Source organism: Sphaerodactylus townsendi, linkage group LG01 (assembly GCF_021028975.2).
Source record: "Sphaerodactylus townsendi isolate TG3544 linkage group LG01, MPM_Stown_v2.3, whole genome shotgun sequence".
In the NCBI taxonomy this organism is placed as follows: domain Eukaryota; kingdom Metazoa; phylum Chordata; class Lepidosauria; order Squamata; family Sphaerodactylidae; genus Sphaerodactylus; species Sphaerodactylus townsendi.
This window is the reverse complement of record NC_059425.1, coordinates 82,168,799-82,745,514: the sequence shown is the minus strand read 5'-3', so window position 1 is coordinate 82,745,514 and position 576,716 is coordinate 82,168,799. Positions and strand designations below refer to the sequence as shown.

The 576,716-nt window shown below is 41.6% G+C and overlaps 4 protein-coding genes, 1 long non-coding RNA gene and 1 pseudogene across 9 annotated transcripts; 4 read left to right on the top strand and 2 right to left on the bottom strand.

The window, feature by feature from the left end:
• Positions 1–58,067: 58,067 nt before the first annotated feature.
• On the top strand, positions 58,068–61,399 carry LOC125426830. The gene is made up of 2 exons (XR_007243581.1): positions 58,068–58,913; positions 60,186–61,399. It is a non-coding gene; the product is annotated as an uncharacterized LOC125426830 (long non-coding RNA).
• A 22,171-nt stretch (positions 61,400–83,570) lies between these two features.
• On the bottom strand, positions 83,571–84,979 carry LOC125437514 (annotated as a pseudogene).
• Positions 84,980–143,235: 58,256 nt separating this feature from the next.
• On the top strand, positions 143,236–267,196 carry CHRM3 (cholinergic receptor muscarinic 3). 2 transcript variants are annotated; one of them, XM_048485594.1, is made up of 3 exons: positions 143,236–143,340; positions 258,305–258,352; positions 259,747–267,196. In XM_048485594.1, the coding sequence occupies exon 3, from the start codon at positions 259,766–259,768 to the stop codon at positions 261,554–261,556; it is 1,791 nt and encodes a 596-aa protein (XP_048341551.1). In that variant the 5' UTR covers positions 143,236–143,340; positions 258,305–258,352; positions 259,747–259,765; the 3' UTR covers positions 261,557–267,196. The 2 variants fall into 2 exon arrangements, with proteins under 2 accessions (XP_048341551.1, XP_048341559.1); XM_048485602.1 differs by lacking the exon at positions 258,305–258,352.
• A 46,965-nt stretch (positions 267,197–314,161) lies between these two features.
• On the top strand, positions 314,162–417,555 carry FMN2 (formin 2). 3 transcript variants are annotated; one of them, XM_048485567.1, is made up of 12 exons: positions 314,163–315,858; positions 339,602–339,768; positions 343,506–343,653; positions 350,146–350,157; positions 352,897–352,955; positions 365,562–367,168; positions 369,805–369,949; positions 381,289–381,376; positions 403,990–404,051; positions 413,944–414,035; positions 414,183–414,319; positions 417,439–417,555. In XM_048485567.1, the coding sequence occupies exons 1-12, from the start codon at positions 314,343–314,345 to the stop codon at positions 417,447–417,449; spliced, it is 4,044 nt and encodes a 1,347-aa protein (XP_048341524.1). In that variant the 5' UTR covers positions 314,163–314,342; the 3' UTR covers positions 417,450–417,555. The 3 variants fall into 3 exon arrangements, 2 of the variants coding, with proteins under 2 accessions (XP_048341524.1, XP_048341532.1); XM_048485575.1 differs by lacking the exon at positions 350,146–350,157; XR_007243578.1 differs by lacking the exons at positions 403,990–404,051; positions 413,944–414,035; positions 414,183–414,319; positions 417,439–417,555 and having other exon boundaries at positions 314,162–315,858; positions 369,891–369,949; positions 381,289–381,362.
• Positions 417,556–417,575: 20 nt separating this feature from the next.
• On the top strand, positions 417,576–503,053 carry LOC125437511 (formin-2-like). The gene is given in 8 exon segments (XM_048505106.1): positions 417,576–417,589; positions 419,638–419,701; positions 421,458–421,578; positions 452,784–452,876; positions 464,201–464,252; positions 474,453–474,602; positions 496,924–497,005; positions 500,333–503,053. Coding segments are annotated over 8 exon segments (603 nt in total). The 3' UTR covers positions 500,360–503,053.
• Positions 503,054–508,133: 5,080 nt separating this feature from the next.
• On the bottom strand, positions 508,134–558,515 carry GREM2 (gremlin 2, DAN family BMP antagonist). Of its 2 annotated transcripts, XM_048485553.1 has the most exons (3): positions 558,286–558,515; positions 514,698–514,816; positions 508,134–510,970 (listed from the first exon to the last, which is right to left on the bottom strand). In XM_048485553.1, the coding sequence occupies exon 3, from the start codon at positions 510,967–510,969 to the stop codon at positions 510,457–510,459; it is 513 nt and encodes a 170-aa protein (XP_048341510.1). In that variant the 5' UTR covers position 510,970; positions 514,698–514,816; positions 558,286–558,515; the 3' UTR covers positions 508,134–510,456. The 2 variants fall into 2 exon arrangements, with proteins under 2 accessions (XP_048341510.1, XP_048341499.1); XM_048485542.1 differs by lacking the exon at positions 514,698–514,816.
• Positions 558,516–576,716: the final 18,201 nt, after the last annotated feature.

Sequence of the window (576,716 nt, the reverse complement as noted above, 5' to 3'; positions counted from 1 at the left end):
ATAAAGATGCCGTGTTCGACTGTTCATAGTTTATATGGTCTGCTGAACATTTCTGTTTTGTACATTATGCAGAATATGTGGGAGCCTTTCTGATCATCTCAGACAGGCTGTTTCTCAAGATGGGTGCCACTACAGTGAATGTGTATGGATGGGGTTTGTTGATCTTACCCATTTTCAGGGTGTCATTTTCAAAGTTGTTGGAATGGAACATAGCAGGAGATCTGGTCCTTCGGGTATATTGGGTCCATTAAGAGCTTTGCAGGTGATAACCAGTACCTTAAGTTGAACCTAGTAACGGATAGCTAACTGGTGGAGTGACTGCATGCTGGGTAGTTTCTGGTTTAAACTTTCTATATTTCACCTTTTAGATAGCTGCTAGTGGAAGTGTGGAGTCAGTGGTCAGCGTGGTGTAGTGGTTAAGAGCAGTGGACTCTAATTTGGAGAACCAGGTTTGATTCCCCACTCCTCCACATGGGTAGCAGTATTTTATCTGATGAATTGGGTTTGTTTCCCCACTCCTACACATGTTGCCTGCTGGGTGACCTTGGGCTAGCCACAATTCTTTGTAATTCTTTCAGCCCCACCTACATCACAAGGTGTCTGTCTGTGGGGAGAGGAAGGCAAATGAGTTTGTAAACTACCTTGAGTCTCTTTCAGAAGAGAAAGGTGAGGTATAAATCCAAACTCTCATTCTTTTTCAGCATGCATTGGCAAGAGTAGGCCTTAGAAGTCAACCCTTTTCTACTAGGTAGAATGTTATATACATCGCAGCTGCTATTTACAATAACATTAACCCTCCAGTAAACAAAACAAAAAAAATTAAGTTCTATTCAAGAAAATCCCATTTGGAAAAGAATCCTATTTGGGGAAAAAAAGAAAATAAAATTTATGTCAATAAACTAGAACCTCCTGTAAATGTAAGATCAGTAATGAGGTAATAAAGCACTAACATGTTATCTGAAAATAACTGGAGAGTGCTTAATCTGAGGATTTTTTCCTAAATTTTCTAAACATTTCAAGGATTTGAAGGTATGGGATGGATCAAATTGATTTAAATCACAATTTATATCAATAGTAAATTTATATCACTAGATTTAAATCATGGTTTTCTACACAGACTCATTCTTGTTAGTATAATCTTAGCATTTACAATCAGATGAAGGTTTCAATTTATGAATAATAACTTTTTACATTAGATTTACAGATGTATCAAAAATTGGGGTGCTGTGTGGTTTCCGGGCTGTATGGCTGTATTCTAGCAGCATTCTCTCCTGACGTTTCGCCTGCATCTGTGGCTGGCATCTAGGCGAAACGATGCAGGCGAAACGATGCAGGCGAAACGTCAGGAGAGAATGCTGCTAGAACACAGCCATAAGCCTGGAAACCACACAGCACCCCAGTGATTCCAGCTGTGACAACCTTCAACAATGTATCAAAAATTACTGATTTGGTGATATTAGAAATACATAGGTGGTTCACCTCTCAACTATTTCATTATAATCTATCTCCAATTTCATTTGAGTCGCAAAACCTTGCATTTCTTTGTTGCAGTGTTTGCATTTGCACACATGAGTGCCTTACCAATAGGTGGAGGAACTTCATTACAATATTCTCACACTGGGTCTCTTTTATGGCCTGCTGACATTACAGATTTTTCTCCTCCAGAGAGAGAATAATATGATAAACTTCAGGCTATACACACGAAGATTCCAAGATTTGTGGATTATTTTGCTCAGGAGGGTTCATTTTCATTTTTACTGTTTGTCTCTCCCTCTTCACACTTAGCTCCTTTTGTAGACCTGCTCTGCACCAAACAATCTTCTATTCATTGAATTTCTTTAAACTTAGCACTTAAGAAGCAAGGGTTGATTCTGTGTATGTAGATTTGCAAAAGAATAATGGAATTAAGTAGGCTCGGCAGTACCAGTTTGCCCAATACCTGATACTTTAGGGGTGGAGCCTGAGAAAGGCAGGGGTTGGGAAGGAAAGGGACGTCGCCTTCCATCTTCACCTTCCGAGTGGTCATTTTCTCCAGGTGAACTGACCTTTATCACCTGGAGACCTCCAGCGATTACTTGGAGATTGACAACCGTAGTTTAAGGTCTTTTTTCAACTGTTTATTTTATAACTTTTTATAACTATGAATAAGAGGCTTGTTATCTCTGGAGAAACAAATTCACAGTACTTAGACCTGCAAAACCAAGCATGTGTGATATCTTCTAGATAAATAATCTTACCAAAACCACTAGGAAGAGTATGACATTGTGAATGGGTTAATGGAATTCATTTACCAAAATTTTTTAAACATTGCATTAATATACAGCCTCATGCTACATAATTGAAAACCAATCTTTATTTCATAATGAATAACCCTTGGCGTATAACATACCTTAAATGAAAAACTATCTTTAGATAGATTTTTCCTCAAAAAGCATTTTATTAAAAAAAACAAAAAGCATTAACTTAAGAAAAATCCAATTTAAATTAAAAATCCAAATTTTCTGAACTTTTCTTTAAAATAATTTATTTTTATCCACCCCAGTGAGACAGGTCTCTTCTTTAAGGTTGTTCAAGCATTTTCTCTTGAGTTGTTGTTGAATGTATACATTCTGATATGTGTGTTGTAGATTCTGTCACTGTTTAAAGCATAAAAAATTGGTATAGATTATAATCTGTCATCCTAGGCACCAGCTTTCTATACAAATGTCAGCAAGCAGAAGTTCAGAACAAGACTAAACATGTTGGTATATTGAAATAGAGTAACTGATTCTGCTTGAACATACTTTGTAATTCTTTCTCAGCTACAAAAGTGAAAGTGGTCAGAACAGTCATAGGAGCTAATCTTTTCAAACTGGAAATGGTAGCTTACTTTTTAAATAAAGACATATAATTCAAACTGAGAAGCAGTTTAAAATGAGAGAAATTACAATTGTTAAATGGTTTTGTGGTCTGAGAAATATTCTTTGCTTCATATGTCAGAATCTGGGGGAAAATAAAGACTTTAAAGTAGTAAAGCATTTCCACTAGGTGGAACTATCAATTAGGAAGAAATATTTTTACTGTCTTCCTATATTATCTGGAAATAAAATAAGTTTTGCCTAAATATTAAGATAATTTCTATAATGATAGGTTGGGTTTTGGTTTAAAGGGTTCAAGTTTTTATATTTGCTAAGTGGATAATTGCACCTTCCTGTGTATATGGAGACATCATTATTACTATTTTTTTTTGGGGGGGGGTAATCCCACATTAATTTTTTGAAATGAGAACTAGAGAACTAGAGCAACGGCTGGGTCCCATTTAACATATTTACATGTCTGCATGGAAGAGAGCCCCTAGATCTATACAGAGTGTAGGTTAGCCATCTTCTCATTTGACAGAGAATGAAACTGTCATGGTGAAGGAGGTTCATTTAAAATTTGTGAAATGTAATGTGTCATCTTTAAATAGAATAACTGCAATATAGGTTCAGACTTTTGTAACTTTCTGATGTGATAGGAGCTTATGTTGAAGGGGCCTTTTTTGTTTAAAGACTGCTACATTAAACAGTTACCATGCTAATAAACAGCAAAACATCTGCCTTTCAATAAACAGTTTAGGTCTATGTAATATGACTAACAGCATTTTTTCAAAATTTTAATTATATCACTAGCATTTGTTACACTAGTAAGGTAGAAGAACCAGTCCCAGATGAATGACTCTGAAAAGCAGCTTACATCTTGGTTAATGGAAATAAAATCTATACTAATAAAAAGGTTTTATTAAGCATTTTAAAGGAGAGGAATGGGATTTCTAATTTTGTCCCATAGTGGTAAGCATAGCTTCCATTATATTGCATATTAAATGGAAATGAGAGAATTTATTTAAAAAGTTGTAATTGGACTAGGAATTGCAAATTTTTAAAACAGAGTTGTCATTTGAACAAAAATAAGTATTAAATGTGACATGTTAGATAAGGCACAATATGGTATTACATAACAGAAATACAGGCCATTTTCCTGGGCTAACTTGTTACAATTCAGCCATGTTTGCTTTATAAAAGTATTGTCCTGAACCATTCTGTTTTACTTTGTTTGGCAAATGCGAGTCTTCCTGACATCCTCAGGAAGGCTATTCAACAGGAAGGGGGCCACTAAAAAGAAGGCACATGTAGGGCAGGTGTTGGTCTTGCCCATCTGCAGAATGGCACCTACAGAAGGTTCTGCTCAGATGAAGTTGTTGTGGTAAGAGATATGTTGAAAGGATGTCTCGCATTTATGAAGATCCAGCACTATGAAGAGTTTTTTTTAAAAAAGATAGTCAATTCCTTTATTGAAGTATGCTAACAAATTGGCAACCAATAGATGGACTGCAGAATGGGTATAATATTCATGCTGTGCCTAGTTCCTAATAATATGTGAGTTGTGACATTCTGCTTAAACTGACATCTCTTAGTTGATTTTGAGGGAAGACCAATATCAAGTGCATTACAGTAGTCTAGTCTGGATGCTACCATGGCATGGATCCAGGTGGTCATATTAGCTGCTAAGCTAAACTAAGTTGAAAAAAAAAGGCTTCCCCTTCCCTCCTTTTAGCTGCTTTCTAACCCCGTGGCAGTTAAATGAGTCAGCAAGGGCCACCTGAACCTCATCAAAAAAAGGGGACACATAGTATCCTTTAAGAACTCAGGCTTTTAAACCAGCATTACCTTCATTATGTCTGGATTCATTTAATCCTCTGAACACTTATCCTTTGGGTGATGATTCTACTAAATTACTGTTCTTGAGGAAACCTAGATGGGTCCTTCATATTCAACGAACACCTATTTATATTAAAAATGGCAGTTCAGATTACTGACTTGAAAATGAAGAGCTGGCCAGCTCTTGTTGTTGCTTTGCTAGCAGTGAAAGAATAGAGGTCTTCCTCTGTGTGTATGTGTGTTGCATGCAGATGTGTGGATGTTTGCTCGCAGATGTGTGGATGTTTGCTCACCATTGACCACTGAAACATTTCTTAGTTGGAACAGAAATTGGCCACAGTCCATTTATTAATAAGCAACATAGGAAGCTGGGCGAGCATAAGGGGCACATCCTGGCCTCCAGGCAACTATCATGCTGAACCTGGCCCTTCAGGCAGCAATCGTGCTGAACCTGGCTCTGTCCCCCATGGGGATTAGGACAGAAAGTTACTAGGTGTCACTTGGGCACGTACCTGTAAGGAATTCCATAGAAGCAGAAATAAAAGGCTTTTTGGGTGTAAAAGACCGTTTATTCAGACATCTTAGAAAGCTCACGTACACGCCGTGGCAGGAATAAGGTCTCCCGCCAGAGGCACAGGTTATAACTCTGTCCATCCCATCCCCCCTCCCGGATTCCCATGGGAACGGAGGTCTCATCTCCCTCGCAGAGATAAGGTCTCCGCGGCAGAAGCTGGCCCATCGCCCGGGTTGTGGAATGTAGTCAAGGCCAGGCGGCTGACCCGCTCATCAACACCATTGAATCCTTTACAGTACCCATTTAGTGACACCCCTTCCTGCTAAGGGTAGTGAGTTTCCCAGCATTTTAAACTTCCTCACACCACCACCCAGTTCCTTGAATGGGGCTGTTAGTCTTCTGGTAGAGACTTCATTCAACACATTGTTTGAACAGTGTGGATCAGAGAATCGTAAGATCTAGAAGATACCAAAAGGACCATTAAGTCCAACCCCCTCGCATGCAGGTTTCAGAACACAAACTAACCAGGTTTGAGGGACGACCTCCCTGGTCGAATCCCCACTACCATCTTAGCCAGGTTTCAGAACACAAACGACCTCAAACCTGGTTAATTTGTGTTCTGAAACCTGGCTAAGACGGTAGTGGGGATTCGACCCTTGTCAAAGGCCAGACTAAAATCAAGATGTGTTACATCTACAGCATTCCCTTCATCTTCCATATTTTTCGTTCTATCAAAAAAGAGATAAGATTAGTCTGGCGCATTTATTTTTTTTGAGAAACTCATATATTTGACTTTTAGTGAGACACAGCATTCCATTCCTAAGTGCTTAAAGACTGTTTTAATGATCTGTTTCTAGAGATCTTTCCTGTGAGTATTGATTACTTGAGACTGACTGAGATTTAACTAATTTTTTTTTGGAGTCCTTAGGATCAACTATTCATTTGGATGAAGGAAGATGAGGTAGGGAGCAAATAGGAAAACTTGGTTAGAATTCAGCTGTTCCCATACTAAAAAAGTTTAATAAGTTGAAATTTAACAGTAATATATCAAGACCAATAGTACAGTAAGAAGATAAGTGATATTATAGACATAATCTTTAAGGCGCTACGTGGCCTGGGACCCTCGTATCTTCGGGACCGTATTACCCCATATGTCCCTACCAGGTCTCTACTGCACGTTCATCAGAGAGACCCAATTTGTTGAGTGGTTCCTGGCCTCTCAGTGATCACGGCCAACTCCCACGCAGCCAATGGGACCATTTACATCTCTGGCCCCGGCCTGAGTGGAACACCCAACTTCCTTCAGCTATCCAGACCCCTTCCGGGATCTTGGTGGAATTCCCTCAGAGGGCCTGTAAGTTCTGTTATTCCACTGGAGCCTTTGGAGTGTCCCAGCCCCAGCTGATGTGGTGCCCCCCCTCTCTGCTCTATTTTACATCAGGAATGTAACCCTCATGTAGAGGGGCCAGCCCAGCTCCTCCTTTTTGGGGAAGGTTTTAAATGCTACAGAGTTTTCTGGGCCTCTTATTTGAAGTTAGTATTAACCCAGCTGTATTTTTTATAACCTGCCATGAGTTTTGAAGTAAGTTTTACTGATTATTAACTGGATGGAGAAAGCTTATATTTATTACGTTTATTATGTTTTTTGTATGAGATTTGCTCCTTTATTCCAGCATTGTATAGAATTTTATGGCTATACACCACCCAGACCCCTTGAGGGGGATGGGGCGGTATAGAAATGAAATCAAATAGATAAATAAATAAATAGATAGATAGATAGATAGATAGATAGATAGATAGATAGATAGATAGATAGATAGATAAAATAATCAAGTTAAAGTAAGATCATGTGTGGGTGATAGAGTAGAAAATAAAAATAATTTTATGCCAATAAAAGATGCATCCTTAAGTTAGCCAATATCATAAACCAAAACCAACCCACCACCCAACCAATGGTCATAATAAGCACTCATAAGGGAAAAATATCAATGGAATGGTACATATCTGGTTTGAGATTAATTGTCCATACTGCAAGGATTAAATGTTAAACAAAAAAAGTATCATCCCATCCTTCTTGTTTTTGCTGGAAGCAATGTATGTAGTGTATTTTCCTCAAGAGAGTATGGCCCCAAGGTTCCGATGGTGGTGGGATTCAAGAGCAGTTAGGCGCCCATGCACACACACTGCATACCCTCCAGTCCCTCATTGGGCAGGGGAGGTTGCTTTAATAACCCCTTCTAGGCACTCCAGAAAAAAAATTAAGTAACCACTTCTAGAGAAGTGGGTGAGGAACTAGTTGGATCCCACCTCTAAGATGGCCCTGAATTCCTAACTACTGCCATTCAAAAGGTGACTGGATTGCCAGTAAGAAACTGCACTAATGCTCCTAAGCTGATTTTTTAAAAAAGGGTAAACAAGAGAATTTATGAAGTAAGATGTATTTGAAAGTTCTTTCAGTTGAGTATATGAATGTGCTAAGACTGGAGTATGCAGAGAGAGATCAAACTGAAACCTGTTCAAATATCTTGTTTCCCTAAAACTTGACATGATTTTAAAATTAATGTTAAAAGAGACAGGGCTGACTTTTGAATGGTTAGAGTTTGTCCCATTTATTTGTATGCTCAAAGAGAAACATCAAGACGGTTTGACATTCAGGAATGGAAGTTCAGCTGAAAGCGAAAGCCGTCAAAAGTCTGTCTGAAAGAGTAGTCAGAATCTCCAGCTTAAGGTACAATGAAAATGCTTTCCCTAGCAGTCTTCCTTCAGAGTAAGCTTAACAATAGTTGAGAAGCTGCTGACTCCTCATTCCAAAAGCAGGGATTTTTTGTTGTTAAGCTGCTCCTCAATCCTTTGTGTGTATTTTAAGATCTTTTCATTTCAGATTTCAAATGGATCCTATTTTTTTGTAGGTGGAAGTTAATTTTTAAAATTGCCAACCAAGACTGCTTTGTTTTTTCTAAGAACAATATGTTTAGAAAAAACCCTTTGCATACCAATTGAGCAATAAAGGAACAATGGCTGAGATAACTAGACAAATTAAAAATTGGGAATCCTACCAAGAGATATCCTTTTACTGCTGTTTCCATATAACTTGAAATTAGTATATAGCTAGGTCACTGTGTACATGCCAATGATATACACGCTATTATCAATTAAAAGATATGCTCTAGGTATTAACTTTTCATTATTTCATTTTCATTATATGTTTTAGTGCATAAAACATTCTGTCCATGAAAGCAAGAATATAATGAAAGGTGAAAAGGAAGAAGTGACATTTCTGCAAAGGAATTAGAGGGAGATAGGGAATTAGATGCTCTGTGAGTTTTTTTCACACATCATGCCCATATGTTATTTTTAAAATGCCAACCTAATTGTGGAGGAATGTCACAGGAAAGAGTGTTATTTTCTAATTGTTTTATGCCAAAAAATATCTATTTTGATGTGGATTAAAAAACATGAGATTCAATCTTTTATCATTTTGGTTATACTAAAATAACAACTGAAGTTATACTGGAGAGTCATTGTTTTGTATAGGGAAATCCACCAAGGCAGGCATATGTAATTATCATTAGCATCCCAGACTAGAGACTATAAAATGGAATTAATTTGTCAAAGAAAATGAGTACATTAATTAACATTTATTTGATTAATATTCTTTAGAGCTCCCAGCACTTTCCTGAGCAGTGGAAGTGCCTGGGAGATAGCATGTTAGAGAGAAATTCTCTCAATTCTTTTTTTACCTGAAATTTGAACCTCCATTTGTATTCCTCTTTTCAGGGAAGGCAGGGAGTCTGTTTCTAATCAGGTAACTGATCAAAAAGCAATTTCAAAGAGATAGGCAGAGCAAGCAGGAGGTTCATGCTAGATTTCATTTTAGATGTTCCAAGAGAGCAGACTGAGTGTCTTCCCTCAAAGCTTCTTGTCCTTCCTGCTACCCCCATGGTATACTTAGCACAGAACTGCATACTTCTTGTGTATTAAAAGATGCAATGTTAATGAAGTTAAAGAGATACAATGGAATTGCATTTCACCTTTCTAGCACTGGGGAAAAAATCAGAGAAATCCTTTTAAAAAAGAATTAATAGTTCCATCTTAAGATGTGAATGTCAGAAAAAGGAATTCCTTTCCCAGCTAACAAATAGCTGACAAAGAGACAGCTACTTACTTTTTTGGGTGGCCTTTGCATGAGAGGATCATTGCTGGAGTTTATACAGGTGTCTTCATAATATTAGATTACATGTGTGTAGAGTGGGAGGCACAGGTAGAAGAAAGGCCAATAGGTCACTGCTTTGCCTCTCATCAGATTTCCTAAGGAGAGAAACTTGCACCACATAAAGATGCTCCCACCATGATCTGGATAACTCAAGGCTGGCCCAGGGGGGTAGAGAACCTCTGTGGCTCTCCAGATGTTCCAGGAACCTACAGATTCCCATCCAGCCTCTGTCAGCTGTGGCCAGTTAGCCATGCTGGTAGGGGCTGATGGGAATTGTAGTTCCTGAACATCTGGAGAGCCCCCTTAAAGGCTTGGAGGCGTACGCACCGTCACGAGTATACTCATCTTGCAGATTCAAAAGAGTCACAAACCAGTAAATGCAGCCCATCCAAACCCGGAACCGATGTCCCGTATTTTTTAAATTCAGACCGGTATAAATGCGTCCTTAAAGTCCTCCATGGTGGGCATCGAGTTAGCCAGGATGAAGTAAGGAAGTTTAGAAGCCGGTCCTTCAGAAGCGGAGCAGGTATTGGAGGTCTGTAATATCCTCTCTCCACGGCCCTTAAGCCGCTGAAGGCCTGATTAGCGCCAGGTTGATACAGCGAAGTATAGGGGCGGAGAATCGGTGGAAGGTGGAAGGTACCAGCAGGCGTCGCCCTCACAAAAGCGTTGGCTGTACCAGTGACAGCGTAGACTCCAACTTGGGGCATCCTGTTCCTGCTGTTTCTTTGAAGTTCCCGCTTTCCAAGCTGACTAGCTCTCCTTAGCCCAGTCAGTGACGTATCAAGAATGCGCGTACAAAGCTGTTTTCTCGTTCCAGTTTAGCCAGTTAAGTCTCGGGTTGAACAGCTGCAGTTAATTCACTTTGCGTCACATAAAGGCCTGAACGCAGCGTTGACACTGTAAGTCCAGTTTGGAAGTGTTCCAGGACTTTTATCGTAGACCCGGATAGGTTCATGCACATATTATTGCCGTTGCAGTAGCGTCTTTGGCGCGGTCCAATTCGAGGTTAGATTTCTTTCTTTTATGTTCCGGTCTCTTTGCAGGTTTTTTCCGGCTCCTGCTGCTGCTATCGTTCACTGCCCTTAGTTGAAGCGTTCACGGGCCCATGCTTCAGGCATCGCAGTGAAGCCGGCACTTCTCATCCCAGCTCTCTCTTTTGATGGGAGGGTATAGATCGAATTAGGAATGCAGGCTTTCTTCAGTTCCTCTTCACCAGAGCGTGCTGACATCGTGCCACCGGTGAAATCCACTGGGCACCTCAGGTACCAGCTGCTGATCCGAGGATCTGGGGGGCCGCGGTGGATTCTTTCCAGGAGCATCCGCAAAATCACGAGGTCAGGGGTGCGTTCCTTGGACTCCACTGTGTTACCGCATGGAAGGTGGTCAGACCCACGTCTCCTCCGTGACAGGCTGCATCTGGGGTTTGTAATCCCACCGCGGAAGCGGGCAGATATCCGATCCACAGGCGCTCGATCCATAGCGCCCCAAGCTGGCGATCATGTAAGTCCACATGATGCGTCTCCCTCGTCCCTCGTCCCAACGGGAGTAAAGGGAAGACTTCGTTAATACGTCACGAGGGCCGGAAAAGAGTTACCAATGCAGACCCGTTCACCCGTAGTTCCTCCTAAATCAGAAGGAAGCTTCGGAGCCCTCTTTAGGGGAGCTACCGCGCATCCACAAGGAATATTCCAACCTCTCCATGCCCGGGGTACAGGAGTCCACTGCACCTGGGAAGATAGATGAAGACTAGGATTCCCTGCCACAATGTAAGGAATTCCATAGAAGCAGAAATAAAAGGCTTTTGGGTGTAAAGACCGATTTACATTTCAGGACATCTTAGAAAGCTCATTACCGCAGCCCGTGGCAGGAATAAGGTCTCCCGCCAGAGGCACATGGTTATAACTTCTGTCCATCCCATCCCCCCCCTCGGATTCCCATGGGAGCAGGAGGTCTCATCTCCCCTCGCTTAGAGATAAAGGTCTCGCTTGACAGAAAGCTGGCCCATACGCCCGGGTTGTGGATATGTAGTCAAAGCTGAGCCAGGCGGCTGACCCGCTCATCAACACCATTGAATCCTTTACAGTACCCATTTAGTGACACCCCTTCCTGCTAAGGGTAGTGAGTTTCCCAGCATTTTAAACTTCCTCACACCACCACCCAGTTCCTTGAATGGGGCTGTTAGTCTTCTGGTAGAGACTTCATTCAACACATTGTTTGAACAGTGTGGATCAGAGAATCGTAAGATCTAGAAGATACCAAAAGGACCATTAAGTCCAACCCCCTCGCATGCAGGTTTCAGAACACAAACTAACCAGGTTTGAGGGACGACCTCCCTGGTCGAATCCCCACTACCATCTTAGCCAGGTTTCAGAACACAAACGACCTCAAACCTGGTTAATTTGTGTTCTGAAACCTGGCTAAGACGGTAGTGGGGATTCGACCCTTGTCAAAGGCCAGACTAAAATCAAGATGTGTTACATCTACAGCATTCCCTTCATCTTCCATATTTTTCGTTCTATCAAAAAAGAGATAAGATTAGTCTGGCATGACTGTTTTTGAGAAACTCATGTTGACTTTTAGTGAGCACAGCATTCCATTCTAAGTGCTTAAAGACTGTTTAATGATCTGTTCTAGAATCTTTCCTGGTATTGATGCCAGACTGACTGGTTGCTAATTTTTTGGGTCCTTAGGGATCCTTCATTTGGATGAAGGAAGATGAGGTAGGGAGCAAATAGGAAAACTTGGTTAGAATTCAGCTGTTCCCATACTAAAAAAGTTTAATAAGTTGAAATTTAACAGTAATATATCAAGACCAATAGTACAGTAAGAAGATAAGTGATATTATAGACATAATCTTTAAGGCGCTACGTGGCCTGGGACCCTCGTATCTTCGGGACCGTATTACCCCATATGTCCCTACTCGGTCTCTGCGTTCATCAGAGGCCAATTTGTTTCAGTAGTTCCGCGCCCCCTCAATGATCGCTGGCTACAGCCTCACTAGCCAGGACCTTTAGCATCTTCTTGGCCTTCGGACCTGGTGGAACACGCCCTTCCTTCCAGCTGCGTATCCCGGGCTGCCTTCGGGATCTTGGTGAATTCACTCAGGAGGGCCTGTAAGACTGTGTTGGTATTTCCCACTGGGCCTTTGGGTAATCCAGCAGCTGATGTAAAGGTGCACCCCCCCCTCTCTGCTCACCAGTTTTTACATCAAGGGTAACCCCTCATATTGAGGGGCCATGGCCTCCTCCTTTTGGGGAAGGTTTTAAATGTGGGTTTTCTGGACGCCTCTTATTTGATTGTATTAACCGCTGTTTTATATGGAGTTTTAGTAAGTTTTACTGATTATTAACTGGATGGAGCTTATGTTATTCGTTTATTATGTTTTTGTATGATTTGCTCCTTTATTCAGCATTGTATGAATTTTATGTTGTACACCACCCGGAGCCCTTCGGGGATGGGGCGGTATAGAAATGAAATCAAATAGATAAATAAATAAATAAATAGATAGATAGATAGATAGATAGATAGATAGATAGATAGATAGATAGATAGATAGATAGATAGATAGATAGATAGATAGATAGATAGATAAAATAATCAAGTTAAAGTAAGATCATGTGTGGGTGATAGAGTAGAAAATAAAAATAATTTTATGCCAATAAAAGATGCATCCTTAAGTTAGCCAATATCATAAACCAAAACCAACCCACCACCCAACCAATGGTCATAATAAGCACTCATAAGGGAAAAATATCAATGGAATGGTACATATCTGGTTTGAGATTAATTGTCCATACTGCAAGGATTAAATGTTAAACAAAAAAAGTATCTCATCCTTCTTGTTTTGCTGAGCTTAATGTATGTGATGTATTTTCTCAAGAGAGTATGGCCCCAGGTTCCGATGGTGGTGGGATTCAAACAGTGGCGCCGCCACACACACGCACCTCCAGTCCCTATTGGGCAGGGAGGTTGCTTTAATAACCCCTTCTCGGCACTCAGAAAAAATTAGTAACCACTTCTAGAGAAGTGGTGAGAACTGGTTGGATCCCACCTCTGAATGGCCCTGAATTCCTAACCTGCCATTAAAGTGACAGATTGCCAGTAAGAAGCACTAATGCTCTAGCTGATTTTTTTAAAAAGGTAAACAAGAAATTTATGAAGTAGATGTATTTGATTCTTTCAGTTGATATATGAATGTGCTAAGACTGGAGTATGCAGAAGATCAACTAAACCTGTTTAAATATCTTGTTCCCTAAACTTGACATGATTTTAAAATTAATGTTAAAAGACAGGGCTGACTTTTGAATGGTTGAAGTTTGTCCCATTGTTGTATGCTCAAGAAACATCAAAACGGTTGACATTCGGAATGAGTTCAGCTGGCTTAATCAAAAGTCTGTCTGAAGTAGTCAGAATCTCCAGCAGTACAATGAAAATCTTTCCCTAGCAGTCTTCCTTCAAGTAGCTTAACAATAGTTGAGAAGCTGCTGACTCCTCATTCCAAAAGCAGGATTTTGTTGGCTGCTCTCAATCCTTTGTGTATTTTGAATCTTTCATTTCAGATTTCAAATGGATCTATTTTTGTAGGTGAAGTATTTTAAAATTGCCAACAGACTGCTTTGTTTTTCTAAACAATATGTTTAGAAAAAACCCTTTGTACCAATTGACAAGAACAATATTTGAGATAACTGACAAATTAAAAAATGGAATCCTACCAAAATATCCTTTTACTGCTGTTCCATATAACAATGTATATAGAGGTCACTGTGTACATATGATATACCGCTATTATCAGTAAAATATCTCTGGTATTAACTTTTCATTATTTCATTTTCATGTGTTTTAGTGCATAAAAACATTCTGTCCAGAAAGCAAGAATATAATGAAAGGTGAAAAGGAAGAAGTGACATTTCTGCAAAATTAGAATAGGGTGAATGCTCTGTGAGTTTTCACACATCATGCCCATATTTATTTTTAAAATGCCAACCTAATTATTGAGGAATGTCACAGGAAAGAGTGTTATTTTCTAATTGTTTATGAAAAAATATCTATTTTGATGTGGATTAAAAAAACATGATTCAATCTTTTATCATTTGGTTATACTAAATAACAACTGATTATACTGAAGTCATTGTTTTGTATAGGGAAATCACCAAAACATGTAATTATCATTATCCAGACTAGAGCATAAAATGGAATTAATTTGTCAAAGAAAATGAGTACATTAATTAACATTGTTGATTAATATTCTTTGAGCTCCCCACTTTCCTGAGCAGTGGAAGTGCCTGGGAGATAGCATGTTAAGAGAAATTCTCTCAATTCTTTTTTACCTGAAATTGAACACTCCATTTGTATTCCTCTTTTCAGGAAGCAGAGTCTGTTTCTAATCAAATGATCAAAAAGCAATTCAAAGATAGGCAGAGCAAGCAGGGAGGTTCTGCAGAATTTCATTTTTTAGATGTTCAAAAGCAGGCAATGTCTTCCCTCAAAGCTTCTTGTCCTTCTGCTACCCCATGGTATGTAGCACAGAACTGCATACTTCTTGTGTATTAAAGATACAATATTAATAATTAAAGATACAATAAATTGCATTCACCTTTCTAGGGGGAAAAAATCAGAGAAATCCTTTTAAAAAAGAATTAATAGTTCCATCTTAAGATGTGAATGTCAGAAAAAGGAATTCCTTTCCCCGTAACAATGTGACAAAGACAGCACTTACTTTTTGGTGGCCTTTGCATGAGAGATCATTGTAGGTTTATGGTGTCTTCATAATATTAGATTACATGTGTAGAAGTAGAGCACAGGTAGAAAGAAAGCCAGCAGGTCTGCTGCCTCTCATCAGATTTCTAAGAGAGAAAACTTGCACCATAAAATACTCCACCATGATCTGGATAACTCAGGCTAGCCCAGGGGTAGGGAACCTGCGGCTCTCCAGATGTTCAGGAACTACAATTCCCATCAGCCTCTGTCAGCATGGCCAATTGATGGGAATTGTAGTTCCTGAACATCTGGAGAGCCGCAGGTTCCCTACCCCTGGGCTAGCCTGATCTCATTAGATCTTAAAAGCTAAGCAGGATTGACCCTGGTCAGTATTTGAAAGAGGAACTACCAAGGAATGCCAGGGTTGCCACACAGAGGCAGGCAATGGCAAACCATCTCTTTCCTTCAATTTATATCCCACCCTACCTCAGCTAACATATACAATCAATACATAATACAATAATCAATATAATCTAGTCAACATATATACATAATACAATAATCAATACAATCTATAAATAATACATAGTACAATAAGCAATGTAAATAATTTAAATCAGAACAGTAAATAGTCAACATTTCCAAATTTTCAGACTTAAGCACCATTCCATTTCAGTCGTCAACAGTGAATAAATTTTTTTCCAAACAAAATTATAAATAAATCAGAAATAATAAAACCAGAGTTTCCACTAAAACCTACTAGGGCCGCCCACTCACCTCCCTTCTCTAAATATACAAAGTCAGACCAAAAATGAAAAGGAGGTGGCCCATCCAGTTCCCAAATGGGCAGTGCCTTTATGCTGCTTCCCAAGGCCACTGCCTTAGGTTGCTGCTGCTCCTTAAATGGCTGCCCAGCTCTGCTCTGTCCAGGTGTTGCAAATGGGGTAGGGTGGAACTCACAAGCCCTCTGACTGCAGGCCACAGTTCCACAGGTCTTGTGAGCAGGTCTTCCATGCAGGCAGCGAGAAGGACCAATCTGGCAGGCAGGAACTATTGCAACAAGGATGGGAAGCTATCTGTCTTGGGTTGCTGCTACTCTTTAAGTGGCTGCCCAGCCCACCCTCTCCAGGTGTTGCAAATGGGGTGGGGTGGGACTCACAAGCGTCTTGGCTGTAGGCCACAGTTCCACAGGTCTGAGTGTCTCTTTCTTGAAACCCCTATGGGCTGTCATAAAACAGGTGCAACTTGATGGCACTTTACACACACGCATAATACTTCAGCTGCAAGCATACTCTGTGTCTGCCTCTCTCCTTGCTTCTGTTTCCTAACACAGTCTGTTGGATTTCTTTATCATGCAAGGATCCCTCCCTTGTCCCCTCAGCTAGGTGGGATAACCTTTTTCATTCTCTCCTAGCTCCTTGAACAAGGCTGTCAGGGGAGAGATAGGCATGGTGACAAATGGCACAGGAGAAATACAGGTGAAGTCAAGTTCACAAAAAACCTACAGTCACAGTTGATCGTAGTAACTATAGCTTCCTCTGCCAATATATGATGCCATCTCTGTAGAATTGCTTGCCTTTACAGGACTGGGCTATACTAGCAGGTATATCTCTATTCTTACTTTCTATACTCTTGTCCTTCAGAAGATATTCTTATTGGAGTAAGGTATAATGAAATACCATTTTTGTCTGTGTATAGCTAGCCTATGACACATTCAAGGCATGCTTTGAGAAAATAGTTGCACTAATTACTTGTAATTTTGCAATTTCAAGAATCTTGGAAGATTCATTAAAAGTAAAATAAAAACTGAAGAAAACAGCCACCTCCTTGTGTAATCTGTTCTTTTTAGGGATTTTTCATGCCATTTCAAAATAATTGCCTGGCAACAGCCAGCAGTCCTTTTATCAGTGACCCTTACTGCTGATAAAGATGAATAGAAAATTCAGTGATCGGTGACGAACAAGTAATCTGGTGTCTGATAGCTTCTACATGTGTCCCTGGTGAAATAATGTTCCTTGTTTCTCTTGAGTGTCTGCAAAACTAGCCTTTTGAACAAGTGTGTATTTGGAGAAATTTTCGAGGGTTAAAGAAATGAAATCCTCAAGAACTGATGGGAGGCACAACTTTGTTAAGGTAGTGCAAGATGTATAGGCCAATAAGAAAGGCAAAAAGAACTTCACTTCTATGTTGCATTTTTAACAGCTATGTACTTTCATTTAAAATCATTATCATGCCTCTTCACTTTATTAGCTTAACTACTAGAGTTCTTAATTGAAGAGGAATAGACTTGGAATAGGATTGTTATAACTGTGTGTGTCTGTTAGAGATTTGCAAATATTCCCAGTCGGCAGTCTCCAAACTGCTTAAAACTTGCCATGCATCTCGGACACTTGGACAGAAACCCTAAATTCAAATAGTATATTTCTGTGTATTGTTGAAGGCTTTCACAGCTGGAATCAACTAGCTGTTCTGGGTTTTCCGGGCTATGATCTGGTAGTTTTCGCTCCTAATGTTTCAACTGCATCTATGGCTGGCATCTTCAGATGCATTTAATGGTGTGATGTGTTTCACTCCATGGCACAGTGTGGAGTGATTGCTTGAGGGGGGGGTATGTTTTGTCCAGATCATGGAGGGGTCTGTGGGTGGGCAGGCATATCTGCATGTATCTGGGTGAACAGTATATTTCTACTTTTTGTCAAACTATTATGGGTATGTGACAGATTCAAGATGCTTTGATGTGGTTCAAATGTAAAAGAAGATATGATTTGAAACCAACAAGTCCATGAACTCTTGATTCTTTCTTTTAAAAATATTTCTACATATACATGTACAACAAGAGATCTGCGACTACACATACCATGAGAAAGGCAGAAATTTGTACAGAACTGCAAGAAATTTCGCCTGTTTCTCTTTAATATTTCACTTCCTTGCTAAAGATTGTTTAGAGCCTAGTTAGGCTTTATTAACAGGTTATCTGTGAAAAGTTAATTCCTCTGCTGACTGTTCATAATCTGATGACACAGTCACAGTTGTAGATCTTCTGGTAGCTAGTAAGCACTTTATAGATCTTCTGCATAATAATTTTTGACTATCGTGAAGTTGCCAATGACTCATGGCAACCCCAGGACCATGGGGTTTTCAAAGCAAGAGATGAGCAGAGATAGCTTGCCATTTCTTATTATCTTTTACAGAGTTTGATAAACTGCAGCATTTAATTCCAATTATAGTAAAGCTGTTGACTTCCTCCTCCCACTCTTGCTGATGGCCTGTGTACTGATAAAACAGATTTTTGTTACAGCAGGCTACTGAAAACTTGATTTAGATCATAATTGTACCAAACTCTTTGTGTTATATAGGATGAAGTAATTATATTCAGAAGTAGTAGTCATTTTCTTTAATTAATGCATAAAGCCCTCCTATTTCAATGAAAAGGGTTTGGTCTTTTTCAGTATTCAGAGAATTTTCAAAGAAAACTTTTTACCATCACTACCCTTCCCCACTTTGACTAGTTGATCACCTCTTCTCCCCTACCTTTCCAAAACTATATATTGCAGAGTGCAGGGCTGAAAAGAGAGAATGCATTTTATAGAGGCTTGTGAACTCGCTCATCATCCATTATCAAGGAAATCTCTAGGATTTTATTTTATTCCTTTTTATGAGAGAGTCAAAAAGAATGACAATAATAAAACTATTAAGACATCAGTGCATGTGCCGAACATGTTCAGAAGTCTTCAAGGCTTTGTGCCTGTTATAATTCTGGGAAATAAAACTTTGAAAAAAATCTCCCTAGTCAATGACTATTTAGAAAAATGTCCTTTCCAAATTTATGTTGGCAGCAACCATTCAGAAGCAACTATTGGCTTTAATCTAAGTTGCCATTTCCCCATTTCACCTGTCCAACTATGCAAGTTTGTGAAACTGTGAGAAAGAAGGGAGAAGGGAAGTGTCAAATGACAACGTAATGGTTTAGTTTAGGGAATGCCTTCCTACGAATTCTCAAAATTCTTCTTCAAAAATATTTCACTGCTTGAATTTTTCCTCACGTTTTGGGTTCTGAATATTTTGGTTCTAGAGCAGTATTAATGCAATAGCAATTCACTATTCTTTCATTGTGGGGAGGACTTTGCCTAGACTGTAGGTTATGTACACTTTCAATTTTTATTGTATACTTTCTTTTTTTACAAGTTTATACATGTATTGATTGAAATAAAGCACAAGAAGGAACCCTGAAGTGTTCATACCACTTTAATTGTAATAGATTTTATCTAGTGTGTCAGTTCAGATTAACAAGGTATTTCCAGAAATCCAACAGAAATTGAAAACAAATGGCACTCAGGTTGAAAAAAATGTTTTTCCAGTTAATACTGGAATCTATTAATGATGCTGCTCAGTATTTTTTACTGCGTGAATACATGTATGTGTTTTGTGTGTTAAAAGATCAACCTAACATTATGAAAAGATTCTCACTGATCCTATGTGAATGTTTTTTGAGGAAACTAAATTTAGTATCCTGTGTTCAGTGGTTCTTCAATAAATTTCATCCTCTTGCATTTTGTACCTATTCAGAGTTTATTCATCTGTGGGAGGTGGGAAATGGGAGGGAGCACAGAACATTTTAAGGACAGGATCTCCATAGGAGGTATCTTCAGATGACTAAAACTTCAGAGAGAGGAATGAAGTTATTTTTGGATTTATTTTATGACATTAATTTGGACATGACATAGTGCTTTCAAGTAATACTGCTCTTTATTATTTTTCACCTTTTAACAGTCTCCTTTCTTATCCCATTCACAGTTGGTTCATCAGTCTGCCCCATCTAGAGATGCACATTTGCTTTTTATTAATCCCTGGAACATAAAGGAAACTATCCGTTTTCTCTTGTAAGTAAAACACTTCAGATGTGAAGATTTTCTTCAATTACAATGGTGATACTGGGTTTACTAAAATAACTTGTTTTGGTTAAATTTTGAGGAATTTAGTTCATTTCTATATGAATTGCTTCTACAGTTATCAAGATTTTCTGAATAATTTTCCAATATTGACTTCAGAACAAAAATTCTCTATTGTGGTCAGTCAGTTTGATTCAGACATTATTCCGCTCATGAAATGTACTTCGACTCATGCAAGTTGATTTATACTCCTCCTCTTCCAGTCCCTACCCATGCCATATCACACACCATTCTGGAAGGTGCTCAGCTATCAGGAGTGACTTTTCAGGGGCACAAGAAAAAGCAGCAGGAAGAATTTGACAGAAGAGCTCCATCACACAAGTGGAAGTTTCCCTGTGTTTCTCTTAATGTTCATATATGTTCACATTCTTACATTGGTTTGGATCAGTGATGGCGAACCTTTTTGAGACCGAGTGCCCAAATTGCAATCCAGAACCCACTTATGTATCGCAAAGTGCCAACGCGGCAATTTAACCCAAATAACCCCCTTGAGCAGGGGGCAGCCTGCTGTAGCCTCCAGCAAGTCCCACATGTGCCGCTCTGCACCTCTCTAGGATCTCTGCCGCCTCTGCCCCCCATCCCTGGGCAGCAGCCACCTGGAGCACAGGCACCAGGCCCACCAGCCAAGTCCTCCCTGCTCGCTGAGGTGAACGCACATCAAGTCCATCAGCCCAGGCCAGCCTAGATGTGTGTGAAGGGGGGTGATTCCCCCCCCACATAATGAACTCTGTGCGCGCGTGCCCACAGAGAGGGCTCTGAGTGCCACCTATGGCACCCGTGCCATAGGTTTGCCACCACTGGTTTAGATTGTTCTGCTCCCCCATCAAGACATAACAGTACATAGGTTAAATTGGGTTTATTGATTGAATGGCTTTCACTTTGAAGAGAAGGCTAAGGTAGTTCGCTGGTTGTAAATATTTTGGGTACTTTCACCCTGGCCAGGGCTACTTCTGGGTATCTTTACTCTAGCCTTCACATTTAGTGTGCTAAACATCTTCCAGAATGCAGTTCAAGTAGCTAAGAATGTGGTTGATGCTGCTCAAAGGAGTGTCCTCTTCACAACTCACTCCCATTAGTTTAATGACTGAAGGGCTATTTTAGGAGAGGCTGTTTATCCTTAGATTCCTCACCATGTTTGCTAATTATCCTTAAATCTGTTCTTGAAATGTGCCCAATTCTTGCTATCTATAATTATGATATCGGATTGGTCCTAATCAAAGGTACTACATGGATGATGTTCTTGGCTTTTTGACTTTTACTTTTGGATCAACGTGGCTGTTAACAATTTATATCTGATTATGGCCTAACTAGTCACAAAACCTGGCCTGTTTATAATGCCAAACACTAGGATCAGCATGAGACTGACAAATGAGGATGCTGTTATTGAACCTATTCAATAGGTTCTATTGAATAGAATGCTCCTATTTGGCTCCTAATGGTGATTTGCTAATCCCAAAAAGATCACACAGGTGTGTCAACAGCATTTAGTAAATATCCATAGATTACATAGGTGTGTCAGCAGAGTTTGTTTATAAGCAAAGCATCTTCTTAGAGCCTTTCAACTGACTGCATTAAGCCCAGTTTACCAGTGATGCCTTATACTTCATTTGAATTGGACTGGTGAAACCGCACTCCTGGCTCCATTAGAACCATGAATGAACTTCTCCAAAGCGTCCTGCCAGCTCTTGCCTTCATGGACTTCTCTGTTCTACATCAATTAAAGTGACTGCCCTTCATGGACAAAAAATAATTGCCAGTCAGAAGCAACAGTAGCATTACAGATAAAATAGAGAATGAGTGTGCATGTTTAATCTGTATGGTAAAGTTATAGATATAGACAGAGAACGCCAGTGGGCAAATTTGTAGGGAAGCATCATGAAGTTAAAAGGGAACTGCTGTGTCAAAAAGCATGTAGACATCAGACAAATGACTCGACTTCTTGGCACTAATGAAAAAAATGAAGTGTCAGTTTTGTGCATTCGTTCATGAAAGGTCTAGCAGATATATCTAGGATTGCTGCAGTAATTTTATGTGTTAGATTTTAAAAATATGATATTGTAGCTCTTTTGGAACATGGTGTTATCCCCAACTCTCCTATCTCATTCAATCTGATTTCTGTCCTGGAAAAAAAAAGATTCTAACTGGAAGTTCAAATATACACAAACAAATTATGGAATCAAAATTGGGGATACACATCTGGCATTATTTCTGACATTATTTCTGAACATCCCATTGAAAATAAGAGACAAAATCAGAATTTAGGGTCTGTGCATCTGATTTATACCCACAGTTCCTAAAAAGTAAAGAAAGGCTGCACCAGCATTTTTGCAAGTAACCAAAATTGGTGTGTGTGTGTGTGTGTGTGTGTGAGAGAGAGAGAGAGAGAGAGAGAGAGAGAGACTATAGAAATAAAGTACATCAAGAATAACAATATCCAAACATTGTCTGACCGGCATATTTGATAATGCTTTGGTAGCCAGTATCATATAGCTGTTAGAGTATTGCATTAGGATCCTGTAGAAGTCCCCACTCTGCCATGGAAGTTCACTGAGTGATTTTGGGCCAGTTTCTCTTAGCCTAATTTACATCACAGAAGGTCATCCTGATCTTACATAAATCATGGAGACTTTTTAATTTATTTACAGATATCTGGTACCAAATGTTGTTCAACAGGTTTTCTCATCTTATTAATGATGTGTTGGTCTTTGTTTTAGCATTTTGTAATGTGAATTGAACACTGGGAAGAGTTTTTTATTTACATTATTGGAGGGTGCATATTTAGTTATAAAATAACTTTATGATTGGCAGCTAAAGATATAACTTGCACTATAACTTTAACTGCTGTGTGTAATGACCCTTTGTTTAAACTAAAGGATAGGTCTATCAGTGGCTAGTAGCCATGGCAACTAAAGGAAAACTCCATATTCAGAGGCAATACATCTCTTCCAGTGCTGGGAGGCAATATCAGGGGAAGGCCTTGGCCTCCGTTACCTCTTTATTTGCCCTTCCAGGGCAACTAGTTAGCTACTGGGTGGAATGGGATGCTGGATCAGATGATCTGATCCAAAAAGGCTTTTTTATATTGTTGAAATAATTTCCTTATGCAATACAAGGCTTCCATCTTCATCCCAAGGGAGATGTCGAATGTGCTGGTGGGGTGGGAGGTGTGTGGGTTCCTGTGGACTTTTGTGGTGACTGACATAGAAGGGCAGTTTCATTGGTATCCCATTGGATGCCAGTATAGGTGGGGGGAAGAGTGTGTGTTCCCGGAGGAGAAGCCGATGATAGTCAGCTTCCTTGCAAGCTTTCAAACCAGGGGTGCCATAGCTGGTACCCCAGATTTGCACCACCTGAAAGGGTGGCATAAGTCCATTCAATCTCATGGAGGACTTTCAGCCAGCCAGGGAGGTTTGTTGTTTTCCCATCTCCCTGTGTCAGCCAAAAGCCTCTGGATGCAGCGGGGCAGAGCGATAGCAGCACTGCATCCTGCCACCTCAGGCTTTGGATGCAGTTGCCTGCCACCAGCTGCTTAGCAAAGACTGTGCTGGGTATCCTCCAATAAGTAACAATTAGCAGCAACAGATGAGAAGGTCAGGCATCAGAGTTTTTTGGTGTAGATTTAGCAACAAACTGTGGATTGCTAAAACCCTAGAAATAATCAGTATATCGCACAAAAGTGGGGGAGACCAGGAGCAGAGTGTGCAAGGCTAAGACTCACCTGGACCTGTTCATATGGTAGTAAATTGTGACTAGCGATGGGAATTGCAATGGGGGCTAGGAGAATACATATCTTTTGGATGGGAGCAAAATTAGGGAAGGAGATGTGGGCCATCTGGATGCATTTTGGAAGCTCTCAAGCAGACCAGGAAGGTCATGCCTTCCCTCAGCTGTTCCCCACATCAAGTATGAAGAGAGAGACTGACTCTGACCATGAAAGCTTCATTTGCTGTTAGCAGTAATAGTAATCCTCCATGAATTCTTCTTTTAAAATCTTTTTTAAAAAATAAAAACAAACTAGACTAACAGCAATTACTCCTTCCTGCAGCAGTGAATTCTGAAGTTATGTTGTTTGCGGAGGTAATTGTGCAATACTGCTTTCTGACTGCCTGAATCTCCCACCCCTTCATCTGTATAATAAAGAGGAGCAGTTCCTCCCATGGCATACCAAGACCTCCATGGAGCACATGTTGGATCAGCTACAGCAACCTTGAAAGTGTAGGGTTAGATATTTGATTTAGATGCAACCTCTGCTGTGTGTTCAATTTGTGGTCTTGGGTAAATGAATTATTTTCCATTTAATCATTGTTCTATTCCAGATTCTTGTCAGTCAGTTGCCTCTTGGACCTAACAAATAGAGCAATAAGGTGACTACTCTCTGTCTCTCTGTCTCTGTCTCTCTTCCCCCCCCCCCCCCAGCATTTAGTATTCTGAGGGACATTATTTCTGAACGTGTGTCTTCTGTTTATCATGACTAATAGCTAAATCCATGCAAGCCTTTCCTGAGACAAGGCACAGAATAATGTGTAAAGAGTAATGAATGAAAGGGTGTTCATTGTTGAAAGTATCAGCTGCTTATGTAATCAGATGCAGAAAAATACCAGAATATCACACATTCATCAGGACACAAATATCTAATACTTATGTGCTGTTTCAGAATTGTTGAGTTTTTAGCAGGCAAGCTAAGAATAACTTTTATTGGAAAAGTCTTGTATTATTTCTTTTATTTTCTTTCCATTTTTGATGTTATGACCTATTGTACTAAAAATGAATTAATTTTGGAGTTGGGAGTGCAATATTTATTCAGTGAAGCCAAAGTACTTATGATTGACAAATTCTTCCTTTGTTTTCAATAGTAATGTATTTGTGTTAAGGAATATATTTTCAAATAGGATTTACAGATGACTAAATTATAGCTGACATTTTGTAAACAACCACACTTATTAGCCAAACCGTACATGGAGGCATGCCAAATGTGACAGCTGAAACATATCAACCTTAGCGAAATGATCATTTAGAGGAGCCAGCCGAGTTTCATGGCTTGCAAAATAATCCCCCTACCAAACAAATACTGTAGTCTGCTGGAGCTGCCAGAATGTTACAGTTATTAATTCTTCATTACATATCATGCTATACTATAAGAAATTCAGTATATGTGGCTATGTAAAATTCCCTGAGCATAATTTTCATATGTTAAATTGAACATTAAATTGAAATTAAATTGACTGACTTCTGCTAAAAGATAAGTTTTTAAGAACATAAGAACATAAGAAAAAGCCTGCTGGATCAGACCAGAGTCCATCTAGACCAGCACTCTGCTACTCGCAGTGGCCCGCCAAATGCCTTTGGGAACTTACATGCAGGATGTGAAAGCAATGGCCTGCTGCTGCTTCTCCCGAGCACCTGATCTGCTAAGGCATTTTCACCCTCAGATCAAGAAGAATCAAGATTGGTAGCCATAGATTGACTTCTTCTCCATAAAACTGTCCAAGCCCCTTTTAAAGCTATCCAGGTTAGTGGCCATCACCACCTCCTGTGGCAGCATATTCCAAATACCAGTCATGCGTTGCGTGAAGAAATGTTTCCTTTTATTAGTTCTAATTCTTCCCCCCACCATTTTCAATGTATGCCCCCTGGTTTTAGTATTGTGAGAAAGAGAGAAAAATTTCTCTCTGTCAACATTTTCTACCCCGTGCATAATTTTATATACTTCAATCACAGTACTCCAAGTGCGGTCACACCACTGCTTTATATAAAGGCATGACAATCTTTGCCTTACAACCAATCAGTGCGCGGCAGGCTGCCATGCATTGAGTTGACATTCCCATGGAACGATCAACTAAGACACCCAAATCCCTTTCCTGGTTTGTGACTGATAGCACTGACCCCTGTAGCATGTATGTGAAGTTTGGATTTTTTGCCCCTATGTGCATCACTTTACATTTTGCTACATTGAACTGCATGTGCCATTTCTTAGCCCACTCACCTAATTTATCAAGGTCCGCTTGGAGCTCTTTGGAATCCTTTGCGGTTCTCACCACCCTACATAATTTGGTATCATCTGCAAACTTGGCCACCACACTACCCACCCCTACTTCCAGGTCATTTATGAATAGGTTAAAGAGCACTGGTCCCAAAATGAACCTTGGGGAACACCACTCCCTACATCTCTCCATTGTGAGAACTTCTCAGTTATACCCACCCTTTGCGTTCTGTTTCTCAACCAGTTTTTAATCCATAGGAGAACTTCCCCTCTTATTCCTTGATTGCTGAGTTTTCTCAATAGTCTCTGGTGAGAAATAGATAGAGGTAGAGCCTAATAGAGACCTTAAGGGGTCCTTAAGGCCGGAAACTATGGCAGAATCATCGATGTAGCATCTTATAAATTAGATTTAAGATTGATGTATATGCCAACGCAATGTATGCAATGGACATAAGATATCAATGTTAGATATCTATGATATGTTGTTAATTCTATTTTTGTTTTGTTTTAATTCTATTTTTGTTTTGTTTTGTTTTTAACAAACTTAATAAAATTTCTATTAAAAAAATAGTCTCTGGTGAGGAACTTTATCAAAAGCCTTTTGGAAATCCAAGTAGACAATGTCCACTAGTTCCCCCTTATCCACATGCCTGTTTACACCCTCAAAGAACTCTAGTAAGTTTGTAAGGCAGGACTTGCCTCTGCAAAAGCCATGCTGATGCTTCCTCAGCAGGTCTTGCTTTTCTACATGTTTTACAATTTTATCTTTAATGATAGATTCTACTAGTTTACCATTCTACTAGTTTACCTGGATCCTCCCTAGATCTTTTCTTAAAGATTGGTGTGACATTGGCCATCTTCCAGTCTTCAGGGATGGAGGCAGATTTCAGGGATAAGTTGCATATTTGCAATCTGGGCCAGGGGATTGGGTAGCATTTAGTTATTATACTATGGCCTTTTGAAATGAAGGTCCCATTACACAGTAAAGAAATTCACAGTGGAAAAGCAGAGTGAACTTTAATACACTAGATCAGGGGTCTGCAACCTGCGGCTCTCCAGATTCATGGACTACAATTCCCATCAGTCTGACTGATGGGAATTGTAGTCCATGAACATCTGGAGAGCCGCAGGTTGCAGACCCCTGCACTAGATATTTAATCCATATATCTCCAGAGAATCCAGAAAGTTTCCTTAGATTGGAATGCCATGCCTTTTTTAATGTTAACTTTAGACAACATGGAAAGCGCTTGCTTTCTTTGTATAGAGCAGGGGTAGGGAACCTTTAACACTCAAAGAGCCATTTGGACCCGTTTTCCATGGGAAAAGAAAACACTTGGAGCCGCAAATAATTTTGACATTTAAAATAAAGATAACACTGTATATATTTTTTTTTAACCTTTTACTCCGCTCATTCTGAGAAGCGCATGGATGTGGCAAGGATGGGGCCAGCGGCTTTCTGGGAAAGCGCCTGCCCCGCTCCAACGGGGCAGGCGAGAGGGGAAGCCCGTGGCGCGGCCCAGCCGGCCACGGGCAGTTGGTGTGCCCGCCCTGCTGCCTGCAGGGTGGGCAAGGATGGGGCCAGCGGCTCTGCTCATGGAGCCGCAGTGCAAGGGCAGAAGAGCCGCATGCGGCTCTCGAGCCGCAGGTTCCCTACCCCTGGTATAGAGGTTCTGTGTGTTTTTGTCTCATCTTTAAAAATGCTTACTTCATCTTCCACATTGCTTATAACATTTAAATAATGTGTGTGTTAAGTGCTATCAAGTCACTTCTCACTCTTTCAATCAATGTCCTCCTAAATGTCCTATCATTAACGGCCTTACTCAGGTCTTGCAATCCTTTATAGAGTTAATCCATCTTATGCTGGGTTTCCTCTTTCCCTGCTACCCTTAACTTTTCCCAGCATCATTGACTTTTCTGGTGACTGTTGTCTTCTAATAATGTGACCAAAGTATGATAGCCTCAGTTTAGTCACATTAGCTTCTATGGACTGTTAAGGCTTGATTTCATCTAGGACTCAGTGATTTGTCTTTTTGCCAGCTCAGAGTATTTGTAACACTCTCCTCCAATACCACACTTCAAAAGAAACTACTGTCTTCCTGTCAGCTTTCTTCAATGTCCAACATTCACACCCATACATAGTAATATGGAATACTATGGCATGAGTTAACTTGATCTTGGTTCCAGTGACACATCCTTACACTTAAGAATCTTTTCTAGCTTGTTCATGGCTGCCCTTCCCAGTCTCAATCTTCTTCTGATTTCTTGGTTGAAGTTTCCCTTTTGGTTGATGACGTAGTCAAGGTCTTGAACAGTTTCATTTTCCTCATTGTTCCCCTTTGAGTAATTCTCCAGTAGTGATTACTTTTGTCTTCTTGATGTTCAGCTGTAGTTCTGCATTGGCACTTTCTCTTTTAACATTCAGGTATAGTAGTTTCAGATCTTCACTATGGCTCATTCCGCACATACAGAATAATGCACTTTCAAACTGCTTTCAGTGCTCTTTAAAGCTGTACAGAATAGCAAAATCCACTTGCAAACAGTTGTGAAAGTGGTTTGAAAACGCATTATTTTGCGTGTGCGGAAGGAGCCAATGTTCTGCCAGTAATGTGGTATCATTGACATTATTCTCAGCTCAGGCAAAATATTATCAGGTGACTGAGTTCTGATCATGGACCCAGTTCAGCATTTTCCTGATCCTCCAGAATAGGCTGAATATACACCCAGTCACACAGCGAAGATCACTGAGGAGCAATGGCATCTGTAGTGAACACAATGGTTTTTAAAATCTGCACAACCAATCAGATGTCCAGTGGTGAGCTAAAAGTCCTTCTGGGCAAAAACCCCATCTGGCCCTACCCATTTTCTAATATACTTGGGGATTGCCAGCAAAGGTGTTATCAGGCAACCTGGCACACATGATCATCACACTGGGAGGGAGGCTGTTTTATGTGTAAGGAATGTTCCTTGAAGCCTGGAATCTTCAGGGATTGTCTTCTATATGACTACCATGCAGGAAGAAAAATTGGTGGAATTGGTGGGCAGATCTTCTTTGCTATGGCCCAAACTTTGGAATTCATTCTGTCTGGAAGTCTGGCTGGTCCCTTCATTGGTAGCCTAGTGACCTGTAAAAGGTTTCTTTTTCCTCAAAGGAGCTGAGTCCTCAAAGTAAATTATTTTATCACAGTTTTTTGTGTGTATGGATTTACCAACAGTTTTAAGGGTTATTTTTACTTAATTTATGTGCTGTCTTTCTTCCCAGTGGGGACCCAAATCAGCTAACATCATTATCCTCTCCTACATTTTATCCTCACAACAACTCTAGGAATATGTTACTGCTTTTACTTTAAGCTGCAGCCAGGACCAGCATAGAATGAACGAAAACTTCTCTAAAACAAATAAAAGACTACAATGAAGAATCAAAACATATAGACTGAAACTGAATCGTTTGCAGGTACAGTTGTACTCACATAAATGGAAACTCTGAAGAAGCAAAGTTCCAGGTTTCCACATATTATGTTTAAAAATGAAAATATACATAAGGGAAGAAATGGGCTTGCCACTATGACTGTGTTCATTTACTGTACTTCTATCCATCATGTGAAAAGGTCTCTCATTTCAAAGGCTTTGTCCATGTTCAAGATTTTCCAAGTTGTCATAATCTTTGAGTACAAAAGCTTCCTACACCTTTGTTAAAGAATATGAAGTAGGGATATAGCAACCACTGCAACAGAATAGCAACACTATGGTTTGTTTCTATCATCTTGGCAGATCAAAGACCGTTTTTGGAATATTTTAATATGTCCCTAGATTAATAGGCTTCTTAAAGGAGAGTGAGTTTAAACAGTTTCCCTATTGTGTGCATTTCAGAGCCGATCAAAAGTTTTTTTCACTTGAAGGAATATGACCTTTAAAAGAAAAAAAAAGTCAGAAAAATTGAATGAGTGATGATTTTTTCAGATATATGACGCTATTTAAGGTTGAGAAGTACAGATCATTTTGCAGCCAACTTTTTTCATACAGTAGGGTAAAGTGAGATCATGATGCCATGATGATCTAGATATGTCACAACCCTAGGTGTTCACATTGGATGTGAGTGACAGTGTGACAGTTGGGAAGTTGGATCTGAGTGTTTTTTGGAGCAGTCCTACCCTGCAGGTTGCCTGCAGTGACAGACCCACCAGATAACACTGCTACCCGAGGGAAACTTGTTTACAGGTCATATTACACTTCTGCCTCTGACTGACTGAGAAGGATCAGGTCTCACTCAGAGTGCACTGCTGGAAAGATTCCCTGTAGCCTTCTTAGCCCAGTAAACACAGAAGCAGATTTACAGTTATAGCACAGTTTATTTAGCAATAGAACTATAGACAGAGCACCCAAGAGGCAAGTGACTAACTTCCCTTCCTAAAAGGTTAAGTCTTTCCCCTGAGGCAGGAAAGTTGCCACAGAGAAACACATACATACAAAGAAAGAAGGTAGGTATACCTGTTCTGTCAGTATGACATTATTCCTGGGTTTTTTAAGCTGGCTAGCAAAAGCTCTTCCTACACCAGGAACGGGGTTAACCCCTCCTTTTCTAAAGATTCTCCTTATATGGGTTGTCCAAACTAATTATTGCAAAAAATATTGTAGCTAATCAGGTGCATTTTTTAAAAGCAGCTTCTCTCATAATCTGATTGGTTGACCAACATTACATCACTTGCTTATGTTCAACATGTGTGTATCTGCATATTTTGTATATTCACTGCATGTTGCAGTTATTTGGGAAGAGCAGAACAGAACTGACCCTTCTGGAGTCTTATCTAGACTCTAGATTTTGTGTGTTCCTCTGTAGCAGGCCTCCAGAGGACCCTGCTCTTTTGTAAAAACAAGTGCCACGACAAGAGCTATCAGTTGGGCTCCTGGCTAACTCTCGCTGACCTGATAAGATACACTCCTTTCTGGAGAGACAAGCTGTCCCTGTCTTGCAAGAAAAAAATAGAAAGGCTTAGATGATTCTTAACATGGCTGAGCTCTGGACAACAGAACTGGCCTGGCTGGTGTCTAGAAAATGGCTCACAAACAATGAGAAAATGCCTCTGTGTTAGAAAAAATGTGGCCCTGCACTTCAGGGTTGGTTTCCTGATCTATCATGACCCAGTCTTATCTGTTCTGAAAGGATTTTTTAATATTATTCCAGCTAATCAGGTGCATTTTTAAAGCAGCTTCTCTCATCATCTGATTGGTTGACTGCAGTAAAAGCATTCAGAACAGATCTGTCTATGCTACATGTCCCTTGCCCATGCAACAATTGTTTAGGACTGCACTCTTATTCTATGTAAGATTATATCGGCAGTATATTATTGTCATATGGCTGTGTTACCTTAACTTATTCCACCTTCTTTTTGCAAACAGTGCAAAAGAAACACCTTCTGATAATTCTTTTGCCGATACAAATCTAAGGCTGAAGTAAGAAGAGTAGATTGTATTATTTAGGGAAGAGTGATTATCTAAGCCTTCTGAATTATTTTACTCACAATACACCCAACTAGCAAGGGCAATCAAGAATTTGTTAGATGGGGGGAGTCATTTCTTGTTCAGAATATTTTACCAAGATTTCATATAGGTCTTAGTTTGGTAATTCAGCCCCTTGTCCTGAGTACTATTAGTGCTGATAGTCTCATACAGCATAGCAATTTAAATTTTAAAAATTTGTTTAAAATGTCTTTGCTTTTGGAAATTTGTGTTGAAACCTTTACTGGAAGTTTTGTTGTGTTATATGGATTGTATTTTGTACAGCAGGACCACTTCCTTCATGTTTTTGATAATAGTGTCACACAATCAAATTCTTAAATGTACATGAATAATATTTGGCACAACTTGAGTTACAGATTTGACCATGATTGATTTTAACTGAACTTAAACTCCCTTATATCAGTCTACTCCAGGGTTGGTGGAGCCTGTGATCTGAAAAGATGGATTCTTCATTACCAGGTTCTCGGTTAGGGATCTGATGCTGGAGTATGGACACAGAGAAAGTTATTCAGCTATTGTATTAACTATTTTGCTGCCTGGGAGGCAGTTAATGCGAGGCAGATTCTGCATGGGCCAAAAGCTTGGTGAGTACAATCAGCGAGGGCCCAGTGGCGTCGTGTAGGGGGGAATGAAGCCTGGGGACGGGAATTGTGCCCCTGCACATCCCATGGTGCCCCCCTCACCCCACCCCCACTTACCTTAGTTCAGCTAGCTACTCTTTGCAGCCAGCTGAACTCCAGGCTGCTTCAGGCTGCCTCCCCCTGCAGGCCTCCGCCCCCTTCAGCTCCCACCCCCCACTTACTTTAGTTCAGCTGGCTGAACTCCAGGCTGCAAAGAGCAACTGGCTGAACTCCAGGCTGCTCTGGGCTGCCTCCCTTGTGGGGCCACTGCCCATGGCCTTCCACCTCCCACTTAGCTTCATTTAGCCAGCTTCTCTTTGCAGTCAGCTGAACTCCAGGCTGCTCCGGGCTTCTGCCAGGTCTGGCGGGGTGGGGAAAGGGGAGGGGCGTGGGGGTGATTTTCTGCCCCCCATCTGCCCCCAATGGTACATGCTTGGGGCACGGCACCCCATACCTCATGGCAGCTACGCCACTGGCCGGGCCGTCGGCCTTTGCACAGAGGCACAGTGGGGTTTTTTTTGTTGGGCATCCATTCCTGCGCAGCTGTGCAGGAATGCACACATGAACCCACACAGCTATGCTGAGATTCCAGGAGACCCTGATACGACCCTGTGTACCTGTGTGGCTACGTGGAAGTGAGCCAGAAATAAAAAATACACAAATGTGACCAAAGCAGAAGCACCTCCTGCCTGGCCATTTGACGCTGGTTGCAGAATGGCGTTTTTGAAAAGACTCGCTCTTTTAGCAAGTCACCTATAAGGCAGTTTGGGGAAAATAGGACATTGCAGCTTCGCTTCAGCAGTGGTAGCTGTGCAAAGTCCTCTCAAAAAACTGTTTTTATGTTCCTCTCCCTGCTGATTTTGGCCCGTGTGGAATCTGCCTGAGCTTATACAGGTAGTCTCATGTTGTCTAATGACCTTCCTACCTAAGTGCTTGGATTGTTCATGTGTTTCGATGGGGAAAAACACAAACATGTTCTAAATGAATAGATAATATTTAAGTAATCTGATCTTTTGATTAAGGGAGGATTTTACAGTTCTGAGAGTTCTTTTATCAAGTATGGGTCAGGATTTTCACAACGTCAGTTTCAGGCTCAACATACATGATTTATGCATGCGATGTAGTGTTCTCTACTATTGGGAAGGTGATCTTTGAAAAGGGAATATTATTTTAAGCCTCTTGTCATGAACAGATCAGGATTAGGAAAAAGTGAATGCCAATATGACTTCTGGCCCTTCCGTGGATGGTAATTCTGCCAGATTGCCCTTGAAGAATTTTGAGCAAATACTAGTTAAAAATCTGTTGAGTCCTTGTTTACTTCATTGTCATAATAGCTCCCTGATGGTTCCTTGCACAGAAGAAGCCATGCAGCAAAGCACTAGAAATAATATCTTGAGCCACAGTGACAGACAGCCCTAGGGTAAATTTTGAATGTTGGTTTTGAGGCAGTAAGTAGATCGTATAAAATAGTACTGGCCAATGAAAATGTTCTGATTGGATAGAGGCCTCTTACGTTAAGGCTAAATGCAAAATCAAAGTCAGCTCTTGGGCTGGCTGTTGGAACAGGCTTCCTCAGAACTTTTTGAATAAAATGGATTGTCACTGCTTGTGGATACTACTTCAGCTATAGTTGTAGGCCGGAGGTGTCCATGACCTTTATCTCACTTATATTTAATGGAGTATAGGGTTTTGTTGTTGTTATCTGAGGCCTATAATTGTACTTTTTCCATCCTAGTTGGTTTTGACTGTTTGTAATAGGCAAACCAAGATGGTCTTGAGAGCAGGGAACATGTCTCTTCAGGCAGGAACCTTCCTTAGATCTCTTGAATAGAACTTGAATTGTAGTTGAAATATAAGTGGCTTTTAATCAAATATACAAACCAGTTACCCAATTCCCATTCTTTTATAGAGCTTGGGAGACTAAATCATACCTCTCCATGCCATTTTAATACACAAGTAGACGGTGGCCGTCACAAGTGGTAGAAGTTCAGCTGCCTCCCATTGTAATTTGAGCCATAGCCCTTATCCTAAATAAATACATTGTAGCTTCAAGTGTACTATTCCTAGGCACTCTTTAGCTGTGACAATTTCAATATGTTGAACTGTACATGAAACATTTAAAAATTTCATTTGGGATCTTAAAGTTTATGATCTTTCAGTGTCCCTCAAGGGATGTGCAAAAGTACCAGTTTGACAAGTTTGAATAGGGACTAGGGTTTCTTCCAAAATTTAACTGAAGCATCCTACTTAGATGACCCAACTGAAAGAATTTGAAGGGAGTTTTTATAAGCTTGGGAGGAAACCCCATATTTTTTCCTGTCTCCAGAAACCCTGTTCTTATCCATGGTATGACTGATGAATTGGCATAATGATGATATCAGTCTTTTTCTGTTATATTTCTTATGATACAAAAGTTTATGGTAATTAACTTCTTGCCAATGCCCTTTTATTGTGGTTATATTCATAAGGGGAAATATTAACATCCCTGGATGTTAATAACAATAAAAATAATAAAGATTACCAGAATCAAAATATTTTATTTTCTGTATCTTGGCTCAATTACACTTGCTATGATGGGTTTTTATTGTCTCTGAAATACGTAAATGTTGGTCTGCCCTTCTTGTTGGAAACTTTTTAATGCATTTTAATCCTGTCTCTTTCTAATAGTCTAATTCTTGTTTCAGTTATAAGAACCTTCTCATACAAATAGTAGATTCTATGCAGCACATCATAATAAATTTCCATGGTATATGTGTATAATTTATAAGGTACAATTTAGGATAGAAGACAAATCCTCATGAATTAAATTATTTCTCTCACACACATGTTTATTCACACCCCTTCACCTTTTGCTTCTCTTCACTCCATCAGATTTGCAGTTGTGCCTATCAATATGCAATTAGTATAGTACAGTGTCATTTTTGGCTTGAAAGATTATGCTCTGTATACAAACCTCAAACCCACTGAACACTTTAGACTGTGTATTTTCATTTCCACAGGTTTCATGAGATCTGAGCTTCAACTGGGCAATTAAACATAAGGTTTTCCCAGTTGGAGTACTCTTGAATTTGAGAATTCTGGTATATTGGTAATTTACTTAAAAACTGAGGCATAGAGAGTCAGCTGCATGTATTTTTCTGGCTCAGTTCTCTCTTATTGATGAGAGTGTCACAACAGGCAAAAAAAGTGAGAAGCTGATACAACAAAGGGAGTTTTTAATTCCTTCAGTTAATGACTGGAATAAGGAAGACCTTTATGTGGTAAAGCTAAATATTCCTGTAAAATCTATTTAATTAGCCTGTTTACCAAAAAAACTAACCAATTGTGTTTCTGAGACATTTGTTTTACGTAAGAATTGAGTATTACAAAATTATAAGGAAGTTGAAATATTCATAATACATTCATACAGATGCACATAAGAAAGTAAACAGTGTTTCAAAAATTTTCAGTTTACAGTAGGATTCTCTTCAAAGATAAAAGTAGTAAGATAAAAGCTACATTCACCATTACAAATAAACCTCCATTTACTTTTATGAGAACAAGCCACATTTTTCCCCTACCGCATTCTCTGCTTCTCTTATGTGCATCACCAAGCTAATAAACCACAATTTGTTGTGGCATTGATTTGAACTTATTTGGGGTTTGTTTATTGTTTGGGCATGAAGATTCTAAGCCAGGATTAAAATGCTAGTTCATAATCTTGATCTTCCACATCTTAATGCAGTCATAATTTTACAAAACTGCTTGCACTATCAATATTAGCAGTATATTCTACATGGGAATTTTCTAAGCCTCTTTTCATCCTTTCAGTATTACAGTGTTGAAGCTAGAGTTCCTTCCCACATTGTAAATGTAACATCAGAACATCCAGATCACATGAGAAAAGTCCACACAGCAGGGCCACCTCACATCAGATTTTCCTGTCCAGGAGATATGAAAATAGGCCAATTTGTTTTTCTTTCATGTATTGATTCCTTTAGGAAATGTTGGCATGTACTCCACATTAGAGCCCCTTTTATGAGCTAATGTAAACCTAAAAGTAATTTGCCTTTGATTCATTTAAATGCTGATAATTCCTTTTCTGAAGTCTGAGTACTGATCTGATTGACCTAACTACAGTTATATTATCACTGTTAATATTCATAGCCGGAAGATTTTGTGGGTATATGCTGTCTGTTTGTGATTTATACTTGCATGGCATCCAACTTTTTGTAGAGAAATTTAATCAAACAAGTCCTCTCCTTATCAGTTATGCAGAGGTGTCACTAGGGCCCTTTTCGCATGGGCCAATAAAAGTGGGAGAAAGACAGGATACATGAACCTGCCCTTGCCTTGGCCCCTTCTGACGTCTGGCTGTTCTGTGGAAAGCCAGTGCATTGGTCAGCATGCGCACCTTTGCACTAAGGCGCATCACTTTTATTCTTCCCTGCTGGCTTTTTCCTCCTCCTCCGCCTGCCTGTGAAGTGATCCCCTGGGACATGATATGGCCCGTTTCCCCGTGTGGCTCTGCAGATGGGAGTTGGGGAAGGGTTTTCTGAGAATTGCATTATGTGTGATTCTCTTGTCCGAATGCGCCTTGCAGCTGTGGCCGTTTGCATAGCCGTGGTTGCGAGCTGCATTAAAACAAAAGAATCGCACATAACACGATTCTCGAAAATTCCGTGTGTGTGTGTGTGTGTGTGTGTGTGTGTGTGTGTGTGTGTGTGTGTGTGTGTGTGTGTGTGTGGTATTATTGGAATACAGAGTGGAACCATGTTAGGATCAGGATCCATGCAAAATCCCCCCAATCTAGGTAATCCCAGTTATCCCGGTTTAAGGGCCTAGGAAAAGGGCCTAGGAACTGATTCACTTGAGTAATTGTTCTTTCCATGGTCACTTTCAGGCCTAGGGTGGTCTGTTTGTGATATGAAAAGAGCAGCAGACGATCCATATTTCACTCAGTTTTGTCAATTCAGGTAGCTATCACTGCTTTTACCCTTTATTCATACCTACATAAATAGGGACACCTAGTTAACATAAAGAGAAGCCAGAATGACATTAATTGTATATTTATTACTTTTGTTATTTAACATTATCATCCCTACTTGGACAATATTTTCAACATGTATATATCCTGTTCAGGATAAAGATGACAGGAGATCTGTGAATTAATCTGCCATTTCCTGGACTGTCTGTGTTTTAGAATTCTCCGCTTGAATCCTAGTATAATGTTAAACCTATGCATGTGTCAGCACTATTCAGACCTTTCAATCATTAAAGCTCTTACTCTTGATTAAAGTTTGCTGTGAAATATATGACCAAACCATCTTTAGTTTTATGATCATGTTCTCCCTTTGAGTACATTATTTGGGTAGTTTCAAGCAAATGTTTTATGTGATTGTTCTCTATCCAGATCAAAACCCATGTTTTGTTCTCATTTTTTGTATGTGATTTCTAGAATTACATTTTAAAGCAGATTTCTACCATGAATGGGACTATGAGGTGGGTGCTGGGAAGTGGCACAGAGTTTTTTTTTTGGGGGGGGGAAGTATTTACTCAGATTCTAGACAGATGAGAAAATTTAGCTATGCAATAAGAACTCAGTAAGATGTTTAAAAACACAGTAATGAGGTTGGATTACAAAATTAGAAAACAATGCAATACGTCAGGACAAAAAAAAAGTAAAAATTGGATTATAGAAATTAGAAAACAGTGCAGTAAAAAAATAGGCATGAAATAAACAGTTTTATAAACCACAGTCCTTATCCCTTGTCCCTTTTGAATAACGGCAGCATTACAACACCTCTACTCCATTTATATGAATGTAATTCTAAGCATGCTCAGTTCAGATAATATTCTCTGGCTCTAGTGGGACTTATTCTAAGGCAATTATAAATGAAATTTAATCCCAAGTTTCTATTTCAGTTATGTATTATTTGCATAAACACAGTTCTCTCTTTCTCTGTTTTTTTGTTTGTGCAGCTCAGACAACAGATATGCCAATTAACAATGAAACAAAATTCTAGCTTTGTTTAATATAGTGTCAAAATTATCTTCATTATGAGAAGACTGGCTGCTGATGTGCACCTGTGTGGGATCAAAATTTGTTTTCCTTTTTATATTCTAGAATTGCCTCCCTCTGAGAGGTAAAAGTGACTTCAATGTTTTGTTGTTTTCTTTCCATTTTTCTTTGCATGGATTTATCAAAGCATAAAGTTGAAGGCATTATTATAACTAGGGAGTTGGAGAAGGCTTTCCCCAAAGAGATTCTCAAATAAATATGGATGTGTGGAAGTGCATCAATCAAAAGTAATCTCAGAAGTTGTATAGTGTTTTCTCAAAGCACACTTACATTTAGTAAATGCAATGTGGATTTTTAAAAATCAAAATGATTTAAATCATGTTTAAAATTACTAGTTGATAAGACTAGATTTGAATTATAGTTTTCTATATTAAGACTAACTTTTGCTAATATAATCTTAATATTTACAACCAGATGAAGGTGTTGTTTTAAGAATAATAACTTTTCAAATTAGATTTACAGTTATATAAAAATTATTTGGTTATACTATTAGAAATACATAGACCATCATGAAATTATGAGGTGAACTATTTCCAGTTTGTTACATTAAGCTATATCTATAAATGCGAAATACCACTGACTGACTCACTGAGTCATCAAAAGAACTCAAAAACCACCGGACCTACAAAGTTGAAATTTGGCACACCAGTTCATTATGTGGTTTAGGTACTCACTAAGAAAGGTTTTTTTTTCCAAAATATTCAGTTTTACTCGAGTTATTACACATTTACTGTTTTAACTGCTCATCTCTGGCCATCTGCACAAACATTCTAAGGGCAAACCAGCCCCTCAGTCCACAGACATGTTTTACAAACATTCTAAGGGTGACAGTTAAACACCATCAGCTTCAACAAACAGGCTGCAAAAAGGCATGCTGAATGTCACCTTGAAGTTAACAAACAGGCTGTGAAAAAGTACTCTTCTACCCTCCCTCACGTTAACAACACTGCTACAGCCAAATACAATCAAAACAGATTACAAACCACACTATCACCTTAGACTACTAAACATTTGTCGGGTTTTGCATATGGACATCAGATTGATTATTGTGCAGACTAGTTTACTGCTCTCGGCCTCCGATCACTCTGTGCTTGGTGTCGTGCTCTGAAGTGGCAGGATGAGTCCCCAGGAATGTCCTGCAGTGGTGGTACAGTCCAGCTCCCTGCCCTTCAACCCTACCCTGAACCTGTTCACAGCCTACTCACTCATCAGCATCCAGTGGCAGAACACTTCCTTTCTGCATCTCAAAAATACAACGGCTGCTTCCCCATGACGTCTTTTGGAGCCCACCAGGTGAAAGACAGCAATAGCTCATTGCATTAGAAAAATACAACTACAGGAAGCTGCTGCAAAATATGTGAAAACAAACCCATCAGTCCACAGACAGGCTATAAGGAAATATGCTGCATGTCACCCCAAAGTTCACAAACAGTCTGAAAAGAAGTATGTTGAATGTCACCCCAAAATTCATAGAGAGCCTGTGATGAAGTATGCGTAGGGAAGCACGGGTGCTCTGCTAGTTATTCATATTTGGAATACTTTTCTGCTGTACTTTATTGGAAGGTGAAAAAATAATCAGTACCTTAATAATAACAATTTAAATAGGTTTATTTAACTAAAACAATAACATTATAACATATATATTTTTGTATTTGCTGAAACATCCATGTTTGTTAACAGATCTATAACACTCCAAACAACTTTGTACTCATTTAGCTTTCTGAAATTTAGCACTTAAGAGGAAAGGGGTTGATTCTGTGTACATCGATTTTCAAAGGAGCAATGGGATTAATGTATTTTCTTGAATCTGTATGTTTATTTCATAATATTTTGCTGGGAAGAAGAGGCATGCTATCTCCAAGCACAAATTCACAGTTTTGAGAGCTTCAAAATTAAGCATCTATGGTAATATCTTCTGGGTTGGGATCTCCAATTTATAGCCCTCCAGATGTTCATGGACTACAATTCTCATCATCTCTGCCAATTGAGCATGCTGGCAGGGGCTGATGGGAATCATAGTCTATGAATATCTGGAGGACCATAGGTTAGAGACCCCTAATCTAGATAGAAACATTGTCCAAAATAATCTTACAGAAATTCTGAAAGAGTATGTCATTGTGAATGGATACATTGCATGAATAGAGCCTCATGCTACATAATTGAAAACATGAACAACTCCCTGAGGCTACCTTTCACCCATATTAATGATGATTTCCTCCTTTTAGATTCAGTTGAATTGTATAAAAGAATGAATTATTTTGGATTTTTGTGATTTAAATTAGATTTATGTGTGTGTCTCTGTGTGTGTTTTACTGTATTGATAAAATGTGTAAATTTATGCTGTTAGTTGTCCTGAGCCTGGTTTATGCCAGGAAAGGGCAAGGTAGAAATAAAATGAAATAAACATAAATAATAAATAATTAGTAAGTGTTGACATGCAGAATCTTCTACACATCTGTTTTAATGGTCATGCAAAATTCACATTTTACTCAGGTTATTTAAAGTTGAGATGTGTTAGAATTCTGTTAATCGCAAACTCATTTTAAAATACTTACCCTGCCTCTGCAGTTGTGGGGAAAGTCTTGAACACATGGTTGCCATAATTTCTTCATTATTTGTTCATGTGAAGTATTTAATATTTTTGAGAGCCAGAGTGGTGTCGTGGTTAAGAGCAGGTGCACTCTGGAGAACCTGGTTTGATTCCCTGCTCTGCCATGTGAGCTGCGGAGGCTCATCTGGTGAACCAGATTAGCTTGTGCACTCCAATACATGCCAGCTGGGTGGCCTTGGCCTAATCACAATTCTTCGGAGCTCTCTCAGCTCCACCCACCTCACAGGGGATTTGTTGTGGGGGGCAGGAGGGAAAAGATATTGTAAGCCCCTTTGAGTCTCCTTACAGGAGAGAAAGGGGAGGTATAAATCCAAACTCCTCCTCTTCTTTACAGGAACACAGAAGGCATTCTGGAGATTTTATATTCCTTTTCCCCAGTGACTACATTTGGAATAATATTTGGCAATCTGAGCAAATTTCCTCTCCTCAGTGTAAAATAGCTGGTCTTTGTCCCAGCCTGATTGTAAAATTCAGACTCCAATGTGTTCATAATGCTGGCATTGCAACATGATCCCAAGACAGCATCTCTCTCAGTCCCCCCTCAAGAGTCCCCAGTGTAGTTTTCCAGATAACTGACATTCGTATTAGAAACGATAGCGCACAAAGTGGATTATCTTGTCTCTGGCAGTCTGAATCTCTATCATTGTAGTCTTCTAGTTGCCATGTAGGAGGGGAAAGAATGAAACATATTGCGCAGCGGCATCTTTCTTCTAATCATTGTAGCCAAATAAGAAAGGAATACGGTGGCAGCAGTGTGGTAGCTCATTAGAGCTTTCCTGAGCTGTGTTTGAATTTGCTCCTGAACATTTTATAACACAGATTTTGTCCCTGTATTCAATTAGAGGATATGAACTAAATATTTTTCAAAGGCTTTGCCTCTGTAAACTATTAAGCAGCAGAGTTCTCCAGGATTTATCTATTAAACCATTAATTCTGGTTGTACATAAGAGTAAAGGGTGAGTTCAGTTCCGTCATGTCTAACCACCAAAGCAGATAGAAAACCTGTATACATTTTTTTAAAATTGAGCTTAACACATTATTATCTTTATTAAGCAAGACAGAAAAACATACAGGCATGGCAATGTTTACAATTACTATGAAGATGAATGCTAAAATTAACAAACTTCCTAGCAGTTCTTCATCTTATTATAGCAAGAGATAGTTTAAAAAGCAAATTAGGTTTCTGCTTTATCTCACTGCTTTTAAGAATTATCGAAAGCCCAAGTTACTCACTAAGTAATCTTGTGGGCAGCCTCATCCAGATGCAGCCTCATCCAAATGCACACAGGGAGTGGCACAGGGCTGTGCTGGCTCTCCCCCCTCCCCCCACATGAGGAATAGTCCCACCAGCACAGGGAGCAAATGCGCTGGCAGCTGGCCACCCCTCAACTCTGGTGTGTTCCTGAGGGTGGAGCCAATGTTAGTGCCGTCTTCCATTCCGGGTTTGTGGCCAGTTGTGCCATAGTCCTGGCTCTTTTGGGTGGCATAGGTCTGTTGGGCTCCATGGAGTGCTTTCCAGTTGCAGGGAGGGTTTTTTACTGTTTTCTCCCTCCCCATGCCTCTGGAAAACCCATTGGAGGCAGTGCGGTGCTGCTCCACTTGCACCTGCCATGGTGATCTCGATTGTGTGGTTAATCTTCTTTTGAAACTTCCATCCAGAGAAATGTGATTTGCTTGACACAGTAGAAAAATATCAATCGTGCAATTACTTTCTAGATAATTGATTGGTGCAAAACTAAATATGAGATAAACAACATGAGCACAAATAAGCAAATCACCATGTGCATATGAGTTTCATTTGATATAACAAGATAAAAAGGCCACTCTTAACTTGTGTTGAAAAGTAATTTAACTTTTCTATAACTTTTTCAATTAACTGGCCAAGGTGAAAATAACTGCAAGCAAAAGGTTCATTTACTGTTGAAAAATGTTTGCATTGCTTGCAAACTTACATGAAAATGTTACTTATATCCTAACTAACTCCTACAGTTTGGGAGGGACTTGTTAGCTTGCTATTATGAGCCCTCCTTGGTCTGAATGTTGATATTATCTCAAAGTACCATGGTTGAGATTCTGATTCCCACTTCCTGAATTAATAACAGAGGCAAAAAAATGTCTCTAGCACTTCCTCTAGCATATCTCATTGTTTCTCTGTGACATTTGAACCAGGTTTCAGGCCTAACCTACACATGTAGCAGAGTAAGAGGATAGTGAAGCGGCTGAGTGCTGAGGTTGTAGAATGGACTGTATTGCTTGAGGCTTTACAACTGTTTCAAAACTTGCAGTTTAAAGCTGGGCCCAGCCTTGAATTGTGGGCTCTGTCCTGGTTGGGTCCAGCTTTAAACTGCAGGCTTAGAGGTGGAGTCAACAGTTTAAAGGTAGACCAGGCCAAGCCCAGACTTGAACTGCATGCCCCCACCCGAACTCCACATGGAATATGGGGGGAGGGTGTGTGTTGAATGTTGGACCCAGGTCCAACCTTAAATTGTGTTCCCAAACTCCTTATGGAGTTTGAGGGGTGGAGGCACAATTTGATGATGGAGGGCAAGGCTTCTGGGGTTGGGGGCATTGGGTTGCCTGGCACCCCCACTCTACCTATGGCATGTGCCCTACCCTAAATACCCAGTGCTTATGATGCCAGTGATTCTTTTTAAATTTCCTCTGCCACCATTTAGTGTAGCATGAGGTAACAGGAGCTCAGGTCAGAGAATCTCCCAACCTGGCCCAGGGCATGGTAGGCCTAGTTCCAGTAGACTCATTTGCTTGAATGTGTAGTTACTGTCATGACTCAGAGATTTAAGGTGTTTTGAAGTGTACCAGGGAACCCCTGAGATCCTGACATCTATTTCTTTTCTCAGGGAAAAGAAAAATAGCCAGCAATTAGCAAATTGCCAGCAAATCAAAAAAGGATAAAAGACACCAGGTAACAGGTGAAAACCTACCTACTTTGATGTATGTAAGTTTCATTGGGAAGATGAGAGTTTCTTTGTGCTGACCCTTTCCACCCGTTTTTCTGATCCTTTGAATTTCAGTGGAGATAACCATTTGTTCTACCTTGCAGAAAGGCAAAAAGTGTAGCTTTTGTAAAACATGATCTAAGTACTGAGATGTGTGAGACATGTACCCTGGCCTGATTGGGAGATTAGTTCACCTTCTCATGTGAGTGAGAGTTCCCTCAATCTGGATTAAGTAAAAGGCTTCCTGCCACAAATGGCAGGAAGTGTTAAAAGACTGGTAATATCTGTTATTCTTTGTTCAAATACTGAAAGTCCTATTTCTCTGCATGGAACAGGTGAGAGTCTGGGTATGCTTTTGTTCCTTAGACTTCAGGGTGGTGGTGTGGTGGTGGCGATATTGGTACCAGAGGTACCTCTTCTGTGTCATTAAATTTAGCATTGCATTTTTTAACACTGTTCTTTTCTTTAGATCTGAAATTGATAGACTTGAGGGCATTTCCCCTATATTGTGCTCCGGGTTAACTTGTAGTAATAATGTTTTCCTATTTAAAAGAGCACGCTGTGATTCAGAGTCCTCTTTACGCACCTTAATCACTTGCTCATGCTTAGACACACACTCACAGGAGAAGAGCTGAAATAACTGGGGGACTCCGCCTTTTGCATATGCTCAGAGTCAGCCTTTAATAGTATCCCACAAGTCACTGGTAATGTGGGAAGGTAGCTTTTCAGATTGAATAGTGGCATGAAGAAGAACATACTTGTAAGCACATATAGACCCAGGGCGGATTTATGACACTAAGTAGAATTTCAAACAGTCACTCCATACTGTGCCATGGAGAGAAATACATCTTACCATGGCATCCCTCTGAAGATGCCAACCATAGATGTGGGCAAAAAAATACTAGACTATGATCATTTAGCCCGGAAAACCCATGCCAGTCAGAAGAAACTCACATTTTAGATCAGTCATTCTGAAACCAAAATGAGTGAAAATATTCAGTATCAGGAATGCAAACTGTTCACTGTAGAATGCAGCTTACTGTTGCATATTCTGTTGTAAGAGTCCATGAGGAGCCACATAGGACTATGCTAACTAAGAGTTTTATAAACTAAGATTTTTATAGCCCAAACAGATTCCTGGAATTGGATCCAGGTGGCAGCTGTGGGCACAAGTAGTTTTTATCATTTATGATTAGTTTATGAGTTGTAACTTCTTTGTAAACAGTGATGGTATGGCAGTCATCATTCATGCTGATATAGTGTCAAACATTGACAACTGTAGGGCACTTTAATGGTGCCTGTCATTTAAAAGATATACTTGTATAAACTTCTGACATGAACAGGAAAACAAAAATCGAAGTCCCATTCTGTAACAGCTGCACTATGTGGCTGGGCCTACTAACTTATTGTGCAGTTCAAAGTGCCGGTTATGACTATAAAGCCCTGAACAAACCTTGATCTGCCATATCTTTTGATAAGCATTCCTGTCACTAAGAGACCAGGCGGCCATGATCATGTAGCATCTCCCAGGCAAGTGAATTCAGCCAAGTTACAGAGCAGGGCTATCTCAGTAGGTATCTCTATACTGGGAAATCTTCCATAGGAAAACTTACCAAAGTCTGTCCAGTCATTAATAGATTACACAATTCCATTTTAACAGTATAAGATTATATTCAATGTTGGTTTGTGTAGCATTTGATTGTTGTGGATAAGATCTACTTGAATGAATAACAAAATGACAGAATGATGGCATGTATAATATAATCATTTATTACAGAGATAACATAAAGAATGTATAAGGAGTATCTGTCCTCTTCAATAGCATAAAATGCAAAGGTAAAAAAGGTTTAAGATTCCACCCACAAACTAGAAATATGTTTGTATTTCAAAATACAGGGTACCTAGATAAATAGATGATGCAAGCATGCTGGTGTCTCTAAGATTTTTTTTTAATGAGAGCTATTTCTGAGTAATTAAAAACACCCTCCCTTAGCACTTTTTACCAAGTGTTGCTCTGTCCTAGAAACAGAACCTGGGCTAGGAAGAGCCCCAGAAATGAAGCTATCAGCTATCAGCACAGTGAAAAATCCTATCAAATAAAAGCTTGCTTTCAAAGTCTTGCAAGGTATAACAGCTAGTCAGTTGGTAGCTGAGCCTGTTTGAATGCCGCTATAACATCCTGTCACCTATTCAGAGTCCACAGATGCGGAGATGTCCTATCGTTCTTGCAAAGTGGGATTTTGGCTCTTCACCAGGATACTGTTGATGCTTTGCTGCAAGCAGAACTTAATCTCCCATCAGTGAGGGCCCATGGGCATGTTGCCCTGATCAGTTACTTGAGGAATCTTCCAACCAGTTCTCAAAGCAATTTTATACTCCACTGCAGAGATATACTACCTGGGTTGCTTCTTATAAATCAAATTCTTCAGCATTATGCTCTGTCATTGAGCCTGCAGGGTATCCCTCCAGGTGAATCATATCCAACTCCAAATTCTTATCCTGATTTAAAGGGGCAACAACAGAGTTTCATACCCCTCTGGCATCACCTTCCATAAAGTTAGAATAGCCTTCACAGCTATCTACTTTCTGTTTGTGCCAACGAGAATGTTAATGGACCGTGAAACTCGAAATCCTGTTGCTTGGCACCTGAATCTCTGTTCAGCCTTAGAACTGGAGGATCTTCACCATTACAATATATCCTCTTTACTCACAACCCAGAACGTAATTCCTTGCAGCTATTTGAGTCAGTTTCAACTTGTGTCCACTGGTGGAGAAAATTGTCTTGCTTCTAGTTGACATAGATCAGTATGGCACTTATTTGGTATTGTATTCACTGGCCATTGTGAAAATTCAAACTGTAGCTACATTTGGGGGCTAAGTCTTTGTTGTATACTTTATGTCTTTGTGTCTTTAAGGTATAGATTTCTATTTATTTTATTCTTGTAATTTTTTTAAAAAAATAATCTGTTGATTTTTTTGTTTTTGTATTTTATGTTCCTTTTGATTGTAACAGCACCTTCAAGATAAGTTCTGCTGTTCATACATGACAGCAAGTTGACTAATGTGCCTGTGTCCCAACTTGTGTCACCTATAACATCTAGTTTGTTCACATTATTTGTAGTCCACCTTTTTCTACAGAGAATCAGCCCTAACCACCTGAGGTCCCAGTTGGTTGGGACAAAAATAGTTTTATGTTTATTTAAAACAAGTAGAAAGCGGGATTAATAAGAGAAGAGAAAAAGTGTTTGGGCAATGAAGAAAGGCAACAGAACATGCAGTTGAAATGGAACTGCAAGGATAGCTTATATAGTGCAATGTACTGTGCTTACAGTTTTGTTATTTTATATAGTTCTGTTATTAGCATTATATATAAGATTTACTTTTGGTCTTTAAATGGCAAAAGCATCCTAATGCAGTGCATATGTGAGATCTTCCACACTTTTTATAGTCCTAAATTGAAATATTCATTGGAGAATTGCCTTACCAGGAAGACTTTATAGAAAGTGGGCCTCATAAGGTTGCTCCAGGTGGATTCTGGAGTTTTCTCATATTTACAACTGATCTTCAGACTACAGACAGCAGTTCCCCTGGAAAAAAATGACTGCTTTGAAGAGTGGACTCTGTGGCCTGATACCCTGCTGAGGCTGTACCTCCAGATCTCCAGAAATTTCCAAACTGTAGTTGCCATCCAGTAAAGTTATAATGAAATGTTTTCAAATGGTTAGTGTTTGATTTTTTTGGTACATGCACTTGTATTTACAGCCAATCAAAGCTTGTCAATTAGCGGAATGAAATATTTTTGTTTATACGTGCTTTGAATCACATTTCTGAGACTCAAGAGCTACATTCATCCAGAGACTAAAATAATCAGCTCAAGAGTGCATTGCACTCTTAATTTATAATAAAATAAGGACAAAGCTGGGCTGGGTGCCAGATATCCTTTTTTCAAAACCAGTTTTTGTCTCTTACAATCAAGTAGCTCCAGCAGCCTTTTTATTGCATTACAATAGAGTTTGAGTCACTTAACTTAAGACACTCTTAAAAAAAAGTTTTAGCCCAATCCTGTGCAACCGTAGTCATGCCTAAACCAATAGAAATTAATGAGCTGAAGCTAAACATAACATTGCAACCCTTGTTTAATTGGTACAGTTACATTGAGAAGTTTCATCTGATAGACACATCACTCAGTTGCACATAAAATTATAGTAGCTGCTGTTTCTGAAGAAGGATATATGCTAATCTGAATAATGATTCTATTATTATGCTTTTTCTCAACTCTTACTTGTGTTGAACTTCTCCATTGGTCTTGGCTTCAGGGACCATTTAAACAGAGGAAGAACTTAAGCTTATTTTTTAAAAAGAAACTTTTATTTTAAAAAATGTCAATAGCCATATTGGTCCACAGAAATGTGTCAATCGAGTCAGTCCCAAACAAAATGTATTACATAGATTTTGAAACATATTGCCAATCAAGTATTATACTTTTAACGTTTACATGAAAAAATATCACAATTTTTTTCTCTGACCCAAATATTTTTATTACATTTTCTCTTTCAGAAAGATCAGAGTGTAACTATGTGATCCAGTCAGTCATTAGGATTATTGTGTAGTAAATGCTGGTTGTTCACATATTAATGGATTAGATTGAAGCTACTAGGGGTAGAGAGAATTCACAGAAGCTGTTTTTATCAGCTTTCCCTTCCATAAGTAGTTCTCTGACTTTCCTGAACAACATCATGTGCACTTTGAAGCATAGTTGGATGGGGAAGACTGCAAGCAAGTAGGGGAAATTGGTTAAATGACCTCTAGCACACTCTTTCACAAGGGGTTGGGGAGAGTGGCAAGGGGTGGATAGGGGTGGGGGAATGAGAAGAGGTGGCTAGGGTGGCTAGGGGTTGGAGAGGGTGACAAGGGGTGGGTAGGGGTTGGAAAGGGTGACTTTGGGGGAAAGGGGGCATGGGGGTTCTGCCAGACCTTCTGTGGCATGGCAAATTTGGAGATGAGGGGCAGGGACGGCTCTTGCCAGGCCCTCTATGGCCTAGCTCGAGTCGGGGGTGGGTGGGAGGTGTTGGGGGCACTCTTGCCATGCCCTACATAGCCTGGTGTACTTGGGGATTGGAGGGGGCGGCACAGCCTTTGCCTGGTCATGGAGCAGCAGCTCCGTGGGTGCCAATGACCAGTGGGATTACAGGATGCACAGGGCTTAGTTCCCTGTGTATCCTACACAATAATTGTCTAAAGGTTCGTTGTCAGACATTCAAACTCTTAGCCAATTATTTATAAAGATGAGTTTGATATCCTGCTCTGAAATGTTTAGCGTCATTGCTTCCATTGTTAAGACAAGGGATGGGAAATGAAAGTCTTTTTATCTACTGATAATATCCTCACAACAACCTTTTGAGGTAGGCTAGGCTGAGTGTGTGTGACTGGCTCCATTTCACTCAGAGTGCTTTCATGGCAGAGTAGGGATTCAAACCTAGATTTCCCAGATCCTAGTCTGAAACTCTGACTATTGTTCTAAATAGGGTTATACTATGGTTATTAAACAAGGCTCTAAGCATGATTTGAGTGACAGCAGCATTTTACAGTATGTTCTTTAAAACATGATTTCTGTGGAATGCTCCCCATACAATTCACTGCTCAGAGAAATCTATGGCAATCATAAATATTACAAATGGTTTTGCGATGTTCCCACATTCGAATGGTGGCTTTGCATGAATCTCACATGTCCAGTTTCAGCTTGCTGTTCATGTTTCTGATCCTATCCCAGATGGAAAAAGGAAACTGGGAGTTCAGCCAAAATTATGTTGAACCTTTATTGTCTCAGGAACAAACAATTAATTGTGATACTTTTGCCAAGTTTTTTTTTGTTGATAAATATCATTAATACACTCTGACCTGGATGCCTTGTAACACAGGTCAATCATGGTCCATGTATCGACTATGTTGACCCAGTTACCATGATGCATGTTGACAGGATCCTGAGATATGTGACTTGTATATCCATGCTGGTTGCTAAAGTCATTAAGGATCACATTGATGAGTCCTTGGTGTCTGTTATAAATAAATCACTAATTCTTGGCACCTTCCTTCAGCTACTGAACAAGGCAATTATTCCTCCACTACTTAAAAAGAAAAACCCCATTCCTACAGGAATATGATGCGGCCAGTTATCACCGAATCTGTCATGTGCCTTTTCTGGGCAAAGTGATAGAGACTGCAGTAGTGTATTTCTTTGGTTGCCGGGGGCCAGGGTCATGCATTATTTATATGATTTTTTGTTTGTTGGTTCCCCAGGCTCAGCGGCTTATGCCCTGAGCTTAGGTACATTTCAGACCTTGGCAAAGGAGATCGGTGACCCTTTCACCATTGATAAGATCCGAGGGTCCTTCAGTGCGCCTCATTTATCTAGGGGTACTATTGGACACAGAGGCAGGGACTTGGTCTCTTCCTCAGGAAAAGCTGTTGGTGTAACCTCAACTTGTGGGTTCTGTGGGGCAGAACCTGGAAAGAGTTTGCAATAACAATTTTTAAAAACAAAATGGTTTACTGTCTTAACACATAACATATAACATTAACATTTAACATCACATTTGAAGGTCCTGTTCAGGTTGCATTTTCAAGTCCTTATATTTACAGTCTACTGATACTGCCAAGTCCATTTCTTCTTTGCAAGTGGGTTGGCTCCTGAAGACTCCAAGGGCTTGATGAACAGGCTTCAACATGATGAAGGTTTCCAGGAAAACTCTCACCCATTACAACCACAAAAAGAAACCCTTAACAAGTTGTTAAGGGCTTATAGAAATCAAGGTCCGAGTCTGGTAGCCTTGTCTCCTCCAACTACATGAGGTCTGCTGCCTTGTGCTGCTCTGAGTCTCCACCCCTTACTGGGTCAACCCATTCTGAGCATGGGGGTTACATTGGCACTTCAAATACTGGTGGAAGCCACTATAAAAAAGAAAAAAATACGTGCTGCATGAAGTTCAGTCACTGCTTGGCTACCTTAATTTTGCTTGTAGGGTGGTGACCCTGGGGCAGGCTCAGCTACCATGTTCCATGTCTGCCTGCCGGGCTCCCCATCATCACATTAGGGTTACCTCTGGGTTGAAGCAGGATCTACAGGTGTGGCTTCAGTTTCTTGAAAACTATAACGAGGTTTCTTTATGGCAGACACCACTTCAACCCGAGGAGGGGTTGCAAGTTCAAACAAAAGAGACCGGAGCAAGCAGGCAATGCCTTAAATAGGCTTGTGACGCAGAGTCGGGTATGCACACGCGCATTGCTCGCAGCTCGCCAGCCCCGCTCATGGCTGCATTAGCAGCCTCGGTTTAATCTGAGGCTGAGTTTTCTGGGAGCAGCATGGGCCCAAAGCATATTTTGCCCATATTTGCCCTCTCTAAGGCACTAACCCTGGCAGAGGGGCAAAAACACCAGCAGATGGACATCATGGTGCTCTGGGATGCCCAAGACACAGCAAGCCTGTTGGCATATTGGGAGTGGGCCAGAGGTGTTTCAAAAAGTGGAATCGTCTATAGTCGGCTTCCACTTGGCCTTAAGAGCTGGAGACGCCATGACCAGGTCCTCGGAGTTGTAAAAAGGGTAGTGTAACTCCACTCCGCATATGGAGAGCTTTCAAGCAGCAGTGTTTTTCCTTTTTTGCTGCACAACCACATCCCTAAAGGCTGTCTGAGGGTGGTGTGGCAACACAGCACCAGAGCCATCCCCAGCCACAATGACCTGTGCATTGAGCGGCCCATTCTGACAAGACAGAAATCATGCTGATTGGGAATTTTGGAGCATATTGGTTCTGGTGGGTTTTCCGGCCTGTGTGGCTGTGGTCTGGTGGATTTTGTTCCTAACGTTTTGCCTGCATCTGTGGCTGGCATCTTCAGAGGTGTATCACAGAGGGAAGTCTGTTACACAATGTGTTGGAGCATATTGTTTTTCCTCCTTTTTATGGTGTTTAACTGACTCTGGGTTGAATAATACAATTTGGCAGCTTGGATGTACATTCTTAAGCCTTTCCTGGTCCATTGGATGTAAAGGAGACAAAAATTCTGGGCTTGATTTTTCTCCCCTCCCCCTGAGAAAAGCTGGGTTTGCTTGGTGTACCTGAACAAAAAGGGTATTGATTTGGTACTCTGCAACCAAGATCCACGTGTACATTTCCAGCAGCTCCGGAATCTTCCCCGCTGGAATATTCGGCCCAGTAATGCCGAACATCTCCTTTAGCATTGCATCTTCTTTTCCAGACTGGCCGGATGGTTCGAACTTCTCTCGACCTTGGACCCCTTTGGGTGACGTTTTTCTAAAGTGAGATCTGAGAATTTCACTTCAGCCTGCCTGGATGTGGGCTGTACGAGTATTTTGTACAAGTATTTATTCTTGAAACAGTCCGTTTGGATGTCTTGTTTGGATGGATTGTTTGATAGTCTCTTTGCAACGGGAGTCTGTGTCGGTTCTGTTTACATTTCCTTGGACGCCGAGAAGAGACAAGAACCAGTGCCTTTTTAACCAGACAGTTGGGAGTACTTGGAATCACCTCAGTGTCTCGTGAATTCTGGTTCCGAACCAGTTCCTGCAAGCAAATGGAGCAGCAATAAGATTTCCCTGAACCATTTTCACCTCATGTTCGGTCTGGCCCAAGTCTGGTGTCGGCATGCTAGGCCTTGGTTCTGTGAACTGAGAAAACAAAATGGCAGATTAAAGTTGCAGCCCTTCCTGGGTAAGGGAGCAACCTGGAAGGCAGCTGCAGCTAAAACAGGGCTTCGGGACATGTCTGCTTGGGTGAGGGGGTGGAGGGGAAGGGTGGAGGGGAAGGGTGGCCTATTTAAGGAACATCTGCTGCAACCCAGGGAGGATGAAGCATTCATGATCATGCAGCATGGAAGAGCAAAGGATACTGAAAGGTGGAGATACATGGTGGTGCGACTCCCTCCCCTTGTCAATCTGTGACCTTGCAGGTCCACTACTGTAGAGAAGGTCATGGGAGGGCAAGGACACGGGTGCCTTGACCCAAGAGAGTGTCATATAATTTTTGTACCATTTAACATGTCATGTTAGTGCTTATGTTTTGTTTTCATTTGTTATAGCTTTTTGCTTCTACATTTCAGATTTCTGCAGTCTGATGTCCCATCATGTTGATTGATTTGATTTAGAATGTAATCCACCTTGAGTCTCAGTGAGAAAAGTGACTATAAATAATGTAAATACAAATAATTAAAACCTTGGTTTGCATAACACCAGTCAGGTTAATAAAAAACATAAGAACCACTCTGCTCTGTCAAATCAACAGGCCATCCAGCCCTGCATCCTATTTTCCACATTTACAAAGATGCTTGTGTGGATGCCCTGAAAGGTACACAAAAGCCAGTCTTCCCCAGATAGCTTTCAACAATCGGTTTTGAGGTCTACCTTAACTACAAGAATGGAGGTTTTCTTTAATTACAGCTAGGACTATCTCTTCTACATACTGTTAAAATTATTTGCACCAAATAATTATATATTTCTGTAAATTATACATTCTGCTCTTGTTTGTCCTTAATCCATTATGCATCAACTTTACTGGGAAAGGGAGAAAAAAAATTCTTTCTCCACAACATACATAACCTTATAAATCTTTTATCATGTCAGTTCTTTAGCCTTTCTTCGCAGGGGAGATATTTTACCTTTTTAGTTACCTGGAAACTGAAGTAGCTGTAGTTTGAATGAAGACAACAGATGGGTAGATTGTCTTGACCTCAATATACAAATCTTGCACTTTATAGAATGTCAAAGTTTAGAAATATCTGTACATGCACAATTGGTGTATTGTACTATGCTATGATTACATGTATGGGCTCAGCTTTGATTATCTTCCAAGCTGTGGTTTGAAGTCTGAGAAATGAATTGCAGTTGTGCCCACTCTCCTCATTCTGTATTGTCCCCTTCACCTAAGTTTCCTGTATCATTTCCTGGTTTTCTGTATCAAGTTTCTTGAAATACCTCAATTGGCACACTGTTGTTACTGCTACTTCTGGTTGGGTTAGGGGTTTGCAAATGCTCCTTTTAATTCTGTACAAGTTGTAGAAGCCATTCTGCTGTGAAGGAGGAAGTACGAGCTTATTTTTATATGCTAGTGTGAAATTGATAGTAATATGATGTTTTTACAGCACAGAGTTTTGCATGCGGATGTGTGGAGACTCCTTCAATTGATGACCATGACACATGTTTGTTGGAAAAGAAATCGGCCGCAGCCCAAATTTATTAACATATAACAAAACTTTGAAGCTGGGCGAGCATAACAGAGCACATCCTGGCCCCCAGGCAGCAAACCGCTGAACCTGGTTATAGGGCAGCCCCAGCTGACCCCTTAGGCCCTTCAGACAGAACCCCTGTCCGGCACATCCCCCAAGGGAACTGGAACAGGAAGTTACTAGGTGCCACATGGACGCAAACCCAATATGTGACACCCCTCCCTGCCGGGCAGCGAGCTCTTGGCATGGCCCCAAGGCTTGTCTTCAAGAGCTCTATCGCCACCCACGGACCTGATATGGAGGCCCCCAAGGTGGAAGGTCCGGCATGCAAGCTACTGCCTTCCCAAAATAGGATGTGCTCTTATGCCCAAACTGCCCAATGAACTGCGACAAAACATACCAATCAACAAAACCTCCGAGCCATTCCAATTGGGAGGGAAGGGAGGGCCTTCTGAAGCTGCCGGCCTCGAAAGAGGTCGGGGTCCTGCCGACGCAGCCTTTTATAGGCTGCCCAGGCCCCTGTCACGTGCCGGTACCCGGCCACGTGACAGACTCTGGCCAGCTAGCAGGGGGAGGAGGCTTTCCCTTGTTCCTCCCCTGCTGCAACGGCGCCGCCAGGCTGAAGCCTGGGGCGCGATTTCTCAAATGAGTACTATTCTATGAACCATCATTCAGCCATGTGTCCTATTTTTATAATATTGTATTTCATTGCATCAAAAAGTACAATGTTTTAATTAATATTCATTATCAGTGTCCTGTTGAATGTGTTTAAAAGGCTCATAGGGAACTTGAAAGTAATGTCTGTCTATGGATTAAATTTGAATAGTTACAGTTTAACCAAGAGTTAGGCACACTGGACTTGCCAGTTATTTATAAAATATTGACATTCAGGTTTCTGTCATCCGTCATCAAGTCTCTATTAATATTTGTAATTGTTTACTAGAAGTGAAGACTTGAAGGGAAATTTGACAAGACATCAAATATTCTTCTCGGGAAAATTTGGTGATGAAAAGAAATTATAGCAGATCCTAGTTAAACAAATATCTGCTAAAAGATTTAAAAAGAGACAAGTTTTTGCATTTTGAATAATGTTTAATTATTTAAATTTCCTGCACAATATAAAGAATGAATCTTCTTTTAAATGTTGATCCACTTGTATGAATTCAGTATAAAAATCTGCACTAATTTTGATCTGCATGTTGTACTACATGGAACACATTTGTAATGCAAATAACAAAATAATTTTAAAATGCAGTCCTTATATTAGCAGAGGTGGAATTTTAACATATACCGTATATACTCGTGTATAAGTCGACCCGCATATAAGTCGAGGCACCTAATTTTACCACAAAAAGCTAGGAAAACTTATTGACTTGCATATAAGTCGAGGGTGGGAAATGCAGCAGCTGCTGGTAAATTTCAAAAATAAAAATAGATACCAATAAAATTACATCAATTGAGGCATCAGTAGGTTAAATGTTTTTGAATATTTATTTCAAAGAAAAACAGTAAACTGGCTCTGTAAGTGGAAAAGAGAGTCAACAAAAACAATATGGTCTCAACAATAACTTTAAAAGTACAAAAACCTTAGCTTAATCAGCAACCAAGCTAAAACAAGAGTTAAAATCCTTCAAAACTGGATTCCTCATCATCATCATCTGTATGTCAAATGTAACCCAACTTAGATTTTAAGAGGGATATTATCAGAAATGGAAAATCTACTATTAGCTTCAATTGTAAACAATGGGGGATGGGGCACCCCCTTTGGGGATCAATAACTTTGGATCCCCTGACCCAAACTTCACCAAACCTGACTGGTATTGTAAAGAGACTCTCCTGATGAGACCAGCCAGGTTTGGTGAAGTTTGGTTTGGAGGGTCCAAAGTTATGGACCCTCAAAATAGCAGCCCCATCTACTAATAGCTCCCATTGAAAACAATGGGGAATGGGGGCACCTCTTTGGGGGTCCATAACTTTGGACCCCCTGAACCAAACTTTACCAAACTTGGCTGGTATCATCAGGAGTGTCTTCTTAGGGTACCCTGAAATTTTGGTGCCGTTAGCATGACAACTGCACCCCTTCTGGCCAGCAAAGTAAAAACACACAAAATTTTAATGACCCGCATATAAGTCGAGGGGAACTTTTTCAGCATTAAAAATGTGCTGAAAAATTCGACTTATACATGAGTATATACGGTAATTGGAATTCAAGTAAAGCTGGAATTGTAACTTGTATAGTACCAGCAGAAAACAAACTGGACACAGTTAGTTGTAGGTCCTGATGGATCTTTCTCTAGCTATGCATAGAGATCACACACGCACACGCACACACGCGCACACACACACACACACACGCCAACCACTACACAGGAATAAAAGTATGATATGTCAGAAATTTTTTAAAAAATGATAGGGAAGGAATGGGAGAGGGGCAGAAGAATGACAACTGGAGCTGAATCAGTGAATCCCTTTCTGACCAAAACAACTCAGGCATTTTCACTATGGGTTTGTTTGTTTGTTTGTTTGTTTGTTTGTTTGTTTGTTTGTTTGTTTGTTTGTTTCTTTCTTTCTTTCTTTCTTTCTTTCTTTCTTTCTTTCTTTCTTTCTATTCCTGTTCTCCTTAAAATCCACAGTGATGTGTAAACCTTGGACAGAAAACTGGAGTGAGAGTTATATTCTTAGATGGCTGCATGTCATCTCTTTGGGGTGGAAAATTTGCCTCAGGTGGGTGGGTGGGTGACAAAAATGCAGATGTAAACAGAAAAAATAATTCCTAATTTCACTCAGCCTGGTTTTCATATGCCCATGTAAAGGAATTCTTGATCCTGAGCATGTACAGATTGACTTTTACTTGCCAATGAATAATGACTGTCAAGCTCCTTTTCTCACCCATCCCCCACCCTCAAGGGACTGCAAGACTGAAGAGGCATAATGCAGGGTATTATTTAAAGATCTTTTTGCTTGATTGAGAGGCATCAGAAATGTCAAGAACAGTGTACTTGATTTCTGCTGCTGTGTTCTTGCAACCATTTCTTCTTAGCAGTGGCACACCCTGAGAACTACCATGTATTCTTACTCACCAGGATGTTGTATCCTGTAAAAAATGCTTTCTCTAAAATAAATAGCCCACAAACTTGTTTTGCTTATTCTCTTGGCATCCTTTAATTGCAGTGTGCATGTGTATGTTTTGTTGTTGTTGTTGATTAATTTCTTCCTGGCCACTGTTTTTATACAATTTTAGGAATGTGAACAATTCATTTCAGAACTTTTTTGCTTTTTACAGATCTACCACATATGAAAAAATGATCCATTTTTTTCCTTGATATTTTCAACATGTTCTCTGTATTTTTGGTCAATTTTTCTAATATCTTCTGGAGTTAGATATGATCTAAAAATATTTTGTACCAAAATTTGCTGCTTTGATTCTGAAGAACAGTAACCTTTAGAACTTCAACAAGTTCTTTAGACCAGTCCTGTGTACACCCTCCATGGCAACAAATACATCGAAGGACAATCCAATCCAGAAGGGAGGGGCAAATGGACTGTGGGAGCGGCACAGAGTTGTGCTGACATGTTTGCCCTCTCCACCGGCATAAGGGGCACTCTCACCAGTGGACAGAGGAAAGACATCAGCATCCCAGCACTCCACAACTCTGCGACAGTAAAACCCAGAAGTTCGTTTGAGCAAATGCCTGCACAGGGAGTGGGGTGGGTCAGGGCATTCTCAGACACGGAGCCAACTATAGTTGTCTTCCAATGATGTTCCTTTCCATGCTGTCCAAAGCTCCAACCATGGTCACCTTTTCTCTCCCTCCATCTGATGCACTGTTAGTCTTGTAAATTGAGAGAGATTGGGAAAGAAAAATGCATTGACTAGAATTGGAAATGTATAGACTGTACTATTATTAGTACTAGTATACTAATATGATTTGAAGGCTAAATTATCAACCAGATGATAAAATGAATGGTATATATTTATATTATGTGCTTGAAAAATAATAAAGAACTGAATATTGAACTCAAAGAGACCTGAGTGCTAGGTAATGGAATTTCTGCCTGATGTTTGATCCACAAGTAAGTATTGTGGCCACATTTACAGATTCCCAGTGAACCAACCCATTATGTTTGGTGCTACTTTGAATTTGACTGAAACCAGGGCCAATCATAAATTAGTTAACAGAAGCAGTGTGTGATCCTTGGTTTTGAGTAAGAACTGAGTTTAGTTGGTTAGGCTGGGGGGAAATTCTAAAAATAAAAAGTTTAAAGGAAACCATTCTCTCTCTTCCCACTTCTCTCTGCCCCATTCCCAACCGTGTTCCCATTTTCCCTTATTCCTCCATCTCTGCTTTACTGGGTTTCTTTCTCCTGAAGGAAATGTGTCTTCTCATAGTTTAATACTAATTCCTCTGTGCAGTAAACACTAAATGCATGGGGAGCTTCTGTGTCCTCAACCCTTATAGCAAACTGCCTGACAAACTGCTTTTAAGTCTCAAGGAACTGGTATTTCAAATGTGATTTTGTTTTTGTACTATAGAATGAGATTTTTTTTGGAAAGAAAATTAAGTAAGACATTCAAATGCATGTGTGCAAATATAATCACTTTCTGAATTGTTGAAGGCTTTCACGGCCAGATTCTTTCAATAATCACTTTCTGTTTGGGTTCTGTGGGTATAATTTGGGAACAGAATTTCCATGACAAATTGTTGTTGTTATTTTTAAAAAACACCCCTTTAACTCAACCTTTTTGCTGTACAGAAAAATCCAACAAAACTGATGTAACTAGCAGTACAATCCAGAGTAGGGGAAGGGAGAGAGGCAAAAGGCTCTGGATGAGGTGTGACCCCTGAGCAGTGTGGATGCCACTTAACATGGTATATAACATGGTGGTATCTGCACCAGCCCAGGGGCATTTATACTGGTGCTGAGGAACTGCACAGCCATACAATGCCTAGGCATCAACGCTGCTGCAGTGCCAATGCTCCTCCAATGCAAGAGCCCACCCCACACCAATGGAGGCATTCCTTGGGTCAGAAGTGGCTCCCTGTGGGCTTTAGGCTGGAAATACTCGCTTTTGCTGGTGTAAATTTATGCCAGCTAAATGGGTGATGCAGCCCATTGGGTTGCATAGAGGTCTTTCAGTACTGTCCGGGGAATTTGCCTGATTTCTTTCTCCCTGCACCTCTGGCAATCCTCTTTGGAGGTGGTGAAGTTGTGCCATGCCCAGCCACTACTCATCTACCACCACTCCTTAAGGATTGCATTGCCCAACATAGAAATGATGTGGCAAGTTATGTCCTACTTCTCAAGTGAAGGTGATAGATTCTTCTTATTCACTTCTTGTTTGAAAAAATCAGTTTCAATAAACTGAACAATGCAGTCACCAGACTGCAGTTTGAAAACTAACTTTGCAATAACAATGTAATTGCTTCAAAAATTCCAATTAAATTACATCTAACCTTCCTGTTACCCAAAATGGTGGGTGTCTTTCCCTTTTAGAGTCAGGAATTACCAAGAGCAGACTCTTGGCTTAGCAAAAGATTGGGCAAGTTTGAGGTCTTTGTTTCCTTTGTATACAAATATTAGCTTTTACAAGAAATTCCACAAAATGAAGTTTACAGATAATTGGAGTACACAAGCACACAATAACCAAAACAGCAGAACTCACACACAGTCCTGGGATATAAGCAGTGTTGAGGGGATAGGTTGGGAATAGCAAATGAACTGGGGGAATTCTTAGGGATGATATTATACCAGATCTTGAAGAGGCTTAGGGTCCATGCAGCAGAGTCCAGGAAGCAGGGTAGAAAGCAGGTGGCACGCTGCAGCAACTGAACCCCCAGGCAGACTCAGAAGTACGGATGAAACAATCTGGCCAAACCAGCGGTCCAGACATATTGAACACTGAGTGTTGGGCAAGGACCTATTTTATAGGGAACATTGGGTCCTCTAGCCATGCTAAAATACCTTAATCTCCCAGGACAAAGAGGAGTCCTGCCTTTCCTGGGAAAGGCAAGAGGCAAGCATCAACCTTGATGTGTTGTGTCATTCATCTACTTGGTTGAGGCATTAACTTGATTGACCAAGCTTGGGAGTACCTGAAAGAGAGAAGGTAGCTAATTGAGTTCTATCTGTAGAACAGTGAAAGTGCAAATTAGGTGGTTGTTAGTGAGAGGTTAGTCAGAGGAAGAAGTTCTCAAATTAATAATAATGTAACAAGAAGATGAAAGGAGTCCAAGTGAAAAGAAAGGGCATGCACGTTTCAGTCTGGGAAATTTTTACCTGGATTAAACTGATTTATGTTAGCGATAACAGTACCCATGTATCCTATGTAAGCCGCCCTGAGTCTTTTAGGAGAGTGGGTGGTTATAAGTGTAAAACAAACAAACAAACAAAAATAAATAAATAAATAAATAAATAAATAAATAAATAAATAAAAAAAATTACAATGCTGGCAGGAACACTTGGGACAAAAACATTAACATTAACAACACCTACATATGGTTGATAGAATAAATAATCAAATACGCAATTTATCCTTTGAGACGTATAAGATGAATTGGAATTTACAGGTGGAATATGTTATGAGAGACAAAGGTGTACATGTTTTATCTATAGAATGTTGAAATAGTAGCTAATACAATATTGTGAAATAAAGAATTCTATAACAGAATAGATTAGATTTTGAGACAATTTTAAAGAGAAAGGATTGAGATAATAATAATGTTAGAGGAAATAACTGTTTTGAGTTATTGTTTAGTATCTGATTGTTTGTTATGATACTTTATTTAGACATGATATATTTGGGTGATGACTATGTATTTTTAAGATTTATGTAAATAATTTGAAAAAATCTCAATAAAATATTTATAGATTTTAAAAAATATATGTCCACAATTCATTAACAGTATTTACAAAATAGATAAAAGAATTTTAAATTGTTATCTAGTTTCCATTTCCAGTTATATAGTCAACATCAGACATATCTCATATTGTAACCCCCAAGCCATTACTGGACGCATGGCAACTTTAGGCCAGCTGCTTGTTAAAGTTTCTAATTTTTCCCTCCTTATTCTTCCAAAAGATTGATAAACTGCAACCTTTAAATTCATACTGGATGGAAGGCAAATTTCAAAGGTTTATGTACCCAACCCTGAATATTCTATCAACCAATCTCTTCAAAGAACCAGACGAAATAAAATACCTACTTTTAAGAAAGCAAATCCCTGTTCATTATCTTAATTAAGGAAAAGCAGAACACATTCTACCTCCTTTCTCTATTTGCTAGTAATCTTACAATGTTTTAATTGTCTATTAATTTTGCCTGGGTGAAGGTAAAAATGAGTTCCCAGTATTAGAAAGAAGTTTACCCCAAAAAACCCACAAGTGCATAACTAATCAGCATGAAACACAAACCAAGACTTTATTTTTGTAAATTCACTCTGCAAGAAAAGTCAGTTTGTGGCTTAAGGAATTATTATTCTCTTGATGCCAGCATTTAAAATAAGTTTGTTGGTATAGAGACAGGAGGCATAAAGAAAGACTGCAATCTTTATATGCTACGTTATTGAGTTAGGTTCTAATGCCAAATATGGTGAAAGCTAGTTGATAATTTACCCACTGCTGGTGAGGGTAAGGTCAGTGGTTCCCTTGATGTTGGGATGTAACTTGAGACTCCAACTTACGTTGGAGTCTATTCACCAAATTGATATAAAAAACAATTTTACGAGAAATTATATACGAAATTACTTTTCAAAACAGCTCCTAAAGCACATCAACAATTGCTCCAACAAAGTTTATCTTTATAGCACTGAAGCAGGTCTGTAAGAAATATAAGAAAAATACTTTTCTATCACCTTTTACCAAAATGAAACATGACAAGCATTCATTCTTGTATAGTAGATTCAAAGGAAGATAAATATACTCTTATGAATGTGTATATTGAGTCTAGAATAATCTCATTAAAATGGCTCTAATTAGCAGTTGTTACAGCACATAGTTGGGGGGGGGGGATCCCAGTAATATTCAGGAGTGATTTTAAAAAACATGGAAGAAATGAGAGAATGTTTAAAGGATGGAAATTATAATGAAAAAGAAACTGTAGATTTTCTCCAGAAAGCCGACTGGTCATATCATTGTCTGGAGATTTCATCCTTCGGCCTTACTATCACACGGATGTTTTATTAATCTGACAGGAATAATGCTTCACAAGCATGGTTCTATTGGATATTGATTCAGTTCCTTTCAACAAAAGGGAAACCCCTGAGTCCGGCAGTTAGCAGAATCATAAGGCTGTTTCAGAACAATCCACACTTAAATATACCTTAAGCAGAAAGCAGGAACTTAAACTTTATGCAAGCAGCTCTAGATGACAAGTACACTGAAGCCACTCAAATAATACAAGTTTTAACCACTTTGAGAAACTGTCCATGTGATACCTATTTAATGTTTGTTTGTTTTTTGTGTGTGGCAACTATAAGTATAAAGTAGTATAAAAGAAATGATGGAGCAGCTGCTTTAAAATTAGGATGTTGGAGAGAAGGGTTTTTGTGGGGGTAAGGGATTTTGAAAAATATGCCTTCCCCTAGTCCAGATGGAATTGTTAGTGGCTTGTGATAGTCAAGTGCCTTTTTGACCCTCTTTTGCTATCACCACCCTCAATGACTGTGGGTGATTTGGATGAATTAAGAGGGCTGATCTAGGGTAAACAGTTAGTAGATTCCATATAGCTTTTACTAAACTTTCCATTCAGTCCACCAACAAAATCTGAAGTTCCCACTAATTGACTAGTAAAGGGTAGAATGTAATAACTGGTTGGTTGCAAGTGGTCAGCAAGGGTAAATGTAATTATTGAGACAGCTGAGTAACTTGCTGAAGATACCAGATTGATATTCAGGTGGCAACACCAGTTTCTGAGGTGATTTGTACTTCCTCCTTCCCCCTTTGAACTCACGCAGACACTTTGTTCCAACAAAACTACAATAAATCTATTGTATCTTCCACAGAAGGATTAAAATGCTTATTTTGGTTGGCAACTAAGAAGGTGTAAATGTTTCAGGAGGGTATGTTGACCTGCTGTGGAAGAGGAGGATTGGAGCCCAGTAACACCTTAGAGGCCATCGAGATTTTTAGGCAATAAGCTTTTGATAGTCAAAACTCCCTTTGTCAGATGTTGTAAAAGTGTATCTCTTTTCACCTGTGAGCTGGATTACAGTTCCTTGAAAAATAATGGCAGTTTCACACCCACTGAAAGTGTTGTAGAACTGACAGTCTGTTTCTATAGGTGAGAGTGGTAGATTGATATTATTTGGGAAAGGCTCACTAAACCCTAAGGTTTCTGGTCTCTTTGTTACTTCTGCTACATTGACAGAAACACTGTTATTAGCATGGACACTACCTATTCAGTCCTTACACTTCCCCAGCCTGCTCTAGTTCTTCCAGTCACTCTTAGAGTAAAAATCCCAACTTCAGATATATGCTAATAGGATTAGAACTTGTTGAAACTGAGTAGTAAAAAGTCCGGAGGATCATCATGAATAGCTCAATGAAAGTGTTGTCACAGTGAACCACAGTAGTGAAAAAAGCAAATTCTGTGCTAGGGATTATTAGGAAATAGAAAGTAAAATAGTCAGTATTGTAATGCTCCTATAGAGATCTATGGTGTGTTCTCATTTGAAATACTATGTCTTAAAATACAGTATCTTAAAAAGAACATTGCAGAGTGGAAAAAAGCTCAGGAAAGGGCAACCAAGGGAGCTGGAATATCTTTTTTATGAGGAAAGGCTGGATAATCGGAGACTTAGAAAAGAGGCAACTAGGGGAAGACAGAGGGATTTGTAAAATTACGCATTGTTTTCAGTGTTGTAATAAGTTGTAACTCAGCAACCTCCCATTCTAGTCTATTTCAGAATATATTTTTTGCAATAAAACAGCTATCCTAGATCCTTCATTGAATGTCCCTGGAGAATGAAGTGTTCTACCAGTTTCTCAGTTTTGTGATTTTTGATATCAGACCTGTGACCATTTATCCTTTGGTGTAGAGTTTGATCTGTTTCCCTTGTTTAGAGAACTGAAGGACTCTGATCACATTCAATGGCATATAGTGTTATAAGATGGGCAAGTGAATGGGCCTGAGGTGGTATAGTTGATGTTGTTAGATCCAATGATTGTGCTGTCTGGTAGTATGTGGCAGAAAACTTGGCATCTGGGTTTATTGCAAGCTTTGGTACCAATGTCTTTGTTCAAATTAGATGCTGTATTATTGTGGGTGAGTAGTTGTTTAAGATAGAGAGGTTGTCTGTGGGCTAGAAAAGGTTTGACCCCCCCCCCCCAGTACTTGTGAAAGGGAACTGTTGTTATCCAATAGAGGTCATAAGTTGCTGATGATGCGGTGAACAGTTTTAAGTTGTGAACTATTTGTGACCACTAGTGGTGTTTTATTTTCATTTTCAAGTTTGTCTTGCAACAGGTTTTCTCAGGGTACCACTCTGGCTTTGTTAATCTGTTTCCTGAGTTTATCAAGTGAATATTTTAGTTCCAAAAAGAGCATCCAGTTAAGCTGATAGGCAATAGATCCTGAATTACAAGATGCATTACTTTACTCAAATAATAAAACTGTAGAATTCGCTTGCATATTATATAATTATGGCTTACAGATACAGGACGAATTTCCTCAGTCAAAATATCCCTGGACCTTAAAAATCCCGGTTTGGGCAAGGCCCCAACACAACAGCCAATCGGAACGATGAACTAAAGAGCCTCAGAGCAGATTGTGGGTTCATGGAAATAGTTTGATCCTGGGATTAACTTTGATCCCCTCAATGGACGCACGCTGCGGTGGGGAGGCAGAGACCAGGATGAAAAGGTGCTGTATCTTATGGAACCGGGGGGAACCTGATTCATTTTCCCAGTGGGGATTCACTCACAGACAACTTTAAAAAAGAATTAAACAGATTCACAAAGGATAGGTCTATCAGTGGCTACTGGAATTGGTGATTAAAAAGGAACATCCACATTCAAAGGCAGTAAACCTGCAAATATCAGTGCCAGGAAGCAACAATGGGGGGAGGAGCTTGGCCTTTATACTCTGTTGTTGACCCTCTAGAGTAACTGGTTGCCCACCATGTGACATAGGATGCTAGACTAGATGGATCATGTCAGTGAAGGGCATGCCAGAGGCCTTCTTATGTTTGTAGGTTATTATGACTCAGGAGGTAAGGTTAGCTGATCTCCAGATCCTGCCTTAATCCTGCCATGACTTCCCAGTTTACTATCCTCATAAAATAGACTAAGCAGCTTAGCCAGAATACCTGTTCCTGTCCCTGTTTGTGTCCCCAGCTATGCCATGCCTCTTTTCCCCCTTTAACTCATTTCCTTCCACCTCTCACAGATGATCCACAGCTTCTCATTGCCTGGAATCTCTAGGTATTTGCATACACACTATGTCTGGATGGTAGAACTGAAAGTTGTCTGTTGCGTGACTATACAGTATTGGACTCAGATTGAATGCCCAGCATGGAGTTGGATAGCTTGCTTCTCATAAAAGTGGCTGTGGTGGTTTAGTTAACATTAGTTTTTTAAGCTGATTTTAAACTTAATAACCAGTGACATTGTATCCTTCCCCCTTCACGATATAAGACTGCAAACCTTCAGTAACTACAGTTCAAATCTGTCCAAATACTTCCTGCCCCTATCTTTCTCATCCCACCTCAGAACTGCTTTGGGCATCACAGATCTCTTTCTCCAAGCACTGCTTCTTCCCTTTGTTTCTCTGAAACATCCAAGGTCACAGTGTGCTTCCCATGTGTCCAGTTTTAATGCCAGAGGCATACATTTAAAGCTGTTATCTGTTGATAACTCAGGAAAAAAGGAGAACTGGGTCAGTTTTGACAATTTTCCTTCTGAAGTTTCCATTGAAAAGCAATTTGTTATGCCAGTGGGAAATCTTCTTCACAGTCATACAGCAGATTTTAGATGGAGGCTTGACTCATAGTGTAGTTAAAATACAGTAATGAAAATAGTTGGCTGTGCTTTAGTTAGTTTTTATCTTTCACAAGAAACGTACCTAGATTTACAACAGGAAGGAGTAGCACTCACTCAAGTTTATCAGATGTTTTCTTCAGAGTTTCCACTAGACACAGAGAGCCATCCTATTTCTTGTTACCTGACAGGTTGTGATTAATATTGCTGTAAGGTTGTGGTTTCACAATATCCATAGATCTGACATATAATGTGGCAGGTGGTGGGGGGAACAGGATATAGCTATTCTATTACCATGAGTAAGATAGTAATTCTAATGGATTTGGAAGGGAAAACTAATTGAAAATATCAGAAAGCAGTGTAACACAAGTCTGAGGGTTTGCATCTGGTAACACATTTGCTGCTGAGAGGGAAATTGGGTGATATTTTTCTTCTTGGCAGCTAGTGGCATACTCCATGCAACAGCAAGAAATTTTAAATTTCTTTTATTTATTTTGGAGTCTTTGACTACCACGCCACATTATCAAAGTTTTCTTTTTCTTTTTTTAGCAAGAATTTTGAATTTTTTCTGATTGAAATCAATAGGATCATGTCCTATGAACTCGCAAGTAAGTGAAGCAGCTGCTTTTTGAATTTCTCATTATATTTCATAGAAATGCTCCAAGCAGGTAAAAAAAATGGGGGGGGGAAGCATTTTATTAGCAAAAGTAAGGGAATTCTGACTGCTTCTATATTTTCTATTATGCTTATAAGAATTATGCCACCCATTTTACCATTACATAACAGAAATATTTCCTGGTATGGGTAAAGGGCAGAAGTTGATGTGTTATTGTACAAGAGTTCAGGAGGAGGAGCACTTTCGCTTCCCCAAGAATATCCCCCTTCTGGATTCTACACAGTCTCACTGTCTTGAGTAATTTTCCATCCTCTGTTTTTTTCCTTTATCTTATTATCTATTAGCATAGTTCAGTCGTCGTCGTCGTCGTCGTCGTCGTCTTCTTCTTCTTCTTCTTCTTCTTCTTCTTCTTCTTCTTCTTCTTCTTCTTCTTCTTCTTCTTCTTCTTCTTCTTCTTCTTCTTCTTCTTCTTCTTCTTCTTCTTGTTATTAAATTTAATAAACCACCCTACCCCCAGGTTGGTGTACAGTAAAACCAACAAACAATAATAAAACATAATATAACAATATAAATCAAAAAGTGTGTTAAAAGCCATTAAAACAGTAAAACAGCATCATAGCTCGCATAAAACACATGTTTTAAACCCATGTTTTAAGTGGCGTCCAAACTCCTACTCTCACTCCAAAACCATTTTGGGAGGGGACTGGCAGATCGCAGCAGATGGTATGTCCAGATGGTACATGGGGCATCAAGAGGAGGTGTCATTTGTTCAAGAAATATTTTCAGTAAGCACAATAGTGGCATCAACATATTCTGACTGTTTAACTGTTTAATCAAGGGAACATTTTTTAAAAGATATATACCAATTCCTAACATGTTATATGCTGAAATAACTTCACTTTAGTGATTTCTGTGTTTCCTAAAAATGCTTCTTGTGATCAATGGGATCATTTTATGAGTTACAAAGAAAAGAGAGGTGCAGAGGGAGGGAGTCTTATAGAGTCACAATAGGTTGGAATGCTAGTGAATTTGGATTTTCAGCTAAACTTTATAACATTGAAAACAACGAACTCTTTAACCATATTTATAATTAAACACATTATAGCATATTCATTGTTGCTGTCCGGGCGCAGCGCCCGCGCCCGGACTGAAGCCGAAGGAGGAAGAGCCAAGGAGCTGTGGCCTGAAGCCGAAGGAGGAAGAGCTGAAGCCAAAGGAGAAAGAACCAAGGAGCTGTGGCTCCGGCTGCGCCCGGAGCACAGCTGAGCCCGCTCGGCTCAGAATCAACAGGCTGCAGCTGGGGAGGGGAAGGGTTTTGAAGCAGGCAAGGGGATTTAAGGAAGAGCCAAGGAGAGCTCAGGAGCTGCCGCTGCAGCGGGGTGACTTGGGAGGGGCACAGTCTGGTGAGCGTGGGAGTCAGGTCCTGGAAGGAGGGTGGGAAGAGGGTGTGGTGAGTCCATCTTCCGCAAAACAGCAGCCGCTCGTCCAGTGAGGCAACTGGGCGAGGCATTTCAGGGGCTAGGCAGCTTCGGCCATTAGTGAGGCAACTGCGGTGGGGCTGAGCCTGGCAGACAGTGTCTTAGGGAAAAGGCAACTGGGGAACCAGGGAAGAGCAGCCTCTACCATCAGGCGCCCTGTGGGCAAAATTGTTTCTTGGCCCCTCGGGCCAATTGGATAAGGACATCTCTGGGGAGGACAACCCCCAGGACAGGGAGGGAGGGAAGGTCCCCACGCCCGAGGGTCCTGCGCAGGGAGGGGAAGCGCCACAGTTGCCAAAATTAGTTACAGTTAAACCAAGAAATCTTGAAAATATTCCATGTTTACATTATTAGTTTTTTTCAGTGCTCCCAAACTTCCCATTTTTTCCTATTAGAAAACTGAAAAAAGTACGTAAACATTTTTCAACTATACATTTTACACGTGACAAACCTTGCCAAGAAGCACTTTGCTTATTCTAAATGAGAAAATATTTCATTGGAACAGCTTTTAAGTGCTACCTCATTAGGCCTCAGTGTTGATTTTAGGGTATTTATATATTACAATTACACGGGGAATTAAGGTTGAGAGTGTGTATAGAATTTGTTGATCCTCGACTGCAATTTGCTGTATAGAATTTGTCTGTCACTGACTGTAATTTGCTGGTCTTTGACTGTAATAAAGTGAAATTGAATTGAAAAAAGTGCTACCTCAAATTTTCCAGTTATTCCATCGGAAAAATTCAGGTGTGGGGAGCCCTGGGTAAAAAAATAGGATTTTTAAAAAAAGTTATGTCTTAATGCCTGGGCCCTTATATCTTGAAGAAAAAAATAGCACGTATTCGAAAGATTAGTGATATAATTAATTTTTCCCTTGTTCCATCTCTGCATTATTGTTAATGTTTTGGGATTTATGACAAAGACTTTTAGATCTTTTTGTCTTACCAGAAGAGGTGTTATAAAATACTTTTATTTGAAAAAGAAATATTCCCTTTGCTTCCCAAAGGCCTAAGACATTTCTGAGCCAATAATATCAGAAATGCTGTTTTGTACCTACATCTCTTCTCTTTTTTCCCACCACATAACATTTTTTTAGAAGATGAGTATTTAACACTCCTCAGACATTTCTGAGCAAGCCAACATTTTTATATTGGATATAAGAATGTTATTACAGTTGTGATGAAGATTGGTCTATATTAGTTTACCCATAAGAGACTGCTATTTGTTATCAAATATGATAGTTTCTTGCATCTATTTTATATTTCTTTAATCTAGTTTATATTGCTTTGACATGTAAAGCTTGATCTTTGAATAAAACATTACTACATTCTTATTTTGAATGTAGTAAGCAGTCTACTCTTAGAACAAAAATAAGATTAGAAAAATGTACAACTTCAAATAATGTAACAATACAATTTATTATGGACAAAGCTTCTTATAATATTTTTCTAACATTTGGTCAATAATGTTAAACACTGGATTTAAAGAAAAAAGTTATTGGAGCATCTTAATGCTGGATAATCTGTGTTGCCAGGTTGTATTAAGGAATTTACATTTACATCCTACTCATAATTAAACTTACTGCACCTCATATGGTAGATGTAATGACTATAAAATATCTATTGGGATGCTTCCACCTCTATGAAAGCCAGGATAAGTAACAGTTATTAATCAATGACAATGCTTCTGTTATCCCAGAATTATCAGAACAATACAATAATAGTAGCAAATCACAAAACACATCAATTATTTAAACCTTCACTCATTTAAACAATTCTATCTCAAAGTATATTAGTAAGTACACAGTAAGAACATAAGAACATAAGAACTAGCCTCCTGGATCAGACCAGAGTCCATCTAGTCCAGCATTCTGCTACTCGCAGTGGCCCACCAGGTGCCTTTGGGAGCTCATGTGCAGGATGTGAAAGCAATGGCCTTCTGCTGCTGCTGCTGCTCCTGAGCACCTGGTCTGCTAAGGCATTTGCAATCTGAGATCAAGGAGGATCAAGATTGGTAGCCATAGATTGACTTCTCCTCCATAAATCTGTCCAAGCCCTTTTTAAAGCTATCCAGGTTAGTGGCCATCACCACCTCCTGTGGCAGCATATTCCAAACACCAATCACACGTTGCGTGAAGAAGTGTTTCCTTTATTAGTCCCAATTCTTCCCCCAGCATTTTCAATGAATGCCCCTGGTTCTAGTATTGTGAGAAAGAGAGAAAAATTTCTCCTCTGTCAACATTTTCTACCCCATGCATAATTTTATAGGACTTCAATCATATCCCCTCAGACGTCTCCTCTCCAAACTAAAGAGTCCCAAACGCTCCCCAGCCTCCCTCCTCATAGGGAAGGTGCTCCAGTCCCTCAATCATCCTCAAGGTTTCGTTCTTCTCTGCACTTTTTTCTATCATCTTCACATATCCTTTTTGAGATGTGGCTACCCAGAACTGAACATACAGTATACTCCAAGTGCGGTCGCGATTCCACTGCTTTATATAAGGGCATGACAATCCTTTTGCAGTTTTATTATCAACTCCTCTTTCCTAATTATCCCCAGCATAGAGTTTGCCTTTTTTCACAGCTGTTATGCATTGAGTTGGACATTCCCATGGGAACTATCAACTAAGACGCCCAAATCCTCTCTTCCTGGTCTGTGACTGATAGCACTGACCTCCCCTGTAGCTGTATGTGAAGTTTGGATTTTTTGCCCCTATGTGCATCACTTTGCATTTTGCTACATTGAACTGCATTTGCCATTTCTTTAGCCCACCACTCCACCTAATTTATCAACGTCCTTGAGCTCATCTGAGCTCTTCCCTTTCTCGCAATCGCTTGTAGGTTCTGTACCACCCTACATAATTTGGTATCATCTGCAAACTTGGCCACCACACTACCCAAGCACCCCTACTTCCAGGTGTCATTTGTATGAATAAAGTTAAAGAGCACTGGTCCCAAAACGGATCCTTGGGGGACACCACTCCTCTAAGCATCTCCATTAATGTGAGAACTTCCCATTTATACCCACCCTTTGCTTCCCTGTTCCTCAACCAGTTTTTTAATCCATAGGAGGACTTCCCCTCTTATTCCTTCATTGCTGAGTTTTCTCAACAGTCTCTTGGTAGGAGGAAATTTGTCAAAAGCCTTTTGGAAAATCCAAGTAGACAATGTCCACTGGTTCCTCCTTATCCACATGTCTTGTTTACACCCCTCTAAAGAAACTCTAGTAAGTTTGTAAGACAGGACTTTGTTTCTCACAAAAAAGCCATGCTGACTCTTCCTCAGCAGGTCTTGCTTTTCTACATGTTTAATAATTTTATCTTTAATGATAGATTCTTACTTAATTTACCAGGAACAGATGTCAAACTGACTGGCCTTGTAATTCTCCTCGGGTCCCCCCCTAGACCCCTTTCTCTTAAAGATTGGTGTGACATTGGCCATCTCTCCAGTCTTCAGGATGGAGTCCTGATTCTCAGGGATAAGTTGCATATTAATGTGAGAACATCAGCAATTTCATGCTTTGGAGCTCTTTAAGAACTCTTGGATGAATGCACTAAATGGGCCAGGGGATTTGGTAGCATTTAGTTTTATCAATGGCTGCCAGAACTTCTTCCCTTTTTGTCTCCACCACTCAACTTCATGAAGTTCCTCAGATTCACTCCTCCTAAGAAGCCTCTGGGTTCAGGTGTGGCAGGAATTTTTTCTCACCTCCTCTTGGGTGGAAGACAGATGCAAAGAATTCATTCAGCTTCTCTTGCAATCTCCCTGTCATCTTTTAGCACACCTTTTGTTCCTTCATCATCTAACGGATCTTCACCGCTTCCCCTAGCTGGCTTCCCTGCTTTGATGTACTTTGAAGAACTGTTTGTTGCTAGTCTTGATGTTCGCAGCCATGCGCCGCTCATAATCCTTTTTTTTGCCTCCCCTTACAGCTAACTTTAAGCTTCTCTTTGCCACCATTTGTGTTCTCTCTGGTATTCTTTCATCAGTTGTTGGACTTCCATTTTCTAGCAAAGACATCTTTTTTTTTTCTAATAATTTCCCTCAACCCTCCCTTTGTTAAATCACCATGGTGGCTTTCTTTTTGACTGGGCGCCTGCTCTTTCCTAACTCATAAGGGAACACATTCCAGCTGAGCTTTTAAGATCTGTGTGTTTTAAATAACCTCCAAGCACCTTGGACATTTTTGACTCCTCTTGATTTTCCCTTTCAGCTTCCTGCGCACTATCCCCTCTTCATCTCTTGAGAAATTTCCCTTTCTTGGAAGGCAAATGTAACTACATTAGTAGTTGTCACTCTTTGTTCGCATGCAGAGATACTTGAATCTGACAGCATTGTGGTCGCTTGTTCCCTATCATCGGCTCACTAACAACACTGGACTTCCTCAAGCACCAGGCTGTCCTGGGTCCCACATAGAATTAGAGATCTTAGGATCACATCTCTCCCTGGTTGGTTCTACAACCATCTGCTCTAAGCCATGAAGTCATTTAGCATATCCAGGAATGTTCTCTCCTTACTATGACCTTGAACATGCATTTTTTCCAGTTTATGGGATAGTTAAAATCTACCATTACCAATGACATTTTTGCTTTTGTTGGCCTCTCTAATTTCTTTTTCCATCTCAGAACTCCTTCCTTGAAAGTGCTTTGGTCAGGGAGACGATAATATATTCCTAATGTTAAACTATAAGCTTCACCCCTGGTACCTCGATATCCACAGTGCTTCCTCTCTGTAGAGTGAATCAGGCTCCTGCATTGTCTATGTTATGTGACACTATGCCTTTGATGTAGAGAGGGCCACCCCACCCCCAATACGCTCTGTCCTATCCCTTTTCCTGTAGAGCCTGTAACCTGGGATAACAGCATCCCACTGGTTCTCCCTCATTCCAATTCACATGTCTCTGTGGATGCCCACTTATATCAATGTCCTCCTTCTTCAAAAACTCTTGTACTCCAGCGCCTCCCCCCATTTTAGGTCGAATGCTTCTACTTCATTAGCATAGAGACACTTGTAGTACTCTGGTCTCCTTGTCCCTAACCTGGGATTTATGTGTTTTGGCTCCCTCTAGCCTTTGTAGACACTATCGTCACTCTATCACATTGCTATGTTCCTCACTTGTATGTGGGAAGTTAGGATTTAAAAAAACCTCCTTCCTCTGTCTGCTTCCCCATGTTGACTCTGTATCTCTGAACCGAAGTCACCTCTAGCTCCCTGGGTCGGCTTTCCCCCAAGGATCAGTTTTAAAAGCTGTTCTGCCACCTTTTTTAATGTTGAGCGCCAGCAGCCTGGTTCCTCTCTCTTGGTTAAGATGAAGCTCCGTCCCTTTGTACAGGCCTCGCCTTATCCCAAAAGGTTCCCCAAGTTCCCTGACAAAGCTGAAACCCTCTGCCTTACACCTCACCTTCTCTCATCCACTCCATTGGAGACCCCTGTATCTCCTGGGCCAATTGCCTAGCTCAGCCTTCTGGCGCTATGGAACAGGTAGCATTCTTCAGGAGAATGCCACCTTGGGGGTCCTGGGATTTTAACCTTTTTCCTAGCAGCCTAAATTTCTGCCTCCTATGAACCCTCCTCCTTCGGCTACATTTCCCAATGTCATTGGTACCAATGTGGACCACAACTGCTGACTCCACCCCAGCACTGTCTAAGGATCAGTAGTGCTGATACAGACTAGGTTTCCCAGACCCCACCTGTCAATGGGGAATGCTTCACTTTGGGGGCCTTCCTACCCTCATCCCACACTGAGCTGCTCAGCTGACTTGTAGGGGGACTAGTCAGCAGCAAACTGAAGCCTAGACCTGTGTCTCTGCCAACTCAACCATATCATTTCTGGTGCAAGCTAGAAGAGACACTATCACAGTGGTGGCAAACCTATGGTACTCCAGATGTTCATGGACTACAATTCCCATCAGCCCCTGCCAGCATGGCTAATTGGTTCGCCACCGCAGCATTATCACATCACCAGGGATGTGCGAATGCTCTGATATTTGAGCAAATACTCTAGAGTAAACACAGATTCTACCATAGTGTTTTTGCATAAATGACAGAGCATCCCTGTTAGAACGTACATTTGCTGGAAGATTCCAGAAAACTTCAAAACAAGAATACACAAAAAAATGTCGATTAAAATGAGGACTGAAAGCTGGCAATGTAACAAAGCACTGCAACGGCCAATTTCTGGAGAAGATCAAAGCACAAGGTGGATAAACGAAAAGACTCTTGGCTGTGGTTAATAACTGGAAGTCTGAAAAGGGAAACTGAATCCCTGATTTTTGCTGCTGAAAAGCAAGCCATTAGAACAAATTCGATCAAGGCCAGAATTGAAAAATCCTTGGATGATGCAAAGTGCAGATTATCCAAGGAAGCTGATGAAACAGTAGATCATGTACTCTTCAGCTGCTACAAAAAAGATTACCCAATTTGTGACTTGAGTACTAAAAGCGAGAGGTAAAACAACTCCAGTGGCCAAGATGATCCACATTGGAATTTATGGCAAGAATTACAAACACATAAGAACAGCTAAAAACTGGTGGGAACATTTCATCCAGAGAAAGTAATGGAAAATGAGAAGGTCAAGATCCTGTGGGACATTTCGAATCCAAACGGACAAAGTGTTGGAAACACAGCATTACCAGACATCACTGCGTGATCAAGGACATGAAAGTGACCATTACACGTCGCAACATAGGCAAGTCCCCAGCTGACAGCAGGGTCATTGGAAAAAGAACATTGTGAAGGTCACCAGATACCACGCATTTGAAAAATTGAAGCTTCAGCTGCTCTATGGCACAAACCAGCTGAGGCTCGTCACAGTGCGGTAATCGGCACGCTGGGCACCAATATTCCGAAAACACTAGGGCCAGCTTCGCGCGATGGCGGCGGAAACAGCGACGGTCTCCTGAAGCAGCTGGCAGCCGGGCGCCAGCTGAGCCGCCTTGAGCCCAGCCGACCAAGTTTGTGCTCAGGCCCCGCCGCGCCGCCGAAGTTTCCAGATTTGGGATTCCCTGGCCCCGCGCCGCCTGCTGAAGCAGGCTGCCAAGCGAGGGCCAGGCGGCGTCCCCAGGCTCCTCGGGCGACGCCACTGGAGGCCCGGGAGAAGGTAGAGTGCCGGGTGGGGAGGCGATGAAGCTGCTGCCGCTCAGCCGGCAGCGTTGCCATCGCCGGGCGCTTCAAAAGAGCGCTGGGAAGCGCTCTGGGGAAACGCCGCCTTCAGTTTTTACCGTCTCCAGGCCGCCATGAATTGCCCGTGCAGAAACGGCCTAGGGCAGCATTTGAAACGTCTTCAAATTGACAAAATTAACATCTGTCAAATTCAGAAGGCAGCCCTGCTGGGATCCGCACAAATGCTATGCTGATACATTACAACTTCCTAGGCCTCTGGGTGAGGTTCAAATTGTGATGGCCAACAACCAGCTAAAGATCTGGCAGCTGTGAAATCTACCATAATAATAATAAACCCATAGCTCTTACAGAGTTGCATCCTTTAATGTCACCTTTCTCATCATTAAAATGAAGCTGTTCAGGTGTGCTGCTATTAAACAAAATATGGAAACAGTAACCCATACCTTTATTGTGACCTCTGACCTATTATCCTGTCCTTGGTGTCTTCTTTCTGTATTTGCAAATTCCTAAGGTTGACAACTCACAGCTCTGGGTTTTGTTTTATTTTTATTAAGCACTTTTTCTTGAGGCAACAAAGTAAATCCTGCAAATATGAAAAAGTTACTGGCAGCAAGATGTTTCTGATCCTCAAGGAGAAATTGCAAGAATTTATGCTATAAAGCATTTCCCCCCATCAGTTTTTTATCACATAGTTTTCACTATGTTTTTGTTTAAAGTGCTTCTCACCACTTGCTAATAATGTGCTACTAAGGTGAATGTATCTTTATTACAATCTCCAGAATTTTAAAGTACAGCGATATTTTACATTCACTAGCATGTACCATAGATTATTTGACTTCTTATACGTAATGTAAACTACTTGCAGCATTCTCATCTGAATTCATATTTCTATTTATTTCTGTTCTGGGAACACAGATGGCTGATTTTGTCCATTGTTAATTAAATAAGAAAAAATACATTTTGGAACCAGCAAAACAAGTCAGAAAATAATTTAATTTAAGCAGACAAAAAGGGTGATGTTTTAATTCATGATGAACTGGTAGGTGAATGAATACGTTTTAAGTATTTTTACAGAATCATTCTTGAATAATGCTTCTGTAAATTTACATACTATATGTAAATGTCTGTAAATTTCTGTAATGCTTCTGTAAATTTCTGTAAATTTACATAATTTACATGCTATAAATATTTCCATCTTGTCTAAACTAAATTGCTCATAAATTAGTGCCCATAATATCATACATGAACACAATTAGTAGCAGAAACACTAGTAGTCATTGTGCTATGATACTCTAACAGATTCATGCAGGAAGTGACCATATGCCACAAGTTGCCACAGGATTCTTTGCTTTTGCATTGATCGATTTAATGTGTCAGAAATGCTTGAAAAATAAAATCCAAACCATACCATGTGACTAGTTCTGCAAATCTAAGAAAGACACAAGCTTGTGGTTTGAACAGGAAGCCTCCTTGCAACATGCATGTGTGTTAAGTATATGTGTTAAGTTGCTCCTGACTCATGGTGACCCCTATGAAAGTGTCCTCCCAAATTTCTTTTCAATAGCCTTGCTCAGTTCTTACAAACTGAAGGTCATTGCTTCCTTTATAGAGTCAATTCATCTCATATTGGGTCTTTCACTTTTCCTGCTGCCTTCAAAATTTTCTAGCATTATTGTCTTTTCCAGTGATTCCTGTCTTCTCATAATGTGACCAAAGTATGATAGCCTCAGTTTAGTCATTTTTGCTTCTACGGACAGTTCAGGTTAGATTTGACCCCTTTTACTTGTTTTTTGGTGGTCCATGGTATCCATAGAACTCTCCAGCAAGACTGCATTTTGAAACTGAGATTTTCAAATGTAGTTTGTGATATCACATGAGGAAAATTCTGCTTCCTTAAAATAGGTAAAATTACATAGGACTTTCCCAAATTTGCAGGCCTGCCCAAAGTATATATATGAACTTCAATTTCCACTTCTCCAGTTTGCCTATAAAAAAATTGCTCAAGTGTAATTTCTGATGCTGTGGTCTTGAAATACTATTTCATCCTGATTATTATAATTAGGGAAGCTGCAATATGCAGATATTTGTGTCCTCATAGCCTTGCTGACATACTCCTTAAAACTGAAAAAAGGAAAAATAACATGTTCACGGATCACTAGGCAAAACAAATTTTATTCATTTTTTACATGGAAATCACTCATGGATTTGCTTCAAGCAGAGAAAACCTCTGTGGAAAATCTTCACCAAATGACAGACAGGAGAATCTCTGCAGCAGCACACAAAATGGTGGGCATAACTCTGAAATTGACCAGAGCTCCATTGGCCAGCAGATGGGAGAAAAGAGCCATTTTGGCTGGCAACACTTACTCTGTAATAACAAAAATGCCAAAACAGATCTTTTAAAAACATCTGCAGAATGTTTAATTTTTGCTGTTTGGAAAGGACCAAACAAAATTTATTTCAACCTATGCTTACATGAGTCAGAGCTCAGTGGCTCAGATTCATAAAACTTTGCATTCATTAGACTAGTTTAATATTCAGCAGGGAGAAATGGAGGAATGCTACAAGGAGAGGTGTCAAATATAATCCAGTCAAAAGAGAATAATCAGTTTTTCCAGTCTAGATACAAGAAATTTCCAACCAACTATGGCAGTCAGGTTGTTGTTCAGCATTCCCCCTCTTTTCTTGCATATATCCAATGTTCATATGTCTCCAACCTCCCCACCCACCCACACACACACTCTTTTTTACCTTTTGTTTTGTGGGCCGGGGCTTCCACTTGCCCCTTTTCATTCCAATTCCTCTTCAATTCCTCTTCAATTATGTCCTGAACTAGTTCTCCGTTTCTTAGGATGTGCCTGTCATAATTGATCATTTCTCCTTTACATTTTGCAGTCCCATCCTCCATCCCAACCTGCTCTCCAGTCCTATCAATATTCATGGCTTTCCCTTACTGTCTGATTCACTTTGAATGTTCTTCTGAAGTCCTACATTTCAAATGCCTATTTCCTTTCTTCCATTATTGTCCCTGCTTCACATGCAACTAGAGCTGCTTTCTCCGCTGTGTTGCTTCCAGGTACTCTTGCAATTGCTCTCTGTGTGTCCAGCTCCACACCCCAGGGAGTTAATTCTCTTTCATTTTTAGCCTGTAATTCTGAAAAACTGAAGTAATTATATTACTGTGTTCTGCAGCTTTCTTTCCATGCTTAGATTATATGGTATTAGTGCCATATGATCAACAAAGGATAAACCATTTATTTCCTTCCCATTTACTTTAATGAGTAGGCGATTATTTGTTTTATTTTACTTATTACATCATTTATGAATATATTAATCATGTACAGGGAAAAGTGGGAACTCTTGATAAATTCCTTTGCAAATCTTGGCTTTTTATCCAGTATTATATGCTATAATTATGATTTCTAGATTGTATGTACTTTATATCTTATTCTTGTGTCTTCTGTTAGAGAGGGGATAATCTGTTCCAGTGAAGGATGTCAAAAGGCTTTTTATGGATCAGAAAATATATCAGTGCTCATCCCAATTCCTAATCTTCCTACTGTCAATATTCAGATAGCAAATCATTAAAAAAAACTTCATATGGATTTCCACCTGGTTTCATAGCTCTGAATTTGTATTATTTTATTTCTGAAGTGAAGTTCTTCATCACTCCATTATAGTTGCCCAGTAGTGTGTGCCATTTGAAGCAGCTTTTTCAGTTCATTTGTGTAGCTTTCTCCCCTGCATTACTGATGTGCACATGATCATGGATAAAAAAATGCAATGTGCAATATTGATATCATATACAGTGGAGTCAAGATATTTCACTGCTCTAGGTCAGGCAGTGGTGGGGTAGGTGTGGAAGTCCACATTCATGCCTCGTCACCAGATGAAAGAAGATGAGCCCCATCAACATTACTAGTATGTCTGGATCTTGGGCAGCAGTGAGGCATCTCCCACATCTGCCCCACTGCCAGATTGCAGACTATAGGTCCTGGTGTCTGTCCCCGCTGCGGAGATCATCTTGCATCCAGCTAGCATCGTGGGAGCAGTTGGAGCTGTAGACTCCCTCCACACCTCTACCTTTATCAAAATGTAGCACTCAGGCCCCTTCCGCACATGCAGAATAATCACTTTCAATCCACTTTCACAGTTGTTTGCAAGTGGATTTTGCTATTCCAGACAGGAAAATCCAGCTGCAGTGTATTGAAAGGGGATTGAAAATGCATTATTCAGCATATGCAGAAGGGGCCTCAGAGAGGCTGTTTAAACTGGCTAGGTTTTGAACAGGTCCTGCAAAATGTAGTAGTTCTTAATTTAATGAACAGTCAGCTTGCTGAATTCACTGCCACAGGATGTAGTAATGGCCTCTAATTTAGGTAGTATTAGAAGGTGACTTGACAAACGGCAGAAGGACTGTTCCATTAATGGCCATTAGCAATGATGATAAAAGGGTCACTCCATATCTAGAGCACGTAAACATCTGAATCATACTATGACACAGCCTGGATTATGTGCTTTACTTGTAGGAATTCTGGAGGAATCAGGTTGGATATAAGATGTGGGACTAGATAGGGTTAATTCAGCACTTTCTGGCTTTGAGTTTTTATGTAAAACTAGTGGGGCCCGGCTACGCATTACTGTGGTTTATTGTGGTGAAATGGGAAAGGAACAGTAGCAGCAAATCAATTGCAGAGACCAGAAGTACGTGCTCATGGAAACACGCAGGCTGATACTGTGCGATGTCATTGATGTGTGTGACCACATCCTCCCCCACTTCTCTTCCCTTGCATGGCACCCCTCCCCCTACCTACCTCCCCTTTCCCTTTGCTAGAGTGGGTGGTTCATAGCCACATGCTATGCCCCCTCCCTCCCCCTTGCATGCAACCCCTCACTCTCTCCCCTCCCTAACTTCTGTTCCCTTGCATTGCCTCCCCCTCCGTCCCTTCCCTCTCCCACTCTCTCTTCCCTTGCATGCCACCCCTCCCCCTCCCTCTCTTCCATCTACCTCTGCTAGGGTGAGTGCGTCATATCCAGATGCTGGGCCCACTCCCTCCCCTCCCTTGCATGCCACCCCTCACTCTCTGTCGCCTCCCTCACTTCTCTTCCCTTGCATGCCTCCCCCTCCATCCCTTTCCTCTCCGCTGAATGTGTATGAGAGTAGGTGTGTTGTGTGGTAGTAGTGGGTGAGGCACAGAGAGTGAAAGGTACCTGCGTGTGAGGGGGGGAACCCCACCTGACATCTCACATGGCAACGTGTGTATGTATTTCAAGTCCACTCGAGTTATTGGCTATGTACTGTTTTCACTGCTCATATCTGGCCATCTGAGCGACCATTCTAAGGGCACGACCATTCTAAAGGTGACAGTTACACACAGGCAGCTTCATGGCCTGGTGCGCCAAGAAAAAGATGTTTTACCTGGCTCAGCTGTGTTGTCTGACAGCGGGAGGTACGTAAGAACACAGTCGGGGGAATGAGTAAGTGTCTGTGAAATTTTCAGAGCGTTTCGGCCAGCAGGTGCGGGGTTATTCTCAAAGCAACAAACGCATGATTCCATTTTTATATATATAGATAGATATGTTTCTTAATCAGTAAAGTATAATTATTTATTACTTATTTACTTCATTTATACCCCACTTTTCTCCTTATGAGAATCTAGAGTGGCTACATTGTTCTCATCTTATTTTATTCTCCCAGCAACTCCCATGGCAGAGTGGGGATTTGAACCTGGGACTCACAATTTGTAGTCTAACATTCCAACCTCTGTTCTACACTCTAATCTCTGAGGGGCTCAGAGATGAAACGTAAGACAGATTGACATTTTCTGTCATAAGATATGAGTCAGTTATTCTTTTTGTCAAAATCCATTACGTTTTTCTTGGATTCTAACTGTCCCATAAATTCTGAGATAACTTGCCGCCTGCCACCCACATTTAAACAACTCAAGCGGCAGTTTATTGCTTTGCCAGAGATGTAAGAATGAGGCAGTGAGCCAATGTGCAGGGTATATCTGCTTCCTTAAAATCATACTTCTGTGAAAAAATAAAGACTACTGAAAATCTATAACAGCAATAGTGTCCTAGTTATAAGGAAATTGTTACAGCTCTTGTCATTTTCTTTTTTTTCATTGGAAATGGAAGGTGGCAGCCATTTGGTATTCCTTCTGTTCCTTCTCCTTAGCTTAGTGCTTTGTTTGTTTGTCTTTTCATTTGCGTTCTATGGCTTTAGGTGACAAAAGGTTTTATTAGGCTATACTATTATGAGCAAAACTCAACAAAATGGGATTGCAATCTATTAACGTTTGCATCACTTTTCCTGCATAATATATATAATGATTCTCATTCAGTTTTTCTAATTATTTGTTCAATAACAATTATGTTAGATGAATCAGGTGACCTAAGAATCTCTGCGGGGTGGGGAGTATCTCATATGTAGTTGTTCAAACATTTTATTGACTCTAGACAGTAGCATTACAGATTAGCTTCCTGGGTTAACTAAACCTATTGAATGGTAATTCAAGTTTTCTGTATTCAACAAGCTTACTTGATGTTACATCTCATTGAAATCAAAAGGCCTTATTCATAATTAACTTTGGTCAGGCTCTCCTCTCTATCATTAAAATGGCAATGGTCATAAATCCAAGTGTTGTGAAGGTGTGATGAGCATAAATTTCACTAATGTTCTTATGATGCAATATCTCTTTCAGAATAATTCTGCAACTAATTCTTACTTCTTATACAACCATTTGTCCAATGTGGTTTATCAAACTCTGTGAGGGGTCTGATTGATCATGAGCTTACCTGTTTAGGTGTGAAACACAGGAGGAAATTTATTTCACAGTAGACAAGTCTGCATGCCAGGTCTTCAGCCAAACCCTGCCTTCCTTGCCTGCTTACAAACACATACCTTATCATGTTGATCTAAGAGATGGTGGTTGTGATATTGTTCTTTCCTGTTTGCTGCTCTGCAAAGCACAGTGTTAATGGATGATACAGCTCTCCTTCTAGAATGGATATTGCCCACTTTAAAAAAATCAAGTATAGATAACCTTGTATGGTAACCATTACCAAGAGGGACAGCTAGTTATTGTTAGGAATTTTTTAAAAAAACCTATAAATATTGGAGGCTGTATTGACTGAGAGCATCTTCTTAAAGGGGGCTGCTTCCTTATGACCTGCTTATCTTTGGATAAGATATTTGAAATAATATAATTGCTCTCCTTTAATTATCTGTGGTACCAATAACGGATTATATGATTTCATGTTGAATTAGTTATGTTAAGAATGCATATAATCATGTTAGAATAAACAACAAAATGGAAGCACACATTTTCTAATAGTATTACTTGTGTACTAAACAAACCAAAAACGTTGAGGTGTACCTCTCACCAGGAATTAAATGGCCTTATACAAGAAAGCTAACTAGATGCTTAGGGCGTCTTAAGTGCACTCTTGAATCTGAACCAAATCTGACAAGAATAAAATTGGGGTGTTTTTTTTTAATTTAGGCACATTTTTAATCTGTGAAACAAGACATCTGTTGAATCATCTATTCTGAGTTTTATGCAAGATATTTAAGAGCTTGGAATTATAGATACCATCTCTTTAATCAAAATATAAGTTTGGAAAGAAATAATTATAATAATATCTAAGACGATAAAGTGTGGAAAACATATACAATGTTCTTCCCTGGTGCCCTTCGTGACCTTTGTTCTGCCCTCGCCCTCACCCCCCCCAGTGCCTCTGTTGGAGGTGCCCTGTTCTCGGTTGGGACAGAAAGGTTGAGACACATGCCAGTCTTAACAGTTCTAATAAAAGCTTTATTAACAGAGGAAGACAAGCCTCTAACTCCACCCTGGCTCTGACTAAGGGGGTTACTTGCTTGACTTCTGATGGTGGGAGCTTCAAAACTGTGTCCTTTTCTGGCTTCTTTCAGTTGGAACACTGTCTCTTGCTTCCTCACGGCTCTGCTGGTCTTGGTCTTTCCTCTGGAAGTTTTACCTTTATCCATTAATTATACTTAACTATTCTTACTGTACTACTCTTAATTACTATCTATCACTATTACATAACATCAACTATGCTAACTATAAGCTTCTAACTAACAATCTTGATTGCCGAATTCAAACTGCTTGTGGTTCACCAAAGTTCAATGTTCAGGATCTCTGAAGAGTCTGTCTCTTCAGCCGTTGGGAAACCATGGGCTGGATGAGAAAAACTCATGTCTCTTTGGTAGGCAGACTTGTGCCAATGCAACAAGTACTGAGTTCCAGTATTCCCTCTGGAAAGTTCAAGAGGTGGCAGAGGTTGATCCCAGTCCTCTATGTCTTGGGTTAACTCTCTCTGCAAACACTTTTAATGGATAACAACTGGTGTAGTGACTAACCTCATTTGTTTGTTTCTGAGAGAGGATATTTTCCTTTTTAGTTCAGAACATTCTCTTTGCAATTTCTTCAGCTGAGATCCATTTCTAAGTGGCTCTTCTTTAACTTCTATCAAATGAAGCCTTTTTAGGTAGCTTTCCAGTCTTCTTTACACTTTTTAACTTTGTTTTTCTCAGTTCCTCAGCTTCAATGCTAGAATTGATGAGCAGGTCTCTAAAATCAATATAAAAGCTATCAATAGCTTTCCTGCATATTTTCATCTTTACTTCCTGTTTGTGTTGACCTGTTATTTGCTCAAACTCGTCCAGAACAATATTCAATTCTGTGACATGTCTGGAAAGCCTCCCAGGGTGCCAACTGTTTACTATGAGATCATCTTCTGGATCTGTGATGTTTTCTATCTCCTTTCCTGGTGCACATCTCTCCTCTTGCTGCACAGAGGATGTAACAATCAACTTAGGCATCAAATCATCTATCTCAGGTTCTGATTCAGTACCATCTCTTCTCACTCACCTAGATTTTACAGCGAGTTTTTGCTTTTCTGTACATGACTTCATTTTTCTGCCCTGCTGATGGTCACAGGAGCATCAGGTACACTGTTATCAGATGAATTACTGATGGATTCATCATGTTCTAAATACTGGGTTTTTTTCATCTTCATAAACTGACATAGCAGTACTATGTAAGGGTGCATCAAACCTCTCATCACACCTTTCTCCTAGTTCACTCCCCAAAACTTTCAGGTGCTGTAATGCCCATAACGTGGTTGTTTGGCAACTTGCTTCTTGGCTCTTGAAAGGGTAGGGATGCAGTCCAGTTACCTAGTTGGTCTTGGGTTCATTTCCTTTCCATAATGGACAAAAAGTGTTTGTCTTCTTTAGACAATGCTGGCTGGTTGTTGTGTGATGTTGTTTTAAACATTGGTGCTGCAGAGTTTTCTGTTTTCTGTTGCCCTATCCGGGTGTGATTTGGACAGTCTGGCATCTGAGAGGGATGTTCATTCTGCATGAAGCTCATACAGAAGGTATGTGTGTGTGAAGGAATTCTCTTTCAGTTCGGGCAGACTGGGCCTAGGATAGTCCAACCTAGTTCCAACTTCTGGGCAATCGGTGACCCTGAAGGACCTTTCACTTGCTCTTCAACTGCAAATAAATCTGGGCAATCTGAACCAATGAGTAGGAGAATCTTGGCATTCACTTCAAGTTCTGGTGTTTCATCTGCTATGGGCTTTAGATGCTCATGATGCATTGCAATGGTTCTAGTAGGAATCTGCTTGTCGTCTTTGGGGATGTGCTGGCATTCGAGAAGTGCAGGCAATTTAAACTGCTTTGTGCCATTAATGGCTTGCAGAACGAATCCTGAGGCTGTCCTGCCTGCCATGGCCTTGTCCCCACTGCACGTAGTCATGATATATTCTATTTCTTTGCACTGTATGTCAAACAGTTCAAAAAACTCTGGAGTTGCCAACGAAGTGTCACTTTGTGCATCTAACACCACGTACACATGTTTGGCTTGACTAGGTGAGTCTTCTGGAAACACATCTGAAAGGCAAATTGGATGGCAGGTGCGAACCTTCTTTGCTCCATCACACAGGGTGTGCACATTGCTGAAGCAGCTTTGGTGACTTTGTGTTGTGATGGTTCTGCAGAAGTTTTTTCTGCCTTTTTAGGCTCTTTATGGGGTGACTGTACAGGAAAAGGACGGTGTAGTGCTGAGCAATGTTTTTCACTGGAACATTCTTGACATTTTACCTTTACTCTGCAATCTTTATGCATATGATTTTTGAAGGAACAGCATTTGAAGCAAAAAATTCTGCTCTTTCACATAGGATAGATGTTCTTCATAAGGTTTTTCCCTGAACTCTTTGCAGTTGCTAAGGTCATGCTGCTTGTTGTGTACTGATCACATCAATTCTGTTGGTTTTCTGGTGCGTTGTTTATCTGAGTTTACTTTAGTCTCTGTCTTTTTGACCACAGCCAACGGTTTGCTTTTAGGTTCTTTGAGCATCTTCCTCTCTTCTTTGTCCTATCCCAAGGAATGAGGGCAGTGGGCCCAAAGTTTTCCTTGCTTCATCCCTAGTGTTAATTAATGCCAGGTCCATCAATAATAAGATCGCAATGCTATGAGACTATCTCGGAGCCCAACAGATGGACCTGGCCTGCATCACTGAAACCTGGGTTTGTGATGGTGAGAAAGTTACATTGGGTGAGGTCTCGCCACCAGGTTTTGTGTGTGTCCACCAGTCAAGAACACAGGGTTGGGGGGCGGGGGGGGGGGGGGGGATGCTAGTCCAGGATTCAATTAGGGTTATGAGTATTAAGTGTGTCAGCCTAGAGTGGGATACTGTGGAGAAGCTGGCTGTCTTCCTGTTGTACCGGTTGCCTAGCGTACCAGGAGATGGCCTGCCATGGCTGCTGGAGGCGGTGGCTAATTGGGCGTTGCGGTTCCCCAGACTTATTGTCCTGGGGGATTTTAATGTCCATGTGGACTCCGTCTCTTGTTCAGTGGCTATGAATCTAGTGTCATCCATGGCGACGCTAGTCCTCTTAACCAACTCAGGTCCCTCTCATGAGGCTGGTCACACTTTGGATTTAGTCTTTGGGTCAGCTGTTGATATGGACGTATCCTCTGTTGACAGAGTGCCATGGTCTGACCATTATGCCCTGGAAATCCAGATGGCTCTGCTGCTTCAACCCTGTCTAGAGTAGCAGTGGCGTAGTGGTTAAGAGCAGGTGCATTCTAATCTAAAGGAACCAGGTTTGACTTCCTGTTCTACCGCTTGAGCTGTAGAGGCTTATCTGGGGAATTTAGATTAGCCTGTGCACTCCCACACACACCAGCTGGGTGACCTTGGGCTAGTCACACTTCTTCAGAGCTCTCTCAGCCCCACCTACCTCACAGGGCGTTTTTTGTGAGGGGGAAAGGAAAAGGAGATTATAAGCCCCTTTGAGTCTCCTGCAGGAGAGAAAGGGGGGATATAAATCCAAACTCTTCTTCTTCTTCTAGGCGACGGGCTGATCTTGCCTACCCATGGAGACTTATGGATTCTGTTTGCTTCCTGAATGCTCTGTGGGATCCTGAGCCCGCTGGCACCCTTGATGACCAAGTATAAGACTGGAATTCCAGGCTTTCTGATGCTATCAAGGTGATTGCTTCCTGGCGTCCTCTGTGTCCCTGCTCTCGGCTGGCTCCTTGGTATACTGAGGAGCTACGCCGTATGAAGTGGGAGCTCAGACATCTACAATGAGTGTGGAGGAAGTTTCGTGATGAGGCCATGCGTACATCTTATAGGACGTTTATGAAGGCATATGAGGTGGCGACAAAGAGGGCGAAGAGGGAAAAAGTAGTGCCAGCATTTCCACAATATAAACCACCTCATTAAGGGGCAGTAGTTAAGAACAGGCAAATTTTGTCATCATCAGCTTGGTGTTCTGTGTATTAAACTTCAGCTGACTCACCCTCATCCTATCTATTACTAACATTAAGCAATCATTCACTCATTCCCATCTGCTGAAGAAGGGAATACAAAATGCTGGTTACCCTTGTTGATGATGCTATACTCTGGCCTCTTAAATCCAGCAGTTTCAAGTAAATATTAAGTACTGGAGAATAGATGGAGTCTTGCAGAATGATTTCCATTTGGAAGTTCAGAATATCAGCATCACATTCTGAAACTAGTCTACTGTGTATAGAACCAGAATCTCTGCCGAGGTTCTGATCTACCCACACACAGACAGGCCTCGCCCTGAAAAATAACCCAGGTTATCATGATCAATGATATCAAAAATGGCTGAGAGAGCCAGGGGAATCAACAAGACTTTGAAGCTGTCCTAAATGAAACAAATTGCGTTTTCTGAACAAAGTGCTATAAAATCATTTTCTTTTTGAATAGTATGTACACATATGCACCCCCCATGTGGTGAAACAAGAACTTTCTGACACTAAATCATCCAGAGCCTTAAATCAGTAATTTTACATATATTACCATGTGAAAAATGTCTGTCACTCCTAAGATCCTGAGGCTAAAAGCTGAGCTTCTACATTCGTTTCTGTCTTGTAAAGGCCTGCCCCAGAAAAAAAAGATGGGTGAAGAAGAGATAAAAAAGTTCTGAACATGGACACTCTTCAGTATTTCTTATTTGCAGTTATTTCTATCTTGACATTCCTTGCATAAACACATGATATGGATACATCAGTAACACAAATGTGACCAATAATCTAAATGCACCAAGCACCTTGGAGAAATGAACACTTTTTATTTTTAATGTGTCCTTAAATTGTCTCTACTAATTATGAGAACAACAGCAAACTCTTTGTTCAGTGTACTGTGAAATGAAGTTTGATACTCTGGTAACGTGAAATAGAATTAGTGAACTTGTTGGAGCAAAACCTCACATCGCACACATTTTGTGAGAACATGACCCACAGCTTGTGCTTTCAACACCAGTCTTATGCTGCTCAGATGAATCCTGGAATGAGGCTTTACCTCCTGTTTCTGCATGCCGGAATTAGGCCACAGAAGATTGCACTGAGGCGCACAGCTGGCATCCCTGAATTACATTTGTTTGGGGTTGCTATCTATGCTTGTACAATTGTCTGCTCACAAAACTGGGATTATTTTTCAGTTCAGGGTTTTCTAATAAAGCAGTTTTTAAGTGCTAAATTGCATATTCCAATGTTTATCATTCCCTTGTTAAGGAAGAGTGTGCACATATGTAGTTTTTCTTTCACAAACCCAATTGGTACGCATTTTCACACCACTGCTCTCCTTTTGAAGCAAACTATCTGTGAGGCAGCTGTATGTTCTCTCTGTCTGATGGGCATCTGCCAGGGCATCCCCAAACTTTGTCAGCTTTCCTTTTTTCTGGACCACTCTGCATCTACAGGCCCTTAAAATTATGTTGTGAATTAACCTACGCAAAATGATATCTCAAAGCTGTTTGAGCAGCGTTATTACAAGCAAATAAAGTTTGCTGTGAAGAATAGACATTTTCTCTTTGACACCAGCTTCTAAACTGAAGCCACTGAGGTGGAACCAAAATGTGACCCCCAGGTTCAATCTTGTCTCAGTGCCTCATCTACAGGGGTCCTAAAAAAATAAGATAGTTTCATCTACTGACACTTAGGTTGCCATGATTTATTCTTTTACCTGCTGTGTCTATTACAATCTATTTACATTTGGTCCATCATGGAACTGTATCCTATTTTCTAAAAACTTATGGTTTAACTGACAGCTGAAAAATTTAAGGTCAGGAGCCTATCACCATTTTAAGTTTTCCCACTCTAGCCTCTCTCTTGGCTTTTATATAAAAGCTAAAGCTCTCTATGGGGACTGACACAAATCCTGAAAACAGTCTTAGAGATTACCAACCAGGTCCATGCTACCTCAGCAAGCAGAGATAACATCATTTTGGCAGATAGTTTCCAATGGCTTTAAAAATTAACAAGCACCAAATTCTAAAACATCTCTTGTTGTTTCGGAGGCATCTTAACAACCTATTTAATGACTCCATAGCCAATATCGCCTAGATTTAAAACTTAAACATCTTTATTCAACCTTCAAGTTGTGGGTATTCTGTAACCACCAGGGTTATTTAACCAATCCAGCTATCTGGGGAGTACATCAAAGCTGTGTGTTGGCTCTGCTACTTTTAAATTTCTACTTCTATGACTTTCCCCAGAAACTTACTGCAAATTACATCCAGGCTCCTCAGTTGGCAGGTCATCCAGTCCCTATTCTTTTCTGTACTGTTTTGAGTCCCTTATACAGAGGGCATTCTGGGAAATGTAGCTCCCACACAGACAGGCCTGTTCTGCAGCCTGCTCGATTTCCTAAAGTAAGTGTGTGTGGGGGGGTGCTGGGGGGAATCACGCCTGCCTCCCATGGCACCCCCTCTTGTGGCGTCCCCCCCACTTACTTTATGAAACCAAGCAGGCTGCAGAACAGGCCTCCCTTTGTGGGAATTCCATTGCCCAGGATACCCTGGGAAATGTAGTTCCCACCAGAACAGGAAGGCCTGTTCTGCAGCCTACTTGGTTTCCTAAAGTAAGTGTGGGGGCACTGCGGGGGAGGTGCAGGGGGCACGGGGGAGGGGGAGGGGCCGGGGCCGGGAGAATTTTGCGCCCCCCATGTGACCAAAATTCGTTCACCCGGTGCGTGGCGCACCCCCGTCCCCTGGGAGCTTCGCCACTGTGTTCCAGTGACAAAACTGTCAGTCCCCAGCGCCCCCCCCCCACATTTCCATCCTCTGCCATGGTTCGGTCAGAACACTGAAGCACATTCCTAGGTGGTGTGTGAGAATTTATCCACAGTTTGGGCAGGTGGGTTGTTCTCTGCCTGCTTGCAAGGCATTCATTAATTTTTCTGCAAAAAAATGTTTCAAGCATCTAATTTCAATTATTCAGGGAGGGGAATAAACTGAAGAATACCATGAGGCAGAATGAATATGTACATGCACAAACTGTTCTAGATCTTGATCAGTTTAGTTTCCATTAACATTCAAGCCATCAGATGGATGGACACTAACATGTAAAAGAGATTGTAGTTGTTTTAATATGTTTGTACACTTCTTTGAAAGTGCATGCTGGAAAGCACAATCTAAATAACATGAATAAAATAATATAAAAAATAAAGATGATATCCTCTGTAAAATTCGTAAAACATTGTAATGTTGAATTTATCTTTCAGTCCCAGAAACTGTTCAAGAAGAATGGAAGTCACTATTATTATATTCATTCTGTTTTAATTTATGTTTATTGCCAGTCTTATTACTTTATCACGTTAATAATTTAACTGCAATCGACAGCTCATGTTTTAGCTTTGGTTTAATATTCAGCGTACAAAACATGTACATTATCAAGGCAAAATAATTCCATGTATCTGTTTAATTTTTTTAAAAGCATCACTTTAAAGACACTAAAATACTTTCAAATTTACTTACATTTTTAAAAGTAAATTCACTGCAATACTAAGCAAAGTTACAACCTTCTAAATATATTTTGATTTGTTTGTTTGTTAAAATACCTTACTTTTTCTCTACCATAAGGAGTCTCAGAGTGGCTTACAGCTGTCTTCCCTTTCCCCCTACAACCAGAACCTTGTGAGGTAGGTGAGGCTAAGAGAGTTCTGAGAGAACTGTGAGTGGCCCAAGGTCATCCAGTGGGCTTCATTGGAAGAGTGAGAAATCAAACCTGGTTCTCCAGATTAGTCTCCACCGCTCATGTGGAGAAGCAGGAAAACTACTCAATTCTCCAGAGTAGAGTCTGCCACTCTTAATCACTATACTATGCTGGCTCTCAATGGCTGCAGTGGATATAGAAGGGAGTCACTCTGTTTAAGATTACATTGCAAGACTATCGTGTTAATTTACAAGCTGTGTGAATGGTTCTGTGAAGTACAGTGTGTGCTCATTTACAATTTAGACTTCATACAAGAAAGGTGTCCCAGACACACCTGGACCCCCATTTGCGAGCTCACATGGTGGGGGCGGAGGAAGGGAGGAAATGAGACAACAGCTGAGGCACAGATTTTTGCCCATGCAATGGGTAACAGCCAAGGACCCCACTGTGTATGAGTGGGCTTCCCCTTCCCCCAACGGTTTGCCCTTCTTCCTCCAGCCAGGTGACCTCCTTCCTTACTGGCTGCCAATCAGACTTTGCCTGGGTCCAGTTAGGGAGGTGTCTCAGGCCTGGCAACTGTCAAGGCCTGCCCCGTAGTCTTGTCATGTCTCCTGGAAAATGTTTGCACCTTGTGACTCTTCCTTGGCATACTGTTCTAACTGTTTTTTTGCTTTTGCACCTGAGAATGTAGTTCTCTCATCCTCTGACCTTGGAGACTGTTGTGTCCAGCAGCAGTTTTGCTTTTGGATGGAGAAGTGAGGGTAGTGGGCTTTAGCTTGGCCTTATATTTACTGCAATGCTTCTTGAATATAAGTTCTGGCAATAGTCAGTAGTGTATCTATCACAAGTTCTCAATAAAATCAGATTTCACTAACTCTCAAGTCTGCCTTACTGAGAAAGAGCATAGGCACAACAGCACCTCATGGGTTAGGGTGTGTGGCAGGCTCACACCTCAGCCTTCGTTAAGCCGCCATCTGTATACTGAGGCCTTAGTTGGCCTTATGGCTTTCTCCCATCCAGCCCTCCCTTTAGTTAAGCATATTCATTGGTGTTTGGTGTTGGGAACTATCTTACTGTTGCATTTGTTATCCCCTTTGTCACAACTGTGTTGGTGGTATTAGCATGGAACCGGCTTCATTGCGGGGGGGGGGGGTGTGTGGATTGGCCAGCATGCCCATTTCCCTCATTTTTTGGGATCCCATTAAGGGATTTTGGGTGACTGCTTTGGGGACATGCTCAGCTTGGAAGTTGTCCTGATGTTTTCACTTCAAGTAGTAAGGGAGACCACGCAGAGACTGGTGCCCCAGGGTTTACTGGATTCACTGCTCCGAGTGGCAGGCTTTGTCAGCTGCTGTTACCAATAAAAGTTGTGACCAGTTTTACTCCACCAAAGGTTGTCTGTGTGTTTCTGTGTGGGGGTATGTTATCTGGTTGGTTGATGCTCTCAGTTTTTCCTCCCCCCACTTTAACACTGAGCTTGCAATTACTCTTTGTGCTTTCAGCCCATATTCTTTGTCTGCAGGCTGAGGGTTCAGTACTATATAAATGTTCTAGAAAAATTTGATAGCATGTCAGTGTTAAAGACATGGAATGCCTGTTTGGAGCAAGATATCCAAAAGCTGTTGACACTGGCCTCTCTCTCTCCTTTTTAGCAGCATCATGTGAGGCAGGAGATATTCTGAGTGCCTGGAAGAAGTACTGGACTAGATGAGAATCAGTGACTGGAAAATCCATCCTGATATGAGAAAAATATTATTGGTCAACATTGTCGCTAATCGGGGGTTAAGGATGGTGGTTTACTCCCTCCTAATAGAGTAAGTTCACACCTTGGGTGTGGCATTCAGAAGTGAACTGACCATTTGTAGGGAAAATTCCCAGTTGGTCATTGCCCTGGAAGGCCAGTGACCAGCCAAGTGACAGTGGCTCTGTCATTGTTTCAAGGCCACTCAGCTCCGTCCTGACCATTGGTGCTGACAGTGGGAAGTCATACACATGGTTGATGTTTGCTAGCCATGTCTGTGCCAAGTGACCTCCATGACATTGTCTTTTAGCACCACAGGAACCACTCTAACTGACCCCTCTCCTGGGCCATTTTAACTTAAGAGTCTACATGTGGCCCAGGCCTCTTATGTGAAGTACAGTAATTTTAATTAACGTCAGCTTCTTTACTCACAGTTCCCCCACCCACCCAAGAATCATGTTTTGACAACCATGGTACATGCTCTGATCCCATCTACCTTTGGTTCTTGCAGTATGTACTTCATGAGGGAACTTTTGAAAATTGTAGATTAGAGTGTGCAGAAAGATTGCTAAGACAGATAATCTAAAAGAATCTAAAAGAATGATACTGTAACCCATTTTTTCAAAGTGCTGGCTAAACCATAGTTGGCCTGGGGCCAGAAACATTGGCTCCCATAGGTCCTAATAAGATCATTGTCAGAAAACTTAGGTACCCAAACCTTTTGAAATACAGTGGGTAGCTGCTAGAGGCCAACACCTTCTGTGTTGGGGTTCCTTATCTGTAGAATCTCTTCCTGAAATTATTTGACAAATAGTAACATAAACTTTCAGTGTCAGAGTAAAGGGTTATTAAAAATGTATATGGACTTTTATGTTTTCATTTACATATGTACGTATGTACGTGTGTGTGTGTGTGTGTGTGTGTGTGTAGTCTACTGAGTCATTCCATATCTTACTTTTTATGTGTTGCTGTTTTTAAAAAGTATTTTCAGGGTCTCTGTGAATTGCCATTTATGTTATTTGACATTAAGGTTGTGGTTGTGCTGCTTTATGCTGTGACTGTTTCAGTAATTTAAGAAATACAGCATTTTATTGTTGTTATTTAATTTTTTAAACTATATTTTATAAATAGTAATTTGGAAGCTCTCTTGAAGGTCAGTTTGACTGAGAAAACATATAACTATTTAAATGTATTTCTTACTGATTCAGTGCAAGTACAATAATTTTGCATACCGCTTGGAATTAGATTAAATAAATAAATAATGGCTGGAATGTCTTTTAGACTTCATAGACTACATAGACCTTTGATCTGATTCTACAAGGCACTGTTTACATTCAGGTTCAGGCTGAGGCAGACCTTTGTTGATGGGAAATTCCATTACTTGGAGGGGTCAACTGAAACACTGCTTCATGACCCCAATAGCTGTGCTTGATAAGCAACTGCATTTTCAGCAGGCCTGTCAGTTAGAACTTGGAAATACCTTAGACAAAGAAATGTCCTCTTAAAGAGCTATTTAGGGCTGTTTTAGTCACTAAGCAAGGCCGACAAAGAACTAGTGTGAGATAGATCCAGCAGCCTCTAATGCTGTCTCTGAATTCTGATACTGGATACTGTCTCTGAATTCTGATACTGGATCCAGTTGGTGGAACGAATGCAGTGTTGCTTAATGCTTAGCACAGATTTCGGAGTCTCAGCTGAGGGCAGTAGAGAATTAGCATAGAGTATTATTCTCAGGTGTTCTTTCTTGTCACTTCCATTCACTTTTTTCCTTTTTCCTCCATGAGGGCTGCACAATCCTTCTACAATCCATCTTCATTCTAGCTTAGATAGCTAGAAGACTTTGCATTTCCTATGGAGTTCTCTTACAATAAAGAACTTCTGTTTCTTTTCTAAGAACAAGTCTCAGGCTGTTTCTGCAAGGGCCAAATAAGCCGGTAGAAGGACAGTAAAAGCAGCATTGTAGCCGGAGAGTTCACACAGGCATCGCTGCAGCACCAACGTTGCAGCGACATGGCAATGCTCAAGTGGCTCCAAACAGCATAATCAAAAGTCGCTCAAGAAGCAAGGTTTTCAAACAACAGTGCTCCAAGGCCACATTCATGTGAAGTGCCAGCCAAGAATCAGTGCAGCAAACCTGGCCTCTCAATGGCAGCCCACACTGGCGGCAGCCATGATGGGGAGGGAGAATCATCATGGCGGCCATGCCGGTGAGGTCAGCTGTGAGGGCCGCCACCAGTGCAGGAAGCTGAGGGGCAGGCAAGTGTCCCATGGCATCATGGGTGGGGGATGCCAGTGCCGCAAAGGCACACACACCTGAGCCAGCAGCCAAAAGCTTGTCTATGGTACTGAGGACAGAGCAAGATCCACGTGGGATGGGGATGCTGTGTAGCTATGGGAGTGGTACTGGTTCAGGGAGGCGGCTTCACTGCCAGTCCCAGGGGGCAGTAATCTGCCAACCCCATACCCACCCCATCTGGTGAGGAGTCCCGTGCAAGTAGGAGGACTGGCTGAGGGGGAGGAATGAAAAGAAGTGGTGGACCCACGCATAGTTCCATGGCACCAGGGAAGCAGGTGTGCAACGACAGTGTAAGATCAGTTTGAAGGGGTCCCTCTGGCCCTGAGCGGGGGTCCCTGCCCTGTCAATGTCCTCAAAAAGGCCAGTTGCAGGATGGCCCCCAGGGCAAGGGATAGGGAGATCTGGGACTTGATAGACATCTGGGAGGAGCCAGGGGTGCAGTGGGTGCTGGGCAGCAGCCGATGCAACATTGACACATTTGACAGGGTGGCCCAGCGGAAGACAGCTCAGGGCCACCAGCAAACAGCCATCGAATGCCGCACCATCAGGGTGGCATCCGTCTATGGCTCCAACAGTGGAATTCTGAGACTAGTGGAGCCAGCCATCACCTGCATGGGCAGGGAGGGTGGGGGAGGAAGAGAGAGAAATTGGTCAGGAGTCCATCTTGGCCAAAGGGGGTGCCCCCACCCCCTCCCGGTAGCCCTCTCAGGGTGTGAGCAGGGCCAGGTGGCCAGACATGTGGCACATACCCAAAAGTCCACCCACCTCCTCCATCTGTCTGCTGAATCAGACCAGCCTGCCAACAGGACAACTTCTACAGCCATGCAGAACTTCAGCATGCATTCTGCCACAGTGGCCACTCCAATTCCAAACTGCTGGGACACCTCCTGGTAACTTGCCAGATACCACAAGGCCACAGCAACCTGCTTCTTGACAGGGATGACAGGGCGCATGTTGGTGTCTTGTAGTTCTAGGTGCAGCCCCAGAGTGCATGTGCAGTACATGACCATGGCCTTTGTCATCCTGAAGTTGGCCATCCACTCCTCCTCAGTCCAGATTGTCATCATGAGGACCCCCCCCCACCAGGTCCTGCTCTGGGCAGCCATCCAGCAGCAGGATGTGCAGGGGGCGCATGCGAGGGCGAACCAGCGTAGTATCGTGTAGTATCTGTGTAGTATCTGCGGGGCCTCCGGACTGTGGATGCAGAGCACCTGGTGACTTGCAGCTCAGCAGGTGGCATCTGCAGGTGGCCCAACAACTGCTGCAACAGCTGCCCGCTGCGGGCCATAAAGCTGTTTCTTCCACCTGCGATTCATCCCACTGCCGCATATCGTCAACCAATGCCTCCTTGAGCACCTCTCCTGGGTCCATGGCTCACCTGTGCAGATTGAGCCTGAGCCCCATGGTCTCCGTTACTGCTGGCCGGACAGGCAGAGATGGGCCACAGCTGCACGGAGACATGGTTTCAGTGAGATGGGGGTGGGACCGCCAATTAATCAGGGCCAGGAGCACGACTAATCCTGGTGGTGGCCGCCTGTGATGTCTGACCAATGTGGCAACGGTGCTGCGCAGTTGCAAATGGGAAAATCAGAACACTGCTTCTGAAGCGCTCCTACGCAAAGTGCCACAGTTTAGTGGATACGCAGCCTGTCGGCAGAGCACCTGACCATGTGAACGCTCCATCCAGCAGCTCTGCAAATAACACCAATGGCACAATGGTGTTATTGGCTGTGTAGAATTTATTCCTGTGTGAATTTATTCCTCAAACATCCAGACTATAGAATTCTGCCATGCAGAGATGCAGCTCTGCTTTCACCAAATACCAGAGTTGAATTTTATACAACTTTTCAGTCTTGGGAAACTTCCTCTCAAAGTTGTAGCTGTAATTCTATTAATAATGTACACAATTAAATTCAACATGCAGGCACTGCAAGCCAAACCTCTCATGTATAAAATAATTTGTAATTGAAAATGCAATGCATTTTCCAAGAACATATTTTGCAGTGCTAATTATTTGTTTTCACTGAGTACATGGAAACCCAGATTTATAAATGCATTGTATTTTCATACCTTCAGAATATTTATCTTGACTTGTTTGCTCATGACACATGTCCAATGGCATATTTTGTTCCTTAATTTTTAAAAAATGTAAAACCTTTCAGTAATTTAAACCCCTTTATAATTTTATCATGGAAGTGAATATCAATGAAAGGCAAAAGAAAACTAAAGAAGGAAAACCATTATAGTTGGGAAAAGAACAGCCCATAAATGAGTTGTAGGCAAAAATTACTGGAAAGTAAAAACGATTATTCTGAATGGGAAATTAAACTAGCATATGTGGGAACAAAAAAAAATCCACGAGTAAAAGATGAGTTGCACTGGTAACAGAGAAGCTGTACACCCAAGAGTGCTGAACTAGAATCAGAGGACATGTACTGCCTTTCCAGCTGAGGAAGTCGTTGTCCTGAATTTTATCATACTTATTAAAGCAGGGAAGTCCCTGTTGCCTGACTTCATTGTGAAAGGTTTGAAAGATCTGTGTTTGCATGAATATGAATTTCATATCATTCTCTAGTGGGTAAGAGGAAGATATATCAAGAATGGCTGAGTAATCCTAAAATGCTTCTGAAGCACTTTGGAGCCAACCTAACTGTTCTATCAACTAGATGTTTTCCTTGTTTCAAAATGCTGGATTTCTAAAAATCACTTAGCTGTATTCCAGAATAAAGTTTTGTATCATGTTGATAAGTGATTGGAATGTACTTTTTAAGAAGTCTAGAATAGCATCTGTCCCAGGACCTGGGTAAAACCTCCTGCACTAGAAACATCTCCATTTCAGCTTGTTTTCACTCACCCATCCCAAAACTGCTTCCAGGTGTCTATTCATTGTTTCTACAGCCTTCCTGGGATCTGCTGCAAGCATGAGATAGAGCTGCCTGTAGGCTGCATATTGCTGGTCAATTTAGCCGTAAATTCTGGACAGGTTTACTTAGCGGCTTCACATAGATGTTAAAAAGCAGGGGGGGGGGGGTGACAAGATGGAACATTGTGGGAGCCTGTGTGCTAGACACTAAATGCTAGACATAAAAATTGATTCAATAAATGGATTTGTTAAGATTTAATTAGAAGAAACTTCAATGTAAAAGATATAAAGACAAGAAAGCCAGGGTTGCACCTACTTAAAATAGCACATGGGGATAAGCCAGGTGCTGCACGCCCCCCACAGCTGCACCCCATCTCTCGCTGGGTATGAGGGGCAGTTGAAGACTGGAAAACCCATCTCACCCCACCCGCAATCTCCCCGTGGTGATTGTGAATGGGGCCAGCCATGTGGAGGTTGGGTGTGGGGCTGTCCCCAGCCCATCTCCACATGGAGATAGGAGCAGTAAGGTCCGGTTTGAGCCTGGCTGAGGTAATGCTTGGATCCAACTCTGAGCTACAGCCTGCGACTTAGAACTAGCTCCAAGTCTGGCCTCAGCTGGGCTCAGACTGAAGCTGGCAGCTCTCTCATTCCTCTAGCTTTAGCCTGGCCTTAGCCAGGCACAAACGGATCCTTGCTGCTCCTATCTCCACATGGAGTTGGAGCAGGGCCAACTCCATACCCAGCCTCTATATGGAGATGGGGGCAGGATGAGCCTTACTGGCACCACTAGTAGTCTCAACATGGAGATTGCAGGTAGGGTGAACCTGGCTTACTGGCCTTCCTGCGTCTGTGTCCCAAACACCACAAGGAGTTCTAGGCCAAGGCCCAGTTGGCACAAATGCACCTCCAAGAAGTGGTGCCTGGGCTCAAGATCCCCTCTTCTCCCTAGATATGCTGGTGAGAAAAGTTGTGTAAGAAACAATACAACACTAACAACTGTTCTTGTGTACACCCTCTTTGCATATAATGACTTTTTATATTTCTGTTACATTTGTATCCACTGCATCAACTCTCATGGCTTCTCTCTTAGCCAAGCGTTTCCAGATCCTGTTTTCATAACAGCATTTATTTCACTGTCTGCTCTCGTTTTTTCAATCACTTCCCCTCCTTTTGTCAATTACCTCTGACTCTAGCTGGTTCTCACTGATTCCCCATCCTTAGAATTTTTAAATTTCCACCAGTCAAGCACACAACTGTTAGAAGTTAAAAAATAAAAAAGCAGCATAAATGGAAAAAAATTAAATAATACAAATGCAAAAACATCATATAATAAAAGAAAGGCACCCATAATGACTTGTAGGAGGAAGCTATCTCATTTCTTTCTCTCCTTCCCACACAACAGCTAGACTGCCTTTATCAACCTCCTGTCTTCAGTTTTCCCTCATTCCCTCCCCTTGGTAGTCTCTTCCCAAGAAATCTGCCTGAGATGCAAAGAGGGCATTGCCAATCTCGACTGGGCCCATTTACGTGGTGGAGAATCTGCAAGGACTTGAGAGAGGCACCTCACTTTGCCATGTATTCTCCTAACTATTCTCCCAACACAGTATGGCAGTTCAGTGTAGTGGTTAAGAGTTATGGTGGTCCCTGTTGGTGAGAACACCTTTTCAGCACTCCTGGCACAGGTGGCGCCAACTGCTCACTGGTCTTGTAGGCCTCAGAAGTGAGAAAGGAGAATTCACTGACTGCCTCTCCCTCGTGGCTTGGCAAGTTCCCCAGTTCTGCATGGACTGCCAGCCAATAGCTTCCTCCTCAATCATTTCCTTTCCTTTCTTTTATGCAGATGGTTTCACCCCTGTGGCCCCAACCTACCAACCAGGGTCTGGGTTTGGGCCTAGTCCACCTTTCCCTGGCCCTGTGGGCTACCTGTGCTGCTTCTCCTTTCCAGACTCTGCCCTCCCTAACTTCCCTTGGGCCCCACCCTACTTGTCTCCCCTGATGCTAAGGTTTGTGCCTGATTCGCGTCCATCTCCTCTGCAGTGAGTTTTTCCTGGGACCCTGGGAGTTTTTCCTGGGACCCTCTGCAGTGAGTTTTTCCTGGAACCCTGGGGTGGGGGGAGATGGCTCCTGGCAGCCTGTGGGCCTTTTGCCAGGCTTGGAGGGTGGAGGTAGTGCGGCTTTGGACAGCCCGGGAGCTTACCAGCTATCCTGGAGGCTGCAGGGACATGACAGAACTGCTTTGGGTGTGGTGGAGAGTTCCGAGTGGCAGGCCACTCAGCCACCTTGGGACAACAGTGGTGGATTCTAATCTGGAGAACCAGGTTTGATTCCCCACTCCTCCACATCAGCAGCACACTCTTATCTGGTAAACTGGATTTGTTTCCCAGATCCTGGGTGACCTTGGGCTAGTCACAGTTTTCTCTAAGTTCTCTCAGCTCCACGAACCTCACAAGACGTCTGTTGTGGAGAGAGGGAAGGATTTTGCAAGCTGCTTTCAGACTCCTTACAGGAGAGAAAAGAGGGGTATAAATCCAGATCTTCTTCCTCCTCTTTTCCTCTTCCTGGTAATCACTGTATCCTGATCTTTCCCCCATCTTCAGATATATTTATTATTTATGTCCAGTGGAACCAAATGAGCTTAAATCCTTCTTTTTAAAAGTGTTATCTGTACAACAATCCTGTGAGGTAGATTAGCCTTAGAGTGTGTGACTGACCCAAGGTCAGCTGGTGAACTTCTGCAGCAGAGTAGGTCTCACAGATACTGGTCTGAAGCTCTGACTAATACATCACATTTCTGTGGGGTGGCTGCTGTTGAACAGTAGTAAGCAGCCAAGTCTTGTAATTAATTCCAGTTGCATGGTAGCATCAGGACACTTACTGCCAGGTTTAACTCCTGCCACACACATTGGGGGGTTTTTAGATGTCAGATTTTTTCTGTGAACTTGTGGCTTTGATCAAGTTTGTAAAAAAACTGTCTTGTCTGTTCATGGCTCTAGTATCTGGATTTAAGTATCCATAGGAGAGGCCATGTTGAAAATTACATTTGTTGAAAAACATGAGATTGTAACAAATGGTATGACCTATCTGGTCAGAACAGATATTTAAATAAACTAAAGTTGTTAGCAGTATTCTATTATATGTTTGCCTTAACATTACTACGCAAGCATCATGATATCTGCATTGTTTTTTGCTGAAAGTGTTTGAAACTGTAAAGCAATTTTAGACTGTCAGGGCATTTTTGTTAAAAAACAGATGGGATTCTTCTAACTGAACAATTAAACTAGGAGCTCTTTGCAGTGGTGGGATCCAAACATTTTAGTAACAGGTTCCCATGGTGGTGGGATTCAAATAGTGGCGTAGCGTCAATGGGGCTGGGCAGGGCACGATGGGGCGCAGGCTTCCACGCACGCCGGTGCACCTCCTGCTAGACTGCTTCAAGTTCTCAACGCTACTGCTGAGGAGCGGAGGAGGGGCGTAACTAAGGCAAAAATCACGTGGCAAAATCACCAATTAGTAACCCCCTCTCGGCACACACAAATAATTAGTAACCTACTCTTGGAAACCTGTGAGAACCTGCTGGATCACACCTCTGGCTCTTTGTGCACTTCTTTAGTATTTTTTCAGAAAAAAACGGTTTCCCTCTTGTATGATATTGTGACATACCTAAGGAAAATAGTGTGTAAAAACTCAATTCCATGTAATGCTCTTCAAAGCTGTGATCATATAGAGGCAGGGAAAAACCTGATGTGAAGGGTTAATTCCTCTCAGAGCCTGTATGGGTGAGTGACATGCTGGGAGTGGGTAGAGTTTTAAACTGCTGACAGGTTTATTGGGGGGAATTTTTGGATCCAGAGTGTTCAGAGGTATTTAGTGTCTGCGTATAGACTTGTGGTGATGATAGAAAAAGTGTATTTGGGGGGAAAGGACCCAACTCTAGTCAAAAAGGGAAATAAATTTATAGGGAAAGAAAAGCTCTAAAAACAGATCTACCCTGTTTCTCCAAAAATAAGACATCCCCTGAGAATAAGATGTAGTAGAGGTTTTGCTGAGGTGCTAAATATAAAACATCCCCGAAAGTAAGACGTAGCAAAGTTTTTGTTTGGAAGCATGCCCGTCAAACAAAACACCAGAGCATGCAGCTGTGGAGTGGAAAAATAAGACATCCCCTGAAAATAAGACATAGCGCATCTTTGGGAGCAGAAATTAATATAATTCACTGTTTTATTTTCGGAGAACACGGTAGTTCATCTTCTGAACAGTGTGTATAGAACAAGGGGAGCTGGCTGAGTGAGAAAGATGGTGTCAGAGAAGGACCACTCTCTAGCCAGAAGGGGAATTTAAACTTCATGTGGGAGAAGAATACACATCCCTAGTTCTGACGTGGATTTACTTCAAAATCTCTGAAGTGATTCTATAGCTTGGGGAATTCTGAAGGTAAAAGGGAGCCAAATGAATACTTCATTTCTTCTAGAGTTTACACATGAATCTCTAGTGAACGTCTAAGTCACAGTTGTATAATAACCAGAAATTCTATCTTATTTCAAATAATTTAAAAATCTGTAACAAACTGAAATCTTATCAAACTCCCAGTGCCATCTGAGCTTTACTGTTTAGAACATCTTAATTTTTGTATATAAGAGTTCTACTTTCCTTCTCACCAAATTTCTCTCTGCCTTCTTCCATTTCCCCTGAGGAGCATAATGAAGTTCTAATGTTTTATGGTTGAATTTTGAAAAGCCTCTAGCATGAAAATCTCGGACATCAAACACAGGAGAGAAAAGGGTGGGGATTGCCTCCATTCCTTAAACTGATTCAGTTATACATTTAGTTTAGTGATGTATGTGGTTGGACAATTGAATACTCCCCAGAATGTTATATACAGTAAGTCTGACCAGAGTGAGATAACTAGAAGAAGTGAATTGCAAAAGAATTGGGGAGCATTCCTGCCTATGGGTATAGAAGAGGTGGGAGATACCCCAGTGTAACAGATGTAAACATTGATATAATTCTATTCAGACGAATATAATACATTCTTACCACTGATTTGTACACTTGGCTAAATATGATATAAAAATAGCCTAGATATACACTTAGGAAACCTATAATGAGATTTCCCTTTGAAGCCTATGATTAGAAAATAGGCACATCATTAAGCTTTTAAGAAAATCTTGATTTCTCCATTGTATATTTTTCTAAAAAATTCTTTCCATGATAAAATCTTAACTTTCTCCACCTTTAAAGCGTTCTTTAAAAACACAAACCGCTCACATGAACTCATTACAAAGTTATTAAGAGTTTGTAAATTTAAATATAGAAATAATGGAGTACAAAGTTCATATTTGTTCTAGTTTAGCAGTAACCTGTATTGCTTATCTTTCATTACTTATCATCATTAATTTAAATTAGGCAATGTATTTTTCTCCATCTCCGATGTATTCTAAATAGGAAATTTAATTTGCCATTTATGCATGGCCTGTTCAGTGGCATGTTCATTGCAAATACATTTAACCCATTCTGACATAGTTTTCTATGGGAAATCAATCCTGCAGTGCTCGTGCAGTGTAGTGGTTAGAGCATCAGACAAGGGTCTGGGACAGGGGTAGGGAACCTGCGGCTCAAGAGCCACATGCGGCTCTTCTGCCCTTGCACTGTGGCTCCACGAGCCGAGCCGCCGGCCCCATCCTTGCCCACCCTGCAGGCAGCAGGGTGGGCACACCAACTGCCCATGGTCAGCTGGGCCGTGCTGCGGGCTTCCCCTCTCGCCCGCCCCATTGGAGCGGGGCGGGTGCTTTCCCGGCAGCCGGCAAGGCCGAGCCGCCGGCTTCATCCTTGCCTGCCCTGCAAGCAGCAGGGTGGGCGCATCCATGCGCTTCTCAGAATGAGCAGAGTAAAAGGTAAAAAAAACCCCTATATATATAGTGCTATCTTTATTTTAAATGTCAAAAATTATTTGCGGCTCCAAGTGTTTTCTTTTCCCGTGGAAAACGGGTCCAAATGGCTCTTTGAGTGTTAAAGGTTCCCTACCCCTGGTCTGGGAGAACCAAGTTCAAATCCTCACTCTGCCTGGAAGCTTGTTGGGTGACTTTGGGTCAGCTACATACTGTCAGCCTAACCTACCTCACAGGGTTGTTGTGAGAATAAAATGGAGAGGAAAATAGCATAAGCTGCTTTGGCTTCCCATTGGTGAGAAAGGTAGGATATAAGTGAAGTAAAATAAATACATTAAATAAAATTCTAAGTATCCAACCCTATTTCCTGACAGAGAAGCACTGCTGTCATTACAGGGTTGCCTGCCGCAGTGATTATGCAAAAATGCCGATGAGAAACGAATTGTAAATATGCCAGTCTCATTTCTGATTGTATGACCTATTGTGTGGCACTATGGTCAGCCATTGGGGCAGGAGGTGACTGCTGATGTGGCATGCTTTCAGAGCAGAGACAAAGCATTGACATTCAGAAACCACATGCTAAACAACTAAACTAAACCCAGACAGATCATTTTAGAATTGCAGCCTTGGTCTTCTTGAGGGATCTTAAAATGGAAGGGCTGGATGAAGACTGAAATTTGTTTTCTAAAGTGGTTCTAAGCAACGGTCATTTGAGGGCCCATTTGCAGTTGTTTCCTTTTTGTTTCCAACATGTGGCAAAAAGCAGAATTTTGACTAGTCAGGAAGGATTATTGATGGAAACCAAGCCAACATACCCAGATGGAATGTTACCATTATGCGCATCTTGCTATCAGTGGTGGCCAATATATCCTGGGATAAGAAAGTGAACCATCCCGGTTCGGTCATGACTTGCCCATGGTTTCCAGGTCTAACTTGACATCACTCCACAAGATTTCCCTTTTCCCGTGCCTTTCAAAAAATGATAAAATTGGTGGCTCTTTTTGAAAAAACTGCTCCACTCCCACACCCATGCAAACACTGCAGGAAACAGGCTGGTTTATTTTTCCCGCCTCGCCGACTGCAGCCAATCAGAACGGCAGAAAAACGGGACTGTTCGCTCCTGCGCAGCAACACCGGTAAGGAAAATAAAAGTAAACTAGGGGGCATGTGTAATCAACTGGAGTTCTTCCTCCTGGCCTGAACGTGCTGACAGAGGAAGAAACCAAGATGGAAACATCCTGGTATGTATGATCCCAGCCCCCCCCCCCCCCGGCATGTTTTGGCAGTGGGGAAATTGTCAGTGTGATTTAATGTTTACAAATAAAAACTGAATGAACTGTATGCTCTACACCAGTTTTTATTACAGCAAAGTACCTCATTTGTTTTCATTGATAATTTGCTTACAATTTGAATTGAACAGCACTTGAAACAGTACAGTGTAGGCATTTAGAATGGTGACCAGCCCAGTCACTACTTATTCATTTCTCAGCCCATGCTGAGAACTTAATGGATTAAAATACGTTTGATTATTATCCAGACAACATGGGCAATGCTGAAATGTTAAAGAGACAAGCCACACATATTGCCCTTACTCATTGGTGGAGGTGGGAAGTAAAGTGAGAAAAACAAGTAAAGAACCTTTTTTAAAAAAATGTTTTTAAAAAATGTTCATTTGTTTTTGCTCTTTGGATGGCTTAAGTGGGTTGATGGAGAGAAACACTCATGGAAAAGCAATAGTGTGATATATGTACATGATATTCATGAGCGGGACCTAAACACTCCTATTTGCAAATGCTGAGCCATTTAAACAAATGTGTAGAGTGTGGAATGGTACAGTATAGCCTGATCTCATCAAAGGTCAGAAGCTAGGCTGGGTCAGTAATTGAAGGGGGACCTCCAAGGAAGACTCTGCAGAGGAAGGCAATGGCAAAGTGCTTCTGCTGAATCACGTGCTTTGAAAACCCCACCAGGAGTCTCTATAAATCGGCTGTGACTTGACGTCACTTTACACACCCAAGCCAATGCGTAAGGCTAGAATAGAGACAAAGTTATGTGATTTCCCTACCCCATCTCCAGTAACGTTATACTGATTTTTTAAACATATAACAAAGATGACAGAACAGGTGATGGGTAAAGCAGTCCATCTTCAAGGTATTTGCGGACTAATTCTGCATGTTCCACCAGCCTTCCTATGCCATTTTTCCAAGCTAAATGGTCACAGGAGGGTCTGTTTGCCCCTTTTTCAAATACCATGTTGACTCATGGAGTCCCACTGTGGGGCAAACAGGACTTCCCACAGCTATTCCAGCTTAGGAAAATGGAATGATAGGAGAAGGGAGTCTGAAGTCCCTGCTTGCCTACTGCCATGTTCATGATCCAAATTTGGCTGTGGAACACTTTGAAGCATTAGTCCCCCAATGTTCCATGCCACTGCAGATTGCTTCAGAAACCCCCAACTCAACTTGTGTCACATGTATTGTCTAGTTTGGTTCACTGGATGTTGCTTTTTCTGACATCCTCAAATACATCTCTAATAAGACTTGTGGGTTGCAAGTTGTTGTTCATTGCAATCCTGTTATTCATTACAATCCCACTATTCCCCTGTTATTTACTTTCTTGCAATAGACACGTTCTTGACATCCTCATACTTAAGGAAAGAGTTTGGTCAATCTTATTTCCATTTCTTGCAATCATAATTAGTTTCCCACTAGAGATTCTTAAAAGAGAACAAAACTGTTTTTCAAAGCTGTTCCCATTAATAATGAGAGAATTATTTTCATGGAACACACTCAGTGTTTCTGACCTGTATTTTGACCCTCATCAGTAGCCGCATTTTAATGCAGTCTGCAAAAGAATTTTGTAAAAAGAATTGACACCAAAGGAAGGAAAGAAATGATTCATGCCATGACATGTAAAATTCACAGTTTTCTGTGTTTGTTCATTTCACTCAACTCTGTCACATTAATAGCAAATCCATTCAGATATGCTTTGCAACTAGTTTGGGTGGGAACATTTTCTACTAAAAATGAAGGGAGAGAGCAAATAAAAGTCATAGGTTGGTATTGTTTAATTGGATGCATACGTGAGCCGGGATTATGAAGCTATAATTTAAGCACAGAAAAAACTATCCTGAATGCTTAGAAACTTAACGTTCAAATTACATGAAAATGCTTTAAATTACTAACATGAAGTTTGTAATTTTGCATATTCCCATGCACTAAATGTAGAGTTTGGGGTACTTTAGGTAACAGTTTAAACATTTATAATTTTGGTAAAACAAGAATCTGTGATAAGTTCTAAATAATTTAACTATTTTTGTGTCTATAGATGAGGGACACCATAGTGGTGGCTGTATCTTCTAATAAATGAGAGAAAAAACAATACATCTATTCAAGATGCAGATTACAGTTTTATTCTGTAAAGTAGCAATAAAATAGTAGTTGCTAAAATCTCTCCTGTACACAGGAATGACCCATAAACAATGTTGAATCTGTGTTCCTTCTAAACTGAGTTTAGAAAAAAGCCCTGTCATCACATTGACAACTCCTTAACCTGAAAAAACTATTTACCATCAGCATTATTAAATACACTGAAGTTAGCAGTGCGAAAGCTATATCAGTACAAAAGCACAAGAGGTACTCTACTTCCTGTTTAGACTTGCATAGTATGCAGCCATTGTTCCCTTGGTTTGGCCACGTTTGAATGGGTGTTGCTAGTGAAAATTTTAGGCTGTTTCTGCACAGCCAATTACAGCATTGTGCCCTCGGTGTTATTGGCAATGCTGCAGCAACGGAGAGTTTACATGGGCGGGTACTCCATAGGCTGGTAGTGCATCAGCTGAACCTTGGTGCTTCGCATGGCTGCACTTTGCAAACAGCGTTCTTTTTTCCCCAGAGTGGACATCATGGGTGTTCAGCGCCAGGATTGGCCAGTGTGGGTCGCCATCATGGAAGGCGGGCTTTGCGGCACCAATTCCTGGCAGGCGCTTTGTACGATGCCAACTGCAGAGCACCGTTGTTGAAATGACACTCTCAGTGAGCAACTTTCAAATAAACTGTTGTGGGCCCACTAGAGCATTGCCGCTTTGCTGCAGCGTCGTTTCTGCAGCAACAGCCATGCAACCTCCCTGCCTATAATGCTGTTTTTACTGTCCTTTTACCAGCTTTTTTGCCCTGTGCAGAAACAGCCTTAGTCTCCTTCTGCACATGCAGAATAATGTACTTTCAATCTACTTTCGCAATTGTTTGCAAGTGGATTTTGCTATTCCACAAAGTAAAATCCAGCTGCAAAGTGCATTGAAAGTGGATTGAAAGTGCATTATTCTGCATGTGCGAAAGGGGCCTGACAGCTGTGTTGGTGACTCAGAGACTGGAGCAAGCATTGCTATATTGTTGAAATATATGGTAAAAAATGAATCCTGTGGCCATTAATCTCACCAAGACGATTCTTAATGGGCCTCCAGTCTAGAGGGCTGGTGGCAAGGGTAAAGTGTCCATCAGTCATGTAACCAGGAAATGCATCTACAAATAATCAGAATGTAAGGATAGAAAAAAAGGCCAGCCAAACAGATGGGCAAGGGGTGGTGGGATCCAAAAATTTTAATAACAGGTTCCGATGGTGGTGGGATTCAAACAGTGGCGCCACTGCACACACGCACCTTCAGTCCCTATTGGGCAGGGAGGTTGCTTTAGTAACCCCTTCTCGGCATTCAGAAAAAATTAGTAACCACTTCTAGAGAAGTGGTGAGAACTGGTTGGATCCCACCTCTGGAGGTGGCCCTGCCCTGGAAGGAAAGGACTACCAAGGATGATCTTTCTCAGCAGATTCTCCTGCTATTTCTCTGACAGCTCCAGCCTAGCCCAAGTTTTGTTTTGTTTTGTTTTGGTAACCTCAAAGCAGCTACTTCTCTTATTACTCTGCTGTGTTTCAGATTTCAGGCGGCGGACGATACATAATTACCTGGAGGTAATTCCCACTGAAATAAGAGCATGTAAATAATCAGGAATAAGGATTGCTCTTTTTTCTTGGTGCTGAGTCTGGATTCGGAAGTGAAAGAAAGCTAATACCTTCCTCCCTTTTCTAACAACCCAGAAGAACCTACTTTTCAAAAATTTGAATGGACTGGTCTTAACCTGTTATATCATATCATAATCTTTTATTATCAGAACACTTATTCCTTAATGAGTTTGCTGTTTACCTTACTTTATTGCACTTTTGTTTATCTTCATGGCAGAATGACAGAGAGGCTTGAACCTCTGACCACTGTCATCATCTGTTTTGGGTGAACCATTCAAGTCTTTAGCATAGAGAACCATGCCTGATTCATGGTAACAAGTGTTTCTTACCTCAATCCATCCTTCCCCCCTGCCCTTCTATAATTACCTGCATAATAATCAGGAAAATTAATTCATTGCATCTTCCTTTCATTGCATCTGAGAATGTGAACTCTGACTAATGAATGATTATTCTGAAATAAATATTATTAGTCTGTAAGATGCTACTAGATTTTTTTTTGCAAAAGTCTACATAGTATAGGTTCAATAACTGAATGCCCCTACCTTCTACTTAAACAAAACTACATTCCCCAGCATCTCCAGCAACAGACCTGGAGATGTCTTTCTTACTAATTCCAAGCTGGTGATTTGGAGTCCATCAGATGCAGTGGCATATCAGCCCGGGGACAGGGGGTAACCTCTGTACCCAGGCACAACTAATCTAGTCATGTGGGAGGTGCAAAATCGGCCCCCCACATAACTAGATGCCTTTGTGAAGATGATGAGGCAGCAGGAACTCCTGCTGCCTCATTTTCTTCGGGCTCCCTTCGGGCTCCCTGCCCACATTGTGGGAGTGACAATGTTGCCGGGGCCTAGAGAGCCCAAAGGTGCAGCGCACTGGTGCCCTGCCCCCTCCCTGCTGGCATCTGCCTTTCCCAGACCCTGAAGAGGGCAGGAGCTGGCCTCCAGGGAGGGGAGGGGACTGCTCCCCCTCTCACCTCCTCCCTCTTTTCCTCCCCGCTTCCTGGCTTCTGCCCTCCCCAGAGCCTGGGGAGAGCAGAAGCGACTGCCAGCTTCCAGAGACATGCTTTTATAGACATGGAGGCTGGGGGTGAGGCTTGGGGTGTGACCCCACCCCAAGCACTGCCCCCTGACCTCTGTGCCCATAAACACACATCTCTGGAGGATGGCAGTTGCTACTGCTTTCCCCAGGCTCTGGGGAGGGCAGAAGTCAGGCTGTAAGACGGGGGAGGAGTATGGGATGGGGGTGGGCTCCACCCCAGGCATGGGGGGTCATCAGAAAAGGTTTGACTCTGTGCGCTGTTTCCCCCCCATACGCCTCTGATCAGATACTTGTGCAATAGTGGAGGGATATCATCTCTCTCATGTTAAATGACTTGTTTGAACCTGCTGAAAGTAGACAAGTCTTGAAAGGTTGGATGGATCCAAAGTCACATACAGACTCAGTTCTAGATGTGTTAATGTTTAGGGGTATGAATTCTAGAATTCCCAAGCCAAAAATATACATGGAAATTGTGGTTTTGGGTCTTTTCCATGATTTTCTGGAATAGTAACCCAAATCTGGGATCTTTGGGCATTACAAAAATATATACACACATTCAAGAAATCTGTAGTTTTTTATGCTTACCTTCACCAGCAGCAGATGTTTTCCCTTGATTGTTCAGATTTCCCTGGTAGTGACATTTCTTTCTTCCAGTCAGATCCAATTCACTGAGTTTTTCCAAACCCAAGGAAGGCAGCTCCCAGCCAGTGCAAACCAAGTGCAGAACCTGACAGAGTTGTGAGTGTTGCTGGTTCCTTCTCCCACTCTCCTTCCTTTGTGATGGCGGGGCCATTTTTTCATCTTAGTCCTCACCTCTGCAAATAGGGTAACATGGGACACCTTATTCAAGCCATTGGTCCAGTTCACTTGACCCTGGGGGTCATTGGTCCAATTCACTTGAACAGGTAGCACTAGCTCCTCCACAATTTTGGTGTCATTCAGTGGAAAAACACCCACTTCAGCTGCCTACCCACTCTACCACAGGGAATAATGGAACCTGAATAATTCATGAATCATGGAAAAATTTGAACTAAACCCAAAAATGGTAGCAGGGCACAAAAATACAATTTCACAATAGGACGTATGCCCTTTCCAAAATCTATAACGTAAGATTTTTTTCAGGTGCACATTACTACAGCAAACTCATTTTAAAAAAACCCTCACCATTGTACATTTCCCAATCTTTCTTAGTTTTATTATTATATAGTTATCACAAAATTGGTAGTGATTCCAGAGGAGTGGTTGGGTTACTCTGTTGCAGCAAAAATAAATAGAAGGCTTGTGGAATTTTAGAGATGACCAAGTTTTTATTCTGGCATAACTCTTATAAACAAGGTATAAACCATTGGATCCCCAAAACACCCATCCTCTAACAGAGCTTCTGATACCTGATTAAGGCATACTCAGAGGAATCTTCATTTGCAGTCATAATTCTGATTATTGTGCCATAGTCATTCCAAAGAATCACCAAGTAAACTGGGGGCTCATTTCTCTGTTGTGCAGCTACTTTGTAAAAATATCCCTCTTTTTTGGTATGCAATTAGAATCAGAATTTATTGATATGCATTAAAACATTTCCCTAGTAAAAATGCTCTTTCAACATCAAAACTTCACTGATGATCTCCCCATGGAAACACAGGACAGTGTTGGACAGTTTTTAGTTCTGTGACCTATGACCTACTGGGCTCTGCCCCTAAACTTGACCAGAATCTTGTAAAGGGGCCACTTTGAAGCTATTGTTCCAGCCATTTTTATTTGTCACCCACCACTGCTTATGTTGTGCTCCAAGTGGTAGTTGAACTAATGTAAGTAAACTAATGTAGTTGAACTAAAGCAGGTAAATATACTAGTCAGCTATTACATAATTCCCATGAGAGGATAGATTTGATTTTGATTTGATTTATTTGACTTTTAGGCAGCCCTTCCCCAATGGGATCAGGGTGGCTTACAATAAAACAGTATAAAAACAATAATACCAAACAATATTTTCCCTGGTTCCTTATATTCCCTCTGGGGGATAAAATAGTTATTAAACAGTATCCTTCTCACCCTGGATCTATTATGCATACCTCCAAACACCATCACAGAGCCACTGTGGGCTGCCGGTGCTGGCGGCCGTTCCCTCGCTCTCCTCCGGACCTGGATAGGTGTGCATCTGCCAGGCTGGGTGGAGGAAGAATCAGAGGGGAGCATCTGCCCTAATCTTGGACAGGACCCAGGGGAAAGGAGGAGGCAATTTTTCACCCTCACGTGAAAAAAGTTGGTCTCCCAGAATGTACCAGGTCCAAGTGCTGCATGAACTCTCCAGCATCGCCACTGACCCTGCCAGTGTTGCCAAGACATTCTGAAGTTGTGGCTGGGGAGGGCTGACCTTTTGGGTGACATAAGACCATTGAGCCCAATGAAGTGCTTTTTTTTGCATCAGGGAGGCTTTTTGTTTGTACCAAGAAATTAATCAACCCTTCCTTCATCAGGAAATTACAGAGGGATAACTGAGTTTGCTACTGTAGATTATCGTGTAACACCTTGAAGACTAACTTTGATTATGGCTTTGGCCACAATACTCATGCCAAAATTAAACATCATGAGCCTTTTTTTGGGGAGGGAAACCTGATAATAAAGGAAGATACTTAAGGCATTAGCTCCAATTTTCAAAGAGGTTTAAGGGAACTGGTGGTAAACCTTGGGTGCCAAATTCCTTTTAGCAATTTTCCTCATAGCAGTCCTGGAGTTTGCTACTGGCTCATTTCCTTTGTCCTGGGCCATTTCATTACGAAGTGGCGAAGTGGCGGAGTGGCACGTTCTGAGCAGCTGACCCGGCCCGGCGCTGGAAGGACCCGTCACCGCCGCCACCGGGCCGGTCCTGAAGCTAACAGCTTCGGAGCAGCCCGGCGCCCGCTAGGCCGGCGCCCGGCCAACCCGGGCATGTCCCCGGGCCTCTGAGTATGTCACGCGAGGCCTGCAGGGGACCGTAACCCCTGGCCCTGCGATGCCTGCCCCAGCGGCGGGGCAGGGGGGCGTGTCCCCAGGCCTTTCGGCGTGGCGCCGGAGAGCCCGGGGACAAACAAAGTACCAGGTGGGGGAGGCGTCGCGAAGCCGCTGCCGTTCACTTGGCAGCGGCTTCGAGGCGGCGTTTCCCCAAAAAGAGCGCTTCCAAGCGCTCTGGGGAAATGCCAGCAGCGGCGGGCGGGCGAAGCGTAAAGCGCGGCTGCGATACAGCTATTGCCGCCTGTCGCGAATGGGGCGCGAGCCTGGAGATGGCGTTTTTACCATCTCCAGGCCGCCATTAATTGCCCGTGCGGAAACGGCCCTGGTAACTCTCAAAAGATCTCAGGAGACATGAGCCTGTACTTTGGAGAAAATAGAACTCCTCTGTGTAATAATGGAGCCCTGAAATGAATTCTTACAAAACCCACCAATGAGATCTTTTAAGCGGTGAGAATACCAGGCATAGCCTCAGCTTTTAAATGTTCATTTGTGGTTTTATATGAGAACTTTCAATGCTAAGCTATTCATGACCTTAGTTTACCTCAGAATGATAAAAACATACATTGGTGTTCTTGGCTTAAACCCATGACTCCATGAAGTTTAGTAGCCCAGACCTGGTGATTACATTTTAAAGCTACCCTCTCTTACTTTTAAACCTCTCTGAGTTATTGCTTGAAAGAATTCCGCATCAACTATACTCTTACAAATGCATTTTCCACTGAAATGAGCTGAAGGAAACTTGTGAGCAAGCTACTTGCCAAAGAATGCAATCCATTCTTGACCTGTTAAAGTATTGCTCAGCCTTTTTAGGCTTAAGACACTTAAGGCAAAAATAATAGCATAGCATTCAGATATCAAATATATCAAACCTCTATGTACTTCTTTTAGTTTTTCCAGCAAATGATTCCACCGATGAAGGGATTTCAATACAGATAACATTTTCATATATTATTAAAGTATGTTAGCAATTAAAATATCTTAAATTCTCTGTTGGTTAATGAGCAATGAATGCATATAAAATAATGAGCATTCTTCAGCCAAAGGTCTGGATAATGAATTCTGCATTATCCATGAAATCTGGCTCCAGGCTACCATTTGGAATTCCCTGGATCTGGGTCTTGCAGCTTTCACAAATTTACCCTAGTCTAATGATACAAGTCACATATGTAATCCTTTCTCAGTCCCTCTTTCTTTCAGTCCCCATGCATTTAGGCTATGTTGGGTTTGGGCCCCTGAGTTGGTGGAATTAGCCTCGTGAAACAGTGAGAACAATTAATTGTCAATTCTGGGGAGGCTTCAAGTGTCCTCCTGGCAGAAATGAAATGAAGACAAAGTGGAAATGACTGATTTTGGTACACAGTTTTACACTATGAACTCTCACCTAATCTTTTTGCCTCCAATAATGATGGTAACAGCACATCTGTTTGAATAGGCAATTCAGGCAAAGGAATGGGTATATGTACATGACAAAGCAAGAAAAAGCATTGACTCTTTTGGACTGAACATGCTATCTGGAGAAGAAGAAGAAGAAGAAGAAGAAGAGTTTGGATTTATATCCCCCCTTTCTCTCCTGCAGGAGACTCAAAGGGGCTGACAAACACCTTGCCCTTCTCCCCTCACAACAAACACCCTGTGAGGTGGGTGGGGCTGAGAGAGCTCCGAGAAGCTGTGACTAGCCCAAGGTCACCCAGCTGGCGTGTGTGGGAGTGTACAGACTAATCTGAATTCCCCAGATAAGCCTGCACAACTCAAGCGGTAGAGCTGGGAATCAAACCTGGTTCCTCCAGATCAGAGTGCACCTGCTCTTAGCCACTGCTCTTAGCCACTGCGCCACTGCTGCTCCCAGACAAGAGGATGTCTGAGACTCAGGTAGCCAACAGCGTTCCTTTTCCTCATTGCGTTTCCTCATAATTCCAGAAAGACCAGCCATACTTTCTGTTGGAAAGCGTGCATGTCTCCTACCCCCCCACAGCCTTTATTCCTTCTTGCAAAAACAAGCAAGCAAAGGTTGCAGTCACCAGTTTCTACAATGATGAAACCACTGTACGTGTGCCAACCATGGAAAAAGGAGGGCTCGTTTTCTGCAGCCCAGTGGTGGGATTCAGCAGGTTTGCACCACTTCAGCAGAACTAGTTGTTAAAATGGTGCTTGAAAACAACCAGTTGTTAAATTATTTGAATCCCACCACGGGAACCGGTTGTTAAATTATTTTAATCCCACTACTTCTGCAGCCCACAGAGTCATGGGGCCTGGGCAATCCAGGTTGCAACCCCTTCTTGGTCAAGGCACCAAAATTCTGCAACTCTCTCTACGGATAGGTTCTTCTGTCCCCTTTTGTTGTTGTCTTATGGCAGTGGATGAAACCTTTCTTTTAGGGGCACTCCCTCAGTGATCTCTCCTTTTAAACTAACGTTTTATTTGGGGTGTTGTGGGGTTTCCAGGCTGTTTTAATTGTTGTTGTTTATATTTTGTAATGTTTTTATTGTTTATGTTTTGTAATGTTTCAATAGCTGTTGTTTATGTTTTGTAGGTATTTTAACTCTGGCCCCTTCCGCACACGCAAAATAATGCGTTTTCAAACCCCTTTCACAACTGTTTGCAAGTGGATTTTGCTATTCCGCACAGCTTTAAAGAGCACTGAAAGCAGTTTGAAAGTGCATTATTCTGCATGTGCGGAATGAGCGTCTGTTTTTGTGGTTTTACTGTGTATTTGGGGAGTTGATTGTAATGGTTTTAAAATGGGGTGTGTTTTAAATTGTTAGCCACCTTAGTGGTCCTTATAAAGGCAGAAAGGTAGAATACAGATTTTGTGAATAAATAAAATAGGATTCTGTTTTCTAAAAATTAACAAACAGCCTGGAAAAGCAAATGTTACTACGTGGCACTAAAAGCTCAAAAGTCTGTTCCAAGTTAATTAGTGAAGAGAATGTTTCACACTTGGAACGTGGTGGCAAAAAGGCCTTGCATCTTGTACCAACACATCTGCTGAGAGAAAGAGTGGAGGTAGAGCAGAGCCTTTGGCTACATGCTTGGTTTGTAAACTTCCTGAACACACCTGATTGATCAGGGTTTCTTATGTTCTTTATTACCTTGTTTTCTTCAGCCACTTTTCCTCTGGCTCCAAGCCCTTAGCTTCCTTACCATCTGAACCTTTTTCTCCATCTGGTAGTTGTTGCATAAATTTTGTTTTTTAGGGCTTCCCTTTCTGTCATAAAATCTCCTTTATTTCCTGAGTTTAACATCATTACAGTCTATGTCGTTACAGTAGCTCAGACATTTGGTATCAAGGATTCAGTTGCTACAAGCACAATATGATAAAGATATAGTAATAGTAATGCTGCGGCTAAATCTAATCATGCTTGGGTCTGATCAGTGCCTCAATGGATGTGCTTTTCTTTTTTTGCCTCCCTGCACTGCCCAAAAGTCCTCTAGAGGTGACAACGTAGCACAGCGGTAGCACCATCTCCACCTGCCTAGGGATTGGGCTATAAGTAAGATAACAACTTTACAGGCATGTTGTTGGGGAGACTTCAGCATATACATATTGGTTTTGCATTTAGAACATGTAAATGTACTATGGTTTTTCATTTTGTTATAATGACAACCTCTCTTTCCAGGGAGACTATTGTTGGGTGTTGTATGCTATCTTAAAATGTTGGTGTTTCATTCCCTAATTCTAGAGAGGCTCAGCCCAATTACTGTGTTTGCTTTTTGTTCACTATAACTCAATTTCACAGCAGATTTGTGGAGATTTAAGCTGAAATGGGGTCTGCCTCCTGCTAAATTCATGGCTGATCACATTCTGAATCTCTGAGATCAGATACTAAGCAGCCTTATTCGATCTGCCAGAGGCTTAAGGATGTTCCTTTTGGACAAAAGTTTAAAGCTGGAGCCAGGTGAAAAGAAAATCCATATGTTCAGCGAGTCCAAAATCTGTAGCTGGGGCTTAGTATCCAACATTATTTTCTCCTAGCCAACTGTGAAACTCAATTCCACCACACTATTACTTGTAACAATAATGGAAGCAGCATGCTGATCAGACCTGATCAGACCTTGTACTATCAAGGAAAATAGTTTTTATGGTTGATTTTTATTTTCTTCCTTATGAACAACAGGAGTTTGGACACATTTTTATTACAAACCTACAAGCATTATCTTTCAAACTAGCCTACCTAAAAGCGTTGTTTTTAGGGTAAATTGAAGAGGGATGATATATGCCTCCCTGAACTTCTTGGAGGAGAAAAGGGGTAATAACAGTGGTTGAACAGGAAAAGACATTGTGGATAATTGACATAGTAATGTTGGCTGACAGCAGGGTTGAAGAAAAAGAACTGAAAAACATGACATAATACTAAGATTTGAGAAGGGAAGTTGAGAGGTTATGGTCAAACCAGCAGTTGTGGTCCCAGTGATTATTGGCACACTGGGTACTGTACCAAAGACCCTTGGACAGCACCTGAACCATCTACATTGATAAAATGTTCATCTATCAATTATAAAAGGCCACATTGCTTGGATCAGCACATACACTACACCAATACATTACAACATCCTAGGTTCTTGGGGAAAACACTGGCTGAAGATCTAGCAACTGTGATTTCATTAATAACAACAACAATAATAAATTGCAGGAATTCAAATTAGAAAAACCCATTTCTTTCCTGGAACAAATATGAGAACTTCATAGAGAGAGAGGAAAAGAGGTACAGGATTTGGAAAAGCTTTTCATTTTAGTAGGAAATCAATAGCAATTATGATTTCAGTTTTCTAAAGAACTCCTCTGCTAGATAGCATAAAATCAGGGGTATAATGTGGTGCTTTTACAGTAATGTGGTACTCTTACAGCAAATAATTATAGTCATTAGGAAAATGTGTTGTTATGGCTGTTCAGCACAATATAACTCTGCTCACAATATAACTCTGCTCTGTAGCTAGTTGAGGGCATCCATTGGCTACACAGCATTATTATTATGTATGATAAATATGAACAAACAAAAGACACTTTCCCAAATGCAGTTTTTGCCCCAGTACTCAAATGAAGACATATGACCATGGGCTTAAATGATTTTGTTAAACAGTCAATCTACATCATCAATTAATTATGCTAATACTTAATTGAGGGTGGGTTGTGCTAGGCAGCCTGCCATGCCTGCCTTTTTCTTGTAAATATACCCTTGATCCGAACTTGGCCAGCAGAAGCTTACTTATTCTTGCCTATGCATAATGTGCTGAGAGATGCCCAGCACTAACCCCCTACCTGATGCACTGAAAAGCCACTATCATGTTTGGAAAGATATTGCTGAGCACCAAAGGCACTCTTTTGTGATCTCCATCCCTCCATAAAGCTAGTGACTATTCAGGACACATCCCCCATCACATCTTATGGTCCAGCAAACCATCTTATGGTTTGCTGATCATCCTTACCTAAGCAATCTTCCTTATCCCTGCCAAACAAGGGAGTTACCCCAGTGCAGTGATGATGGCGAACCTTTTCAAGACCAAGTGCCCAAACTGCAACCCAGAACCCACTTATTTATCATGAAGTGCCAACACGGCAATTTAACCTGAATACTGAGGTTTTGGTTTAGAAAAAATGGTTGGCTCTGAGGCACGCGTTACTCGGGAGTAAGCTTGGTGGTAGTCGGTGGCTTGGCTTTGAGGCAACTGTGAAACGTTTTGAATGGGTGAATCACGACCCTAGGAGGGTTAACTCAGAAGCAAGCCCCATTGCCAGCAACCAAGTAAAGGATCACACTTTAGTTCTTCCCATGAAAATTAGTGGGGTTTAACAGTGGTTAACGGGGTTACCTACACTACTTCCCCAAAACTAGGTCTTAGGTTTAATGCTAATAATCTCCCTGAAATAATTACACTATTATCATACTGGAGCCTAACGGGGGGAGGGGTGTAGGGGGAGAGGGAAGTAAAACTTTCACTTTCTGAAACCCAATAAACCCCCACCACAAAATAGAAGTAACAAGGCGGTCAAGGAAGGCAATCCTAAGCAAGAATGCTGTGCCAGGGGTGGGATAACTTCAGGGAAGCTAAATTGGTGGAGCAGCCATCTGATCTGCAGTTTTTCCTTCACATGTCATCATAGCACTTGACTTCTCACAAAAATGCAACAGGAACAGAAAAATAAAAGCAGTTCTAGCAAAGACCTTAGTGTGCTTTCTTAAAAATTCCTAAATTCATCTCGGTTCCTCCTCCCTAGGCAATCAGCAAAAAACTTGGGTCTGAGAGTTTCCCCAGTGTTTGGAAAGGCACATGTTTTGTTTGTTCAACCCCTTGCTGTGTGCCTCTCTAGCATCTCCACCTCCTGTGTCTCTGCCCGCCCTCAGGCAGCAGCCACCTGGAGCATAGGCACCAGGCCCGCCAGCCAAATCGTCCCTGCTTGCCATGGTGTGCGCACATCATGCCCAGTGACCCAGGCCAGCCTAGATATGTTTGTGGGGGGGCAATTTTCTGCCCCGCACATGACGAACTCTGTGCACGAGTGCCCACAGAGAGGACTCTGAGTGCCACCTCTGGCACCCGTGCCATAGGTTTGCCACCACTGCCCTAGTTTAATGCCCCTTGCCCCATCTACTGATTATATCATCACACAGACCTTGATGTTTCGGCATCTACTTTTATCATACCACATACTCCAATCAGGGGGTGAAGGTTCTTGGACTCTCTAGTGCAGGGGTCGGCAACCCGCGGCTCCGGAGCCGCATTCGTCCTCGTACTGCAGCTCCACAGCAGCAATGCAATGACAGCATAAGAATATAAGAACATAAGAACTAGCCTGCTGGATCAGACCAGAGTCCATCTAGTCCAGCATTCTGCTACTCGCAGTGGCCCACCAGGTGCCTTTGGGAGCTCACATGCAGGAGGTGAAAGCAATGGCCTGCTGCTGCTGCTGCTGCTGCTCCTGAGCACCTGGTCTGCTAAGGCATTTGCAATCTGAGATCAAGGAGGATCAAGATTGGTAGCTATAGATTGATGTCTCCTCCATAAATCTGTCCAAGCCCCTTTTAAAGCTATCCAGGTTAGTGGCCATCACCACCTCCTGTGGCAGCATATTCCAAACACCAATCACACGTTGTGTGAAGAAGTGTTTCCTTTTCTTAGTCCTAATTCTTCCCCCCAGCATTTTCAATGAATGCCCCCTGGTTCTAGTATTGTGAGAAAGAGAGAAAAATTTCTCTCTGTCAACATTCTCTACCCCATGCATAATTTTATAGACTTCAATCATATCCCCCCTCAGACGTCTCCTCTCCAAACTAAAGAGTCCCAAACGCTGCAGCCTCTCCTCATAAGGAAGGTGCTCCAATCCTCAAATCATCCTCGTTGCCCTTCTCTGCACTTTTTTCCTATCTCCTCGATATCCTTTTTTGAGATGTGGGCTGACCAGAACTGGACTGACAGTACTCCAAAGAGTGATGCGCACCACTTTCTACTTTATATAAAGGGGCAAGAACAATCCAGTATGCAGTTTTATTATCAACTCCCTTTTTCCTAATTATCCCCAGCACATAGAGTTTCGCCTTTTTCACAGCTGCCATGCATTGGAGTTGACATTCCCATGGAACTATCCCACTAAGGCAGCCCAAATCCCGCTTTCCTGGCCTGTGACTGATAGCACTGATCCCTGTAGCATGTTTGTGAAGTTTGGATTTTTTGCCCCTATGTGCATCACTTTACATTTTGCTACATTGAACTGCATTTTGGCATTTCTTAGCCCACTCACCCTAATTTATCAAGGTCGGCTTGGAGCTCTGCCATAATCCTTTGTGGTTCTTACCACCCTACATAATTTGGTATCATCTGCTGGAAACTTGGCCACCACACTACCCACCCCTACTTCCAGGTCATTTTATGAATAAGTTAAGAAACGCACTGGTCCCAAAGAAAAGCCTTGGAATCCTTGGGGGGGACACCACTCCCTACATCTCTCCATGGTGAGAACTTCCCATTTTACACCCACTCTTTGTTTCCTGTTCCTCAACCAGTTTTTAATCCATAGGAGGACTTCCCCTCTTATTCCTTCATTGCTGAGTTTTCTCAACAGTCGCTGGTGAGGAACTTTGTCAAAAGCCTTTTGGAAATCCAAGTAGACAATGTCCACTGGTTCCCCATTATCCACCTGTCTGTTTACACCCTCAAAAGAACTCCTAGTAAGTTTGTAAGACAGGACTTTTCTACAAAAGCCATGCTGACTCTTCCTCAGCAGGTCTTGCTTTTCTACATGTTTTATAATTTTATCTTGAATGATAGATTCTACTAATTTACCAGGAACAAATGTCAAACTGACTGGCCTGTAATTTCCTGGGTCCCCCCTAGACGCTTTCTTAAAGATTGGTGTGACATTGGTCATCTTCCAGTCTTCAGGGATGGAAACCTGATTTCAGGGGATAAGTTGCATATTAATGTGAGAGAACATCAGTAATTTCATGCTAGAGCTCTTTAAGAACTCTTGGATAACAGGTAATCTGGGCAAAGGGATTTGGTAGCATTTAGTTTATCAATGGCTGTAGAACTTCTTCCTTGTCTACCACTATCTTAGCTAGTTCCTGGGATTCACCTCCTAAGAAGCTTGGTTCAGGTGCAGGAATTTTCCTCACCTCCTCTTTGGGTGAAGACAGATGCAAAGAATTCATTCAGCTTCTCTACCAATCTCCCTGTCATCTTTTAGCACACCTTTTGTTCCTTCATCATCTAATGGGCCTACCGCTTCCCTAGTTGACTTCCTGCTTTTGATGTACTTGAAGAACTGTTTGTTGCTAGTCTTGATGTTCGCAGCCATGCGTTCCTCATAATCCTTTTTTGCCTCCTTTACAGCTAACTTGCTTTTCTTTTGCCACCATTTGTGTTCTCTCTGGTATTCTTCATCAGTTAAGTTGGACTTCCATTTTCTAAAAGACATCTTTTTTTTTCCTAATAATTTCCTCAACCTCCCTTGTTAACCATGGTGGCTTTCTTTTGGACTGGGCGCTGCCTTTCCTAACCTGCGGAACACATTCCAGCTGAGCTTTTAAGACGGTGTTTTTAAATAACCTCCAAGCACCTTGGACATTTTTGACTCTCTTGATTTTCCCTTTTCCAACAGCATTTTTGACTCTCTTGATTTTCCCTTTTCCAACAGCAAGTTGCACTTGGGATGTGGCGAGCGCGTTTCCTTCCCCGCCCCCTCCTTCCTTCCTCCCTCTGGCATCCTTTCCCCTCCTTCCCTCATCTGGCGCCTGGGAAGGAGAAGAAAGGATGTTGGAGGGAGGAAGGAACAAAGGTGGGGGCGAAAATGAAGTGCGCTTCCACTTACATCAAGATGCAACACTAGTATCGAATAGCGTTGCTGCCCTGCAGTGTATCCTGCCCGCTTGGCTGAAGGCAGGGCTTGGGGAGGTCAGGGGCAGAGGTGGGTTTGGGGAGGTGGGCCCAAATGGCTCTTTGGGCGCTAAAGGTTGCCGACCCCTGCTCTAGTCTAAGAAAAGCCCTACCAGTTGCTGCCATTTTACATACAAAATTCAAATACCCCAGAATGGTTTTAAGGTCCTTCCTCACAAAACATAAATAATGCAGTAACTACACACATTTCTCAATCTTTTCCACAGGCAACTTGCAAGCTTCCACCACTGTATCCATTTCAGTACCAAAGACAGATAGGCACTGAGACAGATCCACTGTTTCATTTATTTCGACAGCAGTGGCTTCCACAATACACAACACTCATGTAACAGATCAAAGACTGGGTTTATAAGATTGTGAGTTTCCAGTGGATAAAACCCAGCTTGTTTTTATGCTTTTCATTTCCTGGAAAGAAGTCACTAGGGAGGGAGGATTTTAGGATATATACCCTGAAAGTAGCATTAGAATACTGTAGTAGAGGAGTTTTCAGGATTTATTTTGGTGGCATGCAGTTAAGTGGCAGGATGACAGTCATCAGAAAATTTGGTTTGATACATCAAGGTAGTTTGGTTGCCTGAAATTGAATGTAGCTTAATTCTACAGTCTGACACCTGGGTATTTCACTAAGTTAGATATGTACTATTTGCCTCATTAAGAAAACATTTATGGAACACCAGGGATGCTGCTGGAATCCAAAACTAATTATTTCGGAACTGAGTCCTGTAATCAAGTTCCCATCAGAATTTTTTTCAAAGATCAGCTGTGTGATTGAATCCTTTTTATGATAAATGCAGACTGAAATGTATGTGTGTTAAGTGCCATCAAGTCATTTCAAACTCAAGGCAGCCCTACAAATCAATGTCCTCCAAAATGTCTCAGTCTCATTCTGATTTCTTGGTTGCAGTCTCCCTTTTGGTTGATGATGGAGCCAAGGAATAGAAAGTCTTCAACAATTTGAATTTTCTCATTGTCCACCCTAAAGCTGAGTAATTCTCCAGTAAAGTTTACTTTTGTTTCCTTGATGTTCAGATATAGTCCTGTATTGGCACTTTTTCCCTTTAACTCAGCAACAGTCTTCACTATTTTCTGCCAGTGATGTGGTATCATTGGTATATCTCAAATTGTTAATGTTCCTCCCTTGAATTTTCACTCCACCTTCATCTAACTCTAATCCATCTTTTCTTATGATATGTTTTGCATATAGATTGAAGAGGTTGTGAGATACATCTAACACCTTTACCAACTGGAAACCATTCTGTTTCTCCATATTTTGTCATAACAATAGCCTATTGTCCACAATCGGATGCTGTGGCTTACCCAGTTCTTTTAAAACCTGCCATAACTTTTTATGATCCACACAGTCAAAAGCTTTGTTGTAATCTGCGAAACACAAGCTGATTTTGCTGGTTCTGGAGGGTTTTCCGGGCCATGGTCTGGTGGATTTTGTTTCGCCTGCATCTGTGGCTGGCATCTTCAGAGGTGTAACACAGAGAAAAGTCTGTTTCTCACTGTGTCTAAGTGAGAAGGGAAAGTTTAGTGTGGTATATTGTCCATGTCCAAGCTGATTTTCTTTTGAAATTCCCCTATATGCTTCAGTAACCAACATAAATTGGCAATATGACCTCTAGCACCTCTTCCTCTTCTGAATCCAGCTTGAACATCAGTCATTTCTAGTTCCATATATGGTAACAGTCTTCGTTGTAACATTGTGGACATCACCTTACTTGGATGAGAGCTGGATGTGGTGCTGCACTGTCATTTCCAAGGGAGCTTTCTGGCTGCATTGGAAAGCAAAGAACACAAAAAACCCTTCCCATCACCAGAAAGCCCCCATTGTGATTAATAAACTTAAGCCCTCATTGCCCCAGCTGTTGACATAATGAGAGCAATGGTTAGGTGGAAGCTGACTAGCATCAGCCCCTCCCCTGGCCACACCCCAGGACTGTTCCTGCTATGGTGGCAGGGGCACAGTGATGCTGGCACTGCATTCAGATCCATGGTACACTCCTGTGGAGGACCATGGCAGCCGCCCACTGCCACCTCTCCATCAGGGCAAATGCTCCAGGGAGAGCAAATCCACTAGTGTGGCCCTGCACTGCTCCCAGCAGTGGATCCGTCCCCCCATATTGGCCTGTGAGTCTAATTTTCAATACTAACAGTTCATGTTGGCTCCTGGTCTTGTTTTAGAAGACAGAATAGAGCTTCTCCATCTTTTGCTTGTAATTATGTGATCTATTTGATTTTTATACTGGTTGTCCAAAGATATCAATGTATTCATGAACTATTTGGTTGCCTGAAACAAGTGTCTGCAATGAACAAAATGTTGTCTTCACAAAATTGACAAAAGTCCTACTCCTACACATTTAAGCATTTGAACCATACACTGAAGCTTTGTAATGCAATTTAAGCATTATAAAGTGCAAACATTGTGCAAAAAGTGCAAAGGTGATATATGCACATATAAGATTCCTATATCATAATGATAATAGAAGAACAGATAACACATATATAAATTCAACCAGTAAAATTAAATGGCAGCAGTGCATACAATGGAAAAGACTCAGCCACTGATTGAAAGTACACATATTCTGTTTATACCTTTTAAGTGGACTAATTTATATATGTGTAATCTAAAAAGTGACAGTGCTATCTGGAAATATTTCTCATTGCACTAGTGACCCCGTTATAATTTACTTCCTTTTGTTCTTCAAAACTTTTTTCATAAAACACCACATGAACATATCTAGGGATTATTTTGGATCTGTATTATTGTTTGAGAAGCAAGTTAAGGCAGTTCCCCCAAAAGCATTCTTCCAGCTCCATTTAATTCAGAAGATGGTCCCTTCCTCATCTGATGTGTGCTATGGCTACCTCAAGACTAGCTTATTGCAATTTGCTTTACATGGGCCTGCCCTTTAGACAAATTGGAAACTCCAGCTGGTACAGAATGTTGAAGCATGGTTACTATTGGGTGCAAGGCAGGTGCATGTCACACCCATTCTATTGCACTGGTTACTGATTAGCTACCAGGTTCAGTTCAAGATTCTGGTTATCAGCAATAAAGCCCTTAATGGCCTTGGACCTGCAAGAAGACCTGTCCTGCTATGCCCACCATGACAGTTTCACTCATCTTACCGAAGTCTTCTGAAGGTGCCACCCTGCAAATGGGTAAGACCAGGAGCTGTCATTCACATGCATTCTCTGGTGGCTCCCACCTTATAGAATGGTCTGCTTGAGAAGGTCTGATCCATTCCTCACTCTACTATCATTATGCAGAGTGTGCAAAACAGAATTGTTTATGAAGCATTTTTGTAAATTTTCCATTATATCTGTAGTATAATGGAACAGCTGAGAAGGTTGCTTTATAAAGGAGGCTATCGTAGTCTTTTGTAACGTTAATCAATATATCACTTGCATTTCAGTGCATTGTATTCTACCTTTGCGGAAGGGAAGACACTGTATTATAACTCAACCTTGTTGGATCTTGGAAGCTAAGTGTGGCTGGTACTTAGAAGGGAGACCACCAAGGACTATCCTGCAAAGTAAGCCAACGGCAAACCATCTCTGCTTAATTACTTGCCTTGAAAACTCCACCAGGGATTGATATAAGTCAACTACAATTTGACAACACTTCTCACACACACACTACCTTTGTGATCCACTTTCTGTGCTATGACATATTGTACCTAAAAATATCTGCCTTCTCAATGAGAAAAGTGGGTGATAAATTAAATAAAAACATAAAAGTAAAATGTGTGATCTTTACATCTGATGAAGAGAGCCCTGATTCAAGAAATATTTAACTGATATAAATTTTGTTAGTGTTTCAGGTGCTGCTGGTCTTCTGTTGTAATTTAATTTGATGCTATAATGCTGCTACTTGTCTGAAATCATGAGTTTGCACTGAGTTTATGACATACAATTAGTTCTGGCTATTTTACCAGTAATAAAATGTCCAGGTTCTAACAGTACAATCCCCAAACACTTTCCTGAGAATAACTTCCATTGAATATACCTGAGTAGGATTACAAGGATGGCCTAGTAAGACAGAACATATTCAGTGTGCAGCTCACTCTTAAAGATTGCTTTGGGGCACCTCTTTGAACTGAAAAGCATGCTGTCAAACAAAATAGCTTATTGAATTTTTATGGTCTTTTTATAACCCACTATTATGAAGAAAAGTTTTCTAAGCTTGGATTTGATAACTGCAACCCAATTCAACGTTATTAATGGATTTACAAGATTACCTATATTCCCAGGTGTTCAGGAAAAAAATATTTTCCATGGCTTTCTTTTTCAAGATATGATATTGCTTCTGCTTTTTTGATACTTCCCTTTTATAAATTATTTTCATTTCCCCCATGTTTTTAAACCTTTGCTGAAGAATGTAGTCATTTTTTTCTTTCATCTTTTTTAATTAACATTTTAGGAAATCTTCAGAATACATTAAAGGTGATATAAAAATGGAGTTGAAATGTGGGAGAGCAAAATCTGAAATCTAGCAAAATATCTCAATGCATTTAAACATTGAGCTATACATTTTCACATGCCAAATTTGATGAGAGAAATATATTGCTTTAAAAATACTTTTTCATTTCTAACGAGAGGCTGTGGTGCCCAGGGCCACGCTGCTGCCATGCCACCATCTTGCCTCCAGAGGGGATCAAGGTGGCACAAGGCAGCAAAAATAAGGAAAACCCCAGCTGCCAGAAAATCTGTCACTGATCAAGGTGAACTTTCTGGGTGCCTGTCAGTGGACAGCTCTGCCCCAGGAACAACCCAAACCTGGTACCAGCCAAACCAGTGTACACCTGTAGACCAGCATGGCTCTGAGGCAGGTAGCCTCTTCTGGGTAGGCGCCACACAATTCTGTAGTGTCCAGCTGCCACCCCATTTGCCCACCTTGTCGATGTAGGTGCCACTTACATTGAAGGGTTGAGCAAATGCGTCAGCCTAGGCCCGTGCGGCTTCCAGATTACTCTTCACCACCACCACTGGATTGAGATAACTGCAATATATTATATATACAATAAAATGGTATAACAAGCAATGAAACAAAACTGAATTATGAAATTGTAGAAACTGTACAACTGCACAGTGTATACAGTGAGAAAAGCAATACAAACTAACTGAAATTTCACAGGCATTAATAACAACCCTATTCCATTTATTTTTAAAAAGGCCCTCTTGAAAAATTCTGGTTCCTGCTGTTTTAACTTCATGACAATCTTGTACAGTAGATTAAGCTGAGAGTAACCAGCCCATGGTTATCCGATAAGCTTTCTGCATGAGCAGGCCTTGTACACAGATTGGTCTTGTTTACCCAACACTCTCTTCACAGCACCATACTGACATTTTAAAATGCTCATTTAAATATATAAGCACAAGAATTATGATATGTATTCTGAAGATATAAGTAAGCATACTGTAGGGTTCACTAGTGCCAAAACCTTGTGTCCTTTCAGAAGACTTCCAAGAATAAGATTAAGTTCAGTTGTTTCAGAACTTGAAAATACTGGTTGTCCTGCAAAATGTCCTACAGTTTTGTGTAAGTTTTATAAAGATGTATGAGTTAATTGGGTTTGTACTGAGAGCACCACTTCATTTCCTAAAGTGGTTTCTTCTAAGCCTTAATGATCCAAGGCAAAACATTAGTGCCAGCATTTGGCTTTTGGATTTCGACCCAAGCCACTTTTATGCTTTTTGGAATGTTTTTAATCCTCTGGTCTCTTGGGTTCACCCTACAAGTTTGATTTTCACATATGAAGTCTGTGGGAAAAGAATTATATTCATTTTTCATTCAATAAAGGCTCAAATGCCAAATCAACATTTCATTGGCACCTTTCTTTAAAAGGAAGATTAACATTTTAGAATGCCTGCATATATTCAGGAATACATTTCAGCGGGTTTCTTGGCAAGGCTCATTGGTGCGTTCTTCCCTCTTACTCCTTTCATTCTTCTCCCCGGGAAGGTAATAGGTCAGTTCTTTCACTTAAACCATAATCAAGGAGCAGTGAAATGTATTTCAGGTGGCACTTCTAGAAAAAGAAAGGAACAGAATGGGGGAATTCCTCTGTTCTAACTGTTAAATTGTCAATAAAAAATTAAGGTAGGCAATGAAGCCTAATTCTCAGGATGTTTCCATTAATGTTTTGTACCTAAATTGCAAATATTCTCTTTTGTATCAGATGTACAAATACGAAAAGGGTTTTTTAATAGTTATTTCTGTGTTTTATAAGACCACAAAATAGAAACATTAATAAAAACTAAATAATCATATGTTCCACCATCCCCAAACAAAGACACCACAAATAATAAATGGGCTAAGCTGGGATTTATTTAGTAAACTGATTTGAGTCTTAATACCCAACCCTCTGTGTGGTAACTTACCTAGTGGGCTGCCAGAGGTGTATCAGCATTAATGGGGAATAGCACCCAAGCTCCAAACATGAGGCAGCCTTTCAGTAACTTTTCTGGCTTGCATACCAAGTTATGGTGAGACAGGCTATTACTGCACCACCTTCTTTCTACCATGCTGTTGATGGTTCAACTGGTGAAGCCCCATTCTTGAGGGGATCCCAATTACCCCCCAAAGATCGGACGTGTTATGCTGTTTTGGGAAGCCTTCCCCCATCATAAGATGCCTCAAGGTGTTGAACTAACTTAAACAAAATTCTGCACTGTTCTAGTCAATCCCAGTGGTCCTAACCAGTTCTAACAAGGTCTAATTGGAACATTCCACTGTGGCAAAGTGGCAATACGAAACAGGTGAAGAAGAACTCTTTCTAGGGCAATTTGAAAGAGTCCAAAATTTGTGCTTGGTCCAAAAGCAACACGCTATTCTTACCTTGCCAACATACCAGGATGTGTGTGGACAGCTCTGAACAGCAAGTGTTTCTTTAGGGGAAGAGCAAGCTTAAAAGATTAGCTTGGTGGGGAGCCCAGACTCCCAGCATGCCCCTCTTAAAGAAGCTTGGCATCTTCTTTATTTGGCAAAGCAGGGGAGCAAAAACAGTTCCCAAACCACTAGAATTAGTACTGGAATTTTTTGCTCCCAGGAGAGCAAAAATGGACTCACTATAGAAGCATCTACACACACCCATTCCCACAGTGCTTGCTGCTTCTACTTACTTCTTTTAATTATTATAATAGCATTCATAACTTACTTCCTGAATGTAGACTGTTGCTCAGAGCAATTCTTTTTTAATTTGTTCTGTAATATATGTATTTTGAGTCTTGCAGAGCTATCTGCACACTTTTGCCAGATTAGACTTGAAATAAGCTGACTTTTATCAAGCCACTGGGTAATTCTGACCATTTCATCTGACAATTTCAGTATTGTACAGTGGCAGCTGACCTATGTAAGTAAAGGATTAGTGTAGCATCAGTCTACTTAAAAAAAAGTTGTTGTGAAAATTCTTTCAACATGTATTCATTAAAGGTTAGAGGGGGGGAAATCTATCACATTTGTGTTTTAAAGAAAAAAACTAGTCAAGTTAAACAGCAAGGGACTGGTGGGGAGATAATTTTATTTTGATAAATTGCACTGAAACCAAGAGGGCATTTTAAAAAGCACATAGTATGAAACAGTGTTGTATTTGCCTAGGGACGAGGATAACCATCTGCCCCCGGGCGCCACTAATCTGGTTACTTGGGGGTGTGTGCAAAATTGCCCCCCACATGACCAGGAAGATGGCAAGGCAGCAGGCAGTCCTGTTGCCTCATCATCTTTGGGTGCCCTCAACCCCGCCCATGTCGTCATCATCATGGGCAGGGTTAAGGGTGCCCGGCTGCCGTCCTCACTGCTGCCACGCCCCCTGCTTCTGGCTGGGCTTCCAGTCAGTAGCCAGCAGTCCCTTTTGCCTTACCCTCTGGGGAGGCCAGAAGCGACTGCCATCCCCTGGCCTCCAAGAGCTGCTTATATAAGCACTAACACTGGGGTCCCGCCCCCCTGAGCCATGCCCTCTGGGCTCAGTGCTTATAAAAGCACCTCTCAGAGGCCAAGGGATGGCAGTTCCTTTTGGCCTCCACGGAGGGGAGGGCAGAAGGGACTGCCGTCTGGAAGCCCTGCCGGGAGCAAGGGGGCGGAAGCATGGAGCAGAGCCCCGCCCCACCCCTAGACATGCATGGGGGTACCCAGAAACAATTTGTCTCTGGGCCCTTTTTCCCCTGATACACCTCTGCTATGAGGTGCAGTTTCTGATGCAGCAAAGTTGCTGCAGTTGTATTTTTCCAATCAATCATTAAAGTTAAGGAAGTTCTTCCTCAGGTTTCAGTGGTTAAACCAGGTGCATTGCTTTCCTGATATTAAACACATTATTGAATGTGTATGCTAAATGCTTTTGATTCTGGCTAAGGATGACAACATTCTTTTGTCTTTCAGTATCATTGCTGCAACAGGGCACTGTGTTTTTGTGAGAGAGATAGTGCTGGATTATGAGTGGATAATCTCTGTACAAGTCAATAAGCCTTAGAGGGATTTCAGCAGATTGTGGATAACAAGAAATCTTGTATTTATCAGTTTTCTTTATCTTCAGTTTCTCATTCACTTTCCTTAGTAGTCAGTAAATGACTTCATATTCTCACAACGATATACTCTGATTCATTTTGATATAGTGATTATGTTTGTCTGGCACGGTCGCATAAAGGATATATTACAGTAGCTTTGAAGCATCCTCTGGCAGCATTTTTCTGACCAAAAGAGGGTATGTCTGGGTGTACTTTAATATGTGTGTACATAAAGTATGTGTATGGGGAAATAGTTTATACTAAAATGGCTGTTGTTTTGTGAAAACAATGAAATTGTAAGAATTCTCTTGGTTACACTTTAATTTTTAAATAGCCCCGCTTTTCTAACTTTTTTTGACAATATTGTAAAAAGATGTAACCCCATAAGCTCCAGCTAGTTCCTGTTGTAACTTGAAGCAATTCATCAAGGTACACAGAAAATGAAACTACTGTTTGTATTTGGATTCCCATTTACCTGTCATGGAAGAAACATTTACATTATATTTTATGTTTTATGTATAAAAACTGCATGATTCTTCTTCAAAAGATGCCTCCACCCAACAAAAACTTTATGTCTAAGAGCATCTTTATGTAGTACTTACATTCCTGAAAATATGATAATGATATGAAATCTAGAAGTTAGTAATAAGAAGCCCAAATACTCTAGTCCCTCAGAATTCAAGCCTTCAACAATTCATGTTTTGTTTTGTTTTCAAATATAATAATTTCCCCATTGTTATTATGATTCCAGTTATCATAGTTGTAGGGCAGACTCACTGTTGGTGTGCGTTTGCCTTTGGGGGAGGGTAATGTACTGCGTGCACTATATTGACATGGAAATAGGTTTTTTATCTATTATGTTGTATACGCTGTGTCTGTTTTTATGTTGTATACATTGTCTGTAGCTTGTAATGTATTACGTACATTTGCAAAATGATTTCTGAGCTGTATGTGACTCATGGAAAATGAGAAATGCCAATTGTTTCCTGTTTGCAGATGTGTACCACAGTAATAATAAGACCGGAGATCTCTCCCTGTTTTTGTATTTGCTGAGGTCATGGTTCATAATTGAAACAAAAACATCCATTCAAATATGCAAATCATTATTTTATTTCTAAAATATTTTGGGGGGTACAGAAATCATGTTTCCAACATGTGAATAAATCATCTGCAGAGGCATACTTAGTAAGTTGCTCAAATTCAATTTTAGTCACACTGATGGGATCTCATAGAACTAATACAATTCAAAGCAAATGCAATTTAATTAAGACAACATGCATGTGGGATTGTATGTTATTAAAATATCACTTTCATTGTTTGAAATTATTGTCTTTTTTGGTACATCATAAACAACAGCAGACTGATTATTACTGATCAGAACAGATCATATGATTATTAGCTGCATAATTCAAAAAGCTGTTCCAGGGATTCCTTTCTAGTTACAGACTAAGGTTACAACCAGTCATGTAGCTACCATGGGGAGGGGGGCTCTGTGCCCCAGGCGCATGCCGCTGGAGTCACGTGGGGGCAGAAAATCACTCCCACACCCTCTCCCTTCCCCCCTGCCCTGGGCATCCCTGCTCAGCCAGGCCCCTTGGCCCAGAGCAGCCTGGTAGATCTGGTCTGCGGGGCTGGGTAGCCACTGCTCTTTGCAGCCAGCTAAACTAAGGTAAGTGGGGGTGGGATGCACAGGGTGGGGGCACATGGGGTGGAACCCCACCCCATGCCCTCCCCTGCCCCCACTTACTTTAGTTCAGTCAGTGGCCCAGCCAGACTGCTTTTTCAGCAGGTTGCTCTTTGCAGCTGGCTGAACTAAGGTAAGTTGGGTGGGAGGCAGGGCCCTGTGGAGGGGGCTGTGGGGGGTGGAGTCACTATAGAATATGGGTAACACTCATATTACTTTTAAACCTCATCTGAAAATAAATCATAAATATAACTAGGAAATGTGCAAAATTCTGCTGCATCCTTATCCTCATGCTCTTTTCTGTGTGAGTGTGTAAATACAGAAAGAGGTCCCTGCCCCTATTTTATATGTGATGGATTTATGTACAATCCCAGGAAAAATTTTTAATGAAGGAAAACTGTTACTTCACTTACTTTGCTCTGCAATGTATTATTCCCCCCACCCTCCTTGCTTTGAAGGGTGGAAGTGCAACTACCTCAGCTTTGCAAACAACACAGGTTGCCTGTTGAAAAGCTGCCGTGAAACTAGTTTCTGGCTTTTGGATGTTTTCAAGTAGCATGGTGCAGTGGCCTACTCTGAGTTGGGAAATTTCTGAAGATTTAGGGGCAGTGTCTTGGGTGGGCAGGGTTTGGGGAGGAGAGGGACCTCTCCAAGGAATAATGAAATAGAGACCACCCTCCAAAGCTGCCATTTTCTCCAGAGGAACTGATTTTTGTCACCTAAAGATCAGCTGTAATTCCTAGAGATGACTAGACCCCACCTGGAGGTTGACAAGGCTGCTCAGAAGCTTTTCTGAAAAGCCAGGAATACAACAGACTTTTTGGTAGGGGAAATTACAAATGTCTGTGTTTCCCTCCTTCCCTGGCTTATTTTCAGCTGCACTACATTGCTGCCATCAGCTTCAAGCAAGGCATTTGCTTCTATCATCAGATGAACGTTTTTCAAATTCCAGCAATGTGAAGTTATATGCCAGCACTATAGCACTAGCCAAAAAACAGGGCTCAGAAAACAAGACTCAGTTACTCAGTGAAGTCGGGTGCTCCCTTCTGAGTATAACATCATCTGGGTACTCTCCTTAAAGTTGCTTATGGTAGAGCTCCCCCTGTTCATAGTTTCAAAGAGTTATGGTAGCCTGTAAAAATATCCTTGTGGCAAAATGTTAATATACTTTTTCCTCCTATTTCTTTCATTTTCAAAGGTATGATAACCACACCCTCATGTGTGGTGGGGAAGACAGCAAGGATGTGTTTTTTTTTTTGGGGGGGGGGTATTTGTTGAGCAGAAGCAGCCTAACAGCAACTTCTGGATTGTCAGCATTATGCAGCACATTACATTATGTTATATATACTGATTGATTTAGTAAGTGAGTGGGAGTAATGGAAAAGTCAGCCAGGATTACTTTGTGGAAAGTCTGTTCAAAGGAACTATTCTTATTTAAATCAATCATTCTGTACACCCAAACTATTACATTATGGTCTCCCCTTCTTAAATTCTGTGATACGGAAATTGTTATTTGCACAATGTAAGACATTATTAATTATATGGTGCTGCTCACAGGACTGTCCTCTTTTAGAGATATTCTAGGTATTTGTACTGCTGCTAGTTTATTTATCAGGAAGGAAGGTGGCAAGATACAGCCTGATCGTTTCAGGTCTCACAAGCTAAGCAGGAAGGCAGACCTCCAAGGAAAAAGTCTGCAAGAGGGGCAGCCACGCTTTGTGTTGTTGGATTACAGTGGAATATTCCAGTTCATTCTAGAGATCTTTCTTGGTGTATAGATGCCCATTAGTCCACATAAATATTAAAACAAAGCGGATTTAGTTAGCTAAATCATTTACTTTTTGGTGAGACATAGATTTCTCTCATTGATTTATTGTCTCACAGTTCAAGTAGAAGGGTAGCTCGTCTGGAGCCAGAGGTATACCAGGGGAAAATGGCACCCAGGACAACATTTGCTCTGATCGCCCCACCAGCCCTGCATGCATGGCAGCTTGCCCTGGCCTGAGAGCCAGCCCAACACCAGCCAACAATCGCTGGAGCCCACCCCCATGGCCAGCAAACAAACTCGACAGGAGGCAGAGAACTGGGTCCATCAAGAAAAAAGCAAGGGAAAGGGAAATGCCTGTGGGGGAAGCCGGCGGCAAGCAGGGAAGCGGGGAGGACACCAGGCAGGTGGAGCCCATGAAAGGAGGTTGCCTCAGGTGAAAGGGAGGCAGGCAAGAAGGACACGGAGAGGACGCCAGAGAGAACACAAGGAGGGTGGGATGGGGAGCAGGCGGCAAGAGCAGCTCTGACAGGACTCCCAAGCAGCATCACTCACTGCCAGCGGCAGCCTGAGGCCCTCTGGAGTGTGGCAGGCAGGGGAGGGCAAAAGACCATTGCCCCCCCCCATTCACACATACATGCATGGGGGCATGTGCACAGGGAGCTCTTTAGCCTGCTGGACCCTGGAGGCAACAGAGGAGCACACGTGCACCAACCATTGAGAGACAATAGGGCAAAGGCACAGGAGCGCGGGGGGAAAAAAGCAGGGAGAAGCTTGTGAGAGTGTGGCCCACACAGCCAAGCCCAGGGGTGTTGGCTTTACTGGCTGATTCCAAATTGACTAAGCGGGCAGTATGGGGATGCTGGCCGAAGGAGGCGGGGAGAGACTCATGTGGAATTAGTTTTAATATAATTGGCCCAGCCGGGAGGCCGACAGAATGCCGTGGCCGTGGGGGCGATTTTGTGCCCCCCACATGATTAAATTGGTGGCGCCCGGGGACATGTGACCTCACATGTTCCTCTGGCAGGTATGCCACTGTCTGGAGCATTAGGAATAGTATGAACTTCGTGGCAAGCATGTTCTTCAGACTGTTAAACACAATAAGCTTTGAGCAAACCTCCAATCTTTTCACCTATTCATTATTCACCTCAAATGGCTGTGAAATAGTTAAAGAGACAGCATTTTCTTTCCTTTTCTTGGGGGTTATTGTAATGGTTAGAGCACTGGTTGCATGGTTAATCTTAGAGACAAATCTCCACTCTGTCATGGAAGCATGCTGAGTGGTTTGGGGCCAGTCACACCCTCCCTCTTAACCTAATCTTCTTCACAGGATGGTGGTTGTAAGGATAAAATGTTGGAGGGGAGAATGGTGATGTTGTGGTGCGGACAAATCGCGAAGGTCTCAGTCTACTCTGCAAGGATGGTGGGGAGGGCCAGCACTCACACATGTAAAATAGTGACAATAGTATAAGCTTGAATGTCAAATTGTAAGACTTTTTTATAAGCCATGTTATAATCACCAGTCGAGTAACTGATTTGCTCCATATTTATATTATTGGTTGCTGCTCAGCATGTCAATGGTACTGAATTCTGCAGTTTGACTATGTTACAAACGGGCTCAAACTTTCTACAAATAAGTGAACTCCTCAATGAAAAAATGGCTGCCTATTGAAGGACCAGTGAACAAACTCATCTGAACTGGCAAGGTTCCAAGCATCTCAGTGCACAGGGTCTCAATGCACAGTCGCATGAAAGGACTGCAGGTTTAAATTCTCATTAGGTTTGAGAGTACTGTAGGCAGTATCTTTCTCTGTTTATTCACACAGTGCTTTTGGCTCTGAATGAACTTTTAATACTTTAATCCGTAAGTGCATAAAAACTCTTGTTTTCTCTTTAAATTTGCTTAATTGAAACATGTATAACAGGATCCTAAAAAACTGAGCTATGAACTAGGGAGTATAAAATCGTACGTCCTCACTATCTTGAATTCACTGAATGACTTTAGCTAGCACATTATGTTTCTGAGTCCCACATCTACAATACACTGATGCTGATTGACTGTATATTTCTTAATTGCAGGATTTACATTCTGCTTTTCCATTTGTCATTTGTGACTACTTCAAGGTTATTGTAAGGATCACAGTAAAGGAGTTTAGGCAACATACCTTGTACACATTGCATATTAATTTTGATGATTGGTGGTGAAATGAAACATTGTCTAAGTTTTATATTAGGTGCTGTACTGTATATACTCGTGTATAAGTCGACCCGCATATAAGTTGAGGCACCTAATATTACCACAAAAAACTGGGAAAACTTATTGACTTGTGTATAAGTCTAGGGTGGGAAATGCAGCAACTACTGGTACATTTCAAAAATAAAAATAGATACCAATAAAAATATTTGTAAATATTTATTTCAAAGAAAAACAGTATGGTATCAACAATAACTTTAAAAGTTCTGAAGTTGAATATATAACTCTCACAGACAGTATCTCTTCAGAGTTTCATAGGAAAGATGCTCAACAAGGTCCCCCTTTTAAAAAGTCCCTACAGGTTCTCCTTCAACACGGATAGCTTATCATTACACAGTGAAGATGCTGTCGCTGCTCCAAAGCTAGTCTTTTTTGCAGGTCTGCAAGCTCAGCTGGACAGAAGTCCCACCTGCTTTCCAAAAACACTGGGTGGGGGCTGAGAAATGTGCTGGCAGTAGCTGCACCCCAGGACACCCTGTGTGTGTGTGGGGGGGGTCCCTGCCACCATGGGTCCAATGGTGCGGATTTCCCAATGAGAATGGCTCCTTAGCATTCAAGGAGCTTCCTGGCCTGAACAAAAATTATGTAACATATAAATCTAATATTTAATATTCATACCTGTTCACTGAATATTCACTGTGAATGAAGCTACTGGCCACCTGTAGTGCAGTGAAGCAACAGCCCAAGGCTTACCTGCCTTTGTGTCCACATAGCAGGGAGCAAGTGCAGAAAAACACCCTCAGCTCCCATCCTTTTTTCGCTCGCCACCCGTTCACTCGCTTATAAGTTGAAGGGGGCTTTTTTCAGCACATTTTTGTGCTGAAAAAGTAGACTTATACATGAGTATATATGGTATTTCCAGGTAAGCATACTGTTCTAGCTGGCCTTTGTGTTACAGGATCAACGTGTTTCACAATCGATTTTTTTAGCAAGGAGATATATGTGCTGATTGATGTGAACTTATTTAGAAATTTTTTCTGTCTCTTGTATAAATCTCATCCCTGCTTGACAGATATAAAAATAACATAAAACAGTTTCTATCATTGACCTTTGACAATATTGTGCTGCTTAGTGTACAGTGCTTAATTGGTTATGAGGCGATCTTATTTGACATAGTAAAAACTGTCATTTTCTTCTTAATGCAGAACAGGCTTTTTAAAATCAAAAAGTACAAGAGAAATGTACAAATACAAGAGAAATGAAGCAAGTGTTTTTAAGGTGTAATGGTATAATGCCACATAAGCTGAAACTGATTCATTTTAAATGAAAAATAAATTTATGTCTGTATGACCCAGAGCATGTTGGATGATCTAGTTCATTTTGTTTTAGTAGAAGCAACAAGGCAGTATATGGTATCTTTAATTTTAAAAAAAAATCCAGAAACTCAACTCAAACCAATTAAGGCATTTTAACTGTACAAGTGCTGACCTTTTTTGGTATCATGGAATGTTAAAAGTTTTCCATTAATTTTGAAGGGCTTTGTGCTTCTTTCCTTTCTACTTGTTACAGGCTTTGAACTAAGCATTGAAAGGTACATGCTTCTAATGAAACATAACTTGAAAGTCTTAAAAAGGCCATCACATTATTGAGGAACTTGACCATGAGGCATCTGTGCAAATACAACCAGTATGAAGATTATTCTAGTTAATCTAGCTATTCCTTTAATTTCCTGGTCCAAACTGTATAAATGTATAACTGAGCCAGCCAAGGCCCTGGTTATGCCCAGTTTTAAGTTGGATTGTGTTTGTTAACTTCGCTTATATTCCACTTCTCTTCCCAATGGGGATCTACCATTTTCATCTCATTTTATCTTCACAACATTCCTGTGCAATAGATAAGACTGAGTGTATGATTGAGCTAAGGTCATTCAGCAAGTTTCTGATGAATAGTAGTTATTTGAACCTGGGTCTCCTGGTCTGACTCTAACCACTATACATTTCAGGTGTCACTTCTGCATTCTCTTAGGGAGAGGAGACATGAGGTAGGGTCCTCTCTGTGCTACCCTTATTTATTATCCTCTTTATGCAGTACCATAGCTGACAGCAGGTTCTGAGCTGTACCTTGACCATGATAGTCCTTCTAGAGCCCATCTCATAACCAGATTCCCCTCTCCACCAGTATCAGTGTACCAAGGAATATTTCTTGGTTAGCTGGGATTCATAAATGTATAGGAATTTGAGAGCAGGTTTATTAAACCTTAAAATCTGTTCTGCTGACTAAATTTTCTTTCATTGTAGGTGTCTTAAGCTACAATCATTTACAAATTATAACCTATGTTATAAAGTTGTCCACAGCGCATGATGTGCTATTTTCACAAGTTTGTTGGGAGAAAAATGTGTATCTTTGAGTGACTGAATTATTTAACCAAAGATGACAATTCTAAAGATACTTTACTGACAGTATAGTAGTACTATTTTTCCTTTTTGTTTCTGAATAAGCATAATTCATTAAATCAAATTTCTGCTGTATGCAAACGCTCACATTCAATTGATAAAAATAACTGTATGAGTGATTTGTCTAACTGTCCACAAAGCTTTTGCTTAAATCAGTTATAAATTTGTATTTTGTTGTGAAATAACTCTTATCAAGTATAGAACATACTGGCATGTAGCCAGCTATCAGTGGCCTTTGCAGAGTGGTACTTTCTAATACCTCCCTCCCTGCTGCTTATTACTGAGCAGCCTGAAATTTTGTATCTAGGAGTGAGCAAACATTTAAGAGCAGCATGCCAGTAAAGTGGGGGATCTTCAGTGGGAAAGGAGAATGGGTAAAAAATTGTCACTGTCTCTTCTGCAAATAAAAATGCCATTCTGCTGGAGGAAGTGCATGTTTGGATACATGTATTTATTTACCGTAAACTATTTATAGTCTGCCTTTCTCACTGGGACTCAGTTTTGTGTTGTTTGCAGGAAGCTAGGAGTGTGGGAGCCTTCCTGACCTCCTCCCTTGGGCCATTCCACTAGGTGGGGCCACAACAGAGAAGGCATGTATGTGGGGCAGTTGTTGATTTTCCTGATTTTCCTTCTGCACTTGCAGAAGGCCTTGCTGACATGAGGAGAGTTGTTGTGGCACAGCATATGGGGAGAGACAGTCTGATCAATATGCGGGTCCAAGGCCATGAAGGGCTTTATATGTGATAGCTGATAATTTCAATTGAGCTTGGACTGTGATGGAGTGACTGTGACTGTGACATGTGACCATGGAGTGGGGTGACTGTGATTGCGGAGTGTGCATGCTCCATCTAGCACAGGGGTAGGGAACCTGCGGCTCTCCAGATGTTCAGGAACTACAATTCCCATCAGCCCCTACCAATTGGCCATGCTGACAGAGGCTGATGGGAATTGTAGTTCCTGAACATCTGGAGAGCCGCAGGTTCCCTACCCCTGATCTAGCAGCATTCTGCACCAACTGAAATTTCAAACTCATTTTGGGGGGAGACCAATATACAGTGCATTACAGTAGTTTAGTCTTGATGTCACCATGGCATGGATCCAGGTGTCCAGATCAGCTGTTTCAAAATATGGGACCATTTTTCGAGCTAGGTTGAGTTGAAAGAAAGTCTTTTTTGCAACCACATTAACCTGCTTCTCCAGCAATAATGTTGTGTCCCCTATGACTATGAGATCCTTGACTGAGCTGACAAGGATCTGAAATCAAAATCTCCTTAGTAAGTACCTAGCAACTTTTAAGTACTAGGATTTAGCATATGTGCATTTTTTTCAGCATGTTTCTGAAAATCATAATTATGTAATATCATTGATTTTTTTTAAAAAAACCCTCATCTTATTTATGACGGAATGTTACTATATATTGAAAAATTATCCAAGAAGAAGAAAAAGAAGCTGATACGAACAATTAGTTGCATGTGGAGAGGGTTAATTTGTAAGAGATTAACAGAAAAGGGTTTGAAACCCTCAGGAATATACAATTGGAACTCAAAAAGATGGCATAAGACATACTTATGACTGGCTGGTAAGGAACCTCCTTTATCCTAATGCCATGTATTGCTGAGCCCTATCCAAAGCTTAGATTTGATGAAAGTCTTGTCTGCAGAGATACTGAGCTATTAAATTAACATCCTGGCTGCCAAACAGGTCCTGCCAGTGGCCTGCCAGACAATCTGTACATTAACATCTCAGTAGCATAGCAACCAAGTAGTCATTGCTACTGAAAAGAAAAAGAGATATCTCTGATTGGGTCAAATGGGAAAAAACATTCTCAGGCCTGGTATTCCCATCATTAGAAAAAACAATATTAGCATGAATGCCTAACATGGATATTTTAGGAGTGACTGACATAGGCATTCAAAAGTCTTGTGTATATTAAAAAGTACTATAAATGTTGTGAAATTGTATTTCCATGTGTAACATAAGCAAAAACATTCTCGAAATCATATGAATAACTGCACGGAAGCCAGTTTTCATTGCTATGTATACAAGGAATTGTTGCCGATAAGATCAGATTTTTTGGCAAATGGAAGCTGTCTGATCTCCCAAGGTTTGATGTCACAGCTATCTAAAAACAAGAATTCCTAAAAGGGTATGGTTTGAAAGTATTTGTATACACATTTTCAAAATTACCTTTAGTCTGTGTTTTTGTGGAGAAAGAGAGATGATCTATGCTGGAAAATTGCTTGAGCATGTAATCCTTATCAATGAGCATGTGATCCTTGATAAGTAACCTTATCAATGTTATAGTTATAGCATCCTTATCAAAGGAACTGAGAATAAAACTGCAAAGATTGTCATGCCCTTATATAAAGCCGTGGTGCGACCGCACTTGGAGTTCTGTGTCCAGTTCTGGTGCCGCCGCATCTCAAAAAGGATATTGAGGAGATAGACAAAGTGCAGAGAAGGGCAACAAGGATGATTGAGGGACTGGAGCGCCTTCCCTATGAGGAGAGGCTGCAGGCGTTTGGGACTCTTTAGTTTGGAGAGGAGGCGGCTGAGGGGGGATATGATTGAAGTCTACAAAATTATGCATGGGGTAGAAAATGTTGACATACATTGAAAATGCTGGGGGGAAGAATTAGGACTAATAAAAGGAAACACTTCTTCACGCAACGTGTGATTGGTGTTTGGAATATGCTGCCACAGGAGGTGGTGATGGCCACTAACCTGGATAGCTTTAAAAGAGGCTTGGACAGATTTATGGAGGAGAAGTCGATTTATGGCTACCAATCTTGATCCTCTTTGATCTGAGATTGCAAATGCCTTAGCAGACCAGGTGATCGGGAGCAACAGCAGCAGAAGGCCATTGCGTTCACAGTCTGCATGTGAGCTCCCAAAGGCACCTGGTGGGCCACTGCGAGTAGCAGAGAGCTGGACTAGATGGACTCTGGTCTGATCCAGCTGGCTTGTTCTTTTGTTCTTATGTTCTTAATGTTACAGTTATAAGAGTGATAGATTTTAAAATATGAAAGGGAAGAGAGATTATGCATTTATTCATCTTTCTTCTTTAGTAGATGCCACTATCTTACAAATGAAATGAGCCCACAGAAATGAAAGCTTAATATTTCTGATAATTCAAAATATACTCTATAATTTTACCCTGGAAATGTGGATATATGTATACAAGTATGTATTTATGCACCTGAGTTTCCTTGCTTATTTTCTAAGATGATTTTCTGTTTATACTTAAACTCTTCTTCCAAAACTTCTAATACTGGTAATATACTCTGTTTTACAAAAGCAATACTAGAGCTTTATTGATATTTTTGTTCTCCCAAATCTGTTAAGGCGCAATGAAATTATGTTGGGGGAATGGTAAACATCTTTATATAACAATCTATTTTACCATTATTGAATTAGGTTCTTTAGTGTGTTTGGAAAGACTAGTCTGATACAATTTCTCTTTTAAAAAAAACAAACCTAGAGATACTAAAGTATAATAATTGAGTTTAGAACTGAGATTATTTTCAGTGATTGCCCTGACTGAGCCGGGTGTACATGGATGTTCAAAGGTACAAACATACCTTTTAGTGGATCTTATGAAATAAAAGTATACAGCAGTTGTTCTGCCTTGGAAAGAGTGAAGTTGTTTTTAGCTGTGCCATGAATCTTGATAACATAAGGTAGATATGCTATCATGGTTTAATCTAGAAGATACTCTATTTGTCTGAAATCATTACTTTGGGAAGTCAAAGGGGAGAGCATTAAATCAATTTTAATAAAGATGTTGATATGAAAAGATATGAAGCACTCAGAGCCATTACGTTCAAAAGCTGGCCAGGAAGTGGGGGATACTATGGGTCAATGCTGGAGCATGTGCTTAACATGCACAAGGTCCAAAATTAAAATTTTAACCACTTCAAGTAAGAATCTGGTTGCAGGACTGGGAACTAGCTGTGTCTGAAACTTTGATCCATTAATCAGTAAAGCTGAAGCAGAGGGAACATTGGGTCACAGATCTGATTCCATAGAAGGTAGCTTCATATGTCTGTGATTCTTTGTTTATTATGGCATATAAAGGTTATACTTTATCCTGAACTTGGAAAATGAGTAATATTAGCATAACTCAGAAAGTTATAATATGTAATCAATGTTTGACTTATGAGATCATGGGATTAAAATATTTTAGATGTAAGACCTTCCAAATGTGGAAGTGCTCCTGATACAAGTCTTTACCTGGAAACAACTATTTAAATGACTGAAATATTCAAGATATAGCACTTTAAAGAAGCTGTTTATTAAAAACTCCCTAAAATGACATAATATGTGTTTGACAAGGCTTAAAAATGGTTTTCAAAGATTAGCAAATTTGTGCATTATTGCAGTTCAGTGAACCAGTTCAGAAGGTATCTGAACCACACCGAGCTTTTGCTTCCCTGAATATCCAAGTAATTTTACAGTTAAAGCTGCTTTTAAAAAGACTCTTTAAATCTCTTTTTCTCTTCATCAGTTATACTCATCCCTTTGTTTTGCTTGCTTTCCCCTAGATCCTCCTCATGTTCCATGACTTGGAAGAAAATGCCTGGGATCAATGCCAGTGGCTCTGATCTCCTATTTTTCACACAATGTTGAACTCCTGCAAAGTTGTGCCATGTACTGTGGTATATCTTTATGGTATACAGTGTATCATGGAATGTCCATGACCTTGAGCATTTACTACACTTCTCTCTCTGACAAAGAGAAGTGGAGAGTACAACAGGCTTGATCAACTGAATCTGTCACCACGGACTTATCCTGAAAGGTAAGACCTTTGGTAACAACAGAAATTAGGGTGGTTGGGTTTTTTTTAAGCAACCATTTTATCTATAGGTTTTATCAGTATTAGTGAAAATATATATTTTTCCTTTCTCTTATTCCAACATATATATGTACAAAATTTTAGAATAGGGTCATGTAGAGATCAATTTCTTTGAGTAATTTCCAGTGCCTTACTTAGAAAATACTGATTCTTTTAAATTAGGACTTTAGTGGGTAGCAGAAGACTGTGTTTGTGCATTTTTTTTCAGAATTTTGAAATTGCCACAATAATTGCATTTATAATAACATTTCACCAAACAGCATTAGGGATTTATTTTCAGTGAACAAAACAAATTTTAATTTTTTGCCTTGGATTGATCTGCTTAGTTCTTTGACAGGATCAAGGATGTTTCTTTACTATTGTGTCAAGGGAAATGTGTTCTCATGCACTGAATATGAGTACAGAACTCATGCACTGTAAACTCAATTTGCAGTTACTGGGCTAAAATATAAAATTTAGAAATATATGAAATGTGCAGGCATAGTAAACACAATTCTTCAGGTAAACCAGGAGTTTCTTCTATTATGTTGCTCCTTCACAATAAGAAGTATGGTACAGGTGAAAGTATGTATTACATTGGATAATCTTTAACCAAAATAAATCGTGTCAACTTTTCAAGCATCACAATGTTGAGATCAATTGTAGGTGTTCAGAGGAAAATAAAATGCAGTTATGCCTATATGCATTCATTTTTGGCAGCTTGACACTGGATATATCTGAGAATAAAGGAGATAATGGGGCAGTTTGTGGTAACTGGAGTTCGATTATTTTGATCTGCCTGAGGATGGAATATTTTAGTACTTAAATGTGAAATCTGTTAGCAACAATTGTGGTAGTTTTAAGTTCATGTATGATAGGAATGATAGGTGAAAACCTCTTGACTTGACTGAAAATCATTTTAGTATCTATTTTGGTGAACGTTTAAGAAAAATTCATCCATTTTCTGAAGTTCTCTCTTGGCTTATAGTGCTAGTTCCTAGTGCCACACATTGGGCATTCAGAGACTCTTTGGATTTCATTTGAATGGAGACCAATCCTATTAAGACGTTTGCAATTTTCCCAAACAAATATCGTATGCAAAAAACCCAAAAAAACCCTGGTAAAGTAACTGACTGCCACCAAGGAGAGTTTCATAAAAAAGTAAGTGGTTAGCATTAAGGAACTATTATTTTTCACCTTCTTCAAACCATCTGGTTTGTGTTTGGCCTGCAAAGCATTGTACATGTTTGCCTGTAGAGTGCTGCTTTCACAAAAGGCTGTTTTTTCATCTTCTGTTGCTGTCTCTGCAGTCAGTTGGCTCAATCAGGGATTGTGTTGTTGCAGACAGGAAAGGAAGGTAGCTCAGTAGTAGAGCATCTGCTTTAAGTACAGAAGATCTCAGGTTCATTTCCAGATATGTCTAACTAAAAGGATGAAGGGTATTATGCCTGTGACTCAATAGACCAATACTCTGATTCAAGTTAAACCAACTTCATGTGTATAAATAATTTCTGGGGCAGAATTGTGGTGCCCTTCACTGTACCTCATTACTTCCATTTCTTCCTCTGGTGATGTCAAAAGTTCTACCCCACTTCTCCTACCAGCTTTCACCCCCACAATGAATTTGTCTACTGTTAACCATTTTAAAGCTACATTAAAATAATTTTTAGGCCCCTTGACAAGAGATTTTGCCTTTAATTCAAAGAAAATGCATGAGCATTGATCTCTGCCATATGAATGCTTCCAGTACAAGAATTAACTCTGAAGCTGTGATCTCACATCAACACTTGCCTCTTGATAGTGATGAAAGTGGATTAATTGTCTTGTTATGCCTCCACAGAGGCTTTTGATATTTTCCCATTAAGATTTAGTTTCCCCATAGTTAGCATGGTTTTAGTTCACTGTTAAGTCTTCTAAGGGAGAGTATTTTAGTTAGCCCATGTCCCTTTAAGACGTTTCCTTTCTTTACCCAGCAATCCTCTGTTTTAGTTCTAGCCAGTCAGTCTGAGAGAGGTGTTAAGGGTAGTTGGAAACCGGAATATTTGTGACATCCATATTATTATATGGTGGTCCAAAAAGCCCAAGTCAAGTTTAACAGCAGTTAGAACTAGACCAAGACTGAAATAACTGAAAGGAAGCAAGACACAGTGGACTTTCTTGAAAGCAATGGAAAGAAGACACAGTCTACAGCTTCAAACCTGCTCGAGACAAGCAAGTACTCTGACTTAGATAGACCCAAGGGAGGAGTTAGGGTCTTGTTTCTCTCAAGTAATAAACTCATTGTAAGAACTGTTGAACCTGGCTTGTGTCTCCCCCATTCTGGCCTAGCCAAGTACAGGGCAACTCAAACAGATACACTGGTGGGGCAGAACATGTATTGTTAGAGTTGCTGTTGTTTCTTCTAAAAACAGCAGAAGCTATTATTTGAAAAAAGTAAATCTTAGCAAAAGTTGTGTCATACACGATGTTGGTGCTTGTTAGTAGTAACTATATGCAGCATGTATTTTCCATAAAGACAATACTTAGACATCATCTTGTGTTCATATAATAACTGTGATGCATCTGTGCATTTATTTATCTTCTATTTTGAAATTTCCATTTCACCGTATGATGCAGCAATGCCCTCAAGACAGTTCTGTTCAATTCAGTATTCATAAACCTTAAAATTACTTGTTTAACTGTACAAATCATGAAAAAATCTGAATTTCAATTGTATACAACATAGTAGATCTGTGCAACTTAGCTTTTTTCCCAATGGGCATCAGAAATGGAAAATACAATTCAGCTCTTCCTTCCAACATAGAAAGGGAAGTGTAGGTGCGTGGCGAACTGGAAGCTGAAGTCAAGAGTGAGGCTGGAGTCAAGCCCCCCCCCCCCCACCTGCAGAATGGATTTAAGGCCTTCTTCTCCCATTCTTGTTTTCATCAGGGCAATTCTCTTGGATGATATTTTATCTTCTTGTTCATACTGTGCTCTCTGTTTTTGACTTTATGCCTGACAGGTAGACTAAAAAAGTATTCTGCCTTGTCCAATTATTTTTGTCCTCCTATCCCCACCTATGCTTTTCTCTCACGTATTCCCATTATGTGCAACTCTCCATCCATGTGATATAGCATGACATCTGGATCATGCTCATAGTTTTTTTTTTAAGGCTGAGAATGTCTGGAGCCCAAGGCAGCCTTTGCCACCATTATAACAACACAGTGGTCACAGTGATTTATCCCTTCAACCTTAGCTTTTCCTTTTAATGTAATCCTTCTGAGGAAGGATCTTATCTGTGTACTTAGGTCACCACTGTCACTAAGTAAAACCTTGGACAGCAGCTGTAATTTTTCACATTTGGGTCAGTTATGTAAATGTGCCATTCTTACTTCTCTGGGTTCCAAGCAAGAGCATTAAATGGTTGACAATCTGTCTCTTTCTGTATTTTGCCCTTTCTTACTGTTGAGAATTAGATAGTCAGTCTGGTTTTACTAAATAAAAGTAACTAATAAAGTATTGTTGAGAGTGCTCATGAGAAGATGAGACTTGCTGGAAAAAACAACAATGCTAGGAAAAGATGAAAGCAGCAGAAGAGAAAGACCCAACATTAGTTGGATTGACTCTACAAAGGAAGGTAGGACCTTGAGTTTTCAAGACCTGAGCAAGGCTGTTAATGATAGGACACTTTGTAGGACATTAATTCATACAGTCACTATAAATTGGGAGTGACTATTAGTAGGAATTAAAATATATGCCCAAAAACGTAATAAAAGATGGGATCTTACATACTAAACAGTAGATCATTCTAAAAGGAACAAAATCCCATCTAAAACCATATTTTAAGGATCAAGCACAAGAAGGTCGATTCTGAAGTTCCTTTAGGGTATTCAGTGGAGCTTAGTTCCAAGAAAATGTTTTTAGGACTGTAGCCTTTATTCCTTAATATGGTGAACAGCTGGCTTGAAGGCCTGATTCTATAAGGTATCCCTGGAAGACCCTGGTTGCTGCCTTGAATATCTCAGAGCAAGGCACATTAAGGAAAGCTTCCTCTGATAGTCTCTATGTATATGGGAGTATACATAGAGAAAGTCAACTTAAGATAATTCAATCTACACATCGCACAGTAGTCAGACCTGTGTTATGCATGTATTCAATAAACTAAAATAAAAACATAGGTAGAGACTAAGATTTTGCACAAACATTTTTAATGTTGAGAATAAATCCCCCGTTGCTTTAAAACTAACGTGCATAGGGAATTAGTATCAAAATCACAATGGCAGTCCTCCAAACCGGAGTATCCAGACTGTGTTCCATCCTTGCTTGGTCAACAGTAAAGCTGGCCTAGTGCTACCCACTCAAGCCACAGTACAGCCAAAGTAGATTCATAGGGAATGGGGCTGTAGGCAGGCTCCAGGGATACCTCCCGAGGGAAGAAACAAGCTAGCAGGGACCTGGAGGGGAAAGGGCTGTAAGCAGTGGGTGGGGCTGGCCTCTGTAGTATGAGAAAGCCCTGCAGACAGGTGCTGGCAAAGGCTTCTGGAATAACGCTGGATGGATGGGAATGGGTGGAACCTGCCTAAACTACTAATCCTCCAATCCCTACTACTTGGATTACTCTAATCCCTAGTACTTCCAGGTTACATGGATACGATGGACATGGCTAAGAGGGCATAGCATCCCACTGGTTGTTTAAAGATGGTCCAAACACAGGCCAAAAGTGTTATGACTCATCTTGCTCAGAGTGATGGGGAGTAGAAGTAGATGGAGAGGAGGAGGATCTTGCTGTTTCAACCCCCTCTCCTCTTTTCATTGTGGTCTAGAATGCCCTCTAGTGGTAAGAACAGTTGTGACAAAGAGGCAAGCATGGACCAAGAGCAAGAATAGTCTCAGAAAAGCACCCACATACAAATTTAAATAGATTATGAATTATTGTAGTTCAGTATCAGTGTAAGTTACTAGAGTAAACATGTAGCAGGCTCAGATTGACAGAAACCATAATTCTCTAAGATGTAATGTTTTCAATGAAGTAATGTCTGTGCAGTCACAAAAAACTATGATTTATTTTGGCATTGAGTACTTTGCTGATTTTGTTGTGTCCAGAAGAATAACATTCACTGTCATATTTTTCATATGTCTTCCATGACTGAATGACATAAACATTGTATGAAATTTTGTTTTTAAGTTATTCCTCAGGATTCATGCAATTCTCCAACATCTTGACCACAAATCACCACAATTTCCAAGCTCTCTTTTCTCTGTTGTACAATTGTAGCCTACTAAGTTAATAAAAGAAATTGTTGATCTACAGTGGGAATTGATTCTACTATTTTAAAAAATCAGAAGTAATGGATTTTCTAAATCAACTTCAGGCATTCCTGGATAAAGTGGACTGTTTGGGTCCTTTCCAGTCTAGTTATGGAACTGAAATATCCTTGATTGTCCTGGAGGATGGCCTGCACCAAGAGATGGTCAGAGGAAGTACACCTCTGCTGATTCTCCTACATTTTTCAATGGCTTCTGATACCATCAGGCATGGTGTCTTTCTGAACTTTTTTTCTGTGCTAGGATTGAGATAGTCCATTTTGCAGTGGTTCCCTGGTCCTATCTGGAAGGCAGGTATCAGAAGGTGGTGCCAGGAGGATGTCCTTTGGCATGTGGATTGCCACAAGGCTCCATCTTGTCTGCTTCACTTTTCAACACCTACATGAAACAGCTGGGTGAGGTCAACCAGAGATTTGGGCTGGATTAACACTCACCTCTCTGTCAAGCTTGTAGCTGATCTCAGGGAGACTGAAGAAACCCTAAAGTAATAGCTGGAGCCAGTTTCAGAGTGGATGCATTGCAAGCCTATAAACTGAAGCTTGGGGCTCACAAGTTCTCCTGGGAAGTATAGTTCCCATCAGGCTGTTTTTAAGCCTGAACTGTGAATAGGCCTTTTTTTCAGCCTGAAAAAATTCTAGGAAAAGGAAAGGAACTAAGGTAAGTGTGGGAAGGGGGGACGCTGAGGGGGGCGTTGCAGGGGGGCCACGCCTCTGAGCTGCAGCCTTTCCTGGGCAGAAAAGATCTGGTCACTGCTGCGCATGGCCTGGCTATGTCTAGATTAGATTACTGCAATGCAACCTATGTAGGCCTGCCTTTGAAAAGTGGAAACTTCAACAGGCACAGAATTCTGCAGCCAGGATTTTGACTCGAATTGTTCCCTCTAGTCTCGACCCAGCTGCACTGGCTTCCAATCTGTTTCTGGACACAATTCAAAGTGCTGGTAATCTCTTTAAAGTTCTGTATGGCATGGAACCAGGATATCTGAAGGATTGTCTACTTTCTTATCTTCAGAGATCCTTCTTCTGTTGTCCCTACTTTCTGAGATTAGGTGGATACAAGCTTGTGAGAGTAACATCTTGGTCACAGCACCAAAACAGTCAAACTCTCTCCAAGGAGATTCATCCGTCCCCTTGTACTACAATCATCAATGAGTGAAAACTTTTTTTTGTTTCATCTGGTGTCCTCTCCTTCCTATCCTATTGAAATATTCTTTTTATGTTTTTAACTTTAGTTTAAATAATTTTAATTGATTTTTGTTTAGTTTTAATTATTTTAAAGATATTTTTCTATTAAGTATGCTTTTAATGTCTTAGCGGCAAATAGCCACTTTGAATTAATAAAATCAAATATCTTTAAAGTTAATTCTCAAAATTTTGACTGCTTGTCTAAAAAATTAACCTGGCATATTGTTGGTTAACTTTAGTCCCCAATTTTACAATACCATATTTATAATACCATTTTACAATACTGTGTGCATGTGTGTGACAACAGACATTTTGCATGCTTTAATGCTTGCTTTCCTTCCTACATGGCACTTAGATGACACCTTAGGAAGCAGAATGCTAGGGTCCCATAACCCCAGGACGAGATTGGTGAATGATAGGGGTTTTCTCATTCAAGTAGGTGATTTTTTTCAGTTAATATCGAAACAAATCAAAGCATGTAGTGACAATACATGAAATATATATATACACACACACACCAGTCCATGCAGAAAAAGTTGTATACAGTTCTGTTAATGAAAGATAGTGATGGAAACTGTAGCCTGCCCAAACTTTCTGTATCCCTCCATTCTTGCATTCCCCTTTTTACTAATAAGTTTTGCAACTAGTTATTTTTTATTACAGATAGCCCATTTTAACATTATTTTTTCCTTTCTTTGGACAAGTGGGCTCATTATTTTGGAGGCAAGTTTGCTTATTTTAAGTTATTTTTTTGCCAGCATACATGTTTTAATTTAAAAGAAAATGAGAATATTTTGCAGTTAAAGGGAAAATAAAAGATGTGCCTGCTGCAAGAAACTGTACTTTGTATAGCTAACAACTGATCCCAAGTTGTTGCCATTTTAAAGAAAACACCACAAGATATAATTTATTTTTTCAGGGAAAAATGTATACAGCATGCACAGAAATTTTTTTTTCATTTATGAAAATGAGAGATTAATGTAACAGCAGCCAGGTTATCTCTGCAAAGTGATGTAAAGTTATGAAATGCTTTGTTTTCCTTTTCAATAAGCTACTTCCTAAATCTGACCAATTATTTTTCACCTTCACCTAAACTTTGATAAGGCACTTTTCCACAACCTGTGTCAGACAAATGGAAGAGGAAAAAGAAGAGGACTGAATGGATCCCCATGAGAACTTTGTAGAAACAAAGGTGTTGTGCTGCATTTTCAAATAAACTTTGGGCATATGTACAATACAGTATTTATATGGTAAAAACCTTTCTGAAATAAATAATAACCACATATAAACATGTCTCCCATGCAGTCATATAGCTGCAATGGGGCAGGGAGGGGTGCCACGCACCAGACATGCGCCATTGGGGTCATATGGGAGATGGAAAATTGCCCCCACACACCTTCCCCCATTTACCTTAGTTCAGCTGGTTGCAGCCTGAAAAAGCAGCCTGGTGGGAACTACACTTCCCAGGAGACCTTGTGAGCCCCCCCCCAGGGAGGCCTCTGCAGGAGTTTGGGCTTGCAAGGTCTCCTGGGAAGTGTAGTTCCCACCAAGCTGCTTTTTCAGCCACCTGCTCTTTGCAGCCAGCTGAACTAAGGTAAGGGAGGCACGAGGGCCAGGGTCGGGCGCCATTTTGCCCCTGGTGCCATTTCCCCACTTATGCCACTGCTGCCATGTGTTGTGTAGTGTTTAAGAGCCAGTGTGGTTGTTAAGAGTAGTGTGGGTGTAGCTGTTAAGTACAGCGTGGTGTAGTAGTTATGAGCAGGTGGACTTTAATCTGGGGAACTGGATTTGTTTCCCCACTCCTCCATATGTGTGGCAGAGTCTTATCTGGTGAACCAGATTTATTTCCCCAGTCCTACACATGAAGCCTGCTGGGTGACCTTGAATTAGCCACAGTTCTTCGGAACTCTCTCAGCCCCAACAGACACCTACCTCACAAAGTGTCTGATGTGGGAAGAGGAGGAGAAAGGTGTTTGTAAGCCCCTTTGAGTTTCCTTACAGTAGAGAAAGAAGGGAGTATAAATTCAAACTTGTCTTCTTTCTTGGTGGGAAACCACCAAGGAATACCAGGATCATGATGTGGACTCAGGCAATGACAAACCATTTCTGAACATTTCTTGCCGAGAAAATCCCAGGGGTCACCATAAGTCAAATGTGACTGGATGGCAAAAGGAACAAACAAACGAATGAAAGAAGGTGTGCTGTGAGCAATCAAGTGTGCTTTTACTGTCTTCTAAGTGTAACCAAGTACTGTCTACTACAGGTAAGGAAATCCAGAGAGCATTGAAAAATCTTTTGGTTTACTAAAACAGTGAGAATCAGCAGTATTTTGCCAGAAGATACTGAGCAGGGAAAATTATTTTATCTGTTCCACAGAAAAACAATGTGGTAAAACCTTGGCTTCTTCATTCTATGATCTTGAATTAATTTATTTTAGTACTTTATAGAAAGTCAGTTCAGTTGTGATTCAATTACTGCACAATTTAAAACAAACTAGCTATTAATTTATGACCACAACATGGCCTCTTACTAAGCATATGTTTATTATGCAATTTAAAACAACTGTTACCTTGGATGTCCAGAGCAACACTAGTAGTTGTGAACAGGGACTTCCTGAGCTTGGAAATGGCCAGGCTTCTCAGCTTTTGCTATTAATCACTGGGTCACTTTGTAATTAAAAATGCTAGAGTTGTGTAGAATGGTTAATAATATCTGAAAAATAAATTGTAGGTGGCGTGATCAATGCTCAATACTATTCTGATTACTATTCTGCAGTTTCTATCAAGATTTGGTTTCTGACCTTGAGGAAATCATTAATAATCCTTGATAACTTCCTTATTGTTTTTTTCTGAATGTGTGAACCTTTGTGTGAATGGTGCTTTGCAAATTTCATTGCAGTAGGCAGAATTTCACTGTAGTTCACACATCCTAGACTTCAAAATGGTAAAAGATTAGTCCAGAAGCAATTACCTTTTATTTGCCCAATGTGTATATTGAAGTACTGTTGAATTTACAGGTCAGATGCTTCTCCCATTGATTGAGTTGCCTAGAAACAATCATGTGCTTAACTCTTCCAGCAATCAATGGGGCTTCAAAGTGCTTGACTTTGAAGTATGCCTTTAGGTTTTCATTTTTTTTAATAGAGATTTGTGAATGCTGGTGAAATTTATGATTTAGCAAAGTAAACTATTCATCATACTATTTAGGGTTTTGTTTCTTTGTTTGTTTGCTGCACAGCAGCCAGGGTACTAATGGCTTGTATCCCTCAAGATCCCGTCACAAAATTCCACTTCCTCATCCTTCGCCAACAACAGCCCACTGAAACTTCTGAAACTGTGTTCCTGGGTATCAGCTGACCCTCACAGATGGTGTAGGGTGCAACTTGAGGGTCTGTAGTGGGAGGGGGAATTGGCAGAATTCACATCTTCTCTGAAGATGGAAATGTCCTAAGGTTTTTGAACCTGGGTGGCTAAATAAAAACCAGTATGACTTAATCCATTTATGAGCCTAAACATTAGTGATAAGGATGAAAGGATTACTGGAACTTTGACTCATTAGCCAAACATGGTGTAGAAACACAACTTGGTGTGATTATGATAGGCATTACTTTTTTCCCCTAATGCTGCTGTAATAATTAACTATTGTGGACCCGTAAGATACAATCCTGAATATTATATATAATAACAATGGGTTACCCTCCTATGTGGGCCAAAAAAAAATCTGCAAGGGGAGGCTAATGTGTATCTTTCCTTAAATTTGGGGTGAGCCCCAAGTTTGCCCAAAATATGAAAAGCTTTAAAAATAGAGGTTAACCCTCCTGCTCAGGTAGGCAGCAAAACCTGTGTGTAGGAAGATGTCATGGTAAGGAGCCTTGCCTGATAATTTGGTCTTCCTATAAACACATGTTACTGCACAAACAAGCAGAACAAGAGAGAAGAGCCCCATCCAAAGGGCAGGGTGAATCTGCTTCAGGGAGCGGCTCGCTGCCATGCCAGCGAATTTGCTCTCCCTGGGGCACTTACCCTGTCAAAGGCAGTGTGAGGCAGTGGCCACCCCCCACCCCCAAGTGTTGGACTGCAGTATTGAATGCCATGTCAGCACCACCACCGCCAGCATAGCAGGGACAGGGCCAAGGAAACAGCCAACATTAGTAGGCCCCCTCCCAGCCTTTGCCAGCATTATACCGGTGGACTGCAGCCTGCACTTAAGCCTGCCTTTTGGTTGGTGTAAGTCCAGTGTGGCCCACTGAGGCTTCTTGAAGGCAGGGAGACTTTCTGATTTTTCCACGCTGCCAGAAACGTTTTTGGGGGCACCTGGCTTGTGGATGGGACTGCCCAGGTGCAACTGGTGGTGGGTGATAGTGCTTTTCCCTGCTCCATGCATTCTCCTGTTCTGTACTTTGGTTGCCCCCTTTTTAGCTTATCTGCAATGACAGACAGCATGCAGCTTTAAAACTTACGAATATATAAAACTGATCAGCACAGAGCCCCTCGGGGATGGGGCGGTCTATAAATCTAAATAAATAAATAAATAAATAAATAAATAAATTTCCCTTTCTGTACAATGTGACCACACTAAGTGTTTTGCAGTGTTGCAATTAATCAGGATAATCAAGCAGATATTGTTGCTCTGAAGAAAACTAGTATGAGTGAGTTCTTTTCAAGGCAGCATTTATCCTTCTAAAAGTGTGTAGGATCAACAGTAAAACCTGCTGTGTTACTCTTGGTTCCAAATGGCAAAGATCCCAATGATCAACATATGCTTAACTGAAAATATAAATCTAAGTTCTCACCATTTCCTGCTATAAAATTGCATAAAGTATTCAAATATCTCAGATAATACTACCCAATTATTTTGTACCTTCTTTTAAGTCAGCATCTAAAGCATTTGCCCTGTGTTTACAGCTCATGGCTTTTTTGGCAAACCCTTTCAATGCTCTCAACCCATGAAATTTGCTCAGAATAAATCCCTTAGAAGGGAAGACAGAAGAATAGGAATTAAAGTCTCTGTTGCTATCTGGTCTGAGCACTACTGGATTTGCTTTGCCTAGAAGTGAATTTATTTTAATATGCCTAGTTTGGAGTTCGTTGGAACTGTAGTGGGACAGAGATGAAAAAAAAATTCAAAATGATTTTCCATTACTGTAATGGTGAAAATATTAAATTGTTTGATGTGTTGCAGAAAAGCTTTGGATTGAAGAATGTTGTGTGCTGAAAAGCTAGGGACTATATCTGTTCATTCCTGTCAGAGAATGTCATTAGGATCTTTGGTGAGGCAAACAGACTGGCAAACATGTCCTCAGTCACAGCAAGCTGGCAGCTCAGGAGAACAAGATTATGGAGGGCCACAGACAGATGTTATGCAGTGCGTGTTAGTTTTAACTGATTATACCCCATGATAAATATCTTATTTTGTAGCATTTGGCAGCCTTAAACTTCTCAAGATACCTATGAAACATGTTAATTGCAGTGTTAAGAGAACTCTTGCTGGTAGCATTTAGTAATTTTAGGCCACTTTGCTTTGTCAATGAAAGGATTAAGGAAGCATGAATGAGCACACTGAGAGATTTTGCAATTATTTTCAGAAAAAAACAAAACAAATTGGTCTATGCCCAAATGATGCATTTTTTTATATATAAGGCATTGCTTTGGTAAATAACCAATACAGACAGCAGGTCGGCCAAGGACTAGAACCATACAACAAAAAGCAAGCAATGGCCCCTTATGCATGCAACACTTACCTTGAGCCTGTTCTCCGCGCAGTTGGCTAGTAGTGGGCTCTCCTCGCATTTCTCTGTTTACATGCAAGGAGTAGCCCAGTGCCTTGCAGCTGCTTGCAAGTCGCAAACAGGCCTCTGGTTCTGTCTTGGTTCTCTTAACTCTACCCATCAACAGCCTTAAAGGCACAGAGCTGGTATTCTCTCCCCCTTCCCTCTCCTCCATTCACTTTCTTTCACTCTCGCTCTGCTGCTGCTGTCACAAGAGAAGAGAAGAGAAGAGAAGAGAAGAGAAGAGAAGAGAAGAGAAGAGAAGAGAAGAGAAGAGAAAGGCTTGTTTTAAACAATCTTAAACAGGCGTACCACTCTAGAGACATGGGGACACCCATGTCCCCGGGTGCAGGCTGTTTGGTTATGTGGGGGGGCGCCAGATGACAAAACGGTGTGTGCCTGAATCATGCACTGTGGTGTCCTGCCCACTCCCAGCCTCCCTGGGGAGAGCAGGAGCCGGCCTGCAGGGGGGACAGGAATCTGCAGCAGGCGGCGATAGCGCTCCACCCTCCTGGATTCATTGCAGCCCAGCTTCTGCAGGTAGCTCGACCTGCACAGAGGCTGGGGGGCAGGACTCAGCAGTGGGTGGCCCTGCCCTCCCCAGCACCACCTCTGGCCTCTGTTCAGGCTGGCAGGGCCTGGGGAAGGGCTCAGTGGTGGGGGGCCTAACCCCTGAGCCCCACCCCTAGCCTCTGTGCAGGCCTCCCCAGGCTTTCCTCAGGCCTGCATGGTGGGAGGGGGCGGAGCTTGGCCTTTTCCCTCAGAAAGGGTTTGCATTTCCTTCCTCCTTGAACTTGCGGCACCCAAACCCAGTTGCCCCCATACTTTGGAATAAAGATATTAACATATAAATAAACTAGTGTTTACTAAAAGCTGGTCCTCATAAACACTTAATGTCTCCTTCACTAATAGTGAAGGACAACAGCCATGGCAAAAAAAAGAAGTGGGAGGCGGTACTGACTTAAATAGCCACTTCCAGTCTCCCACTGATTGGCTGGGGCTACATAAGTCCCTTAAACTCTTTTCTTTATGTGAACAGAATCAAAGATTTTTGTCTGGAAACCAGTGGCATAGCGCCCATGGGGCAGAGGGGAGGGCACGATGCCCAGGGCAGAGCAGCAGCAGAGGCATGACCAGGCTTTTCAAGGAGGCATGGCAGTGCGTTGTGGGGCGGGTGACACTGCAGCAGAGGTGCAGGGTTACGCGCTCACCTCAGGGCCCGGTTCCCCTCGCTCTGCTTCTGCCGAAACCTCCAGTGTGTCAGGCTAGCATTCTACTTTATAGTACAGAATGCCATAGTCACGTCCCCCCCACACACAGAGGATTTTTGTCTACGATTGGAATATTACCAGCAGATTCACATTTGTGAAGCTGGGTGACCAATTATGGTTGCCAAGCTTTATGCACTGGAAAAAAACCTTTCTTTTCTTGAAAATATATCACAGTGCCAGTTTTTCATCTGAATTAAACCTGGTGGCAAGTACAAATATATATAATACTTTATAATAGTTAAACAGTAGACTCCATGCAAATGATCAAAGCAGCAAAACAGGAGCCAGGCACAATAGGTAAATTAACATAAATGCAGAATACCAAAAAAACCTGTATTCTACAGCACAGTGCCATGGAACAATGGCAGGACTGTACAGGCACACAAAACAGGCTGAGTAGCCATTAGACACTAACATTTGCAGTCTCAACATTCCCTCCAAGTCTGACCACACTACTCATGTAGTCAACTGTCATCTCCTTCATGTGGCTCATGCAAGACTCCTCTCTGTGGCTTGCTGCCTATATAAGACATACAGTTCCCACCCAATAAAGTCAATCCATCATGGCCTATATACAAATGCTGAGAGTGAATCAGCCTTGAAGATTAGAAGAGCTATGGTGGGCAGAAGGAAGGGCGTGTTCAGTGGAATTTGCTTCCTTAAATAGCTCTTCTAGCTGGTGGTGTGATGGGAAAAGACAGCTGGTGAGAGACAGCAGTTGCTCTAATCCTCTCAACCTCTACTGCAAACAATAAAGCTGCAGACAAAGCCATTCCTGATCACAGGATAAAAGGCACCCATTGCTGGCTACAACAAACACAGATGTGCTGCTGCACTGTAACACTAGAATGTCCTCTTTCCACCCATCTTTCCCTTTCCTTGTATGAAGATCAGAAAAGTTGCCATCTGAAATACATCTTGACCATTTGTACATTTACTCAGAAGTAAACAACTCCTAGGTAAATGAGTTTTTAGGCTGCACGGTCAGAGAAATTGTGGGGAATTCTTCCTATCTACATTTTTCAAATAAACAATCCCCTGAGCTGTGGACAGGTATTACTCAGCAGCTGCAAAGCCACTCAGTCATATTGCTTCTTTGTAACTGACAAAGGGAACTTTACCTCTTGAAAGTTTATACTCTCCCCAATCTGGTTTGTTTCTAAAGGGCTACTGAATTCAAATCTGGCTGTTCTACTGCAGATCAACATGGCTAACCCATTGAATCACCACTTCCTATATTTCCTTTGCTAAAAGCTCCTGGATAGGTCTATGCTTTCTAGGGAATGATGAAGTTTAGGAAATTTCTCCAAACCAGTCAGCTAAAATTATACCCAGTAAACACTGTGGGGCATTTCCAGGGGAGTCATTGTTCTATATGAAAACTTTCGCACAACATCTAAAGTTTCCAATATTCCACCAGACATTTTAAATGGAACTTAAACTCCTTTATCAATTGTCAAACAACAACAAAAATGTGTGTATGTGATCTCATGTCCCTGTTGTCTTCTATATGTAGGCATGTTTACCAGAATAATGACCAGAATTATTGATCAATTTTTTTTTAAAAATTAAAACATCAAGGCACCATTAGTCCAGTATTTTGTTGAGAGCAGTCATTCTGAGGAGGACATTAGGGTTTTTAAACCCCATACTTATAATAGAATGCAGAATATCAAAAGGTGCTTACTGCAGATGAAGGGGCATTGGATCGGTAGACTCAAGATATATTCCCTCCCCCTTAAGATTAAATATATATATACAGAATATATATATTCTGTAGCATCTGATATTCATGTTACTGCAGGTATCCTTTAAGACCATTTGAAGTCAGGCTTACTCTTATGAGTTGTAAGTGAAAAAAAAATAAAATAGAACATTATAAGTAGTATTTGAAGCCTTCAATACAAGTTAATTCCAGCTGTAGAGTATTAAGAACCCAACTGGAGTGCACACTAAGATGCACAGCTTTTGTTTCTAGCATTGCATTTTTGATGGGCACATTTAGAAGAGATCAAAGAATTGCTGTGTGTTGTGTACAACGTATTGTAAATATTTGGACTTACATACTTTAATAAATTTGTAAAGATATATATTTGATATTTTGATACTGTAAGTATATTTAATGGATTGCAATATTTTATGCATATGAATTAGAATATATTTATAATAATAAATTTGAATAGAATTTGCATGAAAGGTATACCATGTCCCCAGAATACTCTCTCTCTCCTCTCTCCTCTCTCCTCTCTCTCTCGTGTGTGACTATGGCATTCTGTATTGTAAAACCGAATGCTAGCCTTATGCACTGGGGGTTCCAGACAGCCGGGAAGGTCTTTGCTTCTGTCCACATGAAGAAAAGAGTTTAAGGGACTTACGTAGGCCCAACCAATCAGTGGGAGACTGCAAGTGGCTATTTAAGCCAGTGCTGCCTCCCACTTTTCTTTTGCCATGGCTGCTGTCCTGCCTTCACTAGTAGTGAAGGAAACATTACACATTCATGTGGGTCAGCCTTTAATAAACACTAGTTTAACTTATATGTGGATATCCTGTGCCTTTATTCCAAAGTATGAGGATAACTGGGTTTGGGTGCTGCAAGTTCAAGGAGGGAGGAAATACAAAACCTTAAGGAAAATAATAAGAGAGAAAAGAGCTCATCCTCAGAAAGAAAAGAAAATGCTTTGATGGGCAGTTTGAGGATAATTATGTTTTGTACTAAACACTTGGGGTGTAAGTCTTGTTTTGAGGTAAAGTAAATATGTTGAAGATTCAAGCACAAACTACAAGTCAGAATAGTTGTGAAGAGATAACAACTTTGTTAAAAAAACAAACCCTGTGAACCCTTTGGGATGAGAATTGAAGAGCTGAGATATATTACAGTTGTCTGCACAAAAGCAAGATTAATTATCTCATAAGACATAATTAATCCTCAATGAGCTTTAGTAAGTTGGCATAGAGCTGCTTATGTTTGTAATATGACTATTATGTGGATATCACATAGTGAATAAGCTGGGAGAGCATTAAAGAGGTTGGAGATAATTGTGCACTGCAAACGGTCATAAGCTGCTGCTCTGATTGCTGGAAAAAACATGCCAGGGGCACTGAATTACCTCATTTCTGAGATAATCAAATCAGGCAAGTTAATGTATTAAAATACTGAATAAGTTAAAGTATATAAAGCTTTTCTTAATTTTTTTCTCAGATTTTACACAACCCAGTTCTTCATATACTGGTGAGGAGCTAGAATATTAGCTATGGAGGGTAATATGGATCGCGGCCACTTGCACTCTTTCTACCCCTAAATCAGAAAATAGAAGTAACTACTTCACAAATTGAAAACATAAGTTCCAGGGACAGGAAAATGATGCAGAGGTGTTGTGGAAAGTACCTTCAAGTCACACATGGCAACTGATGAATTAATGACCATTCATCAGTTTAGAGTCTGCTGCTCACATGGAAGAGCGGGGAATCAAACCCAGTTCTCCAGATTAGAGTCCACCTACTGCTCTGCTCTCAGGGGAGGGAAATTAAATCCCTTTCTGTCATACTCCAGCACAGAATTAAATTGGGAGAATTTGACACTATTTATACTTAATCTCAGAGTTATCAATGGATTTCCCTCATGTCAAATCTAGTTTGTTCCTTGGAAAGGGATTCAGGGGAAGTAGATTTAAGAGGTCTCTTCAGCCGATACTTTTTGGTTGTCATGTAAGTGTCCTATGACTTTAGTGCCTTCGGGACCTTTAGTGCCTTCAGGACCTCCATCTAGTTGCTTTACCACGGACATCTTTCAACTCTGGCTCACCCATAGACAGCAGCAATGGGAAAACCTTGAAGTGGCCCATTACATGGTTCTTTGGAAGCGGGGTATCTATATTCTATTTACGTTTTTGCTGCAGGTTTATCTGTAGTCATGAGGACAAACTAATACCAAAAAGTGTAGGGATCAGATCAAATTAAAATGCATCAGTGACTACTCATTTGCTTGAATATTATAGACTGGCAAGTGAACAGTGCTGATATGTTTTGAGTGTGCATGAGGTAAAACATCATTCACAAGAAGCAGCATCAGCTCAGAAGTATGCTGGCTGTCTAATGGAAAGTCTAGGGATGTTGATTCCCCAGTCCATTCCTTTATTGTTTTGAAATTTCACTCTACACTCTACACTCACTCTATTTCTTTCCTCTATTCTGGTTTAAAAGGAAATAAACAGAAGAAATTAAAAAGTGCAGCTGGCCATGCATTGTGGAATTCAGACATTTGAAACAAAACAAAAATACTGAGATTCCTAATGAAGTCATTCTTCTCTAGAGACAAGATGGGTTAATTTGGAACTTTGGAGACATTTCAATAAGTAGAATTTCAGAAATCTGCCTTAAAACAAATTTGGATTCTGAGTAAAAAGAATACAGTGTTACTTACATTAATGACACCATTGAAATAATAGTTTTGAACAGATTAAGCAAATGGCAGGTCTTATGTAAAGTCTTACTAAGATTGATTATGGGATTTTGTTTAGCAAAGAAGTTTATCAAATATTTTAAGACGCACTTTTACAACATCTGCCTTTTTGGCCTGTTCAGTACATTCGTTTAACTGGATTGAGTGTGATCTCAGAAATGAGCTCTCAATGCCACATATATTGTCTGTAGCAGGCATAATGTGAAATTCTTCTGTTTATCTTTTTTCCCCATTTCACATTTGTTTCTGTCATCTCTGACCTACAGTGTCACAAAAGGTATAAAACTGTAAAGAAGTGTGTTATTGTTCATGAACGCTTATACTAGATTTTCTACTGTTCGTCTTTAAGGTGTCACAGAACTATATATTTTTATTCAACTGACTAGCATGGCTACCTCTTAGGAAATATTTGGTGTCCAAAATACCATAGATTGAATCCAACATATCCCTTCCACTATGTGGGAGCAGAAAGCAGGATGATTTATAGCAGGTGGAGGTTTGCTTCACTGAGGCAAAGCATCCTCTATAAGAACAAGGTTCCTCACTTAGTGGAAAGAAGTCCAATTTCATCAAAAGACCCAGCTTCATAATTTTTTTAAATGTATGATAAATATAAATTAAATCACTGGCTGCAAAGCAATTTATGGACTACTATGAAAAACTAGTGCAATCATTTTACAGTTAAGTAATTAGAGTTGAGTTTCTTTCTTCCGTTGTCTCCATTAATTATCTTCCTATTACACTGCTGTAACAAAGTTAAAGTATCTGTCAATATTTGAATTTATCTAATGGCTAGATAGATATTTAAAAGCCTAGAAAACCCAAGCATGAGGCTTGGTGTCTGAATGGTATATTTGTTCATTCCATAGAATGCCTGCAGTTAACTATTTTGCCGTTTGTTTGTTTGTTTTATTTCTTTGCAGAAATCTTCTGTAATTGTTAGTTTTATCTTTTAACACTCTGCTATTGCTGTAAATTGATCAAATTCCATTCAGTTGTTTCATAATAGTTTGTTTTATTAATAATTACCTTTTTTGTAACTGCAATGACCACTATTGAGAGATTTCAATTATAGAGAAGGACCTTCATTGTAATATTTAAACTGTCTGGTAGTAGGATGGAAATTAGTATCCCAACAGTTTCCTCTGTTTTGTTTCTGCTGTATATTTTCTTTCCATGTACTATAGTGTACATCAAAGGAAATAGGTGCTCTTGTTTAATAATGTTACTTCTATGGCTCCTGTAGCTTAATCAATCAATCCTATGACTTCTGTGCTTAATCAATCTTCATGAAATACAAACCGCTTCTAAATGCCAAAATGAAAGTCAAGATTATCATTTTGAAGGATTACTTATGCTCAGACATATAATTGTTACATTTTACTCTCATTTGTATCCATTTAGCTTTTGAACATAAGTGAAAACTGGATTGTGAGAAATGTCCAAACCTGAAAGTTATTCACTGCTTTCTTAAGTGAACAGTAACTCAATATCACAAAAAATTGGTGATACAGACTATTTACCAAAAGTGTTTTGTTTTGTTTCATTAGTTTCTGAAAATTTGCCTCTCGTGTTGTTCTGCTGTGTTAGGCTGGAATGGGATGGATGGAGAGAGAGAGAGAGAGAGAGAGAGAGAGAGAGAGAGAGAGAACAGTATTGCATGGCCTCTTCAAATTTCTAAAAGCTTTCCTGAAAATATTATGCTTTATAGTCCTTACGGATTCTCAAAAAAGAGATGTGTTTTCCTAATTTCCTCCATTTAGAAAAGATGGACTAGTTGGATAGCCTGTTTGATTGATTGGCAAAGGAGCAAATGCTGTGTATCAGATTAATGTTCTTTTCCCCACACTGCACTCACTTTCCACAAAAAGCCCTTTCCTCTTCCTTGTATTGTGCATTCCCTAAGCAATCATTTCCTGCATCTGATACATACAGAGAACAGGGCACAACCACATCACGTACAAAAAGAAACCTTTTGTTTGGGAGCAGTGAAAATGCTTTGCCTATTTTAAATGGTACCTGGAGTTCAAATGGTGAATACTATTCTATTAAATAGTATTAATTAGAGCAAGCTCTAGTAAGAGCAATAGCATGCCTGTGTTTTTCATGAATCCAATAGCTGGTATACTGGTAAAATGCATTTTGGTGTAGATAGAACAAGCCGTCCCCACCATTCCTGTGTGTGATTCTTATCTCTTCTTCTCTTTATCCGTTTAGTCGTGTCCTTTAAACCAGTCCTCTGTAAACCAGGACTTTAAATTTATTAAATGCAATAGCATTGTACTAACATTGTTATTGCAGATGTATTTTAATACCTTATATTTACACATTTTAATAATGTAATGTTTAGTTATTCATACTTATTGATTGGGATATTTTTAAAATTATTAATTTCATATTTATGAATTTGGATTTTTCTAAAATCATAAATATTATAATAAATATTAAAATTGGCATAGGACCATTCAAAATGATTATTTTTCTATGTGATAACCACAAATAGATATACTTTTGTACTTTTTAAACAAAATGATATAAATATCAAACTTCATGTATGATACATTAGAACCTAAAAATTTAACATAAGTTTCTTTTGGTAATCAAGATATTTATACCAGTTATAATAAAAAATATCATAGGAATGGGATACATGTCCAAACAGCATTCTATATATTCATTAATAGATCCCTGTAGTGACTTGCATTACATTATATGATGAAGATACCTTCACTGATGTAGTCCACTGAAAACGCATCGGAGCGCGTAGTGCATTTTGAAGGTATGCCATGACCACATTCCATTTATGTTACATGGAAATTGGAATGATGATGTTAGGCTCTTGGTAGCCACCTACAATCGGGATCGTACAATTATCTCTTCCCATTGGGCTTCATTGCCAGAAGTGTCTACATACTTAACAGAAGACTTTCCTTGAATCATCGGGGACATAAAAACTTCTACAGAGAAATTAAATGGCAGCTAATTACATCCAGCTGCAGTTTGTTTTACAATCGTCACAGAGAGACATTTATTGATTGTGCCATTGAGTTTATTTAACACAAATTATTGAGACATTGCATTGTTCATGTTTTTGAGCACTTTATGTTTGTTGTCTATGTCATTACATTGTATTATATACTAAGTTGTGACATATAGGTGGAGGTGATATCGAGTGTATAAGTGGTTTACTTCGTTCATAAAATTGGCAATAGCAGTATAAGTGTGCAGCGTTCTTTCTAGTTTATAGTTCTGATCAGCATTGTTGCCACCATATAGTTCCTCTGCATATTCTCACCATCTCTTCTTAATGTCCTGCTGGTCACAGATCTCCTTCCCATTATAACCCTCAGTGGTTGGCTGATGGGCAGAGAAAGGCTTCCTCACCTGTTTCACAGTCTTAAATAATTCTCTGGTGTAATTTTTTTCAAGGCTCTTGCATTGGGCATTTAGGAAGTTGTTCTTATCTTTCCTAACTTCTCTTTGGAAATCAGCATTGAGTTGTCTCACCTCATCTAACCTGCCCTTAACCTTAGCCTCTCTTCTCTTACCAGCAATATGGAGAGTGGTTGCAGTTAGCCAGTTTCCACCACGTATTGGCTCCTTGTTTGGGGGCAGTTTCAATTATGGTTCCTTTGATCTCTGCCCATAGTTCATCTGGCTCTCCTTCTTCCTATTTGAGTAAAGCAACCCCGTTTCTCACGTCAACTGCATATCATGCAGGGATCTTGCTGACATCGAACTTCTTCTGCATGGCAGGATGTTTGATCTTGCACAATCTGACCCTGACCTTAGCTATAAGAAGTTGGTGATCAGACCCACAGTCTGCACCTGGTAGTGTTTTCACAGCAGAAATTGATCCCCTCCATTTTTGCTGACAGAGGATGAAGTCTATCTAGTTGCGATGCTGCCCATTTGGAGATGTCCAGGAGTAAAGGCACCACTTAGGCTGGGTGAAGAATGTGTTGGTGATTCTAAGCTTGTTTTCCTGTCAAAACTGCACAACACAGTCCCCAGCATTATTCCTTTCCCCTAGACCATGTCTACCAACCACTCTTGTCTCTTCTCCTTCTCCAACTTTGGCATTGAAATCACCCATGATGTAGATCAGGGGTAGGGAACCTGCGGCTCTCCAGATGTTCAGGAACTACAATTCCCATCAGCCTCTGTCAGCATGGCCAATTGGCCATGCTGGTAGGGGCTGATGGGAATTGTAGTTCCTGAAGATCTGGAGAGCTGCAGGTTCCCTACCCCTGATGTAGATGATGTCTTTCTCAAAGTTTGGTTGATAGCATTCTGGACTTGGCTGTAGAAGTCCTCAGGGTCTTGTTCCGATGCATCGGCTGTTGGTGCATAGACTTGGATGATTGTCACATTCAAAGGTTTCCCTCTGATGTCGATTGACATGATTCTGTCGCTGATGTATTTAGGATTCTCTGTGCATCTTACAATCCTTTTGTTGGCCATGATGACAACTCCTTTTCTCCTTTCTGTTGTATTCCCTGAGTAATAAATGTCTCTAGATCCAGTCCAGTGCAGTCTACTTACTCCCACTAAGTCCACACTTGTCCTTTCCATTTCCCTCTTGATGGTCTCCAGCTTTCCAATGTACATTCCTCTCACATTCCATATTCCAATGATATAACGATCTTGTCAGCTCAGGTAACTCTTTTCGTCATGGACCACATCAGTAATTGGGGTCCCATAAGGGGTCCCCATAAGCAATTGGGGTCCCCATTCACATCATCCTTGTCCTGAATAGTTTGAGTCCTCCTTCGCTCTTCCCCAGTTGCATGGTTGATGCTTTTCAGACTGGGGGGGGGGGGGGGCTACTGTTGAGCACCATATTCGAAGCATGTTGATTCTGTTCAATAGAGTTTCATGATGAAGGTTTTATGGGGTAGGTCACCAGGTCTTTCCCCAACCCATAGTACTTAGCCACATGACCACCACAGTTGGTATGTAATGTGTTGCCACCCACCGGGCACTTTGAGTTGACTATGGGGAGGCTGGGGTGATTCTTATATGTCAGAAAATTGTACTTTAAAACAGTGTCACAGTGAATGATTCATGATGATCTGATGATTACAAAATACTCCTTGGTGTAATTCTGGAACCTGACTAGAGCACAGTACAGTCATTATAGGGGTTAGGGTTGCCAGGTCCCCCCAAGTCACTAATGGGGACGAGTACGGTTGCCAGATCCAGGTTGGGAAACTTTTGGAGATTTGGGGATGAAGCCTGGGGAGGACAGGGGCCTTGGTCAGTGGGGTACATTACAACAGAATCCACCCTTCAAAGCATCCACTTTCTCCAGGGGAACTGATCTCTGTAGTCTAGAGATGAGCTATAATTCTTGAGGGGGCCAAGGGGATCCCTAGGTCCAACCTGGGGGCAGGCATTCCTACTGCCTCCCCACTCCCTCTTTTTTCCCTGGAAACCAGCCATAGGACAAGAAAAGGGCAACAGGGAATTGCTCCTTCCAGAGCAATCCAGCAAAAAGTGGTCACCTTTACCTGCCTGGCAGAACCCATCTAGAAGCTCACCAGAGCACCAAGTAAGGTAGATTTTGGGGGGAGGGAATTAAAATTTAAAGGCCCACTCTCCAGCCTTGCAAATGGGCTTTAAATTTTGTTTTTAGAATTTTGAAAAAAAAATCCCAGAGTTCTTACATGGTCTGTGGAACAACCAAAAAGTTTTGGCTTAATCCAGATGGCTGAAGATCTTTTTCAGACAAAAACAACAGGGTTTTTTTTTTTGCTTATCTGAATGCACAGTCCTGGCAACACCATTCTATTTTTCTTCTGTCAGCAGAAATCCCTTCGCACAAAGCAGGAAGGGACAATCAGCCTCCCAACAAATGGCTTTTACTCCACCCAGGTCCTTTGTCCCCAGGAATAAATCCTTTTAGTGTATTGTCGAAGGCTTTCACAGCCAGAATCACTTGGGTGCTGTGTGGTTTCCGGGCTGTATGGCCGTGTTCTAGCAGCATTCTCTCCTGACGTTTCGCCCCTAAAGATGCCAGCCACAGATGCAGGTGAAACGTCAGGAGAGAATACTGCTAGAACACAGCCATACAGCCCGGAAACCACACAGCACCCAAATCCTTTTAGGTTGGAAATGGCTGCTAGAGGAAGGGGAAAGCCAGAACACCAGTACCCTCTGCTGGCAGAGCATAGGATTCAACCCACTGTCTGCTATTTGGAAAACTACATCACCATTCTTCCCAGATATTTTCTGTCTTTTTATATAGTGCCACTTTGTGACCCAGACCAGCCCGTGTTAAGTCTGTCATATGAGGACATACCCTTACACATTTCAATCCCCTAAATATGAATACTGATCAACATCAGGCCTTTAGGCCGATGTCTACACCATTCCTAGTTCAATACACTATATCTCCCAGGGACGGAAAAATGAAAAGGGGGCAAATACTTACTTGGAAACATAGTTTTATTGACCTAACAAGAGGTAAAGTAGAAAATGGATAACAACCAGTGTGATGTAGTGTTTAAGAGTATCAGAGTAGTACCTGGGAAACCTGGGTTTGAATCCCAACTCACGTCACGGAAACTACTGAAAACCTTGGACCAGTCACACTCTTTCAGTCTAACCTACCTCACAGGGTTGTTGTGAGGAGAAAACGGAGGAGAGGAGATTGATGCAAACTCCTTTGGGTCCTTATTAAGGACAAAGGTGGGATACAAATGCATTAAATAAATTAAAAACCCTGGGCATGGCAGGGAATCCTCCTTTGCCAAAACTTACTCCATTGTCAACCATCTCTCTGAGTGGTGGCAGGAGAATAAAAAACTGGCCTCAGCTTTAATATCATGTTACTTCTGGTAAAAAAAACCCCACGAAGTGACATGGGACAGCTCCAGAAATCAATGTGGCTTTAATTTAGGATTTCCAGAAATCCCTAGAGCTATCTGTCACTTCAATTGTTTTTTACCACATCTGCTCTCTCTCTCTCTCTCTCTCTCTCTCTCTCTCTCTCTCTCTCTCTCTCTCTCTCTCACACACACACACACACACACACACACACACACACACACACACATTCCAATCCATATTCCTCCTGCACTGCTTGACAACTATAATTTACAATCAGTATAAAACAAGCAAAAGAGCAAGCAATCATGTCTTGGAAACAAAGAACACTCAGTCACTTAGCACATGTCTTATTTGTAGCCATATTGTGTTAAAACAAATTCCCAATTAAAGTTACTTTTAGTCTAAATTATGTTTCTCCCAGTTGGCTAGTCTGACGTAAATCACACCTTGAGATAAAAGGTTTTGGAATGAAAGTCAGGTAGAGAGGATGCTAATTGAAAAGCCAACTGTCAGTGAGACAAGCTGAAGGGAGAAAGAGACTTAAAAAGCCAGAGTGAATAGGAAGACATATAGAGTGAACTGCAGGAAGGAAAACAGAAAAACATACTAAACATGTCTTGATTAGAAGGGTCCACTAATTTCATGTTAGTGATACTGGAAAATAGTTCTGGAGTAAAACCAATTACAGAGATAGAGGGCTGATTAATTCTCTGTTCTGCACTTGAATTTCTCTGAGTGTCAATGAGGGAAATCTGCTGTTGGTTCCAATTTGATGCAGAACTGAGATCTCCTTTATTGGACCAAAACTTTAGAGTCAAGTTGCCCATTGCTGAGCTTTGTGCTGTGTTATCATTGGTGTAAACATAGATCATGGACAGGAGCATATCTGAAGTTATACCCCTGTGGTGTGCCTGTTGACACCAGCCACAGCATGGCTACATATGAGAGAGATGAGGCTCAGAGAGCCAGGTGGGCATGGGGGTGGGGTGGGAGTGGGGATGGGGGCAGCTCTCCCCCTCCTTCCACCTGTGGAAAACACTGGGGCTGGTCATGGAGAGGGTGCCCAGAGCCAGTGTGTCCTCCGCCTTCCCCCACATGGGGACCTGTTGCTCTGTGCCAACCACCCCAGCCCCTTCTCCCCCCCATTGCTGGCTCACTCACATACCTGGCACCCAGGCCCCACCTGGCAGGGACAACAAGCAGCAGCAGGAGCAAGTGAACCCAGGACCAGTGGCTTCTGGCAAGTCCCGCCTGAAGATAGAGGCAGGACATAGCCTCACAGCACTCGAGAGGACTGGCGGCATGGTGGCAGTGGCCTGTGATGGACGTGCCTCACTGACTTTTGGTGAGAACCCAGTGCTGGCAGGGAGGGTGAGGCCTGATGAGGCCAAGGCAGGGGCAGGGCTCAAAGGCAAGCAAAGGTGGCAGTGGAGAGGCCAGGCTGCAATCCAACCCACATCATAGGTGGCTCCAGCCTGGGTAGACAGGGCGAGTGGTGCTCGGCAGTGGGGGTTGGGACAGGTGACTGTGGTGAGCCATGGGTTTGTGGAGAGGCCATCAGGGAGTCTGCTGGGGCTGCAACTGAGGTGCTGAGGCAGCAGGGGCTGGTGTGAGGTGGCACACTCCTGAAGGAAGTGGTGGGGTGGCAGCCAGTGCACCCCCATGTGATGCCTACAAGTGGCATCTGGTAAACATGATCCTCAGGCACCCCCTGGTTTTGTTACTGGTCATGGAGCTCATAGGTGCAAATTCAGAATGGAGAAATTCAGAATTCAGATTGGAGCTCATTGGTGCAAATTGAGAATCATCGCTGCGATGGGATCGTGCAGTCTCACTATAGGAGAATGGCCACTTGAATAAGCATGCCTCAAAATGTTTCTGATGAAGCGTGATTGATTTGACAAAGTGATGTTCCTGATAGATCGATGGATGAATGGTGCTGCATGGCTTTATAGTTATACCATCCAAGAATTGTGTTGCAGAAGGCAATTCAAAGGCTTAATTTATTAACTGGAGACCTGAATCATGATTTATGATCCAAAAGATAGGAGGGGATCTGGAGCTTCAAAGGGGGCTTTGATTAACGCATTTACAGTGTTTCCAGAAATATTTCTCCATGTTAGGCTATTCTCTGCTGGGCATGCCTCTTATCAGTTCTTCCTTTGATCAAAAAGCCTGTCTTTAATGTTACAAGAGATGCATTTCCCCCTTAAATGTGCTGTACTTGAGGCCAAACATTTTCATGGTGTTGCGGTTCCCACACAACTAGTTGGAGATTTCTGGGAGACGCTGCCCCAAAAAGGAATCCAAAAAGGCTTCCATGGCCAGAATCAAGTGGCTGTTGTGGGTTTTCCAGGCTGTGTGATCAAGGTCTGGCAGTTAGGTCCTAATGTTTCCCCACATCTGTGGCTGGCATCTTCAGAGGCATGTAAGAGAAACTCATCTTACTGTGTCTGAAGATGCCAGCCACAGATCCAGGTGAAATGTTAGGAGCTAAAACTATCAGACCACAGCGACATAGCTCAGAGAACCCACAACAGCCAGTCCTTTTTGGAGAACACATTCAATTGATGGGGACTAAGGTACTATGTACTTCTTTTAATCTTGTTTAATCTTGATTTTTATCACCACAATCTTTTATGCATCATTTTACTACAAAGTAGTTTGCTCCAGCTGAAAATTGTCTTCATCTTTCCTGCCTTCAGAATGGGTTTAGTGTTTTGTTTTGTTTTCAATGTGATGTAGTTCCTACAGCATATGGTGAAGACCGTGTGTTTTCTAAAGATGTGTGTATATGAATATGGTCCATATTTTGCAAATACGGTAGATTAATATTTGCAAAATGGCCTGTGAGAACCAATGTAATGAAACACCCTCCTCTTGGCACTGTTCCCTTAATAGTAGAGCTGCAATGCCAGATTTTAATACTTTAAAAGACATGACCATCACTTCCTGGGAAACAATAGATTTAACATCCTTGCTATGACTCACATGCCAGTGATAAGGTGTTTTGACTGGGTAATGAGGTGCTGTCATGGCATGAAACAGGTCAAATGGAATCTCAGAAATAAGGAACATGAATAGTCATGCTGGATCAGGCCAATCAGATGGCACAAGGAAACTCACACTGATACTCCATTTGCCAAGATCTCCATAAAGTAGTAATGATATAGGGTACTCAAAATACATTTGATTACAGAGAAGCTGAAATAAATAATAATAATGTGCTCCAAGACACTTAACAAACTTATGTGTCAAAAGACGGTATTATGGCTGTTCCTGGTATAGTAGTATAGTTTTCACTTACTTGTCACGTTGGGAGCCAAAATTTCATTTAGTGCAAAATATTGTAACCCTAAAACTTCAGTGTGATCAGTAGTGCTAAAAATGGCACTAATTTACAAAGTCTAAAAGCAGAATATGTCACACAACCAATTTTTATGGATGCTATGAGCTTTGGATAAGAGTTCAAAACCACATGAATGCAATGTGCTTTATGATTCCATCTTATGGTTCCATCTTTCAATCCACATTTAAAGGAGATGCCAATAGATATTAACTTCAGTCTTTTTGTCCAATTACTATTTCACTAACTAAGCTAAAACTATATAAGGCCTTAAACACTTTTCATCAGCAGCAACAAAATTAGAATATTTCTATTACCCTAAGCTTTATGTTGTACCTTTGGTTTTTTCTAGTCCAGGTAATGAATTTTACATAATTAAGTAAGATGACTGTCTGAATACATTTGCTAATATATGGTGGTGTAATTTGGCATTTCTGCAATATCATTTCAAAATAGACCTGGCTTGTTTGCCAGTAATTCTCATACAGATTTGTCAGTGCCACAAAAACTAGAAAACCTTTATGATTTTGTTGTTCTTGGCTATGTTTTGAGAACAAAGAAGAGCAAAGGAGGACATGATCTATTTTGATTGAAAATAAACACCCTTTCCCCCACTCCAAAAAAATCATAAAGCAAAAAAGTGATCTCTTTTATTACCCAAGAGATCCTGAACAGTTAAAACACAAATAAGTACTTGGGTCTAGATTTACAAGCTACACCAAACGTAAGTGAGCTTTTTAATGTGAGTTTAATGATTAAATAATAGAGTCTAATGTCACTTTGAAGATTTATTTTGTGCTAAGATCTTCATGCTATTTAACATATTTGCATATGATTTTTCTTCAACACACTTGAAGAAAAATGCAATTATAGATCTGAAGGAATTTCATGTTTACTTAAGAAACACCAAAACCTTCAGTAGGCAAAACATTGTATCTTCCAAATATATTTAAATCTGTATTACAGTGTTCTTATAATGTCATTCTTTTGTATATGATTTTTTCCCATTTGACAATTATTACATGGCTAGTAACTAACAGATATCACCCTTGGATAAAGCACTTTGGGGGTTAAAATTTAATTCATGTTCATTAATTTTTTTTTGTTTGGATTCTCTGATATTGTTGTAATGAAATGTGTTTGGACTAGGCAATCTATTTCATAGCCACTTGCTTTGTTTTCAGTTGGAAACATTTTTTTCAACTTGTAATTCTCCCCCTTGCCATTGGAATGAAATCATCAGATATTGTGCCTTTAACCCAAGGAATTTATTCTGCCAAATTTTAAGCAGCTTGGATAAAGACGAAGTCCTAGAGACAATGAAATGCATCACACATTAGATAATTTCTATGCCACTTCCTCAGAGCAGCTGCTCATGGTGCTTTACAAAGTAAAACATGATAAAAACAAAATAGAACATAAAAAGAGCATAAAACATCTATCAGCTTAAAACAAGTCTCATAAAATAGTTCTTAGACCAGAAGTAGATTATAAAAACATTTCAATACGTTGAAGCCTCAAATTAAGCCCCTGAGTTTTAAGAATTGTTTTGGTCTGGCACTGAAAAGAATGTAAGGTAGGTGCCAGGTTAGCCTCAAAGGAAGGGTTATTTTGCAGGCAAGGAGTCACCATTAAAATAATTCTGTCTCTGGCTGCCACTCACCACTCTTCAGGCAGGGGAACAGAAAACAAGGCTTGTGAGAAGGTTTTTAACTGTAAAGTTGGACAATATGGAAGGAGGCAGCTGGAAGAGTTCTCTGTCCTTTCCCACCACTGGTATTACTGATGGACTGAAATATTTTTAACAGAAACAGACAGTAAATCTGATACTTAAATGTTAGGCTTGTTCCTTTTTGCATATTTTTTCTAGCCTGTGCCTAACTTCCCATTTAAAACTGAAAAGCCAAAACCCTTGCTTGGAGAAGATTAAATGTTTCAGAGAAGCACAGTGAAATGCAGTCAAGGAGGATGAAGGCTGAAGACCACATCTGTGCTGAGCTCTGCGCTCCACAAATGCCACCTACTCCATTTCTATTTTTAAAAAACTTACTTGATGAATTACTTATTGTATAAGCCAAGGAGACTTTGTGGCTACAATACATGCCATCCTTATAGTTACCAACGTTAATATTCCATGTTATTATTGTAAGAGGTACATAGGGACCTGCCCTCCCTAGAATCTGAAAACTCTATAAGGCTATTCTTTTTCAGAGGGTGTTCTGTTTTGTTTGTTTGTATTAATTAAGGGTGTTTTGGAAGTAGGCTTCCATTTACCTACTTACCTACTTCCATTTACCAAACAAATTCCCGTTATTAGCCTGGACCTCCTTACCTGGGGAGATTGGGGAGCAAGAGAAAAATGCTTCTACAATCCTTCCCTTCTAGTCTTTATAGTAGACCATGGAGGGAAAAGGGCTCTTTATAGAACTGCCCTTAGCCTTAAAGCTAAGAGAGGAAAGCAGAAATAAGTTGCTCTTCTCACCCTCCAGGCAGCATCTTTCTTGACCTCAACATAATTCCTTTTCAATCATTCTTTGTGGTTGGCTGCAGTAAGTCAAAGAGACACAGTCCCACTATCCCAGATTGTCTAAGGAAGCTCTTTGCCTTGCTGCTATTGCCACGGCTTGTCCAGCCTGCCTCTTCTCTGGCTGTCCACTTCCTGTGTGACTGGTGCTCCTCCTCTGTGCTGCCTCATTCTCAGGGCTGCAAGAAACTCTTGGGGCAGATCCTCTCCTTTCTCTGCCAGGCTCTTGAGCCAAGTAAACAGCCCTTGCCTTGAACCCCTTCAGCAGTTGAATATGAACAGGCTCTCCTACTTCAGTAGCAGACTCCTATCCCAAGTATGGGGGAGGGGTTGCTCCTGGCTGCCAGCTCCTATGCCTCCTGCTTTTTTTCCTCCATTCTCTGCAGCGCACTCCAGTCCACTCCAACTTTTCTATTGCACCTCTCCCACACTGCATTCTAACTTTGCCTCTCGGTTTCTTCATTCCCCCGCTGCACCCATACCTTTCTCCATTCCATCCCCCTGAAACTATCTCTTGCCCATCTCAGGATCCCTCCTGTTCATCCCCTGCTTCTTTTCCATCACCCTCTACTACCTGCACCCTTCTCACCTCTCTGGATGAACTGAGGGACAGACAGGTGTGGTTACATTGCCTTCTGCAAGACAGCTGTCTGGCTAGATGGATGGATGGGCACAGGGACAGGATTGTGTGTGACTGTTTATAGCTCATCAATGAATGGGAAGGACACTGGACAGCTGTGTCCTGCCTTTCTTGTTTGGTAATTCAAATGAGAAAAAAAGACTTCACGTGACTTTCTCTAGATGTGATTACATTTTAATTTTGAAAAGAGAAGAATTTGGATTTATATTCCCCCTTTCTCTCCTGTAGGAGACTCAAAGGGGCTTACAGTCTCCTTGCCCTTCCCCCCCCCACAACAAACACACTGTGAGGTAGGTGGGGCTGAGAGAGCTCTGAGAAGCTGTGACTAGCCCAAGGTCACCCAGCTGGTGTGTGTGGGAGTGCACAGGCTAATCTGAATTCCCCAGATAAGCCTCCACAGCTCAAGTGGCAGAGCGGGGAATCAAACCCGGTTCCTCCAGATTAGAAGAAGAAGAAGAAGAGAAGAAGAAGAAGAGAGTTTGGATTTATATCCCCCCTTTCTCTCCTGCAGGAGACTCAAAGGGGCTTACAATCTCCTTGCCCTTCCCCCCCTCACAACAAACACCCTGTGAGGTGGGTGGGGCTGAGAGAGCACTGAAGAGCTGTGACTAGCCCAAGGTCACCCAGCTGGCGTGTGTGGGAGTGTACAGGCTAATCTGAATTCCCCAGATAAGCCTCCACAGCTCAGAGTAATGAAGCCGAGAATCAAACCCAGTTCCTCAAGATTAGAAGAAGAAGAGAGAAGAGAAGAGAAAGAAAGAAGAGGTTTGGTTATATCCCCCCTTTCTCTCCTGCAGGAGACTCAAAGGGGCTTACAATCTCCTTGCCCTTCCCCCCCTCACAACAAACACCCTGTGAGGTGGGTGGGGCTGAGAGAGCACTGAAGAGCTGTGACTAGCCCAAGGTCACCCAGCTGGCGTGTGTGGGAGTGTACAGGCTAATCTGAATTCCCCAGATAAGCCTCCACAGCTCAGGCGGCAGAGCTGGGAATCAAACCCGGTTCCTCCAGATTAGATACATGAGCTCTTAACCTTCGATGCCACTACTGCTCCAGAAAAGGGATGGGATTTGTGGAAGTGACCCAGAAGTAACCTCTCAGTGTGGCAGACCTTTGATATGGAAGTGACACCACATCTGTGCTGAGCTCTGCACTCTACAAATGCCACCTTCTCCACGCAACCGTCCCTCTCCAATGTCCAGGAATTTTCCAGGTTAGAACTGGCAACCCTGTTTGCCAGTGAGCTGGACATTCTGAAAATTCTGTTCAGGCTATTTGTCCTTTGAGTATGTTCGATTTTTAAAAAAATTGTAACCTTCTTTGGGTGATTTTTTAATTTGTAAGCCCCTTTGATTGTGATGGTAAAGAAGCACAGAAACCCTTTAAACAAATGAATACAGATTTTTAGAACTATGTTAACTGAAGCATTTATAGTTACATATCCTAAATTCTGTTCTTTCCTGCTCTGCCTTCTTTAAGAAAAAAATTATCCGTAGAAGGCAAATGGCTTGCATGCAGTAATCAAAAAAGTATTATAATTCAAAAATGTCTAACAGCTTATATAAGGTTATTTAATAAAGATTATCTCCATTAATTAAATTGAATCTGCTCAAGTAATTAAACAGCAGGAACCAGTTTCCCATATAATCAGAGTTCAGGCTATTCCACTTAAATGATATCCTATCCAACCCAGTTTTTTTGAAGTTGTTGTTAGTGGTGAAGCTTACAGAATGGGAATAGTAGGTATATGGATGAGTAAATGTTTCTTGTTTTCTTCCCTTTTATATTTGCTTATATTCATGTCACCTGTTGCCACTCTTCATTTTTCATTGACTTTTCAGATTTGTTTATATTGTGGATACTGTGGATACATACTGTATGTCAATCCTTAGGCATAATTTATATATCTATCATGAATATGTATAATGTCCTCATGATGCTAATTTATTGATATACATAGTTGAAAATACACTCTTTTGGAGAAAAAAAATGGGTGAGAAATAAGGCACACAAATTAAGAGTCACAGGTTTAATTAGTATGAGATAAAACCAAAATTTGAAATTGGGATTTTCAGGTCAGGAAAACTGTGATTATATGTTGAAGTAACATTAACTTAATTTTGAATCCCCCTAATATGCCAAATGGGTCACCTAGAATTAGTTTCTACTCCTCTCCCAAGATTGGATTCCAGCCTGACTAGAAACCTGGGTAGTGGGATGTGGGGAAGAAGTAACACTGATTAACCTATGAACCTGTCATACCTAGACAGACAGTTTCCCTTCATCATGTTCTGCACAAGAAAGAAAGGAGAGCAAAGTGCATGCACAAATGTATCAACAAGACAGTCTTATATCATTATGCTACAAGAATGCACCCTAAGAGTGAAATGGCACCTACAACTGTCCACATAATTTTCTACTGTTTCTGAGATATGAGAATCAGTAACAAGATGGAGAGTTCCAGGATTGACTACAGATGTGAAAAACAGGATGAATATAAGGCCAAAAGATCTTTGACTTCAGTCCGAATAGGTAAATTGTGCCCACACTGAAAATTAGCCACCTGATGTTCAGACTGATGGCGAAGAGTTGGATGTAGTAGTGCACTGCCGACCCAGCAGCACCGTAGTAGAACGTTGGGACGCCAACGGACCTGCGGCCTTGCCGGTCGCATCGCACCCCCACTCCTCATCCCCCCATGAGTCACGGGTCATGAACTGTCTGGCTCAGTCACCGGGCGCAGGGACAATGGTCTTGCCCCCAGGTGAGGATTAGGCTCAGACGCGTATGCTCCTCTCCGCACGTAGCCAGATGAGATCATACATCACATGATGATCTCCCGACCTCCCGCCTCCCGTTCTCCCGGAACTCCCCCCAGTCCTCCCTTCTACACGCCCCCGATAGAGTAACAATAAAAGGTGCCAGGAACCGGCAGACGGGAGACTCGCTAGGAACACGGACCTCCAGTCTCCCGCTGCTGGCGATCTCCACCAGATGTTATCTCCGCGTCTCGTCTCGTTCTTACGCTGACCGCGTGGGTCGACTACAGTTGAATGCTTCTATTTATTTGTTCTGCAGAGAAAAGGAGAATCAGCTGTGGGGCAAAAGTGAACAAGATTGATACTAAATACTTTGTACATTATATTTTGTATCAATGGAACTTCCAAGAATAGCATGTAGCCTCGCACGTTAATAGGTTAAAATACAAGAAATTAATTAGCCTTCATGTAAGAATGCTAAATTTAAAATTGGATTTTTAAAATCAACTTGATACTCTCCTGTGTGACAAAGGTTGTTTCCCCACTTTAAAAAATAACATTGAGCCAAACCGTGCTCCTTTGAATCGGTTCTTTTGAGTGCGAGGTCTGATTCCCCACTGCAGTTTGTCCCTGTAGTAAACCTCGCGGCAGCCGTGAGCTTCATAACATGCAGCATTCCCCACAACCGCACGTTCAGTGGTCATCGGCAGGGCACTTCTGTGTTCCGATTGGCTGGAGCGCCAGTTTGTGGGTGGAGCTTGGTTAAAAAAACCTGAAATCATCGACGAAACGTCGACACGCACAGTCGTCATCGCAAACTGAACCAATATCTTTTTTCCTTTTAAAAAATGGTTTCTGATTGGCTGTCGTGCTGCGGCACGAAAATTTGCAAAACATGGAAATGCCCGCTTTCCTTTCTCTTCCATTTCATGAGATGAATGTTCTGAATGAACAATGAATGTTCTGAATGAACAATGAAAATAAGCTGTGTCCATGTGCGCTCAAAGCAACGTGCAGACGAGTGATTTCCTGGTAAAAAAAATGGCAGAAGGAAATGCTGCATGTGTATCGCGCATGACCCGCAGTGACCCCCAGCTGCTTGACTGCCTTGCTGTCCCCCGCGGTCACCACAGGGTTTTCAGAAATGTTGCTCGACCATCCAGGGGGAGAAATGACACGCGCTGAGGAGGATGGAGAGTGGCAGAGTCTGGGTCACTGCTTTGCTGCCCTTATGTAGTGGGGAATGCAGCAGGCCCCCGGTTTATTTGCCGCAACTACCGCGCAACAAAAGGTGAGTGGGGAAACGACCATTGAGTCTTTGGCACTAGCGACATTGTTAAAATCATTCTATTGTTATTTATTGTTAAGCCCTGTATTAGCAATTGATTCTACTGTAACTATTGCTTATCTAAGATCTTGTGATTTACTACAACTAAAAACAGAATGTCTGCTAGTTTGAATTTTAAATTATGAAGTTGATTTCAAGATGTCAAGTGGAGAGAGTAAAGCTGGCAGATTGTCAAGAACAGCACATGTGCATGTTATTCTGGCTTGTGTAGGTCCTTGTTCCATATCATTCCACTGTATAGCTATCCCATACCAAGTGATCTGGCAGCATTAGCAGCTTACTGCAGGATAAATCCTGCAGGATCAATGCTGCATCTTCATTTTCATTGGGGAATAAAACTTGAACAGTTTATATAAAGAGCTGAAAACCAATTTCAGAAAAGTTAATGAAGGTGACGGTATAAATAGGATATGTGAAGCAATCTGAACTTCTTCAAACTAAGTCTGTCCAGGGATTTCAGTTCCAATAGGGGCAGAGGAAAACAGGTCCAGCTTTCAGTTAAATGTTTGGAATGTCAGGGTAGTTCCAAAAGCCTGCTCTTATCACTGAACACCCAATATGTAATAATGATGAGGGATCAGTTGATGGTGCCCTGACCAATGTGCTGACATAAAGAGGTTGGTAGATGCGTGTAATAGGAGTTTTTTAGTTGCGACCATCAGACTGTGGAATTTTCTTTTCTGGGTGGCTCATCCTCCCTGTTGGCTTTCTAGATCAAACTTATGTTGGATGATATTTAATACTTTACTTCTCTGCCTTCTTGTTTTAATCTGCAGTATGGACTATATATACCGACTGCTGGTTTTATTATTGCCTGTTGATTCTATGTTTTATTTTCATATATGGTGTTATACATTTGGATATATTTATAGCATTCATTGATAGGGTTGCCAAGTATGCTCTGGCAACCAGCAGAAGAGAGGTGTGGGGGGGGCGAACTTGCCAGCAGCAAACTGAGGCTTGGTCCCCACATCAATGTCACATCAAGTTACTTCCAGCATTCACAACTCACGCTGTGGTGGATGCTGTGGTATTTGGCCCAAAACTGCTTGGTAGAAATTTTTGCCCAAATACTAAAGTGTCCCCACACCATTGGCAACATGATAATGTCACTTCCAGTGAGAGGCAAAAGTGACCTAGTGCATTGCTGATGATCTGGGGGCTGACCCTCAGTTCTCTACTTGTAAGACCCCCACCACCACCGACCAGCTCAACAGCACCAGGCAGATGGGGCCCAAAACATGGCAACTCTATTTATAGATTGTGTCAGCAGAGAACCTACTCAAAGTGACTTACAAAGTAAACAATGATAAAATCTTAAAACAAAATAAAAAATAATTAAAAACAGAACTTTTAATAGCTCAGCATAAACAATCTAGCCAGGGAATTATACAATATAAAACATTTAGGAGCACAAAATGAATCTGACAAAACAGTGTTCAGGTTATAATGAGACTGTACAAGCCATTTTAAAAAATCAGACCTTAATTAGAAGCCTGTACAAAACATGTAGGCAGGCAGGCAGGCAGGCAGGCAGGCAGGCAGGCAGGCAGGCAGGCAGGCAGGCAGGCAGGCAGGCAGGCAGGCAGGCAGGCAGGCAGGCAGGCAGGCAGGCAGGCAGGCAGGCAGGCAGGCAGGCAGATAGATAGATAGATAGATAGATAGATAGATAGATAGATAGATAGATAGATAGATAGATAGATAGATAGATAGATAGATAGATAGATAGATAGATAGATAGATAGATAGATAGATAGATAGATAGATTGGTTGGTTGCTTGGTTGCTTGGTTGCTTGGTTGCTTGGTTGCTTGGTTGCAAGTATTTTATATTTATTTTAGGCAAGCTGGGACATGGGTTCAAGAGTCCATCCTTCCATGCAAAGGTATTATCAAGTGAACACTTGCTTACCCATCTTATTTTAATTTCAAATATAAGTATTAGTGTTCAATAGTATTGCCAACCTCAGAGTGGGGTAGGGTTGCCAAATACTCCCTGGCAACCAGAGAATGATATGGGTGGGAACTTACCAGCTGCAGAGGGAGAACAGCACTGCCGTGGCTGTTTTTGCAAAAGAATTTTGCCAAACACCAGAGTATCTCCTTCAGTGTTGCCAACATGATAACATCACTCCTGGAAGAGAGGGCTTTAAGCCTGGAAAGACACCCTCTCCCCCAAGCCCATGGGGAGGAGGTCCAAATAGAAGGATCCCTGCTCCTGACAGGAGTCTGGCAATCCTAGAGACTTCTCATTATTACAATTGATCTGCAAACTACAGAGATCAGTTCCCCTAGGCCTAGGGAAACTGACCAGAGATGGATCTACCAGGGGACGGGGGTGCAAGTTGCACTGGGCGTGGGACTTGGGGGGTAGAAAATCTTCCGCTGCCCTCCCAGTGGCTACCCCCTCACTTAAAAAGTGGCCTGTTCACTTGATAGTTAAGAATGGCCTGGTGGGAACTACATTTCCCAGAAGACCTTGCAAGCCCCAAGGTCTCCTGAAAAGTGTAGTTCCCACCAGGCCGTTTTCAGCCTCAAGTGACCAGGCCGCTTTTTCCAGCCTGCACTTTCAGGCTGAATTAAGATAAGTGTGTGTGTGGGAGGCGGGGCACCGAGGGCAGGGCACCGGGGAGGGCAGAAAACGTAGAGTGCGCACCGGGTGCAGTATGGCCCAGCTACGTCTCTGAAACTGACTCCTTTGGAGGGTAGACTGTATGACATTATATTCCTTCTGAGGTTCCTCCCCTGCCATTCCCAGGCTCCACTCCCAAAATATCCAGGTATTTCCCAACCCAGAACTGGCAACCGTAAATTGGCCTAAATCTTCCAACAACTTTGAATAAATAATTTATTTAATGTGGGAGATCTGATGTCATGAAAATTGGTTAAATCAGTCGTTCTGTTCTAACTCAAATAAGGCTCTTCAGTATGAGGACTTTCAAAATGTATTTTTGAACTGATGGGTAATGCTGTTATGCCAGGCATTTTTGCTATATTTAGCTGCAGTTTATTCTTGCACCTGTACATAGAATCATCTTGGGATGAAGAATATGAGTGCCTAAATTTGTTTTTTTAATCTGTCAAGGAGGTTGCTTGCCAACTGGAAAAAAGTCCTTGGTATTTGAGTCTGAATTAAGTTAGATGAGATTTTCTTCATGACCATCTTATTCCTTAACACTGTGGAATAGAACCGTGCTCATACTATTTAATGTAGGCAGAAGTATGAAAATTACATCACAGGGATTCTTTCAAGAAGCATTACATTAATCCTGTTCTGACTTTAAAGAAAGTGAGGAACTGGAAGGAGGATTTGCTTACCAAAGACTAGATCTGCCTCTTGCCAGGTACAAAAACGTTGCAATAGGAGCAACAACCTGACGCATGATTTGTGCCACTGCACCTTCTGAGAATTATTCAGAGTGCTGTGGAAAATATTTTTGTTGGATGATCCATGTGAATATCTCCATTTGGTCAAGGTTTTCAAATGTAGATTAGGATACCACTTCACATGGGTTTTGTAAAGGGACAAAAAAAATTGCACGTGTTTTTTTGTTCAGAAACTTATAGGGAAAGGAACTGTATAGCTATAGATTTTTTTCCTATTGTTTCTTGGGTGCTAGCAAGTAAAAGTAACATTTATGGGAGCTTTTTGAATATCTATATTCAATCCCTCTCATTCTTTCCTTCCTCCTCTAGTGAAGAAATTATTTACTTAATTTATTATCTCCCTTTTTCACTGAGACTCAAGACAGATTACAAGGTGTAAATCAATGTAATCCATAGGATGAAACTTCTAATAAGCAATATTATAGAACTAGGATCAAAGAAAACTGAAACACATAATTAAATATTAGACATTCTGTTTTAAAAATGGTATTACATGAGAAGAAAACAGTGCAGTGACATCAGAACAATACATACAGCAAACAAGTAACACATATTATATACAATGGTATAGTCTGCAATGAGTGAACCAGTGTGGTGGTTAAAGTGTCAAAGTGGTATCTGGGAAACCCAGGTTCAAATTTCTACCTGCCTGGAGACTTGCTGGGTGACCTGGGGCCAGTCACAAAAACTCAGCTTCGACCCTGGAAAATATTTGTATGGGAGACTCCCAGGGAATACCAGGCAGGAAACCACTTCTGTATGTCTCCTGTCCTGAAAACCCTGTGGCGTCACTATAAGTCAATTCTGACTTGCATAGTCAGAATTCTCACATGCATAGTTCACAGTTCTTTTCCCTTTAAAAAAGTACCTTCTGCAACCATTCTGTTATAATATATGCTTATATTATTCCCACATGAACAATTTGGTTTTTCATAGTTTGTGAAATGATAAATGTGTCCTCAGGTAGGCCATTCCACAAGGTAAGGACCACAGCATATGTACATGCATAGGTATAGTGTGAAGGAATTTTTGTCACCTTCACATCATAACATGGCTGGTTCGCTGTGGGACTGGTATGATGTCCACCTTATATGTGGAATTATCTTTTCAACAAGATCCACCAGACCATGGCCACACAGCCCGGAAAACCCACCACAGCCAAATCTGGAAATGTTTTTGCTAATGTTTCAATGAAATCCCTGCCTATTTGCTTATTTTAAAATTAGAAATGCTTTTCTAATCCATGTTCAAGGTAGCTTACAAAAACACAGGTAACATTAAAACTACAATAATAGAATAAAAATAATAAATTGAACTAAAACAGACAAAAAATAAATATAGCAACCAGACTAAAATAATTATTTAAATTGAAAAATCTCAAAATGCCAAGTGAAGATTTTCTAGCCTTTCCAGAGGTCAATGGAAAGGCAAGAAATACACATGAGTTTTCCAAAGAGAGGCCATTCCGTAATCTTTTAGTGGCAGATGCTTTCATTGCACAGACAGATGATGACTGAACTGGGGCCAGGTTTGCCAGAGGATTGTATGGATCTGTGTTCTTCTATTGTTGTTTTTAACATTTCAGGTATTTTAGAAATGCCATCCTATTTCTTTTGATCCTTTACCCATACATCACCTACTTGGTTCAACTTCTAATCCCATAATTAAGTTTCTATGTCTTTGATCATCTTTCCTCCAATCTCTGTAAGTTTACAAAGTTTATAATAGTGAAGAGGTTAATCCTTTATATCTACAAAGACCTATTTTAGAGGAAAGTGGAAGTCACATAGTTTTAAAGGTTTTTGATGTGTTTTCTTGCATAAAGGCTAAATTTGTTTTATAAATAATGTATGTGACATGCAAGTCAACTCATACTACTGACCTAGTTTTTAGTAGCCTAAATCTACAGATCCTAAAATCTGTTGCAATGTCCTCAGTATGGCCAAAGGTTATCAGAGCAGGATTGTTGCATTGCAAGGATACCCATGCTTGGCTGCAGTTATCTGTACGCTGCTTTTTACAGGATTCCTGACTCCAGCTAAAGCTTTTAATCTCCCATTTGTATTAGCAGCTGACTGTCACACAGTTGAAAAAAATCAGCATTATATACAAAGACTTTTGAAGTGAAAATTGTTCGAAATATTTTTATCCCAAATGAAGTGACTAACATGAAATGCCGCTCATCCAATGAGCACCATCCATTTAAAATGAAGGGAGATCACTGCTCAAATTACAATTTGACTGCAAATTATGAGCAGTTCTCTCATTTTTTTTAAAAAAATAAATTTTTATAGAGTATTTGAAATAATTCTGAAATATTTTGCAAATTTTTTGTACAAGTGCATTCTTGCTCTGCTATCATAGCTGCTCTCCTTCTTGTCTGTGGTCCTTCCAACTCATTAGACATTAACCTCCAAAAAGGGTGCTTTCTTGGGGTGTGCATAACAAATTAACTGGGCTGAAGATATACATGGGAATAGCTGTTTGGGATGATGTTCTGAAATGGTATTAGGAATTCAGGATTCTTAGTGAAACAGAAGTACCCTCCCCGAAGAAATCCATGTTGTTTTCAGCCTTGGAGGCTGCAGTGCTAGCAGGCCACATGTGCCTGTATCCTTCCTTGATTCCAGTGTTTTCTCAATCAATTACATTTCTCCCTTCCAGTTAGGTTGATTCTGCACAGCATAATTATACCAGGTTATATTCAGTATTTTAAAAACCATGAAGCAATCAAGAAGATCGGGAAGGAATGCTCCAATTTGTTTCACAAAAGCCCAGGTTTTTTTGTATTTACACCACAAGTGTACCTGTGCATGCACGAACATTCCCGGTGTCCTTCATTCTGATTTGCTGTTCACTTTTTCCCCCAGAGGGTCCCTGGCTTGGCAGGTGGGGGGTTGATGCTGCAGTGGGGGTGACAGGCCCCCTCCATGTTCTGCAAGCTACCTCCTGTGGAACCCAGGGCCGGGGGTGCCCCCCATGTGCCCCCATGTGCCCCCTGTCTGTATGGAGGCTTCCACCCTTTGGGGGGATGTTCTTCTGTTCACGACATTGGGTGGGAAGGCCAACTGCTCCGTTTGGCTTCCCCTGAAACAGTGGTCTGAAGAACCAGGCAATTATGGCTGCACCAGCATGAGTCAATGCAATGGGGCAGTCATGTGCACTGCTTTTATTTAAAGCAGGGAAGCCAGGCAGGACACCTACCACAATGCACCTGCCCAGCAAGAAACCTCTGTATTCTCTGCAGGTGCAGAGCTTTCTCACTGTGAAATGGGCCAGCAAATTGCCAGGTTCTGAAATTCCAGTCCTCAGATGCCTGCCTGAGTGAGGCTGCAGGGTCTACCTCCCACGCTGCTGACCTCAAGGTGCAGGTGAGCATGTGGGAGTGGCTGCAAATGGCATTTAGAGAGGAAAATGAAAGGCGAGGGGGAGAAAAGGAAAGCACGGAAACTGGATGTGCTACCTCCAGAAAAACACTCGCCCAAAACAGGGAAGTACAACAAACTGATTTATAGCATGAATGACAAGTCTAAACGCATTAATAGTATTATAAATACATTCTTATACATGAATAGAATAGCAGTGGAATCAAATTCATTCATAAATCCCACAGACAGGAGACCATTCATGAGTAGAGGCAATGTTTCAAAAGTCAGTTTGTGATGGTGTAGATAAATCACGTAGGCATGTGGGAGCCGGTTGCTTACTAACCTCCAGAAGAAGATTGTAAATTAGACATGCTGGAGAAGACAAGCCCTTTCCAAAACGCTGGAAGAACGTTGGATTCAATAGCAAAGAAGGCTGAATAAACCTTGCAATCACCTTTGCATCACCTTTGGAGAATGCTGGTGCACTGTAGAGCATTTTTGAAAGAATAATCTTCCTCAGTGTATATATTCTTTTGCGCTCATTCTGTTATGATGAGTCATCAAAGTGGCTATACTTGGCCTATAATACATATCAATGTGTGAATAATTATACTGTCTTATGCCATACATGAATGTTTAAGAAGAATTAATCAATTTTCATGTAACGTAATCATAAATAAGATGTATATTAACAATAAATATATTAAAAATTGCTTCATATCAACAGACAACCTCTCCCTCAAAGGGCGGGTGGTCATGCCAATGTAAGCCAATTGGCATGGGCATTCTAACATGTATACACATTGTTGGGTATTGCAGGATGAAAAATGATGAATTTCCCAACTTCGTAGTTTATTAGATGGATCTACTATTCTTTTAGTATTGTAAGTAAGACTACAAAACTACAGTGACCGCATTTAAAGTGTCCCTTCAATCAAAAATGTTCTGCAAAATCCATTTTTAGTCTTGTGAGCACCATTTCTATCCATGTGGATATCAACTTAAAATGACCGACTCCACAAAAATGATCATGAAACATGTAGTTTACTGAGATCAAATATGAGACATTTGGCAAAAAAACACTCATAGCTTTTTATCTGAAATAATAAACCAACAATATTGAAATAATAGCAGTCAAAGGCAAACTACTAACACAATTTAACTAGGTAGATGATGCCTCTGTCCAAGAAAACGGACAAATAATTCTTTCTGTGTACATGTCTGTACATTGAGAGTCATAACACATCAACTGTCACCAGCAATTATTGAGAGCAATTACTATGATAATGAGAACTACAGCTTTTCAAAAAATAATATCTTCCAAATATTTTGTGGGGATTTTATTATAGCTTTTATGGTGACCCACCCTGAGACTGTTGTAAAGGGTAAGGAATAAGTCTAAATAATAAACAAATAAAATATACTGAAGAATACATAATATACAAGAAGAGTTGACAGTACCACTACCATATTCTGTTAAATAGTACAGACAAAATTTACCATTGCCTTTCACAGTTACACACTGTGCTAAGCATTAAGTAGAATCTCTTGCCAGATATTACAAAAATTGTAAGTCCGGTAATGTAAGAGAAATGCTGTTTATTATTTCTGTGAATTGCCACATTTACCCATTACATTTGCCTGCAAACAAGTTATGTTTATGAACCAGACTCCAGCTAACCACATTTGAGGAAAGCAAACTGCAACAGTGCAAAATTCTTCTCCTTGTATCAAACTCAGGGACACTCTTCTTAGCCATCTGTGCAGAGTAACTTATTTTGTGCCGTTTATTAATTACAGTTGCCAACATCACGTTTTCTTCTGACAGTGGCTTTCTACAACAAAAGTGTTAGAACCTTAACAGTACAGTCCAATTGAGGGGGAGGTCAATTTCATGTCATCTGGGGAGGGCGTTGCTGTGGCACATAAATCTAGGCCAGCCAGAGAGGTGACCCCACACCAAAAGATCACAGGAAGATGACTACATTTGACTGTGCCTCAGAATGACCTCACCAAATCAGTAAAGGCTGCTGTGCTGGAGACATGCGGGGTAGCTTCCATGTTAGGGCATTGGGCACCATGGAGCCATGCAGCCCCCCATTGCCAGCTGTAGCACCCATCCTGCTGGCATATTTGCCCCTTGCACTGCCATGAGGAATATTCTTGTCAGAGCCAACTTGTGCTACCTTCACAACTATTTCAGCCTCTTCCCACCACCTGGTGGTAAACTGTTGACTTTAGTCAAGAACACTTTGGAATGCAGAGCTTGTTTTTCAGTAGGAATTCCAGTGAAGTTTTATCTTGTGGGCAGTTTTCCTGTAATCCTGATTCTTAAGAACATAAGAACATAAGAACAAGCCAGCTGGATCAGACCAGAGTCCATCTAGTCCAGCTCTCTGCTACTCGCAGTGGCCCACCAGGTGCCTTTGGGACAGAGGCGTAGCTACCATGGGGACATCCGGGGACAAGTGCCCCGGGCGCCACCTTGTGGTGGGCGCAAAAATTGCAGGTTCGTTTATGGCTTTTTCTATTTTTCAGGTTCTTTTCAATTTTTGGCCTGCAGGGGGCGCAGTTTCTAGGCTAGCGGCACCAAAATTTCAGGGTATTGTCAGGTGACTCTCCTGATGATACCAGCAGCCAAGGATTTGGTGAAGTTTGGTTCAGGGGTCCAAACGTTATGGACCCCCCCAAAATGGAGTGCACCCTATTAACACTCCATTGTTTCCAATGGAGAGCTAATGGTAGATGTGGCTACCCTTTTGAGGGTCCATAACTTTGGTCCCCCTGAATCAAACTTCACTAAACCTAGGTGGTATCATAAGGATAGTCTTCCTGTTTTAATCCACTCACTCCAGGTTTGAGTGAAGAGTTGGAGCTCTAGGGGGTCCAAAGTTATGGATCCCAAAAAGGGGTGCCTCCCCATCCCCATTGTTTCCAATGGGAGCTAATGGTAGATGTGGCTACCCTTTTGAGTGGTCCATAACTTTGCAGGCTTCCTGAACCAAACTTCACTAAACCTGGGTGGTTTCTAAATCAGGGAGAAGTCTCCTGAAGATAGCCTAAAAGTTTGGTACTGTTAGCTTAAACATTGCTCCCCTGACAGGCAAGCACCTCCAAATCTTTCTCCCTTAGGTTCTCTCTTTAAAATCCACCTCGCCTTTGGATTTGGGAAGGGAGAATCTGGAGCTCTCTAGATTTAAAAAACACATTGAAAGAGTATTGTTGAAGGCTTTTCAAAACTAGATTCAACTGGTAGTTGTGAGTTTTACAGGCTGTGTGGCCGTGGTTTGGTAGATTCCTTGTTCCTAACGCTTTTGCTCTGCATCTGTGGCTGGCATCTTGCCAGAGGTGTATCATACAGAGAGAAGTCTGTTATAAGAGCAAGGCTGGACATAGTGTATAATAGACTTCTCTCTCTGTGATACACCTCTGGAAAATACTCAGCCACAGATGCAGGTGAAACATTAGAACAAGATATACTACAGACTACTCTGCCACGCAGCCCAGAAAAACTTTCAATAACTTCAACATTGGAAAATGATGCTGTTTGGGATGGGGGGAATTCCACCCTGAAACAGCATCACTTTCAATGTTGTTTTAAACTAGGGAGCCCAGAGTATCCCTTTAAGGTGGATTTAAAGTGGATAATCTGGGCTCTAGTAGGTTTAAACAACACTAAAAAGTGATGCTGTTTTCAGGGGTGGATTCCCCTGGCACTCTAGTAAAAAAAAAATAGCATCACTTCTCTCAATGTTGTTTAAACTAGGGGAGCCTCCTGGGTGTGTCTGCTAGATTTGTGTGTTGGGGCATGTTCTATAATGCGATGGTGACTCTTTGAGATGACCTGGTGCAAAATGTTGTTTTGGTCATGGCGGTGGGGAGGATCACGCTGCCCACATATTGGGGTGGGCGCAAAACTCCAGATTTTTTGCCCCGGGCTCCATTTACCCTAGCTACACCCCTGCCTTTGGGAGCCTGGGTCACATGCAAGGGATGTGTGAAAGGAACAGCCTTCATCGCGGCTGTTGCTCTCGCATCACCTGGTCTGTTAAGGCATTTGCAATCTCTAAGGATCAAAAGTTCAAGATTGGTAGCCATAAATCGACTTCTCCTCCATGAAATCTGTCCAAGCCCCTTTTAAAGCTAATATCCAGGTTGAGGTGGCCATCCCACCACCTCCTGTGGCAGCATATTCCAAACACCAATCACACGTTTCGTGAAGAAGTGTTTCCTTTTATTAGTCCTAATTCTTCCCCCCCCAGCATTTTCAATGAATGCCCCTGGTTCTACTAGTATTGTGAGAAAGAGAGAAAAATTTCTCTCTGTCAACATTTTCTACCCCATGCATAAATTTTATAGACTTCCCAATCATATCCCCCCTCAGGGCACGCCTCTCTCTCCAAACTAAAGAGTCCCAAACGCATGCAGCCTTGCCTCTCCTCATAGGGAAGGAAGGTGCTCCAGTCCCTCAACATCCTCATCCTTTGTTTGCCCTTTCTCTGCACTTTTTCTATCTCTTCAATATCCTTTTTGAGATGCGGTGACCAGAACTGGACACAGTACTCCAAGGGCGGTCGCACCACTGCTTTATATAAGGGCATGACAATCTTTGCAGTTTTATTCTCAATTCCTTTCCTAATGATCCCCAGCATAGAGTTTGCCTTTTTCACAGCTGCCATGCATTGAGTTGACATTCCCATGGAACTATCAACTAAGACGACCAAATCCCTTTCCTGGTCTGTGACTGATAGCACTGACCCCTGTAGCGTGTATGTGAAGTTTGGATTTTTTGCCCCTATGTGCATCACTTTGCATTTTGCTACATTGAACTGCATTTGCCATTTCTTAGCCCACTCACCTAATTCATCAAGGTCCGCTTGGAGCTCTTCGCAATCCTTTGTGGTTCTCACCACCCTACATAATTTGGTATCATCTACAAACTTGGCCACCACACTACCCACCCCTACTTCCAGGTCATTTATGAATAGGTTAAAGAGCACTGGTCCCAAAACGGATCCTTGGGGAACACCACTACATCTCTCCATTGTGAGAATTTCCCATTTACACCTACTCTTTGCTTCCTGTTTCTCAACCAGTTTTTAATCCATAGGAGGACTTCCCCTCTTATTCCTTGATTGCTGAGTTTTCTCAACAGTCTCTGGTGAGGAACTTTGTCAAAAGCCTTTTGGAAGTCCAAGTAGACAATGTCCACTGGTTCCCCCTTATCCACATGCCTGTTTACACCTTCAAAGAACTCTAGTAAGTTTGTAAGACAGGATTTGCCTCTGCAAAAGCCATGCTGACTCTTTCTCAGCAGGTCTTGCTTTTCTACATGTTTAATAATTTTATCTTTAATAATAGATTCTACTAGTTTACCAGGAACAGATGTCAAACTGACTGGCCTGTAATTTCCCGGGTCCCCCCTAGATCCTTTCTTAAAGATTGGTGTGACATTGGCCATCTTCCAGTCTTCAGGGATGGAACCTGATTTCAGGGATAAGTTGCATATTAAAGTGAGAAGATCAGCAATTTCATGCTTGAGCTCTTTAAGAACTCTTGGGTGAATGCAATCTGGGCCAGGGGATTTGGTAGCATTTAGTTTATCAATGGCTGCCAGAACTTCTTCCTTGTCTACCACTATCTTCGCTAGTTCCTCGGATTCGCCTCCCAAGAAGCATGGTTCAGGTGCAGGAATTTTCCTCACCTCCTCTTGGGTGAAGACAGATGCAAAGAATTCATTCAGCTTCTCTGCAATCTCCCTGTCATCGTTTAGCATACCCTTTGCTCCTTTGTCATCTAATGGGCCTACCGCTTCCCTAGCTGGCTTCCTACTTTTGATATACTTGAAGAACTGTTTGTTGCTGGTCTTGATGTTCGCAGCCATGCGTTCCTCATAATCCTTTTTTGCCTCCCTTACAGCTAACTTGCTTCTCTTTTGCCACCATTTGTGTTCCTTCTCATATTCTTCATCAGTCAAACTGGACTTCCATTTTCTAAAAGACATTTTCTTTTTTCTGATAATTTCCTCAACCTCTCTGGTTAACCATGGTGGCTTTCTTTTGGACTGGGTGCTGCCTTTCCTAACCTGCGGAACACATTCCAGCTGAGCTTTTATTACTGTGTTTTTAAATAACCTCCAAGCATCTTGGACAGTTTTGACACTTTTGATTTTCCCTTTCAGTTTCCTGCGCACTATCCCCCTCATCTTTGAGAGATTTCCCTTTCTGAAGGCGAATGTAACTACATTAGTAGTTGCCACTTGTTCGCATGCAGAGATACTGAATCTGACAGCATTGTGGTCGCTATTCCCTATCGGCTCGACAACACTGACTTCCTGCACCAGGTCCTGGGTCCCACATAGAATTAGATCTAGGATCACCTCTCCCCTGGTTGGTTCCACAACCATCTGTTCTAAGCCACAGTCTTTTATCATATCCAGGAATGCTCTCTCCTTACTATGACCTGAACATGCATTTTTCCAGTTTATATGGGGATAGTTAAAATCACCCATTACCACTACATTTTTGTTTTTGTTGGCCTCTCTAATTTCTTTTTCCATCTCAGAATCCTCTTGTGCACTTTGGTCAGGGGGACGATAATATATTCCTAATATTAAACTGTCCTTCATCCCTGGTATTGATATCCACAGTGATTCTGTAGGGGAACCAGCTCTGCTTACATTGTCTATTTTATATGACACTATGCTCTCCTTTATGTAAAGGGCAACTCCAACCCCAATGCGCCCTGTCCTATCCTTCCTATAGAGCCTGTGGCCTGGTATAACAGCATCCCACTGGTTCTCCTCATTCCACCATGTCTCTGTAATGCCCACTATATCAAAGTCCTCCTTCAAAACTCTGTACTCCAGCTCCCCCATTTTAGGTCGAAGGCTTCTACTATTAGCATAGAGACACCTGTATACCCTGCCTCTGTCCTTAACCTGGGATGTATGTGCTTTACCCTCAAGTCTTTTGTAGACACTACCCCTTGTCACATGCACATTGCTATGTTCCTTGCTTGTATGTGGTTGATTTAGAAAAACCTCTCTCTCTGTCTGCATCCCCATAGATACTGTATTCCGAACCGAAGTCACCTCAGCTCCTGTCGGCTTTCCCCCAGGGATCAGTTTAAAAGCTGTTCTGCCACCTTTTTAATGTTGAGCGCCAGCAGCCTGGTTCCTCTTTGGTTAAGATGAAGCCCGTCCTTTTTATACAGGCCTGCCTTGTCCCAAAAGGTTCCCCAGTTCCTGACAAATCTGAAACCCTCTGCCTTACACCACCTTCTCATCCACGCATTGAGACCTTGTATCTCCGCTTGCCTAGCTCGCCCTGCGCGTGGAACGGGTAGCATTTCTGAGAATGCCACCTTGGGGGTCCTGGACTTCAACCTGTTACCTAGCAGCCTAAATTTAGCTTCCAGAACCTCCCGGCTACATTTCCCAATGTCGTTAGTGCCAATGTGGACCACAACTGCTGACTCCCCCCCCCCAGCACTGTCTAAAAGCCTATCTAGACGAAGCGTGACATCCGCAACCTTCGCACCAGGCAGGCAAGTCACCATGCGGTCATCACGCCTCTCACAAACCCAACTCTCTACATTTCTGATGATCGAATCACCCACTACGAGGAGCCCCCCACCTCCCCGAGGGGTATCCTCAGTGCGAGAGGATAGCTGATCACCAGCTAAGGAAGGGATCCCATCTAAGGGAGCATCTTCCCCCACCTCAGACTGGCACCCTCCATCCCCAAGACCTTCATTCTCCATGACATCTGAAGAGATGTCACCTTGGGAGTGGGACCCGGCTGTTAGGTCCCTGAAAGTCTCGTCTGTCACCCTGTCTGCCTCTTTCAGCTTCTCCAGGTCTGCCACCTTGGCTTCAAGGGAACGCACACGTTCCTTGAGTGCCAGGAGCTCATTGCAGCGAGGGCACACCCACAACTTCTGTCCAAGTGGCAGATAGTCATACATGTGACACTCAGTTCAAAACACTGGAAAGCCCCCATCCCCCTGTTGGCTTCCTCCCTTCACATCTGATTTTGTTTAGATATTTCAATATTAAACTTTTCGTCAGTGCCCCCCTGGAGCTATCTGTATGTACTACCTGTCACAAATGTCCTTATTAATTTAAAAAACAAAAATGTAATTAAAAAACAAAAAAAAATAAAATTGTGCGCACCATTAGGCGCGCGCCGCTGGTTCCAGAGACTGAACTAAAGCCCCACCTCTCTGGTTCCAGAGACTGAACTAAAGCCCCACCTCTCTGGTTCCAGAGACTGAACTAAAGCCCCACCTCTCAACAGCCCAGGACAAAGAGGAACAAGAGATGAACTCTGTTAACCCCTGTTAAGCCCCACTCCCCAGCAACTTCAGCTCTCAGGAGCCTTACAATGAGAAAAAGAGATAACCCCTGCTAGCCCCTGTTAAAATACACTGTTTTAAAAGCTGTGGCTTTGAGAAAGCCCTCCAAAATGAACACCAGAGCTGACTCTGCTCTTCCTGGCCAAGTCTTCTTCTCCACTGCAACTCCTCTCTGCTGGTTCCAGAGACTTGAGTGCTTTCTAAACTCACAAGTGGGTTCAAGCATTTTTCTGTAAAATACCATCCTTGGAAGAATTCAGAAAGGACTGTGTTTCAAGCCAAAGTAATGAATCTCGAATTGTGAAATGGTCTTAATTCATTACATGGCTTCTGACCATTCTGTAGCATTCTGCGAAACTTCAGAATGCCTTTTCTTGATTCAAATTAAATATCCTAGGAGAATGCTCTAAATTTAAACATAGGCATCATGTCATGATAGTCAAAAGGGAGGATTATTTAAGCTACACAATAAGAAGCAATGGTCCATTCTGCACAGCAGAAATAAGATGTCCTGAGGGTGCAAAAAAGAAGGCATCTTGGGGAAGAATTCTGCATACCCTTTTCCCCAAGCCCAAGGTGTCTTTTTTTGATTTCGCTAAAACGTGGACCTTTTTTCCTGAAATCATCTGCAAATCGTCTCCTGCTTGTGTGCAAAACTCAGGCGCTGAGGACACATCTTATTTTTCCTGCCCAACTGTTAAAGTTCTCTTGTCAGTTTCCTCTACTGTTTGCACCTGATATTTTATGTTTCAACAGTCATTCTCCTTACCTGTAGCCATTTACTGAAGGTTTCCCCTGACTTTTGCTCTGCAAGCTCTGCTACTGGGCACCTTTTCAACCCAGAAAGTACATGATTGTACTCAGCTCATCCTGTCAATTCTGGCATTATATAGCTTTACCCCTTTTTATTTTCGATGAGCTTTTTTCAAAGACACACAGACATGATTTCAGAATCCATGCCGATTTTCATATTGTGTCTGCATGTCTTCGAAGACAGCTCATTGAAAAATTTAAAAAGGGGAAACTATATTTTGCTGGAATCAGCAGGTCAAGCTGAGTACAACCATGTACTGTTCAAGCTGAAATGGTGCTCAGCAGCAGAGCCTGCAGAGCAGAAATCCCAGAGAAACCTTTAGCAAATGGCTGCAGGAATGGAGAATCATTGCAGCACCATAAAATGTTGGGTGCGAGAGCTTTAAACTCAGGCAGGAGGAAATGGTGAGGGGAGAAGCCTCTTTCTCCTCTGACACCTTTTTTGTCCATGCTGTTTGGACAAAAAAAATGAGGAGGCAGCTTTTTTAAGATGTCCCCAGAACATCATATTTTTGCTGTGAAGAAAGGACCACAGTGATGTCAAAATCAAATAGCAATAGACAGTAAATCTCCTGTTGGATTTAGCCTTTGTTGGATAGAAAACAGATGATCTTTTAATAGAAATAGCCAGCCTAAAATGAGGGTCCCTTTGTATATTCCTCCATGGATTGTCTTCAAATGAAGGTTAATGAAAAGGCCATATATCTTTGCCCATTATATTAAAATAGGGCTAAGGATCATTAGGGCTAAGTCTATCTCTAGTAAAGATAAACATGCTTATAAATGAGAGAGAGTATTGAGTACAGTACAATGAATTTTCTAGTGTTTTCCATTTCTATGTGACATCTTGTCTTAGCAGAGTAAGCCAGAGAGGCTTAACTATTCTTTATAACCAAAATGTAGAGCAAACTTTTCGAAGTGGACTGTGAACAAATCTCTTTGTCTTATGCAGCTCAGGTTGCCAACTGTAATCTGAGGACCAAAGAAGTGACACGTGTGGCCTTTTCACATTCACTTCCAAATCCTAAGGTCAGAGATCATAGTCCATGTATGTGCAGGGAAAGCCTGAGACAATATCTCAGGTGGAATTGTGCAAGAAATAGTGGGGGAGGGGGGTGGCATCTTGAATTAAAGAAAATGTTATCTTTATTGAATGCATAAAATACAGAAAGGAAACATGAAGACAAATCAGCAGATTCAGAGGTAAAGCAGTAAGAGTAACTAGTTCAATGCAAAGCCATAAATCATTTTGGGGGAAAGCAAATGAATAAACAAATCAAATTATTTCTACTCAGTGCCATTCAGTTTACACTAGATATGTCTTCTGTGGTTGGTCCTATTAGTGGAAACCCTCCTATGTTTATTATGCATGGATGGGTCTTTTTTTTTTCCCCTGGGGAGAGAGAGCAGATCAAAAAAGGAAGAATGCAGCCATAAGGAGATAGGTGTCAATCAGCATCTTCTCTGAGCAAGCGGGGGGGCGGGGGGAGGGAAGGCACCCAATATGAAACCTCTGGAGGTCAAAAGAGCAATTCTGAGAATAGGGAGCAGATTAAAAGAGCCATGTAAAAATCTGCATATGTTGCTTGGTCCTGCAGCATGAATATAGTCTCATCCTTCCAAGGTATTAAGGGAACAGTTTGGGAGTAATAACTGGACTTAACGTTTCAACTAAAGGGAGTCCTTTTAAGGCCTTTTATCTGGGCATTTGCTGGTATAGACTGGATAAGGTTTCCAGGCCTTTGTGGAAGCATGAACAAGATGTTACCCACTTGTGGGTGAACATATGAAAATGCCTTATATTGAATTGGTCCATCATAGTTAGTACTGGCAGTGCAGACTGGCCATGGCTTTCTAGGTTCTCATGTGGAGGTCTTTCACATCACCTACTACCAAGTTCTTTAACTAGAGGTGACATGGATTGAACCCTGGACCCGCTTTGAAACTGATGTTCTTCCACTGAGCCATATCCCCTCCCCTTATGTGTTCGTGTGTACTCTCCAAAAAAGGGAGAGAGGTTTCACCAGCAGTTCTTATGGCAAAACGTTAATCCTTCATCATCATTGGACCTCTATTTAGTAATCATATCCCTCCTCACATTAATATACTAGTGAAAACATTTCTGTCTTGTTTAGTTGTTTTTGTTTGCCCCTTACCTGATGTTTTCACATCCTCCTTGTAATTAGCTTCTGTGAAAAATAGAGGAACTTGGAAGATACAGATAAATTGAGACAGTTTTCTGACTCTTCCTGGAAACCAGTTTCAGCAAATCTTATTAGTTCTGACTAAGGGATATTAAAAAGAGTCCAAACGTCTCTTTGAGGCAAAGGGTGCTGAAATTCTTCATGGGAATGAAACCTGTGAGGAGAAAAGTGATGAGATGGTTGTATGCGTGGGAAATAAAGTTATTTTCTAAGGAACACTCCAAGGACAGAATAAATTTGTTAGGCTCGAATTAGAAAAGCTGCTGTCTTATGTAAGGTATCTCAATATTATCCACTACAAATCATATGCCGATATTACTTTCAGGGATGTGGAAAATTGCAAATATTGCTGACAGGATTTTTTATATATAATCATTCTCCAAAGTTTTTTTTTCCAAACTAAAAGCAGGATAGCATGGGAAACATTTTTGATTTTTTTGAAAAGTTCACATTTACCTTGATGAACATTGTTTTGTCTTGATGTAGAAGTGCTCAACCATGTGCGTGTGCTGTGATGCAAAACGTCTTATTACACTCCATGCATTACAGTGGAGAAATCTTTTCACATTTGCAATTGTCTATGGGCTGCTATGCATGGGGTGCTGCCCAGACCACTCCTCACCCCACAGGGCCTTCACAGTGAAATCTCCTCATGTTTCCTTGTTTGAGTGTGAGGAGGTGCCCCACCGTCTGCTGCGTGGCTTATGTAGTTTCCCTTCCCCCACTTCTAGGTTGCTCCCTTGTCCAAACCAAGGAAGAAAATTGCCATATTGGGTTTATCTAGCCATTTAAATGTAATATAGATATCCTTATATCAATATTGTACAGGCTGTTACCATTCTGTTCGCGTTTTTCAGGGGAAAATGTTGGTTGAAACATTTTTCAACTAAAATGTTGGTGCATGTAATGCAGATTTGCTTACAGATGTGGCAGGAGAAAGATTTTTTAAATGATTTTCATCAAGGCTTTTTCCCACTTCCCATGCAGGCTGGCCAGGGGAGGAGGGGAAAGATGCCTCTGTTTTTGCTCCAAGCAGCAAACAATATTGAGTTCTTCTGGAGGAGGATCTTGATTGGGAAGGTGGCACAGGGAAGGACTAAATATCACTATTTATCATTAATGGTTGGAACACCTTTTCTATAAGAAAAAGCTAAAGGCTCTTGGGGAGGGGTCAATTTAGGGGAAAAAAGATGACTGAGCCCCATCCAAAGGGGTGAATCCATTCATCAGAGGGGCATACTACTGCACCAGTGGACATGCCCTCCCCAGCACACTTATCCCAGTGGATAAGTGGAAGCTGCCACGCTCTTCCTGTTGCCCTACCCTTCATACCCTGCCTTATGGAATAATGGATTTAATATGATTTTCCTGCAACATGTACTGACAAATATCAGCAGCCATGTGTGTGTAGCAGAGTGTCCAAAACAGGCCAAATGAGTTACTCCAGTTGGCAGAGACTGGAAGCCTCATGGAAATGTATCTTGATTACCACACCCTACCAAGGGTACTGTAACACAAAAGAACTGGGGTACACCTTGCCACAAGATTTCTATCTAAACACCTTTAGCACAATCGTTCCTTCCCTGATCCACTCAAAGCCTCAGCCAAATTTTAAATAACATATCTGGACAGAAACTCCTAAAAGAAACTCTGCCTAAGCCATTCAAGGCTACCCCTGATTCAATCAGAAGACAATTTGCTCTACTATCCCAACATTTAGAAGACAATAGATGAGCTGCTAATTAGCTCAACCCAGCAATCCCAGCATTGAAAGCCAAGAACTCCAGGAAGAGAGCTCCTAGTTCCCACCCCAAATCACGCTAAAGGGTATAAAAGTACTGTGCACCCCATGCTCAGTGGTCCTTACTAGCCTGAACCTCTCTTGTGTCCAGTTGGTTTTGAGTCACGATATCATCCTTCGCTTGGATTCACATGCTGGCCATTTGAATCCTTGCCTTCTCCAAGAACTTCTCAGCTAAAACTAGGTAACGTATAAGTCCCCGCTACCCCCTTCCTAATCTTTCATCCAAACCTATCTTTCCACCCTTTTTATATCTCTTAGGAGCTGTGTGTAAGCTTCTCTACATCTCACTGTGTGAAAGTTTTTACCAAAAACTTATAAAAATATTTAAATTCAATTTGGTCTTTTTTGTATTCTCTGTGGAACGTTTCAAGCCATTTTCTGGTATAGTTGTTATAAAGATCCCACCGCTAGCCTATCTCTCGCTTCCAAGCCTAGTTATTTCCCCATCGCCATTTTAAAACGTTTCTAACTGATAAGCTAGCACAGGGGTAGGGAACCTGCGGCTCTCCAGATGTTCAGGAACTACAATTCCCATCAGCCCCTACCAGCATGGCCAATTGGCCATGCTGACAGAGGCTGATGGGAATTGTAGTTCCTGAACATCTGGAGAGCCGCAGGTTCCCTACCCCTGAGCTAGCATAACATCCCCTCCAGTACTGAAACATGGCACTGGATGCCGCACCATTGTTCCAGGGCCCCTGTCGCTGCTGACATAGCAGGAGCCGGCCAGGGCCATGGTCAGGGAAGGAGCTGATTTGCCCCCTCCCCAACCTTTGCCAGTGTTATGCCAGTAGCCCATATTTCAGATTTAAGCCACCTTTTTGGGCAGTGTAAGTCCATTGAGTCCCATAGAGGCTTTTTCATGGTGGGGAGGTTTTTTGACTTATTGAGCCTCCTCACGCCACTGGGAAGCCTTTTTGGTGGTGGCAACCAGCCACAGTGTCACAGCCAGGCACCTGGCTCTTGCACGGGGACATAATAGAGATTTATACAATTATGCATTGATCAAGGGTATTTTCCCGTTCTCTGTCCCATAATGTTAGAACTTAGGAGCATCCAGTGAAATTACTGGACAATATATTCAAAAAGGAGAACAGGAAATGTGACTTCAGCCAACAAGGAATTCAATTGTGGTATTCATTACCAGTGAGCACAGTGTGACTGTGAACATAGGTGACTTTAAAAGGAGATTAGACAGGTTCATGAAGAATAGGTCCATCATTGGCTACTAGCCATGGTAAATAAAGGGAGCCTTCATACCCAGAGGAAGTAAATCTCTAAATACCAATTCTAGGAAGCAGCATTAAGGGAGACCTGTTTGCCCTGTTTTTTTTTCATTTTCCAGGACAACTGGTAAGCTGCTGTGTGAAGCAGGTTGATAGACTAGATGGATCACTGGTCTGATCCAAAACTGTTCTTAGACTGCCACAACTGCCAGTAAATGCACAACCCCAACCCTATACATTTACAGTTCACTTAAAAATTGTAATGTTGTGACATCTAAAGATGCAAATGCATTATGTGCATTTTGGTCCAAGATTGATACTTTGAATTTCAAGAGCCCTGGAGTTAATTGAATTAAAATAATAAATACTGAAATGTATTATTTATGTGAAAGGAAGACAACTTTGAATATGTGGGAACAAACCACAAAGAAGAGTAGTCAGTAAATAAAACATATGAACTCAGATTTAAGATTCCCTTCACCCACAAAAAAAAAGAGGCCAGCTGGTCAATATGAGGTGCCCTCATCTGCCAGCCTCTATCTCCCCGCTGCAGCCCCCTCACTATCGTGGAGCTCCACCTGCTGCCTGCTTTCCTCTCACAGCACAGCTCCAAGAAAAGCAGCTCTTTTCAGCTATAGTAGTTTATCTTCTAGCTAGTGACCTGAGCTTCCTTAGCTCAGCACACAGCAAGGACCACCATTGTAGCCTAACCCTGGTATTCATTTTGGCTGCAGATGCTCCTAATGCTGCCCCAGGGTTGCTGTGGGTACTAAGTGAAGTTGTTTGTCTTTTCTCCTCTTATTCAGTGTCTGTAGTCCCTGCACACCCTTCCCTCATCTGTAGTTTGCACTAATCAGCTTTTTTCCCTCCTTACATTTCCTTTCTGACTTCTTTTTCATTCACCTAGTCCAGAGAATGCCTTTTTTTGTGCAGGGCAACTCTGTTGTGTGGGCTGCTTCCAGCCTCCTCCCCATCTGATGTAGAGGCTGGTCTTCCTCTGTACTTTTGAATGGCTCCTCCCCATCTGATGTAGAGGCTGGGGGGAGAGAGGGGGGAGGGGGAATGCACCTGACAGCACTTCAAGCACACCCATTCATTTGTCTCTGTCAGATTGGCAGTGTATCCGCAGCAAAGCCTCCCAGTAATGCAATGGGTGTAACGTACGAGTGAGTGAGTGAGTGAGTGAGTGAGTGAGTGAGTGAGTGAGTGAGTGAGTGACAGATGACTTATAGCAACCCCACCTAAGGGCTTTTCAAGGCAGAGGTGGTTCACCATTGCCTTTTGCAGAGTCTTCCTTGGAAGTCTCCCTTTTAAATACCAACCCTATTTAGCTTCCGAGATCTGGTGAGATTGGACTGTATGTTGCTACCTCCCCTCCCTGTGGCAACTTTCCATACCAATAAATTTGTATGAGTTGAAGATAACCCCCATTTTGTAAAGCAAAAAATGTTTTAAAAATTCTTCCTTTTGAATAAAAATGGCATATCAATTGATGTTGTACCCTCTAAAATTTCCCTGTGATATATTCCATATTTTGTGGTTGTGATACTGCTTGTTGTTTAGTTTCATACACCACTCCAATTATCATACATAACTATTTACAACACAAAAAGCTGTCATGTACAGTAGGTTCTGTTCTCAGTGTGCCTTTTCTTTGAGGCAGGAAGATATGGGGCCAGGAAACCCAAAAAGGAAACACTACTTCAGCGGGAATCCAATAGTATTAGGGAAATGCTGAAAAATTGAAAGCAGATCTACTGCCGTGCTACAACTCTGATTCCCCCCCCAAAAGCTAAACTGTACTCAGCATCTTAAAGATTTTTGGGTGACAGCTCAAAAATTGGGTGACAGTGCCTTTGCTTCAGTGTTGCTGTTATACATTGGTGCACTTAGATAAAGAAAAAGGGAAAAAAATACAAATAGGACACAGTTTGCACAAACTAGTAACATGTTCCTTGTGGGACAGTAAAGCCTTGAAAGCCTTTTTTTCAGTCTTACATGAACTAAATATTAAAATAACCTTACAGCTGAGAGATTTTTAATATCATGCTGGCAATGGGTCCCTTTTTTGCTTAGTAGAAGCTGACAGCACTTATTGTTTGATAATGTAGTATTTTCATTTTCTCACTATTATTTTCTTCACTATTGCATAATGAAAACCTCTGTAGTACATACACTGAGATACAGGAAGAACCAGGTTCAAATCTCATATCTGTTGTAAATTTTAAAAATACCTTTAGGCAAGTTTTTGTATATTAGTTGTAAAGTTGTTGTACAGCTTTCTGAGATGATATATGCGAAGCCCTTAAAATATGCCATGTAACAATATGAATTCTTAGTATGTGTCAGGCACTAATGAGTATGGTGAGTTTGTTGTGATAGCAAAGTCTGATGTCAGCTCAGAGGGTCAGTTGTCAATACCTGTTTCATAGGGTGTAACAGAAACAACATCAGGATCTGCAGATGGAAGTCCAAGGTTAGGCAGAAGCATGGTCAAAGTCAGAAAAGACATTACAATCCAGGATGCTGCCCTGGGCAGAGCAGAAGCATCAAAAGGGCAGAGATTGGATCATCAGCATTAGCATAGTCTTCTCATACTACAAAGAGCGAAGGGCCCAGCATAGAGGCAGAAGCATTATACCTACAGCCTAAATCTTACTGCACCCTGCCATCAGCTATTCCCTTCAGCTATCACTGGGAACCCTTCAGGCAGTGTGTGTTCTCAGCTGATCATCCTGAACAGGTGTTGTGGGGTGGAGAAGACTGGACCAATAGCTGTGTCTGAAAGTGGGTGGATTCACTTGCACACAAAGACTGTGAAGCTGCTGGTCCCAGATTCTGTGGTTTTGTAGTACAGGTCCACACAGCCTCTTTCGCTGTGTTTGTAACTTTGGGTGTAACTTTGGGTGTAACTTCCTTTACGTAGAAAGGATGGAAATGAGCCACACTGAGCATAGATGGGTGGGTAAGGGATTAGGAGATTGTGATAGAAAAAGGAGAGGGACAAATATTAATTGGCCCTTTCCTCCTACCTTCACAATACTTTGGGATTTCCCATTTGTAATGTTCATAGTATTGTTATGTTTTTCCCCCCACATAAATCTTGCAAAACTGGAGAGTATTGCTCACATTGTACATGTGTGAAAATGGGCAGTGTGTGAGAGATGCTTGGCCAGGGTTATGCTCACTTACATAAGTGACCTGGATGCCATGGCAGACTTAAACCAAGTTCTCCTCAAACCAGGCCCTGTTTTTTTCTCCCCTAAGCAACACCATTTCTTAATTAATTTTGAGTCTCTTACATGTGTAGTTGAAAAGGTCCACTTATGTTGAGACAATAACGTCCAGTGGCTTCAAATAAGAATGGCAAATGGATACTGTACTCAAAATAATGATAAGCATGAGATACTGTTCTTTGAATGTAAAGCTCCCTAGAAATGGGAGGTAGTTCAGATAATTATCAAACTGGTTAGTTTGCTGTGATGTTTTTTGGAATTTTCTGCCAGGCTACATTATTAATACAAAATTTATGCAGCATTTTTTTTCCTGCTACCAATTCACTCTTGGGGAAAAAAGGCTCTGTTTTTCTTTATCAGTCAGAACAATTACATTATATTTATCTGTATGGAGGAAAGATTGATGATGATAGAAAATAATTTGTATTTTCTGCCAGGAAATACAACCCCCAGCCCATTTCCTCAGAAGACTAAAACTGCAATTGAAGAATTATATTCTTCTTCCAGATTATCTGTTCAAATCCCACAAAAGCACTTTTGTAAAATCAATTCCGCCAAATGTCAAACTGGAGGATATTTTAATACCATTACTTCCCCCTCAAAAATCAATATATTGTTAGCATGTAAAAACTGTTCAATGTAGAATTACTTCCTTTCTTTCTCGATTCCTTATTCTCCTTTTCCATGTCACAATTTTGTTATTGACTTGGTTTTTACTAACACCCTTCCCACTAACCCTGACATCGCTTGTTAGTCAGAAAAAAACCTGTAAAAACCAGAGGCTGAGAGCAGGGACTACATAAATCTTTTTATATGTTTGAGTGTGCAGTATCACTGAATTGTACCTGACTTTTGGAAACCCCAGCAAGGGGCTTTTTAAGGCAAGTGAGAAGCAGAGGTTGTTTGCTGTATTTTCGAAGGCTTTCACAACCAGAACCAACTGGCTGTTGTGGATTTTTCCGAGTTATGCAGCCATGGTCTAGCAGTTTTTGCTCTTAACATTTCACCCATTTTCACATCTATGGCATGAAGAGAAACACATTTTGCTGTGACATAGCGTTAAGATGCCAGCCATAAATGGGGGTGAAATACTAGGAGCAAAAACTACCAGACCATGACCAACCAGCCTAGAAAACCACAACAGAGGTGGTTTGCCTTTGCCTCCCCTGCAGTCTTTTTGGGTGATTTCTTTTCCAAGCACCAACACTGCTTAGCTTCCAGGAACTGTTGAGATCAGGCTATACCATGCCTGCAAGGAAGATAAAGATAATCCCTTTATATGCCAGAGTTCAGAGGTGTAGCTAGGAAAAATGGAGCCCAGGGCAAAATCTGAGCTTTGCGGGGGGGGGCCACGTATAGGCAGCTGCCCTCCCCCATCTTGACCAAAGGCCACCCTCCCCCAGAGGTGTAGCTAGGGAAAATGAAGCCTGGGGCAAAATCTGAGTTTTGCTACACCCCCTCCCCCCCTGTATGGGCAGCTGCCCTCCCCCAAAGGCCACCCTCCCCCACTATAACTAAAAAAACATTTTTTGCACCAGGTCATCTCGAAGTCACCATCATATTATAGAACATGTCCCAACTCACAAATCTGCACACAGCAATGAACCATGCCATACAGCAGAAATATTTTTTTTTTACATTTTCAAAATGCTTTCAAAATGTTTAACAACCATTATAACACTTAGGTTGATTCCCCACTTGCAGAATCGTCCTAGGATTGACCTTGGTTCAACCTAGGAACTCCCCACATTCACTGAGTTCAACCCAGGGCCGTTCCAGCACGGCCCCTTCTTACCATTAAATTTCTGACTCCACCAGGGAGGCACCATTTTTTCTGCCAACCTAGGTCGAACTCAGGTTGAAGCTGGTAAAGTGGGGAATCTTCCTCTTCGTGGTTCTCCCGTTCAACCAATCACAGATAAGTGTTTTGGGCATGCTACCCACGTCTGCTACCCACATGGCACATAGTCAGTTGGCACTGAGTAGGGGAAACACTGTTATGTCTTCGAAAGACATGCAGAGACTATACAATAGAAATTTCCGAAAAGCCATTTATTTGTTCCATTAATATCATGCCTCGTCATGAAGTCCTGGAATGCCAGAAGGAAACACTAGTTTGTCTGAAATTTATCTCATAGATTGCAGAAGTTAGTTCAATACTCTGCATTTAAGATTGTACACTTATTCCATGTAAGTGACACGTGTATCTCTCTATTAGTAGGTTGAAGGACACAGATCCACTTTCCAAAGAAAACAACTTTTCAATTAACAAAAGGAAGTTGTATGTATAAAGACAAAAGTCCTGCGTAATCTCTTGAGGAACATATTCATTTTTTATTGGAGGCAGCCCAGAAAAACTGATTGCCTGGTGTGCTTAGCTTGTTTCTAATAATACTGTAGATTGTTTCAAGTCTCCTATGTATGTTTACTTAAAGTAAGCCCAATTAAGACAGTCTTACTGTTTAGAAAGTGTACCCATGATTGTATCCTAAGTCATGTGTACCTTATTACAAACATGATTTGTTGAAGGAAAAAAGTAATTTGCATTTACAGATCACAGTAGGAATCAGCAGATCAATAATGTTATTAATCCCTGTAGAGAAATAAGTATCTTTCCTTGCGATATCTGAAAAAAATAGAACAATATACATTTCATTGGGTGGGGGTGGGGGGGGAGAGAACACTGTATTCCTTTTAAAGTTTGTAAAAATATTACTCAGCATAAAAATGTTATTCTTTGGCCCTTTCAACACAAACATTTTAAAAGAACAGGCAGGAAATATGTTTCCTCCATGGAGTTCTGCAGTGTTTTTACCCCCTTTGGTTCCAAAAATGTTTTATTTGTAGCCTCAAAACATTTTAAATGAATGCCCTTTTAAAACAGTTCTTTAGTTGAAATGTTTTCAAAATGACTTCATTTGCCTGTGCAACCTCTTTAAGATGTTTCCATGCCTCTCTGCAGTCTCCAGACTTCCTCCTCAGCACCATTTTTATAGCTCACCTATTTTTGGAGCATTTCAGCAGAGTTTCTTCAGTTTTGAGGCACTAATCTTTGGAGGATGGTGTGTAGAATAGCAGCACCCAGCTGTGAAGTATTGAAGCCTCAATTTCACAATGAACTTAATTTAAATAAAAGGGTAACATCACAAAATGGCAGCCAGGAATCTTTTTGAGGGAGTGAGTGCAGACAAAAAGGGCCTGTCTTACAGTCATTGTCAATAAGGGCTCATAAACTGTTTCCTGCTTCCAACAACTTTACTAAACTTTATTTTTTATTAAAAACAATGGACTAATTACACTTGGCTGTTGTCAACCAGCAAGCTAAGCACACCAGGCAATCAGCCTTGGCAGGGTGCAGGTAAACTTGTGTATGGAGTCTTCACCTATCATATGGCAGCCCTCAGTTCAACTAAATGTGAACTTATCCCTGGAAAAACAAAAAGCAGCTTGAATGTCATCAGTTGGTGCTGTGGATGTATCCAGACTCCTGTCCCCCAACTAAACCCCCTTCCCACCATGCAAACCCAATTGTATAGGAAACTGGAGTGCAAACTAAGGCTCATTCCAGAGAGCCCAGATAAAACATCCTGGTGATGTCAAAAAAGGCATCTTGGGAAGGATGTCAGCACAGCTTTTTTTCCCAAGATGACCTCAGGATTTTATTTCAGTTCAAGACATCTCATTTTGAGAATGCTTAATAGTGCACTTTTGGCCCTTGAGCTGCCTGCAAGATATCTCCTGCTTGATTATGTGGATAGCAGACCTGAGGAGGTGTCTTATGTTTCCCACTGAACCATTTCATTCTCTGGTCAGTTTCACCTTCAGTTTGCACCTTCAATTTGCTGAAGGCTGCCCCAGGACGTTTGCTCTACAGACTCTGATCCTGGGTATCTTTTCAATCCAACCAATACACAGCTTGCACTCAGCTCATCCTGTCAATTCTGGAAATATATAGTTTTCCTATTTATTTTTGGTGAGCTGTCTGAAAACATCCACAGACACAAACCCAATAATCTTTGCTGCTCAAAAGACCAGCAAACCTTCATTGAGAAGTATTGGGTAGACCTGTCCTCTGCAGACCAACCTAATTTTTCTTTGCAGACAGCTCATTAAAAATTTTTTTTAAGAAAACCATACATTGCTGGAATCAGCAGGACAAGCTGAGTATGACTGTGTACTCTTCAGGCTGAAAAGGCACCCAACATTGGAGCCTGCAGAGCAAATGTCTTGGGGCAGCATTCAGCTAATGGTGGCAGGGAGAATCCCCTTATCAACAGACAAAATGCCAGGCACAAGCTGAGGGTGAAACTGACCAGATAGCAAAACTATAGGGCAGGAAGTAGCCTCTTTTCCCCTCTGATGCCTTTGCTGTCTGGACAGCACACCAGAAGCTGCCTCCTTTTCAGACATCCCCTGAATGTCTTCTTTTGGGTGTGCAGAGCGAAAAGAAGCAGTTGCCTCTTTTTATTTATTTTTTATTTTATTTATTTATTGCATTTGTATACCACCCTCCACAAATGTATTTTCTGTGCTGTGCGGAATGAACCTTATGATGCATAACGTTTATTTTTAGCATTGAATTTTTAATGGATACGTTTAGATCAGATTAAAGAATTGTTAAGCGTTTAAATATGTATAATGTATTAATTTGCATGAAAGGTGTACTACATCCCATAAGCGAGCAGACCGAAGAAGTGGATATTAACTCACTAAATGAGCAAGAAAACCTGGACTGATTTATACTATTTATATATATGCATCCACTCGCTTGTAAACTTTGAGCACTTGAGATTAAAGACTTGAATACACTGGCGTAATGCCCATTGGGCAAGGTGGGCAGCTGCCCAGGGCATCACCTTGTGGGGGGCATCAAAATGCTGGGTTCGTTTTTGGGTATTTTTAGTGGTTTTCCATTTTTGGCCTGCAGGAAGCGCAGTTTTTAGGCTAGCTGCACCAAATTTTCAGCGTATCATCAAGAGACTGTCCTTATGCGACCCCCCAAGTTTGGTGAGGTTTGGTTCAGGGAGTCCAAAGTTATGGACTCCCAAAGGGGGTGCCCTTATCCCCCATTGTTTCCAATGGGAGCTAATAGGAGATGGGGGCTACAGTTTTGAGGGTCCATAACTTTGGCCCCCCTGAACCAAACTGCATCAAACCTGTGGGGTATCATTAGGGCAGTCTCCTGATGAGACCCTGAAAGTTTTGAGACTGTTCCTTCAAAAATGTGCCCCCCCAGCCTGCAACCCCCATGGACTGCAATGCAGAAAACTCAATTCAGAACAAAGATTCTTGGGCAAATTTCAGGATGTTCTTGCAGGGAGGGCATTCTTGGACGTATCAGCACCAAAATTTCAGGGTATCATCTGGAGACTGTCATGGTGGCACCCCCAAGGTTTGGTGCAGTTTGGTTCAGGGGGTCCAAAGTTATGGACCCTCAAAAGGGTAGCCCCATCTCCTTAGCAAAGAATGTGGGATGGGGTACCCCCTTTGAGGGTCCATAACTTTGGACCCCCTAAACCAAACTGCACCAAACTTTGGGGGTACCATAAGGACAGTTTCCAGATGATACCCTGAAATTTTGGTGCCGAAACATCCAAAAATGTGCCTTCTGCAGGAACATTTCAGAAATTTGCCCAAGAATCTTTGTTCTGCATTGAGTTTTCTGCATTGCTTTCCATGGGGGTTGCAGGCTGTGGGGGGGACATTTCTGAAGGCACAGTCTCAAAGCTTTCAGGGTCTCATCAGGAGACTGCCCTGATGATACCCCACAGGTTTGGTGCAGTTTGGTTCAGGGGGGCCAAAGTTATGGACCCTCAAAACTGTAGCCCCCATCTCCTATTAGCTCCCATTGGAAACAATGGGGGATGGGTTACCACCTTTGGGAGTCCATAACTTTGGACTCCTTGAACCAAACCTCACCAAACTTGGGGAGTAGCATAAGGACAGTCTCCTGATGATATGCCGAAATTTTGGTGCTGATATGTCTAAAAATACACCCCTTGAAGGCACCAATGTCCTGGTGCAAAGAAAATTGGTCGTGGTGGAGTGGCCGCCCATGGGGGGGGCATCCAACTCAGGTTTTGCCCAGGGCTACAGTTTGCCCAGGGCTGCCTCGTTACACCCCTGCTTGAATATTTATGCACCCAGGAAAGAGGATGGCTGAGCCAGTGCAACAAAGGGCAAGATCACAGGATGGTCAAAAAAATCACTATAATGTAGTTGAGAAACATTTACCGCATATACTCGTGTATAAGTCGACCCGCATATAAGTCGAGGCACCTAATTTTACCACAAAAAGCTGGGAAAACTTATTCACTCGCGTATAAGTCGAGGGTGGGAAATGCAGCAGCTGCTGGTAAATTTCAAAAATAAAAATAGATACCAATAAAATTACATCAATTGAGGCATCAGTAGGTTAAATGTTTTTGAATATTTATTTCAAAGAAAAACAGTAAACTGGCTCTGTAAGTGGAAAAGAGTCAACAAGAACAATATGGTATCAACAATAACTTTAAAAGTACAAAAACCTTAGCTCAATCAGCAACCAAGGTAAAACACAAGAGTTAAAATCCTTCAAAACTGGATTCCTCATCATCATCTGTATGTCCAAATGTAACTCAATTTAGATTTTAAGAGGGATATTATCAGAAATGGAAAATCTACTATTAGCTTCCATTGTAAACAATGGGGGATGGGGCACCCATTGGGGATCAATAACTTTGGATCCCCTGATCCAAACTTCACCAAACCTGGCTGGTATCATAAAGAGACTCTCCTGATGAGACCAGCCAGGTTTGGTGAAGTTTGGTTCAGAGGGTCCAAAGTTATGGACCCTCAAAAGGGTAGCCCCATCTACTAATAACTCCCATTGAAAACAATGAGGAATGGGGGCACCTCCTTTGGAGGTCCATAACTTTGGACCCCCTGAACCAAACTTTACCAAACTTGGCTGGTGTCATCAGGGGTGTCTTCTGAGGGTACCCTGAAAATTTGGTGTCGCTAGCATAAAAACTGCGCCCCCTGCTGGCCGGCAAAGTAAAAACACACAAAAAATTTTAATGACCCGCATATAAGTCGAGGGGAGCTTTTTCAGCATTAAAAATGTGCTGAAAAATTCGACTTATACATGAGTATATACGGTATATGGATATCCCACTTTTCAGCCCCAAGCATCCTACAGAAATAAAAATCAAATATAAATATGAAATAAAACATGTTAAAAGTGCTCAAGGTGAGTGTTCTCAGCAAAATTTCAGTTTAGTTATAATGGAATAGTGCCTGACTGATACATCTTCTGTCCTTCAGCTTTCTGGATATCTGTGTAACATGTAGGAAGGTCACTCTGTCAGCTGGAGCTGATCCAGAAACTGTGGGTAGAGGTATTTTTAAAGCAATGTAGTTGAAAGTGCTTTTATTTCATGTGAAGTATACACTGATGAAATTCCTTTCAGTTTTCTTTCTCTACCATTTTTCATGTACAACCAGCCACCTTTTTTTGTTTGAAACATGGAAAACAAATCTGTTTATGCATCTCTATATTACCAGAGGTCTGTGCTTGTAAATGTGATAGTGTGACAGAGCAGTTCATTGCCAGTGGCAGAGGAGACTGGAGTCACAGGTGATGAAGGCAGGGATTTTCTCTCCTGTTTTTAACAGCTGCTAATACATACCAGTGAGACAGAAAGCTGGTCTCCCAGAGTACACCATTGCCAGAGGCATCGAGGCTGACATTAGTATTCTCAGTAAGATAGATGATTCTGTGTAGCTTTTATATTTACTGGAAGACCATTAAAAATATGTCTGGGCTGTCATATTCAATTTTGCACATAACCTTTATTTAAATGGGAAAAATCAATACTTTTGACTGAAATCGTGGAGGGAATGCATAAGTTAATGTGAGCAAGAAATATAATTTTGAAAAAAACTGTATTGCAAGAGGAATGAGACTTCCTCTTATTTTAACATCACCTGCCATGCATTCTCCCAGTTCAATTACAATGTGTTAGTCTTGTTCATTAGCTTCCCAAACCTGTGAAAAGCTGTCAAACCTTTTGAATTAGAAATGGGTATAGAAGGACATTTTGAGAAATAGTTGGCCTTTTCCCTTTTGTTTTGAGCTATTGATATTTCTTCCATCAAGTGGCTGGAAAACATACTCTCGGGGCAGTTCTATAAATTTGAATACAGTGATGGGAGATATTCTTGTAGATCATATTGAAAAAGTCAGTAGTCCAGGGAACTAGATTGACATCATCACAGTTATTTCAAGGTGTGCCATATAGAGCTTATGTTCCCTTCAGAATTTTGCATCTCTAAGGTCAATTCCCCACTGGCCAAAAAGTGCATGTTAAGGAAGCGAACAAACCTGGTTTGTGGAAGACTTACCCGTGGTTCTGCTTGAACCAGGTTTCGCCGCTGCTTCTCCCCCTTAGCACACGCTTTTTCAGGACCTGGTTTTATGTAGACCTTTTGAAAAGACAAGTGGCGAATGAGGAGCGGTGGGGAAGAAGGGGGGGTGAATCCGGGTTCAAACTATCCACCCTTGCAAGTGATGTGGAGCCTCCCATCCAATCAGGATGCAGTGGGCTGTTCGGGATGCGTGCGCAGCCCCCCCCCCTTTTAAAAATTTCTTGGAACAAAGATCCACGTCACTTTGAAGTGGCGTGGAGCCAGTTTCCTCAAGGCAGCAGTGTACTTAAGAGACTTAAGTGCCATTTTCTGCAGCCTTAAGTCAGTAGTGCCTGTATGGCATAGTTGGTTGAGTATTTGCCTGCTGCCCAAAAGGTTGCTGGTTCAACTCCAGCCGAGGATAAGTTGTTTTAACGAAATACACAGCAACACAGGGAGATTTAACTATCATTTCCCCCAGCCTTAAGTTAGCAGTGCCTGTATGGCACAGTTAATTGGGTATTTGCCTGCCGCCCAAAAGGTTGCTGGTTCAATTCCAGCCAGGGACAATTTGTCTTAATGAAATAGGGTAGTGTATGTTTGTGGCTACCTTGCATTCACTGTCTTAAACAATTACAGATGAAGGCACATGGAAACAGGGCTTTGTTCTAATCACCGGCCCCTATGCAGTTCTTCTGCGCATGCTCGTGGAGATGTGGATCTGTCCATTCAAAGATTAAAAAATCCCGCCCCAGCACAACAGGTTTTTTCAAACAGGTTTGAATCGACCTAAGATATTCAATGTATGTTTAAAACTTGATCTTAAATCTGATTGCTTAAAATGAAGGTAAGCATTAATAATAGAGATTGAAAGCAGATTCTTACATTTGTTGATGTAATAACAAAGCAATACAGGCAAGAGGGTTTTTTATATAGCATTAAGAATATTTGTGTGGAGGGGACTTTTTAGTTGCTAAAGCTGTAAATGGATGTTTAATACATATACATAAAACATTTTCAGGAGAAAAACCAGAACTTTTAGTAGCTTCATTATTGCAATGTATAAAGAGTGTATTTTTTTAATACAATCATAAGGTCAGTTACCTTAGTCTTACCTCATTTATTTCAATGGGCTTAGACGGGGAGAACTGTGCACAGAACTTCACTGTTCATTTTGCAAAGAGTGAAACTTACCGAAGTTAATATAAGTCTTTAATGAAAATTGTTCTGGTTCATCAAAAAAAACTACATAAATATTTGTCAAGTCAGTGTTACCTTCAGTATTCTTGCTCTTAAATGAAAACAGTTAACAAGATGGATGCAATTAGGTTTGGAAAGCATTTTGCATCTTGCAGAACTAAATATCAACAAGTAAATTTCTCAGTTAGATTTAGCTTAAGGGAAAACATTTTTAAGATATTACATCATTGACATTTCTCTCCAGCTAGGTTAGCTTGCATATATAATGCCAGCAGTGGACACTGCTGGTGCTATAATGGGTCTTACACTGATTTTGTTCATGCATGTGAGAGCTGAACCAGAGCAGATACATTTGGGGAGATTGTCACTATACTGCTGTCATGATGAATCAGCTGTGCTACTGAATGTACTTACTTTGGAACTAGTTCTGCATAATTTGGTACACATTAATAGCTACTAAATTAATTTTTGCTAAACTGTGAAAAAATATTCATAGGAGGGTTTTCTTGGGAAAGCAAAAGATGTTTATATCTCTGAGACTTATGGGTTGTTCAAAAATTAGGATGTCTGTAAATTGCATTTCATTGGCAAGAAATTTCACACCATCTTAAAAGTATACAGGCATTTACAACTTGTTATCCTCTTTTTTCTCTTGTTTTGCATAAAATAAAAAAGTAAATAGAATACTTGAAAAAATCTAATTTATTATATAAGATAAATTTTGCATTGATGCAGTATAAAGACCATCAATTACAGCCTTGAGATGTTTCCCAATAACAGACATTAATATACAAAAGGCCAAAATCCCTAGTTAAATTAATATACTGCATGAGCCAATGCCACTCACCTAAAGTTCCTTATCATGTGGGGAAAGGGCGGGATACAATCCAATTAAATAAAAATAAATAAATAAATAAATCTCTACCTCTAGAATAGACTATTTTAACTCACTGTATGCTGGCCTTCCTTTGGCTCTGATCCGGAAATTAAAACTCGTTCAGAACGTGGCAGCCAGGCTCTTTTCAGTGGTGTGTTATGGTGACTGGATTACTCCGGTCTTGTACAAGCTCCACTGGCTGCCGAACAAGTTCCAGATCAGGTTCAAGGTGCTTGTTTTGACATTTAAGGCCATGAGCAGTCTTGGATCTAATACCTATGGGACCGCCTCTCTCCATATTGCCCCTCTAGACCCCTCCACTCATCTGGGGGGAGCTTACTGGCGGTTTCTGGCCCGAGACAGGTTCGGCTGGCTGCTACTAGGGCCAGGGCTTTTTCGACCCTGCCCCCCACCTGGTGGAATGAGCTCCTAGCTGAGATCAGGGCCCTGCAGGACATCTGTGAGTTCCACAGGGCCTGCAAGACTGAGCTCTTTCACCAGGCTTTTACATCGTGCCAGCCAGCCTGACTGGAACATCACTGCCTCCCATGGCTGTCTGGTTAGGGTTTCATCACCATCTGTTTTTCTTTTATTTTTTATTGTGAAAGATTTTAAATGATACCGTTTGTGTCGGTATTGGTTTTATATTGTATGATGGCTGTGGTTTTATTGATGTTTGCTGCCCTGAGCCCAGTGGAAAGTGCGGGAAATAAGTAAGTAAGTAAGTAAGTAAGTAAGTAAGTAAGTAAGTAAGTAAGTAAGTAAGTAAGTAAGTAAGTAAGTAAGTAAGTAAATAAATAAATAAATAAAAATGCTCTTGCAATATTAACTGCCCAGTGATGCAAACCTTGCTTTGTGCTTCGTGGACTGCTCCACAGCTAAGAATATAAGAACATAAGAATAAGCCAGCTGGATCAGACCAGAGTCCATCTAGTCCAGCTCTCTGCTACTTGCAGTGGCCCACCAGGTGCCTTTGGGATCTCACATGTAGGATGTGATAGCAATGGCCTTCTGCAGCTGTTGCTCCCGAGCACCTGATCTGTTAAGGCATTTGCGATCTGAGATCAAGGAGGATCAAGATTGGTAGCCATAGATCGACTTCTCCTCCATAAATCTGTCCAAGCCCTTTTTAAAGCTGTCCAGGTTAGTGGCCATCACCACCACCTGTGGCAGCATATTCCAAACACCAATCACACGTTGCGTGAAGAAGTGTTTCCTTTTATTAGTCCTTATTCTTCCCCCCAGCATTTTCAATGTATGCCCCCTGGTTCTAGTATTGTGAGAAAGAGAGAAAAAATTACCTCTGTCAACATTTTCTACCCCATGCATAATTTTATAGATTTCAATCATATCCCCCCTCAGATGTCTCCTCTCCAAACTAAAGAGTCCTAAATGCTGCAGCCTCTCTTCATAAGAAGGTGCTCCAATCCCTCAATCATCCTCATTGCCCTTCTCTGCACTTTTGCTATTTCTTCAATATTCTTTTTGAGATGTGGTGACCAGAACTGAACACAGTACTCCAAGTGGGGTCGCACCACTGCTTTATACAAGGGCATGACAATCTTTGCAGTTTTGTTATCAATTCCTTTCCTAATTATCCCCAGTATAGAGTTTGCCTTTTTCACAGCTGCCATGCACTGAGTTGACATTCCCATGGAACTATCAACTAAGACGCCCAAATCCCTTTCCTGGTCTGTGACTGATAGCATTGACCCTGTAGCTGCTCCTTCTGAGAAAAGCTCTTGAAACCTGCAGTGGAGCTGATTTCCAGAGGAATCATATGTAGTGTGCATTACAGTAATCTAGGCTTGATGTTAGCATTCCATGGATCCAAGTAGCCAGATCAACCAAGTCAAGGTAGGGGACCATATTCCAGGCTATGCTAACTTGGGGAAAACCCCCCTTATTTATTTATTTATGCATGCATGCTGTTGCTACATTAACTTGCTTCTCAAGCAATCATGCTGGGTCCAGTATAACCTCAAGGCTCTTAAGCAAGTCACAAGGGTTAGCTGAAGCCCATCAAAAGTGGGAAGCATGGTATTATTTAAAACCTCAGGCTTCCCAACAAGCATCACCTCAGTCTTTTGTGGGTTCACTTCCTATTTGTTCACTTTTGACCATTTAACCACATCAGGCAGCAGATCAAAACCTATAGTGCATCTACAGATGATTTGGATAGAAATATATAGAGCTGAGTGTCATCAGCACAGTTACAAAACTACACATTATTTTTGAAGGCTTTTGTGTAGAGTTTGAGTAACATGGGGGATAAGATTGTAGTAGGAATTGGTCTGCTACTGCTTTATCAATCACTTTGCACAGAAAGGGCAGGATAGAGACTGGGTAATAATTGGCCGCATCATTTTATTCTGTAGAGATTTTTTTAAAAATATTGGACATGGGCATGTATGAAAGTGGAATAGAACGTGGGATGGAAATAAAACTTTGTAACCACTCTTTGCATTTCAGACTGATTTAAATCAAAGCCAATTTAAGCCTTACATCTGAAAACACCTTGAGTTGCATAAGCTAAACCTTTCATGAAATGATCTTGAAAGAAGAAACAAAAGCCTCTCCTCTATTGATGCTCTCACCAGGTGCTCAATATCTAATCTTTTTAGCATTAGAATATGTTGGCAAGTATCACAAATGGGGAGGATTTTAGTGGCCTACAGGCAGAACAAAAATAAGTACAGGTCACACTGCAGTTTGAAATAGTGTGATTGTAGAACATCATAGTACTCTTATAACTCTGACATTTCATTTATTTCCCCTTGGTCTTTTCCAGCTTTAAAGGGCAGATCAAAAAATGGGGAAAATTAACTGGAAATGAGTACATTCACTGCAGTGACATTGACTGCTGAGTTCAAGTATCAGTAACTGGGCACAAGCTCCTGAATCTCTGTGTGCTTATTATTTAGGAAATTAATATGAAACATTCCAAATTTCCAAGGGAAGAATTGAAAATATATTATAAAAGAAAAGATATATTTACAAATGTTTCGATTAATTTGGATAGCTCAATTTTGGGGAAATGTCAAGATTATCTAAATTGTCTTTTAAAGAACTGGTTTCTGTGTGAAATCTATCACTACTAAAAACTAGTAAAAATCCTGCAACTGTACAGTTTATGAAGTTTTAATATACCCATCTATCTGACTGCTCCAGGAAGATTCTCTCCTGTTTCTCCATACAGCAAGATTTCCCAGTCATCATTGGTTATATTATAAAGTGAACACAATCATGCAAAAGAATCACATGTTAGAAGATTTTTGGAATCCAGAACAGGGCCTCCTATTATTATCCTAATGGTTAAAAGGTAGGTATGGGCAGAGTTGTTGCTTAAGTCATCTTGGATCCAGGTCACTTTGGTCTTCAAAATTTAATAGTATGTGCTTGAATTTCACCTAGCAGTCTTTGTATTTTCCTTCAGGGTAGGAATTATATATCCCAAGTCTCTTGTTTTATTGTATACATGGACTGTTGCATTTTGCATCAGCTGTAGCTTCCAGATTCTGTTCAAGGGCAACCTCGTGTGAAACATATTTCAATAGTAAGGTCAGTCCAAGATTTTATGAAATCATGACAATGATTTTCCAAACTCCTGCTTTCAAAATATGGGTGTAAAGTCATAATTAAATGCAGGCTGTAAAATGCATGATCTAAACTGTTATACTAGCATATGGGAGACTTCTATAATAAGCTGGATATGTAATGTGTGGATTCCAACCATCTTCAATAGCATGGAGTCTGCAAATTAAAGGCTTGAAAAGCTCTCTGAAGTGTTGTTTCAGGGGAATAAAGGATTTTCAGGAATATCAGGAAAGGCAAACTGGCAATCCACAATGAGATAAGTAGGAGAAGTCTACCATGGGATCCAAGCCTGTGTTGTGTCTGGATTCCCCTTCAGCTTGTACTTCCTTCTCCATCTGCTGGCAAACTGCTAATGACATAAACACTAGTTTCCAGATGGAAAAGAAAAACAGAGTGATGCGTGATCAGCATGTTGATGACATTTCATTTCATCTTTAAGGTGATCTCTTTCAACACTTCAGTACAAATTTTAAAGATCAGCACCCTAAGGGACCTTGAAATACAGTTTTTGAGTGTTTTCCATTTATGACAAACAGGAAGGAGCATAACCTTATTTCTAGAGTTTGACCTTGAATATTATCTTTATGTGCATTAGCTGTGGGTAACTATTGTTACATTCTTGTTTTTATTTGTCTTTCCCCCCAGCCAATATGCAGCATTTCAGCAATGAATTGTCATGGCTTGTTTAAATTTATTTCATTTATTGGAGTGTGTACATTTTTTATATGTGATTAAACTAAGTGCTCATGCAGCGATCAATTTTTAGTGTATGCTGTTGTTACAACAGTGCTATGTGCAGACCCAGTTTGTAGTCAAATTTAGTTCATGTATTTTTGTGAGGACTGAACAATGAAGAAAATAGCTCAGTGCATCTAAAAAGAAATGATGCGAAGGTATGATTGCAAAGGCAAATTTGTAGTGTTCAGTCTCTTGGAAAGGTTTGGTTAAAGAAACAAGTCAGAACAAAAGCTGACGATGTTGGTTTAGACTTCCATAAGCTATTTAGGGCCAAGGATCTTCCTTTCTCCATGTGGATACATGTATACAGGAAGTGTCACTCCACCGGGAGGGAGGGGGGGACATTTCCAGAACTGTCTGTTTCCAGAATGCTAATTTACAGAAACACAATAGGGATTTTTACCTTAAGAACAACTGAGTTTCCTTTCCACCTCTTAATTTTAGCAGTGCAGTTTCAGAGATTACTACACTACTGGCAATTGCAGGTGGGTGAAGGATACGACTGTTTTGTTTCTCAAATTATCTTTTTTCATAAATTTAGAAACCTCTTTCTACTTTTGCCTGAAATTAGCATGGTTGAATTCTTCTAATTGATTCATTGACTTAGAAAGTGCTCGTGCTTGAATGTGGAGGAATCCTTTTGCGTTTTCTCCAATTTTAGTCAGTTTATAACGGTATGAACACCTTCTCACAACTTCTATTGTCTGTTTTATTAGCTTTCTTTAATTGCTTTTGCTCCTAACTTCATTTTTTAAAATACAAGCATGAAGTAATATTGATATGTGTTGCTGGGATAAACTCTAAGGATCAGGAAAGGAAGGAAGACTTGCACATGCAATTTTTCAAAAGGACAAAGTACACATATAAGAAAAAAAAGATGTACTATTTTTATTCCAGAGTTCAAGATACATTCACAACATAATTCTGAAATGTGTAATATATTTTCATTGACCTTCAGGCATCAGCGTGCAGAGCAAATCCCACACACATGCACACACTCTAGTTTTTGATATATGTAAAATTAGTCCTGGAAAACTGAGGCCTTTTTCCAAACTGCAAAGCAAATGCCAAACTCAATTGTAAAAATCAACTGATAAAACTGTTTGCCACAAACTTCATATTTGTAAAACTTAACACCTAAAAATTATAAGTGTTACTCATAATATTTCATGAAGCAAGAATGTGCTTTGCAGATTTCAGCTTCTCTAGACGAGAAATTTAACAAGCAGTGAAAAGCAGGAAAAAATGGGGGGGGGGGGTAACTACAGAAGACCTGCTCTGTTTTTCAGTTCAGAAGAGAATGCCCTGGATATCCCAGGTTAGCCTGATCTCATCAGATTGTAGAAGCTAAGCAGGGTTGATCATGGCAAGTATTCGGATTTGAGACCTCCAAGTTGTACTAGGCTTGTAATACAGAGGCAGGCAATGGTAAAACACACCTCTGAATTCTCTTGCCTTGACATCCCACCAGGGGTCACCATAAGTCTGATGTGACATGATGGGAACAAAACAAAATAGAGGAGTATGCAGTTGAAAGGGCTGCACAGAAAGGGTAGGGTGGCAAGGGAAAAATTGTGAAGGGTTTTGGTTGTAAATAAATATTTTGATTCAGATTTTAAAACTTAAGGAATTTGGTGATGCAGCTACATGAAAAGGAAGTGACAGTTTGACAATCTTTAATCAAGAGTGAAAGGAAGGTGGAGGCAGCAGCAGCGTGGGCTGCCCTAAGTTGCTGCCCGCCTTTCTTTGCATATTAATTGCAGTGAAACAATAATGAAGCATGCATAGTGAAGCTTTGTCAGCATTCTCACAACACATGGAAACTCAGGATAGCATCAGAAATTTTGCTTAGAAGTAGGACAGGAGGAAAAGGGTAGATGAGCAAACTGTGGTCTGTTATAGCTGGCCTCTGGGATGCTGAGAATGCTGCAAACATTGCAGTGGACATTCAGGCATTCATATCCCCTTCAAAATGCCTTTTTTGGTCAAGCTGAACCTACTATTTGCCATGTAGTAAATACTGTAAACATCTACATAGTATTAACATTTGACATGCAGCCAGGTAATCACTGATCATTCATTCTTGATTTCTGTACTCCATGCTGTCATGGGATGTGTGAAGACATGCCCTCCATCCAAGAATTCACCCCACTATTTCATTCGTTGTGACTCTATTCTGTATGTGCTCAGGAACACAACTGCAAACTTGTAGCTGGCAGAAAGGAGGGCATTGGTGGAAAGCCTTTACCTAGGGCATCATGTCCACAGGGTTAGGGACAATGGCAAGAAGACCTAACCACAAAAATGAAAGTAATGATAAATTTTGAAGTAACCCGAATATCTGATGGATAAATATAATAGACAAATTTCTAAGGTTGCACAAACAAATGTAACTGATTGAAACCTGAACCAACCATTTTTTACTGTCATAAAGGGTAATTAACTTCAGTGAAATTACATCAGACTTCCTGATCCACTTATAATATTTTTGGAACGGGCATTGTATGCATTGGCCATATTTATTATGGCTGATCAGTGATCGATCAATATACACTTTGCACCTTTTAAAGTAAGATCTATAGCAGGTTGCTGTGGTATTTCAGATCGTCATCTGATCTGAAATAGTCCTTTTTGGAACATGAGAGGAATATCACATAAGAGAGGGGATGGTAGAGATTTAAGAAGACAGCAATTTGGATTTATCCTCCACATTTCTTTCCTGTAAGGAGACTCTAGGCAGCTTACAAACTCCTTCCCTTCCTCTCCCAACGACAGACACCTTGTGAGGTAGGTGCAGCTGAGAGAGTTCAGAAGAATTGTGACTATCCCAAGGTCACCCACCAGAAATGTAGGAATGTGGAAGCAAATCTGATTCACCAGATGAGACTCCACCGTTCATGTGGAGGAGTGGGGAATCAAACCCATCTCTCCAGATTAGAGTCTACCTGCTCTTAATCACTACACCACACTGGCTCTCTTTGTTATAAATAACTGAAATAATTATGAACATTCTTACTGATTCCATAAATACAGATTAAAATAAGAATAAAGCACATGGTGTGACTTGTTTTGAGGAATAGTAAAAAAAAATCCTTTATGAAAATATTCAGTAAAAGTAGTTCAAATGAATCAGTTTTACCTTGAAGTTGATGTGGAGACAGGGCTAAAAATAGCTGCCGGAAGGGGGGGATTAGAAAGAACCAATTTTAGAAGTCAGGACAAAAGGTGGAAGGAGGTTTTTTACCTTGCAAATTGACATGTCTCTGAACAAGCATCCATAAAAACAATGTAATCTAAGAAACCATGGTTTGTTGGTTTTCATAATTATAAGTATTTTTATTATTTTCATGACTTGGGGATATTTTTAATCTTTATAGAATAGCTATATTAATGCATTGATTTTGTTTGTTAGGCTACATAACAGGCAATTATTGTACAACATTGTGATTCAGCATATTTCTTAAACTGTGGCCATCAGAGGCGTATCTAGGCAAACTGGAGCCCGGGGACAAAACCTGAGTTCCCCCCCCATATGGGTGGCCACCCTCCCCCACAACAACCAAACAATGATTTTTTTGCACCAGCTCACAAAAGACCTCCCACCCCCAGCAAAACATACATGGCTCTCTCCCCACCAACTCTCTTTCCTAATTTTGTCCTCACACCAACCCTATGAGGTAGGTTGTTAGCTTGAGAAACAGCTCCAAGCCAGTGCAAGTGGGTATTAAGCATGTAAATCTCTCACAAATCATCCCCAGCAAAACATTTTCCAAACAAATGTCAGCATCATCTTTCACAAAGCACCTCCAGTGGAATTCACTCCCAAACAGCATCACTTTCAATGGTATTTAAACTAGGGAGCCCAGATTCTTCTTTCAATTCCACCTTAAAGGGAGAATCTGGGATCCCCAGTTAAAACAACTTTGAAAGTGATGCTGTTTTGGGGTGGATTCTCCCCCACCCTGAAACAACATCACTTTCAATATTTAAACTGGAGACCTCGGATTCTCTCCCAAAAGGGGTGACTTTAGAAGGAGAATCTGGGGAAATTTGGTGGTGCCTGCTGTCAGGAGTGCAAGTGTTAATCTAGCAGCACCAAACTGTCAAGATATCTATAGGAGACTCTCCTGATGATACCACCCAAGTTTGGTGAAGTTTGGTTCAGGGGGTTCAAAGTTGTGAACTCTCAAAAGTGTAGCCCCTATCTCCTATTAGCTCCCATTGGAAACAATGTGGGATGTGGCACCCCCTTTGGGAGTCCATAACTTTGGACAACCTGAACCAAACCTCACCAAACCTGGGTGGTATTATCAGGAGAGTCTGTCACAAAAACTCTGAAATGTTGGTGCTGCTAGCTTAAAAACAGCGCCCCCTCCAGGCCAAGAACTGAAAAAACACTAAAAATACAAAAAACCACAAACAAGCCTGATTTTTTTGCGCCGTGTTGACCAAATGGGGGGCACCTGGGAACATTTGACTCCCTTGTCCCCATAGCAGATATGCCCCTGGTGGCCATTGGTTTTCTCACTTGTAGAATTGGCTGTAGTCATAGTACCTTTCTCTGATTCAGGAGGAAGCTCTGGCATCAAGCGAAGGTATATTGCTCCAGATGATGGCAGTGTTAGAGGAACAGATGTTAAGGATCCAAGCCAATATCTATATCTTTATATCAATATATTCAGATTTTGTATATCCATAATTGTTGTAATATCATGTACCAAGTCACACCAGTTCTGAAATACATTGACACATATTTTAATGTTTAGAGTACCATTGATGTACTATTGTACTATCAATAGTTTATACATAGGAATTTTTTTTGTTCAGACATAGTGTTGCCAACCTCCTGGTAGGGGATGGGTTCTTTCAGAATTAAAACTGATTTCCCTGTGATAGAGATTAGTTCCCCTGGAGAAAATGGCTGATTTGGAAGGTGGACTCTATGATGTTTAAGCCCACTGAGATACCTCCCCAGGCTGCCCCCCACAAACTATAACTTATTGACATGAATCTATATAGGCAATGGCAGGAATGACTGGAAAATTGGTTGATACAAAGTGAAAGTTTTAAGCAAATGGATACAAAACCACTAAAAGTGTTATTCTTTGCAAATGAAAATTATGTCATTGGGTCTAAGCATAGGTCATAGAATCATAAATTTGGAAGAGAACCCAAGGGCCATCAAGTCCAACCCCCTGCAATGCAGGAACACACAATCAAAGCACTCCTGACAGATGGCCACCCAGCCTCTCTTTAAAAATCTCCAAAGAAGAAGACTCCACCACACTCCGAGGCATTCCACTGTCAAACAGCCCTCACTGTCTGGAAGTTTTCCTGATGGTTAGATGGAATCCCTTTTCCTTCAACTTGAACCCATTACTCCTGGTCCTTCTCCCTGGAGCAGCAGAAAACAAGCTTGCTTCCTTGCCAACCCTGACATTCCTTCAAATATTTAAACATAGCTATCTTGCCACCTGTTGATGGACAACCAGTCAGGATCAGCAGCAACAGACCTGACTAGTTGTCTGGAGGCTATGGTGAAGCAGTTATGCTTTGGTAAATCAGTAAATGTTCAATTTTGAAAGCTGAAATGTTCTTATCTTGCAGCCCAGATTCCATTGATCTCTTGGTCACATTACATTTTTAGAGATCTTGCATGCCTGAAAAGTTGTTTTCTGGAAGAAGTATATCATCAACCAATGCAGCTAATGGAGAATAGGTTGAACAGAAGCTCTCCAGAGGTCCTTGTTAGGACTCTCATAGCTGCATTTTGTACTACTTGAAGCTTCTGGAGGAGTCTCAGAGGCAGTCCATGTCGAACAAATTACAGTAATCAGCCTGGAGGTGACTTTTGCATGGATCACTATGGCCAAGTTGGAGTGAGACTGGTAGGGGCTAATAGCAGAACATGTGAAGATGATAAAAAGCCATCCTGGTAATGGTCGAGATCTACTGTTCCACGGTCAGTGATTCATCCAGGAAAACACCCTGGGCAGATAGTATGGCACTAATAATTGCACTGCATCAAGAACTGTAGCTTCATCCTAGTCCAGTCCAGTTCAACCACAGGACCTCCATCTTAGATGGATTAAGTTTCAGCTGGCTCATTTTCAACTGCTTTACCATAGGTAAAGTCAGGCAACTAGTCAGGTCCGTTGTTGCTGATCCTGACTGGTTGTCCATCAACTGGTAGAGCTGGGTGTCACCCACATATTGATGAAAGCCCATCCCAAAACTCTTGACTAACAGGGCAAGAGACACTGAAAAGCACTGGGAAGCGAACCAACTCTTGTAGCACCCCACACAGAAGGAGTGACAGGACGATAATTTTCCTCACATTTGAAGAGAACACAACCCAGGTAACTAGAAAAGGAGAGTTTTAATGGTAAGCTGAAGGCTGGCTTTTGGAAGGAAGCACTGCTGCTTGTGACTGCTGAGGAATTCTTCCCCTTCCCCCAAACCACCAATGATGTTCTGATACGATTTTCTAGAGGCGAAACAGAATCTCATATGGGACTAAGAATGTGGGCCTCGTCAGCAGTCTGAGTTGCCTGGATGCTGATATCAGCCTTGTTCCATTTATAGAAAGGTGTAAAAGAGATTTTCCTTACTAATATTTTTCCAAGGTGAATCTGAAAGGTGAAATTGTCTTCACTGAGAGTAATGCCTTTTGTTATTTGCAGTGAAAGAGGGTTTCCACTTGACTGACTATGAGCCTTTGCAGATCACACACTGAGAATGCAACATAAATTGCTGCAGCATTTGTAATGATTATCTAATAGGAAATTAAGTGGAATAGATTTTTTAGCAGATTTGAGTAGAGCAATATCACATTAGCTATTTTACTGTCATTCTATATAGACAATAGAAGCAATGGGAATGATGCCTATGAATCAATTGATGTTTTTCAGATTTCTTCAAATACTTCTGTGAGAAATGTATAGGTTCATGAATATTCTTTAGTAGAAACTTGTTAGAAGCCAAATCAAACCCAACTGCTGGCATCCAAGTGGAACCCTTAGAAGACTGTTCCGGTATAGGCACTACACTTGATCTTAGCCAACAGGACAGAGGAACAAAACCTGAATTAAAGCTTCAATTAAGATAAGGGTGCCAGGTGGCCCACCACCTCCCACTCCTTCACTCTCAATTCCTGCTACCACTTGATGTAGCAGCAGCAACAAAAATTGAGTGGGGATTGCATACTTGGGACTGACATCACAGTATCATGTGACACTGGTTTCCAGAGTGCTTTTCCCTTTGCTCTTGTTAGTCAAGAGTTGGCATTCCTACCCTGTTTCCCCGAATATAAGACATCCCCAAAAAATAAGATGTAGTAGAGGTTTTGCTGAAGTGCGAAATATAAGGCATCCCCCGAAAGTAAGATGTAGCAAAGTTTTTGTTTGGAAGCATGCCCAAGGAACAGAACACAGAAAAATAAGACATCCCCTGAAAATAAGACATAGCGCATCTTTGGGAGCAAAAATTAATATAAGACACTGTCTTATTTTCGGGGAAACACAGTAAATTAAGAAAATAAGAAGAGTCCTGCGGGATCAGACCGGTGGTCCATCTAGTCCAGCATAGGGTTAATTAAACTGTGGAATTCACTGCTAGTGGATGTAGTGATCACTGCCAGTGCAGATCACCTTAAAATGGGGTTAGACATATCATTGGTTGATAGGTCCACCAATATTTCCTATCAGTTAAGGGCAGCAAACATCTAAATGGCACTGCTGGGAGTTAGGAGAAGGAGATGGCTTTGACCTCTACATCCTGTTTGTTGCCCCTCCAAAGCTACTGGTTGACTGCTGTGTGAATTTAAGTAAAACAGTATTTCTGTGCTATCCTAAACATTTTAGCCATCAACTTCATTGGGTATGCCCAAGTTCTTGAACTAGGAAAAATCTCTCTCTGTTCACTTTCTCCACCCCTGAATAATTTTGTATACTTTTGTGTAACCTTAGTCATCTCTTTCTAGACTGGATGTTCTTCAGTCATTCTTCATACGAAAGGTGTGCCAAACCTTTTATCACTATGGTTAAAGATAATATTTTTAATACACTCACCATAACTCAGCCTCATAAAATGGTAAGGCATAAAGTTTGCTTAATTTTCACCATCCATACAGCATAACATATCTATGGGCCAGTTACTTATCTGTCTTTACAGGGCTGGAATGAGGAACTATGAGGACACTTATAAGTTACCCAGATTCCCTGGACAGCCTACCAATATGATAGATAAATATCCTGAATTCAGATAAAATTGTTCTTTTCTTTTCAAGCAATAAATGCCTATGAGACTTTCAGTTAATATTGTAAGGACTTTGTGGAATTATAATTGTAAAGAATTTAAAAGTCAGTTGGAGCTAAAAATGAAAAAAAAACCGAATCCGAGAATAATTATAGTGATGTACATTAGGGAAGTACAGCATGCTTATCACCTTTTTATTGCTCCCTATTATTTGTTCCTGACACATTTATTTTATGCAGAATTAAATATAATTAATAGCATGTCAGAATATGTACCAAGGAGAGCAGTCATCATCAGCAAATATCTCTAGAAAAGGGGCATAAGTTTGCCTGAATCCACCTTAAGTTTTAATAAAATAGTAGTCAGCACAATACAAAATAATAGTCCTGCCCATGCTCGTGTCCCCTAGGCTTGAAAGATAAACTCTAATGCTCATCTTTCATACACAACAGAAAATGTAGACGTTACTGACCATTTTTCTGACCTTCCATTCTAGTCATCCAATTAAGATTCCTGCATATCCCAAAGATGCCAGCACCTGCTGCCAATCCTTCAGCCACAAGTGGAGGACTTTTCAGTATGAGTTTATCATACAGTTGCATATCAATATATCTAATTGTTGATGTGGCCTAATATGTAGATGCTTAAATCTGTAGGTTTAAAATTTGCAGAAAAATCTGAAATCTTTAAAAAAAATGTGTGTGTGTGTGTGGGGGGGTATTATATGTATGTGTCATCAGGTCGCAATCAACTTATATCAAACCCAGCAAGAGTCTTTTAAGGCAATTAAGAAGCAAAGGTGGGTTGCTATTGCCTTACTCTGCAGTGTCTTCTTTGGTGATCTCCCATGAAAGTACCACACTGCTTAGCTTCTGAGATCAAGCTATACCAGGGGTTGGCAACTTTTACCACCCAAAGAGCCACTGGGACCAATTTTCCATGGCCCCAAAGATCTACCGAGCCAGCGAGGTGGTTGGTTTTGCCCCTCCACTCACCTTTCCTTCCAGCGCTGGGAGGCAGAGGTGCTGGGCAGGGAAACCCCCTCTGCCCGACGGAGCAGGCAGCCACCTGCTCCGTGGGGCAGAGTGGGGATGGTGGCTGCGGGGATGGCAGAGGAGGGATGGTGGCTGCTCTGGAGGGACACACCCACGCTACCCTCTGACCTCCAGGCCACGCGGAGCCACAGTATAAGGCTGAAAGAGCCGCATGCGGCTCCAGAGCCGGGGGTTGCAGACCCCTGAGCTATACAATACCATCCAACATCCTATGGGAGTGTTAATCTATCCCAAAACAATAGAAGCAAGGCTTGTAGCTTTAAGAATGAAAGCCTTTAGTGGCCATTACTAATCAATCACAGCAGTATTGCCTCCTTCAAGCCTTGATTTGTATTGATTAAAGGCAGAAGAAAGGGTAGGATCCTTTCCTGGGCAGTTGAGCCTTTGGGACCAGGCTGATCAGTAGCCACTAGGTGTCTTGCAATCACCCAGCTTGTGTGTCTCACCCAGGTTCAACTGCTTACTCCTCAATCAATCAGTCAAATCTCTATTAAGGGTGTAGAGCAGCATAAGATAAACGGAATAAAGGATAGTACACAAAGGATAAACATATTAAAATTGTAAGCATAAGTACGAAAAGGAGTAAACACTTAAAGGAGGATAGATGTAAGAAGACAATACAAATGTTAAATTAATGGTTATTGCTATCAGGTCACTAAAACTACTGCAACACAGACCATCCTGCAATATGATTTGAAGGCTGTTATACAGAACTTGGCCACACAGTAAAATAAAACTGGATTGGTGTCTGTAAGCAACATGGAGATATAAAATTGTTCTGTATGACCTGGAAATCTATACAACAGTGAAGAAATATAACTATTATGTGTATTTTTGTAAATCTGACAGTGGAGAGGGACATGTTCTACTTTTTCTATGTGTCCAGATCCATAGGGGCATTTTTTTCTCCTGATAAGGAGTCTTTGTTATCAGCCTTCCAGGACAGCAGAGGGGAGAACTTGACACAATGCTAGTACTCTCCATTGTTTAGGCACTAGGTTAGTTAAGTATGCCATTGGAGTGACCTGGCTAAATCCAGTTGGTGCTCTGTACCTGCCACACCCTATTTAATTGCTTCTTTGACCTGTTCATAGTCCATGCTGAAGAAAACTTGTGGAGAAACCCAAATTTAAGATTTTGGTTACCACTGCCTGCTTCCATTTAAATTGAAAATAATCATGAATAATCAATGGGGCAAGGTCAAGTGGGCAAAAAAATAGTCTAAGCCAGTAAAGTACAGCCACTCATGTGTAGCCTCCACTCTCATGAAGCCTGTTTCTAGGCACAAGGTGGCACTTGAAGGGCTGATCTTAAGAATTTAGATTGTTCCAGGAGGTTTGCATGGATAACTGTAGCTGGGCTAGATTGGGACAGGAATGGAGCCAGCTGCTTCACCTGACGCAGGTGACAGAAAGCCACTTTGGCTGTGGTTGTGGGCCTCCATTGTTAAGGAGGTGTCCAAAGTCACACCCAGACTCCAGAAAGCCAGTGAAGATGTCAGTGTCACCCCCTCTAATTTTGGCAGCTGACAGCCCCTTTCCCTCCCTCCCTGATCCAGTCACAGCACCTCCATCTTCAGTGGATTTAGTTTAATCTACTCTGACACAACCATGTCACCACCATCAAACATTTGGGCAGATTTTCTGGGGCAGTTTCTGGCCAGCTGCTCATTAATAGGTAAAGCTGCATGTCATCAACATATTCATGACAACCTAACCCAAAACTCAAAACCAGTTGGACAAGGAGTTGCATACAGATGTTAAATAACACTGGGGGGGATTTGCCCCTGATGCACCCCACAATCTACAGAACACCAGGGAGACAACTGTAGTTTCTGGAGCAGTCTTCTGCAGGTATGTTTTCTAGTCAGACCTGCAGTTTCCATTGTAAATTCCTTGCATACAGTTTACTGATTGACTTAATTGTGTTAAGAAGGCTAACAGAGCCCTTCTGGGATGGGGTGGTATAAAAGCCTAATAAAATAATAATAATAAATAACTGGCTTGTAATTAGCAGGATCATCCTTCTTTCCTTTTTTGTATATTGGAACAATGATTGCAAGCTCCCAATTGTTGGGAATGTGCCCATGGGTATCAATACAGGTAAAGAGAGAGGCAAGGATGGGGACCCAGAAATCCAAGTTATTTTTAATGGCTTCTCTTGGAATTAAGTCTTCCCCTGGTGCCTTCCCCAGTTTTAGTTGGGCTATAAGGTTCTTAATCTCTGTCCCTAACCCAGGTATCTACATTGGTAAGTTTTCTATATTTTGGTTAGGGTATCCATTTTCATCAGAGGTGTCCATATAAAGTTTCTGGAAGTATGTGTCCCAAATCCCTGAAGGGATGTGGAAGTTTACTATTGGTGGCCCATTACTTTGGGAACATGAAATAATATACCAGAATGAGACTGAATCACTGGAATTGGCTGCCTGAATAAGTTGTGACCATTTTTATGGCTTTTCTTTCTTACATGCTAGCAGATGTTTATAAAGTCTCTTCTGCTATTAGAAACCCAGTTCGGCAGTTGGAATATTGTCAAATATGTAAGCATGATATGTGAAGGCAAGAGCTTCCTTAGCATTGATACAGTCATCAAATCATGGCTTAGAGTGGTGCTATTGTTGTTGTCTCATAGTTGTGCTGCCACTATGGGCTAGATTCAGTGTAGTTCTTGGGTCAAGGTGTTGTAGTTCTTCACCAGTTCATCAGGGGATTTGGCTGTTATTAGGGTAGATCGGAGGAACTGTAGATGATCCAAATCCAGTATCTCAGTTATTTTTTTGTTTAGATAAAGGATCCATTTGGCTGAGGAACAAGTTCTTCCAGTTGGCATTAATGAAGTTTGCTAGCGATCCACAATCTGGCTCTTTTTATTTCTAAAGAGGATAATTGAAGGATTTATTTATTTATTTATTTATTGTTTCGATTTATAAACCGCCCCATCCCCTGGAGCACCTTCCTTAGGAGAGGCTGCAGCGTTTGGGGGTCTTTAGTTTGGAGAGGAGACGTCTGAGGGGGGATATGATTGAAGTCTATAAATTTATGCATGGCGTAGAAAATGTTGACAGAGAGAAATTTTTCTCTCTTTCTCACAATACTAGAACCAGGGGGCATTCATTGAAAATGCTGTGGGGAAGAATTAGGACTAATAAAAGGAAACACTTCTTCACACAACGTGTGATTGGTGTTTGGAATATTCTGCCACAGGAGGTGGTGATGGCCACTAACCTGGATAGCTTTAAAAAGAGCTTGGACAGATTTATGGAGGAGAAGTCGATCTATGGCTACCAATCTTGATCCTCCTTGATCTGAGATTGCAAATGCCTTAGCAGACCAGGTGCTCAGGAGCAGCAGCAGCAGAAGGCCATTGCTTTCACATCCTACATGTGAGATCCCAAAGGCAGCTGGTGGGCCACTGCGAGTAGCAAAGTGCTGGGCTAGATGGACTCTGGTCTGATCCAGCAGGCTAGTTCTTATGTTCTTATATTCTAATGGACCAGCCAGATTTGATGAAAGTATCCTAATGATCATATCTTGGCATGTATTATGTATTACAAAAGGCTTCCATGGCCAGAATTAGCTGGCTATTGTAGATTTTCTGGTCTCTTCGGGCCTCCTCATTTTCATCAGGTAATAGTCTTCAAACACCTAAATTTAGTCTGTAATGGTCTAAAGAAGCCTTAAAAACCCTGAAAACAGTGGAGGGAAGGGGAGGGGAGGGAGGGGTGCCATGCAAGGGAAGGGGAGTGATTGAGGGGAGGGGAGAGTGAGGGGTGGCATGCAAGGGAGGGAGGGGAGGGGCCCTAGCATCTAGACATGGCCCACCCACCCCAGCGGAGGAAGAGGGAAGGAAGGGAGGGGAGGGTGCCATGCAAGGGAAGGGGAGTGATTGAGGGGAGGGGAGAGAGTGAGGGGTGGCATGAAAGGGAGGGAGGGAGGGAGGGAGGGGAGGGGCCCCAGCATCTAGACATGGCCCACCCACCCTAGCGGAGGGAGGGAGAAGGGAGGGGAGGGTGCCATGCAAGGGAAGGGGAGTGACTGAGGGGAGAAGAGGGAGTGAGGGGTGGCATGCAGGGGAGGAGGGGGAGAGGACCTGGCATCTGGACATGGTCCACTCACCCTAGTGGAGGGAGGGAGGGGTGCCATGCAAGGGAAGGGGAGTGACTGAAGGGAGGAGAGGGAGGGGGGGAGTGGGATCTGGTGGTTTTAGCTCCTAGCATTTTGCCTGCATCTATACCTGGCATCTTCAGAGGCATGTCACAGTAAGATGTGTTTCTCTCCAAGGCACAGAGTGGAGTGTTTTGTATAGTTAGGTATTTTGTTTTGTCCATCTGTGAGATGGGAAGGGGGATGAGATGCATTTGCATGCGTCCAGGTGGAGTTCATTTGCAGTTGCATTTATAATTGTGCATCCTGGTGGTTTGAATGTGTGTGACTCATCTCAGAAAACTAGAGTGAGGTAACGCAGTGGTGGGTGAAGGAGTTTGTAGCTTCTGGTGGGCAAATAGAAATATAAATGTTAAAAGAGCTCCAAGTTAAAAGAAAATGACCGGTTGTACTCATGCACATTGATTTTAAGGTGGGGGGTTGATGTCAGCATATATCAGATCACATAAAATGCTCTATGATCAGAATAGGAAACATGTCCTGGAAAATGGATTGATGCCAACCAAGAACCTGATACATTATGAATGTAAAAGACCAGTGGTTTTGCATACCTTCCTCACTGAGATAGTAAAAAGGGCTTTGATTCAGATACATGTGCTAGAACTGAATACAGCAATCATCATTTCCTGTTAACAAAGATCAAACAGCACACCCTTTTATAAAAGCAAACTCCTGCTCTTGACCATAACTGGAAGGGATTTTGGAGGCAAGGCATTTTCAGTTAATTTTGACCACCCAGCTTTGCACCACCCAGCTTTGCACAATTTCTCCATTTCTTGTTGGCTGAATAGCAGCTCTTGATCTTTGCACTGCTATTCCAGTGAAAAGAGAGAAAAGGTCACTGTCTGCCATTGATTTTTTTTCTGACAGGTGCAAAACTGTGGTGCTTGAGAAGCTGTTTTTACACATGGGAATCTGCAGTGGACTCTGCTGTGGAGAGTTCAGATCATATAAAATGCTGGAGCTGGGCAGTAAACATCATTATGATTTTTATTTTTGTTGTCAAGTCACAACTGACTTACGGTAATCTGTAGCATTTTCAAGGCAAGCAACATTTGGAGGTAGTTTGCCATTGCCTGCCTCCATGACATGACCTTGGTATTCCTTGGAGGCCTCTTACTGAATTACTAGATAGGGTCAAGTTTGAGTGTGTGTGATTGGTCCAAGGTGAACAGCAAGCATCCATGGTGTAGGGATTCAAACCTGTGTTTCCCAGGTCTGTGCAGCTTAGCACCTTAACCACTACACCATGCTGGCTCTCTATAGCCACCATAGAGTGAGACTTAATTAATCTGGGGGAAGAGAGGGAGAGGGGATGAGGTAGTATTTAAATCAACAGACAAAATCCTGTGTTTCTTGCAAGACATTTTGAATAAGTGACACACTGTGGGAAATTTACATCATTTCGTCATCTGTCTTCATAGTAACCTTTTTAAAAAAACAACCAGTATCCATCTATAGCGAGGGAGCTGGTTGATGAAGTTATTTCTATCAAGCCAATTCATAGGAACATTCTAAAAGTTCCCAACTGGTCCAAAAGAAATTGGATATTCCCAAAGTTAGGAGCTGGCCAGAGGAGAAAGCAGGATGCTGAACTAGATTGGCATCTTGGTCTGGTAAAGAGTGAGATAGAAAAGAATTGTTCTGCTGTAGTGGACAGAGTCTAGCAGCCCCATCCACAAGGCATTGCGATGCCACAGCCACAACACCCCACCACTCCCAAAGGGGATTCCTGGTAGCACAGGGAGGCTACCATAGACGTGCACTACCCAATTTGGACTCACCAGCATAGTGTGTCGAATGGTCAGGAGGGAGCCAATGAATATCAGCTCCTTCCCCAGCCCTCACCCGCTATGCCGGTGGTGGGGGCAGGGGTGCTGGAACTTTGGTGCTGCATTTTAGCACTGGGGAGTGGTGAGGACCGTGGCTGCATGTCACCAGATTCTCCCCTCCTCTAGGGCAAGTGCCCCAGGGAGGGCAAATACGCTGGTGTGGCCAGCATGCTGTTCCCATTAGCAGATCTGCCCCCTCTTTGGATGGGACTCTAGAACTCCAAATGGGAAGCCTAGAAGAAGAGTTCAGATTTATATCCCACATTTTTCTCCTGTAAAGAGGCTCAAGGTGGCTTGTAAACACCTTTCCCTTTCTCTCCCCACAATAGACACCTTGTGAGGTAGGTGTGGCTGAGAGAGTTCTAAAGAATAGTGACTAGCCCAAGATCACCTTCAAACTTCAGTTCACCAAATAAGAGTTTGCCACTCAGGTGAAGGAATGGGGAATCAAACCCGGTTCTCCAGGTTTGAATCCACTGCTATCAAACACTACACCACATTGGCTTTCCATATTTCAGACTATGTCCCTTATCATTTGCATCATATATCAACAAAACAGATTGCTTCATTTTTTTTCATTTTTCATTTTTTTTTTCATTTTATATGGTCCAAGACCAAAGAATAAAAGTATCATAATACATACTACAGGAATAATACAAAAGTTTACAAGAGCAAAACAGATTGCTTTTGAACAGCATGCCAGTAGTTATTTGGTGTATACTACTAGTTGCCCAGTCAATCATCTTTCTATACTAAAGGACAGCAGACAGCATAAATAAATAGACTACTTTTAATCATTAGTAGATGGGTACGTATTGCTTTTGTAAATATTCACACAGCTATAGGAACAGGAAAAAAATGGTTCAGTAGCAAAACTGAAATAATGGTTCAATTTACCTATCTTTTAAAACACAACACAGAAAAGGTAATTTTGTCTGGGTGTCTACCTGGCATTTCAGTAGCAGCCAGCAGACAATCATATTTTGGTCACGGTATGAAAAGACAAAGAAGCACTGGAAAAGACAATAATGCTCAGACAGTTAGAAACAGAAGGAAAAAAGAAGATCCAGCATGAGACAGATTGACTTTGTCAAGGAAGCCACAGCCTTCAGTTGTAAGACTTGAGCAAGGATATTAATAATAGAACATTTTGGAGGTCATTAATTCATAGGGTGGCATAGGGTCTGCATAAGTCGAAATCAACTTAGTGGCACTATACACACACATTTTTTAAACTAAAAGGAACCTGCATTTTTAGAGCAAGTAAATCTCTGAATACCAGTGCTTTGGAAGGCTTTGGGAAAGGCTTTAGCCTCTATATCCTGTTGTTGGATTTCCACTGTGTGAGACAAGGTGCTGGATTAGATGGACCAATGGTCTGACCCAGCAACACTCTTCTTATGTTCTTAAGTGTACTATTTGGATTCTTCTTCAGCCATGGCAATTTGGAACTTGATTTAGAAGAGAATTATTCTTGCACATTATAACAGAGGAGCTAATGTGTTCTGTCTGTTGAATGACTGAATGGCCTCTTTGCAGCCATCATTAAAATCCATGGAAGTGGCACATGATCAGAAACGCAGTTTATGTTGTTGAGGCTTTCATTAGAGACAGCTTTGCAGTTCAAAAGTGTCCCACAGTGCAATCCACAGGGTGGGACTGAACGGGCTAAGGAAGCAGCATGACCCTGGTATGGTGTAAATGCAGCTTACACTGGCAGAAAGGGCATTTTCACCACACTGGGGCACATATGCCTGAACCAGGGAGTGCCACATGATGCCGTGCAGGGACCCCGGTGCAGCTTTCTGGAAGGGCACAACTTCAGTTCAGGAGCTCACGCTGGTGTTAAAGGGGCAGTCTTGGGGCAGAGCCAGCATTAATCGGCAGCCTGGCATGAAACCAGCAAAAATGGTGGTACATCCATGAAGGTAGTGGAAGCATCACAATCAGGTTGGTGGCTGTTGTGCAGCAAGCCTCTTAGGAGGGGGGGTGTGTGGCTGTGCCATGGCTATGCGATCTCTCCCTCCCCCCATATTGCACTACCAGTCTCCTACAGCTCCCTCTTGAGCACATACACAGCTATGCCCTTTCTCTCTTTCTAACAATACTACAACCAGGGGGCATACATTGAAAATGCTGGGGGGAAGAATTAGGACTAATAAAAGGAAACACTTCTTCACACAACGTGTGATTGGTGTTTGGAATATGCTGCCACAGGAGGTGGTGATGGCCACTAACCTGGATAGCTTTAAAAGGGGCTTGGACAGATTTATGGAGAAGTCGATTTATGGCTACCAATCTTGATCCTCTTTGATCTGAGATTGCAAATGCCTTAACAGACCAGGTGCTCAGGAGCAGCAGCAGCAGAAGGCCATTACTTTCACATCCTGCATGTGAGCTCCCAATGGCACCTGGTGGGCCACTGCGAGTAGCAGAGAGCTGGACTAGATGGACTCTGGTCTGATCCAGCAGGCTTGTTCTTATGTTCTTATGTTCTTAGATGTGGCAGGAGAGTCTCACAGAATTTTGGCTAATCTGTTGTGAAGTCCACACCCCTCAGACATGCATTTGCAAATGGCTCCTTCGGGAACTTTTTCAAAAATACATATTATTTAATTTTCTACTGACATCAGTGTGAACACAGCAAGATGTTAAGCAATTTTAGAAATCTTATCGGTCATGTGTGTGTGTGTGTGTGTGTGTGTGTGTGTGTGTGTGTGTGTGTGTGTGTGTGTGTGTGTATAACATATATGCATATGTGTGTGTGTGTAACACATACACACAGTGTTACATGAGAGAGTGATTCTAATCTCTTATCACCCTGAAATGAAAGGAGGACTGTTAATAAAGACTGAATTTTCAAGGAGAAATGTACTCATCCATTTCTCACAATGCAATGCTGATTCTCAGTAAAAGGTAGCTATAACTTTTAATATTCCCTTTCTTCCTGCTTTATTCTTATAAGGTCACTGAAGTCTGAAACTGAGTCTCATGCTTTCTGCTGACACTTAGCATTGGCAGAGTTGTTTCTTGGGTTTCATTAATGAAGCTGTTCTTGTTCCTTGCGTCTCATGCAATTTACCTCCACCTTGGCAGTGAAAGAGGCTGCTACCTCCTGTGTGTAAATGCATGATAAAGGGCAGATGAAAGGACGGGAATGTGTGTGAGTCATCAAAAGGGCTCCTCCTTGAGCTGTTTGAGCTTTGATACTTCACAGCAGTAGCTGTAGAATGTTTCTTTTAGGGAGACAGTTGATGTTTATATAAATATTTCATAGTTGTATTTTAATATTTGTTGGCATTAATGTAAGCGGAAGATTCTGAGGATATTAATTCCCCACGTCCCCTTGTTTGTGCTTCTATTTTCTGCTCATATCTACAAGCATAGCCATTATGGAGTAGTGTTGAAACTAGCAGATCATTCAAAATGTTTGGATGGAGACTAGTAATACAGATGCCTGATTGTTTCCCTGCATGATGCAAATGACACCTGGAGGATTTAAATTGGGGAAATGGCCAAGGAGAAAGCATTCACCTCCCTCCCTTATTATTGTGCCCCAGTCTGATTTGCCTCATCTAGATCTGCCCTTATTTCCAAGGAAACAGGCAGAGGACTTGACAGTTGGTCTCCTGAGGTTTCTCCCTTTGACATAGAGAGGCCCTGTGCCTTTAATACCTGCATGTCAGGGATAACCTCAGCATTTGAACTTGGGAAAAAATCAGAACAAATTCAGAAGGTCTTGACCTTCTATCCTCTCATCATTTATATTCAGATTTCCTTCAGATCCCCAACCTACATCAGGAAAGAGTTGACATCAAACATTACCTAGAGTGAAATATAAAGATGAGTCTACTGAATCCTACTTGGGAGAAGCATTCGGGGAGTGTTAAAGGAAACAAATCCTGTCAGAACAAAACAAAACTATTTTCACAGATTTTGCTGAGATTTCTTGATAACAGGAGTTGTGTTATGCTTATTCATTTGTGTTACCCTCACCCCACCCATGGGCTTTCACTCAAAACCAAATCTATCTCATTTTGGAGAAAAAAACAGCTGAGGAATTCTAGGGCAGCTAATAAGATTTCCTAAAGCATGTATGTGTTATGTCTTTCTCAAGTTTAATTACCTCAAACAGAAAGTTCCTCTTTTTGCCATCAGGTCACAGCTTATGGCAGCCCCTGGTGGAGTTTTCAAGGCATAGGACATTCAGAGGTGGTTTGAAATTGCTTGCCTCCATATCATCATCCTGATGTTCCTTGGAGGTCTTCCATCCAAAAACTCGCCAGAGCCAACCCTGCTTAGCTTTTGAGATATGAAAAAATCAGGCTAACCTGGGACTAATCAGGTAAAGGCAGTTCTTCTTTAAAAAAATAAAATAAAATCCTTTGAAGATAAAACTTCCATATTAGGGAAAACATCACATTAATTTCTTTCTGAATGACATCTGTGGGGCATTTTTTGATTGTGTGACACAGGTTTACCACTTTATCAATAAGGAGAAAGATAATATAACAATCTCTGAATTTCATCTAAGATGAAACGTTGATTTAGTTCTGCAAAACCCTGCTCAGGAGAAATGACTGGAATATTTGGCAGAAGTAAAGACATTCTAGGTAGTGGCTGGAGGTGGGATCTTACATAACAGGTCCGGAGATTTCTGACTTGTTCCCATGGGGGGCAGATACCTGCGAAGCATCTGAAAAGGACTAGTCTGTAGGGGAAATGCCAGTAGTGCATATTTAAGGTTTGAATAATGTAATCATTGCTCATCTGCTCATCTAGCCATGAGTGACCCATACCAATGTTGTTGTTTTTAGCAACTTAAAACACCTTGCAATAGCACAGTATGTGGAGAAGTGTAAAGAAGAGGTTTCCAAGCAACCAGGATTTGTTTTTCAATTAATGACACTCTGGACACAAGTATGCTTTGGTTTTCTAACGCTTTGTTAACTATACCACTCTTAACATTTTTATTTTTAAAATGTAAACAGGAATGTTTTATCAGTTAATGTCTTCCTGTAGATGCAAAGGATAAATATTTGTTAGATTATTATTCATTTTTGGCTCTATCAAGTTCAGGCACTCATCTTTAAAAACAAATCTACAGAAACTCTTCCATGTCCTTATCCTATCACTTCTAGCTCCATTAAAATTGTCAAATAGCTAGCAGTGTCCTTGTTCTACAGTGGCTGTGGGCCAAGAGGAAAGAAACTAGAGTTATTACTACTTTAAGCTAATGGAAGTTCTCCGTTAGCCTGAGTAGTATTGCTTCTGCTTTTGCATCCAAGAGACCTTGTACAGTATAGGAAGATTCCTGACATATTCTTTCCTTTCAGTGCTGAATGTTCAGGTATTTGTAAAAAGCTATCAAATTGCCTCCTTGTTTCTTTCACTGTGTTCATCTTTTTAAACCAAGCTATATCCTTTTTTTAAAACTTTCCATAGGCCATTCTTTTTAGCGAATTCATCCTCATCTCACTTTTTGTCTGCATTCTTTCCACCCTTCTGATTTGTATATAGTAGGGATGAGCATTGTTTTTGAAATTAATTTTTTAAAAATGAAAATAACCTTGTTGCAGTTATTTTTTTTCCTAAAACCAAAATAAATGAAATTAATCTAAAGTATCTTGGTCCTGTTTGTTTGCAGGGCCACTTTATTCCATGGGAAAAGGGCAGTTGCTTAGATTCCACCAGTGATAGGCGTCCACTGGATTGGAGAGGGGGAAGAGATGGGACCTCCAGGAACAGCATTCTAGGGGAATTTTTGTACAGAGAGTAGGAGGAAGCAAGAAAGTTGATATCCTTCTATCAGCAGAAACCTTCCATAGGATCTAGGCAGATGAGCGTGCATGCTTTTGGGAAAGAAGCTGTGTAGACACAATATCACAATTTGTAGGAGAAACAATGAGAGGTAATGGGACTCACTGGCCTTGCCTCTTCCTTGATGGACCTACTACATATACCTGCCGAAGCATGAACACAGCACCTACACATGCACCTGCATCCATATGCAAGTGTCAGTCCTTTGATTAGGAACACTGGTAGAAGAATAGCATTCTTGTTCAAAGGGGTTCTATATCTGTGTATACATTTTACCTTCCAGGTAAACATGCAGGGCCAGCACACTCAGTCTTACTCCCCTTCTCTGTGCATTGATACATTCATTCACATAGGGACCCAGTAGCACGTAGGAGGTCATTTTCCCTGCACTCCAAACCCACAGCCATATCTGGTTGTTTGGCTTAAGAGGAACTCAAACAGACATCAGACTCAAAAGAGGAGTAATAAAAGATGAAACTGACATCTGAACCTTATAAAACAAGCAACTCTTGGAAAAGAGAATTCTTCTGGGCACTCCCAAGCTCCCTGGGCACATGCTGTTTGGGCATGTGGGGGGGGGATGCTGGACGCCCCCCACATGATGAAACAGCATGCTACTGAGATGCCCACCGTGGCACCCTGCCCCCTCCAAGCCTCCCTGGGGAGAGCAGAAACCAGACTGCAGGGAAATGGAGGGCAGGGATCTGCAGCAGGCTGTGGCACTCTGCCCTCCCAGGCACTCTGCAGCCCAGCTTCTGCAGGGAGCTCAGCCTGTACAGAGACTGGGGGAGCAGGGCTTTGTATTGGATGGTCCTGCCCCCCTGAGCCCCACACCCACCCTCTATACAGGCCTCCCCAGGCCCTCCCCAGGCCCTGCCAGCCTGCACGGAAATCGGGGGTGGGAACAGGGCTTGGCCTGCACAGAGGCCCAGGGGCGGGGCTCAGTAGCGGGTGGCCCTGTCCCCAAGTTCCACCCCCAGTCATCAGCCATTTCCCCCCAATACGCCTCTGCTCCCCCTTCCCAGTCATCAGTCATTAGTGGCTTCCCTAAGGCTTTCTTCCTTCTGTAGAAGCAGCATTCCACTAGCAACTCCTTGCTTCTTGTCCCATGAGTCTGACCATTTTATGTTTTTTTTTTCTGGTGCTTATTGACTGATGTATTGTGTTGATTTTTCCTGCATTCCCTTATTTCTAGTGGTGCATTAATTTGTCTGAGTCTATATGAGTAACCAAATTCTGTGAGTTTTGTGCAACTGAGTGGAATGGGCACACTCAGTGGAATGGGTTTATCTGAAATGACAGGGAATCAATTAAAGGAAATATTGAGGGTTTAGCATGTTCTGTGGAGAACAGCAGTTTGCCCACTACCCAGAGGGATGGTCAGCCCTTCTCCCTGGTGAAAGATCAAAGGTACAATTCAGATGCCTTATTTCTGTTAACCTTGCCTTGTCTTGGTATAAATGCAGATGAGCACATCACTCAGCAAAAAGTTGGTGCTGTATCTGTAGTTGGAACGTAGAGATAAAGAGAAGGTTCAACTGGCCGAGACGGTATGGCCTACTGTATAGCGAGTTAGCAACATCTGAAAAGCCAGAATGCACAGCATGCCTACCTATCGCTAACTGCTCACTGTTAGCAGCAAAATGTGGGAGAAGTTAGAAGTGCCTTTCTCCATGCCTAGGTTCTCAACAAGGTCCTTCCTGCCCCTAGACCATCACTCATGGTGGATGAGTGCCTATGCAGCGGCAATTTTCTTGTATTGTCACTTTCAACAGGGGTTTCAGAGTGGCAGATGGCTGTAAGTATGAGTAAAGGAAGTTGTGGGCATGTTGCATTGCACACATACAGTCATGGGTCTGAATGAATACATACTTTACCTGACAATGACAAATGGCCTACTCATAAGGGCAGGAAGCATGATGTTGGTTCCCTTCATAATCTTGTTAGAGGAATCCCTTGGGTTGGGGTGGAGGGAACTTCATCCAAAGATGTTTCAGAAATATGTTTTATATTTAAACTAGCAGAAAATTAATGATTGAAAAAAATAGATGAAAAGAAAATATTTTCAAAACAAAGTTTAAACAAAAAAGAAATAACATATGTATATCTGCAATTTGTTTTCCAAATTGTCCTTTCGTTTCCAAGCACTTTGGAAACAAAATAGTTTCTTGACATAATTGCTATTTATTTCTGGGGCAAAGGAACAAAGGAATCATACCTTTGATTTTTGGTTGCCATAATAGTACTGCTAATAATATTTATACCAACTGATAGCTAGACTAAAACCTGGTTCTCCTATGCCAGGGAATGAGGTGGGAGAGGTCTTGGGTGGAATAGATGACACCACTTTAAACCATGAAGCCATGGAAAATGTAGGCCTTACTTTGGTAGAGAGGGGCAATGGGAGAAGGAACAAAGCCCTTACAAATGCATGGACAGACAAAATGGCCATGGAGTTCCTCTATTGTGAAACCCAACAGCAGAAGTAGGCCCTAATTTCTTTACCCATCACAATTTTTCAGAAACCAGGTGTGCTCAGGTCTGCAAGCACAGAAAGACATAGTGGAACACAGCAAGCTCCTCTCCAGCTGGCAGGTGATAAAAAAAACCCTTATAGCATCAGTGTTTTTACCCCCACAAGTAGCAGATCCAGAGAGGAAAACAGAAGGGAAAGCTTGACACACATCCTGCCTCAGTCCGAATCCATGTTTCCTCCTTCCCAGAGTCAGTAATATTTTAAAAAAGTAGAAATCTATTCAGATGCCCCATCTCACCTCTTTTGGCCCACAGCATTTATTTAAAGAAATTCTTCCTATGATGTATCTGACAGTTACCATTATTGTATAGTTTGTTGTACATCAAAAAGATTGTGTTTAATTCAGTGGTAAAACTGCAGTAAATTCTCCCATCCCAATATACTAAGGAATGTGTGTTGCTTGATTGCACCATAGAATAATCAGCTACAAAACCTAGATTAGCAGTCAGCTGCTCAGGTTTGCAAAAGTGGGACAAATTTCAGAATTCCCCTCAAGCTTTAGAATAATCATAGATGACAAACAAAAGTGTAATAACAAAAATCTCCTGTGTATATGGTGTTTTCCCCATGGCCAATGTATCCTGGGATAAGGAGGTGAATCATCCCGGTTCAGCCATGATTTCCACATGGCTTCCATGTCTAACTTGGGCCCACCCAGTGAGATTTCCCTTATCCCGCGCCTTTCAAAAAACAATGAAATTGGGTTGTTTTTTTAAAAAAGTGCCAATCCCACTCCCATGCAAACACTGTGAGAGACAGACCAGTTTATTTTTCTGCCTCACCGGGTGCACCCAATCAAAACATCGGAAAAATGGGACAGTTCACACATGTGCAGCAACGTTGGCGAGGAAAATGAAAGTAAACCGGGGGCTGTTCATAATCACCTGGAGTTCTTCCTCCCGGCCTGAACGCGCTGCAGGGCTGCCGTGCAGAGGGAGAAACCGAGATAAGAAACATCCCAGTATGTATGATCCTGGTTTCCCCTGGGATGTTTTGGCCATGGGGAAAACACCTGTGTCTTGTCTAAAGTGATGCTGTTGATTTTGGATTATTATCATGTCTTTGGTTATCCTTGATTGTGAAATAAACCTTAATGAGTTAGGGATGTAAAATCAGCTCTTTTTATATACATTTCATCACAAACTATAACTCAAAAATGGGCAGAAAAAGATAACCTGCAATAAGGTCACTCTGGTCAATTCCCCATGGGGAAAATCATCCTGGGATTGGACCGGGACCACAAAATGCTAGTACCTTTGATCCCAGTCTGTCACTCCCCACCACAGCTGAGGTCTGGAGTTGAAACTGTGATCAGAACCTGGGATTACCTCGGCACCTCTTCTGCTCCTCATTCCCGGTTGGCTGTTGCTTTAGGGCGGGAACGTGAACAGGCATTTCTTTTCTTTTTTTTACGTGACAGCCACGTAGCTATGTCATCACATAGAGCATTGTGGCCAAGAACAGCACACAAACGTGCACCTATTAGTTGCGTGGTCATGGCGTATGCAAGAAGAAAAAATTAAAAGGCACATTCCTGACCACCCTGAGTTTTCCATTCTGTGCACGCTCAGGAGACTTAGCTGTGATTGGCTGCCAGAATGGACGGAGACTCAGGGTGGGAAAACAATTCCCCATGATACCGGGCTCATCCTGTGTTTGCCAGAAAATGCCAGAAAAGATGTACCTTCCTGGCGGTTTCTGAAAAACTCTGGATGAGCTGGGTATTGCAGGGGTGACATGGGACTGAGCTGAATTCGACCCAGGAGTCGTGGGGAGTTCCCCCGTTGTCCCAGGACACCTACCAGGGCTATCACATGTTATTTCCACCATGGGAAATCTACCTCTGATCAGTCTATAATGTGGAACTTGGTTTTATACAGTTTTGCAATAAATAGCAAGAGCTTTTTTTCAGCTCAACAAGTCCAGAGATTGTAAATCTGAAGTAGTAAATGTCAAATTGATGCACTTATCTTTTTACAAAAGCAAAAAATTGTTCAGAACTACTTCACTTAATTTATTTTGTAAATTGTTGATCCAATAATCAAGTCACCTTTTAATTTATCAGTACTCCACAGCCAGAATCTCACAGCAGGTTAATATTTTGAATTGGCTCATTATTCTGGATGAATCTCAAGTGGCCCTGTCCTTACACTGAATTGAGAACTTGGGTATAATCTTTTATGATTGCATCATATTTAATACACTACTAAGAGTTAACAGAAATCAATTAGGAGGAGAAATGGAAACATATAAATCCCATGCTTATTTCCAACTGCCAAACCCACTAGCTTCCAGTGTCTTGCAGGGATTGCTTATTTGACTTTATGTACTGATGATCAGTGCTCAGGATTTCAGCATATTTGTTTGATACTGAATTGGTTAAACTAATTTTTTATGTTTTCTCCCAGATTTTGTGCATATTTCCATGCCCATTATTTTGCATTGGATTCTTTCATGAACACATATCACAGCACAGTCCTTTGCATGCTTATTTGAATGTAAGTCCCATGGAGTTCATTGGGCCTTGCCTATATGTATGTTTGCACAGGATTGCAGCTGTAATTATCTGTCTTTTCTTCATGTACGACATTAGACATTAAGCATCTCCCGCATAAGTATGTAGAGAATGCTAATGTGTCTGGAGGAGGGATTGAATTGCATGTTTACTGCACCATCTAGAGGATGTTATGTGATATTATTGCAATTTTTAAAAAAATCACATTTTGAACAAGCAAACTGTAAATGTAGGGACTACTGATTACATCAAATACATAATTAGAGTTTATATTCCTTTTCCTGGAAAAGAATGCGTGTTTCATGGTTCTAAGTATTACAGAACAATTTGTTAGATATAACCACAGTGTACAACTGAGCTGTGGCCCTTCTGCTCATGATAAATTATTGTACGAGGCTCATTCCTGCTCATGATTCTTATGATTTTGTAAAAATGAATAACATTGTAAGGGTTTTAAAAATATTTTTATTATTTTTCTACACTTATTAAACATACAAAAGAAAGAAATAAGAAGAAAAGTAAAGGAAATAATAGAAAACAGACATAATTACATCAAAAAAGAAAGATTTACCCCTCATGATATTAAGTACATATTACATAATGGATTCCAATATAACATTTTCTAATAGTTAGAGAGACTTTATAAAGTTTTAAAATCTTTATCTTTTCTATACTTCTAAACATTTTTACTAATCCATTAATTATATCTTAAACATTGTTAAATTCCAGACTTTGAGATATTTTGTTTTTACATGGCCAGGTCAGGTTGATATGAAAAATAAAGACTCAATTTCTTCTCAAATTCATCTTTTGGACATCGATTCACAAGATTACTTAGTTTGGCCATGATAGCATATTCTCTGATTTTATCCTCCCAGCATTCTATTGTGAGGCCTTTATCAGATTTCCAATTTGTAACTCTTGCAGCAGTTACTAATTGCCAGCACAGTTCATTCAGTTTCTTAGAAAGCTTTTCTGGTAATATACCCAACAGCATTTTTTTTACAGTAAGAGGAAATTTAAATTTGATTATCTGTCTATCCAAAACGTCTTGATTTTTTTTACAAGTCCACCACGACATTGTAAGGTTTTGATTTATAGTTCCATGATGATTCTAATATTTTTAAAGATTAAATATGTGAGATCCATCTTTACAAGTAGAACAGAAAATTGTGCGCTTACACAAATGCTATCTTCACATGGCTTTATTGGTGATTGTTACAGAGGCATTATCCATCACTTCTTAGGTAGAATGGAATCAGAGAAGTGTTGGATTTAAGGCTGAAAACCAGCATTTATAAATTTCTGATACAGAAATAGGAGGGTTACATCCAGTAGCACAGAGGTCTGCAACCTGCGGCTCTCCAGATGTTCATGGACTACAATTTCCATCAGCCCCTGCCAGCATGGCCAATTGGCAGGGTAAATTGGCCAATTGGCCATGCTGGCAGGGGCTGATGGGATTTGTAGTCCATTAACATCTGGTGAGCCACAGGTCGCAGACCTCTGCAGTAGCATAACTCCATGTGGAAAGCAGTTTTTAAGATGTAGATTGCTGTTGTCAAATCAGTCAGAATGAGGAGTCACTCAGCCATGAAACTCACTGAATGACTGTGATCTGTCACTACCCCTCAGCCTAATCTGTCTTGCCAAACCTACAGAGTTGTTGTAAGGATGAAATGTAAAAGAGTCGCTATGTCACACGGTAACAATCAACGTGATTTTTCCTGCAATGAAAATATTATGATTTCTCACATTTCAATGGTAATATTTATCCTTCAGAATATTCTGAATATTCTGTAATTTTGGAAAAAACTCTGGGTCTTTCAAAGCATCTGTTCTCGTTCTTTAACTGATGTTCCTTGTCTACTTCAAACTGTATTCTCTGGTTGCAAGCCTTCCTGCTCCCGGTTGGTGTTTCCTGCCACTGCTCAGAGCAGTGGCAGCTGAAAAATAAGATTCAAAAAGTGACTGCTGTATTTTCCGAGATATCATTCCTCATTAGAAATTGCTGAAAATTGTATTGTTCATTGTCGTGTCTTCTGTGCAGTCCCACTTGCATAGATGCAGGCTAGCTGCAGAAAACTCTTAAACCTCTAGAAGCTTCAGCCTCTTTGGAGTAGTCCCCTTTCCCTCCAGACTTCTTTGTCGCCCAAACATGGAGAAACTGCTCATACTTCAGTTCTTTATTTGCTGCAATGGAGAGAGGACACTTTTCTTTGAGAGTTTCTTCAGAGAGTCTGAAATTTCCTTAAAACAATCTTCAGGAATCTTCTAAAACTTAGCATAGTGTATTTTTAAAAAGCCAACAGTATGGAATTAAGTTGGCACAACATGACAAACTCTGCTCGGCATGCATCACTGAATCCTCTTTCTGACACTGACCTTCACCATCTTTTCACCACAAAATCCCAACATCTCTACAACACCAAAGTCTAACAGATGCCGGTGCTGCAACCCACCTCAGACTTGGCATTGGGGACCAGTTTCACCTCAGTGTTGTAGCCTGCCATTGCCTCAGTGGTGGCTGTTGGACACACCTAGTCATCAGAGCCCAGACCAACAGTCAGGTAGAGGTCTCTCGAATGCCATCCCTGCTGGTGCAGAGGCTTGCTTTTCCATAGCCTTCAGAGGGTGACATCTGTGAGGTCCACCTTCTATCGATAGGACCACATATGCACAATAGTGGAGATGTACCAGGCACATCCTCCCCAAGAGTTTACCCAGGGCAACATACAGTGGCAACCTCATCAGGTTCCATGGTGGGTTTTACCGTTTACCAGTGAATAAGCAAGGCTGCAAATTGGACATGTTGGGGAGATGAGTATATTCATCAGGGACTCTGGGCCTTAGGATATCTAACTGCCTCTGTTTCTGGCTCAGCTTGTGTATAAACTATTCAGATCCTTAGCTATGTGTAGTTGGTCTTTCTTGTTCTACACATGGTATTTCTTGTAGCCATGACATCAGCTAAATGGGTGGGGGAACTGTCCTGCACTTTGCTACTCCCTTTACCAAGTTCCATCCTGACAGGGTAGTTCTTTGCCCAAGTATGAAATTTTGACCAGCAGTGGTTTCCCATTTCCATATGACTCAGGCTTTTATACTACTGACTTTCTTCCCAGATCCTCAAACAACAGTAGAATGGGCTACTACAGTATACATTAGACTCCTAAGGCTCCAGATACTTCAGCATCTTTTGAGCACTCCCCCTCCATCTTGAGCCATGAACTGGGCTCCTTTCCTGCCCAAATGCTCATGTAATGGAGATGTGGTGCTCTTGCCAAGTTTTCCATTCATTGCTGGGGAGTGTTATATGGTACAGCCTATAAGCCCACAGCAGGGCGTGGGGGGAGGAGTGGGAATGCGTGCCCACATTGAAGACACTCGATGATTGATTTGATTTGATTTGATTTATTGTATTTATAAACCGCCCTCCCCCGAAGGGCTCAGGGTGGCGAACAGAACAAACAAATAGAGCACAAATAAAATCAAAGTTAAATATAGCTCTATATGCTAAAATTAACCCCATTAAAATGCAGCATCCTAATATCAAAATTAACGATGGTGACCTACTAGCAATCCCCTAAAAAGAAAAAGGGGAGGAGGGGGAGGGGGGAACGGCAGGGTCCACAGATGTTATAAGAGAGGAGAGGGGAGGGGGGGCATCAGCGGCCGGACCCCCCGAAGGCCCGGTGGAACAGCTCCGTCTTGCAGGCCCTGTGAAATTCTTTTAAGATCCCGCAGGGCCCGCGTAGCTGGAGGTAGAGTGTTCCACCAGGCAGGGGCCAGAGCTGTAAAAGCTCTGGCCCGAGTGGAGGTCAGCCGCATCATTGAGGGGCTAGGGATCACCAGCAAATTTGCCTCTGCTGAGCGCAGAGGCCGATTCGGGACATATGGGGCAAGACGGTCCCGTAGGTAAGGAGGTCCCAGGCCACGCAAGGCCTTAAAGGTCAAAACCAACACCTTGAAAACGATTCGGAATTCAATCGGTAACCAGTGCAGGCGGCACAGCACAGGTGAGATATGGTCTCTGGCGGCACCTCCTGTGAGCAAACGTGCCGCCGCATTCTGGACCAATTTTAATTTCCGAATCAGACGCAAGGGGAGGCCTGCGTAGAGCGAGTTGCAATAATCTAGCCTGGAGGTGACCGTTGCATGGATCACAGTGGCCAGGTCCGTTTGAGAGAGGAAAGGGGCCAGCCGCTTGACCTGGCGAAGATGGAAGCATACCCGGGTTACATGGGCCACCTGGGTCTCCATTGAAAGAGACGAATCCAGGTGGACCCCCAGGCTACGAACGGAGGAGGCCGGTGCCAATGTAGCCCCCTCTCACACTGGCGGCTGGAAATCCCCAACCCCTCCCTCCCGCCCCAGCCAGAGGATCTCCGTCTTAGACGGGTTCAGTTTTAGCCTGCTCTGCTTCAACCAACCAGCAACCGCCTCCAAACAATGCTGGAGAGCCACAGGGGCAATGACCGTTCCCCTCTCCATCAACAGAATGAGCTGAGTGTCATCAGTGTACTGATGACAGGTCAGCCCAAAGCTCTGTACCAACTGAGCAAGGGGCCGCATATAGATGTTAAATAATAGCGGGGACAGCAGCGCTCCCTGGGGCACACCACACTGAAGTGGGCACCTTTGGGAGGCTTGGTCCCCACACCACACTTGCTGGGTCCGGTCCCGGAGGAACGAGGCAATCCACTGAAGGACAGTGCCCTGCACCCCAGAAGCGGCCAGGCGGTGGGTCAAAAGATCGTGGTCGACCACATCAAACGCTGCGGTAAGATCTAACAACACCAGCAGCGCCGATCCGCCCCGGTCAAGTTGCATACGGAGCATATCCGTGATGGTGACAAGAACAGTCTCCGTCCCATGCCCAGCACGGAAGCCGGACTGGAAGGGATCGAAGGCCGATGTGTCCTCCAGAAAGCCCTGAAGCTGCTCCAACACCACTCTCTCAATTACCTTCCCCAGAAACGAAAGATTCGAAACGGGGCAGTAATTGGCCAGATCTCCAGGATCTAATGATGGTCTTTTTAAGAGTGGGCGGACCACTGCCTCCTTCAACCCACCCGGAAAAACTCCTTGCTCAAGGGAGCTGTTAATGATATTCAACAGGTGGGGTCGTAGCTCCGCCCGGCAAGCTTTAATAAGCCAGGAGGGGCACGGATCCAGAGGACAGGTAGTAGGTCTAACAGCAGCCAGGACCCTGTCGACAGCAGCTTCAGAGAGCAGGGAAAACTGGGTCAAACAAACGTCAGAAGACGGCAAGGGAGCCTCCAGTTCATTTATTGTCTCTAAGGTGGAGGGAAGGTCCTGGCGGAGCGACGCGACTTTATCCGCAAAAAAGCTCATAAATGCCTCACAGCTAATAGCCAATTGATGATTTGTAGAGCCCTCAGACAATGAGGTGAGCGACCGAATAATGCGAAATAATTGTGCTGGGCGGGAGCTAGCAAATGCAAGAGAGGAGGAGAAGAACGTCCTCTTCGCCTCCTTCGTCGCCATCTCATAGGCCTTCATAAACGTCCTATAAGATGTTCGTGTGGCCTCGTCACGAGATTTCCTCCACACTCGCTCTAGCCGTCTGAGCTCCCGTTTCATATGGCGTAGCTCCTCAGTGTACCAAGGAGCCAGCCGCGACCGGGGGCGCAGAGGGCGCCAGGGAGCAATAGCCTCGATGGCATTGGAAAGGCGGGAGTTCCAGTCTTCCACTTGGCCATCGAGGGTGCCGGTAGGTTCAGGGTCCCGCAGAGCATTCAGGAATCCAATCGGATCCATAAGTCTCCGCGGGCGGGCATAAATCCGCCCGTCGCCTAGACAGGGTTGTCGTGGCACATCCATCCGGACCTTCAGAGCATAATGGTCAGACCATGGCACTCTATCAATAGAGGATATGACCATATCAACTCCCGACCCAAAGACTAGGTCTAGTGTATGCCCGGCCTCATGAGTGGGACCAGATGAGTGGGGCCAGTCCGGGCCCTGCAGGATCTTGGCGAGTTCCGCAGGGCCTGTAAGACAGAATTATTCCACCGGGCCTTTGGAGAGGCTGGCCGCGGTTCTACTGCCCCCCATTGAAATGCTGCCGAATTTTCATCTTTGTCATCTTGGTTGGGCCTGCTATGACTCCATCTGGGCCCACCTGTTCCCTCCCTTCCTTCTTTCATCTTTTCCCTCGCTTTTAGCCTTAGGAACGGGCGCCTGTCTGAACTGTTTTATACTGTTGAATGGCTTGGATCGTTTAAATTATATGTAACTGCTGCCGGAGTTTTAATGTTTAAGTTATGTTGTTGAGTTGCTGTTAATAACAGCCATGTTGTTGAGCCGCCTCGAGCCCTCCGGGGAAGAGGCGGCCTATAAATCTAAAATATAAATAAATAAATAAATTACCAAGGAGAGGCCCAGCGTCTCCATGGATGACACTAGGTCCGCAACTACTGTACACGAGGCGGTGTCGACATGGACGTTGAAGTCACCCAGGACAATAAGTCTGGGGAACCGCAACGCCCAGTCAGCCACCACCTCCAGCAACCGCAGCAGGCCGTCCCCCGGTGCGCTAGGCGACCGGTACACCAGGAGGACAGCCAACCTCTCCGAGGCCAACCACTCCAGGCCAACACATTCCAGACCCACAATCTCTGGGACAGGGACAGCCCTGAAGGGGATAGTATCCTGGATGAACATTGCCACTCCACCCCCCCGGCCCTGTGTTCGTGACCAGTGGAGGCACGCGAAACCCAGTGGGGAGACCTCACCCAAGGCAACGGTCTCCCCTTCTCGCACCCAGGTTTCGGTAATGCAAGCCAGGTCCATCTGTAGATCTCCGAGATATTCTCGGAGAACAGCGGTCTTATTATTTATGGACCTGGCATTTATCAACACCAGTGACGAAGCAGAGTAGCCCTGATCCCTACCACCCACGTTCCTTGGGATAGATCGGAGGTCAGAAGGTGGGCGAGCATGTCTGCATCTCAACCACCTTCTCTCATATGGCCACCATCTACCATCATATTTGCCCCGTCCCACCAACACTGGGATCCCTAGACCCATAGGTAGCACCCCCCATCCCTGCCATCCCTTGTCCCACCTAACATCCCGGCGAGGGCTCCCCACTGTAGTGGGCTCGGGCTCGCCATTAATAAACCTATCTAGCTAACAGCCTACAATAATCTTAATTAAATATTTAACAAAATACAATCAGCATCTATCAATATCTAACAACCAACTCCCCAAATCTGAGCTAACTATCACTTATAATTACATTGGCTACATAATAAAGTCAAAGCCGGAGATGTCAATGTACCAGCATTTAGGATTCTATAACTGAGTATCACTAGCACAACTTCCTGGTGCTCACACCAACAGGAGTCATAGATGTTGCCAAAAGTGATAGCAATGTCCAGGCATCACAGGGAGACAAACTTCACCAAATGCTGTCACCTTGGCACAATATATGATTGAACACGGGACCACTTCTATGTCCTTGCACCCTCTGGTGGTCACTGGTGGTCATAAGATTATAGTCACTACAGGAAAATCCAAACCTAGGGCTCCCACCACCTAGGAAAGGTTCCTGTGTTGGTCTTTGAGTCCAGAAAGTGCATAGAATCAAGGAACAGAAGAAAAAGACAATAATGATAATGGGCAAATAGCACAGTGGTTGGAGGACCACTGCCACTGGCCACTCCTCCCAGATCACACAGCCAATTCCTGCCCAGAAATCACCGTCCCTAATTAGTTGACTTTTCAGAAGGCCAAAAAAGCATCAATAGTGCTGGATTGTAAAAATTCCACTGGCTGTATGTTCCACGGCCGACCTCCGATGTTTGGAAGATCGTCTATATGGCTCACAGTGCTCTGCCTTCATCCGGATCACTGAGGCGTCTTGCGGGGCCTCGCCCTCACAATCGGGCCTGGTCGGCCTAACCAGCAAGATCGTTGCCTCTGTAGCACCGGGATCAATTTCTTCAGATCCCGCTCCGGAATCCCTCGTCACCGGCTCAGGTCGTCCCGCCGGCGCAGCCGTCCCCAGCACCGCCCGCACGCGGGGCTCCCAGTTCAAATAGACCCGATTCGGCCGTACTCCTCCCAAGGGGAACACTGGGGGCTGGGTTTGATGCAGGGGTGTCTCTGCCACCGACACCCCCGTTGTAATTCCAACCGTCTCCTGCCCCTCCCGGCCCCCTCGGCTATGAGGCTCTCATTCCCGTTCCTGCTGCGCCCTCTCCAGAGACTCTGGGGGCCGAAAATAGAATTGGGGGGTTTCTGCCACCAACACCCCCGTTATTATTGCAGTTATTATCGCAGGCTCCCGGGACTGTACCTCAAAAGTGGATGCCCAGCTGTCACAGGCAGGCGCTGAAATCAGAAGGTGTAAGGCAGAAGGCACGGCAAGAAACAGCTGCCTCATGTTGTAGACCTGTAGTCCCGTAATGGTTATAGCGTTCTTTGGCGTCCTTTGATGTTATTTAATGTTCTGAAGCCACGTCCTCACTCAAAATTTCCTTTTGGAGTGGTACCAGATAGGTGGATAAACAGAAACTCCCCGGGTTTAGTTCAAAGGGGATTTTAAAAACCCATTAATAACGGAGCTCTGCTGCCGAGCTCCGACACGGTCGCCATCTTGTCTCTTTACATGATAAAGATCAACAGTTAATAGATAAGTACAACTCTGTTTTCATTGTCAGGTCTTCTGTGCAGTCCCATGTGGGAGTGTAACAAGAGAGTGTCAAACTTCTCTCCCTATTAGCAGCTTCACTCCCCAGAGTCCATGTTGATGGAGTAATGTCTCAGGAATGTTAAAGGAGTTGACCATGTCATTGACTTACAGATGTCCTGCCAGTCGTTCTGGGGAGGAATGCAGCTGACGAGACTTGTGCTCTGATGGAATGAGCTCTGATCAGAAGTGGACACTCCTTTTTAGTGATATTAGAAGCTACTCTTACATTGCAGACCATCCACCTAGAAATGATCTGTGATGTCATTGCTTTGCCTTTTGGGGGGGCCTTTGAAACAGACATAGAGGTTATTGTTTCATCTGAAGTACCTTGTGCACTGTAAACCAAACAGTAATGCCCCTCTGACATCAAGTGTGGGTAATGTTTGTTCCAGTAGGACTTGTATGCACGCAGTTAGAGCTGTGAAGCTACCCTGCTCAGGGTTAGCTTCTTGATCAAAGGATAGCAAAAATAGATAGCAGAATGTCCCTGTATGTGGAAGAGGGAGGTATCAGGAGGGTATCAATCTTGAAAGAATTTTCTTGCCTGAACTAGTTTCTGCCTCTTGCTGGTGCACAGTCCACTATCCATATCAGTCCCTCTCAAGGACATTGTCATGATCAGCGCATTTCTGGTTTGATCCTGACATATCTCCTGGCTGAGACATGGGATTCTCTTTCTCTCCTTTCCCCCCTCCATCTTAATTGCTGTAGTTGTACTTTGTACTTTTACTTCTCAGGCAGTGCCTTATCAGCTCATTAGATTATTGAATGTAGGTTGTTATGACCCCAGGGAAGGCTGCATTGTCCCTGGATCCTGGAACTGGTAGGGTACCAAACATCCTTGGGAACTGGTAGTCAGGGGTCGTATTGTCTGACATGGGGTAATGGCGTAGGATATAATGGAGGGTGTTTTGTTGCTTATGCTTTAGTTCTGACAATAGAAGTCTAAATGCTTTTTCCTGATTCTGTTTCATAATAAATAAATAATCTGAAACAGAATCTCATTTTCGAACAGTGCAGGAGCACAAGACACATGTTCTCAGGCAGACTTAATTGAAATATGCTCTTTAGCTGAGAATTTCATTTGAGAGGAGGGCAATTTGCTCATTGCCTGTTATCTTTTTTGAAGACAGCCCTGTGATTGGTCAAGAGGAGTCAGTAGATTATGGCCAGCTTTCACTATAAGTGTAGTTTCTTTTCCCCTCCCACCCCTCCTTCCTGCCGGAAAGACACTTGTATTAAGCTCTGAAAAGTGTATGCTTCAAAAACCTACTACGCTATGTTAGGACTTCAGTAAGTAATCAGCGAGTTTGCTTTGTTATTTTTCTGTGCACTCTGTCATCACCAAAACTGCATGCCTGGTCTTAATATCTTTCCCCCTTCTTTTTCTTTAATAAAGTTCTTTTTAGCTTTTTATAGTGTGTTTACTGATGCCAAACCCAGATGAGCTTGGTTACATTACTATACAACTGGCTGCTACAGATGAAAAGGAGGCAAAGAATGAAGTGACTCTATTTATATTATATTTCTGGATTTGCAAAAAGCAACAAGATTTGGAAATAAAAACTGCCATATTCTATATAATGCCATGCAAGAGATCACACATCCTTTAACACCCCAGTTCATTTAAGGGTGAGTTGATAAACTCAAAATCAAAGTGATACAACTAAATTCATTTCTGGATGGCCTCACTGAAATATATTACATTCATTTAGGAACGACTACAAAGCTGCTCAAAAAATTATGAGGTATATGGGTCACAGAGCTTCCGGAATATGAAATGTGATGTACTCCTGCCTTTGAAAGCGCCAATATCTTTTTAATCCATGTGTTTAATTTGATGGTAGTTCATAGTTTAGATTCATTTGTTAGTCAAGCATATCTTTTAGTTGCATGAGTCAGTTTCATGCTCTTCATATATTCTGGTTCAAACCGAAATCATATTGTCAAAACTGATGAGAAAATAGGCATTTTTGGCTACCTAATTTATTAGTAGTAATCTTTGAGGCTGCAGTTCGTATAGCTTTGCTTAATGCAGATTTACTTTCTTAAAATCAGTTTACCATAAGATTATAGAGATTGCATTCATTTAATTATGCACTAATTTGCCAGATAATTCACACAGATGTATTACTAAATTAAAACAAAAAATGACATCTCACACTTAGCTAATGTTTGGAGCATTAATGCCAGAGCAACACAACTCTAAAAGACTAACAGATTTTAATAAATGAGTCTCCCTTGAAGAACATGACTGGGGTTTTTTGTAACCAAACAATCTGTGCAGGTAGATTAAGCCTCACTTGAATCTTTCGCTAGGTGACAGCATTGTCTATTACAATGTTAATGTACCTGTGAAAGAGTCGAGAGCCAGCATGGTGTAGTGGTCTGATCTGGAGAACTGGATTTGATTCCCCATTTCTCCGCATGAGCGGTGGATTCTTATCTGGTAAAGTGGGTTTGTTTCCTCACTCCTATACATGAAGCCTACTGGGTGACCTTGGACTAGTCACAGTTCTCTCAGAACTCTCTCAGCCCCACCCACCTCACAAAGTATCTGTTGTGGGGAGAGGAAGGGAAAGGAGTTTGTAAGCCCTTCTGAGTCTCCTTACAGGAGAGAAAGGGGAGGGGGGGTATAAATCCAAACTTTTTCTTCTTCTTAATAGAAGGCAAATATCTACAGTTGTTTTGAAAATCTTCTTTCAGCAAGGATTCCCATTCCTTTTAGATTGACAATGTATGTGCCATTTCTTGAAAGACAAAATGATGGTACCTGGGTTATGGTCACAGAATAAAAACCCAAAGGCCAGGGGATTTTGTCTAGCTATTCTTGGAGCAGGAACAGGATGCAAGGGTCAAATGAGTAAAGTGGCCATAGAGTTGAAGAAATCCCCCCGGAGAATATTATTACGTCTGTTAGCATAATATGCCGTTTATATTTATTAAACTTTCCCCAGCTTGCAGATTAAATCCAGCAAAGTTTATACTACTTCAGCACAACTGAAATCAAAAGCTTACCCATTACCCTGGTTGTACAGGCAAATCAGAATTTGAATATTAAAATGCGTAGTTACAATTTTGTGTCCTGAGTTTGGGCTCCCACCCAAACCTGACGGCACAGTAGATTCTAGTTAAAAGGCAACAGTATCCCAGAGCCTTTTGAGGACAACAGAAAAACAGGGTGTGCAGATTTATAAGTGCAAGGAAGTACTGTGACTTTACAGTGTGAAAGCAGTCAAATATTCCAAAAATATTTCAAATGGATTCCACAGCAACACTGACTTTAAATGTTGCCAAAGGCAGGTGGCAGTGAATCTGTTATGGCTTTGTTAAGTACTACTGTAGATTTCATTCCTTTTTGTTTCAAGGCGCTTTTACAGCTCCACATTTAAATTTCTTTCAGTGTGTCTTTCCCTTTGAAAACATTTTCCATTTGTTTTCATTTGTTTCTGCTCTATGAATGTTTTACTGTTTATGTGAGCACATGATTTAAACAAAGTCAGACTATGGATCTTTTTAGTTTGATATTGTCTCCTCGGAGTAGCAACAGCTCCTTAAACTCTCACATATGGATATTTCTAAGGGCTGTTACCTTAGAAGGTTTTGAAACTGAAGACATCAGAGATTGAAATTTAGACCTTTGGCATATGTGTTCTAACTCCAAGGTACAATTTTTTTTCTTAAGCAATTTATGAGCCATATCGCAAAGATGTATGCAAAGCCGCAGTAGTTGTTGCCCCCATTTTGTGGAAAACATTTTTTGGGGAAATTAAATAGGCAAACTGCACAAAATATAGCATTTCTCTTTTGTATTGTTTTCCTATTTCTATACTGTAATACACTGCATGGTTCTCAAAAGCATAATATCAGTATTTTTTGTAAACTGTGGGATCAAGTAGAACTTCTTTGGTGCATGAGAAGTTCTAAACCAGGCCTGACTTTTACATTTATCCATAATCTATTGAAATAAAGTATGTACTTATCACATATTCATTTCAAACACTTGCAAGAATTAAGATGACCTGTTCAGATTACCTATCAAAAGCTAAATAAATGCATTTACTCATCATTGTCACTTCCCACGTTGAGTTTTAAAGTCAGCCGTATAAGCATGATTGCCTTCAGACTAGAGCTACAAAATGTATCATGCAAAGTATAACTGATAGTTGGCTCCCCAGTTGTTCAGATGCCCATTTGTAAAGTCCAGTCTACATTTATCCTGGCTTGGAAATGTATTCGAATTAGGATTGGTGTTGTATTTTTTATTATATGTGCAGATTTCTTCTATTTAAAGTAACTTGAAAGGCACCTCTCCCCATTTGCTGTATGTACTTAGAATTGTATGTCTGTTGGTTTATATAAAAGCAGAAATATTTGTCAATGCAATTACATGATCTCATTATTGTACTTACAAGTCATTCTGTTTACAAAGCATGCCAGCTGGGAATCTTGTTGGTTGAGTATAGAGGAAAAGAAGTTGTGTTTTACCCTGCATGGGCACAGTGAGGTGATGATTATGAGTGTTGGAAAAGTTCCTGGGAAACCTGAGTTCAAATCTCCACTCTTTCCATGGAAGCTCATCCGATGATTTTGGGGCAGTAACATGCTCAGTTTTAACCAACCTCATATAGCTGTTGTTAGAATAAAATGAGAGAGAGAATAATAATATAACATACTTTGGGTCCCCATTGGAGAAAAGGACAGGGTACACATAAATTAACGAACTGCAAAAATAAATGAAGAAGATATTTTAAAAAGGGATACTGGTTCGGCGTTACTCTTTACTGTACAATGAATATGTAGAACGTTAGAAAAATACCAGGTATTTTCATGTACTGTCTAAAATTTATTGCTACCCCAAACAATGGAATGATCCAGGAGTTAAGGTACAGAATCTCATACAACAGTGCAACTGGAATGTACCTCTCCATTTATGTTCCCCAAAATGTTGCTATCTTAAGTAGTTAGTTAGGTTGTTGAGGAGTTGCTGAAGACCCAAATATTTGTTATTAGTTCTGCAAAGTGAACCAATCTAGTCCCTATGCATATCCTACAAATAAATAAATATCCTTTAAATAAGTACTATTCTACTTTATCCTTTAGTTGCTACTAATTTTAATAATCTGCTGGAAAAGTTCTTGTTCGTTTTGCTCTCCAGTCTTCTTGCTCTCCCACCATCAAATTATCACCTGTCAGGATTCTAAAATTCATTGAGTTCATATCAGTTTAAAGGATTTACCCTGCCTGATACAGATATATTCACTTAGTGTACACTCCAGTGAACATACCACTAGCCCACATCTCTCCCAGCTGCATTCATTGTATATGCTAGAAATATATAAAGAGAACTATGTATTTGTGAGGCTAATGCGATTCTCTTTTATTTTTGTTGTAGGGTATGGCAGTATCCATTTTTTTCAAGACCTTCCTTCTCTACCCATAGGTAAACATATCTTGAGCTAACTGCTTTGCCAGTGTGTCCCACCTCCATTTTTATTTCCATCACAATAATCTGCACAGGAAAGCACTAAATCTGAGGTGATTTCAGGGAAAATGAAATCCCTGGCTGTAGTATTTGATCTGTGAAAGTTGTTTCACCCAAGTGATCTTGGAATGTTTCAGGATTCACAATGAATATTTACTTTATTTACAGTCAGTGACCAAAACTTAATAATCTCAGATATAACAGAATATCAAAAGAACAAAATTACAATAACTTAAAGTACAGTTATACGTCTCTCTCAGAGACAAATAATTTACTGCCCCATTACTCTGCTGTCCTGAGAGTTTCCACACAGATAATATATTTATGTAGAGATTTCCAAATCAACACAATAATAAATTAATCAAATTATTTGCATCCTTTTCTTACAAACAGGCAAAACTTAGCTGCCTGTCTGGTAATAATTTCTTTCTCATTTTGTAATAATTTATCACAGCAGGATTTGTCAGATCGATGTATCCTATAAACATAGACATGAGTCAAACATTTCTTTCTCACCTCCTCCTAACAGGGGCAATAAAACAATATATGGTCCATGGTCTGTATGGAATTCAAGGAGCAAGTGCATAATCTCTCCTCATAGGGAGGATTCACAATGAATATGCATCCATGAACTTCCCTTGTGTTTCCCTTTTCAATATTTGCTCTTCATATTTTAATGCTAAATAAATGTAGCCACTTCTTTTTATCTTTATACTGTTTCCCTAGTTTTCTCCATGAATATGCACATTCCTTACCTTTCTTTGATTGCTGCAGTCAAAGTTTTCCTTTCCTTCTAGAGTTCCTTTTATTTCTGGATTATGATTTGCTTCTCCTGGTATCCAGCAATTGTTTCCATTCAGTGGCACTTGCAATCAGATAGATTAACTTAAACTAGTTTAAACTGGTTTGTTTCTGGTTAGTTTTGTAGAGCTGCTTATTAAGAACTACTCTTTTATTGTTTATAAAATATTTAAAATAGATTCTGAAAAATAATATGCAGACGTATTATTTTGTTGAATCTTTTGGTCATATTTTTAGAAGACTGGATTAACAAGACATCTTGATGCTTGCTTCAGTAACCATATATAGATTAACATTCATTCTCAATAATTTCTATGTAAATTATCCATATACATCAATACATTTCCTGGAGTTAATTAAATAAGGATCCATCATTTTATGAAGTTTAGACAGCAAGGTTTTTATTATCAATTACTGTATCAAATTTTGTTGACTCCTTAAGCTGAACCTGATGTGGATAACATAAATATCTGTAGATAATGAATAGTTATAAATCTGATGGAGGGAGCAGAAAGGTTAATTTTTTCTTCTTTGTCTCCATCCCTTTCCAGAATATGTCAGAACGTCACGATGGTCCTGCCAAACAACACAACAGTTTCTTCCTGGGTTTCAAATGTGAGTTCCTTCTGGAATCAAGACTTGCAAAGAGCAGAGCTTCTTGATGGCGCTCCATCATACACTAGCAACTATGGCCGCTCTAATGAGAGCTTCTTATTCACCACCATGGAAGCCACCAACCAAACTGTTCCTGATCCCCTGGGGGGATATGCTGTCTGGCAAGTTGTCTTAATTGGCTTCTTCACCGGCATTGCATCTCTTGTGACCATCATAGGAAACATTTTGGTGATTGTGGCATTTAAAGTCAACAAGCAGCTAAAAACTGTTAACAACTACTTCCTTCTCAGTCTTGCTTGTGCAGATTTGATTATTGGTATTATTTCCATGAATCTTTTCACCACGTATATCATCATGGGTTACTGGACTTTGGGAAATCTGGCCTGTGACCTGTGGCTCTGTATCGACTATGTTGCCAGCAATGCCTCTGTCATGAATCTCTTGGTCATAAGTTTTGACCGATATTTTTCCATCACTAGACCGCTTACCTACAGAGCTAAACGAACAACCAGAAGGGCTGGAGTGATGATCGGATTAGCTTGGGTCATCTCATTCATCCTTTGGGCTCCTGCCATTCTCTTCTGGCAGTATTTTGTTGGGGAGCGAACTGTTCAGAAGGACAAATGTTACATCCAGTTCCTAAGTGAACCAATCATCACTTTCGGCACTGCCATAGCTGCCTTTTATCTGCCTGTCACCATTATGAGTATTTTGTACTGGAGGATATACAAGGAGACAGAAAAGCGTACCAAAGAGCTAGCAGGACTCCAGGCCTCTGGCAGCGAAGCTGAGGCGGTGCGCTTTGTCAACCAAACAGGCAGCTCTAGAAGCTGCAGCAGCTATGAGTTGCAGCAGCAGAACACAAAACGCTCCAACAGAAGAAAATATGGTGGTTGCCATTTCTGGATGACATCAAAAAGCTGGAAACCAAGCCCAGATCAGGTTGAGCAGGAGCACAGCAGCAGCGACAGTTGGAACAACAATGATGGTAATGCTTCTCTTGAGAACTCTGCCTCTTCCGATGAAGAAGATATTGCCTCAGAGACCAGAGCCATCTATTCCATTGTACTGAAGCTTCCAGGACATAGCACTATCCTCAACTCCACAAAACTACCTTCATCAGAAGACATGCATGAGTCTGAGGATGAATTAGAGAAGCGGGACACAGAGTCAAAAGAGAGGAAATCTAAAAAGCTTCATCCACAAAAGAGTATGGAGGATGGTGGAAGCTTACAGAAGAGTTTCCCTAAGCTTCCAGGTCAATCAGGATCAGCAGAACAGATGGGAAAGGCTTCTGACGGCATTTCAACAGGAACTAAGCCGCCAACTGCTCTGCCTTTGTCCTTCAAAGAAGCTACCTTGGCCAAGAAGTTTGCCTTGAAGACAAGAAGTCAGATCACCAAGCGAAAACGAATGTCACTCATCAAAGAAAAGAAAGCTGCACAGACACTCAGTGCCATTTTGTTTGCCTTCATTATAACCTGGACCCCATACAATATTATGGTCCTAGTAAATACCTTTTGTGATCACTGTATTCCTACAGTTTTTTGGAACTTGGGGTACTGGCTTTGCTACATCAACAGCACAGTGAACCCTATGTGCTATGCACTGTGTAATAAAACATTCAGAACCACTTTCAAGATGTTGCTGCTGTGTCAGTGTGACAAACGGAAAAGGCGCAAACAACAGTACCAGCAAAGACAGTCAGTCATTTTCCATAAGCGGATTCCCCGAGAAGCTTCATAGAATAGTATTTTTTTAACAATGGAAACAAATATTAAAAGGATTTGAAGCATAGGAGGGAGGGAGGTTACTGCAGCTGATGACAAATACTTCATCTTCAAGGTGTGAAAAGAGCAGTCTGGTGTATGTATCCAACCTTTTAATACTTTGTGTTTAATGTAACTGTTGAAGCCACATTAAGCAAAAACAAGCTGCAAAGGTTTTACTATGGGACTATTAGACATCAGAAGGTTGACATACAAAAGTCCAAGAAGCTGCATAGAAATTATGAAAGCTGCTAGGGATCCAAACAATCCTCTAAGTGCAAATCCACTCTGAGATCTCAGGTGAGCACATGTAGTCCCAAGAAATCCAGTAGATTCCAACTGAAATTCTGTATTGGGATACGCTTACAAAACTAGTTGGGATGCACTTAGCAAAACTAGTTGGGATATGTGTTCTACACACTGTATAGGTTGCCCAAAACATCTTGTCCCAACAAAGTTTCCTATATTTTTTTCTGTATGGGATATGCTAGCAATTTTTCTTGGTGCCCAGGTAATTAACCATTTAATCAACGTGAAGCTTGTGGTTTATTTACCAGGAAAGACAACACCTGTCTTTCTTGACATGGATTGATTGTGGAATGTGGGAAGCATAAAGGGCCTTGCACATTATTTCCCAGGTCTTTATGTATTCTGAACTTATGGTTTTGCCTTAAAGAGGTGAAACCCACACTATAAATATGTTCCACAGTGAAGATCAGAGAAAAAGGCAAATACTATTCCTATGTTTTTGCAGTGGAACTTAACAACATCCCCATTTTTGATACATGCACGTATCCTAAAGACAGGCTTGGTTCTTTCTCAACCAGAGATGTCAGGCCACTGTGGCACATAAGTGCCGTAAGATATTAGAATCTGATTAGAGTTTTAATTCAGTTGAGAGCACAGAATGCTGGGAATTGCAATAAACATGAAATGTGATTGTCAGAGATGGTCTCATCCTGGTTCTCAGATTTGGATTGTATAGGACAATGTCATGGAATGATGGTCAGTGTTGCCTTGGAACTCTCCATGCCCTCTGGAAATTGAGCAATCTCTGTGCTGATCATGAGGTCTTAGCACTTTGAAAGGGTTTAAAAAGGGGAGTGGGAGGACACACTAACAGGGAGTCATCTTTTGGTTTTGATCCAATGCACTTATTCAAGGGGCAGGAGAGAAGAGAGCTTCTTGAATGAGCCGGTTTTCTGCAGCTGGTGGTGTAAGGCAGCCTCCTAGGCAGACTGCGCCAGCAGATTCTCAGGACCAGATTAACTGTCTGCATTTCTGTGCATTTTGAAAGCAGTGTCAGAGATTAGGGGAAGGGCAGTGATTAGGTATTTTTAACCAAACAATCTGGGCACTTTTCCAAATGCTTGTAAAAATTAAAAAAACAACCTTTTTTTACTGTCATTAGTGGACACCTTTGTGCAGAACAATATCAGTAGCTAATGTTAGGCAGTCTGCTATTTCCAGCAGCTAAGCATTTCCTCAGAAAGATATCAAAAGGGCTTTAATATTTATAGTTGAGACAAGAGCACTGATTCCTGGTATTTATAATACAGTCAGTCCCTGTGATCCTGGGCACAACCCACCCCCTCGCTCGTCTTATGCAATCCCCATTCATTGCAGTGATGTTTGCACAGGAGACACTCCAAGTGGATTGTGCCTGTATACGATATTTTATAAAAGTCAGGACTTCCCTCAGGAAAGGACTGTACTTTAAAGCATTGTTTCAGATCAGATTTATTTACAGTTTGAAAAGTTTATATGCATATTATGCTTTCAACAGACTAAGCTTTTTCATAGGCTCCTCGACCCCCCCCCCCTTTTGACCTGACACTCAGATTTAATGAAATAAAATTGCAGTTTCCTTTCTGAAGTGGATGTGGAGGGGGGAATCAGTGTTGTGAACACAAAGATGGTATAAAAGCTGCTTTTGTATTCAGTGTGAGATGGTGTTTACAGATGATTTTGACAACAGTGGAAATATATTAAATGGTGTCTGTGTATCTGAGCTATTTAATTTTGTGTTATGTTTATATGAAGAAATATTTATACATAAATGCCACCACAATGTTTAATTTAAATGTTGATAAATATTGCTCTTTGGTCTTCAACTGTAATGTCCTTTAAAAACTAATCATAAAGGTGTTCTTGAGAAATGAACTCAGGATGCAGGTTGTATTAGAGTATATTGAAAAGAGAGATTGTAGGCAAGCCACCCGTTGTTCATGCACTCTGCTAACTCAGCCTGGCCACATTACTAAGATGGCCTGGAGAAGAGGCCACATCGGAACTCAGCAAGTCACATAGTCAGGATCAGCTGGGTAGGGAGGCTGAAAGGAAGACAGCTGTCAAGCACAACTGGGAAATAAGCTAGGATTGCCACAGCTTTCTACAGAATCTCAGAGCCTTTAAAAGCTGAATGGCATGCATATGTTCCATAGGCAAACTTTTTTGTCTTGAAAGAGAACCTGTTTAAAAGGAGGTTTTACCTACTGAATTTCTGCCTGTGCCACCATAATCAAAGGCACAAGACTCCTTCTAGCAAAAAGATGGGTATTCTGAAGGCAGGTGCAGAAGTTCAGAATTTTATTTCAAAAGGCCAAATGCTTAAATCGCTGGAATGACTTGGTTAGAGTGCTAGGAATAAGGGAGCTAATCACTCTTTGTGGCCAATTACACACCACACAGAACATTTTGAAGCTAATATATAAAATGTTTCCAGGTGGAATTCCACACAGCTTTTTCCTCCAGATGTTTGGAAGCCTCTTTTTTTACATTTCCCTCAAAATGTTTTATTCCGAAAACTCTAAATAGCATTTCTCTTCCCTCCAACATTTTCAAAATGCACCCTCCAACATTTTTCCCACCCAATTTACTACATTCCACAGGTCTTTTTCATGTTGTGCGAAATGGACATCTCTCTCTCTCTCTCTCTCTCTCTCTCTCTCTCTCTCACTCACTCACTCACTCACTCTGTGCGTGTGTGTGTGTGTGTGTGTGTGTGTAGCTTATCTACCATTATAGGGTTGTTGTAAGGATGAAACAGAAAAAGGAAGGATGACTGTCAAATTGCATTGCAAAGAACATCTACACCCCAAACAAATGGTAGATATGGTTGTGCTTTATTTCCTTTGTACCATTTTACCTTGCCAAAGACATTTAGGAAGTCACTATATCAAAGGTTCTCAAATTGTGATCCTCACAGTGGTTAGCTACATGTTGAATGCAAACATGTGGAATAAAGCCACAATGCCTTTTTTAAAAAGGACAGTCAATGCAGCTTCAAAAAAGACTAATTTGGAGCAAAGAAGCAGCAGCAGGGGTGGGGCAACACTAATCCTTTCCTCATCCATCATGTCCATGATCAAAATAGCCTTCCAAGCTTATGCAGTTCCGACTATGTATGACCAAAGAAAGAGACATGGATTTTGATGTACATGGATCCATGGCATTGATATAGGGTCCCCACAAGACACATCATAATTTAGCAGTTGGCCACTGGAATTATCAGTTTTTAACAAGTTGATGGGTGCAATGCTGTTGGTTGACAGGAGAAGCTGAAGTCCTTAGGCTCCTGGTCTTTATATGGGAGAGGATGCTGTTGCCAAGCAAGTTTGTGCTTCTCCTTGCAAGCTCCTTAGGGAGGTCTGACTTGCACATTGTGAGGCACAACTCCAAAGTGTTTTCGAAGAACTGAACGACACCTCATTGCTTACATTTACCTTAACTACCATCTGTATACACAGATATATATATATTTATAGCATATATTATATTTTGCTACTTAGTATAATGCAGTTTCTTTTCTCAAATGTGAGGCAGAGAGATTAGCAGAAAACAAACTGCCTCGCATGCTATTGATTTCATTATGAGAGAGTGTTTTTTTAAAAAAAAATGTCTGGCATCCTTGTTGAAAACAACTGTCACCACTATAGCTACAAGATCAAGCATGCAGGAATTGGCCATTTGATGTGATGTGTGAAGATGCTTGCAAATGTCATTTATAATTTTAGTGGGACTCTAATATTCAAAGGTTACTTGATGGCACAGTTCAATTCTGTAGGAATTTGTTCTTTTATGGGTATGTGTGCATATTTGAAGCAGTGACCCCAGGCCCAAGTAGGTACTGACAGGTTCAGTTAAAACATCACAGTCTCAGCAGAAGGAACCTCCTGTGCAGAATGGCCTCATACGGCTCCAGGATAGCCTTACCAACAGAATTTGGCTCAGAACATAGGAGCTTCTCTAACAAACTTATGAGTGTGCTAAAACATCTTGGGAAATTGTTGTGAGCAAAGGATGAATGAATGGACAAACTTTTGTCGTTCCTTATAGTTCCTTTCCCTTGCACTCTATTAACTATTAGTAGCCGTGACTGTGCTGGTAAAATTGTAACAGTTACCAAAAGGTGTTCATTCAAAATCTAATTGAATTTTGAATGACAGCCCTTCTGACCAGGCAAGAGCCCAAAGAAATGTCATGTGCTGTCTGGTGGTGTCACCGTGAATCAGGACGTGAAAAGACACATGTATACAATCACGCAAATTAATGTCTACTTTGGGGAGCTGGGAGGAACTTTGTATATGTGTTCATGTAGCAACTGCTGTATAACAGAAGGCAATGAAGAAGTAGCAGTGCTATACTAACTGAAGGCTCATTCTGTAAACTGAAGTGACACTGGCAAGATCTTTTATCGATCATCCTTTAAACATTTTTTGTCAAAGATTCTTTTAAAGGTATTCTGAGGCAGAAGCTATCTGAGAATGGTACTGCCTTCTGTTCCCAAAGCAGCATGGGCATTTGTAATGAATGAAACAGGATCACAGAACCATAGGGGGAGGTCAGCTCACATCTCTTATCAAGGTGTTCCTTACAAATTTGCCCAAGATCAATGGTGTACCACTAATGGGAACACTGGGTATCCCATTCTCCAGGTGCACGCCACCGAGCCCCACCCTCCCTTCTGGCCTCCCAGCAGGCTGGCTCCTGCAGAAGCCAGGGGTGGGGTTCAGGGCAGGGGACAGGGCTTGGGCCACCTGCTGTGGCGCCCCGCCCTCCTGGCAAGCCAGCCTGGAGAGGGCAAAAGCCAACCTGGCAAGGGCAGAGGCCAAGCTGCAGAAAAGCGGGGGTCAGGGCTTGGGGCAGGCAGTCGTGGCGCCTGGCTGGACTGCTCACTGCAGGACCCCACCCTTGCAGCCTCCCAGCAGACTGGCTCCTGCCCTCCAGAAGACAGAAGCCACCCTGCAGGGAGGTTGGGGTGCCGCAGCAGGTGCCCCCCTAAGCCCCACCCTCCCTGGGCCTCCTGCTGGCTCCTGTAAGTGCGACACCGGGGGGCGTGGGGAGCCAGGTGAGGTGGCTCGGGGAGGCAGTCATGCCCCTGTGCACCATTTAGGCCCAGTATGCTACTGCTCAAGATTAATGTGAGGGTGGGGCTAACAGACCTTACTTTCCAGTAATGAGGGGCTGGAGCACCTTCCCTATGAGGCTGCAGCATTTGGGACTCTCTAGTTTGGAGAGGAGACGTCTGAGGGGGGATATGATTGAAGTCTATAAATTTATGCATGGCGTAGAAAAGGTCAACAGAGAGAAAATTTTCTCTCTCACAATACTACAACCAGGGGGGATACACTGAAAATGCTGAGGGGAAGAATTAGGACTAATAAAAGGAAACATTTCTTCATGCAACATGTGATTGGTGTTTGGAATATGCTGCCACAGGAGGTAGTGATGGCCACTAATTTGGATAGCTTTAAAAAGGGCTTGGAAAGATTTATGGAGGAGAAGTCGATCTATGGCTACCAATCTTGATCCTCCTTGATCCGAGATTGCGAATGCCTTACCATACCAGGTGCTCAGGAGCAGCAGCAGCAGAAGGCCATTGCTTTCACATCCTGCAAATGAGCTCCCAAAGGCATCTGGTGGGCCACTGCAAGTATGGGCCACTGCAAGTAGCAGAGTGCTGGACTAGATGGACTCTGGTCTGATCCAGCAGGCTCTTTCTTATGTTCTTAATGTAGTGTTTTAATTACAGCAATCACCAAGAACTCTAAGTTCCACCAATCTAAAACAAAGCTTCAAAACCATGTGCTAATGTTCAACCCAGTAACAAAATTAAAGATGTTTAGTTTTTTCATCTAAATATTTTATTAGCCACCCTTCTTCCTTACAGAATTGAAGTTAGCTTAGAAAGAACATTAAATAAAATGCATAGAAAGCATAAAAACCCAAAATTTAAAATCAGAATGCAGCACTATTAGTAAACTTAATCAATTGGCATCTAAATAAAATCATCCTTAACTGCCTTCGAAAGGTGAAATGTGAGGGAGCCAAGCATATCTTCCTGTGTGGTGGTTTTATGATCATGGGGCTGCCACTGAAAAGGCCCTCCTTCATGTACCCACCAAACTAGCTTCTTTGATGGATGGGATAGTCAGGAGGGCCTCTCCCTGTGATTTTAATACTCCAGAAGGAACACACAGGAAAAGACAGTTCTTCGGATATCCCAGTTCCAACCCATGAAGGCTTTAAAGATCAAAACAAACTCCTTGAATTGGGCTCAGGAGTGGATCAGTAGCCAGTGTAATTGCTGTAATATCGGGGTCATTTGGCATTGAACTTTCTTCATCTAGTCTAAAAAACCAAAGGGAAACTATCTGGAATGAGCACCTTAATAACAGACCTGTTCAGTTTGCTCCAGAAACTGCAATGGGATACTGTTGCCTGCCAGGTCTTAACAGCCATCCCTCCACATTTGAGTTTTCAGTTCCTAAATAAAAAGACTTGGAATATTGTCAGGTTGCTGATGGGCCACCATACATGGATTAAAGCTCTGTTGAGTTATTTTTAAGACCCTTTGTCCCATAGATTTTCATGATCTGAGTTCCACTGTGTTTTTGGCTGAGTAGAGGAAATATGCAGAAACTATTACAATATTTTTTTGTTTTTCCCTCAACATGAAAAATATATTTCTCATCCCTGAACTAAACTGGTGCCCTGAGTGACTGTAATGTAAAGTTTTAAAAAATAGAGGGGATTTATTCATGGATGTCTTATATCTGTTTTGATTCTGAAACCATCAGCTTTGGCAATGCCAGCATCACTATTTGGGGACTATAGGAGGACCAATTAGAAGGACTTCCTTTACTCTCCATTTAATAGACTTTTAACATTATTAAAGATGCCAGTAGTTCAGCAGGGAGAATTCAGTTCAGCCCTACCCTTAAACACAGAGGCAACTGCTAGAGCAGCCATCGCTTAAATGAATTTGCAGGATCAGGGATACAATCCACAATTCAGAGAAGCCCCTTCCGCACACGCAGAATAATGCGTTTTCAAACCACTTTCACAACTGTTTGTAAGTGGATTTTGCTATTCTGCACAGCTTCAAAGACTATTGAAAACAGTTTGAAAGTGCATTATTCTGCATGCGTGGAAGGAGCCAAAGTTAAACCCAACTGAATCCCATAGAAACAAACAGGAACTTCAACTTTTGACAGAGTTTCAGAACTACAATTTGACTTTTTCCATTTAAAATCCAGCTTTAACAGGGTCTTTATAAAAAATACATAAGAACATAATGAGAAAAATACTAGATCAAAACTGAGTACCCATATGTTTCTCCTGAGGCTCAAAAGCAGTTTCAGGGAATCAATTTAAGTAGGGAAAATAATGTAAGAGAAAAGTTTTTATAAATTCCTTCCTCAGCACTGTGGTCGCAATCCATATTTGAACCCCAGCTTGTATAACTTTTTAACATTTAAACAATTGGGAGATAATTTGATCCTCACTACAGCAGCATTAGAAATACAACCTACTTTCAGGCTTAGCGTGCTCTATAATTTAAATTCATAACTCTAAAGATGCAAATGAGAACTGAATGTAAACCAATGATTTGTTTTAAAATTGAACTATTTTAAAAAAAACAAATTCAAGGGTGCCATTGTTGAAAATACAATATTGATTTCTTTTTTATGAATACAAAACCATCTTTAGGTGTAATTAGTTATAAATAACATGCTTTTTTATTTTTCTGGAATGCCTTCATTTTTTCCTAGAAATAAACAGCATGAAAAGTTGTGGTTTATGGCGTTTTCCTTAATAACTGCTCTTTCTATCAAGTGCACAATTTACCACCATAGAGAGATAGAATTTCCCCCTCATTTGTCTCTTGCATATCAGCTCTCCTTGAAGCTTCTGAATTCTGAACTTCGAGATGTAGATAAAGTGACCTGAGGAAATGATTAATGTCAAATCTGTACAAAGTATTCAATCCAGTCTGAATGTTAGTGATTCTTCTCCTTGCTTAATGTTACTGCAATTATTATTCAGTCCAGTAGATCTTCCTCTGACAGTGCTTTGTTGCCAAAGAAAGCAACAAGCCACACATCAGTTTTTGACACAGTGAAATCAACACAAGGAATTTTTTATCTTTTTCAATGTACATATAGTGAACAGTCTTGAAAACAAGCCACTGTGCAGCTTAACTACAGGAGTTTATAAACTTTTTTCTTAACATGAATTTCAAAACTGAAAGGATATTATGTAAATTTGTCCATAATTTTTTTTGTAAATGTGGCACTCTGGGACAGAAGATGAATGAAGAGAACTTAAGTCCTAAATGCTGAATGTGAACATGACTATATACTAATCTTCATGGTTTTCATGATAATTGCCACTTTACTTGGCTCTAAACAGGGTTTCTCTTGCCATATTGCTTTTCTGCTTATCATGTATCCCACCCTAAAATCTGATTAGGTGGCACCTTTCCTTGTTAGATTTTACCAGCACAAGTTCTATTGTAATCTATAGGTTGCTTCTACCCTGTATACCTTTGATAACAGTTGCATTAATAGAAGTTGAATTTTTTCTTCATTTGTCTCTCATAGCCTTGCCAGCTTGACAAGATAAAAAATACTGATTTAACATAAAATCGTATTTGATTGTACTAGTCAGTGTGTACCAGTCAGTCAATGATGTAAGGTTTACATAATGGCAATGTGTTGGTTCAGTGTTTCGAGTGCATTTCCCAACTCCTCGCTTTGTTCCTGGAAGTGTGAGTGCAATGAAAGAACACTAGCTCTGTAATTATGAAGGAAAAGGGTCCACCATAGTTCAGAGCACAAGATTTGGTCATTTAAAATGCTAATGCACCAATCTCCAGTAGCAACCCTGGCAACCCAAGAAAGCCAAATGCTATTGTGTAACAATAGCAGAGAATCCATGTGGATGTAGTGCCAGCCCCTTGTATCACTCTCGCTTCCCATGCCCCTGGCATGATGGGAACAGAATTCCACAAGAAGACACTGTGCCTGTGATACTGGCCTTAAAAGAGCTTAAAAAGAGTTTGGCTAGCTAGAGGGTGCTCTGTGATTGATTCGACTCTAATATTGTAAACTATCCATGGAGGCTTTCAAGAAAGTTGCAGGCCCTGCAAAGAAGATAAAGACAGAGATACTCTGATCAAGGGCCTAGAATGTCATTTGCCAAGCTTTTCAAATAACTATATTTTTTCACTTTAAAGAGTCAGAATAAAAAGCACATGGAATTGACTGTAGAGTAAAAGGAAGGACAGTGGTGTTGTTTCAGGCTGAATGTCTCCACAATTGCTTCTGCTTCAAATTATGTTCTGCAAGCTTGCATCCTATGTGCCCAGAGGAGAAGAGGGAGCAGCTCCTAGAGAATAGTGCTTTCATATCACTCTCACTCCCACCTTAACCTGCTGTTTATTGGATGCACCTGACATATTCAGGCACCTCGTCTTAATCACAGGATATCCTGGATGACCTAAACAGCATTTATATCTCCGGGCTTTCATGTGCAGCTCTGCTCCTGCTTGGCCTGGATGTAGGGGACTGGGGGAAAAGAAACTGGCAGTACAGAACTGAGATACTTTGTGAAATGAAATTCCCTGATACAGCATCTTGTTGACAGAGAAAGGGAGGGTTGGAAGACACCCCATTTGAAAGCTGCTCCTCACTCTTTTATTTCCCTCCCTCCCCTTTCCCGGCTGACACACACATACGCACAAGGTTCAGGTGTCCAACCAAAATATGCATGCTGCAAAATCTGAATGTATTGAAGCCAGTCCTTCATTGGTAATTTTTTTCCAGCAGTATTATTCACAGACACCTTAAGTATATTTGGGGTTATCTAAATCTATTTCTTTCTCACAACTGAATTCGCGGGGCACTAGTTAGTCCCTTTAGTAGTTTCTAATTTTCATGACAATCCAAGTGGCACAACCAACCTGAGAGCATTAGAGCTGATTGGCAGAGGTATCAGCTCCATTTGGCATTGGTGTCCATCTCTACAGCCACTCAGGTTCCTCCACTCTGGTACTGCTGCCCTCACAGGGCCAGTTTACCACAGTGGGTCATCTATACAAGGAGCTACAGCCAATCCTGGCTCCCTGGTGAGAGAAGCATCAGTTTTCACATTCATGCTTGACATTTTTAAGCATAAACAGAATGTCTGAAAAGACTTCCAAACAAGGGATAGTCAGGCAACAATTAGAAGAGACCATAGACTTGAGGCTGGGAGGGCAAATGCCAGATACTGGGGGGGGGAGAGAGAATCAACCTCATTTACACTGGAGTGTGTCTTACTTAGTTAATATATATAACTGACCCACAGACATTTTAGTTGCTCACAGTCTTTCCAAACAACAGGAGCACAACTGCAGTTAAATTATGGCGGTTAATAGTAGATATTTTGAAGTGGGGTATTGTCTTTTTGCAAACAAACATGGCAAAATAATATATTTTATTATATAATGAATGGCTGAGAGGTTAACTGATGCAGAGTCTTGCTGTGTTCCTGTTCAAACTGCCAACTAACATTTTTACAGAAATACTGTTAAGATCAGTAAAACTGGGCAGAGTATATGTAATGGGAATAAAAGTCACTTTAAAGACAAATTGTCAGCAAGTTTCACAAAATGTTAACCCTTCCATCCTGTTCTGTGGCCTCAGGGATCTCCATTTGCAGTATAGTGGACTACGGGCAGACTAGACTTCATTCATACAATTTAAAGTATCTGGATGTATCAGATTTAACAATGACACAATATTGTAAATGATGTGATTGAGTGCAATTGTATGTATTTTTTCAAGTCTTCTGAATAGTTGGAGTTTTAACTTATTTGAGATTTTAAGTTGCAATCTATTCATATTTGGAAATTTTGTACAACCTTGTAAAGTTAAATATTGTGTCACTTGTAACTTATTTTTGTTGCCATAGACTGACACATGCTCATTTCTATATAAAGTGTATTGTTTATTAATTGCTTCTAAGGCAGCAATAAAAATATGATATTGTTCTCATGAACTTGTTCGTTTCATTTTTTTAAAAAAGTTTTAATGTGTAAGTGCTTTTTTAGAAGTTTCAGAATTATTTCCCAAATGCTCATAATCATTTAGGAGGAATCTGAACTAATCGTCATTCAAGTTAATTACAGATTTGATGTTCACACTGTTAATCTCTTATGTAATACTTATGAAGTTTTGCTCATAACTCTCGGATTCCTTGCTTGTGCTGAAAGAAAATAATTTTGGGGTATTTTTCTTCCTTTAGTTTTACTCTGTTACAAACCAGATTAGTGGCCTATTTTATAACTTTAGCTTAAACAAAAGAAAAACTTGAGTCAGCAAAAACTTGTCTTGCAATACATGTCTTTAAGCCAGCATGGTTTATTGGTTCAGAGCAGGCAGAGACTAATTTGGAGAACCAAGTTTGATTCCCCGCTTCTGCACATAAAGCCTGCTGGGTGACTTATCCCACCAGAACCCATTAGTTTAAGCACAGTTTGTTTATATTCAGCTGAATCAAATAGTGGGATTTTTTATTACACATAACTGTTACCTGAACTGGACCCAGAGAGGGGAGAGAATTAGCTATTACTGGGTTTCCAGACAGATGGACAAGGATGTATATATAGGGGTTATATTCCAGAATGATGTTCCCATGGAAAAAATGTTAATCTGATCCAACTGATGCAACTAAATCAGTGATAGCGAACCTTTTCGAGACTGAGTGCCCAAACTGCAATGCAAAACCCACTTATTTATTGCAAAGTGCCAACACAGCAATTTAACCTGAATACTGAGGTTTTAGTTTAGAAAAAACTGTTGGCTCTGAGGCGTGCGTTACTCAGGAGTAAGCTTGGTGGTAGTCAGTGGCTTTGCTTTGAGGCAACTCTTCCAATGGGTGAATCATGACCCTAGGAGGGTTTACTCAGAAGTAAGCCCCATTGCCAGCAACCGAGCTTGCTCCCAGGTAAAGGATCACGCTTTAGTTCTTCGCATGAAAATCAGTGGGGTTTAACAGCGCTTCCCCAAAACTAGGTCTTAGGTTTAATGCTAATAATCGAACCCAGCGGTCCAGGCCAGCCTAGATGGGGTGGGACTCTGTTTCATGTGCCCTCTGAGTCCACCTCTGGCACCCGTGCCATAGGTTCGCCACCACTGAACTAAATCAAATTTTTGTTCACTATTAGTCAGTCACACTGCTATGACCACATCCCATAGACCATAACCAACCACCTTCTCCTTCCCAAATATACACACGCACGCACACACACACACACACACACACAATGTTGGGATAAATATGAAGGATGAGAAAAAGAGAGAGAAGGAATGACATTTAGAGGGACAATACTATATGATCCAAGGTATATGGTAGGACTAAAAATCATGAGGAATCACAGCAGAAGTCCAAGACAGCAGGATATCAAGAGAGAGGACCAGCCTGGTCCAGTGAAGTGTGTGCCAGGTTCTACCACTACCTGAAGGTATATCCAGGTATATACCACTACTTGCAGGTATATCCAGGTAGTGGTAGAACCTGGCATACACTTCACTGGACCAGGCTGGTCCTTATATGGAGAAAAACCCCTAGCTCATCACGGCACTCCATGTTCCCAGGCCTGGGAGTGGTCCAAGGCATGTAGTTTGAATCTAACTGGTAGTTTGAGTGTAACTGCTACCCAGATCTGGTGTGCAGATAAAGAGGTGGCATCTGGTATTGGATGTTTGGACTGAATGTTTTGGCTGCTTTGATCAATGGTTGGTAATGCTGAAGGGTTGACCATTAACATGAAATAATTTGATGAAGCATTAATTAAAGCAAAGGATATGCTTGTGTTATGCATACCTTGAAGCTGGAGCAGGAGAGGTAAATGCTTTAAGCATGGCAGCATCTGCCTCTATGATGGAATGTGCCTTGGTCATGGCAAACAAAGATGTGCTTTTGGAGACTCATCCAAGGATCCACACAGTGTTTACATTTTTAAGAGGGTACTCTTCAAAACAACTTAGAGGAGATTGGGGATCTGATTGAGGGGTCTCGGTGGGAGGGGAGGACAGGGCTCTCACAGAACAGTCAATGTGTACAATGCTTTAGAAGGATCGTGACAAAGAGAGGGGAGAGCAGATGAAGGTGAGGAAAAAATGTGTGTTCAATGGCATGTAACTTCTTGTAGGGGAAGGAAGCTGCAGGGTTATGCAAAAATTTTCAAGTTTTCCCTAAGCTGTGCCTCATCAGGAAAACATCTTAAAATGCACAAAACATTTTGCACCTTATCTGGAAGAACGTAGGTATGTGTTTGAAGAGATACTTAATTAGCAGAGATATGAAAGGAGCATCCAGTATGAAGAAGAGAGCCAGAGATACTTTGAGTTACTTTATATAAAAGTTTTCTAACTCAAAGGGTAGGGTTACATGTAATAAAAACAAATAAATGCTGTACTGCTCTGTTACATATTTATAGTACTGACTATACACTTAAGACTACATCTTGCTCTGCTCTGCTGTCTCACATGCTGTCTGCTGATTTCTGCTAGAACAAGGAAAACAAGTTAACTTTATAACTTCTGATGGGCAATGGCTGTCTGACTGACCAATAGCTAATCAACAAATCAGATCATAAACAGTGACTTCAGCAACTTGTTTACATATAAACAGCTAAACCTTTCATGACTGGTTGTGACAGACACTTGCAAATATCAAGAAGAAGCAACTCTGCCCTTTATTCGGGAAGAAGCAACTCTACCCTTTATTCAGGAAGGCATGAAAGAGCCTTGGGCAAACTGCAGTTAAGGTTCTGCACTGTACAACAAACTACTGAATAGATTTGCCAGTTGATGTGGAGAAAAACGTTCTGTTCCTTAGTTTAACAGAAGCTTAATGTGTGGACATGGACCACTGAAGCTTTTTGTGATGTACAGGTCAATAACATCACCCAATAAATAGCATCCCATTGATCTTCCATAAAAGGGACATGATTTTTCTCCAGGCCTGTTGGCAACCTGCTTACTATTGTATTCCAGTACTGGGCTTCAGTGTTCTCACATGCATGTTGCATGTTTCTCTGCATGTAAAACTATGTTTTCTCTTTTTGCCACCACCTCAAAATATACAACCTCGCCTCTCAGTAGCTAGTGCTACCCTCAGTAGCTAGTGCTACTGTGAGGGCATGCTAATAAGGCTGCCTGTCAGCAAGTATAAATGGCAGAACTTCCAATGACCTTAACTCCCCCAACGGGTGCATGTCCTTAGCATGTAAGAGCAGTCATAGCAGGTGGGTGGGATTTGAAGCACAATCTCCTGTCTTAAACAGGAAATAAATTTTATTACTAAAGATTAAAGAGCATAAATATGGAAAAGCCAACACAGTAAGAGAATACAGATCTTAAGAAATAAAAGAAAAACATATTCTTATTTAATTATAACATGCTAGTTACCTTCAGATGGAGTGCATTCCCCCTCCTTCCAATCACAGCATTGGGCCAAAGTCTGAACCTAGAAAAAGGAAGGTTTCACCTTTTAACACTTCTGCCTGCTTAGATGAATATCTCCCAGTACCCAATTCAGGTGATTTCCTCACTGGCAGTGGCGATTAATCCTGGGATAGTCACCCAAAATATCTAGGTTTCCTTGAGATCTCCTCACAGCCAAACAGTGGAACACAGATCAGTCCCATTTCTGGTGCTCCTCCCCTCTCCCCCTTATCACGGGATTTTCCTGGACCTGCTTGGATATGCACCTTTTTGAAAAAACACTCCAATGGGAGCTAATAAGAGATGGGGGCTACGCATTTGAGGGTCCATAACATTGGCCCCCATGAACCAAACTTCACCAAACCTGGGTGGTATCATCAGGAGGGTCTCCAAAAGATACTCTGGAGCTGCTAGTTTAACAATTGCACCCCTGATAGCAGGCACCCCCCACCCCCCAAAGAGGCAGGCCTAGATGTCTTCACTAGAAACATGCTGCAGTTGAGGATGTTGGAACCTGGATAAAAAGGTGCCGGTTCTTTTGAAACTTGGTTGTATCTAGATTAAATTTGCAGTGGGAATTCAGCCTCAGTTAGAAACCCTGCCCCCTGTGAGCACTGCTCTGCTCTCTGTCAATGGGCCCTCTTGGCAGGTAGCTCTAAATTTAATGATGCCCATCCATCAGATCCCTTTGGCAGGTAAGCCAAATGGCTGGGTTTCCCTTTGACCCAAAGTTTCGGTTTTCTTGAATTTCCTCCCATGTGAAAATAAATAGTTTGCCATGGGTTCAGAAACCCCAATCACAACATTTATTACTGAGAGACAATGTTAAATTTGTTGAATAGAACAGAAAAATTTAATTTGAAATGTATGAGCCTGGGCTCCTTCATTTTAGGCTGGTGTCTGCATCCAAAGAAAATTGGTCAAGTCCTGCAGTAAGCAATAACACCACTTTCTAATTGTAAGGTACTTGCAGAGGGAAAACTCTCAAGTGCAAAACAACATTATGTTACCTATGGCAGTGTTCAAAACATAATAAAATAAGGTGTCAATATATACATGGGAACCTTTTGATTAGACTCTCTCATTTAGCACCTTACAGAATAACAGTGTAAACTTTTGTTTAGAAAAGCTCACTTTATAAAATGTCTACTCAGGCTGCAGAACTATATAAACAATGGACATGAGGGTGTGTACTTCAATATCTTTGTTTGTTTCAGTTTCAAACATGCCACTTACAACATCCAAAAGCCAAAGAGGAACGCTTTGCTTTCCTTGGACATAAAATTACTAAGCTAAATGTCAGTGTTCTTAAAAATGAAAATGTAAAAAAAATGGGAATAAGCAACATGAAAACTCTTAATTAAATCTATTAAGAAGTTAAACACTACATCTCATTTTAGCTTAAACAGAGACCTGGATTTTCTTACTCACTACAGTATCTATATTATCTAATTGCTCCATTGACCCCACTTTTTAGAAAATTTAATTGGCTGTTGTTAACAGGTTGTTGAAGAAGAAGAAGAAGAAGAAGAAGAAGAAGAAGAAGAAGAAGAAGAAGAAGAAGAAGAAGAAGAAGAAGAAGAAGAAGAAGAAGAAGAAGAAGAAGAAGAAGAAGAAGAAGAAGAAGAAGAAGAAGAAGGAGCAGGAGCAGGAGCAGGAGCAGGAGCAGGAGCAGGAGCAGGAGCAGGAGTTTGGATTTATACCCCACCTTTCTCTCCTGTAAGGAGACTCAAGGTTGCTTACAAGGTCCTTTCACTTCCTCTTCCCATAACAGACACCTTGTGAGGTAGGTGGAGCTGAGAGAGTTCCAAAGAACCGTGACTAGCCCAAGGTCACTCAGCAGAAATTAGACTCTCACCTTGTACCAATATCAGTTTAATTTTCACTTCAGAATATTTATCCTCAAGCAGTTATTTACCCTATTTATCCTACTTCCATTCAAACATCAGACTTTTCTCATCATCCATTATTTGTAACTGCTAATTCTGACATGGGGCACATAGCCCAGTCCAAAAGGGAGGGCTCCATAGCAGCTGAGAACGGCACAGCAAAGGTGGTGTTGCGCTGCCTCCAAGGGCATTTCAGGCAGCACAAAAACAGGCAAAACTGAAAAACATCCTGCCACACTAATAGCCCCATTGGAAAAAAAGAACTTATGCTCCCTGCAACTGGGGATGGGGACATTCCTGTGCTGAAAGCCTGGTGGAAGTTGGCTCCACTACACTCTAGCCTGGCCCCAGTGGCACTGGTGTCTTCCATTATGCCAGTGTGGCTCTGGGAGAGGCAGCCTCTTCAGAGTCAAGAGCTTCTGAGCTGTGTGCACTGCCCACCCACCACCTTGTTTGTCCTCCCTGCCAGTGTAGGTGCCACTTACACCAGGGAGGGTAGCAAACATGTCAACATGTGCCCATGCCACTTCCAGGATGCACTCCCCCACCCCCAATTGGACTGTTAACTGTTCAGCCTCAAGTCTTTCCTTACAGAGACAATTTAAGCTTGAAAGAGCCACAGTGGAATTCACACCAAACCTCTTTGCATGGGCCCTTATAATCTTCCTTATAAGAAAAATTCCAGAATGATTTCCCCTTCCTATATTTAAAAAATGAGTTATAATTCACCAAAGTTCACACTGAGATCCATTGTTAGTCTTTAATGGTGCAATCTGGGGAGGCAGGGGGCAAATAACCATTGGGAGGCATTGCGGACCTATACTGGCAAAAATGCCCCCCCTGGGTCACTTAACCAGTGGAGAGCACAATCTGCCAGAGGGCAGCCTCTGCAGCCCACTAAGATGCCTAGACACAGTGCAGAGTGTCGTGTCAGCACCCCTGCACTGCTTTTGGCAGTACTAGCATAGCAGAGGTATTCTGAAGGCATGGCCAGAGGTGGAGCCAGTCGACTTCCAACCCAACTTTGCCTTTAGATACATGGAGGACTGTGGCATGGGCTACCCTTTGGTAGCATAATCCAACTGAGTCCAATTGAGGGCTTTTTGGTAGTGGGAAGGGTTTTTTTTGTATTTTGCCTCCCCATGTCACCGAAAAAGCCCTCTGGAGGTGGTGGGGCAATGCTGCAGCAATGGCAGCCTGGGCCACTGAGGCCCCTTCCACACACGCAAAATAATGTGTTTTCAAACCACTTTCACAACTGTTTGCAAGTGGATTTTGCTATTCCGCACAGCTTCAAAGAGCACTGAAAGCAGTTTGAAAGTGCATTATTCTGCATGTGCGGAATGAGCCTGAGGGATCTGGATTGGGCTGCTTACCACCACTGGAGTTTTATTTTAGTTACGTTGCTCCATTGAAGTTGACTAACTTGGAAGTGACTGTGTAGTTTCCCCAGTAAAGTCCTTGCTAATTTGCCTAGGATCCATAATAACAACTTGTAAAATAATGAACATTACACAGAACAATGGTCCATATCTACTATCAAAGAGCTATGTCTAATGTAGGATTGGGGGTGGGGAGGTGGGAGGCTACAGAAATAAGGAGAATGGAGTCTAGTACCCCAGCCATCTGAGATTAGGGTCGTTTTTTCACTGTAGAAATGCCCCGTAGCATGTCCAGGGAGCATACCTGCTGCAGGGCTCCTCACCCCGCTAGTAGCACCCCACGGTTACCTGGTTCTTTTCCTGACTTGAGTTAGGGCTGGGGCAGAAAGCCCCAGCAGTTTTTCACCAGCCCGGGGCTTTGCCATGAGTACCTCAAACTCTTCCGGGATCTCTTCCAGGCAGGCAGCCTCCATTGCCTGCATTCTGATTGGCCGAACATTTTCCCATTCCCCCCACTCACTGTCAGTATTTTATTTTATTTAAAAAACTTTTTATTTTTATTTGGAAAAGCCGGTGATTCTCTCACATGGGCGAGGAATTTGCTGGCAGGGAAGAGTGTGATTCTCTCCCACACAAACTCCTCGTATGTGCAAGAGACTCACTGGCCTCCCTCCCGGCAAACTTCTTGCACGTGCAAGAGAATCACTGGCTCCCCTCCCGCACAAACTTCTCATGTGTGCGAGAGAATCACTGGCCTCCCTCCTGGCAAACTCCTCACGCATGGGGGAGAGGGAAGGTAGGGATTCACTTGTTTGGTGGGGCGGGCCAGAGCAGCAAGGTGGGAAAAATGGCCTCAATGCTGTTGCCATGGAGTTTTGCACAGCAGGGAGCAACAGGGGGCATTAAAAAAGAATTTCCATTTTTTGTGATTCTGGAAAGCCGTGCAGCAAAGCCAATGCTCCGGGGTGGTGACATGGCAACAGCGTGGCAAACACGCTGCAGCAATGGGGGCAGTGCAGAACTCTCCATTGCATTGGGGCATTTCCCGTGCCAACAGAGGAGCAATTTCGCTGTGCAAAACCATTCAACTAGAATGAGGGCATTTTCAGAGGGGAGGGAGGTAAATTGTAAAACTCCTACCTGATAGAAATAAATCAGGTCCAAAGGGATCATTGGTCCTTGCAGAAGAGCTTTTAAATATGTTTACATTGTCAAGGCCTCATGCCTGAAACTGTTGGGACAATATATTATCTTCTGATAACATATTCTTGATGTACTTTTACTGGTTTTACAGTTTTAATGGGTATTTAATTTAGTCATTAAGTGAAGACTTATTTGTAATTAATTATATATGTTATGAAATGCTTTGAGATTTTGCTAAAGGCAGTGTATATTTTGAAAACTGTCCTTTTTTCTAGTTTCCATCATCCTGAAATCCACAGTAAAAGATTTCATATGTTCCCTTTACAATTTTATTACAAATTGTGTTTTCTAGTCATCTCTTTTTTTAAAAAAAAAATCTTGTTTCAAGCTTCTTTTTTACCCAGCGTGAAAGTTAAGTGCAACAACATGAAGTGCTGCAGGAGGTGAAGATGAAACCGAGATTTGCAGCAAAGACTTCAGCAAAGCACTTCAGAATGTGTCTCAGCTCTCCTGGCATCTGTTTATCTATTTTAATATACTCTTCCCTGCACTGTAAGTATTTCAAGTGAGTGAGTGAGTGAGTGAGTGAGTGAGTGAGTGAGTGAGTGAGTGAGTGAGTGAGTGAGTGAGTGAGTGAGTGAGTGAGTGAGTGAGTGAGTGAGTGAGTGAGTGAGTGAGTGAGTGAGTGTGAGAGAGACAGACAGACAGACAGACAGAGACACAGAGACACACAGAGAGAGAGACTCTTATAATCTGAAGAGAAGCCCACATATCTACACACTAGAAAATAAGAAAAGGGAAAGGAGCATCACAGGAGTAAACACAGCACTTATCCTCTTCCTCTGGGGTTACACAGCAGGTATATGGGAGGGCTGGATGATGACATGAAGGAATACATTGGCAACTACAGTTGTCTATAGTCTTCTTTAGAGAATACAGTAGTTGGTGCTCAATTATGAGTCTTGTGGCACGTGAAAGTCTAACAGATTCATTAAGACAAGCTTTCATGGACTAAAGCCTATTGATGAAGTAGATTCTTGCATAACTACAGGTATTTTTTTAAAAAAAGTTTAGAGGAGGGCAATGAAGACTTTTAGGGAAAAGAATTCCTAGGAGGTTAAGTTGAGCAACCTGGGTATGTTTAGCTTGGAGAAGAGAAAACTAGGTTGGAAGGACTCTTCCTGAGGGCAAATGCTTGTTCACAGATCAAGATTAAATCCAATGGGCTTAAATTACACCAAGCCTCAATTTTAACTGAATATTAAGAGAATATTCTGGATTTCCAAGAGTAGTTCTATAATGGAACCAATTTCCTAAGGATTCTTCAAACACAGGCTACAAAATCAGACCCCAAATCATGGTCTGAATATATGCCCTCTGTCCTTCTACATATCTTGCCTGATGAAGAGTATACAGATTTCATTCTCATTGTTGGAATTTGTGTGGATCAGAATGGATGTACAACTTTTTCTATTGCAAAGAGAGCCAAATGTCAGAGATTCCATATCTATGAATTTCCTGCCTTGTACACAGGGTTGGACCAAATGACCCACAAGACCGCTATGATTTCTAACTCTATAATTCAAATGTTTTGCTATAGTTGGCTAAAGACACTAGATGGCAGCATGAGAACATCAGAGATTTTCCAATGACCCTCTTGGAATAAAAAAACATAATTACTCATAAAATGGAAATCAGAAAAATATACCATGTTTATGCTTTAGTTCATACACCAGATGGAGTTAACTGAATGCAGTGAGTGCAGTTATAATTTATAACCTTTCATATCCCTCTGTTTTTCCATTTATCAAATTACTTTGAATTTTAAATGACCAATTTCTCATAAAAATGGACTTTGTACATTTGTGCATCTTTGGATGTTGTGAATGTATGTTACAAAGTGTTATCTAAAAACTACATACACACATAGTGCAATGTCTTTGACTGTAGCAGGGAGGACAACATTCAGATGTCTTCATACAACCAACAGCTCAGTTTATTATCATCAGAGAGAGACTGGACACATGAAGTTTACCAACACAGAGAAAGATGATAGGCGAGCAACTACAGGCCCATAATAAAACACTAGACTATGCAAATACATTTCAAGTGTGATGGGAGAATGATTTTATTTAAAGGAACATACATCACACTTAATGTAGGTCTGGCCCTCAAACTCTGACTATTTCAAATTGCTCTGCATATTTCTGCCTTTAGATTTGTAGGCTATTTCATATTTTCAGGCCTCCAGGCTGTCTTAATATTAATTTTTAAATAATTATTATTAAAAACAAGTACCTAAAGGTGCAGCTCAATAGCCAAACCTTTAATATTCTACAATCAATACAAATTGACAAACAAAATATTGCAAGCTACCAAAGTTTTGAATAAATTAAAAACAACAACAAAGCAATTGCCAAAATGCTGATAAAACAGAGAGACCTGGGGTGGGCATTCCACATCTGCAGTGCCACAATCAAGAAAGCCAATCTTTACCATCCACTCAAGGCCTTGGGCAATGATTAAAAAACCCCAGCAGTCTCATGTGTGGACAAGTGGGCTAAGATTAAAGGATGCCTAGGACTGAATAAGGACACAATTAGCAGTTTGAATCCCTCTTGGAAACCTGGTAAATAAAAAAAAAATTCTCACAACATGAGAAAGATGTGATCCAGTTACCAATCAGGCTGCCATATTTTGAATTTGTTGAAGTTTCTAGATGCTGTTTCCACACTGGAGCAGTTTCATCTGGAAGTTACCAAAGCATGTAAATGGAGTAAGATCATTTTTCTTTTCAGATAGTTTCAGAGGGTAGCAGTGGCGTATCTATGGGGAGAACAGGGGAGTCAATTGACCCATGGGTCACTTTGGTCCCCGCCCTCTCTCCCTGCTGCCCCCCATCACCATGCCACTTTGTGGCGGTATGCCACTGGGGGGTAGCCATGTTTGTCTGCAGTACAACAGTTAGTTCAAGCCCACTTACACCTTAGAGATCAGCAAGAGTTTCACATGGTACTATTTTTTATTTACTAGTCTTGATATCCCACCCCTCCCTTTTTGAACTCAGGCTGTCATCAAGCTTTCAAGAGTATATGTTCCCTTCCTCAGACTCAAGTAGGAATGGAGATCTGAAGCCCTTTCTGCACAGCAAATGGAAAGCGGATTGCAGGAGAGATAAATGAACCCGCCATAGCTCCAGGCCCTTCATATGGATGGGTGTCCCGTGGCCAGAGAGCGCATTGGCTGGGGTGTGCACCTTCACATGGAGGCGCTTTCCCCCCCATTCACTTTCCTCCACTATGTAGCTATGAAGACAGGCAGGCATGGACCTCTACAGCCCTGCTGCCGTTCCTGTGACTCTCCATAGCTACACAGCAGAGAGATAGGGACTGAGGGAAAAAGGAAAACGTGTCCAAGTAATATGCTTCCCGGGGCAGCTGTTCACTGGGCTGTGGCTGCAATCTACATTAAAACAAAAGAATCACAGATAGTGCGATTGCTGTCCGAGGGTGAACCTACTTTGCACAAAACCCTTTACCAATAATACACACCACTGCATTGCTGGGGTAATAAAATTGGCCATTGCCATTTTATTGAGCAGAAGCGTGAGGCTAAGCATGGGGTCAGAGTGCTTATCTAGCTTCCTGACCAGCCAGCTACTCTCTGAAGTCAAGAAGGGGAGCCAAACACTGACAGAAGTTTCATCCCATCAACCAACATGAAAAAGCGCACCCGGTTTGGACCGGGGCGCCCGTTGTGGCAGGGGAGGATGGAGCGTCTGCCCACTTCCCCGTTCGGCCAAGAACGGTGGTCATGTGACTGTTCCACCGTCACATGACAGGGGAGCCGGGAGGCTATAAAAGCCTGTGCCTGGCTCAGCTCGGCCTCTTCGCAAGGCCAGGGGCGAACAGAGAGCGTACTTGCTCTCTGTAGGAAGAGGCCTTGCGACGAGCCGGGAGCCGCCCTGCCCCCTCCCTCTCCTCAACAGCGCCAGCAGGCTGCCGGGCGAGTTGGGCGGGCGGCGTGACAAGCGGCAACTGAGCCCCGCGGCAGCGACGGCACAAGCCGGCTGGCTCCAGGCAAGGAGTGCATTGGCGGCGGCGGTGGCGGCGTCCTAAGAAAGGATGCACCTCGAAGGCCCCCCCCTTTTTTAATCAGTGGGAGGGCACCCGATTCAGCGGCGCCCCCCCCCTTTTTGGTTGGGTATTGGGGGAACTTAGGCAGCCCCCCCCTTTCCACCAGTTAATTGTGTAGGCATTTTTGGGCAGGTGGAACTTAGGCTAGGGCAGCCTTACAAGAAGTGAGTTCAGGCGCCTGTTGCTGGGTAGATTAGCGGCCATGTTAAGAAGGGCCTGGCAATAGGCAGTACTTTCAGCACTGTAGCGGCCATCTTGGGAGGGCCATCAATAGGCAGTTGCCGGGCAGATTTGGTGGTCATCTTGAGAAGGGCTTACGATACCCTGTTACTAGGCAGTTTGAGCGGCCATCTTGAGTGGTCATAGGGCACAGTTACCAGACAGGCGCCGCCACCTTAAGCCCTTGGCTGCCTCGCCTGTTTAACAAAGAACTAGAGATTAATCGGAGGTAGCAGCAGGGGCTAGGATGGGGTCAAAATGCAGGCCGTCAAAGGGAGCATCAGGAGCTCCTCCGGCACAGCTTCACACTGCCACTGGCCACGTCACTCGAACTCAGACCCGCCTTCAAAACATTAGGGCAACGACGGGGAGGGATGGCCAGGCAGAAACCAGTTCGGGCATGGGGCCAGTGGCTGCTCAGGCAGCCTCTGTGCCTCCCCGACCAGGAAGTCAGGCAGCTCCAGACACGCAGGGTCTGGCGGTTGCTTCTTCAGGGCAAACTATGCCATTTTTTCATGCCCAGGCTGGGAATCAGCCCCAACCTAGTGGCATGCTCCCTCAAGGAGCTTTTCAGACTATGCCCTATGGTAGTCCACTGGTTTGGCATGGGCAAGGGCACCCCGGCCCCTTTTTGGCTTAATGGCCTGTGAGTTATGTAGCAACGCAGTCGCCTTATGCTTCAGGGGGAGGGTTCGCCTTGCCATGTCTCCCTCAGGCACCCACCCCGGTTGCACCGCTGGGGGTTGCCTTTGGCGGGCAGCAGGTATACCACCCAGGTGGCTTAAACCTGGCAAGTGAAATATTCCCACAGGGGCCGTTTGGTGTGGGCCAGCAGCCTCTTCCAGGTGCCAGCAGCGCCAGCAGTACAGCTGGCAGTAACCAGCAGCCCCCGCTTGTTGGAGCCGGGGCAAGCAATGCTGCTATGGCTTCACAAGGAACTACAGGACAGGAGGAAGGGGTTAGAGCTGGGGAAAACAATACAGCTAGGGTTTCACAAGGAGCGGCAGGACAGGAGCAAGGGGTCGAACAGGCCACGGCAACGAGTCAGGAGCCAGCCACTTCAGCTGGGCAGGATGCCTCATCACCCACAAGGGCCAGAAAGAAGGGTCGAAAGTCGGCCTGGCGGTCCCGGTCCTCCAGGCGCTCGCCAAGCACCTCCTCATCTGGTGAGTCCACAGACGAGGACTCGGCTCAGGCAGCAGGGGACTACTGGGTTAGGGGACAACATGTACCTTCCCTGCCCACGTGGCTGGCCAGGAGGCAGCCAAAAACCACTAGCACTAACGTCTCACAGTCAGGGGCCATGGATTTGAACCTGGGATCAGCTTGGGATGCAGGCGATCCACCAGGGTCTCACCTGCCAAGGAAAATTAGGGAGCGGGCCTTAGATGGCTACTTCGTAGACCTGTTTACTGTCTTGAGGTCCGAAGGGGACCCAGGTTTATTGGGTTCAAGGTCGGGAAAAGGGAAAGTCCAGGTTAGGAGGGCTGACAGGAATTTCGATAACTGGCTGAAAGGGTATGCTGAATACCTTGCCCTAATAGGGGCCGCTTATCCTTTAAGGGCCTGGCACTTAGCCATGCATTGGGCCAACGTTCTTAGAGCTCGCTCCTTGGCAGGGGACACAGGAGCTCTAGATTACGATGAGGCCTTCCGGCGGAGTGCCTCACATCGTCCAGGTTTGAGGTGGGACTTAATACACGATCAAAACTGGATGACGACAATTCACCAGGTTTCTAAGTCTCCCAGCGAAGGGCTGAAGAAGAGAGGAGCAGGTCAAAAAGAAGCTTATAGGGAAACTTGTTGGGCATTCAATCAAGGAACCTGTGTCAGGCCAAAATGCAGGTTTGAGCACGTGTGTTCTATATGCTATGGGGCGCATGCTCGCACCAAGTGCCCTCAAGGCTCCTTTCGGCAGCCCTTTCGGACGGGCCGGAACCCTGGCTCCGGCGGTCCAAGAAGAGATAATGGTAGCCAGGGAGGGCTCTCCGTTGCTCAAAAAGCCTGAGATCCCTACATCTCTCCGGACTCCTGCCCCTTCCCCGGTGCTTCTGGAGCCTCTGCGGAAGCTGCTAACCAGGTACCCTAAAAGGGAAGTGGCAAAATACATCCAAGACGGTTTTGAGTGCGGGTTTAGGATTCCTTTTCAGGGTGATAGGGTAGCTACTTTTGCTCCTAACTTGAAATCAGCTACTGACCTGCCCGAAATCGTGGCAGCCAAAATTGCCAAGGAGTGCTTAGCGGGCTGCATTGCGGGCCCATTTGCTGGGCCCCCATTACCCAGGCTGCAGGTCTCCCCCATAGGTGTGGTGCCTAAGAAGGCTCCAGGGGAATATAGAATGATACAGCACTTTTCTCATCCGCGGGGAGAGTCAGTAAATGACTTTATCAACCCGCAGCTTTGCTCGGTGAGCTATGCCACCTTAGATGAGGTGGTGGGGCTGATCAGGAATGCAGGCAATTGCTCTTTGCTGGCAAAATGTGACATTCAGTCGGCATTCCGGCTTCTGCCTATTCACCCTGACAATTTTGAGCTTTTAGGAATTCATTTTAGGGGCTCCTGGTACGTTGACAAGGCCATGCCCATGGGTTGTTCCATCACATGTGCTGCCTTTGAAGCTTTCAGCACATTTTTGGAATGGGCTTTGAAAGACAGGGTCCCCAGGGCTTTGGTCACGCATTATTTAGACGACTTCCTGTTTATAGGAGAGCAGGGCTCTGAGGACTGTTCCACCAGTCTAATTGCCTTCCAGGACCTAGCGGCTGAGCTTGGCGTCCCATTAGCTGAGGAAAAGACAGAAGGCCCCACCGTGCGGCTGACCTATTTAGGGGTGCAGCTAGACACAGTGGCCGGCACATCTTCTTTGCCGATGGATAAGTTGGCAGCTCTCTGTGCTGCATTGGCAAGCACTATACGGAGGCCGAAGTGCAAGCTGAAGGAAATTCAGTCGTTGTTAGGGCACTTGAATTTCGCTTGACGGGTGATAAGACCAGGTCGGGCCTTTTGTGCCCGCCTTGCAAGGTCCACAGCAGGATGTCGGGAACCTCACCATCATATCCGTATCACAGCAGGACTGCGGCAGGACCTGATGGTTTGGCTCTAGTTCCTAGACCATTATAATGGGGTTTCCTTGTGGCAATCACCATTGCGTTTAGGGGATGAATTTCAGGTGCACACCGATGCTGCAGGGGGGATTGGTTTTGGGATATATTTTGAAGGGAATTGGTGCTGGGGCACTTGGCCAGTCGATTGGGGGGAGCTTGGCATCCTTAGGGATATGACATTCCTGGAGTTGTTCCCTCTGGTGGTGGCCGTACATATTTGGAAGGACCGCTTCCAAAACCGCTTGGTGCGGTTTTGGTGCGATAATCAGGCAGTGGTGAGAGTCGTTAACAGACAGTCCAGCCGTTCTGAGAGGGTCATGAGGCTTGTGCGGGAGTTGGTTTTATTATGCCTTGCAAATAACATATCCTTCCAGGGTGTGTTTCTCCCAGGTGCCACCAATAACATCGCTGATGCTTTATCTCGTCGCCAGGTGGACCGCTTTCACACACTGGCTCCCAAGGCCAACAGCCAACCGGACCGGTTCCCAGAGGAGCTGTGGCTTCTTGGCAGCACACAATAGCAGATGGTTTGCTGCAGTCTCTGGCTCCTGCCACGCGTCGATCTTACGAAGGAGCAGTGGCCTCCTTCCTGAATTTTGCAGCGCCTTCAGGACTGGATGCACAGCTTGGGATCCCTGAAGGTCTCCTCCTGCAGTATTTAGCCGAGCTGAAGGACAGGGGGTTGGCCCCAAGAACCATAAAAGTCCACCTAGCAGCCATTTCCCTTTTTTCCACAGTGATGGGGCTACCTGACCCGACAACTTCTTCTTTAGCGCGAAGGGCAGTTGCAGGTTGGCACCGGGCTTCCCCTTATCCCCAGGATAGCCGCCGTCCTATAACAAAAGAACTCTTGGCAGCTATAAATTCAGTTATAGTCTCAATCTGCTCCTCCCCTTACGAAGGAGCACTTTTCAGGGCGGGGTTTGCCTTAGCCTTTTTTGGGGCACTTCGTTGTGGCGAACTGGTGGCACCCTCTACCACATCACCTGGGGATCGGGCGCTAGGTTGGAAGGATGCCACGTTTGGTGATGGGGGCCTTTATGTCTGGCTGTCTAAGTCAAAGATGGACCAAGTTGGTAAAGGGGCATATGTTTACTTAGAGGCTTCCCCACCAGAGTTTCCGTACCCAGTTACTTTACTTTGGGAGTATTTGTCCCTACGGCCAGCCATCCCGGGTCCTCTCTTGCTACACAAGGATGGGTCAGCGCTGTCTAGATATCCGTTTGTATCAGTACTGCGGCAATGCCTAGAGGCCTTGGGACTGCCGGCAAAAGAATATGGTCCACACTCCTTTCGGATCGGTGCAGCCACAACGGCAGCACAGGAAGGGCTGTCGCCGGACAGGATTCAAGCCATTGGCAGGTGGAAGTCACTGGCATATCGAGCCTATATCCGGCCTCAACTCACACTGTGATTTGTTTTCCAGTTTTTCCAGGGAAATGGACTGGCGTGTGGCTGATCGGCCACAGTATTGTACATTGGGCTGGACATTACGCCTTTGACTCTGGCTGGGGCTCGAACTTGGGTCTGGATGAGGCCATGGAGATACACTGGATAGGCCGTCAGGGCATGACCTGGGACTCCTTGCTGCCCACAGTACGAGACCGGGTACTTCGCTTTGGCCCTCCTCAAGGTCTAGTAATACATCTCGGGGAGAATGACATTCCGACCTTAAAAGGAGTGGTCTTGGCACACAAAATGGTAGAGGATCTGTGGGTGCTGCAGTGGCGCTTACCGAAAACTAAGATCTTTTGGTCTTGCTTGTTGCAACGGAGGTGTTGGAGGAATGCAGTGGACCTCCGCAAGGTGGACCGGTCAAGGAAGAAGGCTTGTCAGGCTGCAGCCCGGGTGGTTCAGAAGATGGGTGGTGCGGTAATTCCACACCATGAAATATCCCATAGGCAAGAAGCCCATTTTTGTCCTGACGGGGTCCACCTATCTGAGTGGGGGACAGATCTATGGCTTTATGCCATTCGTTTCACCCTATTGCAGTGGCTAAATGGCATGCAATAGCCCCTTGTGGACTCCGGGCTCGGAAGCTGGGGCGGGAGCTGCCTTTGTCAGCTCAGTGGCGGTTTTTGGGGCATAGGGGCACATCCTTTATTGGGGAGGCAGGCTTGCAGGCCAGACCTCCCTGCGGCGGGGGCCTCAATAAGAGGTCTGGGGGTAGTGGAGGGCTTGATGGCACAGGCCTGGAGGTCATGTTTCGGGCTCGCTACCCCCGGCAGGAGGGGGTGTCACAAATGGATATGCATCCAAGTGGCACCCAGTAACCTCCTGTCTTGATCCCCATGGGGGACGGTGCCGGGCCAGCGGTTTGCTGCCCGAAGGGCCAGGAGGTGTCAGCTTTGGGGCGGGCCGTGGCCAGGTTCAGCAGTTTGCTGCCTGGTGGCCAGGATGTGTCCCATATGCTTGCCCAGCTTCCAACTGTTATTATTGTTGCTGTTATTGTTAAATAAACCGGGCTGCGGCCATTTCATTTCCAAAGAAATAAATATTTCTCTGTGGTTATTGGGTAAAGTGTAATCCGCACATCTGCACGCAAAAAGCGCACCCGGTTTGGACCGGGGCGCCCATTGCGGCAGGCGAGGATGGAGCGTCTGCCCACTTCCCCGTTCGGCGAACGGTGGTCATGTGACTGTTCCACCGTCACATGACAGGGGAGCCGGGAGGCTATAAAAGCCTGTGCCTGGCTCAGCTTGGCCTCTTTGCAAGGCCAGGGGCGAACAGACCCACGCACCCTCCCTAGGGTTATTAGGGGTTGTTGCATGTTTTGTTTTACTTATTTGTCGCAGTCTGGGTGGTTTTTGGGGCATAGGGGCACATCCTTTATTGGGGAGGCAGACTTGCAGGCCAGACCTTCCTGCGGCGGGGTCCTCAATAAGAGGTCTGGGGGTAGTGGAGGGCTTGATGGCACAGGCCTGGAGGTCATGTTTTGGGCTCGCTACCCCCGGCAGGAGGGGGTGTCACAAATGGATATGCATCCAAGTGGCACCCAGTAACCTCCTGTCCCGGTCCCCATGGGGGACGGTGCCGGGCCAGCAGTTTGCTGCCCGAAGGGCCAGGAGGTGTCAGTTTTGGGGCTGGCCGTGGCCAGGTTCAGCGGTTCGCTGCCTGGTGGCCAGGATGTGTCCCATATGCTTGCCCAGCTTCCAACTGTTATTATTGTTGCTGTTATTGTTAATGTTAATAAACCGGGCTGCGGCCATTTCATTTCCAAAGAAATAAATATTTCTCTGTGGTTATTGGGTAAAGTGTAATCCGCACATCTGCACGCAAAACCATATTACATTACAATGTAGACTTTATTTTTCTTAATTATTTAAAATTATAATTCTGAAAGGCATTGTGATATTCAGATATTTTTTATTAAAACATTTATACCCCACTTTTCCTTGTGATTGAAGGCAGTTTAAAGTAACAACTCGAAACATTTTCAATTAAAAAACAAAAATAAAGTAAAAAAATCCCAAATCTCTCCCTCCCTGCTTTAAAAGATGCCTACCATCCATACCCTCTCAAAAGCCCTGATAAATAAATGGGCCTTCCAGTCCCTCTTGAAGATATCCAAGGACCCCCCCCCCCTCACTTCTTAATGGAACCCAGTCCACAGAGCTGGAGCCACAAGGGAAAAAGTCTGGCCTCCAGTTGATGCCAGATAAGCCAGTCTAAGTGGTGAGAGAGCCAATAGTCTGATGACCCTAAGGACATATGAAAGGAGATGATCCCTCATATTTGTGAGTTCCAGTCTGAGAAGATTTTTGAAGTCAATAACTAGCACCTTGAATTGAACTCAGAAGCAGATAGGCAGCCAATGCACTTGTTTCAAAACAGTTAAGTTGATTCAAAACAGTCCCAACAGCTAACTGCTGACAATAACTGAGCTGCCACATTCTGGAACAGTTGTAGTTTTTGGACTGTCTTCAAAAGCAGTTCCCTCTAGAGCTCAGTGCAGTAACCTGACCATGATGTTACAGAAGCATGAATCAGAATGGCCACATCAATTGAATCTAGGTAATAAGAGCATTCGTGAATTGGATAAAGAGACAGTCCTGGCCACCATGCCTACCACCAGCTTTTAAAAGAGTAAGGCAGGATCCATGAGCACTCCAATCTATTAACATGCTCAGAAAAAGTCAACACCAATTCATATAGGACATGTGGATTCAGTCCCTCTAGAATATCAGCCTTATCTACCATCATGACCTCTGTCTTGTCTGGATTCAGATTCAGCTTGATCTGCCTCAGCCACCTGACCACAGCCTCAAAGGACCAGTTCAGAACCAAGACATGAGCATCTGGAGGCTTAGATAATGACATATAGAGCTAGGTGTCACCTGTATATTGATAGCACCCAACCCTAAAGCTCTGGACAACAAATGTGTATTAGCATCCTACACCATTCCTTGTAGCATCTGGTGCTACAAGTCCATTCAGATCTGTTGGCTATTGCATCCTGACAAGCAGCTCCAGTCGGAAAAAATAATTTGTATTGTTTTTTAAACACACAGCCAGTCATGATTCACTAGATATTTTTTCTCTTTGAAAAGAAGTTTGTATGACATGCAGTGTCTTTTTCTACATTGAAACTAATATAAATCCCCCTGTAAATGATGACAACAGTTTATTCACTCCCAATGAATTACATATTGTGGAAAATATGCTGTTTATGGGGAGGTTATTTTGGATTTACAGGACTGGTTGTTTCAAGCTCAAAGACTTCAGCACTGTTGTTCACTTTGGCAAGCATAAAACCCAGCAACCCAGCTGGATCACCCTTGAGATCCATCTAGTCCAGCATATTGTTTCACGTTGTAGCCAACCATTGTCCTGAAGGGCCAACAAAAGGTATATAGAGGCCAAAGTGTTCCTCTGCTGCAGCTTTCTGCCATTTCTGGCATTCATAGGTTTACTGCCATTGTAAACGGAGATCCTCTTTATTCACAATGGTAGCAGCCACTGATGCACCTATCCTCTCTGAATCTATAACACTCCTTTTGGAAGCCACATATGTTTGTGGCCATCATTATACCCACTGGCAGTGAATGCAACAATTTAATCACTTGTTGACTAAAAAGTATTTTCTTTTGTATGACTTGAACCACTGACTTTTGGGGGGGCCCTGAGTTGTAGTATTATGGGAGAAGGAGAAAAAGACCGCTATATACTTTCTCTACTTTATACATGTCCACCCTAAACCAGGACTGGATCTACATCTTTAAGCGGGGGAGGGGGACGACAAAATGATACTATCCCATATATTATGTACATATTTTTCTTTATGTGTATATAATAAATGTATATAATATACATATATAATCAACACTGGCATAATAAACTGTTGACTTCTATGAACTGTTAAAGAATAATTACATTTTTACATTCTCTTATCCATCTATTACAGTGTTTCCCAACCTTTTCAATGTCACGGTACCCTTGACCTCACTCTTCATATCTCATGGTACCCCTGCCATCCCTCCTTTCCCCCCAGTGCCCCTGCTTGCCACCCGCTCACCTTCCCCTCCCAGGGTGAAGGGAAGCACTGTGGAAAGGGGCGGGAAGTGACCATGCAGCAGGCCCTGCCCTCTGGGCCAGCTCCATGTTCTTGCTGGTGCCAGTGGGAGACATTACAAAAGTGAGGGGGGCCATTAGCATTGCTGTGGTACCCCTGGGGCATGCTCAAGGCACCCCAGGGGACCCTGGAACCCTGGTTGGGAATCGCTGATCTATTACCTATTAATTTCTCCTAGAATTCCTTCTTTTGTTGAGAGCCAAGCGAGTTCATAGCCAGACATGCATGTTAGGAAGACAGACTTTTTATAATGGACTCTGAGCCATGATGACAGACATTCTATAGAAAGAATGCTGGAAGGGAATGGAGCAAGCGAAGGGTAGGTTCGGGGGAAAAAAGAGTTCTTGCAAGCTCACGCCATCAGTATTCCAGTACAATGGATATGTGGTAAAGAATTCACTGCAATGGGGGAAATTTAAATCCCAACTACAGGAGCCCACTACTCAAATAAAGAAAGTAGATTCTAAGTATTTATTGTCAGCCTGTATGCCCTGTTCTTGATCCTCTAGAGTAATTGTTTGGCCATTGTGTGAGACAAAATGCTGGACTAGATGGTCTGATCCATTAGGATTCTTCTTATGTTCTTATTTCTTATGTCATTAAAAATGACATGGTGACTCATCTTTTTTCCACATCCTACCTGTCCTCCAGAATAGTGTAGTGACTGAATATCGAACCTGGATCCAGAAGGCCCACCCAGGTTCAGACCCCTACTTTGCCATGGAAGCGTGCTAGGTGAGCCAGTCATATATTCTCAGCCTAACCTACCTCACAGGCTAAATGGTGAAGGGAAGAATGATTGAGGCCACCCTCAGCTTCTTGGAGGAGGGGCAGTACTTTAAAGGTATTATATCAATAAAGAATTACAAGGTGTTTCAGCTCTAGGCTGTTGGTTAAAACAAATAACTCAAGTTTTAGCATATGATCACAATGAGGCTCCCATCCCCTATTGTTTCCAATGGGAGCTAATAGGAGATGGGGCTACACCTTTGAGGGTCCATAACTTTGGACCCCCTGAACCAAACTTCATCAAACCTATGTGGAATCATTAGGAGAGTCTCCTAAAGATACCCTGAAAGTTTGGTGCTGCTAGCTCAACAATTGCTTCCCTGTGAGAGATGATGCTGACATTTGTTTGGTAAATGTTTTGCTGGGGATGATTTGTGAGAGATTTACATGCTTAATACCCACTTGCACTGGCTTGGAGCTGTTTCCCAGGCTAACAACCTACCTCATAGGGTTGGTGTGAGGACAAAATTAGGAAAGGGAGTTGGTGGGGAGAGAGCCGTGTATGTTTTGGTGGGGTGGGAGGTGTTTTGTGAGCTGGTGCAAAATATCATTGTTTGGTCGTGGTGGAGGAGGGTGGCCGCCCATACTGGGTGGGGGGGGGCGCCAAACTCAGGTTCTGTCCCCGGGCTCCAGTTTGCCTAGATATGCCTCTGAACCAAGGTCACAGTAGAACCTTCCTGCCTAATCTCAGAGTAACATGTTCATCATCTACAGCTTGACACAATTGGTTAAAGACATCCACAGCAGTTTCTGGAGAATTAGATAGAAATATATAGTTCTTGCTTTAATCCATAGTCCTCAACAACAAGCCCTCTCTTGATTACAAGAAAGCTGGAGCATCCCTGAATATAGCAGTCATTGTTTCTGGCTGGATAGAGGTTCAACTAGGAAACTTTCATGACATTAATGTTTAATGGTTCTATATGTGGGACTTCTGATTCATTGCTGAAGTGGTATATTCTTGTATGTGCAAGGCAATGTACAACCTTTTACAGATGCAGGAGATAGCATGTGTAAAATGCTGTAATTTATTGCAGATAAACACAATGAATCCTTTCCTTCAGATCTGACAGTATGGTGGCCACTGACGGAGCCTTCCTCCTGCCACTGTCAAGCATACACACACAAAACCAATCATGTAAAGGCCAGTCCACAGCAATATAACTTTAAATGAGCACTGCAATTGCCAGTGCATGGTATAAATTACATTTTATTATATAAATAAAGATCAAGAATTAAAACTAATATGTACTTATCATTGTGATAATACCTTTGTTAGTACAAAAAGTACAGACAGAATGACCTGAGGTACTCTATGAACTATTCTCTAGAATACATGCTGACCGGTTAACAGTACATCCATTGCCTATTTGTCAGAATCACAGTAAATCTACATGATAAACTGGAGATGCATAGTAGATAGATAATATATTTGCTAGTAACTCATACGTTCCCATTATACACATAGCTGCCGACCCCCATTTTCTGTGACAAAGTTTTATATAGCAAAACCATCAATCAGCAAGAGAAAATGTGATTTTCTTCTCTTGAGGGTGCATTAAACAGCCTACTATAGCAACTGGAAAAAAGATTAATGATGGCAATGCAAAAAGACAATCTTCTTGTAGTTTAGAAAAGCAATACCAATCTCATCTGCAATTTCTCTGTCAAGACTCCTGGATTAATTTCATATTGATTTTCTTGAGCACGTAGGCATGCACAACCCACTAAACCTGGATCAAACAGAAGCTGTAACTGTGGGATTCATTTCTATATAAGAACAGAGAGCAGGTTCATGAGTCTGCCAGAAGCAGAAGGAGATTAGGAGTTTGTTTAGCCACAGTAATAATACTCACTCTGAGTTGCTCCCTAGATTAGCAACTAACGATTTGATTAAACTTCAAATGAAAATTTATGCACGAGTGGAAGGGAATCAGTAGGTCCGATGTAAACACAACACACAGACATGTGCAGGGAAAAACATTCAAGATAAAGAATATAGAACAATTCAAGTCTGATATCCAGTACAAAGACCTTTGTGATGGATGGTTTCAAATTCAGCCCTCTAGGAAAAGGAAATTGTTAATGAACTGACACAGTTGAGGGTTGTTGGATTTTGATAGAAGAAGAGTTAGGATGTCTGTTGGTTAGGCAGGGAGTCTATTGGGGACTTTGGGTATTTTATTTATATGATGTTTTAGACACTACTCACCCAGAGGATCTCAGGGCTACTTACAACACTTGAAATCCTATTATGATACAAATAAAATTTTACTTTGAATAATCAGATAATTAACAACTTTTAAAAAATCTTCCATGTAAAAGGTAGGAGCTCTGACTAGCAGTGTATTTTAAAGGCATCACCAGGCAAGGGGTGGAGCTGGGCAGGTGGAAACGGTCAGACTAAATGACAATGTCTGCCCAGGCATACTTCAGTTCTGATGTATGTGATCTTATACAATGGAGTAAATCACATTCAGAGAGAGCTCACTATTATGCTTATTTACTCTCTTCAACATCACATGATGGCATTTGATGGGTGGGATGTGCTGCCAATGGTGTAAATACTACAGTCACTCAGGTCAATAAACCATAAGTATTATTGTGAGCAGTGAATCCCAGTTAATAAAACCTTATTAATTGCTTCATGGTATTCAGTTAGGTGTATTATTGTTAGATAGACTTCCTTTATCCTTTTTTTGGGGGGGGGGGTATACCGGTAAGTTTCGTTTCTGGAGGTTCTCATGCACTTGCAAATTGACTGCTTCCCTCCTTGGATGTTCCCTGGAAGCAATTTCATCATGCCCACAATAACTCTGGATTTCCAAATGCAAGAACACTAAGGACTCAAAAAAGAAAAAAAAAAGCGGGTATGAGGTTCTTCATTGTGATGTTACAAGAATCACCTCGGAAGAGAGGACAACTAGCCCTACCCTCTTTTGTTTTCAAGGACTTCAGTTTGCCACACTTTGTGGCGGGACCCCCGGACTGTGGGTGCAGCCCTGCACCAGCCCTTCCTGAACTTATTATCTCTCGCACCTCAGATAAGGACTTTCTGCCTCCTTCCCACAGTTGCGAACTCCCAAAGGTAGCATACAATCGCGAGAGTTCGCCAGCTTTCATTCATTGTTCTCTGAGTACCTTGTATTGTGTTTCTAATTGTTTCGCTTTATTCTTGAATGTACTGTATTGTGTTGCCTGATTGCCCTTTTGATAGAGTCTCTAACCTATAAGACACTGGCATGTTCCCCTATCCTGCACGGTTTTGCCTAGAAAGTGTTTTGTATTAGGGATTCTTTGATGCTACAGTAAAACTTCATTTTTTTAAAAAGAATCTCACCTCCGCGCTGGTTTTTGCAGTTTAAGCTGAAATGACTGAATCTCTATTAAAGTTACCTCTGGCAGCAGGTAACATTATTATTAAGGGACTTTGCCCCCACCCACCACCGTCGCCATTAATTTCTCTATACATCCTCTGGAGAAGACAGGACACCCTCTGGATGAGACAGGAATACTCAAAAATATAATTAATTGGGCACCATGTTGGTATTTGCCTACTGAACTGTTTTTCACAGTTTCCCAACCTAACTAAATCTCATCATTATATCTACACCAAGGAACACCAGCAATGGCAACATTCAAAGTGGATATATAGCCATGGTTAAAAGCGGGTTAGCAAATTCTGGCTCGAATTAACCATGGCAGGCATTAACACAAGTGTAGGCATAACACTATCTTATGGTTAGTTCTTGAAGGAGAGTGGGTGGAGAATTTATATATGAGTGGAGACGAGAAAGGTTTTTTAAAAAGCCAGTTTGGAAACCCTACTCTCCCAGTCATAGTAGCACTATTCTGCAATATTTTGCTCATAATCTAGGCCACACAGTATTACTAATCAGTGAGCCAAGCAAAGCAAAGTAGAAACTGTAGATGGCAGATAATGTACACAGAAAATAGTCACTTGTCAAGTGACTGTATGCTACATTTGTTAATTTTATTAGGGCAAATTCTGCATATAATTTCATATCACAGCAAGGTTTTCTACACTAATTCCTAAAAAAGTTTTAAACTTGATTCAACAGTCTTTCTAATGGTGTTTGGTAAAATTTTGTTCTGCTGAACCTGGCTACAGCAGTGACAGATAGTGAAAATGCGCTGCCTGCCAACTGTTGCATAATCTATAATACTGTAACACAATCTATAATACTGTGCTGAAGCAGCAGTGTTCTCCAACTAATTTCCTAATGGGCTTTATACTGTGGTATTTTGAAAACCAAATTGCAAGCTAAATGATAGTTGCAACCTGCAACATGGTGACGTAAACCCTATGTTAATTATGCACAAAGCTTGTTAGGGCTATCCTTCCCTCTGGATGTAGAAGATAATTGTCATACAGTGCAATCCTAAAAATTATCATACAGTGCAATCCTACTCCCATCTAAAACCATTGATTTCAGTAACTCTGATAATTCAGCCTTTCCTTTCACTACTCCTGTCTATAAGAGTAGGTAATAATCTTTATTGTTTGAGCCAATAAATAGTCTAAAAGGAAAATTTTACATACAATTAAAACATTAAAATTGAAATAATAAGTTTAGGTTAAAATATAAATGGATTACATTCTCAATAAATACATTAAAATACCACATCAAATACTATCCACATCAAATACTGCTATGGCTTCTTTCATACTGATCTGAATTGTCAATGGACTGAATAAGTCATCAGTTTAAGCAAAGCCTTCCCTTCTTATGTACTCTGCTTCGTTTTCCTAGCCACCAGGGCAAAAAGTGCCATCTTATAGGTAACATAGGAATCAATGTCAGATAATTAAAAAATCAATTTCTCATCTTCAGACAAAAAGGCTGTCCTAGGTATTATTGTATCTAGAATTTTTTCCCTAATGTCTGAATATAAGGGACAGGTCAGTTCATAATGAGAAAGATCCTCAGGCACAAAATTTCCACATATATAAAAGTTCTGAGAAAAAGGTGTTTGTGTATATCTACTACTAAGTATATCTACCACAGATATACTGTGTATATCTACTACTAAGCACCACAGAAGGCATTGATTGAAATCTGAGAGAAGTATAAGCTATTCTTAAATTTCTAGTTAATGAAGATGTAAGATATATGGCTCTGATCTCTTTTTAAAAAATTGTATCATGGACCAGTTTTTGACTGGGCTATGTAACCCTACCCTTCACACCCTGCCTTATTGAAATATGGATTTTATATGATTTTACACAATATGTATTGGCAAATATCAGCAACCCTGTGTGTGTAGCAGTGTCCCAAAGCAAAAACAGGCCAAGTAAAACCTGTTTGCCAAATTAAATCACTGAATGAGTTATTCCAGTCAGCTGAGACTGGAAGCCTCAAGGATATGTTTCTTGATTATTGCACCTAGCAAAGGTTGTTGCAATACAAAGAGATTATGGCACACCTTGCCACAAGCTTTCCTATCTGATCGCCTTTTAGCAACCATTAATGTTTACTAAGTGCTTCCTCCTTGTCAAACTCATGCCTCAGCCAAATTTACATGACACACCTAAGACAGGGACTCCTAAAAGGAGTTCTGTGTAAGGCCACTCAAGGCTATCTCTGATCCAATCACAAAACCATTGGCTCTACTGTCCCGACACTTAGAAATCAATAGATGAGCTATTAATCAGCTCAACCCAGCAATCCCAGCATGGAACTCCAGGAACTCCAGGAAGATAATTCCTTGTGCCCGCCTCTCACTATACTATGGGGTATAAAAATACAGTGCACCCCAAGCTCAGTACTCAATACTAGCCTAAATCTCTCTTGTGTCTGGTTGGTTTTGAGTCATGATATTGTCCTTTGCTTGGATTTATATGCTGGTCACATGAATCCTCACCTTCTTCAAGAACTTCTCAGCTGAACCTAGGTAACGTATAAACCCCCGCTGCTCCCCTTCCTATTCTCTCATCCAAACCTATTTTTCCACCCTTTTTATATCTTAGGAACTGTGTGTAAGATTCTCTATGTCTCCTTGTATGAATGTTTTTGCCAAAAACTTATAAAATTATTTAAAATTACAATCTGGTCTCATTGCCTTCTCTGTGCAACGTTTCAAGCCATTCTTCCAGTATAGCTGTTGAAAAGATCCCACCTAGCCTGCCTCTCGCACTGCCAAGCTGAGTTATTCCCCATTGCTACTTTAAAAATATTATAACTGTTAAGCTAGGTAACAGATTCTAACTGTATCTATTCTGATGATTTCATTGTAAATTCAGTCTTGGGGGTTCAGCGTTAGATGCTGAAGCTCTTAAAAGATCATCTGGAATGGTGTAATGTGAACAAATTGTACCTAAAAGGCCAGAACGGTTTTAAGTTTTCATCATTTGAAGAATAAAGGACTGATGGCTGAAGGAGTTTGTACTGGCTGAGCTGTTTTTTTTCTCCAGGATTTCAAAATTGCAAGGTAGACATGTGATTCAATTGAAGGCAGGCCTATCTCTGTCCTCATTAGTGCTGCTGTTGTTCTCTTTGAAAGCAGGACGTGTCTTAAAAAAAGGTTCTGGATGAATTCCAAGGTTTTAAGTATTTGATCATTCCAACCCCAGATTTCAATTCCATATGACATATGGGAGATGACTTTGTATTCATATAGTTTTACAACTGGGTTTACAAGACAACCACCTTTAGAGTAATAAAATCTCATAATTGCCCCTGTTATTTTTAGGGCTGAGATTCTTACAATTTCTAAATGGACTTTTCAGTTTAAGGTCTCATTAAAAGTTATTCCCAAGTATTTAAATGAGCTACATTGCTCTATACAGTTCCCATGTATGATCCAAGAGTGGTTTTTTTTTTTGGGGGGGGGGTGTCTGAATACCATGACCTTTGTTTTGGTATAGTTAATGGAAAGTACTTCCTCCTTGCAGTAATCTCCCAAACTGTGAAGCATTTTTTTAAGAGGTTATTGTGGGTTTTCTGGGCTGTGTGGCCATGGTCTAGTAGATCTTGTTCCTAATGTTTCACCTGCATCTATGGCTGGAATCTTCAGAGATGTATCACAGAGAGAAGTCTATTACACACTGTGTCCAGTGAGAAGGGAATGTTTTTAGTGGAATATATATTGTCCATCTCCCAGGGTGGGGAACCGATCAGTAAGTGTTTGGGTGGAACTTGCTATGCAAAGATGTGATTGATTCTCTGTGGAGATTCCCCGTGGTGCTTTCTTTTCCACTGCTTGCATCTCACACATTTGTTATTTCACTGTAAAAAGTAATGAGTAAAGTTTGTTTTGCGTAGCAATCCTATGCACATGCCAGTTTTCCTCTGGAAGGGTGGGTTGAGTGAGATCTCTGCGACGCTATGGCGACACGATTAGAGAAACTGTAATTTGCACATATTTGTGTTGCTGTAGCTTTGCAGACATTCCCCTCAAAACAAACAGCAACAAAAAAAGAGAAAACGGCATGTGCTTGGGTTTGCTAGGCAAAACAAACTTTATTTTTACTGTGAAATAGTGAACAGATGAGCTGCAAGCAGGGGAAACCTCCATGGGGAATCTTCACGGACAATCTGCTGCAGCACACAAAATGGTGAGCGTAAGTTGTGGAAATGAAAGTAAGCGATTTGGACAGGAGAAACAAAGTGTTTCCTGCCTGCTTGAGTTCACTCAGCAAGCAGGATTCATCTCCAAACCAGGTTGGGAGGAAAAGATTGCTAGTTTAGCAATTTTTGAAAAACCCTGATTGAGAGGAAAATAACAGGCTGAACTCATTTTGGGGATGAGAGTTGTGCAAAGTTCTTCCCCAAAATGCTTTTTAAAACATCCCAAAGACCTAAATCTACCTGTGTTAGGACTGGGCTGTTAATGCTGCAATGGCTTTATGAATTTGGATGAATGTGTACTGTCCAAAAATCACCCTTAAGAATTATGACCATGACAAGGATATTGTTTTGATTTTAACCAAAATGTAACATGTAAGTTCGTATTCCATGCTGACACAGGGACCCAATCTGAGCACGAAGAAGAGACCCAAAAGCTCACTTCAGGCACATTGTGGGCCAAAAGAGATGTGATATAGAGCACAGACTTCTATCAATCTGTCAAAAGTAAATTGTTCAGAGATACAGCAGCAATTTGGACCAAAATCAGATAAAAAAGAGGAGATTTAATCCTTCAAGGTCCATGTTGTTTTATTATTCAAAACTGAGTATCTGGCAACATTATTAGCATTTTACAGAGGAAAAAGTCAGATTTTTTAAAAGTCAGATTTTAATATGTTCATAGAAAAAATAAATTTGGGAAATTAGCAGGTTTGAAGGCTAACAAATTAGCAACAAAAATTATACTTAAAATTTAACAAAAAAGTGAAGAATTAGAATTACAGCAAAAATCAGGATTCAATTCAACTAAAACAGTAAAATAGCTAGAAATTATAATGGAAAAAAGAAATAGCACTCTTTCAAAATAGTTATGAGAAAACATGGATAGCAATCAGATAAGATATGGAAAAGTGTCAAAAAACAATTTATCTGATCTGCATAATTGCCATCATAAAATATCGTGCCTAAAATACAGTTTCTATTTCAAAATATTCCCATAATTCTTACAGAGAAACCATTTCAACAGGATCTGGTAAAAATTATTAGTGTGGATAGATGATAGATTAATAGATGATAAAGAGAGAGGTGGAATGGCAGTCTTAGATTTACAGACTTATTTTGATGTGTGCTATAGTACGGCTAAAAGAATAGATCAGGCTCAGAAATGATAAACTACTGAAAATAGAAGTGTATAGTAATAATAAAGGCTGGCATGATTATATATAGCCTAAAAAGAACAAAAGTTTTTAAAACTTTAGAAACCATTTCATGAGGAATGCCTTGTTAAAAGTTTGGATGAAATATAAAGCTAGATTTCATAATACTACTCCAATGTGGTTTTCAAGATTGAAAGCTTTACTAATAAAGAAAAATAGAGAAGAAGTTGGTTAAGATACAGAAATATTCTAGAGAGGATGGAAAGGGAAGTGAGATTGAAACCCAGAGACCACATCAAAATAGAAGAGAATATCATTTTTGTTTGTTTGTTTGTTATACCGCCCCATCCCCAAGGGACTCTGGGCGGTGTATAACATAAAATCTCAATACAATCAAACAAAGGAGCACAGATTTACAAATTGCACTGGCTCCATCAATGCACTCAGGTCTTGGCCAACCTGTTTTGGGAACTAAATTATGGAAAAAATATTTGTAAATTCACAGTGAGCATGAAACTTAAAGAAAACTTTTATAAGATGCTTCATAGGTGGCATCTTTCTCCAGTAGCATTGTCTAAGATGTACAACAACTGTTATCTGATGTGCTGGAAATGTGAAGTAAAAGAAGGTATTTTCTTTCACCAGCGGTAGGAAGATATGAGAATATTGGAAATCAATTCATGAAATAATGCAGGAAATTATGAAGGTTAAATTTGAAATAACTCCTAAATCATATTTGTTGGGAATAAGTAATAATGAAAAGGCAAAATAAAATAATGTTCTGGTTGTTGTGGGTTTTCCGAGCTGTGTGGCCGTGGTCTGGTAGATCTTGTCCCCAGGAACAAGATCTACCAGACCACAGCCACACAGCCTGGAAAACCCACAACAACTAGTTGAATCCAGCCGTGAAAGCCTTTGACAATACAAAATAATGTTCTGTTTCTCTGCTGAATTACTACAGCAAGGATTGTCTTAGCAAAAAGCTGGAAACTACAAACAACTCCCACCGTAGAAGAGTGGACAGAAAAAGTCAGGAATATAGTTGAATTAGATAAGTTTACCTGCTAGTTGACAGAAGACTCTTCAGAAAAGTTTACTGCAACTTGATCCCTCTTTGTAAACATTATGTCAAAATAGCTTAAAATAAATCTACCAGTACTGGGTTAGAAGATTAAGAATGAATGAATTTATTAAGATACAAACACCAGGACAACTTCAATAAGAAAGAAGAAATGTTAAAAATAAGCAAATTGTGACTCCCAGTACTTAAAAAATAGACTGATAACCCCACCCGGAATTCAGTGCACTCAACCACACCTTTGCATAGCAAGTTCCACCCAAACACTTAATGATTGGTTCCCCACCATGGGACATGGACAATATACCCCACTAAACTTTCCCTTCTCACTTAGACACAGTGTGAAACAGACTTTTCTCTGTGATACACCTCTGAAGATGCCAGCCACAAATGCAGGTGAAACGTTAGGAGCAAAATCCACCAGACCACAGCCACACAGCCTGGAAAACCCACCAGAACCAGTTTCTTAAGAATTTATTAAGGATAAAACAATATGAGGAATAATTTTAAAATGTTGATAATGAACTTACATGTTGAAGATTTGATTTTAGTAGTTAAAATGGAGAGTGGGGAATATACTATGTTCAGACTTATAAACTCAAGTTTAGAGATGGAGGTCAACAAAAATGTTTTGTTGTGTTTGCACATATTTTTAATCTGTTCTATACTGTTTTATACTGTTTTACTGTGTTGGAACCTAAGTCAGGGTTTTAACCCTGACTTGCAGATCAGAGTTGATACTGTATTTTATCATTTTATATGTTTAACAGAAGTTTGTAATACAGAAGTTTGTAACAGAAGTTTGTAACAGAAGTTTGTAATACAGTTTTTCTTTGTATAATAATTTTTTTAAAAATACAATAACATAATAAATGTATACATGGTCAATTGGTAAAATCACAAGCACACAGAGGGAACAGTGAAGGAACAGGCTTGGAATAGAGCAGGTCATTGTGGGAAGGGTAATATTTACATATCTTGAAGAGATAGGTCCGGGAAATGCTGAGCAAAGACTGCAAGGATAGCAATACAGTTATAGCAAAATTTAGCCCTCTAGCAATAAGAGAGTTTAATCTTACCCCCCAAAAGTTCTTGTTCTGTGGAAGAGAACAATTAGGCGGACTTCAGCTAATGACTCAAGCCAGGGAGCATCTAGCGGTTGATTAGATTTAGGGTGAAATTGAGAAATTCACAATTTGGGGTTATTTCAATTCAAAGTGAGATAGTAGTTCCCAAGAATGAGGCAGGAAAGAAGTGATAGGATTAGCAAGACAAAGAATAGATGTCAGAGAACTTTTATTGCATCAGGCTGGCTGGCACCTTAGTATAGCTTTTGTAAACAATAGAACAGGTGTGCTGAGTCCAAAGAGCAGCAGCCATTTCTCAGGGACTAGTATGCATACTTAATGAGGGATGGGAGAACTTGTCCATGCAGATTACTTTTCCTATAGGTATTCCAGTAATAGCCCAGGACATGGCATCCATGTTAGGTTACATTGCCAAGGCAGCTCTAGGAGAAATGATTAGGGCACCACTGAGAAATATGCCCCCCATGTGACCTGATAACACCAGCAATCTTGAGGCTACCAGATGTGATAAGGTCTGCCTGATAACACCAGCAATCTTGAGGCTACCAGATGTGATGAGATGTTTGCCTTCAACAGAGATCTGTGCCTATTCAGTATACCAGCTAATGTTAATTTATTCTATAAGTTCATAAATGCAGATCCATTCTGTTATTACCCTTCCTGTAATTACTGTTAACTTTCTTTTTCTATAATCTTTTTTGATAAAATAAAAATTAGTTGAAAAAAGAGATCTGCGTCTTTAGGAGTGAGTTGATGGGCAGAGGTAAAAGAGTCAGGAAAAGCAGAGACCTGGGAGAGTTCACAGGGAAGCTGTACAGCAGCATTGGAGTGCCACCTCGAGTGTGAACAGAGAAATACAAGAAGACAGGGACATAGGTAAGGGGGGGTTCTCGGGTTCAACCCCCCCATTGCATGTCTGAAGCTCGGCCCCCCGCCCCCGTTTGTGGATTTTTGCATTTTAAAGTGTTTTTTGTTTTTGGCCTGCAGAGGGCGCAGTTTTTAGGCCAACAGCACCAAAATTTCAGGCTATTGTCAGGTGACACGCCTTATGATACAAGCCAAGTTTGGTGAAATTTCGCTCAGGGGGTCCAAAGTTATGGACCCCCAAAAGGGGTGCCCTATCCCCCATTGTTTCCAATAGGAGATAAAAGTAGATGGGGCTACCCTTTTGATGGTTCATATCTTTGGACCTCCTAAATAAAACTTCACTAAACCTAGGTGGTATCATCAGGATAGTCTGCTTCTGATACCACCCAGGTTTTGAAGTGAAAGGATTGATTCAGGGGGTCCAAAGGTTACGGAACTCCCAAAGGGGTGTGCCTCCATCCCCCATTGTTTCCAATGGGAGCTAATAGGAGATGGGGCTACACCTTTGAGAGTCCATAACTTTGGACCCCCTGAAACAAACTTCATCAAACCTGCGTGGTATCATCAGGAGAGTCTCCTAAAGATACCCTGAAAGTTTGGTGCTGCTAGCTTAACAATTGTACCCCTGACAGCAGGCACCCCCAAATTTCCCCAGATTCTCTTTTTAAATCCACCCCCTTCGGCATGGATTTAAAGTGAGAATCTGAGGTCCCCAGTTCAAATGTTGAAAGTGATGCTTTCAGGGTGGGAGAGAATCCACCCCAAAACACCATCACCTTCAATGTTGTTATTACTGGGGACCCCAGATTCTCCCTTTAAAATGGATTTAAAAGGAGAATCTGGGCTCCCTAATTTAAACACCATTGAAAGTGATGCTGTTTAGGGGTGGATTCCAGCATCACAGCAGCTGCCCATAGTGGGGGAGGGGTGCGCAAACCTCAGATTTTGCACTGGGCTCCATTTTCCTTAGCTACCCCTCTGCCTGGAAGGGAGAGAGAAGGGACTGCCGGCTGCCAGCTGGGGAGCCCAGCCGGTGGGGGGGGGGAGGTCACAGGAGTCTGCCATCCCATGCCTTGGAGAGCTGCTTTTTATAAGCACTGTGGCCATGGGCGTGGCTTGGGGAGGCGTGGCCACACACCCAGGAATGGGTGGGGGTGTGGCCTCGCCCCCAAACCCCCCATAAAAATCTATACCTACGTCACTGCAAGAAGACCCCACCACAATCCCGCTGTGCAGCGAAAAGACCTGAGGGAAGCATTCCATGCATAACAGGCCATGCACTGTTGTCAAGGCAGGAGTCATCTATAATTTCATTTTTTTCTGCCTAAGTGTAGTCTTACATTTACCTCTGTTGAAATTCATTTTGTTAGTTTTGACTCAGCTCTCCAGTCTGTTCAGATCATTTTGAATTCTGACTCTGTTCTCTGGGGTATTGGCTGACCCTCCTAATTTGGTGTCATTTACAAATTTCATTAGCATGCCCTCTATTCCATCATCTAAGTCATTTACAAAAATACTGAATAGCACTGGGCCCAGGAATGAACCCTGCAGCACTGCATTCATCACTTCTCTCCAGGATGAAGATCAGCCATTGCTATTGCTATGACAAGAAAAGGCACACAAGTTGTAATTCTCATTTTTAAGCAGCTCTTATAAGTACAAGGGCCATTGTTGATATGGATCTGGAACAAAGGGAGGAACACAAAAGACCATGGTTGAATTATCACCCAAATCATGAGATCAAACTGCTGGGCTATGCCTAAGGCTTCATGTTCACCATCACTCCCCCCCCCCCCCGGGAGTCTACTCTGACTTGAGAGATACCACTGTAGCAACAGCTGAGGCAGGCTGGAGGAAAGGTGTAAAGAGGCCCATGTAAAGTCTGAAATAGGATGTGGGAGGGGAGCAAGGGGGGAGATTTATCATCTTTTCCTTGGAACTCAGCCCTGATCTGAATCATGAAAAGCCACAGCTACTCTGTAATCTTAAAAAGTGTGCAGAAGAGCCATCACTCACATCACATCTAGTAAGCAATTCTAAGCAGGTATACTCAAAAGTAAGCCCCAAAGGGTTCAGTGGAGCAGGAACATGGCTTTAGCACTGTAACTACTTTTTTGGAAAGTACTCTTTTTGGAAAGATGCTACAAAATTAACAGGTTACCCTGAAGAAGCCTCTTGAAGAAACATGCAGGGAATTGGGGGGATTTTAACTGAGTAATAAAATATATTTTAACCTTATTTTGCACAATCTGGCCTTTTTTAACCAGCTGTAGACATTTAAGCATGATAGCAGGAACTAATGACTTTTTACTAAGGGCCTTGAGCTGCGGGAATGGGGAGATTGCAACTTGGCTGCTGCTGACTCACATCTCCTTGGTAACACCTAATAAAAGAAACAAGGGAGCCAACATCACTGCATTCAGCATTTTCCATTTCATTGACTGCAGCTTGCAAATGTCAGGGAAACACAGAAAGTGATGACGTCACATCACATTTTCCTTTGAGAAATGAAGTCCTCACAGTCAAAGGCTGCCAGACTACCTGCCCTTGTAAGAAGACCCTGAAGAGACCAGCTATTTAGGCTAAAGCCTGGTCAAGCTTCATTCAAAGCAATTTATTGCAGAGTAAGAGAATGAATAGCTGTGCATTTTTGTACCAGTTTTATTCTATTTTGAAATACTCCACTAGCAGAAACCAAGTTCTAGATTTTTTAATTTCATTCAATGGGCTTAGAATGATATAACTCAGCTTAGGTTTCCACTGTTGGTCTGTGTCAAAACTTACTGAATCCTAAGGCTCCAGGGCAGAATGCAAATTATTTACTAATGTGAACAGCATGATTGATTACTCAGCCTCATAAAAATATCTTATAGCAGATAATTTTATGTAGAGTTCTGGAAACAACCTATTCAAATATGCAAGCATTGTAAAAAAATAGCTAACAATACTTCTACATGTAAACTTTGTTTCCCACATACTATTGTGTTACCCTTCTGCAGGATCCAACTACCATATTATGCAAATGATGAATTCTATCTAGCATGCTGGGATGTGGACTGACATAGCATAGCTTGATCTTGTCAGATTTTGGTAGCTAAGCAGGGTCAGTACTTGGATGGGAAACCACCAAGGAAGTCTTTGCAGAGGAAGCATCTCTGCTTAATCACTTGCCTTGAAAACCACTTGGGATCACCATTAAGTTGACTGTGACTTGATGGAACTTTACATGCACACACACAACTAGCATGCTACTATTCACAGTTTCAGGGTGCCTGTCAGGTCTTTAATGTGACTGATAGGCATATGTGCAGATCATTAATAATTCTAACACATTCCACAGAGGTTACTGGGAAGATGCAAATGAGTAGCAGCTATAGTTAAGTTATTGCCCAGGAAAAGTTCCTGAATATAAGACTGCCAATTGTAAATTCTGTTCCAACTGAAGTGACAGCGCCTTTGTACTCTCCCCTTTTAAAGAACGGTTTCACTAGTTATGCCCAAAGTGATGGAAGCAAATGCCTGTATGAACTCACTCTTCTGTTTTCCCTTATTAATATTGTTATGCCAGAAACGAAAAATTGTTACTAGGGATGTGCATTCAGATATATTTCACCCCCCCCCCAAAAAAAAATACATGAAAAACGCTTAGTAAGTAGTAAGTTTGAAAGATACCTCATTTAAGTTTTATAGAATTTGCTTATTGTGAGCAAATTAGTCACTGTTAGTAGAGACAATGTGATAGACTAAGTGGAATAAAAATTTAATATATACCAAGTGGAATTAATATTTAGTATATAGTAAGTTGAGAGAATAAAAGGACACAACCACTGACTCATGCTTTGAGATTACAAATCCAGCCATTTGAGCTTTATGAAACCAGGTAAAAAAAGTTAATAGCGTTATTTTGTTAAGCTTTTACTGTTCTCTATTTTCTGGTTAGAGTTTTCAGACTACCTTTACATCAAAAAAGATAGTTTAGTACTTGCTTAGCTATGTAATCCTGCCAAAGTTACTGCTGCATAATTCAATTGTGAATGCACTTGGCTTTTATGATTTTGCAGAACAGAACTCATAAATGTAAAACCTGTGGAACTACAGCCTGAAGCTTAATTTGGCCTCAATTCTGCAAATTCTTAGTTGTACTCTGGATCAGGCAGGGGTATAAAAGTTGTAATGTAAATGCTCCAAAGCAAGAGAAGGTGCAGTTCTGATTTGGCTGACTAACTGGGTCCTGCATATGCCACTGAAAAAGACACTGAACCTCTTCAGTAAGATTTTCACAGGGTACAAGTAATTAGAAGTCATTACAGGTTCATTACAGGTTCCAGTTACCTACCTTTCAAAACACTGCTGTCTCTTTGAAGGCAGAGCCTTATAGATACCAAGTGAACAGAAGGATAGACACTTAAACAAAACTATTTTTCCAAGTCCTTTCAGATCTTTAAAATCTTACGATTGAGTTCCTATTAGATCCCCTTTTTAATATTCCCCAATTAATTATTTCAGCTTAAGCAGTTTTTTTTAAAAAAGAAGTTTTTAAAAGAGCTCTCATTCTCTTCAACTTTTCTTCTCTTTACAAGCTCCTTTTAAAACTCTCCATGTGTTCTTCCTAGATTAGGTCATCTAAGGAAACAAATTGCCACATTCCTCAGTCTAGGACAAATATACAATATGCCTCAAAGGAGATTGCGGCAGCATTTGAGTTCCTCTTCCTGGTGATTTTTCACATCCTGGAGTTACTATGCTCATCCTTGACTTTCTTCCAGGAAGTGCTAGATCATCTGTTACAGGTGATGGCAACAGATTCCCAGGCTAGTCCTGAATGCATTGAGAAAACATTGGTGCCATTTAACATAATTATGTTGATAAGGAAGATGAGAAGTTTGACTTGTTTCCACCTGTGTGTCTCATAGTAAGTATTTTTGTAAAAGTCCAAGAAAAACACAAGTTTGTCTCAGTGTTGTTTTTCAGTTCTGTCTTTATAGCTTTCACAAATTTGTTAGGAAGGGGGAGATTAAAGGGACAGTTGCTGCTTTTTGTACCATATATATTCAACTTTTGGGCTCTTCTTTTTTGACTTGTTGAAAGGAATGTTCCCATATCCTGACCATGCTGACTTGTAAGTCTTGTTGATTCACTTGGACGTATGCCCAATAAATGTGTTGAAAGATGGTAGCCTTAATGAACAGGGTTTACTAGAAAACTACATTTAGTATAATTTTTAAATGGTAGTCTTGTCGAATCCTCTTGTAGTTTCCAAAATATGTGATCTTAATCTTTTGCAACATTAACCACATCCCTAGTTCTGTTTCCATTTGATATCTTATTTCTTTCCCTTAAAAAGAGCTTTCAGTACTGTGTCAGATTTTAGCTGACAAGTTCTGCCCTTGTCCTGGAATCTTAATAGCAGCACTTGTTAAATGAAATCTCTTCTGGGGGATTTGAGAAAATTTTAATTGTACTGTATTTGAGTTCAGAGTGTAGTTGCTGAAAATATACACAAGTGCCTCAGTTGTAACCTTACCTGAAATGTTGCCCAACTTAACACCAGCTGTAACAGTAAGTAGTGTTGATATGATGTCTTACTCCATTTAGAAACTGAGTAGAGCATGTAAATACTCCAAAGCAAAAGAAGGTGCAGTTCTGATTTGGCTGAACACACTACTCTGGGATTTAGAAACCTTTCCATTAATTCCAGATGTGTGTGAACTTGTATCTTCTTAGTGATGAGAGAAATGAGTCTTCTATATGATCAGGGACACTTCCATGTCTGAGGCATGGCAATGAAAATAAATGGTAGGGATGTCCTGTGGATTTGATCATTATTTCTAGTGCTAGTGGATCAAGTCATAGGACCATATACTGTGTGGAGTGCAGTGTGATCCAGCGTTGAGCAATGACTTGAGTGTCACAATAGAAGTGGGGTGAACTAAATTCAAATCTCCACTGGGCAATGAAGCTGAGTGTCTTTTGGCCTAAAATATGCCACTGGTTGTCATGATGGTAAAATGTAAGAAAAATGTTAGCCATCCTGAAGTCCCTGAAAAAGGGGAGAGTATAAAAGTGTGATAGATAAAAGCTGAACATTAAGGGCATGAATTAAGGGAGCTGAATATAAGGTTAAACACAAAGCGTTTCTGAGGCTCCGTCTGTACATGATAGATTACTCTGCTCCATTTTAAATAAGGTTCTTATCTTACCAAAATTGAGAAGATTCTGGATACATGCAAGTAAACACGCAAGTAACATCCCCTTCCTCGCTCCTTCGCCCATCCTATTGACTCAGCTGATTTTTAGATTGTGAACCTAAGTGTGTGTGTGGAGGGGTCCTCCTTACAAAACAGGTAACAACTTTAACCACTTTAATAGAGCAATGAATGGCAAACTGAATGACTTCAAATCCCTGCTCAACTCAAACTCATTAACTGGCCTTGAGCCAGTTAACCTGTTTACCAAAGCTACCCCACCAGTCTGTTCTAAAGAGAAAAGGAACAAGCATATGAGGACATATAACATTTTTTAAAAAAAAATGCGAGAATTTGGGTTTACATTACATATATTGTATCTATGCTGTATATAATTTTGATGCATGTTTACTCTGAACTGAGTGCAATGGAAATTACTTCCAAGTAAAATCACATAGGAGTGTAGCCTTAGGCTGAAACCCTTTGTGCTTCTGTGTGCTCACTAAATTTAGTAGAACTTTCTCTTCAGTATATTAGCATACAATAGAGCTGTTCTTTCTTTAAAACTCTGTGTCCTGTAGGTCTGAGGGCTGCCAAATGTTTAAGTATCCAGCGAGGGCTACTGATGGAACATTTGATTTGTGATGTTAGGACCTATACCTTTCTTTTGCTTTATGAGAATTAATCTAAAACACAATAATCCTACATTCATAAAGCAATTAATTTCTGCTAAGGATTATTTTGAAGATACCTCTGCTATAAAGTACAAACAGTTATACTTAATCAGATGTACAGCATATGAAACTGGCACATATATTGTCTGTATACATTTAGAAATGCAGTTTACTTTAGATTTGCATTTTCCTGGTTTACCCCCTCCCCCTTCTTGTTTTTGGTGCCAAATGTTCTTTATTTAAAGACAAAACAATGAGTGTGTGCTGAATATTGATGAACTTAATCCTTTTGAGGATTACCATTTTTTGTACCCCCTCAGAATACAAATGCCTTGTTTAATGTAGACCAGTGTGCTGAATCATCTGTAACATAATTAACCCTTTCTGCAAAGAATTTATCTGTGTATTTTTATATTATTTTATACTATAGCATCACTTCCCTGTGCTGTAGAATTCCATACATGATCTTAAGTGTGTACAGTGGTTCAAGTTATTTGCACAACTGCAACAATAACACACTTTAGCAAAAAGTGAATTATCAAAGCTGCCTAATCATTGTGATCCACAGTTTAACACCTTGTTCTGTTCTTCTGTAAATAATCAGGATGTAATTACTGGAACTTCAAGTTTAACATTCTTTTTCTTCTCTCTATCCCCCTCTGCTCCAGAACTTGAACTTTTGAAATCCTGAAATGCAAGACGTGTGGTGACAGACTGATCTTCCCAGACAGTACTATGCAGGAGTTTCAGCCTGTGCAGAAAGAAGTCTCCGTTGTCAAGGGATTATTATTCACATCTATCACAGATAACCGGGAGTGTAGCAGGCTGAGTCTGAAAAGGCAACGGTGCCATGAGCTACCATTGGAAGGAGCTGTCTGCAGCTCTTGGTGCTCTACTGAGCATGTCCCAGAGGAGTCCTATGTTAGCAGCACATTATGCAAAAAGGCAGCTCGAGCAGCTGGGAGAGAGGCAGAGCAAGCCTTTGCTCCACTTGCATCACGGCCGCTTGAAAACAAGCCTGGATTACTCGATGGGCTCTCGCTGCCAGGCCAGCTGAATGAAGCCGAGCGGCATGGCTTGATTTCTGACGTAGCAGGATTGCTAAACAACATGGGGAATCAGGATGGAAAGCTGAAGAGAAATGCAGGTGATGTGCATGAAGGAGGCGAGGATGCTTCTGGGCCTAGGGATGCAGAAGGCACAAAGAAGGGATCAGGAAGCAAAAAGGGACTGGGGAGGTACGGCAAAGGGGGTGAATCCGGCAAAAAGAAGGGAAAGTCAGAGTCCAGGGCATCTGTGTTTTCCAATCTAAGGATCAGAAAAAATCTGTCCAAGGCTAAAGATGGAAACAGCAGCTCGAGAGAGGATGTTTTAGAAAGCCAGGCCTCACAAACGGGAGAGCTGGACAGCGCTCATTCAATTCTTACCAAAACTCCTGATATAAGCATTTCTGCTGATGAAGCGGGGCTCTCGGACACAGATGTGGAACATTTTGAGATTACAAATGAAACTCGTCCAGCTGCTGCTGAACCGCAGGATGGACAAAGGACCAGCTCCGGCTCGGATACGGATATATACAGTTTCCATTCAGCTACTGAACAAGAGGATTTGCTTTCTGATATCCAGCAGGCTATTAGACTGCAACTGCAGCAGCAGCAGGGGGCAATTAACATTGGAACGGAGCAGCATGGCACCAAAACAATGGATCTACACATGGCTAATTCTCAAGCTACCCCCTTAGATTTTGAAAGGTTTCTTTCAGTAAGCAGCGACAAAGACAGCAGTCCAGATACTGAGCAGGCTGTCTCGGCAAAATCGGAAATTGCAGGATATATCCTCGCTTGTGATGCTGAAGTGAAGGAAGAGGCAAATAACATGGGATTTCCCTACAGTAGTGTGTTTGATACAGAGGACCACAGGCGATTGCCAGAGGAGCAAGAGCAACCTGCTGGTGAAGTAAAAGATCTCATCCTTTCAAATGCTACAGTGACTGAAAATGGGACTCTGCTAGGCAGTTCTGTGTTTAATTTTCCATCCCCAGTGGGAGAGTCAGAGACTGAAGTAATAGATATTGAATCTGCAGGTTCAGGAATAGGGGGTAATATAGCAGATGCAGACCACATTCAGGTTGATGGAGCCAAAGAAAGAAAATCTAGTGTGTCCAAGAAGAATGGATTTTTCATTAAAAATGGTACTTTCCCCTCCGAGGACAGCCCAAGCAGTCCTGCGCTTAGTTCCAAATGTTTCAAGTCTTATCCTCCCATAAACCCATGTTACATCAAAACTACCACAAGGCAGCTGAGTTCTCCAAACCATTCACCTTCTCTCTCCCCATCCCAGAGTCCACTTTTTAAAAGGAGGCGTGAGTCCTCTCACCGAAAAGAGAGCAACTCAACCAAGAAGCAGAGGTCAGCTAGTTTGGCCAGTTCATTCAGCCGCTCAGCAGACTGGACAGATGAAATTTCGGATCATCGAGGTGAAATAGCTCACAAGTCAGGGTCTGCAGACTTCTTGGAGTACAGGAGGATAAGAGATGGCTTTTTAGGAGAGAGAATGTCTTTGAATAATTCAAGAAAGTCCTCAGGGATGACGCTTTCAAGTGACACCTTCCCCAATGTGTTCAGAGGTGAGTGATATAAATAAACAGTTGCTGGGCATTCAGGTGTGGAAAGTAGGCGTGAAGAGTAGTGGTAGTAATAGGTCTTTTCTCAGTTAATTTCCACTTACATTCAAATTGATACCCCAACCTCTTGAAATATCTGAGTACTTATGCATGTGGGTTGTTCTGTGACTTCAGTGGAAATGAATGCATGGATAAGGTTGCAATATTTATTTAGAATTGCCTTGCCTGGGGTATTTTCAAAGTATTTAGCATGCAACTTATACAGAAGGTATTTTTCAGTCAGTGGTGTGAAATATATATGGAGGTTTGTGTGCACAATGATGACTAGAATGCCATTTAATGTTTAGAGCAATTTATAGTATTGCTGCAGTTGTTTTAAATATGCAGTAAGCAAAGTGGGCCATATTACAAACTAACTCTAGTGGAGGTAAAGTGGCTGTAAACAGAAAAACTGAAGTCTAACATTTTGTCTGGGTGGACAAGCTGTCACTTGATCATTTTCAATTCCAGTGATATCCAATACGCTAAAAGTCGTCTGTGTTAGGTCCATAAAATGCATCTGGCCCACTAGAATATTTCTGCTATCTTGTGCTGCCCAGTGCTGTGACTGTGAAACAACTTGCTTGTGGACTGGTCATTTGATGGGGGAGGCAGCTTTTCCATCAGACCAGATGTGGCCCTTATGTTCTCTTCTTCAGTAGACTACAGTCCATTGGTTGGGATAGTCAGGATTATTGCGCACCCTAATTTTCACTTTTCCTTCACTAGTATTGTTAGTTTGCAGAGTTTTGCTGCCATAAAAACAAGTTGATTGACTAATGTTTGCTCTTCTGAGTGGTCATGAATATGAATGGAAGTTGTAATAGTTATGGGAAAAAACTTCATTAAAAACTTGATTTATTTCCCTTAATTCTTTTGTTAAGCTGAACTGTTAACTTCAAAAATATTATTAATAGCAAAAAAAAAAAAGGAAAGTGAGAAAACAGTTTGGTTAGCTTAAGTTCACCCTGACATGGATGGCCAATCCTCACCTTGTAAAATCTTGGAAGTTAAGAAGTTTGTTAGTACTTGGATGAGAGACCATGGAGGAAGACCAAGATTGCTACTCAGAGTCAGGCAATGACAAACAAGCTCTGTTTGTTTCTTGCCTTGAAAATCCGACAGGGTCACCAAAAAGAAGCTGCAACTTGATGGCACTTTTTTTTGTTTTTTTGTTGGTTTGTTGTTTTTACTTAAGTTCATTATGACAAAATTGTTAATGTATGCTGCGATTTAGATTTCACTGAAGTCAAGCGGTAGAACTCTCTAACTTTAAAGTGTTGCACTAGGAAGACTTGTGTTCAAATCCCCATTTAGTTACGTAGCTCTCGGAATGTCCTTGGACTGGTCACAACCTCTGAATCTAACTTTCCTTATCTGTCTTTGTTTTAAGTGAATTTTTATCTCACCCTTCCTTTAAAGAACTCAGAGTGGCATACATGGGTTTCTTTTTCTTCATTTAATCCTCAAAAGAACCCTGTTGGATAGGTCACTCTGAAAAAGAGTGATTGGCCCCAGGTTACTCAGTCTCATGTCAACCAGGATTTTGATGATAAACTGAGATCATCCCATATATGCTGCCCTGTACTTCTTGAATAAAGATTGGAGTGGGACATAGTCTGGCTTTAATTCTCAAAAGTAACATATGTAGCTAAATGGGTACAGAAGTCTGGTGTATGCCCCCTTAAAATCATTATCAAATATCTACATATGGCAAATACCAACACAATCACTCGTTCAGAATCAGTGAGGCCTCTTGAAAATTAATTTGTGGTGTCCTAACTTCTGAAAGTTGCAAAATAGAATCCCTAGATCTGGGAATATAAAATTTAGGAAAATAGTTCTCAACAATCATGAGAACATAAGAAAGACCCTGCTGGATCAGACCAGAGTCCATTTAGTCCAGCACTCTGCTACTCGCAGTGGCCTACCAGATGCCCTTGGGAGCTCACATGCAGGATGTGAAAGCAATGGCCTTCTGCTACTCCCGAGCACCTGGTCTGCTAAGGTATTTGCAATCTCTGATCAAGGAGGATCAAGATTGGAGCCATAGATCGACTTCTCCATAAATCTGTCCAAGTCCCTTTTAAAGCTATCCAGGTTAGTGGCCATCACCACCTCCTGTGGCAGCATATTCCAAACATCATGAAGAAATGTTGCATGAAGAAATGTTTCCTTTTATTAGTCCTAATTCTTCCCCTCAGCATTTTCAATGTATGCCCCCGGTTTTAGTTTGTGAGAAAGAGAGAAAAATTTATCTCTGTCGACATTTTTTACCCCATGCATAATTTTATAGACTTCAATCATATCCCCCCACAGACATCTCCTCTCCAAACTGAGGAGTCCCAAACACTGCAGCCTCTCCTCATCCTGCTATAGTAGCATTCAGTTACGACTAGAATTCATATTGATAATTTAAACTTTGGTGTTTGTGTTTATAAACTACATCTTAATGTTGATTATGATGCCTTTAAACTTCACTGATATATTGTAGTGTAAGTCTATGTGGACTGGAGTCCTCTTCATCAGGTGCATTTAGTGAATTCTCAGTCTACAGAGAAAGATATGTACAAATGCAGAGGGGAGGGGGGAATTGTGGACATTGGATTAAAAGGCTCATGCAATGCACACAAACTTAGTGATTTTCCAACTTATATACAGAACCTAGGCCACGTTGTCCTTGGCAACTAGGCAACGATAAGCTCCCCTTTTAAGGAAATATCAACACATGATGCTGCAGAACTCTCTTATGCAGCATCTTTCAAAGGGAGAAGGCTGCTAACTCCCTGGCCTTAAAACTAGTCCATTGAATAAGGAAGGAGCAGCAACAAGAATTGCCTGGGTAGGGGGGAAAGGACTGAATCATCTCATTCCTGTGCTACCCCTGCCCACAGGGGTAATTTGCTTTTCTATTTTAATTGTGAATTGCTTGGTTATTGCAAACCAGCTTAGGAACCATTACGACAGAAAGGGAGTGTATAAGGAGAGCAGCAATTATAATAAGTCACAGATGATTTCTGTTGCATTTCATGCTCTTATAACCCTGTCATTCACATTTTAATTTTTTTTCTGTGTCTATAAATCTATAGACTGAGATTTCACTTCATGCTTCTGTGGGTGCTAGCTCACAACAGCTTTTGCAGCTATCACACTGTTAATTTTTAAGATGCCACAAGACTCCATTTTGCGTTTGCTGAAACTAACATTAGTTCCCACCCCTCAATCAGAATCTGCAACTTATACCAGTTGCCAAGATGTGCATAGTGAAAGATGTGCTGGTGTGCTTCAAGGCATAAATTAAATTAAGTCTCATGTCAGAGCATAGTCTCCCTGCCTCTCACAAGCACAAAGGAGATCTTCTGGCCTGGCTCTTTTCCAGTCAGCTAATGCAACAGGTTAGGTGTTTTCCAATGCTTTCTCCTCTTGCTATGGAAGTAAAGCACCTCAGTTGCTTCTGTGATGAGAGCACTTGGGGAAAACACACTTGTATTCTCTCTCTTGCTATACAATGTGAATAGAATGGAAATGACTAGGAGTCTTGCTCTAGAGTTAATCTTGCATATGCCTGAGACAATGAATTTAAGGGGAAGAAACTATAGGCAACTGTCCAAGCATGCCTCCGGTTGGTGGATACATAATTCACGGATTAGCCACACATTTACCTAGAACAGGTTTTTCTAACCATTTGGGGGACATCTGGGGCTGTAGAAAAATCTAAAATGTTAGAATAATGCATTGGGGGTTAGATTTTCTCCTCCCTTCATTAAATAATTACCTGTGAGGATCCCTGTGGTGGCTGCTTCTGCTGTGGTGACACTCAGAACCTGGCATCTGCTTTGGCAGTGTGGGGAAAACCTCAGCAGGCCTGAAAAAGAGAGAGAGAGAGAGAGAGAGAGAGAGAGGTGGGAGCAAACTGGCTATTGAATTTTTAGAATCCCACCACTGCTTGGGAGATCTACTGTGAAACCAGGCGATAAAGGCCCTAGTTGGAGGTTGGCAACACTAAAAGGAGAGAAGGAAACAGAATAAGGGGATGGCTATGGTGACTTTCAGGAAAAAGAAAAAGGAAATAGTGGGGGAGGGGAAAGAAATGAGATCCTCCTAAAAGTTTTTTTGAGTTCTCACTTGTAATCTACAATTATATAAGATTTAAAAACCCTTTTCTTACATAAAATCCTTTGATCTGCCCAACTATATTTTAACAATTATGCACAGCATTTTAAAAAGCTCTTTCTAGTGCCTCGCTGGCTGATGTTATGATAAAACCGAAGCACAACTCTCTCTCTCCAGAAGGATGGCTAGGACTTCTGTTCCATGAATGCATTTCTTTCAGCATCTTGAACATTGTTTTCTTTCCTAAGACTTTGTTTTCCTATTTTTCTCCAATCACTGACTTACTGTAATTGTGAAATCAGCATATTGCTTTTGTACCAATAGCTCTGACCCTACAATAAATATTATTGCATACCTGTATCAGTCGAGGGTGAAACTTGAGGCTTTATCTTTTGGTTTACTCAGTACTCTTCTCATGAAAGATCTGCAATTGCTGAAGACAAGCAACTGTTTTCCTGAGTGATTTCAGAAAAGTAAACTGTATCATGTAAAAGGAGATAACTCCCCTTTCAGTCACTATGGAAGTGGGGTGGGTGGGAATTAACTGTACTCATGAAACAGAAAAGTGTTCTTGGTGTTTTTACAATGCAGAGCTACAAACATTCTGTAATGCATCCTTTTAGCCCAAATCTGCAGGCCTAAATAAAGTTTTTAAAAATGGCTACCAGAAAGTTGATTCTAATAGGATAAAGTCACCTAGTCACTAAGGGCTGCAAAGAGGCATAGACCCAGGGCCAGTGGGGAGAAGCTCCTGTGCTCCATGATGCAACTGGCTAGTTATTGAGTACTGGACTAGGATCAAGGAGACCAGATTCAAATCTCCTGGGAAGTTTGTTATGTGATGTCAGGCTTCTCTGTCTTTCTCTCTGCCCTCCCCCCCTCAGGGTAGCCTACTTTTAAGAGGTAATGGTTGTGAGGATAAAACAGGTGGGGAGAATAATGTTGTATGCTCCTTTGGGGAGTGTGCAGCATTGGGGAGAAATAATTAATCCAAATAATTAGAAGGCTCCAGACCCACCCATGTTATAGCCCCTGGAAGCAGACTGCTAGTGTAACCTCAGCTTGTGGGTTCTGTGGGGCAGTACTTGGAAGGAGTTGCAAAGAACCAAATTTAAACAAAACAGTTTACTTTACTTAACAAATAACACTTTTAAAACATTTAACATTTACACTTTGCAGTCCTGTTAAGTTTGCATTTTCAAGTCCTTATTTACAGTCTACTGATATTGCCAAGTCCAATTCTTCTTTGCTGGTGGTTGGTTTTGAAGAGACTTCACTGAAGGCTTATTGGTGAATGGGCTTCCAAGATGATGAAGAGTTCCCAGAAAACTCTCCCACCATTTACATACACAAAACCCTGAAACAATAAATTCCTAACATTTACAATATAGCAAAAAAAATAAAACTCCCTTCCACTAGTTCCCCACAACATTTGCAGTTACCTTAAACAAGGTGTTAAGGGCTTAATACAAATCAATCAAAGGTCCCAGCCTGGTAGTCTCGCTTCCTCCAACCTCATGAGTTCTGCAGCATTCTACTTCATTTCAGACTCCACCCCTTTCTGGGTCATCCCATTCTGACACAGGGGTTACACTAGCATATTCCTCTCCCCCCTCTCCCTCTTATTTTGGGCAGATACTGCCCAAGAATCCTATGTGCCTCAAAGAGTACACTGCATACACTGGCTGAGTGCCCTTCCTCTCAAGGGAAAGTACTCCTTTATTGCTTGAAACTTCCATTCTATCTGGGGCAACTTCAGCATCTAAAAGAACCCTGGCTGACCTCAAAGGCATTCATGCTTAACCTTTAGCAGAGGTAGGGAAGGTGATCAAGAACCACAGAGGAAGACTGGATTCTGTCTATTTGTGACCATTTTGCGGAGGGAGTTTAAACCTTAGCAAAGAAGTTGTGCCTATGCCAAGCCCTAGCTGGTCACTGAACTTTGTGAAAATTCACAATGGGGAATGAAAGCAATAAACAAATTCTTGACATTTTCTTTCTGGAATTAATGTGTAACAGAATTATAGACACAAGTACAAAATAAAGGAAGATCTTTGTTTCCCAGTGTACAGATTTCACTAGCTGAGAGGAAATATAATTAATGAAAGGAACTATCGACTGTTCATTACTGCCATTCTATGCCATCCAGCCCGCATCTGAGTTGATAACCTTTCCCCAGGGAGTATATGTGCTCAAATACATGAGATGGTGGGAACTATAAAAGGGGTTTTTAGCACACTTTTCCTTTAAAAATCAGCTATGCAGGGGCCCAAGTCTGAAGAGAAAGAGGTCTGCATGAATGGAACTTCTCATCTCTCACATAGTTGAGCCCAAATTGGTTGAGTGGGCCAACAATTGGAGAGTATTTATCCACCTCCCATAAGTATGCTGAAAACAAAGAGAAAGAAGATTACTGCTGCAGGTTTTTGTCTTCTTACTGTTTCTGTCATGCCCCCACTGAAGCCTTTATTATTTTCATTATTTTGTATCAGTTTCCCATAGCATAGGTTTAGTCCTCTGAATAGTCTCCAAAGGGAGGGAATTTTAGTTAGCCACTGTCCCTTTAAGAAGTTTCCCAAGAGGCAGTATTTTTTTAATTGCCCAGTAATCCCCCTGTTCAGTCAGTTCAGTTCAGTACAGGTGCCTGAGGAGTCAGAGGAGGGGCAGCCGAGGGAAGTATTTTCAATTTAAGTCAAAGGTATTACAAGAGAGCACAAAGTTGAGGTTTACAGAGAATAGTAGCCAGATAAAGAGACTCAAGGGAACTTAAAGAAGTGGACTTTCCTGGAAGCTGTCAGAAAGAACAAAAGTCTACAGCTTCTACTGTCCAGTCAAGCAAGTACTTTATTTTGGGCAGACCCTGGGAGGACTTAGGGTCTCCATTCTTCTAAATATTAAACCTTTTGTTTGAACTGCTGAACCTTGCTTGTGACTCTCCCACTCTGTTCTGGCTGGGCACAGGGCACCAGAAACAGTTTGCCTGGGGAACAGAACAGTTTCCATAATAACATTATTTTGTATAAATAATTTGTATTCCATCCCTGTAGGAACAGAGATGGAGGCAGCTAAATGTGGATTGAGAGTGGGGCTGGTGGATTTCCTACCCTTTTCACCTTAATTCAGCCACAGTTGAAAATTGAGGGCTTGTTCTCAAACTGGTTTAGGCCTAAATTAGTTCAGAAAATTAATTTTATCTGGTTTCTGGCAGTCTTACCAATTTGACTTGTGTTTTTCTCTTTTTGTTTCAATTATGAAGGAAAAAATAAAACCTACCCGGATCCACCAAACTCCTGGTGGCCAAATCCAGCTCCTGTTGCCCATTGCCACTCAGAGAAACTTGGTGTATTCACCAAAAGTTGATACAGGTAAACCCAAAAAGTTTCTGGTGATTCCTCAGCTTCCAGTGAATATACCACCAGTTTCCAGGCACTTCCTAGCAACCCTAACTCTATTTCCAAATGAATATATATAGGCCTCAAGTTCTCTGTTAAGCCTATTGAAACAGATACCATAAATCTAAGCATATATTCTGTGAAAACAGGTTATATTAACAAAAGGAGGCAATTTTGCTATTACCACTACCAGAATCCCATTAGAAAGCATCATTACTAATGTTGAATCAGTGATTTGTCATCTCATCTGAGGTAGCACGGAGGAAGTAAGAGGCACCTGCCATATGTTGTCCTCTTTGGCAATGCCTTATACTGGCTCCATCTTCTGGCTTACTGCCCAGCCCCTCTGGCAATAGCAGGACTGAAACCACTCATAGGGAATTTAAGTTGACTCTATTTTTAAGATTCTGTACGCTGCTATTGATTTTAAGGCTTGTAATTGTGTTTTAAATTATTGTTGGATATTATGTGTTGTGTTGTAAACCACCTAGAGCCCTCCAGGGATGAGGCGGTCTATGAAATCCAAATTAATAATAATAATAATAATGAGGAGGAGGAGGAGAAGCGGGGGGGGGGGGAGGGACCAGCAAAGATTCTGTGAATGGAAAACTTCTCTCCAGTAACATAACAAGGAAAGAAAGAAAAGCCATTAAGGATCTCAATTCTGATTCAGAAATCATCATTCTCCCAGCAGACAAAGGCAATGCCACGGTAATTCTGAAAACAGAGCAATACAAAGAAAAAAAATCAAACAACCTCTGGATTCTACAACATACAAAAAACTGAAACTGGACCCTAATAACAAAATCACCAGGAAAACCAACACCAAACCATCCAAACCATCAAGAACTCCTCGATTCATCCTAACACATGCCAACATTTATGCAAATCAGAAGTTCTCCCTCCTAGACTTTATGGACTGCCAAAAATCCACAAGGACTCCACTCCGCTCAGACACATTGTGAGTGCCATCGGATCCCCTCATATGATTTGGCAAAGTTTCTGGCTGCGCAGTTACAAATCCATATTGGATTTACCACACACTACATTAAGGACTCAGCCTATTTCATAGAAAAAATCAGCAGCCTCAAACTCAATCCCGATGACAAACTGATCAGTTTTGATGTGGTCTCCCTATTCACCAAGGTCCCCATAGCAGACACCAGCACATACATCAACCGGATTTTCCCTAAGGACACCACAGCTCTGTTTCAACATTGCCTTACTACAAGCTACTTCCAATGGGATGAGTTCTACAAACAGAGAGATGGGGTAGCCATGGGTAGCCCTGTAATAGCAAATTTTTACATGGAACACTTTTATTTTATTTATTTGTTTTATTTATTCAATTTATATACTGCCCTCTTTCTAGGGGCTCAGGGCGGTTTACATCAATAAATACATTAAAAACATTAACCAACTACCAACATACTAAAACAGTGGTGGCAAACCTTTGGCACTCCAGATGTTATGGACTACCATTCCCATCAGCCCCTGCCATGCTGGCAGGGGCTGATGGGAATGGTAGTCCATAACATCTGGAGTGCCAAAGGTTTGCCACCACGGTACTAAAACATTTCACCCTCACAAACTTAAAACCTATTTTGTTGATGGCGTCAGAATTTTTCGTTTTCCCCTTCTCTCTCTTCCCCGCGCCCACGGGAGGCCAGATATTATTTGTAGCAAATTACTGTTGTTATCCCAGCTGGCCAAATGCCTGGCAGAACAGGTCCGTTTTGCAGGCCCAGCGGAAACTCTGTATGTCCCGCAGGGCCCTGATCTCACCTGAAAGCCTGTTCCACCAAGTAGGGGCCAGGGCTGTAAAAGCCCTGGCCCTTGTTGAGGCCAGCCGGATTGCTTTGAAAAACAAGCCCTGGAAACAACACCAAAAAAAGCCCACTATATGGTTCGATTATGTGGATGACACATTCACAATTTGGAGCCCCGGAGAAGAAGAACTAAACAAGTTTCTGGACCATATTAACAATATTCATGCGAACATCCAATTTACTATGGAAAAAGAAAATGAGGGAAATCTACCATTTCTAGATGTCTTCATCATCCGCAAACCCAACCAACAATTGGGACACACAGTCTACCGGAAACCTACACACACTGATAGATATCTACATAAAAACTCCAATCATCACCCAGGACAAAAAAGGAGCACAATAAAAACTCTGGTAGATAGCGAAAAAAGAATCTGCGAACCCCACCTTCTTCAAGATGAACTGATTCACCTAAACTGGGTTCTACAGGCCAATAATTACTCTACTACATACATCAGAAGAGCTTCAAGACCAAGAACAAATGACAGGAATGAAAATAAACATCCACCCAAAGGTTTATGTTTTTATGTTTTTACCATACATGTTTTTACCATCCACCCAAAGGTTTATGTTTTATGTTTTTACCATACATCGAGGGAATCTCTGACCGAATAGGGAAATATAACCTCCAAACCTCCAAACAATCTTCAGAATCACCAAGAAAGTTCAACAAATGCTATGTTCAGAAAAGGATAAGAGGGAACTTCTGCAGAAATTTACTGCATACCTTGCAGCTGTGGACAAGTCTACCCAGGGACCATGGAATGCAGCGTCCAGACATGAATTAAAGAACATGAAAGGCATTGCAGACTAATTCAGCCAGAAAAATCAGCAGTAGCAGAACACGTTCTTTTATGAAGATTTTCTTCATAAAGTTTCTCCTACATGTGAGTAAACCCACATGAGTAAACCCACTCATGAGTAAACCCTTGATTATATAAAGCAATGATTCAACAGACAGGAAGGCATCAAATCAATGGATCGGCAAAAAAAATTGAACCGTTTGGAGGAGATAGGTGTGGACAAACATTGTAGTAAAGTGCAGGATCAAAAACATTCTGGAGACATTCTAAATGATTTGTGTGGAAATGCTACTGTCTGAGAGGGGACTACTGAAGGAATTCACACTGCATGACATACATTTGTTAAGGGCTCATGCAAAATCTTTCTTCAGAACACCCCTTGACTTTTGAACCCCATCCTCTACTTGTCTTACCAAAATCTAGCCATGGTGATCCATGCAACGATCACCTCCAAGTTAAACTACTGTAATTTGCTCTACATTGGGCTACCCCTAAGGCTGCTCTGGAAACATCAGCTGGTCCAGAATGCAACAGTGAGGGTCCTTACAAAGACCATGTGTAGACCACATATAGAATCAGCTTCGTCAGCTGCACTGGCTCCACACTGAGAGCTGAATCAGATTCAAAGTTTGTATTAACCTTCCAAGTCCTAAATGCTCTGGGACATTTGTACCTGTGAGATTGTCAGTATTACACTCTGCTAGAAATAATATGTTGGTGGTTCCTGGCCCCAAAAGCATCCAGCTGTCCGTAACCAGAGTCAGAACGTTTTCAGCTCTGGCCTTGGCCAGAGGGAGTTCTCTGTAGAGTGAGACCTGGGCCCTGTGGGTCTTGGCTCAGTTTCACAGAGCTTATAAGACTGAGATTTGACACCAGGCCTGTGGTTGAGGGAGTGATGCTGACTTTGTTTGCATTTTTAGTTGTCTGGTATTTTCTTGGCTTGCCTTCCTTTTTGTTTTTCCTCACTCCCTCCTTCTAGTTGTCCTCCGTGTATTAAATTTTTACTAGGAGTGCCATTTGGATTTAAAGCTGAAATTTAATAATTACTGTATTGATCTTTTAAATCTGTTGTTTAAATTATGATATAAGCTGCTTTGGGCATGTCTACAGTTAGGAAAGAGTGGGCTACAAACAGTGGTGGGATCCAAAAATTTTAATAACAGGTTCCGATGGTGGTGGGATTCAAACAGTGGCGCTGCCACACACACGCACCTCCAATCCCTGTTGGGCAGGGAGGTTGCTTTAGTAACTCCTTCTCAGCACTCAGAAAAAATTAGTAACCACTTCTAGAGAAGTGGTGAGAACTGGTTGGATCCCACCTCTGGCTACAAATCTAATAAAATAAGTTCCTCAGGAGCTGCATTCAGCATCCTTGTTGCAGCCCTTTTGCTATCAGTTGTAAAGACTTTTAAAAATATTCCTGCGGGTTTTTTAATAGAAATTTTGATCTTAGTTTTAAAAATAGAAATAGTGCTGGAAGTTGTATGGAACAGCAGCATAACAGTTATTTATTTCATTTTTGCTGTGAAGTCACATTTGATTTACGATGGCCTCGTGAGGTTTTTCAAGTAAGAGACGCTCTGAGGTGGTAGTCCTTGTATTGTTGGAGGCTTTCACATCCGGACTCAACTGGTTGTTGTGGGCTTGTTGAGCCAGGACTCCTTCCTGGCCCAGATCAGTCACGTTTAAAAGACAAAAAGAAAATTTCCAAAGACTTAGGTTTTAAATAGAGTATTTTTACTGTTCAGATTTTGTTTCTGTACAGGGTGCTCTATGCTAGTCACAATGTACCAGACTCAGATCTCGGTTCTTATACTTTCAAAATGCATACGTCATGATTTTCTTACATACATACCCTCCACCATAAAATCAAATTTTGCTAGTCTAACAGTTTAACACAAACACGAATTTTGCTATGGTAGTTTGTTTGCCCCTTCCATAGGTCAGGCAATAAAACTATTTTCAACCTTTCAATTAAGTTAACCAGTTTCCAACATTCCTGAAGAGGGCTATGGTCCAAAGTAACCTCTTCCAGGATTAAATGATTTCAGATCTTATTCACTAAAAACAGTTAAAATGATTATAGCCATTCTTATAATCTGTGATTTAAATAGAATACATGTTATATACTTTTCATATATTTCACTATCATTTCAGAGTTCATTAAAATATAGAAAAACACATTTTAATTATCTCATTAGATTTTACCTGTCTTCTAACCTTTGAACATTTGTATTTATTAATTAAGTTGCTCTATCTAGCTGAAAATGTATTTTGGACTCTGAGAGATGCTGTTTTTAGTTCTTAATCCTGTTCCAGGATATTATAAATTTGGGTGCTGTGTGGTTTCCGGGCTGTATTATAAATTCCTTAGTGATATTATAAGATCTTACTACTTGTACCTTTGCTGACTTAGTTAATTTTTACTACTGAGAGAGAGACTCCTTGATTTTCAGTTTATATAGATCCCTTATTCTTTTATATCAAATATAATATTCAGGCTATTTTCTGTTCCCATAGGCTTTCCGAGCTGTGTGGTCCAGAAAAGATCTACCAGACCAAGGCCACACAGCCCAGAAAGGCCACAACAACCAGTGGTATCCCTTGGTTCTCTCCCATTCAAATATGTGCCAGGCCTGACCCTGCTTAGCTTCAGAGATTTGATGAGAAGAGGCTAGTGGGGGCATAATACCAGCATAGTAATATCTGAAATAAATAAATACAAATTTAAAAGTGCTGTGGCAGAAAATGCAGATTTCACCAAATTGGAAGCTTCAAAGGATCAATATACCACAATTTACAACCACTATGAAGTTGAATCTGAAGGACTTATTTGGCTGTATAAGCCAGGTTTTATTTCCATATGAGGTCTGCATGGGTAAGGGCACTTTTCTGTTGTCACCTTTAAAGATAACCCCTGATACACACATCCTTTTCTAACAAAATTACTAACTGGGCACCTTTGATACTGAGAAAATGACAGGTCACATGTTAAGGATTCTGTTATAATAAGCTTTACGTGAAATATTCCAGGTTTCATGAGTACAGTTTGTGACCCAATGTACACGGCTTTTCCTACTTATTGCACATGTATTGTGGTTTCTCATCAAATCAGCTATACTTGCATGAACATCTTCACTGCTTCTTGCATCATCGTGATGCAGTTTCTATAAGTGATATTTAATGTGAGCATTTCTGTTGAATTCAGATATTCCCCAGGGCTTTAAGCCGTCATCTTGGTGGCAGTAGGCAGGCAGCAAATAGCTGCCCTAGTTTACAGTCCTCTGTCATTGGGCTTTTTGCCATATCTTTTTTTTTAACAGTCCACGTGCTCTTTTCTGTTTGAGGATTTTCTAACTCGTGACATAAATGGTAATGAGTAGTTGCAATTGCAGAATTTCATAAATAATCCATTGCTGTAAACTTTGAAATAGCATGTAAATGAGATATAAGGATTTTGGCCTTTGTCAAGCGTAAAGAAATTCCTCTTGGCTATTTTAGTGGGGCTGTGCTAACAAAATCTGTTCTACTTTTGCCTACGATGCTTCTGGACCAAAGCTTTGTAAATCCCCTTTCTTGCATAAAATTACTTCCTTGATTGAAATTAATGGAGTTTGGTCTGAGTTTATATGTGAGATTTTATGTGATTGAGTTTCCTCTTCAAAATGCTTGCTGCATCTGTGTAGCCAAACCTCAGTGCTTTGTGTGAACAAGAACATCCGCTGCATTCGTAACCCTTCAGTAATTTTCCTTGCACTCTGTATCAGAATAATACTTTCTTAAGCTAACTTGACACTGATTTTATTTTATCGGGACTTCATTGAAGAGCACCCCATTTTGTGAACCCCATCTTCCAAATCCCATCTTCCTGTAGTCATGAGGCAGGGGGTTGGGTGGAGCCTCATAAGTAGAATAGCCTAGCCCTAGGGCCTCTCTTCATCTGAATTTAGAACTGCCTGGGGTTTAATCCTGCTTGCATCGATTTGGCCCTGCCATGAGAGCATAGCCCTGGCAAATGGAAAATAACAGTTTTAAGCATAGAATGGCCTGTTCCCCTAAGGGGCTGTGCAACAAAATGGCAGTGATTATGGCTAAAGTAATGGTAGAAGAAAATGTATGCTCAGTCTAATCAAGCTGAAGGTTGGAGCTCATTTTAGAGTCTGTACAGGTCATCATGACAACAGAGAGGTCATATTTGCAAACCCACTGAGTCTACTCAGCAACATCCAGTAATGTGCTCCACGATTAAAGACATATCTGACCCCTCAAAAAATGCTGGTAGAACCCTGAGCAACTCGTTATACCCAGTTTTTAGAGCGCTATCAAGATAAAATTGATTGTATGTGATCAAATTTGGAATCCACTTTAAACTACAGAAGCCACAAATACTAATGAAATTTCACCTTGCCATTCCCATTCTTGAAGTTCATGCAACCTGAGAATGTGGACAGAACTCTTGGCTATGTGAGATCCCCCCCCCCCCCGCATATTGGCTGGTTGCCTTCAAAGTTTTCATCTGCTGGAAAAGAAGTGGGGTGGTTTTACATCTGCCTGGTAAACCAGTGATCAAAGTAGGGTGGAATAAGAAACTGGGGTTGTGGATTGCTCTATCAGTTTATGATTACATATATTTTAAAGTGGATTTTGAACAAAAACAAGTCAACCTAATTAGAACAATTTTTCTTGTTCTGCATGGATTCTTTCTTCACTACTTTTGTATTTGAGAGAGCTAAGGATCAGTGTTTGCATTCAGTTTGGCTCCTGTGATAAATGTTCTAGGACAAAGCACTGTCATCAGCCACAATACATAAAAAGACTAAGTTGGCAAGTCAATTGCGGCTATTTTTAGCCCTTTGTAATCAGACTGTATAGTCTGATGTTAAGCTCTGTCTTCCCAAGCCTTTCTTTGCCAACTCCTTCGGTTTTATCCCCTTGCCCCTAGCAATGTCTTGCTATTCAATTTAAGATGAAGCTTTGACTGTCATAAGACACTTCAGTTTTAGGAGCATTATATAAAGGTTGCCTGAAGCTGAACAATGTAAACTAAATTAAAGGATAATTCTGAAGTAGAGAGGGACACTATTGCAGGGAAATTCTGTACTAGGTTTGTGCTGAACTTAGACAGGGTAATGATTGTTCGTTACTCCCCTCCTCCCAAAAAAGCCACACTATATATGAGGCTGTCATTTGCAACACAGTTTATAGTTATATATAGATGTAAGATACGGGTGTTGGTACATTGGTTGAGAACCAGCGAAGCAGAGAGATTTGCCACAGGCTAGGAGGCCCACCTTCAAAGTCCCACTCTGCTGTAGTTCCCTGTATGAACCTGGGCTAGTTTCATATTCTCAGCCTCAGCTTCCCCACATGATTCTGGTAAAGGTACAAACTAGAGGTGGAAGCATATGTTCCTTCCTGGGCGCCTTGGAGGATAGATAGGATAAAAATGGACTATGTAGCTATAAAAGAATATTCAAATAAATGGCAGCTTTCCCTTTACAATTTGTATTTATATTATATTCCCAAATTTATATTTGGGATATCTCAAATACAAAGAAGCTTTAGAATTTTTTCTTTGAGGCAAATGCATGAAAATGCAGAAAAATGTACAGCACAGGACAAGCAACTTATACCTTCAGCTACTTCACTAAATTATCAGTCCATCCATTAAACAGATGGTGCATTTGTCCAGTGCTGTGTTTCTAAACTAAGTTGTTAGCAACAAGCTTCAGAGTGTTACTATTGTGGGCACTACTTGAGGGGGATAGTAACCACACTGACAGAGCAATCGTAAACAGAATTACACCTTTCTGAATTCAGTGAAGACAATGAGTTTGGCAGGACATAACTTTGTTTGGGATGGTACTTATTGGTCACCTATGGGGAAACTGTTAGACAACATTTGTCCCTCGGGTGTAAGGAGAAGAAAATGCAAACCAGACCTCTGGCCCCAGGGAGTTACATTCAGAGGTTTCACCAGTTAACAGTTAAATAAGGAATGAATAAAGGCATTAATTGGCTTGAGTGGTATTAAGCTGACATTCTTTGGAAATTTGTGCATAAATGCTGCCATTCTTATGGAGTTGGCACAAGTTCAAAAATTCTCCATTTCAGCCAAGTCACCAACATTGCTATTAATACTATGAACAGTGTAGTTCAATGTATTGTCGAAGGCTTTCACAGCCAGACTCAACTGGTTGATGTGGGCTTTCTGGCCACAGTCAAAAACATGGCTCTAACAAAGTCATAACGATCATATTTTTTTAAGGCTAATGGTGTTTTAGCAGGTAGATAAAAGATTTATGATAAAAATATAATGGTTTGTTAATCTTCCATTAACATGACACATGTTAGTATTCTCCATTGTAGAACTTTGGCAATATATAGGTTGTTGTCAGATCTGTTCTGAATTTAGACTATCAACATAATCCAACATAGAGAGGCCAAATTGCCCTCTTGATGTGGCACAGGCCCATGCTGGCAGATTTGCCCTTCCCAGGGCACTTACCCCTGCAGAGGGGCAGAACCGCTGGAGGGGGGTGCCAAAGTCGTCCAGAATGATTAGTCCCATCGGCACAGCAAGGATGTTCCAGAGGTGTTCCTGGGGGTGGAGCGGATTATAGGCAACTTCTACCCAGGCTTTCATGCCATGAGTCCCTTGACCAATGCCCTGGACTTATGCCACCTGGAAAAGGTGGCATAAGTCAATCTAGTGTCATGGAGGGCTTTCAGGCATACCTGCTAAAGAAACATTTGGAAGGAGGCCATTATTAAAAGTTTAAAATATCCTAGTCTCTGTTTTCACTCTGGCCCTTTCCATACCTATTCCAGAAACACGGGTGCAAACCAGGATATGTGATCATGGTGCAGCCCTAGAGCTGTTTGCATGGCTCTGGGTGGGTGACCCCAGAACCAATGCGGCTGGCCAACATGCCTTTGCACAGGGGCGCATCAGCTGTCACCCTATCTGCAGCCGGCCATGGACAACCCCCTGCAGCTACACAGATGTCTCTAGACGTCTATGCTCTCCTGCATGGCCACACAGGAGAGAGGCGGGGAGGGCACCACAAATAAGGTGGGGCTGGTTAATACATCTCCCACGCAGGGCCCTTCACTCACCACTGGCTCCAACCTGGCCTTTTACAAAATGGGGGGGGAGATGAAGAAGAACAGGAATTTTAGATTGTACTTAACATCCTTCATGCCGAGACAAAACATAGGGGTGTAGGACTGGGTAAGTGAAGCCCTATCAAGGATGATATGGGGGAAGGATATTTTGGGTATAAGGGAAAATACATAAAGATTTTCTAATCTCTCTGCTAGAAGAAGGAGTATTCTTTGGATTTTATTGAAATATTAATCGCTAGTGTGACTCCACTATGGTTGTCTCCAATTGAAGCTTTTAGTAGAAAAGTGGTAAATATGCAAGAAAAATGGCTGAACCTCCAAGATGACAAATGTGAACTTAGACCTATGAAGGATTTAAAAGATACAGTTTTGCAAAGAGCTCCAAGCGGACCTTTATACATTAGGTGAGTGGGCTAAAAAATGGCAAATGCAGTTCAATGTAGCAAAATGTAAAGGGATGTAAATAAGGGCGGGGGGATCCAAACTTCAAATACACGCTACATGGGTCAGTGCTATCAGTCACAGACCAGGAAAGGGATTTGGGTGTCTTGGTTGATAGTTCCATGGGTCTCGGAAGCTGTTGAGTGTATAGAGCCTTGCTGTATAGCATTGTTGCACTTGCTTTGAGTTGTATATATGCACTTTATTGTTTATGCACCTTTTAAGCACATAAAAAGCAGTGGATGCAACGCGTTTTGGGATTGTGTATTAGCATTAGTTTTAACGTTGCATCAGTTGACTTTCTTATATATATATATTTTTTTTATTGAGGGCTTTTTATGTTCACTTCACTCCCATCCCCGCCAAGGGCTCCTGGGGCGTTGTACAGCAGGTAAAAAGCAAATAAACACAGAATTCAGTAAAAAAAACGTTAAAAAAAGCAGCAGCCGAACAATATTTTAACAATAAAAGAAATAGGGAATTGCCACAAGTGGCGTCCAGCAGCATTTAATTTTAAAATTCCCTCCCCACTCCCCACCCCACCCCCCCCAGAGGGAGGCATAGTGGTCTTCATTGGTTGTGGCAAATCCACTCCAGATGTCAGGGCTCGGACGAGGGCCAGAGGAGGGCCAGGATGGGGGGGGCACCTACATCCCAGCGGCCAGTGCCTCCAGAAGGCCTCGGGCTGGAACAGCTCCGTCTTACAGGCTCCTCTTGCCATGGAACTCACTGAGGTCCCAAGCGAGGGCCCTGGACCGCTTGGAGGGAGAGCGTTCCCCCAGGCAGGGGCCAGAGTCATTGGAAGGCCCTGGCAGTCTCGTGCGAAGAGCCAGCTGCACTCTCATTGAGGGGCCAGGGACCACTCAGGTAAATTGGCCTCCAACCGAACGGGAGAGGCCGTGCAGGGACTTATCACGGGGTGATGCGGTCTCGAAGATACCGACATGGTCCCAGGCCGCGTAAGGGCCTTAAAGGTTACTACCAACACCTTGAAAAATGATCCGGAACTCTACTGGAAGCCAGTGCAGCCATGGCGTAATAGGCAGAAGCTGGATATGGTCCCAGAGTGGCTTACCTGTCAGCAAACCTTGGCGCCGCCGCATGTTGGGACCAGTTTTAATCTCCGGATCAAAGCGCCAAGGGAAGGCCCGCGTAGAAGCCCGAGAAGTTGGCTACAAATAGTCCAATCTGGGAGATGACTGTTGCGTTGGATCACGGGTGGCTAAGGGTCCGCTTTGGGAGAGGAAGGGAGCCAGCCGTCCGGGCCTGTCAATGGAGGTGGAAAAAAAAGCAGCCCGGAGTTGTGGCTGGGCCACCTGGGTCTCCATTGAGAGAGAGACAAATCCAGGTGGACCCCCCAGGCTGCGGACGGAGGGGTCGGCGCCAATGGCGGCCCCTCCCCACACCGGGCGGCTGGAAAAGCCCTCTCTCGGCCAAAGAGTCAGGAGGATCCTCCGTCTTCGATGGGTTCTAGTTGTAACCTGCTCTGTCGCCAGAAATCCTTAAACCAGCAACCGCTTCCAAACAGTGCTGTAGAGCCGCAGGAGCGCTTCTCCCCCCTCCATCAACAGAGATCGAGCTGAGTGTCATCTGCATACTCTGATGACAAATCAGCCCAAAATCTCCGCACCAGCTGAGCAAGGGGTCGCATACTTAGATGTGTTAAACAACAGCGGGGATAGCCATAGCGCCCCCTGGGGTACACCGCACTGAAGCGGGCACTTCCGGGAGGCCTGATCCCCGCACCTCACTTGCTGACTCCGACCCTGGAGCAACGAGGCTATCCATTGAAGGACAGTGCCCCGCACTCCAGAGGCTGCCAGGCGGTGGGTCAAAAGGTCATGGTCGACCATATCAAACGCTGCGGTAAGATCTAACAACACCAGCAGCGCCGATCCGCCTCGGTCAAGCTGGATACGGAGTGTATCTGTGACGGCGACGAGAACAGTCTCCGTCCCATGCCCAGCACGGAAGCCGGACTGGAAGGGGTCGAAGGAGTTGAGTTGACATTCCCATATCTAGTTCCATGGGAATGTCAACTCAATGCATGACAGCTGTGAAAAAGGCAAACTCTATGCTGGGGATAATTAGGAAAGGAGTTGATAATAAAACTGCAAAGATTGTCATGTCCTTATGTAAAGCAGTGGTGCGACCGAACTTGGAGTACTGTGTTCAGTTCTGGTTGCCACATCTCAAAAAGAATATCGAAGAGATAGAAAAAGTGCAGAGAAGGGCAACGAGGATGATTGAGAGATTGGAGCACCTTCCTTATGAGGAGAGGCTGCAGCATTTGGGACCCTTTACAGTGGTGGGATTCAAATATTTTAACAACCGGTTCTGGTGGAGGGATTCAAATAATTTTGAACAAACTGGATTTGTTTACATAGCTCCCCATTTTAACAAACCAGTTCTGGCCGAAGATGCGGGTGAACCCTGCTGAAATCCTCTGCAACACCCACTGATGATGGAATGCAGTTGGTGCTAGATCAAAGTATCAAATCAGAGTACCAAATCAGGCTTAATGATTTAGTACCTACCTTCAAAGCCCTAAATATTCTGACGCCATCATGTTATGGAGCATTCATATTCACGTTTATTCATGTTCACGTCTGCAGAGGAGGAGGGAACCGCACCGAGGTGTGGCTCCCTGAAGTCTGCATCGCAGTGCAGCTCAATTTAAAGCCTCCCTCTCTGTCTCTTGGATCAATTCCGAGATGCCACATGCCCCCCGGGGCTGACCCAAGGCTCACAATCTACCTATCACAATGCAGTACAACGATCTCATTAAACCCACCCCCAAAATCCCCTATACTAGTTTTTCTGTTAGTTTCAGCGGTTTGAAGCAACAGGTAATTAAGCAATGGTTATTTCCAGCGGGAACAACAGTTATTTCCAGCTAACAGTATTTTTATACTAGTGTACCCATAAGTGATTCTCACATGTTAAGGCTACTTCCTCTCTTCTTGCACGTAGGTTCACCACTTCTTCTTTCCTTGCAAGCGCTCAGCATCCGTTTCAGTAAACAACTTCTAAAATAGCTAGGGCAAAGTTAGCTAGGGCAAAGTTTGACCTCATATCTGAAGCACATATATCTATGAACACCTCACAACTTATCAATATTTTCCATAACAATCATATCTGTGGAACCACTTCTCCCAGTATGCCCCCCCCAAAAAAATTCTACAATCAGCTGACAAAAACCTGCAGGTGATCCCTGGCCCAAAATCTATCCAGCTGACCTCAACCAGAGAGGGATTTCTTGGCCTTGGCCGCAGCCTGGTGGAACACCCTGTCAAAGGAGTCCCCAGCCCTGCAGGGCCTGTAAGACAGAGCTGTTCTAGCAGGCCTATGGTTGAGGCAGCAACAGTTCCATCTAGAGGCCTCCCTCCTTCCATCCTCTTCTTCCCATAATTTTTCTATGCAAACTGTGGGAATTTTAATATGTAATCTATTGAGATTTGCCAGCTTTGGGATATGTTTTATTGACATGTCAAGTTGCTGGATCTATTATTTCAGAGTATTGAAATGGTACTGTTTTATGTTGGAAGCTGCCTTCAGACCATGAGGGGATGTGTGACTTATAAATAAAATAAATAAATATGTATTCATAGTGTAGTACTTTTTGAAGCTAGATCAAGAAACGGATGGATTTTTTTAGCCTTAGAGTGCATTTGCTAGTGACATTTTTATTGTAATCTCAAACATCTCTGTCCAACTGTCTGAAAAGATTGCAGTTGATCAGCATGTAATGAGTCACTACAAATTATTACTGCTTACTATTGCTTAGACAAATACCACTAGTGACAATGAAGCTGTGAGACAATAGAAGAAACAGGATAGCATGAGATGATTGGTTTGCATAAGCATATCGAGGGGAAATAGTCCCCGAAGGCAACACCTCATCCAGGTGCCCCCTCCACCCCTGTGCTCAGGGATGGGACTTGGGGGCAGGGCTTGGTCTGAGCCCTGCCCGCCATCTCTCTGCGGGCTGACTCCTGCCATCCCCAGGGCCTGAGGAGGGCAAAAGTCAGTCTGCACAGAGATCAGGTTGTGGGGGCAGGGCGTGCCTCTCTGCATGCCAGCTTCTGCCATCCCCAGGCTCTGGGGAGGGCAAAAGCTGACTGGCATGGAGGCCAGCCCCTGCCTCTCTGCAGACCAGCTCCTGTTGTCCCCAGGGCCTGGTGAGGGCAAAAACCAGTCTGCATAAAAGCTGGGGGTGGGGGCGGGGCTCGCCTCTCTGCAGGCTGGCTCCTGCCATCCCCAGGACCTGGGGAGGGCAAAAACCAGCCTGCATGGAGGCAAGAGGTGGGGCTTGGTGGTGTGCAGCTGGTGCACATGCCACTTTGTCATGTGGGGGGCACCGGGCTCCCAGTGTCCCCCCATTTGATTGAAAGGTGTGCGCCCAGGGACATTGGTAACCCCATATCCCTATAATTTAGTAGGGTGGGCTAAACCCATGGCACTCTAGATGTTCTAGGACTATAATCTACCATCTATTGTTCTGGCCAGCATGGCCAATTGGTGGGAATTGGCCATGCTGGCAGGGGCTGATGGGAATTGTAGTACATGAATGCCATAGGTTCGCCACCACGGCTATAGCCTGTACATCTCTGGCAGTTTGCCTATGTATTTGCAATAAATCATTATCACTCTTGACATTTTTGGAACTGTGGGAAATGGTCTCATGTTGTCACTGAGGAATAAAAGGAACTGCTTTCCACAGCAGTGTTTTCTGCACCAGGGGCTTTTGGGCAGGTACCTTAAGTGACATACATAAACTCTCTTTCTTGATTATTTCCATTTGCCTGAAGATTCTTCTCTTGTTCCTTGTATGTAAATTCACAGTTGTTTTAACATATAAAAACTTTTTATTGTTGCAAGTTGGGTATATGAAGGCTTCTCCATTATTTCAGATTTGCAAACTAGTTATTGCTATCTTTTTATGGACCATGTGGACTAAAATTTGCTTATGACTTATCTAATATAAGTACTTTCAATGAAGTTTTTACTCATTGGGATAGTCTTGTTTATTTTTTATGTTTATTTATTTATAATTTGATCTTTAACAAATATGTTTCACAAATATTGACCAAATTAGTATTAAATATTTACTAGCAGTCAAACCTTTCTCCTCATTTACTAGTTTAACAAATGTATACAACATTTTGAAACCTTATGCCTCTTCTTGACCTTTATACTTGGTAGCTGATCTGTGTTTGTGTCTTCTTTAGTTCTTTTTACCATTTGTTCACAGCTGTACCATCTTAATCTGTTTCTTCATTTGTATTAAACTTGATCACTTTCATTCCATCAAATGTGTTTATAAAATGCACTGGATTGTACTGGATTGCACTGGAATATCATCATATCTTTTTGCCTCATTATCTGCTCAGTAAGTCTAAAAGACATGTTACATCCTATCACTGTCCAAATTAATTTCTGAATGTTTGCAATCCTTCTTAAATACGCCAAGCAGTTATATAATGTTTTAGAATAAACTATTTTAAATCATTTTATGACAATTTGTCTTATTTCCATCTTTCCCCAAATTATTGGTCAATTTAAAAATGGCAGTCTCTAGTATTCACTGTCCATTTGTTGCAGCTAAGGGTGTGTCCCCTCATTTCCTTTTCATCAGAGTGCTATAATTTTCTAGAATGTTTGGAAATTTTGGAGGGACACTTAGACAAGATCTTTAAGAAAAATCCAAGCATGTTATACTGATCTGTTTGTTTTAATAAAATATTTTACCCCACCTTTCTATCAAGTAATGTTTCTGCAAAAAGTATTGCAATAAATCTTAACCCCAATATATAATGATAGTCTAGGTATTAAGTATGTCACATGGAAAAAAAATAATCCTTTGCCTCTTATTTTAGCTTCTCAAGTCACATGAATGGCTGTTCTGTTCAAAAAATTTTAGTTAAATGTTCGCTTAGGTACTTTGTATGGTTCACAGGCAGTTGCTGTTAATCACTAATGTATTAATTAATTATTATAGGCCGAACTCTACTGGAAAAGCTGTCTAGCCAGCAGGAAAATGCACCACAAGAGGAAGCTGAGAAGCTTTGTTCTTGGATCATTGCAATGGGTCTACTTCTCCCCTTCAGTGATTGTTTCAGAGAACCATGTAGTCAAAGTGCACAACAAAGTGCACCAACCTTTGATGTAAGTCACTGTATAAGTCTTGGTATTATTTATAAGACATGTTTGAATTAATTCATATATTCATATGTATGATGGACAGCTGCCAAGTGATGGAGCCTTGAGTGACAGGAGAATTGAAAAGAAAAAAAACAGTTAGCAGTTGAGAGAATCTATTAGAAACTTACAGTTGAAAATTGCCTGTTGAAGCTGATAGTTGGGGCTAGTATCTGAAGAAAGGATGAAGAAGGATGATGTGTGAGGGAAGTGATTTGAGTTCCATTCCTTTTGGGAATAGCTCCAAAGGAAAGGGAGCAATCCCTAACCAGTTTTAGGGAGGAAAATGTTGTGTTTTATTCCTGACTCCAGAAATAATATAATATGATTTATTGCAAAATTCTCAGAAAATATACTTTTTCAGTATTTTCAATTTAATTTTTTATATGCCATAGTAACTAGTGCATGTGTGTGTGTGCAAACTTAGGCCAAAGATGTGAAATACACATGCCAAAGTTAAATAACCCTCCTCCTGTGCTGTGTTTAAACAGAAAAAAAAAAAAAAAAAAAAAAAAAAAAAAAAAAAAAAAAAAAAAAAAAGAAGCTTGTTCCTCTTTCATGTTTCTTTTTTTAGAAAAATTATTAGCAGAAAGATTAGAAATATACAATATATAAACAATAAACACAAAAAATCTATAAATGTGACTGATGTCCTTAATACATTCAAACATTGCTATTACATATGTAAAAGGAAGATATATATATATGAACAAAATTCATGGCACTTCCTACTAGCAGAATACATATTAACATACAGTTTTATCTTCAAAGAATATATCAAATTTTTAGAATCAAACTTTAACATTGCAGGTACATAGATAAGTTCCTATAGTCCTTATCAATGTGTAAAAAGTTCACAAGTAATTCCCAAATCTGTAAGAATTTTTCAATCGTATTAGCTCTTATCAAATTAGACAGTTTATCATAAGATGCATACTCTAGAAGTTGTATCAGCCAGTCTTCCATTTCTTCGCAAATTGTATTCTCGCTGCCACTACCATATATTTTTAAAAAGTGTTTCAACACTTCTTTCAATTTTTTTTCTATTATATTCAGCAGAAACACTTCAGGCTTAGACAGGACTTCTATATTAATTTTTTTAATATTACAATAAATCTTTATGCCAGTATTTTTGGCTTACCTCACAATTCCACCATAGGTGCATAAATGAACCTTTTTGAGCATGGCATTTCCAGCATAAATCAGAACAATTTTGATACATCTTCGCTAATTTAGTCGGATAGAGATACCAGCTATGGAGGATTTTAAAATAATTTTCATTCAGTCTAATTGCCTTGGTGAATTTAGGTCTCTTCAACCAAAATTCTTCCCATATTTCTAAACTGATTTCCCTATGTATAGCATCTCAAACATGTGATATGTGATAAAAAACAGATTAACCAAGTAAATATGCTGACACTATCAAATAACACAGTGAAGCATAGAATCATGGAGATGGCAGATAATATCGAAGAAACTGTTGTCGATCACTTAAAAGAGTGCAGGGTTTTTTCTTTGCAAGTTGATGAAAGTACAGACATATCAGACAATGCCAATCTAATTTGTCTTGTGAGATACAATTTTGACAATACAACTCACGAAGAATTTCTCTTTTGTAAACCTCTGACAACATAAACAACAACTGAAGAAATTTTTAATTTGATTGTAAATTATATCAAGCAAAAGGGCATTGAATGGAAGAAATGTGTAGGGTTGAGTAGCGATGGAGCTTGCGCAATGGCAGGTGCGTGTACTGGACTTTTTCTGAAGATCAAAGCCGTAGCACCAGACTGTGTATGCATTCACAGAGAAGCACTGGCCTTTAAAAAATGCCATTGCTTTTAACTGCAACTATGCAAGAGTGTGTAAAATTTAGGAACTTTATAAAATCTTGTCCATTGAATTCAAGAATATTCTCTAACTTGTGCAAAGAAATGGGGAGTGAACATGAACATCTTCTTTTACACTGTGAAGTGTGATGGTTATCAAGAGGGAATGTTTTAAGAAGACTTCTTCAAATAAAAGAATAAGTTTTAATGTTCTTAGACCATCTCCCAGTGCCTAGGGATGTAATATTTGAACCCAAAGACGGATTTCATGATGTCAATTGGCTAATCAAGGTATCCTACCTTTGTGATGTTTTTGATTTTTTTTTTTGAATAATTTAAACCTGACATTACAAGGTAGCAATATGATTGCATTTAAAGTGCAAGAGAAGGTGGAAGTTGCAATTAAAAAACCCTAACCCTAAAAAACTCAATCTGTGGTCCATCATGTTAAAGCAGGGAATTACAAAGCTTTTACAAAGCTAACAGAATTACAGAAAGAGTATAATTTGAGTTCCATGCTAGATGGCATTCTCAACTGTTATCAAGGAACTGCTAGGACTGCAGACAAGGCTGAAGGAATATTTCCCCCCAATCAGCAGCAACAAAACATGGATAAGGAACCCTTTCAAGAATATAAGAACATAAGAACTTACATTCTTATGTTTTACATAGACTCTGTCTCATTCCGCACATGCAGAATAATGCACTTTCAAACTGCTTTCAGTGCTCTTTGAAGCTGTGCGGAATGGCAAAATCCACTTGCAAACAGTTGTGAAAGTGGTTTGAAAATGCATTATTTTGCGTGTGCGGAAGGGGCCTCTGAGACAGCATTGCCAGATTCAGATAATGAATCTATAATTGAACTGTCGTGTGATATGGCACTCAAAGACATCTTCAGCAGAATACCGCTAATGGATTTTTGGCTGTCTTGTTGCCAGGAGCATCCAGTTTTAGCAGAAAAAGGGGGGAAAATTCTAATGCCTTTTGTCACGACCTATAAGTATGAATAAGGCTTTTCAACAGTGGTTTTTCTAAAAAATAAATATAGAAATTGCTTGGAAGTCGAACCAGATTGAAGAATAAAGTCACCTTTTTCTCCAAACCTGAAGTTTCTAGTTAATAACAGCATCACACTTCTCATTTATAAATTATTTGGTTTTGTAATGAATTATTTAGTTTGATTTTTTTACATTTTTGTAAGAATAAATGCTTTTTTATAATAATAATCAATAAAAAACTCTATGGACATTCAAATTTGTTTTATTTTACTAATAAATATACCATAAAAATTTTAGTGGTTCATGGAGGAGACGTATTAAAATAACCGGGCCATGGAAAAAGAGTTTGGGAAACGCTGCTATAGGGAAAGGTGAGGCTGTTATTTGCAAGTAAATGCTGGTGCTTACCTGTGCCAGTGCAGGAGTGGCATTCATCTTGGCACTGCATTGCTGGGCCACCTTTAAGGTTGGTAGGACAGGTAGAAACACTGCTGTCCTAAGAAAACAGATCTGCTCCAGCCACCATGGGTTTGTCTGGTAAAACATGCGTTTCACTTAAAATGCCTTTTCTTCTTTTGAGGACTCCCTTTTTTAAATTCAAATGTAATTTAAGATTTCCCTGAGCAAACTAATCCTTACATTGTGATTGGTAGCCAAAATATTTATGCCAGCACTCTTTGAAGTCTATGTTATTTTATGGGTAGAAATAAAGATGGATTTTGCAAGTCACTAATTCAGCAAATATGAAATCTGTAAAAAAAATTTTTAAATCCAATATTTAAAAGAAGCATTGTAAAATATGCTTTGGAAGCAATATCTTTGGAACTTTAAAAGATCTTATGTTAGCATTTTATTTTTGTTTTGTAAATAACTACAGCAAGATCAGCTTTATACTTGGGCTGCAGTCAACCAACCCACACATTCATCAGATTACATCGAAGGGCGATTTCCAAGGAGAATTCCATCAGTGTGGCCACCGCCAAAGCCTCCAGATGAAGAGCAGACAGTGAAACAAACAGAAAAAGGTAAACCTTCAGATATAGACAGAATATATTGTTTATATTGGAATTAGTGCATTATCAATTGTTTTTATCTTGTGATTAGAAGGCCCAGAGTACCTCAACGAAAATATGGAAACAGGTTTATTTATATTCACAAACTTAACGTTGTACAGTATCTTATTGCTATTTCATGTGACTCTATAGTTCTTTTTTCTCACTTTTCTCATTACTTTTCTGTTTCAATTGATTTCTCAGAAATCCAAATCTACATTCTACAGAAGATAGAAATTTGAGTATCTTTAGGACACTATTTTGATACCAATTTGATATTTGTTCATTAGACATGATTACTTAAAATATTTCCAAGTGCTCATAATAAAAGCCCCCCCCCCCAAAACCCCAATACTATGCTGATACCATTAAAATGCAACCCCAACTTTCATAGTCACAGTGTGTCAAAAATTCAGTGTTTCAATTTCCCCAAACTTTCCCAATAGGTGGGATTTTTACCACTAGGCCAGAATGGAAGTGCTTAATTGGAACTTTTGAGGCAGATAATTTCAGAATCTAGGAGAAAACATTAAAGAAACTTGCCATTTTTACTGGTGAGAAGTATTGTTGATAAAAATTAACAGTAAATTAATTTATTAGTGTGAGAAGTTTCTTACATTGTTCATTTGTATACTGAATTCTGAATGTGAAACTGTTTAATTATTTGTTTCAAGGAAAAATTTGGTTTTTAAAAATATAATAAAAAAGCCGCTTCTAAGGCACCTCTTCCTCACATTGCATCTCATTAACGGCGGTTTGGGAATTTGGCAAAAACACCGCCCCCAGGCCCTGCCCATTCGGCACAGTGGGCTTGAGCTGGCGTTAAGCAGCCAAGCTGCTGCCCTCGGCGCTTTGGCCAGCCCATCCTATCACGCCCGGCGTTTTCCCAGTGCGCTCGGAAGCGCACTTGTTGGGAAATGCTGGCTGGAAGCCTTACTGCCGCGGCTAACGGCAGCAGCTTGCTACCAAGGCTTCCCTCGGCTCCCTGTACTTCTAGCCTTTATGTCCCCGGGCCTCCGATTAGCGTCAGCCAAGGCCTGGGGACACTTCCTGGCAAGCAGCGGGGCCAGAAGCGTTGTGGGCGGTCCCCAGACCCCGCTGAGTATTGGCGCCCGAGGCTTGGCGAGGGGACACGCCGGTTTGGTCACCGAGCGCTTCCGGCTCAAGGGCGCCGGCTGCCCGGCTCAAGTTTTCTAGAACCATCCGGGTCTGGATCGGTCCTAAGCGTACATCGAGTGGCATCGAATGCGCCGACCCGGCGGCATTCGTCATTCATGCGGAAGCGCAGCCGCAATAGGAGAGAATATGAAATGATCAGGACACTAGCTTGGGATTAAAGCTAAAGGTAAAGGGACTATGGATACCCGCCAGGCAAGTGCAGAGGGATTGGTACTAAAGTAACCTTTATCTTTGCAAAATCCAGGGAGGAAAGTATGGCCATCTGCAATGACCACTTTCTTATTTATTTGAAAATAAATATATGTGCAAAATACTGTTGGATGTTGTGGGTTTTCTGAGTTGTATGGCCATGTTTCAGTAGAATTTTCTCCTGACATTTCGCCTGCATCTGTAGCTGGCATCTTCCTCTGAAGATGCCAGCCACAGATTCAGGTGAAAAATCAGGAGAAAATACTACTGGAACATGGCCATACAACCCGGAAAACCCACAACACCCTAGTGATTCTGGCCATGAAAGTTTTCAACAATACATAAAATACTCTTTCTTTCTTTCTTTCTTTCTTTCTTTCTTTCTTTCTTTCTTTCTTTCTTTCTTTCTTTCTTTCTTTCTTTCTTTCTTTCTTTCTTTCTTTCTTTCTTTCTTTTTTCTTTCTTTCTTTCTTTCTTTCTTTCTTTTTAAAATATATATTGCTGCCCTCTGCAATTTAATTCCAAACTTCTTTTAAATTTTTTTCCACAAAATTATATAGTCAAAAGTTCCCAAAAAAAAAGCAGCTCTTTGAAGGGCTATAATGGTCCCTGAGGAAGAAATCCTCATAAGTATTCAGAATGTAGGATCTCCAGCTTAATCTGTCTGTCTTGTGAACAACTTCTAAAATTTAATTTGAAAACTCCTAAAGAATTTGGAAACAACTGCTAAAACTCCCTCTCTTACTCCTTGCTTTCTTAATTCCTTTCCTTTTTCCTCTCTTAGATATCTATACTGCATCTAATTTCTAAGGTACTGGTCACTTCCACTCATTTTACTCTTCTCTCTGTGACCATTTTAGGATTTGATTCTGTTTCTTTTGCTGGGAATGGAAAAGTCAGGTTGGCAAGGAGGTTTTAAAAATAAACCTAGCTAGTAACAAGATAACTGAAATGAGAAAATTTAGGATGTTGAGGAAACAAGTTAGGATATCTTTGTAAAGAGTAGGAAGTATCTGATGTAATTAGAAGACAGGTATTGATTCTTTGGATAAGTACTGAGATAGAATTCACTTAGCAGTCACTGCTTAGCTGAATAAACATAAGCTTCTTGAAGTACTATTTCTTAAGTTGAAGGAGTTAGGAACAAACACACAATTTCTCCCAGGTTTCTTCTTTAGAGCAAGTTAGGGATTACCCCTTCTCTTAGGAACTGTTTCCAGTAGAAATGGTTAGACCGGGATTGCCCCCTTTGCATGGGAGCTATTATCTTAAGGGAAAGACTCTCAAATTACTCCCCTCACACACAAGATTTTTCTTGATCCTAAACAAATATGTTCCTCTCACTCCAGCTGGCAGCCTCAACTGTGAGTTTTCAAATGTCAGTTTATTTGAAGGTCTCTCATAACTACCACTTTAAGGTGAATTCCTTTTTTTGAACCTCTTGTACCAAATGTTCCATGACTGGGACAACTCATCATTATACAACTGTCTGTCACAGTTACCCCATCAATTAATGACCCCCAAAGCATCCTTTCATTAACAGACTTGCCCAGATCTTGTGAACGGAAGGCCATTGCATAATTCATCTCATGTTGGGTCTTCCTCAGTCATTTTAGGTTCTAGATAGGGTTCAGACTTGATTTGTTCTAGAACCCACTTATTTGGGTTTTTTTGGCAGTCCACAGTATCCATAAAATTCTCCTGTAACATCACATTTCAAATGAGTTAACTTCCTTTCTGTCAGCTTTCGTCATTGTCCAACTATCATACCCATACATAGTAATAGGGAATACTGTGGTATAGATAATCTTGATCTTGGTTGTCAGCATCCTAGGTGAGGCTAAGAAGCATAAAGCTGAATCCTGTAAGAAACAATCACTACAATCTCCCTTCTACCTTAGGGTTTTACTTCATACTCTAACTGCCTCTTGCTGACAGACCAATGTAGAAAGGAATGGAATTGGGGTATGGAGAGGTACAAGTTTTATTCCTATACTGGAATGAAGTTTTGTGAGATTTTGGGTGCTGTTGATCCTCTGCACCCCCATCCTCACATATTTAGCCATGAAAGGTGGTATGTAAGGGTGGGTAAGTTGTCTATTTTCAGCCCATAAAGACGTAATTTGGTTCTGATAGATGTATTTGCACATCTCAACGGCTGCCATTTTAAATTAGAAATAATATAACTTATTCTATGTATTGAAATTGGCCTCTTTGTGTCACCTCTGAAACAAGTCCTTTTTTATTTTGATTATCTCTTCAAGCTCAATGTTCTTTTGGGAATTGTTTGTTAGTTGTTATGGGTAGCTGTGGCACTGTACCCTGGAGGCTGCTAGTTCCAGAACTATTCTTCTTTAGAATTGGTTATCAAGGCTTGTTAGAAGGTCTCTGAGGATTGTCGAATGGTCTATGTTAACCTTGTTTTTTAACTAAACATGCACAGTTCTTTTTCTCACAGATGTTGCACAGTAGACCTTTAATCATTTTGGATCTTTTACATTTGATATTAATTCCTTATGTTATAACAGTTTTGTCCCAGAATTGTACATTGTTATGAGTAGAAATCTATAACACCCAAAATGTAGTCTTTGTAATTACCAAAACAATTACCACAGTTTGAGATTCTAATGTGGTAATATATTTCTCATTTGATCAGCTAATAGATCCTTAATTTTCACCTTAATGTTCCCACCTATGATCCCCCCCCCCCCCCCCCATTTTGTGAGCCAATTGAAAATGATTCAAATCTGTTAAACCTTATTTTCTGAAGTTAGGCTCTATATCTTATCAAACCTCCTAAACAAACACTTAGGTAGGACCTTTAGAGCAGTGGCCTGGGGTAGCATTTATATGTTGTTGGATGATATTACCAAAGGCAGCAAGACTGAAGTACAGTGGAACCTCAATTTTCATTGCCTTTGGTTTTCATTGGTTTCTGTTTTCATCTATTTTTTCAGTGTTAAATTTTTCTCAGTTTTCATCGATTTGCCTTGGTTTTCATCGATTTGCAGTAAGGTGCAAGTATGGTTTCCTGGAGAAAAAATCACTCCAGACAAAGCTGTTGCAGGTTGTGTCTGTAACACTTGTTTAATAGATTGCCAATGTCTTGCCCCATTTCAGACAAAGCTTAAAGAGGCGTCAGAAACAGATCTCTTTAGACAGCCACTGGCATAATGCCCATTGGGAAAGGTGGGCAGCTGCCCAGGGCATCACCTTGGGGGGGCATGAAATGCTGGGTTCGTTTTGGGTATTTTTTAGTGGTTTCTTCATTTTGGCCTGCAGGGGGCGCATTTTTTAGGCTAGTGGCACCCAAATTTCAGCGTACCATCAGGAGACTGTCCTTATGATACCCCCCAAGTTTGGTGGGGTTTGGTTCAGGGAGTCCAAAGTTATGGACTCCCAAAGGGGGTGCCCCTACCCCCATTGTTTTCTTCCAATGGGAGCTTGAATAGAGGAGATGGGGGGCTACAGTAGCCTTGAGGGGTCCATAACCCTTTGGCCCCTTCAGAACCAAACTGCACCAAACCTGGGGGTTATCATTAGGGAAGTCTCCTTATGAGACCCTGAAAGTTTAGAGACTGTGCCTTCAGAAATGTTGCCTCCCCAGCCTGCCACAGCCCCCCATTGAGCAGGAAATGCAGAAAACCCAATGCAGAACAAAAGATTCTTGGAGCAGAATTCTCGGGGATGTTCTTGGGGAGGGTATTCTTGGACGTATCAGCACACACTGTGGGCAATTTCAGGGTATCATCCTGGAGACTGTCGAAAACTTGATGGCACCCCAAGTTGTTTGGTGTGCAGTTTGGTTCTGGGGGTCCAAAGTTATGGACCCTCAAAAGGGTAGCCCCCATCTCCTTAGGGAAAAAATGGGGGGATGGGGCACTAACTTTGAGGGTTGAGCATAATCCTTTCGACCCCTAAACCAAACTGCATTGCACTGAAACTCTTGAGGGGTACCCATAAGGACAGTTTCCCAGATGACCCTGAAGCCCCTGGTCTGTGCCGATACATATATCCTAAAAAAACGCAGCCCCTGCAGGCACCAAATGTCCTGGTGCAAAAAATTTTGGTCATGATTGGAGTGGCACACCGAGGGGGGGGGGGCATCCAACTCGTGGCCTTTTGCCTCCATAGGGGCTACAGGTGCCTTGCTCAGGGCTGCCTCTGTTACATGCCCTTGTATGTGGACGAGCTTCTCTGAGGTGCGACATTGGTCCACTGGCTCTGAAGTTGATCCTAGTGTTATTTTTTTGTTACTGTTTTCAGTGCATTAAACACTATAGTTTTATTCCACCAAAATGTGCTTCTTTGGTATGTTTTTTTGGAGTGCCTTCCTGAACAGATTAATTGGATTTCCTACACTTGATTCCTAGGGAAAAGTTTGCCTCAGTTTTCATCGGTTTCGGTTTTCATCGATTCTTTTTGGACGGATTACCAACGAAAACTGAGGTTCCACTGTATTCAGTTGGCAGCAATTTACTTGTGCCCTATATTATTATTTTCCTCACACAAGGCTAGTCCACAGAAAGCAGAAAAGGGGGTACTGATAGGGCTGTGAATCCAGATAAAGCCAAACTGAAAACAAATTCAAAAAAGCCATTTTGACTTTTTAAAGTTTATTTTTGACTGGAAAATTGCAGTGGTATAAGGAAGCAGAAAAGCAGATTTCAAAAAATGTTGATTGGGAGGGGGAATGATTTTTGGCCACCTAAGCCCGACAGCCATTTAAAAAATTGGATGAAATTACTCTTCCTCTCCCTTTCTCCCTCATTTACTTGCTGGACACTGTCGCCAAAGTTCACTTGGGCTCAGAAGCAGCAGGTGGTAGAGAGCTGATTTGGAATTTTTTGGGATCATAAAAAAAAAAGCTGGGGGAAATGGTACATGCTTCTACGTAGCTTTTTGGGGATTTTTTTCCATATTTAATGGCAGATGGGCTAAATATTTTGAGCCTCAATTGTACTGTTCATGTGAACACACTTGTTGATAAGGATTTAATAATTCATCATTAGCTTTTATGGTACATGTAAATATAAATAAATAAATTACTGTTCAGTGTGAGTAACTGTGATCATATTTTTACATGCATGCTAAAAGAAAATGCACAAGGTAAGTAATGAAGTACATGGTACAGTTTTTAATGCCTTTTCTTAAATTGTATGCACACAAAAACTGTGTATTAGTGCCAGTCAGTAGCATGTATTCAGTGATCCATGGACCTCATGAAGTGGAACTTTCTTCAGCTCTCTGAAAACCCTAACTTTCTCTCTAGGGGGTTGCATAGAGGGTAAAGTAGGAGTCTGCAATGGGAGGGTGGAATTTGCAACAATTGCTTCCCTAACTAGATTGGTTGAATGCATACTAATGTTTTATTCCAGACAATAGTATAGACCCTAGAAAACTACTTGCTGGCCCTCACCCCCTCATTGATGACATGAGACAATAGAAAAGGGGTTCAGCTAATTTCATTGGTGGATAAAGAGGTGGCTTCAGGGCAGTTGCATTGAGCAACTTGGATTGTTTCCAAATTTGTTCTCGTTAAGGTGTCACAAGACTGTATGATTAGAGACTGGCCACCTCTGAGTAGGAAACTAATCTCTGGCTGTTGAAAGTGGAGATAAAATGCTGCCTAGATTTCCATGTGCTTCCATTTGCCCCACTGAAAACGCCCACTAAGAACATTACTCTAAGCATAAAAGACAAAAGCAATTATAGCAGAGTGTTTGAAAAAATAATTACTGAGAGGGATGAAAATACCCATTCATTACAGGCTATACCCAAATCAAGTATATGTAACTTGATGCACGGTAAGTTCTGGTTAGATTTTGTAATAAAATTAAAAAGACCAATCACTTGAATAGTGTGTCTGCAGATGAACTATAAAACTGTTAAAAATTTGAAAAAGTTAAAAAAAATCATTTCATGGAAGGAATAGACTGCATTGGTAAATTTTGCAGCCTTTATTGCTGGTGGTACATAGGGCTTGGGTGTACTACGTCCAGTTCCTGTTTCTAATCCTGGCTTACCTGCAGGGAATGGGATGCAGGTAGTTTGCAGTGGGCGGTTGCTGAGGCCTAGTGCCCTTTTCCGCTTGTGAATTACAATAAGTCATAGGATGAGGTTGGGTTCAGCTCACACCTGACCAGCGTGTTCTGGCTTTAACAATGGCTCCCCTCACTTTTTGTTACACGTAAACCAGAGGGCTTGCTTGTCATCATGGAACTACTGGGACAAATAGCAGGTGGGCAAAATATTTTATCATGGGGTATACTGAATTTCAAATAAATGTTCCCGAGTTAGCAGAGCTATGATATGATCCTTCCTCATCCCTGATCTCTTGCAGCTCCTAGTGGATGCATTGGCAGAGTGGATGAACCCTTGCCCCTCCCCCCAATTTGTCTTGGTTTGAGTCTATACACTTATTCATTATGCTTACATGGTTGCCTTTGTCAACTGATAAACTCAAGGCAACTATAAAGTGGGTACTGGAAAGGGTTCTTTTTGTCCCTCTTCTGTAGAATAACTGCCTTAAAGAGATTTCTAACTGTTTTTGAAATGGCTGTGCTTCTTTCATGGTGAATATTTTTTGAATATTCTCCCCCTTGTGGTAAAAGAGAGGTACTACCACAAAACCCATGTGGCCCCTTTTCATTTTAGTACACACAACTGGAGTGCAGCACAAATCTTAGGTTGTGATCTAATAAAGCCACATGTGTGCAAATGGGTAGGGTGCAATAGCATGCAGGGCTGGCAGCTTTTGGAGCTTTCACTGCAGCCGCATTTCCATCATACAAGTATCTTTCCTCTGCAGCAGTATAAGCAATTGCAGGAGAAACTACGACTAATCTCTCGCAGCACCTGCATTTGCTAACCATAGATTGAAAGTGCACATAAATGAGAAGGTAAAGCTGCTGACATATATGCAAGAGCAGAAAAAAGGTTGTTCAATTGTTCAGGTTTACAGATCCTTACAACTCTTATTAAAATGATAAGATGTGCTGTTCTGTGTGGGGCTGGCTATTTCTGTTCATGTTTCTTCTGTAGCAGTCTATCCAATATCCTCAGAGGAAGAGGTACTGATCATCCCCTGATTTGATGACTGGATAAACACTTAAATGCTAAGTCAATTTAAAGAAGTGTGTTGAGTATTATGGAGAGACAGACAGTGGGTGGATGAAACTACTTAATATTGAATCAGACCTTGGGTTTGCCTGGCTCTTTGTATGTACTGTTCCTAGAAACTTTCCAAGATAACTTGCAGGAAGTCTTTCCCAGCCCTGGTTTCTGATACACTTCTAAAAGGTGGGGGGGGGGGGAGGTTTGAACTGATAAGACTATCTTTTGTCCATGAGACATGTGCTCTTCCACTGTAACATGGTCCCTACTCAATGGGGCTATTTTAAAGGTTCTTTTTACATAACATCTCTAACCAAACAGAGTCATTTTCGCTGTTAGCCTTGGGTTTAGAGCTCTGTACCACAACACATCTACTGTCCCAACAGGACTAAAAAACAGTATGATAGAGCTTGGTTGTCTGAATAAAGGTGCAAACTACAGCTGTCAAACTGTCCTTAGAGCATCATCATGCTGGAGATATTAAACATGGCAGTCTGTGCTAAAGATGTTACATATTTCTGCGAGAGGCTGCCAGGTTCAGACTCCTTTCATACCCATTTAAAAATAACTCTAAAAATGTGGCAGATGCAAATATGCAGTTTTTATTCAGAAGCAGGCTTGGATAAAGTCTGTGATTTGGCATAGTAGTCAAGTTTTTTATTTCAAGAAGCCTTGTTGTTTCAATTTTTTTTAAAAAAACCCACTCTATTATGTATTTATTTTGCAATCCAGCATTGGAAGATGCTACAGTGGAAACAGAGACAGAATATACAGAGGATGTTCAGGTGCAGGTAAGGTCTATGAATACTTACTATTTTAAACTAGTGATTTCAACCCATTTACAGTTTCTTCAATATCTATAGACTGATTTTTAAAAATGCTGCATTAATTATACAAGGCACTTTCGTGCTTCTTACACCCTTCTGGAGAGGCTGGCTGATTGGGAGTGGGAGGCACTATGCTCTGGTGGTTCTATTCTTACTTGGCTGACTGATTCCAGAAGATGGAGGAGGGGCTGCTACTTGTTCCCATTGCATTTATACTATCAGGGATCCCATACTATTTACTATTTGCATGAAAGTATTAAGAGAGATTGGCCACGGACCTGAAGTGTAGGGCCCCCATATGCAGATGATACCCAGCACTATTTCTTCTTATCAGTAGAATAGGGTAGGTCTGTGGAAAACCTTGAGCAGGTGTCTGGAGAAGGTAATGGGATGAATAAACTGAAGATCAGACAAGACTGAAGTACAGTTGGTCAATGACAAAGCTGCCTGTTGTGGAAGAGACTACACTCCCCCTGAGGGAGCAGGTTCATAGCTTAGGAGTGCTGTTGGATCCTGGTCTATGGTGTTACCCAAACTAGTATACTTGTCAGATCTATAACATTTGAAACATCCTCTACACATGTAGGGTCAGATTGTGTCACTGGAGCAGTTTTTTTCGGACCAAACAGTCTAGGGCAGGGGTAGGGAACCTGCGGCTCTCCAGATGTTCAGGAACTACAATTCCCATCAGCCCCTACCAGCATGGCCAATTGGCCATGCTGGTAGGGGCTGATGGGAATTGTAGTTCCTGAACATCTGGAGAGCCGCAGGTTCCCTACCCCTGGTCTAGGGGGTTACTTGGGTCCCAGTACAATGTAGCACTCCAGTCAAAAAGGAGAAATGAAATGAGAGGAAGAGAGAGGAAGTCATAAATGAAGCCAACTATACAGTTTGAAGTCTACACAATAGATGAAGATCCGTGAACCAATTGAAGGTGTTTAGAGATATAGCAGTAATACTGGGTAAAACTGGGTAATAAACCAACTGTAAAGTTAGGGAAGGAGCCTCGGGTATTGAACCAACTATAAAGTATCCTTACTACAGCTAAAAGACTTGTGTTATGACACTGGAAAAAACCCACCTCTGGTAAATCAATAGATTGAGAATGTTGGAACTCCTATCAGTATTTCCTGACACTCTCTCAGCTCTTCCCTACTGCTCTCACCATGGGCCTAACTTTGGTTTTAGGAGATATTTCCATTTTGGCCTATTTAGGCTATAAGAGACAGACAATTCACTCTGTTTTCCCAAGTAATTGTAGGTTCTGTCTTGGTATCCCAGTTTTTTTTATAAATTAAAACTTTCAAGCACAGACTTAGTCATAGGGAAAGTCATAAAAATCATAGGCTGATTCCGCATGGGCCAAAAACAGCAGTGTGAAAACGATGTGAAAACAGTATAAACCCTTTTACACCGTTTTCAACCCTTTTGCACCATTTTCACACCATTTTCACACTGCTGTTTTTGGCCCATGCGGAATCTGCCATAGATATTTAAAAACAGCATTGGAAAACATTTTTTTGCATAGTATATTACAACTAAAGTAGACGAGCCAACTGATCAATCACCTAAACACACATTGTGCCTCAGAAGATGGCAGTGGTCAGAATGCATTAAAATGGAATCATCTGTAGAATCACCACTAGATGGCAGTTACAGTCTCCTGAATGAGTTTTTAAAACCAAACGGTTTAGGGCTTTTCCCCCTGTAAAACTTGACAGTATTTCTCAATGACCATAAAATATTTTATCTGAGTCATATACTGGTGCCTGGCAGAATTAGTGTTGCTCAGTCACAGCTATATCTGCATGATTAGTGACTTCTCCTGAAGTCTTTCTAAGCTTGGAAAATACCCATCATGTGTGTAGTCTTGGACTATTAAGAGTAAGGTGTCTAACTGACTTCTGGAGTATTTATCCGGCGTGAATATTTTGTGATAAGGCTGTACAGCCACACAAAAGGAAACAGTTAACTGATTTGTGAGGGTACACATAGCATGGGTCAGAGCTACCATATGTTATGCTAAAGTAGAACCCATTATATCCTGCAATAATTGCACAGTCAAGGCTAGAAAGACATAGTGCATGCATGCTGAGCATTCATGTGCTAGTACATGTTTTGCAATCAAACTGAAAAGGAAAAAGTGGCCGGTTTGAGGAAACAACCTTTCATTTTGACTGTTCTGAATGATCTTGCTTCTGCTATTGTCGACAACAGGCTGTGAACTACCTTATAGATCTTTCTGTATTTTTACAAGTTATACAGTTTTTAGATATAATAAATAATAATTTAAATGAAAGAGGAAAACATGCTGCAATTTGTAACAGTATCAAATTTTAAATTTTATTTCATTTCCAAAATTTCATTTCATCCTTTCAACAGTAGGTTGGTAGGGTTATAAATAAAACAAAAACAAAGGAATACAATAAAGCAATATATACTAAGATAGTTTAAAAAATGCGAGAAATCTGGCTATAGCTGTTAGCCAGCCCACATTGTTTGAAAATAACAGTTTTGAAATAATATAATTACTGGAGCATGAAAAAGAGATCCCAAGATATCACACCTTGCTTCTGCAAGTAGAGGAGAGTGTAACAACACATGTGAGATGGTCTTAATAGCTCCTGGTGCAGAACAGCTTTTTTTTTCAGCCCAGGGAATATGTTTAAGCTTTCTGAGTATTTCGCTATTGGAAGTGAGTTACATCTTGCCAGAAAAATTATGCATATGTGTTTGGAATTTTTTGTAGTAACCAAATAATTAGCAAATGTAAAGGGAGTTGTAGGGATTTAACCATAATACAAAGGAGAACACATCCTATATGAATCAGTTAGTAACTCAGACCAATCATGTGACAGAATGACTTCTCACATAGTTTCCAACAAGTGCCCTGTATAATAATTTCAGTTTGTGTTCCAAATGCATGGCATGCAATTTGCCCAGCACAGAGAGCAAGCAAATGAGGTTTGTGGGATCCAAGCAAATAACATTATTAAGTAAAATAAAGCCAGTTTTTGCACAGTCAAATGCACATTATGTGTTAGGATTGTGTCTTTCTTAATATGATTATTTTATGTTTAGTGCAGATTCATATTTCACATTTTGAGCTGTGAAAATCACTTTTTCAGTTCATTCAAACTGTAGAGTATGCTCCCCTTCCTCACGCTTCTGCTAGAAGCAATCAGCTTTGTTAAAGTTAAATAAGATTTGAATTATACTACTATATTTGATAGAAGCTGTGGGTTGGATTTATTTTCCTTGTACTGAGCCAGGAAAGCATAACAAACTGCCACAAGGATTCCTGTCATAAATACGTAGGCTCTGGAACTGCAGGTTTTGAAGCACTTGATAAGCCATCTATCCTATCAGCCTCATAAAATAAAATCTGAATTGCTACCTGAGGGAGGGATATTGTTGCATATGACAACACACCTGGTAGTTTGAAGAAAACACACAGACACTTTCTTGAGGTAATTAAAATTGGCCATAGCCATCCGTTTTATTGGCATGAAAGAATAAAGAGCGTAAGGCGCAGCATGGGGGTCTGATCTGAATACTGGGCAGCCATGAAGGCTGTCCCCCAGCACCCCGCTTTCCTCAAACCCACCTGTTTGAGGAAACAATAGACCACAACTAAACTAAGGGCAGCAATGAGGGGAAATTGCAGACAAGCGGTGGGCCGCATTCTGAAGATTCCCCCTCTTGCTGTGGGGTTCAAGCTGGCTCCGCCCATTCCTGGGCATCCTGACTCCTGGCTTGCTCCATCCCAAATGGGTTAGCAAGCAGCTTACTCCAGCCAAGGATCAGTCCCCCATGCGTAAACTGCCAGACGGCTATGACAGGCAAACAGACAAATAAAGAGCAGAACGCATAACCAAAAACCGTGAAAACAGGGAGTAGTGGGTGAGAATGTTCTCCAGGTGGCAAGGCAAAGAGGGCCTATTTGTGCCTGGCCCTGTCTTTTAAGGAAAAACAGGGGGTGCGTGGCTGACATCAGGATGATGCATCCTGCGTCAGCCTGTGACCAATGGGCTGTGCAGACCCGCACAGGCCCAGATCCCCCCTGAATCCGCTCTGCCCATGTGTCAGAGGAAGGGAAGGATTGGAGCTCCACCTTTCCCCTGGCGACAATGGCAGCCGCGGTAAGTTGGCTTGACAGCCACCTTCTCTCCTGGAGGTGGATTTGACATCTCGCTTTGGGTTTGTTCCCTCTTCCTATATCTCTAGGGAGGCAGGAGAACTCAAAAAAACTTCTGTCATTTCCCCTTGTGGCACCAACTTTCCCTCTCTTGCCAGTATTGTTCCTGCCTCTTTCAAGGGAGTGAAGGGCAACCAGTATATTTAGAATATATAATCCTGTCAAGCAGAGTAATGAGCAGAAATGTGGATTGTGCGGCACATCAAATTAGCATAGTTATCTCTCAAAAGACCAGCTGTTTTTACTTCAGAAGTTCATAAACATGAAGAGAACTTTAACTGAGAGAGAAAAATATACAGTATATACACATCAACAAAGTATCACATATATACAGTTACATTCACAGCTCATTGTTTGTTACAGTTTTGGTTGTGCTTAAACATCAGCTTTTTAGTCAGAGCACTTTTACATAGCATTTGTTAAGCAATATACAGAGCAACCTCTCTTCACTCAGTCAGTCAGGGAATAACAGAATACTACTAATAGTTTTCAACTGTCACCTTTAGAATGTTCATGCAGCTTCCCAGAATTCCATGCTGCTTGTGCTCTGCTGTATGCAAACAAGGTTGAAAATTCCAACAGAGAGTATGGCTTATCTCCTCGCTTTGTTGTTTGTTAGGTGTGAGTGAGGTAATTTTTTTTTTGTCGGTTTCCCTCTCCCCTCTCCTCCGTTGTTTTCACTCGTCTCATGTGTATTTCTAGCGCCTACTTCCATCCCTTGTTGTAGTGGGTGTGCGGTTGTGAGACGCTCCGGCGCATTTGTGTTTCAGCACCATTTTCAGTGAGCCCCTTTTTTGGCGAGAAAAGCCTCAGCAGCTTCAAAATGGCTGATGGCTCTTTTGCCAGTCAGGGAGACTTTTGCCAGGTCCTCTGCGGAGGCAACAAGGACTTTTGCAACAAGGGCTTCCTCCACACCCAGGGACAGGCCAGGAAGACCCTCTGGAGGAGACAAGCTGTTGCCTGACCCATCCAAGGTCAGTGAGCACTGCCAGAACCTTGAAGAACTTCAGAAAGAGCTCAAAGAGCAGTGCTAAATGCACACAGTCCCCCCAGTCAGTACAATCAAGCCAACACAGTTTTAAATGTAATTGCTAAAACCTTTAAAATCAGTGATAAGAATAGTAAATGGTGTCTGACAAAACCCCATATTTAAATCCTCCCCAAGAGGAAGGGACAGTGAGTCCCATTAGATAAAGAGGGGCCCAGATGTAAAGAGCCAAAAGAGGGGGGGCACCTTCAGCAGCTGGTCTCTCCAAAGGCCTGGTGGAACAACTCCGTCTTACAGGCCCTGCAGAACTCACCAAGATCCCGCAGGGCCCGGATAGCTGGAGGAAGAGTGTTCCACCAGGCTGGGGCCAGAGCCGTAAAGGCCCTGCCCCGCGTGGAGGCCAGCCGCATCATTGAGGGGCCAGGGACCACCAGTAAGTTTGCCTCAACCGAACGGACAGGCCATACAGGGACATATGGGGTGATGCAGTCCCGAAGATACGAGGGTCCCAGGCCATGTAAGGCCTTAAAGGTCAGCACCAACACCTTGAAGATGATTCGGAACTCCACCGGGAGCCAATGCAGCTGGCGCAACACAGGCTGAATGTGATCTCGAACGGCGCTGCCTATGAGCAGATGCGCCGCCGCATGTTGGACCAGTTTTAGTCTCCAGATCAAATGCAATGGAAGGCCCGCGTAGAGCGAGTTACAATAGTCTAACCTGGAGGTGACTGTTGCATGGATCACAGTGGCTAGGTCTGCTTGGGAGAGGAAGGGAACCAGCCACTGAGCCTGACGAAGATGGAAAAACGCAACCCAGGTTATATGGGCCACCTGAATCTCCATTGAAAGACAAATCCAGGTGCACCCCCAGGCTGTGAATGGAGGGGATCAGCGCCAATGTGACCCCCTCCCACACCGGTGGCCAGAAAGTCCCGCCCCCCCCTCACGACCAAGCCAGAGGATCTCCATCTTCGATGGATTCAGTTTTAACCTGCTCTGCCGCAACCAACCAGCAACCGCCTCCAAACAATATAAACACAATATTCCCTACTCAACAATTAATACAAACATTCTCATACCTGAAATACAGGCCTCTTAACAATTGTGAGGAAATGGAGCCTTTCCTTCCTTATATGGAAAATCTGAGCTCTTTAGCTCCCCCTAATGGACCCAGGGCTACACAAACAGAGCTTAGCTATATACAGTTACCGTATATGCTTGAGTATAAGACCCAAATATAAGTCAAGGGGAGCTTTTTCAGCATTAAAATGTGCTGAAAAAGTCAACTTATACACAAGTATATACGGTATATAAGGTCAACTTTTTATACACACCCCTTTATTTTATTTTATTTATTTTAGAAATTTACTTCATCAATATGTTTTTAGGGAACTTATTCTAAAATTTCACTCTTTTGAAAAAAACATAGTTATGTTCAAGATATTTCCTTCAGCATTAACTGTATTCACCTTCACTAGTTTGGTAAGTACAAATTGAACATTATTACTGTTAAACTTTACAGTTCTTGAAGGATCCTAGAGTCTTTGATATTTGCGAAGGTGACCTGAGAGATCAACGTCTAATGTGGACCAGACAAAAGAGACTATCTCCAATTAGAAATGCCATCTCTTATGTGCCTTATTATTTAATAATAATTTCTTTTGTGTTCGGGTTAGTTCGTATGGATATTAAAGGATGTGGTTAATCTAATGTTTTCTTCTTTGGCTGAACTCAGAGGGAAAAAATCCATCTTTCTGCAAACAAGATTTTTAGATAGTGTAAACTTAATTAATCTTTTTAGGGACATTCTAGAAGTTATCTCAAAAACAGGCCAATTTTTCCATAGAAGGTAATTGTCTTGTTTTTCCTGAAGCAATCCTTTCATCTCCTCTATGGGTGGATAGATGAAGAAAAATTACAAGAGGCAAAATGTTCTCTAGGAAAATAAAGACTTGGAAAAGATTTGGGGGTAAAAGTAAACTTTTCCAATCTATAACCAAAGCAAATAAATAGTTTTCTCCAAACAAATCCTACTAAAGCTCCTTTTGGCATGATTTAAGACATTCAGCTCAAGGTTACATTCAATCAGATTGCACTGGTGTTTTTCAACCCCTGCCTTTTTTATTATCCAAATGTGTCAAAATTAATATTTCCCTTATAGTTGTGTAAAATGATTCACTTCAGTTGGAATTTATTATTCACAGATGAGTGTTATCCCCCCTCTATCAGTTTTATAAGAGCTAGACTTCTATTGCATGTCTAACCATAAAGCGATGGATAATAGCATCCTTTAGCCACAATTTGAATCTAGATTTCGAGTTCAGGCCTGCATGGAAACTTACTTGGTTTCTATTTTGGCACTTCATTACTGAACTAAAAGAAGGGCAGAAATCTATTGGAAAAAGGTGCTTTTGGGAAGGAACTTTCATCTCTCACTGTGCCTTTGGACTGTGTGGGCAATAGGATTCTATTGGCCTTCTTTATCCAACCTGGCCTTTTATGTAGGCAATCAAGGGGCAATGTAAAATGTGAAAATCCTTTCATTAAAGTTAATTGTTTCCCACTTTTACATTAATTTAAAGTGTCAACTTTAAAGTGTCTAAGTCTTTTAAAACAGCCTTGTTTGCAAAACAAAATCCTACGAGTTTGTGGTTTTGTAATCATTTTCTGGTTGTGATTCCAGGAGAGCGATCATGTTGTTCCACAGTAACAAGATGCACTGCAGTATCAGACTCAAGTTTCTGCCAAGCTAGGAAGTAAGGTAGAAAAAGGTGGACATGGAAGAAGGGAAAAGGCAGTCATAGACATCACAAGGGACATCAAAAGCAGAAGCCTTGTTACTCAACACTACTTATTTGAAATCCCTTCTAGTGATCAGGATAACTGGAAATGGGGCTATGTGACATAGACTAAATCCTTGCCTGTGTTCCCTGATGAAAACTTGAATTCTAATATGGTGTATCTCAAAATGGCCATAGCCAAAGAACTTTATTAACAGAAAGCATAGGAAATATAGATGGGGCAGCATGGGGGGTGATCCAAGCCTTAGGGCAGCACAAGTGCTGACCCCAGTGCAAACTGATTCCTCAGCCCGGTGCTGGAGGAATAAAACAGGCGAAAGATTGGAGTGAGACAATGTCCAGTCCGGCGAAATGCCCATGACTGGAGGCCCCATCCAACTTACACTAGGGGCGCAAGCTTCTCAGCCCCCCCGCGGGGCATCCCTTCCTTGAGCTTGCTCCACCCCCACCTCTTAAGGAGGTGTGCCAAAACAGGGGAGCTCCCCCAGCTTCCCTTTCCATCAGATCATCCCCCCCATGTGCACAACCAGGCCAAATGGCTATGACAAAAGAACAAGTGCAAACTAAGTAACTCCAACAACAAAAGCAGGGGACCGTGTGGGAGGGAAAACTGTCTTCTTGCCAGGCTCCGAATGGGGCCTGGCCACGAGGCAGGGCCTTTTAAAGGCCCTGCCCCACCCCCTCGACTGACACGCTCTCGCACGACGCGAGAGCCGCCAGTCACAGCGACGTCCGCTCGGCTGGCCCTCCCAATGGGCCAGCCGACATCGCTGCCGCCGTCCGCGCATGTGCCTGATCCGGCGTGCATGCACGGAAACCTTCCTAACACCGGCCGCATAGGCGGCCAGGCTGCAGCCTCCCTTCCCGGGCCCCACCCCCGCAACGGCGGCCGCGGTAAGGCGCGGCCGCACTTTAAAATATGGACAGAGTTCTAAGATCCTCAATCCATTGACTTACCAGAGATAGGCTTTTTTGTTTACAGCGTATGAGTCTTTTAGCTGTAGTAAGGGCAATCAGCATTCATTTTCATCAGGGGTCCCCAAACTACGGCCCGGGGGCCAAATGTGGCCCCCTGAAGGCATTTATCCGGCCCGCCAGGCATGGCGGCGATGGCTCCATTTATGTGCCGTGGGGGCTCGAGGGAGAGGAGGAACCGGCCCCAACGGCTGTTGATTGCAATTACATGATGGCACCTCCAAATCTCCATGAATTTTCTGACCCAGAGTTGGAAACCTTACATGTGCCAGCAGCGCCTAGCTCCGCCTCTTCCCTCCTAGCCAGCTACCTTCCATGTGTTTGCTCTCAGGCTTTCTGTTCCGCCTCACTCCCATTGGCATCTAGCCAGGCTGGCGAGGCCACTGCACAAAGCTGGCATTGCCTAGGAAGGAAAGAACCCAGGAAGATACCTGATCCTGGGTTAGATGGAATGCTTCATTGGGAAAGTTCTGCTTTTTTTTTTTTACAGGGGAAGGTATTCCACAGCCTCCCCAACAATATTTGGAGCCCACCCTGTACTTGACATACTTTGGTCACTGTTCTAAAAATAGACCATGACAGAAAGGCTGAAAGGTGAAATCAAACATTTTACAATCATTTGTGCATAGGAATTTGTTCATAGTTTTTTTTAGTCCGGCCCTCCAACAGTCTGAGGGACAGTGAACTGGCCCCCTGTTTAAAAAGTTTGGGGACCCCTGATTTTCATTGACCATTGGTTAGCCTTCAAGAGATGGGCAAATAGACCTCAAAAGTGAATATTCTAATACAAAATTGATATGAGTAATAACTTCTTCCCAGAAAAATGTGACTGGACCACATTTGCATTCTTTACTCAATCCTTTGCTAAAAATCGTTATGGTGTCCTGTCTATCTTGAACATTTTTTTTTTTTGCTGAATAAGTATGAACTTAAGATTCGTGAAGAGAGGAAGTATAAACTGTAAGGCCACATCACATTGCTTTAGCAAAACAGGGCTATCTATCTCCTTATTCCATTCATTCCTGAGACTCTGAATGCCATATTTATTAACTGAAACCAAATATTTATAAACAAGTATTGTAAGTTTTGTTTTCTGTCTTGACTCAATTAGAGCATCCAAGAGCAAAGGGGACTCTAAAACTCTTAACGCTGCAGGGCCATATTTAGATAACCACAGATGTTGCAACTGTAATTTTTGCCATTCTACATAAGGTGGCAAATCATATTTAGACCTCAGCTCGGAGAATGTCAGAAACTCATCATCGTAACATATCAGTTGGTCAAGTGGAAAAATCCCCGGATTGGCCCAAGCCTTCAATAAAAAAGATTTCTTCCCAATGTTATAATCTGGTTTGGCCCATAATATTAATTTAGCATGTGAAAATTGATCAAGCTGATATTGTTGTGCCATTATGCATCATTCTTTTCTAACTGCAGAAATTACAAGAGGAGTGTGATCCATTCTAGCATAAGTAAACTCTAATGCATTCCATTTTGAGAGGGGCTCAAGCAACATATTGATCAAGCATAATTGGTTATTTTCACAGGAACCTTGGTGGGAAATGTCCTGCTTTCTAAATAAAACTGGTTGTATTCTGCAGAAATTTATAATGAAACACCTGGTTTCCGGTGTCTTTCTGGCTGTAGATATGCAGGAATACATGTGCCTTGAGTGTCCAGTTTTTGAAGTCTTGATGATTTATTGCACATCCATCAACATTAGTGTTAGCTGCCATTATGTCCTGTTTTTTTCTTTGGTGCCTTGAATAAAATGAACCACAAATGCAGAAAAAAAGAACTGATTTTAATTAGAAACTTAATGAGTGAGAAACTGGCACAAAAAGTATAATTGGAGAAATAAACTACGTTGTACTTTAGTCTTGTTCCATTGTACGGTCTGGAGCCCTGGATAGTTGTTCTTTGGCTAGTTTTGAGCATTACAAGCCAAAGTGTCTCCAGTGGTAAATGCAGACGTCATTTGGCTTGCTTATAGCCTGTGATTTGCTCCAGGAAACTCAGTCTCAAACAACTAATACATATATGTCAGTAAATCAACATTCGTTCTGGGGTGCTGTGTGGTTTCCAGGCTGTATGGCCGTGTTCTAGCAGCATTCTCTCCTGACATTTCGCCTGCATCTGTGGCTGGCATCTTGAGAGTATCTTCAGATCCTCTCAAGATGCCAAGCCTTTGACAATACATTGAACATTAGTTCTGCTTTTACAGTAGAACCACACATGAGTCTTCTCCCCAAATGTGTTTGGACAGAGACAACTATGTATAAAAAGCTACTAACTTGGAAATGTGGTGAACTCTAGACAAAAAATTGATTGCAATTACCTGTAAGTTATGATTGCATTATGAGTCACTGGATTTGACTTCCAGCAAGGAATGTAATGAATCCACAGACATTTGATTAGGGATATCTTTTTTAAATCCAGTGTTTAGCTCTTATTATTGCCTAGTGAAGTAAAAAGAAGTAAATGTGTTTGCATCGAGGTTGTAAAAAAAATCCAAGAACTGCCAATAGGTGCAAAAAAGTGGGGAGAGGAGAAATAAATACATTTCAGGAAGGCAAAGAGAAGGTTTGCTACAGCTTTCTGATATATGTTTTTGTGGCATACCCAAGGGCACGTAGCAGGGGAGTTTATGATAATTTATGGGATTATGTTTGCATACAGCAAGAGCCCCTGTTGCCCATTCATTTTTGAAATATTTAATGGAACCTATACAATAAAATTGTGGTCTTCTACTTGGATATTGATTGTGTTGGCTTGCCTGTCTCTCCCTCTTTGTAACTGGATCTCCTTTGCAGGTTCAAGTGAATAACATTTTAAAGCAAATGTATGAAGTACCTCGTATTGGGTATGGGTCAAGAGAGTGTCCATCTTGGAGGAATTTTCCAGTTTTAGCTAGTCTATAGCCTTTGCAGGTGAAGAATGCCTTTCATTCTCTCCCCCCCCCCCCCACCTCTCTGAAGTACAAGTTTTCAGTCTTGCTTGATTAGAACATCCATTGCAGCCGAGAGTTCATAATTGTGAGGGGGTAACCTGCTCATTCCTTTGGAGAGGGGGCAATTTAGTCCCTAGAAGATTTCATGAAAACAGCCCTATGATTGGTTATGAAGGGTCAGGAGATTGTAGCCAATGTTTACCATAAGAGTAGTTACAGCAGCAGTTAAAGGATTTTTCCTTTTTCCCCTTCCTCCACATTGCTGCCAGAAAGAAACTATCTTTAAGTTCTGAAATCTTAAGACTCCAAGAAACAACTATGCTGTGTAGGACTTTAGTAAGTGATTAGTAAATTAGCTTTGTCATTTTCTGTGTATCTTGTCATTGCCAAACTGTATTTGGCAATTTTAAACACCTTTATTTTCTAATTTTCGTTAATAAAGCTCTATTTTGCTTTTTAAATGGTGTGAGTCTACTGACCAAAACCAGAAGCCTATCTCTGCAGTAAATCATAGTGCTTTAACTTTCACAATTAAATGACATATTCAGAAAGTTGGCTAGGCAATATTTTTTGAATTCTGTGTCAGCATTCACTTGCTCTACTAGCAAATGCCATATTCTTTTTCTCCATATTACCTTATCATATCCTTTTTCTAGGAAGATGTCATAATGAAATCAAAAGAGCGTGCAAATGAAATTCAGCGGCTTGAGCAGACTATACAAGATCTGAAATCAAAAATTGCAGAGTTAGAGAAACAGTTTCCAACAGCAGAGTTGCCAATTTCTTCTAGAACTCAGTGGGATGAGATGAATCAACCAACTTCTGAAGGGCTCTCTGACGCAAGGCTTCATGAGAAGGAACCATGTACCCCATCTAAAACAATAACTGCAAAGTCAGTGCAGACTTCACCAACAGAAGATTGTTTGATGCACACAATGCCTTCAGCCAATACACTGCCACAACTTCTCAAAGGGGATGCAAGTCAAGGGACAACTCAACTATTGCCAACGCTTGAGCCGCAAACAACATTTTGCTCAGAAATATCTTTAGTTCTCTCACCAAAACAGATTTCAGTACAGTTGGATATTGCCCAAGATAAACAACCTATGTTACAGCCTTCAGGACAAGATGCTAATTTATTACCATCTGAGGAATTTGTATCATCCTATCCACCTTTAAATACTGAGACAATTACCTGCAGTGAACATTCCCCATTCTTATCTTCTCATCCCAGTTCCAGCTACCCCATTGGACTGTCTGGCACAGAAGGACTGTCTAGTTCCCTGCCTGGAGCAGGTGGCCTGATTTTAACCTCATCTGACTCAGGTGTAATACCTCCACCACCACCCCTACCTGCTTCAGGATATCCCCTGTCTTCATCTTGCACAGTGCCACCTCCTGCACCACCATTGCCTGGGGAAGGTATTCCTCCACCACCTCTGCCGGGAATGGGCATGCCTCCTCCTGCCTCTGTTGTGTGTTTTGCAACCATCCCACCTGCACCTCCTTTACCCATGGATATCCCACCTCCACCATCTTTTTCTGGAATGAGAGTGCCACCCCCTCCACCTTTGCCAGGGGCAGCTATTCCGCCTGCACCACCACTGCCTGGCATAGGTGGTCCACTCTTTTCTATACCTCCCACTGGATTGCAGATACCTCCAACATCCCTACCTTTGGCAACGATGGCAGTGCCACCACCTCCACCTCTACCAGGAATGGGAGTGCCTCCACCTCCTCCACCTTTACCAGACATGGGGGCACAACCTCCTCCCCCCCCTTTCCTGGGAATGCCACCCATTCCCCCACCTCCACCTTTGCCAGGCATGGGTTTGCCACCTCCTCCCCCACCTTTACCTGGTGCAGGAGCTCCCCCTCCTCCTCCACCTATACCTGGTGCAGGTGTTCCTCCTCCTCCTCCACCTTTGCCAGGCATGAATATGCCACCCTTTCCCCCACCTTTGCTTGGTGCTGGAGCTCCTCCCCCTCCTCCCCCTTTGCCTGGTGCTGGAGCTCCTCCCCCTCCTCCCCCTTTGCCTGGTGCGGGAGACCCTCCTCCTCCCCCACCTTTTCCTGGTATGGGTGTGCCACCTTCGCCAACTGCTAACTTTCCTCACGTTTCTGGGTTTCCTCAACCTCCCTTGCCAACTGGTTTATTTGTAATGGGGATGCACCAGGAAAAAGGGAGCAGGAAACATGCAATAGAACCTTCTCGACCAATGAAGCCTCTTTATTGGACAAGAATTCAGCTGCATAATAAAAGGTAACATGGACAATGGAAATATTGGATTGGTTTCTTTACAGTTTTTCTAACAAAATTGTGTTACATTAACTGCATTAAAACTGAAAAAGTTCATAACTTGTACCACTGTAGTTTGTTCTGTCTCTGGCACTAGGAATAACCAAATTTAATATTATTGCTAGGAAGGTGTATTTTCCCTCATATGTTATGTTTAAGTACAACAATGCTTATTGTGTTCTCTCTGCATCACGTATAAGCCTATCATGTATATTTTCTGAATTGTTTTGTGAAAACTGTTGAGGAACTAAAATGTTTTTTTTTTCAGCAGCTAGTTCACATATGTGGCAGCAGTACTAAACCCTTCCACTGCAATTTTCAAGTGGCTGGTCTGTTTCCATAACTCAGTCAGTGAGAAAATCAGGTGAACGTGGCTATGCAGAATTGTTCCAATTCTGTTGGCTGTGGGGGGAAATTGTCAGAAAAATGATGGAAATAATCCAGTACTATATTACGTGACTAGTTCGGTACACTGGGTTTGGGACATACCAAATTCATTGGTGCAGCTGCTGCATGTCTGAACCAACCCTAGTGACATTAAGAAAGGCTTTGTCTCTCACAGTATTTTTCAGTTCAAATGTCTTGCTCTTGTCAATAGGGAAGGAGACTGGCAGAAGGGCAGACCTGGGGAGAAGAATTATGCGCACAGCGGAGGAGTCTAAGGCCTAGCCTACAGCACATAATAGGATTGTCAGTCAGCATGTACTTTGGCTTTAGGCAGACCTGGAATCTAGATTTGCTTAAATGAATAGAAAGCAGCTTTGTCGCTTAGCCATTACCTTACCTAATGGGAGAATCTGTGTGCATGTATCAGCTCTTACAGAAGAGCCTTACTGTAATTTGTACATGTTGGAAGATTGCTTTGTATAGATGGAAAGCTCAGTTTGAGAGTGTGACTTGCTTAGGACCACTCAGGGAAATTTCAACCATGTTCAGAAGCCCATATATTCTTATACTCCCCTGTTGTTTTATCATCTCCTGAGATTCACTTAAAGTACACACAAGTGGTATAGGCACGCGTGGTGTTGAAAGTTTCTGATGTTGTGATTTCATGCCTTCAAATCCTAAGTGCAACAAAGGTTGGATTTAAGCACAGCCAGTGTTCACATGTTCGTCCTCAGCCTTCTATTTCAAAATTAGTCATTAGAGGGCTGAGGATGAAAAAATGAACACTGGCTGTGCTTAAACCCTTTGGGAGTTTGCAAACATAGCCATGCACCCATTATAAAAGTGGAATTTGAATTCTGCTTTTTATGGTCTGACTCTGTTACTCACCCTCAGTGACTCAAGACCTGCTAAATTCAAAGTTTTAGCATTTAAATTCATTAATATCCTTCCTGCAGCCTATTTTGGAGGTGTGGGTTCATGCTTTGTATGAGAAATGCAAATGATTTGTAGTAACTCTACCCAACGCTCCTTGCAAGCCAGATCAGGAGATAATGTTTCATTTTTAAAAGAGTGGGTTTGGAACACAAATGCCTAGTCATGCCCTCAGATGTAGATCCTTTCCCTCTGTTGTGTGCTCTGTTAAGGTTGAGGACAATACATGTGATCAGTGGCATGCTCTTTTATTATCACTTACACAGGTCCCCTCCATGTTGAAAACAGGTTCCAGGAATGAGTGCTGTCAGTGAGGGGAAAAGGCACAAAGAGAACTGTTTAGAAGTAGAGCGTGCAAGGGACGAGCCTTTCTTTTCTTCCCATGACACAATGTGTTGTTATGGCCTACGTGTGGCTGTGCTTTCTGTGGTGTGTGTGATTTTATGTGTGGGAGTGGTTTGCAGAAAGTTCAGTGGAGTTTCTTTGAACATTAAAAAATGAAGTTCTATGTTTAAATTTTGCTGTGTCCTATACTGTGCGCATGATTCCCTTCCTCCATTTCTCTTGCCTTCTGACAGACTCCCCCATACCTGATCCCTCTTTTTCAAGTGGGGAAGATAAGAGCTGGTAAGCGCACAATAAGTCTCTGCTACTAACAGCTACTTTTCAAGAGAGAAAGATGAAAATTCCAAGAAATTGCAAGAGACAGTAATTTTTTTTATGCAACTCCATTTCAGACATTGGCAAAGACAGTGTGAGATGTGCACCAATTGTTAATGTCTGGGACAGTATTTAGAGCTCTTTTCAATAGTTCTGGTTAAAAACACACACTATCTTTTCTGGAAATATTTTGTTTTTATTCTTTCTGTACACTTCCTCAGCTTAAATTTCGGGTTAATTTTATCTGACAAATAATTGTTTTCCAGACCACAATCACTTTCTTGGCTACTCTCATGATATCTGGCAGTCAGATGTGGTTGTCGTTTAGTTAACTGGATAGATGTGGATACTTTAATTTATTGAGATACACATGTAATCCAAGTAAACAATAATATTTGATACTGTAGAGAGAATAATGACAATATACATTCTTACATATGTTCAAAATAGAGATGTTCAATATTTCAGCTTTTTTTCTTTTGAGAAGACCATTTCAACTAGAAAAGAATGAATGCTGTTTTTCAGTGCACAAGTTAAATATTCATTATCTATCTTCATCTCACCATTTTGTAAACATTTAGTTTGATGTTGCCCTACATAGGTCTTTTGCTTAACTTTAGAGATTCTAGTGCTTCACTTGTGTGGGAAAAAATTGAAGAGCCTTCCATAGATTATCATGAATTTGAAGAACTGTTTTCTAAAACAGCTGTTAAAGAGAGGAAGAAACCCATTTCGGACACCATTACAAAGACAAAGAACAAGCAAGTGAGTACTCACTATGTTGTTTGGCTTATTTGTTTGTTTGTTGCAGACAGGCCTTTGTGGAACTTGTTAAACCTCCAGAAAGAAATGAAGTAGCAGGAGACAGGTGTAGATCTGTCCTTAATAGTACGTGGCTGGTGCATATAGAGGTGTGTATTGTGAACAGATGGTATACATGAGGATGAAAGAAGAGGCAAAGGATCATGGTGACAAAAAAAAGAGAAAATTGAAACGAGTAGACAGTTGCATAATTAGGACACAGGCTTTGGGGCAGAGGTACATTCAACTTCAGACTTCAGTAAGCATGGGCATTTATTGTAGGTTCATTTTATGAGATGACATATAAAAATATGTAATGACACCAACATAATAAACTATGTAATTTGAGGAAACTAGGTCAGTTTTTCCCATTATTAGCATTGGTTGAAGGATTGTGCTTTTTAAAAAAGAAATGAAATCATATAATTTTTTTTCTATATGGATCTAAACTTTTGATATTGACTTGATTTGAGAACCAGTAGCCATCACCCCATATTAAACCATCCTCCTCAGCTGGTTTTCTCCAGCTGCAAATGTAACCTCAGCTTGTGGGTTCTGTGGGGCAGGACTTGGAAGGAGTTTGCAACAACTAACATTTTAAACAAATTGGTCACAATTATAAGTGTTGACATTCACTGCCAATAGATATAATGATGGCCACAATTATAGATAGTTTTAAAAGGGGGTATGCTTTATCATTGGCTACAAACCATGATAAATCAAAGCAATCTCCATATTCAGAAGCAGCAGACTTCAGAATACCAGTGCTAACATCATGGGAAGACCAAGGCCTATATGCCCTGTTCACTGGCCCTCCAGAGTAAATAGTTGGCCACTGTACAGAACACTTTGCTTGACTGAAGGGACAATTGGATGTTTGGGGTTCCTCAGCTCTAAAGAATCCTATTTTCATTACGCTCAATTGAATAAATAAATACCTTTTCAGTTGCTGAAAAACTAACTGCTGAGATCAACATGGACTATTTTAATTTTTTTCACTTTTACCTAATTCCATTTTTATAAGCATATCTGTTTCAAGCAGATAAATATTGTTTTGAACTTTTACAATGCTTGCAAGGTATAATTTTATACTGAAAGCTATGTTACTTTCCATATTTTCTTCAGTACACCACAGTAAATAGCTTCATGGTTTTGTGGAAGAAATACCCAAATTGCTGTTGTCTTCCACTGAGTATTCTTCCAGATGACTTACAATAGAGTAGTTCTATGTTAACATAAATGGGTGTGTCTGCTCTGTAGAATTTGTTTTCATTATCACAAGATTTAGCAGTGCAAGGCTATGCAAACCATGAAATAATGGCTATTAAATTGGGTTTGGCAGATGGTGGTTAAATGAGACGACAGTAGTTATGGTTGAAACATTAGTCGTTATGGTTTGTAATGACTGGCAATGTTTGCTTGGTTTGCAATGAGTGCATTAGTTCAAAGTTGTTGTTTTTTAAAGTAGAGCTGAATAGCTGTAAAGGTCTTCAGGAGGAGTTGTCTTCTGCAAAACAAATTTTCATCTCAGTATATGAATAGTAACAGATCATTGGCTTGTAGCCAGTACTATCTACTGTGACAACAGTTATCTGCAGATAAAATTGTTGTCAGAAAAATAAGTATTCTGATGCCAACATTGCCACTGAAAAGGCATAATAATGTGTTTTGAATTATTTTTGCTCAGGTTCATCTCAAAATGAGTAGATTGTGAAATTAATAGATAAAGAGTATCTTCCCTTTAACAACCTCATAAACTGAAATGTAGAACTGGAAAATGTATTATTTTTAGTGGATGCTAGGAGACAAGTATTTGAAGCTGGCTACATTTCAAGGGAGGGGAGAACAGGGGAAACGTACATAATCAAACCGAATGAGATAACTGTCATATTGATGTGGTTTACGGATATAACAATTATATATAAAAACATGTTTTAGTAAGCTAGAAAAAACCCAAATACCAATCATAAAAGTTGGATTTAATATCTGTTTAAGAATCCATGTTGACCACAAGAATCTCAATTTATTTACCAAAATCAACATTGCACAGGCAGTATATTGAATAACTCTAATTTAGTAAGTTTAAAAAGTTTGACCATTTGTCTTGTAACGGCGCCTGTAATATGTAAATCAAGCTGACTTCTATTTCAATAATAAAGTAATAAAGTTCACACAAGTATTATCTTTTGTATCTTTGGCTAGTTAATAATTCCAGGCTTTATGGACAAGAAATTATGCATTGAGAGACATAACAGAAATATATACTGAGTGAAAGGACTCTGGTTAATTCTCATAACTTAATAATGTGTAATATTTGTAAGGCTGTTCCATAAACAGAGCTGTTGTTGAAACTATAGTCAACCACTGTGTCATAACTATTTGTTTAGGAACTGTTTTCAAGTCAAACAAGCATGATTTATGGAAATAGTGATGGGAAAAATATTAAGGGCACAATGGATATAAAGTCAAATTACTTGATCTATTGTTTAATTAGAATGTTTATCATCCAGTAGTTGTAATTTTCCCCCTAACAACAGATCTTAAAAACCATGTTGGTATAATCTGGGGAGCTGGTGCCTATTATTATTAATTATTCATACAGTTATTTCTTCAACATTACTGGGGTTAGGGAGCAGCACCTAGAGCAGTGATGGCGAACCTTTTTGAGACCGAGTGCCCAAATTGCAATCCAAACCCCACTTATTTATCGCAAAGTGCCAACTCGGCAATTTAACCTGAATGCTGAGGTTTTAGTTTAGAAAAAACTGGTTGGCTCCCTCTTCCTCTGCCCCACCCGCTCGAGCAGGGGCCAGCCTGCTCTAGCCACCAGCAAGTCCCGCATGCACCGCTCTGTGTCTTTCTAGCATCTCTGCCTCCTCTGCGCCCCCCCCCTCGGGCAGCAGCCACCTGGAGCACAGGCACCCAGCCCGCCAGTCAAGTCCTCCCTTCTCAGCTTGGTGCGCACACGTCGTGCTCAGTGGCCCAGGCCAGCCTAGATGTGTGTGTGGGTGTGGAGGTGATTTTCCATCCCCCACATGACGAACTCTGTGTTCGCGTGCCCACAGAGAGGGCTCCAAGTGCCACCTCTGGCACCCGTGCCATAGGTTTGCCATCACTGACCTAGAGCAATCTGGAAATCTGTGTAAAAATATTGGTCCTCCTTTCATACCAGAGAAGAAGTCTGAATTTTTAAATTTTTCTTATATTTTAACATTTAAATCGAAATTGTGTATTTATGCTATTAAAATATAAGTATGTTATATTATACAATACTATACATATATTTTATGCATTTCTGAGTTTCTAAACTTTTTTTGTGTTGCCTACCGGCCTTCACATGTTGTCTGCGGCTTCCACAAAATAACCTAAAAATTCCCATTTAAATTCTTATGCTGACCCACAATATATCAAAACCACGATGGGGAAAGTTGTGATAACTGTATGTTATGTTGGGACAAAAAGAGCTAAAGTGCTTTTTCATATGGCTAGGGCTAGAGTAGGGGTCTTTACCACTGTAGTTCTTTGCACAGAATTGAATACAGCTCAATAGCTGATTGTTGTGGGTTTTCCCGGCTGTGTGGCCATGGTCTGGTAGATCTTGTTCCTAACATTTCGCCGCATCTGTGGCTGGCACCTTCAGAGGTGTATCACAGAGGGAAGTCTGTTACACACTGTGTCCAGTGAGATGGAAATATTTTTAGTGGGGTATATATTGTCCATGTCCCAGGGTGGGGGACCAATCAGTAAGTGTTTGGGTGGAACTTGCTATGCAAAGGTGTGGTTGATAGCGTTGTATTGCGGGTGGGGTTTTCCAGTCCAGAGAATGATTCACATTTGCATTCCTGGCAGCAGCAACAGTCTTAGTGAATGCAAACCCTGTGTCTGGGTGGAGTCCATTGTCCATGAACCTAGCATGCTCTTGGCCTTTGATTCTGGTGTTTTTAATTATTGGTAGCCAAGTTTTGCTAATTCTCAGAGTATAGGCCTGTATATATAGTTCACCAAGAGTAAAAAAAAGATGACCCTATAGCTTTTCCTTAAAATTTCTCTATATTTCAATTCTATCAGTGTGAGAAGCCAACTCTCTGTAGGCTCTGATTGGTGAACAAAGCCTAAGATCACATTTTCCCCATGCTCGTGGGACTGTTTAATGCCCAGTTCTTCACACAGGCAGTACATAGAAATGACTGACGACCCACTTCATTAGAACCATTAACTTAAGGTGTTTAAGCAGTGGCTATTTAAGCTGCTTGCCATTAGTTTTCATTTGAAGAATCTTCTAATACAGGCAATGGCATCCCATGTAAATGGCGAGCTTACTCCTGTGATGCTCCCAGGAAATTGAAATGCCACCAGACCCATTTACTGCTGTAATTAAGAAATGCAATTTTACGTCACCAGAGGCTTTATACTGGGGCAGAGTGAGGGGAAACGGCGCCCAGAGCACGCACGCTCCCTGCGCCCCTGCCGCAGCGTGACCCACGCACACCTTGGCCATGCCCCCACTGCAGTGCACGCCTGAAGCATTGCCTCCCCTTCCTCATTGGCACTACTCTTTATAGGCCCTGCTTCCAAGACACCTAAGGTTCTCCCGGCTCCCATTTTATCCTCATAATGAAACTTGTGAAGTAGCTTGGGATATGAGTGTGTGGACTGATCATCTAGTGAACTTCTAACATTTCAGTTGCTATGGTACACTGGATAATACAAATGTTCAAGCTGCTCCTTTGTATCACCCATATGCACAGTAATGGGACTCTTTCAGATGTGTGGAACCTTCTTGAAGACTCAGTAGACAATCAGACATTTCTTTAGCATGCATAACTGTATTACTATGTTCCCCCTAGTGTAAGCAGTGATTAAAAGTTTCTTTTCCTGCTGAGGTGCTGCATATATAATATTTAGACATGCCTTAATCAATGTAACGGTTGCAAGTAGATCTCAGCAGTGGTGTGTATAGGCTCCATGTAATCATGGGATATGTGGTGTAAAGGCAATTGCACTTAATGCTTATTCACTGAATCATTATCAGAGTAAAGAACTTTTCAGTATTATTCCAGTGGTGGTGCTAGAATCTAAAGGGGTCTGTTTATGTATCAGAGCCCCCAGTGTCATTGTATCACAGCAATACAAACTATGGAACATATATTGCTTGACTGCCCCAAATACGAGGGATCTAGGACCAGACTTTTTGCTCTTTGTCCTGTAATCTTTAATGAATACTCTGCTGTGGGGAAGATTACGTTTCTACTAAACAATTCTGCCTCTGAGATTTTAACTTTTGTAGCTAGGTTCCTTATAGAAACTTTGAAATGATTGCCTGCGATGGTTCTCATGTATGGGATACTTGTTTGGACAATGTTGGCTGTTATATGGATTCTATGCCTAATAAAGGTTTATCTATCTATCTATCTATCTATCTATCTATCTATCTATCTATCTATCTATCTATCTATCTATCTATCTATCTATCTATCTATCTATCTATCTATCTATCATCTATCTAAAGGGATCTGTTTTGGATCTATGCTGTCTCTGTTGCTTTGATGGATTTAAATATTTGTATCCTGAATTTTAACTATTTATTCCCAAAATGGCCTATAGGGAATACATGTAACAAGGTTAGCAATTAACTCCATCCTCATGTGGTTCCAGCTTAATGGACGAACCCTGGTTTGTGTTTTCTCTCTGTTGGCATGGTGAGGTCTTTAAAAGTTAACTGGAAAGACTCCTTCTCCTTTCTAAATCTATGGCCTTGTTCTGTCAAGAAATAAGAGGCTGTTTGTTCCAAGAAATAATAAGCTAACTGGAGTCAAAAAGAGGTGCCTTGGAAAGGGGAGGGGGGACACTGCGCAATGCTGCAGTTTAAAAGCAGACATTTTAAATATTCCTTTATTTGCTCTTGGCACTTTTAAAAATGGAGGATTCTATTATTGTTTCTAATTAATGAAATGTTTACATCTATTGTTCTGTCCCCTGATAAAGAAGAGGCTTATTTTTACTTGTTAGTACATATATGACTCTAAACAATCTGAGAAATTTTTCATCCATTGTTGTACAAAAGAGAATTACCCAGAAATGCTGTATATTAACAGGGGATTAGTTCTGTTTTAAAAAATGACATTTGTTTCATCCAGTCATAGAACTTGGGTATTTTAATGTTGAAAAGAAAATGAAAAATTGCAGTCAGTTCAAAGACTGTGGCTTACAAAATGGAATCTCAGGCTAGAATTGGATGTGTTTTTAATGTATGTGAAGAGAGTAATGTTACGAATATTTTATATTTAGTTTTTTTTTTCTTTAACAATGGCCTGGATTGAATGCTTGAATTAGCATAGAAGGGATGTGTTTGTAGTTAGTACACTTGCATTTGATTGAAAATAAATGATTTCTGATTCCAAGCTCAAACAAAATTTCAATTTGGGTGCTGTGTGGTTTCCGGGCTGTATGGCCATGTTCTAGCAGCATTCTCTCCTGACGTTTCGCCTGCATCTGTGGCTGGCATCTTCAGAGGATCTGATGTTGGGAAAGCAAGTGGAGTATATATACCTGTTGGAGTGTCCAGGGTGGGTGAAGAAACATTGTCTGTGAATAGCAAAGAAGACAACCAGGTCAATAGTTGAGGGCATCTGAATAGAAGTATGAGTAACAATGAAGTCTATAGCATGGGAGTAACAATGGAGATAGCAAGGTCACTGGTGGGAGCATCTGAATAGAAGTATCCTGGCCTTTGTTTCCTTTGTCTATAGTCATCCTATGTTTGTGTGGAGCTGGTTAGACACTGTCTTGACTCTAGTATTTTTCAACACTGGCAGCCAAGTTCTGTTCATTTTCATAGTTTCTTCCTTTCTGTTAAAATTGTCCATGTGCTTATGGATTTCAATGGCTTCTCTGTGTAGTCTGACGTAGTGGCTTTTGGAGTGGTCCAGAATTTCTGTGTTTTCAAATAATATTCTATGTCCAGGTTGGTTTATCATGTGTTCTGCTATTGCTGATTTTTCTGGCTGAAATAGTCTGCAGTGCCTTTCGTGTTCTTTGGATACGATGTCATGGGTTCGCGCTGGGCTGCTGGTGGTTCCTATGTAGACTTGTCCACAGCTGCATGGTATGCAGTAGACTCCTGCCGTAGCTAGAGGATCCCTCTTATCCTTTGCTGAACGTAGCATCTGTTGAATTTTCTTAGTGGGTCTGTAGATTGTTTGTAGGTTATGCTTCTTCATCAGTTTTCCTATTTGGTCAGTGGTTCAATTGATGTATGGTAAGAACACTTTCCCTCTAGATGGCTCTTTATCTTTGTTCTTGGTCTTGCAGCCCTTCTGATGTCTGTATTAGAGTAACCATTAGCCTGTAGAGCCCTGTTTAGGTGATTCAATTCATCTTGAAGGAGGTGGGGTTCACAGATTCTGTTTGCGCGATCTACCAAAGTTTTTACGGTGCTCCTTTTTTGCCCTGGATGATGATTGGAGTTTTTGTGTAGATATCTATCCGTGTGCGTAGGTTTTCTGTATACTGTGTGGCCCAATTGCTGGTTTGGTTTGCGGATGACTAAAACATCTATACAATACAAAATTTCAATTAACTTTCACTAAATTTTGGAGCATCATGATTCATCATCAGTACCCACATTTTGTGAAATGTTGTGTGAAATCAGATTTCCACTTTATTCCACAACAAAAACAAGAAGGGACCAGCTTTCCATTATCATTTCTTACATTAAATGGGTTTGTCAAAGTGTGGGAAAGTGCTCATCCCCTAAAGTTAAGGAACAAAGATCTCTAGCTACGATGATCCTGTTATTTCTAAGAAATACACAGAAAATAAAAATAGAATTCCAAAACTTTGCCTAACAAGGTATCTATTGAATTTAAAATCATGACATTTTAAGGCTCCACCGAATTCAAGACCCCATAGGGACTCCATAGCCAAGAATGTGTAGGGAATGCTGCTGTAGATTAATAGAAAGATTATGTATTTTGATTTAATTTAGATTCCTTTTAGGTATATTAGACATATGGATACATTTGGTTGAGCAGATTTGGATAATAGATCTAAATTAGTTTTAGATAACAGATTTTGTACACTCTGTGCTTATACAAGAGTGTTTATTTTATTTTGTCTTCTACTACAGCAGATATTTTCAGCAGTAAGAAATTGGTAGGGAAAGCAGGTGTATGGGAAAGCCTTCAGAAACATCACCTGTTCCCCCAAAGATCCAAGGCAGATTGACCTTGATTTACTGGGATAAATAAGATTGGGTCTGGGAGGTCTGGTCCATCTGGTGGTAGGAGTGGTATCCAGCCTACTGTTCAAGGAGTAGATGTTCTCTCAAACAGATGGCATTGCCAATTCACACCACTCATGCCTGGAATGCGGGTCAGTTGAAAAAACTGGGTTTCCTTAAAGCCAGCCTCGTACTGGTGGGTCTTGTATTGAATGCTTAAGTATAGGCATTTACATTCCTTGTCTAATAAGATAGTATTGTGTTGTTGCAAACTTCTTATTCCGTTTATGAGAAGTGTAACAACCAGTAATTTGGCTAGTTATAATGAGTAACAACTTTCAGATGTTGTCTCTGAATATCAGCATTTAAATTTGTTCCAGAAAGTAGAACTTATTGCAAAACAAATTCTGCATGAGCAAGATATTATTTGGGGGGAAAGAGATACTCTTTTTTTTTTTTTGCTTGTTAACATCTGCCATGCATTACCTTTCATTAACTATCAGACTCTTTTTACTTGTGTTATCTCTTCAGGAATAAATTTGGCATATCATTTGTTTGCTGATCAACAGCAAGAGCCACTCAACAGTTAGAAACTTCCTTATAACTATTAGCATGCTGATAATATCTTTAGCTTCCTTTATGTTTTTTAAAAGTTGTTTTTAAAGCACAGGTCCAGATTCTAAATTAAAACAGGAGATTTCTATTGTGTCTGAGATGGTTTGATCTTGTAGAGATTTGGTTAGCAAACTTTTGTAGTTTCTCTGTTTTAATGGTGTCATTAGTCTGTAGCCTGTAGGCTTATATTCTGCAGTTAATGGGTTCATTTTATTTCTAATTTGAGGACTATTTTAGGCCTTTATGATGATATTCATATTTTGTAAATTAGCTGTGTATTGTTGCAGCCACTGTGCTGTAGGAATGTGAAACCAGAATACCCATTCAGCATGTTTTTGATTGTGGGGAGCATTTAACTTTGTATATGCCTGTGAGCAAATAGAGGCAATTACTGTGAGTTCCCTGTTAATCTGTTCTATGGATCTATGTAGGCACCAGAAATATTAACATAATTTGATGTTTATGGCTTCATAATTGTTCCACTTATGGTCCAGCAAAGTTTCCATATGTGTTCCCTAATATGAACATACAAACAAATTTATTGTAACAAATTCTGAATTAGTTTTTTATAAGTCAAATTCTGAATTAGTTTTTTATAAGTCAACTTAGAACAAACTATGTTATCTCCAGATTAGCAAGCGGTCCTAATATGCTACAACTCTGTTTCCTATTATAGTAGATAAATGGAGAACCCATGAGAATTGTGGGGGAATCCCATCTTTTTTTGTTCCACCATTCCTTTGCTGTGTTGCCCACTCACTGAATAGCTTGCCCACCTGCACAGCTGCTACTGCCAATGGTGGTTAGGTCAAGCACAGGTGACAGTTCTTCTCTACTTCCACCCAACGACCTGCCTGCCTGCACATTTAGTCAAAGAATGGGGGTCAATGAAGTGAGTCAACCATAAGATTTGGGAAGTAGGCTTGGGCACAAAAACCTAGTACAAAGGTTGGAGATCTGAAGGGTGATTTTTATTCACCTTTAATGTTTTCAATAGAGATTCAGTGACTTTGCTTGGACAGGATTGCACTTAGAGTTTAAACTTGAAATCTATTGGACAGTTTGAAAATAACTGCTAAAGTTATCCCACAAGGAAACTGGATGATGAAATTAGGGATTGAGTTAGGAAAAGAAGCTGAGATGTAACTGAGATGTCAGACTGACAATGGCTGGGACAGGGCTGGAAACCCTTGGAGCATGTTTGTATTAAGTGGAAGAGTGGAGAGGTTTTGGCAAAGTCAAGAGCCTCAGTTGTTGTACACCATGCATGGCGCAATTATTCATGGCCTGAGGATGAGAAGGCCTTGAAAACTTGAGATAAAAGGTTTTTTATTAGTGTCTGCCATAGAGCATTCCAGCAGGTGGGCTACTTCCTGGCTAAAGTGTCCAGGGGAATTCCTTCCAGTTTTAGTCCCCCCCCCCCCATTTGATATCAATCTGAATATTTTATCCAGGCTTCTGGCAGTCTAGCAGGAGAATCTTTAGGTGTTAACAATTATGGTGGTCCCTACTGGGGTGCTCAGTTGGGCTTGTTTCGGGTCATGGAACCCGGCTAGATACATTGGTTAAATTCCTGGGAGAGGAATAACAGAAGACAGTCAGCAGATACGGGAAGGGTTAATTTAACCTCTCTAACCCTTCAAACACTTTTCCTGAACTAACATTACAAGACAAACTTGAGATTGGAACCCTGTGTTGCCTCATAATTAGTGGCCCTGCCTTAATTCCAATGTAAGCAGTATGTCTTGAACAACTGTTAAATATTAAATTTCAATAGGATTAAGGCATGCCTACCCTTAATCACTGTTGATCTTTTGAGGCTTTAAAAAAAAATTATTGGCCAAGATGTTGTTCTGAGTTATATATTTTAAGCACAGCTAAGTTTCATAGAATAGCTATATTTAGGACTACCTCTTTTTACCTCATGGTCAAAATTCAGCTTGACGTATGCACTGCTAAGTCCCATTCAGTCATGTACTTAGCTCTTTTCCAGTAACATCAATTTGACCAAAATTATTAATATTGGTGATTGAAATGTGCCCATTGTGTATATTTTGACAGTGCTAACAATAAGGTTTTATCATTAGAGTTAGATATAAACATTTTAATACTCATGATTTAAATAGCTATTTTGATTTTTTTCTGAATTATGTATGGCCTTGTTTATTGAAAAACTGGGCATTTGATCCTACTATACAAGTTGCTAGTTGTAATGTATATAAGGATAGCATGGTTTTTTCTCTTCGTTTTTCATTAAATTGATGATCCCATAATGTACATGGTTATTCTTGTGCATGTGTGTACGTGTGTGTAAGTATATAATGACCATCCTTAATGACCAATAGGGGCAGGGCTTTCACCACAAGATCTATAGGTTATTTTAATGATATCATGTGTGTTCTGGATTTCTGATTTGTAGCTTAGGGGAATGTACTGGAAAACAATAAAATGCTCTTCTTTTTGATAGGTTGTCAAGCTGTTGAGCAACAAAAGGTCACAAGCAGTTGGGATATTAATGTCCAGTCTTCATTTGGATATGAAAGATATACAACATGGTGAGTAACATTTTTTAAAAAAAAATTGTTCGCAAAGATAATTGTTCACTAAGATAATTATATCTTTTTTTGTAGTGACAACTGCCGGTCTTTTTTTTTAAAAAAATCACAGTGTGGTGAACCAGTTGCTTGTTATTTTGAAATCTTTCCTCTTGAAATTTGAGGGTTTTGGGAGTAGCATGCTGGGAGTGTTTCTGTGTGAATCCAGATTAAATGAATAGGGATTGAGCAACAATTTCATTGTCATGTGTTGAATCATTCTTGTTGCTTGTCTATTTAGAATGAAGTATTGTTGATTGCAGTATCCAATAATCATTAATGGAATTTAAATACTTGGTTGGTTTTAGAAGAAATGGGTTGGTTTGAAAGGAAATGCGTGTGCCACAGTATCTGATTGTTTTGATGTGCAAGCTGTACACTGGACAAGAGACTACTGTAAGGACAGAATATGGAGAAACTAAATATTCTCCAGTTGGCAAAGGTATCAAGACACTTTATCTCCCTGTCTCTTTATATGCAGAACATATCATAAGGAAATCTGGATTAGATTTAGATGAAAGTAGAATGAAAATTGGTGAAAGGAACATTAATAATTTGAGATATGCAGAAGACATTGACTTTTTCTTCACAGCACAAATAAAACGTTTTCGGAATAGGGAAAAAAGCAGTTTGGGAAGGAACTCTGCATAGTTTCTCCTCCAAGACGTTCTGAAAATGTTTTATTTGTGCTCCAAACAGTTTTTTTGAGAATGCTACACTGGCAATGCTTTTGGAAAATGTTTCCTACTTGCTGTGCAGAAAGCAGGAGACATTTTATTTTTCCTGCCCAACTTTTCAGTTTCTACATTTGTTTTCCCCATAGCTCATGCCTGCCCTTTTCTGTCTGTTCAGGGATCCTCCGTGCCGGCTGCCATTTACTGAATTTCCCCCCTGGAAGTTTTCTCAGCTGGCATGTTGGCCGCCTGCCTTTTTATAGTTTGAAGTACATGGATAACATTAGTTTTGCCTGCTGATTACATGCAAGTGTTGTCTCCCCTCCCCCCCCCCCCGCTTTTTTTGTTTTCAGTGAGGTGTCTTTGAAGCTATGGAGACTCGACATGAGAGCTGGCAGCCAATTGAAAACCAACCAAAAAAAGGGGGGGGGGACAACACAAGCATGTAATTGCCAGGCAAAACTAACATTTTCATATACTTTAAATACTGAAATGGTGTGTTGCTGCAATCAGAGGAAATGTCTTTGGGAAACACATTAAGCAAATAGTAGGTAGCAATGAGTGGCGGGAAAAAAACTGTTTTCAGTTGAAACTTTTTAATGTTCTGTGCTATGCAGACAAGAAAAGCCAAAATGGTTCTTTTTATAACATCTGCAAGACATTTTATTTGTGCCATGCAAAAAAAGCCATTATTAGCAGAAAACACTGAAGACTTGAAACAATTACTGATGAAAGTTAATGCAGAAAGTACCAAAGCAGGACCACAGCAGAACATCAACAAGTCTAAAGTAAAGACTTCTGATGAGTGACACAACTGTAAGGCTGATGATGAAGACATGGAAATTGTTCAAGATTTTCTGTTCTTTGACTCTGTCATCAACCAAAAGGGAGACTGCAACCAAGACATAGAAGGAGTTTGAGACTGGGAAGAGCAACTACGAAGGAACTAGAAAAGATTCTGAAGTGTAAGGATGTGCCTTCATTTTGCAAGACTAGCAAGGCTGTGGATGAAAGGATATTTTGGAGGACAATAATTAATAGGATTGCTGTAGAAGCAACTTGACACCACTTGGTACAATTGATGCCTTTTACAGTGGTGCCTTTCACAATTATTCCATCTTTCTTTTGCATCAGCACCCCAAATAAAGAAACAAGACCACCATCTGGGTTTAAGAAGATTCCATAAAGTTAGAGGAAGTGATGGATAAAAAATCCCAACTTTTCTTCTAAAATGCCTCTTTTTACAAAGGCTATTTTTGCCTTAAATACATTGTATTTAGCAATAAATATATTCTAAAGACTGATAGGATAACCTTGAAAAATTCATATTAGAAGACATCTTTGAAGGTGTCAGTAATTTCTTCCTCCCCACTGACATTAAATAATGGCTTTGCATAAAAGGTGAAAAGTGGAGTTATATTTATATGGAGTGTTCTTCAGGCCTCCTATGGTCTTACGGTAGATTTAAAGCAGATGGAATGAAGCTGTGTAGTGCCAGCTTACCTATTAAATAAATATGGTTTCAAGTACATTGCAGACTTAATAAATCATGAAAACATCTTCTGACTTTCCTAGTCTACCTGTTTTAATTGTGGATTCTGTTTGATATTTTGTTGAATGAATTATACACAGGATAAATGTTGGTGTGCTCTGTCAATTTATGAGTAACTTTTAATCACAATTTAAGTTTTTATTAAGTTGTTTTTATGGTTACTAAACTTCCTCAAGCTCAAGCATTTAGGCTGGTAGTCACAGATTGAGGCGCCAGTACTGGCGCCAAGAAGTACTTGGTATTTCTAAAGCTGGCAGATGTAGTTCAGTTAAGTCATAGAATGAAATCTGAAAACAATGATATGGTCCTTTCCTTCAGTCAAATATTCAGCTTGGTTTGAGTTAATAATGAGAACCTTATGAACAAAGGAGTCCGCCTAACATCTGTGTCTGTGGTAAAGCCAACACAAGTTGATTGAAAATTTGCTTGCTTAACATGCAAAGCTAACAATAATATGGCATGCATGTCAGTCGTTGAAGAGATCAACCAATGCTATGTTTAACCTTTATACTATTAGGATTAAATGTATGTAATTATTCTATCCTGTAAATTCTCTTATAGAAGTCTTATAGAAGTCATATATATATGGTTACTAAACTTCCTCAAGCTCAAGGAGTTGGACAAGCCTAGTTATAATTAGCAATGTTTGTGATAAAATAGAAAGGTGTGGAAACAATAGACTAGAAAGTCAACCTCCAGCAAACAAGCCCTTGTGTGGCTTAAATATAGTGAGCTACACTCTCACAGATGTGGCTGCATGCAAATAACACTGCCTTATGTATTGTCAAAGGCTTTCTTAGCCAGAATCACTGGGGTATTGTGTGGTTTCCAGGCTGTATGGCCATGTTCTAGTAGCATTTTCTCCTGACGTTTCTCCTGAATCTCTGGCTGGCATCTTCAGATCCAGGTTTGCAGCTTCCAGTAACATAGGTATAGATTTTTTATGGGGGCGTTCGGGGGCAGGACCATGCTGCCACCCACCCCAGGGGCGTGGCCACACCTCCTTAAGCCCCGGCCTCTGTGCTTATAAAATAGCTCTCCGAGGCCAGGGATGACAGACTCCCCTGCCCCCATCCCCGCCAGCACACCGGCTGGGCTCCCAGCCAGTAGCCGGCAGTCCCTTCTGCCCTTCCCTTTGGGCAGAGGCATGGCTAGGGAAAATGGAGCCCGGTGCAAAATCTGAGTTTAGCGCCACCCCTCCCCCCATGGGCAGCCACTGTGATGCTGGAAGGGAGCCCAGATTATCCTTTTAAATCCATCTTAAAGGAAGAATCTGGGGTCCCCAGTTAAAACAACATTGAAAGTGGTGCTGTTTTGGGATGGATTATCCCCCCACCCTGAAACAGCATCACTTAAAAAGTTTAAACTGGGGACCTCACATTCTCCCTTTAAATCCATGCCGAAGGGGGTGGATTTAAAAGGAGAATCTGAGGAAATCTGAGTGCCTGCTGTCAAGGGTGCATTTGTTAAGCTAGCAGCACCAAACTTTCAGAGTATCTTTAGGAGACTCTCCTGATGATACCACCCAGGTTTGGTGAAGTTTGGTTCATGGGGTCTAAAGTTATGGACCCTCAAAGGTGTAGCCCTCATCTTCTATTAGCTCCCATTGGAAACAGTGAGGGATGGGGCACCCCCTTTGGGAGTCCATAACTTTGGACCCCCTGAACCAAACTTTACCAACAAATCCCTGAAATTTTGGTGCTGCTAGCCTAAAAACTGCGCCTCCTGCAGGCCACAAACCTAAAAACACAAAAAATACAAAATACCCACAAACGGGGGACGGAGCTTCAGACATGTAATGGGGGGGTTGAACCCGAGAACCCCCCTTACCTATGTCCTTGGTGGCAGATATAAAGAATATGAATCTTTAATTTTTAAAACCTCATTTTTTTAATATCAGTGTTAGATCTGAATTGCTGCTCACGGTTACTTTTTCTACTACAGCAGACATTTCTTGTGTCTGTTTTTACTGCAATATAAACTTTGTTTTTCACCCAACTATATCTCTGATTTTCCACATTAAGAGGTTCACAGTTCAAGCTCTGGGTCTTTTCCATTATACCTTGCAAACAATCCCCCCCTTTTTTTAAAATATTGGATGTGCACCCTAAGGAAGAGTTCTATTCAACTAAAAAGGTTGTTCATTACTGTGTAATGTTTTAGTTAGTTCAAATAATGCCATAGGGATTAATGCTGCTTTTTAATATTACCTTGAATATATTTATTTATTTATTTAAAAAAATATATTCACATTTATATTCTACTTTCCCCAACATAGCTTAGGGCAGTGAACAACATAATATAATCAAAACAATCATCAATCAATGTAATAAACAATAAACATTAAAATAAAAACAGAGATGGTGAAAACCCACCCCCCTACTGCACCCAGGGGAGACCAATGATGATAGCAGGTCAGGCCAGCTGGCTAGATGGAAATGCCTGGCGGAAAACCTCCATCTGCAGAAACCATTCAAGTCCTGCAGGGCCTTGATCTCCTGAGGGAGCTTATTCCACCAGCTTATTCCACCTGGCTTCAACTTCAGTCGTCTGGCTCTCAACCAACCAGCCACGACCTCCAAACAATGTTGGAGAGCCCCTTGGGCATAGGCCAGGCAGCCTGCCATCGTGAACACTAGGTGGGGGTCCTTCGCATATTTAGCACTTTCTTTAACTCCCAAAATGCCTATTCAAAATTGTAACAATATTTTATTAGCAATACTGTATTGAAACTTTAAATGTTATACACTTCTGTAAATAAGATGAAGTACAAATGTAAATGCCAAGTTATTAAAAATAAGGATGGGAGGACAGAGAATAGAAGAGGCAGTTATAATTTTTCCTTGTTTTGTAATGCTTGTGACAAGCCTGTTTTGGTTTTGGTTTTTAATTCTGGCCGAAAATCATTTGCCAGGGCTTATTTCCTTGAGCAAAATCTCTGTGTTTTATGAAATTCAATTGCTTTGCTATTTGTTCTGTATCAAATTGCTTCTTAATTGTTTGTATTTTCGGTGCGTCTTAACATTTGATGGGTTTCTGATCAGTTCTTCCTCTGATTTTTAAGTTCTTTTTCTAAATGTAAATAGTTCTCTTTCTTCTTTTTATTAATTCTTATTTCTTGCCCATGATCGCACCTCTGATCACTGCTTTTGTTGTGTCCCAAATTATTTCTTTTTTTTGAATTATTATTATTTAATTCCCAGTAACCTTTCAAGGATTTCTCTAAAGCCTCTCTACATTCTTTGTCATTTATTATCCAATCTTTAAAGCTCCAAAGTTTGTTCTTTGGATCTGTTTGTATTCCTCATACTATCGGGTTATGGCCGTGGTGGCGAACCTTTGGCACTCCAGATGTTCTGGACTACAATTCCCATCAGCCCCTGTCAGCATGGCCAATTGGCCATGCTGAGACAGAAAACTGTCTTCAAGAGCTATCTGGAAGATATAAGAGTTCCTCCTGGGTTATGGTCTGATAGGATTCTAGGTTTAATTTGGATTCTTTTCATTTTTATTTATAGGTTTTCTAAAGCCAATATCATATTCATACACGAGTGGGACAAGTGTCTTGCTGAAAAGAAAGTATATTCTTTACAGTTCCCTTCTTTGATTCTACATACATCTTTAAGCTTTAGTAAATTAGTCATATTATTAAATGTATGTGGCAATATACCTTTGCATTTGTCTTCTCTTTTTTTTGTTTGGTTGAGAACTTTCTATTTAATTCTGGGTTTGAAACTCCATTGAAGTCTCCCAAAATAACAAGTGATTGATAGTTTAAGTCTAATATTTCATCTACCATTTTTTGAAAAAAAAATTTTTGGCTTCAATTGGCATTAGGTGCATACATGCCAAAGATTAGTATTTTTACCGCATTTCCCTACCTTTCAAGCTTTAGCATCTTTAAATACTAATTTTGGTTTCAATGAATCTTTAATGTACATGACTATACCTCTTTTTTCTTTTTGTGGGCTGTTGTAAATAATTGCCACAAGGGATTGCATGACAGCAAATGTTCCTCCCCATATTTAACATGGGTTTCTTGTAATCATATAATGTCTGTCGTTTCTTTTTTCAAGTTGTTAAATACCTTTTTTCTTTTACAAGAATTATTCAAACCATTAATATTACATGAAAATATTTTCTGAAAAGATGAATCAGTCATTGCTCTTAGTTAAGTGGATTTCAGAATAGAGATTGTGTCAGATAAATAAGGTGTGATAAAATAGGAGGAAGAGGGAGGAGTGAAAGTGTGTGTGGGAAAAGAGTGTCTGTAGAAAGTGTATAAGTAGGAGGAGAAGAAAAGGATCAGGGAAGAGACTCTTCTTCACTTGCTTGATAAGTTAGTTGTCTTGAACTTGTTGTTGTCTCTTGTTCTTTTTTTCAAAGTCTTGTGCCTTTGTACTTGATGAGAAGTTTAGTCTCTTGGGTGGATTTCGTATGGGCCAAAAATAGCAGTGTGAAACTGGTGTAAACCCTTTTACACCAGTTTCACACCACTGTTTTTGGCCCATGCAGAATCTGCCTTGGAATTCTGGATGAAGGAAATTCCTACTGGGGACAGCCATCTAAAGTTTATTTTATTTTGTTTCAAGACATCTGTGATGAAAGCGAAGTCTTTCCTTTTCTTCAGTAGGTGGATTGGGATTTCCTTCAGTGTTATCAGCTCTGAACCTTCCAGGGTTAGTTTTTGAGAAGAGAAACTTCTGAGGATTGCATCTTGCATACATTTTCTTGTGTAACTAATTATTATATCTCTGGGGACTTTGTGTTGTTGAGCGTACCTTGAGTTGATCCTCTAGATCTTGTCCACCTCTTTGATCAGTTTTAATCATAATATTAAAATAAAACATATGCAGATGACATCATAGTTTTCCTAGAGAATCCAATGGATAGTATCACTTATCTCCTAAACTCTATTTAAAAATATGGGGACCTTGCAGGATTTTTAATTAACAAAGAGAAAATGAAAATATTCACAAGAAAATATTCACAAGAAATCTGCCCATAAAAAAACAGAACAACCCTAGAAAAAAATCTCAAAAGATAAAGTTGAAAAAACTATAAAATAACTGGGAATAATTTTAAGAAATAATAGCAACAATTTATTTAATGACTACTACAGCAGTTTATGGAAAAAATACAAAAAGATTTAGAAACTTGGAAGAAGATAAGCCTATCACTTTTGTGAAGAATAGCTCTTATAAAAATGACCATACTTGCAAAAATTTTATATCTATTTAATAATATCCCTATATATATAAGTAAGAAAACATGGAAAGGCTGGGAAAAAGAGATTACAAAATTTATATGGAATGCTAAAAAACCAAGGATAAAAATATATTGCATTAATAGATGACAAACATAGGGGAGGACTTGGATAACCCGACTTAGGATCATATCATGAAACTTACTACATATAGAAGGCTACAATCTACAATATGGATGACACTGATTTTTTTATGGCCAAATAGAAAAATAAATTTAAAAAGCTTTCTAAACCACCCACTAAGAAAAGGGCCATTTAAAGTCTGGAGGAAATACAGAGACATAATATACCCCAAAATTCCCAAGTAGATTTCTAGAATGGAAACTCTAAAGATCAATGAAAAAAACAAAACCAATGAATAGTTAATGTATAAAGATACCTTTGTAAAAACACACAACAAATTTGAATTCAAAACAAGAAACAATATATCAATAAACAATGAAGCCTGACACTGGTACACATAGCCTGACACTGGTACACATTACATAAGAATTACTTAGAAGATAAAAAAATGTTGAGGCTTTTTAGAAAAACATACTGAACCTGGATCAAATCCTCATCTCATCCAACAAAACGGCTCTCAGTAAACTTTGTAGAGTAATTCTGGAATTCAAAACTGAATCTGAATTAGTTAAGGACAATATGATTCTATGGGCCCAAAATTTGAAAAAAAAAAAAGCCACCCATTTAAAAACATGAAAAACCTTTATGAAAAATAATATGGAATTAACACTATCCACATAGATCAAAGAGAATAACATTAAAATGTTTTACAGATGGTATCTACACCTTTAAAACTTTCTAAAATATATAATACATGTTCAGATAATACTGTCCTGGAAATATAAAGAGAGAGGGTTCCTTTTTCCACATTTGGTGGACCTATAAAAACTTACAAAAAAGTGGAAAAATATAACCATAGAAAACATAATAAATTATAAATTTGAAAAAACACCAGAAACTTATCTGTTAGAGGTTTGAGATTGCAAAGATGACAAATTGCAAAAACATTAACAAATATTATACTATTTATTAATGGCAGCGAGAATTGTAGTTGCCAGACACTGGAACAGTCAAGGCCTTCTATATACTGAAGAATGGCTTCAGAAAATTCAAGAATACAGATCTGTAGACAAACAACTCTTCTTAATAACAGTCTGGACACTTATACAATGGTATGGGACCCACTGATACAATATCTGTATAAAACTGATCCAACTAATAAGATATTAATATGAAAACAACATGAAAACAACATGTATACACTGTAGAAATATAGGCTGATTCTGCATGGGCCAAAAACAGCAGTGTGAAAACGGTGTGAAAATGGTGTAAAAGGGTTTAAAACGGTGTAAAAGGATTTATACTGTTTTCACACCATTTTCACACCGCTGTTTTTTGCCCATGTGGAATCAGCCATAATTAGGCTATTTCTCTTTTCTTTTTTTTCTTCTAATCTATCGATTCAATACTCAACTACGCTGTCTTTTTTCTGTTATGGATAAAGAATCATACTTGCTCTATCAAAAATTGTATTATTAGAAATTCTTGTAACAAAAGAGAAATCTCCTTTATCACTGTTTCACTTCCATATTTAATACCATACTATATGTTTTTGTATTTTCTTTTTTAACATCTCAATAAAAATACTTTAAAAAATAATGTCAGACTAGTATCTGGAGGACTCTGGTCCCCATGTGTGCCATGAAAACTTGCACGAGGAAGTATACAGATAGTTCCCAGCCTTTGGGCATTCCCTAAATAGCCATTTGGATTATGGCCTGCAGGATTACAAAAGCCTCAATACTTTATTTGCTATGAGCCTAATCATAAAGCAAAAAAATATTTTCTACAGTTGAGAGTCAAGCTAGCCATAATTGAGTCAGTTTGTCTATTTAAATTCAAGCCAGCTCTATTTCTGAGGGTGGGGACCTTTTTCAGTATTTTTGGGGTTCAGGTTTAATAAACCCAATTTTTTTTAAACCGCCTCCCCAAAAATCCAGTATTGCATATCAACTTTTTTCCCAAAAAATTTTTTATACCCAAACCAGAGAAATATGCCTGCCTCCACTCCATGTATGTCTTGAAGGTAGATGCAGAGTTGAGTACTGGACCGTCATGCTGAGCTCAACATTGAACTGCAGACTAGGCCTGGCTTGTCCCAGCTTTAAACTGTGAGATTAGAAGGTGGAGCCCATCAGACTGCAGACTTGGCCTGACTAGGTCCAGCATTGAACTGTACACATCACCTCCAAAGTCCACAATAACTTCAGAGGTGGAGCCCACAGTTGAATGCGGAGCTCAACCAGGCAGCAGGTAAGGGAGGGAGAAGGGAGAGGAGATTTATTTGTGGGGTACTGAACACGTTTCAAAATCCCCTCAAACTAGGATTTTTTGGGGATGCAATTTTTGGCTCCCTTTTACTGCTGACTTTTTCCAGGTGAAACCCTCTCCAAGAGATACCATCAAGGTATTTTTCAGGTTTTTCTTTCTGGTACTGATTTACTGAATGCTCACCCCTATCTATTTCTACCTAAACTACACAAAGGATTGCTTTCAGTTACCTGAGATTTCAAACCATGCCAACCGTGCTACATAATGGGCAGTTTTCTGGTGTCCCCACTTCTCAGTGTCTTTGTATTTGTTGTAAGGAGGCAATAGAAGATCTTACCCACTACATTTTGGAATGTCCATTTTATGTGGAACTGAGAAATTAGGATACTACATTTCGCTGGCAAATCCACTGACTGGAAAAACTGTATCTGATGTCATACAAGGACTGTGTCTAACAGAGTTGTGCTCTTTGCACTTATCACTAGAAACATTAGGTCCAAACTTGCCTAGTAAATCTGTTTAGCAGTTCACAAATGTAATAGAAATGAATTGGATTTTTTTAACTGTAAGTTTTATTCCAGTGGCTTAGCTATAAAGGGATGGGTGTGTGTGTTGTGCACCAGGCGCATGCTGGTGGAGGAGAAATCTCCCCCTCCCCCACCCCCTCCACTCTCCCCAACTTACCTTAGTTTAAAAGCAGCCTGGTGGGAACTACACTATCCAGGAGACCTTGCGAGCCCCACTCCCTGCAGGAGTAAACAAGCCCCTATGGCATGTTCCTAGGGTCACCCTAATTTTACTTCTCTGGGAGCCCTTTTAGGTTTTTGGGCTCAGACCCCTTTCTCGGAGTCTCCCTCCCTGGGACTCTCCCCAGAAAACTTCTCCCAGGACTCTAGCTGCTCCTTTTTCTACCCCCAGGCAATTCCTCCCAGCCAATCAGGACTGGGCAGGAATTTATCATTTCCGTGTTGTCTATCACTTGGAACCACCTCCCCTCTGGGCATTTGTCACATGGGCTTAAACCAGCAAATCTGTTTCTCCACCACACTGAATATATGTGATGCTCATTGTAATTGCAATTAGTTGTTTCTAAGACCACCCTTTCCTTAAACAAATCTCTCAGTAAATTAGATGCGCAAGTTGTGAGGACAGCTATCATAGGCTCATTCCGCACATGCAGAATAATGCACTTTCAAACTGCTTTCAGTGCTCTTTGAAGCTGTGCGGAATGGCAAAAGCCACTTGCAAACAGTTGTGAAAGTGGTTTGAAAACGCATTATTTTGCGTGTGCGGAAGGAGCCTTAGCAATCTTGTCCATCCGTCCGTCTGTCCATCCAATCTCACTATCTCCTGGGGCCTTCTAGGGTGCTGTGGAAGTTGCCCAACTTTCACAGGACATGGCAGAATAATAATAGGATCCTGATCCTAATATTTGATTTGATTAAAAGAAGCCAATGAAATGACTGATCTCCCAAAATCTTTTCAAATAAGAGGTGACTGATGTTCAATGGTCAGACTTGTAACCTTATGTTAATTAACTTTGTAATCTTTTCTGTGACTACTCAGTGTTAAATCAGCATGTGGCATTAAGAAAGGTTGGCTCAACCATGATACCTTGTGGTAGCCAATTTCTGCTGAATCAAATTGTTGAGGTAAATTCTTTTCCCCAGAAAAATGTTCAAGGGGTAGTAGTTGGTTTTTCTACAAACATCTTACCTACATACTTAAATGACTAAGAAGCCCATTAGTAGAACATCAGAACAATTTGAGGTAGATATGACGGGGGGTTGTTTTGTTTTTTTGTTAAAACCCTCCTATTTTCCTCACCCATATTTTTTATCGCTTGCCAAACTGGGGAAAAATAATCTAAATAATTCAGATAAGAATCGAAGGGCTATGTATGGTCATATCAACAGACCTCTCTAAAATAGAACTGCAATATAATCTCTCTAGATTAAACAGTCTACAATGGTAATCATGCTTGCATTTAAACATTTTATTCTGAAAGGATTACAGTACTGGTCTCATTTTTTCCCCCTCTTCTCCCCAGACAAGGAGGCGACACACTGACTCAAACAAAATGTATTTGTTCTCTAAGAATTTAACTTGCACAATTTTTATAAACAAAAAGTATAGGTGTATGAAGCTTTGCTGATTTAATCAGTAACTTATGTCTTTGAATTTATATAAGCTTGTTTACTCAAGATGCCTGCGCTGGAAATGTTTATACTAAAAATACTTCTTATTTTATGGCATTTGATTTAAAACTTATATCAATGTAACGTTATTGCTATGAACTAGAACACTGTGGGCACAACACAATGCTTCATGGAATCCCTATCTTCCCGTCCTGCACACACTGCAACCACATGTGGCATTCCGTCTCATTTTCCCACATACGAAAGATGTGTATTCAGGGGAAGGACTGGCTTTTGTCCCATATCATCCTTCCCAAAAATATAATTTTCCTTTAAACAAAAGCCTAGAGTCTAGTTTTAATAGTGTCATTTACTACAGTGGCTAATCTTTTGATAAGCTGTTGATTTTCATTGCACTGATTTTTCTGGGGGGTTTTCAGGCTATTATTACTACTTTATAGCCCCTGATGATTGAAAAAGCATTAAAATACAATAAATACCAGTAGTAATGCCGCAGAGGTTTATGTGTACCATCATTACCAAAAATTGTTTTCAAGCAACTCAGATTAAATTTAGATTTATGCATGCATCTTTGTAAACATCCACTTTTTGTTTTATACCCGCATACATCACCCTGTTCTTTTATACTGCCTTTAGACTATAAAGTTAATGTGTGACACTGTTTACCTGGATTTCAGTAAATATTTTGACAGGGTTTCCCATGATGTTCTTACAGGTAAACTGAAGGATTTTGGATTGGACTCTAAAATAGTTAGGTGGATAGGGAATTGGTTGGAGAACAGCATGCAGTGAGTGGCTATAAATGGCATTTCAGCTGATCGGAGGGAGGTGTCCGGTGGGCTGCAGCAGAACTTGGTTCTGTTCCTGATACTTTTCAGTATTTTTATAAAGAAGAAGAAGAAGAGAAGAGTTTGGATTTATATCCCCCCTTTCTCTCCTGTAGAAGACTCAAAGGGGCTGAAATCTCCTTGCTCTTCACCCCTGACAACAAACTCCCTGTGAGGTAGGTGGGTCTGAGAGAGCTCCAAAAAGCTGTGACTAGCCCAAGGTCACCCAGCTGGCATGTGTGGGAGTGAACAAGCTAATCTGAATTCCCCAGATAAGCCTCCACAGCTCAGGCAGCAGAACGGGGAATCAAACCCGGTTCCTCCAGATTAGAATGCACCTGCTCTTAACCTACTATGCCACTGCTGCTCCCTAAAGGATCCATAAAATATATAGATAAGGATATGGATATGGATATCCATAAAGGATATGGATAAGGGGGTGGATGGACAACTCATTAAATCTGTAGATGACACTAAAGCTGTTTCTGCACACACACGGAAACGCCCCTCTACCGGCATGAATTGTGCTGGTGGAGGCTCAAGGACTGCTCGCACAGCAGTGTGCGAGCAGCCCCGACTTTCTCCCCAGACGGAGACGGGGCTCCACATGGAGCCGCCTCTTCGTCGGCCCCCTCTACTCACCATCCCATCCAGCGCTGCTCTGGAGGGCTGGAGGGACACGGCCACGCTGCCTCCGACCCCTGGAGGTCGAAGGGCAGTGTGGGCGTGTTTCCCAGCCCTCCAGAGCTATGCTGGACAGGATGGTGAGTGGAGGGAAGGGGGAAAGTGTTCACACCATGCTGGCCGGAAGACAGAGCTTTTAAAAAACCTCACTTGATGAGCAAGGTTTAAAGCGCCGGTTCCATGCTGCTCCGAGGCGGCCTGTGCGAACACTTCCCCAGGGATGGCGTTTTTGCCGTCCCTGGGGCTCTCTATTCCGCCCGTGCAGAAAGGGCCTACAAGATTAAATACACCAGAAGATGCAGATAGAAATAAACAAAATCTGGAAAAATTCAACACACTGGTAAAGTAGGCAGATGTGAATAAGATGTAATTCAACAGAGATCATTCTACATTTGGGTAACAAAATGAGAGACATGCATACTAGTTGGGGGATACAGTTCTGGTTAGCAGTGTATGTGATCTTGGGGTGCAGATGATCTTGGGGTGCAGATGGAATGTAAACTCAATATGAGCAGCCAGTGCAATGCAGCAGCACAAAAGGCTGGTGTGATCTTGGGGTGTTTCAGAATAGGCATAACTGAAACACCAGACGTCATAGCCCTGCTGTGCACTGCATTTTTCAGGTCATGCCTGGAGAGTACTCTGTGCAGTTCAGGAAGCTTCACTTCAAAAAAGATGTGGACAGACTGAAATGAAGCAGAGGAGAGTGATGATGATCATCAGGGACTTGGAAACCAAGCCATATGAGGAAATGCTGAGGGACTTGGGAATGTTCAATCTGGAGAAGGTTGAGCGGGGACATAATTATTCTAAGCATTTGAAAGGATATTGCATAGAGTAGGGCAGAGAGCTGTTCCCGGTGGCAGCAGAGGGTAGAACTTGTAATAATTATGGTCAGAAGGAACTGGCTAGATATTAGGGTACTTTTTTTACAATAACAGAAGTTCAGCAGTGGAATCAGCCTAGGGAGGTGGGGAACATTTCACTGATAATCTTCAAACAGCATTTGAACACACACTTGTCAGGGATGTGTTAGGCTGTTCCTGCATTGAGTGGAGGCTTGAACTAGATGGCCAGTATAGCCCTTTCAACTCTGTGATTCTGTGATCTATGGTAAAACCCAATTTAAAACATTAATTTTAAGAGAAATGGGTATACCTGTTAATTTTAATTTATTTATTTTTTACTTTGTCCATGTGGGTTGTTTGCCTGTTCAGGCCTGGGGCTTACATGCATTATGCTCAGCATACATGGGCTTCCAAACAAATGTGATAGCCAAAATATGACCATAAGGCAACCCTAGAAAGTTGTCATGACTCAGTGATATGGCTTCATGCAAGAAGGCCTCAATTTTAGTCCCTGCCATCTCCAGTTAAAAAGGTATTAGGTAATGTAAAAGACTGTACCTAAGACCTGGAGAACCATTGCCAGTAAAAGTAAATCAAACTGACCTTGATAAGCCAATAGTCTGACTCAGTAAAGCTGCTTTGTGTGCCTAGAGATACATGGGAGGGGAGAGGAGGGAAGCAAGATGACAAAGTTCTGAGCCCCCTACTACGTATCAAGTATGTGTGTGGAGCTTGTATTTGTGAGCAGATATTTCTCAAAGCGAAAAGCTTATCCTTACAAAAACTGTGAGCCGTTTTCTAAGGATTTGTCCTTTTCATAAAACACATAAGCCAATCTCTGAAATATATATACTTGCCTGCATACCTGCGTTGTTGAAAATACACAGGCCTGGCACCATTGTGTTTACCAGACATTTTCTTATCTCATGCAAGCATTCAAACAGAGTGTTCTCTTGCTTGCCAACTAATTCTTAGGTAATCTTAACAAACTTGAAAATTTAGAACAGAAGCTATGCCATATTTCTTGCTTAACTTCTTTTGAGAAGCAAGAAAACAGACAAGACAGAGACTTAACATTCAAGAATATTGTGTAATATCTATGTTGCATAAAATAAAACCGGATTATTCAGGCATGTTTTGTGCTTGTATTGGGGAGTATTTAGGAAAGCCTATTTTTGTCCAATAATTCCCAATCCCTGCTTCTTGAACACCCTTTTTTAAGGTTACAGTTTGCCCAGTGTGGTAGAGTGAAGTGCTGGCCTTTAGCCAGGGATTTTTATGTGTGCACCCTTGAAGCTCACTTGATGACCTTGGACCTTGTGAGGATGTTGTTCCCCTCATACTGCATATAGTTTTACTTGTATTCTTTTATGCCTTGTTTAGGTTCAATACCTAAGAACAACTAATGTATATATTTTAAAGAACATTATTTTAATTTTGCTTGGAAGAGAAATTCCTGAGCAAATTACCAGTTAAACATTGTTTAGAAATAACCATCTTCCTAGGATGGTTTTGAATATCTTTATAAATATTATAATTCATGAGTGTTTGATCTTTTGCCTTCTGTTTTGCTTATATCTTTGACTTACTCCGTTCACTGCCTTTGGAATAATCTGTCCTTTGTTGTGACTGGATATTCAGGCTAAAGCCTGCAAGGCTAAATTACAGTGATGTCCTATATGTGGGGCTATTCTTGATGATGGTCTCGAAGCTGTAGCTACTGTAATGCACAGGAAAACAGTTTTGGGAGATTGCTGAGTATGTTAGATTATATCATTGCTTATTTATACCCCATCTTTCCCATGGAGGCTCAACATGGATTGCATAATACAGAAAGAAAAAAATTAATTAGTAAAGATGATCCAATGAACAATGCAATAGGACCGTGTGTATTATGTGCCACCTAGTAATTTCTGACATGGTAAGCCTATGATTTAGTGACCTTCAGAATAACCAATCATTAATAGCCTTGTCGGATCCTGCAAACTGCAGGGTGTGGCTTCCTTTTGTTGAATCAATCCATCTCTTTCTGTTAGTTCTTCCCTCTTTTCCTACTGCCTTTAACATTTCCTAGCATTATTCTTTTCCAATAAGTCTTGTCTTCTTATGATGTGGCCAAAGAGTGATAACCTCAGTTCAGTCATTTTTGCTTCTTGGGCAAATTCAGTCTTGATGTGATCTAGAACCCATTTATTTTATTTTATTTTGGCTGTGCACGATACCTGTAAAACTCTCCTCCAGCACCACATTTTAAATAAGTCATTTTTTTCCTGTCAGCTTTCTTTATTGTCTGACTTCCACATCCATAAATAGTAATCAGGAAAACTATGGTATGAATTATATTGATCTTGGTTTCCAGTGACACTTCCTTACACTTAAGCATCATTTCTGGTTCCTGCATAGCAGCCCTTCCAGGTCTCAATCTCCTCCCGATTTCTTGGCTGCTGCCTCTGTTTTAGAAATACAAAATTAAATGACTATGTCAACAGCAAACAGCCCAGGCAAGCACAGCACAAGCCATGCAAAGAATACCAAGGTACAAGGCAATGCAATATCTCATTGCAGTTCTAATTCCATTAAAGCAATGCCATTCTAAATACTTCTGTTTTGCACAGTCTGCAGAATGATCTTGATCTCCTTGGACATGAAGTTCTGCAAGGCAGGATCCTCCACAGAGAATGTGTGTGAACTGGCAGCTGCCAATTTTATCAATTTACAGTGAGGAATCTTCAAAAAAGGTTTTGCTCAGACACCCAAAACTGTGTGGCAGAGATTAATCAGAAAGGAAGTCCCACAGGAATGTGGGTTCTAGATCCTGAAAGGATTCATAGGTGCTAACCAGTACCTAGAAATGAATCTGGTAACTGATCAGCAACCAATGGAGTCACTGTAGGAGTTTCCATTGGGCCCATGGAGAGTATTCCCAGAATTTCCATTTGTTCCCTATGATTTCTTCAAAATTTGAGGTGCTGACTGGCATCATTGGTGGAACTCTAAATAGACTAGTGCTTGTATATCTGAGAAACTGTTAGTACTCTACACCAGTGTGATTGAAATGTAAAAGTAACCAGGGCTGTTTCTGCACGAGCGAAATATGACGTCGTGGAAACGGGAAAAGAAACGTCAGAGCGAGAGCGTTCGCATGCATAGTGGCGGAGGTGCGCAGCCGGATTCGCTCCGTCGTAAAAAGCGGCTTTAATCGGCGCTGAAAGGCGCCCATTATTCAAAAGCGCTTTGAAGGCCGGCTTCTTTTTTTCCACATGTGGCGCACCAACGCCGCCCATGATGCGATCGCGAACCGCCGCCACGGAGCCAGTCTCAACAATGGCGACTGCCAAAAGGCCACCGTCCCCCCCACACACACACACCGTCCCCCCCACACACACACACGTTTGTCCCTGGTGATTTCCCTGCATGGTCAAGCACCTTTCCCAGATCCATGTCGCCTGTGCAGATGGTGGCTGCCCATACACACTCTGGTCTCACAGGTAACATACGAGAACTGGGACTGACAGTAACTGGGAGGGGAGGCAACCCAATGACAGATGGGGGACAGGCAGGACATCAGGAGCAGTCACTATCAGCCAATGGCAGCTGCTTCGCTGAAAGTCTTGCGCAGCGCGCTAGCGGAGCGTGGCGTAGGCGCCCCGCTTCCATGGCGGCTTCCGTGCAAAACCGTCACATTTCTCGCGGGGCTCCTGGCGTACGCAGCTCCCGCCTGTCTGTGCGTAACAGCTTTTTTTTGAGGGCATTAAGCAATTCTGGCACGACGTCATCGCGCGGTAAACTCCTTTTGTCACGTCAGGCGTCGGAAGCGGGCTTCTTCCAAGTTACTAAGGAAGAAGTGGTCAATTTTTAAAATTCTATTCTAGAATAAAAATTTATTTTTTTAATTCTAGCATTTGGTGAGACTGAGAGATTTAGATTTAAAAATTATGTGATTTAAAAGGGTTTTTAAAAATGTGTTCGGTTTTTGGAAATGGTTTTAATCCACCTTTCTCTTTAGGTAGGAAAGGAGTAGAAACATGTTGCAAGGCAACCATTTAAACATTCCATGCAGTTTGGTAGATTAAAGAGAAAAAGAGATTAAAAGCAAACAAACGCTTTTAAGGAAAACTGCTAGAAAGGACTTTGATTGTCTTAGGAAACTAGTACATTTCTAAAATGAATGAATGCTCTTTTCATTTACTATTTTCCCCTCCAGACTTTGCATATGCACTGGACCCTGCTCAGTGCAATCAAGATCAACATCTCCTTATTTATATATTCTTTTATTATACTGTAACTAAAATTATGTTTCAGACCTGTAGGGGGGAAATGTGATGAGTCCCAGACACAGTGTTTTATCACTGAATGCTTTACAGCAATGAGAAACAAATGAGCATGAATTATATTGTCTCTAATCTTGAGGTGTACACACAGAATCATTTAGCAGCAGTGAAGGGTACTGATTTATAGAGAATCAAGTCATCTGATGTCAGGATTTCATCAGGGACTGCCAGTGGAAATGCTCCGAAAGGTTGTTCCCAGCTCACATTCTGGCTAGTAAGTAGACGATGCAGTGAACAATGAAGCAAGCAAATGTAGATAAGGCAGAAAGGAGAGCAATGCAAAAAAAAAAGGCTTTTCCATGTCAAGAGAACCATAGAGATTCACCGAAAACAGGCTAAAGTAATTTAAAACACCCAATAGAAAATTAGTTCTATGTTATGTCCAAAAACAAAGCAATATTCAGAGTAAAGACACTTACAGGAATTTTCAAATGCTTATCTCTGTTTTGAAACTTCACATGGTCATGCTCCAGTAAACCTCCCTAGGGAGTGAATGCCACAGTTAAATGGCACAACTGAAAAAGGCTCTACCCTGTGGTCCTCAGCCATTCAGTCCTCAGGTGTCACTAGAACTTGAAGCACCCATAGATCTTGCTAGATGATGGGACCTTGTTGGATAACGTGTAACCTAAGATATGTGTGCCACTTACAACTTTACAGACAGCCACCAGCATTTTGTGAGACCAAATCAAGTCAAGGAAGGGTGGTATAGAAGTTTAATAAAATAAAAAAAATAAAGTGTCCTATGAAACCGGAAAAAAACTAATTGTATATATTGCCTGTGTGACCACCCCCTGCCTAAAGGCAGGCAGCCATATTTGGCATACAATGTTATAGGGGTGCTGTGTGGTTTCCGGGCTTTATGACTGTGTTCTAGCAGCATTCTCTCCTGACACTAGAACACGGCCATACAGCCCGGAAACCACACAGCACCCCAGTGATTCCGGCCGTGAAAGCCTTTGACAATACAATGTTATAGCTGATATGTGAGATTACCTGGACATGGTTGACTCTGATAAGGTTCTAGTCCTTCATAAGAATATTGCCAGCATTTGAGAATGAATTTATAGAGGAACAGCTCTCACTTTAATGGTGTTCAAGTTGGTGCAGGTATTTTTAAAAAAGAGGTGATTTATCAATTTTAATCTATTTTGTAAATGTCAGTTTTTAAGTAGACTTGATGGTGGGAAAGGTGGGACATTAATATTTTAATTATAAATGTATAATATTTAAATAAGTAAATAGTGCTTATTTGTCTAATGAGATCAGATTCTCATCATTTCTGACTTAAAAATTAAGTTTGTCTGTCAGGGCATTTTGAAACATGGCATGAACTCATCTGAAATGAAAATAGAATATTTACCTCAGAAAGCATAGGACTAAGGTATAATTAAATTAAAAATAATACATCCCCGAATCTTCCCACTCAAGTGAAAACTACTTCATACACATTGACCTCCACAGACAAATAAGTAACAGTTTAAAAATGGTTTAATAATATTGACAGCTTAATAATATTGATAGTAAACACTAACAACATAAGAAAGAGCCTGGTGGATCAGACCAGAGTCCATCTAGTCCAGCGCTCGGCTACTCACAGTGGCCCACCAGATGCCTTTGGGAGCTCATATGCAGGATGTGAAAGCAATGGTCTTCTTCTGCTGCTGCTGCTCCCAAGCACCTGGTCTGCTAAGGCTTTTGCAATCTCAGATCAAGGAGGATCAAGATTGGTAGCCATAGATCGACTTCTCCTCCATAAATCTATCCAAGCCCTTTTTAAGCCTTCCAGGTTAGTGGCCATCACCACCACCTGTGGCAGCATATTCCAAACACCAATCACACGTTACGTGAAGAAATGTTTCCTTTTATTAGTCCTAATCCCCCCCTCCCCCAGCATTTTCAATGTATGCCCCCTGGTTCTAGTATTGTGAGAAAGAAAAATTTATCTCTGTCGACATTTTCTACCCCATTCATAATTGTATAGACTTCAATCATATCCCCCCTCAGACGTCTCCTCTCCAAACTAAAGAGTCCCAAATGCTGCCGCCTCTCCTTATAAAGAAGGTACTCCAATCCCTCAATCATCCTCGTTGCCCTTCCCTGCACTTTTTCTATCTCTTTGATATCCTTTTTGAGATGTGGCGACCAGAACTGAACACAGTACTCCAAGTGCAGTTGCACCACTGCTTGATATAAGGGCATGACAATCTTTGCAGTTTTATTATAAATTCCTTTCCTAATTATCCCCAGCATAGAGTTTGGCTTTTTCACAGCTGCCATGCATTGAGTTGACATTCCCCTGTAACTATCAACTAAGATGCCCAAATCCCTGTCCTGGTCTGTGACTGATAGAACTGACCCCTGTAGCATGCATGTGAAGTTTGGATTTTTTGTCCCTATGTGCATCACTTTACATTTTGCTACATTGGACTGCATTTGCCATTTCTTAGCCCACTCACCTAACTTATAAAGGTCCGCTTGGAGCTTTCAGCAATCCTTTGTGGTTCTCACCACTCTTCATAATTTGGTGTCATCCATAAACTTGGCCACCACGCTACCTATCCCCACTTCCAGGACATTAATGAATAGGTTGGCCTGGTCCCAAAACGGATCCTTGGGGGACACCACTCCCTACATCTCTCCATTGTGAGAGCTTCCCATTTACACCCACCCTTTGCTTCCTGTTTCTCAACCAGTTGTGAATCCATAGGAGGACTTCCCTTCTTATTTCTTGATTGCTGAGTTTTTTCAATAGTCTCTGCTGAGGAACTTTGTCACACCACTCACAAACCCAACTCTCTTACATTCCTAATGATCGAAACGATCTTCTGAAAATATCTTATCTTCTAGAAGACATAGTAATTTGAAGTGGATTCCACTTTTCATTTATAATCTTGGGATATTAAAAATCAGCATCTGCTAAGTTGGAATGCAGCCCAGGCTCCTGGAATGGCTGCATGTAAGCTGGGCAGGCAGAGTGAAACCTCAGATTAACCTACTTGTACCCACTAGTCTGGGAAGCCACCAGATTGGCTCGCTGGGATAGAGCACTTTAGGGAGCACTAGCAAAGATGGTGCCAGGCCACAGGATCTGTCCACCACAGTAAGGTGCAAATAGCCCCCCCCCCTCCATAGTCAGGGATCCATTCATCTTTTCAGTATTGAAAACTATTTAATGGGGCTATTCTTTTCAGTTTTAAATTCAACTTGCATGCATAAATATGAAATTGTAGTATCTTTTGAACTATTAAATCCTAAAAATCCTTCTGTATATTTTTATTAATTATAAAGACAGTTTGATTTGAAGTTTTATATATAATGGCTAACTAAATTGTTTTCACACTGCAGCAATGGTAAGGCATATCTTTTGGCACAGCATAGATATTTCTTCTGGAACAGAAAAGCAAATGTGTGTGCTAAATCTCTGGCTTTATTTAGTGCGTAGGAGATTTGACCTTTGTCAGGTGTCCTGAAGGTCACTGGTCGATTTATGGATTAATCAGTTTAAGAGTGAAACCCAACCAGTCACTGATCTCTGTGTGTCTCTATGTTTGTGTGTGTGGCTGTAAAAGACTTACTATTTGTCATAATGCTTTTAGTCAGAACATGAGCTCTGATGTAAAGCTTATCTCTAATCTTTGACTTTTGCTGTACTCATGGGATCCTATGTATGGCTTGTAGGGGAAAGGGACCATGAATTTCTTAATATTTGACACCTGGCTCCACTCGGTCCCTTGTCCGCAATCTTAGATGCAGCACTTTTCAAAGCATTAATAAACGTTAAGCTGTTAAGCTGTATGACCAGTGGGTCATAAAAAACTATTGTACTTAGTCTTTCCTTCACAGATGGATTATCATCTTGACATGTAATCCTTTTTCACTTTTGTCTTTTTTCACAGCTGTTGTGAACTTGGACAACTCTGTAGTTGACTTAGAGACCCTTCAAGCCCTTTATGAAAATGTGAGTAACAAGGCAAAAATACACTAATTTGTATGTGTCTTTGAACATTTTTTTTCTTTGCTCAGCAGAGGAGCGAACAATTGTTTTTGTGGCTACAGATATTCTGTTGTTGATAAAACAGTTTCACAGTAAAAATGAAATGGTGAACATTATGCAGATATTGGAAAGTCTGTACAACCCTTCAGAGACATTGCATTACAAAAGTAGACCTACAGTGCAGTCCTAAGAAGAGCTGGACCTTTACAAAGGTGTATTCTGCTTTGGATGGGATTACAAGGCGTGTTTCTTAGCATAATGGGAAAATGTTACAGAAAAATAATGTTCCTTTGGGGCACAACAATTACTTATGATGTGATGTGTTCGCTGTGGATATTTTAAGTAGTCAGTCATTTATTTGATTGTGAAATAGCTATTTCATGTTTCTATTTTGGGGATACCATTTACCAGCTTGGGGGGGAGGGGAATTACCTCACCAGGTCATGTTACCTGATGCTGTTCCAGTAGTCAGTGGAAATAAAAATAAATAAATTTACCCTAAAGCTCTTAGTGATTCCTAGGATACAGTTATGTCACTTCCAAGTTTCCCTGAAAGTTCCCCTGGAAATGACCAAAAGAGCAAGAATTCTATTTTGTAGTATTTTTGTAGTTAGCTTTGATGGAAACTGAATATAGTAGAATTATTTTTAAATCTGTTTTGTTCTTCTGTTTGTATGTGCATACATTATTTGATAGCAATTTTCTGCACCTTTCACTTTTATATTTACACTCTACTGACCTACTTTCACATTAAAAGAAGGTCAAGTCACAAATGTTACTAGGCAAACTTTTTAAAGTCTAAGTTATGCTGGAAATATAAGAGGCATTATGAAAAATAGGCTTTTTTCTGGGTGCAAGATACTGAAGGTTAATAGGATGGCATATTTTGCTGCTCTTGTGGATTTTCAGCTGAAGATAAGTTACCATATATGGTAGGTTTAACTCAGTATCCAACTATAATGAGTTTGAGATGGCTGCTTTCTTTATGTGAATCAGTTAGAATATTCTGGGAGACCCCAGCCATAGGGAGGAATTGGAAATCAACATCTAAGTTACTACAGCCATGAATATTGCTAAAATCATCTGTCAGCAATATGCATGGGTGCCATAATATATTTTTCAGCTGTTAACAGTATATGCCCTGGATTATATTTTTAGGGATGGTAGTGAAATGTATAAGTAGTTTAATGTATTGTCGAAGGCTTTCACGGCCGGAATCACTTGGGTGCTATGTGGTTTCCGGGCTGTATGGCCGTGTTCTAGCAGCATTCCCTCCTGATGCAGGCGAAACGTCAGGAGAGAATGCTGCTAGAACACGGCCATGCAGCCCGGAAACCACACAGCAACCATATAAGTAGTTTAGTTGATGCATAAATGTGTTCAACTTGTAATTCGTCCATATATTATGAACTGAGTACCAGCTCCTTCAGCAATTTTTCTAGGAATCAGAATGTTGAATGAGATTCTGTCCATCCATAGTATTTAACAAGCAATGCACTCAGGTGCATTCACAATGAACCCATTTCTTCTATGAAAAGCCAGATATACACTTTTTCTTCCTTTGTTCCTCATTTTCAACACGAGGCTTTGGCAGAGCTTTTTCTTTTATTTACCTCAGTTATTCCTTCATCTTCTTCAATGTGGAAAGAACCTTTATTAGCCTTTCTTCCCTCAGTTGCCTAGGGAACTGCCAATACAAGTCAATAGGAATGAGTAGCTGAGGAAAATATGTGTGTGTTTTACTAGGGTTTTTACTGGGTATATGGTTCTATCATGGATTTTTTTTAATTGATGCTGAGTTTCATTAATGATGCTTTAAACATTGGTTTTAGCCATTCTGAATGTACCAGCTGTTGGTTAACATTCAACACATTCCTTTTTACACACATTTGTCAAATGTATTTAACAGTAGCTATTGTTGAGCATTGATGAACAACTGATTTTTTGTGAAGAATTCACTCTTAAAAGAAGCAAAGGTTGGGAGGTGAGTGACATTGGTCCCTTCTGATGATTCTCATATAACGAGAAGCAAATACAAATCACATTTATAATGCACCTTCAGGGTGAATTCCAACAAATGTACAAGCAACAGTAATAAAATTATCAGTTATACACAGTGGAAAGGCCTGTGTAAAGAAGGTACCTTACCATGATTTTAAACCATTAGTGGGTTTGGATTTTGCTAATTAACTGTGTATACTCTTCTGTGCCACTTAAACTCAGTCAGTCTCTTCCTTAAGTTGTCCTTTCTTATGACTGTCTGGGTCAGGAAAATATCTTTTCTTGCTCTATTTATGAGGTATGCACAGACATATTCATAGGAAATGGCACCCAGGGCAAGCACTGAAATTGCACCCCCTGCTCCATAGAGCATGAAATTGTGCCTCTTCCCAGCCACCTGCCCCTACTACCCAAGCATCTCAATGGCACTTTGCAATGCAAAGGAAAATTATATTTAGATTTAAATGTAGGCATCAAGACTATCCTTTTCCCTAACTGGTATCCTTCAGAGAGCCCCACACTTTGTTTCCAGCTTTAAAACTCATCATATCATACGTGGGTAACTGTGTGAAATATTTGAACAATATATATTTTTTTAAAAAATTAGCATACACAAGGGATAATGTGAAATGCGGTGGGGTGGTGTCTGTGAGTATATGAATTTCCTAATCTGAGTCATGGGGATAGTGAGTAAAATGATGTCGACAGATCCCACATGGCAAGTGAGGATACTGAGGTTACAGTGCCAGATTAAGATGTGAGGGACCCAAATTCAAATCCCTGCTCTGCTGAAGTTGCTAGAGTTGGCAACCCATCGGTGGCCTTCTGTGATCAATTTGTTTAGCATTTTGCAGATAAAATCTCTTGCATCTTTACCAATTTGGAATCCTTCTGCTGGTTGCTTGAATTGGGGGTGGGGGAGGGTACAGCGATATAAAAGTTAGGTGTCAGATTTTGGGGAGGTGCAATTTTAGAGCTTGCCCTGGTCTACATTTTCTGTAGATATACCGCTGCAAAATATTCCTGCTCCCCTGTTGTCTCTGATTTCCTGTAACATATTTAAAAATTATTGATTAACTTACATAAACTCTTCTGTTATGTTTCACACACTGCATTAATTGTCAGTTTTGAGAATTTCTATCACACTAACACTCTGTCTCTCTCTCTCTCACACACACACATGCACACAATGTACTTAAAACATGGTGCTAGTGCTCAGGCATTCTATTTGATCTCAAAAACATATGGGAGCATTTGTTTTACCGTCTCTCTTCAAAATGTAATCACTGTTTTTTCTGATTACATATGTTTGGTGTAGCACTTTCCTTTTGAGATGTGAAAGAAGTTTGAGCAGTCTCCAAGTCTAAATACACCCTAATTTCAAAAGCTACAATCCTGAGGGCTCAATTCCTATTTACTGAGGAATTATTGTTAAACTGTGCAGTTTCTAAATACATGTTAGTTGTTTTGTCCTTCAATGATATGGATGGATGGATGGATGGATGGATGGATGGATGGATGGATGGATGGATGGATGGATGGATGGATGGATGGATGGATGGATGGATGGATGGATGGATGGATGGATGGATGGATGGATGGATGGATGGATGGAGAGAGAGAGAGAGAGAGAGATTGCTCTATATTAAGTTTGGCTAAAGAAAATGATATTGGACTGATCATATACCTTATATACTCGCATATAAGTCTACTTTTTCAGCACATTTTTTATGGTGATAAAAAAAACCCTCGACTTATACGCAAGTGAACGGGTGGCGAGCAGGTGGGGGAACGGGTGGCGAGCAAAAAAAGGCTGGGAGCTGAGGGTGTTTTCCTCACCTGCTCCCTGCTATGTGGACACAAAGGCAGCTCGCTGCACTACAGGTGGCCAGTAGCTTCATTCACAGTGAATATTCAGTGAATAGGTGTGAATATTAAATATTAAATTTATATGTTACAGAATTCTTGTTCAGGCCAAGAAGCTCCATAAATACTAGGGAGCCATACTCATTGGGAAATCTGCACCATTGGAGCCCATGGTGGCAGGAATCCCACACACACACCAGGGTGCCCTGGGGTGCAGCCACTGCCAGCACCTTTCTCGGCCCCCACCCAGTGTTTTTGGAAAGCAGGTGGGATTTCTGTCCAGCTGAGCTTGCAGACCTGCAAAAAAGACTTGCTTTGGGGCAGCGGCTGCCATCACCATGCAAGCATCTTCATAAGCTATCCGTGTTGAAGGAGAACCTGTAGGGACTTTTTGAAAGGGGGATCTTGTTGAGCATCTTCCCTCTGAAGAGATACTGTCTGTGAGAGTTATATATTCCACTTCAGAACTTTTAAAGTTATTGTTGATACCATACTGTTTTTCTTTGAAATAAATATTTTAAAACATGTTTATTGGTATCTATTTTTATTTTTGAAATTTACCAGTAGTTGCTGCATTTCCCACCCTAGATTTATACACGAGTCAAAAAGTTTTCCCAGTTTTTTGTGGTAAAATTAGGTGCCTTGACTTATATGCGGGTCAACTTATACACGAGTATATATGGTATGTATTTTTTCAGTCCTCAGCTTGTATGTAGCTTCTCCATAATGTCATTATAGGAAAGACACATCAAACAAGCTTTCATTATCATTGTTTTTCTTATAGGCTTTGAAATGTGTACACCTTTCTTTTGTCTTCTTGAAATCATTTCTTTTTTTAACACAGATTTTTACACAAAAATTATATGCATAAATGAAGCCTTATTCAGAAGCATAAAACGCTAGGTGAGAATGTTAATGGAATGATTTGGAAGAGGTAATTTGAACTTGTGCCATTGTGACATTCAGGAAAGGGGATAAATATTAGAAATTATTAGAGTGCAGTCCTAGCAATCCCTGCTAACAGGCAAATTTCATTGAAGTTAGTGCTTATTTTCCAATAAATACAGTTCCAAAGCAATACAGCATGGTTTGATAAACTGTAGCTCCCTAAATCAACTTCCTTTTTTCAGAAGGTAGCCATGTTGGTCTGTAGTAGAATGGCTAGATTCTAGTCCAGGAGCATTTTAGAGACCAATAAGATTTTTTTTGGGGGGGGGGTGAACTTTTGAGTCAAAGATTTCTTCGCCACATGCATCTGACAAAGGGAGTTTTAATTTTCAAAAGCTCCTACTCTGAAAATCTTGTTGGGCTTTCAGATGCTATTGAACTAGAATATAATTCTCATTTTTTATTCTGTAAGAAAAAATCTGAAACTGAATCTAAAAATATTTCTTGTCTACCTTTGTCTGCACTCTGACCAGCCTCCATTTTTTTTTACCCTGTTATTCAGGTCATAGAGCATCATGGGTATTTTTTTTTAAAGAGAAGCATAAAGGTGGCTATTAAGTCACATACTGAAACTGGATCTAAATGTGATGCTGTCTGAGGTAAAATTATTTTCCTATTGGACTTGATCAGATTGGTTTGGGAATGCAACATTGTCCAGGAAAAGGACATTGCACCCATTTGCCACCCCCGCCCCGCAGTATAGAAAGACCTGGCTGGTGATGCAGATTATCAATCTCTCATGGGACAGTCCTGGGCAAGGTTAAGAGGGTCTCACCTTGTCCAGAGCCACCACCAGCAAGGAGGCCTCATCAAATGAGAGGCAGCTTCCCAGGTCAATCTTCCCCTGTTTATTATCTTTAAACTGAGCTGCTAACCTTTGTAAAGTTTCATATGGGTAGTAGCTGTGTTTCAGCAAGATGTTGTGCAAGTACAGTGTCATACAGGAAAGTCTTTTACTTCGTCAAGTATTGCAGCAAGTCTTATCCTGCAGGCAAAAGGAAAGATAATTTCCTGAAGTTTATAAGGTTTTACAAAACCAAGGAACAAAAGCTTGTTTAAAATCGTTGTGTTTTCTAAGGAAGGTCCTGTGGTACATTTCTTTTTAACAAATGTAAGGTTATTGCCTCTTAGGCCAGAGGCAATAAATCTCTGAGCTCCAAATGTTAAGGATGAATGTCTTCCTTATGGGCTTCCTGGAGGCATCTGGCTATCAGTGCTGGAAACAGAATGCTGGACCACATGAGCCTCCAGTCCAGCAAGGCAGTTCTTATATTCTTGGTAATATTCTTAAGTTGTCTGTATTTTCTTGCTCATTTACTTCAAGGGACAGGCAAGAAAGTGCCAGAAACTTGTTGGATGGAAGGACGAAGAGCTGAATGAAAGGCTGCAAGTCATTACTGATTAAAAATAGCAGCTTAATGTGACTATTGCACTCCAGTTTTTAAAAAATGATATACGGTTAATCACCGAACAAGAAATTATTTGAGACCTGGTGCTAGATTTTGTAAATATTTTGTATTTTTCACAAGTTGATGAAAAGTGAATGGTGAAAATAAGGGAGAATCCGAAATAGTAGATAGCATGCACAAACTCATGGAGGTAGACTTCGGCCTCATGTGGAGTTGAAACAAGTGTGCAGGTTTCTGGTTATGATTCCAATCCTGATGTAATCATATATAGTTAATTTCCACTTCTTTAAACAGCTGCCATGAATCAAGAAGAGAGGCATGGAATAAATATTTAAATAAATAAATAGTACTTATGAACAAATGACTAGATGCAAAACTGCCAAGTCTTGTATAAAATTTATCAGCAACTTTTCATTTTTCTTCTCCAAAGCTTTGTAAGTGAGCCATTTCCTTCATTTAAATGTAATGCAAAAAGAAAAGCATAGCAACAAAAATAAACACAAGAAAATGTCTTTATTTAATGAATGGAGAATTGTGGTGGTCAGTCTGCGCCCATGTCAAATTAGGCACAAATAAGGTACAAAGGAAAGAGGATTCTTGCTTGGATTTCAATTTCTACAGTGGGCTTCCCCTGCATTTCTGTCAGCAACAAGTGACCAGGGAAGAGCTGGTTTCTTCATGGGTGGAAAAGTCTTTAAACAAACAAAAAGAAAATGTTTAGTTTCCAGAGGTGGTAAACTAGAATTATTCCTCAAGTGATGTGGTAGTAATAAAAGGAATTTTAGATCTATTGGTGGTAAGGTGTAAGACTGGAATGGTGAACTGTTCATCATGTACCAGGCCCAACTGCTTAAATTCCACATGCTTAAATATGTGGGGAAAAATTCATATAGAACAATGGTTCTCAACCTGGAGGTTGGGACCCCTTTGGGGGTCGAACGACCCTTTCACAGGGGTCGCCTAAGACTCTCTGCATCAGTGTTCTCCATCTGTAAAATGGATAAATGTTAGGATTGGGGGTCACCACAACATGAGGAACTGTATTAAAGGGTCGCGGCATTAGGAAGGTTGAGAACCACTGATATAGAACATAATGAAGGAAATAAAATTTATGTAGAAAACATTTGTTTTCTTCTATTTCAGTTGTTAAAATTAGTGATGCAGTGAAACAAAATTCCTGGGTCACTGTATTAGCCATAAATAGGAATGTGCTCTGATTAGAAATGCATTGCTCTGTATAGGTGAAGGCCAGAAGAGTAAGATAGTTATGAATATCCAAGGGTTTATGGAAACAAGACTATTTGAATACTGCGGAAGACCCGAGATGTTTCTCACTTCAAGTATATTTGATGGAAAACTTTAACATTGCAAAACTGTGGGATCTATATGATGTGCTATATTACAATTATCTTGTGCCTAGAGGCTTTCTGTGTAATTTATTCCAATGTATTATTTCAAAGAAGTGTAAAGTGCAATCAGGAGCCAATGAAATTTTATATAAACCATGTGTTGAATTTCCCCTTTGACAAAATTCCTTTGAGAGGTTGAAAAAAAAGCTGAAAAAAAAGTTGAAAAAAATTCCTTTGAGGAAACTAGGAAAGCCCCCTTTTATATTCTGCTGTGCGATTGTTTATGTTTGGCTTCATTTTTTTCAGGCTAATTTTTTATTGCTAAAATTAGCTTTGGGGCTTCATAATTCATAGCCCAATAGTTTACCTTAAAATTCTTCTTATATTTCAAGAACAGGTGACAGAAATTAATTATTACAGCTGTAATCATACAGATATGAGGCAGTATCTAAAGAGCAATGTAGTAGGACTAGGATTACCAAAAAAACTGAATGTACATAGCCTATTATATATAATACCAAATGTGGATATAAAATGGTATTGCGTCTGTAGAAAATAATGCAATGACAACTGGTATTGCGTGTGATTGCTTCACCCAGTGCCTTTGCATCTTGGGCATGACATCTAAGAAGGGTCTACGTCAGGGGTAGGGAACCTGCGGCTCTCCAGATGTTCAGGAACTACAATTCCCATCAGCCCCTACCAGCATGGCCAATTGGCCATGCTGACAGAGGCTGATGGGAATTGTAGTTCCTGAACATCTGGAGAGCCGCAGGTTCCCTACCCCTGGTCTACGTGCATCTGATAATACCATATAATCCTTGGCTTCCTTATCCTTCCGCCCTGTGAACAGAGACATTCCTCTGCAAGTGAATAGTGTTCCCAAGGAATATAATCAGTGTTGTCCTAAGAATGTTTTCCTGGTGTAAATGCTACTGGATCGACCTGAGTAGGCCTGTGTAGAATTGTGTAGAATTGCCCTCTAATTTTACCATTAAAAGTTTTGAAGTCAATGTGTTGAGAAGCACTGATAGCACTGGCCAGTTGAATGTAAAACATGTTTCATTCTTTTCCCAAACAACAGTTTGTTAAAGTTACATCCAAGGTAGCAAAAGCTGAATCCTAACAGGCTGGGAAGTTAAATTTTCACTTAGGGTACACAACAGTTTTGCTATTTGCTATTATTGTGGGTTTTGAGGGCTGTATGGCAATGGGGTGCAGTTGTTTTGTTGCTCAGTGTTTCTGGTCATTATATGGATAGCTTCCATATCAGAGGGCATGTCATTGAGTGAGATTGTGTGGGAAGACTGTGACATGTTCCTCTGAAGATACCTCAGCCATACATGCTACTTGAAAAAAAAACTTAGGAGCAAAAACTACCAGACCATGGCCATATAGCCCAGAAAACCCACAGCAGCCAGTTGATTCTAGCTGTGAAAAACTTGGATAGTTTTTTAAATTATTTTTATTTAAATGTATTCATTCTTTTTTTTTTTTAGTGTTCCCACCTTTTCATGGGATACATCTAGTTCGGGATAATAATCAGGACTTGTTTTCCATGCAGTGCCATGGTTTATAAGCATATTACTAGCACCCCTTGAGATGTTTCCAGGGGCAGAGCCCTGGCAAACAGCATTGCCAACATCATGAAATCATTTTTGGGTGAAAACCTGGAAGATTGGACATAGTATTTGTGTCAGCCACAGCCCACTTTATTACACTGACAGGTTAACAATGTTATACACTTTCCCTTACCTCAGAATATAACCATTCTTCCCATTTTGTGATGAGATAAATTACTTGAATCAGAGAGAAACTCAAAAGATTCCCATGAAAGGACCATCCATGAGAGCTGTACTGGGAAACTTCCACATAATTCTAAGCTGTAGGGTACATAACTTTGTAGTTTGTCTAACTTACAATCTAGAAAAAAACACAGCCAAGGGAAGACATGATTGGGGCTTATAGGTAGAGGAAATGCGGATTAAAGGTAATACTTATTTTCTCAATGAGTAATTACTGTAGCTCCTAGCTATGAAGAGAGCCTCTATCTACAGAGACAGCAAACCTCTCAACACCAGTTCTGGGATGCAACATTGGGGGAAAGCCTTGGCCTCTGAGCCCTGTTCATCAGTCCTCCAGGTTTCTCCATCTAGTTGATCCTGAACCCCAGATGAACCATTTAGTGTGAACCAGCAGGCTCCTTCTCCCTCATATTTCTCATGCGAATTTTAGTTGATTAAGTCTTATTTTTGTTTCTTTATGTCTGTTTCCCTCGTAAAGAGAGCACAATCTGATGAACTGGAAAAAATAGAAAAACATGGCAAGTCAAGTAAGGAAAAAGAGAATGCCAAATCATTGGACAAGCCTGAACAGTAAGGATTCCATGTAGCATAAATCTGGGCGGGTAACGTATTGGGATGTGTTACTGGGGTTTGCTACAGGGAACAATACTTCCTAATTACAGAATCCCTGAAATGAGAGACTCTACATAACAGCATTTTCCAATAACTTTTTTTTAGATTTCTTTATGGAGCTGTCTCTAATTCCCAACTTCCTCAAAACGAGTTTTTTTTGTATCCTGTTCCAAATCAAACATTTTCAGAAATGGTATTTCCTCCATCCATTGCACAGACTTGGGTGGCTTTAGAAACATGTGAGACAGGTTCTGGATATCTAGTGTAGGGATTTATGGGATTACAGCTGTCAATTAATCTTTTCATTTTCAGGTGAATACTCTCATTTAGAACAGTTTGCTGTTACTTTAAGCACTCCATTCGTCCATGTGAAGGATAACAGTCCTACTGAATGGAATTCTTCTGATTAACTTCAGCCAAGATCAACCATCCCATCTTAGAATTTGGCACTGGTTCTGAAGTATAACATCTGAAGTCTCACCCAGCCAATCAACATCAACCTCAGAATAAATATAGTATATTCCTGTGCCATATTCTAAAATTATGTCTTATGCTATTGTCACTGCTTTCCCTCAAGCAGTTTACAGATTCATCTGTTAATAGCCTTGAATTTTGTGTATATATGTGTGTATGTGTGTGTGTGTGTGTGTGTGTGTGTGGCTGGCTGGCTGGCTGGTCACAAGCTGTGCTTTTCAGCTAGCTGTGCCATTGGCTAGCTGACTTCCTTTGTGTGGAGGAATGTTTTTCTGACAGAATGTCCATGGTGATCTTGTCAGGAATATTGGTGTCAACCCATGTTGGCGAAACATAGGGGGGTTTCATAGTGAGACACCATACCAGTAACGGTGTGGCACATTGTGAATGCACCCGTTTCCCTGTTTGCCTTCGCACTAGAGATTTCACCCCTCCAGGAAGTGATTTCAAACAGTCCAGGACTGAGGCTCCTTTGGTTTCTCCAAAAAGATCACTAAAGTGTGATTTTTTGCTTAAAAAAACCACAGAGTTAAAAAAAAGAAATTATAAACTTGGATTCAACCAATTTTGGGGAAGAGCCCTGTGCAAAGTTCATTCCCAAAATGGGAAAGTTTTCTCAGCCCATTATATGTGGACAGTGCAGAAAGCAGCAATGGGAAAACATCCTCAAACGTAAGCATGATAATGATTTTCTTTCTTGTGCATTCTTCAAATGCAACTAGCATTAGTTCTGTTTGGAAAAGGTTCTTGAAAAACTGTAGGATCTACATCGTCAACCACCTCTATGCAGTGATGTAAAATGGCTCTTCACCTTAAGGTTGAATTTCTTTGTTGGAAAAAAAAACTATAGTTGTAGCTCGCAGTGTTGTCCCTCACTACTATTTTGGGACCTCTTTCTTGGGGGTGGGGTGGGGTGTTATGCCTACAGAGAGTCCCATTTGCTGCAGCTCAGGCACCATTTCGTCCTTTCATTAGGGATTCTTTTGTTTGTCAGTTAATGGCAGCAGTAATAATTAATGTGATAATGTAATCAGGTTTAGCCATTTAGTGATGTCATTGTGAACAATTAAAGCCCCCTTGTTCAAAGTGAGGGTCCAGAAGAGTACTTTTAGTAGAGCTTTATCCATGCCAGGTGGGACCTGACTAAAGTGGGCTTGCTATCAGATTATTACAGAAAGGAGGTGTCAATATCTGGCAATTGAGTGACAGTGGGTGACAGAGGTAAGAGGAAATGTGCCTCTTGCTGAGGCAACTGGGCCACTGCTCCCTATCTTGTTGCACTCTACTGGCAGTTTTTCTCCCAGCAGTAGGACAATGTACAGAACAGCAAGCTGGTAGTTCTGGAAAAGAAGACATGTTCTGTCTTCCACAATACCCAGTGCCCAATAAGATATAACTGAAAAGAGGATACTTCTGCAAGGACTGCAGGGATTTTGAGAAGCTGCAACTTGTTTTGGCTAAGTTCTTTTCTCCTAATGTCTGGTTCAATACATAACCAAAGATTCTCTTCCCCTTGCCTGCTGAATAGGGGAAAGTGAATTTTTGTTTCCTTCATCTTCTGTTCTTTAGTAGAGGTGCAAGCAATCTTCAACCACTGCTTATGAAGAAGCTTGTGGCCCCAGTATGCCTTTATCAGGAAGCTGTATCTTACTTTCCTTTACCATTAAGAATCCTGTACCTGAAAATGTTGGGTGAGCTCTGTGCCTCACTATGGAGTATGTGCTGTACATTTGGTTGAAAAATAATATTTTATGGCATTAAAAGCTTCCTTCCATTAGGAAAGAGTAACAGTGATGCCCACCCAATTTTTCAGATCTTCCTATCTAAGCAAATTTTTGGGCTTCAAAATCACAATCTCAATTGTACAGTTCAGAAGAAAAAGTTGATTTTTATACTCTGCTTTTTCCCCTACCTTTAAGGAGGCTCAAAGAAACGGTTTTGGTCATTACATTTCCTAACGGTAGGAACGGACTGAGAGTTGCAGTGGAACTGGCTTAGTTAACTTGAACGTGGGTGAGGAATGACCGGTTCTCCAGATTAGAATTTACCAATTGACCATGCTGGCAGGGGCTGATGGGAATTGTAGTCCATGAACATCTGGAGTGCCACAGGTTCGCCACCATGGCCCTATATTGTTTGCTGGAACAAAAAAAGTTTCCTAGATATCTTTCAGGCAGATTCTGCATGGGCCAAAAACAGCGGTGTGAAAATGGTGTAAAATGGTTTAAAATGGTGTAAAAGGGTTTTTGACCCATGCAAAATCCGCCTAAGTTTCAGGTCAGGAAAAAAAATACAGATTTGTCTCCTTTTTGTATTGCATTTGTATTTATTTATTTATTTTTAATTCTGTAAGGCCTCAAAGCAACCCAGTGGGGAGTATTTTTAATCAAGGAAATGGTCTCTGTGTATGGTGTGTGTGTGTGTGTGTGTGTGTGTGTGTGTGTGTGTTACTCTCCTTTGTCCATCATCCTGGCACAGTGCTTAGCTCCTTTCCCTCTACAGCTGCTTTTTGTAGCTTAGTAGGCACACCACTGGAATTTCAGTCACAGCTCACCAGTGTCATGTATCCCTAAGAGACAGAACTATGAATCAGGACATCTCTGGTTCAACACTTACATTTGCCATGAACTCACAAGAGATCCTTATGGCAAGCCATGTTATTAGCCTATGATCATAGCAGCAACCTACACTCAAGGCTGACAATAAGACACTTTGAACACTTAAAGCAGTGATGTCATTATAGCCTCATCCAATATTCCTGACATAAATACATATTTTTAGAAAATAATAGTGCATCATACATGCTTCTAATGGAAAAAAATTAAAAATGTTTTATTGATCAGTATCAATTAAATGTGTTGAAAGTATTGAACTTGCTTTGTCTTTTTCAGACACTGAAAAGTGGCTCAGGAGTGATGCGAGTTTTAGGCTTGGTCCTTGCCTTTGGAAATTACATGAATGGAGGAAACAGGACACGAGGTCAGGCAGATGGCTTTGGATTAGATATACTTCCCAAACTGAAAGATGTCAAGAGTAGCGTAAGTTTATGATTTTCCCCAAATTGCTTTAAATTTTTTCCTAAATTTTATTTTTAGACTCTGTATTTAGAGTTTGGAATAAACTATATATGCATGTACAGACAGATAATTTGAGGACAGCTTAGCTTGGATTGCTTTAAACATTTATCCACCTTGTGGATAAGTGATCTCATTTCTACTTAGTTTTGTCCATCTCAAAGTTCTAGATTGCGTGTGTTTTAAGTTGTTAAAGCATGCAGCCCATTGTAGTTAAGAATGGCAGTGAATTCTGTTAATTTGAGTCATAGAGCTGCTTTTGTAAAAACTTTCCCATGGCCAAAAATACCCCCATTAATTATCTTTCTCGGGATACTGCAAAAGGAGGTTCTATTTCCCTTGGTTCCATTTCAGAGCATACAGAACATTCTCTTGGGTCCTGCCAATTGTGAGATTAATTAGGCCATGGAGATGAGATAAATCAGTGCACACCAGGCTTTTGGAACTAATATGTCTTCTGTGACTTGGAGGGTGAAAGCGGAGCATTCCTCAGCCCTCCTTTCCTTTCCATTGTTTTTGGCTAGTGTGCCTAGCTAGGAACCTGTGAGAGGCAACTCCTCTCTTCCAATTTGATGTTCAGCATATAAATGTTGAGAGAACAAGAACCAGCCTGATCACCCAGAGAGACAGGCTGTGCATTTATGAATAAGGTTGCATGCAAGGCACATGGGACTAGCATTAATTTGTGTTGCAATTGTAGTTATTAAGTATAAGTAATTAGAGAAGATAATCTGAGAATGCCAAGTAAATAAATTGCATACATTTGTTAATAATATAGAAAAGTCCAAACCACATGCCTTGAAGCCGGAGGTGTAGCTGGGCCAAACTGTGCCGGTCTTGCTAGTATTTTCCTCCTCAGCCTACCCCATGGCTCCCATTCAGAGCATCCCATGGCACCCCCCTTCCCACACTTACCTTAGTTCCTTTTCTTTTTCTAGTAATTTTTCAGGCTGAAAAAAGCGGCCTCGCCACTGCTTGAAGCTTCAGAATATGCTTTTCGGTCACTTATAAAAACTGTAGTCTGTCTTTTTGAAATCTTCCTAGAAAATAGTTTGCTTTATAATGCCTATATTTGAATATTTTCCCAAATGTGTGTTACATGTGTATTACATATTGAATTATGTGTTTTTTCTTTGTTAGTGTGCTATGAAACTTCAAATCAATTATAACATTTTTCCCTTTAAAGAACATAAGAATTTTAAAAACACAATACTCATATTCAGTCCTTAGAGTGTATCAGTGGGATGTACTACCTGTGATGATAGAGGTTTCATTTGTAGCCAACAGACCTCTTCTTCATGATTGTGACCATGCCTTTGAGTAGCCATGTATGCTACTTCCTATTATTATGGCTTCTTGTTATAACTTCCTATTATAATGAATTCTATACATTTTGAAGACATTGTGTCTTCCCTGTGCCCACTACCAATCAGTTCATTGAATTACCCCAAGTTCTCTATTAATAAAGTCTACCATTATAAATAGTAGCCACTAACTTAATTATTAGTGATTCAGGCAGCTCTCATTTACTCAATAAATTTATGCATTTCATCTCTAGTCATTTCCTGCAGTTACTCTTCACTATATGAAAATACCAATAGACAATACATAAAATAATTGTAGGGAGATGGAAGGAGAAATGAGAGGACAGAAAAAAATCTTCTATTATGTATAAGACACAAAAAGGGAAACCAGATAGCTCAGAATCTGCACTCTTGTACTGCTCATTGCATATTCTTCCTAGGTAATTAATGCATGTTATGTCCCATTTTTCTGTTTAGTCTGTCTTCATATGTATAGAGCATCAAATCACTGTATTAGGTGATTTGACCTAATACTAGTTTGACCTCCTTTAATGTCTTTTGAACCCTTGTTTAACATACTATATTATAATGACCTTCTTTTTGTGGAATAGAAACTGTACTCCAGTTAAAACGATAAAGATACAGATATAGTGTGTGTGATATTGTATATGTAACATCTCCATCATGATGTATTTTTATTCTGCACAGGACAATAGCAGAAGCCTTCTGTCATATATTGTCTCATATTATCTGCGTAATTTTGACGAGGTGAGTATTTAATGTTTGTATATTTTCTTTAATATTTTTTCCCTCACAGGATCTCATGGTAGCCAACATCTCATCTCTTTTCCACCCCTATTTTATCTTTACAACCACTTTGTTGGGTCATTTAGTCTGAAGGGACATTGCTTAAGTTCATGGCTACATGGCTGAGTGGAGATTTGAAACTGTCCTCTCTTGTTTTAAGCTGGAAGGACATCTATGTAATTTGCAGATCGTTTTTTCACCAAATGTACTGTTTTTCTTAAGGGGGTGATGGCATGGGTGGAAGGCCACCCTCAGCTGTGTAGCCACATTTTTGTCTGCTCATGCAGACTTAAGTCCATTCTAAAGTGTCCAGACTTTGTCTTAAGTCCATTCTAATGTGTCATTTTAAAAGGATGGCAGTGTGATTTAGGTAATAGTTTTGTTTGATTACCATTTGTTGATGGCTTAGATATGCTTTTGTGGTGAAGATAAAAACAGTTGGCAAAACTCATACCAGAAGGGTAGACACCAGCTTAGCCAACTATCAGGATATTCCAAAACAAGCCTTTCCCAATATACTGAATTATAATTTAGTTGCCCATGCTGTTTAAAAGTAGTACTGCATGGCAAAAACTCCTGCCTCATTTCTCCAAACACTTGATGCAGTTCTGCAGGGCATGTAAGATAGAGCTGTTCCACTAGTCAGATGGTCAAGGCAGCTGTGATAATACCATCTAAGTGGTCTCCTTCTTCCCTGTCCCCAAAATGAGTTTTTTATCAGGCCTTATTCCCTACAATATTGTTGTATGAAACTCTTCTGCTTCACTGTTGGAGAAGCAGTCCTTTGTGGTCATACATTCATACATTTAATATGTTTTTTATCCTTGATGTACTGTCCTTTATTTCATTTCTCTTATTCTGGTCTATGACCGTAATAAAGATTTGATTGATACATTCAGCCATATAACACAAATTTATTGAATTTTAAATTCAGTTCAAAGCTTGGTTCTTTTTTTTTCATTCCCCAACAAAGAAGTGGTGAGAGTGCCTGACCCATTTGCTTAACAAGATGTCACTTATCCCATTCTTCTTCTCATGTACTTGGGGTGTAACATGACTCTCTGTTTTATTCTCATAAACCTCTGAAGAGAAGGTTAGGCTGATAGAGATTGGCCCAAGGTAATCCAGTGAGGATTCCTAGCTCAGTGAAGATGTGAAACCAGCTCTTCTTAGTCCAGTATTTTGACTAAGACATAATGGGACTGACAAAACTTAGCTGTGATAGTGGGATTTCCTGGCTCTTTAGGAGCTGCCACAGATCCAGACAGGGCTTCAACAAAATTATACAATGATTTCTTCTATCATCTTATCACCTAGTCCAGGGGTAGGGAACCTGCGGCTCTCCAGATGTTCAATAGAACTACTAATTTCCCTTATCAGTTTCCCTCTGTCAGCATGGCCACCTCGGCCATGCTGGTAGGGGCCCATGATGGTAGAAACTCATGGGAATCCTGAACATCTGGAGAGCCCTCAGGTTATTCCTACTGGACCTAGATCCATCTTATGTGTTGTTTAGCAGTTATACATTCTTAATATTAAGCTAAATCAATTTTAAGTTTTACCTGCTTATAATGAACAGCTTTGTGAGCAGTATCCTTAACCCTGTCCCTACCCAAGCTACAATCCTGCTTTGATACAATATTTGCTTTCTTGTAAAGAAGATAAGGAAGGACAGTTCTTATCTTTAATGTTTGAAAATGTTTGTTTTATATTTCTGTCAGGATGCTGGAAAAGAGCAATGTATCTTCCCTCTTCCAGAGCCACAAGACTTATTTCAGGCTTCTCAGTTAAAATTTGAAGAATTTCAAAAGGATCTCCGCAAACTTAAAAAAGACTTGAGAGGTATGTAATTTGTACAATCATTTGGCATTTGAGAAACTCACCCCAAACAGTCTTTGAAATGTATTTCACCTCTGCCCAGTTAACCTTAAGATGAGCTTTACCAACGATATGATGGCAAGAAGCCAAAAGCATTGCCACCCGAGGGCAGGACTGGTACTGCTCAAAGTCCCTAAACCACAATAATAATAATAATAAGAGTTTGGATTTATATCCCCCCTTTCTCCATTGAGCAGGATGACATCTGGGTTATTGTCAGCTACCATTCAGGAAGGCAGGGGTTAAATAAAAACTTCCCAGGCTCCTCTCTGTGCTGTGGCTCCACCCCGTCTCCTGTGCTCCAGTTTGTTCCCTGCCTTAGGAAGAGCAGGCATGGTGGCTTTTAGAGCCACCATTTTTTCCTTTTTTTTGGACGTTATAGCAACTGTTTGATTCTAAATTTCACCGGGAGTTTATTAAGCCTTCCTCTCAAGCGGCTGAGCACTCCCATCGCCACCGTACTGACCGGCAGATTGCCTAACAGCTTGAAGCGGTGAGCAATTGATACTTCGATCCCTCCTCCTCTCCTCTTCATGCCTCGGGGAGAAAAGCTTCTGTCCTCTGCGGAGGACAGTGAAGGCAGCCAAAAGTCCCAGGAGAATCTGGGCAGAGCAGCCAGTCACCAGAGGAGTGAGCCTTCGCGCCGAAATGAAAAGGCGCGCAAAATGGTGGACGGCGGTTCTGCCGCTCCCTCCAACAGTCCAATGCACTCTGGTGTACCGAGTCAGGACTGCTTAATGGCTCAAACAGAACAGGAGGAGGCTTCAAATCCTGAAGAGAGTGGTAAGATTTCCTTAGGGGATTTAAAGACTGAAATTTTTGCCTTCATTAAGGGCGCCTTTCAGCAGGAAACGGCAGTAATGAGAGAGGAGATGTTAACCCTCTATAGATCACAGATGGATTTCTGTCCCCCCAGTCCCTCTCTCAGTTCCATCTCAACCTCTAAGGACTCCATTAGAGAAAATAAAAGGGCTGGCTCTGCCTGGCAAATCAAGGCTGCTCCCAAAAAGCCAAAACTAATCCCTGTACCCACTGTGGACTCCTCAGATTCTGAGACCCAGGGTAAGGAAGAGGGGGAGTTACTCTCTGATCAGGAGGATTTAGAGGAGATGCAGGTCACTGAGCAATCCTCCCGCCTATTTAAGATTGAAGACTACCATTATTTGCTCTCCAAATCTGTTGCTGCCTTGCACCTTGGAGAAGCCAAAAGCAGTGAAGGGTCTTCTAAACGTAAATCCACTTCTCTGCACAAGGGTGACGGCAAATTCTTCCCACCTCACCCTGATTCCAAAAGGGTTTTCCCATTCCCAGAATACTTTGAAACTCAGGTCACTAATCAATGGGACAAGCCCGCAGCCAACAAAAGATGCCCCAATTATTTGCGTAAACTGTACGATTTACCTGCTTATGCTAACAACATCTTACAAGTTCCCATTATAGATGGTCCAGTGGCAGCCTTACAGTCCTCAGGCCTGGTGTCCAAGGATGGCAGAGGCCAGATCAAGGACATGCAGGATAGAAGATCTGATCAATTCTGCAAAAGAACACACGAAGCGACGGCCATGGCCATTAGAGCATCGGCTACAGCCTCCATTGTCTCCAGAGCCTCCATAGTATGGGCAAGAAAGGTTCTGGAATTGATACCCCCTACTGAGACCAAAGCCATAGAAGGGGTGAACAGAATGCTCAAAGCAGCCAGCTTTGCGGCCGACGCCACCTTAGATGCAGTCACCTTCTCGGCCCGTTCTTTGGCCTCTTCAGTGGCCACGCGTTGGCTACTCTGGTTACGAGCATGGCAGACCGACTGGCGTTCTTAAACCATGGTTTCCGAATGTGCCTTCCACGGACACAAGCTTTTTGGAGAAGAACTCAATGAGTTCCTGGTTGATCCTAAGGAGAAACCTAAACATCTCCCAAAACAGGCTCGTGGCCTTGACAAGAAGCCATCTTCTCAGTCCTTTTTTCGACCCCAGCAGAGCACCAGTCAATTTAAAAGAGACAATTTTAAAATTACGCCCATACTGGAACCAGGGAAGACAACAATTCAAAAAAGGTTTTACTTCCAAGAAGGGGTCGTTCCCTGACCGATACCAGCAGGACAATCGACAACCCAAGGCATGACGCCAACAACAATGCAGTGGGGGGCAGGCTCCAAAAGTTTCACCAAACTTGGCAAGCCTCTCATGCAGACGCCTGGTCCCTGGAAATAGTCTCTTCAGGGTACGTAATAGAATTCATGTCTCTACCCCCAAGCCGATTTATCATGTCTCCGCTGTCCAGAATTCCGGAAAAAAGAGCCAGAAAACTAGAAGCCATTGCACATCTACTAAATATAGAGGTGGTGGAGCCGGTGCCACAAGAACAGAGGGGACGAGGAGTATACTCCATACTGTTCACGGTTCCCAAGAAAACTGGGGAGTGGCGACCAATCCTAGACCTGAAGTATGTCAACAGCTTCGTAAGGTTGAAACATTTCAGAATGGAAACTCTGAGGTCCATCGCATGAACTTTCGCTTCAACCAGGCGAATTCCTCACCTCCATAGATTTTGTCAGAGGCATATCTCCACATTTCCCATCTTAGCCGAGAGCCATCGCAGATTTCACGAGGAGTTTGGAGAGGGAAAGAACGCTTCTCAATTCAAGAGCACTTCCATTTGGACTATGCACTGCCCCTGAGTTTTTTTCAAAAGCTCCTCATCAACCTGATCGCATTACTTCTCAGGAAAAGAGGCATCAGGATTTCTACTCCTTACCTACGAAACAATATCCCCTGGATTAGATCTCCGGACTCCCTCGACTCCAAAGCAGAGACAACACACTCAGTAGAAACCATCTGGACTTTTAGAAATCCATGGTTTTCTCGTCCAATCGAAAGCCAAGAGTTCCTTAAAATCCCTCACGGAGACTGGAACACCTGGGTTTCATCTATAGAGCACCTCCACCTGCAAGATTCTGGTCCCTCCCAAAGAAACAACTTATTATGAAAGCCAAGAAATCAACCAAGTTCTGCACAAACACAAATGCTTCAAGCTGCTTTCTCTAGCAAGCTTGATGGGCCTCCCATGGTGGCATTATCAGGAGGCAATTCAGTGGGGAAGGTTCAGATCCAGACCACTACAGAGGTTCCTTCACCCCTTCCAGGATCTCATAAGCTCCACAAAAAAGCCACAGAGAAGTAGTGATCCCAAGACCAGTCAAAGGTCCAGTCTACTATGGTGGATGAAACCATCGAAACCTGAAATCTGGGGCGATGTGTTTTGGATTGCAACCACCAAACAGGTATTCTCAGGCCTTAAGCCTTCTAGGCTGGGGAGCTACTCTAGAGGGAATTCCCATTCAAGGGACTTGGTCAGCCCAGGAATCAGCACTTCACATCAATGTGCTGGAACTAAGAGCAATCCGGTTGGCTTTGAGCCACTTTCAACACCTCCTGAGGGGGTCACACGTGCTGATCAGGACAGACAACACAACGGCGAAGTCTTACCTGAACAGACAGGGGGGGTCCAGATCTGCAGAGCTGCAGAAGGAAGCCCTCCTGATCTTTCAGTGGGCAGAGACTCATGTGCTTTCCATCAAATCCGAACATATTCAGGGGAATCTAAATGTTCAAGCAGATTGGCTGAGCAGACAGAGCATTCATCCAGGGGAGTGGAGACTAAAGAAGGAAATTTTCCTGATGATAGCTCATGCCCTGGGAGCTCCAATCTTGGACCTCTTCGCCTCCAATCTGAACAAACAGCTCCCCAGATTCATGTCTCGATTCCATCACCCGGAAGCGGAGAATACGGATACCTTATCCTCCAGTTGGCCTCAAGGAATCCTGTACGCCTTCCCTCCCTTCCCCATGATCCCCAGACTCCTCCGAAAGATCAGGGAAGAGAGGGCAGATGTGATATTGGTAGCACCGTGGTGGCCCAGATGACCTTGGTTCACCAATATATTACAGATGTCGGCACGCAAACCCTTGAGACTCCCTCTGCACAGGGACCTCCTGCAACAGGGACCCATTTTCCACCCGGAACCAGAACGTCTCAACTTGACTGCCTGGAGATTGAAAGGCGACAGCTAGAGGCTCAGGGATACTCCAAAGCCGTCCTCGACACCATAATGGCCTCCAGGAAATCTTCCACCAAAAGAATTTACAACACTATCTGGAAGGCTTTTGTTAGGTGGTGCTGGAGGAAGAGAGTGACCCCTACAGAACCTAGGATCAGGGACATTTTAAGTTTTCTACAGGACGGCATGGAATCAGGCCTTAGAGCTAATACTTTACGTAGGCAAATGGCAGCCCTCATGTCTGTATTACCCAGACTGGAGGGGCATACTCCCACTTCACACCCACACATAGTTAGATTCCTTAGGGGTGCTACACTGAAAGATAAACCGGTCAACCATCATTTTCCCACATGGAGACTGCATATAGTATTGCAAGCCCTGACCAAGAAACCATTTGAGCCCATCATGGAGATTTCCCTTAAGCACCTTCGCATGAAGGCTGTTTTCTTGGTAGCCATCACTTCAGCTAGAAGGGTTTCAGAGCTAGCTGCCCTTTCCATGAAACCCCCATTGTGTGTCTTTCATAAGGACAAGGTGGTGCTACGTTTTAACCCTACCTTCATTCCAAAGGTCAACTCCACCTTTCATAGGAAACAGGAAATTTTCCTACCCACCTTTTGTCCCAACCCAAAACACCCTAAGGAGGTGTATTGGCACACATTAGATGTGAGGCGAACCTTAAAAGCCTTCTTAATCAGAACTCAGGAATTCAGGAGATCAGATTCCATGTTCATATCCACTTCCAATCACAACAGAGATCAGAAATTATCAGCCCCTTCCATCAGAAAGTGCTTGAGGGAATGCATCAGCGAGGCTTACAAGGAACAAAAGCTGTCGGTTCCAGTAGGAATCACGGCACACTCCGTCCGCAATGCTTCCACCAATGCGGCCTTTAACAATAACGTACCAGTGGAGGAAATATGCAGAGCAGCAACCTGGTCCTCCTTATCCACCTTCGTTAGGCACTATAGGCTGAACGTTTTCAGCGCTGCCGATGCTGATTATGGACGTAGAGTCCTGCAGCATGTCATTGGAGAGGATTTTGACCCCACCCTGTAAATCTATCTGATACTGCTAGGGGAGTTCACCCAGATGTCATCCTGCTCAATGGAGAAATAACATTGGTCTTACCTGTGAAGGAGACTTCTCCATTGAGCAATGGATGACATCTGCCCTCCCATTGGTCGTCATCCTGCTCCAAGATTAGTTAGTTGTTATACAGTTAATAATTGGTTTCTGTTTTGATTAATGACCCAGGAGGTTTCCTCCCATCTTAGGCTTATTAGTTCAGAGCCCCTTGTTATTTAGACTCCATAAGGCCTTTGTTAATGACTTCCATGGTTTTTTCTTATTTGCACATTGGAAGCGAGTTGGAACATTATAAGGTCAAGTTTTTTGCAGAGAATCTTTTGAGAGGCGGAATACTACTTTGTGGAGAAGCCAGAACTGGAGCACAGGAGACGGGGTGGAGCCGCAGCACAGAGAGGAGCCTGGGAAGTTTTTATTTAACCCCTGCCTTCCTGAATGGTAGCTGACAATAACCCAGATGTCATCCATTGCTCAATGGAGAAGTCTCCTTCACAGGTAAGACCAATGTTATTTCTCTCCTGCAGGAGACTCAAAGGGGCTTACAATCTCCTTGCCCTTTCCCCCTCACAACAAACACCCTGTGAGGTAGGTGGAGCTGAGAGAGATCCAAGAAGCTGTGACTAGCCCAGGGTCACCCTGCTGGCATGTGTGGGAGTGTACAGGCTAATCTGAATTCCCCAGATAAGCCTACACAGCTCAGGCGGCAGAGCTGGGAATCAAACCCGGTTTCTCCAGATTAGATACACGAGCTCTTAACCTCCTATACCACTGCTGCTCCTAACAACACAACACTCTTGTATGTGGGGTAAATTTTTGGCCATAGCCAAAACCGTTTATTGTCCAAGGGTGAAATAAGCATGAGGCGCAGCATGGGACCTGATCTGTACACTGGACAGCCCTGGTGCTGTCCCCCCAAATCTTGTTAGAGGAGGCCATTAACCTTGCGCAGCAAATGTGGAAATCAGCTGGGGGGAAAGCCCCATGCTGAAGAACCATTATACCACCAAGCCTCAGTAGCCCCCATGTGGGTATTCCGACTCGTGGCTTGCTCCACCCCAAACTTCTCACGGAGGTACTCTCCCCATGCTGGAGGTCCGTTTTGTGCAGTGCAGCAATAGTGGAACTCAACTGGGGGGAAGGCCCCATGCTGAAGAACCATTATACCACCAAAGGGTGCAAACCTCAGTAGCCCCCATGTGGGTATTCTGACTCGTGGCTTGCTCTACCCCAAACCTCTGATGGAGGTACCACCAAAGAGAGTAGCTCCCCAGCTCCCCTCACTATCAGATCAGTTCCCAGGCGCAACCTGCCAAAACAGCAGGGGGGACGCCCCAGCTCCCACCAAACGCTTCTCACCTTCTAGGCCAGTTACACCACTCTGGCCTCCGGCTGTCCTGCCCCAGGTCCACCCCAGTCCGACAAGTGACTCGGATCAATGTGTGGGTCCTGAAGGCAATGCCATGTGCTAAAGCATCCACCACCCTGGCCTTAAAGAACTGCCCTGCAGATATCACCCTGGCAGAGGTCACCCGCTTGGGTCATGAGGCTCCCAGCCAAGTACTCCTTGCAAGCAATAGTACTCCTTACTGTACTACCAAAGGATTACAGTACGCAGTCTGAGCTGGCCTCCAGCGTCCCCAGTTGCCAGCGTGGCTCTTCTGCCTGACCAAGTCTAATTGCTCCGGTGCAAGGGCTCCCTGCTGAGCACACCTCCCAAGCGGCTGTGACCAAAGGAGTACAGCACTTGGTATGAGCTGGCCTCCAGTGTCCAGGGGTGCCAGCATGGCTGTGTTGCTTGACAAAGCTCACACGCTCCATTGGCGACCGGCAGATTGCACTCACTCAGGTGCAAAAAGCGTCCTGCCAGTCATTCCCTTCGAGCAGGTGAGACCCAAGGATTAACCTATGTAGCCTGAGCTGGCCCATAGCATCCAACATTGCCAGCCTGGGGTGAGGCGATTTGATGCGTTAGCCTGTCAGCAAGTCCCCCAGTGTATGGCAACAGTGAGTCTACCACCTGCCTCTGAGGCCCGTCCAGAAAGCACGCACATGCAACGGCCAGCCCAGGTTCCTTCACCTGCTGAAAGCTCCCACTATCCACACAGGACTTGAAGGAGCTAAGAGACAAATGAGTTAAGTCTCAGTACATGGTTCAAAGTAGTGCTCTTTGCCGCAGGGCCCCAATGTTCCAGCTCCTTAACCCCAGTCATGGGGAACCCCAGCGAAACTGCGTAAGCAGCAGCTTTAATGCAAATTAGCGCAAACCTTATTTGCACTGTGGCAGGCCCAGGTAGTCTGGGGTCAGTGGAACCATATTCTTTTTTGTGAGCTGCCACTAAACATGATGTGTTCCCCTTAAACCTCAAGGGGAGACATGGCTGCAGGGTGGGCAGCAAGGTGGGCCATATGGAAATGGTCTGAAGCAACCCTAATTTGGCTGCAGAACACCAGCTGCCCAGGTCCAGAATCTCTTCAATGGGATACTCCTGTGCCGCTGCGTTAGGGCAGTGCTGATGCAAAAGGAGTACCACCGGCCCAAAGACCACGGCAAACCCCAGTAAATCGAGGCCATGCAGAGCTGACCCCACCCCCACCCCTCCAGTTGCTGCTGGGACAAGCATGATGCACCTTCATGAATTAAGGGGGGTTACCCCAATCGCTGGGCCTCGCCCATCAACAGCCTGTGCACATAAATGCTGAATTATCTTCGTATCATGTCTGTGAAATAAATATCATTATGCTGGCATTGCAGCACTTGGCCAGCATTGGTGGTGCATATGCAGAGGAGATGCACAAGTGATAGTTTGTGCAATCATTTATGACAAGACTTCCATGAGATGGTGCAATGTTTCATCAATTATCAAGCCATTTTATTAACATAAACCTTCCTTTCCCCTGTGCATTCTTTCAGAATGTAAACCAATATGGATCAACTTCAGTTTCTGATGCTTTCTGCTATTTCACAGTACCTTTTTTAAACTATCATAACAGCTGTTATGTACTCTATGAAGGACATAAAATATCATTCTAATGATTCAACTTCAGCTATCCAGACTCTGGAGACTCAAAACTCAGACTACTGTAATACACTTTGTCTTGACCTGGATGGCGCAGGCTAATTTGACTTCATCAGATCTCAAAAGATAAGCACGGTTGGTCCTGGTTAGTACTTAGATGGGAGACTACCAAGGAATATCAAGATTTGTTACACAGGGGAAGACAGTGGCAAACCGCCTCTGTTAGTCTGTTGCTTTGAAAATCTACGGGGTCGCCATAAGTTGGCTGTAACAATGGCACTTCACACACACACACACAACACATTCTATCAGGGGGACGTTTTTAAGACTTCTCAAATTGCAGCTGTTCTAAAATGCTAAACCTTTGATAATACAGGACACATTCCACAGTGAGCATATTACACCTGTATTTAATTATCTTCATGGGCTTCCAGTATGTTTCTTTCCCAGACTCCACTATCAAATCCTCAAGTATTTCTGAGTCCAGAGTTGGCAGCCCTTCATACAGATCTCACTCTGCAGAGTGTAATGAAGGAGCATCAGTTCCACTTCTTTGCTTGTTTTGGGGGTTAGTGGTGGCTTTCCCCATAGTTTAGGAAGGACCCTCCTCCCTCACAGCAACAATGAGTGCTGTACAGCAGATTCTGATATGCCAAACCCCAGAATGTATTTTCAGAAATCCTGTCCATGGCTATAAAGCTAATGCAGTTTATTGAGCTTAAAGATGTATTAGAAGTTATTACCAGAAACTAAATGGAAGGGGGGAGGAATTTTCATGATGTTACTCTGCATAGCAAGCAAGTTGCTCTTAGAGAAAAATTAAGGAGTCTAGATTTTCGAATTGATGTGCAGCTTGTCATTTGCTAGCAAAGTACAGACATTATAGACAGATAATCCATGGAACTACTCCAGCTACCTAATTGTTCGACTCTAATTTCTATGAGCTAAAGTTCCACTTGTAAATCTAATTTTAAATATAATTTCCACTGGTAAATCCTAATTTTGACATATATGATAGCCATGTTTAGATATTTGAAGGCATGCCATGTTGGTGAGGGAGCAAGCTTGTTTTCTGCTGCTACAAAGACCAGGACCAGAAGTAATGGGTTCAAGGTGAAGGAAAAGAGATTCCACCTAAAACTTCCTGGCAGTAAGGGCTGTTCGACAGCGGAATGCACTACCTTGGAGTGTGGTGGAGTCTCCATCTTTGGAGGTTTTTAAAGAGAGACTGGATGGCCATCTGTCAGGAGTGCTTTGATTGTGTGTTCCTGCATTGCACAGGATTGGACATGATGACCCTTGAGGTCTCTTCCAATTCTATGGCCCCTTCCACACACGCAAAATAATGCATTTTCAAACCACTTTCACAACTGTTTGCAATGGATTTTGCCATTCCGCACAGCTTCAAAGAGCACTGAAAGCAGTTTGAAAGTGCATTATTCTGCATGTGCGGAATGAGCCTATGATTCCCTGTTTCGTTTAATAATAGTCAACGCCTAACCCAAAATTTTAAGTATTTTTCACTTTCCCTTCTCCCACAAAAGAAACCCCTCATTGTATCAGCCACTGGATATGAACCTGTAGCCATTGTGATATTGAAGGCTAGAAATGGATGAAGTTTCAAATAGTTAAAAGGTTTTCTTTGCAAAAACTGAATCACCATGTTGTATAGATAGGCAGTTTCATCTTTATTAGATGTTTCCATCTGTAGGTCTACATTTCTTCCCTGACTGGCCATTATCAAAGGTTGTCTTCCAATTTGTTGAGAAATGAGTGGCTGACTGTTTCTCACAATAAACACCCAGCACTTTTCATGGCTGCCTTAGAAACAAAGTTTCTTGGCCAGCCTGCTCCGCCCTAACCCCCTAAAGTGCATTTACTTACGTCTTTCATCCATCTGTCTGTCTATTAGGATTGCCATTCCCACACCGGGGGGGGGGGGTGTTCCTGCTCCAAACCTTTCCAAGCATTGTTCATCTGGTTAACATTGGCTGTATATGGGGACTTATTGTACCCTTTCTCACGGAAAAATCTAAATATGGTCAGTAGTTCTTCAGTAGAAGAGAGTACTGTGCTTCCACAGTAGAAAATAATCCCTTGATGGTTGGGGTGAAGGGAGGGTTGGAGGGGGCTTGGGAGGGCTGGTGCCAGGCCTGGCTTGGTGTTTGGGGTAAGAGGAAGGTGGGAGGGGGAGGAAGTGGCAGCAGATGAATTTACAATTCTACTTATATCTTTTGGTCGGACAGAGTATAGCTGCAAACAGAGGCTGGAGATAGGCTGGTGTCGATGCAATGATGTCACTTCCAGAATTAGCATCAACACACTGCTGACAACTGTGGGGAGCTCTGGTATTTGGGCAAACTCTATGGTAAAAATTGGCTTCGACCATAGAGTTTTTGCCCAAATACCAGAGTGCCACTGTGATTGTCAGTAATGTGATAACATCACTTCCAGAAGTAATGTCATTGTGTCAAAGTCAGCCTCCTTCTGGAGTCCATTTGCTGCTAGTGAGTCTCCATCCCCCCATCCCCTGCCAGAGGCGTCCTGCCAATCTTACTATCTATATTCTTGCTGAAATAGTCCCAAATTTACTATGGTGTTTCTACCTAAATCAGAACTGCAACGTCTTCTTTCTTTCTACCTACAATTCAGAAAGCTGATTATTGTAAACAAAGAGACTTATCCTCAAGATTCCAGCAATTACCTCCATTGATAAGCAGCCTGTGGGGAGATATGCAATCTTTTAATAATCACGTGAAATGTTTAATGTATGGTGCATAATGAGGATGATAAACTATTAAACACGCATGCTTAAAAGGAATCAATACAGTGCTTATCCTTACAGCAAAAAAGTATGTTATATTTTATTTAATTAGAATTCTGTGAGTTCCTTTTGTATTTTGTATTTTTTTGTTTTGTTAGGGCTTGTTTTATTGGTAGTAGGTCTGTAGTTTGCTAATGATAGGAAGGGAAGAAGCCATCTTTTGAGGCTGTTAAATAAAACAGGTAAAATTAAGAAAAAATTTACAACTTAATAGAGTCTTACTAGAGTCTCTACTTGCAGAGCCAAAATTTCATGTAACATCTATTTATAAGACATTTCATTGGTCATCTTGCTTTGCTGCTGTCTTTGTTCTGAAGCATTATGTGGTTGGACTTAATCTGTTATATACCAGACACTCTTATAAACAAAGAGCCCGAGACAAACAGGAATTTTATTAATATATCTACAGGTTTGGCTCCATCAGTTGCCCTTAGATTTCATAGCTCTCCAGGATTCTCAGCTCAGACCTTTTCAGTTCAGTGACATCTAGTTTGTTAAGCAACTTGATCTGCTTTTGATCTCTCCTGACTGTCAGCAGACTTGCTTGAGTAACTCTTGTCAAGCAATAACTTTCTGTGTGACTCTTGTCATTCCATACTCAAAATGTTAGCACTTGTTGGAGGACTTAAATCAATGTGCAGAGTTTTAAAAAAGAAGCGGGTAGGCAGAACTATGGAAGTAATAATGGAAAGTTTTAAAAGTATGTTGCAGAAACTTCTGCAATTTTGGTCACCTTTTAGTATTTCTAGAAAGTATTGCTGTAATAAGTACATTCTCAAAGCTTTAGGAACTTTCCCTGGTGTGTTCAAAGACCCCTGAAGTTTAGCTTTTGTCTCTGAAAAAACTACCTTATAGATCCTTTGTAGTATTTCTCCTGGTATGTTATTGCCAGCCTCAACTGCCCTCTCTTGTTTAAGGGTGCTCATGCAGCATACTGGGGGTTGGTTCCAACAAGCTTTTCCTCCAGTATAAAAAGAAGGGGGAAGTCCTCTTTAAGTACCATAAAGGCAATTCTAGGAACTATAGGACCCATAAAGGCTATTCTAAGAATTGTGGGACCTGAAATAAGCAAGGGAATTGGGTAAGATTGATCTTAAAACGCAGGATGGATCGAGTTTTGAACCTAGACAACTGTTGTGTTGACAAGAGATAATAACAATTGTTATTTTACAAATCAGTAGGAAAAAACAACAAAAATGAAGGCTGGTGGAGAAGGAGGGGCTTTCAAAGAAAAAAAATGGGCAGCAATGGTTGTTGTAAAAGAAAGGCATGTTTTGGTGAGGGAAAATTAGAAGATCAAGACAAAAAGAGATTACGATGATTGGCAGCTTTCAGGGTAATGCTGTGGCCATGCTAAACAGAGACTTTTTCTACACAACGCAAATAAAACGTCTTGCAGATGTTTTAAAAAGAACTGTTCTGACTTTTCTTTTTGTCTGTATAGCATGGAAAAATTAAGCATTTCAGCTGAAAATGGTTCTTTTATGCACTATTTTGTTCCCCTCCATGCTGCCTGGCTTTTGGTGAAGGCTTCCCAAGGATGTTTTCTCAGTTGGCCTCACAGCCGACTGCCATTTCAGTATTTAAAGTAGATGAATAAACTTAGTTTTGCCTTGTGATTCCATGCTACGATTTTCATATCATGTCTTCATTGCTTTGAAGACACCTCATTGAAAACAAAACAAAAAAAAAAGGGAAACTGACATATGCCTGAAATTGCCGGGAAAAAGTTTATTCGTGTACTGTAAACGCTGAAATGGTGGGCAGCTGTGATGTCAACTGAAGAAACATCCATGGGAATCTTCAGCAAATGGTGGGAGGTGGAGAACCCCTAGAGAAGCACAAAATGGCAGGTGCGAACTGCAGAGAAAATGAAAGTGGAAGCTTTAAAGTTTGAGGGGGGGAAATAAAACATTTCCTCCTTTCTGCACAGCAAACAGGAAATGTTTTCAAAACAGTTTCAGGAAAAAAAGATGCTAGTTTAGCGTTTTCAGAAAAACCTGTTTTGAGCATAAATAAAATGTTTTCAAAAAGTTTTTTGGGGAAAAACTGCAGAATTCCCCCCCAAAGTGCTTTTATTTCCATCCTGAAAACATTTTATTTGTGCTGTGCAGAAGAAGCCAGAGAAGGGAAGCAATTAATGGAAATGAAAATGAATGGAATGGAAAGGGTGCCATAGTGCTGCAACAAGCATCAAAAGGCAGAGGGGAAAAGGAAGGACTGCAGCTTCATGAGGTACAGATACCACAACTGTCAAAACCAGGACCCAAATATGTGACTCTCCTCATCAGCTACCTTACCTGTATGCTTCTGGCACTGAGCTGGCTTTTCACCTCATGCTCACTGATGCTAAGAAGGTAATTAGTAGTGCCTTCTTAAGCAATATTGTATCTTTATTGAAGGATTAGAAAGCTGTAGCTTTGCTTAGAATTGGACTTTAAATGCTGGATGGAAATCTGACATCAAGAAAGATAAAAGTATCTACTTGAGAGTGGGGAGAATAGCAGAATGTAGAACATGCAACTCAATGAAGATCTGGCAGGCACACATACTTGAAAGACCTCTGGAGTTCCTTAGTAAGAGTCCAATGTTGAGCTGAACACATTTTGTTGCTTATATAAAATTTTCTGGATTGGGTCCAATGAAGCATGGCTTTAATGGCATCTTTCCTACTCTTCCACTTATGGATTGGGATCTTTTATCCTGGTTCTCCAAACAACCAATGCAGAGGCTGAAGGATAAAAAGAAACATGGTTAAAAAGCTGAGGGGAGTGGGGAGACTAGGTGAAATTGCTCCTTGTTCCTGTTCTAATAGCAGTGCTTCCATTGAAGCAAGAGGTATCGCTGGAAAAAAAGGACTGATGACACACACAATAGTATATTACTCTGGGGAAACAAAATTAATTTGTGAGGTGGAAAAATCAGAGGCGTAGCTGGGTCAAACTGCGCCCGGCGCGCAGTGTGTTTTTTCTGCTCCCCCATGGCCCCCCGTGGCACCCCTCCGCCCTGCTTCCCACACTTACCTATGTTCCTTTTCTATTTCTAGTACTTTTTGAGGCTGAAAAAAAGACCTCTTTACAGTTCAGGGAAAAAACTGCCTGATGAACTATACTTCCCAGGAGACCTTGTGAGACCCAAGGTCTCCTGGGAACTGTAGTTCCTCAGGCAGTTTTTAGCCTGAACTGTAAATAGGCTGCTTTTTTCAGCCTCAGAAAGTACTAAAAAAATAAAAGGAACATAGGTAAGTATGGGAAGGGGGTGGGGTGTGTGCTGCGGGGGGTGCTGTGGGGGGTTGCAGAGGGGCGCTGGGAAAGGGGGAGGAGCCAGGGGCAATTTTCTGTCCCCCAGGTGTGCGCCCGGTGCATGACGCACCCCCTGTCCTCTTGGCGCTCTGCCACTGGGAAAAATTATATGCAACTGAATTACAAGGCATGTATTGTAAAACACAAAGTAACCTGCTGTTAATTGAACACTCATTCTACAGTTTATTTAGTTACTTGATTTCTTGAAGAAAGTGGTTCCTCCTTACCAATCATCTACAAAATTGAGCCTCCAAGGCCAGTATTAAACTGTGTTCCTAGCAAGAAGGTACAAGACAGTACCCAAAATCAGCTGCTACATTGCTGCACTTGATTGCTAAAAAGAAATGGGTTCTTTCAAAAGAGAGAGAGCAAGAGAATGAGAATGACATAAAACAAAAACATTCTGGGTGGGGATAGAAAGAGGCTGTTTGCCTGGCAAACAATTTCTACTGGCAGCTGGAATTTAGTTTCCAAAGGCAAGGTTAACATTCCTTTAGCTAGTTTGCCATAGAGAGCGAAATTTAAACCTCAATAGTCCATTCATAATAAACCATTCATTCAACTATTCCTGTGGGGAAGGGGAACAACATCATATAACAGAATGCATTTCAACTGATTTAACAAACCAAAGAGACAACAAAGTAGATGCCTTTTAAAAAAATATTTAAAAAGAAACAGCATGAATCAGATGTTATTCTGCCATGTGAAGCCAAATTTTGTTGCAGAAGGAACAGAGAAAAGATAGCAGCAAAGCAGAAAACCCTAAAGGAGCCATCCTTTTTCAAGTTTTTCTATCCATAGAGACCAACTTCCTTTGCTCCTGCTTTTCTCCCCACTGTCACCAAAAGGGCTCCATAAATCCTGTTCATGGGACCTCAGGAGCATCATGCTCAGTATGATATAATATTTGTATGCTAATTTAGTCAGCCTTATTTCTTTACCTTTACCTTTGAAAGAGATTCACATGATCTCAGCGTGGTAGGTTTTAGAGAACGTGATATCCTTTTCACCTCTGGAAAGTAGAAAATGTGCTGGAAAAATCCCAGAGCCCCTGGTGGGATGTCAGTTTCTTTTAGGCTAATGGATCAGAGAGGTCATAAACTCAAGGAAACTATGAAGTTGTTGTAGTTTTAAAATGTTCATAATGCAGGCGATCTTACTTAAAAATAACTTGAGGTGATCCATGTGAACTGGGCCAATGTACAGATGATGAACAATACGTTGAAGTGATGCAGACAAATATTCTTCTAAAAAAAGGATGTTTGTTTCATCTATGTTATCTTCCTGCCTTCATAGTCCTTTGATGCTTCTGAATGTACTGTTCTCTATTTTCCTGATTATAAATCACATGCATGTAAGTTTGTTTTGCTGCCAGTGGCCACAGTAATCAGTGATTTGCTTCCTTGTTTTAAAGAAATAAAGATAAGGTACTGAACGGTGTAACTACAGACCAAAGGATTACAGAACAATCCTTCTGGATCTAACTAGTTGCATTTTGGCTGACCCAGAACGAGATTGGGTCAGCAGTCCCTATAGAAGTTGGTGCAAAATTGTTGTCAGGAGCCCTCCTGCTGCTTTTCACATCATGCTGAGTCCATGTCACTTTGACAGAAGCTGCAAAGATGATGCGTAAAAGTACTCTAAGTTTATTATCTGAAAAGCAGTTGAAGCCCACCTCTCATATTTCAGAGTCATTCAGCTTAAGGCAATGAGACTACACAAGTCGTCTTCATCAGTTTCTACAATTATAGCTTAACCACCTCTTAGGACTGCCCTCTGAGATGTCCTTGTGGCCAGCAAATCAGCAGTGCTGCCCACACATACTTCAGTAGCCTGTGCAAATATTGCTCAAAGGGTTAATTGACTGAAACATTGCTGCATGCAGATTCCTAAACCTAAACCATATGTAAAATAAAGCCAGGATTTCAGTCAATCTGTGAGTCATGTTTTACTATCCTCAAAACTCCAAACAAAAAGCTGTCTGTAGAAGCTTTTGAAGCCTCAACAGTCCTTAGTGTAAGTTCTAACAATGCCAAAAAAATAAACATAAGAAAATTAAGAAGTCTTTCTCTTTGTATGGAAAAGTGTGCCATTCAGATAATCCTGGTTTCATTTCCTTCATTAAATTATTGACTGTCTTTAAAGTTACCACTCTATATGACTCTGTGTTAGTAAAATGAGATAGAATCTTACTTTCAGGGAACATTTCTTCCTTCATGTTTCTCAACATTTCCAAACAATCTTGGGCATTCACAAACTGAATTTCTCAAATTTGACCCAGATTTGCCAGTTGGAAGTTTCCTTTCTCATCAGTAGTCTCTTACACTCTTCAGCAGGTGCATGCACTGTAGATACCCATTTATTTTTATTAGCGATGTAAACATATCTACCCTTCTTCGCAAGATCACTGTGTCAAAGCATAATGGACAATGAGTTATACAATCATATTGGCATGTGTAGCCACAGTTGTGGAAGCTGGTGAAATTCTGTTGCTATTTCAGTCCTGTACATGAAGGACCTGTCATCCATATATTTTAACAGAATTCTATTTGATAAAAATATAGAATATGGAAAACCATAACGATATACAGTTAGAAATGTAGTCGTGACCGCGAGGTCAGCGCAAGAACGAGACGAGACGCTGTGATAACATCTGGTGGAGAGCGCCAGCAGCGGGAGCGCGGGTGTCCGTGTTCCTAGCGACTCTCCCGCGTGCTGGTTCCTGGCACCTTTTATTATGATTCTAGCGGGGGCGTGTAGAAGGGTGGAACGGGGGGAAATCCGGGAGAGCGGGAGAGCGGGAGACTGAGAGATCATCATGTGATGCATGATCTCACCTGGCTGCTACGTGCGGAGAGGAGCATCAGCGTCTGGGCCTAATCCTCACCTGGGGGCAAGACCATTGTCCCTTTGTCTGGGACGCCCGGTGGTTGTGAGCCAGGTGGTTCATGACCGGCGTGACTCGCGAGGGGGGTGAGGTGGGGAAGCGGTCACGACCAGAAGACACGATAGGAGCGCCCGGTGTGCCAGCTCTACTGGCGCTGCTGGGTCAGCAGCTCATCCTCCTCCTTTTTTTATTTAGAAGGAGGCGGAGAATCGTTAGTGATTTAAGGGGGCCTTCGCCTCCTCCGCCCGTTTAGCCAAGCTGGCGAGCTGCTTGTGCAACATTAGAACGGATTTGCGATGTAAAGAAGAGTCGAGGGTTTCTTACACATGTTACAGGCAATATTAGATATACATTGAATGAAACAAGATCCGTGATGAGGCACAATCAAAGCCAATGCAGAGCTGTACAATAGCATAACCATCCCCGGTAGCCAGCTCCAGGGCTGACCACCAGTGGGGCAAAGCGTCATACTTCAGATTAAGATACAACATCTTGCAGTTCCGCGCACTTTCCTTATGAATCAAATGGGAATTATCAGAAAGATTAAAACAACACATATCATGTACATTCTCACAACCTTGGTGATGCAATAACAACAAATAATCAATAGCAACCACGATTATCTAGGGTTGCCAATGAAGTTCCTGCTGCTTTCGAGGAGGCCAGAGCATCCAGAGCAATGGAGGTGGAGTTGATGGACTTAGCAAGTGCTGGAGCCAGCGGCCAATGTAGTCTTAAGCGTTATAGAAGCGAGTCGGGGACTCCCACTAGAAGTCAGCGAGGAGCGAACTCCCGCCGGAGAGACAGCAGCGTCGCTCCAGCAAGAGGGGTCGAGGGCAGAGTGGAGGCGGCGGCAGCGTCGGGCTCCCGAGGAGGTGGAGCCTGAGGCAGGGCGATGAGTGAGGCAGCTAAAGGCAACAGAGTCCCGGCAGAAAGCCCGAGCAGGGATGTAGTTGAAAGTTCTCTCCCGCAAGTCAGAACCAACCCTTGGGGAACAAGACATTTCATTACCGCGGGGAATGTCCTCCCGTCTTGTGATGCAGTTCCAGTTAGCGAGGCAGTGAATGGGCGGGTCAGGTCTCTCGTCTTTACCCAGCGCCCGGCAATGCAGTATAAAGTATTGGACTTGTGATTGGCGACAGTCTTGGTGACAAGGGAGAAGCGCCCGGCAGGAAGGTTTGAATGTGAGTCCCCAGTCAGCGCTCATAGAGTACTTGATGGATGAAGCATTCATAAAGGGGCTTAAACCAGACTCCGCTAAGGAAGTCTCCAGGAGCTTTAAGCGGGGGGGGAGCAGGCAGGGCTTGCTTGGGCTCCCGACTCTAGGTACTGGCCCAGGCAGAAGGGCCGAAAGCGTTGGCAGCGGCAGCAAACTGCTTCAGATGTTGGTTTGGTCAAAGCTCGTCAGGGGTGGCCGACTGCCACTGGCAGGAGGCAGCAGAGCAGACAAGGATGGTGGCCCGCCCGAGTTAGCAGTGATTGCAAGAAGGCTGGCACAGAGGTTCACCGAGGCGTCTCGGGGGTGGCCTTGCTGGTGCAGCAGCTCTTGAGCTGGGCTGGCCGGTTTGCTGACATTCCCCAGGTCATCGGGTCCTTGGACCCGTCTGGGCATCGGTGGCGTTTCCGTTAGAGAGCCGCTGGGCGGATCCTCAGAGAGATGCGTTCCATCTCCGGGGATGGGGTTGTTTCCTCCTGGCGCCATTCCACTTGGGCTGGCCTGTCATGTGGTCGGGATCTAGGAGATCTGTAGGAAGAAGGACTGAAAACACACCCCTTCCCCAGGTTATAGGAAGGGGCGGGTCCTGCCAAGGCAGAGAGCCCGATGGCGGGGAAGGTCAAAATCAGGATTTTGTTGGATTTAGTGTTTTGATATAAAGAGCGACTATATCACGAAGGCTTATCTTGCAGCCCTCTTGTAGGGTTGCTTTTAATGCAGTCTGGGGCCGCCCACTCCTCTTTCTTTAGATTGTTTGACAGGAAGGGAAGAGAGGTAGAAGCGATCCTGATGGAAGTTGGCTTCAGAGCATCATCCGGAGTGCGTCAAAGCGAGGTCGAACCTCGAGGAAGGAAGGGCAAAGCGGACCCTGGGGAAATTGTGGGTATGCATTCCTAATTTTACCTTACAAAAGGGACTTTGGGAGGCAGGGGAATTGTAGTACATCAAGGAGGTAAAGCCGATTAAGCGATAGGGGTGGATTTCTACACACAGGGGAGGGTTTTTCTTCGCGTGGGGATTGCACTTACGTGACTTTGGTGGTTAGCATGGGAAGGCTGGAGTGGTGCAAAATTTGTAATCAAATTATCTTGGGGAGATGCCCTTGCGCCCGGTAGCTCATGAGGCGGTTCGGCTCGCGCCCTGGCCTTGAGCGTGGTATTGGTAAAGTTGCAGAGCTAGGCATATAACTTAAACAGGTTTGGTGTTATTAGGGGCATAATGGCAGCCTTTTTAACCTGGGGCCTGTCCTGGCAGTGCTGCGGTACAGGGCCGGGCCCAGATTTTAACCCAGGGAGGGCCAGTCAGCCAGTGGCCTCCCGCTTAGCAGTAGAAGATAGAGGGAAGAGAAAGGGAAAAAAAGGGGAAATAGTTTCCTTGCGGAAGTTGAAAATGAGTTCCAGAAGAGCACAATTAGGATCAATAATCTGTGTGATGGGTTTATCCATCCCAGACTAGAAGATGCGTTTTGACTTGGCTCATGAGGTCCCTTCCCCAGAGATTGACATGGATGTCAGAATGATGAGGCGGACTGTGAGCTGCGCTTCGAGCCCTAGGCTATGGACCGTGGCGGATGCTCCGTCTGGCGGTTTGTTTCCCACCCCAGATGCGGACAGGCTCCGGTTGGCCACTGGTCGAGCCACTGGCTGCTCTGATAGCGGTCACATTAGGCGCCCGGTGTCCACCCAGGTCCTTGAACAGATACCCCTCCATGGTGAGCTCCAGATGCAGGCGGGAGGCTTCCGATGGAGTGTTTCCACCGCTGCGATGGTGGTACTGGCTGCGCCCTGACTGCGGGGCTCGTGGCCTTCATTGCGTCGATGGCGGAGCAGCGCGTAGAGGCAGGAGGATCAGCTGTGCGCCGCTGGTTCCGCTGGGCAACTCCTGCGGGATGTTACAGTGAACTTGTAGAGATGGATGGGTCCCTAGTGCGTGGAGTCGATTACTCCGGGGGCGATGAACAATCCTGTTCAGCGGATCCAGAGCCTTTAGCAGCACCAGCCCAATGGTCCCGGTAGGGATGGGGTTTACCATACTGGGTTGGGAAGCCGAGGACCTCGTGGGGAATTTGAAGGAGATGGGCTGGGTGCAGTGAAGCGAGAGATGCCGAGAGGGTGGTTTGGGTGTGGGTCTTGGTGTTTGGGCCTGTTCTGGTACTCTCCTCCTTGGTCCTGGGCTGAGGGAGATGCCGGGCGCGAAGTTTCCGGCAGACGAGTGCAGCTTCTCCAGTGGAAGCCTTTCTGGCACCCGGGGCATGTCCCGGGTTTTGGCGGCCTCAGGGGGGCCTTAGGTCTCTTGGGGAGGACCCTCCCTCCATGGGGATTGTAGGCCCCGCCCGGGGTGCCTGCCACCCTCCCGGAAGTGTCCTGACCTGCGCAATTAAAGCAATCATCCTGGGGCTGTCCCCTGGCAGTGGAGAGTGCTGCGTGAGGCTAACAGTGGGCGGCGGATCCGATGTCCTGGCAAGCCTTAAGCATGTCGGCCAGTCAGGATCTTTGCCCCTAGAGCCTGTGATTGCTCTCACGGCGCACTCAGTGGGCGTTCTCCTTGGCGGCATGAGGGAGCTTGTTTGGAGCCTCCTAAGCTATCTACCTGCCTCTTGAGAGCCTCTGGAGCATGTTCACAAATTCAGTAGGGCTCTTGGGGTTTGCCCGGATAAGCGGAGAAACTTTAGGTTGGTTGGCGGCATTGGGAAACCTTGATGCGCCTTGTAAAGAAGCATTCAGAAGGCGACCGTAGGGTGGCCTCTGGCAGAACAATCTGATGGTTAGGGTTGGCGAAGGCATCGAAGCGTAAAGTGCTGGTGTAGAGAGCATACAAGTGACTCCTAGCCCGAAACATTGCTGTGAACTTCGCTTTCCCAGATCACATATTGTGCAGGGCTCAAAAGCATCGCGAAAGGTGGTCTTCCAGTCATCGGAACCATTAGGTGATTCCTTGTGACTGCTTCCAGCATGCCTCTCACATAGGGGCTGGTGACTCCTACGTTCCGCGCCGCTGCGGAGCTTCGATTGAGAGATGTTATAGCCTAAAGAGGCGGTGCACCGACAACCAGCTGAACAATGCCATCCTCCCCTCGGTATCCGTGAAGTGAACAGGGCATAGGCGAGGATATCGGCGCCGTCTTCCGTCAGAGTTTCCTTTTGCAGGTGCGTGGCTAATGCGTTCTGGGGTTTTCGAAGACCAGCCGATGCCATTATGGCGTAATGAGATGCTATGGCTTCAGAAAATGAGAAGCGGAGCAAGGGGCGGCGAGCTGCGGAAGGAGAATTTCAGAAGGAAGGCAGGGGAGCAAGGGGGCAGAAGGAGGACAGGCGTCAATTTTAGAGGATAGAAATTCGAGGAGATTGAAACTGAAGCGGAAGAACCGAAAGGAGGCGATCTACAGCAAAGGGGAGCCATGAACCTGCAGGCTGATGGCGACGCAACACTGTCTCCGTCAGTAGCAGTGACGCCGACCCGAGGCTCTGTAGAAGAGTCGCCGATGTTTTTTCCCCAATCCTTAGATTCAATGTCCCCTCCGGGTACCATGGACATTGAGCTTCAATCTCCTCAACCAATTTGTAGCTCCCTCTCTCTTATGGAGACCCTGCGTTTATTCGCAGCTTTTAGTTAGATTAACGTGCTTGTCATAAGCCCTGCTTTTGCAAGCTCCCATACTACGGTGTTCGTCGGGCGAGGTAATCCTGGGACTTCCGGGTCCCTGGATCGCCGATCCAGCCCGGTTGAGCGATACGAAGAAGGTGTGTCCCTGAATCGCCCGATCCAGCGTCGGTACCATGACCTTTCCCGAAGCTGACGATAAGCTTAGAGTGGAGGTTCGAGGATTCCGGGTTTTGGCACCAGCTTGTAGTCGTGACCGTGAGAGTCGAAAGCGCCAGAAGCAGGCGAGGCAGCGGTGATAACATCTGGTGTGGAGAGCGCCAGCAGCGGAGGCCTTGGTGTCCCGTGTTCCTAAGCGACTCTCCAGCGTGCTGGTTCCTGGCACCTTTTATTATGATGATTCTAAGCGAGGCGTGTAGAAGAGAGCGAGGAAATCCGGGGCGGAAGCGGGAGACTGAGAGATCATCATGTGATGCATGATCTCACCCTGGCGGCTGCTCACGATGTGAGGAGGAGCATCAGCGTCTGGGCCTAATCCTCACCTGGGGAGCAAGACCATTGTCCTTGTCACCAGGGCAGCCGGTGGTTGTGAGCCAGGTGGTTCATGACCAGTGACTCATCGGGGGGGTGAGGAGTGGGGAAGCGGTCGCGACCAGAAGACCGTAAGGGCCCGGTGTGCCAGCGCTCTACTTACGGCGCTGCTGGGTCAGCAGCTCATCCCTACATAGAAAAACAGCTGGTTTTTTCCCTCAGCGCAAATTAATATAAAATATATTAGAGATTTTAAGTGTCAGAGAAAGCACACTCTCTTTTTGAACTGTTACCATCTGGCAGATGATACAGGTCTATCAAAACTAGGACAAAGAGGCTTAGAGACAGCTTCTACTCTAGAGCTGTGGCTATGCTAAACTCCGCAGCTTCGTGTTGATGTGTTTGGGGCTGTGTAGGGATGGGTGGAGGAAGGGGAAAGTGAGGATGATGTATGAGTCTGAAATTGTGTGCATCGAGGAATGCTGCTATAAATTTTGTTGTGCGTGCACAATGACAATAAAAATGCTTATGCTTATGCTTAAATAATATATCGTTAATTATCTGTGTGTGTTTATTATTATTTTAAAGAGTTATTTTTTAAACTTCTTAGAGCTTTTTGCTGAAGTGGGAGATATCGTTTTAGAACAATTCAGTAAGTTCGCTGAATGTAATGAAGTAGCAGGAGAACATCCTGAGGTGTAAGTAATCCAATCTTAGAGTTCAAGGCTCAGATTCAGGTAGACTTTTGTACCTGTGTAAAACATTGTCTCTCTGTGTAGGGTGGGGTTGACTCCCCCCCCCCCCTTCTGGTTGTTGCTTCTCATGTGTTATGTGATATTACCTTGTTTCTTGTCTGGTGGGAGGATGTTAGGGTGGCCAGGTAATGATTGGGGAAATAACTGGAGATTTTAGGGGTGAAACATGAGGAGGTGGGGTTTGGGGAGCGGAAAGACGTTAATGGAATATAGTACCACGAAGTCTACCTTCCAAAGCACCCATTTTTTTAAAATAGGGAAATTGATTTCTGTCACCAGGAGATCACCTGTAATAGCAGGAGATCTCCCACCACTACCTGGAGATTGCCAGGCCTAGAGGATGTGTATGCCTCTTTTCATGGGAAAGAGCTAGAGAAACTCCATGTATAAGGACTATACCACATGTGAGACTTTAGATCCTATCCCAAATAATTTGATTGTTCTAGAGGGAAGGTAACAGCCCTAACAAATGTGGAAACTTCTTGAAGTGTAGGGGTTCTGACTTGTTATACTTGTGTACTCCTGAGTATAAAAGCTTTGTGAAATTGCCAGACCTTGAGCATTTGAAAGAGAATTAAAAAGTGACCTTCACTAGTTCTCTCACAGATTTTAAATCTGAAACCAGCAATCGTGTTCCCTGTGCTTCCAGTTGAAAATATCCTGCTTTGTTTGGTGCATGCTCTTTATTTTTTTCATTGTTGTGGTAAGGATAAAAAATAGGCATATAAAACATTTCTTTTTCTTTTGCCTGACAAGACAACTAAAGTCTGAGGCTATCAAAAGAAATTGCTGCACCACAGTTCTTGCACTTGCTGTGAAATTGGCCAAACACTGGTTTATTTAGGCTTTGAGCCTGTTAAAACTAAATGTATTTTTAACTTTGTGACCATGAATGGTTTCATTGAAGTCAATAGAATTCATGTAGTAATGTTGTTAAGCAAGTTTACAAGCCAAGGTCATATAAGAACTGAGCCTCAGAAGATTAATGTAGCCAAGTAGATTCCATGAAGTTTAGAAACACAGTTTGTGTGATTTGATTTGCATATGTGTGTATGTTTTTAAAGGCTGCCCACACAAGCCAGATATGGCATTTATTTGTTTTTTGTTTTAAGTTTAAGAGGCAGTAAATCTTGGTTAACTTTTAAAAAATAAATTGTTGAGTAATCAACATTGGGTATGGGCCAGCTCACATTCTCTAAATGTGTGTTCCACTGATACCAATGAACTGCAACTATTCATTCCAACTAAAAATTCTACATAGATTTGATTTCACTTTAATGGCCCTGATCTCACTCTTCTCTTAAGCATATCTCTGAAATGTTTTCAGAAGTCTTTGTTTAAAAATTGTTCTTTGATTGTTCTTATGTGACCAGCTTCACTAGTTAAAGTGTTTTACCAGGATTGCATGGATGCTTAAGATGAATGAGGCATAGGAACTGCAGCAAGGTGGAAGAATTGGTAGAATTCACCATTCTTTTTGGCATGGTTTGGAAAAGCTCTGTGACCTGTAGAGAAGAGGAAATTGCTCCAGCAACACAGGACCAATGAGAGTAGTGCTCAGTACCAGCCAGAAGGAGTGAGGCCTTGGAAGCAGGAGTCAGTTGAGATTTTAACAATTGAAAGCTGGAACCTGAGAGTGAAAGAGAAGAGCTAAAGGGTTAAAGATTCAGTTGGGCTCAGGTCCTTTAATGTCTTTCAGGCACTGAGTGTAAAGAAGTTATAATATTCCATCGGGTTTTCTGGGTCTAGTATGTAACTAAGTTGCCACATGGTACTGTATTTATTCTTGTATGTAATAAAATTGTTTGGGGGATATATTTCCCCTCTCAGCAGCAGCAGCAACAAAAACAACGACTCACTGGAACTTGTGCCACAACCATAATCTGTTTGAGACAAAGAACTGGTGGAATCACAAACCTGAAAAGGTCACTGAAAATGAACACGTAAAACTACTCTGGGATTTCCGAATTCAGACTGACAAAGTTTTGGATCACAATACTCCTGACCTCACAATTGTGGAAAAAAAGGAAGTGTGGATATCTGATGTTGCAATACTAGGTGACAGTAGAATTGATGAGAAGCAACTGGAAAAAGTTACACGATACGAGGATTTAAAGATTCAACTATAAAAACTCTGGCACAAGCCAGTAAAGATGGTCCCAGTGGTGATCAGCACACTGGGTGCAGTGCCTAAAGACATTGGACAGCACTTAAAAACAATTGGTGCTGACAAAATCACCATATGTCAGCTGCAAAAGGCCACCCTACTCAGCTCTGCACCCATTATTCATCGATACATCACACAGTCCTAGATGCTTGGGAAGTGTCCAATGTGTGATTTAATACAAAATCCAGCATATTGATCTTGTTTGCTGTATATTACTGTTTTTGTAAAAGCTCAGCTGGAATGTATTCCACAGGTTAGAAAAGGCAGCACCCAGTCCAAAAGAAAGCCACCATGGTTAACAAGAGAGGTTGAGGAAATTATCAGAAAAAAGAAAATGTCTTTTAGAAAATGGAAGTCCAGTTTGACTGATGAAGAATATGAGAGGGAACACAAATGGTGGCAAAAGAGAAGCAAGTTAGCTGTAAGGGAGGCAAAAAAGGATTATGAGGCATGGCTGCGAACATCAAGACCAGCAACAAACAGTTTTTCAAGTACATCAAAAGCAGGAAGCCAGCAAGGGAAGCGGTAGGCCCGTTAGATGACAAAGGAGCAAAGGGTGTGCTAAAAGATGGCAGGGAGATTGCAGAGAAGCTGAATGAATTCTTTGCATCTGTCTTCATAAGAACATAAGAACAAGTCAGCTGGATTAGACCAAAGTCCATCTAGTCCAGCTCTCTGCTACTCGCAGTGGCCCACCAGGTGCCTTTGGGAGCTCACATGTAGGATGTGAACGCAATGGCCTTCTGCGGCTGTTGCTCCCGATCACCTGGTCTGTTAAGGCATTTGCAATCTCAGATCAAGGAGGATCAAGATTGGTAGCCATGAATCAACTTCTCCTCCATAAATCTGTCCAAGCCCCTTTTAAAGCTATCCAGGTTAGTGGCCATCACCACCTCCTGTGGCAGCGTATTCCAAACACCAATCACACGTTGCGTGAAGAAGTGTTTCCTTTTATTAGTCCTAATTCTTCCCCCCAGCATTTTCAGTGAATGCCCCCTGGTTCTAGTATTGTGAGAAAGAGAGAAATTTCTCTCTGTCAACATTTTCTACCCCATGCATAATTTTGTAGACTTCAATCATATCCCCTCAGCGCTTCCTCTCCAAACTAAAGGAGTCCCCAGCTGCAGCTCTCCTCCTTAGGAAGGTGCTCCAGTCCCTCAATCATCCTGACTGCCCTTCTCTGCACTTTTTCTATCTCCTCAATATCCTTTTTTTTTGAGATGCAGCGACAGAACTAGATACAGTACTCCAAGTCGCGGTCGCTTCCTGCTTTATATAAGGGCAGAAACCAATCTTTGCAGTTTTATTATCAATTCCTTTTTCTAATGATCCCCAGCATAGAGTTTGCCTTTTTTACAGCTGCCATGCATTGAGTTGACATTCCCATGGGACTATCAACTAAGTCGCGTAAATCGCTTGCCTGGTCGGTGGCTGATGGCACTGACCCTGTAGCGATAATGTGAAGTTTGGATTTTGCCCCTATGTGCATCACTTTACATTTTGCAACATTGAACTGCATTGCCATTTCTGAGCCCACCCACCTAATTTATCAAAGGTCGCTTGGAGCTCTCCATAATCCCTTTGTGGTTCTTACCACTCCTACATAATTTGGTATCATCTGCAAACTTGGCCACCACGCTACCCACCCCTACTTCCAGGTCATTTATGAATAGGTTAAAGAGCACTGGTCCCAAAACGGATCCTTGGAGGACACCACTCCCGACATCTCTCCATTGTGAGAACTTCCCATTTACACCCTCTTTGTTTCCTGTTTCTCAACCAGTTTTTAATCCATAGGAGGACTTCCCCTCTTATTCCTTCATTGCTGAGTTTTCTCAACAGTCTCTGGTGAGGAACTTTGTCAAAAGCCTTTTGGAAATCCAAGTAGACAATGTCCACCAGTTCACCCCTGTCCACATGCCTGTTTACACCCTCAAATAACTCTAGTAAGTTTGTAAGACAGGATTTGCCTCTGCAAAAGCCATGCTGACTCTTTCTCAGCAGGTCTTGCTTTTCTACATGTTTTATAATTTTATCTTTAATGATAGATTCTACTAATTTACCAGGAACAGATGTCAAACTGACTGGCCTGTAATTTCCCGGGTCCCCCCTAGATCCTTTCTTAAAGATTGGTGTGACATTGGCCATCTTCCAGTAAGTTCCTCACCAGAGACTGTTGAGAAAACTCAGCAATGAAAGAATAAGAGGGGAAGTCCTCCTATGGATTAAAAACTGGTTGAGGAACAGGAAACAAAGGGTGGGTGTAAATGGGAAGTTCTCACAATTGAGAGAATAGAAGTGGTGTCCCAAGGATCGTTTGGACCGAATTAACTGCTATTCATAAATGACACAAAGTAGAGAGGCTCAAAGACTGAATGTTCAAATTATAGGTGTGAGAACCCTGAAGATGGCGGCGAACATTAGTGAAACTCAAATGGCAAATGCAGTTCAATAATAACAAAATGAAGTGATACGCAAACAAACACATACCTTGTGAAAGGGGTCAGTGTATCGATCTGAGACCAGAAAAGTTTGGGCGTGTGATTGACTCAGTCCCCATGAAGATCGCTCAATGCATGACAGCTGTATGAGCAGGCTTTCTATGCTGAGGATCATTAGAAAAGGGAATCGATAACTCGCTGCAGGCTCATGCTATAAAGCAGTGGTGCGTGCCAGAAAGTACTGTCCAGTTCTGATGACGCATCAAAAGATATTGAGGAGATGCTGAAAGAGCAACTGGAACCGGTTTCAGAACACCTTCCTGAAGAACTTCTGGCGTTGTTGGAGCCCCGGAGGCGTGAAAAGAGATATGGTGAGAAGTCTACAATAATGGGGTAATGTTGACAGAGAGAAATTTTTGCTCACAATACTAGAGGGCATCCGATAATGCTGGAATTAGAACAATAAAGGAAACATTTCTTCGCGCAGCGTGTGTTTGGAACGCTTTCCACGATGATTATAACTGGATAGCTTTAAACTGGTCGGAGGAGAATCATTCATGGCTACCAATCTTGATCCTCACTGATGAGATTGCAAATGCCTCCAGTGATGTTTCTTTAACGCGAAGGCCTGGATCTATGTGAAACTCAAAAACTGGTGAAACCACTCTGCGGCACGGCTGAACAGATGAACTTTGGTCTGGTCAACAACTGATAACATGTTCTTATGTATCAATAAAATAATAATAATAATAATAATAATAATAATAATAATAATAATAATAATAATAATAATAATAATAATAATAATAATAATAATAGCAGCGCTGACCGATTATGTGAACGAAAGTTAAGAACAGGCATTGATTGAAGTAAAGAACAGACATTTGCTGAAGACCAAGAAAACCAAACAAGAATACAGAAAAAAATGTGATTAAAATGAGGACTGAAAGCTGGCACAACAAAACTCTACATGGCCAATTCCTGGAGAAGATCAAGGACAAGGTGGACAACAAAAGTACCTGGCTGTGGCTAACAACTGGGAGTCTGAAAAAGGAAATTGAATCCCTGATTTTAGCCACTCAAGAGCAAGCCATTAGAACAAATTCAATCAAGGCCAGAATTGAAAAATCCTCCGATGATGCAACATGCTGATTGTGCAAAGAAGCTGATGAAATTGTAGATCATGTCCTCAGCTGCTGCAAAAAGATTGCCCAGACTGAGTACAAACAGAGGCACAACTCAGTGGCCAAGATGATCCACTGGAATTTATGCAAGAATTACAACATAAGAACAGCTAAGAACTGGTGGGAGCATTGTCCAGAGAAAGTAATGGAAAATGAGAAGGTCAAGATCCTGTGGGACTTTTGAATCCAAATGGACAAAGTGTTGAAATACAATACACCAGACATCACCGTGATCGAGGACAAGAAAGTGACCATCATCAGCAGGGTCATTGAAAAAGGACATGAGAAGCTCACTAGATGCCACTATTTGAAAATCGAGCTTCAGCATCTATGGCACAAACCAGCTGAGGTTGTCCCAGTGGTAATCGGCATGCTGGGCACCATTCCGAAAACACTAGGGCAGCACTTGAAACATCTTTGAATGGACAAAATTAACATCTGTCAAATTCAGAAGGCTGCCCTGCTGGGATCTGCACGAATACTACGTCGATACATTACAACCTCCTAGGCCTCTGGGTGAGGCTCGAATTGTAATGAAAGGCCATCAATCAGCTAAAGATCTGGCAGCTTTGAAATCTACAACAACAACAACAACAATAAATAATGTTCTGTAGTTCTTTTCTTTGTGAGTACTTTGCTTGCATTCATATTCAAATAAATTAAGTCAAAATTAATAATTATTGAACTATGTAATCTTGGTAAATGTACTAAATCGATGGATTCTGCTCTGTTTCTGAGGAGTAATAGTTTTGACAAAACGTGTTTAATTATAGTGGTTAGCACTGTCAATGCTTCATCATCCTCCTCCTAACTTTCTAGGCCCATATCTCACTTCTGCTGGTCTTTGTTAGTGACTTTTCCAGCATACAAAGAATTAGGATAAGAACTGCCATGTGAAAAGATTTGTTAACTGGCACAGTCAGCACTGTTAGCAGAAGTTGTTTTGACTTCCTGTAGACAGTTTACCTACTTTAGGTTTACATATATAGGAGAACAAAGTAGTATGTTAAGGTTGTAGAAACAAATAGAAAACTAGCAAAACATGGAGAAACCTTCTTTACTTTCTCTTTGCTTGCTATGGTTTTCTTCTTGTTGTTATTGTTTCTTGTTTTAATTTGCAGGGAATTTTATTCTGTTGGCTTTACCCCAAGCTCAAGGTGGACTGGGGGGGGGGGCAACAGTGTAAAATTGGAGCTGATCAGCCCAGCTGCTCAGTTCCATGCAGGGCTCAGCATGGCTTGGGTTGAACTTTAACTTGCAGGGTCAAAGCCTGCAGTTTAAAGCTGGAGCTGGGCAAGCTGAGCTCAGCATCAAATAGGCTCGCCCTGCTCCGAATTCCACATGTAGTCCGTCTGAGGCAAGTCTACACTGCCCAGCTCCATGGTCAACTGTGTCCTTGCTCCCAAACTCCCCATGGAGGGCACAGGTCACCAGTGCAACCCCCCATATGACCCAGCAAGCAGTACCCAGAGCTCCAGCCCTTCCATGTCCCCCATGATTATGCCACTGGCAGTATGTGCACCATTTTAAAACAGTAGCATCTCTAGATAATTGTTTCTAGTAGTATTTCTAGATAATTGCTGGGAGTTTGGTTGTAAAAAATCACGCATAACATGTATTTTATCAAAAAAGAAAGAAAAAAGGCCTTTATTGACACAGATACAATGATATTCTGTTTGATACAAGGAGGTAAAATAATGAAATTTTACTGTGTGTTAGTTTCAATCATTGTTTTGCATTGTTGCAGCAACATGAAGGAATTCAGAGTCAGATGCAAAATTTTACAGTGCCATATTTGAGAGTCAACCAGGGCCTATCTTGTGATAATTTCTGAACCTTATAAGAGCTTTTTTTAAAGAAAAGGGAAAAAAGCATGCATATGCCACAATAGCACAACTGTAGTTCTTGGCTATCAATGATAAAGTGACCCTAACTGGATCATACCAGACATCAGTGTTCTTCAGTTTTGATTGCATCTATACCTGAAAACCTGTGGAACCAATAATTCATAGGATTCATCTATAAATGTAAGGAGATGGAGGAAAAACTTTCTTGCAATGAATGTATCATTCTAATTTGATGTGTTGCTTCAATTTCAGCCTGTGAGACAGAAGCGGGCAAAGTTTGCCAGTTATCATTAGAAGAGCACATCCAACCTTTTAAAGACAACATGGAGAAATTCATTACTCAAGGTAACTAATCATTTGACTCTTTTAGGCATCATCAGAAGACTCCAAGAGCAATGTTTAAACATTGTGAATAAAGTCCCTTTTTATTTGGAGTCAAGGGCCGTATCTGCACGGCCCTTTCACGACGGCCTGGGGGCACCAAAGCCCAGGCGCCGTTCCACGAAGCGCCGCTGCTGCAGCATGGCAGCGTGACTAACGCCCTCTTCCCTCCCCAGAGCGTCAAGCCGCCCTAAACAACAACCCTTTAAAGGGTTGTTGTTGGGGAAGATCGTCTTCCTGCGGGCGGTGCAAACCGGCGCCCGGAAGCTCTCCCTCCCACTTATGGCGTCCTCCTGCATTAAGCCTACGAGTCGCGGCCACACTGTCCTCCAGGGACCTCCGGGGGTCGGAGGGCAGCGATGGGCGGAGACTGGCGACGCCCCGCAGGCGGCTGAAGACGCCGTAAGTGGGGCGGGAAAGGATGCAGAGGCGGCTCTGTGCGGAGCCGCCCTGCCTTCTGCTGGCCTCCCCGTTGCCTGCTCGCACGCTTGCGTGCGAGCAGGCTCCCGCCCCCACGCCGACAGAACTCCTGCCGGCGTGGGGGCGCGAGGGGGCCGTGCAGAAATGGCCAAGGTGTAGTTTAACTGAACCATTCTTTCATTTAGGATAAGCTTTACCTGTTTTCTGTATTTTGTTTTGAGTGATAGTAAATGCAGTTGTTACTGGTTTTTAAGCATCAAGTGATGAATTTTCGTTCTGTGTAGGAAGCTAAGTTATTTTTCTTGAAAATTTCATAGAACTGGAAGCTGGGGTTGTACTTTGACTTGTCTCCAAAGACATGGTAATTCTTTTCAAAGTACTCAAAAATATGCCATGTAGAGAACATCTGGTTTATTTCATTTTCACATTGCTTTTTTGAAAAGTCATGATTCAGAAACAAAATCTACTGAATCTCATAGAAACAAAAGTGGATTGCAGCTCATTTCTACTGGGTACTTCAGGCTTTATGTCCAGTGGTGGAATAAGTTCCGGTCCTCTGCAATCATGACTATGAATTTTACAGTGTTTTTCTTCATACTCTTTTTATGTGATTATTTTCTGATTCAGGTACTATACTTTGAGATAAAAGAAATATTTGAAATAAATGAATAAGTACTGTTTGACCTTTAAAACAGAAGAGAAACATCAAATAAGAAAGAAGTAAAAACACACTGGATATTTTGTAGGGAAATAAATCCTATGAGGGATATATTCATTCTCATATTCCTTCCCTCTCCAATAAATAATACAGAGACTGTTGTTAAAATCGGAACTTTTCAGCCTTCTGTACAACATTACATTGACGGTGGGACTGTATACTATCTCAGCATATGTATGTTCCAACCCCATGTTTTCTGTGATAACATGAATTTTGGAAAGCACTTGTAATCAAAAGAAAAATCAAATTAAATTGTACCCTTACATTCTACCTTGCTAGCAAAGATTTACTCAGTAGCAAAGATTTACTCAGAGACATGGCTTCTGCAAAACAATAACTGAGAGGTGCGCACAAAATTCTCTACTGTTGAATTTCTCTGCTGAGTTTGAGCTGCCCCCCCCCCCCCACTGGCACAATGCATCCAAACAGACCTGATCACATTTTAAATCTGTTCATCTCTTGAAAATGATTATTTAGTTAATATTTACATAACAATCTTTTCCCTCTCACTGGTTACAGTACCAAAATGCAAACTGGTGTGGGACTTGTGCAGCCAGAGCAACAGAAGCAGATTTCTGCATGCAAAATTGTATTTTAGATATGTTTACTTAAATGGAGATTTGTACATGCCTACATATAACCTCAGGGAATGATGTATGACATGCATTCATGCAAGAATTTTAAATGTCACACTGAATAGTGGCATAAAATACATAACCATCCTGATCTAAGGAAACAAAGCAGGATATAAATATTTTAAATGAATTAATTTATTTTTAGACAAAACAGCAAAAGGAGAATTCTAAATGGTACATCATTACAAAGAGTACAGAAATTCTAAACTATATATTAAAAGGATTATGTATGGACCAGTAATCAGACAAAAATATCAAAATAAAACCAGGGGAATTCATTCCCCACTACAAGGTATTTAAAGGGTGGGGGAGAGTTAAGCTCTTCTTTTCTCTTTACTGCGTGTCCCTTGTAAGTGTCTTTCTTATCCCAATATTATGAGGAAAATACTTAATAAGTGGAGGGTGGAGATCTCCCAGAACTACAGCTTATTTCCAGTCTACAAAGATTAGTTCATTTGGGGAAAATGGCTGTTTTAGAAGGCACAGCCAATTATTCACAATGTTTCCGTTGCGTGATGGGGTGAATGTTCATCACAGCAAGATTTCTTATACAAACGTATTTTCTAGAGCCCCGCTTTCACTTTCCATTCTTTGTGTGGCAAGCAAGACCACTTCTAGCACTAGCATGACTTTAATTTGCTCCACTGCCAGAGCGGGACAGATTTGCCAGTGAGCACAGCTTTGCAGTGGACTTCTTCCCTCCACCCGCAGATAGCCTACCTAGCTTCACCCTGCCATCCTTTCTTTTCCCCCTGTCCCCCCTTTCATGTTGTCAGCTCCTTAATGCCTTTCTAAATGCTTATCTCAACATAATAATAACAGAGAGAACTTTTCCAATAAATTGTGCAAGCGGGGTCTCTTTCACTCTACCTCACCTCCCCTGCTCTTCTTCCACCCTTGTTGATGATCAAGAGCACTTTTAAAAACTTTATTTCCAACCACACTTTCTTTTAAAACAAGCCTCTCTTTTGCCTGTCATGGCAGCAGCAGCAGGAAGAGAGAGAGTCAAGAGGGGTGGGGAAAAGATTTGTGCCTTAAAGGCTGATTTGTTGGGCAGAGTTAAGAGAACTGAGAGCCTGCGGACTTCAGCAGACAAACTGCACTGCAGACAGTGGGCTGCCTCCTCATGTTGAAACAGAGAAACACGAGGAGACCTCACTACAAGCCCACTGCAGAATGAAGAGTCCCAAGGTAAGCCTTCCATGTATAGTAGACCTCTAACTTCCTTACTAATCCTCCATCCCCTCCTCAAACTCCACCCTTGCCAGGAACCATCCTCAGGTCTTCAGGAATTCCCTAAGCAGTAGCTGGCAATCCCTGATGATTGGGAACCTTGTATTTCACTTGTTTACTTAGGTCAAAACTCAGCAAGCAGGACGTAGAGGGGAAAACCCATTTGGTCAAGTTCCAAACTAATGTTGAAATATTTGTGTTTATTTGCCTGGTCTGAGCTCAGACTTGGAAGAGTTCCTACAGGATTTCTCTTTCCAGCTTACTATTTGACAGGCTTTTGATCTCAGTATTTTTTCTAAAGGCTTTTGGTTGTTTACGTAGACATAATCGATGAGTAATTCCAACTTGACTGTGCGCACAAAGATCGTTTAGAAAAACTGAAGGGCACCTTTTGGCACTTTTTGAGGATTTGTCTGTTTATATAGCGTATCTTCTGGGGAAAGAAAAATGGAATTTTAAAACATTTTCTGAAGTTTAATTTCTTGAAATTAAAGTTGTCTAAGTAATTCTTTTAGTATACATTCCACAGATTTACATGTTCCAGTCAAGCTAATTATCTGATGAGTTGTTTGCTTTTCTGAACTTTTTAAATAAGATTCACCATTTCCGTCTAGAACTGATTATAAAAAAATCTTAAAATGAAAGAGCTTCCAGCATGTTAGATCCACAGAACTTCTAATGCCCCACAGATTTGGTGAATGGCATCTGATCCAGCCATCAGTCTGTAGCCTCCATGTACCAAGTGTCTAGCACAGGCACTGACTCACACGACACAGCATATAGATCAAATAGACCTCAGGCCCTTCTTTGTTCATTGTTTCTTAAATGGGATTGGTGTTTCTAAGATGGGGTTGGTATTTGCCCCATGTTAATGCTCAGTCAATATCCAGCCACTGCTGCAAGAGAAATCCATTTCTGGCATGCAGATGCAACATGTGATTGGTTGACAGTGCAGGAAGTATAAAAATCCTTTTGCATGCATCACCATTTTGGAGGAAACAGTTTTTAGTATCCTCCTCAATGACTCCATGTATGAAATTGCTTGCATTTTTTTTCTGCTGATCAACACTTCTGGTAGCACAGGGAGAAGGGAAACTGTGGATGGAACTACACATTATCTGTACTGCCTTGACTATTTCTCCAAGTTTCTTAACTGACTGAAGCCATAGGTAGCACACTTTCAGCCTGGGAATGCCCTCTCCCAGCAGCACAGACTTACACATGCAAAAAGCATGGCACAAGTTGTTTGGGAGAATGGGCTACCTGGGGAGAGGTAAGTGTTTTCTCCCTGCCCTCTAGTGCCCATGCCACCAATTCCCCTTTTGGAGGCAGCGCCACACCACTGTCCCTGGCAACTGCTCTCCCCCTCCCCGCTTTGGATTAGGCTGCCTATAACTTCTTTTTCCTAATGCCAGTGTTTCTTTGTTGAACACATCCTCTACAGTTTCTCTCTTTAAAAAAAATTGTCAGGGGAAAAACTTACAAAGTTTTCTGTACCATTATACAACATGCCTGACTTCCTGGCATCTCTTGCAGTGGTTCCTGGTGCATATTCTGTGAAGGATGATCAAAAAGATTAGGGTTGTCCTGATGTACAGGATTATCTCTGCCAAAAAGCCAACCTGCAGGGAGCCCCAGGGGAGCAGCTCGGAAGCACGGCGTTTCGCCACATAGGGGGACACTTGGCACCCTCACGTGATGAAACACCATGTGCCCGGGGACATGGGATAACCCATGTTCCCATAAGTGGTACACCACTGCCAAGAAGTGACCAAGAGACCACCCTTTGTTATTTCTATGGTACATCAAGGAGTTACCAGAAATTCTGTGGAGACCATGGCGTTTCCAATGATTTCTGGAGTTACTATTCTGGTGAGTACACAAGGTTACATTATTAAAACACTTTCTCACACCACTGCTCCAAAAAGTGGCAGACAATAAGTTGAGGGGGTTGTTCTCTCTCATACTGCTGGTCCCAGCACAACTGGCAATCCCAGGATAAAGATCTGGCCATGGGTGCCAAGCAAAATAGTCTAATATGTCACTTTCAGCACAATCTAATTTGTCTACTCAATTCTAGAAAGTGACCTGAAATAGTAATAAAAGCCATTAACGGTCAGGCCATGATCACAGCAAAGGACATAACCCCAACAATTTGCTCTGGGAAAATTTTTGAGACCTGTCATAACTGTAACAGCATATTTTTTCCCTAGAGTTTTCACCAAATCAATTTTTAAAAAGCTAAAACAGGAGCTCTAGGGTGGTGCTGTGGCTATAGCCACCATTTTACTTTAGAATTATTTCATTTTCCTGTATTTTAATTAAGGCAATAAATAATGTACTGCAAGGTTCAGGACAATTTACAAGTTGTCAGTATGTTTAAATGTATCTTCAGTAGTGCTGCTAACTACAAGAGATATTAATAAAAAAGTATTTGGTCTCATCATCCTCAGCAAAACTAGAATTCTTCATTCTGCTGGTGGGGTTGCCTTTGTCATCATCTTCCACATGTTTTAAAATACCAATCTGCAAAGAAGTTGTGGTGTTTGTTGTCAATTTAGTGTCAGATTTTCCATTTATATGCACACTTCCCACCATTTCTAACAGTCTGCTGAGGAGACTTTTAAAAACAATTTTCTATAGTATAAAAAATCTCTAATTTGTGTTTCAACACTTCAGATTAAATTCATGTGAATTTATAAAATATAGAAATAAAATATATATCAGTGAAATCCTATGCAAAGTTATACCCTTCTAATTTCAGTAATGTTGGTAGGTGTAGAAAGCTGTAATAGTATGGCACAGCCTATAGCATGGAAATTCAAAGTTTTTTTCCCTGACAATTTTTTGAAGGGAGAAACTGTAAAGGATGTGTTTAACAAACACTGGCATGAGGGGAAAGAAACAATTGTTTAAAGTGCAAATTGAATTAACATTGAAAAAACAGAGTATTATTACATGGAACTTTGAATTATGAGTTTAAAAATTCTCCCCCTTTGCCTTTAAAATCAGTTCTACCCTCTAGTTTGAAATTGCCTTTATATGATATTCAATGTGTGTATGTGTGAACATTTCAGAACCTAAACTAACATAGAAATGGATTAATCAAAACCAGTTATATATAATATATATATAATAAATATTAGCATACCTGAGTGGCTTATACAAGATACAGAATTCAGATAACATTAACATTTACTAGCTCAAATTTGGCTATGTTAGAAAGACACATTTTGTACTGAAGCATAGTTTACAAACTATACTATTGCTTCTCCAAATGTTATTTCAAATATGTTGTCCTGCGGAGCTACAAGGGAACAGGGGGGTGCACCATGCATCGGGTGCATGCCTGGGGGGGCATGGAAAATCGCCCCCAGGCACCTCCCCCTTTCCCACACACCCTGCGGCGCCTTACCGTGGCACCCCCCACCCCACTTCCCACACTTACCTTAATTTCTTTCCTTTTTCATAACTTTTTCAGGCTGCAAAAGGCCTGTTTGCAGTAAAAACGTCCTGAGGCCTTGGGGCTCACAAGGTCTCATGGGAAGTATAGTTCCCATCAGACCGTTTTTTATTGAGAATAGGCCTTTTGCAGCCTGAAAAAGTTCTGAAAAAGGAAAGAAACTAAGGTAAGTATGGGAAGCGGGGAAGGGGGGGCGCCGCAGTTGGGGGGAATTAGAATGTGCACCGAGCACAATTTGGCCCAGCTACACCTCTGGTCCTGAGTACAACCAGATGCATTAGTTTCCCTGCTTTTATGAGCTATTCAGTTTATGAGCTATTCAGCAACCAGTTTGTCATTATTGCTTTTATCAGTGAATATAATATTACTCATATTATTTATTAATTAATGGTGATTCTAAACAGTGTTACACCATTCAAAGTTCATTGACTTCAGTGGGTTTAGGAGTATGTAACTGTACTTGTTCTTGCACTGTAAGTAACCTGTCTGTCTTTAGTGTCGTGAGGAAATATACATTGGTTGAAAGTCTGTATTATTTGCTGCCTGTTGCCTCATGATTACTGGCATATGTAAATGGCTGTCATAGATTAATTACCATTGATAGCATTTTCCTGTCTGTCCCATTTTAATCTTCCCCTTCTTCCAAGGAGTTCAGAACAGCATATGTGATTCTTATGACTGACTGACTTTTATAATGCAGACAAATTTTATAATCCTCTGATCTAGTTTAGATTTTTTAGCCACAGATTTAAAGTACTCAGAGAGAGAATTATGACAAATGCTTAAACCTTATGATGGGTGGAATCATGCAGTCCATCAAAGAAATAAGCCGATGGTTGTATAACTTTGACACGTTTCCCTTCCCTCGGTAGTTCTTTTCATGCTCCCAGAGATGAGAGACCTATGTGGTCTAATAGCCACATAGGTCTGAAATGGGCATCCACAACTATGGAATGGATGAAGTTAATTTCCTCTTCTCGCCACTTTTTCACTGCATTTTCCCAGTTTACATGGCTATTGTCATTAACAAGAGTTAATGTTCCCAGTATCAGAAAGGATGACTCTTGGGACAGTAATGCCAAATAGATCTGTGACGATCAGTCTGTTTTGCTGATGGATCATAGTGTCCAACCAATTATTTGCAGGCCTGGGGGCGGGGGGGGGGGAGTTTCGTAGAATCCTAGAGTTGGAAGGGGCCAGGCCATCTAGTACAACACCCTGTTCAATGCAGAATGAGCCTAGAGCATCTCAGACAAGTGTTTGACCAGCTGCTGCTTAAAGACTTCCAGTGAAGATGTATTGTCGAAGGCTGGACACAGTATATAACAGACTTCTCTCTGTGATACACCTCTGAAGAAGCAGGTGAAATGTTAGGAACAAGGTCTACCAGAACACGGCCACACAGCCTGGAAAACCCACAACATTACAGTGAAGAGTTTACCACCTCCCTTGGTAGCAAATTCCATTCTTGCACAACTCTTACTTTAAATTTGTTTTCCTAATATTTACTCGGAACCTTTCTGCCAGTAATTTAAACCTATTCTTGTAAGTCCTCTCCTCTCCTTCCAACAGGAACAACTCCTTGCCCTCATCTAATTGACAGTTCTTCAGATATTTAAAGAGAGCAATCATGTCTCTCCTCAATCTCCTCTTCCCCAGACTAAACATTCCCAAGTCCCTCAGAGGTTCCTCATAGGGCTTGCTCTCCAGGCTGCTGATCATCCTCATCACTCTCCTCTGCACTCATTCCATTTACCATCATTTTTTTTCAGAATTCTGTAACACAGAATTAACATTTATAACTTTGCTTCATACAGAGTTAAACTATGATGTCTCTAATAGGAATTTAGTGGGCTCACATCTGCTAACCTAAAATAAATTTAAATGTTTTAAAAGCTCATATTACATTTTACCTGTTGTCACCATTCTTGTAAAGAGCTATTAAAAAAGCATTCTATAATAGCATCTCATCTCTGGGCAGGCCTTGGATCTTGGTATCATCTAGTTTGGCTCTCAGAAACAGCATTTCAGAAGGTTCAAATGGCAGTAGAGGGAAGACAGAGGCCCCTTCCACAAAGCAAATGTATAGTGGGTTGCAGTCGGGATAAAGTAACCCATTTTCCTGTTTTTGCATTCACATGCAAGCATGCAGGCTGCAATTGGAGCCCACGGAAACAATGCGGATTGCGTTAGCACCTTCACATGGAAACGTGTCTTTAAAAAAATTTACTGCCCACCAATGTGTAACTACGCAGGCATGTACAAATGAACCCCACAGCCATGCTGACGTCTCATGATACAAACATCTGCATCTTTATGATTACGCAGATGTAAGCTTTGAAATTTAAACAAAAAAGGACAATGGAGGTGAATAAAGCACCTCCTGCCTGGCCATTCACTCACAAGGGGCTGCAACCGGGAATTTTTTAAAAAGACTCGCTAATAGCACAATTCTAAAAAAACCAATTTGGGGAAAATAACACGGGGCACACTCGTTTTAGGGGCAGGATCTGTATGAAGTCCCCCCCCCCAAAAAATGTGTTTTTTAACCATTCTAAACACGTGTTTATTGGCCTATGCAGAGTTGGCCTGAGATTTGCTCAGTGAACTCACTCCATTTATGGTTCATTGGATCCAACCAGGATCCAGAACTAAAGCTCAACCAAAATCTTCATTCTCCTGCTTCCCCTTTTAAGAAGGGGGGCGCCTTTCCCCACATTGCCCAATTAGGTCCCTCTGCTCCACGCAGGAGAACCTACAGGTGATCCTTGGCCCAAAAACTATCCGGCTGGCCTCGACTAGGGCCAGGGCTGGCTCTGTCCTGGCCCCTACCTGGTGGTAGGAGGGAGGAGAGGGAAAGGACATGCAAGGGAAGGGACGGAGGGGTGGCATGCAAGGGAGGGGGAGGGGCCCTGGCATCTGGACATGGCCCACCCACCCTATGGAGGGAGGGGAGGGGTGACATGCAAGGGAAGAGGAGAGAGGGAGGGAAGGGGTGGCATGCAAGGGGATGGAGGGAGGGGAGGGAGTAATAGGTGGCATGCAAGAGAGCGGGAGGGGCATCAAAAGAATTTGATGCCATCATGTGTTTGCATAGATAAAATGGTTCTAGTTGTTAAGGTGGGGCCAATGCCATAAGTAAATACAAGATTTGGATATGAGTAAAAGAAAGGTTGATCTATCCTGGGGTTTTTGTTTTTTGGTGGCATGTTCAAACATAGCAACAAACAAAGGTTGAATCTGGAATATGTTCCAGACTCGCTTGGAGAATTCCTGCTCCCTTTTCCTTTTCTCCATGCACGCTATGAGGTAATTATTTACAACTGCTTTTATACTTGGTCTCCAAATGGATGGGTCTTCTAGGAATCCTGGATTGCAACAAGAGTGCAAATTATATTTTCTGACTTGATTGAACTAAAAAAACTATGGTTTGTGGCCAGTGTGGAAGTAACTAATTAGTTTGCAGCGCATACTTGAGGAGAAAATTACGCAAGCAATGCTAATGTTCCTTCAGGACTCTTTCATGGAGTGGTAAACTAAAGCATCACAAAATACATGGATGGAACATCAGTTCTAAATCCCAGAACTTGCAAATGCTTAGAGTACATCATTACATTTAATATGCTTGGACATTAAGCTATCAAGAGAAAATTTGAAATCATGTACTAAATACAAGAATTCGACGATGATTTTGAGCACTTTCTGATGTTTATGTGACAATTACAAGTCTCCATAGAAGATTAATATAATTTTTTAAAAAAATACTGATACTTGTATACATATCACTATATATCATATCTCAGATTGGTAATTGCTGTTTTCTTGGTAATAGTTAATATTTGTTTGCTAATAACTTTTCTTACGTTAAGTGATATAGGATTTTGGTTAGATCCCACTGAACAGATCCAGAAGAAAATTTTCCCTCTCTTTCTCTTTTAGGGGTGGGCTTCCCATTCCCCAGGAGCAGCAGTTTAGGGTATTTGAGGCTGCAGCAGAAAAGGGAAATGAAAGACAGGTGCAGAAATTCTGTGAACAGAAATCCTACCATGCACAGTGAATCTCAGTGGGATCCAACCCATAATTTGGACATTATGCCTGGAAAAGATGGTTATGCAATGTAATGTCAAACTGTATTAATCACAGTGGTCCATTTTCAGGCTGGTTGTAGTCAAACTTTGGTTGGTATTATCTCTGAATCTAATCTGTGTACAGTTCAAACCACTTCATCTCTGTTCTAGTCTTCTTCTTCAGCACTTAGTACAAAAGGTATCAGGGATAATTTCCACTGCACCCTTTTAAAGGTTGCTTTGAACAACTTGAGCTACTAATTCTCTGTAAGATTATCCATACTTTTTTCTACCTGGGAAATTGAGATTAAAACATCATTTAGAAAAAAAATGAGATGGCAAATAAACCAAACTGCTGTTGAATGAAATTTTGAAAGAAAACCATTAACAAAATCTGAGTGAAATGTTAATGAGAACATTAAACGTGTTAAGAAACTGTTAGAACAGTGGATTAGAAAGCTTTTTAATGAGAGTATTCTTTACCTCTACTGGGCTGATTTGTGCAACCAGGCATTTGATCTAACTGGTTGCATCCTGGTTTTTGGCATAGAGACTTTTCTTCTTAAACTTCTTAATGTAACTTCTGTATAGTTCAGCATTTTCAAGTCAAGGCCAAGTGCCCAATTTGAGTACACATTTAGAACTCAGCGCGGGCTTGTTTTCCCAGAGGTATGCATGGGAAGAATATTGCTACTAAAGAAAACAATACAGCATTGCATTTTGTGTCTTAACTTTCTCCTTATTTATTACAGCTAAAATTGACCATGAAATAGAAGAGAAATCCTTGGCAGAAACACATAAAAGGTGAGATGAAAATGTGTTTGATTCAATGTTCTACTCCATTTATATTTTTTTCCCTTGGATACTGCAAAAAACAAACTGTTAAAACACAAAGTGTGATCCCAGTTATTTTGGCTCAATTCAGTCATAATTCAAAGTGGGCTCATAGGATCCATCCTAGTCACAGTGTTTTCATTCTTCTCCACACTTTCTCTATAAAGATCCATCTGCTGTGCCAGCCTCCTTTGCAACACCTGCCAAAAGGCAAAACTTCATAGCATTGCTGTGTCAATTGGCTGGTGGTTCTGCAGAAATGAAAAAGCAGAACTCTCTCTCCGTAGAATGCAGCTACTGGTTTCACACCCTCTTATCTGCCTAACTTTTCAGATTTCCCACTGACTCAAACTGAATTGTAGTAGTACAATAATCCATGTATGCAAAATTGCTTTACACCCAAGCCCTCCCCCCACCCAGCCTGAGGAGGAGTTTGGATTTATACTCCATCTTTCTCTCCTGAAAGGAGTCTGAAAGAAACTTACAAACTCCTTCCATTCCACAACAGACACGTTGTGAGGCAAGTGGGGCAGAGAGAGTTCTGAAGAACAGTGACTAGATCAGGGGTAGGGAACCTGCGGCTCTCCAGATGTTCAGGAACTACAATTCCCATCAGCCCCTACCAGCATGGCCAATTGGCCATGCTGACAGAGGCTGATGGGAATTGTAGTTCCTGAACATCTGGAGAGCCGCAGGTTCCCTACCCCTGGACTAGATTAAGTTGAACCCAGCAGGCTTCATGTAGAGGAGTGGGGAAACAAATCCAGTTCCCCAAATAAGAGACCAACACTCAAGTGGAGGACTGGGGAATCAAATTCAGTTCCCCAGATCAGAGTCCACCACTCTTAACCACTACACCATGCTGTGATGTGCTTCCCAAATTCTGTCAATGCTGGCCTGGATGATACTACTTAATCTGTGGCCATGCCAACCATACCCAAGCAGGGCTGATTTACCACACAAGCCATTCTCTGCTCTCATGTGAAATTGGAAGATCTGGGAGACCTTTGAAAGTCTTGCTAACATTATGTGAGTTGCCAAGAAGGTTATATTAAACCAGCCATGGCTTTGTGGGACTTCCTCTGACTAATAACAGATGCGCATCATTCTGTTCTGTGTTTTTGAACACCCCACTTACATACAAAGGAAAGAAGAAAAAAAGTCAGTACTTAATAAAGTGGTTAATTAGATATTGCTTTAATGTGTTAAATTAACTTTACAGTGGAGCCAGTGCCCTATGTGTAATTCAGTATGGCTTTAAACACCACTGAATTTTGAGTTTTTACAGTCTTCCTTGTTCAACTTTTTATTTATTTTTTCCTCCATCTATTTTGTAACTTTCTTACAATCATGGCTTATTTTAAGAATTAATTTTACTAGGCAATGGAAAATATTTCCCCCCAGTAAAAGTCACATTTTCCAAATATATTAGAAATAATGCATGCATCTTTTTGTAAAATGTTCAGAGGCAGAACTGGAAATGTTCTAAAAATTATTAGCAAAGTTAGTGTTTAATTAAACATTGGCATGTTGTATAGGCTTAGGAATGACTATTGAGCTCAAGAGCTTGTTGTGACTCTGGTTAAAGGCTGTATATCGTCCTTACGCTGGGTGGGGAGAGAGATATTATAATGTCCATGAAGAAGGCAAGGCACTGTTTTCCAGTCCATAATAATTATATTATTGGATAGAGGAGTGAAAAGCTGGAATGAGAGCCTCACCCAGGAGTCCATTTACTCCCCTGATCAGGCCATCATCTCCTTCCCTGCATCCTGGCCCTTCTCCACCAGCTTCCTTAAGCTGCCTTTCCTTTCTTTCTCTAACTGTCCTTCTCCTTTATCAGGTTCCTTGCGTCCTTCCCCCTCTCACTCCTTTCTGGTTCTTACCCCTCTCTTTTTGTGTCCTCCTGCCTTCAATATCCCCTCTTTATTCATTTCAAGTGACCTTCTTGTTGACCAGATAGCATGTAATGCACATTAGCTGGGTTGGATAGCAATATCCACTCCTGGCCAGGAGAATCCTAGCTGAGTGAGTATGTGCTTGGTTCCCTTGGATGTGGCAGGAGGTTGTGCTGGCCAACTAGCTGATGGGTTTGCCTGTACCAGCTGGGGCACCTATGCTGTTCCCTCTGCTCCTCTACCATGGCTCATGAAAACTGGTAGCAGTAGTTCCCATCTGGCTAATGTGGCGTTGAAGGCTGTCTTTTTCCATAATAACACATTTGTGTAACATATGATGCATACTTCATCATCTAAGCAATTTTCCCTAGATCTTCTCTTTACACATTATATGAAAATGCAAAAAATGGATTTTTTACCCCCCTGTAGTGCCCCTCAACCTATCAATAACCAGACTTGGGTTCAAACAAAGTTGGTTTATTGATCAGAGGTAAACAGAATACACTCTCGCTTGGTCAGAACTAAAATGTCTAACAGGTTGCTTCTAGTTAATATCTCCACTTGCCCTGACTTACCCTTAGCACAGTGGTTCTCAACCTAGGGTTCGGGACCCGTTTGGGGGTCGAACGACCCTTTCACAGGGGTCGCCTAAGACTCTCTGCATCAGTGTTTTCCATCTGTAAAATGGATAAATGTTAGGGTTAGGGGTCACCACAACATGAGGAACTGTATTAAAGGGTTGCGGCATTAGGAAGGTTGAGAACCACTGCCATAGGTAGAATGATGGTGTATCAGGGAGAATTGACAAGTGAGTTACTGCTCTGCGTAGTGATGGATTAGATGCAGCTCAATTAATGTGATTAATGTGGTTGGATTTTTCTTTTTCAAGTGACTATGTGCCACACAGTGTCTATTTAATTATTAAATTGTATTTAACTGAGATTGCAGATCCACTATATAGTATGAAACAAAATGGTACACTACCACCTCTGTGATAGTGTGAAAATTCTGAATAAAGACGTTAGAAGTTTTGGAGAATTCCTAAAATGAGTAAGGTGTTAAGAACAATGCTTCAAGTGTGTTTTAGAAAAGCTTGATTGTTTAGCAGATGAGCTGAAATGGAAAGTTAATATTTCATGAGTAATGAAGACAAAGAAGAGGCCTGGAGATTGCATGAAATGTCTAGCTCTTCATTTGTCAGCAGTGGGATGTTTAACCGTTTCTGAAAGTCTGTATGCCTTTTATTTATTTATCACATTTAGTGATTTTAAAAGTGTCAATGTGTGAAATGTTTATTCAAGAAATGGATTTCTGGCACACGTGCAAAGAGAAAAGTGAAATGTTTAGCTCGCAAGAAGGGTATATTCTAAGGTCTCTAAGTAAGTATTTGGAGATGAGAAGAAATCACACAGGTCTGTGTTTATCCAGCTTCCAAATTCAGACAAGGAAGGCTCCAGCCTGGTATTAAAGCCAAAATGAGAAGGAATGTCTTCACTAAACCCCAAACAATTACACCACTCTCCGAACAATATTGATAAAGTGTGACAGAGAGAGACCTGGTCCTTTGCAGTTTGAATACTCATTGCTGACTTCATAGGTTGAAGTTGAAAATTCTGTCTGTTTGAGGGCACAAAAAGCACTAACTCTCTAGAATCTCGGGCAGAGGCAGAGCTGCCAGGGGGCCAGGGAGTGCGCATTGCACTGGGTACACGCCTGGGTGGCGGAAAATCACACGATCAGGCTAGGTGTGGCTCAGCCGCTCGGCCAGCCCAGGGCATGCATGCTCACTGCTCCAGAGCTCACCCAGTGCCCTGCCCCCTGTCGCAATTACGACCTAGTTGAATCTAGTGCCGTTATTAAGGATGGGCCCTTGACAGCTTATTACTCTTGACAATTATAAGCTTGAGAGCCAGTTTGTGTAGTAGATTGTGTAGCTAACTGGGACTCTGGGCACCTTGGGTTTGAATCCCCACTTTTGCCATGGAAGAAAGCTCACTGCGTGACCTTGAGCCCATCACTGACTCTCATCCTGGCCTATCCCACTGAGAACAATGTTCTAAAAGCCACTTTGAGTCCAAACCTGGGACAAAAGTGGACTATAAACATATGCAAATGCAAACTTGGATCATTTCTGCTTTAGGCAAGATATTAGGTGCTTAAAGGAACCTGACTTAACAAAAATAGACTGATACCTTTGGTAAATACTTGAGAATGAAGAGCTAGTTTTGTGATTATTTCAGTGCAAGCCTGTTCAGATTGCCTCTCATCTTTTCACAGTAAATTCTGAATTGATTGTTTTCACCCAGTGCCACTTTCTGAATTCAGCTTTTTATATACCTAAGCCAGCAGTTTGGTGGCTTATGATCATGTCAAAAGCTGAATTTGGTACATCACAGGTATATGTGCGTACAGGAATGCACACATCAAAGGCTTTTAATTAATTGTGGGTGCACACATTATACCTTTCATGCACTGAATACTGGAAAACAGTGGGTAGTAACATGTACCCCTCCTCCACTGCCCCCCCGACCCCCCACCCCTCCTATATCTGATGAACTGTTGTTTTGAGACTAGGCCAAGGATTTTTTTAATTAAAGTACAATATAGAGTTCCCTCTCCTGAATTGAGAGGAGCATCAAAATCAAACCGTTAACCTGGTTGCATGGTGTAGTTTCAATATAAAACAGAAGTCCAGTAGCACCTTAAAGACTGACAGCATTTATTCCAGCATGAGCTTTAGTGAGAGCTCACTTCTTCACTTGCTATGATGAGGAAATATGGTTTCCTTTACATAGCTATTGAAGAAGTAAGGTCTGACTCAAGAAAGTTCAGGATGGCATAAATGTTGCTAAATTTCAAGGTGCCACTGGATTTCTGTGCAGGGAGGAAACTTTAGAACAATGTGCTAGGCGGGTCATGCAGCTAAAAGGGGGACTCTGTTCAAATCTTGTCCACTGATATTGTACAGTTATTGAAGTGTGCAGTCTCTCATGGTGGCAATTTGAAATAGCTAACTCCCAGCAAGAATTGTGCATATATTCCTGGTACATGCATAGGCCCATCTCTTAATTTACATTTCTTTTCTTTCTTTCTGGTTTGCACTACCACAGAAGTGTGCCCAAAGTATTGTGCAAAAGTCATAATATGCAACAGCAGCAAAGAGCTAAAACCTAAAGAAAAGTGTTAATATTAAGAGAGGGGTGTTTGGATTTTGACAGTTTAGAGTTAATCATAGCAAAACGTCTATCTCTGACTTTCTATATGTAAATTAGTGATTCACTCAGTCATATTATTCTGATGTGGATTATGTGGTACAATTACCACCTAAACTGAAGCCACATAAAACTCAACTGCAGATTAAAAAACTAACACCTGTCTGTAACACCTTACTTTTCTGCCTTAACTTTACAACCTTTAGAGGCTAAGCTGATTGAAGGACACTTGCATATTTATTTTGGGGGAAATGAGCTGATTTTAAATTCTTGCAGAAGACAGCCTTTGCCCTCCCTAAATAAAACAACACTGTCCATTTTCAAAAATGGAAGATTAAAAAGTTATGCAAGATGGAGCAAAACAGCTGACCTTTTCTGCCTTTGTTACTTCCCCGCTTTCTGTGCTAGTGCTAGAAAAGTAGGCACAACAGTACTTTGTGTTTAGGTACCCTTTAGATAAGCGCCACTGAAAGCATTTCAAACCACACACTAGCTTAAGAAAACTGCTCTTTATCAGTGAGTATTCCCAATGTGTACAGATAAAAAGTTGAAGAGCATAACCATCATGATTTCACCACTTGAAATCACTGATATTGTAATTACCGATCATATGATTAGAATTTCAGAGTTCTGGTTGACTCTTCTCTTTTACACCATTTCCACTGCGCTCATAGCTGTCAACTTCGCATAGTTCTCTATTAAGAATATCTGAAATTATGGGAAATTAATGTTTGAGCTTTTTACAAAATTGCACTTGCACAAGGTTGCTGCAGATTCAAACTGATCAGCAGCCATTACCATCACTAAGGACTACTTAGCCAAGAACCAAAGAATTTGATTGAACCACAGCATTTAGTAATAACTGGATTATGTGATTTGTGAGTGATCTAATGGTCTCATTAAACAATTGCCTGCTGAACAGAACAGCTATGCAGCAAGTATGGAGAGGTAGCAGATCTCAGTTGGTCAGTATGCATGAAAAGCCAATTGCTCTGGTCTTCATTGTTGTAAGGATTACAATGAAACAGCAAGTTGAACACCCATAAACAGATGCTCAGATATTTCCTAACATTGCAAGGCCTTGCACTGCCTGAATGGGGTCCACTTTGCTGAGTGGGGCCAAGACCTTTTGTTGGATGATGTCTGGCACAGCCTCATGGAGGAATTGCAGCTGTGAGGATATTGGTGGTGGTGGTAACAACAGTGAGCTAGATTCTTCGAGGGGGGGGGGGAGCAGCTTGCATGCCCCTTTCTCTCACTTCAGGAATCCCCTTAAGGAATTTTGGGGTATTTTGGGGGACATGCCCAATTCTGGGGCTGTCAGAAGTGCCCTCATCTTGAGCGGCAAGGGGACCACTGAGTGGCTGAAGCCCATGTGGAACCCATCAAATTGCCATCCTGAATGTCTTCCCTTCTGGCCCAGCTGGCTGGCTGGTTGTTGCAGGGCAGAGGGGAGATATCAGCAGACAAGTGGAGTCACCTGGTATTTATCAACCAACAGGATAGTTGCCTGATAACTGGATCCATGCTCTATTCCAGTGATGGCAAACCGTTGGCACTCCAGATGTTATGGACTACAATTCCTATCAGCCCCTGCCAGCATATTTGGATAGTAAGGTCAGCTCAGGGTGATGTACCTGGCTTTGCCTTGTCCATTTTGTCCACTCAGTAATACTATGAAGTAGATGAGGCTGAGAGAGATGGAGAGAGATTGGTTCCAGGTCACTCAGCAAGCACCACATCAGAGTGTGGATTTGAACCAGAGTCTCCCAGTTCCTAGTCTGACTCTCTAACCACTGCATCCTAGGACTTCAGCCTTCTTAGTAAACATTTTGCCTTGGATCATTGGTGCATTTACATGGATGGTTGGATTTCACACCATGTAGGATGATTCTCACACCTCTCCAACCAACCTAAAGTGCCTTCCCAAAATGGGGGGGGGGGTGTCCTGTCCTACCACTTCATGGGACATTTGGGTCTACAGTGGGAGATGAGAATGTCATGCTACAGTGAATCCAATCCTTATTTATAGCACTGTGTAGCTAAGTACACCTTCAACTGAAAAAAATGTATAATTTATGTAAGATGTAGAATCAATTGCAAAATCTTACAATAAATTCCCTCCCTCCAAATTTCCAGCCATTAGATTTTTTAATCTTTCCCTTGCTGACATATATGACTCTCTTAGTTACCGTAAAAGTGCAAAAGACAACATGCTAAAAACCTTGCATTTACTCTTTTTCAAAGGTAGCAGTAAGGATGTTTTAACTACTATATAGCAAACTTTTTAATCATGTTGAGGTGATTATTATGCAATTTGCTTGTGCTTACTTGATAAACAACTTAATTCCTCTGGAACCCAGCACTTAAGCCTACTTGTGTTGTAGCTCATATTCTCTATGCTTGTATATAAATGATATTTGCATATTGTCTTACCGGTTTCAGATATTTTGCATTTTACATCCATGTCCATTGCTGTTGAAGTGATCAGCCTAGATGGGGACTTGAGAATGGTTTGCAGCTGTTTAGATAAAGGAATTCTGGTGGCTGTTAAATAGCTGTATGCCTGAATTGCTTTCTGTTGGTTCCCAGCAAGATTAGCAGTGATCAGCGCAAAAGCCTGCCTTGCCCCCCTTTGATCCCATAGTATTTTTAAGAAAAGCCTTTGCGTCTCCAGTAAATGTTAGTACCATTTATCAAACTCACTGAGCATTTATTTGTGGGGATTTCAATCTAGTCTGGGTCCCTAATTGTTGAAAAGGCTTCAGACAGAGAATTATAATGTCTAGAAGGATTGCTTTAGGATGTGCTCCTTGCTGTAGCATATATCTTTGGTTAAGCTTGGTGTTGTTTTGTTGATGTACAATCTCACTCTTCAAGCAGTTCCACTCTTTATAGGCCAACACAATGGCCACTTTCTGACACTGTAGTAAACTGATTTGTTTAAACCATGTTTTGTTGTGCAGGCCATGGTCTTCCAGATTTACGTCACAGACCATTGTTAGCCTGCTGCTTGCCTTCTTTCCCAGCTGAGGAACACTGGAACACAGAACCGGGCAAACGTCTGAAACTAAAATGGAAGAAAATCGTTCATCCCTACATTGGCTTATATAATTTTTTTACTTTTAAATACCAAAGTGTTCAAATGATGCTCTGATTGGAAGTGTTGTTGCATCAGATGGCAATCGTTACCTCCCTGTATCATTATTTTTATTCAGTAAAGTGTGTCTGCATGTTATCCACATGAGGGAAGTCAAAATATGGGAATAACATTTATTCATATCTGGAGATATTTGCAGACTATTTGACAAATATAATCATGCTGATGTCTTCATCAGCATGAACTCATCCAGAACTATTCATTAGATTTTCAAAGAGCAGCTGCAGGATAGGTTATATATTTGCATACTAACACGTAAAAAAACTAAGCTAAACATACAGGTATTAGATTCATTTCAGAATTACATACACACATAAGAATTGTGTATATTAAATTGTGTTTGTATGTGTATAATGTACATAGAAGAATTGTGCAAGCATAGGTATTGTCAGTTTTATTTTATTTATTTAAACATCTCTATGCTGCATTTCTCACCAACTTGGGCCTTCAAATTGATGAACAATTAAGAATAAAAATCAGCTTTTAAAAACAGTGTTATAAATATAACTGACAACTAAAATTAAACAAAAAGGAGGGTTGGTAAGGGTATACCAGATGAAGGCAATACTGGTGGGACAGACAAATAATTTCCCTTGCGACAGAATTCCATAAACTTGTTGGTGCCATGTTTGAGAAGGGCCATACTTGGGTTGTCACCCATCTAGTTTCAGACGGTGAGGGAACTTGAATCAGGGCCTCTGAAGATTATCATGATGGTTGTGAAGGTTTGCACAGAAGTAGGCAGTCCTTAAGGTATACTGGTCACAGGCTATAGAGGACTTTAAATGTCAGTAACAGCACCTTCACTGAATTGGGCCCAGGAGCAGATTGGAAACCTGGTCAGATTGAACAAGACTCCAGCAATATATTCCCTGTAAACCATTCCAGACAGCATTCTCACTACAGCATTCTGCATCAGCTGGAGTTTCTGGACACTCTTCAAGGTCAGCACCACATATGGCTCATTTCAGTAATCTAATCCAGATATTACCAGGACATATACCACAGAGGCAGGATTTTTTCTACACAGGAAAGGCCAAAGTTGTGTCACCATCTGAATCTGGTGGGAGGCACTCCTACCCAGTTCTGCTATCTGATTATACTGTTGGAGGACCAAGTCTAGCAGCCTCTCCAAGCTGCAATACTGCTGTTTTAGGGAGAGTGCAGTTCCATCCAGAACAAATCCCAGGTCAGTACTTCTAGATGTCAGTGGTACCTTCAGCTTGTCAGGACTGAAATTCAGTTTATTAGTCCTCTTCCATCCCAAAACTGCCTCCAGGCACCTGTTCAAGATTTCCACAACCTCCCTGTGTTCTCCTAGAAGTGTGAGACTGAGCTGAGAATTACCCACTTATCAGTAACAACCTAGTGAAAATCTCAGACGTGATCCTTAGGCCAGTGACCAAACAGCAGTCCCCCAATGCCTTCTTCTGAAACCTACATTAAAGGTAGCACCAAAAGCCCCCCCCCCACAAAAAAAAATAGTGTATTCCAATCCTAAATAGTAGCCATGAGTAGTAGCAGATTGTTTGGAGAGTATCCAAACAACCCACTTACATTCATGGTTATCATTTGTCTCTAAATCCACAGATTTCTGAGGTGTGTACAAAGTGGGTATCTTTGTATCTCTTTCCAGATTAAACCATGTGATTATTTGTTGTCATGTTGCTGGAAAAAAATTCTAAAACTTTGCCTCACGGTTGTAGTTCCATGATAAACAACCATTCTCTAGTTTGTAAAGTAAATCTCACACATCATAATAACATGAAGAAGCCAGGCCTATGTTTCTGACTGCTATCAGCCTTCTGTACCAGTCATGTATGAAATAGATATTCGAATAGACAGAAAACTCACCATGCTGTTGCTAATAAAATATTTGCCATTTTGTTTTCTTTGACAGCTTTTTGGAGACTACAGCATATTTCTATATGAAACCAAAAATGAGTGAGAAGGAGGTGTCCTTAAATGCTTTCTTCAGTATTTGGCATGAATTCAGTTCTGATTTTAAAGAGTTCTGGAAAAAGGAAAACAAACTTATTTTGCAAGAAAGGTGAGTCTCAATTTTATGATAGCATGTAAAGGTTTTAGCTACAATATTGAAGTTCTTCAAGGACAGATAATATCCAACCTCTACATAAATTTGTAACGATAAAGATCTGATTATTGTCCAAACACTTTTGATACCAGATTACACTGTTATCCTGTTTCTTACAGTTCTTCTCTTTGTTATAAAACAATCTAATGTTAACTTCTTACTTCTTCAGTTTCTCTGACCTTTATCTTGTCATTTTTCTTGCATCCAGGCACTTACTTTCAAAATATACTATAGCTCTCCTATTTTATATGATGAGATGGCTAAAATTACTTTATTCAGTCAGTCTTGCAACAGTTTAACTTCCGGGTCCAAAACAAAGTACTGAATTCACCCTTCAAAGTATTCTAAGGCCTGACACTTGCTCATCTTCAATATCTTAGCCCATGTGACTACCTCTCCCCAAATTTACTGGCACTGCTTAATGAGACTTAGCAAGTTTCTTTGTGGGGGAAGCCGTTATGCTGAATATCCCACCTTTTCTGCAATGGGGACCCAGAATAGCTTACATTATTCTCCTCTCCTCCATTGTATCCTCAAAACAATTCTATGAGGTAAGAGACTGAGAGTGTATGGCTGCCATAAGGCCAGCCAATAACCTTCTATGGTAGAGTGGGGGTTCAAACCTGGGTCTCCTAGATCTAGTCCAACACTCTAGCTATTACCTCACATTGCTTCTTTGTGGATGAAATGCCAGGGTCGCTTGTTTCAGCAAGATTTTTTGGAAATTTTTTACCACTGTGCTTTGATGGTGTTGCTGAGATTTTATTGATATTTTGTTTTAATTCTTTATATTGTTCTGTGCTATTAGCCTTTTTGGGATTTAAATATTCAGTAGTGACTAATAGCCCATCTGTCTTCCTCCCTTCCTTAAAGCAACAGAGTGCATGGTAGTATAGTCTGTAGTCTGTACCTCTTTATTAAAGTATCTTGCCGAACCGTTTTATTATAGTACACAACCCCATTTCTTGTGTAACAAAGCCCTCCTGAATAATTCAGGTTTGCATAGTTTATGGAAAGGCTGGAAGGTGGGAACTTTCTTAACCTCATCAGGCAGGCCATTCCATAAGGTGAGGTCTACAACAGAGAATGTAGATATATGGGCAGTTGTTAATTTTGCTCATTTGCTGTATGACATTTGCAGAAGGCCCTGCTCAGATGAATGAAGCTGTCATGGCAGAGCATAGGGAAGGTCATGGTTCTGCAGATATGAGAGACCAAGGTGATGAAGGGCTTTGTATAACTTGAATTAAACCCAATAACTTGAATTGAACCCAGTAATGGAAGGGCAGCCAATGGAGGGACTGCAAAATGAGAGAAATATCCGTTCCTCCTAGCTCCTGAGCTCTGGCATTCTGCACCAACTGGAGTCTTTGAGTTGATTTTGAGGGGAGGGTAATGTGTATTACAGTAGTCTAGTCTCTGGGCCCTTCCCCACTCACCTTATACCGCGCGTTTATCCACTGAAGTACCGCGGGGTCCCGCGGCGCTCCCCACTACTTGGGCAACGACTACGCAGCCGCCCCGACGCAGCCGCTCTCTCGGCCCTTTGGCGCGCGGCATTTCTGCCCCTCTTCGGAACTGAGTTTTTCAAAGAACCCAGCGCGGAAGCTGGCCGAGGTTGTGGAAGCCTGGGTGGTCACTCCGGGGTTGGCGTGGACTTCCGCCACTGGAGTGAGCGTGGACCCACTGGTCCAATCCCAGAGGCATGATGGCGCGGCGTCGGCCGTGCCCTGCCGTCGCGCATCCGGTTTCTTCCCCCATTTCTTTCCCATTTTCTTGACGGGTGAGCGGCGCCTGCTCACGGGCTCGAGTGCACGCTGCCATTTGCATCGTTTGCATCGTTACTCGTTTCTTCCTTTATTCACGGGCTTTATTCACGGGCATCATAACTCGTTTCTTCCTTTATTCACGGGCTCGAAAAGTGCCGCATGCCATTTAGATAATCGCTACTCGTTTCTTCCTTTGTTCACGGGCTTGAGTGCACTTAGCGGCCATTTGCATAGTTTATCACCGTGTCTTCATTTATTCAGGGAGACCAAAGCGCCCAGGCCACCCCTCCCCTACCAAACAGTGGACCCCGCACGTATCCAGCCAAGAAGGCTGTTTCGCTGCTTAAAGCCAAGTTGCTTTTGCCTGTTGATGCAGTGTAAGGGCGCTTCTGCAGCTCCGCTGTTTTCCATGGCAGAGCTGAGAGTTCCCCAGCTCTGCCATGGCAGGGAAAGAGGTTGCAGAAGCCGCCGCTGCCCCTCAAGGGCCAAACGCCCCAGAGCAGCCGGGACAGGGCAGGGGAGCATCAGCCGCCTGTCACCCTCTCCCCGCCCAGGTCGCCCTCGCTGAATGATCGCGAGCTACGAAGGTTGTGCTTTGAACTTGCCCGCCCTGCCCCCGGCTGCTCTGGAGGGCGCTTTGGCCTGCTCGACGGCGGCGGCGGCTTCTGCAGCCTGCCGTCCCTCCATCAACGAAGCTGAGAGTTCCCCAGCTCTGGGGACAGGGCGGAAAAGGCACCTGGCAGAAGCCGTGGCTGCCCTCGGGGACGCTGCCCCTCGGCTCTTTCAGCCAAACGCCCCAGGAGTGGGAGGGACAGGGCGGGGAGACCAGCGCCCAGGTCACCCCTCCCCTCCGCCAGATAAGCCTCCCCGCGAATGATCGCAGCCATGAAGGCTGCTTTTGAACCTATACCCTGCCCCGGCTGCTCTGGGGGACACGACTGCGCCGCTTCAAAAACTCCAGCGTTTTCGATTCGCGCTCTGCACGTTATTCTATAAAGTGAAGGGCCCCTCTGTGTTCTGCGTTTGTATGGGCACTGCTCGGCGGGGGAAGGCTGGCATGGAGGCGTATCTTACATGCTAAACAGAGTTGGAAGAGAGCATATTTTGCAGATCCATTAACTAGCTTCTCTAGCAGCAGGTCTAGATAGGGTGAGCAACTTTTTTGGCTTGGTAAATTTTGGGTTCAGCATTAAAAGACCTAAACATCATTGGTAAAGCTGAAAAAAAAGCCAATACAGGATACTGGCTTTCTTGACTTTTTCCATAATTTTCAGTATTTTAAAATACTGAACCCAAATATTAACTCCACACAGCTAAAATGCAGCTGCTCAGTTGTGTGCAGAAGCCGCCGCAGCCGTCCCGAGCAGGCCAAACGCCCTCAAACCGGCTTTCCAGCGGTAGGCGAAATTTCAACGCCCAGGCCACCCTCCCTTTCTCCCAAATGGCGGACGGACTGCCCGACGCCCGCTTTTCTTGGCAAAAGCCAGAGTAGAAGCGATTAGTAGTTACAAATAGTTACAAATGTGCATTGTGACATCTGTACGTTTCCGTCCGTTGAAACGAGGCTGTTCGACCCCCCCAAACTAACAGACCAGCCAGTCAGACCTGTCCTGCCCATCAGCGCCGCAGCGGACTAATCAAGTGGAGACCAGCCTGACCGCCCTGACCATCGACGATTGGCGCAGTCGTGAAATGTAAACATCCTGACGTCGCACCAGGTGCGCGCCTTTCAGAAGTGAGCCAGCGGGCCTCTGAAGTGGGGACGACTCTTGGCGGCTCAAAACTCCAGCGTTTTCAGTTCGGTGCTTACCGCGTTATTCTATAAAGGGACAGGGATGGCCCTCTGTGTTCCTGTGGACTGCCTTCAGGAAGACTCATGATCCCAGTATCGCCCTGCTAACTGCTTCCTAATCAGGATCAAGGGGCCAGCCAGTGGGGAGCCTCTGGAAATCGCTTGGGGGACACGACCGCGCTCAAAACTCCAGCGTTTTCGCTGGATCTGGTGCGCCTGCACGCTATTCTATAAAGTGGGGGGGGTATCTTACATGCTAAACAGAGTTGGAAGAGAGCATATTTTGCAGATCCATTAACTAGCTTCTCTAGCAGCAGGTCTAGATAGGGTGAGCAACTTTTTTGGCTTGGTAAATTTTGGGTTCAGCATTAAAAGACCTAAACATCATTGGTAAAGCTGAAAAAAAAGCCAATACAGGATACTGGCTTTCTTGACTTTTTCCATAATTTTCAGTATTTTAAAATACTGAACCCAAATATTAACTCCACACAGCTAAATGCAGCTGCGTTCAGTTGTCGATGACAGCAGGGTTGCCTGCCAGGAATGGAGAGCTGCACTCTCTGCACGTGGCTTAAGTAACCACCTCCCTCTCCAATTACAAAGCTGTCAACCATCTTTGCAAGGGGGGGGGGAGAGAACTCTGCTTTCTGCAAGCAACCTGCCTCCTTCTTGCTTGCAGAATGGAGCTCTCCACTTTCTGCATGCAAGTCAAGCCATCTCATAGGCCGTTTCCACACGGCAGCGGAAACGGGTCATGTGTCGGGACTGCTTGGGAAGACTCATGATCCCAGTAGACTGCCCTGCTAACTGCTTCCCTAATCAGAAGGCCAGCCGCTGACCTCGGGAGAGGACCGAATAAACGGAAGGCTTCTCACCGGCAACATAAGCGGAATTACATTTCCTGCCTGATTTGCAAGCTGGCAGGACGCAAATCGAGGGTGAAACTGCTTGCTGAGAGTGGAGAGTTCCACTCTCTGCAATCAAACCCAGAGTCACTACCTCTCTCCCCAATCCCAAACCAGCAACCAGTTTTGCAATGACGGGTTCTGGGGAAGGGCGACTGGGAAGACCCATGATCCCAGTAGACCGCCTGCTAACCGCTTCCCAATCAGAAGGCCAGCCAGTGGGGGCTGCACTCTCTGCACGTGGCTTAAGTAACCACCTCCCTCTCCAATTACAAAGCTGTCAACCATCTTTTACTTTACAGGAGAGAACTCTGCTTTTCTGCAAGCAACCTGCCTCCTTCTTGCTTGCAGAATGGAGCTCTCCACTTTCTGCATGCAAAGTCAAGCCATCTCATAGGCGTTTCCACCGCGGCGGCGAGCTTGGCTGAATTGGCTTCTGGCTGACCAGCATGGAGACCGTCCACCGCCGGGGGCCGAATCGCTTGGAGAGAGCTTCCCTGCAAGCAACCTGGCTTGAGTCCCCATTTCCTACCCTGATTGCAAAACTGCAACCGGTTTTGCAATCAGGTCCTGGAAATGACTTCCGAAAGAACAGCCGCCAGGTTTGGGGACATTTCTGCCCCGCGCTACTGCTCAAGGGGGCGGCCGCCAGGCGCCCGGTGCTGGGACCCGGCTTGTCCCTGGGCCTCGGTACGTGCCGGGCCACGGGACCACGCCCCAACTGAGGGTTCGCGGGGGAGGGAGAACGTCGCAGGCTTCGGCGCGGGCAGATTCCCAAAAGAACGCTTCCTAGCTCTGGAACAGAATTAAAATTACCCGGTGCCCAGGGAGGCTCGGTGAAGCGGCTGCCGTTAAACTCGGCGCAGGCTTCGTAACGGCGTATTCAGCGGCTTCAGCGTTCTGGGAATCGCCCGACTCTTGAACCAGCGAGGCGAAGCGGCGCGGCTTCGCTGCAACTAAGCCCCGTCGCGAATGGCGACACAGAGCCGATGTTTTACCATCTCCAGGCCGTCATTTTTTCTGCTACGTCTTGAGCTTGGCCAAAGTCATTGCTTCTCCTCCTGGCTTTGCAAGCATGGGGGGCAGGGGGGGGAGGGCTGCCTGCAGGATCAGAAATTCCCCACTCCACAGGCAGCCAAAAAGCCAAACCCTATTTGGTTTTTCCAGCAGTAGGCTAATTTGGTTCTTTTTTTGGTTAAAAAAATGAAAAAAACCAATAAAGTTTTTTTCAGGAGGGCGGGGGGTTAGGGGAGAGATTATCTGAATTTTCCAAATCACCACCCCTACTCAGTATAACCCCTAGTCTGTTAACTGAGTTAGCAAGTGGTCAGCTGAAGCCCATCAATAGTAGGAAACACAATGTCCTTCAAAATCTTCATCTTCCTAATCAGCATTATTTCTGTCTTGTTTCAGTTTAGGTATTGATTTATCTAGTACTGACTGCTTTGCTAAAAGCTTAACTGAAATTACCAGCCAGCTGCAGTCATGCATTACACACTGCTCAGCCAGGCGAACAGGGTCAGCTAACCTTATTTATTTCCGGTAGCTGAGGCAGGACTGTAGAGAGTAGGAGAATATAATGCCTCCAAAGAACTTGGAATCTAAAGTTAGGCAGCAAACATTAGTGAAGGAAATAAATTGGGAATAATTTGTTTGCTTCTCCTCCTCCTGCTTAGCAATGCACACTTATTTCACTACCCAAGGCAACAGCTGCTTATTTTTATTTCTGGGCATTTCTGGGTTTGGCAAGGTGTCGAAGGAAGCTAATCTCTAGCTCAGTTGCTAGATTGCATCAGCACCTATCACTCATGGACAGCACTGCATATGACTTTGTTGCCATAGTTATTCCTTAAGAAATTTCTCATTGCTTAGCAGCAATGTGAATGACTCGGGATGAGATGAGAGGACATATTTCTGCCTTGGCAATGCCACCATGAGTTTTATAAAGAATGTGTATATGGCTTGTGTATTTCTTCTCTAAGGCGTGCCATCATACCATTCTGGGAAAGTATGATTGCCACTTTTTTGGGGCTCTCAAAACACAGTTGACTCATGGCAACCCCATAGGGCCTCAAGGTAAAAGAGGTTCAGAGGTAGTTTGCCATTGCCTGCCTCTGCGTCATCCCCCTGGTGTTCCTTGGTGGTCTGAGATCCAAATACTTGCTAGAGTTGAAGCTGAGCGTGCGTGACTGGCCCAGCAAATTTCCATGATGAAAGTATGATGAAACCTGGGTTTCTAGATCCAGTTCGACACTTTAATCCCAACACCATGTTGGTTTCATACACAAAAAATTACACCTGCCTTGAACATATTGTATTGAAGAGCTTGATGTAGTGTCCCCATGAATAAACCTTTATCTCTGCAAGTTACTGAGACATATCATTTTAGTCATTTTATCGTCTCCCTTTAACTTTATTGGCATAAAAAGAAAGGAAACAGCAAAAGATAACAAAGATTGCTAAATAGAACTCTCTCCCTTTTTAAATTATGTTGATTCGAAAATCCAAAGCTGGTCCGTAATGCAGCCATGCCTGCTCACAGGAGGCTTCTTAGAGAGCATATCCAGCCTTGTGTTGGCCAGCTGCATTGGCTCCCTTTGAATTCAATCATCTTCAAGGTGTGGGATTCTGACCTTTAAGGCATTCTCAAGGTCTGGGACCTCAGACTGGACCGTGATCACCCCATATGTCTTTTACTCGCCTCTATGCTCAGTAGAGGCTAATTTGCTGGTGGTCCCCTGCCCCTCAATGATGCGGTTGGTCTCCACACGTGGCCAGGATCTCACAGCTTGGCCTCGGCTCAGGGAACACCTCCCACCATATTCTGTCCACACTCCAAGGGACCTTTGGGTGAGTTCTCTGTAGGCCTGTGGGCATCGTGTTGTTCCACCGGGCCTTTGGAGGTCCAGTCATTGATGATGGCTCCCCACCTGCCCTGTTTGGCACTGGTACAAATAGAGCTTCCTCATACTGAGGGGCTCCGTCAGCCCCTCCCTTCTTTGATTATCTGAATTTTCCAAATCCTGCCACCCTGCCGATAACCCCTAGTCTGTTAACTGAGTTAGCAAGTGGTCAGCTGAAGCCCATCAATAGTAGGAAACACAATGTCCTTCAAAATCTTCATCTTCCTAATCAGCATTATTTCTGTCTTGTTTCAGTTTAGGTATTGATTTATCTAGTACTGACTGCTTTGCTAAAAGCTTAACTGAAATTACCAGCCAGCTGCAGTCATGCATTACACACTGCTCAGTTGTATGAACAGTCAGCGATCCTTATTTATTTTGTGTATTGGATTATCTGAATTTTCCAAATCACCACCCCTACTCAGTATAACCCCTAGTCTGTTAACTGAGTTAGCAAGTGGTCAGCTGAAGCCCATCAATAGTAGGAAACACAATGTCCTTCAAAATCTTCATCTTCCTAATCAGCATTATTTCTGTCTTGTTTCAGTTTAGGTATTGATTTATCTAGTACTGACTGCTTTGCTAAAAGCTTAACTGAAATTACCAGCCAGCTGCAGTCATGCATTACACACTGCTCAGTTGTATGAACAGTCAGCGATCCTTATTTATTTTGTGTATTGAGGCATGTGACTGTAGAGAGTAGGAGAATATAATGCCTCCAAAGAACTTGGAATCTAAAGTTAGGCAGCAAACATTAGTGAAGGAAATAAATTGGGAATAATTTGTTTGCTTCTCCTCCTCCTGCTTAGCAATTACCACTACTCACCACCAAGGCAACAGCTGCTTATTTTTATTTCTGGGCATTTCTGGGTTTGGCAAGGTGTCGAAGGAAGCTAATCTCTAGCTCAGTTGCTAGATTGCATCAGCACCTATCACTCATGGACAGCACTGCATATGACTTGCTGCTGCTGCTGTCTTCAAGAAATTTCTCATTGCTTAGCAGCAATGTGAATGACTCGGGATGAGATGAGAGGACATATTTCTGCCTTGGCAATGCCACCATGAGTTTTATAAAGAATGTGTATATGGCTTGTGTATTTCTTCTCTAAGGCGTGCCATCATACCATTCTGGGAAAGTATGATTGCCACTTTTTTGGGGCTCTCAAAACACAGTTGACTCATGGCAACCCCATAGGGCCTCAAGGTAAAAGAGGTTCAGAGGTAGTTTGCCATTGCCTGCCTCTGCGTCATCCCCCTGGTGTTCCTTGGTGGTCTGAGATCCAAATACTTGCTAGAGTTGAAGCTGAGCGTGCGTGACTGGCCCAGCAAATTTCCATGATGAAAGGGCGATTTAAACCTGGGTTTCCCAGATCCTAGTTCGACACTTTAATCCCAACACCATGCTGGCTCTCATAGTTGCAATACACTGCCTTGAAATTATTGTATTGGAAGAGCTTGATGTAGTGTCCCCATGAATAAACCTTTATCTCTGCAAGTTACTGAGACATATCATTTTAGTCATTTTATCGTCTCCCTTTAACTTTATTGGCATAAAAAGAAAGGAAACAGCAAAAGATAACAAAGATTGCTAAATAGAACTCTCTCCCTTTTTAAATTGCGTTTGATTCGGAAACTAAAGCTGGTCCAAAATGCAGCTGCGCGCCTGCTCACAGGAGGCGCCTTTAGAGAGCATATCCAGCCTGTGTTGCGCCAGCTGCATTGGCTCCCTTTTGAATTCCGAATCATCTTCAAGGTGTGGATTCTGACCTTTAAGGCATTTCGCGGTCTGGGACCCTCGTACCTTCGGGACCGCATCACCCCATATATGTCTTTACTCGCCTCTGCTCAGCAGAGGCCACTTGCTGGTGGTCCCTCGCCCCTCACGATGCGCTGGCCTCCACACGGGCCAGGGACTTTCACAGCTTGGCCCTCGCCTGGTGGAACACCCTCCCACCACTGTCCGGCACCTGGCGGGACCTTGGTGAGTTCTCTGCAGGGCCTGTAAGATCTGTGTTGTTCCACCGGGCCTTTGGAGTGTCCAGCCGCTGATATGGTTCCCACTGTTCTTCTGCTTTGGCACTGGTACAACAGAGTTCTCATATTGAGGGGCCTGCCGCCCCTCCCTTCTTTGGGGTGGCTTTTAAATTGATCCTGGACGCTTCTTGTTTAATTTGCTAATTGTTAGCCGTTTTGTATGTATTTTAAGATGTTTTATTGACGGAGCCTATGTTTGTATTGTACTCAGATTTGCTCCTTGCTATTGCTTCTATATATTATATTGTTCATCGTACCGAGCCCTTTGGGATCGGCCATAGAATAATAATAATAATAATGATAATGATAATGATAATAATGATAATGATGATGATGATGATGATGATGATGATAATGATAATAATAATAATAATAATAATAATAATAATAATAATAATAATAATAATAATAATAATAATAATAATAATAATAATAATAATAATAATAATAATAATAATAATAAATGACAAAATGTTGTAGCCTTTGTAGATTAATGATGACATGAGTTATATTGGTACCAGGGAGCATAGAACATTAAGAACGTATAAAAGCAGTTTTCCAATACCACCCACAAAAATTAGGATTTTCCAAGATCATTAAAAAAATGAGAGGAACTAAACTCCTTTTTTTGTTGAATATCCAGAAGACACCCCATGATAACAATGGTTGGGCAGCAGCAAGGTTTTGGTATTTAAAAAGCACGTTGGGTGGACAACTACCAAGGGTTGTTGAAATCCATGGAATCCAGCCATCAGAGAATTTGACCTTGAGATGCCTTCCAACAAGGCACTTCTAATAAGCTCATTTACATATCATTATGTCAATATTTTCTTGTAAATTATTTTAGTATTATCTCAGTTCCTTTTGGTTTGCCCTGGTAATGTAAAGTGAACAGTCCCCTACGTTAGTTTTTACTGGTACCACACCTTTGAAAAGCTGATAAATTTTACTTGGTTGCAACAGCACCGTGACAGCATCTCCCCATATTCCAGAAGAATCTCAGGCAAGTTTTTAATAGTCACTGACATCTTCCTCTTGACATCACTATGTCTAAATGTTGCACCTGCTAAGTCTATATTTTAACTTGCTCTGATACCTTTGACCCTTTTTTAATTCTAGATTTTTTTGAATGCAGACTTAAAGGAGAAAAAACAAGTGAATCTTGTGTGTACTGAATCTTCGAGTAACCAGATATTGTTTTCTGAACAATGGGTTACATTCCAAGCATTCATAATACGTGAGGGTATCCAAGGATTTACTTAGTTCAACACTGACAACGATGGAGTGTGACTGCACTCTGTTCTTTTACTGGCTATCTTTATTCTTCACTTAGAATGTATTTGCCTAAGTTGGAGCAACTTAGCTTTCCAGCCTGATGGCAGGAATCTTAATTGCACATTCCAAGGTTTTCTAACCCTCCAATCCCTTCCATTTCTCTTTTGTCTTAGTCAGGGTGCAAAATGAAAAAGAAGGTTCTGTTCCTGAAACCAACTGCCTCTCTTTGCTTCCCATAAGGGAGATGGGGTAAAGATGCATCAGTATAGCTCCCTCCATTTATTTTAAATGGGAGAAGCTTGGAAGTTTGTCATATCTTAAGCATTATTTTTGCAAGCGGTGCAACTGCCCATATTACTCTGCCCATTTCTGCTTGATACCATTGCCAGGTAAAAATGTGTCAGTGAAAACAGGCTCACATTTTGAATAAAAAGCCGAACAGCTGAGAAACGTAAGCATCACTTTTCAGAAACTTTCTGTCAAGTGGTTACCCCTGTATATTTTCTGTCATCATGACTACAGCCCACAGGACTCTCCTAAGGTAAATGTCCTTCTCATACATACAGTATTGGTTAATGCTCCTGAAGGTTAAAAATGCAGCTTAAAACATTTTCCAGTTCAAAAATTTCTCTGGGGAAATTAAACTGCTCTGTGTGCCAATAGGAGTGTGCCAATAAAAAGTCTTCCTAGTCTTGATAGCCTAGTTTGATAGCTAGCTACTAAAACTGATAGGTAATCCTCCAGATTGTTCATGAGAGATCTCTGAGAAGCTAATAGGGAGGTGAAGGATAATGTGGATGTCTTGAAGATTCAGTTGGTCCTCTTGGCATACTCATCTCATGTTTACCTCAGGTAGCAGAAAGGTTACCTAGATTGTTCTCTTTCCATTCGGTCTTATGTGAGAAAATTTTGCACCTCAGGGTCAGGTTTTTTTTAAAAAACTTGCTTGAAACTTGTTTTCTTGTTGACTAAACTTCTTCTTCTCCCTGACCTGGATGGCTTTTAAAAAGGAATGATAATTTCTATGATACTATAGCGATATAGCCCTGACCTGAATAGCCTAAACCATCCTGATCTTGTCAGCAGTGGCGTAGGAGGTTAAGAGCTCGTGTATCTAATCTGGAGGAACCGGATTTGATTCCCAGCTCTGCCGCCTGAGCTGTGGAGGCTTATCTGGGGAATTCAGATTAACCTGTACACTCCCACACACAGCAGGTGGGTGACCTTGGGCTAGTCACAGCTTCTTGGAGCTCTCTCAGCCCCACCTACCTCACAGGGTGTTTGTTGTGAGGGGGGAAGGGCAAGGAGAATGTAAGCCCCTTTGAGTCTCCTGCAGGAGAGAAAGGGGGGATATAAATCCAAAGACGCTGCTGCTGCTGCTTCTTCTGCTTCTTCTGCTTCTTCTTCATATCTCAAAAGCTAAGCAGAATTGGCTCTGCTTAGTGTCTGGGTAGGAGACCACCAAGGAATTCCAGGATGACTGTGCAGAGGCAGGCAATGTTAGTCAGTTCCTTGAAAACCCTGTGGAATTGCCATAAATTGGCTGTGACTTGATGGCACTTTACACACACACACACACACACACACACACACACACACACACACACACACACACAAATACCCACTTCAGGTACAAAATAGCCCTTACATCATAGCAGGAATTCCAGCTTTTTAAGAATATGCCTAATCAAGTGTTTTCACACAGTTGTAAAGGTGAAATAAAAGATCCATCCCTAGGTCTGATAAAATATATGTGGTTTTTCCCCCCCATCCCCTTCTTTTTTTAAGCTTGTGATGACTTTATATTGAGTGCAAATACTAAAGCTACATTGTACAGACGTTATCACATACATAAGCTGAAGTAAAATTATCTGAATTATTTATGGAGCATCTCTCCAACCTGATTTGATTATTTTGAACTAGTAGCTGTTTCCACACTTTCAAATCCCAATATGCATCTTGGAGTTGCTTGACTATAAAAGTTGCCCATTCCTGCAAGAATAGCAGTTAAGCTGGCACCTGGTGTGTCATATTGTACATCTAGATGAAAGGAGAGATTCCTGGCCAACATGTCTCCACAGCTCATTGATCTCTCTCTGAAGAAAGACTGGTATGTCTCCCTACAGATTACTCGGCAGGATGATTTAAAGCTTGCTGTTGAACGATTTAAAATCTGGCATTGTGTATTGCATAGGAAGGAGCATACAGGGAAGCTGTCACTGTTTCTTCCAAAGAAGGGCATTAAATCTTATAGCACAAAGTACATCCTCTTAGAATATATTTAAAGAATCTTTTGTTTGCTTTCGAAATAGGAACCAGTCAATTTCAGTTGAGAATGAGACATGGGAAATATTATTCATGTGTTTGGAAGGTTAGAAGGGTGGAGTATTTCTACCATATTTATTTATTTATTCATTACATTTATTATACCACCCACCAATAAGAGCAAAGTTCTTGACAGTGCAGTCCTAAAGAGATCTACTTGGAAACTTGTTCAGGTCTATTCAGTTGGATTTCCTTCCAGGAAAGCATTTTTAGGATGGTACAGTAAGTGAGCAGATAAAAAAAAAGAGTGGCTTAGAGTTAGATCTCTCCCAGACACAGTCAAATATGCTTGTGGTTCAACTATTTTAGCCCCTCTTACATACACCACTCTTAAGCTTTGATGCACCATCTTTCCTTTTATCCATTCCCTAAGTTTTGCAGTTCCTTAATTTCTCTTTTTAATCAGGTTTATGATAGGCCTTTGAGGTTCCATGGAGAACATGCTGCATATCTGTCTCTCTCATGCACACACATTATCTTATGCAACCATTCCTCCCTCGTTAAATCTCCTTTTCCTCTAAAGGATAGCAGCCAACAGGAGCGGTGGGGAATGTGACATCGGGGATGTCTCTATGCCATTTACAGATGCAACTCAGAATTGACAACAAGCAGCTTTAGCAGTCGTCAGAAACTCAATGGGTATACCTGGATGTGACATCCTGGCACAGAGGATACCAGTGTGGTGTAGTGGTTAAGAGTGGTGGACTCTAGTCTGGAGAACTGGGTTTGATTTCCCACTGCTCCACATGAGTAGTGAACACTTATCTGGGGAACTAGACTTTTTCCCACTCCTACACATGAAGCCTGCTGGGTGCCATTGGGCTAGTCACAGTTCTCTCCAAACTCTCTAATTCCCACCTACCTCACACGGTGTCTGTTGTGGGGAGAAGAAAGGAAGGAGTTTGTAAGCTGCATTGAGACTCCTTACAAGAGGGGAAAGCAGGGTGTAAATCCAAAAGTCGTCTTCTCTCTCTTCTTCAGTTATGTGTTTGTTTTGCAATGGCAGTGATCAGCAAGAGGCATCCCATCTTAGTGAAATGCCCATTATTTATTTATTTATTCAATTTTGAGGGCACCCTTCCCTAACAGGCAGTAGCTGCCACCAGAACACAAGAATCTTCATTGTATAACTGAAAGTAAACTGTGGCAGCCTTTTTGTCACTTTGCCTCCTACAGCATCCATTGTGTGGCTGCACTCACTACAGTCACAATTCCAAAAGTACATTCGGGCTCCAAAAGGTCGGGACCCTGTCTTAAGGAATTTGCAAAGCATTAAATGCATACTTGGAGCTTAATTATGATAATTGTGGCATCAAGTTCAAAAGTGGATCATCCATCTCTATCATAAAATGAGGAACTCTGATTCCACAAATGCTAAAAAAAATGTGATGATGATTTGCTGTCAAGGCACAACTGACTTATGGTAATGCCCAAGGAGTTTTCAAGGCATGAGATAAACAAAGGTGGCTCACCATTGCCTTCTATGTAGCAAACCCATCCTTCCTTGGTAGTTTCCCATCCGAGTACTAATTGTTGCCAACCCTGTTTAGCTTCTAAGATGCTGAGCTTCTAAGTTCTGATAAGATTGTGTTAGGGCTGTCCAAGAATGTTTATTATTTCTTAAGGATATTTCTATGTCACCTATTCAGAGACCTACTTGAGGTAGCTTACAATTACAATAACTTGAAAATACAAAATGCCATTTAAATTATTCATTTGTGTAAAACATTTAATAGTCACCTTTCTTCCTTAAGGAGCTTAAGGTAGCTTACAACATAGATAAAACAGTACATAAAAAACATTAAAACCAAAATTTGGAATCACAAAAATGCACCACTGGACATAAACCACATAAATCTATCGATACAACAGATCTCAAAACAGAAGCAGACCATTAAAAAGCTAGCAAGATAAAACCCCTAATTAAAAGCCTGGTTCCTAAAAGACGGTAGTAAAGTAGTCTCCAGGTCAACCTCAAGGAGCTTTGACTCTGGGAAGCTTTCCCCCCAAAAAATCTTGTTCATTTCTAAGGTGTTAGTGGACTCAAATCTAACTCTTCTACTGCAGAGCAACATCGCTTCCCTCTGAAACGATCTTCAGAAGAGTTCCAAAGGTGAGTTGCCATGAGAAATTCCCCGATCTTTAATCATCACCCGCCTCACTTCTGAACTGCTAGGCTGGATAACACAGGAGGAGACAATGTTTCAGATATCCTTTTCCCAAGCCATTTTGGACTTTAAAGAACCAGCACTTTGATTTGTGCCTGGAAACAGATGGGTAACTGGTGCTTACCTCTCAGCATACCATGAATTTTGGAAAAGCAAATAGAAACCATACTGCCTGTTAAAATTATAGTTGTTGCACTCAGGGTTTTTTCCCCCACAAAGTACCAAAATAATAGGCCAATAAATATAGTTTTAGGAGTATCTTTTTCATAAAAATGGCAATGCTGGCTACTTATAGCTTATTGTTGGAAAGTTTATCCTGGCTACTTTAACTTTCAGCCACATGAACATTCCAGCCTTGTCAGTCTGTTTAAATTAGTCATGTCCTGGTAGACTCTGGCAAACTGTAAGGGTATCTGCAGCAAGCCTAGTTGGAGCCAGTAGGAAATGAATCTGTCTACTACAGATACTTATTTAGACAAAATTATTAATGCTTAGTAGCAGGGAAGTGGCTTCCTTTCTCACTGGGTTGAATGATGGGAGAAATTCTCTCATGATAAGCTTGCAGTCAGTCTCATGTTTGCTATAGAAGGTAGATAAAATGATTCTGCGGGGATGTCTGGTTTCTTTTCCTTGTATCTACCTTATTCATCTTGCAAACAGGTTTCAGGCATAATCAGGGTGAACATTTTGTATACATTTGCCTGACAATAAATAAGAGGGATAGAGAGGTAAAAGTGCTGGGGGGAAACAACTTAATTATGATAGAAACAAGGAAAGATTCTCATTGTTTACATTAACCCTTGCTATCTGACCACAGTGTATTCTAGAATGGGAGTTGAGATACTTGATAACTAGTTTTTTTTAAAAAAAAAACCCTTGGCAAGTTTGTAAGTGAATTTTAGTCAATAACTATGCTATTTTAATTTCAAGATGTGAATATATATATTTTACATTTCATTTTTCCTTCTTTTGAATTTTTCATTGAGAAAAATGAAATGGCATGGTTTTCAACTAAACAGATAATTGCCTGAGTTTTAGAGGTAGCTCTGGAATGTGGTGAAAAGCTGATTTGAGTGACTTTGGGGGCCTCTGAATTTGCAGTTAGTTTGCAAATGGGAAAAGTTCACAACACTCTCACTGAAATGTGCAAGTCCCAAATGATTTTGGAACTTGTATATCTTGCCATGAGCATGTGAGACTTCTGTTACTCATTCCTCCCTGGTGCTTCTTATTCTGCCTTCTACCCTCCAGTACATGTGGTAATCCTGAGATTGAGAGACCTTTTTCCATAATACTCTTTCCCATAATACTAAAATGCAGGCGCACCCAAAGAAGTTGATGGGTGACAGGTTGAGGTATATAAAAGAAAGAGGTTCTTTACTGAATTGATAAATTGCGGGATTCACTCCCAGTGAACATATTGATGGCCACAGGCACAGATGACTTTAAAAGAGGGTAACTAGAACTATCCTCAATGAGTCTATCAGTGCCTTGCTAAGTTAAATGTCAGTACTAATTGCTAGTACTGAGAGGAAGTATTGGAGGAAGGCTTTGGCCACTACACCATGTTTGTTGACCTTCTATCTAGGGTAACTGGTTAGCCACTATGTAAAATTGAATGCTGGACTAAACGGATCACTGATCTGATCCCGCAGAGCTCTTCTTTTGTTTTTGTATGGCTAGCATGACAGAGAGATGTTATGAGTAGGGTTGTGCACCATTTTTTCCATTATTTTTCAAATTCAGTTTAGTAATCCCAGAAATTTTCAAAATACTTTCCACCCCAAAAAGCCAAATCCCCATACTGGCTTTTTTCAGGAATTCAAAATTTCTGGGATCTATTAAACCCACACCTGAAAAATTCCAACTGCCTCCAAAGTCTGCATGCACTTCGGAGGCGGCAATGGTGAAGAGCTCAATGCTGGGTTCAGGTCAACCAAGTTTGGTATTCAACTCTCTGCACTGGCTGCTGCCCCCGAGACCCGACTAGCAGGTTAAAGAGGGGGAGATGGAAGAAGGGGGGAGGTTTTTTTAAAAATGATTTGGGAGCAGTTTTTGGACTCCCTTAAAATGCCCCCATTTTTCAGGATAACCCTCATAAATACCAATAAGGTATTTTTCAGGAGTTCTCAGTTCACCTTTGCCAAATGCACACCTCTTGTTATGAGTCTCCAGTGCACTCATCCATATTCTCTATAGTCAGAGAGGGAGAGTGGAAATGTAAAAATGTGATCTTCTCTCTCTCTCTCTGTATGTGTGTGTATACAAACACTCACAAAAAAAGGTATTTTCATTTCCTGAAAACCTCCTGGAATAGTCACATGCAAATAAAAATAAAAATAGTATTTAAACCAGCTTTAAAACAAAAACAGTAATAACAGTGAAATAAAAAAGAAACAAAAAAAAGTATTGTCGAAGGCTTTCACGGCCGGAATCACTTGGGTGCTGTGTGGTTTCCAGGCTGTATGGCCGTGTTCTGCTAGAACGGCCAAATGCTGCTAGAACACGTCCATACAGCCCGGAAACCACACAGCACCCAAACAAAAAAACCTTTAGTAAAGTCTTGTCAAAATAGTGTAAGTTTTTCTAGTTGCTGGTTGTTGTGGGCTTTCCAGGCTGTATGGACGTGGTCTGGTAGATCTTGTTCCTAACGTTTCGCCTCCATCTGTGGCTGGCATCTTCAGAGGTGTATCACAGAGAGAAGTGTTACACACTGTGTTTAACTGTTTAACTGTGTAGAAATAGATATTTCACCCGCAAAGTGGTCTCTCTATGACAGTGTCACACCCAAACAGATAAAGACCGTCATCTTTTATAGATACAAAGAATACATACATCATAATTCATAATCATAACCATATATATATCCCATATGATCATTTTTCTCCCAGATATGCATTCATTCCTTTACCTTAAAATCAAACTGGCTTGTCTGATTCTTGTTACACAAAAGTTGGAAAGTTCTGTCCTTCTCTGCCCTAGGCTACATGTCCTTTCCCATAGGCAAAGGGGGCAATAAACTGAATTCAATATTTCTGGGTTTTAATCAAGATAGATAGTTCCCAATGTTCCTGAGGGTGGGGTTTTCCCAGGGAGATGCCTCTTCAGGGTGTAAAGATTTCACATACATCTTATTCACTTTAAAAGGTTAAAATGATTGTGACAATTATAATATGTGATTCTAGTAGAATATATGTTATAATTTTCAAATATTATAATTTTCAAATATTTCACTATCAGTTCAGTGTTCATTAAAATACACATTTTCAATTATCTGATCAGATTAATCTCTATTCTAACCTTTGATCTCTTCATTTCTGTGTTTATTTACGTAGGTCCTCTTATTTATCTGGGTAGGCCTAAAAGGTTTATAAGATGTGCTCTCTTTCACTTCTTTGGCCCTTAGTGATATTCCGCATTCCTTAGTGATATTATCTTTCTTGCTGATCAGTTGATCTAAAGAAAGAAAAAGAACCATTTTTATTTTAAATAATAGTTCTTTATTTCTCCTGTCCCACAGTGGGGTATATATTGATTTTCAATAATGGTTCTTTATTTTTCCTGTCCCACAGTGGGGTATATATTGGTTCCCCAATCAGTAAGTGTTTTCTAGTTGCGTTTGCATTCATGCCACTGAATTTTTGTGATTGAAGAAGTTGCTTATTCATGGTGGCTGTATTCAAGTATGATAATGAGCCATAGTTTGAAAACCATCTTTTGTGGTAACCCGCTCAGTCTGCCACTGATAAGTAGCAAAGCCAGATAAGTGCATAACTGAGGGCAGCTTGTTTGCTTCTTTGTGTCATTTCCCTCCTATAATATCTAGGATTGCCTCCTTTCAGGTGAGGTTTGGAAGTCTCTTGGAATTACAACTGATCTTCAGGCTACAGAAATGTTTTCCTGGAGAAATGGCTGCTTTGGGAGCAGACGTCATGGCATTATATTCAGCTGAGGTCCCTTCCCTCCCCAGCCTCCATCCCCAAATGGCTTCATTGGATATCTTAAGAAACTGGGGCTTGATCAAAATGTACTTTACATACTGCAGTTTATTGTGATGCAAATGAATTTGGCCACTGGCTATTATAGAGAGAGACATGCCACAGTTTTTGGAAGATATTTTCATAAATCTGCTATTTGCGGTGCTGTACGCTTTTACTTAGTTTGTAACGCAATTTGGAATAAAATGGCCCATTTTACCAATAATGTATTGTTTAGGAGAGCTAGGGAAAATGCTTCTCTTTCTACATTCCTGGCATTTTGTTTGTGTATGTGTTGGACTGGGCTGTAGATTTTTCCATTTGAACTTGTCAGACAGCTTCTAGGAGTGTTAGTATCCAGCCATGCTGTCTCCTAAAATGCTCTGTTGTCTTCCTGCAACTGTTAACAAATTACTTATGAATCTTGAAAGATGAGTTTATAAGTCAAAACATTTGTGCGTCAAGAACAGTAAGACAGCCAACGTAAAGGGGTTATTCATTTCATGAGCACTTCAATCTTTTTAAGGCACAAAAAATAATAAGGTTAGTATGGAGGCATTACATTGATCCAGGGATATGGATGGCATACAGTGTCTTGTAGGCTTTTTAGAGTCCTGTGATTGCTTGGTTTAATGTTTGGAGGTATCACATATTTTTCTAACCCGCTCCATTGTAGAGGTAAGTTTTACCATGTGATGGAAAATGATCTAAGGATTTGGAAACAAGAAGAGAAGGCCACATTATTTTTTTTATTTACAGAATTTATACTCTGTCTTTCTACCCAACCAAGGCAGTTAACAGTTAACAGCAGAACTCTCTAAAACAGTAATAAACCAATTTAAAACCAAGAATATAATACATGTATAAAAACAAAGACCCAACAAATAAAAACATAGGGCAAGAATGAGGCATCATTGAAGGAATGGCAGACAAGACAAAAAGGTCATAACCTACTGGTAGAAAGCAAAGACAACAGAGGACAGACAATTAGCCTTCCTTATCCAGCTGTAGATCCAGATCCAGAAGTACCTCCAAACTGCAGATCTGCTCCTTCAGGGAAAGGTGCAGCCCCCTGCAGACAGAGACACTTTAAAACCTGAGTCAGTCCTACTGCTCAGCAGCAGTGCTTCCATCTTCTCAAGATTAAACTTCTGTTCAGAGTTTGCATCCATTTCAGAACTGCCTGCATGTTCACTTCTTTTCTTGAAAATGCTTTGATTGCGGACAACCATAAGGGAATTAAACTTACAATAAACCTTTTTTTATCTCAATCATACCCAAAGCAGACTCCTTCTAGAATAATGATTTGAAAATTCTTTGTGAATCTTTCCTTTATCATACACAAATAACCATACCATCCAAATCTTCTATCAAATCTTTCCAAGTCCAACAGTCTTGCATTTTTCAGCATCACCCATTCTCTAATCCAGATCAATGCAGTTGCTTCAAAATACAATTTTAGATTTGGAAATTCTAAACCTCCTCTTGTTTGCTTCTTACACATTTTTATATTTTTTCTTGTTTTCTTGCCTTGCCAAACAAAATTGCTAATATCTTTTTGCCACTGCATAAAGCACATTGTAGTGTTAATTATTGGCAGCACCTGGAAGAGAAATAACATTCTTGGAAGCGCATTCATTTTTATCACAGATATTCTCCCCAGCAAAGATAATTTCATTCTATTCCATCTCAACAGATCTTTCTTTACTTCATTCCATTTTTATTTAGTTATTTTGAAATAAGAAACAATTTTTATTAGTCACCCACAGTCCCAAATATTTAACTTTTTTAACCACTGTGAATTCTGACAACTGGAATAATTTTTAATTCTTGACACATGTACAGTTCAAATATCAAATCTTTGTTGTACGTGGCTGCCGCAGGACTCAGGACTCTATCTCAATAATACAGAACACTGGGCTTCTGAATATTACACTATTTCAAAAAATATCTAATACTGTTTTCTAAACTGAAGGCCATCTGGTTAATGATTTATGGGAAACTAATTTATTATATTAATTAATGGCACCTGACTCAGGGGGTAGAGTAATTGTATTCAGCTAATGACTAATCCTGTTCAACATTATATGATATCTGATATGCAAGTTTATGTGATCTTATTTATATGTTATTGTTGACAAAGATGTAACAGTGTGTAGATATCAGTTTTTCTTATAATATTGCTATTGGTTTAATTTAAAAAATATGACATTGAAAGGACAGGTTTCACTATGAAATCAAATTACAATGATTCATTGTAGGTCTAATTGGGAACCAGTCCAGACCACTGTAGGTGGATTTCTGAGCTGCCAGCTTCATATCAGAAAAGTTACTGCCAAGATTGTTTTGCTGTCCATGATTAGAAATGATGGTATACTCAGATCCATGAATTATAATTGTGTTTTTATGTTTGCTTCTAGACTTTTAAAATTAAGAGGAAAGAGATAATTTCAAGATAATTTCAATCACATCATGGAACAATTTCAGTCACTAGGAAAGAGAAAGAATGCTATGGAAATATCAAGTTGAATGGTTTGCGTAATGTGTAAGCAGTAAAATGCCAAAGGGAGGAACTTTGGTCTATAAATAAACTGTGAAGAGTTAGAGAAATGCAGGAGGTGGTGGTAATCTTTGTACATTTCCTCCTACATAATTCGTAACCAGGAACATACTCAGTACTTTTAAGATCATAATATTTGCATACAGCAGCTATGACTGACAACACCTGTGTATTACAATTACTGCATATCTCTTGTGTAGTATTGAGATACATCCCAAATACTGCAACAGAACGGGAATTTATATCAACCCCCCCCCTCGCCAGCTGCCTACTATTTTGCTCTTGGGGGTCAGGGGACTCTTCTGAACCAGTATAAGAGCAATGTGGGGATCTGCAGTGGGAAGAATTATCTCCCACCCCACCCTCACCCCCACCCCCAGTTCCCCCAGTAGAAGTGTGGTACCCTCTGGCTTATGTGTTATGCCAGCAGAAAAGCATTTGTGCTGTTTATAATTCTATTCCACAAGTAACAAGATAATTGTATGCTGAAAAGCATCCATTTTGCATTATCTTCTTTGTAATCTTTGCAAGTAATTTTTATATGATGAATTAATTAAATGTGTTCCAGGCTTAAAGAGGCTGAGGAAGTATGCAGACAGAAAAAGGGGAAATCAATTTACAATATAAAACAGAAGCATGATTCTGGAATTGTAAGTATTGTTTGCTCATGATTTTTCTCCTGCTATGCTTGAGTAGTAGTTTGGAACAACCCTGTCCTTGTATGATCTGAAATCTTTTTCTCTCTCCTAGTGAGGGTGAAACTAGATCTATAGTTATTTTGCAGAGGCACATCCTGCCTTACAAACTTACTAGAGTTCTTTCAGGGTGTAAACAGACATGTGGGGGAACCATTGGACATTGTCTACTTGGATTTCCAAAAGGCTTTTGACAAAGTTCCTCACCAGAGACTATTGAGAGTAGCAGAGTGCTGGACTAGATGGACACTGGTCTGATCCAGCAGGCTCTTTCTTATGTTCTTATTTCCAACAAAATTAAAGTGATCTATTGGAGTTACTATTTCACTATTCAAAATCCTATTTTTCTTCAGGCCCAAAGGCTACTGTTGATAACAAATGTATTTGTGAGTGCATACAGCAGTCCATTATGATTGATTATTGCCATTTCAGTAGCACACTTATGGATCTGCTAATCTCCTATTCCCAGCTAGGGAGAAGACCAGCTTTCTAAAGCTATTTGGTTCCTCATTTCACCCTTATTTTCACATCAGTCAAGTAAAAAAAACCATTCATTTTTTTCTCTCTCGGTGTGTGTATGGAGTAAAGGTGCTATAAAAACATCAGAGAATGGCCATGTAAACATTCAAAAAAAGGGGAAGAAATGAAGATTCGTTCATTCCTGCTCCTCTCATAAAGCAAACAACCAGAGTATGTTTTAGCTTTAAAATCTTGGGCTATCTCTAACTACATCCACAACCAAGTGGATTGGGCTCCAGTCACAGACGAGAATGGGATGATTTTGTATAGTTCTCCCTGACTTTGCCTCAGGTGCCAAATGACATATTTTTGAGAAGTGGTAGCTTTATGGAACTGTCAGAGGAAGGGTAAATAAAGGAAGATTGGCTTGTGTGAACTCCTGTGTTTGATTTTAGCAAGCACCTCCCAATCTTAGCATTTTTGGAATCTAAAACTTAGAAAAGAGCCTAGACCACACCATGTGAAAATGCAGAATTTTCCTGTGTAATTGTTCCTGTGGTTTAGAGGAATTTCAGTTTAGTGATTAGCTGCTTATTTATTTACATCATTTATATCCCTACTTGCTGCCCAAACAGGACCACCACAGCGACTGATTTACAGAGACTGATTGTGCTTACTATTTTCTTCAAATAAGTGACAAGCCAACATGAATTTAAATGCCAGACCAATCATTTTAAAATTTTTAGATTTTATATTATGGACCAGTTTGACAGCCAAACATTGTGATTTAAATGGATTACCATCCTAGTCTGGTTTAAATGTAAAAATAATATCTGACCTATTGCCAGCCCAAACCTATTTGGAGAAGAGACCTCTACAGAATATTGGGGTTGTGATGTGGAGGTTCACAGTGGCAAAACACCTCTGAACATCTCTTGTCTTGAAAACCCCACTGGGTCGCCATCAGCTGTGACTTGATGTGGGAGGGAAATTGCCACTCTGTTCTGTTTTTCTGTCCATTGTGTCTGTCTGTTCATTACCACAGACACTTGAATTTAATTTTAACTATATTGTATAAAACCCTGGGACTCTTTTCGTGATGCATCTTGCATTGTGAAGGATATTGGTTAGGGCCTGTAGGGTAATAGCAGCCACAGAAGTGTCTGTTGGCACTGTTAAAGAATTGCCACTTTTCTCAAGTTTTTGGTAGGCAGGTGTATTTAAATACTGAACGAGTTTAGTGGATAATCACTCCTTAGTACCAAGGAACTCAGAGTCACAATAATAAGCTTTTCTGAGTACTCTGATAACGTCTTTCCATTAGCTGTCCATCTCATGAGAACGTTCACTAATTCCATTTGTTGTAAGAACTCCACATGTAGCATTTTCTACTCTTGTTTCAGGGTGAAAAATGCTGCGTTTATAAACATCCCATGCATGTCCTTTCAGTCATATCCAGTAACTATTACAAAGACCTGTATAGATTGTATTCAGGATGGCAGCAATTATGTATGTAGTTTCTCATATATTTTTCCCAGTGGAATGCAATTTTTCTTAATTGGTGTTCAGGATCATGGCCTAATGTGAGTGGTTTAGCTTATGAAACTGTTGTTCCCAGGATTTATTCAAGTAATGATATTTGGAGATTTTTGAATTACTTAGAACCTCTTCAACAAAGGTCATTAGCTACAAAGGCTTCAAGAATTCTCGTTGTCTGAATCATTTATGGATGGGGTTCTAATACATGACCTAATTTCTAACATGGAATTGATAAATGAGGAAGGTTTTATATTTTTATTTCTGAATTTTGTACTAAGTGCTGCACCTGCTCAATTAGTCAGAGCTTTCAGTTCCTTTATTGGGCCCTGTGGTACAGAGTAGTAAGCTGCAGTACTGCAGTCAAAGCTCTGCTCATGACTTGAATCTGAGTTCAACTGAAGTCAAATTCAGGTAGCCGGCTCAAGGTTGACTCAGCTTGCCATCCTTCCAAGATCAGTAAAATGAGCATCCAGCTTGCTGGGGGTAAAGTATAGCATGCTGGTGAAGACCATGGCAAACCACTCCATAATCATAGTCTGCCTAGCAAATATTATGATGTGACGTCACCCCACACGTTAGTAATGATTTGGTGCTTTACCTTTTATCTTCAGTTCTCTCAGCTCATGTATCCCCTTCCTCTCCTTTTCTGCATTATCCACGAACCCATTCTGCTCTGAGTTCACCTCCTTAACTTCTATTTATGTAGGTTAATACCTAAAATTATGGTGGAATGAGCAAAAAAGCAGTCTTGATGCACTGGTAAATATTGCATCAAGATTCTTTTTGCGGGGTCTTTTATCAATGCAAAGGAGCACATACTCTCATGAGTAACATATCTTATAGAAAGAACCTTGATACAATCATACCAATAGCCACATATAGATGTTCTGCTGCTGTTGTTTGTGTGTATTAATACACCCATGTGTATTGGTAATATAGAAGATGAAAAAAAGTGCAGGAAATGACAAAACAAAAAGCTGAGGCAAGCTCCAAATGATCTCATTTCACAATCACTTGAGACATTCTCCCACATAAAGCAAATGTTAAAAAGGCTGGGACTCAGAGAAGAGCACCCATGGAACAATAAATAATTGGAATCAGAAAAATCATTACTGGCACTGGCCCTTTAAATGTAATAATTGCCTACAGTTGTTTCTTGCTCTGTGTTTAGAGAGAAGTGGAAGTTTGCTGATCTGTTCCCTGGGTTCTTGAATATTTGTTGATATGCTATAGAGTTTTGGAGCAGCTCTTTTAACTCAATTTTATTTTTTGTTTCATTTTCAGAAAGCTAAGATAAGTATGAAGATCTGAGAGTAGAAAGGCTTGTGCCATTGTACCACCTGTTCAGTAAATTCAAAATGTCTGTGGATGGGGAAAAAAACCATACGGCTCATTTTTTCCTTGACTTCTTTTGCATTTGTTTTCTGTTCTTCCTGACCATATGCAGCAAGCATTCGTTAATAAACAGATTTACCGTATGGAGTGTCTAATAAAGAAGTTATGCAGTTGAGACATGTCTCTTCTATGTACCCCACACTGTTGTTCTCATCCATATGGTATATTGTCACATGTATGGAAGAATACTAATAATAACTGGAGCAGCAAGAAGAAGCATCCTTATCAATCTGAAGCATACTGAATCTGTATAAACATCTAACTTTACGTACACCCTACATTTACATTTAGTAGCATTTTTCCAAAGCAACTGTGCTACAGTGCTGCCCTTAGATGCAGAGGCATTCTTGTGGCAAAACCACAAAGAAATCTTATGGCACTTTAAAGGCTTACAGACCTATTAAAGCATAAGCTTTTCTGGAGAAGAGTTTTCTTAACCAGATGCATGGTGAGAATTTCAGTCATGGTGAGAAATTCAGGCTATACATATATTGGATTGCATCCAGCAGCCCACAGATACAAGGATAGCATGTATTTCTTGCATTTTCCCTCTTCTCAGCAGGACTTTTCAACCTGGCAGAGCTTATTCTTGGGGGCACAAGACCTTTGTGGGCTAAATTCCATGGAGGTCAGGTGGGATCTGGAGGCGAGCACAAGCATTATTTTGTCAGTGGGGTTCAAAAAAACTACTGGGAGTAGAGGCACATGGAAAAGATCCATGATGGTCAGTGTCTTCCACTGACGGATTGCTGGAGCCAGTGTAGACAAAGAAGGGGTAGCATGAAATGCAAGCTCACTTGTGACATTTCTATGCAAAACTCAAAACTCAGGATCTACCAGGGGCTAAAAGTCATCATTCTTCTGCAAAGGAACTTAAGAAGAAAATCCCACAGGGAGAAAAATGTTGAAGTAGAATTGATCAATCAGTCTATTTAGTTGTATTAAGTAAGGCTTAACAAAGCCAAACATCCTTTTTAACTTCTACATGTTTTAAGTTGTTTATCATGCCTAGGGAAATGGTAATGTCATCAGCTGCAGCTGCTATGGATGGTCACTGTGCTTGCTTTAAATACCTTTGAGATGTTTTCAGAAGTGTCACAATGTGATGCATTTCATGCACTGTTCACAGTTCTCTTGTCACCAAATATCCCTGCAGACTGTGATTTCACTGCATGTAATTGCTCCCAAAATTTTTGCTTCAATAAGCCTAGCAGTCTTTAAGGTTGCCACAAGATTTTTTTCTTAAGGGGGAAATGCTGCTTCTCAAGAACTGTGTGTGTACCTGTTCCATATTGACATCTGTAGTTTGTATTTTGAATTGGTAAAGTACTCCTGCTGCACTATGCTCTACTCTTTCCAAATCCATTTGGCTGCCCACTTGTGAAATATTTCTGAAACAAGATGTTCAACACAGCTATCTCTGTGGTAAATGAGCTGGAACATGTTCCCCATTTTCTGCTAGATAGAATGGAATCAAAATATAGGGAAGAAGTTGAAGTGTAGAAAAACATAGGAGTCCTTCAGATGGTACTGAAGAACCCCAGGTACTGCAATATGCTACATTCCTTTAGAAAGAAATATACCACCCTAATTTTGAACAGCAGAATAAGAAGAAGCTGACAATGAGTGTTTGTAATCCAGCATTTGAAGTCTATTATTTTAAAGAATGTCCTTCTCTTTTATTAGCATTTTGGTTCATATTATAAACCTTAGTGACCTGAGCGACAAAGAGAACTGCTCACTCATCCAGGTTAGCTTTCATTTTATTGAGTACTCATACGCTATATGACATAACAGTTGCAGCTGTTTTGTGTGTCTTCAGTTGGAATCATCCCAAACATACCAGATTAGTCAATTCTGGTTTAGAGCACTTCCACCACACACCACACCATCTTTCAAAAATATGTTGCAAATAGCCAAAGGTGGGAGGAGGTAGAATAATAAACTCTCAAAGCTTTGGAGCATGGAAGGTGCTGGGGTGGTTTTGAGTTCTGCTGAAATGATTTATTCTCCATGTAGCCCAGAACATGATTTCTGGTTGCCAAAATGATAATTTGTGGTTCCAGACATCATAAAGGCTGCATAAATTATGACCTCAGGAATTGACTTTTTAAAATGCCAAGCACTACAGATATATTTTTCATTTGTAGGGAAAGTAGTTTCCTGGCATATAATCTGCCTGAAAAGCTGCTGTTTTATGGATAGCTCTTGAGAGACCCTGATGCATTTTTTTCTCCACAACTGCATTAAAAAGGCCTATAGCGTCAGGAATAAAGTTGTTTCTTGGGAAAAGGAAAAGAGAAAATTGCTTGTTATGAAAGACATTATCAAAAGCAAATAAATAAAAGATATTTTAATAGCACTGATTAAAACCCATGTTTATATAAACTATAGACTTGCTGTTTAACTTTGCTTTTTCCTTTAAAGTACATTAAAAGACATGGTAGCATGTTTCTGTTTTGTAGCCTTCCTGGTCTCTTCAGTATCTACAGTATGTTTATTGCCATACTAAATTAAATGAGATCGCTCTGTGCAATACTGTATTTAGTGTTTCTATTCCACTTTTTTTTAGAATGTTAATTTATATGAAAAATAAAACAAATAATGAAATCAGAGTGGCATCATGTATGTAGTGCTTATCTTGTGCTCTCATGTTACGATTATTTTTTTAAGATAATTTTTTATTAATATTTGAATATTCAGATTAGTACAGTTTCCACATTTCAAAGTTTCAACTCTGCTAAGTTTTTTTCTTCTAGACTTTATACATTACAATTGTAAGTGAGACGAAACTAAGATCTGCCAAGTTAATACATAAATAATATAACAAAGTAGATCATCCCTACATCTCCCCCCTTTAAGAAGAGGAAGGAAGAAAAGGGAGAAAAAGAGAAAGAAGAGAAAAAGAATAAAGAAAGCGGGAAGAGAGGAAGAAGAAACGGAAGACACTTCTAGAGAAGATTTCTAGAGAAGAAAGAGAAAGAAAAAAGAAAGAGCTCAGTATATTTTATACAAATGATAGAATAAGTTTAAGAAAGAAATTTAGAAGGACCTCCCCTTAGCCTTTAAATTTTAAATTTTTCCTTAAGTTGCTGATATTGGAACCATTGACAATTTTGTTGGTTTATTTTGATGTCTTGTCTGTCCCGAAGTGTGTATTCGCCTCCCAAATATTTGACTAATTCACTATATCTTAAAGTACTACATGACTCTTCTGTTCTCATCCTTATAGCTTCTAAAGGGGCTATCCATCCTGGGGTTGCCTTAATATGTTTTCTTTTGTAGTCTTCCCATGTTCGGAAAATGGCTTTTCTGATATAATGATCCATAAAGATTTTGTATTCTTTCCCTTGGGCATACCATATATAAAAATGCCAACCAAAAAAGAGGTCCACTCCCTCTAGGTTGAGCAGTTCAGTATCTTCCAATAGTACCCATTCCCTAAACCATAGTAGTCCTGCTGCTCTATAATATAATTCTAGGTTTAGCAGGCCCAGGCCTCCTCTTTTAACGTCATCACATAATACTTTGTAACTTATTCTAGGTCTTCCTTTTCCCCAAATGAATTTTAATAAATCTTTTCTGCATCCTATGAAGAATTTTTTGTGGACTTCAATTGGAATTACCTGAAAGAGAAAATTCATTTTCGCCAGGACTGTCATTTTGATTAAGGCTACCTTCCCCATCAATGATAAATTTAGCTTTGACCATACTTCTAATTTTTCTTTTATTTTTTTCCATTCATATTCATAGTTGTTTTCGAATAGTAGAATGTTGAATTTTGTCAGATTTATTCCCAAATATTTCACCTTTGTTTTACTGATGATGTGAATTCTTAGTTCTTTTTTTCAATTTCTTTGCATTCATGATTTTTTACTTGTATTAAAGATCATCATTTTTGTTTTATTTTCATTCACTTTTAAACCTGATTGTTTGCTGAATAATTCTATTTCCGTTTTCAAATTTTTTATTTATTTTTTTGATGGATTCAAGAATAATAGCACAAGATCAGCATTATGCAAAAAGCTCCTGGATCTTATATTCAATTTTTTTTTCCTTTATGCCTTCGATTCCTGAGTTGTTTTTTATATTTAGAATAAGGGGTTCAAGGGATAATATAAATAATAGAGGGGAAAGAAGGGACAGCTCCTTGTTCTCCATTACTTTCTTTAGTGATATCAAATGGTTCCTGGATAATCTCATCATTTCATTTTAATTTTTTAGCTGTTTGTTTTTTGTAAAATTGCTTCGATCCAAATTCTGAAATTCTTTTTCCCCTGGCTTTCATTTCACTCTTTGATAGATTTTCTTTCATGTATGTCCAACTTAAATTATCGAAAGCTTTTTCTAGATCTATAAAGATCATCGAGGCCTGTTGGTTTATTCTTTTATTTAGGAGTTCAATTATGTTTATGGTAGTTCTTATATTGTTTCTTAGTTGTCTGTGTGGTAAAAATCCGTTTTGTTCTTTACTGATTATTTCATTAAGAGTTATTTTTAATCTTTCCGCTAAAATAGCTGCGAATCTCATGTTACGATTATTAACTGTTAACTAGAAGAACAGTGATATTTTACATGTTTAATTATAAAACATGCATCTGTTGAAAGATTTGCAGTCTAAATGGTCGATTGCAAACAGGTGTGGAAGGAACATAAAAGGAGGAAACATGCAATCAAGGAATAAGAGGGGAAGTCCTCCTATGGATTAAAAACTGGTTGAGAAACAGGAAGCAAAGAGTGGGTGTAAATGGGAAATTCTCACAATGGAGAGATGTAAGGAGTGGTGTCCCCCAAGGATCCGTTTTGGGACCAGTGCTCTTTAACCTATTCATAAATGACCTGGAAGTAGGGGTGGGTAGAGTGGTGGCCAAGTTTGCAGATGATACCAAATTATGTAGTGTGGTGAGAACCACAAAGGATTGCGAAGAGCTCCAAGCGGACCTTGATAAATTAGTTGAGTGGGCTAAGAAATGGCAAATGCAGTTCAATGTAGCAAAATGTAAAGTGATGCACATAGGGGCAAAAAATCCAAACTTCACGCATACATCGTTACAGGGGTCAGTGCTTATCCAGTCACAGGTGACCAGGAAAGGGATTTGGGCGTCTTTAGTTGGATAGTTCCATGGGCTGGTCCAACTCAATGCATGGCAGCTGTGAAAGAGGCAAACTCTATGCTGGGGATCATTAGAGGAAAGGGAATTGATAATAAAACTGCAAAGATTTGTCATGCTCTTATATAAAGTAGTGGATGCGACGCGCGACTTGGAGTACTATTCAGGTTCAGTTCCGGTTTACTTACATCTCAAAAAAGGATATTGAAGAGATAGAAAATATGCAGATTTTGAAGGGCAACGCGAGGGATGATTGAGGGACTGGAGCACCTTTCTTATGAGGAGAGGCTGCAGCATTTGGGACTCTTTAGTTTGGAGAGGAGACGTCTGAGGGGGGATATGATTGAAGTCTATAAAATTATGCATGGGGTAGAAAATGTTGACAGAGATAGAATTCTTTTCTCTCTTTCTCACAATACTAGAACCAGGGGGCATCCATTGAAAATGCTGGGGGGAAGAATTAGGACTAATAAAAGGAAACACTTCTTCACGCAATGTGTGATTGGTGTTTGGAATATGCTGCCACAGGAGGTGGTGTGATGGCCACTAACCTGGATAGCTTTAAAAGGGGCTTGGATAGATTTATGGAGGAGAAGTCGATTTATGGCTACCAATCTCGATCCTCTTTGATCTGAGATTGCAAATGCCTTAACAGTCCAGGTGCTCAGGAGCAACAGCCGCAGAAGGCCATTGCGTTCACATCCTGCATGTGAGCTCCCAATGGCACCTGGTGGGCCACTGCGAGTAGCAGAGAGCTGGACTAGATGGACTCTGGTCTGATCCAGCTGGCTTGTTCTTATGTTCATTAATTGTTTGATAGTTTATTCAGTATTGTTTGATGTACATTAAAGGTGTGTTGACCGTTTACAAATTTTATTTTCATTCTGAGATGGTAGCATTGGTGCAGTTGAGTGAGAGGGTGTGCTGGAAACTATAAAGCACATTAAGCAGGTAACTAGAAAGGTTAATCTTTTCTCTGGAGAGCCTGTGTATTACTCTAATATACCTCCTCCTTCCTGGACCAACTCACAAGGTTATACCAGTGTGTTCTGCCTTAATCCAACATAAGTAAACAGTGATTTTTCATAGCTCTGTTGGCTCAGTTTTTCATTTTAATTCATTCTAAAAATGGTACCAGATGTCAAGCTGAATTTGTTTTCTGAAATAATTACATGTATGGAATATACTCTGAAATTGTGGTATCTAGTAGCTAACTAATTAGTATGTTTACCACCAGATGGCAGGCTAATGATTGGAAAGCACAGGCCCTGTATAAATTACAGAATAGATTCTTATACAGATGGTCAGTACAGTCTATGTCAGTGGTGGCGAACCTTTGGCACTCCAGATGTTATGGACTACAATTCCCATCAGCCCTTGCCAGCATGGCCAATTGTAGTCCATAACATCTGGAGTGCCAAAGGTTCGCCACCACTGGTCTATGTAAACTACTGTTGCATTCAGCCCAATAACTGTTGTTCCTGCAGCTGGAAGAAAAGAGATTGGAAAGTTGTGACCATCTTTTCAGTTATCAGGGAAAATATTTTAAGCACTTGTAGTTTATACTGACCTGGGTGGAAATCAGCTTTTATGCAGTAGAAGCTTTCAAAAACTGGCAGAATGGATGCCTAGACCTTCCTTTTTTTTGTCCCATTTAGATATGCCTTGACTTGTTTGAGTGATGTGATCTTGGCTAATAGCAGCTAACTAATATTGTGGCATCTGTGTAAGACAACCAGTAAATGAATGTTGAAAGTAGACTATTAGAATACTGCCTGGCTCCAACAACCAACATTGATGAAAGATTTAGTCTTTCAGTCACCATTTAGTTTGGATTGCTCTGCTGGACTATTGCCCAATGGACAAAATGAAACCCACATCCAAATCCTATAGATGTTCACTTGGAATTTTTACTGAAATCGGTAAGAGTTTCTCCCAAGATAAGTGTAACTACACCCTAAACATGCCAAAGGCTGAATGGTGGAAATAAAGAATGCCTTCAACCCACATGTTGTTAAGAATGTTTAGCATTATATTTTGGTCTTCTTCTGGGGATGGGGTCCTCATATGTCTGTGTAAAAACACAGGAACATTTGTAATGAAAACAGAGGTAGGCAACTTGCATAGGCCCATGGTTCGCCAGCTTCATAGGTAGGGCTTCAGGAAATGTGAAATAATGCCTTTCATTGCATGCCAAGGGGGTAGTACAGATTGGTGAATTTTTGCAACCTTTCATATCCAAAGTATTTATTTACTTCACTTTCAGTCCAGATTTCTCCATAAGACTCAAGGCAGATTATGTGATCCTCTGACTCATTTGTTTTCGTTCCAAAACACTGAAAAGTACCCAGCATTTGGAAGATCATGTGATCATGTAGACACGTAGAAGATGGGCAAAATATCCTATTCTACTTCCCATCTAAAGTAATGGGACCCAAACAATGTATCATTCAAGATCAAAACAGAGATGAAAACTATGCCACACTTTTGGCAATGCCCAAGTAATAATTAATTGGCACCAAAAGGCACCAAAAGACAGACATGAAAATAACAGAATATGCATGAATTCCATATATTTCTAGAGTATCTTTATTTTATTCTATAATTTAACAATAATACACCTATAAAATAATTATAGTTATAAGATTTCTTCAATTTTGTTTTCATTTATAAAACAAACATTAAATAGTATGAACCATTACAATGTCAACTCAACTCTTTGAATGTAGCGCCAAGGAGAGTTTTCCCTATTGCAGCATATTTCACTTATCACAGATTGGTAAGAAGCCCTGTCTGCACATTTTTCCTCACACAGTTGTTTTGCAAATCTGCTAAATTCTGAAGTGGGAACTGATGTTAACTCTATCTCCATCTGACTGAGGCAGCAGACCTGAGCCACAAGTCTGGATGGGACAGCCATTTCAATCCTTCCATCTTGGCCAAGCAGCTTTGGGAAGTCGCAGCACAAGCAGCAGAATAATATATGGCAGTGGAAGCCTCTCAAAATCAGGTCTCGCCTTCTCTCTCATGCGTCCCCAAGTGAAGCTCAGCTATTGTGTAACACTCAGGGAGAAAAATATAGGACTAACATAGCTACCCAATCCCTCCTCCCCGTGCCAATCCCCATAAACCGATTGGTGAGCCCTAGCAGAGATCAGTCCTCCAAAGCTTCTTAAAGCAGCCTGTCTCACATAATAGTGAACTGTGTCACTGAACCTTTGAATTGGCATCAAACCTGAGCTCCAAAGAAACTATTTCTTTAACCCTTTTGGTGCTCGTTTCTGAGGAAACTGGCAGTAAGAGGTTTCACAGGAAACTAAATTTCTTCAGCTGGAAGCACTGTAAATACCAAGTTCTGAGCAGCAATCATGAATGGCAGTGGGACTCAACCCACTTCAGAGGAATCATGCTAAGTATATTATCATGCAGGATGATGGAGTCACTTCTCATATCTTAGACCAGACAGGAAAGAGGGCATATTCAGTAATACTGAAAATGAATAGAGCATACATTGATTATTCCCTACTCTGATCAGTTATTTAATATTTTCCTTAAAACATAATTCCAGGAGGCTCTTGGTAAACAAAATATTATATCCACACTGCCTTCTGCACAAAGATTACTTACAATATGAAAAACATAATTCACAGGGCAGCCTTTGCAACTATTATTCCAAGTCACAACTAAACAATGAGTAGTAGCATGATGCCTCAATCAAGGGTGGGGTGAAAATGGGAACAATCAGGCTAGTTTATGTGCAAAGAGTCATGAACTCTCACAGTACCATCACAACTCTGCCAAAGAACTTGAAATAGCCATCTTAAAATACTGAACTAGTATGGCCTAAAGCTTTTTCTAAGCATGAAAAAAGTTCAGTGAATGAAACAAGTTGTGCCTACAAGAGGATTTGAGAATGATTTATGGCATTGTTTGCTTGTGTTTGTGTGTGTGTGTGTATTCAACAACAAAATACAATATTGTTCACCTTGTGTTTTAATAAGTTAAACACAATATAGTTTTCCTCCAACAAGTAACGATGCAACATTGGTTGACTGAATGCCAAATAGTTACTGGGTGAGACAAAGACTTAAATTAGTAGGGGGGAAAATCTGCTAAAAGAAACACATCCTATCAACATCCTGTCACTTTCAAGGCATGATCTGGGCCAGTGGTTCAGAAGCGTTATCCTAAATTTTCAAATATTTCAGCACATCACAAAATATACATGGTTATGTCAATATTAACAAATTTAACAAGTTTGCTGTAGCTGCATTACAAATGGATGATGTCTGTTAATGTGTGCTTGAGGCAATCTAGCTGAAAATGTATATAAGTCAATCTTCTGTCTCCTCATGAGAAAGTGACAGATTAGTTATCTCCATGGATTATAAAGTCCATAGCCCTTTTTCTTTCAGTCTGGACAACTAGAAAATCATCACTTTCCTTTAGCCACTGCTTGCAGTAGCCATGTCAGCCTTACAGCCCAAGGAAGACAGCATTGGGAGGGGTAGACTAAGCTGAAGCGGAGTTCCAAAACTGAGGAGGAATTTTGAAGACTTCACTGGGCCTTCTCTTCATCGAAAAACCAGGGAAGGAATGTAGGCCAAAAGTTTTTCCACACAGTGGAAATGTTAAGTGTTGGATTCAACCACTGGCTACCTAATTAGTCATTCCTGAATCTGATGCTGCATTCACCCTTAATGACGTAGACCCAATGGTAAAAAACAGTTGCTTTGGTAAAAAACAAGGAGTACTTTGACCAGTCTACAGTAGCCTTTATTTCCAGTAGATAAAGGTTCAAAAGGCTACATAGCACAAGAAACAACTCACGGCAGAAGAAAAATGATCAGTCCATTAGAAAAGTGAGGTCATGACACCTCCAGCCGTGTCAGCTGCCAACCCTCACTTCTGCTGTTTGCCTCCACTGCTGAGGTTCACAGACATACACCGACACTGCTTGACTTTCTGGATTTTCTTAAGTCGGAACGGGGGGTCCAGTTCAGGACAGTCCAGCTCTACAGTGAAGGAAGTAACCTTCTGAGGCTTGCAGAAGGCACAGGACTGAAAAGATTCCTCCTCCTTTTTCACATGCCGGGGGATGTAAAATGAGTTGCACTGGCCATAACAGAATCGGTTGATGATAGTGCGGCTTATACAGCCCTCCTCACTGACGGTCTGCCGCAGTGGTTGTGTTTTGCACCAGTCACTTTTGAGGTACTTCCTCTCTGTGACGACCAAAGCCTCCTGGCTTGAAGCTAGCACCTCTTTGTTTAGATGCTGCTGCCGCTCGGAGTTGTTGCTTCTGCCATCTTTGTAAGGTGAAGGAATGGCTCCTGCTGGACGGTTTTTCCTGGTATCCGACACTTGAACCAAAGAGGACACAAGAAACAAGGATAAAACAAGTTTCCAGGTCATCCTGCAATGAGACAACAAGATAAGGTGAGACACCACAAGTCCAGAAAACAGTTAGTACTCTGTTGTGATGTTTCATTCTAAGCTAGTCTTTTATGATGCCATAAATAAAGAGATCCAGAGATGTACTTTCAGTCATAAAGGAATCTGAGATGGAAGTACTTACTTAAAACTACTTGGTCACTTAAGAACACTGGATAATTATTTTCCTCCCAGGGGATATATAGATGTTGTTATTACCAATTATCCTATGCCATGAGTTTCCAACTCTGGCGTTTCAGATGTTCATGGACTACAATTCCCATCAGTCCCTACTGTCATGGCCAATTGGCCATTCAATTGGCCCTGCCAGCAGGGGCTGATGGGAGTTGTAGTCCATGAACATCTGAAATGCCAGAGTTGGACACCCCTGCCCTATGCATTAAGGAATAAAGATCCATTGTATTATTTAACCACCTAGCACATACAAATAGAGTCAACCTCCTTTCCAGTTAGTAAAGGTACAATACAACTTGGTAGAGATCCATTCCCCTGGAGAAAATAGAAGCTTATGAGGGTGGACTCTATGGTACAATATGAAGTCCAATATAAATGGAAGTCCTAGAGTGGCTTCAGAGGGTGAAAGCTGTAAGACATACAGTTCTATGGTATATCATGCAGACTAAAGCCCTTCGGGGGTGGGGCGGTCTATCACATTTAATTAATAATAATAATAATAATAATAATAATAATAATAATAATAATAATAATAATAATAATAATAATAATAATAATAATAAATATTATAGCGTCATAGCGGATGCCCTATTGATGGAGGCTTAACAACCCACAGTATGGACAGCTGAATTAACCTGTGTCTGTTATATCTTTTCAACATCTAAAGGACAGATATTCCTCTTTGGGGGGAGATCACGGGGGGCAGAAGCGGGGCCCATGGGATGGCAGAAAACACAGAGTTTGCACCGGGCGCAGTTTGGCCCAGCTACGCCTCTGATCTTGGCCATGTTTTGGGCCATGGCAAAGAAAATTTATCAAACATCAGTATGGGAAATGGCGTCTGTTTGGAACACTGTCATACAGTCAGGAGAAACTGATTGACTATCGCCTGTAAAGACACTAAGCCAGAGGCTGGCTGGGGATTGTAAGAGGAAGGGATGGCTTTTGACCGGTGTCCTTCTATAGCCCTTCAGAAAGAATTTTTCTCCTCAACAGTAAGAAAAACCTGAAGAGAATTTTGAGACACTTTTTAGATTGAATAGGATAGGACTGGTAGTATCACTTTTACCTGAACACATATTTAAGATCAAAGGGCTGTGATGACATGCAGAACACATGGATACAGATACTAGGACAAGGACTAATATATTCAAATTACAGGAAAAGAGATTCCATCTAAACACTAGAAAGAACTTCCTGATTATAAGGGATGTTCAACATTGAATATGCTTCCTTGGAGGGTGCTGAAGTCTCCTCCTTTGGAAGTTTTTAAACAGAGGCTGGATGGCCATCTCTTGGGAGTGCTTTGACTGAGTGTTCCTACATGACAGGGGGTTGGGCAGTATGGCCCTTGTGGTTTTTTCCAACTCTATGATTCTATGAACAACATTGTAGAAAATGAAGTTCACTGCTGTTAAATGTAAGGTGATGCAAACCTGGACAAAAATCCCAGCTTCAAGTATAGACTACTAGAGTCTGAATTTGTGAGACTGAGAGGGAAAAATCTGGTGGCGGTCATAGCAACCAGCTCAATTAGTGTAAACCAGTGTGCTGCTGCAGCAAAAAAGGCAAACGATATGTTAGAAATTATTAGGAAAGGGATAGAAAATAAAATGGCTAATATTATAATCCCCCTGTATAGATCAGTAGTGTATGGTCTCATTTGAAATATCGTGTACAGATTTGGTCACTGTATATCAAAAAAGACACCACACACTAGGAAAAAGTCAGAGGACGGCAACCAAGATGACTAGGAAGTTGAAATACCTTAACACCTTTCATATTAGGAAAGGCTGTTTTTAAAAAAAAAAAACAGTTTTAAACATTTTTTAAAAGAGATGAGTTCAAAAGAGAAAGTTTTTAAAAACAGATGATTAAAGAGTGTCATGATGTTCGTTTTGCTAGGCTGCATTTAAAATCCCATTGAAATCAATAATACTCTTCCTTAAGTATCATAGCCAGAATGTTCATCAAAAGACTCCAGCCAGTCTTCAGAGGAGCCACAGTTTTTGATCTGACAGAATATTGGGTTATCATGGACAAAAACATTGGATGTCAACTGGATGGTCAAACCAAATTCCTTTTCAATCAACTAATTGCAGCCTTCTTTGGAGATGCAGCTGAATTGTGTATTATTCTTTTCCCTTCTTTGCTGCCAGCCCAAGAACATAGATAAAGAATGAGTCAGAACTTCATTTGAATAAAAAAAAATTGTGTGGTTATGCTATATTTATGAAATTTATAAAACAAATATGACCCATTGGTTTGCATTCTGGTCTTCTCATTCAGCCAGCATGATCAATTACATCTACAAGATAAATTCAACCTGTGTTTGCCTTGATTTTTAGGTCCATTATTAGCTAAGCATATGAATCTATACCTGAAATTCTCTCAGAGAAAACAGTGAGAGTCATGATATTCTCAAATGATGAATAGTTTCTACTTCTATGCATTTATTAGCCTACATTCACTACATTCTCAGGGTGGGTTACAATAAAAACCATACACTATCAAATTCATGACAGTAAAAACACAATAAAACCCCATCCCAAAACCCAAACATAATCTAAAATCTCTTTCACTCACCCTACCCATAAAAAGAAAGGGAGTATAGACATCTTAGGTGGTCCCCTTCAGTGGGTGGAGTCAGTCAAACACCCTGGATGAAGAGGATGGTCTTCATCAAGTACAGAAACTTGAACAACCTCTGGAAGAAGGGCATTCCATAGTGTAGGAGCCACTGTAGAGAAGGCTCTCAGGGCTGCTTCAACCTCCTTACCTCTAAAAAGGGTGGGACAGTCAGGTGAGCCTCCCCCTCCAATCTTAGCACCCAAGCAGGAATATATGGGCAGATGTGCTCTCTCAGGTACCCAAGACTGAAGTAGCTTCCTTTCACTTGTAATACCTCAAATGAAATTATATCCTGCAAAAACTACCTTGGACAAGAGTGCTTGGAATACTGGAGTCTACCAAACATTTTGAAGTTATTTATTTATTTATCATTAGACTTCTATAGTGCCCTCCCCCGGAGGGTTCAGGGTGTTGAACAACAAAGTAAATAATAAAACAATCATAATAGGCATTCAATATAAAACCGATCAGGTTAAAAACATTAATCAATAAAACCCTAAAAATAGAACCAGCAATACTGCAACAGATTGGGAAAAGTGAGACTGTTTCTTATACTCAAGCATTACATATGCCTGTGTTTTCCCTATTTTCTCTTTAAAGCTAATTTTAGAAGCATGTCTCCCCACACTGATACTCTCAAAGTCCACTAAACAGCATTTCAGAATTAGATAGTTACCACCCACTGGGAGCAAACACATTTTGCTAAATAACTGTCAACTTGCTGTTCTTCAGTGGTGTCTCAAAACCTATCACCTGAGGCGGTCTGCTGCATCCACCCAGGCAGCCCAGTCTATTGTGAACCTTCTGTTTTCTAATAACTCTAGATTAATGACTTTAACAGCAGATATTCTTTATTAGTTACAGACATGGATTCAGTGACCAACCTTGTTTATTATTCCATAATGGTCCTCATGCTCTAAGTAGTAGCTATTTTTATAAGCTGCTACATAGTTAAGCCTCAGTTGTGGAATCACTGCTAGATGAGTTGTGTAATTTCCGTTTCCTTAGAGAAGTGATACAAAACACAAGTTTTAAACGTTCTAAACAATTAGCTTCAAAATGATATCATTCAGGTCAAGAAGACTTCAATCTTCAGATGATTTTCTTTGTTTAATGAAATTATTTTGCCAGAGCAAGGGATAGATGTCCCTATTTAAAATACTGTATGAGTAACAGCCTGCTAATCTTCACAGTTGGTAGCTAGCACTGAACAGGGATTTCCCTACGGCTCAATCATAGAAGATAGAGAGCAAAAGAAAGCAAGAGAGAGATGAAGAGAGAGATGAATGGAGGGATTATTCAAACTTCAAATTTACTCAGTTCTCCTTAAAAGTTGCTGAAGCTGGAGGGAAAGCAGTGTGCTTGGTCAGACATACTTTTAATAGGGGGGACAATTAATATTTATTTTATATTAAGTACACTAAATGTGCAAGATTCCTTACTGTTTTTATTCTGCTTGATCTCCCAACAACAATGAAAAGTGGGTCACAAGTTGTCAATTAAACTCAGTTCCAACAAAGTCAGTAGAACAGAAGATTCAAAGTGCTCGATCAAGGAAGCCAAAACTGAAAGGTTTCTCCTCTGTGTTTATGATGGACCTAAAGAAAATAGTGTATAAAAACTCCATTCCATAAAATACTACTTCAAAGCTAGGAGAATGTGGTAGCAGAAACAAGCTTGTCTGTGAATGATTAATTCTTCATAGAACCTATGTATGTGAGTGACATACTGGGAGTGGATAAAATTTAGAACTCAGTCAGAGCTGCTGACAAGTTTGGGTGGGGGGAGGAATTATTGGAACTGGAGAATTCAGATGTGTTTAGTCTGTGAACAGCCCTGTGCCATTGGCAGGGAAAGAGTTTTTGGGAAAAAGGACTCTACTCTAGCCAAACCGATCAGGTTAAAAACATTAATCAAAAAAAGAGGGGAATAAACTTCTAGGGAAAAATGAATTTCTTGTGAAGGTTCTAAAAACAGAGTTAGATCATCTCCTGAATTGTAGAACAGAGGGAGCTGACTGAGAAAGAGATGGTGTTGGAGAGGGACAGTCTCTAGCCAGGAGGGAAATTTAGACTTCATATGGGAGAATTCCCATCCCTAATTCTGAGATGGATTATCTTCAAAAGCTCTCAAGTGATCCAGCACCAGAGTTTACACATGACCTTCTGAGTGCACATCTTAATCAAAGCTGCATAATAGGAAAGTCTGGCGGTTTCTGCAAGGGCTGAAAGCACCGGCTTCAGCCCGGTAAAACACCATTTTGGTGGGGACCCTTCGCACAGGCACCGCTGCCAAATCAATGCAGCAGCGCTCTGTGCCCGCCAAAACAGTGTATTCAAAACAGTGTATACGCTCTGCGGAGGGAGGGGGACACGCCCCCTGGTCTCCGGTGCTTCAGTCGTCACTGTGGCCATGGGGGGGGGGGTGTCCCCTTCCCTCCTCAGAGTGATGATAGAGCGACGCAGCTGCCAGCAGAAGGTAAGGAGGCATTTGGGGCCAGGGAGGGGAATACGTGGCTGTGCGGAACTTGCTCCAACAGCTGCGCATCCCATGGGGCCATTTGTGCGAACGGCCCGAGAGCCTGCATCGGCATGATTAATGCCAATGCAGGCTCTCTCCCTTGGCTGTGCAGAAACAGCCTCTGTTTTATTTGAAAGAATTTAGAAAGCTGTAACAAACTGAAAATGTATCAAACAATTAAATGCCATCTGTCTTAATATTGGTATATTATACTGCTTTTTTCATCACACCAAATTTCTCCCTGCCCTCATCCTGTTCCCCTGAGGTGTGTAATAAAAATTCTAATGTTTTATGGTTAAACTTTGAAAAGTCTCTAGTGTGATAATCTCTGAGATCAAACACAAGAGAGAAAAAAGGTGGAACCTAGCGTGACAGTGATACACAGTTTTTTTTTAAAAAAAATGAAGGGATAATATGGCAGCTATGGCTTCTACAGCATGTTCCATGCAATGATCACATCCAGACTGCTGTCAGGAATAGGCTACATGGACTGTATAACACCTGTGCTGGAAAATCTGCACTGGTGGCTTATCTGTTACTGGGTACAAGTGAGTTGGGAGTAGTGTACATGAAGGATCACCTTCTCCTGCGCTGTCCATCCCACCAGTAAAGATCATCATCACAAGGTTCCCTGAAGTTAGGTAGCAAGTGCAAATATTTATCTTGGCCCATACTTTTAGCTACATTTTATTGATTTCTCATATTTCAACTGCTTTGCTACAGCCTGGCCCATTTGTAAATTTTTGTGCTGTTCACTGATCATTGTTTTATCACTGAAAAATGTATTGTTGGGAGTTTAGCAACCAGTTTAATTGCTTTAAACTAATTTATAGTTAAATATTTTTATTTTACCTTGGGCAAGTTTATTGTTCTGTTCTTATTTTACCTTGGGCAATGTCATGCCCCCACAGAGGCTTTTGTTATTTCCCCATTAAGCTTCAGTTTCCCTATAGTTAACATCGGTTTAGTTCATTGTTAAGTCTTCTAAGGGAGGGGATTAAGTTAGCCCCTGTCCCTTTAAGATATTTCCCAATAGGCAGTTTCCTTCTTTACCCAGCAATCCCCTGTTTTAGCTCTGGCCAGTCAGTCAGAGCGAGGTGTCAAGGGTAGCTGGAGACAGGAATATTTGTGACGTGTATGGTGGTCCATAGAGCACAAGTTAAGGTTAACAGCAATTAGAACCAGACAAGGACTGAAAGAACTAAAAAGAAGCAAAACACAGTGGACTTTCTTGAAAGCAGCCAAGAGAAGACACAGTCTACAGCTTCAAATCTGCTCGAGACAAGCAAGTACTCTGATTAAGACAGACCCAAGGGAGGAGTTAGGGTCTTAATTCTTTTAAGTAATAAACCTATTGTTGAACTGTTGAACCTGGTTTGTGTCTCCCCCACTCTGTCCTATCCAAGTACAGGGCACCAAAAACAGATTCACTGGGGGGGGGGGGGAGAACAGGCAATATTTTTGGAGAAAGGGGATAGAAATATTCTAAATAAATAAATAATGCCACAGATAAAGGCAAATCTAAGGCAGAGATGAGTACACGAGCTTTTGTAAGGAATTGGGTTTTGTCAAAAGACATTTGCAGTTCTATTGAGGGGCTTGCTGTTCCTGGGCTTGTAGGCAGAATTCCTCTCTGACACCCCCCAACATCAGACTTGTCATAAGTTTTATTTTTATCTTTACATTTATTGTCATTATGTATAGCCCATCTTGCTCACTGAGACTAAAGGTGGATTAGGAAGTACAAAAATAATTCAGCCAGGCAGAATGAGATGTCCAATAAACAATGCAGTAGGAGTAGGATTACCAAATTTGAAACAATGCAAACAAACAAATAAAACTTGTCATGGCATGGCATAATGCAGAAATGTTTATAAAGTGTACATATGCAGGTCAACATGAGATATTGTATGCCACAAAGTGGATCCACTGCAGACACAGTATTTCCTCCAGGTTTCCAAGATCCTGGTCCAATGCTTTAGTCCATGGTAGGCAACTCATGGCACATGTTGATTGATCGCATACCAATCAATTTGCTAGGCTTGGTAAATTTCTCACTCAACCACATGCTAAACCAAGTCAAAGTACAATTCTGGGACTTGTCGTGGACCTCAGCAATGATGTCATTAACAAGACCTCCTTCTGTTCCTGCCCCATTAAAAGCAAGCAGCCCTGTCAAAATGGTTGGGTCACTAGGGCACAAGTGTACAAGGTTGCTGTTCAGTGCCTTACATAATGAAACAAGCAAATGGAGTTGCTAGCTGTGCTGCCACTACTATAATGAATGGAAGCTGTCTCTGCTTCTACTATATTCCAAATGGAGGTGCCATTGAACAAAGCCAACAAAACCCATCAGTCTTCCTCTTCAGAGTATGTTTGCCAGCAGACTGGTACACTCTATCCAGGACTCTGGAAAATCTATCGGATCCTCCAAATCTAGCCAGTTTAGCTTGGAGCAAAGATCTTGTGTTAGTATGTTCTGACAGCATGCTACAATGAGGGAGCAACGCCTCCTTGAGATTTCCCACTCTTTCTTGGTCTTTTTTCTTCAGTTGATACCCTTGTGGAACCTGAGTTTTTAACTTACTGGTATAGCTATGTGTGGCTCTATTTGCAATACCGCTCTGGCTTCCTTTCTGAAAGATTTATCAACTGCTGACACAAATAGAGCTTCTGAGTCCTTAATGTTGGAGAAACAGGATGAGGTCTGACAACTGCAGCTTTGGATATCATAACAGCTCTAGTTATTTTAAAAATTGTGCCTGGCAAACCTCTCCCTGCTATGCGTACAAGACACAGGATTGCACCTAAATGCCTTAGACTTTCTTTCAATGCTAGGCTTTGTAGCGGCACACTGCTAATGGGGACATGGGATGACCCATGTCCATGGGCACACACCATGCCATCACATGGGGGAGCGCGCCTGTGATGGCATGGGTTATCTGTGCCCAGCCTCTCCCGTGGTGCAGCGACCCAGCTGGCGCCCGGCACCTCACCCCATGCTGGGAAATGAGAAGTATACTGCAACCGCAGGCTAACTCCTGCCCTCCCCCAGGGAGGCTGGGGAGGGCAAGATCCAGCCTGTCACCACGACACCCAAGTCATCTGCTGCCAAGCCCCGCCCTTGCCTCCCTGCAGGCCGGCTCCTGTCCTCCACCTGCCTACTCTGCTTGACCAGGCACGGCATGTCCTGGATCATGCCGATGCGGCAGTCATAGAGCAGGAGGCCACTGCCTTGCCAAACTTTTCTCCTGACTGGGCCAGCAGGATCGCCAGCAGGTCCCTGTGCTCCCGGGAGGAAGCCACCCCTTGCAGTGGGCACAGATGCCTGGCAAGCTGCCCTTGAGGGCACCAGGGTGCACCCCTTGGTCTGCTTGGCATTCATGCTGCAGGCCTGTCACTAGCCAGGCCTTCAGCAGCACCGGGTGGGCTGGAGCTCCAGGGGCCAAAGGTGTGCCACTCCTAGCTCCTGCTCTCTGTGGCGAGTGGCGCCTGGCTGCCACCTCCCTCTGCTGAGCATCTACCACCCCAGTGGCTGCACAGCCAGGGAGACTCCCGCCCAGAGCTGCAGCCTCCTCCTCCTCCTTGCCCAGGGAGGCAGGAGCCAGTCTGCAGGGAGGCTGGGGTGGGGGGCTCGGTGGCAGTGGGAGCTGGCTGCAGCTTGCAAAGGTAAGTGGGGTGAGCAGGGGTGGGAGGGCACTTGGAGCAGATGCCCCGGGTGCCATTGCCCCCCGTCCGCCTCTGAGGCTATGGTAGATCTGAATTACAGGTCAGTTACTCTGGTGTCACTTGTTCCATAGTAATTAATTAATTAATTAGTCACCTCACATCCAATGTCAAATCAACACCGATAAAACTTTAATGTTGAAATATGAAGAGTAATAACCCCCTGAATCTACAGAATTCTTAAGAAGGAACACTACCATCTTGCAATAAATACTATTTGCTTGTAAATTGTTCTCATCTGCTGGTCCTAAAGGGATTGGGATCCTCCCAGAAATTAAAAATGGTTTGAACAACATACTTCAAACATACATAGATTTGCCTATTTCCACAAGTTGCTTAATATGCTGAAGACTGGTGGAACGTGTTACCCAATGAACGTGTTACCCAATGAACGTGTTACCCAATGAACGTGTTACCCAATGAACGTGTTACCCTGCATCAATAGACATCATTTTGAAACCATCATCACCACCCTGCCACCTTTGTGACTTCTCAGGTTTCATCATGCTTTAACAGTGGGAGAAACTTTATGTTTGATAGTAAACCTGAAAACTGATTTTGGACACATGCAAACAATGGTTTGACTATTTGGCAGCCAAAAGTTATGACAATGCTTTCCATAATACTTCAGATTTTAGCTTCAGGGCCTTCAAGAGTATCATAAAAATGGAAGAATTTGGGATATCACAGCTGTCTTTGATTTAGAAAAGGAGAGCAAGCATGTGTGGCAATCTTCCTATAGGACAGTGATGGCGAACCTATGGCATGGGTGCCAGAGGTGGCACTCGGAGCCCTCTCTGTGGGCACATACATACAAAGTTCGTCATGAAAAATCACACCCCCACACACATCTAGGCTGGCCTAGGCCACTGAGAATCTTGACGATGCAGCCAGCCTTTGTAGTGAGCAGGGGAGGGACTTCGGCTAAGGCGGAGGCCTGACTGACTTCAATGTGTGCTCACAGGTAAGCTGCTGCCGAGGCAATGGAGGAGGCAGAGATGCTAGAGAGGCACAGAGCAGTGCACATAGGACTTGATGACTAGAGCAGACTGGCCCCTGCTCGAGCGGGTGGGGTGGAGGAAGAGGGAGCCAACCGGTTTTTTCTAAACTAAAACCTCAGCATTCAGGTTAAATTGCCGGGTTGGCACTTTGCAATAAATAAGTGGGGTTTGGGTTGCACTTTGGGCACTCGGTCTCAAAAAGGTTCGCCATCACTGCTATAGGACTGTGTTTTCCTAATCTGTAGCAAGTTCCCATTTACCATGGATATAGACAAAGCATAGGGTCTTCATTTGTCTCCATGGAAATTATATTTTCTTCAGAGAAGACAGATGTTGAGAACCAAGGGGAAAACAAAAATAAGTAAGATAAACAAAATATAGCAATAAAGAGTGCTATAAAATTGTATTGCCACCTATTTGAAAAGACTAGCCAAGTAAACTGCAATAAAATTTTATACTATAATGGATGCAGGAGACAACCCCTCCCCCCCCTGCACCCAGATTTTTAAAAAGTGCATTTTAAAAATCTGTTGCTGGCCCACTTCTTTATCACACTAGACACCATTGCTTTTTTTAAAAAAAAACTCTTCATAAGTATCCTCTTTTATGTGAAATTATTATTACTATTACTATTACTATTACTATTACTATTACTATTACTATTACTATTATTATTATTATTATTATTATTATTATTATTGGGTTTATAAACCGCCCTCCCCCGGAGGGCTCAGGGCGGTGTACAACATGTAAGTAGAGCACAATCAAATTAAAGTACAATGATATATATAAAATACGATGGCTCTAATAAAAATATAAACCCTACCCCATTAAAACTTATAATTTAATATTAAATTGATATTAACTAAGTTGGCGCCTACTGTCAATTCCCTCTAAACGTACATCAGAAGGGGAGGGTGATAGGGCTATATGATGTTATAATAGCAGATAAGGAGGAAGGAGGAAGGAAGGGGCCCCTATCAGCGGCTAGTCTCCCCAAAGGCCCGGTGGAACAATTCGGTCTTGCAGGCCCTGCGGAACTCAGCAAGGTCCCGCAGGGCCCAGACAGTTGGTGGAAGAGCGTTCCACCAGGCGGGGGCCAGAGCTGTAAAGGCTCTGGCCCGGGTGGAGGCTAGCCGTATCATGGAGGGGCCAGGGATCACCAGTAAACTGGCCTCTGCCGATCGCAGAGACCGATTCAGGACATATGGGGTAAGACGGTCCCGCAGGTACGGGGGTCCCAGGCCGCGCAAGGCCTTAAAGGTTAACACCAGCACCTTGAAAATGATTCGGTATTCAATGGGTAGCCAGTGCAAGCGGCGAAGCACAGGTGTAATATGTTCTCTTATGGCACCCCCTGCAAGCATACGAGCCGCTGCATTCTGGACCATTTTTAATCTCCGAATCAGGCGCAAGGGAAGGCCCGCGTAGAGCGAGTTGCAATAGTCTAGCCTGGAGGTGACCGTTGCATGGACCACTGTGGCCAAGTCAGTTTGGGAGAGGAAGTGGGCCAGCCGCCGGGCTTGGCGAAGATGGTAAAACGCAACCCGGGTAACATGGGCCACCTGGGTCTCCATAGAAAGAGACGAATCCAGGTGGATCCCCAGGTCGCGGACAGAGGGGGTTGGTGCCAATATAGCCCCCTCCCACTTCGGTGGCTGAAAATCCCCCCTCCCCTTCACGCCTCAGCCAGAGGATCTCCGTCTTCAATGGATTCAGCTTCAACCTGCTCTGTTTCAACCACCCGGCCACAGCCTCCAAACAATGCTGGAGAGCCGCAGGGGCGGCGGCCGCTCCACCCTCCATCAACAGAATGAGCTGGGTGTCATCAGCATACTGGTGACACATCAGCCCAAAGCTCCGCACCAACTGAGCAAAGAGGGTGCGCACTATAGATGTTTAAATAATAAGTGGGGACAGCAGCGCTCCCTGGGGCACACCCACAAATGAAGTGAAGCACACTCTGGGATGCTTGGTCCCCACCACACTACTTGCTAATTTTGCGCACCCGGGTCCCGGAGGAACGAGAACAATCCATTTCTAGGACAGTGCCTTGCACCCGAAGCTGACAGGCGGTATGCGGGTCAAAAGGTGTCGAAGTGATCGCACCACGATCAAAGCGCTTTCGCAGTTAGGTCTAACAAAAAACCAGCTTAGCGCTCTCGATCCGCCTACGGTCTAGTTGTAAGCGTGAACAGATCTGGTGTGGACGGCGACGCAGAACAGTCTCCGTCCCATGCCCAGCAAGGAAACCGGACTGGAAGGGATCAAAAGCTGATGTTAGTCCTCCAGGAAACCCCGAAGCTGCTCCAACACCACTCTCTCAATTACCTTCCCCAGAAACGGTAGATTCGAAATGGGGCGGTAATTGGCCAGATCGCCAGGATCTAAAGATGGTCTTTTCAAGAGTGGGCGGACCACTGCGCTCCCTTCAACTCCACTCAGGAAAAACTCCTTGGTCAAGGGAGCTATTGATGATACTCAACAGGTGGGGTCGCAACTCCGCCTGGCATGCTTTAATAAGCCAGGAGGGGCACGGATACAGAGGACAGGTAGTAGGTCTAACAGCAGCCAGGACCCTGTCGACAGCGGCTTCCGAGAGCAGGGAGAACAGGGCCAAACAAGGGCCAGAAGACGGCAAGGGAGCCTCCAGTTCACTTATTGACTCTAAGGTGGCAGGAAGGTCTTGGCGGAGCGACATGATTTTATCTGCAAAAAAAATTAGGAAGTTAATGAATTGGCCAGAGAACAGGCATTCAGAGATAGCCATGTATAGCACAATGGTCATCTAACAGTACAGTCCTTAACATATATAAACAGAAGTAAATATAACTGTATTTAATGGGGCTTATTCCCTAATATGCCTGTTTAGGATTCCAACCCAACTGAGTTACTACCCTCCTAAACGCATTAATTTCAGTGGACTCAGAAGGGTATAACTGTCAGTCAACAGGAAGCATATGAAAAGAAGAAAAGTCCCTCCTTGTATTGCTTCTCCCGCACATCTCTGCCAGAAAGCAACAGAGAGATGCACCCATCTTTTCTTTCTTTCCCAGGAGGTGGAAGACACCACAGTGGAAACAAATGAGGTAGGAAGGTTGGTGGAGAGAAGAGCTTGTTAGCTGGTAGCCTAGTCTGACATATAAGGCCTCCACTACTGGTTACTCTTATAATAGTAATAGCAGTAATACAAGTAAGGCAATTTTGAGTCCTGTTTGTAGAAGTAGAAACTGCCATTATAGCCCTTAAATGGCAAACTATTTCAACTAGAAAGTTACAACCTACCAAGGCTGGCATTCTGACATGGCATCATATTAAGACTTCAGCTTTGTACTTTATTTTCTTAAAATGATTATAAATGAATGGACAATACTTTATCTTTTAATAATACTAACAGTGAATTGCAAACATTTCAGAACAAGTTAAAAATTAAAAATCACCTTGACACATTGGATAGCTAGGAGTACTATTATTATTTTTTTGAAAGCACTCATAATACCAGTGGATAAGAATGCCACTGAGATAGATTTATGGGTATAAATAAAAAAAAAACAATGCAAGTTGAGCCATGTTGAACACGAACCCCTCCGAACTTATGTGGCTGAAGGAACAGCCAAGATGGTAGGGAAACTCTCTTCTGCTGCAGTTCAGTACTGTGGTGGGCAAGACTTCCTTGCTTCATGTAAGAGTGAATCAGACTCTGCAGAAAGGGAGAACACTGATGGAGAGAGTTAAGGGCATGTAAGGACAGGGGAAATAGCCCTAATAAAGACTTTCTGAGTGTGGTGGAAACAATTTTGCCACTACAGAATGCTGACCTTAGGGCCTCTTCTTCTTGTGGAGGTGATGCTGCTGGCTAGATGCTGTAATTTACCACTGATCCAGTCAAAAGCCAGAATAAATACATGAAAGAAATAAGGGCATTCTGTTCTCCCTCAGGAAGTACTTTCACAAATCAACAGCATAATGCTGTGGCACAAGTGGCCAGTTTGGGTTATATTAATAGAAGCAACTTGGGAAACTGAACTCTTCACAAATAAGGGCTGTTCAGAGCTCTTGAGTGAGGCATGGTATTTCTCCACAAACCAAAAGGTTTAAGTTATAAGCAGTTCAAAGATAATTGAAAGATATCTCTTGGATCACCAGATCCAGCCTTCTACAGTAACCCCCTAGCTCAAGCCACCACTCATCTTCATCTCCAGTGATATGCATTTTCTTATATAGTTGGAAGGGAATCTAGGAAATGACTTCATGGACTGGGTTTTCTTAAAGTGGTAAAACCAACGATTTCCCTGATCTGCCCCAAAATGATGCCACTAGTGCAAAAGATCCAGGTATACCCTATTTTTCTTTTACCATCTGTGCAGTTGAAAATTTTCTTTTACTGTAACACATGTAGCCCAATCCACTGTACAATTATGTTCAATTTCCCCCTTCTATTCCACAATATCCTGGGTAATTCATTTGTGCGTTAATACTATGTTGTTGCCTTGTTACTCTCATCCCACATTCTTAGTTGCCACTGACAACATGCAGCTCCAGCCAACATGTTAAGACAGTACTATGGACAATGAGATATGCATGTATTTTGTTAGTTATTTCAAACCACTCTCTCACCAGCAGCTAAAATATCCATGCCAGGTTTATAGATAACTAGTGGGCCCGGCCACGCATTGCTGTGGGTGAGTCTGGTGAAGTGGAAAAGAAAGAAAAGGGGAAGCGAACGGTTCGAACATGTGTCATTGCACAATGATTGCAAGGGAGGGAGAGGCAAGGGGCCCCTCGCTCCCCTCCCTCTCTCCCGTTCCCTTGCATGGCAACCTGGCCGGTCCCTCCCTAACGTTCCCCTTCCTCTGCTAGGGTGGGTGGACCATGTGCAGGTGGCTGATCTTGTCCCTTTCACTCCCTTCCCTTGCAGGCGAATTATCTAGCGTAAAACACGCTGGGAGGCATGAGCTACGTTGTGTTCAAATTTCAGAGCGTTTGGTCCAGCAAACCCCTGGACCCTCCCTCACCTTCCCCTTCCTCTGCTAGGGTGGGTGGGCCATGTGCAGATGGCCCGCCCCATCCCTTTCACTACAGATGGCAGCGGTTTTCAAGGAAGGCATGGTTGGTTCCCTTGTATCAGAGGGTGTTGCTTTGACGGCCAGCAGATGGCGGTGTTGCGGAACAGAACTGTGGTTCCAACTGTCATGGGTATGGCATGTACACAATAACTGGCCCAGTTGTGACATGTACACAACAGGAAGTGTGGAAACAGTATGGAAACCTGACCGCACGCGAATGCAATGTTGTGTGAAAATTTCAAAGCAATTGGTCCAGTAGTTTGGGAGATTACCTGTCAGCAGAAAAACGCAGTGATAGATTTTTATATATATAGATGTGGATGGAAACCCTTCAGAATTGATTTGACGTTTGTTTTTGCAAGCCATTTACAAAATAACAAGTTCCAGTGAATTGTTTTAGTACAATTACAAGTTGTTACTCCAAACAGCAGAAGCCAGTATTAGTCTTTACATGATTTTCTTTTATAACAGAAAAATTTAAAGCACTTTCCCCCCATATTTGGACTTCTGATTAATATGGTTGCAATACTCCTTGTCTTATGTGCTGCTGTTTCTAAATTAGGTTTAGAAACAGATTACTTCAACTCTTTCTAGCACCAGATTATGGCTCTATCATGTTGTTTTTTTCTTTTTCTTTTTTTGCCTTCTTCCAAGAAACTTCCTCTTATTCTGGACTGAATTTGAAGCTGAAACATAGAGGTTTGCTGGCATATACATTTGAGAAAGAAAATGTCCACTTTCAAGGAAAAAGACTGAAGATTCTATAATGCTAACCTTTAGTGCAAATGAAATAGATTGGTGTGTGGAAGTAAGACTACTGTTAATATAGTTCAGACATGCTAACACACACACACACACTCTTGGGGTCCAAGGAACACTCATCTCCTTTTTTCTAATAGAGGAAACAGGAGAAAATCCAGTTTTAATTTTTTTTCATTTTTCCTCTCAGACCAGAATGACACAGATAATATGAGGTACAATGATAGAGTTCCCCCAATGTTATTGAAAGCGATCAGAGTAGTTCCAGTTTTGAAACAAATGAGTGTAGATGCCACATGTGTGGCCTTTTAAAAGGTCCTGCCTCCACTCTCCTTCCTTAACTTCTCTTTGTCTATGTGAGGGGTTGGCAAACTTGACCACCCAAAGAGCCATTTGGACCCGTTTTCCATGGCTCCAAAGATCTACAGAGCTGGAGAGGCGGCTCCGCACAGAGCCGCCTCTGGTTCGGCCCCTCCACTCATCTTTCCTTCCAGCGCTGCTCTGGAGGGACATGCCCACACTACCCTCCGACCTCCAGGCCACTCGGAACTGCAGTATAAGGCTGAAAGAGCCACATGTGGCTCTAGAGCTGCAGGTTGCAAACCCCTGATCTATGTTATCCATTTAGCTGTGCAGCTAGAACACTGCTGGGGTAACTGTGTCCTGCCAATTGCTGGTTTTGCATCTTCCACATGTTGACAGCTTTAATCACAGCCATTGCAGATAATTTCAACAAGCTATTAAGAAACTATTAGAGATAGGGAAGAGATGGGAGTGAATGGTGATTGTCCTGGCATACACGAAGTAAGAGAGGGCAGTGTTTGTCAATCCCTACATGAATACGTCAATTAGCTACACAGTTAATATTGCTAAAGGACGCATAAGTACTATTACATTAGAATTTACTTCAGCATTATAATTCTACTTGAAAAAGTTATTCTCCATTCCTTTTCTCCTAAGACTAAAACTGCTCTCTAAACTGAATGTGATGGTGGGTTATTTACTAAGGGGAAACGAAAGGAAGGTGTGACATTCCTGGTTACATGGTGAGAAGAGTTCTTACTGGAGTAGAATTGGAGTTCTTGCTAGAATAGAACTGGTTTGCACCACTTTTACTAAAGAAAAGAGCTCATACAAGTCAAATAGACCTTCTTACTAACAGGCAGCAGAATGGAGACATCTTTTGAAAATATTTACTAAATAAAGTCCCAGATATTTTAAAGGAATTATAATGATCTGTTTTAAGAATACTTCCTGAAATATACAATAGCAATGATTGCACCATTTGAAACAAACTGCCTTTTGATCAGACAACCTGACATGCTGACTTTGACAAAGGATGAAATCGAATGGCTCTAAGCCTTTACAGCCAGGCAGTCGCATGGGGGGGGGGGGGGCTAATTCCCCTCTGTAACCAGTGCATCCCTGAACCAGCAGAAATGCCTGTTCTGCCAGTGTAAGGGGCAAATGCTCTGGCGGAGGAGGCACTTCCCTGTAGTCAACTTCCAGACCTCCTTCAGCCCCCTTGCACCAGTTAAGCTGTCAGCTGAGATCGTGGTATATCTCTATTCTGCTCTATGGGTGAGTTCTTTCTCTTTCTTTTAAAAACAGTTTGGGCTTCCTATACCATGGGAAAGCTCTTTGGCGGGGGCAGACTGGTGCGGAGGCTGCACTACCACCACCACCACCCACTACGCCAGCTCTGGATGGGGCTGTTAAACAGAGAGATGACCTCAGGCATAGAACACCCTTTCCAGAAAAAATTCTTGTAAGCTTCTGAGCCTTTAGATTTGGCCAGTCATTTTTCAATTTGGCAACTTGTGTTTAGATGTTTAGATTCCCCTGGCTGGAATTGTATTATTGTTTCTAACCACCCTACTGAAGTTATTTTTATGCTTCTTTAATCCTGCTGTTTTATTGTTTTATTTTTTATTGCTCACAGATTTTAATATATTTTTACTATGTCTGAGCTTGTTGCAACTGGCTTTTGGAATACCATGGTCACTTCGGGGAGGAACCTTTCACCCTGCTAATTAGTACCCCAAGGTTGCCTACATCGAAAAACTGATTTACCTTAGTTATAACAGAAGGAAGGGGTTAAGGGCAGACGCATGCACAGATGTCAGGGACAAGCACTGGAATCATTCTGTTTCCCTTCTATATGCCATTTTGATCTCCTGTCCTACTGCTGGGAACCACTGAGTTCCTCTACCTTTATAACGTCTGCTCTACAACAGCTTTCAAAGCTTCCATTAGTTTGTCTATGTAGCACAACCTGAAAATAAGAATGGCTCTTCCACTATCATAACTCCATGTATCAGTTGCTGGAATAGTAAAAGCATTGCCCATGGAATAAATTAATTGACAACAGAACAGAAAAGTAAATGAGAATTATTTGAAACACCTATCAAAACTTATCCCACAAAACCATTAGCAAATTTGCCAGTTTAATAGTATAATCTGATCCTTATCTGTCTGCATATTTCTTCTCCACACTAAAAGAGTTAATGGTTCTTGCAAATGAATATTACAATTTAAGATATATTGATAATTCAGCATTTTTCTTGCCTCTAACTACAGACATATTTACGTCAATCAGATTATTCCAAGCAATAAAGCTTTTATAAACATGTTCACAATCCAGTTCCTACAATGCCACAATGGAAGGGGACATTTCTATTCAGTTCTAGCCTTGAAAAGATCCCAAGAAATCTCCAAGGGCATGTTATGCATTTCTTCTGGACAGGATGCTGTTCTGTACCCAACAGCTCTGCTTTTTGCTTGATTTCACAGATCTATGTTCCACCAAGATATCCATACATGTAGCCAGCTGACCCACCTTCACTTTAACTTAGAACCTGTCTGCAATACATATTTGCTTAATTGCCACAGCTTCTCAGCAATGCCTAGGAACTGCTAATACATAATTCCCAGTCCTCTGGAATTTCTCGGGTTCCTGGGAAGTAATCATAATAGTTAACAGCTTTCTGATTACCAGTAGACATTGCTTACAATTATGTTTCCAACAGCTATGGTTTATACTTCATATTTTTCCATATCCATGTAAAATGCAGCTTCATTTGCTTGCTTAGTCAGCTGTAAATATTTGCTCTGCTGTTATTTTTCTAAATTATTAACAGAGTAATATTTGTCCACATTCACTGTATGCCCCTCTTTTCTGTCTGGGATAAGTACTGTGTAATAATTGTGTAGTGCTCATAATCTTAACACCAGATATAAAACTTTTAAGCCTGAGTACAAATTTAAGCAGCATATTTGCTTGCCTTCAAAGAGAGACGAGCCTTCCCTGGTGTAGGCAGACCATCCAAGATGTTCAATTCACTAGCTGCCATTGTTGCTTTTTTCCCCTGAACTTTTCAGACACATTTAGTATACTCTGGGAAAAATACACAAGGACTGCCATGTGAAAAGTAGGAAGGTAAGCAAACAAATAACTCTAGGTGCAATTCCAAGATTAAGAAAGGAGAGGGCCACCCATTTTATCATTTTGCACTGTATCAATACAAATAACTCTTGGATGTACAAATCACACACATCTTCAACCTTCATAACCACTCTTTGGCTCATTCTGCACAGTATATTTATAACGAGTTGAACTGTTATAAATGAACTCGTTTTTCTTTTTTTAAAAATGGAAAACGAATTCATTTATAATGATTGCATCTCACGATAAATATCCTGTGTGGAATGAGCCATAGTATCTTCTCCCAGTTTACAGTATGTCTCAACCTTTCAAATAAAAATATGTATGTGTTTCACGTCTGGCACTACATTAACCCTTTGATGTAAATAATGCCTACAAAAACTGAGCCTAAGAAGTCCTGTGGATGAAGTTTTCACTATATATATTCCTGCTATCTGGGAATGAATGGGGCTTCAGGGCAAAGGAGGGGAGGAAAAAGGAATGCTGTGGTCTTCTGCTTTCTCTAACCCTGGAAGGAAAGGGCTCCAGAGTAAGCTATGTAATTCATAGGCAAGAGACCTGTGACCCACTTTTGCACCATTATCCACAGTTTCTGAATCGATGACATAAACAGCTGCTTGACTCACATACAATGCCGTTTTTATGATGTCATCAAGGTATGCACATTTCTGAAGCTCAGGCGAAGTTTAGATATTTGCATACCATATAGTAGTCCGGACCCAGTAGTTGCTGGGTCTGGCCTCAGAAGCACACAGCAGTAAAATCTTGCGTGAACTAACTGAATCAGCTATGACCATAGTATGATTCACATAGGTTGCAAATGCTCCCACAGTCTGGTCATTGAGACCTTAGTGATGCTTGAGCACCTGCCAGTTCAGCTCACATCCTGCTTGTCAGTAGCAATCAGGCAAATGATTAATCACTGGGCTTTTCAGCTGTTTGCAGCCTGTTCAAATGTATTTGCAGTAGATCACCAGTAGATCACCAGAAGCTGATTGTGGAGGAACTCTGATTCAGTGGTAGAACCTCTGTTTTGCCTCCAGAGGGTCCCAGGTTCCATCCTTGGCATTCTCCAGGACAGACAATTGAAAGGCCTCTGCCTGAGACCCTGGAGAGCAGCTGCCAGTCTGAGTAGACAATACCAACTATGATGGACCAACGGTTTGATTCAGTATAAGGCAGCTTTATGTGTTCATGTGACTACCAACTGATGAGAGATCAGCTGGGAGTCGGCTTCTGATCTCCTGCTGGACAAGTTTTGATCCATACCCAACAAAGCATTTTAGGGGACAGTGGCTTTTGACCAACAACAGCTGCAAACTTGTTCTGAATATGTTTGAGAGTTAATGAAGGATATGTTAATTATGCATCAAGCAGCCTGGTCTCATTATGAGTGCTGAACAGGATTTGTTTGACTGCCAAAACAAGTTCACTGTGAAGAGAATTATATTTCTCTTAACACGTGAAGCTGCCTTTGGTCTATCAAGGTCAGTTACTGTCTGCTCTGCCTGGCAATTTCAGCTCATCCAGTCTCACATCACTTAGTACCTTATCCTTTAAACCGGAGGTGCTGGGAACTGAATTAGGAACTTTCTGCAAGTAAAACAACATTACTGCTGGTTCAAATGTTGATTATGAGTGGTATTCTTCCACTGCTTTTCAGACCAATTGCTTCCACTACGGTTTGTCTGCATGACTCGTTCAACAAGCTGAAATGAATTGTCACCTACCCACCCAGTCATCACACTAAAATGACCTATTTTCCACCCTAAAGGCTTTACAGCACATGTGCAAAATGAAACCATGCTGTTTATAAATTTCTGCCATTCATTAATTTTCAATACTTTAAACTTCAAACAAAATGCAACTTCATCTGGTACATTACAGTAGCCACAACGTATTTTCTCTCATAGTGTGCTTCTGCATTCTACTCACATTAAAGTGGAAAAGAAACAAGAAATCACACAGAATTTTCTGGCACTGTTGTTGGCTGGAAGAGGGATGAGATGCTACTGCAGTTATTAAATACTAAGATACTCACTTCCCTTCTAAATTATTTCCTTCTAAGGCCATTGAAATCACTGGGCTTATAAGAGTGCATTATTAGATCACACCCGGAGTCTCCTGAATTCTACTGCAGTCTTTAATACTGATCAAGAACAGTATCTTGATTAAACCATCCTAGCATTACGCCCCCATGACAACGATTTGTTCTGTTTGTTTTTACATTACAGTTTCCTGTCATATGACAAATCTCTTCCTCAGTTCCACAGGGGGAGCCTACATTTGGGAACAAACTGATTCACTCAAAAGGTTTCGACCAAAAGGTTTCACATTTTCCAGTTGATCTTGACAGTGAATACAGAATGACCAATTCCAGAAAAGCACCCAAATAACAGTAAAATTAAATGCTCATTAACTCAAAAGCCCAATTTTATACAATAGAGATACATATACATAACTTTAGTCCATCAGAAATATATCACACATCTGACAAAATAGACTGGCTCATGAAACCTTATGCCCCAATAAATGGGTTGGTCTTCAAGGTGCCACAAGACTCGTAGTAAATACACAGATCTCTGCTTGTCAGACCTCAGGTCCGGAAATAATAGGAAATAATAGAAACTGTAGATTTGTTCTAAAGTCTTAATTTTGACATGAAAGGACAACATGAAACAAAGATGAATCTGAGATTCTCGCTCAAACCTACTGCCTATATTCTCCAAAACTCCCTGCCCCTAATTAGCCAAACGGCTCCTACGATTCCCTCTACAAAGCACCTCAAAGCACTACAAGCCTGGGAACAGCTCACACTTCCCACATGATAAGATCAGGTCTTCTGGGGCTGCCAGGGCCATCTACGGAGGGAAGGGAGTAGGGAGCACTGGGCACCTGCTGAGTACGAAGCAAAACAATTCCCCTTTGCAATGCCTGCCGCCCATCAACTGACACAGGCACAGGCCTGACATTCCACCCCCTTTAAAACTTTACCCTCCCCCCATGAGGTCAGTCAGGGTAAGCACAGTGAAAAGTTTTTACTAGCCGGGGGGCTTGCACATACTTCGAATCTACCCACTCATTGTGCCCGGCTGGGAAATGGGTCCAAGCAACTAGATACAACAGGTGGTTGCAATGCACTTGAGAATCCAGGATAGCATCAACTTCATGATGGGGCTTCCCCCGGATGTGGACCGGGGCGGGCACCTCTACTCAGGGATGCCAGGAGTCTGGGGGAGGTGCTTTCTTGAGAAGGCTGCAATGAAAAACAGGGAGTATAGATCTCAAATTCTTAGGCAATTGTAATTCCGCAATCACATTGTTAATCATGTTAACCACCGGGAATGGTCCAACATATTTCTGTCCCAGCTTCCTACACCCTTGAAGGTCCCTCAAGTTTTTTACGGACAAACACATCCAGTCTCCCACTGTGAAATCAAGGGGGCACATTTTCTTAATGGCTTGTTGTTTATGTCTCTGCTTAGATTTCTGGACTGCTGCACCCAGTCTTGAAGCTCTACTGGTCCTTGTTGCACATCTTCTAGAAACAGAAAGGGCTTAGCCAACTGCCTAGAAATGACCTCAAAGGGGTTTTTACCAGTGGTACTGTGCACTGTGTGTTGTAAGCGAATTCCACAAAAGGTAGCAACTCCACCCAATTATCCCAGTGATAACTGATGTAGCAGCACAGATATTGTTCTAGAGTAGTGTTGGTGCACTTGCTCTGGCTGTTGGTTGCTGTGTGATCCGTGGAGGAGAGGGTTTGTTCTGTGCCTAATAGTTTGAGAAAATGGAGCCAGAACTGCGATAAGAACTGACTGCCCAGTCAGATATTATTTTGTCAGGTGCACCAAGGAGTCTATAGATGTGAGTCACAAACATTTGGGCCAACTGGCTAACAAATGGAAGTGAGAAGCACGGAATGAAGTGGGCCTGTTTTGAAAACAAACCAATGACCATCCAAATCACGGATTTCCCTTTATTGAATGGTAGGTCAGTGATAGAGTCCATGGAAATCAACTTCCAGGGGGCCTCAGGAGGGGTTGGAGGAGATCTGGCACTTTCCCTTGCACTCGCTTGGTGGGTTCCACATGTGGGGCACCCTTTTACATAAGCCTCCACATCTCCCCGCAAGATCTGCCACCAAAACTGCCTGCGAGCCAGATGCAATGTTTTCACAAAGCCAAAGTGCCCTGCGGATTTAACATCATGGGCACCACGCAATGCAAGGAGGCATGTGAGCGGGGGCCCATAGAGTTTATCTCCCTTCCACCAGAACTCATTTTTTTCCCCAACTGATCACTGTCCTTTCCTGGTGGCACCGGATGGGCTCCCACCTCCTTTAAGATGGTCTCCAGAGAAGAGGGCAAAGCGGCGGAGTGTGGTGCGCAGCAATCTCTGACTGCAGGTAGTCATGCCAAAGCCCAGTTGGGATGGGGTGAAAACAGTACAGAAAGCCACTGGGGCTGCCTCTGAGGGGTGCGGAAATTGAGACACAGCATCAGCTAAACAATTGGACTTCCCAGGGAAAAAGTGGAGCTTGAAGTTTTAACAGAAGAAATCCACCCACCGGAGCTGCTTAGCTGATAGCTTCCCGGGGGCACAGAGTACAGCCAGGTTTTTATGGTCAACCCACACTTCAAAGGAGTGGGTGGTGCCCTCCAACCAATGGCACCAGTCAGTTAAGGCATGCTTAATCACCCACGTTTCCTTGTCCCCTATAGTCCAATTCAATTCCGCCCCCAAATATTTGCGGGAAAGGTAGCCATAGGGATGCAATTTTTCATCCTCCCCACCTCTACAGCAAAGCAGTGCCCATTGCTTTGTCCGAGGCATCAACATGCACATCAAAGGGTTTGGAGGGGTCGCCATAATGCAGGATGGGCTCTGAAGTGAAGGCATGTTTGAGAGCTTGGAAAGCCATTTTACAATCCGGGGTCCAAAGGAGAGAGGCTGCTGGCTTCACAGCCACAGCCCCCTTATCCTTGGTGCACAACAGGTTGGTAAGGGGGAGTGCTATTTGCACAAAGTCAGGAATAAAGTCACGATAGAAGTTGGCAAAGCCAAGAAAAGATTGTAGTTGCTTTCGAGTGTGGGGCTTCTGCCATTGAAGCACATCCTGCACCTTACCAGGATCCATTTCCAACCCTTGGCTGGAAATGTGAAACCCCAAAAAGTCAAGCTTTTCTTTTTGGAACTCACATTTGGACAATTTCACATACAAGTCATTATCCTGCAGCTGTTGCAACACTGCTCTAACAGTGGCAACATGCTCCTCTTCAGACTGAATAGATAAGCACATCGTCCAAATAAACCAGTACTCCTTTAACAGAAATTCTTGGAGCACCTCGTTAATCAAACTCAAGAAGAGCCCAGGGGCCCCTGACAGTCCAAAAGACATCACACAGTATGCAAACTGACCCATTCTTGGGTTAAAAGCCGTCATATATTCTATTCCTTTGCCTATTCAAACCCGGTAATAAGCTTCCCTCCAGTCCAATTTTGTGAAAATTTTGCCTTGCCCCAAACAGCTCAACAAGTGATCAGAGGGAGCGGGTACTTATTACACGCGGAGACTGTATTTAGCCCTCTGTAGTCAATGCACAATCGTAAGGTGCCATCCTTTTTTTCCCACAAACAACACCGGTGCTGCAAAGTCACTGGTCATTCTCTTGATAAAGCTCCGCTTCTAGTTTTTCTCTAAGAACTCCCGAATCATGTGCGCCTTAGTGAGGCTCATTGGGTAGAGGCGACTCTTGGGGAGTTTTGCGCCTGGCAATAGTTTGATTTTACAGTCAGTTTTACAGTGGGACAGAAGCCTGTCACATTCCCCTTCCTCAAAAACCCGTTGTAAGTCCCAATAGGGGAGGGAGATGGCCAAGGCATCCAGCGCACCGCCAGCTAATTCATTCAGCCCCTCCACCTTCAGCAGGGAGTTACTGGGACCGTTGCTGATCCCAGCAAGGGGGGGTCTATAAACTGTATCGTGTTGGTGAACAAGGTAATGTTGGGGTTGTGGTCATGTAACCAAGGTACCCCCAGCACTATGGAATATTTGGCCACCACCACAATGATGAAGCATCACTTCCCCCAGTGGCCCCCACACTGGGTCAAAACGGGGATGTTACCCAACACCTTACCATTCATTTGTTCAAACTGCAGGGGGTGGTGCAAGGAGATCTGCTTTAGCCCCAGTTGGGCCACTAAGAAGGCTGTATTAAGCATTGGGTGCACCCTGAGTCCACCAACACTTGTGTCGGCAATTTAGTCCCACAAGCTTGGTCAGATACCACCAAGGGATGAGGAAAGGTTTGTTGGTGCCACTCACCCTGAGGAAGGGACCTGGTTGCAGGCATGTTTCAGGCCAGGTCACTGTCGTTTCCCGCCAACTCCTCACTGGATTCTGAGTCTCCAGCTTCCTCAGATACAGAATTTGCTTCACATGGTTCCAATTTCAGCCCCCTCTCCTTTCTTGAAGGAAGGCTTTTTCCTGGCTCATGGAAGAAGTGGATCTTTACCAGCTCTGGCCAATCTTGGATCACCCTGGCCAGCTGGCGAAATTCAGAGATGTACTCGCTCATGGATCGGGTCCCCTGCTGGATCTTTTGAAGTCAGGTGCACATCTTTTCCTCCTGAAAAGGGTCTCAGAACTGCCATCACAAAGCCAATATGAAGTGGGGAAAGAATTGTAGCTCAGGTGCATGGCCTTTGTACAGCCCCACATACCAGCCAGCCGCCTCTCCTTTCAGGAGCACTCCCACCTCGTGCACTTGCATGATCTTGTCCTCATATTCCTCCCCATTTTTTTCCATGTGCGCTTCCACCTGCTCAAGGAAGTAGGGCAACGCGTTGGTTGCCCAGTCAAAACAGGCCTTCAGTCAGTGCCTTCTCTGTGGGGCCGCTACTGGGACAGGAACCAGCACTGGTAGAGGATGTCCCGAAAGTCTCAGCTGGGCTGGAGGGGTGGAGGGGGTGCTCCTGGGCTGGAGGGGTGCTCCCGGTACCCCTGGTGGCACGACAACCAGCGGTGTGGGGTGGAGTGCCCCTCGGTCCAGCGGTGGTTGGAGCTGTGCTGATGGGCCCTTACCCCATTGTTCCATCCCCCCCCTCAGTGCAGGCCAAGAAGAGTTCCATGTTGCGCCATAAAAAGTATAGTTCCAGCTGCATCTTGTCCTGGTCCCCTTGCCAAGCATCCACTCCTCGCTCAGGTGCCCATGCCCCTGCTTGGACCTGGGTTCTCAGCCACTCTTCTTGCACTGCCAGGACCCATTCCAGGTAGATATCCTGATCCATGGGTTGCATGAACTAGGTGGACTCACACTACCTTTGGGCTTGGCCCCCTTGTAATTGTGCAAAAAGGGAGCCAGGTGGTATGGCGATTCCATACCTGCGTCCCCTCGGGCGCCATGCCCAGCACCCCAGTGCAGGTCGGGAGAGTATCCAACTCCTCATCCACCACATCTGGTGGCACACCACCGCCCGCAATGTCTCGCCCTGGGACCCCTCTTCACCTGAGGATTGCTCTGCCCCCTGGTCCAGATTGCCTGCAGGTGGCTCGCCTGGAGCTCCATCCATGTTGGACGTGAAGCCTAGCATGGGCCATTGATGTGAGATTCATCTTAATGTCTGACCTCGGTTCCAGAAATAATAGAAACTGTAGATTTGTTCTAAAGTGTTTATTTCGATAAAAAAGGACAACATGAAACAAAGACAAATCTGAGATTCCCGCTCAAACCTACTGCCTATGTTCCCCAAAGCTCTCCGCCCCCATCAGCCCAACAGCTCCTACGATTCCCACTACAAAGCACTACAAGCTTGGGAACAGCTCACACTTCCCACATGATAAGATCAGGTCTTCTGGGGTGGTCAAGGCCATCTGCAGAAGGAAGGGAGGAGGGAGCACTAGGTACCTACCGAGTACAAAGCAAAACCATTCCTCTTTGCAATGCCCGCCACCCATCAACTGACAGGTTGACACCACTTTGCCTTTGTTTTGCAATGAGATTCCATCTCCCCTCCCTGCTCCCAATTACACTGCCGTACCAGGCAAATTATTTAAGCAACTCAGAGCTGACCCTAATCTTTATTTGGTGCAATGCAAACCCTGTACAAACGAAGAATTCAGTAACTGTACAACAGGTCAGTAATTCAATTAATCTATTAGAAAAAGTTGCTGGTTAAATTGAAAGTTGGTGTGACAAGTCACTGGAAACCTATTTGATCAAACATGGGTAATAATTTTAAGCTAATAATCTGATGAGAGTGTTACACTTAGAGTGTTATCTCCATGTCACTTACAGACTTGATGTCCTGACAAAGAAGGAATGTCAGCTGAGTCAAGCTTTCATGGTGGCTGTAGGAATGTTGTCAAATTTCATTTCGTGGGTTAACAGAAACTGTCTGTATACTGTTAACCAGTTACATAATATTTAATTTTTAGGTTTAGATGTTTATGATGATTAGGATTATAAAAGTTGGCACCAGATTGGTCTGATTTAATATGATATTCAAAAATATTCAGAGACACTGCTGTAAATTCCATACGTCATTTGCACAACATTTGGTTATATACTTTGAAGCAATACCAATCATGAGAATATTGAACATTGTGAGATTTTTTTTTCACCCTGTCTTCCCTACTGCTACCCTGGCCCTTACCCAGTGGTGGGATTCAGCAGGTTCGCACCACCAGCAGAACCGGTTGTTAAAATGGTGCTTGAAAACAACCAGTTGTTAAATTATTTGAATCCCACCACTGGAACCGGTTGCTAAATCATTTGAATCCCACCACTGCCCTCACCCTCATAACTGCCCAAGCTTTCTAGCTTCTCAGTTTTCTAACTGAACATATTCTTTCCTCAGTTTCTATATGAAAAGGACACATGTCAATCAAATTGGTCCCTCCCTTGTTTCTCAATAGCGATTCTGAGTTTCAGCATTTCACAGGTGGCACTTTCTCTTCAGAAGCAGTCATGGGAAGGGCACAGTTCTGCACTTACACACAGAAAGGTCAATCCTTGGCATCCAGGCCAGCTAAAGGATTTCAAATATTAGGACAGGGACAAAATTCTGTCCAAAATTTTGGAGGACTACCAGAAGTCAGAATAGATAAAACAGGGTTAACTGTGAGAGCTGAGTTTTATAACAGACCAACAGACTAACAGATTTTTGGGCATAAACTTTTGAGTGTCAAAGCTCTCTTCATCAAAGTCAAATAAAGGAAGCTTTGACTCTCGAGAGCTCACATCCCGCAAATCTTGTTGGTCTCTAAGGTACTACTGGGATCAAATATAGCTGTTCCATTGTGAACCAACACAGATATCCCCTGAAACTATCTTAATGGAAAGTGCAATTGCAACATTCATATCCAACCTTTTTACCAACATGGAACTGACAACAGTTTCCAGGAGGTTTCCCAATTAGGCAGTGGCATATATTAGGCTCAATATATGCAGCCCACAAAGATTCTCACCTTTGCCACCATTACAATTACCAAAAAAATGCATTGTGTAGCCTAATCTGCCTTGACTCTTGACTCCTGCCCCCCACCCTGTACTGTAACTTCTCACACTGCAAAATATATAAAGAAACCTTGCCTATTTCATTGCTACTAAATTGGATCTGACTGACTTTCTGCTGGTAAAAAAAGGAATGGGGGGTCCCCTCTGACAACAAAAGATTGAGCTGGAGACCTCGCACATACAAAGCCACATAGGATAAAGAGGAGAAAAAGCTGGATCCAATCCATTATCTACATGAATGAGAAGGACTTGAACAGTTTGACTGAACATCCATGTGACTGATGGTCCCATGACAGGAAGAGGCACTATGCTTCTTCTCCCATCCCTTCCTCTAAAAGAATTGATAAGGCAAAACAAATCATTTATTTACGGTCATCGACCAGAACAGCAATAACAGAAATACACAATTCAGCAATAATGAATCACAAATCAAAGATAGCACATAGTACAAAATATATAGTCAATATTGCTGACTGAGGGGATGTTCGCAGGAATTAAATAATTTATATAAAAAAATTTCTGTGACTTACGTTTAAAATCCCATTACACCTAAATTGCGATACATTGGATAAAAATACAAAGATTGGAACAGTGATAAAAATTTAGGTATAAAAGGCCCCTACAGTATTGCAAAAAGGAAGCCAATAAGGACTGGCTAAAAAACTGGACTTCCGGCCAAGTAAAAGAATTGATACATGATGGGGCGCTTTACAATATCTAGATCAGGATCCCAAACATCTTTGAGCCTGAAGCCACCTTTGGAATTCAGACAGAGAATGGTGGATGCAGTCACAAAACTGATGCCACAGCTTCCCTTCAGTTACATAGTGAATACCGTTGTGCTGTGGTGACAGCTGTGGCCAAAGCAACATTTTTTTAAAACTCTGCACAGCCAAAACAGCTCCAGTGGCCAATTAGAAGCCCTGCCAATTTTTAAAAACCATTTGGCAAGCTCCACAAAGGGGAGGCACACCAATCTAGATCTAGGCAGAGAAAGGGTTAACAGTAAATTAAACTAAAATGTATCACAAAACTTCAGCACATCATCAGTGCCAGTGACACTGTCTTCACTGAGGCTTTTGTTAGTACGTGGTATCTTCCAAAAGTAGCAGCCACTGACATGAAGGGGTGCAGAAAGTGATCAGGAAGAACCTTGGAAATGTGAGTTCAAAGCACTGTTTTCAGGAAATCAAAGTAGGTTGGTGTAGGGGTGAGCCCGCGAACCCAGCAGAGACCTCATAGAAGTCAGCCTGGCATGCCGGGCAGTGCCGGCTTAATGGACCTTCTGGGGCGCACTCCCCGCTTCCCCCCAACCCCCGTTCCCCCATGAGTCACAGGTCATGAGATGCCTGACTCACGGTCACCAGATGTCCCAGACAAAGGGACAAAGGGGCTCCTGCCCCCAGGTGTGGATTAGATCCAGACGCTGATGCTTCCTCCTGCACGTAGCAGCCCTATGAGATCATGCATCACATGATGGTCTCCCGGTCTCCCGCTCTTCTGCCTCCCGGTCCGCCCACATTGCCCCCCTCTTGTAAACCCTAATAAAAGGAGGCAGAGCCTAGCACACGGCAGAGTTGCGAGGATCACGGGATCCCGCGCTTCCTGCCGCTGGCGCTCTCCACCAGATGAAATCTCCACGTCTCGTCTCTTCCTTGGGGCCTCGTGGGCAAGACTACAGGTTGGGTAGAACACAGTGTAGTGATATGATATGAAGGACTGGATTGAAGACAATCTCATAATACCTTGTCATACACCTATTTATTTCAGTGTAAGTACTTTGATGATATAGTCCCGTTAATGGATTTAATGGTACTGCATTAGCTCTTGGCTAGTGAGTGGTGACTATTTAATGGCCTCATATAAACTGGCTTGCATAGACCTTATCATGAATCTTGGAAGGACTGCAAAAACAAATATCAATCTACGGGACTGCGAAACAAAATGCAGGAAGTCCAGAGCTCCAGGGTCAACTGGCACCAAAACCTTCCAAAAAACATATACACACAACTCTGTGATAGTGATAGTGGAGTGGTCCTGTTTTTCCATTTCCACCAAAAGGCTCTCTGCCTTATGCCTCAGACTGTTTGTGAGGACATGGCAAAAATGATCTCATTTCATTTGTAATAGATCTCTTCAACAAAACATACAAGCTGTTTTCTTTTTAGAGATGTTTCTATGGAAGAGCCATAAAAGATGAAACCCAATATCAAATAAACCAATTATAAGAACAAAATAATAATGTGTCTGAAATATAGATGATCCATAAAAATTAGGGATATATAATTATTCTATGACACTGGGGGTGTGCATTTGGATATATCTGAGCTGAAATTTTACCTGGAATTAGCTGTTTCAGTTTACTTCAGCTTGGTACAGAGAAACCCAAAATGCTACAAAGCACTTCTGAAATTGTGGAAGTAACAAAAATTTATCTCAGGTGTAGAAGTGGGGAAGAAAAGAGAAGAAGCCAGCCTGGCAAACAGTTATTACTCATCAAAGAGGTAAGGGCTATCAGCTGAGGTTCAGGTACACCTGGCCTTCACCCATGACATTTATTTTAAAATAAATAACCAAATTTGTCCCAGACTGACTATGCCAGCTTTGACTTTGCTGGAAGGTTCTCCTTGCAGCCAGCATCAGAGACAGAAGAGCCTGCTTCACAGCCAGAAAATGGCAGGCAGGCTGACATGTACGGCCGTTTCCGCACGGAGGCGGAAGGGGTCAGGTTGGCGTAATCCACGCCGACCTGACCCCTCTGGGAGTTCCCGTTTTGGAATACGCATGGACCCCGGATTCCCAGAATCGTTGTGACAAGACGAGCAGCGGCACGAGAGCTGGCGCCAGTCGTCCAGAGCGACTCACCAGTCTCGTGGCGGCCCTCCGTGCGCATCACGAGGCCAGGGGACACGCCCCTGCCCTGCTTGTGACGGCTCCAGGGTTACGCAGGGGCCAAAGGGGAAGTGTCCCCTACTCGCCAGCAATGCGCCGGAGGGCCGCAGGACTGGTGAGTCGCCCGGTTGGGGGGGAGGCACCTGGAAGCTGGTGTTTCCTGTAAACCTCGCTTGCCAAGCGAGTTTTGGAAATGCCAGCTTCGCGCTGGTCGGGCGGCGCAAGGGCGGCGTGACTGCACAGCAGCTGCGCCCCCTGTGCGAATGGCTCCCTGGGGACGGCGTTTTTGCCGTCCCCAGGGCGCCATAAACCGCCCGTGCGGAAAGGGCCATAGCTTGGCTGTTGCCTCTGAGGATCAATTGGCAATTGAAAAGTGTTATATAGATAACAACAGTACCGTAATGAGTAACAGGTTCCCTGAGTTCCCAGCTTTCATTTTTTAAAAGTAAGTTTCTAATGTCTTCTGTTTTGAAAAATTGTCTTTTTCTTTATAACTCTTCAATGGGATGAGATAGGTGATAGAGACTTACATTAAAGAAAAATGAAAACTGAGAATTCAGAGAACCTGGAACATCAATTGCTATCCTGTTATATCATTGCAAGGCTATGTAATAGCCAATTTTAAAAAGTGGCAAGGGAGGAAATGGCCACTGCAACATCCAAGTCTCACAGGAGTCCAAAAGCCCACTAGCCTACCTACCATTTTCCAGCTGTGGGATGGGCTCTGCTGGGAGAAACTTCTGATGGGGTTAATGTCAGCACAGTTCTGGGGCTGGCTTCCCCTCTTCCCCTCCCTCATTTCTTTCTCCTGTTGCCACGGGTGGGGTGAGGGGAGAGAATGACTGAAATAGTGGCTCCGAATTTTTGGAATTTTCAGAAAAAGAATCCTGAATCACTAACAACACTTTTGAAAAATGAAAATAGTGTCCTATCTGAAATCTAGGTCTGAAATTATTACAAAAAATTTAAGGTATATATTCCTCAACAGACAATTTCTTGGTAGGCTCATGATTTCTGAATGGCCAAACACTGTACCCTAGTATAAGTATTTCAGAGGATATAAATACCAAAATGTTAATGTGTTAAGAAAGTACAGTTTTGAAAATATATCACAAAGGCACATAAGGATGGGGGGTGAAAATGTGGAACTTTTGTTTCTAGTTACCCAATTTATCAATAAAGACATACATTTAAAATATAAGCAATTTTGACGTGAAGTAACAGAATCTGTGACATGAAGCCTTGAGCTGAACAACTTGGCAGAGGTGGTCCTTCTTCTGATTAGAAGAACAGCACAGAGACTGGGACTGAAGCTACTACAGCCATCAGAGGTACTGGTTTTTGAACTCCAGGATGCAAGGCATGCAGAACTTTTGTTTCTGAGAAGTTTCTTCCATTCTCTGTAATCCACAAATGATTCTCTTATGAGTAGTCCTTAAAGCTATGACTACCCACTGGTTCTTTGCAATTATGTTCACCTCACTAATTTGGGAGCAGAGACTCCTGGGATGGTTCAGAGTACCCTGAAATTGATCTTTGCAGTTTTGCCCGCTTACAACCTCTCTGGGAAAAGTGAATGATAAAACACAGGCCATATGCACCAATATGAGGCAGAGTTTTGAGGTTGTAAAATAGACCATGTCATTTCAGACTGCATGTTAATGAACCAAATTTATTTTAGTGGTGCCTTGTGGCCCAGCCCTTCTTGAAAGAAAACTAGCATGTTTCAGCCTCTTTCCCTGATATGCTTGATTTCACTTTCAGAAATACTTTTTACACATGCACCAAAAAATAGTCCCGTTCCATCCCCCACCCCATACACTGTACCATCCTAGGTTTATATTATCTCCAAGGTTTTACCAGAAACACAAGACTTTTGAATCAGGTTTGAGAGCCAGTGTAGCACAGTGGTTAAGAGCAGCAGATTCAAATCTGGAGAATCGGGTTTTATTCCCCACCAACATTTCTTGTAAGCCACATGAGGAAACTCTACCAGGCAGCTCAGTTCCACTCAGTGGAACATCTGTGACGTTCTGCGCAGCACTGACTGATTAGAAAGACTATTGTTCCCCACTGTTCCACCTGAGCAGCAAACTCTGAACCACAATTGTTTCCCCACTCTCCACATGGAGCGTGATGGGAGATCACAGACTAATCATAGTTCTCTTGCAACTCTCTTAGTCCCACCTACTTCATAAGGTATCTGTTGTAGGGAAGGGAAGGAAGCTGACTATAAGCCACTTTAAGACTCCTTAAAGGTAGAAAAAAGTGGAAAATAAAAACCAATTCTTCAGTGGAGTACTAAATTTGGTAGCATGGTGTGACTGGTAAGAGTCAAACAAGAATGCATTGGCTTTCTTCTACTTTATTGTTGCTGTTGCTCTATCCAGGGTCAAAATAATGTTCTTGTTTTATCTCCCACTCCTGCCCTCTAACAGCTGTACTCAAAGGCAGAGAAGCTTTTTGAGCTTTCTATTCTTTATTTGATTTAATATTTCAAAGTATCAAGGGTGTAACAAGGAGAAGGGTAAAGCAATATTAGGCAAAGGTACAAGGGAGTACAGCAGATGGGAGAAGCGAGAGGAGGGGACCAACCTTTACATTAAATTAGGTAAGACAGGCAGTTAAGGAGCAGGGGGTTCCTTCTGCTTTCTGAAAGAAAAATGGGAGGATGTAGGATGAAGGCTAATGCCAATGTAGGATATACACAGACCAAACACACTTCCCTATATAATAATTTTGAACAAACATGATTATGTAGCTGTAGGAGAAGAATTCCAACATAATCAGGCAAAAAGGCATTTTAGTCTTCTGTTTATATAAACCAGTGCTGCAAATGTAATGGAGTGTTACCATTCAGTTTTTAATGGTTTCTCTAAACAGTCAGTGAATTTTAAACTGGGGGACTGGGCATTTTGCAAGCAATTGGTGTCTATATCTACCTTAACAAACAACAACTGAGGAAGTCTCTGTATGATGGGGAAACTACAAGGCAATTCATCCCAATTAGCATCTACAGAAAGTCCTGAAAAGGGCAGTGTTCATTGTGCTCACGCATCCAGCTAAGATGAGCTACCAAACACTGTAAAGACTGGCCACATAGAAGTGTAGAACAGAAAGCTCCCTCATTCTTTTTTGCATGTGTGTTGCCTCTTTAGTTAGGTGCAAGAGAATCTTGATCATGTTCTAAGAGAGTAAACTAAAAGGTATGCATCAAGAATGTCCTATATATGCCTAATTAAAATATTCCTATTTCTTTGATTAAGTTATCTGTGCAGAGAGGTTTTAGCAAGCTAGGTAAACATATTTGAGGTCTGGGTTCTCCTAACAGACATATTTTTAAATAAACTGAATAAGCTGATAGGGAAAGGTGACCTAGACGAGGAAGCAAAGCGTTCGTTATTACTTACGACTCGAGGTACTTCACTGAAGTTCTAAAAGGAAAGGGAATTAAAATATACTCTTACCGATAGAACCTGCATTAGAATTCATTGTTAGAATAAGGGCCAGGAAAAGACTGGTTGCACTTTTGTAGTATTATTCATCCAAAACTTATATCTTTAATTTGCAAAACCCTGCTCCAAATCCATTTTTTCTTCTCCATATATCTATCTCTTCTTTTTCCTGTCTCAAATTAGTCTTTCGTTTTTGTAATTCTTTATAGAAAACTATTTTTTAAAATAATGTACTGCCTGCAGACAGGTATTTCTGCTACGTCGCATTGCTGGTAATTCAGACAGAAGAACCACCCTCATTGTTAAGCAGCTCAAAGTGAAGTGTGAACATTTTGTGTAACATCTGTCCTTCAAAGACTAACCTTGAAAGCATGCACAAGTTGCAATCAAGGCAAAGTCAATACCAAGCCACAACTATGAAAGACCGGGAAAGAGAGTTAACTTCTATAAAATCCTAATCTGTTTTGCTTCCGAGCATAATATGTTAGTAAGTTTCTTCCCAACAAATGGCTTTTGTCTATCCTTAATGAATTGCATCAGCAATGTAAACTTTGTCATCTAACCTATGAATGTCATTTAACCTATGAATCTTTGTCATCTATCCTATGAATGATCTGGTCCAGTTATGGTGTCCTATCTAGCTCCCACATTCCTATGAGGTCACTTCCTTCCACTAAAATTCAAATCTAAATTTCCCAGCTCATATCACTTTTCCCTGCCTTTTTCTTCCACCTTCAATTATATCCACCTATATCCACTTGCATATAGTCAGTATGTTGTCTGAATTCTTTGATCATAAATCTATAACTGGCTATTTTGACCCTGGTGGCCACGTGGAAGACCAAAGAAATGGTGGATGGACAGCATTGCTGAAGACATGCGTGCTGTCAACCTTAACCCTGAAAATGCCCAAAATACAGCTACTTGGCAAAGAACATGTCAGTGCTAATCCCCTCATGGGGAATACAGTCCAAGAAGAAGAACTGCCTACTATTCAGTTACATTCCAGTCATCACCCCTCACCAAGAAAAAACCCTCCCAATATCCTCTTGTGGTGTTTCACAAGGAGAAATACCTACTCTGAAGATCCATAGCAAGACACAACACAACAGCAATCCCATTTCACTCTCAGGCCCTTTCTGCATGGGCTGGAATCACTGATTCTGGCCCGGTAAAACATCGTTTGGGGGGACGCTTCGCACAGGTGGTGCTGCAAAAATGATCCAGCACCGCTCCTTCCCTCCCCAAACGATGTATTCAAACCTCGCTTGGGGAGCGAGGTTTTCAGAATACGCCAGCTTCCACCCGTTGCCGATTGAACGGCAGCGGGTGGAAGCTGGTGTATTCCCTGCGCCGGCCCCAGCTTCTTACTGTGTCCGGGCTTCTGTCGCTCTGAGGAGGCCAGGGGACACGCTTCCTGGCCTCCGGAGCTGCAGCCGGCGCTCTGGCCATGGAGGCGTGTCCCCTGGACTTCTCAGAGCGGCAGAAACCTGGACAAGGTAGGAAGCCGTTTGTGGGGCTGCGCGGCTGTGCGGAGCCTGCTCCGCCAGCTCCGCAGCCCATGGGGCCGTTCGCATGGGGCCGTTCGCAGGTCTGGCATCAGTATGAATCGTGCCGATGCAGCCCTGCTAATCTGGCCGTGCAGAAACGGCCTCAATCCTCAAACAACCTTAAGGGTCTTTGTAGATTATGATTAATTTCTCTTAGTCTCTGTGGTAGATCATACAAGAAACAGACATCTTAGAGCTCCGACCCTCTGGAGTCACTTTAAACTTCTGTTTCTCCCAGTATATCAATGAGTCCACCCTCCAAAGCGGCCATTTCCTCCAAAGGAACTGATCTCTGCAGTCTAAAGATCAACAGTAATTCCAGGAACATTCTAGGCAACCCGCTGAGGTTGGTAAAGCGAAAAGCAGCATCTTTAAGCCTCGAACTACATACTCAGGCAAAATTTACATGTTGCATTTCAATGAAAACAGACTTCTTTCTTTTCAACTCTCATACAACAGACAAAATGTATAAAACATTCTCCATGCAGGAATTACATATTGGAGGTATTTTTACTGGTAAGTGTGAGGGGGAATATTATGACAACTTACACCACAGACTTAACATGTAAACAGGGCCTTAGCAGCTCTTGCTTATCATCCATACTCTCTCTATAAAATGGAACATAAAAATAAAACAGAATGGTTGATTGCTTTCCCAGTAGAATAGAACCTGTAGAATAGAACATGTCTGTAGAACCTGTAGAATAGAACATGTCTGTCCTCTCCAGATTGCTGCTGGGGGTGTTGGCAGAGAAATGGCAGCTTGATTAAAGCCACCTAGTGAGTTCATGGCTGAGCTATGACTTGAATCAGGACCTACCAACTCTTGCTTATCATCCATACTCTCTCTATAAAATGGAACATAAAAATAAAACAGAATGGTTGATTGCTTTCCCAGTATTTAAAGTGCTTGGCAAGGGGGTCCAAGACAAAGCATAGGAAAGAGGGAGCTGTTTCTCCCAGTATATCAATGAGTCCACCCTCCAAAGCGGCCATTTCCTCCAAAGGAACTGATCTCTGCAGTCTAAAGATCAACAGTAATTCCAGGAACATTCTAGGCAACCCGCTGAGGTTGGTAAAGCGAAAAGCAGCATCTTTAAGCCTCGAACTACATACTCAGGCAAAATTTACATGTTGCATTTCAATGAAAACAGACTTCTTTCTTTTCAACTCTCATACAACAGACAAAATGTATAAAACATTCTCCATGCAGGAATTACATATTGGAGGTATTTTTACTGGTAAGTGTGAGGGGGAATATTATGACAACTTACACCACAGACTTAACATGTAAACAGGGCCTTAGCAGCTCTTAAAGTAAACCTGTAGAATAGAACATGTCTGTTCTCTCCAGATTGCTGCTGGGGGTGTTGGCAGAGAAATGGCAGCTTGATTAAAGCCACCTAGTGAGTTCATGGCTGAGCTATGACTTGAATCAGGACCTACCAACTCTTGCTTATCATCCATACTCTCTCTATAAAATGGAACATAAAAATAAAACAGAATGGTTGATTGCTTTCCCAGTATTTAAAGTGCTTGGCAAGGGGGTCCGAGACAAAGCATAGGAAAGAGGGAGCTGGGAGTGGGAAGAAACTTAAGAAAGGAAAGCCGTCTTCCCTCCCTGCCACCTTTCTTTAAAAAAAAAAAAATCACAGCCATAGAGTCAGACACCTCCTATACAGCATTTGTGAACCGGACTTCTGTCTCTGTCTACATTCATTACAATCCCCTCTCTTGACTCTTCTTTCATTTATTTCAATTCCAGTTGATCAACTGGATCTTACAGTTGTTTAAATTGAAGAAAACTCATACAATTTCCAACGCCAGGCAGCATTTCTTCCCATTAGATCTCAAAAAAATGTGAATCGCATGTTCCTCTTTCTTGCATTCATATTACAATTACAATCCTCATTCATCCTTGAAAAAGACCCTCTCTGAAACACCTGGTGTTCTTTTTCTTGGTTGATATGATTAGTTGCTTAATAATTTCTCTTTCAGTCAAGCACTTCAAATGATTGTATTCACCTCCCAAGCCACACATTTTTCTTTTCAACTAGTTGTCTCACACAGAGCATTCCTACAATAGTCAAAGTGTACTTCTGTATGCCTCCCATCCATTACATAAGTTACTGTGTATTACAAGAGCTTACATTACCTTATTCCACAGCTACTCACAGTTGGCTTGAAATGAGATCCATAGCCAGATATTTTAAGATAAGAAAGCTTAAAGGTACACTGGTGTGCCTGCGTCGGGGGTGTGTGTGTGTGTGTGTGTGTAATGTAATGTAAGTCAGCTTTAAACAGCAAAAATAGAAATATATGACCGATGTGCACGAAGTTACTTAATATATTGATTAAAAGTAAATTGGCTTTTAGGATGACCACTGACTGACATTCCATTCCAAACTGAGTTGTCCACCCAAACATTTTTTTATTTCACAAACATAAAATTTATAACTTTGATTGTTGCAGTGATACTGTTTCGTCCAGCTACATGGCAGGTAATTGAGAGGCCCTTAAATATTTGCACAAATGACAATTTGTAGAAGTTGAAATATGTTGTTCTAAATTCCTTCTCTACAGTAGAGTCTGAAATGAGTTCAGGTTTCAGTTAATGGGGAGAAAAGAGTGAAACTGATGGGAGCAAAGATGAATGTGGTACTACAGCAAATCTTCAAACTGTAACTTATGAACTCTGTGAGACACTTTATTTTTCCTGAGAAACTTATCTCACATTTTGCTCTTTAAAAGAGCATTTGTATAGCAGTGTAGCGATATCAAGCCACAAACAGTATAAATGTTGGCTAAAATGTGAAGAATTTGCAAGCATCCTCCTGCAGCTTTGCCTCCCCCATCTCTTGGGAAGCTGTATAAGGACAAAGAATAGAGGTTTTAAAAAGAAAGTTAGTTAAACCTGCAGATTCTGATAGAAATCACACACAAACACACATACTGAGTAGTACAGGAACGATAAAATATCATGGTGTGTTAACCTTTCTTCACGACCCTCATTCAATTTAAATCCCCAGTACAAGTACATTCAAAGCCACCTTTCAAATTTTTGCTTACACACACCAATAGCACACCCAAAAGTGTTCTAAGAGGTATCAAGACGAGAGAGAAGGCTTGGAGAATTTTTAAGACACAGCCCCCCCCCCCCCCCAATTCTCTAAGGGAATACATGTTTCTTTAGCAACAGTTCTGCTTGGAAAGCAACCTTTTCTCCACCTCGTAAATATATGTTTAGTTTGAGAAGTAGCAGTGTGACCTTTACTTTGTGTTTTTAAAAAGTACTCTCACCCGTAGACACTGTCCATTGCATAACTAAACAATCAGCATTAAGCACAACTTCCCAGAACATTTGTTCAAATAGCCAAGTGTGCCAATTTCAGATATGAATCTGAAATACGCTGCTCTCATTGATGCTTCCAGATCAACTTTTCCAAGGGCTTCGAACCTAGTTTCTCTTCTGTAGCAAGAGCCATTGTTTATAACATTGGCACTTTAAACCTTGATCCTGGTCTTCAGCTCCTGAAGTTAAATCATGTCTCTGGAAAGCAACACAATCCATATGATACAGCATTCTGGCTTTTGGGGATCACATACAATGATATGCTGCAAATTGCTTTGACATTGCAAGACCAGACACAGTTGTAAAAGGGTGACTATATCAATTTGTGGGATAAAGTGTGAACATCTAAATAAATTAATTGTCCCAATACTACTGGACAGTGTCCCCTCAAGTACAATATGTATTTATCAGTTTCCTACTGAGCATAGCTTGTCTTTCAGGTTCTTTTAATCCTATCACAGTAAACATATGGAAAAATTCTGGCAAATAATAACATCCCCCTTTTACAAATAGTTTTTGCTTGTAAAATGGTGGGAATGTCTAGAACAGGGTTTTTTTGCCTTTGAAAATCATGTCTATAATATTTCCCAATGAACCTTCAAAGCTTAAAATGCAACTTCGTTACAAACCAAAGAAACAAGCTTGTTTTCATAAGTGGATTTTGATTACTTGTGATAAAAATTTCTGCATACAGCCCTTAGCCAACAGATAACTGACTTCACTGGATCTACTCTGAGGTAAGTGATACTGAGTTCACAGTCTAGACCAGATGGTAACAAAAGGTAGTATACAGAGATATCACTGCTCTCACTGCTTAAATACAGATTTGCATAGTTGTTGCATTTGCAGCATTCCCTGATCATATCTTCCCCCATAATTGAATATCTTCCATCAAAGAAGAGAAACAGGGAACAGGCATGTTTATGTGGATGATTATGAGTGAGTGACAGACAGAGATCCCATTCCAGCATGAAGACTCTGCTCTCAAAAATGACACTAACACACTCCCCAGCTTTCTTCTGTCACAAGGCCGGAAGATTAATCATTTCTGCAACGCTACTCCTTGACCACACAAGCTATTGAGCCCAAATCACATGAGCCCTGTTAATGAAGAAAGGATGTCACTCCTCTCACTTAGTCACAAGTTGTTTCAGAAACTTAATAAAAGCACATTTAGTATGGCTTCTCTGTATTGTGCAACAATGGGATAGGGAGTGTTTTAGGTGACACAAGTGAATTATTCATTCCTCCCTGCAGCAAATCTGGAATGATTCAGTTGCTTCATCTCTCCATTACTGAAAATGTTACATACTTCATCCCCACCGTTCCATTGTGGAATTCTAAGAGTGAGACCTGGAGAAAAATATCCTATCCACTTAACAGAGGATTAATGTGTAAAAATGTTCAGCTGAAATTTCTCATGGCATGGAGGTACCAAACATCACAAGATAAATAACAACACATTCAACCTCTATTAAAGGGACTGAGACTGCTGAGCTTGCACGCATTCATTTTTGTATTGGTTTAATTTGTATACTGTTGGATAAACTCTGCCCTCATATTTCTAGCTGCCAGATCCAAACAATTGGAGGGCTCCTGCTCCTTTAAGAACTTCACTGAGCACAGGAATTGCGGCTTTTCCATCAGAGTGATGATAGGACATATGCCTGTTATGGATTTTTTTCATCTTCTCTGAAAATCTTAAATTCACAGGAGCTACAGACATGGTAAACCCTGTTAACTACACTTTGTTACAGCTAGCTTGTTCAATAATTAGAAGACTGGAACTTCAAGTATTTCATTGTCAAAAGCTACAATTCTATTTGGAAGTAAGACACCTGAACTCAGTGGGGTTACTTCTGAGTAACACCCATAGGACTGGGCAGAGATATGGACATTGATTGGGAGTAAATACTATTCAATTCAGTGGGTCTTACTTCCAAGTGAGCACAGGCAGGATTAGGCCATAATAAACCTATGAACATACAACAATATTCCAACTGCTGGACCACAAAGGCCATGTTTTGTGTCTCAGTAATGTCTGTAGCTATGCCATTTTCATTGCACTTCACACGGTATCCTGTAAAAACTGAAATGAGAGACATCATCAGCAATGCAGCAAAAGATGTCAATAAGTTTGAATTCAATTATGACACCATCATTCCATGCCTGGGAAAGTATCAGAAGGCTTTTGAAACAGAGGGTTGTTGGGGGTTTTTAAGTACAGTGATTATTACTATGTATTGCACACAGGGCTGCCATAGAGGACGATGTGAAACTTTATTTTGATTTGGAATATGGCAACCCAAGAACTGCTAAATCTAGCACATTTCACCAGTACTGAAAAATCCCTCACTGGCTCACCCTGTCCTCCTAGACTCAGTTCAGTGTGCTTGCCCTACAGTCTTTAAAGCCCTAAGTGGCTTGGGGCATTGAAAAGGGCAGTCTGTTCCATATGAACTTGTCCTTTGAAAACTGGAAGGTGGCAATTACAAATAAGGCTTTTGTGAAGAACCCTCCGCATACACTTTCAGAATCCTGTTTCCAAAGTCATTCACCTGGTACCAACTTAGCGGTCATTTAGATGTCATATTAAGACCTGTCTGTGCTCCTGGGCATTTGGGTGATGACTCTTTAATACTCCTTGTTCTTTTTTAATCCATATTTTAAATCTTTGTTATTGTGCATTTTATGCTATGTATATGGTTTGTCTCTGCATGCAGTTATTTAATTTTTGAAAGCCATTGTGAAGATCTTAAAAGAAGCAAGATGGGAGATAAGGTGGTTCGATAAGTAAAATAAATAAATTATTTATTTATTTATTAGACTTTTATACCGCTCCATCCCCGAAGGGCTCCGGGCGGTGTACAGCAAATAGTCCCATACAAAAGAAAACAGCTAAAACCTTTAAAAGCAGCGATAAAAATAAAGACTGATCATAATAACTAAGATGAATAAAGTGGCGTCCAGTTACCCCATCTCTAAATCCTCTCTCACAAGGGAGAAACGGCAAATCCCAAGATGGCAGGGGGCACCATCAGCGGCTGGTTCCTCCAAAGGCCCAGCGGAACAACTCCGTCTTGCAGGCCCTGCGGAATTCAGTAAGATCCCGCAGGGCCCGGACAGCTGGTGGGAGAGCGTTCCACCAGGCCGGGGCCAGAGTCATAAAGGCCCTGGCCAGCGTGGAGGCCAGCCGTATCATCAAGGGGCCAGGGACCACCAATAAGTTGGCCTCCACTGAACGGAGAGGCCGTGCCGGGACATATGGGGTGATGCGGTCTCGAAGATACAAGGTCATACAATTAGTCATACAAGCATTCATGCAGGTCTGCAGAAAACATATCAAGACAACCTACTCCCAGAAGAAATACATTTCTTTTCAGTTTCATTAGGTATGAGATAGAGACTGCTACCATTCTGATTTTACAAAGGAGAAACTAACACCGACTCCTCTGCATAAACCCACAATCCCTAAGCTGAGATTTGCACTGGGTTCTCCAATGTCCAGGCTCAACATTCACTCAGTGGGTCAGCAGACTCCAGGGAACAGAACTGCAGATATAAGCAACATTCACTTTCACAGCATGCAGATCTGTGTTGAGCCAAATGACAGGCAAAATGCAGGCCAGCATCCTGAATGACAGAACTCCCCAGAATGAGGCAGACAAATTCACAGGATTTGTCTTGAGTTTCCTCCAGATCTGCTAGCTAAAGCAAAGAGGAGCCACTGAGAATCTCCCTAGAGTATTTAACTATTTTTATTGCTGATGTGTATTTTTTTTTTTGTAAACCACAGAACAGAATAGGGGAGAAATTTCTGGATTCTTTCTTTGGATCCTCACATCTTTAGTGACTGTCAACCACTATTTATCAGATCTGCAGCTAACATTTCTAGTTTATTTTCCTTTTCAGTACTTTCCATCTGGTACAGCAGGAGCTAACTACCCAATATACATCTGTCCAATGATCACAGATTTCAAGTGTCAGAGCCAACAGAATAGTGACTGCGTAGGTTTTTATAAAACATGACAAGACAAGCCCTGGTAGCTGAGGGCTGGGCCATAAAGCACTCTAATACTATAACCATCTGCAGGATGAGACCCATGAAAGTGCCTGGAATTTGTGCTCCTTCCTCTTTCACCAAGGGACAGAAGGCAAGATGAAGGTGCCCACATCTGAACTTGGCCCACCCGTATGATTTATACCCTCTGATGAAGGTGTGGAGAGATTTCATGACTACAAGACTATTTGTGTTGGCTTCTTTTTAGCCTCTGAGAGAAAGTTGGGATGATGGGGGGTGCTACAAAACTTGCCCTTAGACTTCATTCTGTATACAGTATTCCAAAACGTGGACCACTCCTGAGCAAGCCAAGCCATATATCAAGTTAGACTATTAATATAATTGACAATTCATATTTACAAATTATAATTGCTTATTTGCCCTTCCATTTTTTCATGATAATAATTCAAGATGTCATGCGACTGTGAAGAAGTAACTCTCTATTTCAACAATCAGGATAGAATCCACTTTACCAATCCCTTTTTTTTTTTAGCATACTAGGAACATTTATTCAAATATACAGAACTGGTAAGGTTTCCTTGAAGTAACTCCTCCTGAAAGGTTCATCAGATTTTCATTAAAACTGGAGGTACTCAAGCTACTCAAGTAAGATTTCATTGTCTTCTTAAGCGTTCATCAAATTCTGTTATCTTAATTTGGAACAATGTAAACTCAACAGAAAAAACTATCTCCTCTATGAAGAAAAAGAGACTGAGGGTTGTTTTCAATATAACGGAGATAATGAATACATAGTTATTGAAAAACAATCACCCCTTGGAACAGGATTCTGTCAGGTCCTAATGACAAATACAGTACTCAAAAGGATGCAGAAAGGTACAATCTCAATCATTCTTTCCATATGGAGGGACACACGGGACTCCTTTCAAAATGTTACCCATGAGCACAAAAATTATGGAGGAAGCATACCAGTTTGATATTAACATCAAAACCCATTTTATCTCACCCATTTAATTTTCAGTTAAAGCTGCCATCTTCTTGGTCAAATTTGGCTCACGCTCTTCCACAAATTTTGGGACATCTAACTGTTTAAAATTAATCTTAATTAGGCTTTCTATCTATTTTAACAATACTTAATTGCTACTAACATTCAGTTGATTGGGGCTTTTTTAAAAAAAATCCTTTTCACTGAAGTCAACCGCATATATTTTCAAAGGTGCATAAGTAACACATCAGTAGGATTCATGAACTTGTGTTCATGCAATTCTAATCTTGTTAATTTTTGAACCAGTTTCCCCTAAATCCATCTGGACTTGCAACTTCACTTTGGAGTAGTTCTTGCACAGGAATTACTTCTCCCCAAACATTGCACAGATCAGGCAAGTTATTTGTATTTCAAGTAATCAAGGTTCATTGGGTCTGTAAATTAGGAAAAGATGCTAGAACCAATCATTTTTTTCAGTGATATGTGATTTTTTTTAACTTTTAGCTTTGCACTGGACAGAAGAGGACACACTGAAAAATAAGTATGAACATTACACAAAATAAAGCTTGCTTGCCTTGCATACCAAAGATTTAAACAATATTTGTTTCTCACCCTTACCCAGTAGTTAAAAAAAAAATAAATCCAGCCAGGAAACACAGTAGCTGCATTGTACTTGTGGTGGTGGGAAGTCAGAGAACCTGAACTGATGTTAGATTTCATAGTGAATTAGCATGCAGTAGTAGCACTTATGTGGCCTGATATGCAAAGTGCTAATTAAGGCACTGCAAGTGGATCATGCACCTGTTGCTGTTTTATTCAGGAGGCAGTGTTTGGATTCCTGTTGATTTACATCAAAAACCATTTTCTATGGTGATTTGAACTGGATGGAATTCAGGTTCAATTTACAGTATTCAAAAGGCTTTTAAAGTGAGTGCTTTTCAACATTTTAGTTCTCCCCTACCTTTTCCTAAGAATGTTGTCCTCTCTGAAATAAAGAAAACTATGGCTTTTAGTTTACAAATTTTGTCCTAAAAAATCCCCTACAGAAAATTACATAACCACTTTCACAACACTGCTCTAAAAATAGAAATCTTTGCAGTTTTTGGAAGATCCACAACATCAATTTTAAAATACTTTACATGAATGGGTAAATATTTGATTCCATGTACAAAGAATGCTCCCTGTATCAAATGTACCTCTAGTTACACTTGTCCAAAATACATAAAAGAAGGATTTATGTTTTGAACTTAGATTGTGAAAAATAGTGCCATATGCTGATGATTCAGAAAAAAATCAACCCCACAAACTATGGGTTGGGGGAGAGAGAGCTACGCATGATGTTAATTTCTGATAGCTCTGATTTGTCTAGCTAAGCCCTTATTTTTCATATGCGAACATAAGATGTAAAAAAGTGGTCATTTTAATAGAGTTGCATATGCTTCCAATGAACTCTTCAGTTAAAACCAGTTGGCGATATATACGTGTTATGTGACTTCATGAAAACACAAAGATAAGACTATAGAGAGGTGCACACTGGTATGTAATTCAAAGTATACACATGGCCCAAAAACAAGGCTTGGGGGTACAGAAGGATTTCAGAGGAGTCTTTCACACCCCTCAGGGCTCAGATATTTTCAGCTGTAATCCTAAATACACTTGGGAAATTAATGAAATTAAACACAAGCAGAATTGGGCTTTACCAGCTGATTTCATCCAAGTAAGCCTGTTTGCATATGCAAAGTGCAACCTGAAAGGGGGTGAAGTCCCAGGGAGCAGGAGTTAACCTTGGGGCTGGTTTCTAAGGACACTTTAAATCCTGTCTGACCACTTTGAAGAATATGCATCGGACAGTATTAAAAACTCCAATTTACTTATTATTATGGAGACATATGCTCTATCGGCAACTATAAGCTATTTCGGATAGTCCAGCCGAGAAGGAGGGCACAAACAATCGAATGTGTAAAACCAGCTTTTTCTCCCATTGCCAATCTTTCACCCTAGGAGGTGAAGGGAGCCCGGAAACAATTTTGCTTTCCTTCCCTCCCCCCCCCCTTTTTTTCAAAAGGTGGAAATAAGGCAAACTCCTTCTCAAAGAAACCAGAAGACACCTCCACGCCCTATTCCCGTATAAATACCTATTTCTAAAGTGATGAGATCAGCCCCAAAGGATGGGCTGGATTACCTGCAAACAGCCGAGGCGGCTCCCTCCTATCTCGGGGTTTATTTATTCCAGCGCCGCAACTGGAGTGAGTGAGCTGTGCCAGGGCTCCTGCCGCTGTTCCCGCCGCTGCCCATAAGCGCTCTGCAGCAGCCTCGCGCCGCCTGTGCAAGGAGCTCCGACCAGTCTGGCGGGGCGAGGGGGGGGGGGGAGCGAGGAGCGAAGACCCGTCGGAGGAGCGGCTCGGCTCTGGCTCCTCTCGGTCACCGCACGGGGCTATAATCGTAGTCCGCGCTTTCTATTGGCTCTGATCGACAAACAAACCCCGCTCGCCTCTCGCACTTCAAGACGTCGCCCCCTCCCTGCCGCCGCTCCACCGTCTTCTCATCTGGGGCACAAACGGAGAGCTGGCAGCGTTGCGCGCAGGTCGGATTTTCTCTGTGTTCCGTTCAGCTTTTAAAACTCGCACCTGAACGCTTGTTCGTCGGGGGGGGGGGGGGATCATCTCCTTTACCTAGGTGGGAAGCCAGAAAGTGTCGCCTTTTCATTAGAGGTCTCCGTTTCAAATCACGTTTCCCTCGGGTTGAGAGAGGCAAAATGTGTGGATTGTAACGGTCCAAAATGGTAGCACTCTTCCCTAAAAGAAAGGGAGCACGGTCACGGAAATTAGGATGAAATATTTTTTGAAATTATTATTTATTAAATTTGTGAGGCGTGTAGCCAGCGTGTGTGTTTAAATTATGTAGCTTGAATCTATTATTTGTGTCTTCTCAGACACCAATTTCCTTTATTCATTATTCCAAACCGTTTATATTTATGATTTTATTCACCCTTAATGTTCAAAAGTAACTTTTAATTCCAAATGTATTGCAGTAGCAGAGACAAACCTTTCACCTAGCATAATAGTTTGCTTCCACAAGGCGTCTTTTGAAATCATTCCTGTATGGATAAAACCATTACATGTTCTTGTTTGAAAATTAATCTGACTAGATCGGACAAGAATTCAGAATCATGGTGATGACGCTTTCCTTTCTGACCAAAGGTATTATGTCCATGGGAATCTTTTATATGTACTCTTTGTAATTACTGTTTTCTTATTTCTGTTTGTCATCAGAGCGGTAGTCGTGATAGAAAGAAAAGTTGTCTGCAACTGAACAAAGGATAGAGGTAGAAACTATGTAAAACAGATGTATAGGCCTAGGATAGCTGTACAGTAAGAAAGAGCATTCAGTCAGGCTCATTACCTGAGGATGGTCTAAAATGGTTCCACCAAAAAGTTTTGCAGGCAAGACACCAACAGAGGTGGTTTGCTATTGCCTTCCTCTACATAACAACTCATACATTCCTTAGTTCAAATATTGACCAAATCTGTCCCTACTTCTGAGATCAGGCTAGCCTGGGATGAAATCACAAATAACATGTCCTAAAATAGGGAGTCCCATACTCCTGTGCAAGTCGTCACTTGAGGTCGCTATAATCAAACATTTGTAAACCAGCCCAACTTTACTCCTGAATGCTATTATGTGTTATAACAATAACATATATGCTCATGAATGGAGATGGGTGTGTGTAGTTAATGTGCTCTTTCTGCACAAATTCAGCATCACTCACTATCACTGTGTAAGGGTCTGTTACCCTAGTCAATAACAAGTCTCGAGAGTGGTTCAAGAACTTTATTAGAACTGTGTCCGCCCAACAGCCAGATAGCCGAAACTGGGGTTTGGCTCTCTGTCCCCTGGTATATACCTGAAGGTTACAGTTTGACTCAGTCCAGTATCCCCCACCTTCGCATTCCCATAATATCAGCATGTAAAGGGACAGTGAGAAAAAAAACATTGTTTTTGGGACAGACAGGTTACTCTCTTAAGAAGGCCGATAAGGAGAAACCATTTAAGCACTATTGCTAGTTACTTGCGAGCGAAGGAAAGAGGAGCCATGGCCTTGGGCGATGGTAATAGCTGGGTCATCTGCATCGAGGCTGTGTACATGCGAACTGCCATGCCAAGTATGGTGCAGGCCTGACATTCTGCTCCCCTTAAGGCCCCCTCCCTCCTGGGCGATCGGGGTGTGCTTTGTGCAAAGCCTTCATTAAACACGGGGCGCGTACGTGTGAGTGACCCATTCGTTGAAACCAGGGGGTAGATTAGTCCAAGCCACTAGGTACTGGAGATGACCACAGTGCAGACAGGAGTCCAGGATGTTGGCAACTTCGTGATGCAGTTCGCCCTTCACCAGGTGGGGCTCCGGCGGTTGTGGGGTGGGGTGCCACTTGTCACCCAGAGCACTTTCTTGAGGAAGCTAGAATAAAAAACGGTGTACACCTCATACGTTTTTTGGGAGTTCAAGCTCCATTGCCATTGGATTGATCACCCATATAACTTTGAAAGGGCCAATGAACTTATGTCCCAATTTGCGGGTGCCTGGCACCCCCCTCAAGTTTTTGGCGGAGATGCATGCGTGGTCCCTCACTGCATAGGATACCGGGCGGCACTTGTGGTCGGCATGCTTTTTATAGTCCTCCTCAGCCTTCCACAGGGCCTCCTGTACTGATTTCCAGGAGGTTTGGATGGATGCCACCCATTCCTGGAGATTTCCCGGCTTGGGCGGGAGGTCTCCTGTCAAGGGGAATGGTTTGCTCTCTTACCCGTAGACTACGTGAAAAGGGCTTTTGCCCGTGCTGGAGTGCATGGTGTTGTTGTAGGTGAACACTGTGAATGGTAGCAGGTCCACCCAGTTGTCGTGGTGGTTGATGTAGCAGCATAGATATTTCTCTAGGACCCCATTGGTGCATTCGGTTTGGCCATCTGTTGCGGCATGGTAAGCCGAAGACAGGCCTTGTTCAACACCCAACAGCTTCAGGAACTGCCTTCAGAACCTGGAAACAAATTGGCTGCCTCAGTCTGATATTATTTTACACAGGGTGGCATGGAGGCGGTAGACATGCTGTATGAACAGTTTGGCCAGCTTCTGAGCTGACAGGATGCCACCACAAGGAACAAAGTGAGCCTACTTGGAAAACAGGTCTACCACCACCCAGATGACAGTCTTACCCCTGCTAGAGGGGAGGTCCGTAATGAAGTCCATGGAGATTACTTGCCATGGGGCCTCTGGGGTGGGTAGCGGCTGCAACATTCCAGGTTGTTTCCCTAGGACATGTTTCGCCATCGCACACGTGGGGCACCCCTTCCCATAGGCTTTGACGTCTTTACGGTGCAATGGCCACCAGAACTGGCGGCAGGCTAGATGGAGCATTTTAATGAAGCCAATGTGACCTTCTGATTTAACATCATGGCAACCAACAAGACCTTGGACCTGAGGGATTCAGGGATGTAGAGTTTGACCCCTTCCACCATAACCCCCGGTCTTCGAGAGCCCCCACTTTTTTTCTTCTGCAGAGAGAGTTTGAGTGAGAGCTTTCAGTTCCTCCTCCAGGGGGTGGGGAAGCAGGGGCTTGGGGAAGCAGGGGCTTGGGCGAGCCTTGAGCAACACCCTTGGCTTTACTGCAGGTGACCACTTGGAGGCCAGTTAAGAGGGCATGAAAATGAGGGGCGGCCGAGGGCGTCTCCCTGTCCGGGGAGACAGGACAGGGCATCTGCGAGACAGTAACGTTTGTCCAGGAAAAAATGGAGGGTGAAGTCAAAGCGTGAGAAAAAGTCTGCCCAGTGGATCTGCTTTGCATTCAGTTTGCTTGGGGTTTTGAGCGTGGCTAGGTTTTTGTGGTCCGTCCAAACTTCGAATGGGTGTTGGGCGCCTTCTAGCCAATGGCGCCAAACTGATAAGGCTTTTTTGATAGCTGCAGTTTCCTTGTCGCCCACAGTCCAATTTAACTTGGACCCACTAAATTTTTTGGAGAGAAAAGCACAAGTGTGGAGCCTCCCATCGACCCCCTGCTGGAGGAGGATGGCTCCCACAGCTACGTCGGAGGCATTTACATGGACTACGAAAGGCTTGGATGGGTTGGCGTGACGGAGAAAGGGGTCAGAAGTGAAGAGATTTTGAAAAGCTGATTGTCAAGCCAGAGTCCAATTGAGGGGAGCGCCGGGTTTGGTCGTCCCCAGGGCTGCCCCTTTGGTCCGGAGCAGGTGCATGAGGGGAAAGGCTCTCTCTGCAAAGTTGAGGATGAAATCTCTGTAAAAATTTGCAAACCCAAGGAACTATTGGAATTGTTTGTGGGTTCGTGGGGCTTGCCAATCCACTACAGCCTTAACCTTGGCCAGATCCATCTCAACTCCTTGGGCAGAAATGCGATAGCCCAAGAAGTCGAGTTTGGACTTGTGGTACTCACATTTAGACAGTTTGACATACCGTTCATTCTCTTGCAATCTCTTTAACACTTCACTGACCAAACGAATATGGTCCTGCTCATTTTCAGAGTATATTAACACATTATCCAAGTAAACCACCCACCCCCTTTATACAACAGATAATGCATTTGGGTGCTGTGTGGTTTCCGGGCTGTATGGCCGTGTTCTAGCAGCATTCTCTCCTGACGTTTCGCCTGCATCTGTGGCTGGCATCTTCAGAGGATCTTCAGAGGATCTTCAGAGATAATGCAATATTTGTATTTGAGCTAACTTAATTATATTGTGTTCTTGTTGTGTTATCTAGAACTAATAAATTATAGGCATCATAATTTCTTTTCCACTAACCTCTCCTTTCATCATTGCAAGTATGATATACTGTAAATGTTTTCCTAATTTAGCCTGACTTCCTTTTCCCTACCTTTGATTTATTTTTCGTGCCTGTCCATTTTAATAGCTTTCAATATGCCTCTTTTACTTATGTCCGCTCAACTGAATATTTAATCTTTTCCTTTATAAATATAATGACCTTCCACAGGTTATTGTAATCCTATTAGCAACATGGGGTATTTTAAAGTCACTTGACTTTGTAAATAATTTGATTTACTCCATTATCTGGCTTACTTGGGGCCTGCAAATGGGCAAAATCAACAGCTGCCTATACACATGTATTCTCAGTATTGCTCTCCCCCCACCCCCCACCCCATCTTGCTGCCCAATCGAGAATGGCTTGCCTGAAGAAGTCAAGGAAGCTCCCACATTTGGCTATGTAAAACAGAAGCAAGGGGGCTTTTTTAAAACAAAGGAATGCTTCAGGAAGACATTTCGATAAAGGGAAGAGGACTGTGGACTATACTACCAATATGTATTACCTATGGCTGTATGCTTTTTATCTTGTTCTTGCTGGACTGTATTTCTACTTGCGTAATATCTCTTGCTTTGTTCTGTTTAATACTTATGTCTTGTTTCAGATTTCTGCAGTCCTTGTTCTATTACATTGTTTACTAGATGTCTCCTCATTTTATTGATTGTACTGACTAACATTATGCAATCCCCATTGAGAAAGGTAGACAGTAAATAATATGCATACATAATAACTAAATATGATTTCTTTCTTTTTAATAAATTACATTACCTTAAAGTATTCACAGAGAGGAGAACACTGTAAACTGCTTTGGGCACTACTGGGGGAAAGGCAAATGAAACAAACAAACAAAATGCCTGGTTTGCCTAGCTTTCCAATGTCATCACTTAGGTACCAGGTGAACTCAGTCCTGTTCCCTTGAGCTTTAAAACATCTAAAGGAATATGGCTGTCCAATCCAGATCTTTATGCCATACCCTCCACTCCCATAAATGTATGCATACTAGAACTGAGACTTATGCATACTAGAACTATGGAATCCTAGTTCAGAAACCACCAATTCTATCACTAGGAAGTAGGCACAGAACCTCACTGTGGAAATTTTGCTTTTGTTATCACACTGTACTTCACATCGTCATGCATGTATCATCAAGGAAAGATTTATACTAGGGGTGAGCACCGATAATTTTAATCAGAAAGTTTAGAGTTTGGGCTTTGAAAACCTAGAAATTTTCAGTAAAGGATTTTTACCTTTTTTGTTTGTTTTAAAAACTCAAGCCTGAAAATTTTCAGTTCTTTTCTCCATGGCTTTTCAAGTCCAGGTGGACTTGAGAAGCTGCAACAGGGAGAACTGCAACTGAATGCTTTGCTGGGCTGAAGCAAGCATAGCATTCAGTTATCTCCCCACACACCCCAACACACACCCTGACTGCTGCAGTTTCCCAAGCCCCAGGGTACTTGGAAAGTGGTGGTGGTGGTAAGAACTGAACCCTGTGTGGGCTTTATTTACTCTCAGGCACCCTGAGAAGAGGGCTGCTCTAGAACTTTTCCTTTCTGTTTTTTGTTTAATTTGCAGAGGATTTCTAATATTGGGAAGCATTAATATTGGGGAGCATTCCCAACCTTAAGTAGCCTTTCTCTAGTCAAATATTATTGTAGGGAGGAAAATTTCTCTTTCCTTACTTTTTCACATGTAGCCGCTGATTCCTCTTATTCTATTTTTTTCTCTTTTAAAAGAGAAATTTGTGTTTCATTTCTCTGTGCCCTGGAAGAAGTATGGGAAGGTAAGGGGGAGATATTGCCTGAGCATCTACTGAGTGAAATTCTGAATTTTTACAGAACCTCCTTTCCTGCCTCTTGTTCCTCTTAGTTTAATCAAAACTGAATTGATTAGAAAGTGACTCCAAATTCCTACAACAATAACAAACAACTGATTATTGGATTTCAGGGAGAAATGGGAATTAAGAGGAATTAAGAGCCCCCCCCCCCTCTGTTCCATTATGCTACCACATTTAGAGGCATGTGTAGATCAGACCTATAACAGCTGGTCTGAAGAAGGCACTCCAGAGTAGTCAGAAGCTACATATGGAGTGCAGAAGGCTAATCAGTCAAGAATGCAAAGGGCCCACACTGGCTCCAATTGCATATTTTCACTTCTCTGGGCTGTCCAAAAAAGGTTTCAGCAACTATTTCTATTAATTGACTACCATTCCCAGCATGTTACCCCTGGGAAAACAGCCTTGTTTCTGCAAATGATGAAGATGTAACCAGGAAATGCAAGAAAATGGGTTTGGGAAAGGAAGAAGATAAAACTAGTAAGGGAGAATAGGCAAAGCAGAACAAATTATGAACAGTATTGTTTGTCATAATTGCAAAGGACTCTAGAGTGACAAGAGTCCCATGACAGCTTTACAAAATATTGACCACATCTGGTAGTGCTTTAATAGATACAACAAAAGGACTGGGAAATAGTAATACCACCAATAATGCAGCTCATACTAGTAGATTACTTACAGTGGAATCCTAAGAGTACATTTGTGGGAGCAAGCCACATTTAATTAAGTGGGATTTACCTATGCGTATATCAGTTTAGGATTGGTCCCTTAAGCATGAAGGATACAAGCAAGGCTAAATATACTTTTTAAGCAGCACAGGATAAAACTTGAATGCATGTTGAACTCCCCCCAAACTTACCCCTGGTTCACTTTGACTAGCTTGTATACCAAGGGGTCAGATCCTATTACTGATATTGATACAGTTTGCATGGATTTTAACTAGTCTAGGTTGCATCACAGGGCCTTTCCCCACTTTTCCCTCGGCCGCCGTCACTGCGCGCAATCCCTGGTGCGCGCCCGGGCATCCTCAAAAGGCGCCCTTTGCAGGAGCGCCAGGTATGCCTCGCGCTGAGGGGGCGCGGCAGCGGCAGCGTCGGGGCGGCTGCGCTGTCGCCGCCCCTCTCGTGGGGAGTGCCAGGGGACCCCGCGCTACTCTCCTCAAGTATCGCGGGGCTTAAGGTAAGTGGGGAAAGGCCCACAGATTGGGCCATTTTGTAAACAGAGTTTAATTTCTGGGAAGTATGTATTAATAATGTTTCCCGTTCATGTATCAACCACCAATAGGTGTGTTTGGAAGAAAAAACTCTAGCTACTTTAAGAAACTTTTAAAAAGGCATTGCTGAATCCCTGAACATAAGCAGAGGTCTAAAATGCTCTACCTGATCTCCTCTGGTAGGCAAAAGTGTTCACTAAATGACTACCTAGAAACATTTATGCCAGTCTGTTTTGCATGACTCTTATTAAAATAATTGAAGAGCACTGTTAAATTAGATTTTTTGTCTTTTTAAAAAATAAAAACTCAGTTTTCTTCAGTTCACTTTTGTATCAACTTTTGAGGAGTATTAATAACTTATACTGTGAAAAACACATCCACAGCACTGAATGGGTATATTGTTATTTATAGGAAGGGTTTTTTCCTATAATTTTCTAAACATTCAGCAATATTAATATGACTGAGATCCCAATTAATATGACTGAGATGCTTCAGGTATACCTAAAGATTTTATCATGCCCAGTAACATTCTGGATTTTTCTCCTTATGCTACATCATGAACTGATTTTGAAAGTCCTTTTACGTTCAAAAGGTTCTGACAGAGAGATCTGCTGTTGGAAGAATAGAAGCCTTTTAGGGCCTTGAGAATTAGCCATGCAGTTTGTTGGAAACCAGCAACTAATCATGGGACTCAATGGCTGGTCCACTGGGTTCAAAAGATCCAAATAGAAAAGCATGTGCCATAAAAAAATCTTAACATAACAAAACTGCTGTTGTGAAGCTTCCACTTCTGTCTAAGAACCTTGTTCTGCTCTGTGGAGAGAGAAAATGGCCAAAGAATCCAACTTTCTTCTTCTTTGACCTTCTTTTGGCTAAGGTTAGGTCTGGGAGACCTACAACACGCAGCCAGCAGACTCAGGCTAGTAGTCTGAGAATTCAAGGTATAAGAGGCATTGACCTGTGGAAAAGAACAGGAGAAGAGTTGTTTTTATATTATACTTTTCTCTACCTTTAAGGGGCCTCAAAACAGCTGACAATTGCCTTCCTTTCCTTTCCCCACAACAGACACTTTGTGAGGTAGCTGGGGCTGAGAGAATTCTGAGTGAACTGTGACTAGCCCAAGGCCACCCATCAGGCTTCATTTGTAGGAATGCAGAAACAAACCTGGTTCACCAGAGTGTAGTCTGCCACTCATCTGGAGGAGTGGGGAATCAACCCAGTTCTCCATATTAGAACCCGCTGCTGTTAACCACTATTCCACTATATCAAGTTAGACTTGAGCCATTATAGTTTTTAAAAGTTTAAACGGATGTCACTTCCCAATCTTTCTTCTGTTCACTCTACCTCCATCCTAGTCCCTGGTCTAATTGTACTATAGAATTCTGTACTGAGGCAAGGGGGTAGAACATTAGATTCGTATTGGTGTACAACAGCTGTACTTGTTAAAAATCTCAAAGGCTGAAGCTTTTCCTTGTTTATCATAGTGTAATTTTATGTCTGTGTACATTCAGAATTTAATTAGAAAACCTGATGTTTATGTTTTCTTTTTCAGCTTAGAGAAGAAGCTAAAACATACATAAGGAAAAATGAAGGTAGAAACCTTTAAGTATGGACCAAATGTTACATTAAAATGACTGTGTGGCCAAGCGGCTGACCAATGGAGTGGCAGTGGAGGCCAGCTCAGCCTACAAAGCAGCAGCCAATACTGGGTCACTCCCCTATCACAGACAGTTTTCCAGACTTACACCTCTCCTGGTAGGAACAACTCCAAGGACTGGTCCACACCAGCTGGGATCCTCCTCCTCCCAGTGCCTATCTTGACATTTGCATATACTGATGGGCTGTCAAGTAGAGGTTGGACTGGCCAGCATTGCTGCGGTTGCATGTTACAGCCCATACTAACATCCACATCCATCTGGCCACCCTGCCTGGGGGAGTGGTCTGCCCAACCTGAGTGTGAAGGGAAGTAGACTGGGGGCTTAGGGAATGCTTGGACCACCCGTGCCCAAAAAAACCCACAGTGATAGAAGGGTTGAGAGAATTGAAATGGAAGTAATACATCAGTCAAATGTAGTCTCATAATTTTCACCTGTAGAATCAGAAGCTAAACAGGGTTGACCCTAGCCAGTATTTGGATGGGAGACCTCCCAGAAATACTAGGGTCATGATGCAGAGGCAGGCAATGGTAAACCACCTCTGAAAACTCTACCAGAGGTCCCCATAAGTCAGATATGACTTGTTGAAGGCTTTCATGGCTGGAATCACTGGGGTGCTGTGTGCTTCCCGAGCTGTATGGCCGTGTTCTAGCAGCATTCTCTCCTGACGTTTTGCCTGCATCTGTCGCTGGCATCTTCAGAGGATCTGATGGTAGGAAAGCAAGTGGAGTATATATACCTTTTGGATGCCCAGAGTGGGGGAAAGAACCATTATCTGTTAACAAGTAAATTAGCAAGCTAGATTTACATGTGTTGAGTGGTATCCACCCATTTAGCATGTGAGTAACAGTGAAGATAGCAAGGTCACTAGGTGAGGGCATCTGAATAGAAGTAGCCTGTCCTTTGTTCTCTATGATTGTATTACTGCCTATAGTCATCCTGTGTTTGGGTGGAGCTGATTAGTCACTGTCTTGACTCTAGTGTTTTTCAACATTGGTAGCCAAGTTTTGTTCATTTTTCTGGTTTCTTCCTTTCTGTTGAAATTGTCCATGTGCTTGTGGATTTCAGTGACTTCTCTGTGTAGTCTGACATAGTAGTTTTCAGAATGGTCCAGAATTTCTGTGTTTTCAAATAATATTTTGTGTCCAGGTTGGTTTACCACTCAACACATGTAAATCTAGTTTGCTAATTTACTTGTTAACAGACAATGGCCCCTTCCGCACACGCAAAATAATGCGTTTTCAAACCACTTTCACAACTGTTTGCAAGTGGATTTTGCTATTCTGCACAGCTTCAAAGAGCACTGAAAGCAGTTTGAAAGTGCATTATTCTGCATGTGCGGAATGAGCCAATGGTTCTTTCCCCCACTCTAGACACTCCACTTGCTTTCCTACCATCAGATCGTCTGAAGATGCCAGCCACAGATGCAGGTGAAACGTCAGGAGAAAATGCTGCTAGAACACGGCCATACAGCCCGGAAACCACACAGCACCCCAGATATGACTTGATGGCAAAACAAAATCATGTTTTACTGGAAATGACTCAGTATTGAGGTCATGACACAGATTACTTTTGCAACAGAGGTGTTACCTTGAACAGCTCTCTCCAAGGTGATTGATTCCCTCTCTTTTGCTGTGCTTATTTCTTTGCAGGCATCAGGCTATTGCATTGTGAGCTTTAGGAGTAGAGGCAGGGGCGTAATGCCCATTGGGCAAGGTGGGCAGCTGCCCAGGGCACCACCTTGTGGGGGGGCATCAAAATGCAGGGTTCGTTTTTGGCTATTGTTAGGGGTTTTCCATTTTTGGCCTGCAGGGGGTGCAGTTTTCAGGCTAGCGGCACCAAAATTTCAATGTATCATCAGGAGACTGTCCTTATGCTACCCTCCAAGTTTGGTGAGGTTTGGCTCAGGGAGTCCAAAGTTATGGACTCCCAAAGGGGGTGCCCCTATCCCCATTGTTTCCAATGGGAGCTAATAGGAGATGGGGGCTACAGTTTTGAGGGTCCATAACTTTGGCCCCCCTGAACCAAACTGCACCAAACCTGGGGGTATCATTAGGGCAGTCTCCTGATGAGACCATGAAAGTTTTGAGACTGTGCCTTCAGAAATGTGCCCCCCCCCCTCCTAGACTGCAACCCTCATTGATAGCAATACAGAAAACTCAATGCAGAACAAAGATTCTTGGGCAAATTTCTGGGATGTTCCTGAAGGGGGCGCATTCTTGAATGTATTAGCACCAAAATTTCAGGGTATCATCTGGAGACTGTCATGATGGCACCCCCATGGTTTGGTGCAGTTTGGTTCAGGGGGTCCAAAGTTATGGACCCTCAAAAGGGTAGCCCCCATCTCCTTAGCAAAGAATGGGGCCGTGAGAGAGAGAGAGAGAGAGAGAGAGAGAGAGTGTTTCCAGTCTTCTTCCCAGAGTGTCCTTTCTGGAGAAAGGGAAAGTGATGCCAAGATTCCTGTGTGGCCAAGGGAGACCACGCCCCTCCATTCAGACAAAATCAAGGGTGACATAGCAGTATGTATATGCCTCAGGCTGACAAACGCAAGAAAAAGAAAATTTATGTGCTCCAATCGCTAGGTTCATTGAACCTTGTCAACTTTACTCCAGTTCAGTACTGTATCATTAGACTGGTCCCACTGAATTAAAAAAGGGGGGAGGGGTACCACCAGCAAAAAAACCCTCCCAAGCCCCAAAGCAGAAGCAGCATAGAAATTAATGGAGAGGAGGGAATTGAATGTGTGTTCTAGTGGTAGAAGTGACCATTGTGTGAATGGAGGGAAGACAGGGAGGATGGAGGAGAAAATGCATGGAAATTTTTATGCTCTAGGATTGCCTTCACCTGCCCAGCGAAGGGGGGAAAAGGTCATGTTTTTGTGAGCATTCACAAAATGTGGGGAATGCCAGAACTGTAAGGGGTCAGTGCTGAAAAGGGGAAAACGCATGCATAAAAAACCAGGAACGTGTACTGGAAATGAAGAACACATCTGCATAAAAGGCCAAAGTTTTCACTTACAAATATGATTGGGATGCCTATTGCTGTCATCTTAATATTAATGTTTATCATATTTGTAGCACCTTTCAGTGTGCAAAGTGATTCCCACTAATTCACTCTTAACCATAGGCTTGTTCAGTGTTTCAGCAGCAGCCCAAAGAATGCATGAAGCTTCTGTGCATCAAAAGACTCCCCAGTCAACATAGCTTTGTAGACGTAGGTCTGTTTATTCTTCATGAGCAACCCATGAAGTTTATGCTAAACAGAAAACAATTTCAAAGCAATTAACCTGCCTCAGTTTGTATCAGTACAAACATGAGAAAGCCAATACATACTTGCATTGGTTGAAATCAGAGATGTCGTGCGGAAATGAAAATCTTCCTTTATACAATCAGTCTTGTCCTGACATCATACTTGTAGTTTGCAGCCAAGGCTGTACATTTCTCATATTTCAGTCCAGAGAACTGTGTAAACATGTTCACAATCAAAGTGAACTGGTGGGGGGAAAGTTGGCTTCTCCTTAAACTGGTCTGCTTTTAATTTCACTTTAAATATTTACAGATTTTACAACCCTGAACCTAGATTTTTAGAAGATCTACAAGACAAAACCTGAACATCTACTCAAACAGATAAATACTGAAGCAAATAATCTTTCAAAAAAGAGGGAGATAACTTTTGTGTGCTATGAGATATAATTCTCATGGAGTTCTAACAATCATTTTAGATTATGGAGATTTTGCTCAATGGATGTAATTGCAGTTTACAATGAGCCATAAAATAACATTTCTGCAGTACACATAAAAATATGTATAAAAGCATGTGAACTCCTTCATTACAGTTTCTTTGAGGTACACAAGCTCAGGACACCACACACAGTTTTCTTTACCTCCATTTTATTCTCACAACAAACCTATGAAGCTAAGATAGTGACTGTCATTGGGTCACCCACTCAACTTCATGGCTCAGTAGAGATTTGCACCTGGGTCTTGCTGAGGCAGCTGGACAGCATATGGGGGGGAGAGAGACCACAATAAGGGTTTATTGCCCTTTTCTTCCCTTCTCATTCCCTGGGGAAGGTGCTGCAGTGTGTGCAGGCAATGAACTCTTTAGGAATCCCTGTGCTTTAATAATTTGTATATGTTTTACCACAGAATTAGGAGCTGTAGCTTGATTAGATGTTGAAAATTCTGTTGGACTCAGTTACATAGAGTAGTGATAGTCTCTCACAAAGTAAAAGTTATTTGAGAAATCAAACAAGCTGTGGCTCATCTCAGTTAGCCTTTTTATGTTGATGCCCAATTCAATGGGAAGTTATCTGCACAGAGGAGAAATGGGCTATAATTGTACCATTCGATATCAACTTGAAGTGATATGAAGGGTATTATGACCCAGGACTGGGAGATCCCCATCCTTTTTTCTGCTCCCATCCCACACCACCTGGGCAGAAAAACAGTAGAAGGAAGGAATGGCCAACTTAAATCTCCGTTGTGGAAATGCCCAGAATTTGGGGCTGCATTAGTTAAATCCCATTTCATGAATTGTTTCTACGATAGTTATGATGAAAGCTTGCTTTTCTGGATGCATGTGTTTTTTTCTGATTTGTTCTTTTTTCCCCAAAAGGCCACAGCTGACAGAAATAAACTTGAAGTGATATGAACTAACAGTGCCATCTTAACCAGAGTTACACTCTTCTAAATCCATGGAAATCAGTTCTTTTAGAAGGGTATAACTTTGCTTAGGATTACACTATATGCCTTACATAACTTAAATCTGGAGCACAAAGAGAAAGTATGCCAGGATTGTAACCAAACCATCCAAGATATTTTAGCCAGAGATTTTTAATTGCAATTGTACAAATGTAAGTTTTCTGCGGATCAATGAAATTCATCTTGGTGAAATCATGAGGCAATGAGGAAGGAAGAGACGTTACAACGTATTATGCAATATATCTTGGGCACTGGGGCTGGAGCTGTCAGCTTACTGATCCCCAGGGAGCAATATGAACCCAACTGCGTGATGAAGTGGTGTTGAAAACTATGATATTCATCAGTTATTTAACATTCACAGATAGAATCCTAGCAGAAGTCTTCACAGGTTAAAGTCCCATTGCTTTCCCTATCAGGACTCCTTGTCATATATTTATTGATTTTAATAATACTTACTGGTCATATTGTTTTTAACCTGCTTTTTCACTCAACCCCCAAATGGTTATAGAAATATTAAAATACACTCAAACTGGCAAGATTCTTTAAAAGACTCAGCTGGCTTTCTAAAAGATAGAGAGGAAATGTGGCTGCTGGTAAAAAAGCATTCCCACAGACCTGATCTTCATATAATTTTAACTATATCATCCCTTCATGGCTGCAGCTTTATGTCTGCTATGTTTTCATGCGACAATCCATTTTAATTAGATTTAAGTGTGTGCAAAAGAACATAAAAGAATGTAAACGTTTCAAAGACATTTCCTGTCTGATTAGCATTCATTCCAAAAATATTGGGCACCTGCGTCCTGATTCAGTAAAACAACTCAATACTGCCATCTGCTGCGTTGATCTGCTTCTAAGTGTCTGGAGGGACAATTTTTGGCTTTTGCAGAACTTAAAAATCTTGCAGATTTGTTCTATACCCACATTTGTTTTATTTATTTACTTCATTTATATCCCCTTTCCTTCCCGACGGGAATCCAAAGTTACTTACATCACTCTGCTCTCCTCCATTGTGTTATCACAATAATATCCTGTGTGGTAAGTTAGGCTGAGAGAGGCTAAGTTACCTAGCAAGCTTCCATGGCAGGGTGTGGATTCAAACTTTGGTCTCCCAGATCCTAATCCAATGCTGTACCTTGTTCTTCAACACACAGACTTTCACATACGTAATCAGTTCTAACTGGTTTCCCAACAGATGCCCCGTTTTTTGATTGCTGACTAAAATACATATTTGTCAGCTGATAGTATTACCACTTGATAACTAGATCATGTGTCCAGACATTCAATAGTTTCTCTCCAATGATTATCAGGCTTAATTTGAGGCTGAGCTCACCAGGGATCAATCCTATACTGATTTTGCCTGCCAAAGTTCATTCCTGAAACATACATTATAATAAAGGAGAATTCTACTGACCACATGGAAAGTGTATTTTCCTTCCATCTAGCTCAATATTGTCTACTATGACTGGCAGACAGCAACTTTCAAGCAGATTTGGACCTTTCTCAACACCTACTAAGAGACAACAGGGAACCTCCAATATTCAGAGGCAGTGAATCGGAATACTTGTGCTAGAAAGCAGCATCAGGGAAGGTCTTGGTCTCTGCTATATTTATTGGCTGTCCATGGCAACTGGTTGGCTGCTGTGTGAAACAGGATGGTGGACCTGCAGGGTCTTCTTAAGTTCTTATGTCATCTGGTAACTGGAGATGACCCACGGAACCTGGAATCTCAGGCAATGTGTCATGGAAAGTAATTTGCTGCAATAGGAAAGACCTCCAAGTAGTATAAGGGCAGTGCTTAATGGAGTAATCTTTCTGAGTGGTGAAGGGCAGAAAATCAGAAGACATTTGAAGATATACTGATCAGAGACAAGTTTTGCCAGAAGGCCTTTGCAATCGAGAGGAGATACTCAGAAGACTCAGAATCCCCATCTCCCACCTCCATTCTGTACTGGACTTTGTTAGCAGTACTAGGGTCAGGTGATAGCAGGGTGCCAGCTTGTCCAGTTGTTTGGGATATTTATTTATGTTATCTTCTGAGATTAGGCAGGTAGTACCCTGGGAAAGGGCCTTCTTAGTCATGGGACCAAAGCTCTGAAACTCTTTCCAGGGAGATTCATTTGTCCCGTTCAGTTGCCATCTTCTGCCAGAGGGTCTTGGTTTATTTGGTGTTCCCTCATTAATCCCTCCTTCCTGACCATGATTTAAATTGGCTTTGTATGCATTTTATTTCTGTTTTTGTTTTAATGATGTGTGTTTGGGGTTGATTTTAATGATTTTAAAATGTGATTTTTATCTTGTATGTTTTAAATTGTTAGTCACCTTGGTAGTCCCTGTGAGGGCCAAAAGGCAGGATATAAATGTTGAAAATAAACAACAAAATATCTTCATATAAGAAAAAAAGTAAAAAACAGATTAAAACTTAAAAACACAAAACTAAAGAAAGAAAGATTTAGGGGAGACAGACAGTGGATCTGTGTTGATGGGAGTGACACAAAATGAGGAAGCTGGAAATGGAACAGGCAATGCAGCAAGTAGCAAACCACACATGGGGGAGTTGCAGGGGGAGGCGGTGAGGCAGGGACACACAGGAGTGCTGCTCCAGGACTTTATTCAGAGCAGTAGCCAAGATGTTATCAATTAGTGTTCCTACTGGGGATTATTGTTTAAAAGCAACGTGTGCTTTCTGCCCCTCAGGAATAACTGCATGGGCTTCCAGCAGCTTCATTTTTAGGGAGCAGTTACATTCCAGGATTAAAATACATACACTTAGCCTAACCTGGCCTAAGACACTCACTACAAGGGAAAACTGACACAGTGATTGCTTTTCTCATTTTAAAAGCAAAACCCAGATTATTAAAATTACCCTGCAAATCTTCCTTGATCTGCAGAAACACAAAGGATTTCATCCTTTTTTCCCTCTCATCTTCCCTGTCTCTTGAAAATACCCCTACCTACCTCTCTCTTTCTTCTCCCCCGCCATAAGAGAAGATGTTGCAAAGTTTTTAAGTCATCGAGAAAAAGTATCCTCCATTTTATATTCCCAACCATCCCATGAGTTAGGCTGAAAATCTGTAACTGGCGTAAAGTCACTCAGCAAGCATCCATGGCAGAGTGCAAGCTTCCCAGATGGTATTCTGATGCTTTAACCACTGTAGTATGCTGACATTATGTGATGAGCTTCCCAAAGACATTTGATTGGCGTTCCAACTCGGGCATACACTAATTGTGGATCTGCAGCTCATTCCAAGGAAGTCTGTGGAAAATAAGCAATCTATACATTTTTAAAAGTAGAATGTGGCTACAGTGGCTGCCTATGGAGCTACTGGGTCAAAAATGTATCATTACACCATCTGATGGGGATTGTGAAAAGGAAGCAAGCAATATCGAAGGAGAATGTGGAAATAAATCAGGTTGGTGGTACAAACTGAAGAGAACAGCATCAGATGATACAAATAAACCAACTGATTTGTTCCTGAGCTTCACGAGGGAATATTTTTAATGACCTAGAGACCCAAGGTTTCTAAGAGATCCACAAAGACCCACAATTTGATCCTGCAAGCTTCTCGTGTGATTCTTGCAGATGTTCACAGCCTCCACCTGTTTTCTGCTCATGACATGAGTATGAAAGGGGCAAATCTGGCATCTCAAGGCCACCTGGGGGTTCTGCTTTCCAATCTGTCTCTTCCAAGATTAGAACAGAAATCAAGCCATTTGCCATTTCACTTTCTTCCATGGGAATTTGAATGATAACTGGAGGAAAGCTTGCTTGTTCTGAGGACAAGAAAGCACTACACACTCAAGAGTTCTCACATGTGCTCCTCATCTTTGTACGCTCCTATAATGGAAGGGGCCCTGGCTCAGTAGCAGAGCATCTGCTTTGCATGCAGAAGGTCTGAGGTGATGAGACTGACCTTGATAGGTTAAGGATCATAGTGGAAGGCAGCTTGATGTGTTCCTTTGTGTTCATAGCCTCCGAGCCCCCAGCACGACACTTGCTCCAGGCTGTACAAATCCTCTGGGCAGTCCTATTTCTATGCAAGATAGTTTTTTCCACTCTGACTGCCTATACTTCCAGATGATTGCAAAGTGTTCTCTCTGCAGCATCTCATATCTTTCAGGATTTCAAAGTGAGAGTCATTCCAATGACTTTGCTCTGAGCAGTGAACATACAGCTTTGCTCACAGCAGGACGGACGTACTAATCAGCATACAGGTTGGAGTACGATGTGGTGTTTGCAGCACAGTCGTCACACAATGATGGCTCAGCATGGGCAGAAGATGAACTTTTCCTTCAAGATGTAATGGAAAGGAACCCTGAGGCGAAGTGCTGTCTTGGTTTGATTCAGCACATAAATTCACTATTTGCTCCCTGGCCACAAAAAT

What these genes read in the sequence shown, in the direction of transcription:
- CHRM3 (XM_048485602.1), top strand. Translation starts at nt 259,766, where the DNA reads ATGGTCCTGCCAAACAACACAACAGTTTCTTCCTGGGTTTCAAATGTG.
- FMN2 (XM_048485567.1), top strand. Translation starts at nt 314,343, where the DNA reads ATGGGGAATCAGGATGGAAAGCTGAAGAGAAATGCAGGTGATGTGCAT. An exon ending in CTTCCCCAATGTGTTCAGAG is followed by an intron (nt 315,859 to 339,601) that starts GTGAGTGATATA and finishes TAATTATTATAG; the next exon opens with GCCGAACTCTACTGGAAAAG. An exon ending in CAAAGACAAAGAACAAGCAA is followed by an intron (nt 369,950 to 381,288) that starts GTGAGTACTCAC and finishes TCTTTTTGATAG; the next exon opens with GTTGTCAAGCTGTTGAGCAA.
- GREM2 (XM_048485553.1), bottom strand. Translation starts at nt 510,969, where the DNA reads ATGACCTGGAAACTTGTTTTATCCTTGTTTCTTGTGTCCTCTTTGGTT.